General features: G+C 49.8%; 5 protein-coding genes, 1 long non-coding RNA gene, 1 other non-coding gene and 1 pseudogene across 26 annotated transcripts; 3 read left to right on the top strand and 5 right to left on the bottom strand.

Annotated features, from left to right (window-relative positions):
• Positions 1–1,585: 1,585 nt before the first annotated feature.
• Positions 1,586–12,346, bottom strand: CUNH17orf80 (chromosome unknown C17orf80 homolog). 5 transcript variants are annotated; one of them, XM_019466380.2, is made up of 6 exons: positions 12,240–12,346; positions 11,371–11,473; positions 8,195–9,691; positions 3,601–3,708; positions 2,934–3,038; positions 1,586–1,751 (listed from the first exon to the last, which is right to left on the bottom strand). In XM_019466380.2, the coding sequence occupies exons 3-6, from the start codon at positions 9,663–9,665 to the stop codon at positions 1,729–1,731; spliced, it is 1,707 nt and encodes a 568-aa protein (XP_019321925.1). In that variant the 5' UTR covers positions 9,666–9,691; positions 11,371–11,473; positions 12,240–12,346; the 3' UTR covers positions 1,586–1,728. The 5 variants fall into 5 exon arrangements, with proteins under 5 accessions (XP_019321925.1, XP_019321924.1, XP_019321926.1 ...); XM_019466379.2 differs by lacking the exon at positions 12,240–12,346 and adding an exon at positions 12,026–12,200; XM_019466381.2 differs by lacking the exon at positions 12,240–12,346 and adding an exon at positions 11,723–11,840.
• A 49-nt stretch (positions 12,347–12,395) lies between these two features.
• On the top strand, positions 12,396–29,319 carry FAM104A (family with sequence similarity 104 member A). 2 transcript variants are annotated; one of them, XM_019466390.2, is made up of 4 exons: positions 12,396–12,666; positions 17,106–17,205; positions 25,190–25,252; positions 26,906–29,319. In XM_019466390.2, exons 1-4 carry the CDS (start codon positions 12,446–12,448, stop codon positions 27,134–27,136), a joined length of 615 nt encoding a protein of 204 aa, XP_019321935.1. In that variant the 5' UTR covers positions 12,396–12,445; the 3' UTR covers positions 27,137–29,319. The 2 variants fall into 2 exon arrangements, with proteins under 2 accessions (XP_019321935.1, XP_019321936.1); XM_019466391.2 differs by lacking the exon at positions 25,190–25,252 and having other exon boundaries at positions 12,399–12,666.
• On the bottom strand, positions 28,162–41,214 carry COG1 (component of oligomeric golgi complex 1). Of its 5 annotated transcripts, none has more exons than XR_008418848.1 (14): positions 40,866–41,214; positions 37,748–37,992; positions 37,416–37,597; positions 37,100–37,270; positions 35,119–35,275; positions 34,362–34,572; positions 33,203–33,994; positions 32,514–32,660; positions 31,902–32,063; positions 30,713–30,840; positions 30,151–30,273; positions 29,586–29,695; positions 29,427–29,505; positions 28,162–28,351 (listed from the first exon to the last, which is right to left on the bottom strand). XR_008418848.1 is itself a non-coding variant. In XM_053893186.1 (14 exons), exons 1-14 carry the CDS (start codon positions 41,178–41,180, stop codon positions 28,214–28,216), a joined length of 2,940 nt encoding a protein of 979 aa, XP_053749161.1. In that variant the 5' UTR covers positions 41,181–41,213; the 3' UTR covers positions 28,162–28,213. The 5 variants fall into 5 exon arrangements, 4 of the variants coding, with proteins under 4 accessions (XP_053749161.1, XP_053749160.1, XP_053749163.1 ...); XM_053893186.1 differs by having other exon boundaries at positions 30,151–30,259; positions 31,908–32,063; positions 40,866–41,213; XM_053893185.1 differs by having other exon boundaries at positions 30,151–30,259; positions 40,866–41,212.
• Positions 38,482–466,025, top strand: SLC39A11 (solute carrier family 39 member 11). Of its 11 annotated transcripts, XM_053893190.1 has the most exons (12): positions 39,496–39,580; positions 40,549–40,771; positions 124,677–124,795; positions 129,403–129,441; positions 165,629–165,787; positions 169,804–169,902; positions 223,093–223,234; positions 320,229–320,399; positions 398,147–398,216; positions 460,053–460,151; positions 463,112–463,270; positions 464,295–466,025. In XM_053893190.1, exons 2-12 carry the CDS (start codon positions 40,675–40,677, stop codon positions 464,371–464,373), a joined length of 1,233 nt encoding a protein of 410 aa, XP_053749165.1. In that variant the 5' UTR covers positions 39,496–39,580; positions 40,549–40,674; the 3' UTR covers positions 464,374–466,025. The 11 variants fall into 11 exon arrangements, with proteins under 11 accessions (XP_053749173.1, XP_053749175.1, XP_053749165.1 ...); XM_053893198.1 differs by lacking the exons at positions 463,112–463,270; positions 464,295–466,025 and adding an exon at positions 457,965–458,120 and having other exon boundaries at positions 38,482–39,580; XM_053893191.1 differs by lacking the exon at positions 39,496–39,580 and having other exon boundaries at positions 40,501–40,771.
• Positions 51,965–59,313, bottom strand: LOC128774290 (uncharacterized). Its single transcript, XR_008418849.1, has 2 exons — positions 58,213–59,313; positions 51,965–57,208 (listed from the first exon to the last, which is right to left on the bottom strand). It is a non-coding gene; the product is annotated as an uncharacterized LOC128774290 (long non-coding RNA).
• SSTR2 (somatostatin receptor 2) lies at positions 61,677–67,966 on the bottom strand. Its single transcript, XM_019466384.2, is given in 4 exon segments — positions 61,677–62,368; positions 62,371–62,943; positions 62,946–63,695; positions 67,681–67,966. Coding segments are annotated over 3 exon segments (1,107 nt in total). The 5' UTR covers positions 63,310–63,695; positions 67,681–67,966; the 3' UTR covers positions 61,677–62,198.
• On the bottom strand, positions 299,271–299,375 carry LOC128774345 (U6 spliceosomal RNA). The gene has a single exon (XR_008418925.1). It is a non-coding gene; the product is annotated as a U6 spliceosomal RNA (small nuclear RNA).
• Positions 466,026–506,067: 40,042 nt separating the features above from the next.
• LOC128774273 (basic proline-rich protein-like) lies at positions 506,068–528,442 on the top strand (annotated as a pseudogene).
• The last annotated feature ends 40,913 nt before the right edge of the window (positions 528,443–569,355 follow it).

Raw genomic sequence — 569,355 nt, forward strand, 5'->3', positions numbered from 1 at the left:
ACACTTCCAGCTTTGCAAACCACGTGGTCTCTGCTGTAACTACTCAGCTCTGCCACCAGAGCAGAAAAGCTGCCCCAGACCACGCTTAACAGAAGGAGCAGGGCTGTGCTCCAGGAAGACTTTATTTACAAAACAGGGAGTGGGCTGGATCAGGCCACCACGCAGCTGCTTGAGGGGTTTGGGGCAAGAGGGCATCACTGGCAGGCAGCATTCTCTTCTACCTTGACTCCCTGACTGTTCCCGACCTGGACTAAGGACAAAGGGGGAAGTGCAGGGAGCATCCCCCACCCGAGTGTCTCCCTTAAAGCACATTTGCAAAGAATGGCCACAAAGCCCTTTCAAAAGGAAAGATCCTGTTTTTGAAATTCCAATGAAGTCCTCAGTAATACAAATGCTCTTCTCAACCCTGAATTTTTTCCTTTTGGGGAATTCTAGTGTACCTTTTCCCCAACCAGGAGAAACTGATGCGGGATTAAATTACTCCCACTGGGGATAATTAGAAGGGGAGAGAGACAGGGGACCGGGAAGAGAAAAGGCAGATAAAGCAGAAGATAGAGCCAGAATTCAAGTTTTGAGAAGAGAGAAAGAAGAGACGTGCAAATAAATAAATGCTGGCCTCGGAACAGCACACTGCTTTTTCTGTAGTTTTGAAAGAGCTGGGATAAAAGAGACTCACCTCCTGTATTTGGCATGCGAACATCCCAAGCAAAGCTAAAATATACACGTGTGTGTGTGTGTGTATAAAACAAACAAGTAGATATAAACACGTCTATGATATATAATCAACCCCCATGTTGGAAAAGGGATTGGAGAAACAGCTCTCTGTACAATCTGGATTACGTTTCCTCTAAGCCTTTTCTATCTGTCAGTAACCAAGTGAGGAAGCCACCAAAGCAGAAGTCACAAACTTAGAAAGACACTGAATATTTTGATGGGGGAAGAGACCTGGAAAACCCAACAACCCTGACAAAGTAAAAGGAACGTCCAAGTGTTTCACTGAAGTTCTCAGGAAGGGATGGGGCGGGATTCTGAAGTTTCCAGGAAGAGATGATAAACAGAAACCATTTGCTGTTATACTCAAGATGTATAAAAAGTGCTTCAACAATTCTGTTTAGTGTGCGATTTCATTTTCATCAGCTTAGATATATTTAAGGATTTTCCACAGACTCACCTGCAACTCTGTATCCCCCTTACTTTGCTTTTATGTTTCTCACACCCGCCAAGGTGTCAAGGACCCCAAAAGGCCCGATGGGAGGCAGATTTCCTGCCACTTCAGATACTAACCTGTATCAGGACGTATGTAGCCTGGTATCTCGTACAGAACAACTGTAAAATGCCAAAGCTTAGAGGATACTTTTAGGGAGAAAGATCTAAAAGTGAGATACTATTGACTGCAAATTAAGAAATAACTCTTTAAAAATTTCAGTGATGACCTCTGTCATCTTCCTGCCTCCCTGACCACCATCAGCCTTAAGGGGCCAACAGACCGAAGGCTTTCAGGAATTCTGTCACTCTGGAGAGCCAGCCGAAGACATGGCCACACAGACGCAGGGCTGTGCACAGTGAAGGGACGGGCTTCCTAATATCATGGTTTCAGAATCCAGTAACTTTATTCTTTTCACGCCCTCTCCCTGCCCCAAATACCAGTCTAAACCGCTCGATCCGCACCGCAGTGGTCTTCGCCGTGCTCCCCGAGTCTCAGAGCTTTCTTACGTGGTGTCCGGGTCACTACTTACGCCAGCGCTGCAGCTCTTTGGATAAACAGAGAGAAGCCGTAAGAAGCCAGGAGGCCACTCCCGAGGACAGTTTCTGTCTCTTGCCTGTGCAGATCACTCCACACATTTAGAAATAAAGTCTTAGGCGCCATCGCGAGCTTCTGCTCCGCTTTCTTCAGAGATCTGAAAAACCACCTCGGGTGTCAACCAACTGAGCCCTTTCAGACAGGTAAACCTTTCCAGGGAGGCCTTTTCCCTGGGAAAGCAGCTGAGGGCTGGGGGGGTCTCCGCATGCGCAGGGCTGACCAGGAGGAACCTCCTCTTCCCTGTGAGTGTGTGACACCCCACCTACCAGCCCCCCACCAGCGGGCAGGCGTCCGGCTGCCGCTCAACCTGTTCTCCGGCCTCCTAGGCACCGACTGCGTGAAAACCTCCAATGAGAGTCAAGTGCTGGTATTTTAGAAGTCCTACCGACCATTTGTGAATGCTACTGGGGTTCACGGTCATCTTGTTCTTTTACACCCCAAGTTTTCAGAAAGGGTCTGGGCTCTTTTTTAATTGTGGAAAACTGCTGGGCTCTTTGGATATCCTCCTATATAGAATGTCTTTAAAAAGTTTTTACTTATAAAAATGTATTTTTATAAAGCAGTACTGTAAAAAAAATGAGAGAAGTTAACCTGAACTGAAAAGAGAGGTGGAGTTCAGACGCTGTCCTCCTGGTGAAGGCCTGAGGCAGGCTGAAATCAACTAGAAGGATGCTTGTGTTCTCAATGCGGAAAGTAACGTTAACTAAGACTCCTGTGACCCGCACACACCAGACTGACCGCCGTATTGTTTCTCCTTCTCTCTTGGGGTATAAACTGTTTGGTTTCAATGCTGAAAGGCAGTTCTCAGGTGGGAATTAAGAAGGGCGCCGATCTGGCAGGCAAACAGCTTTAAGGACAAAGCACAAGACCAGCAGATCTCCAGGGAGAACCTAACACGGGAGCACAGGAGCAATCATGTAAAGTCTAGTCCAATCTTATAAAGGTCATTATAACTAAAACCCATAATAAAAAAAACCCCAGAGCCTCAGGCAGTGGCTCAGTCACTGGGCCGTGTCAGATAACGCAAAACTGTAAAACAAAAACAAAAACAAAGTAATTCGGAGAATCCCCCGGAGGTCCCGGTAATGGGACGAGGCCTGTGATTTTAGGCTCAAAGTATCAAAAAGCTTACTCAGATGCCTGAAACTCCAGCTGCACCAGAGGACGAAGTACCCCGCGAAGAGCATGGTGACGCCCCCAACTCCACTCCTCACGGTGGTGCTGCACCTGACCCAGCCTGTGTGGAGAGAAACACGTCTGGTTGCCATGGTGAGCTGGAACTAGGGGGCCGCGACCTGCCGGATATTCAAGTTATCCCAGTCGGCCTGGGCCATGGGATTGAAGTCACAGAATCCTCGCCAACACCACACGGGTATTTTTTTTTAAACAGAGGAAAAGGCCCAAAGGTGGAAGACCTCAATTTTAACAAGTTGAGTTACTCTTGTTTTGGGAGTTTGGTCGGAATCTCGAGTGGGCAGGTTAACACGCCCGGTGAACTTGAGGTGTTGAGCCCTCCTGGCTTTGGGACGATCCAGGCGAGCGGGGGAGAAATGGCGGGGGGGTGGCCAAGGGAGACATCACAAACAGGAAAGCTGGCCCGTAATGGCAGCCGCTCTCCTACTGGCTTTGACGTCAGACTCCACGGTGAAAACAGACCGACCAAGGGAAGGGGGCCTACACGTTTGTCTCTTTTTCTCTTTTCCTTAGCCTTGCTGTAACCATCAGGGCTAAAGTAAGAGAAACTTCTCCAAATGCTTGGAACCAGCAACAAAACCCAACAGTCAATGACTCCAGCTCACCTTTCTGGACAGCTCCCAAGAGCCTCATCAGAGACAAGCTGGAGGGCGTAAGTCTGGTCGGGGGTCCCAAACTCCTGAGAGCAGTCGAGCTTCTTTCCAACAAAGGAACTACGGTTCCAAACAGAAGTCACTGTGACAGTTCATCTAGATTCGGTCTCTTTCCCGATCCTCAGTGCCCGGGGTTCCCAGGGCCAGGCTGAGGGGAGGGTCTCTAAACAGCCGGATTACTGTGTACGGGGCTGCAGCGAACTAAGTGCTGAAAGTCAAGGCGGTTTATTCCCCGAAAGAGGTTCTGCAAAAGGCTGAGGGAGCCCCTGGGGATCAGGATCTAGCTACATTTTTGGTCTGATGAATATACCCTGCAGCCCTTCCATGTGCATGTGCTTAATGAAATGAACTGTCTACGTTTTCTACCACTTGCAATGTTTTAGCAGAAGGCAGGACTTTCTACCATGATACTAACTACTGCTACTCCTCACTATATCTACTAGGGTCAACACGTGTGCTCTATCGCCCCACTGCTAACAGCAAACAGTTCTGTTCAACATGTGAATAACTCACGTAAAACCAGAAAGGAGGGTTTATGCTCTCCATTTACATCTTTCCTGCACCTGTTTTTCTGTTTAAAGATAGGCGGGGAATCTCTACTATTGCTGGTTCTCTGCTCTTGGGTTGGCTCAGTGGGAGAAAGGGTAAACAAGGGAATATTTACAACAAGTTTAGCAGATGTGGTAAAAGTTGCTGCGGAGGTAAACAAACTAACCACATGATCATATTAAGTGAGACAAACCAGACTGGCTTTCAAGAAATTACCCAGAAAATTATTTCACAAGGTAAAGATTAGTCTCTTGAAAGAACAAAGCAGGACACAACCCATTCTTCTTGGAAAAAGTTTGAAAAGAGACGGGAAGAGGCAGTTCTGTGACAACTGCAATTGTAAAACCACTTCCCCTGCCGTGTCAGGAACGGGGCGGCCCCTCCACTCTGTCCCCTCTCCAGCCAGTAGCCCATTTCCTCCACTAAGGGTTCGGTCAAACTTGTGTGAATGACATCAGTTCGGGCCCTGGGCTGGGATACAAAAGCAGCCCGAGGTCCAGGAGAGGCCAGCTCAGAACCCACGGAGGTGGTGAAGAGTTTCTTTAGTGTCGTCCTTCCCGTCGTCCAGGGGTCCCGGGTTCTGATCTATACCCCTCTTGGCCTGGCTCCACTGCCATCTCTAGACACTGTCCTGGACCCACTGCCAGTGTAGACATCCTTATTATCCCAAACCCAGTGACAGTGGTTCCACTCTCTAACATAAATGCTGGAACCATCCCTGGTACCTCTAACATCTCCTATCACCCCTCTGACCTGGCTGGAATTCCAGACCTGTGACCTGACTCCCCCCCGCCCCCTCCAGTCTCTGGCTGTTGTCACATGTCCCCTCACATGGCCGCCTCTGGCTATTAGAAGATCTAATCCTGACGTGTCATATTCCTGCTCTGCTCTGATCCTAACTATTCTGAGCCCCTTCGTCACATGTGTCCCATCTCAAACAGGTCACTCGGACACCCTATTGGCGGAAACACTGTTTAAAGATGAGAGAAGAGGCTTACGAAGTTGTTTCTGGGTCTCCGAAAACCCATGACCCTATCAGGTTTCCCTATTTTACTTTCTGTTATCCCCACCGGCCAATTTCTAGGAACTGTTTTATTCAAACCTCCTCCTCCCTCCCCCACCATCTGTTTGCCAACACCCCTACAGGGTCTGAGTGCCCCCCTCCCCGCTGCCAGTGGCCTTCCCAACACCTGCAGTACTCTTAACTTTGGAAACGTTTGGAAATCTGATTCTTAGATCTGACTTCAGAATCAGTCTTTAGGGATGAGGTCTAAGAATCTTTAATCCTATATGGGATCATCAGGTTGTCGTGATTTGGGCCTAGAGCTCTTCAACTCTCAGTCCCAGAAGCCAAGGCACAGACATCTGGCCAGGGCTCAGCCAAGCACCCCAGCGAAGTGCTCACAAGGCTTTCCTTTGAACAAAGGAAACCAATTCCAGTTTCTTTGCTGAGGACTGTCAGCCACTTGTCCTTGCTCAATCTCCCGAGATTTGAATCTTGAACTTCTAAAGTCTATTTTCTCTAATGCTGGGAAAACTACTTTTTTGGGGTAGTAAGTCCGTGAAAATCCTTCTCACTAAACCTCACAAGACGGCTCGGCATCTAATGCTGCCGAGCTCCATAAGTAAGCCTACTTCTCGTTCCTGACTTACAGAAACCCGACTCAGCCGCGTCCTCAGAGCCACCAGTCTGCCCAAGCTAGTGACGGTACTGTAGACCGGGACCAATACGAGGGAACAAAACAGCTCCTCACCACTCTTCTGGAGAAACTCTTGTTGACAAAAACCTTGTATTTTTTCCCCCATATTCAATCTCACAAGCAAGCCAGGTGGTCCGATTAGTCACTGTATGTAGCCCTTACCTTATTCTTATCACTATATTCTTGGGACCCACTAAAATGAGCATGTCAACGGATAACTTACATCAAAACTGACACCGACCACTAACTGCCCCGAATAGTAAGCCCAGTGCACAGTATGAAGACCAGGGGTAGATAAGTCAGATGGATCCAGACTTGAATTCCGACCACCACTCACTGGATGAACATGGGCAAGTCACTTGAGATGTCTGGGGGTCATGGGGCGCCCGGGTGGCTCAGGCCATGATCTCATGGTCGTGAGCTGGAGCCCCGCATCAGCCATGCTCAGCGCGGAGCCTGTTTGCGTTTCTCTCTCTCCCTCTTTCTCAACGTAATAGATAAATAAATAAAAGATGTCCGGGGCTCAGGTTCTTCGCCCATAAAAGACGGTGGGACGGGGACGTCACTGACAGTCACCTGAGTTGTCATGAGGGTTGAATGAGGTAGTCATGTACCTAGCAGAGGCTGATCCAGTCACCATGTGACCAATGTCAGTCTCCTCCCCTTTCCCTCTAAAATGAGAAGTGGGTGCACCAGAGACTCTCCTCAGCACTGTAAGAGACAGCACGGGAACTAGAGAAGTCCTACTTGCCAGAGAGATTTGCCACGGGCTGTGCGCGTGCCTACGTGATGCCAACCACAAGGAAGTAGAGACAGCTGACCGACTCCCGTGTTTCTGGTTCTGGTGCACTTTCTGCAACACGGTTTGGTGGAAAGGGTGAAACCTGGTCTGAAGAGACTGTGTTCTCCTGGCAGCTCTACCGTTTACAGCAACCTGACCTTGGACAAGTCACATGTTCTCTCTGTGTCTGTTTTATCACCTGCAAAGCAGAGATACAGATCACTGCCCACCTCTCAGAGTGGCGGGGCCATAGTAAGAAAATGGATGGAAGAGGCACTCTGAGATCAACAAACTCAGACGTTAATATCATTTCTGTATTAACATGGAAAAGGGGCTTGCGAGCACAGCTTTGGCCTCGAGACAAGACTACAACTTTGTAGAGAGCGCCTGATGTTAGGCGTGTTTGTACAGCGGGTGGAAGAAAACTGTAGCTTTAGCTAGCACTGCGCTTCACTTGATATACTTCCGCTTTGAAACCTTTAGAAAGGAATAATGACCATACAAAAGAAAATGCTTTTTCACACCAGACAACCTGGGGTTTGGTGAATACGTAATAATTTACAAAATACACCAGAGAGGGAAAACACGTCTCTAGGAAGAGGTTACAGGATTTTCAGGTGCAAAGGTATTCTGACTTGCTACAGGTCTCCTGTCCAACCTAAAAGCACCAATGAATACTACACACACACACACACACACCCCAGAGATGGATGCTATGTTAAACTAACTGTGCTGCCATGGGCGCCTGGGTGGCTCAGTCAGTTGACCATCTGACTCTCGGTTTCGGCTCGGGTCATGATATGGTTTTTGAGTTCGAGCCTCACATCAGGCTTCGAATGGGTGGTGCGGAGCCTGCTTGGGATTCTCTCTCTCCGCCCCTCCCCCTCTCACTCTGTCTCTCTCAAAAACAAATCAACTTAAAAAAATTAAAATAAAAAAATGAACTATGCTTCTAGAAAACCTTGAAAGAAAAAAATCTAAAGCTCTCCGATGAGGAAAATGAAGAAACGTTACATATTGTAATTAGAGAGGCAGTCCGATAACTAAAAGGTTCTGCAGGAAGAACTGAGGATCCCTGAAATGCCAGAATTTCCTGGCTCTGTGGGGCCACTTAACCCATTCCGGGCACAGGCAAGGAGCCTCTGGACAGCTTCTGGGGAGACCCCCTCACAGTCCTCTCTCCTTCCCTAACCTCTCACCCAGTCTCTCAAGACAGTTTGAATCCCTGCCCCATATCCACTGGCCATGCCCCCGCCCAGTGGGGAAACTCGAGTCATCAATGCCACCAGCCAGCCTGGCCTAGTCCAACCGTCAACTCTGGGTGCAGGGGAAGGGAGAGTGGTAAAGCACTCTGGAGCAAGAATGAGTGTTTTCAGAACCACGATTGAGTCTGGCATACCGGAACGCCTGGGTACCAGTCAGCTGAGAGAAAGCAGGAGTGTTCTGAACCTGATTAAGGCAAAAGGCACAGAGCTGTTCGGAGGGGCTGGAGGTCCTTGAAAACGAGCACGCTTACCTTGTGAGAGTCTCTCCCCCTGGGGACTGATGAGCTGAGGCTTCTGGGCCACTGCATTCCAATACTGGGGCTTCCCCGGCAACACCCCCAGTCCAAGATAACCAGGATAGAGCTCTGGAAACCACTCCAGGCCCAGGGAGCTTGAGAGGCCCTCCCTGCCAGCAACGCCCACCTGACTGAAGGGGCTGTCAGAGGCGTGGAGCAGGACTGAATGTGAAGGCTGCTGGCACCCAGGTCGTGACGCCTGGGGCCCACAGCCCGGTCCGTGCGGCAGAGGAGCTCGCTCACTACGCTCTGTGAACACCTTCACATCAGGGACTCGGTGAGGACTGCAGGCTGCTGCTTTCTCTTCTTGAAAAAATCGGACAGCCAGAGAGGCCAGATTTTGATTATACGACTGTGATACAGAAAGTAGCTCACCGCAAGTCGTCTCCCTTGGAGTGAACGAATTTAAATCGGGACCTTCGTCTCGACATTTCTTCTCTGTGGCCGAATCACCACCACTGAAGTTCTTTGCCCGTTCCTGCGTGTCTGTCACAGATACACTTTTCTCTGCACTTCCTGTGCTCCCACGTGCCTCCACTCCAAGGTCAAGTCCTTCTCCTTGGTTCTCCCTGACGTGGATTTCACCTAATGGGCTAACTTTAAAATTTAAAAATTGTGATTCCATTCTCTTTTCTTGAATCTCAGGGTCTCTAACATCACTAGAGACTTCTGAGAGGTGGTCCCTGGCCTTCGACTCTGTCTCATTGCTTGACAAGGACGTTCTTACTCTTTCAATCCCATGATGGAGATTCATGGGAGAACTACGATAATCACCATTAGCTGTACCTACTAACTTTACTAGAAGCTTCTGTCTTGGGGGATCAATTTTGTCCAATCTTAAATCAGGAGAAGTGGTCTGTACATCACTGGGTAAGGCTGAAGGTTTTCGATCTTGATTTGATGAAGAAGGTTCTACTGGACCAAGAGGTAAAGATGCTTTGGTTTCTGAAAGCTTACTTCTACTCTCCCCTGATGGAGGCAAATCTTTGGGAAGTTCTTTGTTAGGAGTGGTATTTTGTGATGCATAAAACTGAGCCTTGGTTTCTCCCTGGAAAGCAACCTTTGGTTCAGTATCTTTTAGCATTTTGAGGGAGCACCGAACTTGATTCTTGAGGTATTCATCTGCCTTTGTGTTACTTGCTCTTTCTAAACCAACGGCCGGTAGTGGAAAAGACTTCACTGTCCGTTCTGGTTTGTCCTTTACCAACTTGGTATTTCTTTTTTCACTCCTGGTCTCTAACTCTCTCTCTGTAGTGTTATTTAAATCTGTGATTGGTCTTTTCCTGCTTGTAGCATGTGGACGTGTAGCTAGCTTGGACTGACAAGCTTTGTGATCAGCGGGTACAGTCGGCCTTATCATCTTACAGTGTGGCAAGTGGGATTTTAATCGTTTAAATGGCTTCTTACAGTAAGGACACACTTCCATCCTGGCAGAGTATCACTCTCTTATTCCTGAAAAAGATAAACAGGAGATTATGAGGGGCACATAGTTTGTAAAGTAAATACTAATATTTCATTTACATGTGTACCCTTCATTTGGAAGAACCCAGGTCAAAGGAAATTGTTAAAAAAAATATGTTTTCGGGGAGCCTGGGTGGCTCAGTCGGTTAAGCGGCCGACTTCGGCTCAGGTCATGATCTCGTGGTCCGTGAGTTCGAGCCCCGCGTCGGGCTCTGTGCTGACAGCTCAGAGCCTGGAGCCTGTTTCAGATTCTGTGTCTCCCTCTCTCTGGCCCTCCCCCGTTCATGCTCTGTCTCTCTCTGTCTCAAAAATAAATAAACGTTTAAAAAAAAAAATGTTTTCATTTTCTTACAGAAATAGGAAACAGAAGACATAGTTGGTTTTAAGATAAATACTCCTGGCTCCATTTATGCTTGGCATTATACATCTCTTAAAGTCTTCTAGCAACCAATCATCAGTAAAAGACAATCAAAGAGGTTTTACATCCCTAACTAGTAGCTGAGAAAAGCTAAAAGACTTAAACCTAATAAATAACGGTTACTGGAAGAAAAAGTTGTCCAAACTAGCAGTCAGATTAAAATGTTTGCTATTTAAAGTTACAGCAAGTCAACTGGGTATTACACGAGTATAAAAAAATTGTTTGAAGCCCTTAAATATACCACTTAAGGAAAGAATGGTGAATTCAGGCCAAGATCTGAAGGCTGTTGACCAGAGTCATGTTTTCCAAGTGATATATGGAAGATCCACAGAGGTGCAAGAAGAAAATATTAGAACTTCCAGGCTTTCAGCATGAGAAATGAAGCTGTACTAACACTTCCCATATTAGTAAAACACATGTACACCCATACACACATATATAAAAGTATGTGGGCGTGCCTGGTTCGCTCAGCCGGTTGAGCATCCTACTCTTGATTTCAGCTCAGGTCACGATCCCACGTTTGTGGGACTGAGCCCCATGCTGGGCTTCATGGTGAGCGTGGAGCCTGCTTAAGATTCTCTCTCTCACTCTCTCTGTCCCTCTCCTGCTCACACTCATGTGCACGCACTCTCTCAAAAAAAAGTGTGTGCGATGCACTAATATATAGGTGGAGGGAACATGGTCCCCAGTTTTTCATTCACGGTTTGTAGCGTATGGACTGCCAGCAAATTCATTTAGTTTGAAACCTTTGTGATATTCATACCAGGTAAGAACATGAAAAAGAAGTAATACCATGTATCATTTGTACCTCTTTGAGCACCGTGCTGGGCATATGGTATTTGTTGAATGAATTTTTTCTCTAAACGTCAACATGCAAACGCTATCATAAATCACTGTGACTGAATACCTTCTAACTACTACTTAAGTCAAAGAGTGACACTGAAACCATTTACAAGATAAACAGACATAATCCTGGCCATTTAAGATCCTATGTAAACTCAGGCAAAACAAAACTGTTTCTGATTACAGTAATCATTCTGACTTTGGAGGTACCCCTCTGACAATATAATCAAACTTTTGAGCCGTTGACTTACAAAAATAGCCACAACTGGAGCCAGTCCACGGGCCTTAGGCTAATAACTTCAGAAGAGGCTTGGGACCTCTTAGACGTGTCTGCCCCTACAGTCCTACTCAGTCCGCCACACTCAGTCCTACTGGGAAGATCCTGCACCCTCTCGTGGTAACGTCTTACCGTGGGTGCCTAAATACTTTCTTACAGGCGGTTCCCCAGAAGGATGCTAATTTTGTGGTTGTTTCTTTTGGATCTCCATGCCTCACGATCGCAGCTCCTGGGTCTGGCGAAAGAAACTCGATTTTAATTATCAGCCAGCGCAAGACACAATCGGAAAAGTAACTCGACAGCACACTCAGTGAATGAATGTGGTGCGGCACTGAACCGAGTACAGCCAACTCGCAGCGCAGGTCTGTCTCCGTGTTCCGGAAACCAGACAGTTAAAGTCGCGCACGCCGGTCGGGCGCAGGGCCGGTCGGACTTGTGCCAACCGCCCCCACCCCCACCCCACTCCACCCCTGAGCCGCGGTACCTGGCCCGCCCTCCTCCCAGCTCCGGCACTCTTTCCGGAAGCCGAGCCGCCGCTTCCCGCGGAGTGGGCGGGGGCCGTGGGGAAGCTAGCGGCTTCGGGCCGGCCTCCACTGCAGCCTCAGCCGGAGCCGCAGGGACGCGGAGGAGGTTCATCCTGAGGCCCCGGAAGCCCCCCCACGGCTGGCCCGCCACCCGATCGACTCCCCTCTCTCCTCGGGAAGCCCCCTCCCCTGACCCCCAGACACGGCGTGGGCACTAGGACAAAGCCCAACCCGCCGCAATTAGCCCAGAGCAGCGTCCTTACCTAACCAGGTGTGAAAGTCCCGGAAGCCCCCGCGACAAGCCCCCCAGCGCAGCCCTCCAGCAGCTTCCCAACTCCCTGTCGGGGACCCGCCGCAGGCCGTCTGCGCCACTGCCTGATGCTTCTCAGCTATGTTTCTACAAAACTGTTAGCTCATAGGTGCTTAACTTAAGTACCTGTATCGTATTATTATGAAATAATTTAAATTAATTTAAACCTGGCTTGACTTATATGCCGTCACTTTTCGGCTGCGAACAGGCGAAAGCTCGGGCCGCCTTCTCATGAGGTCCTCTCTCCCAGAAGCTCCTAGGCGCTCCTCCCCACTCGGAGCCCGCCTCTTCCCGTGGGCGGGGTTACCGGTCGGCGCGGCCGCCGTCGCGCCACTGCGCAGTCTCGAGAGGGCGGTACCACGGCGGCTGCGACATGGGGGGGCGCGGAGCAGACGCCGGAAGTAGCGGTGGTACGGGTCCCACCGAGGGGTACTCACCGCCGGCAGCGTCCACCCGCGCCGCGGCGAGAGCCAAGGCCCGAGGGGGTGGGCGTGGCGGCCGCCGGAACACAACACCCTCTGTTCCCTCAGCTCGCGGAGCGGCGCCGCGTCGCTCCCCTCCACCGGCTGCCATGAGCGAGCGCCTCCGCCCCAGGTGAGACCGCAGGGACTTCCTTCCCAGCCCCTTTCTGGGGGCTGGGGCCGAGGGAGCACGCGAAGCGGGGGTCCGAGCAAGCGTGGGCCCTGTGGGTCTCCATCTGGGCGCCCTACGGCCCCGGGGAGGGGAGAGAAGGATGCGCGAGTGGTCGGGTACCTGGTCTCTGAGGTGCTGGAGGAGTGACTCGCCAGGGTCCAAGTGTCCCCCCCAACCCCGTCTTTTTCCCTCTTGTATTTTCCTACTTGGAATGCAGTCTGAACGGTCCCGGAAGAGAGACAGTGGCCCTGAAGCTTCCCTGTCCTAAATTTAGGAGGGTGGGGGGATGGGAGGAATGTCTGATCTTTGAGAGGGAGCCCCTAGGACGTCTTTGAGGGACCGAGGCTGGGAGCTGCCGTCTCCCCAAGGTCAGAAAGGATGGGGTTTAGCTCTGCAGTGGGGAAGGGTTGGGATAGATACTAGAATTTGTGCCCCGGACGGTTGTGAACATAGGAGGGCAGATGACCAAAGTGGCTTATAGCATAAACAGGCAGGATTCTAAACTGTTTGGACGCGGAGCCGTTTGACTCCGAAGGCGGGAGGTAGGATTATATGGCGATGCTCTACTTTCCAGTGAACCTTGACCTCAGGACCTGGGTTTTGACCTAGGGGTGCTATGCTTGCTTGACGTGTACAGAATAGAGTCCCGATCAAACTGCAATTTCTTTGTCTTTCTTTCCTCCTTCTTACGCCCTGTAAGACAGTTGGGGAGGAGAAAGTTGGGATTGGGAACCCCAGATGAAGCGGAGCAGTTTTCCTTCAGATCAGAAAAGTCCCTTTGTGGAAAACCTAGAGATCACCAAGTCCTACACTTCCATTTTTCTGATAAGGAAACCTTCAGGGAGCTCAGCAGGTTTACCCCAGTCTTTCCAGGTTCGCTGCTCTTTTCATTACTTCACAGTACTTTCAGTGAAGCTCGGCTGAGGCCAATAGGATTGCCTCGGTAGGTTATGCTGGATGTTTTCTCGTTCTGTGTTTTCATTGGCTCTGATCGTACTGGGCAGTCTTTCCACGAGGATCCTGCTCTGGGGGATGGTCAGTTCAGGGATTAAGATTCTGGAAAGCATCTTGAGGTTGTTTGGTCTAATAGTGAGAATCTAGGGTCGCCCATACTTCTGCACTGGATTGTTGATTTGGGTACACAGTGAGTGGGGCACAAAGCCTGCTTGTATAGCGAACAAGAATGGTCTAAATTTGAAACTAGGGGCCCGATGACCAACTTGCTGTTGGAATTAGAAACATAGGCTCCTGTGATGTCTCATATCTGGAAAAGCCTCAGTATTTCCTGCAGAAAGATTCCCTTTATCCATTGTCGTATGCAGATTTAAATGTGCTTATACTGGTAGCCGATTTCTTTTACCTGGTACACAAATAATCTCAGCCCGTTTATACTGCTGGCTTCGTTGCCATAAAAGAAACCATTTGATTTGGACGGGGGTTTCTTACCTCCTTGTCACCCCATGTTTCATGTACCAATTCTGCCAGCTCCCGCTATCATAATATCTCCCAAGTCCAGTTTCTGGATGAAGCGTTGGTCTGAGATGGTGATTTTTCAGACTGTTATAAAATACACTGGGATAGCCATTGAGGGTGGATGTAGGTCAAGAAAACCCCCACTTTAACCAAAACAGGTCCTTTGTCTCGTATGTATTGAGGTATTTTTGCCAACAGAAAGAAAGGGTTCTGTTACTTAAAAAAAAAAAAAAAAAAGGTTTGAAAAACACTAGTTTCCATACTCAAGATTCCTCCTCCTCCTCCTGCTGCTTCTTCTTTTTAAACTTTGTTTGTTTATTTTGAGAGAGGGGGAAAGATAGAGAATCTCAAGCAGGCTCTGGACTAGCAGAGCAGAGCCTGAAGTGATGCAGGACTCAGACTCCCCAACTGTGAGATCATGACCTGAGCCGAAATCAAGCCTCAGGCACTTAACCGACTGAGCCACCCAGGCGCCCCTCTTGAGATTTCTTCTCTGCTCAGTCTCTAGGAGATGGCAGAAATGAGATTGGAAAGAAATGAGATGATGGACAGTGGTACAGTCGGCCGTCCTTAGAAGTAACAGATGCTAAACAACAATCTGTAGCTAGATGCCTGGGGAGAATATAATCAATTATATGGTAGCTGCTAAAATTATAACCTGGTCTGTGGCATTAATGTAGAAAGCTATAATCTGACTGTGTGGCTAGGGCTGAACATGAAGCTATAATCTTGGCAATTATTAACGATTTTGTTGAAAGAAGACTGTTCCAAGGACGGAATCTGCATGGAGCCTAGAAAAAGGAGAATGAAAAACAGCAGGGCTCATTCTTAATCCAGTATCATCCAGAGGAGAGGGCCCCCGGCACGAGATCGTTCTGTTCTGGTACCTTGAGAAAGCAGCTGATCATGACGCAGGGATATTTTCATGCGACTTTCCCAGAGTTTAGTTGAAATCCGCAAAACCAGCCCATCCTCTTTGTTCCTACGCTCTTTTTGCTTTGCAACCTCCTTGACGTTCGTTTTCTTGTCCCTGGAAAGATACGGTCTGGATTATAAGTGAGGAAATGAGAAAGTTTGGGTCGGGCTCAGAAGTGCTTAGAGTGGCCCAGTCAGCTGCTGGCACATTAATAAGAGTTTGGGGACCAGCATACTGTCATTTGGTGAGTTTCCCAGCGGTGTCAACTGGCCTTCCATCAGACCTTGCCCTGTAACTGTAGCTCTTTTCCAGAACAAATTCTCTGGTCATAGCAGGACGAAGATAGTAATTTCTTGGTTCAAATCTATGGTAATAGCACATCCATTTAAGTTAGTTTTAAGCCTGCTTTTCACCTCGTTTTTAACCTGCGAATACTTCAAAGTAACATGCAGATAAGATCTAATGTCCTGAGAGAAAGTTAGGGAGCAGGAATGATGGTCTTAGAAGCAGTTGAGTCTGGGAATGAGGTAAATGGTGCAGCCCTTTGCTGGTTGGTTAATGCTTTATCAGCACCACACACTCACAGTTTATCATTCCACGCCTAGATCTGTATTTATTCATAAAGTTAGATGTATTCAGAGTACAGGAATTTTGCAGAATACGGGAACTTGAGCTCGGGGTGGTACCTTAAATTTTCTCCAATATCAAGACTTCAGCTCAAAACCTTAGAATTACGGACGGGCCTGCCATGGTTTGCCGCACTGCCCGCGTGGAAAATGTATGGCCGTACGAGATGCCACGTGCTCAAGTTCAGTACTTGCGCAAAAGCTGTTTTTCCCTCCAGCTGTGGGAATGTGAATCTTTAAGAATTTTCATGAAAATACATTGTGCCGTTTCGTATCAATGGCTCTTGCCAACACTGTCCATTGGCATTTTCTGCGGTGATGGGAATGTCCTCTGTCTGTGCTGTCCAGTACAGTGACCGCTAGCTACCTGTGGCCTTTGAACACTGAGAATATAGCTAGTGTGACTAAGGAACTGGATAGTAAATTAAATTTAATTTAACTATATGTTATAATAACGTTTAATCATAATATAACGATAGCTAGTGGCTCCTGTCCTGGACAGCACAATTCCAGGCAATTCGACTTAAAATAATACCTCCTTTAATTTATCTCTAACTTCTGCCTTCTAAACTGGGATTTAGAAGTCCTTCTAGAAGCGCTTAATTCTTGCATAGAATACATACAAACTTTGTTGCACATCTGAGAACACTGGGGTAAAGGTGTGATTTTTTTCTTTAAACCTGAGAATTTTGAGCAGCCTGGGTTCCAGACTCAAAGTAACAATCTGGTGAAGTAACATGTCATAATACTAGGGATGCTGTAGAGAGAATAATGGAGTTAATGTGTCCAAGAGCAGCCTTTCTAATGAATGTCGGGAAAAATGATCTAATACTTTAGAGGGCATTGAGCTTTTGTTTCATGTGATGATTGGGGGGATGTCAGGGATGAGAGAAAACTGCACATCAAAGGCTACATGAACCTTTAATGATCCTCCTGCGTAGCACCCCAGTTTTATTAGGATTTTAGGGGTATGTGGGCAACGACAGCCGCTCCTGTCTTCCATGTTGTCCTATGGGAGGAGTAGGATTAGGTAACTTGAAACTGTGATTTCAGGAAACGTCGAAGGACCATAACCTTGATTAGGTGGAATTTGGAAGCTTAGTCATTAGCATCACCCTACTTTTATTTATTCCCAGTAGGCATTTAAAGTTGCCAAACTTCTTTTTAGAAATCAGTTGTACTAATTTAAGCTCACCCCTGCTGCTGCTATTTTGTATTTTTACTCTTTGTGCCCAACGGTAGTGTACTTTCAACTTTTTACTTATTGGGGTAGCATGCGAATTCTGTTTTCTCAGGTGAGAGGGCAGATTTGTTGTGATTTACGATTTTAAGTGTCCAAAAGATCAACTGTCAGATTTTTTTTTTTTCTCATAACTTGATTTCAGGAAAAGGAGAAGGAATGGCAATGAAGAAGACCACCATCTTCCCCCCCAGACCAAAAGGAGTAGTAGAAACCCTGTCTTTCATGAGTCCTGGGACACAGAGGTAGGAAGTGTGGTCAGAGTGTCTGCCGTTTCCATTGCTTGAACAAAGTCTAAATAACCCAGTTTCTTTGTGTGATTAAAATTATTCTTTGAATAAATAAAAGTGATTTTATTTGAGTGTAGTGGTTTCAACTTTTTTTTTTTTTTTTTTTGAGTCACGGCCCCTTTGAGGAAACCGTGCACCCTTTCTCCGTTGAAGAGTATATATGCACATACTAATATGTACACAGAGCACAAAATTTGTTACGAGTGTCATAGACCTTTGAAAATTCATCTTTGAGCTGTCTGGTTGATATTTGAGAAACCAACTATTTTCTAAGTTTCTAAGCCATTAATCATCCTTAAGGCAAGTATCTTGCTTTCATTCACATGAAATTCATGTTTAATTTTATTCATGAGAAACTATGTAAGCATTCAGAATATGCCGTGTGTGTGTATGCAAAATACTATTTTTAAGTGTTACTACTTTTCTTTAAAGTTTATTTATTTATTTTGAGAGAGAGAAAGAGAGCGGGGAGGGGCAGAGAGAGAGGGGGAGAGAATCCCAAGCAGACCCCGCACTGTCAGCACAGAGCCCGATGCAGGGCTCACACTCACAAACTGTGAGATCATGATCTGAGCCGAAATCAAGAGTCGGGTGCTTAACCGACTGTGGACACTGTGCCACCCAGGCGCCCCTGAGTGTTATTCCTTTTTTATCGTGTTCTAAAAGGACTCCTGTGGGAGGCAGGGTGGTGGGGAGAGAGAGGCGTGAGGGGGAAAGAGCTCCCGAAGTTTTGGTTTCCCAACAAGAGAGCTCCATTCTGCATACCACAGGGAGCATTTTGGTGCAGTTGAAAGGCTGCTCTGCAGAGGGAAAGGAGGGCAGCTAGCATTTAAGTGACGCCTCTGTTAACTTACACACTGGAAAATTGTGACCCTTGAGTTGTCACCCTGACGAGAAGCTCCTCCCCAGCACAGATCCCTAAGCCTTAGCCTTATAACTTAAAGCAGAGCTCTGCGTATCACAGTTTTTGTACCACCGAAATAATTTGTACTTTAAACAGTCCTTGATAATAGGATTTGACCTACATCCGGTCCTTACCAGAAATCCAAAGGAGCTCTCCCAAGGGGGGAAAGCCAGTTAACTCTCACATAGGTCCTACACGACTAGGAGCAGTTAGTTCATGAACAAGTGTGGGTGGGATCTTTGTGTATGGGGATGTGAGTTTCTGTGACTTCTCTCCCCCTTTTAAAAATCCTCTGCTATGCTTTCTTTCCTTTTTCTTATGTTTTTAAAAATGATTCGCAGAAAAATAATTGAGCTTTTGTGTAAGGCGATACCTGGAGGGGGCAAGTGAAGCAGAGCTTAGAGAGGCTCCCACGAGCATCCAGTGATGAAACTGTGACAGTTGACTTTCCATCATTCTTTTGGATTAGAAGTCTGTTAAAAGAGCACGCAGTGAGTGCTTTCACTGTATCTATCCACTTCAGTGTTTCTTTCCTTGCGTCTGTGTGCACATCCTGCTGAGTGAGGTTTGTTAGCTCAAAGGTACAGTCGGTCTGACCGTATTGATCATTTGCCCTGTATTTACAGTCGTGATGCCTGAGAATAGGAATATAAGTTGTCATTAAAAACAAAAGGAAACGCTCTGATCTCCTATTTTCACTAAGAGTCTTAGTATTTTTGTATTGCTTTGTTTTAATTGCTGTTCGTAGAAAATGATCTTTCTTCCCTTTCGAAAACCTGGGCATTGGTATCACGGAGGCAATGTGTTGTTACTCAACCTCTTGGTTCATGTGTCTTGTTCTTACTTGTTCAAAGACATGGAGTGGATAAACTACTCTGTAATCATTGGTCTGAAAGATGGACCAGCTTGCCTTTGTTATAATTAACAGTCAGTACAGGTACTTTTTATTTTTCACGGTAATCTAAGCTCCCTGGTAGACCTCGCATGGAGGGTTCTGACCATTCCTTCCAGCCCTGCCGACCCAGCAGTTACCGGCTCTCTGTGTGGGTGGCCGCTTGAGCTCTGCTTCTCCGGGGGGGGGGGGGGGGGGGATTAACAAGTAATGAGGCTGAGTCAACCTAGGGAGGGCTAGAGAAGCAAAAAGCGGGGGGGGGGGGGGGGGGGGAACCTTTAAAATGGAAAGTTAAGCCGTAAATAATTGATTGGATCATCACCACTGGAATAGATTGTTATGTTTATAGCACAAGAATATCAAGTTTAGGGGCACTTAGCTGCTTTTTGACAATCGTGTATAAAAAGGAAAATAAAAAAATGATTCATTAGTGGATTATTTTTGTTATTTCATATAGTCACGTATTAATGAAAATGTTATCTTTTAATTCTAAGGTTGGGCCAGTGAGGTAAGTTTTCTTAAGACTAACTCAGTGAAGAGAAACCGTTTCTTGTGTTTTTCCTGAAATACTTAAGTAATTTTAGAGTTCTTTTTCTTGTGACTTGAAGAGCTTTTATATGGAAGGAGTTTACTTTTTTTTTAATGTTTGTTTGTTTTGTGAAAGAGCATGAGAGCATGAGTGGGGGAGGGGGAGAGAGAGAGAGAACGTGCGTGCGTGCATGAGTGAGAGAAAGAACCCAAAGCAGGCTCTACGCTGTCAGCTCAGAGCCTGACGCGAGGCCTGAACTCACGAACCATGAGATCATGACCTGAGCCAAACTCAAGAGTAGGATGCTCATTTAAAAAAAACAAAGAAGGGAGGGAGGAAGGGAGGAAGGGTGAGGGGAAAAGAAAAGAAAAAAACGGGCGCCTGGGTGGCTCAGTTGGTTAAGCATCTGACTTGGGCTCAGGTCATGATTTTGCGGTTTGTGGGTTCGAGCCCCATGTCGGGCTCTGTTGTCAGCACGGAGCCTGGAGCCTGCTTTGGATCCTTTGTCCCCCTCTCTCTGCCCACCCCCACCCCCCTTGCGCGTGTACGCTCGCTCTCTCTCTCTCTCTCTCTCTCTCACTCAAAAAAATGAACATTAAAAATATTTTTAAACAGTCGGATGCTTAGCCAGCTGAGCCACCCAGGCACCTCGGAGTTTGCTTTAATTCTAAGAGAGAATTAAAGTTTTTTATAATTAATTTTCAGAAGTTCTGTTTTTCTCCTAATGTAATCATATTGCCCAGTACCGGGAAATAAGATGTGAGGTGTTTGAATTATGTATGCCAGAAGTAAATCACAGCTACTTCTGTAAAGTAAAGATAGTATACACCTCTCTTCCTAGGTACTGTGAAGGTGAAGAATGTGGACTGACTTGCCTGATTAGTTCTGTAAAGAGAAACTTTTAGTCTACTTGTCCATTTTCTTCCTGTCATTTTTGTAGGTGCTATCTCTGCTTCACAGATGGGAAAATTGGGGCACAGAAAAAAGAAAGTGGTTTGCCCGGAGATACACAACTAGTAAGAGGCAGGGTCGATGATTCCAGAGCTTGGCTGGTGAGCTCCTTGCTCCTAACCATGGTACGTGCCGTGTCACAGAATACCGGACGGAAGTTCTGAGAGATTTTGCTAAATATATCCAGAGGCAGCTTAGGTCCTAGACTTCTCTCAAATCATAGGAACAAGAAGAATATTTTTCCTCCTCCTGTCTTTTAGCTGGAAAATACTTTTCCAGGTTAATGCTGTGATACAGTATTAGCGTGAAAGCAATTTTAGATCTCTAGTTAGAAAAAGCGAAGAACGGGAATCTACTCCCAAAACCAAGAGCACACTGTATGTTACCAACTTGATGATAAATTATATTTAAAAAGCTAGATCAGATGGACCTACATCATCAACCTGATAATAAATAGCTCTTTCAAAACCTAAAAAAATAAAAAAAAATACTAAAGAAAAAGTGAAGAAATTGGGGTCTAATAGTCTTTTCAAAATTCTAATTGGTGTTTGAAACAAAGACCTTAAATTTTAACTGCAGCGACTTAGATTTAATGACTTGTGGGCCTGAGGATACTATTAAAAAAAAATTTTTTTTTAATCTTTATATTATTTTTGAGAGAAAGATAGAACGTGAATGGGGGAGGGACAGAGAGAGAGGGAGACACAGAATCCAAAGCAGGCTCCAGGCTCTGAGCTGTCAGCACAGAGCCCGACGCGGGGCTTAAACCCGCAAACTGTGAGATCATGACCTGAGCTGAAGTCAGAAGCTTAACCAACTGAGCCACCCAGGCGCCCCTTGAGGATACTATTTTAAAATTGATATATAGTTTACTGATATGGGAACAAATTTTTTTGTAACACCATGCTAGATGAATTGTTTTAGTTAATGTAGAAGTCAGGTTCATTTTTCTGTTCATTGAGTGAAAAGTGAAATCATTTGTCAATTTGTGTCTTCCTATTGGGTCCCGTGGAAAGGCAGTGACATTCCCTGATCTTGGACAATTATTTGGATGGGTAAAAACTAGCTACATTTAAATTTGTTCTCTTAGGGGCTGGCCTTTTTGGTTTGAATTTTATCTTAATTTGTAGTAATGCTTTTTGGTTTCAGTTTCAATATCTTTATTTACAAATTACCTCAGACGTTTCCACATAAATCTGGCTTCGGTTACATAGGATATAAAAGGTGCTGCTACCTGAGTAAAGAGAAGCAGTACATCTTTTAAATGCAAAGACCTAGGTTTGTGGGTTTAAAAAAAAATTTTTCTTTCAATGTTTATCTGAGAGATGGAGAGAGACAGAGCATGAGCAGGGGAGGGGCAGAGAGAGAGGGAGACACAGAATCCGAAGCAGGCTCTAGGCTCTGAGCCGTCAGCACAGAGCCCGATGCGGGGCTCGAATTCACGAACAGTGGGTGAGATCATGACCTGAGCCGAAGTCAGACACCCAACCGAGCCACCCAGGTGCCTCAGTTTGTGGGTTTTTTAAAAAATATCTTTAACTTACCGAGATCATTTTAATTTTTAGATCACTATAAAGTGTAACAAGCAGAGAGAGAAAATGTGGAAGAAAAACGAAGTGGCTTACTTTGAGCAGCCTCTGTCCTTTTGCGGGGGGGGGGGGTCTCTATTAGAAAGGGAAAGTTTTCATGTCATAATTCTAAAATCCCAGGGATGCTCTTGGAGTGCAGAGATGTGACAAAAAGTAACCAGGGGAACCCATGTGTCATTACAATTAGGATTCTTTCAATCCATTTATCTGAACTGATAAGAATTAGTTGAATATTAGGTTATCTTTTTTAGTAGTGTGAAGTTAGAGGACAGTGGGATTCTTTAGTGTAATTTTTTAAAAAGTATCTGAAGTTTCTTAGTTTTGCCCATTCTCATCTTCAGTCTGTTGTAGGGTAGCAGGTGCACCCTTAGAGATGGAAGGGTTTGGGTGAAACTTAGGTGTGTGTGGTGTTTAAAATCCTGTAGCAAATGAACTCTGAAATTCTAAGACAGTCCATTTAAAATGGAGTAACAAGCCTTTCGAAAGTTAGTCTGATTTTTAGCATACATTTTAAGACACTTTGCCCCTGGTTTAAGTCCTTGGAGTGTTTGTAATACATCATGTCAGCTCACAGCACAAAAAGCTGCAGCAAGTGGTTTCTTACTGACATTGAAGGCCAAGTTTGTTAAGTAATGAGACTACATACACACGTTTTTCTATAGGTCAGGATTATTTTTTGGCCTGTTGAAATTTAAACAAAATGAAGTGATAGATTAATAGAACATTTTAGTCAGGAAGGAACTTAAAACATCTGGTGTGGTCCAACTTCATTTTATAAAGGCAACTGAGACACAGAAAGGACATGCTACCTGTTGAGCGGCACAGAAGAGTGACCACCTGCATTTTCTTTCCTTGCATAGTTAGAAAGTGGTTTTAATTAGCCCGCTGAATTCATTTGGAATCTTATGGTCTCGCTGATAGTAGCAGACTTGGAGCTCTCTTAAAACATTGGGCACTTGGGAAACAGAAGTTTCCATTAGATGCTCTGATAGACTTGGCTAGGGTCCCTCCCTCCAGATTCTGCAGTGGAGTTAGAATGCACTCCATCATGACCCAGGAAGGGAGTGTGTGTGCAGTGAGCAGGAGTCCTTTGGTCTTTTGAGGCTCACATAAATTTAAAGGCAGCAGTGAATGGGGAGATGGAGGTGATGGGAAGCTGGGGGCTGAAAGAAAAAAAAATATGTAGTTAGTCTGCTTTTCTAATTTAGAAGAGAAAGCAGGGTTCGCCTTGGTGGCTTAGTCGGTTAAGCGTCCAGCTTCGGCTCAGGTCATGATCTCCTAGTTTGTGGGTTCAAGCCCGGCAAGGGGCTCTGCACTAACAACGTGGAACCTGCTTGGGATTCTCCCCATCTCTACCCCTGCCCCACTCAAGCTTGCGTTGTCTTTCTCTCGAAAGAAAGAAAGAGAAAGCATGCAGCTCTAAATAATAGATAGGCACAAATATTCTGGTTCTCTCTTTATGAAGCAGAGAGGCTCAGTAATTAATATTCCTGCTGGAGGGCTTTCTAAAGATTATTAGCAGGAACAGTCTTCAGAGTTGTTTTGTTTCTACCATAGGTATACATGGGTGAGCTCTGAAACTGACATCACCTGCTGGGAAGATGGAACCTAGGGGTAGGACGAGCTGAGGGGCCAAGAGTTCTTGACTCTCCGCTTTATCATTTGCGCCCCGGGGACTGAGAAAATGAGCTTAACATTCCTGTCCTGTGTCAGGATTTATACTCTTCCTTTTTTAGAGGGAAGTGTCCCTCTGCCTTTCTGTGTCTGCTCTACTTCCTGAAAGCCCCCACCCCCCACCCTCCCGCCCACTATGCCTCCCTTCTCTGCGTCTCTCTACTGTCGTCTCACCCCCCGTCCTCTCATGAGCCCACGAAGGTGCCTTTCCTTGCAGATCTCCTCGCTGCCCGGCCCATACCCGTACCGCTTCCTTCCCTTTCCCAGCGGCTGTCTGGTACCTTCAGCCCAGCTGGCGCTGTCCCACCTGTCTTCCGTCCTCTTCCGATACAGAAGCTCTGTATCCCGGCTTCCTCCCCGACCCCCTGAAAGTTCTCTCAAGGCTTGCCCGTGCTCTTTCCATTCCACAGACACACACTGAGCACGGTATTTGCCAGCTTGGATGTCTCCTTCATTTCCTCCTTCCATCTCCCTTTGGGCTGTGACACACATTACCTTTCGTTTACATTGCCGCAGTTCTCCTGGGACCCGCTTTCCTGCTTGATGCAGAATCCTCACTCCTGAGGGTAGATCTGGGCAGAATTGGGTGCAGACCTCGGGGCACTGGATCCGCCAGCCATAACCTCTCATGGATGTCTTGTCGGACCGACTGTGCCCGCAGTGGCCCAGCCCCACCACACTATTAGCTTTGCTCCCCGAACACTCCTTCCTTCTCATTTTGCTCTTACTGTGCTCCCAGTTCGTCACAGCTTGCTTACTAAAACTCTTCCTCCACCTTCCCGGCCCACTTCAGACACCGTTCATTTCAACGAGCCTCTCCTAATTCTTCACCTGCTGCAGGGTTCCCGTTGCCACAGGAGCATGACAGTAGGATCACTATCAGCGGCTGTAGGTGGTTTTCACTTTTTAGTATTACAAACAAGGCCAGGCCAGACATTTGTGTACCTGTCTTTATAAAGTTGGTATAAACCAGGGGCACCTGGTGGCTCAGTCGGTTAATTGTCCAACCTTGGCTCGGGTCGTGATCTCACAGTTCGTGGGTTCGAGCCCTGCGTCAGGCTCTGTGCTGACAGCTCAGAGCCTGGAGCCTGCTTCGGATTCTCTGTCTCCCTCTCTCTGTCTGCGCCTCCCTTGCTCATGCTCTGTCTCTCTCTCAAAAATAAACATAAAAAAATAAAGTTGGTATAAACCATGTATTTATGCAAGAGTTTTAAAAGGGATGAGAAATCACAGGTATGTTTGTCTCCCTCACCCTTTTTCAGTATCTGATGTGACCCATTTTAAAGAGCTTTTACTTTTTTGCAGAATAGTGTCACCTTTGCTATTATAGTGTGAAATAAAATTTGAGATGGAAACTTGACTTACTACAAACTGATTCTAGTTCTTGCCTTAATTTTCAGACAGTACCTGTAACGAAAAACAGTAAAGAAAACAGACTAAGAGGAAACAAAGTGTTCTGCGCGGTGGGTTTCTTATCTAGTGTAGTAACTGACTTGTTAAATAGCCATGACCTTACCAGGTGCAGGAGAGCCGCACGTGTGGGCTGCTCCACTCTAGATTAGGAGGGGCCTTAATGTAAGAAAACAATTTTTGGTTTCGAATCGTATTTGACTTCTTAAGTCTTTTAAGTAAATTTAACCAGTGCTGTAGCTAACCGTACCATCTGACTCCATTCAGTCCATTTTATAATGCTTTCATGTTTGTGTTTTTTTGTAGACAGATAGCTCGTCTTCTACTATCTGTCGGCAGTGGGCTATTAACAGTGACCTGTTAAATAGCTCAAGATGACTTCTGGACCATGATGATTCTTGCTTTAAGTGTTATTAATAATGGATATCTTTCATGGACGTTGCATTCTTTGCTGTTCTCAGATATGTTTATGTACATACTGTTAGGTGTAACTTTTGATCAAAAATGGATAAACTAGTCTAATTTTGAAAATCACTTTTCAAGTTCTGTCTGGAAACATTATTGAAACATTTATTTTTATAATGAAAATACACAATAACCACATTGCAAGAATGTGATAGTAAAAGGTAGGAAAAAAATAAGCAACTTCAATCCCTCCATCCTAATATAACTACCGTGGCCAGTTTTTCTCTAGTCTTTTTTTCTGAGGTGCAGATTTTACATAGCTGTATGCAGACTTTTCAAAACCAAGGACTTTGTGTAAGGGAGCAGGAGTTAGATGTATCAAACGACTAAGTTAAGAAAAAGCATACACTAGATCATTTTTAGAACTCTGTCTTTCTCCTGCATTGATTCTTTTCAGTACAGTATCGTATTGAGTTGTGAATGGAAGAAGGGTACTGCTAGTCATTTATTTGAAATGCAGTATTTAAATTGTCAAATATCAGAATTCTGAAATGGATTCTTACCATTGGCTTCCCTTTTGAGAATCCTAGCTCTTAGGGATCTCTGACTAGCTTCTTCAAGACAAGTAAGACATCAGGTCATGTTCGCTACCTTAAAAAAAAAGTAGGCACGCTTGTGCATGCTTGTGCACGTTTGCCCACACACATCTGGAGCTGCAGAAATGCTACTGTAACTTAGAAGAAGTATGTTGTAGTCTTTCAGGATGTGTGTTCTGCCTCCAGGGGATACCATTTTGTGTCCATGAGATGATAACCACGAAATTGTCCCAGATTTTTTGAGACTCGTGCCCAGAAGCCATTTTATTTGTTAATGACATCTGTCCCCTGTACCAGTGATTGATACTTTGCCTTGGAAGCTGAACACTTCCTCGTTTGATGATTGGACATTATCGGAATGAACGATAAAATTCGCAGGTAGAGAAGATGTGTAAAGGCACTCGGGTGTAGTGGAGAGGGTTTGCGGTCAGAGGCCTGCACTTGAATCCTGGACCCTGCCGCTTCTGGGAATGTGATGGGGATCTTGGCCCCACTCGGCCTCCCGTGGTGGTCGTGAGGATAGAACGAGGTCTCCTAGGTGACTGTGCTTTGTGAAGCTCTAAAGCCCGCGGTCTGTTTTGATGCTGGCGCTCCTCAAAGCAGATGGCAAGAATACTCTCAAATAGGGTGTTGGGAATGAAACCACGGTGAAGTTCCGAAGAAACAAAACAGCCTAACGGAGCTCCCGTTTCTTTTTCCTCCCAGTCTTCGAGCAGCGATAGCGGCGGCAGCAGCAGCAGCAGCATCAACAGCCCGGACAGGGCAAGCGGGCCGGAGAGCAGCTTGAACCACGTGGGCGCCGGGTCCGGCCCTAACACCCCTCAGCCTGTTCCTGAGCAGTCTGCACTGTGCCAAGGCCCTTACTTCCGCATCAACCAGACCCTGAAGGAGGCCCACTTCCACAGCCTACAGCACCGGGGACGGCCTCCGACATGATGTGCCGGCGGTTTCTTGCCTTCTGTGAAGGGACAGCGCTGTGCAGATTTGATATTTCAACTTACGATGTTTTAAAAAATTGCACAAAAATATGCCTGTTGGCTTTTCAGTCTATATTTGAAAGAGCAGGTTAACAGGCAGTTGTTTACTTGTGGTTTTGCTGCACTATTGCAATTTCAAAGGGGCTTCGAAGCAATTTTTTATAGGATTCTTTTGAGGGTGGGTATCACATCCATGTCGAGGTAACGGTATGAGGAAATCTCATCTGCGTGTTGAATCCATAGTTTGTCCAGTTCAGATTGGTTTCCAAATCTGTCAATTAGAAATTCTACTTCATGTAAAAAGGCCTTTTAACAATGCGGGATCTTCAATTTTTTAAATTCAATAAATCAGCAAAGAGTATCTAGTTTCCATGAAAAAAACCTAAGTTTTTTTTTCCAAAATTTAGAAAGCTTGATTCAGTCTTGCACTGAAATTAACTGCCATACTACCTCTTAGTATGTAGACATCCTGTTGAAAGTACGCTGTCCTTTCTAACAGGAGAACAATCAGATCCAAGTTAGACCGCGGAAGGGAAGCACCCTTGCTAATAACCATCTTCTCTCTTTGTTATATATTTGTATTTCCAGAGAGAATCTCTTTCAGACTTGTATACCCAGATAACTTCTGCTACCGTTACTCCTCCAAAGCCTACATCTCAGACTTAGTAGAAAACACTGCACAGATCTGACAGTCGAGAAGTACATAACGAATGACCTTTGTCTTACTCACAGACTTGTTCTGCCAGCAGCTTCTGTGATCTCACTGGGAGTCCGCCTTGGGGGTCAAGAATTCAGGCGCTGCTGAACGCTGACCAAGCGTAGGCTCTCTGAACTGCTGTCTGAAGTCACAAGTATCGTGAAACTGTCGGACAAGGATTCACTTTATGCTTAAAGCAAAACCCCCAACAGTAAATCGGGGGCCACATTCCACCGCTGAAACTGGAAAGACTGGTGTGGCTTAGAAATAAATGAGCAGAGGCACCGTTAGAAGAAGTGATGTAGTATTTATTTAGAGAGGGATGGCTATGTTCCCATGTTATTTAGTCATACTAGAGAGCCAACCTAGCTTGAATAACGAAGGCGTAGACGCGTCTTCTTCCTCACTGACCAGCTGTCTGAACAAGGAGCCAGGGTGCGTCGGGTCACCTGCTCGGGAGAGTGCCGGGGGGCCAACCTGCCACGCATGTAGAGGAAAGTGCCTTAGAGTCTACCCAGACCCTCCTGCCTGTTCACCCCCCGCCACTGCACTCGGAGTCCACACAGCACACACGAGCAGATCTGAGAAGCACGGAGAGCTCTAGGAAGGGGCCTTTGCTCTTTGTCAAGATTGGCAAAGGCCATCGGGGACAAAAATGCGATTCTATTATGTGACACAACTAACGCTTCCAGGTGAGAACTTCCTGGGAAAAGGGTAAACATATGTACCTCCTTTCCCTGGTCGGTTCCTCTCCTACGGACAGGACTTACGGTCAGTTACTTGAAGAGACATTCCGAGTTTGGGGGGAAGTTCTGGCACAGGCCCATGCTCGTGGAGGGGATGGTCTGTGCAGGAACTCGTTCTCTTCACTACCATCTCCCACATTTAAAACCAGATGTTTGATGAGAATCTGGGTCTTAATGGGTTTGATGGCGGGGAAGATGGAAAGGATACGTTGCTAATATTTTGTCTCACAAGAAAGCAAACACAACTAAATGCTGAAAGAAGACAAGCTGTTTGGGCTCAAACGCGTGTACACAACACAACTCAGAAATACCCAGGAGGACTCTTGCGGGCTTAATGGATGGCAGTCAACTGAAACAAAACGTGCATTAACAAGAAAATGTCAAACTCTGAGCAAATTCCCTTTAATTTCCCACCCAACTGAAAGAAATGGAAGAGGAAACCACCACCAGAACAGAATGGTTTTTTCCCCCAAACAAGTACAGTCATCACGCTGGGTTAGCAGTTAACTCTCTCACCCTACAAGAAATAATCTCCATCCTGTCCTGCCTCTTTTTTACAGCCTTGGCAGTCTGAGAGAACGTTCCTATTATGAGGCTACTTGACAGTGTAAATGGGCATCTTTTAAAACTTCTATCAGCTCGAGCTAGTGAAACCTTGTACTTCTCTATTGCGCCGCCATTAAAAGCAGCATTAGTGCATTTTGTCCTTCGGTTCTTTATCGGTTATTTAAGGGGGAGCTAATTGGGTGGTTTGGTGGGAGGTGGGGACAGGATCAACAGGGGTGAACTCCTCACTGTGCACTAACCTGGGTTTTTGTTTCTATGCTTCTGCTGGTTGATTTGGCCTTTCGGGTACTTGTCATGCTCAGCGGAAGAAGTCCGAACCTCCAAGACAAGGTGAAGGAATTTCAGGGGCATGAACAGGAAGCTTCGGGGCCCGGCTAAAACATCTTTAGAACCATTACCTGATCTGACTCGATGCCAGAGGCAGTATGTTATGGGGTTCTTGGGAGTTGAACGTGTTGCTCCTGGGCGTGAACTGGTTCTCTGTACCAGTGACCAATCCAAACAGAACCTGACAGACGAGAAATGGAGCGCAGTAACACCCAAGTCTTTTACTGTTCAGTTGAAAAGAGAAAAACCCCTGGCTAGTAATCAAGCTCTACTTTGTTTCCGTCCAGCCTTTTGGGGAACGTTCTTTTGAGTGTGTTAATGCTTCAAGATTACCTTTTTCACTGCCCACGGGTCAGAACCTTAGAGTCACATGGCTCTTTTATTTCATTCTCTTCCGGAGGCCTTGACCTTGATAAAACCTTAATAATCCTTATCTGCGCCTCCAGGGGTCAGACGGTGGTTGCCTCAGCAGTGAGGTTTTATCTAATCCTCTTTCGGCCCTTATAACTAAACTGTGCGGTTTGGGTCCCGCCCCCCTCCCAGCACCACCTCCAGGGTATGAAGTGCAGAGGCAGGTTTGCGTGGTAACCTGAGCCCGCGCGCTTTCACACCGAGCACGTTTCCCACGTGACTTACAGAGGTTCGCTGCGCCAGCCGCGTGAGGTTGCTGTTGAGGTGTGGTGTGAAGACATCCAGGTCAAACGGGTCAATGAGTGTTTCCAGGGAGTCGGCCACTTTCTCAATTCTGAAAAAAGGATTCTGATTTCCTTTACCCTGTTTCCTAGCTCAGAAACCCCCCTTAGGGCGATTCGATGCTAAAGAGACCCCATATTTGGACGTAGTCGTAACTGCTGGCTCGGGACCACCTGTCACTGCCCGTGGTACTTAAGTGATCCCAAGAGCTTCCACCTGCTAAGATGTCTGAAGTCCATTCCTTCCTCACATTGTTAGGGTCAGCGCCACAGGCTCAAATTCTGCCCAAGAGCTGGTTGGCTGACTCAGAGGAGAGAGGAATGAGATTCCACCTACCACACTTGACCATGGCATTTACCCAGCAGGTGGCCATTCTTTATCTAGCTGGTAATATGAGCACTTCCTGTTTAAAACAAATACAACCAATGCACGACGAGAGGCTGCCTCTTGGGGGCTTTCTGGAACGGGCTGCGTGCACTTGGGAGAGCCGGTGGCGGGAGCCTACCTGGAGTCCTGCTTGCTGCGGCCACTCTTCACCTCCTCACCCCTGGCTGTCAGAATGATGCTGAGATAGCGCAGATCATAAAGCAGCTGCAGGGCCCGATTCTGGGTCATGGGGAACGCACCTTCTTTCTGTAAGTGAATATCCCACCCCCACCTGTTAAGGGAGACTTGTGATATGAGCCAAATAAACAGCTTCATGCTTTGGTTACATGCTTTGAGTTACAGCTTATTCCAGAAGCGGCCGCTTTTATATTCATGAGGGCAGTTCAGTCTCACAACACCAACAAAAAGAACAGGTTATGTTCGAAAGGTTGTCTTAAACCAAACTAAAAACCTTAAAGGCCTTGGGGGCTGTAGACTGCCCTTTAAAAGGGGAAAAAGCTCCTTGTGTGAAGGAGAGGCATTCTGAGGCTGCTCAGGAGAGGCGACTTCCCTGAATTCTTCCCCAAATCAGGAGGTGGTCCTGTCTTTAAAAAAAATTTTTTTTAATCTTTATTTATTTTTGAGAGAGAGAGAGAGAGAGAGAGAGACAGAGTGCGAGCAGGGGAGGCTCAGAGAGAGAGGGAGATGCAGAAACTGAAGCAGGCTTCAGGCTCCAAGTTGTCAGCACAGAGCCCGATGTGGGGTGCGAACTCACGAACCCAGTGAGATCATGACCTGAGCTGAAGTCAGATGCTTAACTGACTGAGCCACCCAGGTGCCCCGGTGGTCCTGTCTTTAAAATGTCACTAATGAAACCGGGACATCAACCAAGGGCAGAGCACTCCGGAGAAGGGGAGGGTGGGTGGAGGGCTGGGACACAGGAGCTCCCGGAAGCCGGTGCCTCTGTGTGCCACGTGCTGCGCTGGGCACGGTCCCCCTCCACCCCTCCCAAGCAGCTCTCTGAGTGACCGCACCTGACTCCGGAGAAACGGAGAAAGCGTCACAATTTGCCCAAAGCCGCAGCGTGTACTTGGCAGTGCTGGGGTCGGAAACCAGGCCTTTTTTCTTTCCCACTGAACTGCCTTTTAGTGAACACCTGCTTGATCCTTGAGAAGGGGTGTGATGAACTCGGCGCGGGAAGCCGCCACTGATTAGACAGCCTGCGCGGAGTGTAAACGCTTGGAATCCTTGATGGGAACTGCCCACGCCCCAGAAAAAGCTACGGTTTTTATTTCTGTTTTTAGCGGGGAAAAAATGCAAACACCAACCTTCACCTGTTTTTCTTCTGAAAGTTTCTCATACGCAGCCACCACCTGGACCATACAGCTTTTCAGCATCTCCTGCAGGGTCACTTTTGGCAAAGCGTGGCCTCCAACCCGGTTAATTTCCTGGCAGAGGCTAAACAGGAAGGACTGGACATACCAGGATGGCTAAAAGAACAAAGGAACGTCGAGTCACCAAGTTGCGCCAGTTGGTAAAAGTGGCTCCATTTATCCCTACTAGGCTCACGTGCCGGGACCTTGACCCTCCAGTCAGCCCCTCACAGCAGGCCCGGCAACAGATACAAGCGACAATCGCTGCCATCCCCACGGTGGCCGGGGGCTGGGCCCGGCAGGTGGCACTGTGCTTTACGCTGTTTTCACTTTAGGGTAAACAGCCGTCTAATGAGCAGAGCCTGGGACACACAAGGAAAGGATGTTAACTGACTGACTCCTCGGCCCTCGGTCCACTCTACCCCCATGATGGAAGTTATAAATACCACTTCCGGCTCTTCCTCAGAAGCTGTGTGCTGACTGATTTTCTCGTCTTTTCCCTCTCCGTAGAGTGGGCTGTTTGGCCCTGTCCAGGCCACAGGTGCTCCAATGGGGGCACCTGCTAACCTGTGTAGGGAGTCGGATTGTGGACATGATGCAGCTGCCAGACTCCGCTTCCTCCTGGATTTCTAGTTCATCCCAGCTGGTGGCTGTGGCCAGGATGGAGCCGGCATCGTCTAGAAGTAACGACTGGGTGAATCCGTGAGCCAAAACCTGGTAATAAAAGGCAAATGTCCAATAGGCCCCTTAGCTCCTCCACAGAGCGTTTCAAGCCACCAGGGTAATCTTGAGACCAGCTTCTGCTGCTTAGATCACGTGTGCCCTGCTGAGTGGAAACATCACTCTTGGGCTGATTCCGTGCGGCAGTAATGGGAGTTTTGTTGTAACTACCCTACAGATGTCAGCGGCCACCCCTTAAGATGCCAGTGGAGACCCCAGAGAACATGATACTCAGGTTGAAGAGCGGGAAATGCAGACCCTTGCCCCGAGAGGTCTTTCTTTTATTCTTATCAGGGGGCAGGAGAAAAAACCGGTGTTTCTGTCTCTAAAACCTAGGCTAAAAATGTGAACGGAGAAATGTGTACGCGAGGGCCATCTCACTATCGCGGACAAGTAAAAGTAACTGCGTGAAATAAGAATCATTATTCCCTTACCGCCCTCGCTGAGGCTGGCCAGCCTGGAACGTGACAGAAGGGAGGCAAACGGGGGGTCGCCGCTGAGCACAGGAAGAACCCGCCGACGGGTCGGTCACTCACCTTCACAACCGCCGAGCTCCACACGCGGTAACCCATCACGCTCTGCCGCAGGAGCAGCTCCTTGACTTCCTGCCACTTGGCCTGCGAAGGAAGTACTTCCCGAGTGGTCCCCTTTCCCTGCTTTTTCAGAGCCTTAGGGTCCCTTGCTGGTTTCTCAGAGTTCCTGGACTTTCCTAAGACGCACTGCTTCAGATGGGGACACAGCTCTCCCAGCGACTGGCAGAGTCTGGCCATGAAAAGGACCGCGTGCAGCTGGACGCTGTCGAGGGCATCCCGCTGCCCCTGCACCACCTGCTCCGTGCCGTGCAGCTCTGCCCGGATGCAGGCCGTGATGCGCTCGATGCACGCCACGGACTGCGCCTGCAGCAGCTCCAGCACGGTGCCCGCATCCGCGTACCTGTCGAAGGCACAGCTCTTGGCTTGCACGGGGGAGACGTCCTTGGGCGGTGATGAGTCCGCAGAGGGAAGGTAGGCCAGGAGGTCGTCCAGCTGAACCTGCAGCTTAGCGTCCAGGGCAGAGCAGAAGTCCTGGACGCAGGGGCTGACCGCCTGCGCCTTCATGGAGAGCCCGCCGCCGGCACGCGGCCCCCGGTGCGCCACGCTGACCCAGGCGGCATCGGGAGGCAGGTCCTGGGGACTCTCGGACCAGAGGAAGAGAGACATGTTGTGCTCCAAGTGGATGTGCTTACTCGCAGCGCAGCTGCTGGTGCTGCTCTCGAGCTCCTGCAGGGCGGAAATGAGGAGCTCCTTGCAGCCGGTAGAGATGGAGTCGAAGCCTTCTCTTGTCAGGGTCTGAAAGAGAGCGAGAGGAGCGAGCGTTCCAGTCGTGACCCGTCAGGACATCTCAAAGCCACGGCACCAGCTGGCACGCCGTCCTCGCGCTCCGCACGTCCTCCGGCACGCTCAGAGAGCTCACGTGGTGTCGGCTGAGAACGGGGTCGTTGCTGACGGCCCCGGACACATTCCCGACCCCCCGACAGAGGCCGCGTCTCTTTCTGTACCACAGTCTAGATCTCTGCTCATTTCTATGGTTCGTTACCCAGAAGAGCCACCCCTGAGTCAGTCGGCAGGCAGAGGACAGACTCAGGGAGTGACAGAAGGGACGGTCAAAAGATCACACGAGGACGGGCCGGAAGACAACCGGACCGAGTGATCTCACCTGTAACCGGTCAAGGAACAGCTGCCGCATCAAATCCTCCCAGAACAGGAGTGGCTTCTCCAGAAGCCGCTGACATATCACGTCCCAGCTGTGGTTGGTGGACTCGCTGGTAAGTAATTCCCACATGGCATCCCGGATCCCTGCGAGCCCTCTTATGCTCTTCACGTAAAAAAGCAGGTTGGTGATCCCGTTTTTAATGTCTTCATTGCACCTGCAACAAAGTCGTTTTTCTTGGGCTCTATTAGATTCGTGGTTTTCACACCTTTCTTAAGAAAAAGAGCAGGACTCCAATGGAAAACCTCTTACTTGGGTCCCAATATATAAACGTATATGTATCTCAGAGCATTTATCAATATGCACTAAAGACAGCGTTTCTGGCTAGACTGGGGGATGGGGCCCACCCTTGCCTCCCCGAGGTATCTACCTGGAAGGACGTCTACGGGCCACTAGAATGGCTTCAAAAACCGCCGCACTAAATAAAAGCTTAGGAGTGGCAGAACTCTTGCAATCCTGTAGGTAATATTTTGGAAGGTGAATTCCTTCTTGGTTCTCCTACAGCGGGGGCTGACCACCCCCCCGAACCCCCCCGAGGGCAGTGACAGGTGGCAGAGTGAGTGACTGGCATGACCCAGAGGGCGGCATGCAGAGCATCACCTAGAAGGTCCGGCTTTCCCCTCATTCCTCAGTGGCCTCACCGGCCCCTCTTGTGGCTACGTGAGTGGGTCCTGCCAGCCTCGGGAAAGTCCTGGCTACTTACATGTGGATCCATTTCCGCAGCGTGTCTTTCAGGTACTCCTGACTGATGGGCTGTGCCAAGGTTCGGAGAGCCGGCTGGAACTGGACGACGGATGCCGGCAGGTGTCTGGACCAGCTGCACAGTTTCACCTCCTCTTGCAGAACACCGGCGCCCTTCCCTAAGAGAAGGCCAAGTGACAGGTAATCGGGGCCATCCTTTGGAAGGCATATTACAACCTGGACCCGGAAGGAACTTCCAAAAAGCATCTCGCCTTCCTCTGGCCAGGTCAGGCCGCACCCCTGAAACAGGGGGGAAAGGGAAGTACAGAATAGACGTTCCTCAGGGAGCTGGCAGCTTCCCGCCAATATGGGCACCATATTGGTTGAGAAGGTGAAAGGCAGGGAGGAAAGGTGCGGGGTGGGGCAGGGGGAAGGAGCAGTACTGGAGTGCCCTCCGCGTCCTAGAGGCAGAACTTACGTTGTCACAAAATAAAAGGCGATCATTTCCCTTTCCTCACCATCCTCCGACCAACCTGGAAGAGCTAAGAACTGAAGACCACTCATCCTGATGAGTGGCTTGTAGCTCCTTAGAGGTGACCTTTCAAGAAGGACACCAGCATCCACGGGGCGACTCTGGGAGGCAAACACCCTCCGGAGCTGGAAACACAGGGGTCCTTCTGAGGTCCCTTGTACTTGTTCTCCAAAGCCTTGACAAATTAGCCCATAGGCACCTTTCATGGGAGGGAAAAGGATGAAATGGAAGCACCTAGAGGGAAGCCAAGGCATAAGGAAGTGGCGCCCTAGCTGGAAGAGACTACGTAATACACGTTTCTCTGAAAATGACCAGATGGCTGTCCCCACTTTCTACTTGTTTCCCTTCTACCTTTGGCCGTGTCTCCTCTGCCTGACATCTGAGTTCTGGAGTCCCCTGAGGCACAGTCCTCTGTCATCCTCTTCCTGTGATGATGTCACCTATCCCCAAGGCCTCAGCCACAGGCACAGATGTATGTCTCCGGCCAGACCTTTTCCTGCTCTGTTCTGGACCTGTAGCCGTCTGCCCAGTGCACACTCCCATTCCAAGGGCTCAACGGTCTCCAAAGCAGTATTTTCAAGAGTGAGCTCATCATCAGCCCTTTCAGACCAGCTCCTTTTCTAATAGACTCGGACACCTCCTTCCCACACCCTCCACAGCCAATCTACCAAATCCCCTGCTAAACAGACGTCCAAGTTGTCCAACTAGCCCCCATCGTCTGCCACTTAGGTCATGATGACAGCCTCCCAAGTGAGCTCTCCACATCCACTCCAGACCCCATGAAGAGCCACTGCCACATAAAAACCAAATGAGTTTAATTCCAATTAGGATAAATGCGATCAAATAAAAGCACAGGACGTATGGGGACATATAACAGAAGGATGTACAAGCCTGGAAGGTCTTAGAAGGCTCTCCACTGTTCTCTGGATAAGGTCCAAACTCCCTAGCCTGGTCCACGCAGCTCTGCATCATCTGGTCACATCTGACAGACTGGCCACATCTCTTCCCATGCTGCTCTTGACCCTACCCCAAACCCTTAGCCTCACCTGCTTGCTTTTAGTCCCTCAAATATCCTAACATCTTCCTTGCCTCAGGACCTTTGCACATCCCATCCCCTTTGCCTAGAACTCTCTTCCTTGCCTCCCTCATTTGACTAACTCTTACTGAACTTTCAGATTTTAGTTTAAATACCATTCTCCAAGGAGAGCATCGTTGGTGAAGTCCCTCCCAAGTCAACTTGCGCTTGGCCTTTATGACAGTGGCCAATGTGGATATCCAACAGATGTGTGTGTATTTGTGAGTTCGGTATCTGCCTCTACCGCTAGACTGTGACCTCCACGAAGGTGGGGTCCGCATTGGTCCCACGCGCTGCCGTATCCCCAGAGCTCGGCACCGCAGCAGGCAGATGGCAGACGCTCAGTAGACAACAGGTGAATGACCAGAAAATGAGAAAGGCTGGCCAAGAGCTCACCGGTCGGATGCTGGCCCGTGATGGTCTCTAGAGTTGAGAAGAGCAAGCCGCATGGCAGGGACGGATCTGGCAGCTGGCCTTCTGGTAAAGTGTAGAAAAGAGCATGAGCCTGGTTCAAAGTGGTGGCCAGCAGCTCCACTAACGAGCAGACCTGAGTCTTGATGCCAGTACCTACGAGAAGAAACCACCCTCCTGTAAACAAGTTCCTGTGGTCAAATGGGAAACAGGGAACACCCCAGATGCTTCGGTCTCCCTGAGCTCATGCGTCTCCACTCCGTTGTTTAAGGACCACGTTTTGGAAAGAAGCCAAACCTACTGTGGTGCGGCTGGTTGAGCAGTTTCTGAATAGCTGCCTTTCTGGCCAACAGGAAGTCTGCTAGGGCCTGGCGAGGAGAACTCTCTTCTAAGAGCATTATCGAGCACAGGGCCTCGGCTACAGCCTGGTCAGACACGGCTTGGCATTTGAGCAGCAGCTTGCTTTCGTGCAGAATAGTTGACCTAGAAAGACGATGACAGAGGTCAACGGGGAATTTTTTCCATCTTGGGAAGAAGAACCTTGGTACATCAGGAGAGAAGACCTATTCCACGACCCGGTAGCGGTGGCGCGTGGCCGTGCCCGGAGCCGGTCGCCACGCCGGGTCCACTTACCGGAAGTGGCTGGCCGCTGCGACCTGCCGGATGAGTATCGGGAATCGCAAGAGGACGGGGCTGTATCGGGAGCCAGAAGAATCCAGCTGGAGCAGGCTGTGGAGGTGGCAGCAGAGCAGGTACAGCTGTGTGGCATGGAGGTACTGAGAGGCCTCCATGGAGCTCCAGATCTTCTCAGGAATTTCCAAGAGTAGCTTGATCTGGGCAGCCATGCTGTAGAACTTCTCCTGGGATGGCTGCTGGGGCTGCAGGGAAAGGCACGGAAACCACGTCAGAAGAACAAACAGATGCAGGGTCAGCGTTTGGCAGGCTTGGGGGGAAGCGCGGGGGTATCGTAGGGCACAAGCTTTTGTTAAGGCTGATGCCGCTCGGCGAGGCATCAGAGTTTGGGGCAGAGAATCAGCAGAGACAGGAGTCCTGTCCAGCCGCACTGGCTTTTCCTCCCGGTTGGGGGCACCTTTGCGCGGTCTCTTGGAGAGGTGGACTTGATCTGGTCCTCCTCTCGCAGTCTAGTGATCAGAGAGCCTCGAGAGGTCTCCATGGCACGGAGCCCTGCGGACCACCATTCGAGTGGGCTTTCTTCTTCCCTTTGCTGATGTTCCGCCTTCCCCCATTTGTTCCTGCTTCTCTGAGTGCTCAATAGATTTCTCTGCCAGCTGTTCTTTTTTTTTTAATTTTTTTTTTTTAATGTTTATTATTTTTGAGAGAGGGAAAGACAGAGACCAAGCAGGGAAGGGGCAGAGAGAGAGGGAGGCACAGAATCGGAAGCAGACTCCAGGCTCTGAGCTGTCAGCACAGAGCTCGATGAGGGGCTCGAACTCACAGACCACGAGATCATGACCTGAGCCGCAGTCGGCCGCCCAACCGACTGAGCCACCCAGGCGCCCCTCTGCCGGCTGTTCTTTACCACCCCTCCGCGTGGCACAGTCCTCACACCTCTGCCCACCTCAGTCCACGATCCTACTCCAGGACTCTCTGCCCTGAAGCATCACCTCTAAGCAGACCACCACTACTGCGTCTTTTTCAGCCCTCACCACTCTCCTGCGTCCCAGGGACGCCTCTTCTGCTGCCTGCCTGCTAAGTGTCACTGCCATTCCGTAATCAGTGTGTCCAAGACGAAATTCACTGCCCTCCCCAAAATCTCAGTCATCTGACCTCCAACCATATCTCAGCATACCACCACTCTGCTCCCACGTTCCCAGGAGATTCATGTCCTTCCGGTGGTTCTGCTGAGGTCTCCACTACTAGGTTCCAGGATTCTAATGCAGGTCCTTATCGTCTCCCACTCATTAATCCAAAAACATTTCGCTCATGCTGCGTTCATTCTCTACCGCCTCCGATCTATCCTTTACCTTTGCCTTCAGATTAATCTCCTTCAAAGGGAGAGCCTTCTAAAAGGCTCCTCGCTGTTTAGTAACTTGGCCTGGTTGTCAAAGATTTCCTGTCCTTCCAAGTACCTTCTTCCAGGGACCCTTCAATCCGTTGGTTCTACTGTGGCGGGGAGGGGAGTGATTTCATCCTCTCAGGAAATATCTGGAAACATTTTCGACTTTCAGAAAGGAGAAGAGGGGTACTACTGGTGTCCAGTGGGTCAAGGCCAGGGATGCTTATAAATATCCCACAATGCATAGGACAGTCTCTAAAACAAAGAATGATCCAGCCCCAAATGTCAGCAGCACCAAGGTTGAGAACCCCTGCTTTAATCAAATTGATTACCGATTTTTAATTGTCTTTTCATACTCCAGATCCATATTCCAAATCTCATCCATCACAACGGCCCCTCCTTACTGAGAAAGACTCAACCCTGAAGTGACTTCCTTCGGAAATATTATGGTAAATGTTAGTAATTATTTTGGAATCAATCACACATTATCCTAAAATGTTTTCTATTGCTACTCTGAAGCATTTACATTTTTCTCATCAACTTTCCATGGACTTAATTCCTTGACTAGATGGGAAGCTCCATCAGAGCAGGAATGGCGGGGTGGGGGCAGGATTCTGTTTCTTTGTGCCTTCAACACAGAGGGCACGCAAATATTTGTGAGTCTGAGAATAAATCAGAAATAATAACTATAAAAAATAAATATATTTCTAAGGTCAGGCACGGTACAAGTTACCTTTTAATAAACCTGAAGCATAACTCCGTTATAGGAAAGGCTGGCCACTAAAAGGAGGCATATATAAATGAACAGAGGAGAGGGATGAGGTTTCTCCTTTCAAAAATTAGCAAAATATTTCTAATCTTCTATGGTTCCGTTGTGTGAGCCCTGGCTACTGACTTGGATTTTTCAAACAGGGTGTATTAAAAAGTTCCAAACTGGAGCTAAATTGTAGTTTTGCAACTTGTTCTAACATGTCGCTCTAAGGTTCCTTCTCCCCACGTCGTTAAGAACAAATTCCATGTTTACTCTTCTGACCGTCCCTACCCCTTCACTTGGTCATCCTTAAGTCAACATTCTTTAGGAACACAAAATGCTGCTCCGATGTTAGGATGAATTTAGGGCTGAATCCTTCCACATCAGGCCTAATCATTAGCATTTTGGGGGGAAAACACTTAGGGTAACTTGATTAGAATAACCTTAGCTCCCTGAAATGAAAATGTGCCACTACTGAAAGATGAGAGCTTGATGGCTGGTACTGTCGTGCAACTCCAGCAAAGGGTAGAACAGGTGTTTGGGATCATGGAACTTACTCTTGGGAATGCGGTGGGCTCAAGACCGGGATGAGGAACGACATAAGGGGAAGGGACCAACGTAAGGGAGAGATGTGTTCTAAGAATAACGTCAGGAAACATTATACAGGGATGAGCTGAACTGTCGAGCGAGAGACCCTGGCGTTTCATCTAAAGCTGGAAGGGAGAGCCCAGCGAACCCACGAGGGAGGTGAGAGAATCTGGGCCCGGAAGTCAGGGAAGGTTCCTGAGCGGAATGACGGATCAGCAACCAGCGAAGGCAGGACGGCCGAGTTCCCCCCCCCACCAAGAAGGGAGTCCAGAAATGCGGCTGCAGGCTCTTCCCTCGGCAGGTGAGGCTCGCGCGGGGGGGCGGGGACTGGCCCGTGGCCGCCCGAGGGCTGGGGGCGGGTCCGCGGGGGGCGGGACCGAGGGTGCGGGGCTGACCTGCGGGTCCCGCGGCGGCGGGGGGGCGGCCGAGCCGGCTTCGCGGAGACGGGCGCAGTACTGGTCGGTGGCCTTCACGGCGTCCACCAGTCCCTCGGCGCAGCGGCGCATCTGGCCGATGGTGTCGGCCGCCTCGATCAGGTCGCGGTACCGCTCTCCCACCATTTGCCGCAGCTCCTCTTTCTTGTGCTCGATCTCGGCCCGAACCTGGCGCTCCAGCCCGCGGATCTCCTCCGCTCCATGTGTCTCGAAGAGCGCCGCGGGGTCGCGCAGGTCCAGCCGCTTCAGCGCGGGAGAAGTGGCCGCGGCCGCCATGGTAGACGGGTCAGTCGGCCGACGGGTCACTTCCGTCCGGAGGCCCGCCCGGCGGCCATCTTGGATGGGGGCGGAAGCGCTTCCGCCCCGCTGCCCGCCATTCTTCCTAGGGGCTGCTCCGGCGGCCAGGGGGCGGGGCCGGGATGGGTGGTGACTTTTTTTAAAGGGCGACGCGGCGGGTGGGGTAGATCTCTAGGGCCGACCGTCAGTCGCCGCGCCGGGACTCCCAGCCCCGCCCGGCGCAGGTGCACCCTCAACGCGTCCGACCTCTGCACCTACAGCGCGTTTGTACCGTCTGCTCCGGACGCCCGAGCCCCTCGGAAAGCCGCAGCCGCCCGGGGTCCCGGCGCAACTCGACCACTTGGCTCCCTGCGCTGTCTGCGGGCACCGGGCGTTATCTTATGGGGCCCTTGGCCGAATGCGACGCCCGGAGTGGAGGAGTTGGGATCCGTTCCTGTTCATCCTCGAGAGTAACTTCGCAGTTGTTCGGGACCGGCTCTTCTCTAAGGCGCGCGTCCGCTCGTTTGGCTTCGGTGTTTCTTTTGATGTCGATCAGTTCTTTGCGGCTTTGGTTTTTGTTTCAAGACGGTGTTTAACCACGAAGGATGCACTGGCACTCGCGTGGGGCCGAGGGTGGTGGGCAGAGAGGAAGAGGCGCGGTGCCTGAGAAACAGCGCCTGGCAGTGTGGGCTGGGGGTGCCTAACGCTGACTCGGCAGTGATGAGCTGGGGCGGGGGGGACCTGTTTCTTCTGAGTACTTCCAAGACCCTTCACTTTTAAAAACATTTATTATGGAAAAGTTCATTTTCACACTGACGCAGAGAAGATGGTGTCATGTGCCCACCCGCCAGGTTTTCTGCCGCCTCTGTACCCCTATTCACTTCCTCTCCCACCCACGGCCTCTGTTACTTTAAGACAAATCCCAGACAGCAAAGATTTCAATCTGTAAATGAAACCATTGATCTTTATACCTCACAATAGCCCTACAACGTAGCAAATGTTCTCATTTTACAGATGGGTACCTTGGGACCCCCAGAAACAAATGGACTTACTCAGTAAGAGTCTAATTTTCAAAGCCTGTACACAAACCGAACTAGTTTGATACACACATCAGCCTTGCAAAATATGTAGGGATAACGTTTCTGTTCCATGCATAACCAGAAACCTGGAGAAGCTTACGTGCCCTCCTGCGTTGCACGGCTGATGAGGGATGGAATCTCGTCTAGAGTTTTGAATTCCTGGCTTGTGCCTTTTCTGCTTTGTCGTGCGCCTTTCCACAAACTCAGAACACTCAGTGATGGTGGGTCTGCAGTTGGCCATCACAGTCCGTTGTGCTCTGTAGGGGACATTTTCTTGACGTTGCTGCCCAGCATCGGTGCAATGTCTTCTGTGTTGGGGGAAGTCACCTCTGTGGGGCAAGATCTTTTCCAGAGACCCCTTACAGCTGTGGTGAAAGCCTGTGGGCCTGGGATTGGCTCGTCAGACAACTAACTACTGGGGACTTTAAATGGAGAGCCACTGATGTCAAGAGGCATCAGGGGCACTGGAGATTTCATTCTGGGGGCTGTGAAGGTACCTCTTGGCAACATCCACTCTCCAGGGGCAGCAGGGGCATTGAATCCAGCTGGGGCTCCCAGCTGCCCATGTAGCACTGGTCCTGTTGGCAGCAGTGGGCGACCCCAGTGAGGCCCCTCATCTGAATTGATTGCCTAGACATATGCTTTGATTGGGTTCTGAATGTTCTCGCTTCTCTTTATTCCTGTCTGTCCCCTGAGCCTGATTCTCCAGCTTTCCCGGAGGTTGTATGGGCTGTCCAGTATCTTACTGATAAATTTGATGGCTTTGAAAAATCAAAACCACTTTTGGTCGCTTGCCCTAGAGACCCTGACTGACATACCGTTCTGAGTTTCCAGCTCAGTAAGAGTGTGGCTGATGTCTCTCTAACAGCAAGGGGGAGGCGTGTTGAGGCATCGGTTATGGTGGGGGACCTGGGGGTTTCTTTGGGCATACACCTGCCATCTCAAGTAGAGGAAAGGCCAGCTGGCCGCAGAAGTCTCCACTGCGGAGCGTGTTGTGAAAGCAGGTTACCCTCTGCTTCCCCAGCCAAGTTCATCTGGCCGTCCTGAAGATGCCACTGTTGCTCTTCTGCCTGCAGAGCTGAGCGCCTGACAGGCTGTTCCTGAACATTCGTGCTCTGGAAACTGGGCACTAGAAACACTCCCAGGGCTGGAGGTAATGTGTCCTTGACTCTTTACCCTCTTTGGTTCCTTTTCCTTTCCCCTCTATGTCAAGGTCCCCCCTCCCCTTCATCTTCTGCCTTTTTTTTTTTTTTTCTTTTACCATCTTGCCTTCTCAAAATCAGGATGGGGGCCAAGAGCTCAGCTTCAGCAGCTGAACAAGGCAAATGCTGGGCACACAGGGGCGGAGATGAAAAACTGGTCTCTTTTGTTTTGCTCAAGGAGGTACATGAGCAAAGGGCACTTCTGACTTTTCGTGCCATCATTTTGTTTTGGTTAGGGAAGTGTGTGTGTGTGTGTGTGTGTGTGTGTGTGTGTGGGAGGGCAGGGGTGTGTTGGTGTCATTTTCTTCTTTTCAGCTTAAATCTTTAGGGGCAGGAAACATCCAGTGTTCCCATTCAAGAGATTACATTTAGATCACCCTGGGTCTCTGAGTTCAAACCCCAGCATTCTGCTAGTTACGAGAGCTGTGATTTTGAGCACCATCCAGACACTTTGCATATGTGATCTCTAATCCCAACAATAACCCTACAGCATTGGTGGCTTTCCACCCATTTGATAGATAAAGCCAGCTTCGGCAGAACCCAAGTAACCTGCCTGAGATTACGCAGCCTGTCTATATGTCCCTGGCAGCCTGACTCGAAAGTCCTTGATCTCCCTACTTTGTCACATTATTAGCTTCAAAGAAAATTTTAGAACATCAAGAGACAGATGGGTCAAACCACTCTGAGCGACATTCAGAGGGCGCCCACACTGCTTCCTGTCTGTTGCCCGGAGGTGGGTCTCTGCCATTGTCTGGCAGTTTGGGACTCGAGCTGGAGTGCTTCTCCGGTGATGTGGGGGCAGGCGGCAGGCGGCTGGTCAGGCCTGGTAGCCAAGTGTTGGTGCCGGAGAGCCCGCTTTCAAAGCTGGGACCACGTTCTGATACGTTTGCTTTCTCTGGACCCGTCGGTGTTCCTGTCTCACTCAGATGGTTGAGGGGGCAGGATCCTCCTTACTTTTTACTTATTTATCTATTTAATGTTTACTTATTTATTTTGAAAGAGAGAAGGAACGCACGTGGGGGAGGAGCAGAGAGAGAGGGAGAGAGAATCCTAGGCAGTCTGTGTTGTCAGCGAGGAGCCTGACGCGGCGCTCGATCCCCTGAACCATAAGATCATGACCTGAACTGAAATCAGGAGTCAGATGCTTAACCGACTGAGCCACCCAGGCACCCCGATCCTTACTTTTTTGTTTTTGATTTTTTTAAATGTTTTATTTATTCTTGAGAGAGAGAGAGACAGAGTGTGAGCAGAGGAGGGGCAGGGAGAGAGGGAGACACAGAATCCGAAGCAGGCTCCAGGCTCCGAGCTGTCAGCACAGAGCCCGAAGCAGGGCTCAAACTCACAAGCGGTGAGGTCATGACCTGAGGTGAAGTCGGACGCTCAACCGACTGAGCCACCCAGGCACCCCGATCCTTACTTTTTAATAGAAATATGGAAAGCAAGGCAGCATCATGTTTAAATTGTAGGGTTCTTAACTGGTCTCCTTCCCTGATGCCACATGTGGTCTAGCATCCAGGAAAGGGGCCCAGAGACCTTGGCTCCCGGGCTAAACAATTGAATAAATATTTGCAAGATGAATGAATAGTGCCATGCACAGTGTCACAGAATCACAAAGTATCTGCTCACTGAATGCATTGGAAAAGGCAAAAGGACCTTCTACCATCAATTGCCTAAGACGGTTCTCACTCATCCCACACCCACCTCACCGACTTGTTTCAGGACCTCTCCTTTGATGAACGGTGCTGGGTGGCCGTGTGTCGGGCATGTCAGTGTTCAGCCTGAAGGGTGAACCTGCAGGATACTGTCCCGCTATGATGGTGTCAGAGAGAGGGCATCCTGTCCCAAGAGTTGGGGTGGGATGCGGGCCGGGCACCCCCGGAGGAGAAAGAACAGGTAGAAGATGGAAGCTTACGTGGGAACATGAAAGTGAGCTTAATTCTGGCTGAGCGAGAAGAGATGGAAAAGGAGAAGGAAAAAAGGAGAGGCACCCTCAGCAGATTAACAGAGAGGGGAGAAAAGCTAGGAGGATTTGATCCGGCGAAGGACACACCGTGTTGATAAAAGGAATGTCAGGGGCTTGGAAGGAAGGCTGGATTCCACACCTGAACCCTGGTGGGATTCAGACGTTTGGTGTTTGTTCTGGGCTGAGATGCCAGTCGGATGGAGAGAGCCTAATGCAGTCGTCCCGCCGGCTTATCTTTATAGCTGTGTTTATCTTTATAGCTGTGTCTGCTAGAGCTGACGTTTGCGGTGGAAGGGTTGGTTGTTTGACTCAACTGTTTGCAGATTCTGGAGACTCCGCCTTCAACAAATAGCCAGGCAGGCTATCACACCTGACGAAAGGAGCCTGGACGTCCGGGGTGCACACGTTCTCAGTACCTTGATTAAAACATGGTGATAGGCGATGCAGAGTTCATGCTCCAAATGTTATGTCCTTGATTGGCGTGTAATTGAGTAATTACTGTGTTGTTTGTTTGCTTGTTTGTTCACTTATTTATTTATAGAGAGAGCATGAGTAGGGGAGAGGGGCAGAGGGAGAGAGCGAGAGAATCCCAAGCAGTCTCCGCGCTCAGTGAAGAGCCTGTCAAGGGGCTCAGTCTCACGACCCTGGGATCACGACCTGAGCCAAAATCAAGAGTTGGACACTCAACCGACTGAGCCACTCAGGCGCCCTGAGTGGCTGCTATGTTAACTAGCCCTGTGCTGGATGCTGGAGAGAAGACAAAAGGTATTTGACTAACAGTGACTCTAGGGGCACTGGGTGACTCGGTTGGTTGAGCGCCTGACTCTTGATTTCGGTGCAGGTCAAGATCTCACAGTTCGTGAGATTGAGCCCCAGGTCAGACTCCGAGGTGACAGCACACAGCCTGTTTGGGAGTCTCTCTCTCCCCCTCTCTCTCTTCCCCTGCCCTGCTCACAGATGCACTCCCTCTCTCTCTCTCTCTTTCTCTCTCTCAAAACAAATAAACGTAAAAATTCAGTGGCTTTGTAGCAAGCTCAAACTTTTCTTTTTTTAAAAAAAATTTTTAATGTTTATTTCTGAGAGAGAGAGAGAGAGAGCAGGGGAGGGGCAGAGAGAGAGGGAGACAGAGAATCTGAAGCAGGCTCCAGGCTCCAAGCTGTCAGCCCAGAGCCCGATGCAGGGCTCGAACCCATAGACCGTGAGATCATGACCTGAGCTGAAGTTAGACGCTCAACTGACTGAGCCACCCAGGCTCCCCTTAGACTTCTTTTCAAGTCCCATACACAGGCTTTTCCCTTCCCCAACCGTTCCACAGCGGATGAGCCTTTCTTGTACGTATTGAGAAAATCAAAGTAATCAGACACGAATGTCCTCATGTTAAATCTGCTGTATCTACCAACCTGCCTGAATAGAAACTTAGACCTCCCGCCTTCTCTCTTGTTACGAAGAACAAAGTGTTCCTGCTCCCTTGACCTCTCCACTTGGCCTCTGGATCTCACTCCCCACTTCTCAAAAGCTTCACCTCCTTCTGTCTCCCATATAAGGAGAGAGGGTTCTGGATGGCTCAGGAGGATCCTTCCCATGACGGGCATCCTCTGCTTTTTGAAAGTTCGTGTAAGGCCCCTTCACTTTTAAGAAAGACCTCCCTTCATACCGTTTTCACTAACCAAAAGAAACCCGAGGAGGAGTTTCACTTTTATGATAAACAGGCCGAAAGCGCGAATAGGCCCCTACAGAGGCAGCGCACCTGAGCAGGGACAGGGGTGTCCAGCCCCTTCCAGGGACCACATTCGGCATCCCCGCATCCGGCTGGCCGCCCCAGCTTTGGACTGTGCGAGCGTCCAGGCTGTTATCTGTGCTGGTTTTGTGTGTCCATTAGCAAGATGTGTCCGAAGGTATCAGAAAAGACTACGAGAGGTGACTTTTAGCATCAGTGGTAACTGCTTCCCTGCGCTGCCCCGTGTCGGCCAACGAAAGGCTCTGTAGGAATCTCCACTTTCAGATAGTGGGGCGGGGCGGGCAGGGAACCTGGATCTTAAAAATACCCTCTGGTGTCTCCCATCGTAAGCATCGTGCTCCTTTGCACGCCTTCTTGCAGCCCCCGTCTGCTTCTCGTCTCCTCGTCAGAAGGAGATGTCTCCAGTCACCTCCTGTTGTCCTGCTCCGCTCCACCCATCAGGGCTTCTCACGTCCCCCGCTCCATCCAGTGCAAGGCCCTTCCTGGCCATCTCGCCAGCTCCAGCAGCTTCTCTGTTCCTGGGCCTTTCAGCATAGCTGACCTGCCGCCTGTGGACACTGTTTCCTCTTGGCCTCTGCGACATGCCCCGGGGCCTTTCCTCCTACCGCACGAGGCACTTCTTCTCCATCATTTTTGCTGGCTCTTCTTCCTGTGCTTGACTTCAGGCGTCAGATGGGCCCAGGCTCGAGCCTTAGCACCGGTCCCTTCTTGCCCTGCATTCCCGGACCAAGTGACCCCCTCCTGGCCCTCAGGGTTAGACGGTCACTGTGGCAGGTCATGTGGAAATTGTGCCCGTGGTGGAAATAGAGGGCAGGGAACACGTGTCTGCAGGTGACGCCTGCGTGTGTGACTTCAGCCTGAGCTTTTGCAGGACCCCTCGCTGCCTCCTCAGAATCTCCACTTGGCTGCCTAAGAGATGTCTCAGACTTAACACATCCACACTGATAACTCTCTTCCCGCCCCCCCATCCTACACTCTCCTCCAGGGCACCCCCATCTCAGGAAATGGCACTGCCCAGCCAGGGCTAGAAACCCGGAATCATCCTCCACCCTCTCCTCTCACCATCCACACCCCATCCATTCACGAGCCCTGTGGATTCTTCCTCCAAGATAGGGGTCGATGAGCTTTTGCTAGAAAGAGCCAGCGTCAGTGGGCTTTGCCCGCTCCGTGGTCTCTATCACTATTCAACGAGGCCTCGGTAGCAGGGTTAGGAATAGAGAAGATGTGAATCGGTGGGCATGGCAGTGTTCCAATAGCACTTCAGTTACAAAAGCAGGCAGAGTGGCCACGTCTGGTCCGTGGATCGTGGCTCTCTGATCCCTGATCTACAATAGATTCCTGTCCTTCACCTCCACCCGTCCATCGTAATGCATCCTTTGCTTCAAACCTCCAGTGGCTTTCTGCCCCTGGAGGGCAGAAGGCAAACTCCCATCAAAGACCACCAAGTCCCTGCGGGCCTCACTGGTCCCAGCCCTCTATTCCTCCCTCACCAGCCTTCTGTTTTGTGAACAGGCTGTGGGCCCACTCCTCCCTAAGGACTTCCCTCTGGCCGTTTCTTTTACCAGATCTTCACAGGCTGGTTGCCTCCTCCGAGAAGCCTGCCTGGGCCGCCCTCATCTAAAGTAGGAAGAGTTAGGGGCACCTGGGTGGCTCAGTCCATTCAGCATCCGACTTCGGCCCAGGTCATGATCTCGCGGTCCGTGAGTTCGAGCCCCGCGTCGGGCTCTGTGCTGACAGCTTGGAGCCTGGAGCCTGCTTCGGGTTCTGTGTCTCCCACTCTGCCCCTCCCCATCATGTGGTCTGTGTGTCTCTCTCTCAAATATAAACAGACATTAAAAAAATTAAAAAAAATAAAGTGGGAAGGGTTAACCTTTATGAGGGGCTCACTGTATGCCAGCCACTGTTACGGACTCTGAATATGAACGAACTACCTTACTTCATTCTCCAAATTCATAAAACTCTCTGAACTGGATCCTGTTCTCATGTCTACCTTATTGAGGAGGAAATTGGGGCTGAGGGAGAGTCTATAATTTGCCCCCAATCATTTAGGAATTAGCAGAGCTGAGGCGCAAACCAGACTGGCTTCGGGGCCTGGGTGCTTAACCATCCTCTTGGCTGTCCGTGTATTTTCATCAGAGCGTCTGTCACTACATTGAGAGTTCACGGTCCTTTATTTGTTGAGTGTCTCCGCTGCGATAAGGAGGGGAGACTTGGTCTGCCTTTCATCTCACTGAATTCCTAGCTTCCAGAATAATGTCTGGCAACATAGTAGACGCTCACTATGTTTTTAGTGCACAGACAATAATGTAACTTTGTAATGATTTATTCGTATGCTGACGTATCGATAAATATTCAAAGTACACCTTACCTTAGAATTCCTACGAAAGAAAGAAGAGAAAGAAAATAATCAGATTTCCTCGAATTTCGGAAACGTAGAAGGAATTCACCTTCTGACCAGCCCTCCCCTCTCCCCGCAAGTTATGAGGTGAACTGTTTGCATTTTTGAACGTCCCTTGTGGAATTAGGAAACAAAAACAAAAACGCCTGTCCATTCTGACCATCTTGTTCTCTCATCTGCTTGGCCCCAGACTGGATTAGATGACAGTTGCTCGGTCTTGAGCCCCGAGGAAATGTGAAATTCGGGTACTTGCAAATGTAGTTGGGGAGCAAATGCAAACAAGTGGTTAAAGTGTACTGAATACCCTGTGTAGGTGGGGGGAGCAGAAGAGCACACTACTTGACGTTCGCATTTGGCAAGTTGTGCGGACGATTTGGTATCTTGCAGAGGGAGACCTTGACGTTGTATTCTGCAACGCGAGTGCCCCACGCAGAATTAAACCTTTGGGAGTTGGCCACCTTGAATACTATGTGGATGGAACTCGGACCCTGGACCCCTTTGGCTGCATCGAAGCCATCCAGTGGTTATTTTCTGGAAATCCAGTTTATCCTCTTAGGAATTAGGGAGTGCTCCTAGGGTCCCCAGGGCCCCCTCCCCCCCAGCTGTGTCTGTGCCTAAGGTGGAAGTTTTACCGAACGCCCTTCAGCTATGCCGGTAGACCGTGGGCTGCTTGGAGAGGGCTGGGACCCCACACACTGGAGTGCTGCTGGTTCTCCACATGCCTCCCACCTGCCATTCCGTCCGTTCTGTGCCCTTCTCTGCTCTGGGCACCGTGGAGGACCTCTGTGGACTGCCTCCCTTGGCTCTCTTGCCCTGTGGCTCTGGTGGAGCTCAGCCACGGGCCGAGATCAAAGGGGTCCACTCTGACCCTGACCCTGGCTGAGTTCCTGTGCAGCTACAGCTCCCGTTGAGTCCCACCTTCCCCCGTGGCTGTGCCTCTCACCGGGCTCTGGTAACAGCATCCCCTCCCTTGTCCCTTCAGCTTGAGGGCTGGTAAAGGCTTCCACCTGTATCTAGTGTCCCGGCGCCTCCTCTGTCCCTGGCTGATTCCCTTACTGCCCACGCCTCTCTGTACGCGGCTCATTCCTTACATTTGCGTCAAAACCCGTTTCCAGCTGGACACAGATGGTTACAGACCCCAGATCAATGGTGTGATCCTCTCCTTCTGGTTAGCACCAGACCCCAGGTGGACCATGGTCTCACCCTGGAGGGAAAACACAGAATCGACTCAGCCATTTGTAACATGCTGTGACCTGCTAAGTTTCTAGAATGTTTCAGTAATATGAGGCTCTGTTTAGGGAGGTGACAAGTTATATTCCTGGTCCGTTCTGAAGGAGACCAAAGTTTAGTTAGGCTTGACTGCCAAGCCTGCAGTGCACTGGCAGGAAATCCCCCTCGCCAGAAAGGAACACCCCGTGTAGACAGAAAGCGTGTAGTGCCTTATCAGACAGACACATAATGCATTTACTTTTCTGCCCTGGACTGGCTTTCACCTTGCATCACATGCCCGGCTTTGTTAGTGCCAGCTAAGCTCTCCACTAATGGCAGGATTAGAAGCTATAGTTTAATATTAGCCAGTTTGGTAAATGGTCATTTGTTTAACAACCAAAACGTTTCTGGTCTTTTTTTTTTTTTTTTTTTTTTTGCTGTGATTGAAGGTGAGGGAAACCTAATGTGTACTGGGCACCTCTGTGCGCCTGATAATGTGATAAAGCATTTAAAATACTTGCTTTCATTCAGTCCCTTGCACAACTCTGTGCGGTCCGTGGCGTTATCCCTGCCCTGCAGACAAGGAAGCGTGGGCTCGGGGGTATCCGGCACTGGCTTGGAGGTCGCATATTTTGTTGGCCTGGTGCCACGAGTTCGCTGTGCCTCAGTTTCCTTGTCTGTCGAGTGGGGGTAACGGTGGTACTCGTGGGGATTAGCTCCTGCGGGAACTGAATGAGACGATGTATACACAGCGCCTAGAACAGAGCTTGTACCTCATGAACACCGCAAACATTGGCTCGCTTTCTTTTCTGGTTTCAGCAGTCTGGTTTGTGGTCAAGACCCTGTTTTAAGCAGCTAGAAATATCCATCATGTTTTGATGTGGAGTAAATGAAAAGGCGATGGGAAGGTGACAAAAAGTTCTCTGACCTAATTTTAAAACACCCGCTATTTCCCTGTAATCACTTTTGCCATCTGCAAGACTTGCCGTGCCCTTACGGCATTTTTGGAGCACCCCCCTTCGCCATCTGCTTTACCGTGACTTAAGCCATGCTCTTTAAACTCGGCCAGAATCCCGAAGACATCAGATCCGGTCATTAAGGATCAGTCTGTGGACCGAATGGGACTCGGCCGTGGTGGTCTGGTTTTAAATTTTGTTTTCCTTTTGCTACCGAGTGATTGCTAAGACATCTAGAAAACGTTTTGTAGGCTTTTCATTGGGTTTCGAGTTTTAAAAAAAATTCTGAAATTCTACACTCTCCAGTTCAGCGTTTCAGGAAACATGGAAAGTGCAGGTTATCTCGTGACCTGGGACTGTGGCCCATTTTCCTGAACACGTAGCGTCTTTTTCAGAGGTGGATGGGAGCAGAGGCGAGTTCACACAGGTGGCCTAATGAACAAACTTCAGTCTGAGTCCCGCCCATGGAGACTATGATTTCATGTGAAGGTAGTTTATAGAACAGAACACTTGCGAAGAAAAAAAGCAATACAGTTATTAAAAGCCACGTTTGCTTCTTGCTTTCCAGTATACACAATCAATTAGAACAGCAAAGACAGAGGTAAGTTTATCTGACATACAGAGACACATACAGACTCACAAAGTTAGTTAGAGCTTACTTGAAGGCCAAAGCAGTTTTAGCAAATTCATCTCGATACCGGACATGCAGGAATGACACGCTCACGAGAATAACCACATTCACGGTACCACAAGAATGATAAACATAGCTTGTTCGCATACCTAAGCTTGTCATATTAAAATCATCCATCACACCGTGTCACTGACATGGGTTTTGCAGTTGGACTCCCGAAGGCTTTTTTGGATGTCCCATGTTTCCTTGTGTCCAGAGCATGGAAGGAGAAAGAAAACTCCCATTAAGCCCTCACAGATGGGTAGGAGGGGGCCTGAAGGCTCGAATTCCATGACATCCACCACCTTCGGGAAACAACGATGTCAGCACCGCTCAGAAGAACAGAGGGGGTGAAACGCAGTGTGAGTGCCTGTGTATGAAGTGTGTTCAGTCTCCTCTGATAATGATTGATCCGCTGCTTGTAAAAACCTGCTGTCGTTTAATGGTGAGTGACGGACAGATTACGAAATAGAGAGTAAGTACACTTTAGGAAACATACCATACATGTGAAACTGTTGTTGAACAATTGTCAAAGTCAACTCCATACCATTGACTGACTGTTTTTTCTTGCTGAGATGGTTCTCAGGCTGTTGGAAACTGGAATGGAGATTTTTTTTTTTTTTTTTCCAGGAGAAAAGGCTTTCACATCATTTGGGAGAGCAGAATTGTCTACCTTTGCCCTGTATTATCATCAGATAGGGTGACCGTGGAGGCCGCTCATGGCATTTGGTTGTGTGGCTGGGCTGGCTGATTTCCTCCTCCAAACAGATGGGAAACCAGCCTTCGTTGGCGGGTTGTGCTAAGTAGGAACTCTTTTCTCCTGTTCAGCCGTGTAGCAGACCGCTTCCGTCTGAGGCCATGCCATGACCGGAAGAGGGGAGAGATGGGGAAAGATTGAGGCCTGGCTCTGTACCATCCACCCATAGGATTAAATGCCTCTACTGACTCTTTCCTTCAGAGTCAGTTCTCATTTTCTCATTTTGTGAAAACTAAGGTCTTTCTATTGTTTAAAGGTGGACATTGGGCGAATGAGTGGCTCGGTCGGTTGAACACCTGACTTCAGCTCAGGTAGCGATCTCAGCTCAGGTAGTGAGTTCCAGCCCTGCCTCGGGCTCTACGCTGACAGTGCAGAGCCTGCTTGTGGTTCTCTCTCCCTCTCTCTCTGCCCCTCCCCTGCTCTCTCTCTCTCAAATAAGTAAATGAACTTAAAAAAAAAAAACAAGGTGGGTATTGTGGAATTCTCAAGGCAGTTTTAAATTTTTCAATATATATACATTTCAATAAATATTAGAGAACACTGTTTTGAAAGATAGATGGAAGAAACAGGATTTCAAAGAGGTACCTGCACCCCATGTTTATTGCAGCATTATTTATGGTCGCCAAGATGTGGAAACAACATGGGTGGACCTTGAGGGCATTATGCTAAGTGAAATAAGTCAAAGATAAATACTATATGATTTCACTTATATGTGGAACTTAAAACAAAAAACCACACACACACACACACAAACACAGCACACACAAAATAAACTAAAGAACAGGAACTCTGATGAGCTAGAAGTTTTAAATGTGAGACTCCCTGATCAAAGGCACCCCCCCCGCCACTCCCAACGTCTTTCTTAATGCTACCAGAGTACCTGGACCTCGGTTGACCTTGGCATTCTTGAAGGTGAAGCCCAACTCTGACAATAGGCTTTGCTGTCCGCCCCTTCAGTGCCCCACTTTGGTTCTTCTCTGACGATTAGAGTTGACTTCACTGATCCCGGAGGCAGAAAGGAAGCCCTTGAAATTCCAGATCCCCCAAACACCCATTTCCACAGTGACCCAACAGCCCAGAATGATGTTGCTGATGACAAACCGGATTTTGTATCTGCTCAGTTGGACTAGAAACGTTCTGTTTAACGGGTGAGGAGGGATGGGTTCCCTCAGCTGCAAAGACCGCTCCCAGCAGAGGCCACGTGCTGCGTGGCTGAGAATACGACAAGCCCTGGGAGCTAGGAGAATGCAAAAGGTGGTCGTGTGAAGGCCCAGAGGAAAAGCGAACCATCTGTGATCTGTTGCCTCCTAGAGCAAGCTTGCGACACATACTACCATGCCCATCCACCTGGGAGTTTAGAAGTTTTAGGAGACTTTTAGTCTGCTAAAAAGCATTTAAGGTGAAGCCAAAGTGAGTCTTTATCCAGTCTTTTCTCCGGAAGCATCTAGATTACAGGTGGGCATCACAGCTCTCTTTCTCATCACATACTGGCCAGTACTTAACAAGTAAAGAGAAGGAGCTGACGTGGATCTCCCAAACCACGGGAGTGGACTGGAGTGGAACCATGGACAAGGGGAAGACTTCTTTGATATTGGAGAGCCTCTTTTTGGGGGGTATGTTCATGCCTGAAGAAGAGACTGCAGTGCATTTTCTTGGTGGCCAAGCCTCTCCACTTCCCCCAAAGTGTTCAACCTGATTTTTATTAAGAAGCATGGGGGCACAAAGCTAGAGTCATCAAAACAGTCTGGTATTAGCATAAAGATAGACCCGTATATCAGTGGACCAGCATAGAGAGCCCACAGATAAACCCACATGTGTGTGGTCATTTAACCTATGACCAAGGAGCCAAGAGTACACAACGGGGGAGGGACAGTCTCTTCAATACATGATGGTGTGCTGGGAAAACTGGACAGCCACATGCAAAAGAATGTGTGTTCTTACAGCACACACAAAAATCAACTCAAAATGGATTATAGACCTAAAAGTAAGACCGGAAACCATAAAACTCCTGGAAGAGAGCATAGGCAGTAAGCTCCTTGACATTGGTCTTGACAATGATTTTTTGAAGTTGACACCCAAAGCAAAGGCAACAAAAGCAAAAATAGACAATTGGGACAATGTGAAGCTAAAAGACTTCTGCAGAGCAAAGGAAACCATCAACAAAACGAAACTTCCGGCAGCCTGCTGAATATGAGGAAACATTTGCAATCGTATATTTGATAAGGGGGTTAGTATCCAAAATATATAAAGAATTCCTACAACTTAATAACAGTAAAAATTTTTGATTAAAAAAACGGGCAGAGGATCTGAATATTTTTCCAAAGAAGACATACAGGGAGCCAGCAGGAACACAAAAAGGTGCCCAATATCACAAATCATCGGGGAAATGCAAATCAAAACCACAATGAGATATCACCTCACACTTGTCAGAATAGCTATTATCCAAAAGCCAAGAAAGGAATGTTTTAGGGAGGAAAGAGAACCCTTCTGCACTGTTGCTAGGAAATGTAGATTGGCACAGTCCCTATGGAAAACAGTATGGAGGTTCCTGAAAAAATTGAAAATAGAGGGCTCCTGGGTGGCTTAGTTGGTTAAGCGTCTGACTCTTGATTTCGGCTCAGGTCATGATCTCAGGGTTCATGAGTTTGAGCCCCACATCGGGCTCAGCACTGACAGAACGGAGCCTGCTTGGGATTCTCTCTCTTCCTCTCTGTCTGCCCTCCCCTGCTTGCTCTCTCAAAAAAAAAAAAAAAAAATAGAGCTATGATCCAGCCATCTAACTTCTGAGTATCCATCCAAAGGAAATGAAAACAGGATTTCAAAGAGGTACATGTATCCCCATGTTCATTGCAGCATTATTTATGGTTGCCAAGAAACGGAAACAACATGGGTGGGCCTTGAGGGCATTATGCTAAGTGGAATAAATCAGAGAAAGATAAATACTATATGATTTCACTTACATGTGGAATCTAAAAAAAAAACAAAACCATACACACACAAAAATAAAAATAAGACCAAAAAACACAAAACCAAGCTCATGGATACAGACAACAGATTGGTGGTTGCCAGAGGCAGAAGATGGGGGGGGGGGGGGACGGTGGGGGAAATGAATGAAGGGGTTCAAAAGATACAGATTTCATTATAAATAAGTCAAGGGGATGTAAGGGACGGCATGGCCACTATAGTTAATAATGCTGTATTGCCTATCTGAAAGCTGCTGAGAGTGAATTTTGAAAGTTCTCATCACAAAAAAAAAAAAAAAAATTCTGTAACTACATGTAGTGATGGATGCTTAGTAGACTCCCGTGGTGATCATTTCACAATATATGCAAATATCAAACCATCACGTTATATATCTGGAACTATGGTGGTTACCCCTCAGTGAGAAAAAAATTTTTAAAAAGCAGCACGGGAGAAAGAAATATGTGTTAGAATGCTGTCCTCCGTGAGAACCCATTTGAAAATCATTTTGAGTGATGTTTCTGCACAGAGATGGTTATGTTTTTTCTTATGCAAGAGTATTGCTGTTAGCAGGACATGTGCTTTATGTTGTTTAACCAGTGGGGATGTGGTTTTGCCAACTCCTCTACCTTTTTTTGAAATTGATGTGACCATTATTTGCAGGGACAGCAGGCGGTCCTGGCTTGCACTCTATGATCTGGCATGGAGTTGTGTGCGTGAAACATTAGCTTATATGCAATCCTCCCCCCCCCCCCCCGCCCCACCATAAAAAAAAAAAAAATGAGTGAATGTCTGTAGACTCCCAATGAGTTAGTCAAATTACAGTTCTCTCCCTCCATTGAAAGCCTCGGAGAATCTCTGCATCGGAAGTCTTGCCCACAAGATCCAGGAGGTGTACTGGGTGTGAGCATGTGTGCGTGCACCACGGTGTGCCTCACATGCATGTGCGTGTGTCCCTCACGCGTGGGACACACGTGTGCTGCATTGTGTTGCCCTGTGCGCTGCATCACAGGGGTACGTGTGTCCGAGGGCACAGAGCTCAGCGAGCCTTAGGAGGCTGTCCCTCTGCACTGAGAAGTAGGACATTAGTGAACGCTGACAAAACAACGAGACCTTGGTTATGTTGTGCAAGAAACAATTGGGTTTCTTGTTAAAAATAACACGCATGACGGGGTGCCTGGGTGGCTCAGTCTGTTAAGCATCGGACTTCGGCTCAGGTCATGATCTCACGGTTCGTGGGTTCCAGCCCCGCGTCGGGCTCTGTGCTGACAGCTCAGACCCTGGAGCCCGCTTCGGATTCTGTATCTCCCTCTCTCTCTGCCCCTCCCCTGCTCATGCTGTGTCTCTCTCACTCAAAAATTAATAAACATTTAAAAAATTAAAAAAAAAATAACACCCCATGAGGAAAAATGTCTGCTCTCTCAGTAATGACCACAATCCCTTGCCTGGGCACTAGCCCTCAGTGAGGAAGAGGGAGCATGGCCCAGGAATGGCACTGCTGCACCTTTGAGGTCCCCAGTGGCGGGTCGACAGGTGGTCCGGTAGAGCTGACCGTGGGTCTTCCTCTTTTGAAACTAGGAATTTCCCGGCCATTTTGCGATCTAATCTTCATAAGGACCTAGGACAACTGTGTCTCCTGTGTGCAGGGCTGAGGCGGTCTGATTTGGTTCCACCTTTCCTTCTTTAGTGACTGCCCTTCAAAGGGACTTGCTCTATTGCTGGAGGAATTGGAGGCCCAGTCACTGAAGAACGGAGCGGGAGAGGCCATGGGACGCCACTTCAGAGCAGGCCTCTGTCACACTCCACGGGCTCTCCTACAAGGACAGGGCGATTTGATGTCTGGCCAGTCCTCACAGGCTAAGGGGCAAAGTGAGCCACCTCTCCTCACCAGACACCAGTCTCCTGGCAGAGAGGTCTTCTTCTGCCCTTCCTCTGTCCCTTCAGGAATGCCAGGAAAGAAGAGGGACGAAAAGCTAAAAGTGTCTCCCCTTCTCCACCCACCCGGAGGCTGAGTCTGCGTGATCGGTTCTCACACGGACAGTCTCTGTCCCCTGAACCCAGTGAGCAAGCCACGGCGTTTCATTTAATATTATACTCACTTTTAACCTGGGGAGAATCCATCGTATCCTAGTCGGCGTGGTTAAGTCTTGGTTAATATTGAACTGTGTCGTGTAGCACAGTCTGGTGCACGCGGCCTCGAAACGAGAAAACGGAGGCGATCGGCCTGTGTCCAGTCACTGCTGAGTTCACAGAAGCGGAGTGGGCAGTGGGGGCAGGAGGCATGAACACTTGCCCCGGAGTTGCTATTTCCAACCCTGACGGTCTGCCGACTGGAGTAACAGACCCACAGAAGCTTTTCAGCCATAAGTAGAATACAGTCCCTGGTGCCTCCTTTCCAGATGAGCTGCTAGAGGGAAGAATTTGAGACACTGCCTATGGGGATATTCCAAGAAATTCACACATTAGGAGCCGAACAACCACTTAGGTGAAGGTTTGCTCTGATGGGACGGACCTGTGATAGGAAATGTGGTGTTTCAGAATCTGGCAAAACTCGGGATCAGACAGGTGACTGATTACAAGTTGTTAGAAATCTCAAATGCTTGGCTTGCTCGCTGCCTGTGTGATTTTTATGATGACACACATTCCAGAAACACTAATCGCACCTTCCCAACCGTCTGTGGAGACCTGATGATTCTCTTGCCATCATCCTTCAGCAAGGCCAAAGTCATCTCTGCCTTCCATCGTAACTTAGCTGTCTTGATTGAACCGTCACATTTGGAGCTGATTAGCAACACGTATCTCGACAGTCATTTCCTTCCTACCTCTCTCAGTGACCACACTGTCCACTTTTCCAGCGAGGTGCTCCTATCTAGGGCAGCTGGGGCTGAAAGGGTCAGCCATCAACACTGGAGATTAAATCTGTGTAAGCAAATAGACTCCAGTTTACTGCCTGCTCTGGAAGCCCCGCCCACCAGCCCGCATTTTCTCCTCTGCATGCCATTTGCGGTAGATAAATAAATCCATGCAAAAATTTTTTTTAAAAGGTACAGTTTTAAGACGAGGCTATAGGAAAGGGAAAAGCTGTTACCCAAAAGTGCGTGCAGTAAAAAATCCCATGCTATTGCTTAAGGAAAGGTCGGCTACAAGTTCCACTCAGGATTTCCTAGCAGTTCCAACTAAGGAAGAGTCATGATTTCTCCTCCCCCCTCCCCCTTCTCCTCCTCCCACCTCTCCTCCTTCCAAAAACAAAGGAAGGAAATGCAGTGTCCTTCCATCACCCACTGTCCTTCTCCTTGGCCGCCTAGACTGTCCCAAGCTATGGCACGAAATCCACGAAATATTCGCTATTCCTCAACTCCGTGTTACTGAAACACAAGCTAACGTTGTCCAACACAGGCCACAATGTCCTGTTATCTCTCCTGATACCTCTCTCACCAGATCCACTTAGTTTAACCAGCTCTTAACTACCCATGCGAATGGGTAGGTTAAATAGTAGCTTGCATAATCCAAATGATCAGATGCCCTAAAAATCACTGGAGTGCCTTACTTTTTGTTCTCTCCCAGCATCCAGCAGATTTATATTCATAATTAAATGCTGAGCTGAGGCTAAGCTGACATTTTTGGAATTAAAATTATGTTAACATTTAAATTAAAACAGCTATTGATTCCCGCTTTTGGAAGAAAGAAAACCACCAGAGAGCAAGTTATCCTTGAAAGAGAGATTTTGAAAAATGGAGAATTCCTTTTCATCCAGTAGCAACCTGCCTGCTTATTTGGACAGAATTATAGCTTCAATCTTAGAATGATCGCCCTGCTGATGAGCACCAACTATATATCTGGATATGCATTTTGGGTCAAGACTTAGGCGGCTGCTGTGGGCCCCAGCCCCCTTGGAGGGAGCGTCTGATTGCAGGGGCCTGAGTGCTACAGAGTTGTCTGTCTTCCCTGAAATTATTTCCACTAATTCTTGGTCCCTTGGAATCGCTTCCCTAGGTAAAAACTCAGCCTTTATTCAAAGACCCGGGAACGTCTCATATTATTAGTATTGGTAAAGCCGGGTTTAAAGCATTCCTTCCAAATCTTTGCTTGTTTTTATGGCGAAGAGGAGGAAGAGTCCTCTTCTATCAGTTGTGGCTGCTAAGAAGTCCTGAGTGGAACTTATAGCTAACCTTTCCTTAAGTAAGAGTGTGGGATTTTACTGCGTGCACTTTTGGGTCATGGCTTTTCTATAGTCTCATCTTATAATTGTGCCTGTTTTAGTTTTTGCGTGGATTTACTTATCTATCATAATATTACTGAGCACATTTTTCTAGGCCGCAGTGAGTCCTTTCGGGAATGAGGTGGCATGAATAATATAGACAGAACGAAGGCGGCGCATTAACAGCAACGCTACAGGTGGGGTTCTTAGTCATTCTGTCAAATGGGCCTTGCTTAGGGAGCCAGAAGAGGAAGGCTCCTTTTTAAATATGGTAAAATCTATATGTGAGACACTCAGGGAGTGAGGCTTTCACAGAAACCCAGAGATGATGGCATCCTTACAAACACCCACGTGTTATATCTTCATACCCTGGAAATTTTGCTCAGTGAAATGGGCATCATCTCGTCTCTTACTGCTTGGTATGTGAGCCCATCTACCATTTCAGGCACAGAAAAATGTCACCGATGGTGTGGAGTGCCTGTCTGTGACCACGCTTGAGGACAGCTCAGAGTCTGTGGCGTTGAAGGTCGATGTTCAATTTGTGTATGGTGGGCGGGGAAGGTGGCACAGGCATACCTGTGAGGGATGGGACTCCCGCCACCACTGCTACCCAGGCACCCCCTACCTGCTACATTTTGGTTGGCTGGCTCCCGTGCCTATGTTTCAGGAATAGCATCCTTGGGTCTTTAGTGTGTCCTGTGGTTTTCTTAGTGCCTAGCTTTGTATCAACTCCTTAAAAAAAAAAAATCAAGGAGTTGTTAGATTATATTTCCATTTTCTTTCATTAGGAAGCCCTGTCTGCCTTTTTTTTAAAAGAAGAATTTCGTGGTTTCTCATCAAGGTGTAATCTTGTTTTATTCTTATTCATTTATTGTCATGGTGGGGGAGGATAAAATGGTTTCCCCACGAGAATTCCAGTCAACTATTTGCCTGTCATGTTGGTGATTTCTTCCACCCTCCCCTTCCATGGCTCCCTAAGAAAGACCAAAGCAAATTAAGAAGGAACAAATGCAATCTTACAACAAAGCAGGCTTTGTCTTGATAAATACAATAATCGACCCCCCCCCCCCCCCCCCCCCGCCAAAGCATTTAAGTCCTTTTGGGTAAATGAATGATTCTTTGATTATATCTAAGGAGAGAAAACACATGAATTTATAGTCTGGGTCCTCAAATAACTCCTTTGCCTTTCTCACTCTGATCCAACTTGCTGGAAATTAAATAAAAGCAAATACCCAGGGGGCAGAGGTGGGTTGGAGAGGCTGGAAGCTTTAAGGAGATGTCTTTAAGAAAAAGAATACAAAAATATCTTCCTTTTACAATTTTTTACGAAAACATGTGGTCATGTGAAAATACTGCCCAAGCATGTGAGATCCCTGAAGCTTAAACTTTATTGGCTTCATGGTAAGTCCACTTCTGTGGGTTCCATATTGTAACAAATGTCCACCTATACTATGCACACTTCAACTCGCTACTCGTGTACTTGAACACAGGGAACGTAGGAATGACTGTACAGGGACTAGAGAGGAATAGAATAGATAAGTATAAACGTTAAGACCACAAGATTACATATTAGGTTTTGAACATGCAGACGTACTTTCCTATCTTTGTTGAGTGTCACCATTTCTACAGATCATACCCAGGCGTGATCTCTTCTTGTCCTGACTTGGAATTGTCTGCTTTAAGGGGGAGGTAATCAATTTAATACATTATCATTCACTCAGACAAGCAGACTCAAACACTGTTCTCTGATTGGACTCATGCTGAGCAATTCCCTATTCTAGAAGCCAGGTGTGATGGGCAAGAGGAAGGGAAGGCATGGGGGCAGGGAGCATATTGCCACTTGGCAGAGCTTGGGCGTTTTATTCTATTTTTTATTTTTCAGGCAGTTCAGATACTGGTCTGGAGATCCCCATTGAGGAGGGTTCTCTGGGTCTCTGTGGTCTCATTCAGCCGGGATTTGTCCTGCTTACTGTCACTCCGTTCCCCGTCATCTGTGCCGCTCACCTTGACCAAGCAGAGGACATTCTGGAAGCTCTTCTTGAAGTTGTCAGACAAGAGGCATACAGGATAGGGTTGGCACAGCTGTTAGCATAGGTGAGGACCACCACAAAGTCAAACATGCCTTTAAGCGCTGGGGTGGGATTGATGGCCACAGACACGGAGGAGACATTGAATATGTAGAAGGGGAGCCAGCAGAAATGAAGACGGCCACCACTATGGACACCAATCCGGGTGACCTTCTTCTCAGACTTTTTCCTCTTGGAGGAACCCACGCGGATCCCAGAGGACTTCACCTTGATGATAATGAACAGGTAGCAAAGACAAATGATGGTGAGGGGCACCAGGAACCCCAAGATGAAGGTGTAGATAATGAACCCTGTGTACCATGCCCCAGATTCACCTGGCCAGTTGATGGTACAGCTGCTTCTCCCCCACTGGTTGCTCCGAAGCCCAGCATAGATCATGATGGGCAAGATGACCAGCAGAGACACTCCCCACACAGCCACATTGACCATCTTGGCCGTTCGGGGTCTCCTCCACTTGGCCGACTTGATGGGGTGGACCACAGCCAGGTATCGATCAATGCTCATGACTGTCAAGCAGAAAATGCTGGTGAACTGATTGATGCCTCCACAGTCATGACCCAACCCCGGCAGATGGCCTTGCCAAAGGGCCAATGGACCAGAGCCACCTGCATGGCCAGGAAGGGCAGACCCAGCATGAAGAGCTCGTCCGCGATGGCCAGGTTGAGGATGTAAATGTTGGTGATGGTCTTCATCTTGGCATAGCGGAGGATGACATAAATGACAAGCGTATTGCCGCACAATCCAATGATGCAGACTACAAAATATATGAACGTGAGGACTGCGTTGCTGGTCAGATCATAGTATGGCTCTGTCTGGTTGGAGCCGTTGGCCGCCACCACAGAGCCATTGAGGTCAAAGGGAGGGGAAAGCCACGGGCGGCTCTCGTTGAGTAGCTCGTACTCCATGTCCATGGCTGCCTTACACTCCTCTAGGCCGGTTCCAGCCAGCCAGAGATCTTACTCCTCACCTTAAGGTGTCCTGGAGGCAAAGGATCCACTGTGACATCTGCAAGGGAAAAAGGAAGACGGGTCCACCAGTCAGAGGCTTACACTCGCGCCAGCTTTCCGGGTCTCCGGTTTACCCTCTCAGACATGCCCTGCAGTCGAAAAGCGTGTTCTCTTTCTGCATCAGCGCTAGAGCTACTGACCCATTCTTATCAGTGTGCAGACTCTTTGAGTTGTTTTTCCACCGGGGGTGGGGGGGGGAGTAGGGAGATGGGGGGAAGGGTTTGTTTGGGTCGGGTCATCATGGTTGACCTTGTCATCTTTGGTGACGCATGTGTGGGACATGGCTGAGGCTGCAAAAAAAAAAAAAAAAAAAAAAAGGACTTTGATTCCTAAGAAGTTGACTGGTCCAGACTGTAAAAAGGCAGAGCATGAAGTCCCGCCACTGACTCTGAGGGGTCTGACACGGGCATTCTTGGCCTTTTCCCTGTGAGGACATCTCCACAGACTTGCCGACTGCTTTGGAGTCTTTCCATTCTAAAAATCCCAAGTGGAAAAATCCCAGAGTTTAGAGGTAAAGCAGAAGGGTTCCACCATGAAGCCTGTGTGACCTCGTGCCACACGACCACTCTCACTCTCTCTCATTTGTGAAAATGGGGGCGTCACGGGGCACCTGGGCGGCTCAGTTAAGCGTCCAAACTCTTGATTTCGGCTCAGGTCATGATCTCACGGTTTATGGGATTGAGCCCCACATGGGGCTCTGTGCTGACAGCATGGGACCTGCTTGGGATTCTCTCTCTCTCTCTCTCTCTCTCTCTCTCTCTCCCTCTCTCTCTCTGCCCCTCCCCTGCCTCTCTCAAAATAAATATTTTTAAAAATGGGGGCATCATGGAGGTTAAGGGATGAAATGTATGTGGAAATGCCTGGCACTGTGCTGAGCTCATAATCAGAACTAAAAAAAAAAAAAAAAAATCTTCTTTCCCCCTTTTTTCCTCTGCCATCCGAGTTAGCTCTAATTTATTGAAATCTACTCACATAATGAATAAATTTATAGTCTTAAATATCAAAAATAAAAATCTGGCTGCTTTCATATTTAAAATGCATGTTTTAGTTTAGTTTGTTTCTTCTGTTTTCGTTTCTCCAATACCCAGTGCTTGACCTTCGCATGCTTCACAGAGTCCCTGGGGGGGAGGTTACTCCCTGGGGGCGGGGGGGGGGGGGCGGTTTACTGCTCCGGAATGCTCATCTTCTAACACTCCTGCGGATTTGCCTGGATCCCCTGGTTAAGGAGGAAAACAGGAGCCAGGTGTGAGGGAGGCAGGCTCATTCACAGAAGTGCATTCCCAACACTACCTGGTTCATTCACGACTCTATCCCCTTGATCTTCACCATCCTATGAAGTGGGATAACTGTCCCCGTTTTTACAGATGAGAACCGAGGCTTAGGGAGTTGAAGTATTTGCTCCCATTCCCTTGTATGTAACTGGTGGAGCTGGGATTTAAACACAAGACGCTCGACTCTTCTGCGTTTTTCACAGCATCATATCTGCTGCTCGGTGGACTGGAAAACTAGTGGCTGATAATTGGGCTTTGGTTTAAAACAGCTGACTCCTGTTTTACGTTAGCTCTCAGAGAATAATGTAACTCCGCTGGCTTGGCCCAAGTCATAAAACAATAGCCCATCACATAATTAGGTGATTTATCTACTGTCATGAAAAAAAAAAAAAAAACAGTGCTGGGGGGGGTGGGTGGGCAGATTCTTTGTTCTGCACACCAGGGATATAGGAATGAACAGGGCATGTCTGGTGCCCTCTGGGAGGTGGTAATTTAGGAGGGGGGGGCAGGCAAGGAAGCCAACTCCTATTGGGTGTGAATTGCATGGAGAAATGAACAAAGGGCTTAAGAATGCCTTCCTCTCCTGAAGGATTCAGAGGAGGCTTCATAAGAGGAATGTGTAGGCTGGGTCTTGAATATATGAAGAATAAAGCAGGAAGGGCAGGAAGGAGGTCATTCCAGGAAGAGAGAAGATGGTAAAAGGCCGGTGTGCTCAGCACACAGTGGGAATAATTCACTTGGTGGACACATCTCTCCCGAGCAGGGCACTTTCCCTGGTGCCTGAGTGAAGATTGGAGATCGCTCCTTTATGCTTGGAGAGACTGCTAGTGAGCTATAGGGGACTTAGCCACCAACAAGTTCTAGAGAATCCTTGCCCACCTTTGCCTCTGATTCATTCTGCACTGCCAGGCACAATTGTTTACCCTCTCTATGCTAATTTCCCTACCGGGCAACTATCTGTAAAGTGGGGTCTGGGCTCTGTGGCTGACCTTTCTGCAAAGTACTTTGGGGACCCAGGATTTAATGTCTTCGTTGGGTAAAAAGCATAAACTGGCAGCTCTTAGAAACCGAAATTATAAAGAAACCATTTTGGGTATCCCTGGATTAATTTGGGTTGTTTCCACTATTATTCTAACCGTCTTATTGGTCCTTTAATTCTACAGACCCAGAATCCTGTTGAAGCCGCCTGCACTGGGGTGTGTATTCATCACTAGCATTTCCAAGGTCCCGTCTACGTAACATGCAAGGTCACACTTCAGTGTCTGGGTGAGCCTGAACACCTCTGGGGGACAGAGCGCTGTCTAGAGCTTTGGAGATAGAGATGATGACGGTGGAGGACAGTGAGGGAGGGTCACATGCTGATCTCCAGCCCTAACTCTGCCTTTTTGGCTGGGGTCTCCCTCAGTGGGATGGAATTGCCTAAGGTGATTGTTTTTCTGAAATAGGCTGTGAAGCAGCAGCACATAGCGTTCAGGGCTTGGTGAGGGTGACAGAGGTGGTAAGCTGGCGAGCCAGTCCAGAGTGGGAGCCCTCTCCAAGGAAGAAATGAGTTTAAGTCACAGTGACTCTTATTATTTGGTCAACAATGAAGTCAGCTGCCTAAGGTCTCCGAGTGACCTTCTGCTTCATCTGGGTCCCGGGGTAAGTGGAGTCCCATGCCAGGCAATCAATGCCTGTTGGATTGGGGTTAAGTTAGACGCACAAGGAAGCTTGGCTAGAATTCTGCTTGCTTTATTTTTCCAGCCTAAGAGTTAGTCACTGGCAACGGCTAGTTGTCGATCTCCTCTGAGACTGAGTCTGGGCTATGTGGAGAGGAGGGTGAGAATGGTCTGGGGTATCCCTTGCCCTTCCCGGAGCCTGTGAATCGAGTGTGGGCATTGGGACTGGGCATCAGGAGCGGTCCTAAATCCTGTTGGGCTCCAGCTTTTCCCTTCTTCCCAACATTCCACCCCAAGCCCCCCATTCATTCCTCACCACCACTTCCCCAGTGGCCAGCTAAACAAACCCAAGTGGGTCTCCGGCCAGCCATAGCTCAGCCCTGCTGGTGGAAGACACAATAGTCAGGTGCTAGCCACCGCGGCAATACAGCGCCTGAGGAAAGCCCAGGCAGCCTGGCCAAAGGGCATGGGGGAGAGGTGAGACTGGGGACAGTCCATTTGGTTCCCCCAGGCTGGCACAGAAAATCCTCATCACTCAATTCCACGGCCCTCAGGTCCAAAGGTTTCTTAAAGAATCCTCTGCTATTTCCAGGAGGCTGATGGGGAGATTAAAGACTGTCGTGCCAGCACTCCCCGTCGCTAAACGCAGAGGTGGTGGCCGAGGCATCAGGGTGGCCCGGAGCTGTTAACAGCCGCTTGGGGGCTTGCCCGGCGGCTCCCGGGCGCGGGCCACCTCAGGGGTTAGGTCTTTCCAAACATAGGCGAACTGTCCTCTCCTCCCCGGTGCTGGGGAAGGAGTCCCTAGACCTCTCGGGATCTGTCTCCCAGGCGGGGAAAGGAAAAACAGAGGAGAAGCCACCCTTTTTCTCTGCTCCACCGCCTGCCCCTTACAGGCTTGGATCTCGAATGCACGCCCCGCAGGAGCCCCAGCAGTGACACCCTCCACCCCCGTCCCAGCCGGCTTCGCTCTCCTCGCGTGGGGGCTCTTTTGCAGGCGGCTGGGAGAGAAGTTGTCCCCCGTCGCAGCTACCACCTGGACGAGCCGGCTGGGGGACCGAGGACTGGACAAGGGCGCATGCCACGCACACCAGCCTGCGGTGGTGCGGACGCGTCCGATCCCGCACACACGATCCACAGCCCTCACTCACTCCAGGGCACCCGCCGTCGTTCCTTGCCACCAAAATCGCCGCCCAAAAGGCACAGGGGCGGAGAACCACGCTCCGGGACCTACTCTCGGGCACACCGAGGCGCGCACCCACCATGCAGCGCAGATGCACCCAGGTGCCCAAGTGCGTCTCTCTCTCTCTCTCTCTCTCTCTCTCTCGCACAACGCACACACGCCTCACCTTTGCTTTTCCGCTGCAATCGGCTAGCTCGGCTCGTCGGCACCCAGCGACCGTCCCCAACCCCGCCGGGCGCCCAGGCGCGCAGCAGCTTGGCCGGCGCCTGGCGCTCGGCAGCCCGCGCTGCCGGCTCCCGCTCGCCCCTCGCGCGGCCCGGAGCCCAAAGGGCCCGCAGACCCCCGGCGCCGAGCGCGGACCGAGGCTTGGGCGCGGGTGGCCGAGCGAGCGCGTGCGCGCGGGTGGCTGCGTCGCCGGGACTGGTCCCGCGGAGCCCGGGCCCCTCGGCACATTTCCCCACGCGCCTCCCCCCGGCCCGGTTACGTCACGGCAGCTTCGCTCCGCCCGCTGGTCCGTAGGAGGACGGGGCTGAGCAGCGTGGAGAACCCGCCGGGGGCTGCGGGGCCGAGCTCACCGGGGCGGGGGCGTGAAGGGCCGAGCGATGCCGGCCTCCCGGACGCTCGTGGCGGGGACACGCGCTGCGTTCCCTCTTACCGCTTGCACAGGATCGGGTGTGTTTCGGCCAGCATATTCCGTGCGGCTGGAGTGGCGGCCCGGGGGACCCGGACCCGCGCTGGGACCCTCCGCGCCGGGACCTCCGCCATCTCCCGTCAGACAAGTTTGCAGAGCCGGTCGTCCCGGGGCGCAGGGCCGCGGGGACAGCAGGGAGGAAATGGGTGTGGGGGAAAGCACTTCATGCAGTGGCCAGCACCCCTCCGGCCCAGCGTGTGAGCCGGCACATGGGTTCCAGAATTCAGCTCGAGGCTCAGCAGAGGACTCGTGCCCTCTCCCAGCTTTCCGTGCTCGGAGGTGCACAGGCATACAGCCAGTCGCCCGCCTGTAACGCTGTCCGACGGCACCTGTTGGCGGGACCCAGCTCCCGCTCCCCTCCTGCGAGCTGTGCGTGAGCAAGAGGGGACACGCAGGAAATGGGAGCTGAATCCCCCGGGGAAAGCGTTTTCTTTTCTTTTTTTTTTACTGTTTATTTATTTTTTGAGAGGCAGAGAGACAGAGCACGAGCAGGGGAGGGCAGAGAGAGGGAGGCACAGAATCCGAAGCAGGCTCCGGGCTCTGAGCTGTCAGCACAGAGTCCGACGCGGGGCTCGAACTCACAAACTGTGAGATCATGACCTGAGCCGAAGCCCGATGCTTAACCCACTGAGCCACCCAGGCACACCCCCCCCCCCCCGCCTCTTTTTTTTTTTTTTTTTTACAGCGTTTTCATTTTTGACTGTGATGACTCAGCTTCTGTTCCAATAGATTAATAAGTCATAATCGATCCTGCAGCCTCTCCTTATTCACCCTCCTCCAAGCGCAGTGGCAAACTCACCACCCTGGGTACAGTTTTAGAAGACGGGGAACAGAAAGCAAACACTAATTCCAGTTTTGTCTATGGGCTGACAAGTCCAGAGGCTGCGTGCGGAGCGGGTAGCGGGAACCCTGGAGATAGGTGAGTCACCTGGGAAAGAAAGTGCCCGGTTGGGTAGCAGTCAGCGGCAAGTGTCTGTCTGGGCCACACTGTGTCCTGGGGTAGCTGCTGCAGGGGGTGAGGGATCAGGGTTTCCTTGGGTTTCGTCTCTTTCTGAGCTGTTGGTTATGATGGGGCTTGAATCCCTCTTGCTAGGGTCTGGGAGCGAGATGGAAGTTGAGTGACTGGTTGCCTCATGTTCCAAACCATCCAGGAACCAGCTTCTCTCTCGACTCCTGTGTGCAGGGTAGAGGGGCTGGGGCAGGTGGCTCGCTAGAAGAGGGGTGTCCCTGCTCACTGTTGGCTGGGAGAGATGGGGGTCTTGAGGGTACCAGGAGGGCAGAGTGGGATTGAGCTCAGAACTCCGCATGCTCTGCATGCCCAGGGCACGCAGCTGGTGCAACAATCCCTGTTGCCATCTCCAGTTTAAAACCAGTGACCCGACTGGTTTGTAGGAAAAGGAAGACCCACACAGCGCCCATTCTGCTCTCCTTGCGATCATGCTGTCTTCTTGAAGGTCTTGAACATGTGTCGTTTAAAAAAACAAAGTAACCACAAGTTTTGGGGCGCCTGGGTGGCTCAGTCGGCTAAGCGTCTGGCTCTTGGTTTCGGGTCAGGTCATGATCTCACAGTTCGAGGGTTCGAGCCCCGCGTTGGAGTCCCTGCTTGGGATTTTCTCTTTCTTCCTCTCCCTCTGCTCCTCCCCTTTCTCTCTCTGTTTCTCTCTCTCTCTCTCTCTCTCTCTCTCTCTCTCTCAAAATAAATAAATACACTTTAAAAACATAACCACAGTTTTGTAACCTGCACGAGAAAGAACCCCTGGCTTTAATGCCTCTATGCACCTGCCCCCCGCCCCGACCACAGTGGCCCTGATTGGACGATGCTTGGTTTGTTTTTCTTCCTGTTTTAGTACGAGTACCGTACCAGCAAGAGCAAATTGCTCCCGGAAGATCAGGATCATCTTCCTTCAAGGCAGCTTGGGTGGTGAGCTGGTACCCTTCTGTGTGCCCGTTGGTTTGCAACCCTGGAACTCTCTAGTGAAATCTGAGAGTGGCGCTTTACACAGAGGGCAGAGAGAGACTGAGGAAATAGGCAAGCCAGTCCGGATTGGTAGGTGGTGGTTTTAAGAAGCAAGAGAATTGACTTAGGAGGCTTGCCTTGGGTGCTGCCAGAATCTTAAAAATGTCTATAGAGGCCTTCTTAGACCTGATGGTCTCAGTAATACCTTATTCTCTCAAGGCTGCACCCTTGAAGTGAACCCTAGTATGGGAAAAATGGGTGAAACATACATTTCAAGGACAGGGAAGGAGGATAATGGGTGACCCACCTCTTCCCAACAATGTTCCTTTTTATTTAAAAAAATTTTTTAGGTTGATTTTTTTTTTTTTGAGAGAGAGAGAGAGAGAAAAAAAATATGAGCGGGGAGGGGCAGTGAGAAAGGGGGACAGAGGATCCGAAGCAGGCTCTGTGCTGACAGCACAGATGTGGGGCTCGAACTCACGAACCGTGAGATCATGACCTGAGCTGAAGTCTGACACTTAACCGACTGAGCCGCCCAGGCGCCCCTCCAACAATGTTCTTTATCTCAGAGATGGAGTGCAGTGAAATCCCCCTTCCTGTCCTTAACTTGTGAAATCTCTCCTTGCCTAAGGTCAGGTTGGAAAAAAAATGCTGGTCCAGTCCACCTCAGGTGCACCTGTCTCTTGTGCAGGGCAGAGTGAATGGGGTTGAACAGCATTGACCTTGACAGCAGAAAATGTGTACTCTAGAGCGATTGTTGATTTTGTCTGGATAATGTACGCCTCCCCCTCGTCCCCCTTTGAATGCGTCGAAAGGCATTGACTTTGCTGCCACCTGTACTCAGCAGCCTTCCTGAGGCTCCCTCGTTGACTCCTAATGGCTATTCTTTTGACTGTCCTCTCCACCTGCCCAGTGAAGTCTGCACTGTCACACCTGGGGCTGCCTCGACTTCTCTGCGGCTCAGTTAGTAACCAAGTAACACAACCGTGAGCCGGAGAAAGAGAGCGGGTGGGGAGGAGATAACCCGAGCACTGGCTTGTTTGATATCTTTAAAGCAATTAAATAATCCCCTTCCCCCTTTCAGCACTTATCGGAGAGACAATAGACAACAGGAAATTAAGAACAGAAGCAGGAAAAAGGGCCAGGGGTGGGAACTCAGCCTGTAACATGGGGTGGGAGGGGCGCTACTCCGTTCGCTGCTTTGGCGAGGAGTTCACAGCCTTAGGAACACGGCTGTGGATGCAAATCCCAAGTAGGTCATTACATCTCTTAGCGGTTTAATAAGCTAAACGGGGGGGAATTGTTCCTCTACAATCAGTTAGTGGACGTTAAGTCTCGCAGTTGAGCCTGAAGGGCAAGTTAGAGATCCCCCAGAGGAGGGTTGGACCTGGTCGGGAGTGGTTCAGGCCAATCCAGGCATCCAGTGTGGTTTTTATTGACTCCGTGGGAATGCCAAGGACAAAGTTTGCCACTTCTATTAATGTGGAAAGAGCAACGCTCCTGTTGTGGAGAACATTCAGATGGACGGAGGAAGAGAAGGTCCCGGCATGATGAGGGTATTTTCTGGACTACCTGGGGGGACACTATTTTCAGCTGTTTTGTCGCTTGTCATCCCTAAACCAACTGCACTTGGCCAAAATTGGGATGTCACCTTCCACATTCTGTCTCTGAGGTTGCATCTTGTACCTGGTGGCACAAAAAATCCTTTCCCACATCGGAGTCCTGACCTTTAGTTTGGAAGATATAGAATATTTAATATTTAAACAATTTCTTTTAAAGATCTGGCCACTTGGCAGAGTGGGTTTAATGGTCTCTTCGGATACAGAAGGGGTTAACGTGAGGACCAGTCTTCGCTTCTCTCTCTCCTCCACCCCATGACAGACAGGTTTGGCTTGACACTTCACCCCTTTATTCTATTAACATCCTCAATCCGTACAGAATACAATGGCTGAGTGCGCGAGCAGGCCTTAGAACCTTGCTGGAAACCACTGCAAATAAGTCTAGACCCAGGGATCATGGTTAGAAGACACCCAGGCTTAGACATTATTCCTTTTTCTCTCGCCTCCCCCATTCTGGCAGAAATGCACATAAATGGAATCCGGGACCCAGAGGGACCTTAGACATTCTCAAGTTTATAGCCCGCATCCCATCATTATACAGGGAAAGATACCAAAGCTCCAAGAAGCACCGTGCCTTGTCCAGGGTCTCCCCCTCCACCGACAGTGGCAAAGTCAAGGGTCGAATGGGCTCTCCTCCATCACAGACGCTTGCCCCTCCCGCAGGCACCCCGCCCCACGTGGTGTGTGGGAGCCGGAGCAGTAGAGGCCCAGCTCTTCCCTTCCATCAGTACATTACTCCTGATGGCCAAGTCCCTGCCGCCCCTGCCCTGGCCAGGCTCCTCTTTTTCGGTCCCTTGGCAACAGGGTGGGGACACATGTGGCCACCCCTGCTCTGTGATTTTTTTTTTTTTTCCAGAGTGTGCTTCCTGGAGCACTGATTCTGGGAGATGCTGTGTAGAAAAAGAGCCCAGGTCTGTGAAATGCTTCTTCTCTCAAAGACCCACCACGCATATTAATAACACTCATAGGTAACATTTATTAAGTACCCATTATGTGCATGGAGGGCTGAGGGTCTCGTACGTCCATTATCTCACTTAATCCTCTCAACCTTTGACATACATACCATTATTGTTCTTGATGGTATTTTGGGGCACCTGGGGGGCTCAGTCAGTTGAGCGTCTGACTTCAGCGCAGGTCATGATCTCGTGGTTTGTGAGTTCAAGCCCCGCGTCGGGCTCTGTGCTGACAGCTCAGAGCAAAGTATTGTTACTTTGAGCAGAGAAGGAGGCTATTTATCTTAGACATGGTGTTTCCTCAACTTATTTAACCCTGGGATCTTTCCCTGTGAAGAATTTTTAACGCTAAGCGTTTACTGTGTGCCAGGCACCGTACTTTGTACTTTGTACACTTTGTACTTACTCATTTATCCTAACTGAAACCCTGCGAGCACATCACCATATTACCATCCCCATTTGTGAACAAAGCAACCAAGGTACAGAGAGGTTAAGTAACATGCCCAGGGCCACACAGCTACGGAGCAACAGAGCTGAACCACTCTGCCCCTCCAAGTACCAACGCCTGAGGCATGGTTTTGCAGGGCCACACATGTAGGAGAGGGGGCCCCTTCCCACCTGTAATCACTCTCAGGGGCTGATTAAGGTAGGAGAGGGTCTTTCTTTCCCCCATGAATAGCCTGAATTGTTTCAAGCTCTTTTCCCTCCGGTGCTCCCCGCCACCCAGCCTCACCGTGCATGTTGGTGAGTTCTGGATTGCTTCCAAGTCCTCTGAGGCCCTGACAGCCATCCGGTCCTCCCAGGACCCATTTATCCTCCCCCTTCCAGACGGAGCCAGGAGTATCTGGTGCTCTCCTGCTGCACGACCTGCCCCTCCCCCACTCCCCTCCACCCTCCTCCCCACCCCATGTCCAGCTGCCTGATTAGCCTGCTCCCTGGGGAGGCCTCTTCCTGGAAAAGGGGAGCTGCCTTTCGGATTGGATTTATAGACTCACAGAAGCCCAGCGGCACTCAGAGGGCATCTAGTTCAGGGCTTCACATCCAGGCTGCGCACCAGAATCACCTGGGGCGTCTTCAAAACTAAAGGTGGCCTGGGCCCCGTGCTTAGCGATCCTGATTTAATGGAGCTGGGATGGGGCCCAGATGATTTTTAAAAGCTCCCTAGATACAGGAGTGCTGATATATATGGGCACTTGTACCCCAATGTTTATAGCAGCACTTTCAACAATAGCCAAATTATGGAAAGAGCCTCAATGTCCATCAACTGACGAATGGATAAAGAAATTGTGGTTTATATACACCATGGAATACTACTTGGCAATGAGAAAGAATGAAATATGGCCTTTGGTAGCAACGGGGATGGAACTGGAGAGTGTTATGCTAAGTGAAATAAGTCATACAGAGAAAGACGGATACCATATGTTTTCACTCTTACGTGGATCCTGAGAAACTTAACAGAAGACCATGGGGGAGGGGAAGGGGAAAAAAAAAAGTTAGAGAAGGAGGGAGCCAAACCATAAGAGACTCTTAACTGAGAACAGAGGGTTGATGGGGGGGGGGGGGGGGGAGGGGAAAGTGGGTGATGGGCGTTGAGGAGGGCACCTGTTGGGATGAGCGCTGGGTGTTGTATGGAAAAATTTGACAATAAATTTCATATTTAAAAAAAATAAAATTGGGAAAAAAATTTAAAAAAATAAAAACTCCCTAGATGATTTTAATGTCAGCTAGAGCTGAGAATCACGGATAGTACAACCTTCTCATTTCAGAGGTAGAGGAGCTTTGGCTCGGGGCAGGGGGAGGTGAAAAGTCTGTCCTGGGTCAGACAACAAACCACTCGGTCTCTTTATTCTAGGGCTACTGTGGACTCACAACCCGCACCATGAGCCCAGGAAGTCTGTGACGAGGCTAGAGGGAGCACTGGGCAGGGTTGGTGCAGGCTGGGGCCTGGAGGCTTCCGCTCTGGCGGCAGATGGGACCATGTTGTCCCTCTCATAAGGAAAAGCCCTGTTGAGTGGCAAACACCCCTGTCTCATGGTGACATGTCAGGGTGAGATGGGGGGTGGCGACACCTCAGTTCCCTTTGGCAAGTGCCCACTGCAGATGCTGTCTCTTGTAGGAATGGGTATTTCACAGCTATGAGAGGCAGGCAGCAATTTCATAAATGGGCCAGAACCAGCAAATGGGTCTCAGTGGTTTTGTTTTTATGAAGAGCAGGGAAGATCAGGGCCAGATTTCATCCCGGCCAAAGTGCTTTTAGAATCACTGCACTGGGGATGCCTGGGTGGCTCAGTCGGTTAAGCATCTGACTCTTGACTCCTGCTCAGGTCATGATCTCACGGTTTGTGAGATTGAGCCCCTTGTGGGGTTCTGTGCTTACAGCACTGAGCCTGCTTAGGATTCTTCCTCTCTCTCTCTCTCTCTCTCTCTCTGCCCCTCCCCTGCTCGCTCTTGCTCTCTCTTCCTCAAAATCAATAAACACTAAAAAAAAAAGAAAAAAGGATCTCTGCACTGAATCACCCTCTTCTTTCTGGCATGTTCTTTCCCAGGGTCTGTGTGAGCATCCTGGGACCTTGGTAAGGAATCCCACTGGGTCCTTTCTTCATGGATAACCCCTCCTCCCGGCCCTAGACATTCTCCCTGTCCTTTTCTCCCTGCTCTAACGGCTAAAATCATCAGTTCATCCTTAACGGGACATGAATATTTACATTTTACAAGAATTTGGGGGAGGCACAGGCCCCTAGGAGAGGCTCTCCAAGTGGAGACACTGGCCTGATGTTGGCAGAGGGGTCTTCACTCCAAGAGTCTGCGATGGCAGAGGAGTAGCACTGTCTCCTAACGTCAGGAATTTCTGCTGCCCAAGGGCCTCTATTCCCCAAGAAGCGAGAGCCGCCCGCCCTGAGTTAATCCAGTAAGGGCAGTTAATAGATTTTAAATCCTGTTTCCAAAGAGGCTGCAGTTCCTCCGCTGGCCTCTGGGTGGGGTGAGCGCACAGAACTCACCACCCATTGGGCCCCTGCGCGGCATGGGGGGTGGGGGGGCAGCAGGTCGGGCAGGATGGGGCCCCAAAGCCCACCTCCCCACTCTTCTTTTCCTTCCCTCCTCCCCTGGCCACCCGCCTCCCATCTGGGGCTGGGATGTAGCCCCGATAGAATCAAAATGACTGCAGTGCCTGGGACTCCTTCGTTTGGCGCAGATTCTGAAGCCTTCAGGGAGAGGAGGACTCTCCCGGTCTCCCCTTTCCCGGATAGGTGTCCCCTCCGGGATCACTGCTGACAAGGACAATCTCCTCTCCCCCTGGCCTCTGTGTGAGATCAGGGTGGCCTGACTGGGAGTGAGGAAGCCACAGCTTCTTGCAGCCTAGGTTGAGCTGGGCTGAGCTGAGGAGGCATTGAGGGCCACTGCGGGTCGTGCGCGGGGAATTTTTACACACATGGATCCGGAAATGGATCTTGGAGAGCTGTCTTGGGAGCTTACTGCCTGTTTTTGGGCTGCCCGCTGAAGCCCCTAGTGAGGCTGTCACCGAGCGTCGCAAAAGTTTCTGCAAGACAAGCAAGACAGATTTTCCTTCTTTTCCGCAGGAGGCGGCTCCACAAAGACCCGTGGGCATTGGCGGGGTTTCAGTTGCTGCGCCAGGAGGGGCTTCCTTCATTGAGCCAGGTGAAGCCCCGGTGATGAGACTTGGCCGCTTTCCAAAAGTGGGAGTTGACTGATGGCTTCTCCCTTCTCGCGGGGTGGGGAGGCAGGCGGCCTGTTGGTTTTGTCTGCTGGTCCAGCTGTCAGTCCCCAAGCTTCGTGGTGCCTGCCTGCCTGCCTCCCCGGCCGGAGCAGAGCAGATGGCTGGACTGGAGAGGGGGACCGGGGGTTTCCGTGCCCCACAAGGCATCCGTGTGTCCCCCTTCACCCCCACGTCCCCTCAATGGCTGCTTCTCCCCCCTCCCCCCCTTTCTCCTCCTCCCTCCTCCTCCACCTCCTCCCTGCCCTCCCCCACCCTCCCCCACCGCACTTTCCTTCTGCAGCCAGATCTCTTCTCCGACAGATTGTCCCTGTGCATGCCGCCAAAAACTAATTTCTCAGTGCCACTTCAGACACTCAATCTTCTTCCCTGGCAAGACCCTTTTATTAGAGGTTGCGAAGCGTGTCAAGTCCCGGTTTTTGTTGCTAGCCTGCGTGAACACGGAACCCTTTTGAGTAACTGGATCCAGGACTTTGGAGGTGTCTTTGCTTCTAGTGGGGGGGGGGGGGGTAAGCACGTGGTGGGGCCCTAACACCGGCAGACCAAGCAGGTGACAGGGGAGATGGGACTTGGCTTCACCATAGGGTGCCGAATAAGGGCTCACTTTAGGGTTTTTTCAATAATAAATTCATTTAAACAGAACTTAAGAATTTTTGTTTCCATACAGCTCTTCTATGCATACACAATGTATACAAATTTTGAGCTACTTATCAAAATATGGCTGGTTCCAGAAATCAGATCGTCCCTAAAACAGTGATGATTGACCACCAATGAGTCTATTCTGAACATTGTGCTTTGGGCTCCAAGGTGAATTTTCAAAGAAGGGTTCCAAAAAAGACTTGGCAGTGGAGGTATTGAGTGCATGTTTAGTTTTCCAAGAGGAGCACCTCTCAGCGCCATGAGATTGTTAGACCGTGTAGGAATAGGCTCTGATGTGGTTGGCAAAAGAAACAAACCGCAAATGTAAAAAGGCACCGACAACGTGATCGTGCTTCTGAAGGTTACATCTAGAGGCGCCTGGGTGGCTCGGTCAGTTAAGCGTCCAGCTTCGGCTCAGGTTATGATCTCTCGGGTTCGTGAGTTCAAACCCTGTGTCAGGCTCTGTGCTGACAGCTCAGATCCTGGAGCCTACTGTGGATTCTGTGTCTCCCTCTTTCTCCATCCCTCTCATGCTCTCTCTCTCTCTCTCTCTCTCTCTCTCAAGAATAATAAATAAACATGAAAAAATTTAAAGAAGGTTATATCTGCACGTGAACCTCCTACACAGATACGTACCTTCGTTGACTCGTCCATCCATCCGTTCGGTAAACAAAAGAGCAGATCAGAGAAAAGGGGAGAAAATTTGTTTTCTGAGCTCTGTGATCAAATTTCTGACTGCGTCCTCTCATGGTGAGGGAACTCAAAAGCCCCCACCTCAGGCCCTAAATCCTTTTGAGCAAGTGCTCAGAAAGCACGCAGGGCAATCATTGCATTGGATGTGCCTCTGTGGGCCTTTCGGAAATCAGATATTTTTTCATGGTCTCTTGTATCCCACACAGGAGGCAGGCTAAAAGGGTTGTCATCGCTAACACTGTCTTTGTCCCCCGTTCTTGGCATCTTGCCACAAAGCTGGCAGTCCATCAAAAAGCAATTAGTGGTGCATGACTTAAATGTGATGCATTTCTTTAGTGGGGTGGGAGGGCAGCACCAGAGCCCTGAGCTGCCAGAGGCTGCCTAGTGGGCTGGAGTTACTCATCCTGGTTAATTTCTTCCAAAATGATATCATTGTCTATAATTTGAGGTCCAGAGAGTAAAATATATGCTGACAAAATATGCTGATCTTTAGTTCAAGCTGCTAGAAGGATTTGTTCAGCCAGGAAAATGTTATTTTAAATTTAATTTTTTGTCAGATTCTATATGCTACGTGGTCAGAGAGTCAAACACTCCCTGAGGGTGAATACTTTCAATTCTTTTTGCTGGTTTTTTTTTTTTTTCTTACTTATGTACCTACATGTTTATAAATGACACGCTTACACTTCTATGTCTTGATTTTTCTGTTTTAGATTCTTTTGACTTCCTGTGAGGAAAGAGCCCCACCTCACCACTTACACAGTGTTTTTTCCCTACCCTCTTCCCTCTTGGTATAGTTATCCTTTTTCGTCAAATCAGGGGTCAGTGTTTGCATTGTTATAACTATGTAAATATTACTTAAGGCTGACCCAAACACTATTCTCTGCTGGTCTCTTCTTTCTTGTAGAGACTGTGTTTTCCATGGAGTTAATGATTACCTCTTTAAAAAAAAAAAAAACTTGCTTACTTTTCTATGTAACTGTCCATATGTGACTCATCTTCAAATTCTGGCAGAATTAGAAGTCGTCTCTCAATGGAGTTAACCCACAGGTTTCATTTTTGGCTTGGAAGCATCCTTCCTGGATCCCTTTGTCCCTTCTGCTAAGTCTGGACCCATTGTCCTCGAAGCCTGCTGCCGAGCTCACATCTCTTCAACATCATCCTGAGGCTTTTCTTTCTTGCTTTCCAACATTAGTTTTTTGTTCCCTCTCCCTCACTCTGTTCCTGGATGGCTTCTTTGTTTCACTGGAGCAGCTCCTTCAGGAGTTTCTTCTCCTCCTCCTCCTCCTCCTCCTCCTCCTCCTCCTCCTCCTCCTCCTTCTTCTTCTTCTTCTTCCTCTCTCTTTTTTTCTCCAAAATTTTATTTAAATTCTAGTTAATGAACATACAGTGTAACATTGGTTTCAGGAGTAGAATCCAGTGATTCATCGCTTATGTACAACACCCAGCGTTCATCCCAACAGGTGCCCCGCTAAGTGCCCACCACCCATCTAGCCCATCTCCACCCACCTCCTTCCATCAACACTGTTTGTTCTCTATCTTTAAGAGTCTCTTATGGTTTGTTTCCCTCTCTCTCTTCCCCCCTTCCATATGTTCATTTGTTTTGTTTCCTAAATTCCACATATGAGTGAAATCACATAGTGTTTTCTTTCCCTGACTGATTTATTTTGCATAGCATAATACTCTCTAGCTCCATCCATGTCTTTGCAAATAGCAAGATTTCATTCTTTCTGATGACTGAGTAATATTCCAGTGTGTGTGTGTGTGTGTGTGTGTGTGTACACAAACTATGGAGAGAGCCCAAATGTTCATCAACTGATGTGATATACCTCATCTTCTTTTTCCATTCATCCGTCTGTGGACATTTGGGCTCTCTCCGTAGCTTAGGTATTGTTGATAATGCTGCAATAAACATTGGGGTGCATGTATCCCTTAGAATCTGTATTCTTGTATCTTTGGGGTAAATACCTAGTAGTGCAATTGCTGGATTGGAAGATAATTCTATTTTTAACGTTTTGAGGAGCCTCCACACTGTTCTCCAGAGGGGCTGCACCAGTTTGCATTCCCACCAACAGTGCAAGAGGGTTCCCCTTTCTCCGCATCCTCACCAACACCTGTTGTTTCTTAAGTTGTTGATTGTAGCCATTCTGACAGGTGTGAGGTGGTATCTCATTGTGGTTTTGATTTGTATTTCCCTGATCGTGAGTGACGTTGAGCGTTTTTTCATGTGTCCGTTAGCCTTCCTCCAGGAGCCTCTTGAGAAAGGGCATGTGGTAGTCGGCTTGTAAGACAACCCCCAATAGTCCCCATCTCCCGGTCCCTTCCCACACCGTGCTGGGATTGGTCTATGTGACCAGCAGACTATGACAAAAATGATGGTGTGTCACTTCGGAGGTTAGGGGATACAAGACACTATGGCTTCTGTCTCGCTGACTGGCTTACTCTCCCCTCCCTTCTTTTATTCTCCCTCCTCCTTCCCCTCCCCTCCTCCTCCTCCCGCTCTTTCTCCTTCTTTTCTTCCTCTTCCTCTCTCTCTTTCTCTCTGATCATTCTTTCTGAGGAAAGCCAGTTGCCCTGTCATGAGCAGTCCTTTGTGGTGAGAAGCTGGAGCCTCCAGCCAGCAACCAAATGAATGAGCTTAGAAGGGCATCTTCCAAGCCCCAGTCAAGCCTCAGATGACCTTGTGGCTTCCTCGACACCTAAACTCGCCCCCTCATGGGAAGCCCCCAGCCAGTACCACCCAGAGAAGCCTCTCTCAGATCCCCGACTCACAGAAGGTAGCTGATGATAAATGTGTATAGTCTTAAGCCACTAAAATTTGGGTAACTTGGTTTGCAGCAATAGATATGCCAGCGGTAAATTTTTTGATACGGTGCTTCTCTAAAAATGTCTTTATTCTCACTTTCCAGTGATGATTTGACTGTGTGTAGAATTCTGTCCCCTTCTCTCAGAATTTTGAAGGCAGTCATTTATTGTATCGTGGCTTCCCCGGGTGGATGTTGATGTGGCCAACACCTTTCTTTTCCCCATAACTCTTTAAACTTCTCTTCATTGCAGGCATTGGGACATCTTGTGAGGTTATGCTTTGGTGTAAATGACTTTGGTTTTTACTGTTAGTTACATTTGGCCTCAACTCAGTAGGCCTCTTTAATCTGAAAAATCATGTTCCTTATTTTTGAAAGAAGGATGGCCTGGGTGGCTCAGTCGGTTAAGGGTCCGACTTCAGCTCAGGTCATGATCTCATGGTTCATGGGTTCGAGCCCCGTGCTGGGCTGTCTGCTGACAGCTCAGAGCCTGGAGCCTGCTTCGGATTCTGTCTCCCTCTTTCTTTGCCCCTCCCCCGCTCATGCTTTGTCTCTCTCTGTCTCAAAAATAAAATAAACATTAAAAAATTAATAAACTATTAAAAAGAAAGAAAGATGTCGTTACATTGTTTTTTTGGAAATTATGCCATTCCTCTTGTCATGGGTCTCTCTTTCTGGAACTTCTGTTATTCAGACACACTGTTCAATTCTCTTGGCGTTTCTCTATTTTTCATGCCTTTGTTGTTTTTGTTTTACTTTCTGAGTGATCTTTTCTCTTCTAACCCCTCTGTTGAATTTATTTCAGCTATTGTATTTTTAATTGGTAGGAGTGTGTCCTATTCTCTAAACATGCTCTCTTTAGTAGTCTTCTGTTCTTGGTTCGTGGGTACAATATTTTGGTCTCAACTTTCTAAGGATTTTCTTTATTTTTAGTTTCCTTCTACTTCTTGCTTATTTGTTTCCCTCAGATTCCTTTCCTTATTTATCTTTATCTGTATTTCAAGGCTTTCTGCAGACAGTGATTCTTTATCGATTACGTATTTAAGAGAGAAGCCCAAAATGGCTTTTGAAGGCTCTTTCTACACAGGCATGGCTTCAAGTGGTGGATTCATTGTAGATTCTCAGGTGGAGGAGACCAGGTCACTTGGTTGAGGAAGCCCCCTAATCTGTAGATTGTTTTCGTAAGCCTGCCAGCTTCCTGGGAACACCCCAAGCTGGAACGTAAGGGTTGTATAAGCCTGGCTACCATGCTCTTAGAGCCATGCAGAAAGAGACGGTTGAGGATTTCACCAAGTATTTAGATGTTCATTAGTTTCCCTGTTGGCAGTATTGCACCACGTCCCCACCTTTCAGTAGACTTGGTGTCCCCCAAGTCTAGAGCCTGGCTGTTTCAACCACTTCCCAAAGTAAACTTCGTTAAAAAGAAAAAAAAAAAAACTGGGGTAGAGGAAGCTGTACGGTGTGGGGAAGGGATCTAAGGTTCTGATCACTTTTTTTTTTTTACTTGAAGTATATTGGACATAACATTATATTAGTTTCAGGTATACGGTATAGGGATTCACTGTCTGTAGATACTGCAAAATGACTACCACCTTAAGTCGAGTTAACATCCATCACCGTACATAGCTACAAAAATTTTTTTGTGGGTGATGTCTAAACACTTCTTATGAAGTCATTCAGCCATCCTCGTCTTTCCAACCCTACTTGGAGCCTCTGATTCCTGGATCTTTCTGGAGATCTGCAGCTTGACTTGGCTTTCTTTCTGGTTGGCTTTACCCATTCAAGGTCACGTTTCATTTTTTCTATCCTACAGAGTCAGTTACCTCCCTGGCTGTTTTCCAACTTCTGATTTTTGTTTCTGACATTTTCTCATGTATTGTCATTTCCTCTGTCATTTTCTTTATAAACTTTTGCTTTTGAAAATTTCTTTACTGTCACTGTAGAGGAGTTTGGAAGGGAGAGAAGAAAACTACACGTGTTCAATCTGCCTATTTAACCAGATGTCTTTACTGGTAGTCTGCACTGGAGTTTTTTTCATTTGTTTGGTTTTATTTTGTTTGTTTATCCATGTGAATGTTTTTAGTTTTCATTTGTTTGATTGCTTTTAACCAGCTGTGTATTAGTGACTTGGTTAGCTTTGGACTTGGTTATTGATGTGGTTAGCTAAGTGTTACTGACTGGATTAGCTCACTGCTTGGTCCTCACCCATGGGATGACTTTCTGCCTGCTCTGTTCTGCTTTCATTAATATGTAGTTGTAGGGATGGTGGCCACCGAAACATCCAGCCTAGAGTGGAACTGTTATGGTACCTTTCTCACTCTGGACTGACAGCTTCTGCTGAACATATCCTTTGCTGGGGTTGGTTGGGACTATGACTAGCAAAGTGGAGTGGCTCCCTCAGATATGTGTAACTTTGTTCTAGTTAGGATACCTCCACATGGCAGATGGTTGTCAACTGGTCTTCAGGGCTAAAGGACATGGTTGACCATCACCTACTTCTTGAATTCTCTTCCTTGAACCTTCTTTCAAGCTAGCTACCTTCTCCTGTTTTCTTTCCCCTGACCCTTTGGTCCCTCATCTGTCCATCTATTTACTCAACCAAATCTTTTGAGCACGTGCTATGTGCCAGGTCCTGTCTGAATAAGATACAAACACTTGCATCATGATATTTTTACAGAGGCAATGGTGCCCATGCTATGCACATCATGCTAGGAAGTTTGCATTTTATGCTGAAGGAAATGGTGGGGGGGGTTGTTGGGAATTCTACCAGGAGTGTGATGTGATCACTTACTTGTTTCATGGAGATAATTGGGCTGGGTATGGAAGAGTGGATCAAAGGTAGGTAACACTGGTTGGGGAAGGGAGGGGATCTGTTAAAAGTCTGTTGAGGGGATTCAGCACAGAGCTGTTGAGGGCTTGAACTGTAGCAAATGATGTGAAACCAGGGCCACAGATTTGAGAGCATTAAGAGGGAAGACTCTGGAAGGCTAGAAGCTTATGGGGTTTAGGGAAGGAGGGAGTGGGGGTACGGGGGGAGATGGGGATCCCAGGTTTCTGGCTTCAGTACCTGGATGGACGGTGGTACCTGTTACCAGAAGAGGAATAGAGGGGGAGAACACAGTGTAGGCAGAAGAGAGTGAGTTCCATTTTAGTTGTACTGAGTTTGAGATGCCTATGGGACAGCTGAAGGAGGTGCCCAGTACGAAGTTTGATCTGTGAGTCTAGATATCTTGGGAGAAAGAAACTGAGCTGGACATTTATTTGAGAGTTATTCTCTAAGGTGATAGTTGGAAGTAGGGGAGTAAATGAAGTCATCCAGAGAGAATATAGGGATGAGAAGAGAAGAGAATGGGGAATGCCAATATTTAAGAGACAAGTCCTCTAAGAGAGACAGGGAGGGAAGAGATGAGGGAGAGAATGGAGAGAAAGAGAGAGAAAGATGAAGAGAGACCCAGAGAGAGAAAAGCAGGAAAGGAGACTGATCATTGTCTTGGATAGCAAGAAGAATGAGTCTCCCAGGCAGGGAGGGCTGAGGAAGTGGGGTTATGAAGAGGAGAACTGAAAGATGCATGTTGGCTTGAACACCCAGGAAGTCATTGGTGCCTTGGGAGGTGGTGTGGGCAGAAGGCAGATGGCAGCGTGTTGAGGAGGGAGGAGGCATGGATGCAGAGGTGGTAGAGACGGCAGGTGGACTCAGTTCTTTCGGCACCTTAGTCGGGAAGAGGAAGGAGACACCAATGGCCAGAGGAAAGCATCTGGCTGAAAAGTGGGTTTTTTAAGGTGGTAAATGTGAGTAGATGTGATTAGATTAGATTAGGAGAGAGAGGGAAGAGGAAGAGGGAGGGGGAGACTGAAGAGTTGAGAGGAAGGATGGACCTGGACAGCAAATGGGACTTCTCTTGTGTTGTGTTTGAAGAAGCTCATACATGCAGAAGTGACCGCAGGCATAGAGTTCTGTGGGTGTGGGTGTAGATGCGAGGTGCATCTGGAAAAAACAGGAAGAATATGAGAGGGTTTTTTTGTTGTTGTTGTTGTTGTTCAAGAATCATGCATAATGCATTTTTTTTGAGGATTTACTCAGTTCCAGACACTGTGTGTCTGGCTGGAGACAGGGAAGTGAAAAACACACCTAGCCTTAGGGAGCTGTCTGGGGGGAGCACACTGATATCAACACACAAGTGTGCAGAATGTTGGGTGAATCCCTCCTGTGGCGTGGGGTCAGGGGAGGGGGGTCAGGGAGCCTTCCCCGGGTGCCTCTGGTGCCTACCCTGGAGTGAGGTCTGAAAAGATGAGAAAGAATTTTCCAGGTGGTTAAAGGGGGGAGGCGCATGCTTGGCCATGCAATTTAGCCACAGATATTTATTAAGCACCTGTACATATTAGGCATTGCACCTGGCCCACCAGGTGTAAGGGAAGTGAGCTGCCACTCCCACTGAGTGGTATACCGCATCTGGTGCAAGAGACATACAGATGATTTCAATGCGGTGTGCCGAGTGTTCCGACGGTAGTGAGTGTCCTTTGGGGGCATAGAGTGCCATTTGCTGTAGAAGGAAAATAGAGAATGGGAGAGGGAAAAGCAGGCAGGGCGAAGGGCGAGGTTTAAAGGGTCTGAGATACTATCCTGTAATGGGTTGGCTCCCTGGATTGACTGCCAGTTGTGGGTCAGAGTCCTATTTTCACCTACGGTCTGGTCATTGTATGTTTGCGTATTCGTTCTCTGACGAGTGAAGATGAGGCCATGAGGGTGGGTCCTAAATCCAACATGACTGGTGCCCTTGCAAGAAGAGACACAGACACACAGACACACAAGGAGAAGGCCACGAGATGATGGAGGCAGAGATTGGGGTGATGCATTCTGTAAGCCAAGGGAAACCGAGGGTTGTGGGCCACACCAGAAACCAGAAGAGGCAAAGAAGGATCCTTCCCTAGAGCCTTCAGGGGGATCATGTTCCTGCCAACACCTTAATTTCAGACTTGTAGTTTCCAGAGCTGTGAGAAAATACATTTCTTTGTCTTTACGCCACCAGTCTGTGGTATGTGTTACAGCAGCCCTAAGAATCTAATATAGGCATCCAATGGGATGTTACCTGGGGATGGGCAGAGTTTCTCATGCATGTGGTCTGTGGGTTACCTGTTTCAGACTTACCAGGGGGCTTCTTGAGAATGCTGATTCCAGGCCCCTTGCACATTCTTTTGGAACTGGAATCTCTGGATAGGGGGCTGAAGAACCTGGATTCTAGCAAGACTCTCTGGTGATTCTTAGGCTCACTAACGTTCCAGACTGTGTTCGTGGGACACAGTCTGAGAGAAGGGAGTAATGCAATCAGACTGTGCCTAAGAAAGATCATTTATCTTACGGGACAAGCAATCTGTTTCAGCAAATATTCTACAAGGAATACAAGAACAAGATGGAGGGGGAATCTGTAGATTAAAAATGTCTGAAAAGATAGATCAACGAATTTAGTCATTAGTAAGTGACAGAGTCAGGCCTGTCTGTCCCTGAAGCATAGGGGTGCCCACACCCACACCAGTTGTCAGAGAAGCCTTTCTGGCCCCCATGACGGACACGCACACCCTCTTTTGCATGGGGAGCAAAGTTTGCTACTCAGTCCCTCACAATAGTCTGCCTCATGTGTCCTTGGTCTCTCTCCTAGTCCTCAAACATTAGTTTGTGCAAGAATGACCTGAGGACATGGACCCAAACCTAATTTAGTAGATGGGGAGGGGCTCAGGAATCTGTATTTTAAAGTCTTCCCTCGGGGCACCTGCATGGCTCAGTCGGTTGTGTCTGACTTGATATCAACTCAGGTCATGTTCTCATGGTTGAGAGATCGAGGCCGCCTCGGGCTCTGGGCTGAGTGTGGAGCCTGCTTGGGATTCTCTCTCTCTTCCTCTCTCTCTCTCTCAAAAAATAAATAAACTTAAAAAAAAAAAACCAGTCTCCCCAAATGGTTTGTCTGCAGTAGGCAGTGGGCACTGGGTGGGTGAGCCATGACTGCATTGGTCCTTCTCTGTGGGAAGGATGGAAACCTCCGTTCCACGCAGTCCTTCTTCGATCTCTTGCTACCTGTCGTTGTTTGGGCCGTAAGAAAGCACCGCAGCCAGGGGTGGCTTAAACAACAAACACTTGCTTTCTCACAGTTCTGGAGGCTGGACGTCCAAAATCAAGATGCCGGCAGGTTCGGTGTCTGCTGAGGACTCTCCTGGCTCAAAGATGGCTGCCTTCTTGCTGTGTGTCTACAGAGAGAGAGAGAGAGAGAGAGAGAGAGAGAGAGAGAGAGAGAGAGTCCCATCTTTCTTGTGTCTCCTCTTATAAGGGCACTGGTCCTATTCCTGAGTCTCTCCTCATGACCTAACCACCTCCCAAAGACCCTACCCTCTAATACCATCATGTTGGGGGTTAGGACTTCAATGTGGATTGGAAGGGCACACCAACATTGAGTCCATAGCACCACCCCAAGAGGCATTGAAGTCTCGGGCCATTTTGGGGGTGGGGTGGGGTAGGGAGGGTGGTGGGAAAAACCAGTCTCATGTCTTGTCCCTCATATATATTTCTTTTTTTTTTTTAATGTTTTATTTATTTTTGAGAGAGCACCAGTGGGGGAGGGGCAGAAAGAGGGGGACAGAGGATCTGAAGCGGGCTCCATGCTGACAGCAGAGAGCCTGATGTGGGGCTCGAACTCACGAACCGTGAGATTATGACCTGAGCTCAAGCCAGACGCTCAGAAGAAGTCGGACACTCAGCCGACTGAGCCACCCAGGCGCCCCTTCATATACATTTTCAAAAGAGACCTTCTAGCTCCTCCTTCCCAGCCCCCCGCCCCCACCCATACTCACTTTCCTGTTTCCCTACCGGAGCACATCTCTTCTTAAAACACCAAACTATTATTATTTTTGAATTATAGAAGAATCGTGTGCTCCTTGAAGATACCTTGAAAACACAGAAGAGCACAAAGAAACAAACGAAACCGTTGAGTGTCCTCTTACCCAGACCCAACCTCCGCAAAAGTGCCGTGCATGGCCCTCCGGTGTTTCCTGTGCACGGTGTCCCCTCAGACAAGCGCACCCTCTTCCTCCCAGCTCACCCAGCAGCTTGCTCTCCCCGGCACCCCCACACTCTCCTCAGCGCCCCGCTCGCTTCTCCAGAATTCAGACCCATCTGTGCCGGCCTCCAGCTACCTGCTCCCCGGCTGGCTTGGCTCCTTCCATAGGAGTCACTGTCTTTGGGGGACACGTGGCAAGCTGATGGTGCCACCTGCTTTACTGGCAGCACTTAACGCACCGTCTCCCTTTGTCCTGTCCTCCTCCTCCCTGCCCCTGGGCCGGGGAAGGGGGTGACATCTTCCCCATGAATATTGTGAAGTTTCGGCATGGTGAATGAAAAAGGTCAAGGACCTAGATTTTCCCTCTGCTAACTGAGAAGTACACAGCTCTGCAGGGGGGCTCTTTTTGTCCGTCTCTTCCTTCAGCAGAGATGTCCTCTTGAAGTCTATAGGAGGCTCTGTCCAGCCTCCTGTTGAAGGAACAGAGGCTGGGGGCCGCTTCCTGCCATCCCCGCGTCTGAGGTTGCCAAGAGCCTCCCGATCATAGTGACTGGAGAGAGTTATGGTTTTACGTGGGGGTAATAAACATGAGCTGCTCCGGAACCCAGAACAAATCCTGTTTCCATGCAAATGTAGTTTGTAATAAAAACCTGCCAGGACAGAAGTATGGGGGCTGTTTTCCCCAGCAAACGGCTCCCTTTGACAGAATATTCTTCAAAGTTATCCTGGGAGTAATCAAAGCAGCTGTCGGAAAGGTTCGAGTCTCAGGGATTCCAGCGGCGGCCACTGCTGTTGAATTAAGAAGTGATGGGGCGGGGCGCCTGGGTGGCTCGCTTGATTAAGCGTCTGACTTCGGCTCAGGTCATGATCTCACGGTTTGTGGGTTCGAGCCCCGCGTCAGGCTCTGCGCTGACAGCTCAGAGCCCGCAGCCTGCTTCTATTCTGTGTTTCCCTCTTAGCACCCTCCCCCCACCCACCCCCCAGCTCATGCTCTGTCTCTCTCTCTCTAGAAAAAATAAATAAACATTTTTAAAAAAGTTAAAAAAAAGTGATGGCGAGGCAGGAAGCTGGGCAGTGTGGTTAGGGATTGTAGAATGTGAGGCTGACTACCGGCCCTCTTGCTTTCTTGACATTGTTGGCCAAGCCGTAGTGCAAAGTCAAACTTAAATTCCTACATTTAATACTCCTTTCAGACTGGCGGAATGAGTGCTTTGCAGATGCTCATCCCTGAAGTGCACAGGGACCAGATGAAGGAGGAGGGAATACAAATTTTGCTGTTCCCTCTGTACCTCACCCACTGATGTTGCTTTAGGTGCAGAGCCCAGAATCCCACCGAATCCGCAAAACAGTACAGGGACTTATCACCCTGAGAGAAATGAATGCCCCATCCCACTCCCGGGACGTCAGTGCCTTCCTTCAGTTCTCCCAGCTAATCAGGACACAATCAGAGCCACTGGACTCCAAAGCCAGAGCTCTCCTCCCATGCTTGTGCTCACAATGGACAGAGAGAGAGAGAGAGAGAGTCAAGGCTATCCCAGAAGTCCAGGGAGGATGTTACTATCTCAAAGCCCGTGCAAAGGTGCCAGCTCTACCTGGAACCAGACCGGGGTTTTCAGGAAGCAGAGCAGAAAGAGGGTAAGACCCCTCAAGGGCTCTGAGAGGCCAGAGGTGCTTCAGGAGGAGGGCAGTGCCCAGGAGGAGGAGGGTGGAGCTTGGTGGGCTGGCAGCAGACAGATGGCCCAGGCATCATTTCAATTTCATCTTCCTGACCAGCTGTCACTAGGAAAATGCGCCCTGGGCTGGAAAGGGGCCAAATGAGGAGAGGGGAGAAACTCAGGCTTCCAGAACTTCTTTGTTTTTTCATTCGTCTCCCACCCCCCCTGCCAGATGATGGTGGTCTTCATGAGGTGTAGACAGCAGCAAGAGAATCCCGAGTCGACCAGGTGTCGGCTTGCTGGGCTCTGAGGTTTGTGTCTCCAGTCAATGAGTCGCCTGCTCCACTGCCACCCTCACTCCCTGGGGGGGGGGGGTCATCTCCGGTGGTCCCTGGTGCCAGGCTGCTGTTTGCATATGCAAGGACTGACCGTGCGTCCGGTCAGCAGACGATTGCAGGACTCAAAGGGTCATAGTAACATTGCCAGGCAACACTGGGGGAGTTTCCCGCGGATCAGAATTCAGCTACTAAGCGCCTTGCCCAGTCCCATCTCTGTTCAGCGTGCTGCGGGGCCATTTTCTGTGCCAGCTCGGAGACAGCAGGCCTCCACTCCTTGAGCCGATCACGGGAGAGGTGATCAAAAGCACTTTGATGGACAGGACGGTGGTTGGTTCCAAGTACAGTGCGTGATAACACGTCGGGATCAATAGTTTTGGTGGACCGTGGTCTCAAGTTCACAATATTGTAGGAACCTTTTTGAAGAAGAGTTCTGTCTTTTAGAGGGTTTTTTTTTTAAAATGATTTTCTCTCTATTTAAAAAATTCCGATTAAAAATAGTTTTGGGGTTTCTTTGGCAAATAATTTCTGCTCTGTGCTGTTGGTAATCGTTATACTTGGAGACCACTGTGGTGTCCACCAATAGAGGCTTGATGAAATGTGCCATTTTTGTAAAAATAGCTAGATCCATGCATGGACAAGACTCTGAAATAACAGCCAGTGTTTCGGAAGCTCCTTTTATACCAGGTGTCTGTTCAGGGTTTGGTGGGACTTATTTCATTTAACCTGTACAATCTTGTGAGGGAAGACACCTTAGTACGCTCTTTAAATTTTTTTTAACGTATATTTATTTCTGAGAGAGCGATAGAGACAGAGACAGAGAGAGACAGAGACAGAGCATGAGCAAGGAAGGGGCAGAGAGAGAAGGAGACACAGAATCCGAAGCAGGCTCCAGGCTCTGCGCTGTCAGCAAGAGCCCGACGCGGGGCTCGAACTCACAAACTGCGAGATCATGACTTGAGCCGAAGCCGGGCATCCGACAGACTGAGCCACCCAGGCGCCCCTGGTATCCTCTTTTAATAATAAATGGAGGAATGGAGGACAGAGACATCGAGGGACTTGCCCAAGGTTGTGGGAGTTTTAGTTCAGGCAGGTTAAACCCAGAGTGTGTGCTCAAAGCCACTGTCCTCGAGCCGAGACTGCTTGTCGCTGGGTGGTGAGGTTGGAGACATTTTTATATTCATCTTGTTGTCTGTTTTTCTTACTTTTAACATGCTCACATTGCTTCCACAATAGGGAACAATATCCCAAAATATATACAAGTAGAAAATGATAAGATAAAAGAATCTGAAGTTTTTGGACCGGGGGGAGGGGTTTAAAAATTCCTAGCCCACTTTCATCCAGCTAGTCTTCGTGTTTCATGGTTTTGGCAGGAGCTTCATCAATTTTAAAAGTTTGCAAAGTTGTCGCAATAGCCAACTATGTTTTCTATCTTATCTTGGTATGCATCTCACTTTGTCATATACTTTAATTTCTTTTAAGGAATTGATGGACCTAAGTCTGTTTGTGACTTTTTGCTGTACAGAGAGCTGGAAATAACCGATTGGAAATAAACTGGAAGTAAAAACCACTTCTAATGGGCGCCTGGGTGGCCCAGTCTGTTAAGTGTCCAACTTGGGCTCAGGTAATAATCTCGTGGTTTGTGAGTTCGAGTCCCGCGTCAGGCTCTCTGCTGTCAGTGCAGGGCCTGCTTCGGATCCTCTGTCTCCCTCTCTCTCTTCCCCTCCCCTGCTCACACTCTGTCTGTCTGTCTGTCTGTCTCTCTCTCTCAAAAATAAGTAAACATAAAAAAATTTTTTTAAGAACTAAAACCCTCAAAATAAGGGAAAAATGGAATTGCAGAAAAAATAAAGTGTTATAATTATAAAACCACTTCAGCGTATTCCAGAGTTGCTAATACTGGGGAAGACATTGGGACAGTAATTTGGATCAGATCGTTATCCTGACAAAATTATATTCAACCAAATTGCACTGAAATGGATACTCGTTTTTGTGGTTGCCCACTATGAGAACTGTTTTGTTTACGGAAAACTTTCCCAACTTATGAGACAGAGCTCACCTCTGGAATAACCAGTATGGGATTTCCTAGCCTTCATTGGAACTGGGGCACGGGTGCCGTGACATGGGAAGTGCTAATCATATGCATCTACGCGTGGCTTTGGATGAGAAGTCAGTGGCCGAAAGAAGCCACTCTTGGTGACCTTGGTGAATCCATTCTTGGTAGGGTAGTAGCAACAGCAGTGATTATATCCAGGTTTTAGAATGTTCTGGAAATGGGATCCGGGGGTCTTCTGGTGATGCAGATGACAGTGTCCAACCCCTGAGGGTTGCAGCATGGCTGTCCTCACTAGGTTAGTTCTATAGTGTAATTATTGGATTGTACCTGACTGTTTAATCTTTGTCCCTCCTGAGGATTTTGCCGGCGACTCAATAGTCATTTGATAACATTTATTTCTGTGTAAATAAATCAGAGTTAGTTTCTACTACATGCAACTAAAAACTCTGATGGATACACACGTGCTACCATTTTCTTCCATGTATTTATCAGGCATATCTTTAATCCAATACTTTATACAATAAAATGATAGTGGGGCCAGGAAATACATTAAGGACGAAGAGAGTTTTTCAGAATTTTGGAGCCTTAAAAATTAATGTAAGATATTTGCATGATTTATAATTTATAAGTGATTTAAGCTTAAGGTTTTATGGAAGTCACCGAAAGGTATTCTAGAGGGATCTTGCTTCTTTTAGGTAATAAATTGGGTCATACATTGAAAGTTTCCAAGTGCCGTGAAGGTTGGAATAAAAACATTACTTATAATGAATCTCATACTTCATCATTTTCCCAAGTGGTGGTGCATTTACATAATAGTGGGAGTTTTGTGATGAGGTCTTTTGATTTTCGATGTTGCGGCAATGCCAGCTCATTTAGTCCAATACTGTATTATTAATAACTCATTTTTGCACACCATTGAAATCTCAGTGTCTGGGGGAATATCCAAGAAAAAGAAACTATTCTTTTTCTACCCATCCTCTCCTTCCCTACAAAAGTATAAAATTACATTTAGGTGTACTTAGGTCAAGGATTTTGTGAAACATTTTTTTTATTATGATTTTATTGGGGATTTACATGAGGTTCGTGAGGGGAAGAAGTTCACAGGCTAGCATTTGGAATGCAGGGAGTTATTCAGGTATGCAGCAAGCATCCTTTGAACAAACTCCCTGAGTCCTTCTCCAATGCCTCACCACGTCCCTGCTGTAAGTGTAGAAGTCATGCTTAACTTATGATTAAGTTCCACTCAAAGTAATAGAAACCCAAAAGAACAATGGCTTAAATTAGGTAGAAACAGGTCTACAAGCAGTCCAGGGTTGACATTGTGTCTCACAGTAACAGTGGCCCAGTCTCCTCCCGTCATATTGCTCTGCTGGGTGCTTTCATCCCCAAGGTCCCTTATGGTGCAAGAGAGCTGCTCCAGTGACAGCCATTGCATCACATCTCTCCCAGCAGGGAAGAGGAAGCTTCCTCCTTTCAGGACACTTCCTGGTTAAAGCATAGTCACATGAGCTTACATGGCTGCAAGGGGTCCTGGGAAATGTAGTCTTTTTCCCAGGGGGCCATGCTCCCAGCTAAGAACTGAGGTTTCTTTTACTGAAGAGAAAGAGGAGAAAGGATTCCTGAAGACAGCTAAGCAATTACAAAGAACAGGATGATTTTTTTCCTAAGGAAGGAAATCAACATGTACACTTGTTGACTGCCTTGCAGGGTGTTAAACGTGTCAGTAGTGATGTATTCAAAGGGCTATGAGAAGATGAGAAGGGAGAGGCAGCGTGGAATAGCGTGGAGGCCGGTGAAACCTGATCTAGACTTGACCATCTGGGCTCGAATTTGTTTTGCCATCTCCTAGCAGCGTGACCCCAGGCAAGTTCCTCACTGCCAACCCCTGCTTCCTTAACGTTGCTACATAAAACACCAGACACCTGGGGTCCTAATACTTGGGACGTGCTTGTGCTAAAAAAAAATTGTTATTTATCTGAAATTTAAATTTCACTGGGAGTCCTGTATTTTTTTTATTTTTTATTTATCTTTTATTTATTTTTTGGGGGGGAGTCCTGTATTTTTATTTGCTATATCTAGCCACCCCACCACCCCTTCCCCATCTGTAAAATGGGGGTTATTCGACTTCATAAACAAATGTATATTCCCTGGGAATTTACTATATGCTGCATCCCGTTTTAGAGATGGGGATACAACTTATGCAATGGGGTTATCAGAGGATTAGCCAAGAAGGCTCACGTAAAGAGCGAGGCCTGGCCCAGGATCAGAGTTCGTTGACCTCTGCTGCTGCTACACCTGCTCTTTGGCCTGGGGAAGCTCTGGTAGGGGGCAGGCTGAGGTCATCCCAGCAGAACAACTTCTGAAGGGTGATGCCGTGGAACCCGTGACAGAGTAGATGTGTCCTGCCCATCCTAAGATTTAGTCCAGCTTCTCACCTCTAGAAAGCCTTCTGGGGCTACTCTGACTGAAAGCCCTCTCCCCCTGCTTCCGTTTCATGGTACATGTTTATACTTCTCTTTTGGCTATTAAGAAAAAAAGGCCCGGGGGGCGCCTGGGTGGCTCAGTCAGTCGAGCGTCTGACTTTGGCTCAGGTCATGATCTCATGGTTCGTGAGTTCGAGCCCCCCCCCCCCCGCCCCCCGCCCTTGGGCTCTGTGCTGACAGCTCAGAGCCTGGAGTCTGCTTTGGATTCCGTGTCTCCCTCTCTCTCTGCCCCTCCCCTGCTCGCATTCTGTCTCTCTCCCTCCCTCTCTCTCTCTCCCACTCTCTCTCAAAAAAAAAAGTCCTCACACCTTTCATTCTGTAAAAGATTTGAGGTGACTTAATTGGCAATTTCTCATTGACTACATTGGCAGTCTCTCTCTCTCTCTCCTCTCTCTCTCTCTCTCTGCCTCTCTCCTGTCTCTTCCCTCACCCTCTCTCTGAGCTCTTGCATTGTTATTCGATGTTCGGCAGTCTCCCATCCTTGTCTGCAGACTTCCTGAGTCCCAGGGTCATGGACCACAGTCCGTGAGAAACAAGCCCTTCCAGCCCTTCCATGGAGCACAGTCCATGAGAAACAGCTGTTTCTTTGCCTTTCCTAGGAGGTAGACCTTGCCAGTCTTTCAAGAAATTGGGTGAAGAGTAAGTGTCACCCCCCCTCCCCCACCTCCCTCCTCCCACCTCCATGTCTTTCTCCCTGGGCATCCTCTGGGGAAGCCTGTAGAACTTCTCCTGGTCTGACCACAAAGCTGTCAGCCACTGAATGGCTCTGCCACGAATGACCTCAAAAAGCGCCATGGTGGGCGGAGGGAGCAGAGGGAGGGAGAGAAGATACTTTGCTTTAAGATACTTTGAATATCAGGCCTCTCTGTGACATCTTAATTGAAGAAAGGGTTGCTGGGCTGCATAAAAGGAAACATTAAAGCCTCTGTTGTAGACGAAGGGTTAACAATCTGGTGTCTATCGATGCATTTCAAGGCATTTATATGTAAAATTGGGATGTGTATATATGTTTCCACTGTTCTGGAAAGAACATCCATAATTTTTGTCAGCTTTTCAAAGGACTCCCTACCTAAAGAAGTTTGAGGGATTATTTTTAGGGCCAACTCCTATTTCTTTTTTTTTTTAATTTTTTTAATGTTTATTTATTTTTGAGACAGAGAGAGACTGAGCATGAACGGGGGAGAGTCAGAGAGAGGGAGACACAGAATCTGAAACAGGCTCCAGGCTCTGAGCTGTCAGCACAGAGCCTGACGCGGGGCTCGAACTCATGGACCGCAAAATCATGACCTGAGCCGAAGTCGGCCGCTTAACTGACTGAGCCACCCAGGCGCTCCCCAACTCCTATTTCTTATTTGCATTTCAACTTTTGCTGGGCCCTGTGTGGTGCAGCCCATTCCTTTGGAGTTCATCACTTTAGATAATTTCTTTTTCTTTCTTTCTTTCTTTCTTTCTTTCTTTCTTTCTTTCTTTCTTTCTTTCTTTCAAGTGTATTTATTTATTTTTGAGAAAGAGAGAGAGAGAGAAAGAGAGGAAGGTGGGGGAGGGGCAGAGAGACAGGAAGAGAGAGAATCCCAAGCAGACTCTGCACTATCAGCACGGAGCCCAACACGGGGCTGGAACTCACAAACCATGAGATCACGACCTGAGTCGAAATCAAGAGTCAGACAGACACTTAACCAACTGAGCCACCCAGGCGCCCCTTTAGATCATTTGTGAGTTCACTGCTGCCTCCCCACTTGGCAATCGGGGGGTGGTGGAGGATGCTCTGGGAGTAGGGATGCATCTTCACATCAGCCGAAGTCACGCATGATGAGCCAGGTAAATCCGCTTGGGGAACGGAGAGAGCTGGGTGACTCCCACTGACATCTGAAGCCAATTCTAAATGTTTTGCGTTATCTGCAGCTTGGGATTTTCTGTGCCATTTTCTGTGGGACTTTGGGTGCACCGTTGGGAGTTGGCTGCACCAGGATGTGGAATAGCAGAGAGGACAAAAGGGAGCAGGGGATTTGTTCGTCTTGGAAAGAAGCATATACCCTCCCCTACCCTGGCATACTGTTTTCTTTCCCTAGAGCAGAGGTCAGCAAACATCTGTAAATGGGCAAAGAGTAAATATTCTCAGCTATGTGGACCATGTTATTGCAACCACTCCACCGTCACGCTTAGCAAAAGCAGCCAGACACAACGTGTAAGTGAGTGACCGTGGCTGCACGTCCCGATAAAACTTTATTTACAAAAACAGGTAGTGCCCAGACTTTGCCTGTGACCTCTAGTATGCCCACCCTTGAACTAAAGTTTATGAGGGCTCAGTTTCACTCTTGCTTCCTCCCTTCCTTTGAAAGTCTCAAATGGTGCCCTTTAGCGTGCCACCATGGCGCCCACTCGGTCCCGCCAGGGTCCCATTGCCCTCTAGGAGAGACCTACTTTGATGCTAAATTGATCCTGACATTTTCTGGGTGGTGTTTTGTGCAGCCGAGTTCTTGGCAAAGAGCACTATAGCTGACTTTTCTTGTTAACAACTCTTGTTTCATAAGCCTGTTTGGATGGTCCCCCTGCAACTCCATCCAACTATGTAATGCTTTTCCAATCTGTGCTGATGAGTTCCTGGAGGCAGGAGATGGAGCCCAGGCCTCCTCATGGGCATTGCTGTCCAAAGCTTCACCAACCAGGGTGGTCTGCACTCAAAGCTTCGCGGTAGGGTTCTTGTAGGTGTGGCTCCTCCCTGAAAAGCCCACTTATGGAAAAAAAAAAAAAAAGAAAGATATATAATTACGCCTTCATCTATACATGTGTTTATAGCTTTTTAAAATTGTGGTGAAAGGGGCGCCTGGGTGGCACAGTCGGTTAAGCGTCCGACTTCAGCCAGGTCACGATCTCGCGTTCTGTGAGTTCGAGCCCCGCGTCAGGCTCTGGGCTGATGGCTTGGAGCCTGGAGCCTGCTTCCGATTCTGTGTCTCCCTCTCTCTCTGCCCCTCCCCCGTTCATGCTCTGTCTCTCTCTGTCCCAAAAATAAATAAAAAAACGTTGAAAAAAATATTAAAATTGTGGTGAAAAACATGTAACATCCAATTTACCATCTGTGAGATAATAGAAAATACATAGATTGGTCTCTGTCCCTGGTTCCTGGCGTAGAGCTCCAAAACCCTTGTAAGAACACTAGGATCGTCTCTTGTTCTAAGATTTGTCTTTGGCCCTGTCCCTGACACAGGGCTCTTAAATCCCTTGTGAATTCCTAAGTGATAAGCGCTACAAACATCTTTTGTTCTAATGAAGTGACTCTGGGTGGGCTCTACGTGGCTCCTGGACAGGGGCTGGTCATTAGTACTGGGTTTGGAGAGCTTCCAGATGGGGGACCACAGCCTCATACTGGGTGATGCACCCAGCTTCACGGGGACAGAAGCTCCTGTGTTGGGGACCCTCCAAGGCCTTGCCGTATGTGTCTCCTCACCTGGCTGTTCATCCACGTGTATCTTTTCTTATATCCTTTAGCGAACTGGTAACCGTTAAATGTTATTCCTGAGTTCTGTGAGCCACTCTAGCAAGTTAAAGGAAGGCCAAATGGGAGGAGGTCATGGGAACCTCTGATCTGTGGTCAAGTTGGACAGATGTTGTAGGTAACCTGGGGACCCACGACTTGAAGTTGGCGTCTGACGTAGTGTGGGGAGTGGTCTTGTGGGACTAAGCCCTTAACCTGTGGGATCCCATGTTACCTCCAGGGGTAGACGGTACCGGAACTGAGTTAAATTGTGGGACACCCGGCCAGTATTGTGGAGAATTGCTTGGTGGGGAGAAAGCCCACACGCACGTAGTGACAGAAGTGTCAGAAGTGAAGTGTTTTCTGAGAGTGGTAGAGGAGACACACAGGAGTCGCACACTGAGTTTTTCCATTACGCCACGGAAGCCATTTTTAAGCGTACAGCCCGGTAGAGTTGACTGTATGCACGCCATTGTACAACAGACCTCTAGAACTTTTGCTTGCCAAACTGAAACTCTGCCTGTCGAACAACAACCCTCCCTCCCCTTAGCTCCCGGTGTCCATTCTACATTCTGTTTCTAAGAGTTTGACTACTTTAGATACCTCGTGTGAATGCAATCAGTAGAGTGTCTTTTTTGTGACTGGCTTATTTCGCTCAGCACAATGCCTTCAAGGTTCATCCATGCTGTAGCCTATGTCAGAATTTCCTTCCTTTTAAGACTGAATGGTACTTCCTTGCATGCACGTACTACATTTTCTTTACTCGTTCATCCATCGATGGACATTTGGGTTGCTTCTACCTCTTGGCTATTCTGCATAAAGCGGCAATGAACCTGGGTGTGCAAAAATCTCTTCAAGATCCTGTTTTCAATTCTTTTGGACGTATACCCAGAAGTGAGATTGTTGGATCAACTGGTAATTCTATGTTTATGTTTTTGAGGAACTTCTATTCTGCTTTCCATAGCACCTATGCCATTTTGCATTCCCGGCAACATATTAATAGGTGTTTTTTTTTGTTTTTTTTTTTGAAAAAGGTAAAAATGGAAGCAGGAGAGTCTATATATTCATTTAATAATATTTACTGAGCCTGCCTTTGGCTAGGCACTGGGGTACTGCAATAGACCAGATAAATTCTTGTCCCTTGGCATTACAGTCTGGTTGTCGAGAGTCAGTAACAAATAGACATATAGTAACACTAGCGAAATTGAAAAAGAGTTTAATTTAGCTATGTTGGGTGGGAAGGGAATGGTGCTGGTGCTTCCGGGATAGACATGGAGGGAGTGGACCCCTTTACGACTCTTCCTTAGGTAAATGCATCTGTAGAAACCTACAGTCGGAGCTTAACTGTGGTGAACTTACTTATCATAGATATTTTATTTTATTTCATTTTTAATATTTATTTATTTTTGAGAGAGAGAAAGAGCATGCATGCACAAGTGGGGGAGGTGCAGAGAGAAAGGGGGGGCGCAGAGGATCCCAGGCAGGCTCTGTGCTGACAGCAGAGAGTCCGATGTGGGGCTTAAACTCGTGACTGTGAGATGGTGACCTGAGCCGAAATCAAGAGTTGGATGCTCAACTCACTGAGCCACCCAGGCGCCCTCATACACTTTTTTTAATGGGAATGAAATTCCTATAACATAAAATTATTCATTCTAAGTGAACAATTCAGTGGCATTTAGAACATTCACAGTGTTGTGCCACTGCCATCTCTGTGTGGTTCCAAAACATTTTCATCGTTCCAAAGCGAGACACTAGACCCAGTAAGTAGTTATTCTCCAGTCCTCTTCCTTCTGGTCCCTGAAAACTACCAGTCTTCTCTCTGTGTCTATGGATTAACCTGTCCTAACCATTCCATTTATCTGAAATATAAATACAAGTGGTCCTTTATGTCTGGCTTCTGTCGCGAACGTCGTATTTTTGAGTTTTGTACACACAGAAGCGTGTATCGGTACTCCGTTCCTTTTAGTGGGTGGAAAATATTCCATTGCATAAATATACCCGTTTTGTTTATCCATTCATCCACTGATGGCTGCTTAGGTTGTTTCCACCTTTTGGCTACTGTGGGTGGTGTGAATTGTTGGCTGCTGTGAACATTTACGCGCAAGGATTTGTCTGAGCGCTGTCTTTGTTTTTTGAGGGCGTGAGGATCATAGATGATTGTGGCTTCTTGATCACTCGGGTGCCGTCTCGTGAGAGGGAGCACAGAAATGGCGTGAGCTGCCCCAGTGAGCTGGTGGGAAGCCCCAGGTCGCACGTGCCGTTACTTCCATTCCTCTCCCTCCTGGCTGGGCCAGTGTTCACTCTCTTCCTCCTGTTCTGAATCTGGAAAAGTCCCTGCCCTCCTCACACAGTCCCCAACTCCCATAAGCCACCTGCCCTCAAAGGGAAGAGCTGGGGCGCCCGGGTGGCTCAGTCGGTCAAGTGTCCAACTTCGGCTCAGGTCACGATCTCACAGTTCGTGAGTTCCAGCCCCACATTGGGCTGTGTGCTGACTGCTTGGAGCCTGGATCCTGCTTCAGATTCTGTCTCCCTCTCTCTCTGCCCCTCCCCCATCCATGCACACTCTCACTCTCTCTCTCTCTCTCTCTCTCAAAAATAAATAAACATTAAAACATTTTTTTAAAAAGGGAAGAGAAATCCACAGTCAGCCATTCTGGAGCCCCAGAAGCTCCTGCCCATTCTGGCTGCCCGGCCCCCCTCTGTGGCCTCTGCAGGGTCCTCTGATGGATATCTCCTGATGCTCTCACTTCCCTCTGTGGTTCCCAAGGGAGCTGGAGGTAGGACCCGCCTGTCCTTGAAGGTGAAGGGGGCTCTGACTTCACACCTGCCCCAAGTAAGTCCTCTTGTGAGGTGTCCTTTGCTTGGGGGCAGTGAGAGATGTTATGGGCCAGGGGAGGAAATCAGGGACTGTTGTGGGAACCCCTTCCCCAGGAGGAAAGCACACCCTTTAGGCCCTTTAGGTGGATCCTCTGCCCCTAGTGGATCCCCTTGGCAGATTCTCCAGGACAAGGAAAAGCTATTTGTCTTGAGATTGAGGTTCAGAAAATTCTAGGATTCTGTCTCTAATCAGGGCACAGGCAAAGCTTCTCTTTTTAGATGCTTCTAAAAAGTCTGAGCTTCTCTTTTTAGATGCTTCTGTTTCAAGGTGAGTGCTTTGTTAAATTCCAAGAATCACCATTTGGTGATACCTGGGGATGCCGTCACTGGAAGGATTAAATATAAGCCAGCAGGAGGAAAATGGAGAGTGGGAGAGAGAAGAGCGGAGCATAGCCAGTAGAAGAAGACACACACACACAAGAGAAGCGTACCGTGGTGGAGAGGGTCGCTTCTGTGGGTTCAGGGGCCCCGCTGTCGCTCTGTCTTTGACCTTGAGGGGCTGCCTTTTCTCTAGTGTTTAAGCCTCTCCAGCACTCAGCAAAAAGCCCCGTATGTGGTAAATGCTCAGTAATGAGTCAATTACCATAAATGGGTGACGTCTGCCTTTGGAATGAGGCCAGGATGGGGCACGCAGAGCGCAAGCTGCCGCCCGGCCCAAACCTTTGGGATTTCCTCGCCCTGAGATGGTAAATCACTTGTTGGGCAGGCAAGTAATGCGGTTACCTCTGCCCCAGACAGCATCAAAATGAAATGTCAGCAAGTAGTTTGGCTTTAATTCTGGAAACACTCGTGTTTCCTGCCCAGGTCAGCCTGCCTTCAGGTCCTCAGTGGTCTGATTGACAAGAGTTTCGAGAACTCTGTATGCACTTATTAGTCTAATGGACAGACTGGAAGGTGGCTGCCCAGGGCAGAGAGCTGCTTTTATGTTCCCCTGTTTACATCCTTGGGCATAACTTGCCACTGGGGAACATCTGCATTATCTAATTTATTCCTTTGAAGCATTTCATTTTTGTTGATTGCTGCTTAAAGGTCATTTCCAAATAAACATGGAACGAAAGGTCACTGCACCCAGTGGAAAAATCGGCTTTGGTCGTATTCGTTTCCAACGCTGACCTCCTCACCGGCCCAATCTGTTCTTTTGGTTGTATGTGGCTAATTGTGTTGCCCTTTCCTTCTCGGCTCTGGATTTGGGGTGGGAGTTAGCAGTTGGACGGCAACAGGTACAAATCTCGCTGCGAATCTTTATTTATGGAAGTGTGGGCAGAAGTGTGTGTGTGTGTGTTGGGGGGATTAAGTCATTTCCAGAAATCACTAGGGAGTAATACAAGTTCTGGCTGGCAGTTCTGAACAACTGTGCTCCTGGCCTGGATGAATTGGATGCCTATAGGCTTAGAGGTGAAATTGGGGATTTGCTGAAAAGGATTTTGGGAAAAGCACAAAGAAGAGACATTATGGCAAAAGACCAGGGATGTTCACCTTTGTCTGCGTTTTCCAAATAGTAAAGAAGGAAAAGACTTCAAACCAAGGGCTTGTTGATTTACTGCCCATCCTGGGCTGTGTTCTGAGAACAGATTAACTGCAGGTGGTTTGTGTGCACTGAGAGGAAAGACTTGAGCTACAAAGAGGAAGCTTTTGATGTTATCTGTTTTCTCCATCGGCCAGTAGATGTGCTATGGACCTGGGACCATGGACTTTCTTTTAAGTCTATTTATTTGTTTTGAGAGTGAGGGGTTGTGGGGAGAGAAAGGATCCCCAGCAGGCTCCGTGATGTCAGTGCGGAGCCCAATGTGAGCTCTATCCCATGAACCATGGGACCATGACCTGAGCCGAAAGCAAGAGTTGTATGCTCAACAGGCTGAGCCACCCAGGTGCCCCAGGGACCATGGGATTTTAATGGGGCCTTCACCACATGGGCCTGATGCTTGGGCAAGATGGGTGGGCTCGAGAGCTGCCCCACAGGGGCAACATCCCAGGCAGGTGTGGGTGAAAACAAAAGGAAGGGTATCAGCACATAAAGACCGGCTGCCAGGATAAGCAAAAGGAGTTGTGATCAGGAGGGTCAAGAGAATTAAGGAGGAAGATAAACAGGCAAAAACAGAGGGAGCAACAGAAGTGAAATTGGTGGCTGGGGGAGGTGAGAGAGAGAAGTGGCTTGTGTGGAGCAGGTAGAATTCCACAGGCTAGCTTCTGCGTAGACAGTGGGGCCAAGGCTCCACACTAAGGACTTGATCTGTGCCGTTTCCACGTCATGACCACTGAGTCCTCCCATGGTATCGATGATGAACTAGGGGCACCGGTCCCTGAGAGGCAGAGGCGGAGGAGAGAATCTGGCTGTGGGACACCAGGGCTCATGCCCTCTCCTGCTGCGCCACACGCCCCTCGGGGGATACGGCTGGCACGTGGACACGAGGAGGGCCACCGACAGTGGGTGCCCGAATGACGTGCCATCGTTGTCTGTTGGATTTGGCAGCCACGACCCCCACAAAAGCGTTTCCACTTGCCGATAACGGAAGTGGAATTTGGAGAACGCTTTCAGAAGTGTAGTTTGGGGGCTTGGGGGTATCTATGAAGAGAAAACATGACAGATCCTATGACCCAGCTTGTTCCTCCAGGAATGGATCCTCAGAAATGTCCTCATCAGCACTGAAAGATAAAGACAGAAGAGTAGTCATTAGAGGGGTGCCTTGGGTGGCTTGCTCAGTTAAACGACCGACTCTTGGTTTCCACTCAGGTCATGATCTCACGGTTCGTGAGGTCAAGCCCTGCATCAGGCTCTGTGCTCCCGGTGCAGAGCCTGTTTGGGATTCTCTCTCTCTCCTTCTGTCTCTGTCCCTCTTTCCTCCCTCCCCCCCCCCTCTCTCTCTCTCTCAAAATAAATAAATAACCTTAAAAAAAAAGAGTAGTCATTAGAGTGTTGTCTGTACTAGAAAGATTAGAAACATCCTAGAAGTCCTTCAGGAGGGACTGGCCAACTAGAATACAGTTCATCTCAGGGGCGCCTGGGCCGTTCAGTCAGTTAAGCGTCTGACTTTGGCTTAGGTCATGATCTCGTAGTTCATGAGATTGAGCCCTGACTAGGGCTCTGTGCTGACACCAGAGCCTGCTTGGGATTCTCTCTCTCCCTCTCTTTGTCCCTCCTCTCCCCTCAAAATAAATAAACATTAAAAAAAAAGTATAGGTATGTATGTTTGTATGTATATATATCTGTATAAGTATATAGATGTATGGAAATACGTATGTGGGTATATGTGTGTGTGTGTGTATACAGATAAACATGTACACACACATATATACATAAATGTGAACTTTTGGGGCACGATATAGAGGATGCTCGTGCATTCTGATGTGCTGCACAACTCAACAGATGACCAATGATTTGGTTCAGCCCCTGACTTAGGTAAACTAAGGCAGTCCTCCTCACTGTGCCTCTGCCCTGACACACTAAAGGACTTGTGGCCCCTTCACCCCCAACGGTGTTCCCAGGGCAGTTATTCTCAATTACAGGATCTTGCCAGACAAGATGCGGCTCAGACACCCTGGTCATTAGCTCGGGGTCATGCCTCAGTCTGTTTATCTGTGAAGTGGCATGGTATCAGAAAGCTGCAGAAGGTGGCTGTGAAGGTCAATTACAGTGCAGCGGGCAGAGCACTTAGAGTGGCACTTTGTGCCTCGTAAAGTGTTAGCTATTGTCTGTAATTTTTAAAAATCCCTGAGGGGAGCCTGGGTGGCCCAGTCGGTTAAGCGTCTGACTCTTGGTTTCAGCTCAGGTCATGATCTCACAGTTTGTGGGTTGGAGCCCTGCATCGAGCTCTGCACTGACAGCGTGGAGCCTGCTTGGGATTCTGTCTCTCCGTCTCTCTCTGTCGCTCCCTGGCCTGCTCTCTCTCAATCTCTCAAAAAAAAATTGAATAAATAAACATTAAAAATGGAGTTATTATTATAAAAAAGTAGAGTATAAAAGAAATTCCTGAGATGGACGTGCTACATATCCCTGCCCTCTCCACCCCTCCACCCCCTAACCAGTAGAGAATCTCCAGTCTAAGCTAGAAGGAGGTCTTTGAACCAATGGATTCATTGGTGAACTCAGCAAATTTAGTTGTTGAGCACCTACTGGGCAGGTTAATTTCCGTAGGTGCTGGTGATACAAGGCTGAGCGATATCGCTGTTATGTGTGTGCTTGGAGCTTTCGTTCCCACAGGGAAGACACGCACCAATCAAACACAACACAACAACAACCCTTCCCCCGGCCCCCCACAGGTGAACACGGATAAAGGATCCGTGGCAAGTTATTTAAGTTTTCGTATGCTGATCCCCAGACCCTCACCTTTATCTGTGCCCCCTTCCTTCAACGAATATGTAATGATTGCCTCTAAGGGTTTAAAATCTACTGTGATGTGTGGTGCCATCTGCCCAGCCCCCAACCCTGATGGAGGCCTCAGGTTCCTGAAGTCGATCTTGCAGCTGAACGTTCTAACTCCCTGATGGCCAACGAGAAGGAAGGGGACGCCTCTCTCTCTGGGCCAGGCTTGTTTCCAGAGGCGAGGCCGGTGGGCTCAGGCCTCAGCTGCTCCCTAAGACTCATCCGCCACCAGGCTCATGCCCCAGTTCCCTCTAGGTCTTCTGATCTGGCTATAAAGCAATTCTTTTAGCTTTTAGCCAATTCTTGTCAGATGACCGAGGGACATCAGAGCTCGCAGAGGCCCTGAGAGAGAAATCGGGTGGAGAGGCTGGAGGCTGAGAGCTGGCAGCATAAATGTCATCGAGAGCTACTTATCATGCTGATGCGCTAACCGCCCTCTCTGGTTTCATGACTCACCTGGGGACTCTGGGGTCCTGGCTCCGAAAGAAAGGTTTGTTTCTGGTTCTCAGGCCCTCACAGATGCCCTCACTCAGCTCGCCTGGAGGGGCCGGAGCCAGCCTCTGCCAGCGGCAGCCAGCTGTGCTCCAGATGTCTAACTCACTCAGCCTAGCAGCTCACTCCACACTTTGTTACAGACCCTCTATCATTGAGAGGGACCTCGGCTGGTTAGAGGGAACTCAGAGGAAAGCCACGGTGGTCCTGTGAGGCTGGGGAGGTGGAACTGATATAGGATTCAGAGGGAGAGCCCAGCACAGGATAGGAAAGGTGGGGAAAGGCCCATTAATCATCTTTGAACACGGCATCCATCGTGGCACAGAAGATAGCATCTAACAGCGGTCTAGCCTTGCGGAGGGAGAGGATTAAACTGTCCTCACAAGAGGCTTGGGTCAGACGGAGCAAAGTTAGAGAGCAGGACGCCGCGTCTTACTGAATCTAAGACTCCGTTCACCGAAGGATATGCTATCGTTTGTGAACCACCAAAGAAGAAAAAGCAAAACACACTCTCAAAACCAATACGATTTGCTTATACTTAGAAATTTCAAGTCTTACTTATTAAAAGAACCCTTTGATGCTTGACTTTATCTTATACACACATGTAAAGGAAAATATACCTACATGCGTACCTACACGTAATACATATGTTATGAATACACATGAAGGAATATAATTGCAATTAATTGCTAGGGGACTCACTTCCTGAAACTTCTTCCTGTCTGAGCCTGATGCTTCTCAATGACTTTTCAAGTCAGAACATTTACGTCATGTATTTTTTGTCTCATTATCCAGCATTGTCCCTATCTAGAATGTTGCTGATGTAGCATTTCTTAAAAGAATCCACGAAAGAAATAAAAGCCGCTGGTGCTAATCTCTTGCGCTAAGCCACCTTCGTGGATTTAAGCCAGACGTGTGGAGGAGGGTTGCTTGGAAGGTTGAGCATCGTCAGAATATCCCGAAGTGCTGGTAGAAACACACATTGCTAGACTCCGCTGGCAGAGATTCTGGTTCAAGAGGCCTGGCATGGGGCCTTAGAATTTGCATTTCTAGTAAGATCCCAGGTGATGCTCATGTCGCTGGTCCAGGGATCACACTCTGAGTAGCTCTGTTGTGGGACTGGCCCGGTCTGCCTCCTTCAGGAATGCCACTAAAGACCTCCGATTTCCCACCTCCACGTTCCCTGGTCGTCTATCTCCTAGGGGCCAAAAGAGTCCTCCTCGGCTTCTTCCCAATCTCCAAGGCCCTGCTGAGAGTTTTGTGCCTGTGTTTCCGATGTGGGCACATGATCGGCCTTTGACGACTGCTTCCCACCTGCCACCTGGCTGCCGGCAAAATGAATCCGATTTCCGAGGTGCCAAATTGGGGGTGGGGTGGTGGTTCACGCATCCTAGAACGAACAAAACGCAGTAGTTAACCTTCTCTACGTGCCTTGAGTGAGAGTGAGACTCCCGCTGGCCTGGTGGTGGCGGTGGGAGTTTCTCCCCTGTCCCCAAGCCTCCTGGGGCTACTCAGATAGTAAACAGCCCCGCCAGGGTACCCTTTATGTTACCAGGGCTGCGGATTGGGCCAGACGGTTCACTCTGGCGATTTGAACAGAAGCTACCCAGTCTTTTCTTTTTTTTTTTTTTCCTGAACAGTGCTGTTAGAAACTCTCCGATATCATTCAACGCGGCACTCCCATAAAAAGGCGAAAAGGCCTTCTTTGCGCTCTGCTGGTTAAATACCAAAGAGCAGCTGTAAGCAGAGGGGCCGGTGACATGAGTTTGTGGCAACAGGCTGCTTGTCTCCATTAGTGTCATCTACAGAGAGCTTCCCCTTAGACTTAGACACGGGTAGGCCCTGAGGCCACCCAGCTGATACCCCCCCCCCCCCCCCCCCCCCCCGCCCCAGGAGCCTGCAGGCATCAGCTTGGCCTGTGTTTTTTGAGACTTTAACGAGCTCCCCAGCAGGCACAGTGTCTCCCTGCGCTTCTCGTTGCCCTAAGAGAGCCGCTTCTTTGTCTAAGACGGTGGTTCTCCACCCAAGGGGGGGTGACGGGGGCGGTTTCGCCCCTCAGGAGGCATTGGGTGATGACTGGCGACCTTAGTGGCTGTCACGTTGGGAGGGGGTGCCACTGGCATCTCGTGGGTAGAGGCCCAGGATCCTGCTGAGCATCTGACCACGCCCAGGACGGCGTCCGCCACCACAGAGGATGATGCGGCACAAAATGTCCCCAGTGCTGTGGTTGGAAAACGCTGGCCTGATACGGCAACCACGGACTCCAAGAGGTCGTGCCGGACGGTTGCATTCTTCCTTGACGTCTAGAGGAGCGAGTGAAGGGAGGAAACAAGACAGTTCTGTAGGCAGCGTGCTCCGCCGCTTTCCCGCAGTGCGAGGCCGGCATTGCTAATAAAAAGCTATCATCCACCCGGCGCCACTTGGGGACGGTTTCCCCTGCTATTCAAACAAGAAAAGAAACGGCGCATGCGCAGACTCCCGGACCCGTTAAGGAACACATTTAATGCAAAAATCCCATGCTCCTGACACTTGAGTGTATATGGGAACACCCCGGGGGGGGGGGGGGGGCGTTGAAGCTGTAGGTTCTGGCTCGTCGGGTCCAGACGGGGCTGAGATTCTCCACCTCTACCAGGCTCGCCACCCGAGACCTGCTAGGTGTGCCCGGTGGGGCAAGTGCATAGGTCACACGTGACGGGCGCGCCCTAACCTGGCCGGCAGCGTTCCTTCACATGTGTGATGTGATGTGGGGTGACCCACCCATCCTGGTTTGCCTAGAACTGTTCTGCGTAAAACCCAAAGTCTTGCATCGGAGAACCCCCGGATGGTCGGTCACTCTAGGAGCCCCACCGTCTCCCCAGGGGAAGGACAAGGTTGAACCGTCCAAATTTCCTTTAATGAGGAAGGCGCAGAGTCCCATGCAGGGGGGGACTCAAGGAGAGCTTTGTCTCTATTTTAGTTTCTCTCCCGTTCTGGGGATAGAAGCGGGTATGATGTCAGGAACCCCAGCTGCCTGCCGCTGGGACACGTCTGGTGTCACCAGGACTGTGCTTCTCACTCTCTCTCTCTGTGAATTATGCTGCTGCAGCCTCGGCTCTTCTCTTCTCCCCATCCCTATTACTCTCTGCTTCCAGATCCTTCCCTACCTCCTCTGGCCAGGCCATTTCCCGGTGCTAAACTTGCAGTATTTCCTGACTGGTATAGTTCTCGAGGGTTTTTGCCCTTAAGGAAGTTGAGTTTTGTGGTGGGTAGAAAGAAAGCGTGAGATGTTTCCAAACTCATAAGTAGCTCATATTCCCAATGGGTAACAAATACACACGGCTTATAAAGGTCTGAGGGGCACCTGGGGGGCTCAATCCATTAAGTGTCTGACTCTTGGTTTCTGCTCAGGTCATGAGCTCACGGTTCGTGAGTTCGAGGCACGAGTTGGGCTCCGCGCTGACCGGGTGGAGCCTGCTTGGGATTCGCTCTCTCCCACTGTCTCTGCCCTCCCCTCCCCACGAAAAAATAAGTAAATAAACTTAAAAACAATGAAAACTTCTGAGATTTGATATAATTAAGGGCTACCATGCTGGCTGGAGTGGAGAGTCCGTGTTGATGTGGATTCGCAGGTGGATGAGGGTAGACTCAGTAAGCACATCATCTAAACGCTCCGCACGATGGTTTGTTCAATTTCTGTGTAGTTGGCCAGACACTCTGGTTAATTCCTGCCTCTGGGCCTTTACTTAAACTGGTCTCCCACCATGATTGCCTTCTCCTCTCCTCTCTGCCTACCCCCATCCCTCACTGTTCTATAAGGATCCTGCCTTTACCATGCCCTTCTCTCTCCCAGCCCTTAATGACCTCTGCTCTAGGACTTTGGGCATGAAATGGGGGTGACACTGCTTTCCAACTGATAGTAACCCCAGTCTGGACCAATGAGGGTTCGAGGATGGGAAAGCCTCCAAGAGAAGAGAATGATTTAGCGCTTACAGTGGGGAGATTATCTTAGGGTGAGCTCCTCCCCAAACCCCCCGCCAGCCTTATCATCTCAAGCCTCATCGGTCCTTGGGACCAGCAGCTGCTCTTACTTCTCTGATTAATCTTGTCCTTGAGGGTTTCTGTGAGATCCTGTTCTGGAAATCTTGCCTGGGGGTATGCACTGTAAAAATTAAGAGTCTTAAAATATTGTATGTCATCCCTCATTTATCTGACAAATATTTATTAAGGGTCTTCTCTGTTCACCAGCGGGATAGCACACATTCATTATAATTCCCTTTGGAGCTGAAAGACCTAATCTGTATATGTGTTAGAACAGCAGTGGACAAGTCACATAGTTAGCTGTTTTGCATGGATGTGTTTACGTTGTTCTCCTGGTTTCTGGATGCCGAGGACCATGTGTTTCATTTATTCTGCAGCTGTGATTCGCAGCTTGGGGTTCCTGAGCTTGAAGGGACTGCCTAGTATCATGTTTATTAATTATTAATATTTCCAAAGGCCAAAACGAGGCAAAGGCAAATTAAAATCCAATTTCTTTGCTTTTGGCTGGAATGACAGCCGCTTAGCTCTGCAGCTCTGGTATCTTATATTGATCTGAAGCTCTGATTAGTAGTTACATCAGTGTGTCTTGAAGGGATTAAAAATGGGGAAAATAATTAACCCTTGTTTAACATCGCTTGCCTGGCAGAATTCTTTCAAACTATTTTTGGGGGAATGGAGTTAGGAAAATAATAACAGGTGGCTTATAGTTAGCACAGAGGTGGTTACACATGGGACAACCAGTGTTCGTTAAAATGAACACAAAGTAGACTTTGGTATTAAAATGGACCAGAGAGTGCTTCCCCACTGTGGCCATAGAAGGTTCTAGAAGAACTCAGGGTAGGCTTCTCAACCCCAGATGGAGGCATTTCAGGAGACAACATTCTAAAGTCCAACTGCCATGTGGCCCCCTGATGGCAGCTGGGTATGTGTTGGGGGCCCTGCAGGAAGCCCCTCTTTTTTGTACTTTTCTGGAGCTGGTGGGAGGAGAACAGGAGAGTCAGTTTTGACCGCTTTGCCCTGTGCTTGTGGGTACTTCCCTGGGAATATCTGGGGAGCATTTGGGATGACCAGAGGAACGGGGTCTCCGGTGGGCAGTGGGAGCTCACCCGTCTGTGGGAGCCTCAGGGCTCAGATGTTCTGTCTGAGCCGTGGCCCCGCCAACCATCTGTCTGTGAAACTGGAAGGCGAGAGTGTGACAGGCTCGCCTGGTGGTGACAGGCGGTCCCCAGGGGGCTCCGGGAGGAGCAGGAGCGTGTGCATGTGGGAGGGAGGGAAGGAGGGAGGGACCTTCCTTGGGCCTTTGGCTCTCATCACTTAGAGACTACCTCATTCTGCAGCTGGCCTGTTGAAGAGCTAATGAGGTGCAGACAATTCTTGGAAATGATTGATTAAAATAAATCATGGAAAATTTCAAGGGCACCCGGCTTTCCAAAGAGCTGGGTGTTTTAAACATCCAGGTGCCTTTAGATACAAGCACAGAGTCTAGTTTATGGACTGATGGTCTTGTGCTGAGGTTTTGTAGTACCTGGATTGGGTGTCTTTACTGGCTTTAGGCATTATGATTTAAGCTCAGTGAAACTTGTTTCCTGTATTCATCTTCTTTTATACCTTACCAAAATATTTTTAAATTATATATATGTTTTTAAAATTTTTAATTGTTTATTTATCTGTTTTTGGGGGGGGCGGGTAGGGGCAGAAAGAGAGGGGGACACAGAATCCAAAAAAGGCTCTGAGCTGTCAACACAGAGCCCGACGTGAGGCTTGAACCCATGAACTGTGAGATCATGAGCTGAGCTGAAGTCGGATGCTTAACCAGCTGAGCCACCCAGGAGCCCCCGCCAAAATATTTTTAAATTATAAAAGGAACATAGCATTATAGAAAGGGGGAAAGCTCTACCTTCTCGTCACCTGATGCTCCAACTAATTTGTATGAATATCCTTCTTAGTCTTCTGTTCCCTGTGTATTTTTTTACTACTGTCATAACAAAATGGCATATTTTTTGTCTATTGCTTTTTTTCACAAAATATGATATCGTAAATACTTCCTATGTTGCTATGATCTTTATCATGTTCACTAACCGCGTAAAACTCCACTGCATTTATGTTCTGTAATTTAACTATCCTTTGGTTGAACATTAAGATGATCCATATCTTTTTCTCCCTATAATTTAAATGGTTTTATTAAGCGCGTTCCTGAGAAATTCTACTGATGGGCCACCCTCATTAGCAGGAGCAGGGGGCACAGGGCAAAATGCAGGGTTCCATCATTCTGTTTAATTAGGCAAATGATTTATTCGAGTGCCTTTCATGTGGAAGGCTTTCTGTCTGTATTGTTATTGTAGGTCTCCACTGAGGTTTTCTGAACATGCGGCCAGACTGTAAAAGCGTTGCCAATTATGATGACTTTAGGTAAAAGGCCAGTGTGAATCTGTGTCAAGTTTCAATTACGTAGTATTTTGAATTTCCGTAGTATCTTACTATGAAAACAACTACAGTATTCTTGATTCGGGGATGTGTTCAGACACGGAATGGGAAAGTCAGCTGTTCGCAGAATGCCTGGAAAGTACCTGAACCATTCTTATTAGCTCTGGTATCCTGACCCATGTCCCTGTAGTTTTGCTTCCAATAATCATTTTCCTGGATGAGCTGCGAGGCTGGGACTCTGATCCGACAGCCTAGGATGACTAAGGACTCACAGAGTGTGAAATGTGGGGGAGTTGGGGCCAATGGGAGATGTGGGGGCCAGCCCCGGCTCTGGCACCAACCGGCTGCCGGCCCAGGGTTTGTGCGGCCACCCGGGAAGCCAAGAGGCTTGGACCAGAAGCTCTCGGAGGGGCTTCCCAGCGCTGAATTTTATGGTGTAAGCCACGGTGACGTGCCGCCCTGTGTTAGCCGGAACCACCATAACAAAGCACCACAGACCGAGTGGCTTACACAACAGAAATGGACTCTCTCGCGGTTCTGGCAGCTGGAATTCTGAAATCAAGGTGTCGCAGCGTTGGCTCCTACTGAGGCGCCCGAAGGAAGGATCCACTCAGGCCTTTCTCCTGGGCTTGCAGATGGCCGTCTTGTCCCTGTGGCTCTTCACGTCGTCTTTCTTGTATATGTGTCCCTGTGTCCAGATTTCCTTTCTATAGGGACACCAGTCACATTGGGTTAGAGACCACCCTAATGATCACACCTTGACTTGATCACCTTCGTAAAGACCCCATCTCCAAATAAGGTCCCATTCTGAGGGACTGGGGGTTAGGACTCCAACACGTGAATCTCGGGGGTGGAGGGAGACAGGACATTGGTCAATCGATAAGAGCCCCAACAGTGGAAGTTGAATTGGGAAGTCGGTCTACCTCCCTGTTAGGTTGAGAAAGTCCCCCTTAGCACAAAGAGATGACTTCCTCCCTCCCTCCTTCCCCCTTTTCTTTTCTTTTCTTTTCTTTTCTTTTCTTTTCTTTTCTTTTCTTTTCTTTTCTTTCTGTTTCTTTCTCCCTTCCCCTACCCCTTCCTTCTTTCTCTTTCTTTCTTTCTTTCTTTCTTTCTTTCTTTCTTTCTTCTTTCTTTCTGGCACAAAAGAACGCCTCAGCTATACTTGGTAAAGTGTTGGTGCCAGTTTTGTGGTCTGGCACTGTTTTGCTTTGGCAGTTTAATCAGAGAATCAACGTTCAGCATAGGAGGGACCTCAGAGGTCACCTGAGGTCCAGCTCTTACACTTGGCAGTTTCAGAGAGGAAAGAGCTGGCCCAAGATTGCCCAGTGAGTTATTGGCAAAAGCAACAACAACAACAAAACAAAACCAAACAAAGAAAAACTTGGAGCTCAAACAGCAGTGCCCCGATTCCTTGGAACCAGCCTGCGTGCTTCCTCCTTGATTTCTTGCGTCACTGCTGACACCCTGTCAGGCCCTCAAGTCCAAGGGCACACCTGGCTTAAATGACAAATACCTCCCTTCATGGCCACACGGATGCTGTGGTGCACAAGCTCACAGAGCCAAAGGAGGGCTTTACTGAACAAGAACTCAGGTGTCTGAGAAGGTTCTTTGGCTAGCGGGGTGTTTTATTGGTTTTATTCACCTTTCACAGATGGTTTTGGGAGAAATTTGAAGTGATGTGTTTAAGGATGGGTTAGGTTTCCCTACAGTGATTTGTCATGGGGGGTGGGGTGGGAGGATTGGCGGGGGGAGGGGCAGGCATGGAAGAGACAGGAATCTTGGCCCATCTGGCAGAAAGGCTAGCGGGAAAATACGGCATGAATTCACTTAGGGATGGATCCTTCAGAAAAATGGAGAGCCTGGTCAGATGTCTGGGGAGCTGGTACCCGTCTGCCCAAGCAGCAAAGGGATGGGGAGGGTGGGGTCATCGTGTGTTTGTGCTAGGGGCAATTCCTGGCGCTTGGGGGCTTTCCCGCCTGCATGTGGTAGAAACGTTTGGACTCAGGGTGTATTGTTCCCTGGTGGCCGAGACAAAATGCCACAGCCTAGGGGACCTAAAACAACAGAAATGGATTCCCTTACAGTTCCGGAGGCCACAAAACCAGAAAATGGGCTGCAGGGCCACGCTCTCTGAAGGCCCTCGGGGAATCCTTCCTTGCCCCATCCAGCTGGTGGTGGCTCCTGGTCCCCCTTGGCTGTGGCCACATCACTGCGGGCTCTGCCTCCATCTTAACGTGGCTTTCTTGCCCCCGTGTCCTTGTCTTCGTTGCCCCTCTATCTCTTGTACGTACGCGTGTCACTGGATGTAGCACCACCTGGTTAATCCAGGGTGACCTCTTCTCCAGACCTGCAAAGACCCTTTTCCCAAATAACGTCACATTCACGGGCACCAGGGGTTAGGATTTAAAGGTATCTTTTGGGGCGCCTGGGTGGCTTAGTCGGTTAAGCATCTGAGTCTTGATTTCAGCTCAGGTCATGATCTCATAGTTTGTAGGGTCGAGCCCCGAGTGGGGCTCCGGGGTGACAGCACAGAGCTTGCTTGGGATTCTCTCCCTCTCTCTCTGCCCCTACCCTGTTCATGCATGCATTTGCATGCTTTCTTCCTCTCTAAATAAATAAATTTTTAAAAATTTTAAACGTTATCTTTGGGGGCAACCATTCAATGCACTACATGGGGCTTCTCGGATGACTCTGCACAGCACCCATGCATTTCCAGCCCCGGCCTTGCCCCCGCCGCCCCCCAATCCGGTCTGATGGGACCTGGAGAGACTTGGAGGTCTGCTCCTCTCTCTGACTACGGACAGCTGAGAGACCACCTCCCCACCTTCTTGCCTTCTGCACGCGAGGGGGGTTCCCTTCCCACCATCCCATCTACTGTGGCTCCTGATTGGCTGGTCCTGTTGACAGTTTGACAGTAGGAAACCACCGTCCTCTCTGGAAAGTTTCGTCCACCCCTATCCTCGGGCCTCTATGAGCCTCAGCTAGTGAGATGACTTTAGTTTCTGCTCCTGCTTGGAGAGAGGAATAACGTTTATTGCAACCCTGCCTCCCTCCCCATTCCCTGAGGCCTCTTAGGGTCTTTGCAAGCCCCCAGAGAACTCCTGCGTTTTGGGGTCTCATCCCACATTGCACTGAGCATATATTAAAATGCTCCCACAATCCATATTAAGTATGTTCTTTCCCCCATAAAATAATCAGGAAGATTTTTATAATTTTGCCTTGGAAATCATTTGGCTCCAGGCTGATTTAATTTATGATCGGCTGTGATTTCTTGGCCATTATTGTGCATACTTAGAAATTCTCCTGAAGTGAGAAAAGCTAACCTCTGATTGTTATTTGAATGTAATTAAATTTTTATGAACACCAAAGTCAACAATTAACAAGGTTTTATAGACATTTAAACACTTATTAATTTAAATTTCCAGGTTTTTTTTCTTATTGAGCTAAAAATCTAATATTTTTTTCAATGCTTACCCATTTCATGGGCTGCTGGAAAACTTGGGGACCCCAGATACCGATCCACTAGCTTCTGATGGCTAAGATGGCCCTGCTCTTCCCTTGGCCTCGCTTCATCCTTCCTGGAGTTTCTCCTGCCAAGTCCCAGGCTTCTCCAGCAGGGTGTCCAGCCCCTCTCTGCAGTCTCCTGGGACTGCCCGTGTCCCCTCCCCAAGCCGCCTGACACGAGCACCTTGGACTGTCACTTATGTTTTCCCTCTGCCCTGAACGTCCTGGTTCCCAATCTCTCTGGGGACTTCTGTTTTTTGGATAACCCACCCTGGCCCAATTTCCTAATTTTGACATCATGACCTTCTTCAGTCTGGCCCCACCATCCCAGCGCCTGTGACAGGGCCAGCTTCATGGGCGTGAGACCGATTTGGGAGTGCAGGGTCTCGTGCTCAGAAAGGCTCTGCACTTGGTTTAATGCCCTGCTGTCACCATCTTGAGATTTCCTGATAATTTTATCTCCGAACTTGGGTTTTGTAAGCAAAATCTGCTGGGACCCTGGAGTCCTCAGTGAGCAGAGAGATGCAGAAGAAAAGAAGGGCTTTATTAGTCTTTTTTTTAATGTTTATTTTGGGGGGGGGCAGAAAGAGAGGGAGACAGAGGATCCAAAGCAGGCTCTGCGCTGATAGCTGCGAGCCTGATGCGGGGCTCAATGTGGGCTTGATGTGGGGCTTGAACTCAGGAACCGTGAGATCATGACCTGAGCTGATGTCGGATGCTTAACTGACTGAGTCACCCAGGTGCCCCTTAATTAGTACTTTTTTTTTTAAGCTTATTTATTTTATTTTGAGAGAGAGAGAGAGAGAGACAGTGCAAGATGGGGAGGGGCAGAGAGAGAGGGAGGCACAGAATCCCATGCAGGCTCCAAGCTGCTAGTGCAGAGCCTGACACAGGTGCTTGATCCCATGAAGCCCTGAGATCATGACCTGAGCCAAAGCCAAGAGTCTGACACTTAACTGACAGAGCTACCCAGGTGCCCCTTAATGAGTATTTTAACGGCACTCTTCCGCCGACCTTTTGAATAAGTGGTCCCCTGTTTGCATTTTGTGCCAGGCCCTACAAATTGTGTAGTCTGTCCTGCCTAGTCATGACGGTGGGCAGGGGCCGAGTGCGGGTCCTGGTGGTTCACGGTGTCACCGGAGAAAGGCACCGGTGAAATCAGATGCTTCCAGGCAAACCCAAGTGTGTTAGTTTCCTTGGGCTGCAGAAACAGAGTACGGAAATCCTTGTCGTTTGAACCACCACAGATTTCTCATCTTACAATTCTGGATGTCAGAAGGGCCAACAGAAGGGCTAAGATCAAGGTACTGGCGGGGGCTGTGCTCCTTCCGGGGACTCTGGGGGCCAATCCACTTCCTCGCCTCTCTGGCTTCTCGAGGCCGCTGGCATCCCTTTGCCCTGACCTCTGTTCACATCCTCATGCCTCCTACCCTCCTTTGACTTTGCTGCCTCCGTCCTTTCCCTTGTGGGGACCCTTGTGATGACGCTCGGCCCACCCAGAGAACCCAGGGTAATCTCCCCACCTCGAGCTCCTTTGCTCAACCGCAGCTGCAAATACCCTTTTTCAGTGGGAGGTCCCCATTCATGGGTTTCAGGGACGAGGAGGACGTGGGCCTCTTCTGCCTACCAGAGGAAGCTATTCGTTTTCCAGCCTAAATCTCTAAATATGCACCCAGGGCACATTAGGTTTTGTGGGTTCTGAAGTTTATGCAATTTTAAGGGTCCTCTTTAAGAAAAAAAATTAGAAATTTTGATATTAAAATGAATATTACTTTAGTCTGAGGAAGAAATCACAAGACCTTAGCTTGAGGCCCTTTTCTTCTGAGGCTTCTGGGCAGTTATCAGCAACGACATGTGCCCTGGTCTGCTAGGTGGTAAACCTAGAACATTCTCCACTTCCTGCAACGTAGGTGCTCAGTTGATCTTGGAGTACCGGGGTCCCACAGAGTGCCTAGCATGGATCAGAGGCTTGTGAAATAGGCATTGAGTAAAGGCAGGCAGGCAGGCAGGAAAGAAGGAAGGAAGGAAAGAAGGAAGGAAGGAAGGAAGGAAGGAAGGAAGGAAAGAAAGAAAGAAAGAAGGGGAGGAGGAAGGAAGAAGGGAAGGAAGGAAAGAAGGAAGTTAGGAAAGGAAAGAAGGAAGTTAGGAAAGGAAGGAAGGAAAGAAAGAAGGAAGGAAGGAAAGAAGGAAGGGGAGAGGAGGAAGGAAGAAGGGAAGGAAGGAAAGAAAGAAAGAAGGAAAGAAGGAAGTTAGGAAAGGAAAGAAGGAAGTTAGGAAAGGAAGGAAGGAAAGAAAGAAGGAAGGAAGGAAAGAAGGAAGGAAAGAAAGAAGGAAGGGGAGGAGGAAGGAAGAAGGGAAGGAAGGAAGGAAGGAAAGAAGGAAGTTAGGAAAGGAAAGAAGGAAGTTAGGAAAGGAAGGAAGGAAGGAAAGAAAGAAGGAAGGAAGGAAAGAAAGAAGGAAGGGGGGGAGGAAGGAAGAAGGGAAGGAAAGAAAGAAGGAAGTTAGGAAAGGAAGGAAGGAAAGAGGGAAGGAAAGAAGGAAGAAGGAAGGAAGGAAGGAGGGAAGGAAGGGAGGAAGGAGAGACAGCCAAGAGATAATCATTCAGGCTGCCATGATGGGTGTTGGGCTAGACGTTGGGTGATTCACTCCAGTCACTGTCTTAGGATGGGGAGCCTGAGGCTGGGAGGGCTTGGGAGGCGCTGGGGAATTTGTCCAAGGAAACTCATGTGCCAGGCTGAGATTCCTCTTGGCTGTCAGCTCTATGACCTCCTAAGAGAAATCAAGATCTCGGACAGCGAGGGAGGGAGAAGGGGAAGCGGGAAGAAGGGGTAGAGAAGGAAAGACCCAGGACCCCCTGGGCTGGATCCTTTGTGCCCATCTCGTAGCTCTTCTCCACGTCCCCCAGCCCGTGGTGTTCGGCTGCAGACACTGCCACTATCCCCACCCCCACCTCCACTCTGCCCCCATGCTGCGAGGGGGAGGCCCTGCCAGCTTGCTTCCCCAGGTCAAGCCACAGTAATGGGCCACCATTCTGCTGCCCTGAGGCTCCTTTGCTGACTGTCAACATCACTTAGTTTTATGGCCTTTAGATACTCGGGAGGCAGCCCTCATAGCCTGCCTAACACCCCGCCTCTCATTAGTGCCTGCTAGTGTGTGTGTGTGTGTGTGTGTGTGTGTGTGTGTGTGTGTGTGTGTTTACGGTTCACTGGGGGAAATTCTGAGATTTGTTTCTTGGGGGTCGGCCACCCAGCCTGAGGTCAGCCCGAGGCTCTGCTGACCGGGGTGTTGAGTTCGTCCTGGGAACCCTGTATGTCCGATGCAGGAAGAGTGCCCTCTCTGGAGTCAGCTGGGCTTGGATTCCCACACTACCCTGTCAATCTGGGGTACCGACAGAGCTTTCCTGAGACTCAGTCTCCTTATCTGTTAAATGGAGTGTCACAGCCCATTTGGGCTGCTGTCACCAACCACCACAGACTGGGTGGCTGATCCCCAAGAGAAACTGATCAGTCACAGATCTGGAAGCTGGAAATCCTAGATCAGGGGGTGCCAGCATGATGGGGCTGAGGGACCTGTTCTGGGTCGCGGACTCCTCATGTGTCTCCACACGGCAGAAGGGGGTGAGGGAGCTCTCTAGGGTCCTCTTTGTAAGGACACTAATCCCACACAGGAAGGCTCCACTCATGAAATTCATATGTCTAACCCCCAATATGACTGCATTTGGAGATAGAGCATTTTGGAGGTAAGTAAGCTTAAATGAAGCCATAAGGGTGGGGGTCCTCATGCGATAGGATTGGTGGCCTTATAAGAAGAGGAAGGGAGAGAGAGAGATTTCTCTTCCTCCACAAGAGGACAGTGAGAAGGCAGCTGTCTGCAAGCCGGGAAGATAGCTGTTACCAAGAACCAAATCTGCACCTTGATCTTGGACCGATCCTAGACTTCCTGTTTCTAGAACTGTGAGGCAAGAAATGGCAGCTGTTGAAGCCAGCCCCCGCCCCCCGCCCCGGCCCTTCCCGATCAGTGATATTTTCTTGAGTAAGACACCTGGTCTGGTTCTCTGTTGGGTCTGAGAATCTCCTGAGGGCAGAGAGCCCCTACAGTCACCAGGCCATCTCATTTCCTGACACGGTGCGCGAATGTGGTGCCACCCTCAATGTGGATGACAGCTTTTTACTGGACAAAAGATGCCAGCTCCTATTGAATCCTCTGGTGTGTGGCACTGTAGTTATGAACAGTTTTTCTGACCTGGTCATCCTCTGGTAGGTTCCTGAGACAAAACATAGGACACGCAGTTAAATCAGAATTTCTGGTAAACAACGAAGGTGAAATATGTTTTTAGCATAAGTATGTCCCAAATGTTGCACAGGACACACGCTAAAACACGATTTGTCTTTTACTATTTATTTATTTATTTATTTATTTATTTATTTATTTTTTAACGTTTATTTATTTTTGAGACAGAGAGAGACAGAGCATGAACAGGGAGGGGCAGAGAGAGAGGGAGACACAGAATCTGAAACAGGCTCCAGGCCCCGAGCTGTCAGCACAGAGTCTGACGCGGGGCTTGAACCCACGGACCGTGAGATCGTGACCTGAGCCGAAGTCGGACGCTTAACCGACTGAGCCACCCAGGCGCCCCTATTTTTAAAAATGTTTAATTAAAAAATAATTTTTTTAACGTTTATTTATTTTTGACAGAGAGAGAGAGAGAGAGAGACAGAGACAGAGACAGAGCATGAGCTGGGGAGGGGCAGAGAGGGAGACCCAGAATCCAAAGCAAGCTCCAGGCCCCCAGCCATCAGCACAGAGCCCAACGTGGGGCTCGAACTCACAGACCGCGAGATCATGACCTGAGCCAAAGTCGGATGCTCAACCGACTGAGCCACCCAGGCGCCCCCACGATTTGTCTTTTAACTGAAATTCACATTTAACTGGGCATCCTGTTTTTTTGTTTTGTTTTTGTTTGTTTGTTTGTTTTTGTTTGAGAGAGCACAAGCAGGGAAGAGGGGCAGAGGGAGAGGGAGAGAGAATCCCAAGCAGGCTCCATGTTCGTTGCAGAGCTCGAGCTCACGACCCCTGGGATCATAACCTGAGCTGAAATCAGGAGTCGGATGCTCAACTGACTGAGCCCCCCAGGAGCCCCCCCCCCACCCCCCCGCTGGTCTTTTCATAGAAGGCCTGGGAAGCAAAGCCCTTGACCTAGAGCAATGGTTCTCAAAGCGTGGTCCCAGGACCAGCACATCAACAAATCTTAGTTCAGAACAGAAAATCTCGGTCCCCGCTCAGACTGGCAGAGCCAGAACCTCTGCAGGGTGCCTGAATTCTGTGTTTTGACATTTTCCCTGGTGATTCTGATGGGAGCTATAGATTGAGGGCCACTGATTCAGAGAACGATGTTAATACCAGGAGGTTCCTCCCCCCCCCCCCCCCCCCCCACACACATCCGTTCACTCAGCTGCCAAGTGTAGTGACATAAATGATATCAGGGACGTTACAAGGCGCTCTCTCCCCGTGGTTTCTGCGGCTTCATAGGAGACCGCAGAGGCTTGTACAAGCAGAATGTTCTCCTCTTGGCCTCGGGGCTCTGTTCCACCCGCCCCATCTGCTCCCGAGCCTGCGGAGGGCTGTGAACCAGAGAATTGATTCTTCAGGCGGGATCTGCCAGTCGCAGCCGGCGGGGAGGGGCCTGGCGGCTGGAGGGACACGTGTGCCGGGAGGGAAGCAGGAAGTGACTTCGGGAGAGGAGCCGGCCGAGCCAGCGGCAGCGGGGCTGATGGAAGTGGAGTGGGGGCTTGAGAGGGCACCGTAGTGAGTCAGCTCTTTCTCCCTTCAGCGCCTCGGTTGGGCCGGAGGCCCGGGGTCTGGGGCCCTCAGGAGAGTGTGGGACCTGGAAGGGCAAAATGGAGTTTGGAAGGCGGTGCCCTCCGGGGAGAGGAGGGGGTCGGGGGGAGAAGCCGGATGGCTGTGGCAGGTGGCAGAGGAGGGGAGGGGTGCCCGGAGCCCCCTCTTCCCCCTGGCCGGGTCGGCTGGAGGGTGTTGACCTGCCTTCCTTTGACAGTGGTTCACCAAATCCTCTTTGTTCGGCGGTTCGTGGTGGGCGTGCGGCTGTGTGTGTGGGGGGTGGCCCTGGGGCCCTGGGGGGGGGGGGGAGCAGAGGCGGGGCAGTCTGCGTCCCCTCCCACTCATCCTGGGGAGCAGCACGGCCTTTTGGACCTGACTGGACATTTGGTGACGGTGCAGCCGGCCTGAGCATGTGCATTTGGAACCCTTCCCCGGGGTCACTGGCCCCCAGACCACACTTGGAGCAGTGAGGTATCAGAGAACTTTCCACAGTCCCATCGCCCAAGCCTGAATCCCGTTGCTGGATTCAACTCGTGGAGCCAGTGTGTGTGTGTGTGTGTGAGTGTGTGTGTGTGTGTGTGTGCGTGTGCAGTTTTATTAAATGTTCCCACCTCTCCAACATCATCAATACCTTGAGGCCGGCTCTGGGAGGCAGGGTAACAGGTTAGCGAGGGAGAGAAAAGAAATCCTGTATCAGTCAGGGAGCCTCCTGTGCCGCTGGAGAAGAATGTGTGCACACATCTTTAAAGTTGGGGAGGGCAGAGAATAATCCTCCCTCTTGCACATTAATCCACGTTTATGTATTAACATCCGGCCCACAAGGAAGTCTGAGCCCCATCGCGGGCGGTGCTGGGACTGGCGCCCCTGTTCCCAAGGTGCTACTTACTGGCCCACCTATTGGAGAAAACTTTTCGTTCACTTGGGACTCTGTGCCAGTCTTGCCGGTCCCTCCCTCGCAGGGCAGGGCAAGTCACTTTCAAGGCTCTGGGCCTCCTAGAAGCGCCAGGGTTAGAGCAATGCTTTCCATTTTCATGGGTGTGAGACTCCCTCACAGCACTTGATAAAATGCAGAGTCTTGTTTCAGCAAGTCCCGGTGGGGCCCAACATCCTGCATTTCTAACTGGCTCCCGAGGGGGACCACCCTTCGAGCAGTGAGGATTTAAAACAGCACCTGGAAGAAACTTCCAGGGCCACCGGGTTTGCATTTTCAGTGGTAAATGCTGTGATTCTTGGGACGGAAAGGGCGTGCTTGGCCTTGCTGATCCTTTCCCTTCTATCTTGGGTGCTCAGGTAGATGCAGACAGGCTGGGGTAGTGCTGTCCCTCAAACCAGGCCCTCCCGCCCCCGGAACACCCAGAGCTCTCTTGGTGGCGAACCCACAAAGTCCACGTTGACTTTGGCCTGTTGGCAAATGTATGTGGTTTCCTCTTCTCTGTAGCTGTTAAAAGGCACATTCAGTACTGAAAAAAAAATTGTGTTTATTTTTTTGTTTGTTTGTTATGACCTGTGTTAGATGATAAGTACTAAGGGGTGACAGCTGTGTGCCTTTCTTTGCAAACGCTGTTTTAAATTTTATCCACAAGCAGCCAGAAATAGAAGGTTGAGGGGGTAATGATCCAGATGTCTTGGTTGACAGAGAAACACAAACCACTCATTTTAGGGGGACCTAACATGATGAAGTATGTAAATGGGTGGGTTTTTTAAAAAATATATTATTTTTTCTTTCTCTGGGGCACTCCCTTTCCTGAGTTTTTATTTAGACACAGTCTGAATCCATAGAGGCTGTTTCTCTTAGAGGTTTCCTGGCAAGGGAGCTGGGCTTGGGCTCATCTGGGCTCACCTGGGGACCCACAGCCTTCCCAGGTTGGAGTCCTATCCACGTTGCTGAGCCCCTTGGCATAAGGGCCCCGTCCACCCTCTGCCACGGTTTCCTTACGGGGTTAACAGAGTCAGCGTCTTTAGCTCTTGGTCCAGCTCACAGAGCTCTGGGACCTGGCTGGGCTGAGCCCCGTGGGGTCGTATCCAGCCCTGTGGGAGCTGGAAGACCGGTGGGCAGTTGAATGAGCCCTTTGAGATGAGGCTCTGAGCCCTGATGTTTGTGTACCGGAACATGGGGCTTTTCAACAAATGGGTTTCTCTGCCTTGTAACTTTCCACAGCAAGACTCTGATCCCCTATCGTGTCAGAGCTAGAATTTAAAACGTGTTCAAGTCTAGAGGAGGTCCGCTGAGCGGAAACAAGAAGGAATGGTACTTCCCTTTCTTTCCTTGGTGGGCAGTAGTGTGAGTTCCGTTTCATTGGCGGTGTGCTCAGTTGACAGGGAAATGCTCCCTCTTCTACCTCCCTCTCCTTGTCCTTGCTGAGTGTCCCATCAAGGTAAGCTGGCCCCTTTCTTTTTTTTTTAATTTTTTTTTTCTTAATGTTTTTTATTTATTTTTGAGACAGAGAGAGACGGAGCATGAGCAGGGAAGGGGCAGAGAGAGAGAGGGAGACACAGAATCGGAAGCAGGCTGCAGGCTCTGAGCCATCAGCACAGAGCCCGATGCGGGGCTCGAACTCACAGACCGTGAGATCATGACCTGAGCCAAAGTCGGACACTCAACTGACTGAGCCACCCAGGCGCCCCATAAGCTGGCCCTTTTCAATACGAGTGTTTTTTGGATGCCAGGAAGCCCCATTTCATAGGGGTGCCAGGTGTGAAAAGGTATCATCCCTGTTCTTAAGCAACTAATGATGTAAAAGATATAGGAGGTGAGTCCATACAAAGAAAGCACCGCAGGTGTGCATGGAGACAGGCGTGGAGAGGGGTCGAAGTTGGCGTTAGAAGGTGTTCTGGGTCTGCTGGCTGGAACGAGGGAAGGAAGGCATTCTGGGAGGGAACCCGATGAAGAGTGACTTGGAGGCAGGACCATCTGGGACTTGCCGAAGGTGCCACAAATGACTAGTTGAGCGGGAGTTTGGGGTGGGGGTGGGGTAGTGGTAAAAGAGTCGGTGGGGTATGCCCTTGGCAGGCCATGGGGAGCCATTGAAGGTTTGGTCAGGACTTAGGTGGGAGAGCTTCAAGAGGGAATCTGAGTTAGTCCCCTGTATTTGGAGGAGACAGAACCGATGCTGGGCAAGGGCAGCCGGAGTAGGCAGGATGTGCCAGAAGGCTGTAATCAGACCCTCCTCGTGCTCTCTTCCTCCCCGCTGAATAATCCACATTTTATGAACTTCTTCTCTTTGGAACTATCTCCCCAATGTCCTAAGCTCTTCCGTGGGCTCCTCTGGCGTCTCCCTAGGAGTCCCCAGGTCTGTGCGTGCAGGGTTAGATGACTTCTGATACGTGTGGGGCTGGACGAAGAGGCCGGGTCTGTGCCGGGTCGTTGAGGCCGCTGAGGGATGGCAGGGCGGAAAGGTGCATAGCGCCAAGCCAGATTGTGGGCCGGCTCAGGTCGAGGGTGTCAGACACCTTAGCACGTGCAGGTGTCCCTGAAAGGCGCTGCCGGCGGCTGACCCCCCTCTTGCTCCTCTGCACACAGCTGGATCCAGCATGCTCCAAGGCCACAACTCTGTGCTCCAGGCGTTGCTGGGGACCTTCTTCACCTGGGGGCTGACGGCAGCTGGGGCAGCTCTCGTGTTCATATTCTCTAGCGGACAGGTGAGTTGGCATCGCTTGGGTTCTGAAGTTTGCAGGGGGCGGGGCTCTTGGCAAGCTCTGAAACCACACAGGGCAGGTTTCCCCGGGGAAGGCCACTGGCCACGCCTCCTTACCCCTGTGGTCTTTCTAGGTCCTGTTTTTCCCTCCTCCTCTCCCTACCCGGCTTCTGCTCCCCTCCTGGTGTGAAGGGAGGAGGAAGGGAGCCCAGTTATTAAGCCTCCTTTAGCTCCTGCCTGGTTTCTAGCTTCTGGCTCGTTTCCTTCGGTCCTGGTGCAGGTGGTCAGTTTGGTGGGTTAGCCATCCCGCCCTGTGTCCTTGAGCTAGCTGGGATGATTGAAGAGCCCTGGGGAAAGGAAGGGTATCTGTTCCCCTTCTCATTGATGCCATCTTTTTGTTCTCTCCCCGACCCTCTCTGGGATGGAGACACACAGACTTGTCTCCCCCTGCCCCCACAGACCCCCACCCCACCCCTCACCCCTGTGCATCCTCTACCCCTGCCCCCAGCAACCTCACTCACCCTGGTGCCTCCACACCCCACCCCCACGCACCCCGTGCACCCCTGTACCCCCCACCCCCCCACATTCTCCCACCCCCATACCCTACACTCCTCCTACATACCCCACACAGACTCCCCTACCCCCGCCCCTCCATGTGCATACCCACAATCCTCCCAGCCCACACCTTATCTCTCCATGTGCCCCCACCCCATACATCCCATATACCCTCACGTACCCCACATGTATCACAGAGCCCCCCCACTCCCACTCACCACCCCCCCCCCCCCCGCAACACACACCACATACCCCTCCCCACTCCACAACCCCAGCCCACCTCATATACCTGAGATTCCTTCCCCTTCCCCAGCCCTTGACCCCCTCGGTCCATAGGCCTGGAGCGGTCAACCCATCTTTATCTTGAGGAACTGTCAAGTCCCCGCACCCTTCAGCAGGCTGCCTTAGAAACTGTAGGCGTGATAAGCGAGGGAGTGATTTAAGATCCATTTAAACATGCCGTGAGCCGGATCTGGAAAGGCAAACACAGCCTAGGAAGTTGGCAAGCCAGACGCTCTTGTGTTAGAGACCAGTAAGACGGGTGTTTGCTGGCAGGTAAGCTCTGACTTCCCCACCGCCCTCCCCCTCCTCTCCTCAGTGGGAGGTTTGGAGCTTATGAGACTTATACCACCGGCATCCCAGCTTGCCCTTGGCAGGTAGTGAAACCTTTCAAAACCCAGTCCCTGAATGAGAGACACCCAGGTGGCAGAGGAGAGGGCCCAGGTCACCTCCTCCTCCTTCACGACAGTCACGCCAGGTTTTCTGGGGTCCCGTCTCTGTGCCCTTCTAGGGCAGGGCAGCCCGTGGTTGTATCTTCCGTAGTTACCCTGCTGAGGGCTGAGTGAACGGCAGCACGACGGTGGATGGGGCCCCAGAGCCCCGTGTGGCCCGGGCCAACGCTCTGGGGGCACTTTGGGAGGAAACAGGTGACTTCCCTTCTTCACCGAGGTGCCCCCTTCTGCTGTGGAGCCTCAGAGCCCCTAATTGGTCTCGTGTTACTATAATCACCGAGGTCAGTAGGAGAAATTGCTGAAGACTTCTACTGTGTGGAGGCACGTTCCCCATGAACGTCACCACGTTTGGTGATTCACTAGAAGGACCCACAGCACCCAGAATATAGTTGTACTCATGGCTAAGGTTTAACATTGAAAGGATCAGCAGGAGAAGGATATAGGCGGAGTCTGGGGACATCTGGGCACAGGCCTTTGATGCTCCCTGCCTCCTGTGAGGGGCCCAACGAGGACATTCCTTCCCCCAGCAAGGAAAACGCAGTTAACACACGCGTGATGTGTCCGCCCGGGGCACCCTGTGGAGCCTCAGCCCCAAGGATTGTACCAGGGGTGCTCATGAAGGCAGTGCATGCTGCCGAAATTCCAGACTTGCAGAAGGAAAGCAGGTGTCCTGCATCCACGACCTTGTCTGGAAACCAGCATAGGCACCTTGACCCACCCTTACCAGGGAATGGAGGGGGCAGTTCAAGCACCACGTTCCCAGAAGCCAGCCAAGGAGCAGCCTTGCAAGCAGGACCTTGCAAAGGTAGCAGGCGTGGGTGGGCTACAGGCACCCTTTCTGCACAGGCAGATTGCATGAAAAGTGGAGGGAGGCACGGCGTTGGGAGGCAAAGGTGGCCAGAGACAGGAGTTCACAGAGATGTGCTCTGGTCCCCGCAGCAAACCTCAGCTTCCATTCGGCTAAGATGGGGGCCGCAGTGAGGGTCACCTGGGATAGTAGACACGCGGACGCTGCCCTCCTCAGTTGCTCTCAAACGTCTCTTCCCTCAAGGGCGCCTGGATGGCTCAGTTGGTTAAATGTCCGACTTTGGCTCAGGTCGTGATCTCACGGTTCGTGAGTTCGAGCCCCGCGTTGGGCACTGTGCCGGCATCTCGGAACCTGGGGCCTGCTTCAAATTCTGTGTCTCCCTCTCTCTCTGCTCTTCCCCCTCTCATGCTCTCTTTCTCTTTCAAAAATAGATAGACATTAAAAAAAATTAAAAAAAAAAGTTTCGCTCAAAATTTGTTTTCTTGCTTTAAAATATATTTTAATTGTAGGAAACTCATAACGTATGAAAAAGCTTAAAGAAATAATAAAAAAGGTGCTTCTCAGAAAAAAAAAAAAACTCCAAGCCCTGAACCTGTTCATCCAGAGTTCAGTTATATTCGCGTATACATTAACTTACCCGTATCTGTTTCTTTACATGACAGGGATCAAATTTTATGCAATATTTTACAACTAGTTTTCCTCACTTGGTATCATAAACATTCTTCCTACATCCCTAAATGCTTTTTTGATTATTTTGATCACTTCGGTTACTTAACTGGGCGTGTAATATTCTGTTGTCAGGATGGTCTGCAGTTTATGTAGCCCTTCCCCAACTGTTACGTCTTTTCTCCTAATGTCTTTAGAAATACTTTTGTGATGAACATAAACCTTTGAACACCTAGCTGATTAGTTCCTTGAAGTAAATGTCTGAAAGTGGAAAAACTTAAGAAGTATAATTTTTCTCCTTTCAGGATCCAGATGAATGCTGATAGAATAATTTTTTTACCTGACTTCTTTATTAGATCTGTCTGGTTTCATTAAATTATTTGGTTGGCCAACTTTGCTTATGTCATGGCACGCCTAGAGGAAAATGTCATTTGTATGGCTTCCTGGGGTCAAAACTTTCCGTCCACCTCCAGCCGCTCAGAGGTGGGAGAGGGCTGAGCAGTTGGGGTAATCACCTCAACCAGGCTGTAACGTATTCACGGGGCTATAGATTCTGTTCCTAACTTAGACTACAAAGTTAAACAAGTATTTTTAAATGGAAATATAAAATGCATATAGAAAATGCACATTTTATTTTTTTAACATTTATTTTTGAGAGAGAGCGAGCGAGCACGCACGCGTGCAAGTGGGGAGGGGCAGAGAGGAGGACAGAGGATCCAAAGCAGGCTCTGTGCTGACAGCAGCGAGCCCGATGTGGGGCTTGAACTCACGAACCATGAGAACCTGAGCCGAAGTCGACGTTCCACCGATTGAGCCTCCCAGGTGCCTCAAAAAGCGCCCATTTTATAAGTGTGCAGCTTGGTGATTTTTCACGATCGCCTATAAAACTAGTACCCAGGTCAAGAACTAGAACAGCACCAGCCCCACAGCAGCCTTTCAGGATCCTTTCTAATCCCTACCCTCCATCCCCAGCCTCCACTGCCAAGAGCAATCCCTCTCCTAGCCTGTGCCCGCAGAGATTAGTTTTCTCTGTTTCCGTACATTATATAAATGGAGTAATCATACGGTATGCGCTCTTCTGCGTCTGGCTGATTCCACTCTGCTTATTTTCCAGTTTCCCCATGCCCCTGCCTGATGATGGGCTCCATTCATGCATATGTCGTGTGTGTTCTCATTGCCGTGTGGTATTCTGTTGTGTGAATACATCCTAATTGTTGCATCCATGCTACTGTTGGTGGGGCGTTCGGGTAGTTTCTAGTTTTGGCTCTCACAAGTACTGCTGCTGAGAGCTGCTCTGGACACGTGTTCGGTGAGTCCAAGTAGGCGTTCCTGTTAGGTGATGATTTCACTACTCAGGGGTAGCACTGCTGGGTCGTAGGGTATGTTCATTTCCAGTTCGCTGGCTGCTGCCAGTTCGTTTTCCAAAGTGGCTGTGCCATTTTGTCCCTCCACCTGCAGCGTGGGAGAGTTTTGCTTGGTCCCCATGGTCCCTACCAACACTTATCAATTTCCATCTTTTAGGCCAGCTACTTACTAAAGGTTTACAGTTATCATTCACAGGAGAGCCAGGTAAAAGACAACACGTGGGTCAATGGAAGCCAAGCACCACTGAAAAAAAAACTCTGATTGGCTGTGGGATGGATGGAAGGCTAAAAAAAAAAAAAAAACAAAAAACTTCCCCCTGGTTCTTGGCCTATTTGATAAAGGTTCCAATCCAGGCTTCTAGCTGGACAGGTTGACAAACTTAGGCACGGGCCAATCTTTATTCGTGCGGCTCTCTTAGATCATATGGTTTCCTCTTATCCCCAGACTCATCCCTCAGACTCTGAAACATCTTGTTTATATTTTCAGAGGCGGATCTTGGATGGAAGTCTTGGCTTTGCTGCAGGGGTAAGTAGTGTGTCAGTAGGAGCGATGTAAAACGGAGACATGCTTATTCTAACATTTCTGTGCCAAGGGGGTATTTCCAGTCTCTCTTCCTGCCACCTAGATGCATCTCTCTGGTCTCCAGGTGCTAATGGCCCCTTCGTATCTCTGCCCCTACTTACCGTCGAGCTTACTGAAATGCTCCCACCTCTCAGGGAGAGAGGCCTGCTTGTAGGGCAGCTGTCTCAGGACTTGTGAAACGAGGTGGTTTTTAGGAAGGGCCTCCACGGCGCTAGTTAAATATCTTTTCTCTCTTTCCCTTCCCTTTAAAAGCCCTTTTTTTATTGACATCTCCAAACATGTTAAAAAAAGTGGAGAGAATCCCAGGTAGCCATCATTCAGCTTCAAGCATTACCGATGTTTTGCTAATTACATTTCTGCTGACTTCCCCCAACCTTCTTGAGAGGTTGGAATATTTTGTTAAAGCGAATCCAAGACATCGTGTAAGTTCACCCGAAAGTTAAATCCCCATCTCTAACCGGATGGCTTGTTTCGTTTTGTTTTTTTTACAACATAATCCCCTCATCACACTTACCCAAATTAGCAACTCCTTGCTGTAAGTAACCTAACAGCAGATTTTCTCCCATTTTTTTCTTAAAAAAAAATTTTTTTTTTGATGTTTTTATTTTATTTTTGAGACACAGAGCACGAGCTGGGGATGGGCAGAGAGGGGGAGACGGGAAACAAAGCACGCTCTGGCGCTCACAGCAGAGAGCCTGAACCCACTTGCCTTAACATCATGACCCAAGCCAAAGTCGGACGCCTGGCCCACCGAGCCACCCAGGCGCCCCTCCTCCAGTTTTTCAAAGGGGTCATGGGATCAGCAGCTGAGCAAGATTTTCATATCGATTATATCTTTTAAGTGCCTTTTATTCTTAACAACCCTTTTTTTTTTTTTTCTCACTCCAGTAATTTGTTGGAGACACTGGGTCTTTTATATCCGTAGAGTGTCCCACATGGTGAATTTGGCTGATGGCTTCCTCGGTGGGGGGCTGTGTGCCTTGCTCCCCGGTTCCGCGATCTGCTGTGAGCCGGGCGTTAGAGCCTGGGGTTTGGGGAGTTCAGGGCCCGCTTCCCAGGCACGCATATACCGTGGTGGGATGTTCCGGTTGTGTTCGTCACACCGGAAGTCCCGTACCACGTGGTTTTCTCTTCCGGGTGATCAGGATTTGGTTCCTTTGCCGCCTTTTTACTGGGATCTGCAAAAACTGGCCTGGGGGTGGGGTCTCCCAGAGGTGCTTAAGTCAGCAGCCGTCAGACTGGGGTCCGGGTACCTTCCAGGGCACACAGAGGCCCTCCCGGTGGTGCACAGAGGCACGGAGAGTGTTCACGAAATCCGTTTCCAGGTCCTCAGCGGCCACAGGCTGTCTTTCCTGAAACCCACTCTGGTGAGGACACCCTGGCAGGCCGAGGTGCTCCTTGCCCGAGTCCCCTTCCGCATTTGCCCTCTCCCACTTTACAAGATAGAGGCACTCTTGCCATACTACCCTGTCCCTAGGTGGCCAAATCTCCATGCGTAAATGGGGGAACGCTTGCGATGTTGGTGCTGGAGTGGAGAAAGTGAGGCCTCTAATCACCGATCCCTGGGCATAAATCCTTAAGTGGTTCAGACATGTCTCGCCCTTTGACTGTGGATCTAATCAAATTGTTTGCAGAGCGATGCTTAAAAACCATTTTGGGATTTGGGGCCTGTAACTTGGATAAAATTCAGAGAACAAAATGACATTATTGTAACAAAGTATCTATTTTCTCCATCCTTTTCTTTATGCGAACACATTTCCTCTTTGCTTATGTTTAAAAAAGAAAGAAAAAGGCAAGAAAAATAGAAACAAAATTGATTCCCAACTCTTAATCTAGTGATGATCACTTAATATTTGTCCATGGATGTATGAGTGAATGGAAGAAACAAGGCGGGGGGGCTCATCCATGAAAATACACATTTCCAAAAAAATTTTATTTTTTAGTGTTTAGTCATTGTAAAACAGTGTATTACATTTTTGTTGTTAGAAATCTGTTCTCTACCACTAATCATTTTAATGGTAACTCAATCTGGGAAATTGTTACTTAAGCAGTTAGAGCCCTAAGTTCACGTGAATTTTCCTAAAAATTAAATTAAAATGTATATAGACATTTATATTACAAAGAAGTAGGATAAATAAATCATTAACAGACTTTCTAGCATAAAACAGAAGTTGCTTTAGGGTAAAATTCTGTGGGGAAAGAGAATTGAAATTTTAGCCTGGGAGAAAAAGTAATGATGTAAGTTTTGGGACTTTTCAAGAAGAGTTCGCTTTTTTGTGTGTTTAGGATGTAGCCTGTGAACAGAAGAGTACGTAAAACATGAACATACAGTTTATATATACATGTTTATATATATATTTTAAGAGGATAAAATATTTGTCCCTGGCTATAGGAATGAATCACTAGAGTAAGAGTGGGAATCAAATCCCTATGCTGTTTAGATCCCAGTGGATATAATTAATTGACTGATGAAACAGAAATCAATATTTATATGCCGGAAATGTCTTTGCACCTCTTCAAATTCAAGATGAAAACCTTTTAAATGTTAACTTTAAAAGGAGTGAGGGGGTACCTAGTTTTTCAAAAATTCTTCTAGGGGTTACATAGATACAGAATTTGAAGAACTCTGTTCTGTACTGTCTTTCTGCTTTTGACTAGGCATTTGTGTCTCCTGTTCTAGGTGGCTCTTTTAGGGCAAAAGCCACTGTAAGGTTTATATAGCAAAAAGCAAAAAACAAAATGAAACAAGAAAGGGAACAAACAAGGAAAAGCAGAGAATAATAGTCTTCAGGACATGTAAGAATAAATTTGGGAGCATAATTAAACATGAAAATTTTAGATGTAATTTCCCCTCCCCCCCCGAAAAAAAATCATCAGGCCACTCTTTTGTGGTCATTTAAGTATGAGGATCTAAAATAAAATAGTTTTACTTCCGTTTTTTAATGTAGTCGTTAAAAAAAAAAGAGAGATTCTAAAAATTATTTACGTGTGTGTGCTTTTTTCTTTTATTTTTAAAGAAAATAGGATTTACTTTTCTGAAATTGACCTTGAGCTAGTTCCACAGAAGGAACTTCTGGAAAGTCACCAGATGCATGGAGGAAAGTAAAAGTGTGCTGTGGGAGACCGTTGAGACTCAAAACTCAGGAAATACCAGTGGCCTTGGTGACTAGTAGTGGGTTCTCATAAATGCTTCCCCAAACTAGGGAGAAGGCAGTAGAGCCCAGGTGGCCTGAGCTGTAATAACCACTTGTACTAATCATAGGAATAATTTGTATTTAACACAGCCATTCTGTTGGCTAGGACAGTAGTTCTCAACTGGGGGGCGGTTTTACCCCCCGCTGCAGGGGGACATTTGGCATGTTCAGTTGTGACAACTGATATCTAGCGGGTAGGGGCTAGGGATGTTGCTAAACACCTTCCAGTGCACAGGACAGCCCCCCTCTCCCCCCCCCCCCCCGAAGAATTACCCAGCCCAAAACGTCCGTGGTGCCACAGCAAGAAATCCCGGTCCAGAGCATTTTGATGTATCCTCTCTGGTCACAGAGTGGAATGTATAAAAATACAGATGTATTAGAAGTTAAAAAAAGAAGAAGAAGAAAATCATCCTGCCCCCCCCCCCCCCCCTTGCTTCTCAGAGGTCACTGCTGTTAACCATGAGCAGCTCCTTGGAGAACTGTTTATTATGCACGTACAAAGTATCGGCATAAACATGCCACAGGGCTTGCTAGCCTTCAGCACTGCTCTGAGATGCTTTGAGTAAATACCTTGAAAAGGGAAAGCCAGCCATCAGTCGGTTGACTGGGGTCCCATTGTACTTTGCACAGATGTAACATGTTTTCAGATCAGCGGGATACATTTATGCATGTGCTCTATGTTCATTGACACCCGTCTCTGCTTTAATGCTGCAGTGATGTATCTATACAATATATAATTGTGCACCGAGAAAGGAGATTCCTGGGACAAAGGACGTGGTGTTTTAAATGTGCTTAGCGGTGTATTTCACAGGTGGTTTTTTCCCTCATTAGCAGGGCCTTGGAAGCATTAATCAGTTCTCCTTAAATGACTCTTCAGAGAATCCCATTTGCCTTCTGCCGCCGCCCCCCCCCCCACTCCTGACTCCTAAAAAAGGTTTAGACTCTTTTAAGTCTTTCATAATCGTTGTCTTTTTCTTAGTACCCATGTCAGCCGTCACGTCGTTTTGCCTGAGGTGTGAACTTAATGGGGAGAAATTATTACCGTTTAAAAAAAAAAAAGGCAGAAAAAGAAACCTAGAGCATTACAGCATTAAAGCCGGAAGAGTTTTAACAACTTAAAAAAAAATTTTTTTTTTAATGTTTATCTATTTTTGAGAGAGACAGAGAGAGATAGGGTGAGCGGAGGGAGGGACAGAAAGAGAGGGAGACACAGAACCTGAAAACAGGCTCCAGGCTCCGAGATGTCAGCACAGAGCCCGATGGGGGCTCGAACTCTCGAACTGTGAGGTCATGACTGAGCCGAAGTCGGGATGCTTAACCGACTGAGCCTCTCAGGCGCCCCAAAGCTGGGAGAGATTGTAGATGGTTATAATAGCTAATATTTATTGCACCTTTGTTGTTTACAAGGTGCTCTGCTGAGCACTTTGTGTCGACCATCTAATTTAATTTCATAACGACTCCATGAGGTATGTAGCGTCTACTATTATTTACTGCCACTTTACAGCTGAGGAAATAGGCATAGCAAGTGTAAATGAATTGTTCCGGATCTCCCACGGTGAGCAGAGGCAGGATTTGAACACACAGTCTGACTCCAGAGCTTTCCCCTCTTAAAACCACAGTGCCTCCCGGCTGATGTCTGGTCCAGTTGCCCCCCCATGTAGAGGCAGGAAACAAATGCAGAGAGAAGAAATGACTTCTCTAGAATCGGAAATCACTAGGTAGGGGCAGAGCTAGGACCAAACTCAGCTGAGAAGTCAGGAGCTGCTGACATTTAGCTGTGTGACCTTGGGCAAGCTCCTTAGTGTTCCCGGACCTCAGTTGACTCTGCTCAGTTGACTGACATTGGGCTTGATGGTTTGTTAAGGGCTTCTTGGTTCTGTCCAGTTAAAGAGGGCGGGTTCTAGCATGGGTTAGTGTATATCCTTTTCTCGTAAGGCAGTTGGGAAGCGTTCGTTTCCACTTCACGTGTTCACTCACTCACTCACTTGTTCGATGGCGAATTTACACATGCAGTTGAATTCTTTTCATACCGAATTGAGATGAGCAGTCATCGTCCCGAAAGGTAAACGTTTGGGGGAATTCGAAGAGGCCAAAACCATCAAGGGTCACCATTCACCATTTTAATTTTCTTTGCTCTGGTTTTGATGTCTCTTTGGTGAGGTTGATACTCACTAGTAATCTCTGAATCAGTGTACATCCTCTCTCAAGGAAGACACGCTTGTGTGGCATAAACAGGACCAGGAACCTGCAGAAGAGAAAGGCAGCCTACCAATCAAGAAGCTTGCTTGTAGGCATGAAGAGGCAATTTAATATGTTATTCTTTAATCCCATGGGGAGCTGGGTTCTCATGAAGGGCACGGTTTTCTTAAGGAGGGTTTGGCTGAGTCTGTTTTTGTGCAGAATATGGTGAGTAATATTTTCTCCAAATAACTGGCCTCCCTGTTGGAAGTTAGTGATGCTCTCCGGTGATGGCCCCAGAGTCTGGAGGACGAGGGTGACCAGCTGTTCTCCATTTCCATGGCGAAATGGGATGAGCAGAATGGACTCAGTAGCATGAGGGACTCAGGGAGATTTCAGCCAGCAGGCAGTGGAAAAGTGACCCGAGCCACAGTCAGACGCTTGGACCGACTGCACCACCCCGGTGGTGGTGATGTTTGTCCGTTTGAGGGCTGAGACTGTCCTCAGCCAAGAAGTGACGAGGTGTACTGGGTTTGGCTTGATGGGACTTGGAGCCGTCTGCCCCCGGGGGTCTCATGTGACCGGCTAACTGTGGCATGGTGGTGTGGAGAAAAGGGGGGGGGGGGAAGGGCGCCTGTCTAAGCAGGACCATTCACAGCCTCCCTCCAGGTTCTGTCACGATTGGCAAGGGGCCACCTGCCGCTTCTTGCCTCCTCTGCCCTCGATTCACGGGAATGCCGCGGGAACAACTGGCGCTCAAATCTCGCAACCGAGGGCTTTGGACCCTTAAGGTTTGCGTGGAAAAGCATTTTATTTGTAAAGGTCTCCCATGGCCAGTTTACAACGGGAAGACTTCTCTGTCTCTGCCGAATGTTTTCAAACCTTGCGAGGCACGAGCAGCAGACGCTGAATGCACGTGGGGGGCAAGCCTGACTTCCGGCTCGGTGCTCCTGGACCCCAAACCGTAGCGGTTCTGCTGGGCTCGAGAGCGATGTGGTGACAGCTGTGTCCCCTGGCCCTCCCCTCATCTTCCGTGACATGTGCCGGCAGGATCAGGGGCCTTCCTTCCCGACACATCCGGACCCTGACACCAGGGGTGGCCGGGTGAGAGAGGAAGAAAGGGAGAAAAGGGAAGAAGAACACCCAGGAAGGAGACAGACCATCACTATTATTATTCGTGTGTCTTTCCTTTTCAATTTCATTGCTTCAGATCTCCAGTGTCGTTGTAAAACAGTGTGGGGGAGGAAATGATACACGTTACCTCCCATCTGCACTGACATCTAGGTGGAAGAACCCACGTGTATTGTCTCTAAGCAGCTGGCCCGTGTGGCTGTGGGGCCTGCCCAGAGTCGCCTGGATGGTTACCACTCGCTTCCCTGCCTCGCCTGTCCCTCTCTCCCTGCCTTTCCCGGGTGCTCAGGCTGTCTGTCCTCTCGTGGCCTGGGCACCTCTGCTTCCCCCCTAGTTTCCTCTTCCTTTCCTTGCAGGCCTGGGCCCTGCAGGGATTGGGGCCAGGGTGTTCTCCTTGGGGAATACCTGCTCCTCTTTGTCTGGGGGGCATCCTTCCCTGTTCCGTGAAGGGGAGGGGCGAGTGTATGCAAGTGACCAGCAGCTTAAAAAAGGGCTTTGAGATTCCGTTTCAGTAGTCAGATGTGAGCGCATCCAAAGGCAGTAGCTCTTACACATCTCCCTGCAGGAGCAGGTAAACATTGATAGATATTCCTTAAGATGACTGGCTCAGTGTCACTCATTCAGTCATTCATGCATTCATTCATTCAGCATTTATGGAGGATCTGTTGTATTTCCAGGCACTGTGCCGAGTGCTAAGGATTTGAAGGGGTGATAGGAGTGGTCTCTGTCTTTAAGGAGGTTACGATCTAGTTCTAGTGGAAAGGTGGGCACCCCTGCCTGTTTTTCTGTCGGCAGAGATTTATTGGCACCCACCACGCCTGTCTCTTTTGCATACTGTCTGCGGGGCTCGTGCATCATAATGCAGAGTGAGGAATTGCTAAGGACCACATCGCCTGCAAACCCTGAAGTATTCACCGTCTGGCCCTTTGCAGAAGTTTGCCGACACCCTGATTTAGTGTTTACGGTGGGGGTTTTCTGAGGCCTGTTGCAGTACAAACAGCCCGAGCAGGCGTCCGCCAGCTCTGTGCTGTGAGGGGCTAGGGCTGGTGGTCTCAGAACGTCCCTGGAATGTCTGGTGTTCCTGAGCAGGTGATTTCCTGGAGGAGCTAGGTTTTGCGGGGCGGCGGTGGGGGGGGGGGGTGGGGGGAGTTCCTCCCCAAGGAGTCCTGGCCTTGGCTCATGAAATCGATGCTGCTGCTGCCCCCTTTGCTAGGGGTGGGCCTTTGAAGAATCTTCAGGGATAGCTTTGCAGGGCAGCACGGTGAATTATGTGGACCACTTTGCTCTCATCTTGTCACATAAGGCACACTGTGTTTAGGACAGATGGCCAAGGACAAAAATGTGTCCTTTGAGATTGTGAATGACTAGGTTTCCCAGCTCAAATCAACCTCAAGCTGGCAACCGTCCTCAGCACCCGTGGTCTAGCAGAGTGAGCTCAGTTGGCCTCACATCCTCGGCAATTTAGTCCCAAGGAGCTTCTCTCTGGCTTTGGAGAAATTCCCTTCGTTCTGATGCAGCGGTTCCACTCAGGCTGCATGATAGAATCCTCTGGAAAGATTTAGAAAGCCCCAGTGGCCTGGACCACACCCCTGGACTAACTACGTCTAAATCTCTGGGGCTGGGATAAGGCTTCAGTGGTTTCTCGAGCTCCCCGGGTGATCACAGCAGTGAGGACCCAGTCCGAATGGGGATGACGGTTTAATGAAGGATGGGCTGGTGTTTGGAAACAGCAGACTCCCTCCAGAGGCTTCAGGTAGCTGTGGGGCTAAGAGTCTGGCTGAGCCCGCGTGTGGGGCTGGGGCCGTGGTTACAGGGGCGCTGGGTGTGGAGGATGGGGCCTCGGAACCCGGACCGGGGGGCCCAGGGGGAGGCTGCTGCCTGGCGGTCCACTGTGTGCCTGGCGGGTTGACTTTGATACCAGCCTGAGTTGGGAGGGGACAGATGTACTCAAACGTAGGTTTCCAGTTGGTTAGGTGATACTGGTGTCCCAGCTGCCGGAATGAGAACTCTGGGCTCCCCGACACATGCAAAAGAAAGACGAGAGGCAGGATCTTTGCGGCTTGGAGAACTTGAATGTGAGCTTAAATTCTCACCCGACGCACAGTCTTTGTTGGATCGCACGCTGTGTCTGAAAAAATCTCAGTATGGGCAGGGCCCTTCCGGGAGTCATCCAAGGCATCCCTGTGCCATCAGACAGGGCAATGTTTTGCCTAATCCAGACAGATGGTGGGGATGGGGCTTGTTCCCAAAGACTTTTATGAAGCAAGTCTCTGCTTTTTTTTTTTTTTTTTTTGTAACCTAATTGAGTGTTTAGCTAGCTTGTTAGAAACTTACCTAATCTAAATGTCTTCTGCAGTTTAAATAAGAGAGAGTAGCTGACATCATCTTTCTTTGGCATCTTAGCACAAATCACATTACAAAGCATTTGCTTAGGGTCAGTTCTTTTGCAAGCTACTCCAAGTACAAGGGGTCAAAGTCAATCTTGGTTAAGTCTTGTCCTGTGGCCTTAGCGTGCCAAGACCAAATCTCTACACGTATTATTAACACAAGTGCTTTGTGCAAGGCCTGCCTTTGTGCAAGGATTGCTGCTGATTGCTTTTTAGTGGTGGCTCACTCACAGGAGGGGAGAAGAGCCGGTCATCAAAGCTTTGCCAAGGGCCTGTGCAGTTTTAGCGATGGCTCAGACATGTGTTCTGTTTGCAGAAGAAACTATTTATTTTCTTCCTTCCTTAGGGAGTGGCTGCCCGGAAGGTGGGAGCAGGGAGAGGATGGGCCTCAGGCCAATCCATCCAACCATTTAGTGAGCACCTACTGTGTGGAAGGCATTGTGGGGGTACGTCAAGAAGCAAGATATAATCCCTCCCTGCAAGAGGCTAAGGCCGGCTGGGTTCCTGCAACCACGAGACAGGTCGGCATGTGGTTGTAGGAGGGTAATGTGTGCAAGGTGACAGGAAGCCTGGGGACAGGGAGGAATTAGGGAGGACTGCTTCAAGGATGAAAATGAAACTGGAAGAATAGGTAGTTTGAGGATGGGCACGGAACGGGGAGGAAATGAATTCTGGGCAGAAAGAAGAGCATACTGGAAGCACGGGCATGGAAAACACAGGACTGTTTGGCGAAGGAATGGCGATTGGTTTGGCTGGAAGCTGGTGGCCGCAAGGTAGGTTGGGCCTGGATGTAAACAACCTGGGGCCCCGCGGAGGAGGGTTTGCGCTCTGTTCTCTAGATTGGTGGGGAGACCCTGGAGCTTTGGGGGAGGGGAGGTGACCAGAGTTGTAATTTCAGAAGTGGGTTCTCTTGGAAGCAGATAGCACGGCCCCATAGGGAGCAGATAGCACGGCAGCGGGAGGCAGGTTGGAGGCTCTTATGTTACTTTACGTGGACTCCTGGACTCCTTAGAGGCCTTGAATCAGGCAGAGGCAGGGGAGTTGGGAAGGGAGAGACAAAGGCCGGGCCTGCCGGAGAACTGGGGACTTGGCGGTCCTTTGATTGCGAAGGTAGCCAAAGAAGTTTCAGGGCCCATCACAGGTACCGTGTTCCTGGGGCTCCTTCCCCTGGGGCAATCAGGGAATTTGGTATCACCTCCTGGCTTATGGGCTGAGGAGGGGGGGGGCTCCACCAGAAGCAGGGAGGTGGAGTTTATATCAGGCTTTTCTCTTTTGAGTGGGTTTGTACTTTGGAATCTGTGTGGCAGGATGGTCTCCATGGCAACCAGCCACCTACACCTAGCTGTACTGATGGTGATGCTTCCTTCTGCTCACCGTGCTTTTGACTGAGAGTCACTGAGACACCCCCCCCCCCCCCCCCCCCCAATAGTGGCTTAAACAAGAAAGACTCCTCTCATGAAGAAGAAATCCAGAGACTGTGGCTGGGAAGGTAGATCCATGGAGTCCCGAGGGATCCAGGCTCCTTTTCTACTTGGTGCTTTGCCCCAGAGGGAGGCACTTGCCTTTCTGGCCCAAGGTGGCTGCTGGAGCTCAGGGCATCACAGCTGCCTCCAGGCAGCAAAATGTCAGCCGGGAGGGAGATTCCCTGTAAGTCTTGCCTGACAGCTCCACTTGTAACTCATTAGCCAGAACTTACCGGAAGACCCCATCTGCCTGCAAGGAAGGCCAGGACACCCGGTCTTTCAGCCATGCTGCAGTGTGGCCAGCTAAACAGTGGGATTGTGTTCCTAAAGGAGGTGGGAGAATGGAAACTGCAGCAGGCAATTAGCACCCTCGGCCACACAGCCCATCACGGAGAGAACGTTGAGCATTGATGCTATTATTGATTTGCCTTCCCTGTGTTCATTTTGTATGTGGTTGTTCTTTCAAGTGAACTGGGTTATTTTTTTCTTTAGTTTCTTTCAAAATGGGGGAGTAAAAACATGAACTTGGCAAGAAATTCAAGTAGCTCAAAGGGCATGCAGTAAAACATAAGTCCCTCCATGTCTGTCATCAGCCAGGGCTTTGGAGGCCACGAATGACGGAAAACCTAACTCAGTCTGGCAAAGGACTGATGAAGGAAATGTGTTGGCCCATGCATTTAAAATACCAGGCACAGAACTGACCTTGGATAATACTGCCAGACTCTTTAGATCCAAGGACATCACTGGGGTCTGGGTTTCTCCGTCTCCTGGTCCTGTTTTTTCCCTGTGTCTCCACTTTTGGGTAATGTATTGACATCCTCTCAGACTCACGTCTGTGGGGAGGAGGAGCCCTTCTCCCCCAGCTTTAATGGTCCTTGGAATTGAGTTTCATGGGCAGGAAGTGACAGGCCTCACTTGGGTTGTGTCCTCTTCCCCGGGCCCTAATTCCTGTTGCCATGGGGATGCGGTGTGTTAATTGGCCAGGCCTGGGCCACATGCCCACACCTACTGGCCTCTTCCTCTTCCCAGTAGGTAAAATGCAGAGACTAAAATTGATGAACAAGGAGGGGAGAGATGGTTCTTCTGAAGCAGAATGGAGGTATCCTTGCCCAAGTAGGTATGATGGAGATTGGGTGGTCAACGTGCAGCAAACGTGCCCACGTTCTTCAAGATACAGCAAGCATCACCCACACTTCTTGTGCCAGTTAGAAACCACCCGAAAACATGGTGGCTTAAGTCAACAGCACTTTATCACTTCTTATGCTTCTGGATCGACTGGACTCAGCTGGGTGGTTCTTCTGGTCTTTCCTGGTGTCACTCATGGGGTCGGGGCATCTGGTGGCTCGGTGGGGCTGCGGGGTATAGGAGGACTTCACTCACAGGTCTGTGGAGACTCACAGACCTGTCGTCTGGTCTCTGTCACGCACAGTGGCTCATGGGTCAGTGGTGCAGGTGGAAACTGTAAGGCCTGTGGAGGCCTGGCCTCAGGAACGTACACAAAATCACTGGTCGTGTTTTATTGGCCAAAGCAAGTTGCAAGGCCGCCCAGATCCAGGGGGCGGGGAAATACTCCCTGGTCCTTGGTGACCACAACCTGCAAAGTATCATGGCTCTGTGCTACCCTCTACCTCCTCGCTTTGCAGAGGTGATGCCTGTCGACAGTCTACCCTTCCAGGATCCATAGTCCCTTTTTGTTGCCGGGTGCCATCTTGTCATTTCTAGAAGTCCCGAGACCTCTCTCCTGGGTCTCCCTTTGTCCTGTTTTCTCCATCCTGCTTCTCAGCTTCTCAGCTTCTCTTTGGGTGTCACTCTCACCCAGTGGGAGGAAATTCTGTCTTTCTAGGGTTCCATTCCATTCACAAACGAACACGCAAGGAAGGAGTCTGAAGACCCAGTGAAACTTGATTCATGCTCTGGGGGCAGGAGAGAAGCAGAGCTTTTACAGGCCCAGATTAGTCATAGGTGTTCTGGTCTCCTGAGAGGAAGGAATTTGGGCTAAATTCTTAGGACAAGAGCCCCACTGTTCTGGAAGCAAGAACTAGCCGTTGGGTGAGGTGACATTCTGTGGCTAACAGTAATGTAATCGGTCTGGAATCTTTTCATATGGGGGACACATGACCTTTTGAGAGTGGGTGTGTGTCCACACTGTGGAATTGGAAGGACCCGGGAGAAATACCAGTTCTTACATTCCATGCTTCAGCATTGTTTGGTTTCGTTAACCTGTATGACTTTGATTTTTTTTTTTAAAGTTTATTTATTTTGAGAAAAGGGAGGAGGGGCAGAGAGAGGACGTGGGACAGGGGGCTGAGAGAGAGAATCCCAAGCAGGCTCCTCACTGCCAGCCAGGAGCCTGATGTGGGGCTCGAACCTACGAACCACAAGATCATGACCTGAGCTAGAGTCTGACACTTAACTGACTAAGCCACCCAGGCGCCCCTGATTTTTTTTCTTTAAAAAAAAATTTTTTTTTTTTAACATTTATTTATTTCTGAGACAGAGAGAGACAGAGCATGAACAGGGGAAGGTCAGAGAGAGAGGGAGACACAAAATCCGAAGCGGGCTCCAGGCTCCGAGCTGTCAGCACAGACGAGGGGCTCGAACTCACGAACTGTGAGATCATGACCCGAAGTTGGACACCTAACCGACTGAACCACCCAGGCGCCTCTTTTTTCCTTTTTTTTTAAAGGTCAAAAACTTCCCTTTCAAATTCAGGCATCAGTCTTATTCCCTCTTTGCAGGGGAATCTCTGCGTCATTTTGTGAACATGATTTAAAATATAAAGAGCATATTGCTGAGGGCAGGGTGGTGGAGTGAACGAACGTCCATCCTGGTGTTTCTCTGATGGGCGTGCGGGCTGAGCGGCAGGACAGTTGCCGAACTGTGGATTTATCCCTCTTCTCACTCCCCCACTGCCCCCAAGCGTGGTGAGTGCAAGGAGACCAGAGAAGCTATAATCAGAGGCTGAGGACGCTCACTCCTGCCTTCTCCCAGGGCCCCTTGGAGAGGTTTGTCAGCCTCTGGCTCTCCTTCCACGATGCCTCCCATCCCAAGGAATCGGACCTCAGGAGTGCCTCCGTCATACCTCCGCTTTCCGAGGCGAGAGGAGCCTTCTTGGGCAGCTGATCCTGCTCGGTGATAAACAGTGCTGGGCTCAGACAGGGAGTCGGGAGCCCTGGGTCGCTTTTCTAGCTGAGCTGTTTACAGTCCCTGTGATTAGCAGCAAGTCTTGTAACCTCTGGGCATCTCATGGCTCCACCGAGACTGAAATCCTTCCCCTCCTACCTCGTGCAGAGAGTGGAAGGGAAAATCAGGGCATGATGGTTTAATGCCTCTGTGCCCTCTGGAGCAAAGCGAGAACAAACTACCAGAGAGGCAGCCACCTTACTAGCTTGCTGGTGGATGCTGCTCTTTGCTGTCCGGGTGCCCTGGCTTTTAATCCCACATCTGACTTTGGCTCGGGGCCACGATGAGCTGTTTCTCCACGCTTCGCCGAGCAGCGGTGGGAATAGAACCGTCAGGCCCGATGGAGAGTCAGCTCCAGGAGGATTGTGCGTTTGACAAGCCAGTGAAGGGAAATGGAAGCCTTCACACTCACCTGTGCAGATTTTTTTTCTTTTTTTCTTTTTTTCTTTTGGGAGCGTTTCTTTGGAAACGTCTTAACTTTCTGAAGCCCTGGTCTTCTTGTGAAGAAATCAACCACGACAGCCCTGGGGCTAAGTGAGTTAGTGTTCCAGGAGGATAGAAGGGAAAACAAAAACAAAAACGTATCTATTAAACGCATAAGCAAGGGGAAAATGGGTTAGTATTGTATCGAAGAAGGAGGAAGGGACCCAGAATCGTTGCCTGTGCAAAAGCGTTAAGTAGATTACCCGTCTGAATTTGCGGAACCCTCTGTAATTATGCATGGAGAGGTCTGTGGGGTGGGGTGTGTCCATGAGCTGACTGCGGGGAGCACTTACATCTTACGGGCTCATGAGTCCCAAATATTATCATCTGACAATGGTTTATTGCTTTATACTTTTCAAAGCATTTCCCCATCCATTACCTCATCCGACCCTCATAATAATCCTGTAGCTGTAGGCTTTCTTTTTTGCAAATAATAGATGAAGGGTGTGCCGTATCTCATGCTGGACTTTTCCGTCTGACCTGTTCCTGGGGTGCTGGGGGCAGTGGGGAAGAGAAGGGAGCCTCCAGTACCCCCCTGAGATCCCGCCAAGGTGTGCTAAGCACTGGGGGTAAAACAGAAAACAAAGCAACCCCAAATTCCTGCTCTCATGGGACTGCCGTTCTGGCAGAGAGAGTCACAGGATACACTCTACGCTAAAACATATGGGATGTCAGACAGAGGTGAGTGTGAATGAGAACAATAAAGGAAAGGAGGAGGATGGATACTGGGAGTCATGACTATTGCAGTTTTAAAAAGAATCAATCAGTGAAGATGCTAAGGAGGTGTTCCCGATGTGTGGAAGGCTCTCAGTCAATTCTTTTGACGTATTGAACAAATAAACAAAGGCTCAAATGGATGGATGGATGGGTAGGCGGGTGGATGGATGCACAGATTGTGGGTGGATGGGTGAGTGGATGATGGATGGATAGAAGAGGAAGGATGGGTCCTACCTCCGCCTGCCCCCGCCCCCCACTCCCTGCCTCCAGAGACCTGTGCTTCCTTCAGGAGCCTTACTGTGCCTAACTATTTTTATATTCCCTTGCCCCATTTCATGCATCGATGTGGTGCACCCTAAGTGGGACCTCACCTCATGTAAGACCCTGGTGAGGATGAGCCCCTCCCTGCTGGAGAGAACCAGCATCCCACTGGTTAGGAATAGGAGGGCTCCTGGTTCTGTGCAGGTTGGGTTGGGAGGTAAATTGTTGCCAACTGGTCAAGGGAGAATTTGCCTCTCGTTTACTCCAACTCAGCCTTGTCATCATGGACCTCATGTCCTAAGTCCTGGGAGCTTGCCTGCTCTGTCTTTCTGGGAGCCTGGTCTCTTCCACATCCTTGGCACGGAGACTTTGCTCCTCGAGGAATTGAGTGTCTCATTTTCCCCTTCTTAATTTCCTAACCCCTATCCAAGATGGCACTTAGTGCTCCTTGGCAAGCGTTTGTAGCTCTCTGCTTATTCTGTACGGTCCTTATCTCTAGATCCTAACTGCTTGTTCATTTCTCTTTCCTTAGTCCCAGACTGGAGGCACCTGGAAGGCAGGGGCTGTCCTTTTCACTGTTGACACTTTGTCCCTAGTACAGAAACTCCAACATGGTTGGCACTCAAAAAAATATGTTTTTTTAGTGTATATTATTTTTGAGAGAGAGAGAGAGGGAGAGTGCGCGAATGGGGGAGATGTAGAGAGAGGGGACAGAGGATCCAAAGCGGGTTTTGTGCTGACAGCGGAGAGCCAGATGCAGGGCTCAAAGTTATGAACCCTGAGATCGTGACCTGAGCCAAAGTCAGATGCTCAAACGACTGACCCACCCAGGCTCTCCAGCACTCAAAAATATTTTTAATATAAGCATTGAATGAGTGTGGTGAGTGCATTAAAGGTTTTCCTTGGGGTTGGCTGCCTTTAGGGCCAGCCCAGTTTCTCCAGACCTTCTGTGTGACTGATGTACATCTCTGGAACATCAGGATGAAATCTCAAAATAGACGAGAAACCCTACCCTCTGGGTCTATAAGGAAATCGGTCTTTCTGATCCTTCCAACGAAGGAAGAAATTAATTGAATGTAAACTCATTACATCTCTGAAGCACTTTGAAAATTTCCCCATAATTTAATTACAGTGAACTTCTCAGGATGTAGTCATGCCAGGAAATGTCTCAAACTGTCAGTGGCGTGGGGTGAGGTAAGGGCAGGGGGCATTGGGTACTGCGGGTGGGGCCTTATTTCTAGAGGACGTGTGCTTTGGTATTATAACGAGCTATGGAGTCACCCTGGTTCGGTTTGATCCTGGTTTCTCTAATTAGTTGTGTGAGCTGGGACTTTGTAAGCCTCAATTTCCTCATCTGTAAAACAGGTTATAACAGTGCTGTCTCCTTTACGGGGTTGTTGCACACACGATATGAGTCAAAATATTTGAAGCTCTTAGCACAGTGATGGTCACGTAGTAAATCTTGATTCGTATTATCCTCTGTCAGGGGAAACGGGTGGAGGACACACATGGAATGTGAAATTAGTAGAAGTTAGTGAACTTGGATATCAAGGTTTGGATCAGCTTTCTTTCAATATGTGACTCTCACATTACTGAGCATCCCTTAATCGCCCGCAGTTGATTATCTTACCTGTGCACACTCCTTCCTCCTTTCTTCCTGGCAGCACCGTCTTGGATGCTTTCTTTGTTCACGTATAACTTAAAAAAAAAAAAAAAAAAAGGGATCATACCGGACATAATGTTTAAAAGCATGTTCTAGGGTGCTTGGGTGGCTCAGTCGGTTAAGCGTCCGACTTTGGCTCAGGTCATGATCTCACAGTTAATGGGTTTCAGCCCCGCATCGGGCTCTGTGCTGATGGCTCAGAGCCTGGAACCTGCTTCAAGTTCTGTGTCTCTCTCTCTCTCATTCTCTCTTTGCCCCTCTCTGCCCCCTCAGAAATAAAATAAAAAAAAATTAAAGTTTTTTTTAAAGCACGTTCTTTCACTTCATATATCCTGAACTTTTTTCATATTCTCTTGGATCACAAGAACTGCCCATGTTTGTTTTCACTTTTGATTGAGGTATGATGAAAACACACCCAACCGCACGCAGTGACTGGGACATTTTTAACCAATGACCTGTTGCTCATTGCAGTTGGACTTGAGGCTTTGAATCATTGTTTACTTTTATCAGGGCAATAGATGTACGCGACTAGGAAGAGCAAATGTTCGTAAAAGGCTTATAAAGAAAAGGACAGCATTCCCTCCCCTGCCTCCACGGCCCCTTCTCTTTCCTAAAAGTGACCGCTTTTGTCTGTTTCTTGAGAAATTTTCCCTCATATTTCTAAACAAATCTATTCTGCAATTTTTTTTTTTTTTTTTTTTTTTTGATTGGGAAACTGGTACCCTTCAGTCTGGTCATTGTTCTTTTTAGGTATCTTTAATAGTTTCCCCTGCTGGCCCTGTGTTCTCTCTCGATTAATCTTACTAGTCCTGGATGAACCTCTCGTTTTCCTCTCTTCTCTATTTTATAATCTCCCTGCTGTTTTGTTCTGCACGGTGGGAAGTTTCATGGACCTTCAACTCCATAAAAGGAGCAAATGTTTTTTGTTGGTGTTTTCATAGTTTCGGTTTCTGAAAACTTTCTTGTTCTCCTTGTTTTTGTTTTTGTTTTGTTTGTTTTTTCTTTTCCTTCCGGCGCCCTGTCCTTTTCAATGTTGTCTCCTTGAATTCCCAGGGTTCTCTCTAAGAGCCTTCTTTCTTCCTGTTTGGTTCCTGGGGTCGCCCGCGGGAGCACTGGGGGCATGCATTTAAAGGCAGCCTCCAGGGGCTCCTGGCTGGCTCAGTAGGTGGAGCCTGTGACTCTTGATCTCGGGGTTGTGAGTTCGAGCCCCACATTGGGCGTAGAGCTTACTTAATAAAAAAATAAGAATAAAATCAGTTTCCAGCTGGGTAAAGAAACCGTGCCTCGTAGTAGTACCAGCCAACATTTCGAGTGCCTCTCAGTAGTCCTTACAACAGCCAGATGAGCGAGGGGCTGCTATTCCAGTCTTGCAGATGACAAGGCTGGGGCTTACGGAGGGGGATGGGACATGCCCAGGCCCTGTTGGGATTTGCCCTCAAGTCTGTGTGATTCTCGAGTCCTTGCCCTAAGCCTGGCGATACACGTTTCCCTGAGTTTTCTTTGATTACAGGGGAGGTCGAACATCTCATTAGTTCCTTGCACCCTTGGGCATTTCTTTGGTGACGAGCCAGTTATTTACAGCCCTTGCCCCGTTTATGTCTCTAAGTTGTTATTTGCACTGGGGCTTCTGCAATCAGGCTTGAGTCTCTCCCCCGATGCTAGTCCTCTCTGCACCTGCCACCTGTATACAGCAGCTTCCACCCCAGCCCAGGCCACCGGATGCCACTGTGGGCTTGTCGCGGTCTCCTTGTCTGGGACATGCACTGATCCGCCCCTGCAGATCTCTAGCCGGTCACCTGATGGGCACCTCGCACTTGACAAGTTCAACCCAGGGCTCTCGACCGCCTTATTTCACTTCCTTCCCCATCCTGTGTTCCACATGTGCTCTCCCCTAGGTCTCCCCTCTCGGTCAAGGGCACCACCTTCCGTGAAGCTGCAGGGGCCCCAAACCGGGATGTCGCCTTGATTCCCATCTGCGCTAGGTTGCGTGGTGTCCCCCTGCCCCCTCTCCGTCCCAGTCTCTGTCTGCCTAGAACCTGTGGGTGTGGCTTTATTAGGAAATAGGGTCTTTGCAAATGTAATCAAGTTGAGATCATGCTGAATTAGGGTAAGCCCCAAATCCCATGTGACTGGTGTCCTTACGGGAAGAGACAAATATGGACACGGGCTTAGAGACCCATGGGGAGAAGATGGCCATGTGATGGGAATGATTGTCTACAACCCAAGGCATGCCGAGGATGGCTCACAGCCCCAGAGGCCAGAAGAGGCAAGGAAGGTGTCTTCTCTAGGGGCTTCAGAGGGACCATGGCCTCGCAGAGTCTTTGATTTTGGATCCATAGGCTCCAGAACCACGAGAGAATACAGCTCTGTTGTTTCCAAGCCCCTTGGTTTGTGGCGTGTGGCTAGGCAGCCGCAGGAGACCCCTACGCTCTCTGTCACATGACCCTGCCTCATCCATTCCACCGACAAGCCCTGTCTCTCCCTCCAGAATACAGCCCAGACGTGCCCATCATTCTTCACCATCTGGTCTGCACTGTGGTCATCTCACAGGTGTGCCAGAGTGGCCTCTCTGGCTCTCTGCCACTGCTCCCGCCTCCCCGCCACCCTGTGTCTACACCCCTTCATCCACTGCAGCCTGTGTGAGCTTCTGTAAATGCACATTTCAGCTCCATTGCATCTGCCGCAGAGTTAAATCCTAGCTGCCCCACGATCTGCGAGGACCCTGCCCTTCTCTCTCTTCTCTGGTACCCCTCCCTGCCTCGGTCACTATGCCTGAGTCTTCTTTTCTGTCCTTAAACTTGTTCTGATCTCAGGAACGTGTTCCCTTTACTTGGAATTGAATATCGGCCCCTCTGATCATTCAGATCTTGTCTCAAATGTCCCCTCCCCAAAGAAGCCTTCCCTGACCACCCACGCAAAATAACTCCTCCCCGTCAGTGTCTGTCTCAGGGCAATGTTTTATTTCCTCTGTGTCATCCACTGTTCTCCGAATCTCTTATTTGTTTTCTTGGGTATTGTTTGTTGGCTCTTCCCAGAGAGGAAGCTCCTCCTGGGCAGAGTGTGCCTATCTTGTGTATTACAGCCCTCAGTGCCCGACTCATTAACTGTTCCCTGAATTAATTAATGCTGCCCCCAGAATTGTCTTCCTAAATCATATTTGAGATCCTTTCCCTGCCCCTGAAGTTCTCCGTGGTTTCCTGTTTCTTACTGAATAAAGTTTAAACGTCTTGGCACAGCATTCCCGGCTCTCCTGGCCTGTTCCCATCTCCTTCCCGTGCTTCTCCCTATATGTGTGCTCTGCCTTGACCTTTGCTGTTGCCTGAACCTGCCCTACCACTCCTGGAATGCTGAGTTTCTGCTCTGATTTCCCAGCCCCAACCCGGCTTTTCGGGTTGCACGCACCCTGTGGTGCAGTGCTCTTTGTAGCCGGTCTTCCCGGGATCCCTCCGTGTGGACCTCCTTGGGTGCAATGCCTTTGGCCTCATGGTGTGTCGTCTTCTGCCAGATCCTTCTCTCCCAGCTCCCTGCTCACTGTCTCCCACCAATGTGAGGCACAGTTCTTTGTGCACACAGGCCCGTGAGCACAAACGGACGCATCTCCATGTGTTATTGAAGTGGATTAAAACTTCGTGGGGCACCTGGGTGGCTCAGTCGGTTGAGCGACCGACTTCGGCTCAGGTCGTGATCTCGCGGGCTGTGAGCTCGAGCCCCGCGTCGGGCTCTGGGCGACAGCTTGGAGCCTGGAGCCTGCTTCGGATTCTGTGTCTCCCTCTCTCTCTGCCCCTCCCCCGCTCATGCTCTTTCTCTCTCTCTCTCTCTCTATCAAAAATAAATAAACGTTTAAAAAAAATAAAAAACAACTTCGTGATCTGGTGGCAAGGTTGAGGCTACTCTGGCTGCTGGGGACGCCTCCCCTTTGTCATGTGTTTTACATATGGGTACACAGCACATGCTTCGTGCTTACACGTGTTGTATTATGCACCTGCAGACACGTGTCTATGCAGTTTTCAGGATGGGTAAATTGGGCTTCTGTCCCTAGGAACCCCAGAGTTTAGATCATAAGGCTTTGATTTAAACTCTTCTCTCAAATCCTTTGCTCTCAAAATAGTAAAAATGGAGTCATATAATGAGCATTCTAACGCTTAGTATTTATAGAGTTTTTAGGCCAGTTTTTGTGCTAAGCATTTAACATGCATTATTGCATTAATCCTTGTAGCAGTTATAGGAGATAAGCCCCACCTCAGGGACGGTGTTATGCTCTAGAGCAGGGACTCAAGAGCCACAGTGACTGGATTCGAATCTTGGCTCTGCCAGTTACTAACTGCATGCCCTTGTCAATTACTTAAGTGCTCCGTGCCTCAGTTTCCCCAAATGTGGAATAGGGATAATAATAGCACCTAAATTTTTAAATGTTTTTTTTTTAATGTTTATTTCTGAGAGAGAGAGACAGACAGACAAAGTGCAAGTGGGGGATGGGCAGAGAGAGGGAGACACAGAATCTGAAGTAGGCTCCAGCTTCTGAGCTGTCAGCACAGAGCCCGATGCGGGGCTCGAACTCACAAACCGCAAGATCATGACCTGAGCCAAAGTCGGACACTTAACAGACTGAGCCACCCAGGTGCCCCCTAAATTTTTAAAAGAATATATTCATTTGTTTATTTTTGAGAGGGAGGGGACGGGCAGAGGGAGAGGGGAGACAGAATCCCAGGGAGGCTCCATCCTGTCAGCACAGAGCCCATTGCGGGGCTCGATCCCACAAACTGTGAGATTATGTCCTAAGCTGAAATCAAGAGTCAGTTGCTTAACTGACTGAGCCACCCAGGTGCCCCCCAATAGTATCTAACTTTAAAAAAATTGTTTTATATGTTTATTTTTTTGAGAGAGAGAGAACATGAGCAGGGGAGGGGCAGAGAGAGAGGGAGACACAGAATCCAAAGCAGGTTCCAGGCTCCGAGCTGTTAAGACTATTAACTTTTTTAAAACATGTTTTTATTTATTTTTGAGACAGAGAGAGACAGAGCACGAGCAGGGGAGGGGCAGAGAGAGAGGGAGACACAGAATCCAAGCAGGTTCCAGGCTCCGAGCTGTTAAGACTATTAACTTTTTAAAAAAAATTTTTTTAAAAATGTTTTTATTTATTTTTGAGACAGAGAGAGACAGAGCACGAGCAGGGGAGGGGCAGAGAGAGGGGGAGACAGAATCCGAAGCGGGCTCCAGGCTCTGAGCTGTCAGCACAGAGCCCGACGCGGGGCTCGAACCCACAGACTGAGATCATGACCTGAGCCGAAGTCAGACCCTTAACAGACTGAGCCCCCCAGGTGCCATTATGGTCCCTAACTTTTCACCTGAGGAGGATTACAAAGGTTCCTGGGGCGGAGTCAGTCTATCTATAAATGTTGTTATGATCGATTCCATTTTACGTATGAGGGTCACTATTCCACTATTATTTCTGTTTTCTGTGTGAAGACATAGGAGCCCTGGAGAGATGAATCTCTTCCCCAGGTCTCCCAGGCTGGGAGCTTAGGTTTGAATCAGGAAGTCCGACTCCACAGTCATGCCTTCTGTCCATTATGCCGCACTGCCTTTCACCAAGAGGGAGGAAGAGGGGAAAAGAGTGGGTGGGTGGGGCTAGCCAAGGTTGCCAGACCACATACACGTCCCTACGTGAATTTGAATACCAGATAAATAAGAATTCTTTCATATAAGTGTGTCCCAAATGAAAAAAAAAATTCACTGTTTACCTGAAACTCCGATTTGCCTGGGTACCCCATATTTTGGTTTGCTAAATCAGGCAACCTAATGGGGGGGCTCTTTCATTCTTCAGTCCCTTCCTTAAGATTGTGTCCCACCAGGGGAGGGAAGGGGAAAAAAAAAAAGATTGTGTCCCACCATTCCTGACCTGCTCTCCATTTCCCCGGGGTTGCTGCCACCATACTGATGGGGGGGGGTCCTTTGCACCCCCCAAGTGAGTTAGGGCAGGAAATGCGGAGAACCCATGTCGGCCTGAGTGGTAAAAATGAAATGTGATCTTGTTTGCAATAAAGCCTGGCATCTTTCCTTCTTGACCATGAAGATTGTGTCCCTAAGCCTCGCTGCTAATTTTCTTTGAGCCAGGAGAGGGGCACAGAGCCAGTGGTATAGTGATTTCTTGCCACCGGTGAGGGAGAATAGTGAAGTCGAAGAAAATCTTCAACCAGATCTTTGAGTTTTTCTTGGTGGGACCACACAGCGTACTCTTCACTCCTCCGAACGTTGGCAGGGACTGCTTCCTCCTCAGCCAGACCTGGGACAGATTGGATCAGTGTGAGTGAGTGGTGGTGTCGGGGTAGGGGAGGCTTGACCAACTGGTGCAGTTGTCCATCAACAGGCCGAAGGGAAGAGGGTGCTGATAAATTGGTGGCTGGGTGCCACGGAGAGGTTGCTTTGGGCAACGTCATGTTCTCGCTCTCTTGGTGACCAGCTGGTGAAGAGGTCCAGTAAGGATGCCCTCCCCCCTTTTTTAGTGTATTTGGCATTAATATTTTGGCAGGCCGAAGGATTCTGGGAGTCCTCCCTCATCTGGCTAGACTGAATCTGCTTTGAACGGGCTGAGATAATTAGCATGCCTGCACCTGTCCATAATTCAGAATAACGGGTCTGTGGAAGAGGAATGGCAAGCTCAAACCAAAAGTCTAAATATTATTTGACTTTGGAACCTCGTGGTCTTGTCTTGGGTGCGGCTGAGGTCATTGCCAGTAGGTGCCCCAGTCCCGGGGGGCATCTGACACGACGCAGTTGCTTGGTAAATGTTGTTGAGCTGAGTTGTACTTGGAATAGGAACAGGAACGTAGGTTTGGAGCAGAACTGGGCTGGGGGGCTGACTTTTTCGGCTCTTTTCCCTCTGTTTGGGCAGGGCAAGTTAGAATTGGGTCGTTGGCCAGTGAATTGGAAGCCCAGATGTGCCTTGGGTGATTATTTTTGCTTTGCCCTCACCACGGAGACCTGTGGTCACTGAGAATGGATACTGAGAGGTCCTTTCGGGCATGATTAACGTATTTGCCTAATACTGCTGGCACTTCGTGTTTGATAATGGCCTGACTCCTAGCTCCGGGCATAGGCCTTGTCGGGTACTTGGTGATTGTGTTGGTCTATCCCCAGAGGGACCATGTTAGGGTGGACCCTAGACCCTGGAGACCCCATATACTGTTCATGGCACAAATGTGGCTCATCAAAATATGGGGGAGCCTCCCTAAGAGTCTTTAAAAAAGGAATATATGTCCAGATCTTACGGCATCAGCCCAATGAGTTTTGACGGTTATATACACCTGTATAACCACCACCCAAAGGGAGGTTGAGAACATTTCTGTCACTCCAGGGAGAGTTTCTATTACCTACGCTAATTCTTCCTCTCTTCCCAGGCAATTACTTTATAATTTCCATCACCATATGGTTTTGCATATTCTTGAACTTAAGTGGTTGCATTTAAAAAATGCACAAGGAAAAAAGAAATAAAAAAATAAAAATAAAACAGGGGCGCCTGGGTGGCCCAGTCGGTGGGGCATCAGACTCTTGATTTCTGCTCAAGTCATGATCCCAGGCTTGTGGGATCGAGCCCTGCATCGGGCTCCGCGTTGAGCATGGAGCCTGCTTGGGATCCTCTCTCCCTCTGTCTCTGCCCCTTCCTAGCTCGTGTGCTCTCTCTCTCTCTCTCTCTCAAAACAAACACAAATAAAATGAACAAGGCTATATATACAGTGTTGTCAGGTGTCCTTCATTCAGCGTAATGATCTTGAGATTCATACATGTTGTGATATCAGCGGTTTCCCCCCTTTTTATTGCTAAGGAATGTTTCATTTTATAAGTGTAGCGTTAAGAATGTATATCTATTCTCCCACTGATGGACATTGGGTTCTTTCCAGGTTTGGCCTACGAATAAAGCTGCTGTGAACATTCTTGTGTAAGTCTTTGTGTGGATGTATGTTTTCATTTTTCTTGGGACAGCTATCCAGGAGAGGAATTACCGGGTCGTAGGGTAGATTTTTTTTGTCTCCTACTTTGGAGCGTGCGTGCAAACTTGTAGGCCAAGACCTTGCCCATCATTTTCACCGAGTGGGTGTGGCTAACAAGAGTCAGGCCATTCAAGCCGGTCTGCATCAACTAATAACTGTAATTGAAGCGAAGTGTAAATTATTATAATTCTGAGTTGTTAGATTGAAGTCTGTAAAATCATATGAAGCTGGTACATTATGAGGGCTTTCTGATAAAAGAAAATTAAGTACAGATATGGCCCCTGTATCAATTTGATTCATGCTTGAGTCATGAGGACTAACCGGCTTGTCAAATTTGAGAGCTGACTCAATGCAGAATTCATGTGGCCACCCATCGTGGGGTCCTGGGGGGGTGACTCAGTAGTCAGTGGGCCCGGCCAACCTCATTCTGGAGGGTTCTGATCCCACAACCCTGGGATCGTGACCTGAGCCGAAATCAAGAGTCAGACACTCATCCGACGGAACTACCCAGGCACCTCTTCCCTTTTTCGTTAAGAGGGAAATTTTGTTCTGTGGCTTGGATTTTCTTCCAGTCTTCAAACTGTCTTTGCTATCATAAAATAAATGCTTAACTGCACTCATCATGCCAGACTATTCTGATCCTTAAGGAACTCTTCACAAATTCATTTATATGATTTCCAGAGCAGAAATCGTCTCAAAATGGGCACTTAAGCAGAAATGAAAAGGTTTGCCTGCTGTGGGCTAGGTGTTTAGCTGATTGTTTTTGATTATTCTATGCTGGTACCTCTGACACCAGAGGGAAATTAATAGCATTGCAAAGTATGGATCCCTGTGGCATTTTACACCATATTTTGAGAAAAAAAAAAGCATCATATGGGTTTTGCTAGCTTTTGGAAACTACAGAAGGGAAGTGGGTGATGTTAGTCTCCAGCAATGTGAGAAAGAGCTTGCAAACACTTCTGCTGATTTTTAAATGTCTCCTGCAGTCCCTTTTGGCTCCCTGGTGTCCAGGCTGTGATTAGGAGCCTTTGACAAAATCATGCCGTCTGGGGCAGGGGGTGTCTCATTATCATGCAGAAACATTTCTGGAAATTGAGTTTTTGTCCATAGGATCCTTTTCTCCCAGTGGCTTTTTTTTTTTTTTTCACTGTGACAGCAGGCTCTTCTATTATTAAAACATTCAAAAATTGTATTATATATTTATTCATCACATTTACTTACATATTTAAGTATTTTAAAATTACATTGTCAATTTATTTTAAGATTGTCCCCCAAAGATATGTGCGTGTGTAGTTTGAAAAGTCAAACTCTTGGGGCGCCTGGGTGGCTCAGTCAGTTGGGCTTCTGACTTCGGCTCAGGTGATGATCTCACAGTCCGTGGGTTCGAGCCCCGCATTGGGCTCTGGGCTGACAGCTCAGAGCCTGGAGCCTGCCTCGAATTCTGTGTCTCCCTCTCTCTCTGCCCCTCCCTCGCTTGCGCTCTGTCTCTCTCTGTCTCAAAAATAATAAAAACATTTTAAAAAAATTAAAAAAAAAGGCAAGTTCTTCTACAGGGTTGATTAACAAAAAGCAGCGATCTGCAGACCCTCCCCTCCCTCTTTCCTACGTCTCAGGGATGAGTATCAGTGTTTATTTGCTTCCAGATTTCTCAGCTGCACACCTACTCGGCCACTGCTTGGCTTTTTCAGCCTCAAATGTAGCCAGTGACTTCCAGGTGTGGAAGATGAGAACCCGGTTCTCTTATCTCCACCTGCATCCAATGCTGTAGATGTGTTGTATTTTTGGGGGGTTAGTTCAATAATCACAGCTTAATCATGGAATATTATTGAGCCATAAAAAGAATATAATTCTGACCCACACTGCAACATGGACCTCAAAAGCATTATGCTAAGTGAAATAATCCAGATGCAAAGGGAGAGATTGCACGTTTCCACTAACATGGAACACGTACGATAGGCAAATTCGTAGAGACGGAGAGTGGATTAGAGGTTATCAGGGGGCAGGGTGGGGGGAAGAGGACGGGAGAGTGAGGAGTTACTGCTCAGTGTTTACAGAGTTTCTGTTTGGGGTGGAAAGTTTTAGAAACAGCCGTGATGGTTGCACAACACTGTGAATGTAATTAATACGGGTGAATCGTATAGACCTTTAACGTGGTAACTTTTATGTTACGTATATTTTATCACAACAAATAAGCAAATCACTTAATAAACAATATTAGTCAGTTTACATTAAGACTGTAAATATTCTTGGGGCGCCTGAATGACTCAGTCGGTTGAGCGTCCGACTTGGGCTCAGGTCATGATCTCACGGTTCCTGGGTTTGAGCCCTGCGTTGGGCTCTGTGCTGACAGCTGGGAGCCTGGAGCCTGCTTGGGGTTCTGTGTCTCCCTCTCTTTCTGCCCCTCCCCAACTCATGCTCTGTCTCTCAAAAATGAATAAACATTAAAAAAGAAAAGTAAAAAAAAGACTGTAAATATTCTTCATGAATTTCCTTTCTTGTGCAGCTGTGTTTTCCAGCATTAGTAAAGGTCTTTTTTTCCCCTTTACTGGACACCAGGCTCCTGCCTAGAATCATAAGTCTGTCCTCCAGACATTAGCCAGGAGGTCTATGATTTTGCTCTTGCCTGGGAATCTTCTAGCCCCTCTTCTCCTTCGGGCTCTTGGCCCTGGGCCTGCTGAACTGTAGCTCCTGACACAGGGTGCCAGGATGTAAAGTCTTCAGCCGGCTCCTCCCCTGACCTGTGCAGGGAATCTGGGGAGGCAGAGTGCTCTGGAGAAGCCGCCCAGGGGGCAGGAGGTGGCCGGGGCCGGAGCAGGAGGGGGGCTGGAACGTGGGAGCACACTGGGCACTCCTGTTCCATACACAGGCTTTCACTTTCTCCTGTTTTCGGTGCGGTCCAGCCCCTAGCTGGGTGTGGAGTGGGGGTGGGGGTGTCCCCGAGTGTCTGGCAGGCCAGTTGCTTGGCCATGTGAAGTTCAGGAAGAATCTGGGATCTGATGGCTTTCCAGCCTTTCCACCAGTCTTCTTTGCCACCCCATCTGCACCCCCATTTTGGATGGGTCTGGGCCCCTCCATCCCTGGGCTGCTCTGGGTTCTGTGGGGGGAACCACCTTAGGTCAGCCTTCTCAGGGTCTCTGTCAGTCCTTACCTGCCCCTCCTTTCCCTCTCCTTTCCTTTTTTGTGATCAAGATCCTTCCCGTCCCTATACTTTAAGTCCAGAGGGAATTCAGGAGCCAGCAGTCTGTGTTCGATCAGCCACCTGTAACCGAAAGTTCCACAATTTCAATTTCACGGTATTCCCAAATGGGCTAGGATTGACACACAGCAGCACGGTAAACATTGCTGTTTTAAACACAGTCAACACTGACAGTTATATTTAGGGGGAAATCGTTCTCTGCTTAGACGTACTGAATAGGTGACATTGTGAATGTTACTGTTTCTGAGGAATTTCAAACATCTAGGGGATGGAATGGAGCTTTGGCGTTAAGAGCGTGGCCTGGGTTTTAGATCCCAGCTCTGTGACTTCCTGCTGGGTGGCCTTGGGTGACTTACCCTCTCTGAGCCCCAAGGAGGGAGGCCGTGGTTTCCCAGAAGTGAAGCTTGTGAGGGACACAGTCCCCTCCGGCTACCACGCATAATGCCGCCCCCGGCCGGTCACTTTGCTGACCCCACAAAGCAAACCGCGGGCCCTCTTGGCTTCGAGTCTTTGCTCGCACAGTTTACGATCCTTGGCTGCAGTGATCCCCCTCAGTCTTCTCTCAGGCCTTGGTAACTGTTATTATTAATTTTTAATAAACTCTTTGGAAGTATTTTAGATTTTGAGAGAACATTCAAAAATAGCACAGGGAATTTCCGCAGACCCTTATCCAGTTTCCCCTAAACATCTTACATAACCACAGCCCATTTGTCTAGGCCAAGAAATTAACACTGGTACGTTACTCTTCCCTACAGCCCAGACGTTCAGTTGGATTTCACTGTTTTTCCCCCGCTGATGACCTTCCTCTGTTCCCAGGATCCAGTCTGGGATGTATGTTGCATTTATTTTTTTTATTTTTTTAAAAATTTTTTTTTTTCAACGTTTTTTTATTTATTTTTGGGACAGAGAGAGACAGAGCATGAATGGGGGAGGGGCAGAGAGAGAGGGGGACACAGAATCGGAAACAGGCTCCAGGCTCCGAGCCATCAGCCCAGAGCCTGACGCGGGGCTCGAACTCACGGACCGCGAGATCGTGACCTGGCCGAAGTCAGACGCTTAACCAACTGCGCCACCCAGGTGCCCCGGATGTATGTTGCATTTAGAGTGTCCTTGTTTTAAAGTGTGGTCTGTAAGGGAGGAAGGTGTACCTCTCATTCAGAGCCCTAAGCGGAAAGCATAATGTACGTGGGCTTTGTTTTGAAACCGCCAGCTTTAGCTATGCTGCTAGGGGGGACATTATCTTCTTGTTTGCCTCCCTCTAAGGCAGTCATGGGCTAAGGGTTTCAGTTTTTAAGGTTTATTTCGGTTTGTAAGGTCTGATGAATCTTGCAGAGAAAAATGTTCCACAAGATCATTTCTCCTGTTGATGAGTTGCCAAAGATTTCCCAGTGCTGCGTTTTCTTGGAGCAGCTTATATCCCAATGGTGGGGAATGGCCATGGGATCGATTACATTTGATTATTGCTAAAACTGATTCATCCCAGGCTGTCATCGTGGGATGCCTTGCCTGGGAATGAGGGAGGCACTAACTTTACCTTTGTCTTTACTCAGTAGCCCTTAGAATTTCTTAAAAGACCCCCAGGGGTCGGTGGAGGTGGAGGAGGGGTGGGGCTGACTTGATGTGGGAGGGTGCAGTCAGTTTTGGATTACATCAGCTTGCGCTGGGGCTTTGGGAAAGCCACTGGATCCCTTCAGGTCTCTGTTTTCCCACCTGTCAAACGAAGCGCTTGGACTGGGCAGCCTCCCGAAACGCCCTTTCAACTCTAAGAGTGCAATTCTATCAGGAGATTGTATTCAATGGATTACCTGTGATGCTCTGAAAATTCTATACAATCTTCTTTCCACACCTAAGAAAAACTCCATTACTTTAAACAGTGACTCATCCAGTGTTTGTCTAAGAACTGAAGACATTTGAGTACGAGCCTATATGGTACTTAATTTGGAAGGTAATTTAGGTAGCAGACTAAAAAATGAGTGTTGAATCACTTCCCGATGACGCCTTCTTTTGATTTCCCCGCCCCCCCCCCCCCCCCCCCCCCCCATCGCTCCCCTTCACTAGCAGGGATAACAGAAGATTCATTTGGGTCATCCTGTATTGAAGAGCTGCTCTGCCCAGGACTTCCCAGGTCTGTGGTGCTAGGATACAGAGATGCTCACAGCGTGGCCCTAATCCTAGTCCCAGGGGAATATGGACACAAATAATGACTCCAGTGTGTTGGAAAGGGGCCACCCTGGAGGAGGGGTAGGCAGCGAGATGGGGCCAAGCGGGGGAGCCTGCTGAGTGCAGGCAGACTCAGAGAAGAATCCGGCAACACCACTTTGACACTTAACTTCCTGCCAGGAACTAGGTTGGTGTGGTATATGCATCGGCTGGTGGAATTCTTTGAGACAATCTTGTTACGTAGTAGCATTGGTTTGCTCAGAACTGTGCTGCAGAGAGCTTAGGTTGCTTGCTGAGGCTACCTAACTACCAGATGGCGGAGCCGACGTTCAAATTTGAACCTGATTCTAAATCCTGTGTTTTCCTGTCCATTGTATATGTGGACCCAGATAAAGGGTTTTGGATGCTTGAAGAAAGGGCCATGAGAGGTAGGTAGGTCTTGGTGTTTTGGCATTTTCGCCGATGAAAGTGCTTGGACCAAGGCAAGTTGGCTGGGGGTTTCAGCTCATAAGCAGGGGCTGTAGGGCAAGATCATTGCACTAATGATCTACTGGTTAGGGCAAGCCCAACTGTTTTTGTTTTTGTTTTTTTTTAATTGAGACCAAATTTACCTACCGTTAATCATTTTATAGTGCCCAAGTCAGTGGCATTTAGTATGTTCACAATGTTGTGCAACCACCACCTCTGTCTAGTTCCAGATATTTTCATCACCCCCAAGGACGGCCCTGTACCCATGAAACAGTTGCCTCCCCACCCCCCCCCCCCCGGCCCCGCCACCCCTCCGCCCATTTCCTGTCCCCACCACCCCCTGTCCATCACTGATCTGTTTTGTGTTGAGGATTTACCTGTTCTGGATACTTTGTGTAAATGGAATCATATATACTATGCGACCTTTCCTGTCTGGCCTCTTGCACTTTGCATAATTAATATTTTCAAAGTTTACCGATACCATAGTATGGACCCAGCGCTCCATTCCTTTCCAGGGCTGAAAAGCAGTCCGTCATCTCTTAAGGGACATTTGGGGCTGTTTCCATCTTTTGTCAGTGATGAACAAGATGAACATCCACTTTTTTTTTTTTTAACGTTTATTTATTTTTGGGACAGAGAGAGACAGAGCATGAACGGGGGAGGGGCAGAGAGAGAGGGAGACACAGAATCGGAAGCAGGCTCCAGGCTCCGAGCCATCAGCCCAGAGCCCGATGCGGGGCTCGATCTTACGGACCGCGAGATTGTGACCTGAGTTGAAGTCGGACGCTTAACCGACTGAGCCACCCAGGCGCCCCGAACATCTACTTTTTAAAATCAAGTCTTGTCATCCATTCATTCATTCGCCCCTCTGTAGGGATCATGTTGAGGTCAGGATGGGGCTGAGACACCACGGGAGGCATGTCAAGAAGAGAGCCAGGGCGGGGCCACCCTTAGTGGTGGGAAGAAGGGCAGAGTACACACATTAAAAAAAATAAATAAATAAATAAATAAAAATAAAATAAAATACATTCAAAAGAATGTAGGGGCTCCTGGGTGGCTCAGTCGGTTAAGCGTCTGACTTCAGCTCAGGTCATGATCTCACAGTCCGTGAGTTCGAGCCCCACGTCAGGCTCTGTGCCGATAGCTCAGAGCCTGGAGCCTGCTTCGGACTCTGTGACTCCCTCTCTCTCAGCCCCTCCGCCGCCCACACTCTTGTCTCTCTCTCTGTGTCTCTCAAAAAATAGATAAATGTTAAAATACATTAAAAAGAATGTATTTCCTCCTTAGCTCTTTTTTTGCAGGAGTTGTTATTATTGAAATGCTCACTTCCTTGAGCTGCTTTGATCATTTAGCACAAAACTGGGCCACTTTGGCCGGTTTAGCAACCTCTGGCTTGGAGGATGGACTTCACAAAAGCTTTCCCATAGCGCGTTTGATCGATTGGGTTTTATGTTTTCTTTTTGGCGGTAAAGAGGCAAACAAGGACTTTGGGGAACAGCGAGGTCCCTGCCGTGTACCCCAGAACCTGATTATGCATGCCTTTCGTAGACAAAGGTGGGAAGAGGAAGGTACCCACTGTCTGCTCCTCAGGCTTCTATCCAGTGTCTTCAGGGCTGGTGCTGCTGGACCAGTTTTTGCCTTTATAAGCAGGTTTGCATCAGTGGGAAGGCTTTCGAGATCTGTCATCTGGGGTCATAAAGGGACTGGCTGGCAAGGACTTTCCTGTGGAGCCCGTTACCTGAAATCTTGAGCCCTCTCCTTGGTAACCTATCCCCTCCAGGCTCTGCTCCTTAAGGCTGAGAGTCCATCGGCACACGACTTCTTGCCTCTCTACAGCTAGTCAGTGTCACTACGTCCACATCAAAAAATGCTTAACATTTAAAGGAGCTTTTCTAGTATCGAGAGTTTCAGGCCAGCCAGCTACGTTGGGGGAATTACTAAATAGGACTTACCATGCAGTCCAGCAGTGGCACTCCTCGGTATTTACCTGAACGAGCTGAAAAGTTCCATCTACGCACAAACCTGCACGTGATGCTTAGAGCAGCTCTATTCATCATCGCCAAGACTTGGAAACAACGAAGATACCCCTCTGCAGATGAATGCAGAAATAAACGGTGTCCGTCCAGGCAATGGAATATTGTTCAGAGCCCAAAAGAAATGAGCTAGCAAGCCATGAAAAGACGTAGTGGGGGCGGGCGCCTGGGTGGCTCAGTCAGTTGAGGGTCCGAATCTCGATTTCAGCTCAGGTCACAATTTCACCATTTGTGAGTTCCAGCCCCGCGTTGGGGTCCGCGCGGGCAGTGCGGAGCCTGCTTGGGATTCTCTGTCTCTCCCCTCGCCTGCTTGAATGCGCATATGCTTGCCCTTTCTCTCTTTCAAAATAAATAAGCTTTTTTTTTTTTTTTTTTAAAGAAGACACAGAGGCATCTTAAAAGCATATCACTAAGTGAAAGCAGCCAATCCAAAAAGGCTACACACTGTAGCGATTGATTCTGTCTGTAGGACATTCTGGAAAAGGCAAAACTATGGAGATGGTAAAAGGATCAGGGGTCTCCAGGGGCTAGGAGGAGGGAAGGATGGATAGAGCACACGGGAGTTTTAGGGTCGTGAAACTACTCTCTCTGATACTGGAGGAGTGGATACTTGTCTTTATGTGTTTGTACAAACCCACAGAACGTACAGCTCCAAGACTGGTCTCAAATGTAAACTATGGGCTTTGGACAGTAATGGTGTATCAATATGGTGTAACAACTATGCCACTGAGGGGCGGGAGGTTGATAGTGGGGAGGTTGTGGGCGGGAGGTTGATAGTGGGGAGGTTGTGCAAGATGGCGGGGCAGGGGCGGGGGCTTCTCTGTAATTTCTGCTCTATTTTTCTGTGAACCTGTAACTGCTCTAAAAAAATTGTGATGCATGCCTTCATATGCTGTATTAGTTTCTTGTTGCTGCTGTAAGAAGCTACACAAATGTAGTGCCTTAAAGCAACACAGACATGCTATCCGAAAGTGCTAGAGGTCAGAGGTCAGGAGTCCAAAATGGATACAGTCAAGGTGTTCTCCGGGGTGCCTTCCTTCTGGAGGCTCTAGGGGAGAATCTGTTGCCTTGTCTTTTCCACTTTCTGGAGGCCGCCTGTATTTCTTGGTTCACGACCTTTTTCTCCATCATCAAGCCAGCCCGACAGCATCTTCCAGTCCCTTACTGACCGTGACCTCTGCTCTTGTCAGTACATCTTTCCTGTGACGCTTATTTTTTACAATTATTTTGTAATGTTGATGTATTTTTGAGACAGAGAGAGAAAGAGTGTGAATGGGGGAGGGGCAGAGAGAGAGGGAGACACAGAACCTGAAACAGGCTCCAGGCGCTGAGCTGTCAGCACAGAGCCCGAGGCGGGGCTCGAACTCACAAACTGTGACATCATGACCTGAGCCGAAGTCGGACACTTAGCCGACTGAGCCACTCAGGCAACCCTGTGACTCCTCTCGTTGTCTCATGGAAGCCCTGTGATCCCATTGGCTCCGTCCAGATCATCCAGCATAACCTCCCCATATCAAGATCCTTAACTTGATCACAAGTACAGAGTCCCCTTTGCCATGTAAGGTGACATATTCACAGGTTTTGGGGATTGGGATGTGGCTGTCTTTGGCGGGGCGGGGGGGAAGTCACCACATCTTCGTGTACCACATCTGCCCTTTAAATAACTTTTCTTTGGGCCTTGTGGTCGCTTGGGACAGGCAACCCAATACTACCTCATGACTGTTCTCTGGTCTTTTTTCTAGTTTATGTGGGTGGCAGGGATGGTGAGGAAAAGAAATGAAGGAAATCCAGTTGGGTCCAGTTGGGTATCTGGAAGGATGAAGAATAGTGATTCCCAAGGAGGGGTCCACCCGAATCATCTGGGCTGCTTTTCTGTTTAAAGCACCCCAGATTCTGGCATACCCCTGCCTTGAGGGGCACATCTCTTTTGCCCTGTACCTCGTGTCACTTGTCCACGGGAACATTTTGTATTTCTCATCTGGAGGGGCAGAGGAAAGGTTGGCACACAGGGATGCTGAGGGACGGAAAGGAGCTGGGGCAGAGGGAGACGCACTTGGTGTGCAAGACGGGATGGGGAACCGAGGCTGAGGAAGTGCCCCCGACCCGTGGCATCGACAAGGATAGGGTGCCGGGAGGGATTGAAGGATGAGATGAATGGCTTTCCTGGATGGTACCATTTTAGAGTTGCTGATGGTGGGGCCGTATGGAAGGCCCTGGAACGTGCAGGGAAAGAGGTTGCTGGACAGGTGCGTGCAGATCCTCCTTGGTGTGGAGTTCACCACGAACAGCAGCTCTCAAAGGCTGTTGAATTCTGAAGCCAGTGAGACAACAGTCTGGGACGTGTTGGGCTGTGTCACGGAGAAGGGGCCCACAGGCTTCCTTGGATGACCTCGTGGAACTGAACTGATGAGACATTTTCTTTCTTTCTGGAAGTTTCTGAGGCAGATACAATTTTCCGGGGGGTGGCCCTAAGACTTTTGCTAGGAGAATCGGGCCCAGAGCAATTGATCATGTGTGGATGATTGTTGGCAGAAGAGAAATTACTTTCTGCATGGGTTTATTCTTTATTGTTGCTTTTGTAATGCCTGGTTCTGTCACTCTGAGTGTTATTTTGGAGATGGGTGATGCAGATTTTTTTTTTTTTAAAGGCAAGGCATAATTAAATCATTTTTAGAAACCCATTCAACACTTTGCATGTCAGTGACGACTGTCATATGGTTACGATGGGTAGTGGGTGTATCTGCCAAGGAGATGTCACAGCATCTGTAAGAGTAAACAGCTATCGACGAGCGTTTACTTCGGTAAACACTGGAAAGTTTTATCAAATTGACCTCACTGAGGTTTTTTTGGGTTCAGCTTCATTTTTCTCTTTCCTTTCATTTTTCTGCCCTCATCGAGGTGATTAGGTCCTACTTGTTCAGTTCAGGATCTACCATTTATTGGCTGTGCGCCCTCGTGAAAATTCTTACTACTTCTAGATTCAATTTCTTTCTCTACAGATAGTAATAGAAAACAGCATCTGCCCCCCAGGTTGTGGCAATGATAGAATAAGGTATCAAAGATACATTTCCCTGGAAATAGCAGGCGGTCCATGAGTATTAGTTCCCTTCTTTCCTTTGAGAGATAACAAAGTTGGCAAGACTGAGCTGGTATTGATCAGTGGTTGTCCTCAAATATTTCAAAGGGTGCCACGTGTCAAAGAGGAAGGATACCTTCTTTGGTGCCTCAGAGAGCAGACCTCGAAAGCTAACAGGTAAAAATGGAAGGGAGACAGACACGTGTGACACACGTCTACTGTGACAACCAAAACTGCCTCTAGACATGGCCAAACGTCCCCTGGAAGGTACAGTTGCCCATGGGTGAGAACCACTGGATTAGAGGCTGGATGACAGCATCTAGGACTCCATTCTCCCAAGGTCAGCTCTAGTCTGCCCCGTGTTTTGTTCCTACGGCACTCGTTCCAGGCATTCTGGCGGTGGCCTTTCGGTTTGAGATAGTACCTACCGTGGAAGACTGAAGGCCTAGCACATGTGTTGGGTTCAGTTCAAGGGCAACTAAAGTCTGCACTTGAAACACCTTCTGTGTGGTTGGTTTAATGGCTTATTGTTCACTGTGGTTTTTACAGGTCATGTTAGCGGCTTCTTACTGGTCTCTCCTGGCCCCGGCAGTGGAGATGGCCACGTCCTCTGGGGGTTTTGGTGCCTTTGCCTTCTTCCCTGTGGCCATCGGCTTCACTCTCGGAGCTGCGTTTGTCTACCTGGCTGACCTCCTGATGCCTCACCTGGTGAGTACCACTCTTCACACTTGACGTAGCCATTCATGTCTCTGTTGAGCAGCCAGTGATATTGAAATAGATATTTTAAGGCATTTAGGGCTTTTACCTAGAGGCACTGAATTGTGACTGTTTTTTTTCCCCCTAAAAGAAAATAAGCTCTTGGTAATATGACTAATCGTTCCCTTAGTTACATTTTGGTGAGTTCAGATTTTAAATGTCAGATTTCATTATAAATATAGAGTATAGCTGATGTCGTACTCTGTGGCACTGTGTATATGAGCGGACCTAGAAACCGGGAGAAGCGAGTGAATATGATCATGGTCTTGACCCTTAAGGAGCGTTCACTGTCATCAGGGAGATGACGACATACCCAACTCTAGCCTAAGACCATTGGCCAAGCGTCACATGGACGGGAGCTTATTTATAGGAGGATGAAGTGGGGACATTGGGTAGCAGGGCTCTGAGTTTGAATTCACTTCTGCCATTTGCTGGTTGTGTGTCCCTCAGCTCCATTTTTCCTTCCTATAGCTTGAGGATAACTCCCTTCAGGGGCTGCAAAGTAAAAATTTAAAAATCTAGGGGCACCTGGGTGACTCAGTCGGTTAAGCAGCCGACTTTAGCTCAGGTCATGATCTCATGGTCTGTGAGTTCGAGCCCCGAGTCGGGCTCTGGGCTGACAGCTCAGAGCCTGCAGCCTGCTTCAGATTCTGTGTCTCCCTTTCTCTCTGCTCCCCCTCTGTTCGTGCTCTGTCTCTCTCTGTCTCAAAAATAAATAAACATTAAAAAAATGTTAAAAAAATGTTTTTTAAATCTAAAAAGGCACCAGAATTGGGGGGTTGGGGGTAGCCAGAGATGTTAGGCCTTTTTGGTAAACTAGGGCTGGTGGGTTGGGTTTGGGGGATGAGCGTCTACTTACTCATGCAGTAGCATGGTACGAACCACAGCCCGCCATCTGGCTGTGATCACTGACAGAGAGAGCCAAGGTCAAGCCACGAGCTTGTAACTGAATGCCATTGGTTAAAACCAGGTAGTCTGCATATACTGTTGTCAGTGGAGAAAGGTCAGTGTCAGTAAGAACCCAGTACGGGAACATACAGCCTCACCAGATGCTGTGTCCCAAGCAGCCCTAGAGGCAGGCAGAAGTCCTCCGTGAGATCTGAGCTAGTGCTTGAATTCTCTGCTCACCCAGAAAGGGAAGAGGAGGAGGAAGGACCCTATTGGGGAGAATGAGGTTGAAGGTTATTGCTTCTGTTGGATTCTGATGAGCTGGGATCAGGTCAGGCTCACAGGAGTCAGCTGGACATCTATCCCAAGAGGTACTCTGACATTGTCTTCCCTGCCTTCCTGTCCTCCTTCTTGCCTTAAATTCCTGACCGGAGAGAGAGAAGGACGGGTTCTTGGGAACCTGGCCCTGGGGCTGGTGAGAAGCTGATTACTCATGTCCCAGAAGGACCAGCCTCTGGACCAGAGAGCTGGATGTGATGGTTGGGTGGAGAGGCATGATATTGTCTTGGAGGAAAGACCATGTATCATTTTTTTTTTTTTTTTTTTTTTATCGAGAGCTTGAATGTCAGTGTCACTTTCTGCCCCCTGGACCCTTGGCTTCCTTGCTGTTCATTATGTTGCGTGATAATGACTTTGAGAGGTCTCCCGTGTGGGCTGCCATATTCTGCTCTCAAATCCACCCTAGTAATGTGTGAACTTGCTGTTGGGATGTATTCTACTGGCCCTGGCAGGAAGATCTGACAGCCAATGGCCTTAACTCTTGCAACAGCAGTCCAGGGGCTGGCTCAGAGGCTCTGCACAGTCCCCGCTGGGTCTCATTCTGCCCTTCCTACCTAGTCCCCACTGGGCTTCTAAGACCAGTGTAGAGGGCTCTTTGCACTCATGATGGGCCACTGCTCACTGGTACTGGGGGCAGGCAGGAGGTCCCCAGCTATATTTGATCAGCTGTCTGAACGTGGGGACTTTCTCTGGGCAGTGTAAATAGTCATTGGCTAATTTGCACCAGGCAGCAGCACATTTTTTTAACCTTTTGCTTGATGTCTATTCTAATATATGCTTTGAATATGGAGAAGATCCCAGGGAAAAGTCTTGGACAGACTGTACAGAAAATTAGGAATGGCTTGGGAGTGGCGGCTGAGCATCCAGGGAGAGAACTTGAAGGGGCTTGAGAAAGGACATAATAACTGTTAATGCTCAGAAGCTCGCTAATCAACAGAAAGATCAGCCTGAGAGTAAACATCTGTTCTAGGACAATAAATAAAAAAATTTTTTTTTAATGTTTATTTATTTTTGAGGGAGAGGAGCAAGTGAGAGAGACAGAGCATGAATGGAGGAGGGGCAGAGAAGGAGACATAGAGTCTGAAGCAGGCTCCAGGCTCTGAGCCGTCAGCACGGAGCCCGACGCGGGGTTCGAACCCACGAACCGTGAGATCATGACCTGAGCTGAAGTCGGACACTTAACTGACTGAGCCACCCAGGCAGGCGCCTGTGTTCTAGGACATTTTAAAAGAAATTAATTCTGGCCATTGATATGAGAAGGGGAATTTGACCTGGAAGGTCTTATAAAAGGATAAGAATGATTTATAATTGCTATAGTCACCGAATACAGATGCTGCCATTGACGAGTGGTGCTTTGAAGCCCGACCCGCCATCGCTCTGAGACAGGACGAGGTTTCCTGGGTTTCACTGCTAATTTGCTTTCCAGACCCAGAAAGGGCAGCAGCTTGGATCTGTCGAAGATGCTTTCTGGAGTCTGAGTTCATGGGTTTTGACCTGGAGTCCTGGTGGTGGTCCCGCACTGATTGAGCGCCCCCAGGGAAGGTAGTGGTCTCAGGCAGCTGAGAAGGCAGTTTGGGAGCCCAGACTCTTGGGTTTATGGGAAGGAGATGGTTAGCAACCCACTCCGTTTCTGTTCATGCCGCCTTTCACGTTTATCTGTTGCCCTTTTGCAGCCCAAGCAAAATATTGCTCATGAAAAGGGTTTTACTCCTAACAGCCTGTCAGGTTAACCTGTTGTGGCTTTGTTAACTTCAGATACATCAAATCGCTCCCTGAACTGGATATTTGTTTTCTTTTCTTTATCGGGGAGTAAAGCAGAGAAAGCTCAGGCAGTAACTGTTCATGGGCAATGAGCTCACAGAGGTTTACGGAGATTTTGCCAAATGGTGTCTTTTTTTTTTTTTAATTAAATTTGTCTATTTTTGAGAGAGAGAGAGAGAGAGCGAGAACGCGAGCGCAGGGCGGAGAGAGAGGGAGACAGAGAATCCCAAGCAGGCTCCGCACCGTCAGCACAGAGCCCGACAAGGGACTAGACCTCATGAACTGTGAGATCATGACCTGAGCTGAACTCAAGAGTCAGACACTTAATTCATCGCCTGAGCCACCCAGGTGCCCCTGCCAAATGGTGTCTTAATGGGAGAGGGGAGGAGGCTGGGGGTAGGCACACAGGTGCCACCTCCTAGACCTCAGGAAGAAGGCTGGCCAGAGGGGGCTGATACATGTGACTGGGACCAGCCCAAGCCCAGGGCTCCCTTTGGAGGCCCCAGGGAGAGACAGAATGGATATTAAAGAGCTGTTTGGAGACATTGGCATTTTTATGATCTTTGCAGTTTTATTTCTATATGAAGGTAAGGATAGCAGCAGGTGGGAAGCCTTCACCCTGAATTTAAAGCAGTGATTTTCTACTGGTGGGTAGAAGGGTAGGGTTGGGAAGGATGGTAGGGTGTGTGTTTCCAAGGCCTCCTGTCTTTCTTTTTAATCCCATTACTATTACACCAATACAACACAGAAATCTCATCATAAAAACTAAAAAACAACAACAACAAAACCTTACGTGAAATTCCCTTCGTGCTATAGACTGCGTCCCCCTCAAATTCATGTGGCGAAATCCTAACCCCCAATGCGATGGTTTTAGGAGGCGGGGCCTTCTGGAGGCGATCAGGTCACGAGTGTGGTGCCCTTACAGTGGGCTCAGTGCCCTTATAAAGAGGTTCCCAAGAGCTCCTTGCCCCCCCTGGCAGGTGAGGACACACGGGGACACACGGACACAGTCTATGAACAAGAAACCAGACCCTGATTCTTCCAGCGCTTTGATGTGGGACTTCCCAGCCTCCAGAACTGCGAGAAATCCGTTTTTGTCGCACATAAGCCACTCTGCTTATAGTCATTTTTAAATAGGTTTTATTTTTTTAAGTAATGTCTACACCCAGCATGGGGCTTGAACCCACAACCCTGAGATCAAGAGCCATGCGCTCCACCGACTGAGCCAGCTGGGAGCTGCTCTCGTCATTTTTTTATAGCAGCCTGAGTGGACTATGACATTTCCATCTTCCTGTCCTTTCCCAGACCAACCGTTGTTATTAGTTTAGGGGGTATCCTTCCAGATTTTTTTTTTCTCTCTTCTTCCTGCAAGAAAATGAATTATGTTGTGTGTTTTAAACAGTGAAATAGAAACACGTTCCCCCTTTGCTTGTATCGCCTGAGTGTGCTTTCAATCCGCTCTAGAGCAGTCCCAGCTCTGCCTCATTTAGAGCTCCCTTCTCTCGTGAATGTGTGTGCATGCAGTTTTATACCATTGGAAACTGTCTGTGCATTCTCTTGTGTGTTATTTAAAAAAAATTTTTTTTAATGTTTATTTATTTTTGAGAGAGAGAGACAGAGTGTGAGCGGGGGAGGAGCAGAGAGAGAGGGAGACACAGAATCTGAAGGAGGCTCCAGGCTCTGAGCTGTCAGCACAGAGCCTGACGTGGGGCAGGAACTCATAGACCGCGAGATCGTGCCCTGAGCTGAAGTCGGCCGCTTAACCGACTGAGCCACCCAGGCGCCCCTCTTGTGTGTTATTTTTAAATTTGAAATGACTTTTATCTGCAGTCATTTTAATACCTATGCAGCACCCCACCACCTAACTTGTATGTATGTAGTTTGCCGGGTGATTTCCCCATCATTGAGTAGCTAGATCCCTCCGTGCTATTACGTATGTATACATGTACATCTGGAAATGTAATTTTGTTTTGTGTTTTCTGAAAAACAAATGGTAACATACTGTCTGTGTTGTTGCTACTTGCTTTTTTCAGCTTGCTTTCTGTCTTGGCAGCCTTCTCCCTGGGAGCTGTGTGCTCCCCACCCCCTCCCTCCTCTCTCTTGAGGAGGCTGCCCGAAGACTGCAGGGGGAAGGGGAGCTGGTGGGAATCTGATTCCATCTGAGATCTCTCATCTGAGAGAGCTGGCTGGTGGTCCTGCCCAGACAGGCCCTGGGGGGGCAGGTCAAGTTCATAAGCAGTGGGGGTCCTACCTTCTTCTCTTCCCCCTCTTTATCTCTGCCCCCAATTTCTCTGTGTCCCCAGTCCCGTTAAGTGTCTCTTCGTGTTCTCTGTAACGGCAAGAAGATGGCTCTGCTGAAAACTTGAACGAGCAGTGTGTGCACATACTTGTAACACGTGTCCAACTTTTGCCGACGTCCATGCATGTTGGTTGGAGGGAGTTGCTATGAGGGACCACCTATGACAAGTGTCTGGAAGTGACAGATGTTGCAGGAGGCGATTATTCCGTTCCCCTCCCCGCCCCCCCCCCCCCCCCCCCCCGGGAGGGTTCAGATGCTTTTCTTCTCCTTCACGGATTCTCTCCATCTTTAGCATTCCGATTCTACCTCACTAAAGAAAGAACACCTTACAGAGAGAAGATGGGGGTGGGGCGGGGATGGCAAGACTCTCTTACAGAAAAAGGGGAACTGCCGTAGGAACCACCTGGGAGTCTGTAGCACAAGCCTGGCATCGCCTGATGAGCCCAACTAGCTCCATAGCAAAGGTTGGTTCTCTGCCTCAGTTGCCAGTGCTTCCTTCTTTCTCCTACTTGGTTGGGCCATGGCAGATGCAATTGTGTTTGACACTGGAAGGCTCATCCTGTTTGATCGGTTGTCGGCATCTTGGCTGGGCTGGGGAGAGCCCCCGGTGCAGGGGCCGGGGCGCGGGGTGGATTGGGCACCTCCAGTGTCTACAGAATCAGGTCAAAGAGGAAGGAGGTTTTGCACACGGGCATATTGCTTAACTTTCTGCGCTTCTGTGTCCATTTCCTAAGTCTGCCAGAACATAGTAGTGCAGACCAGGTGGCTTAGACGACAGAAATGTATCTGCTTCCAACAGAAATGTATCTGCTTCCAACAGAAATGTATCTGCTTCCAGTTCTGGGGGCTGGAACTCCGGGATCAGGGTGTCTGCAGCGTGGGTTTCTTCTGTGTCTTCTCTCCTTGGCTCCGAGATGCTGTCTTGTTGCCGTGCCCTCACGTGGTCTCTCTTCTGCGCAGCTGTGTCCCTGGCATCTCCCTGTGTGTCCAAATTTCCTCTTATATGGACACCAGTCGGATCGGATCAGGGCCCATCCTAACGGTCTTGTTTCTTTCTTAACGACCTCTTTCAAGACCCTGTCTCCAATTACAGTCCCATTGTGAGGCACAGGGTTTAAGGCTTCAACGTAAGGATTTTAGGGGACGCAGTTCAGCCCATAACAAAGTTCCCTCAGTTTCTCTTGGTACTTACGGTACTAAGATTGAGAGGTGACTCGGGTAGGTAGACAGAGAGCTCATCCGTGGATGTCAGTGGAGGCCATCCGTTTAGGGACTGGGTGTCTTGAACAAGAACCCGCTGCAGTCCTGCACCGGAATGGGCAGGCTGACTGAGCACGTACCCTGAGCAGCCAAGCCCACTAACCGGTACGTGGCACTAATGAATACTTTAGTTCCTGGTGGAGCAGACCCATAAGGTAGCCAGCAACAGAAGCAACAGCGTGTGAGCCCTGGCTGGAGAGCACTGTGGAAAGGTGGTCTTTCGGAGGGCTTCCCTAACAGGGGTTTTGAGTCTTTTAAGGAACGGGCAGGAGATTGCATCGCCCTGGGGAGCTCTTGACGCACTGAAGCTGGAGGCCCTCCGGCATGCGGTATCTGGAGAGAGTGGCATTCAGGCCCCCCTGGGTCTCAAGGTGCAAGTGGGAGCCATACTTGGGCCTACGATGCATTCTGCAGCCTCCTGCGACTTTCAGGAAGATGCTCGGGTGTCGATTTCGGTCCTGCCGGCGTGCACAGGGGCTACAAGGGGCGTTGCAGCAGTCTAGCCTGGGGTGGTTGCTGCTGCTTGGAGAAAACCGCGGGTGTCGCCAGTGCGCAGTCTTGCGGTGCACGATTGGCCGTGGATACACGTACCGCCTACTCCCTCTCTTCCCCTCTGCTTGCCCCCCTCGCTTTCTGGGGTGGGTGGTGAATGCTGCAGAAAAATGCCTGCAGCTTTGCAGCCAGTGGCCCAGACACCGGGGACTGTGTGTTCCGGATTTTGACCAGAGGGCTCGGGGCCGACCTCTGTCAAGGCTGTGTCTTCCCAGAGGACCCTCGGTGGGTCTGGCATGAAAACATGCATGTATGCGTGCATGGGGGCACACGTAAGCTGTCGCTCTGGTAGAGGCCATAGAGCACCGTGAAAGCAAGCGCTAAACGCTTCTCATTTTTATAATAAACTGGAAGGGATTAAAAAAAATTTCTTTTAATGTTTTATTATTATTATTATTATTATTATTATTATTATTATTATTTTGAGCGAGAGACACAGTGTGAGCTGGGGAGGGGCAGAGAGAGAGGGGGTCACAGAATCCGAAGCAGGCTCCAGGCTCTGAGCTGTCAGCACAGAGCCCGATGCAGGGCTCGAACCCACGAACTGCGAGATCTTGACCTGAGCCAAAGTCGGACGCCCAACTGACTGAGCCACCCGGGCGCCCCATAAACTGGCAGGGATTGATTCTTAAATGCAAACCCTTCTAGAACTTGGCATTTGCTCTCCGTGCTTAGGTTCCCTATTTTTCCCATGAACTTGTGACTGAATACGTGTGTAGTCTAGCTGTTGAGTCCAGCTTATGGCACAGGGGATGGTGGCGGAGGGTTACAGGGCCGGAATTGGGTGCACGTCTCTGTTAGCTCCTTCCTCCCATGGGTGGCAGCCTGTGCGTCTGTCACTCGCAGTGACATCCCTGGCGAGGTGCCAGGTGTGCCCTTCCCCAGCTTGGCAATCCGGCCACACCCCTGTTGTCCGGCTCCTCCGGGATGGGATCCGGGTGCCGATGGTAGGCCCCAAGGCTGGGGAGAGTCGAGCCCCAGGGCAGTCAGGGTTCTGGTGTCCGAGAAGAACAGAGGAGGGAACTGTGGGCACAGAAGTGTGGTCTGGCCAGTTCCTAGGACAGAGTCGGATGACAGCTACCCCCTGTGGAGCCCCGGGGAGAAACGACAATGTATTTCTGTGGTAGCGGTGGTGTGGTGTTATACAGAAATGGTCTGTGCTGTGTGAAGTCTGCAGTTCCTTTCTCTGTCCTGTGTCTCAGGGGTGGCCAGAGGGGAGGGGACTTCATCCCTGTGTTGCAGGAGCACACCGGGGCTCCAGAATCACAGCCAATCCCCCCTGGAGCGCTCTTTTTCCAATCGGAGGACTTTCCTCACCTTGACCCGAGTAAGACGGAAGTGTTCCAACTCTAGCACAGAAGCTAAGTGACCATTACGAACCCAGTGGCGATGGCAAACAGCTCAGAACACTGTTCTCTCCTGCTTACCCCACGGGATGCCCTTTGTGTGTTCCTCCTCCGCGAAGCTTCCCTGACCACCCCGCGTCTTGGTTCCACTTGGCACCTTCTCCCGTGTGGCCCTCGTCTTCCCTGTGCTGTGCTCACCTGTGGACCCGATCCCTTGGGGGCCTGAAGGCAGGAGCGTGGGTAAGGATGAGCCTGCTCTGGCCCCCGCTGTGTCCTCCACACCAGTCAGCACAGTGCCTGGCACATAGTAGGTCTCCAGGAGGCGTCTGATGGATGAGCAAATGAAGGTGTAGGGAACATCGCAGGGGATCGTCTTTGTGAAAACTCCCTACAGCTTCCAAGTTTTAAAGGACTTTGTGCCCGTGAGTTATCTTCTGGAAGCGGATCCGTGCCCTCTGTGACTGGCCGCTTTCTTGGAAGAAAACAAACATGAGGCAGAGATAATTAAACGTGCAGGTGAAAAAACCAAAAACCGAATCTGAAATTTGAATCCGTTATACAGGTTTCCATGGCCGTACTTTCTTGGTGATGTTTGCCTAAGAAGGGGTATGATCAGGAAGTGTGTTAGAAGGGAGGTGGGAGGGGCGGTGGGAAGGAGCAGGGAAGTCGTCTTTGGTGCTTTAGAAAAAGACTAACACCTGAGCCTCCCTCTGGAGCCTCTGATCTAGATGCCTAAAGCAACACATCCCCACAGAGGCTCCGATGTGCAGCCGATGTGGTGACGGCCGACCGAAGGCAACTCATAACTTGTTTTTTGTTCAGGTGTTTTTGACAAATTCACTGCCCTTCAAATACCTTTCTCTTTCCCTTCTAAGCCAAGTTTTCCTATTGCAAAAGCTTCCGAAAAGAGGGACAGAAGGACTTTCTGCCGGTGACGAAGGGACAGTGTCAGGATGAAAGGGGAGAGGATCCGATTCTCTGAGTTGCACATTTCCAGGCTCTCCAGAATCACCTGGGAGACCTTTTGGCACACGCTCCCCTTTACCACTGCCCTTACCACCTCCCCCTTACCACTACCCCCTTACCACCTCCCCCGATTCTCCCAGCAGCCTTTTGCGAAAGCGATCGCCTTGCTTCGTCTGATGCCCTGATCCTGACTCTGCTCACCACCCCGTCCGTTTTGTCAGAAGCTGCTTGAATATCAAGTTTCCATATGGCGGTGCCATTGCAGTTGGTGGCGTCCCAGGAGACCGGCTCGCTGAAGATGCCCGGAAGCGATTTAAGGCAGGACCTGTACGTAATGAGCCTGGGGACGCGCCAGCTAAAGCTAGGTTTTCTTGCTGAGAGAGTGCTAGTTCAACATCACAGTTGGGGATAAAGGTGGGTTATTTATATTATATAATGATACTATATTTTGTGAAGGCATATTATATGCTGACGTAGAAGGATACTCCTCCATAATGGCATTAGGTAATAATATTGCCATTATATGTATTGTATCTTAATTCTATCTAACACCGCCATGCTCCCCACCCTAGTCTGCGTTTCTAGGTGGGTATAAAGATTCTTTAGAGGCAACATGTTGTAGTGGAACAGGCATGGGCGTTGAACCAAATCGCCCTGGATTCATAGGGCCGCCTGTCTTGCGACAGCTACTTATCTCTCTGAGCCTCAGTATCCTTATCTGTAGAGTGGATAGAATCCTACCTGAGATGGTGGCAATAATGCTTACAGAGTACCTACCGCACAGGTTGGCTGGCATACAGTAGGTGTTTAATAAATGTCAGTTCCCTTACATCAGGAAATGTGGAAGCTGTTGGGGATCCAGGCTTAGTAAAACATACGTGTGTGTGTGTGTGTGTGTGTGTGTGTGTGTGTGTGTGTGTTGGGGGAGACGTGTCTATGTGTTTGTGTATGCTTGCCGTCTTCAAAGGAGGAGGGTTTCACTGTGATGTTCATTGGTCTTGCCTCTGGGTTCTAGAAAGTGACATGTTCTCTCATAGATGTTTGGATATCCTATAAGCAGATGGCCCCTCCTTTCTACTATTCCCAAGGGAATGGGTTGAAAAGTTCTGCCCATAAAACCGGACCCTTAGGACCACAGCCCATCTTTGCCACTCCTGCTGCGGTATCTTTCTCTCAGATGGATTATTCAGAGGAAGAATGACCAGTGGCCACTCAGAGGCCAAAGTGATTTGAGTAGGTGAGGCGGAAACCTTCAACTTGCCCGATGCCTTCACTTTCCGTAACTAGATTTACCATACTCATGTGACAGGTTGCTAGTGGATTGTGCCCCCGGTTTGACGTCTGGGTTGTTGCCAGGACTGAATTAGGCATTCCCCCCGGCCCCCAATGTATGAACCCCTAAACCCCAGGGTGATGGTATTCGGAGTGAGGTCTTTGGGAGATAATTAGGTTCAGATGAGGCCTCAAGGGTGGGACCCTCAGTGGTGGGATTAGTGCTCTTCCGAGAAGCGGCACCAGAGAGCTCTCTCTCTCTCTCTCTCTGCCACGTGGGGACGCGGGGTGGCTGCCTACTCGCCAGGAAGAAGGCTCCGTGGTGTGTGTCTTCTCCATGCTGCCAAGCGGTTCTCCAACACCCGCTGGGTACCCTACAATTCAACTCAGTTCTGACGCTATCTCCCTGGAGGTATCTGTCTACCTGCCAGTGTCCTGATCGTCGAGCAGCCATAGATCGAGGTTCCCAATCCCCCTTCCTCGGATTTGATTAGTCGGCTGAAGCAGCTCACAGAACTCAGGAAAACAGTTTGCACTTGACCCTTGAACAAAGCAGATGTTAGTGGTGCCAATGTCTCCCCCACATACATGCAGGCCCCATGTAACTTAAAAAAAGTTTTTTTTAATGTTTTTTATTTTTGAGAGAGAGACACACACACTCACAGAGAGAGAGAGAGAGAGAGAGAGGGTGGGCAGGAGCAGGGGATAGGCAGAGAGAGGGGGAGAGACAGAATCCGAAGCAGCCTCCAGGCCCTGAGCTGTCAGCACAGAGCCCGATGTGGCACTCGAACTTGTGAACTTTGAAGTCATGGCCTGAGCCAAAGTCGGAAGCTCAACAACGAAGCCACCCAGGCGGCCTTCCGTGTAACTTGTGAATCCTCCAAAACTTAACTAGTAATAGCACGCCTTCAGTGTTGACTGAAAGAAAGCCTTATTGATAATGCAAGCAGTTGATTAACCCGTACTTTGGATGCTGTACGTATTATGTACTGCATTCTTCTAGTAAAGTAAGCTAGAGGGAAAAAAAATATTAAGAAAACCATAAGGATGGGACCCCTGGGCGCTCCCGTCGGTTGAGCGTCCGACTTCGGCTCAGGTCATGATCTCACAGTTCAGGGGTTCGAACCCCGTGTTGGGCTCTGTGCTGACAGCTCAGAGCCTGGAGCCTGCTTTGGATTTTGTGGCTCCTCTTTCTGCTCCTACCCTGCTCTCTCTCTCTCTTTCTCTCTCTCTCTCTCAAAAATAACTAAACGTTAAAAAAAATTAGAAAAGAAGAGAAAATCATAAGGAAGAAAAAATGCATTTACGGTGCCGTGCTCTGTCCGTGGAAAAAAATCCGCCTATCATTGGACCCACACAACCCATGTTGTCCAAGGGTCAGCTGTACTTGTGAGATCGCTGGTCTGTTGAAAAAAGATAAAACTCACAGCCAGGTGGTACAGCAGCGCAGGGAAGGTACGGGAAGGTGCGGGGAGCTCCCCACACGTCAGCCCTCCGTGTCTCCCTGCCACCCTGGAAGCTCTCTGCATCTTGTGCCTTTGGGGTTTTATGGAGATCTCATTACAAGGGCACGGTTGATTAGGTCACCCATTCAGCCTCCAGTCCCTGGCTGCTTCCCAGAGGTCAGGGGATGGGGCTGAAAGTTCCAGCCCTCTCTAGGTAGGTTCCCCTGGCAACCAGGTGCTTTCTAAAGGTCACCTCATTCACATAAACTCAGGTGTGTTGGAAAGAGGTTTGCCATGAATATGAAGACACCTTAATCCTCTCTTACAGCTTAGGACTTCCCAAGGGTATTTTTTTTAAGAGCTCCTGTGCCAGAAACAGGGACGAAGACCAAACACTGATTTCTTCTTACAAATCCCAATATCACAAGGATCCTTGTCAGCACCCAATTCCGCGGGCACCCTGAGCTTGGACTCTCAGCCTCCAGAGCTCTGAGCAATAAATGTCTGTTGTTCAAGCCCCACAGCGTGTGTGGGGGGTTTTGTTAGGGCAGCGAAGACAGTGGTGGAGGCGATTGTCAGAGGCCTGGGGTGACCCGGCCCTTCTTCGCCCCTGGCAGGGGTCAGGGCCAGTTCCTGCAGCCGCCTCAGCCCTGGCTCAGAGGTCCTGGCACCACCGTGTGTGTAGGACTCACCCCTTGAGATGAGGAGTCTGAGACCTTAAAATCATTGACTGATTGATCGATTGATTGATTATGTTTTTAGGGTCTCTGAGACCTTAAATCTTCACTTGAGGGTAAATTTTGATTCCTTCTCATTTTCATTTCTCTCCTCTCTGGCGGCAAAAGAGCTACTCAACTCACACTGGCTTTCCTTAAGGCTAGGATTCTGTGTCACTCAGGGTCCAGTCTGGGAGAGAAACCACACTCGTCATTTGAACACAGAGACTTCACTATGAAGAACTGCCAACTGGGTACAGAGTCGTTAGCCAGGGTAAAAAGAGGGCTCCAAGGCCTCAAAGGTGGTAGTGCCTTTACCCCTGGGGCTGAGGAAATCGAGGAAGAAGGCAGCATCATGAAAACTGAGAGGGGAGGGGGCCCTCAGCGTCCAAGGAGGACGTGCCGGCAGGCTGGTGTTGATGTCGTGGGCTGGGGCCCGGTGAAGCTCGTTCCACAAGTACCGGGAAAAGTCCGGGTTGGATTCGGCCGACAGTACTGGAAGGAGTTGCCACTGCCGTGGCGGAGACGAGCTGCGGGAGGGGCAGCGGCCAGCAGACAGGAAGGAGCACGGCCCCTCTCAAGCCCTGTGAGGTTCCCTTTAGTCCCCTCACTGGCAGAAGCCACCAAAAGAACGACTGGCGGGACCAAAACATAGTTTGCAAGGCCTCAGCCCGAGGATTACAGAGGTGTAGAAGCAGACGCTCGGGCCGGTGGGGATTTCAGCCGGTGGCCGTTGGCCCGGGAACCCTGGGATCCCGTGTCTAAAAAGGACCGGGCCCATGGGTCAGGGTTCTGGGTTGTAAGCAACGGACACTGCTTCTGGCTGGCTGAACGGAAGTGGAGCTTGTAAGAGGCTACTGTGCCACTCCCAGAATGTCGGCAAGAGAGGAGGGAAGCTGGAGAACGAGGCTCAGGGCTCAGATTTCGAGAGCACCACCCAAAACCAAGTCACCGCACTGCTCTGATGAGCAACGCACCGCTGGCCCCGGGGCAGCCCATGCCTCTACTCTGCCCCGCGCCCGAGTCTTGGCCAGATACACGACTTGATTACAGTGGCCGCTACTTTTGCATCAGCCGACTCCAGAAGGACAGAGGAGGCGTGGGGGGAGGGGGGAGATCCCCACCCGATTTCACTGCCTTCTCAGGCAGCCCAGCGTGGGTGCTTTTGACTGGCGGAGCTAAGTCACGTGGCTGTGTCCCAGCTGCAGCTACGCCATCGTAAAACTGGGTGTCTGTAGGTTTTCAGGTCCTGTTATGGGAAGAGGTCTTCATTCTGTATCAACTGTCAGAAAGCGGGCAGTTCCCTACATACCACGGGGTTCAGATACAGCACAACCAAAATAAAAGAAATCCATCCACGGTCACGGGCAGTGTTCACCACAGTAGGGAGTGGGCTCCTGACTTCCAGTGGATTCTTTGAGAAGTGCACAATCCCCGACATGCTGAAATGGCTGAGAATTACCTCCTAGAAAGTGCTCATCACACACATATCAACTTCCCTCTAAATGTAAGAGCTCGGGGCACCCGGCTGGCTCGGTCAGTTAAACGTCCGACTTCAGCTCAGGTCATGATCTCATGGTTTGTGAGTTCGAGCCCCGCGTCGGGCTCTCTGCAGACAGCTCAGAGCCTGGAGCCTGCTTCCGATTCTGTGTCTCCCTTTCTCTCAGCCCCTACCCCACTCATGCTCTGACTCTCTGTCTCAAAAATAAATAAACATTTAAAGAAATAAAAAACATAAACATTAAAATATTTAAAAAGTATATGAAAAAATAAATATAAAAAAATTAAAAAAATAAAATATAAATATAAATAAATAAATAAATAAAATAAAAATAAATATAAATAAATAAAGCCTTGGTAATGAGAACCCTTTGATGGTTGAGGTTTCAAGGTGTTCAGCAGGTTTATCAATAATTAGCAGCCCAAGAGGGTCTTACCCGGCTGAGTGCTAAACACTACGAGATTCCTGGCTGGAAAGGGTCTCTTTGAGCCCTGCCTGGCTTTGATTCATTTCCCGGCAGGCTTGCGGAGTGGGAAGATCAGCTGTTCTTGCATTCCCGACAAAGGCAGGGCTGGGAGATGAGTACATTTTTGAGGATGGCAGGAGGCAATGAGAGACAGAAGGTGAGGAATGAAATTTGGATGATTGATCGCTCCAGAAGGGGACACCCACGTTGTCATGAGGACCGTCGAATTCTCTTTCCTTGGCAGTATGCATCCCGGGATGCCAGGGCTCCAGCCGTTGGCCAGTGGCCTCCCCGAGGGAGATAGGGCTGTACTCGTGTTTGCAGACCTGTGCCTTCTATGAGTCACTATTGCCATTTTATCGTCTTGTCTTTCTCTGCGAGACCCCGAGCCACTTCTAGCTCATGCCCCATTCCCACTGCACGTGGCGGAAAATGCTGCCTACCAGCTCTTGAAAAAATTGCTACTCTTCTCTAATTAACCCCTCACTGTGGTCATCGTCGCAGAAATGTCACCAGTTCCTTTCTCAGAGTCTGCGAATCCTGTGCAGGCTGGCTCTCCTTGCCTCTTCACTGAGATGCTTCAGCAGGGACCTCCCCGACCCTGACTTTTGCTTCCCTTCCCCACTCTGTTCCGTGCTCGATGGGATCGCACGAGTTTTTATCCGGGGGGGGGGGGGGGGGGGCGGCTAATACCCCATCGCAGTCACATGTGTCAGGATCACACGTCGATGGCGTCTGGACTGGCAGACTTTTGCCCGTGTTTGTGGTCTTCCTTCCCGGGCCGTGACCTGGGCCGTGACTCTTCTTCCCCCACTTTTGTCCCTACCCCTGACGGCCCTGTTCCCACCAGACCTTTTTCTTCTGTGATTCATTTAGCGCCAAATTTTGGAGCCAGGCATTTTGCTAGTGCCAGGGATCAAAAGCCTTATAATTATGCAAACAAGCAATTACAGTGCAGTAATTACTATAATGGGAAAGAGTATAAGGAGAGAGCACTGAGAGTGACTCAGTCTGCTTGAGGGATTCACAGAAGGCTTCCTGGAGTTGGTACTTGTGTTTAGACTTGAGGATGAGGTTGGGATTTGTCAGGTAGATGGCCTTGATAGGAAGTGGGGTATGCATTGCAGACACAGGTTCTGCGGGGGGCGCCTGGGGGGCTCAGGCAGTTAAGCGTCCGACTTCGGCTCAGGCCATGATCTCGCGGTTTAGGTTTGTGAGTTCGAGCCCCGCACCAGGCTCACTGGTGTCAGCCTGTCAGCGTGCAGAGCCTGCTTCGGATCCTCTGTCCCCCTCTCTCTGCCCCTCCCCTGCTTGTGCTCTCCCCCAAGTAAATAAACCTTGAAAAAAAATAACGATACAGTGTAGCAGGCTCTTTGTTGCTGTGGTCCAAAGTGTACAGGAGCGTGAAACCTCAGCGCATACATACAACAGTCAATAAGGACTGATTTCCTCGCTGTCAGCAAAGTGTCTAAGTGGCAAGTCTGTAGACGGGTGGGGTGGCTCTGCTCCAAAGGTCTGTTGTCTGCCTTCGCTCTGAGCCAGTCACCAGGCAGGGTGCAAAGTTGAGGGGCGGCTGTACTGGGTTGAATAGGAAACCCCAAATTCGTGTCTTTCCTAGAAACTCAGAATGTCACTCTCCTCGGAAATAGGGTCTCTTTGCAGATGTAATCACTTAAGTAGAAGTCATGCTGGAGTAGGGTGGGCCCTGAGTCCAGTATGACTGATGTCCTTATAAGAAGAGGAAGAGACGGGAGCCTGGGTGGCTCAGTCAGTTAAGCATCCGACTTCGGCTCAGGTCACGATCTCGCAGTTCGTGGGTTCAAGCCCCATGTCGGGCTCTGTGCTGAAGGCTCAGAGCCTGGAGCCTGCTTTGGATTCTGTGTCTCCTTCTCTCTCTGTTCCTCCCCTGCTCACTCTCTCAAAATTAAATAAAGATTTTAAAAAATTAAAAAAAAAAAAAAAAGAGGAAGAGAGACACAGGAACAAAAAGATGGATGCAAGACGGCCATGTGCCAGTGGGGCAGAGATTGGAGCTCTGCTACGACAAACCAAGGAACTGCAGGTTGCCCAGAACCATCAGGAACTGGCGGAGGCAAGGAAGATTCCTTCCCTTACAGGTGTCAGTAGGAACATGGCCCCAGAGCGCCTGGGGGGCTCAGTCGGTTAAGCGGCCGACTTTGGCTCAGGTCATGATCTCACAGTTAGAGGGTTCGAGCCCCGTGTTGGGTTCTGTGCTGACAGCTCAGAGCCTGGAGCCTGCTTCGGATTCTGTGTCTCCTTCTCTCTCTGCCCTTCCCCTACTCACGCTCTGTCTCTCTCTGTCTCTCAAAAATAAATAAACATTGCAAAAAAAATTTAAAAAAAGGAAGCATTTAAAATTTGATAACATTAAAAAAAAACTTCTCTGTGACAAAAGATACCACCGAGTTATTAAAAAAAATTTTTTAATGTTTATTTTTGAGAGAGAGAGAGAGGAACGACTGGGGGAGGGGCAGAGAGAGAGGGAGACACAGAATCTGAAGCAGGCTCCAGGCTCTGAGCGGTCAGCACAGAGCCTGATGTGGGGCTCGGATCCATGAACTGTGAGATGATGACCTGAGCTGAAGTTGGACACTTAGCCGACTTAGCTATCCAGGCACCCTGAGATACCATCAGCTGAAACCCGGTGAGATGTTTACGGTGCATATAACTGACAAAGTATTGGTGTCTAGCTTATATAAAAATCTCCTGCAAATCGACAAGAAAAGGACAACCCATACTCAATAAAAAACGAACCAACTATTAGATTAGGAGTTCAGAGAAGGAAGCCCTAAAGGACCAACAAATACGTGAAAAGATGCTCCACATCCCTGGTAATTAGGGGAATGCAACTTACATCCTCATCCATTATATTTAACAAAAAATGAAAAAAAGTTGGACAGAACGAAGTGTTAACCGAGGAAGATCTGGGCACATGGGAACTTGCATGTGCTGTTGGTAGGAGTGCAAATTGATTACAGCCATCACAGTGAGTAGTTGGGAAGTATCTAGTAAATATTCGAAGATGCACACATCCCGTGAGCAGATAATTCCCATTTCAGGTCTGTGCTCTCTAAACGTTCTCACAAAGGTACACGAGGAGCCATAGGAAGTTTCATTGCAGCCTGTCTCAGGATGGTGAAAAATTGGAAATGAAACACTAGTCATCAGAAGAATGGATAATGAAATTGCGGTAAATTCACAAAATGGGATGCTAAACAGCAGTTAAAATGCATGAGCCGCATCTATATATTGACATGGCTAAATGTCTCATGTTGAGCAGAAACCAAAAGTAAGTTGCAGAATGCGACATAAAGTGAAATAGTGCTTAAAATTTGAAATTATAGGGGTGCCTGGGTGGCTCAGTCAGCTAAGTGACCTACTTCGGCTCAGATCACGATCTCACGGTTCGTGGGTTCGAGCCCCGCGACGGGCTCTGTGCTGACAGCTCGGAGCCTGGAGCCCGCTTCGGATTCTGGGTCTCCCTCTCTCTCTCTGCCCCTCCTCTGCTCATGCTCTCTCTCTCTTTGTCTCTCAGAAATAAATAAATGTTAAAAAAATTTAATGTTTGAAATTATGTAAAATAACATTGTATATTTTTGTGGGCCTATAGGAATATATAGGTGTGTCTATTATTTTTTTTTAATTTTTTTTAACGTTTTATTTATTTTTGAGACAGGGAGAGACAGAGCGTGAACAGGGGAGGGTCAGAGAGAGGGAGACACAGAATCCAAAACAGGCTCCAGGCTCTGAGCTGTCAGCACAGAGCCCGACACGGGGCTCGAACTCACAGACCGCGAGATCATGACCTGAGCCGAAGTCGGCCGCTTAACTGACTGAGCCACCCAGGCGCCCCTAGGTGTGTCTATTAAAAGTGTAAAAACGTGACTATGAAAGGTACTCATGAGCTTGTCCAGAATTTAATGCCTCTTAGTTGGGGGTGGTGGTGGAGGCAGCTCCAATTCTTTGTGCAAAATTTTATTTTAAAAATCTGAATCAACAGGGGCGCCTGGTGGCTCAGTCGGTTAAGCGTCCAACACTTGATTTTGGCTCAGGTTATGATCTTATGGTTTGTGAGATCGAGCACCACATTGGGCTCTATACTGACGGTACAGAGTCTGCTTGGGATTCTCTCTCTCCTCCTTCTCTGCCCCTCCCCCGCTCATGCTCACACTTTCTCAAAAAGAAATAAACTTAAAAAAAAATTTGAATCAACTATAGTAAAAGGTTTACCTTTGTGAAATTAAGGTAGGGAGTGCATGGATTTCAATCTTGTTATTCTCTGTGCTTTTCTGCATCTCTGAAATAGTTCTTTAAGGAGCAGTGTTAAAACCTAAAGACAACATTGTAAATCATAAGAATAAATGACACTGAAGCGAAGGGGGAAACATCGTGTTCGACAGTGGATCAGTGGCCTTCATGTTTTTACGTAATCTTTACCAACACGTCTCTCCCACATTTTGTAGTAATGGTCCCTGGCCTTTGGCGGTCATGTAATTCAAGTACTCTAAGTTTTTGTGTGTAGGCTACAGAAAAATCTGCCAGATTTTGGTGTGAGAGAGAGTGCATGCGTGTGTCTGCAGGCATGCGTGTGTGTGTGTCCGTGCGCATGTACGTGTGTGTAGGTGCACGTCAGGGGAGGCGGAGGGTAATTACAAAATCCCAATATTAAAAGGAAGTAGGAAATGTCTACCTTGAATATATTCACACCATTGTACTGTATCTCCTGTATTTTCTTCCTGGTCCGTTTTAGTGACAATGATTACATTTCTAATTTTGATAACTACCGAGAATCAAGTTGCCCAAATTTGGGCAGGCTTTGAGTTTATAAAGTTTATTACCAATTGTAGTAATTTATCTGCAGTAGTCATCAAGGTCCTGCATTAGTGTGAATTTCAATGTTCTAACTTTGGAACCAAGGAGGACACGAGGGTAGCACACAGCATCAGTTCTTATCTTGTTTAATTAAGTTTTCAGCTTCCTGCTTGCCTTGAGATGGGATATTTGTGATGTTACACTTGTCATGTAATGAGACGGATAAGCCATTTACAGCGTCATCTGCAAATAGTCTGATAATACGTGCGGCATTATCCATTTTTATGCTGGGTGATTTAGGATGAGTTCTCATCAAAAGAGAAAATTGCTCTGGTGATGAAGACAAAAGAAATTACTGGAGAACCTCTTAGAAGAACATTCATTGTCTCTTAGGTGACAGTAATGTCCCCCAAATAATTAAGTTTTATGATAATCCATATGTGAAGCCCTTTGCTGGAAGACCGGTATCCCAGGACTGGAATGCTGATGGATAGTCTATTGCGATGGTCTGTGTTTAATTTTCAAGGTGGGAATTCATTACTTTTCTCTTAATAAATGTGAAAGTCTACATCTTGAAACCGTGGAATAAGAAAAAGCTATCTTCACTCGTAGATATAGGTATCTACGATACCTATACTGGCTTGAGCAAGTATAGGAGGTCAGGACGCATGGCAGACCGTCATTTTAAGTTAACATACTTCCCAAGTACAATGGTAATTTCCCAGAACAGTAGATGCCCTTTAAACATTCTCTTAAAAGGCAAAAACAAAGATACCAGTCTGGATTGCTGAAAGGTAATCTATATCCTTAAGACATATCTCGCATATTCTTGTAAGCAGAATGATTTGACATAAATGGAATATTTATATGCTTGCTATTACCGAGTTAAAAGGCATGATAGTTCCTCCAAGCAATTTAAGAGAAGCTTGTACTGCCTGCTCCTTGTTCCTTGTTATCCCCGTAAAAATCACTTCATGGCAAATAAAAGGATTCAACAATTAGAGGAAAGGCAATACCAGAGTAAGGAAAACACTGTAAAAAGGAGCCAAGATCCGGCTGTGCTGTGGAACGCCAGCCTCTAGCAGTTAGTGATCACGGTCTGCTGTTCTCTTTGTTGTCGTTGCTTTGTTTTTCTTTTTGTTTATTGTGGTAAAAAAAACCAACAACACATCACGTGAAATTGCCCATCTTATTTTTAGGGTACGGTACGGTAGCATGCAGTATGCTCACCTTACCGTGAAACTGATCTGCAGACCTTTTTCATCTTCCAGCTCTGAAACTGTGTGCATTTAGCAGCACCTCCCCGTTCTCTCCCTCCCCCCACCTCCAGCCCCCGGTAACCACCCTCCTACTTCCTATTTCTATGAATGTGGCTACTTTAGATCTCCCGTAAGTGTGGAACCACGTATAGCATTTGTCTGGCTTATTTCACTTAGGATAATGTCCTCAAGGTTCATCCAGGTTGTAGCTGGTGTCGGAATTCTCTTCCTCTTTCAGGCCGAGTAATGTTCCACTGTATGGATGTGCCACATTTAGTTTACCCTCCCATCTGCTGATGAATGTTTGGGCTGTTTCCACCTCTTCGCTATTGTGAGTAGTGCTGTTGTGAACGCGAGAGTGTTATTGACATCGAAGGGAAGGGGGAAACGATGCCTTTGGCAGTGGATCAGCGGGCTCTCCTTGAGACCCTGCTTTGAATTCTTTTGAAACTCACAAAAGGTATTTCTGGATCACATGGTGGTAGTTTTGTTTTTAATTCTTTAAGGAATTGCCATGCTATTTTTCATAGCAATGGTGCCATTTTACAGTCTCACCAACGGTGCGCAAGATTTCCATTTTCTCCATAGCCTCACCAGCACTGCCATTTTCTGTTTTGTTTTGTTTTATTTTGTTTTTGGTGGTAGCCGTCCTCAGTGTGAGATGACATATCCTTGTGGTTTTGTATTCCTCCGATGATTAGTGATGTTGAGCATCTTTTCCTCTGCTTGTTGGCCATTTGTATGTCATCTTTGGAGAAACGTGTATTCAGTTCAAATGTGTATTTGATTTTTTTCACTGGCTGTTTTCCTCTCTAGGCTTTTCAATGTAACTGACTTGGGGGAGACATTTTTTTTCCAATATGGCACTTCCATTTTTAAAAGCAAAAATCATTGACGAGGTAGAATCTCCTGTTTAAAAAAAAAAAAAAATGATGGTTATAGTTAATCTTAAAAAAAGGCTTTGATTTCCTAAAATGAAAAATAGCTCTTGTTGCAAAATGAACACTTGGCTATTTAAAACAAAACATAGGTCTGGGGACTTTTTCATTTGTTTTAAGTCTGCTCAGCTAACAAAGAAACAGATCAGAAACTGGCTGCTGCTTTTCATGGGAATCTCTTCTGGTTTAGGGACGCCCCCTTTTTAAAGCAGAAAGCTGTAGTCATTGCAGTTGGGGATAGTAAATAGGTCATCCCTTAGTTTTTATCTGGGGTTAGATAGCACTTGCCACGTGATTAGATACTAGGCACTGTTCTAAGGCCTGCCTGTGTGTTAACTCATTCAGTCCTTAATCCTATGAGCAAGGTTCTGTATTATTCCCATTTTACAGGTCGATGGAATCCCAGGGTTGAGGGGCCCTGGGAAAGTTCCGTGGGCCAGTGCCTGGCGGGTGGCATCTCATACCTGACCCTTGGATATTCCGATTTAGGAGGCCTGAGGTGGGGCTCAGATGCTCCTACTTCCAAAAAGCTTCACGGGGGCTCTTCGGACTGGGTCTGGGCCAGGTTTGAGAACCGGCCAAATGAGTCCACCTCCCCAACGACAGTTTGGATCACTGCCCCAGCATCCCCTGCTAAAGGTTGTGCAGACACTGGATAGGTTCCACTTTCAGAGGTGGCTCCCAGGCCATCCTGCCTTCGGGGAACCTGGGGTCTCGCTGGAGGGAACGTTAGTTCCTAGGTCTGCTTCGACATACTGGCACACGTTGAGTGGTTTAGACAACCAAAATTTATCATTTCTGTAAGTTCTGGAGGCTAAAAGATGAGATTGAGGTGTTGGCACGGCCATCCTCCTCCTGAAGGCTCTAGTGAAGGATATGTTGCAGCCTTCTTGCCTGCTTTCTGGCAGTTCTTTGGGTTCTGATCGCATAACTGCCTTCTTCCCATGGCATTCCCCCTGTGTGCCCGTCTCTATTTCTGTATCCACATTTCCCCTTTTAACAAGGACACAGTCATATCGGATCAGGGCCCACCCTAATGATCGCATCTTAACTTGATCATCTGCAAAGACCCTATTTCCAAATCAGGTCAAATTCACATGTACTGAGGGTTGGGACGATGATACCTCTTTTGGAGGACACTGTTCAACCCATAACAGGGAGGCAGGGCATACACAGCTAGAGGCTTAGCAAATGCAGTGTTAAATGTCAGACATTGGTGTTGCCGGGGGACATACAGGGGGTGGTGTGGAAATAAGAAGGGTTTGGATGGAAGTGAACATCTCAGATAAATACCACTTGACCAAGGGGTTAGAGCATCAGTCCTGTCAGCAGAGATGGGGACAGACTTCAGGGAGCGATGCTGTGACTCGTCCCTCCCTCCATGGGCACCTCTGCCTTTTCCTGTCCAGTCCCGGTGTGGCTCTCCCTCGAGGGGCCCATCAGCTCCAGCCGATCATGCCTGGTCCCCGGCGCCTGGTGGAGGGGCATCGACCACGCTGAGTTGGGTGAACTCCTTAGAAGGACTGCAGCCCCACATGAGTTACTGTGCTTGTACCCAATCCCAGCCTGGGCCTCCCAGCAGCACCCTGATGCACTAATCAATGCAGGCAATATTAGAGGCAGAGACTTCTTTGTTCCTAACCAGAGAAAATCGATGCTAGAAGAGGGTTCTTGCTCCTGTGCACCATTTGCTGGAGTTACTGGTCGGCAGAATCATTAGCTTGAGAAGCAAGTGAAATAGACTACGTTTCAGATAAATAATCATCCTCCTCCTTATTTATTTAGGATTCTGTTTCGACGGGGAAGGTGGTGGATGAGTCAGGGGCCCATGAAAACACTTTGTGGCACAAAAGAGAAGCCACCAGATGCTGTGTGACTGTGCTTTCCTTGGCTCCCACAAAGGGCTTCGCCTCTCTGTGGTGGTGGTCTCCACGCTTTAGCTTCTGGGTCACCTGGATTACGGGCCCACCCCCAAGGTGCCTGGTTCCGGAGGTCTGGAAGGGGACCTGAGAATTTGCATTTCTGCCAAGTTCCTAGGTGTTGCTAGTGCTGGCCTAGGGACCCCACTTTGAAAATAGCTGCCTTCCTGAATAAAATCCAGGCTCTGTTCATTGGCCCGGACTTAGTGGGGTTGTTTGAGTGACAGATGCTCTGAGTTTCTGTTCTGTGTAACACTTTGAATGCCTGTTGTCAGCTCACCCCGCATCACTTGTGTGTTAGTGCAAGTATTTATGCCAGTTACAGTTGTTGTAATCATTTCATTTAACCAAATATCACACAAACTGATGAAATAGGAGGTAAGAAGGAAAAGAAGTTTGGATGACAGTTCAGTCGACTGCTGCGAACAGGTTTGCTAATGTTGAATCACGGAATTTCCATTAAATAAGGCACAGAAGAGACAGCTGTCAAAGACTGGGCAATGGTCCAAAATATTGAGAACAACTCTGTTTTAAGATTTCTTCCCATGTGTTAAGTCCTTCCACCACTTTAAGGAAACCAGATATGAAGACTGTAAATGAAGTATTATGGGTAAGGTGTTTGCAGAATAGAGAAAGCCGAACTCAATCCATTAAGCTACATGCACTAAAATGGCCTCTTGGGGCGCCTGGGTGGCTCAGTCGGTTGAGCGTCCGACTTCAGCTCAGGTCACGATCTCACGGTTCATGAGTTCGAGCCCTGCGTCAGGCTCTGGGCTGATGGCTCAGAGCCTGGAGCCTGCTTCCAATTCTGTGTCTCCCTCTCTGTCTGCCCCTCCCCCATTCATGCTCTGTCGCTCTCTGTCTCAAAAATAAATAAACATTAAAAAAAATAATAATAAAAAAAATGGCCTCTGTGCTACATCATAGGGTGAACAGGTTAATGCACATTTATTTGCTTGAAATTAGAAGTTATTTTTGGGGGAGAGTCTTTCCTTTGTCCGCTTTAAAAATCAACCCACTAATAACCAGTTTTGGCTGCATGGGAAGAGAGAATATCTACCAAGTACGTTTAGGTCCACGTGAAGAGGTCAGTGGTATAAGTTCCTGAGAATAGGATTACACAATGTTTTCTGAATTTTCCATCTTTATAGGAATTCTCAAGTTGCTCTCCGTGGAGCCTGACCCGATTTACACTTTTACCAGCAATGTTTGAGAATGACTTTCCCCCACACCCTCATCATATGGGGTTTTTGCCTGCTTTTTGTTGATAGGGGTAGGTGAAAAGGGTACCTCGTGGAGTCCGAATGGGTATTTTTCTTCTTGTGAGTTAGCTTGAGCATCTTGCCGTATGTTCCAAAGACACTTCTATTTCCTTTTCTGTGAACTGTGTCCTTCTCTTGTTTTTCTGTGCATTGGTCGTCTCATTTTGGAGTTGCTTATGTACTGAGGAAATTATCTGTCATTGTTTCAATTATTTTCTCTGTTCGTCTCTTACGATTCTGTTTATGGTACTTCTAGCTATGTAGATTTTCATTTAATTTGTACTTGTTTGAACTTACCAGTTTTTCTTCAGGAGTGCCGAGTGAAGTTTTCCTCATTCCAGGATGATTAAAAAGATCATCTTTTCTATCGATTTTATTTCAGTTTTTACGTTTAAATAGTTGACCCATCCAGAATCCATTTTGACGTACGAAGTGGGGTAGTATTTAAGATACTTGTATTTCCAGACGTCTGCTAGAAGTCCTGATGCCTAATTTGTTGAATAAAACACACCTTTTGTCCATTGATGTGAAATGCCAACTCTTTTGTTTATCAAATTAGAGAATATACTTACTGATTAATTTCTGGATGTTTTAGTTGTAAAGTGGATAACATACTAGTCATTAGCCTCGTGTAGCTACTTAGCACTTGAAACGTGGCCAGTCCAAATTGAGATGTGTTGCAAATGTAAAAGACGTACCAGATCTTGCAGATTTACTAAAGAATGTATAACATTTCAGTGATTTTCATATTGCTTACATGTCGGAGTGATAACATTTTGCTGTTTCTTTTCACTGTGTTTGTTCTGGCTACTAGAAAGTTTAAAATTGCATCTGTGGCTCAGATTATATTTTTATGGTGGAGCACTGCTTTAGTCTTTCCTGTTCTATTTGTGTTCTGTGCTATTTCAATTATTGGAACTTTGTTTTATTACCTGTTAGATCCCCTACAGCTCCATCCCTTTCCAGGGATTCTTTGTTGTTCTTCTAGCCCGTTTTTCCATGTCAACTTCAGAGTCAGCCTTTTAGTTTCAAAAACATCCTCTAGGTATTTCTGTGGAGTTTGTTTCAAATTTATAGATTAACTTGAGCAGAAGTGGCAGCTTTAGGATGATGAGAGTTTCTGTCTAAGAACAAGGTGTGCCACTCCATTTGTTCAAAACATCGATTATGTCCCTTGGTAGTGCATTTTCTTTTGTTTCTATGGTAAATGAGATCTTTTCTTTCGTAATACATTCTGTCTGGCTACTGTTGCATAGGAAAAGTATTGATTTTTCCAAGCTGTTTGTACTAAACCACCAAACTGAATACTGTTATTGGTACAGTTGTTCCTTGATAATTCTCTGTTATGTATGTATGTATTATATGTTAATATATACATTATATATATTAATATATCCATAAATAGTGATGGCTTACTTCCCCCCCCCAATTTTTTTTTTTAATTTTTTTTTAACGTTTATTTATTTTTGAGACAGAGAGAGACAGAGCATGAATGGGGGAGGGTCAGAGAGAGGGAGACACAGAATCTGAAACAGGCTCCAGGCTCTGAGCGGTCAGCACAGAGCCCGACGCGGGGCTTGAACTCACAGACCGCGAGATCATGACCTGAGCCGAAGTCGGACGCTTAACCAACTGAGCCACCCAGGCTCCCCCCCCCCCCCCCCAATTTTTATACCTTTTATGTCTCATTTCTTTCCATCTCTCTTCTCTCTTGTCTTATTACACCGATAACCCAGCTTTTAATTATCAGCTCTATTGTGCTGTTCCATTGGTTTATTTCTATCCTTTTTCTGCACTGCTATGCAGTGAAGGGTTTACATTTTATATTTAATGTTCGTGCTGTTCTTTGTGCCTCCTTCCTGAAGCATTAACCTGAATGATGGGGGTTGCGTGCCCGTGAACAGCAAAAAGCCTATGCATACATTGAAATTCTGGAAAATAGCCCAGTAATTCAGATTATTTGACACTGAAATTAGGGCGGAATGTGGGGAAGTTCATTAGCACAAGACACAAGACTTTTTTTTTTTTTTTTTTTTTTTTTTTTAAGAATGAGATTGGTTTTATATTTGAGCAGCTTCCACATGAGCACTAATGTTCTTGTTGCTATATTGTTCTAAGAACATGCGGTCTAGCGGTTATGGCCGTTTCACCAGAAAGTCAAACTTGGAGAAGTAAGGGACTGTCTCCTCTGTGGGTTTACCTTTCGTCCCCAGGCAGGGTAGAGAAGTAGAGGAGAGAGGGAAAATCCGAGTTCTCATGGAAGGTACAGACTCTCCGAGGAGACAAAAACCCTTGTACCCAGAGGGTGAGAGGGCAGTTGGTGGCCTTAAACAAGCCAGAGGGAGGGGGGGTTGTGTGCATCGCACATGCGTGTGTTGTGTGTTTGGTCATCTTTGAGCAGAGAAGGGGGGTGATGATGGCCAGGGGGCCAGGAAGAAGCACAAGTCTGGGGTGCCAAGAGGAAGAAAGGACTGGCCGGGTCTGGGGAGCGGTTCTCTTGAAGGAGAGGCGTCCTCCGTGTGGGTGGGCCGGCCAGTTGAGGGCAGGGTTGGGGGGGTGGCGCCTCCTAGTGGCCAAGGCAAGAAAGGCACATCATGGGGGCATGGAACGTGAGACCTGTCTCTTTTTGCTCTCACTGCAGCTGGAGGCCAATGTCAGTTATTAAGGGGGGAGCGGTGGTGAGATCCTATACTCTTAGAACCAGAAGGGCCCCTGGAGTCTCTGCTGCTGTTCACCATCCGTCCAGAAGCCTTCTTAACAGCATCCTTGGCAGGGGCCCTTCAGCCTCTCTCTGAATGATGATGGAGAGCTGACCCCTCCTCCTACCCACCCCTCCCGCCCCCGCCACGAGGTAACCGTTTCTCATGCAGTTCAGATTGTCAGAAAATTACCTTTTTACCCCAAAGTTGAGCATCCTGTGAGCCAACAGTTTGGAAATCAGGTAATGTCAGACGAGATACCTCATTTTTGATCTCTCTGACTTTTTGGCAACTTTGAGGCCGGCGTCTAGCCTGGCAGCGGTCGGCCGGAAGTGGGTGGCGCCGCCCCGTCCCAGGTGAGATCTGAAGTCATCTCCCGCCCCCTCCCCTCCCCCCAGCTCTCAGCTCACAGGTGTGCCTGGTAGGGCTTCTCACCTGGGCCCTGCCAGGCATTTGAGCTGTGACCCCCGGTTTTGATTTTGGGGGATGAATTCTATGCAGTGCTTGGAAGCGGAGAGCCTCCAGAATCTAATTTACCGTCTTTTTTCAAAAAGATCAGACGGTCTTTTATTACTTGCGAACCCAGCTGGCTTTTCCTTTCCAACCTGTGTTGTGCGGTGCCATTTTCATGCCATTGCTCGTTTGATTTCTTCTGTCCCTGGACTCCTTCTGTGGCAGTCCTCTTTCTCTGACACCCAGCTTAAGCCACACTTCCAGAAAACCTCCAGTGACCTCGTCTTCTGAACCTCCAATAGCATTTTTGGTTTTGTCCCCATCACGCGGCACTTTTCAGATACCGCTTTTGTTTTGTGCTCATTTGCATGCACGGGCTGCAGAGGGTGTTTTTTTTGTAATGCCTCTTTGTCTCCCCTACAACTGCAGTTTGGTGCTTTCAGAATACTGGCTATTCAGCAGATATTTGATTATTGATTGGAAGCTCAAGGGGAGAAGACAAGGTTTGGAGCAGCTGCGGTGGGGACACGAAGTTGAAGGCTGGATGAAGAATTGCCAAGACGTGTCTGGCGTCACTTGCTGAGCTTAGGGGACTCAGATCTCTCTGGGTGTGTTATTTTGTCCAGGAGCAACCTTTGGACTAGCAGGAGGCGCAGAGAAAGAGTGCACGGAGGGATGACGGGAGGGGGGAAGAATGCACATTTTTAATGGATGCCCTTTGTGGCCAAGTGTGGCCAAACGCACAGGCGATTTTATTTAAACCTCAGAACCATGAGCAATATTCTCTCCTATTTTGCAATCACCGAAGCCTTAATTTGGAGAGGTTAATAACGTACCCAAGGCTGAACAGCTAGAATGTGGTGGGGCTGTGCATCGATCCCAGTGCTCTCTGACTCCAAAACCCCGAATCCTGCTTTCTCAGGACAGTGGGGACAATTGAGGGCTCATATCGGCGAGGCCAGCTTTGCAGAAGGCTGGGTGGCCGTGAGTCTAGCACAGCAGTGCAAGAGGAGTGCTGAGAATGCCCTGTGTGGGGAGGGAGTCAGTGCAGATAACGTGAGGCCCAAGGACGAAGCTTAAAGGTAAAAATGACCCCCCCCCTGCAAAAAAAAAAAGGTAAAAATGACCCAGTAGCCCCCCGGTCGAACATTCTACCCAGTACGGAAATCTTGGCTTCACGTTAACAGATGGCCATCTTGCCCTCTGCTCTGGACAGTTCTGTGAACTGAAACCTACTCTTTCACAAGAGAGAATATTCTATATGGGGGCAATTTTAAGATGAAGGTAGTCTCTTAATTTCTCTGTTAGAATGAGACCAAGCACTGGGACAAAGGGAGAAGGTGAGCAATAGATTCTGGAAAACTCTTTGGCTTCGGCGAGTAGGTTTTTCTTATGAGGCAAAGCCACATAAAAACTCTGTAACTTTTCCTAGGCCCCGTGCTTACCCTCAGAGAGCTCTTTAGAGCTCTTTAATCACCAGATTCCCAAACAGGGATGCAGCCTTGAGTTGTGTTTCTGCTGAACATCCCAGTCTTGGTGGTGGAGGACCACTGGGAGGTCAGAGGAAATCTGATGCTCCGGAGAAATAATTCTCTTTTCCTTTTCAATTCACGTGGGATCTTCTCTACAAGAAACACAAAAGAGACCTCCCAGCATCCTGTTTCTGTCCATGCTGCTGGCTTCAAGCTCTGTGGCTAAAGGTGGTACTCCATGTACTTACTGAGAAATAGAGGTTTGTAAGTACTTTGCCTCTTCGATTTGTTTCCCACCCCCTGGAGATTCTCCTGACTTCGGCAGTAACCTTTTTTACCACAGGCTTTCTGAGTCACTTGAGGGACAGAAGGCATTTTGCCAGTGGGAAAACATAGCTCAGGATGTGTCCATTGGAGACCTTCAAGGGTTTATAGCAGACTCATTAAAGGATTTGCAGAGAAAAAAGCCAAGAATGCAAAAGCATCCCAAATGCCAACCAGACTAAAGCCTCCTTGAGCTCAAGTGAATATGCTTGACCAATAAATCAGCCATTCGGCATGATTTTCTTTGACTCATCCTGGGCTTGATTATCAAGGGAGCAGTGGCACAGCCACTTTTGGAGTCCCCGGTTTTGTTTTCTTTTGTTTTTTTTTAATTCTTGGATTCTTTTGGCAAAGACTCACCGGATTGCAACTTTGGAAAGGGAAAATAAGTAAAAAATGGGTTGTCAGATGCCCAGTGTGGGCAGAAAGGGATTTATTTAGTGCTGGTTCATATAGTGAAGGCAGACTTCTGAGATGATGGGTCTCAAAGCCTCAGTGAGGCGACGCTCCAGAAGCCTGTGCCGGGGACATTATCGCACCTGTACATCAAGAAGAGAGAGCTGTGCCTTATACCTCAAGGGCTGCCCAGGAAACAAGCTCATCAAAAACTCTTATGGGATGGCCGTTGCTGAGATCACTAGGGGTTCCTGGAACAAACCCTTTTTTGAGGGCCCCCGGCAACATTGGTGGTCATCTCTTCTTCCCGACACAGTGGCAGCCTCTCCCACCCATTTCCTGTTGCTTCAGGGTTAATATTGGAGCCACAATCATGAGACTTACAGCCTCTTTTGTGGAGGGAGGTGGCGTGGTTGATGGTTATAGGAGTAGAGGTCTGGAATCAGATTGCTTGCTTTTGTTTCCCAGCTCCTCCACGCTTTGCTGAGGGTCCAGCCCCCTGAGTCTGAGTTTCCCTATTGGAAAAATGAGGATAGAAACACAACTTGTGAGACCTGGGTGGTTTCATCGGTTTGAGAGTCTGACTTCAGCTCAGGTCATGATCTCACAGTTTGTTGGTTCGAGCCCCGCGTCGGGCTCTGCGCTGACATCTCGGAGCCTGGAGCCAGCTTCCGATTCTGTGTCTTCCTCTTTCTCTCTGCCCCTCCCCTACTTGTGCTCTCTCTCTCAAAAAAGAAAGGAAGGAAGGGAGGGAGGGAAGGAGGAAGGGAAGGGAAGGAAGGAAGGAAAGAAGGAAAGAAGGAAAAAAGGAAGAAAAAGTGCCTTATGTTCAGTTAGTCTTAGCTGGTGTTATCTCAGTGAGACTCTTCTAAGAAAAATGACTGGCTTCTGATGTAAGCAGAGCTCTGTGTCCTGAGGTTTCAGGTTGCTAGCACTTAACAAAATCCAACCCTTTCCTGATCTTTACTTTTTAATTAATATCACTCTCCCTTTAACCTAAAGTATGGACCCGAATACCTGATTCTTCTTTGCTAAGATAGCTTGACATTTGAAAGGAATTTAACTATTCAGAGGACAGCAGAGAAACAAATGAAAACCTAACAGCATCTAGCTTGCAGAATGGGGTCCATTCCCTCCAGCCACTGTGGAAAACAATATGGCGGTTCCTCAACAAGTTAAAAATGGAACTGCCCTATGATCCAGCAGTTGCACTACGATGTATTTACCCGTAAGTTACAAAAATACTGATCCGAAGGGGCCCATGCACCCCAATGTTTGCAGCAACATTGTGTACAACAGGCAGATTATGAAAAGAGCCCAAGTGTCCATGGACGGAGGAATGGGTAAAGAAGATGTGGTATATATACACAATGGAATATTACTTGGCCTTCAAAGAGAATGAAATCTTGCCATTTGCAACGACTTGGATGGAGCGAGGGAGTACAATGTAAAGCGAAAGAAGTCAGAGAAAGACAAATACCACATGATTTCACTCAAATGTGGAATTTGAGAAGCAAAACAAATGAACATAGGGAGAAAAAAGGAGAGAGAGAGAGAGAGAAGCCAAGAAACAGACTTACTCTAGAGAACACATTGATGGTTACCAGAGGGAAGGTAGGTAGGGAGATGGGTGAAATAGAGGATGGGGATTAAGGAATACACTTGTGATGAGCAGCGGGTGTATGGGAGTATTGAATGACTGTATTGTACACCTGAAACTAGTATTAAACAGGAATTTAAAGAAAAACTTTAAAAAAAAAAGAGGTCCAGCCCCAGGACCTTGGGACCTACATTCTTGCAGATGGCCTGTGTGATATCTATGGTCTGGTCCCAGAGCGGTAGCACAACCTTTCAGGCATTTTGCCTCTATTTTTTTCTTCCTCACTCCAGCTTTTCTCTCTGCAGGGGCCAATCAAGCTGCGGGACCCCAGAGCGTGAGGAACCCCCAGGGCACTTTCTCGGCCTGAGGATTCTCCTTCAGGTGCCAGACCTCAGAAGGCGTGGGTGCTGTTTGATGATAGAACGCGGCCCTCCCTTACACCTTTGTATTTCTTCCTGCTTAGCTACCAAAAGACACTCGTGACCCCACAGTAGGAAGCCTCAAACTGGCGCATTTACAGTTCTTCTAGAATTCTCCAGGTCCTCTGATGTGTTCAGTCTCTGCTCAGGGGGGCAGCCCCTGGTCCCTCCAGGTACGCTGGCTGCCATTTGCTCTCGTGTGGCACTCCGGATGCACTCTGGCCGGGAGCCCAGTTAGGCGACAGCAGGACAGAGAAGGGGCTTCAGTTCCTAATGTGCTTTCTGGCCCTGCGTCTCCTTAGGGGTAGGAATACTTTGACAAGCAGGTGGTTCCATCCCTCGCTCATCTTTAGACACGAGGCAGGCAGGTGAGTTGAGTAACTGTTATCACTAGGGGTGTCCTCAGGCTCTTCCAGCTCTCCTAGGGGTGCGTTTTGCTGTTGACACACTCATGTTGCCTGGCGGGTTCTTCCGGCCAGCCGACGTTGGCTCAGGTGACGGTGACTTGAGCATTTCCCTGGGGTGAACCCCAGCGCTGTGATCACTCTGCCCAGAGCCCGGGGCCTCCTTCCGGGCCTGTAAGGTTTTCACTTTGAACGTCTCCGGAGACCCAGGTGCTGGGGGAGCAGGTCCCGGGAAGCGGGCCTCCTCATCTTACCTTTAGTTATCACGTGTCTGGTGCGATGGCCGCCCGCCCGAGGGCAAGAGCCAGACCCGACACCCCCTTGTGTGCCAGGGCTGAGGGCAGCGCCTTGTCCAGAGTCTGTGCGCAGTGAGCGTGGACGAGAGTGAAGATGAATTGTCACGTGCAAGTGCCACTGGCTCTGTTCCCAAGAGGGCTGTTGAATCCATTCACTCCTTTCCATCTCCATTTCCAACATCCTAAGCCATCATTAGCTCCTTCCAGGGAGCCCCCTTGCAAACGCCTCCCTGTAGGTCTCCCTGCTTCCACGGCCTGTGCCCCTGCTTAGTCTCTTCTCTGTAAAGCAACCAGAAGACTCTATAACACACGTAGATTGGCATGCCCCCAGCCCCGCCCCCGCCTAGAGCCCTCTGACTACCTTCCTTTGCGCTTAATACTAAGGACAGATGTGGGGCGTCTGGGGGGCTCAGTCGGTTGAGCGTCTGACTTTTGATTCCAGCTCAGGTCATGATCCCAGGGTGGTGGAATGGAGCCCCACATCGGGCTCCGCACTGAGGACAGGCACCTGTCAGTGTGCTCTTAGCCCAATTATCAGCCCCCAGCAGAGGGACTGACGACGGTAAATGCTCAGCGAATCTGATGATGGAAGGAAGGGCAGGTCAGATGCGTGTTGTTCCTATGGTTTACAGTTGGAGGCCCAGGCCCCAGGATCTGAGGCTCAGCCGGGGTCTCTATGTGGTTTTGCCCACGCCGCAGGCCAGAGGACGGCCTAGAAGCCTCCCAATGGGCCATTCCAGCCAGGAAGCCAGTGATGTTGGAGAACCCTGGGGACCGACACTCTGTTAGCTTTTCTCTGGTGGCCCCATGACTCACTGCTCATTTTCATTCCCACAGTTTTGCGGGTGGGGAGGCTCCCGGGGGCAAATGCTGATGGAGTCTATTTCCTGGGCACCTCTGCTCTCCGACACAGCTGGCTGGCCGATGGAGTTTTCCAGGGCGTCTCAGTTTATTGCTTTATTGAATGAAGGCATTCGTTCACTTGGGGAGCTGTTGCCCTTTGGATATTGCCACTAATGTGACTCTCGTTTCCCCAAACTCGTTGCTGTGTAGGTTTCTATGACGGCTGTTTATTTTGTGTACATTATATAAGGGGCTAGTGCCTCACGGTTATTTTCCACACGTCTTCCTGAGTCCCTTTCTCTGGGCACTGTGGGGCGCCGCCCTTTGCCTCTTTGTGTTCTCTGATGCTTTTGCAGGTGGTTAATCTAACCCTCGTTACTGGTTTGTCTCACGGGGCAAGGGGACGATTTCCTGCTGCCTCGTGATCTCCTAGGTGGACTTTGTCCTGCAAGGACTAGGCCCCTAGGCCACACCTCTTTCCCTGCTGTTAGCTTTCTCTTGCCTGTCTAACGAATGGCCACAAACTTGGTGGCTTTAGGCAGCACCCATTTGTTAGCTCAGGGTTCTGTAGGTCTGAAGTCCAGGCCCACATGGCTGGGTTCTCTGCTGGTGTCCCATGGGCTAAAATCAAGATGGCGGCCAGCTGTGTTGGTATCTGGAGCCTGGAGTGCTCCTTCAAGCTCATTCCTGCGGGCGGAAGAGTGGGGTCTCCATTCCCTTGCTGGCCTTTGGCCGGGGGCTGCTTTCAGTTCCTTAAGGCCACTCAAGTTCCTCCTCACATGGCCTCCCACCTTCAGACCCACCTTGGCACCTCACCTCCTTCTCACCTTTGGATCTCTCCGACATCACCCCAGAAAGCTCTCTGTTCTGAGGGCTCGTGTGTCTAGAGGAGGCCCTTCACGTCATCTCTCTTCTTCAGGAAAACTGGGCCATACACCTTACCACAGGCATGGGACTGAGAGCTTGTCTTAGGGGGATTAGGGCAGGACATCTTTGGGGGCCATTTTAGAAAATCTGCCTGCCACACCTGGCCCAGGAGTCGAAATGTATCATCCAGGGACCTAATAGAGAAACTTGCTTGCCTTCCTGCCAATTAAGACCTTCTCCCCGCCATGTAGTTTTCTCAGCAGTGGTTGCCAACACATGACTTTTGCTTCCTCCAACATGCCAGTTACTACTTTATAAAAGATTTTTTAAGTGGACAATTGGGATAGGAGGTGAATGCTTGCTCGACCCAGAGGTCAAGTTACCACCTGTGGTGTCCAGACTCCTGTGTTCATTTATAAGGGAGCTGTGACCTTAAAGCGAGGTCCTCTAAGTATGGTATGAGCACTCTGGGGACTCCTGGAGGTTCCTTGAGATCCTTTCAGGGGAAATGAGAGGTTAAAATAACCATCATCATCATCATCATTATCAGGGGAGATGAGAGGTAATGATAATAATAATAATAATAATAATAATAATAATAATAAATAATAATAATAAATTGAGTCATGAAAAAGCAAGTTAACTTTTATAACAATACGAAGACTTTGCATTTGTTTCACTCTGATTCCCCTCAAAGAAGTCCTTGCTGATACCCGCTCTATTCTCCATACCTACCCTAGATTGACTGCCAGGACCTTTTCCCAAGAAATAATCTATTGTCCTTTATCCATTCTTAATTTTCTCTCCTTGTTACAGCAGCTGAATGGATTCTTTGCCAAACATCCACTTACCCTATCTTCCTTCATAACGGAACTCCAATTTTGTTTGACCTCGTGATGAGCCGAGCTATAAAGTCTCAATCTGGCAGCCTTCCGTGGGGCTAGACCCAGGTGATGGGGTTGGCAGAAGTCTTTTGGGAGGGCTTGCTTTCTCCTCTTCTCCTCACCCCTTCTCCTTCAACAATAGGGTAGCACCTGGGGTTGTGGGACACATGGCTAAGGGCACCAGGGCGGGAAGCCGGAAGGAGCCTGGTTCTTCCGGGCAGTGTGGGAACCACTGAACTGGCTGGATTGTTGACCCCCAGCCTTCTTGCAGTGAGACAAGTAAGCCCTTTATGTGTTTAAGTCCCTGCGATAGCGTTTTCTGTTTCTTCTTTTTTAAAAAAAAAAAAAAACTTTTTTGAGGGACACCTGGGTGGTGGTTAAGCATCTGACTTTGGAGGTGTCCGTGGTGGGGCACAAAGAGCTTAGTTGGAACCCTGTGTGGTCGCTCTCCAGGAAGGAGCCAGGTTGAAGGTGCTGGCCATCGTGTCTAGCAACCCACAGCATCCTCCTCCTTCCTGCCCGACCTCCCACAGAGCCTGCCATTGACGTTTTGAGTTCCGGACAAAGAAAAAGAATGTCCAACAGGAGGTCTGTCCGAAAACCTGACCCTGGCAGAGAATGGGGGGGGGGGGGGGGGGGGGTAGGAAGCCAGGCAACCAAATGTGATGGCTAGTGTGGTTTGCCCTGGCTCGAACAGCATCCTGGTTCTGAAGTCGGCGCCACGTGGCCCCGCGCCGACTGTCTGTGGTTGATACGGTCTGGGAAGGGAGCCTCACGGACCCCAGAGAATAATCTGTATTTGGCAAATAGAGGAGAACAAACTCAGACACAGCGACCTTTTCTTTTGAAGCTTCTCCGAGTGAGGTAACGATGGAAAATAATTATTAAGTCTCTGTTGGCCCAGGGCCCCGAATGGAAACGGGTGAGGGTATCGATTAGCTCAATGGCTCTTTAAAGAGCTGGCGATATTTGCCCTCATGCCTCATAAGCAGGCAGCCTCTTTTCTGTCTCCATACTTATTGGATTTTAGATGGCAACGCACACAGAATCCTGCTTTCACTGGGTAAATATTAGGCTTCTGGTCGGGTGGGGAGACTGCAGAGGGAATCTGTCAAATGGAAGGGTTGCGGGGAGCTGTCTCTATTGTAGTGCCCAAACCCAGGCCTGCTGTGAACCCTCCCCTGCCTCCTTCTGTCCCCTGAGCCTCACCCTCACTTTCCTTAAGTGACAGGCCACCACGGCCGTCATCCGCGGTGAAAGGAGAAAGCAGTGGCAGTAAGCACCACGAAATGTCTTTTTCTCTTCTACCGCGGGACACGCTCTTACACGCTCACTTAGATCTGAGTGAGATTTTGTCACAGCTACGCTGAGTATGTCTTCTTTCCCCTTCCTTGTGGTTTCCACCCCTAGGGCAGCCCCAGTCACAGTATTCCGTGTAATAATGAGGATGATGATAATCATAGCTGGTGGTAATCAGGGGCTTATTGCGTGCCACAGGTCCTGCTAAGTTCGTTACACAAATGTCTTCATTCTCCTTCTGGAAGAGAAGCTCCAGTCCCAGCAGGTTGGTTGAAAGCAGAACTTGGACCTGTGCACACTTGGCCCAAAGTCAGGATTTCAGCCCCTTTTTGCGAAACGTAGGTGCTTTGTAGATACGATCTCGACTCCCCAAATGGCTACCCCGGAGGTCTGCACAGCTTCTCTTCTTTAATTAAACAAATGACACCAGTTAGGTCTTGTGTGCCCAGTTATACCGGGTTGGGGGAGCCCCTTGAGGGAGCCCTGGGCTCCTGACCAGCAGCCCGTCTGGAGAGGTCCTCCTTCTGGGGAAGGAGGGGTCTGGCCCACGGGCGCGGTGCTCATGCTCTGCCCCAGCCTAGGCTGCACGGGAGCTGCTCAGACACTCTGCTCGAGTCGCAGCCAAACCTTCCGGAACAGCTACTGATCACGAGGGCCGATGGAGGCCTCGCTCTTGTGATTTTAATGCCTGCTCTCCATCTGGATGGAAAATATATTTGCAGTCAGGAGGGGTTTGGGAATAAAGGGTGAGATTTTCATTAAAATTGGGGACGTTATGCCATTTCCTGTGGGAGACAGCACTGAACAGTCAACCCAAAGCTGCTTTCTGGCCACCTGAGAGAGAAACTGATTTTCAGAGATAGGGAGGGGAAACGTGTGTGCGTATGTGTGTGTGCGTGCGTGCGTGTGTGTGTTGGGCCAGGGATGGTGAATGCACACCTTGATTGTGTCTACCTCTGTAAGAGGCAATTGGCTTCTGAAAGTCTCATTTTATTTATTTGTATTTAAAAATTTTTTTAATGTTTTTTTTTTCATTTATTTTGAGAGACAGGGAGGGAGGGAGACAACAAGTGGGGGTGGGACAGAGAAAGAGAATCCGAAACGGGCCTCCCAAGCAGGCGTCACACTGTCAACACACAGCCTGACGTGGGGCTCGATCCCACAAACCATGCGTGACCCGAGCCGAAATCAAGAGTCAGACGCTTAACCCAACTGAGCCACCCAGGTGCTCCCGAAAGTCTCATTTTAACTCAGGCTCCCAGCTGTGCCCAAACCTGTTGTACACAATGGCCATAGTAAGCGGGAGCTACGGATCTCTGTTTTTCCGTCTCCCCCCCTCCTGCCCCTCATGCTTTGGTAAGCAGAGATTGACGGAAAAGCATGAAATTCAAGAAACGAGAGGTCTGGGTGATTCAGAGGCAGGATACTCAGCCTCTTGGTGATGGCATCCAGCAGCACAGGGGAGTCACTGAGTCCCGAGTCCCGCAGAGGTGGAGTGGGTGAGGAGACACAGTGGTGGGCCTGCTGGGCCCTGTGAGGAGAGCTTGAGGGAGTCCTTTCAGGAGAAATGACTTTCCACTGTGCTTTTTTTTTTTTTAATGTTTATTTATTTTTTCGGCGGGGGGGGGGGGGGGGGAGGAGCAGAGAGAGGGAGACAGAGGATCCGAAGCAGGCTCTGTGCTGTCAGTACAGAGCCCTATGGTAGGGCTCAAACTCATGAACTGCGAGATCATGACCTGAGCCAAAGTCAGACCCTTAACCGACTGAGCCACCCAGGCGCCCCTCTGCTCTGCTTTTGTTGGAGAGCCTTCCTCTTACCCTCTGGTGAGGTTAGGAGCCCAACATGACCCCAGGACTCACGGTCCTTTGATTCTGGCCCCCCTGGATTGCCATCCTCCCGGTTAATCCTCTGATTGCCTTTTTAATAGGCATAAAATGAGAGCCTTCTGGGGCAAATCCTGGTGTATTACAGTGGACCGAATTCTGTCCGTTGAGTTTTGCCCTCAGCAAGATGTCAAGGCTTGACTTTTCATGTAAATATTAAGTTGATGGGGCTGTTATATATTTTCTTTTATTAGCGGCTTCTCTTCCCTGCCGCTCTGGCAATTCAACTGCGTATACTCAGGATTCTCTTTGTTTGGGGCATAAAAGAGAAATCCTGTATTAGCATGGTGCGGCTGGTTCCTGAATGCACAGCTTCTGATGAAGGGCTTGTCGCCTGTAATAAACTCATGCTTCCTAGCCCAGATAAACGGTATTGGAAATGTAAAGGTAAGGGAGTTGCAGCCACAGGAAGCAGAAAGTCAGCAAGCTGGGCAGCAGCGTGTGGGGAACAGAGAATGTAGTCTGTTGGCATTTTTTCTCTAACCCCACAAAGGACTCTGACTTATTCAGTGATTCTTCTTATTTTTTTTTTTTTAAGAAGCTGGCCTTTTAACTGTTGAGAGTGTAAAGGTCAAATGGTTGGGGACTTAAACAAATTTTTTTGGGGGGGAGGACACCTGGGTGGCTCAGGCCTGCATCTGACTTCTGCTTAGGTCATGATCTCACATGAGTTCGAGCCCCACGTAGGGCTCTGTGCTGACAGCTGGGAGCCTGCTTCAGATTCTGTCTGTCTGTCTGTCTGTCTCTCTTTTTCTGCCTCTACCCTGCTCGCACTCCATCTCTCTCAAAAATAAATAAACATTAAAAAATTTTTTCTCTCTTTCCGCCTCTACCCCGCTTGCACTCTGTCTGTCTCTCTCTCTCTCAAAAATAAATAAACACTAAAAAAATTAAAAAGAAAAAGTAAACCATTGGCGCCCGAATGGTTTGGGACTTTTAAAGATTATTTGAGCGAAAGATAAGTGCTCTGTGGATCCTGGGGAGCCCTGGCTCAAGTGTAGTAAGCTGGTGGTGCCGGGCACCCCTGGGGATCAGGCCCCAGGCTCTGGCAGGATCCATCCTTTTTAGGAGGAGGAGCCCCAGCAGCTGGAATGCCAGGCTTGGGGAGAATGTGCTAGAGCCCATGGTATTCTGGGATGAACTCACCTCACTGTGGCCTCCCCGTGTCACACATGCCCTGTGCGCTTCACGATCTTTACAAAATATTAAAGATTAGACCAACATCTGTTGCCTTTGATCACCAGCTATTCTCGGGATCCTCATTTCCCCAGAAACCGAGGGAGATGGGTTTGGTGCGTCTCCTTTTGGATAGTTCTTTCTGTATATTTACACGCATCTTTAAAATACCCATAGAGGGGCGCCTGGGTGGCGCAGTCGGTTAAGCGTCCGACTTCAGCCAGGTCACGATCTCGCGGTCCGTGAGTTCGAGCCCCGCGTCAGGCTCTGGGCTGATGGCTCGGAGCCTGGAGCCTGTTTCCGATTCTGTGTCTCCCTCTCTCTCTGCCCCTCCCCCGTTCATGCTCTGTCTCTCTCTGTCCCAAAAATAAATTAAAAACGTTGAAAAAAAAATTAAAAAAAAAAAAAATACCCATAGAAAATATAGTGTGTGTGTGTGTGTGTGTGTGTGTGTCTGTCTGAGAGAAGGAGAGAGAGGGAGAGGGTTACACACACACACACACACACACACACACACATACACACACACACACACAGGGAGGGGGGTAGTGGAAGAAAGGGAGGAAGGAAGAGGGAGAGAGCCAATGAGAGCACAAATGGCGAATTGCGCAGGCTCATACGCTCATGGTTCCCTGGCCGGAGCTCTGGAGCTCTGGAGATGCCCTGTTTTTTGCCCCAGGGGTTTGTTTTAGTAGACAGTTGCCACGGCCCATATCTTCTGTTAGTCTCACCCCGTCTCCCTCTCCCACATTGGACCCTCTAAGAAGTTAGAGCCCTCCCTGGGAAGCTCCTCCTCTGTGAGGCTGGATCCTGGTGGTCGCAACTGAAATCAGTTTGGTTGTGTCCTCCCTGGAAGCCGCTGGTTTTCCCATCCTTCCCTGAGGCCCCGCCCTGGTGTGGGGCTCCCTTAACACATCTAACCCTGAAACTTCCCTGTGGTCCGGCTCCCTGCGATAGCGTGCTTCCATAAACTGGGGGAATGTGTCCCAGGCATAAGAAGAGCCGCCAGGAGGACTCTTCGGCCTCCCCCTTGGTGGCCCTGGCGTCCTGTGCTGACGCACAGGCTGTGCATTTCAGGTGGGGCAGTCGAGGTCTCTGGATTTGATCCCCTGCTCCTGCACGGGGCTGCTGGAGGCCAGAACAACCCTGGCTTGGGAGGTCCGCCCCTCCAAAATATAATAAATAAAAGGTTTTTTTTTTCCTTTTAGTTAGCCCTCTGGGAGGCCCAAGGTAGAATAATCCACCGTGGAGACTGGTTACATCCTGCTCGAAGGGAAGGGAAGTGCTTGCAGAGCTGGTAGGGAGGGCTCAGGCGCCGACAGCACAGGCTTGTGTGGTAGGCGGGGCCTCTGTGGATGTCACTTGTCCCACCCACCTGCACCCAAGGGCCGAGGCAGGTGGGCTGGTGGCAGGCGGGTGGATTTGACTTCCGGTTAGTGTGTTCTCTCCATGTGACCTTAAGCACTGCCAGTAGCCCTTCAGACCCTCACCTAGTTCCTTCCACACGATTGTCCCCGACTTAGAAATGGGAGGGAAAGGGAACGTCAAGTAACCAGCGTGCAAGGAGTCCGTCCAAACGGTTTCCTGCTCTGAGCCTTGCGCGGTCCGTGTTTACCTCCGCGGGGACACATTAATCAAGTCCCTCTTAATCAGTGCCCTCTTAATTCAATCGTGGACACATTCCCTCCCGGCTTGCCCCCTTAGCTCATGGGATTTGGGGGCAACAGCTAATATTCCAGATAAGCATTTGCTTCTACTCCTACTGGCAAATCCCAACTCTGCTCTCCAGGTCCCCGGGGGAACACGTTAATCTTGTCCTCTTGCGCCGCGCAGGTATGCAGGATGCGGTTCCAGATCAGATGAGGGAGGAGGCGGGGGGAGGAGGCAGAGGGCAGGGAGAGGGGCCTGAATCATAGTAGCTGCGCCCGGAGAAAAACAGCAACAACGGAGGGAAAAGAACAGAGCAGGCAGAGGAGATCACTCCCTTTAGTCCAGGGGCCAGGACAGAGTTAACCCTGCATATTGACCCCTCTCCTTGATCCCACACTGCCTGATGAGGTCTGTCCCACCAGCCCTCACTCGATGAAGCTGAGGCCGATTTGCCGGCCTCCTGCACCCACTCCGAGGGTGTGTGGTGGGAATAGCTCACACATCGTTCAACCTGCAGATACGTGTTGGAGAAACGCAGTCAGCCCCTTTTGCCTCTTGATGAGTTTGTGTGTTTTTTTGTTTGTTTGTTTTTGGCAGACGGTTCTTTCCCCTGGCTGTCGGAGCTCTCCATGATGGATTGTTTTTCTAGTTTGGGAAGAGACATCTTGTGATTTTTCTCTTAAATTAGTCTACCTCTCCCAGGCACCTGTGGACATACCAACCCTTTGGTCTCCTTCCCGGGACGGCACTCTGATGTGGAGGCCAATTTCTGACTTCTGCCACGATATATTTGTTATCTGGGTCTTCCTGATAACAGGGACACCCACGTGCGCGCGCTCTCTCTCTCTCTCTCTCTCTCTCTCCCCCCCCCCCCCCCCACACACACACACCCCACTTTCTCACCTGTGCTTATTCATCTCAGCAGGGTGCTTTCTCTATAACAACAAGGTATGGTATCCCACTATAGCAGGTCTGTGACCTTCTGAAAATGCTGTCACCTTCAGAACATCCGTATCTGTCACCTGTGGTTATTTGCTCAGATTCCCTGTGTGGTAGGGAGAGCGTTGTTGCCCACAGATAATCCTCATGGGAGAAACGCCCCCTGCCTGAAAGCTCGTTGGGCTAGCTTGTGTGGGCATCCCGTCTTTCTCAGCCTGGAAGCCCAGGGAACCCATCCTCGGAAGGGCTGGGCATTCTACCTCTTGCCAGCCCTGTGGGTGTGGTGTTCCCGTGAGGAGACTCTGCCTGAGAAGAGACAGAAAGGCTATACCCTGTGCCCTTAGACCTGGCAGCCGCTGTCACCCTTGATGCCCTTTCGGATGTAAAGTCACTCCATTGTTGCCCTCTGCTGGGCTTGTCACCCCGATCTAGCTGGGATCCTCCTTGCAGCCAAGGGCTTCTTCCTCAAGAGGCACCTATATATAAGTGGCTTGGAAAATTATGGGGCGGTGTGGGTGGAGAGATTATCCGTTCCATGGAGTGAGAGTAGATGTCTTTGTCTGGAATTAGACACTTGTAGATTTACCGAAGGTTGGGTGTAGGACAAGCCTTTGGCGTCATCCACTGCCAAGCCCCCTTGTTTCACAAGCAAGAGTTGATGTGTGTTGTTATCAGCAGTGCTTTCTTTCTGCTCAGGCTCCACAGCTCTTGGGGCGGCAATGACCGTGCCTCTCTCTGCAGCTTTCTGTGGTTGTCCGTCCTGGGTTCCGCCCTATACTTTTATCTTGATATCAACTTTTGTCGACCCTCGCTGGGATTTCTGTACCCCCTTCATCCTCATGCCTAAGTATCTCGTCCTGATGCTTAACTCTGAACATTGAACACACACACAATTCCTGCTTTCTCTTTTTCGTTTTAATAGGTTAATGATCTTATTGACGTTGTTAATGACGAAGAGTTTTATGCCCTTTTGCTGGTGTCCGAGGAGGGTTTGAATGGCTTCAGTTCTATCCTTACCTCACCCTGGAGGCCACTGGCTCCCAGCTGTGAGGTAGTTGATGGGAATTAGGAGTCCAGCATGACCATGGACTCAAGCAAAACCAAGTGGCTCATCCCAGGACCAAACATGGCCTTATGAGCCCTGTGTTTATAACTTGAGGCTGATTTGTTCCCCTCAAACTAATAAGCATATCAGCACTGCCCTGCAGTGGCCCGGGACTGTCCTGGTTTGTCACTTAGCACTCTTAATTCGCTTCGTCCAAAGGTCAGCATTGTAGGGCTGACCCACAGGCTTGACTCACTCCTCTTCCCCGGACAAGCTCCGTTGCCCTTTGAAATCACTGCAGAGCTGTGCTAGGAAAACCAGCGTGCACCTCGAAGAGGCACCACTATCCGGCTTGCCTTTGGACTTTCACAAGCCCCCCTTCCTCCACCGAAAAAAAAAAAGACTAAAAGTTGTGTTTTCCAGCTGTGTTGGTAGAAAGGTGAATAGAATGCAGGGTGGGTTCATTATTACACATTCATTATCCGTCATTTTTTTCCTTCTGATTTTAAAAGAAATTAGAACATTTTCAGGGGCCCCTAAAAGTGGGCCACTGGGCACGGCACTTCCTGTGCCTAGTGGGTCAGTTGACCCTGGGGGACGCTACAGATTTCTTCCCCTTCACGGCCAAGCCGAAGCCTCTGCCTCACAGAACCTCCGAACACGCCGTCTTGCCATGGCTTACTGAGTCTGAAGACTGTTCTGTGAGGTTGGGCTTTGATGGGAAGTTTGTGTTGCAGAGAATTGGTGGAACACTAGATCTTGCTCGTAACACATGGCTCCCGATTCAGGCATCGAAGGAGAAATTTAGACTCTAGAAATGTCAGGGTGGACCTCTGAGGTGGTCCGTAAGGGCTGTGGGCTCTTATGGTGTGCACTCTGTAGAATCCCCTCCCCTCTTTGGGATTTCATCCCTTTAGGTTGCTGCCCTGGTTATCCATCAGATAATTTTGATTTCATCAAAAGGGAGGTCACTCTGGGTGGGCCTGACCTAATCAGGTGAGCCCTTACAGGCGAGACGAGGCCCTGTCTGAGGTCAGAGGGATTATTGCCGGCCTTGAAGGAGTACGGCCATGCTGTGAATGGCCTGAGGTGGGGGCCGCACGGCAAACACGTGAGGGTGGCATCGAGTCCCTGAGAGCGGCCCCCAGGTGGCAGCCAGCAAGTGAAAGGGGGACCTCAGTCCTTCATCAACCGGGAACTGAATTCTGCCAACAACCGGCACACTCGGAGGAGGGCCCCGAGCCTCAGATGAGATCATGGTTTTGATTTCTGCCCGGTGAGAGAGACCCTGAGCAGAGGACCCGGTTTGAACCGTGGACACTGAGATAGGAAATGATGGTTGCTTTCAGCCCCCGGATGTGCGGTGATTTGTACAGCCGTGGCAGCCTCACACACGCAGGCTGTGTGTCTGCCCTTGGTTGTTTGCTCTGGAAAAGAAAGACAAGGGAAGATGTGGGTCTCCACGTCCCCATAGCAGGAAGCAGAAAATCATTCCCTACAAGCAGGCTGCTTCAGAACCTTTTCAGCTGCCAAGTTTTCATCCAGCCCAGATACGTTGAATAATTAATTCCGCTCCAAGCAGAGTGATGCCTTGGATAAAGGCTGTTAAAAAAAAAAATCAAGTCTGTTCTTCAAAGGCAGAGCTTCTGTTTTGAAGTGGTTTGCGTGCCATTTGCACGCTATTTCCTTAGCACCGAAACGCGCGGGGATTTCCATCCTCACGCGGAGAGCCCCCCTTCCCTCTCTGCCATCCTCGGAGTCACTAACCGCCTCCCGGATTCCACCCTTTCCAGCCTTTTCAGCCGGCTTCCTCTGGGCCGTAAACTCTGGTCCCAGTTCCGTCTGGGAAGCCGTGTGTCTCAGCCCTGGAGACACAATCATCAGGAGGCAGACTGTTTTCAGAAACAGTTGGCGGCTTCAGACCCTGGTGGTCAAGCCCCCTGGGGGCCAGGTGCTGCTGAGCTGGTGGTGGTGCCTTCCCACACCCAGGGCCCCCACCGTCGCCCTGTCCCCGCCTCTCCTACCAGGCCGCTCCCTGGCAGGCCGTGAGGAAATCGTGCTTTGCCCAAGTGGCTCCGGGGACAAACGCTGAAGCCGTGTTGAGGCCTCAACCCTGTTGCTTCCCTCCTGGTCTGTTGAAGCTGGTGCTTGTCTGTCCGATCCCCTGGACGGGTGGCTGACGGTTCAGTGGCCCCTGGCATGGTGCTGAGGGCACCCTTGTCCCTTCTGATGACCACCTCTGTGTCTTGCTTTCCATTTGAGGCCATCTTTACCAGCAATGAGATTTCTAGGATTTTCTCTTGTTGCCTGGAGACGCGGTTTTCAGGTGGGGCCCTTACCCTGTAGAATCTCACATTAGTTTCCATCCGTCTACACCCGTGAAGTGAGTTTTCGTGGGCCGTTGCATGTACGTTCGTGGTTCCATAGCTCTGGAATTCTGCCAGGTCTGGAGAGAGAGCAGCACCACTCGCCCCTGCGTGAACACCACACTCAGACAGCTCTCCCTGCTGGATGTGGCAGCAGAGAATTGGCACCTAGTGTGTGTGTGTGTGTGTGTGTGTGTGTTCACACACATCCCATCCTTTGGGTCGATATTGGTGGAGTCACTTTTTTTTTAATGTTTATTTTATTTTTGAGAGAGAGAGAGAGAGAGAGAGAGAGAGAGACAGAGCATGAGCAGGGGAGGGGCAGAGAGAGGGAGACACAGAATCCGAAGCAGGTTCCAGGCTCCGAGCTGTCAGCACAGAGCCGGATGCGGGGCTCGAACTCACGAACCGCGAGGTCATGATCTGAGCTGAGGTCGGACGCTTAACTGACTGAGGCACCCAGGTGCCCCTTGGTGGGGTCACTTCTTGAAGTGTAGGTTGCCTTTAGTACATTCCTGGTTGACCGCAGCCTGGTGGTTGGGAGGACTAGCGAGATTTGGAGTCAGAAGTTCTGGGTGCAAATCCCACACGTGCCTGTGACTCACTGTGACGTTAGGTAAGTTATTAGCTTTTATGACTTAGTTTCCTCAAATGTAAAATGGGGGGTGCGTCAGTCAGCGTGGTACAAAGTACCACAAAGCAGCACAGACCGGGTAGCTTAAACAAAAGAAATCTATTGCCTCACAGTCCTGGGAGCTAGAAGTCCAAGGTGTTGGCCAGGTTGGTTCCTTCTGGGGGTCTCCAGGGAGGATCCATTCCAGGCCTGTCTCCATGGCATGTAGGTGGCTGTCTTGTCCCTGTCTTCACATTGTCTTCTCTGCGGGCGTGTCTGCGTCCAGATTCCCTCCTCTTGTAAGAACACCAGTCAGATTAGATTACAGCCCATCCTAATAACTTCATTTTAATTTAATTACCTCTTCAAAGATCTTATCTTCAAATAGGATTCCATTCTGGGGTGCTGGGGGTTAGGATTTCCACACAGGAATTTTAGGGGTGAAGTTCAGCCCCTCACGGGGGTAATGATGCTGTCGGTCTACATCACAAGAAGATACCGAGGATCCCATGTGATAATATAAGAGGGCATGTTAGGGACGCCCGAGTGGCTCAGTCGGGTAAGCATCTAACTTCGGCTCAGGTCACGATCTCGTGGCCCGTGGGTTCGAGCCCCGCGTCGGGCTCTGTGCTGTCAGTGCTGAGCCCGCTTCAGATCTTCCACCCGCTTCTTTCTCTGCCCCTCTCCTGCTCGCACGCACGCTCGCTCTCTCCCTCTCTCAAAAATAAAGAAAGAAACATTAAAAAAAGGGACATGTTAGAAGCTGAGCATGGTGTAGACAAGAGGCTTTGCACAAACAGAGTTGCTTTCTCTGACATTGGTTCCGGCGAGTCTGTCCCAGCAAGAGGTGCTGGATGGAGTCAGCTTTCCGGCTGCTATTCTAGAACTAGAAGCCTCTATCATCTGTACAGGGCTCCATGAAGTCATTTGGTTTGAGCTTGGCTCCCATGTGTAATCTGTCCGTTGAACCTGTGCTCAGCAATTAGCCCTCAACAGCCAGCTCAGCACTGCCGGGCACCCACTCCATCGTCAACACGAACGCAGCCCCAGGCGCTGAAATCGAGCAGTAGGTTATAAAAGAGTCACCCTGGTGATTCAGATTGTTGGCATTATTTGTTTCTGTAGATTATCACCTAAACGAAAATACAAAATTAAAAATTTTTATTTTTTATTTTTTATTTTTTTTACATTTATTTATTTTTGAGAGGCAGAGAGAGACAGAGCACAAGTGGGGGAGGGGCAGAGAGAGAAGGAGACACCGAATCCGAAGCAGGCTCCAGGCTCCTGGCCGTCAGCACAGAGCCCCACGCGGGGCTCGAACTCACAGACCGTGAGATCGGGACCTGAGCCGAAGTTGGACGCTTAACTGACTGAGCCACCCAGGCGCCCCCAAAATTAAAAAACTTTCATATTAAACTTTCGGGCCTCCGAGAACGTGTCCTTGGGTCCCCATCGGAGAAGCGCTGTTTTGTGCGAACAAGACCGAATTGTGGGTTTAATCCAGAGCAGTTGTGTGTAGGCTAGATCCATGGAGGGCTGCGTGCCAATTCACGGGCTCCCTGATGTTGGGTGCAACATTTTATGTGTCTGTGCACATGTGCTGTGGTAGATTGTGAAAATGGCCACAGAGTCCTCCCCCGCTGAACATCCATACTCTGGCAACATGACACTGGACCTTCCAGTAAGAGCTACGGTCGATTTGTCCACGCCTCCGCTGGTCACTGACTTGCTGTGATCAATGGGGTGGTAGCAGATGGAATCCAGGCAGAGACTTGCATAGCACTTGACGTTGGATGTCACCTTATCTTGCTGAAATCCTGAATTCACTGTATGAACGGGCCCAGTGTAGGCTGCCAGAGGATGACAGGCCACGTGGAGAAGAGCCCTGGTTTCCCAGCCAAGAGTCAGAGGACTGCTGGCCGGCAGGATGTGGACTGCCGGATGCACGTGCCGTCCTGGGCCATTCAACCCCTGGGCGAGCTGTGAGTCCGGGCGATACTGACTGAGCCTAGGCCGTTGACCGTAGACTTACAAGCAATAATAACTGTTGTTTTAAGCCGCTGAGTTTTGGGGTGTTTTGTTATCTAGCAATAAATGTCTGATACACATGCACTTTTTCTTTTTTTTTTTTTTTCTGGGAAGAGTAATCTTGTCTTTTAGCAGATTTCTGGAGGGATCTGATATCCTTCTAAAGGAGAACATAGGTAAGAAAAACTTGTATGAGAAAACCCAGCTGGGGGTTCTCAAACTGTTGAACAGCGAGAAAAGCCTCCTGTGTGTATTTGGGTGTATTTTAATGGGTGTATTTTCGTGAATTCTAGGACTAAACCTAGAAGTAGGTTAAGAGTGATGGATATTCACTGAGGATTAGAAAGAAAATACCTCATTATACATAGGTACTTGTATTCCTTTAGAATCGTATTATCGTTTTAAGGAAAAGTTCTATTTCGAGTTATAAGAAAACGCATCCCAGTTTGGAAAACTCCTCCAACCCCCCCCGCCCCGGTCAACCATGCTAGCAAAAGACCCAGCTCTTTGGAGCACAACCATACCATCGCTTACCTGGGACAGCTATTGGAGGGCTCTCTTTGCAGGCTCTTGTAGAGTTGTGTCTGTGCAAAGCCGTGTGTTGCTTTAAAATCTGTTTTATATGATTAAATAGGCTTGATTACGAATAGTAATTTGGCATCAGAAATAGGAGAAGGTTTCGTCCCTAAAAAGATAGTCTGAGTAATAGCATACTTGTGTAGCTTAAATATAGCCAGAGGTCCGCAGTTAACTTCTGCCATCATGAAGCTCCGGGCTGAGGTCGTGGAGGAGAGAGGGAGAACGGCGGAAGGCGTGGCCTTGGATGGGTCATGGGCTTCAGAGTGGAAAGGTCTCCCCTTCGAGGCAAGAGAGCTGGGCTGCCCCGCTCTGAGCGTTCCTGCCAGGAAGAGGAATGGATTAGCCTTTGGGTGGCGGGTCCCAGGCCAGACGGCTGCACATCCTCACGTGGCCTCGGGGCTGATATCGAAGACCTCATGCAGTCATCAAGAGGGCAGATGGGGGGGGGGGGGTTGGGAAGCCCTGCTTCGTGCTCTTAGCTAGAATGTCCTGAGTGCTCTTTAGCCTTTTCTCTCCCATTCTTCACGAATCCTTCCCCCTTCCCTTCTTTCCCATGGCCTCAGCATTTTGTGGTCACCTGGGTCTTTGCGTTGCATGTTATGCAACATTTTCCCCCGCCCCCCCTCCTTGGAGATTTCGTAGTGTTGTTCATCCCTTCCTGGAAATTAATGGAGTTAGTGAACACTGACACTGTCCTGTCTCTCACAGAAGAGCCAGAAGACACAGCTCCTGCTCTGAGAATCCTGTGGCTTTGACATAGCCAAGGACACCGAAAGTGACCGCGCGCAGTTTGGTAACTGTTGTGACACAAGCATGTGTGGGATGTCAGGGGAGCGCAGGGAGGGAGGCGTAGTGAATCCAAACTAGACTGGGCCTATCTAGGAAGGCTTCGTGGAGGAGGGGGCTCAGTCTTCTTCAGCCAAGATTTTAAAAGTATTAAGTATCGAGTAATCAGAAGCTTGAAAACCTCCTCGCTGGCCACTGATTGGATGCCGTGCTGTTGCCATGGGGAGAGGGGACACAGGCTGAGTTAGAGGTGCAATCCTAGCGTGCTCGGGCAAGGTAAACCAGGAGGGACCAAGTCCTTCGAGCTGTGATTCTCCTTGTCTTTAAGGCTCCTGGTTATGACCCATGATCCCCAAACACATTGGCAAACTGAGGTAAGAAAGATGACAGCGTCCTGCCTGAAAGAGACTGAGCGTCTACCCCACCCTGTGTCCCTGTGTCCCTGTTTGCTTGGAGGCCAGCCACTTGTCGCCCTAAGCCAGCCAGCCCTAGGCAGCCAGGCTGCTGCCGGGCTCCCTGGGAGAGAAGGTCATCTATTATGTAAGTGTCATCCATATTCTGGCTAGTGATCAGGGGTGACATTTAATTTTTTTTCCATTATGTGGAATAATTTAAGATTGTGTTACGAGTGTCATTATTATTGCAATTTCCCGGTAATAAAAACAGCATCAATTATTTAATGTCACCTTGCGCGTCTGGGTTAAGTGGGGGTGATGGGAGCAGAGGCTGGGCGGGGGAGGAGGCCCAGCCCACGTGGGCTCCAGCTACCTTCCGAAACAGCTTGCCGTGAGTGCCGGTGGGGAGGGAGTGTGGCCCCTCTTGCGAGCCTCATCCCCCTTCTCCGCTGGGGCTGGGTGGCTGGCAGGGGCACCAGTTAATCCTCTGACCTTTCCCTCCACCCTTCATTAGAGAGCACTGACCCGCGGGCAAACCTCAATTCAAGACACTGCACTCCATGGGGCTGGGGTGGCTTAGAGTCAGGACTCCCCCAGCCTGAATGAACATGGCAGGCAGCGCGCCCAGGAGAGTCAGAGGTTGGTCTGCTTTGCCCTCCCTGACGGTTATTAGTAGCAATGACATCCTAGTGGGAGAAGAACCAGGGACAGGTGGGCACGTTGAAGTTGGCCATTGGAACTTGGAGCAAACCCACGAAGCTTCTTACAGCGAGCTTTGGGGCTTGCAGACCTTTGGCCCCCCATGGCACGTATCCGTATTTGTGCCCTGCCCGGGGGCTGCTGTTTGCTGTTGCGGACTTTTTTGTCTGGATGTGACTACATGCTCTTGGCTACACTCTAGGCTTTTCCTTGTGGGACTGATTTCTCTGGGGCTCTAGAAACTTCAGGCTCGTGCCTGGGGCAGCAAACCCTGATGAGTAGTCCCCGGATGGTATTTCTTAGAGGAGATATATGTATGATTTCTTGAAACCTGTGTGTTTTCTTTTTATTTGAGAGAACTTGAGCAGGGGAGGGGGAGAGAGAGAGAGAGAGAGAGAGAGAGAGAATCCTAAGCAGGTTCCATGATCAGTGCAGAGCCTGATGCAGGCTTGATCTTACAACCGTGAGATCATGACCTAGACAAAATCAAGAGTTGGACGCTTAACTGACTGAGCCACCCAGGCGCCCCAAAGCCTTTATGTTTCCATGTAAGGCATATCGTGGGGCTGCTTCCTTTCTCCCTCCCCCACTTTTATTTCGTCCTTTCCTTTTCTCTGCATTCCTTCTCTTTTGCTTCTGGGAAGTGCTAATTATTCTCCAGGTCCTGCCCCTTTTGCACAGCCTTTCCAGAGTGAGTGGAAATTGTTGTGTTTGTTCTGAACCGGACACTCGCTCTGAGCCATTAACAACAACATTAGTAATAACAATAATAATTCTGTCACAAGAAGACAGTGATCTCAAGTTCCACGGCCCTTGATGGTGTTGCCTGGTGCCTCCCAGCAGCACCCACCCCTGCTTTCGGGACGAAACTGGATTTGGAGGGGCGTGTAGGGGTCGGGGAGGAGGGCAGGAGGAGGGCTTGGGGGAGGGGGTGGTGCAGAAGAAAATCAAGACTGGTGGCTTGGGAAGGGGCCTGTGTGTCTGGCAGCTTGACATTTGGGAGCTGCAGGGTGACAGGGCAACCCTGAAGGGCCTGGAGTGCCAGGAGCCCGGCTGCAGCTGTCAGGGAGAGCAGGGGGACCCATCCCCGTCTGATGGACGGCTGAGCCGGCTGTCAGGGCTGCAGTGGAGAGCTGAGCAGCTTGCATTAGTCAAATGTCTGCCCTGGAAAGGATCATGCTCTCACCTTCCTGTCCTCGCGGGACCCTCAAGGATTGAGTAGGAAGCACAATTGGAAAAGCTTTGCAGAAGATTTAAGAAAGAAAGGAAGAAAGAAAGAAAGAAAGAAAGAAAGAAAGAAAGAAAGAAAGAAGGAAAGAAAGAAAAAGAAAGAAAAGGGAAGGAAGGAGAGAAGGAAAGAAAGAAAAGAAGGAAGGAAAGAAAGAAAGAAAGAAGGAAAGAAAGAAAGAAAGAAAAGGGAAGGAAGGAGAGAAAGAAAGAGAAAGAAAGAAAAGGGAAGGAAGGAGAGAAAGAAAGAAAGAAAGAAAGAAAGAAAGAAAAGGGAAGGAAGGAGAGAAAGAAAGAAAGAAAGAAAGAAAGAAAAGGAAGGAAGGAGAGAAAGAAAGAAAGAAAAGAAGGAAGGAAAGAAAGAAAGAAAAGGGAAGGAAGGAGAGAAAGAAAGAAAGAAAAGAAGGAAGGAAAGAAAGAAAGAAAAGAGAAGGAAGGAGAGAAAGAAGGAAAGAAAAGAAGGAAGGAAGGAAAGAAAGAAATAAAGAAAGAAAGAAAAAGAAAGAAAAGGGAAGGAAGGAGAGAAAGAAAGAAAGAAAAGAAGGAAGGAAAGAAAGAAAGAAAAGGGAAGGAAGGAGAGAAAGAAAGAAAGAAAAGAAGGAAAGAAAGAAAGAAAGAAAGAAAGAAAGAAAGAAAGAAAGAAAGGAAAGGAAAGCCCCAGAAATGTAAGGACATGCTAACATCAAGTAAAGAAGGCTGTGCTCCCATCAGCAAAGCAAGAGGAGGATGCAGAGAAGGAATTTCTCACTGGGGTCACTCACATGCAGGCCAAGGCCTTCTGTGTTTAAGGCAATGCTCCCTCCACCTGCCGTGTGAGTGCTCCAGGAGCAGACGAGGCTCTGAGGAGCGTGGGGGTGGAGGTGGGGGGCTGGCAGTGTCAGCCCTGCGGGACGGTCCCACAGATGCTTCCTGGCTTTCCCCCCCACCTTCAGGGGCATTATGATAAAGCCACCAGAGCAGGGTCACCATCCCCCACTGGGACCATTCCTGGAAATTTCAAGGGATGTGTTTCTATTTCTGTTTTCCTCATCGGCGGTTGAGAGTGGAGGGCAGGGACATTGAGAATCCCAGAAGGGAGTCTGGAAGGAGCCCCGGGAGGCCGGCCGGTGCCTGGGCTCAGAGGCACGTGGAGAGTGCTGCCGGGGCGTGGGTGTAGACGTCGTCCTTGGCTTCGCCCCGGATGCCCCCCACGGCTCTCTGCTGCATGGCTTGCCCCAGGCCTTCGGAGGCGAGGTGTGGGATGGGGCGCACCGGAGGAGGCTGGGGACAGGTGGAATATGCTGGGTCCTTGTCTCGCTTTTAGAAGGACAGCTTCTAAGTGAAGTTGGAGGGGGGATAAAATGGTAAACGCAGACGGCGGGGAAAGGGGACGCTTGCCTTGCCGTGTCTGGCCTGAAACACGGTCTCCAGAAATCCTGGCGGCTTCTTGCCTTAGTTTGAAGTCTTTGCACAAACGCCACGGTCTCTGAGAGGCCTCCCTCAGCATCTTGCCTGGAGGAGCACGCCGTCTGTAACAGTTCGCGACCAGCTGGCACACCTTCAGTTGCTGGGACAGAGCCCGGCTCACGTCGGGAACCCAGCGAGGACTCCGCTGTGCTAGGAACGCCGTGCGAATGGTTGGGCCTCCTCTTTCTCCTTGCATTATCGCTTCCTGGCGCTCTGTTTTATATCCGGTATTAGTTTATTGTCTGTCTCCGGAAGGAGAGTGCCAAGATTCAGGAGCCCAGGGGGCTGGGCTACTTGGACCAGAACCTGGCACAGTTCTGGTATACAGTTGATGCTTAATAAGAGTTTGCCAGATGCAGGAAGGCGAGCGGCCTTCCAAGACAAAGTGGCAGAAGTCTTCCCTTCGCAGTGAAAAAGAGGGCCTGTGAGTTTCCAGCACCACGAACAACATGGGGAGCTTTGGGGCCCTGCCCGTCCTAAGTTGTTCTTTTTTTTTTTTTTAATTTATTTATTTATTTTAACGTTTATTTATTTTTGAGACAGAGACAGAGCACGAACGGGGGAGGGTCAGAGAGAGAGGGAGACACAGAATCTGAAACAGGCTCCAGGCTCTGAGCGGTCAGCACAGAGCCCGACGCGGGGCTTGAACTCACGGACCGTGAGATCATGACCTGAGCCGAAGTCGGCCGCTTAACCAACTGAGCCACCCAGGCGCCCCCGTCCTAAGTTGTTCTAAAGCGTTCCCCAGCCTCCGCCTGTTGACGCTCGGCTGGATCACTCTTTGTTGGGGGGGCTGTCCTGGGCGGCACCCCCCTGGCTGCTGTCCGTTAGATGCCGGTGCCACTCCTGTCCCCCACCCCACGCACACAGAGAAGAGCCCACTGCCAGTGTGCCCTGCCTGGGGGGCAAAATCACCGCGGTTGAAAACCACTGTTGTCGGCTACACCCAGCTCTGCCCAAGCTGCACCTTGCTAAATGGGCCAAGTAACCAGCCTCGAGCATCTGAACGCTGTGGCGTTTCTGCGCAACGAAGCGGCTCTCTTTTCATCTGCTTTCCCCAGGTGCGCGTCAATCACGTTGTAAAAAGAAGGAAGACCAAGGCAGGAGAATCAGCCGACACAAGCTCGTAGCGACACGCGTCTTTTAGGGCTGCGGTGGTTCCTCGATGTCAGGGTGAGGTGTAGAATTGGAAATAATTAAAGCGTAGAAACAAAGAGCTGCGACGATATGGCCCACGGCACAAGCACAGACACCAGCTGTCCCTCGGGGGTGCTGACGGGGGGGTTTCAGCAGGGGGCGGGACTGGCCCTCTCGAAGTCCCTTCTGTCCCCATGATTCTGTCCATCTGTAGTGCCAGCCTTGACTGTGATATGCTGTGACAGGCTGCCTTGCTTTGTGCTTCTCCCAGTGACAGAGCCGGTGAGATCCTGTAGCCCCTAGGACTCCGTAAAGGGACCCGAGGACTCTAATGAGGGAAGCTCAGACACAGCCACGAGGCATCTTTGTTTCCCCTTTTAGAACAAGTTTTAAAAAAAAAAGGTGGGGGGCATCTGGGTGGTTCAGTCCGTTAAGCATCAAACTTAGGCTCAGGTCATGATCTCACGGTTTCTGAGTTCGAGCCCCGCATCGGGCTCTGTGCTGACAGCTCAGAGCCTGGAGCCTGCTTCGGATTCTGTGTTTCCCCTCTTATCTCTGCCTCTCCCCTGCTCACGCTCTGTTTCTCCCTCTCTCTTTCTCTCTCACTCTCAAAAATAAACATTAAAAAAATAAAAAAGTCCAGGGGCATCTGGGTGGCTAGGTCTGTTAAACATCCAACTTTGGCTCAGGTCATGATCTCACGGCTCGTGAGTTCCAGCCCTGCATCAGACTGTGTGCTGACAGCTTGCAGCCTGGAGCCTGCTTCAGATTCTGTGTCTCCCTCTTTCTCTGACCCTCCCCCACTTATGCTCTGTGTGTCTCTCTCTCTCAAAAATGAACATTAATAAAATAAAATAAAATAAAATAAAATAAAATAAAATAAAATAAAACAAGGTTTAACGACTGTCGGCACCCTTATTAACGTGTATCATAGAGGGTGTTGTAAATAAAATGATTAGAATAATATCGATGTATTGGACAAGTGGGAGGACATGAGGGAGGGATTATGTTTTCATTTGCAACCATTAATTATAAAGAAATAATTGAATAAGCGATCTGAATTATTAGATTCTCTTTCTGATTCCTGATCCATAGAAAACAGGAAGGTGCGTTTGTGTGTGTGTGTGTGTGTGTGTGTGTGTGTGTGTGTGCACACGCGTATGCATGCATGTGTGTGAGACACAGTCAGCCATAACTTTGGTGAGATTCCTTCATGAAAGAAGCTTAAGCAAGAATTTTAGCAGTTGCTTGTAAATGGATGCATTTCACTGGATCATCAGCCTTCTCCTCTCCCATATTAGAGACACATATTTTAAATGGAAACTTCTGTTTGGAACTACGTTTGCCTGGGTTTCAAAAAATATCTGTGTTTTTTTTTGTTTTTTTGGTTTTTTTTTGCCCATTGCGATGATTCTACTCCCCTTCCCTTAGCAACTAGTATCAACATGTTTGGATGAAAGTGGAGGATGAAAGCCATTTTGGGGGGGACTTACCCATCTTCCTCATTCCCGTCGAGATCTTACACATTGTAAACTGTCAGCGGGGGGGGGGGGGGGTGTTCCGTGGATGGCTTTGGAAGAGAAGGTTGGCCCCATTATGGATTCATTTATCTGTTCCTACTCGAATAGAGCCTCCATGAAAAGCTGTGACTTTGTCTTGTTCCCCAAGTCTGCACGAAGTTGGCGGTAAATAAGGTTTTGTTACATAAACAGGGGGCTCAAAATCCAGACTTTGCCTGGTTGATGTAAAAACTGTCACATTAACTAGTTACAAAGCACAAGGGTGACATGGCTGTCTTAGGGTCTGTCTGGACTTCACACCAGATATGTTGGGTCCCCAGGACTGTCCCTGTTTCCTTCTTTTGAGGTGCTTTTGTTTGGCTCTCCTCCCCTTTTGATCTCATGAGAAACGTGAAGGTGGTCAGTTACCAAGAATGTTGACCTTGTTCCAGAGCGAGGCTGCCGTCTGAGACAACCTGCCATATTGGCTTCTTTCGACAGTTCAGGAACGGAGTCCCTTGTGCCGTTGCCTTGCAGTGATGAAGCGTGGGATGGGGCCCCATCTTTCCCAGTACGTGTTTTTCCCATTTCTAGGATCAGCATCGATCCTCGGACCCCAGAGTTTTTGTCACCCCGAAAGTCCCACGCCCAGAAAGTGAGTTGTCTTCCTTGTGAGCCGGCCTGGCCAGACATCTGGGTCTGGTGCTTTTGGTAGAGACCGGCCAGCTGCGTGGGCAGCTCTGAGCTGGAGGAGTCTGGGGGATGAAGATCGTGGGGGTGTTACAGTGACATCACTGCTTCTTGTTTCAGGGTGCCGCAGAAGACCCCCCAACGGCCCTGGCACTGAACTTCGCCCCTGCGTTGATGAAGAAGTCTGACGCTGAGGGTCCCAGGCTGCTCTTCCCCGAGAGTGAACTTTCCATCCGGATAGGTAGAGCTGGGCTTCTTTCAGGCAAGCTCCCTGCAGACCCGGGGCTGAGTCAGGCAGGATAGGTGGGAAACGGCAGGTGTTCTGTCCATCCGAATTCCTCACCCCGCAGTTGGACGGCGCTGAACGGGTGTCTAGCCCCATGCCTTCCTTTCTTGTCGTTCTCCAAACCACCTGCTTCCCGCACAGGAGCTCACAGTGCCTTTCCATCGTCTTTCCAGCTTGGCTGAGTGGGCAGGGACCCCTCTGATGGGGCAGGGCTGGTCTGGGTCACAGCATCTGGCGTTTGTCCCTCCGTCTCCCCATCCCTGACAGACCCTAAATGCTCCTTTCCACTCGTGTGACTTTCATTTTTTTTTTTTTGATTCATCTGGGAAACTGTGGATGTTTCTCTCACTGATTCAATTTGGAGCCAGAAAACTCTTAAGGTAGAGGGAGTATGCTCCCCGAGAGGGATCTCATCACAGTTCATAAATCCCCAGGGGGGAGGTGTGGAAGGGGCTGGTGCCCACTGACAAGGAGTGGAAGGTGCACGGGCAGGAGTACATTGGTTTCTGGTGTCAGGGTAAGACTGCCCCTCCTTGCCCCTTCCTTGCTCACTCAGTCAAGGCATTTGGCCATTTAAGGGTCCATTAGCATGAGGAGAGGTGGATGCCTTTCTTTCTCTGGCCCCTGCCCTTCCCACTTCCTCTGTAGGCCACAGACATGCAAAAGATATTGAGAACAGACACCTCCTCCCCTGCACAGAGTTCTCTCTCTCTCTCTCTCTCTTTTTTTAATTTTTACTTTTTTTGGGGGGGGGGGGGGCGGTGGACAGAGAGAGAATCCCAAGCAGGCTCTGTACTGTCAGCACAGAGCCTGATGCGGGTCTTGATCTCATGAACTGTGAGATCATGACCTGAGCTGAAATCAGGAGTCGGATGCTTAACCGATTGAGCCACCCAGGCGCCCCCTGACGGAGTTCTCTCTTGAGTGAATTGGGCAGAAGCAGACTGGCTTGGTGATTCAAGGGAGAAAAGCCCTTTCACACTTCCGTGCTGGTATTTTAATTCAATCTTTTTGCCATGTGTAGGCTACGACGAATCTCTAGACCTCAGGGGGAGTAAATGTTAGAGCGATGCTGGTTCTCCGATCTGTGTTCAGACTGTGCCCTGCATGAATTATTCATGGGGAACTCGAATATCTTCCCCACTCGGGTTGATCCTCTCTGCCTCTTACAGCTTCCTAGGGGGATGTAACCGGGAAGTGGAAACTCATCTAACATCAGCTCACGTACTAGAGGGCTTAGCACGGAAAAATCTGCCCCCTGCCTCCCATCACACGTGCCATTCGTACTCCAATCAGAGCGACTCAGGTGTTGTCCACTGTTTCTTTTCTATCGGGGAGTCACGAACTGTCCTCCAGGAAAGCTTGTCACTTTTTGTGCCGAACCGTGGGAACACGTGTCAACTCTTACTGGCCATACCGGGCTAGCACTCCTGTGGACCCCTCTGAAGACTTTACAAAAGTCCTGATTCTGAGCCTTCTCTAGGATGAAAAAGTTGACCAGATTTTATTCTATCCCATTTTTTTGGTTTTGTTTTGTCTTCAAGGCCACACGGGGGAAGGTTCAGAGCGTGTCAGTGAAAACAGTGTCAGTCCCCTGTGCTAGACCTTGTCCAGTGGGGCCGTGAGAACATAGAGCCAGTGGGAGTAGGCCGTGCAGGGGGGCCTCCTGGGACCGTGGGGTCTTCTTGGCAACCCAGGGTGAAGCGGTGAGTGGGGGTGGAGGCTGTGGGGGAGGGAGATGAAGTCCTATCCTCTGCTCAGGAACGCCGAGGCCTGTTACCAGGCTACCTCCAGTCGCCATTGCTAACTGGTCAGACGCAAAGGCAAAGATCCCTTGCGGGGAGCACAAAGATGATTCGCCGAGACTGAGGGATGCCAGCCATCTCCAGAAAGGTCTCTCTGCTGCTCCCTTGGACACGCCTGTGGATGTCAGGCAGTTGACAACCCTAAAACCGATAATGGCTATTTGCTGACTGGCCTCACGCAGATCAAGCCCGAATATGCATTATTTGTGCCATCTGGATGTGCCCTTAAGCTGGCTGTAAGTGCAACGTGGAGATCGGCTTAATGGGTGTTTAGTGAATAACATTAGCCTTTAAAAAATAATATTGGTGCCGCTGTTATAATGTCCCATAATTGGTTCAGCAAGAGGAAAAGCCAGAGAAGCCACACTGTGGGAGAGAAGATTCAGCTATTCTGAGTGGTGGTGGCAACCCCACGGAGCCGGGGAAAGCATTTATGAGATACTTTTCCTATTTAGCTCCTGGTGCCTAATGTTTCACGATGGCAACTCTTCTCAAGGCTGGGGATATTTTGGGATTAGCTAGACCAGAAGTTCTTTTAAAACCATCAGTCAATCTCTCTCTCTTTCAATTCAGCTGTTTATTTCTCTCTCTCTCCAACTGGCTTTCTTTTAATTAAAAAAGTAATCACATGGATTAAAAACGGAGAAGTAATTTTTCTTCCAACTTCAACTCTTTTACGGTCCAGGCATCCATCTCAGACACACACACACACTCTTTCTTGTGGGTCCTTTCAGAAATGGTACGTTCATACGGTCGTGCTTGGCTCATGGTTTCGAACCTTGTGTTTTTCACTAAGCAATACATTTTAGCCTTAGTTTCCTGGGATGCTCATAGATCCATGCCATTCATGTTATTGGCTATCATCTTACTTACTTAGTCCCCTCTTGATGGCCCTATAGGTTGTTTTCAGTCTTTTGCTTTTATAAAGAATGTGGCAGAGAGCATTCCTATACGTATACCTCTGTGGGCAGTTATGTTGTTGAGTAAATTCTAGATATTAGGTTAGAGGTTCTGTATATCGGGGGTCCATGAATGGGCACCAAAGGGTTCATGTATCTCTTGACATTTCATACATAATAATAGGTGTTTTTAGAAGGCAAAACTCCAAAACATCCATCTTTCTTCAGATGGTGCCATGACCCCGATGTTCATCTAGATCTTGGGTTTTTTCTGCCTCAACCTTACCCATTCAGCTGCCCAGTGGGATTTTTATTATTATTATTTTTATTGGCACTCCTTCTAGGCTAAAGAAGGGTAGTAAAAAGTGAATCAGTCCCTTCTTTTACTAATTGGTAGCTATCCATCTCAGTCTGTTGTTTGTTCTGAGGATGTTGAAACTCTTCAAGAGTGAGGTTTTTTGTTTGCTCGTTTGTTTTTCATTGATCCATTAACATAGCAGATGGAGAATTGTCTGTAATTCTGTGTTATCTGTGGAAGGAGCAGGAATGGGTATTATTTTCCAGTAGAGAAAGAGACGGATTAAATTTGGGAAATTATTTAGTTATGACGTGGCACTTACTTTATTTTCTGTAAACCTTTCCAAAGCTTATTGGAGGGGTAAGTGAATGGGGACTTGAGTCAGGCACGCATAAGCTGTAAGAAACTCCAGTTAGAAACAGATTTTCCTTTAGTGTCCTGTTCTTTCATAATGGGAGAAATCACCAGGCAGGAATAATTCTACCTAGACAGCCTGGCAGATTCGAAGGCATGTTTTACAAAGCGAAACCAATGCAAACCTAACGTCAAGCGGGTTATAGGCTTGCCTGAGCTACCGTCACCAGCCCACCGGCAGCCTTTATTTGTTTGTATTTTAGTCTAAAATGTCAAATTCCTTCTCGGTTATGCTACTGACTTGCTAGGTAGTACCCTCCTGTGGAGACAGAACTGATCTTGGGAGAGAGAATTTGCCCCTTCTGACTCAAGGTTCCCAAGTGCCTGATGCCCAGATTAGCACCTACCCGGCTGTCCGTTCACAACCGGGATGGAGTTCAGGTGTTCCCTGGTGTCCTTCTCCCTCCTCAGGAACCCTCATTTGTCCACTGGATATCATGCTGTCCTCTTTTAATCTTGAACTCTCCCGTTTTCCCTGTTAAGCATCATCCCTTAGATGCCTCTGGGAAAACACTGGACAGCACCGCGGAACACGGAGCTGTCCGGCAACCGACAGTGTTTTATTCCTGCTCAAGTGTTTGCATTTTTTTTTTTTTAACGTTTATTTATTTTTGAGAGAGAGAGAGACAGAGCATGAACAGGGGAGGGGCAGAGAGAGAGGGAGACACAGAATCTGAAACAGGCTCCAGGCTCTGAGCTGTCAGCACAGAGCCCGACGTGGGGCTCGAACTCACGGACCGCGAGATCATGACCTGAGCCGAAGTCGGACGCTCAACCAACTGAGCTACCCAGACGCCCCTCAAGTGTTTGCATTTTAACTGGGGACAGTTTCTCCAGCTGGATGATGAACCTGTTCGTTGGATTTCCACACTGGTTGGCCTTTGGAGGATTATACTTTTAGGTAGCTGTGGGGTACCAGGGGAGGGCTCTATTCTCTTCCCCCTGTGCAGGGAGAAATCCCCTCTCGGAAGACAACTGCCTGTTCTCTCTGTGAGTCCATCCATGTGTATTCAACTCCCAGCTGCTAGATGTCCTTGGCAATGAAATTCCTTGTAGTAGCCTAATCCTAGGGAAGCAAAGAGGGCTTACTTAAACAGCTCCCAAGCTCCTGTGACAATCGCTTTTTTCTTTATTCTATATCTTCTGACTTTGAGTCTTTTTCAAAGGAGACGCTCCCTCTGTCACCAATACTTATAGGCAAATTCAGTAAACTGAAATCTATCAAGAGTCCAATGTAGCTCCTAGGAGAAATTCTGAGTGTTTCTTTGTAGTTAGGTCTCCAAAATAGCGTGGTTAGGGAAATCTCTGAGATGTTTATTAGTAGTTTTGACTTTTTATCAGTAAGATCTCTAAAGCTGCAAGAATAACTTCACAGTTTTTCCCGTAAGTTTAATGTCCTGGCATGTGGTTTTAGCAGTTAGACACCTCACCTCCCCTGTAATTGGTTGATTAGGGGACACGTTAAAGTCTCTTCCTGGCCTAATTGAGAGTTGTCAGGGGCCTGGAAAATAGGCTGGCCCTGGCATTGTTACCTGCTTTCTGGACCAGGGCCTGCAACCTGGGTTTCTTCATTAAAAGGTTGGGAATGAACCAAACCTGTCAGCACATGGCAATAGCAATGTGCCACATCTTAATACAGGAAAATATGAAAATATTTTGCAGAACGATGAAGAGCAAAGCATTCAACAAAAATAATTACCAGGAGCTCTCTGGCATCCTGGACGTTGAAGGAAATAAGGAAGTAATACAGAAATACCCTCTTGGAGGGGCGCCTGGGTGGCTCAGTCGGTTAAGTGTCTGGCTTCGGCTCAGGTCATGATCTCACGGTTCGGGGGTTCGAGCCCCGCATCGGGGGTCTGTGCTGACAGCTCAGAGCCTGGAGCTGCTTTGGATTCTGTGTCTCCCTCTCTCTCTGCCCCTTCCCTGCTCATGCTCTGTCTCTCTCTCTCTCTCTCTCTCAAAATAATAAATATTAAAAAAAAAAAAAAGAAATACCCTGTTGGACAGGGCTCTGCGTGGGGGTATGAGTGACTGTTAGCATGTCCCAGCTCCTGGAGGCATTACTGGGTGGGTCCATTTTATAGATTCTTTTGCTTCTGAAGACGTTACGTTTCACCTGATAGTTAACACTCAAGTGTTGCTTAGCCTGTCTGTGCGCCTTCTTCTAAGGGAGGCAGTCAATTTGGGGAGCGCATTTTCACGAGGCTTAGAAGCAATAATGGCACTTGCTTAGACTCGTATAAATCTGCTCGGGCTGCCATAACAAAGAACCACAGACTGGGTGGCTTCAACAGCAGAAGTTTATTTTCTCCCTGTTCTGGAGACTGGAAGTCTGGGGTCAGGGTGTCTGCAGGACTGGTTTCCTCTGAGCCCTCTCTCCTTGGTTCGTAGGTGGCCGCTTTCTCCCGAGTCCTTCCCTCTCTGTGTGAGGTGTCCTTATCTCTTCCACCTAAATTGGATGAGAGCCCACCCTAATGACTTCATTTTAACCTAATTACCTCTTGAAAGATCCTGTCTCCGAATACAGTTACCTGCTGGGGTACACAGGTTAAGGCTTCAACAAAGGAATTTGAGGGGCACACGCTCAGCCCAAGGCGGCGCTTAACAATTTTTTTTCTTTTTAAATCGTCTTCCCATGGATGGTAACCAGTCTAAAGGAACACCAGGTGGCAAACGTTTCTTTCTGTCTTTTAGATTCTCTCACGGTATTTCTGTCTCCTCATCTGTTAGACTCATAGCCGGATGGGCTGGGAACATAGAGAAAAGGGTACAAAAAAGAACTGAATGAATTTGAAAAGTTACTAGGAGTCAGCACCAAGAAAGAAAGTTAGGGGATTTTAAGTTTGATCTTTTTTTTGGTATTTTTTGAATGTTTATTTTATTTTTGAGAAATAGAGTCAGAGAGAGAGAGCACACAAGCAGTGGAGAGGCAGAGAGAGAGCTCCAGGCTCCGAGCTGTCAGCGCAGAACCTGATGCAGAGCTCGAACCCACGAACCGTGAGATCATGACCTGAGCTGAAGTCAGACACTTGACCCACTGAGCCACGCGGGCGCCCCTAAGTCTGATCTAAGGCTGCTGGCAGGTGTGGCCATCTATGCCAATGAAGCTAAAGGGGTTGAACACAGCTACCCGCTGCCGTCATCCCACGAAATGAGAGATGGCTTTGGGGGAGATTAATATTAATATACAAGTAGACATGCAAACATGCTCTCCTGACAGTATTCAGGGCCTGCTAGGGCCGCATACCGCAAACTGGGTAGCTTAAACAACAGAAATTTATACTCTCCTGGCTCCGGAGACCAGAAGTCTGAAATTCGTGTCATCGGCACCACACCCTCTCCGGAGGCTCTGAGGGAAGATCCTTCCTTGGCTCTCGTAACTTCTGGCGGCACTGGCGTTCCTTGGCTTGTGGCCGCACTGCGCCAGTCTCTGCTGCCATTGGCACCCGGCCTCGTTCCTCTTGTGTCTGCGTCTGATTCTCCATCTCCCGTAAAGACCCCGGTTGCTGGCTTTAGGACCCACACTAATCCAGTATGGCCGCCTCTTAATTACATCTGTACTCACGCCTCTGTTTCCAAGGAAGGCCCCTTTCTGAGGTTCTGGGTGGACGTGAGTTTTGGGGGGACACTTTTCAACCCAGTGCACTGACCAGTCCCCCTTCGTGATCAGTCCGTGACCAGGCTCTGGGAACTCAATTAGCGTGGAGGGGTTTGTTTGTCAAGCAGAAGTGAGGGAGAGGGGAGAACACGAGAGGAGACGGGAGGAGGCTAATCCTGGCAGTAATAAAAACCCATTTAATTCATCAGGAGCCTTTGGAGCAGCTGCTGGGGCTCTTTGTTTGAAATATTCATGAAGTGTCTACCGAGGAGTTAGGGATACAGTCTCCTTATGCAAAATTTAACATTTGCTGGGCTAGCAGGTTCTATCATATTTATAAGAGTTCTGACACATTCATTTCAGCTCATAAGTCTATTAAACTGGGAAATGCGTTTTTAATATGCTTTTGGGAAACAGACAAGTGGCTTGGGCAGTGCCAGCCCCCATTAGCATAGTCCTGCCAGGCTTTTATTACCCAGAGATGTAGGGGGCTGATGCCAAAGCCAGGCGACCTGGGCTCTCTCCATGTCTTTTTGTGTTTTGGTTTTCAGATGTTATTTTTTGCAGAAGCCCCTTAAGCTGGAGAAAGAAGCACAGGGTGACACCATCGTTTGTTTATTTATCTTTTTTCTTTTTGCCTGTTAGGGGAAGTGCCCGAGAAGGAATGGAAGCTGGTTGTGAGCCCATAGAACTGGGAAGTGCCACTCACTGAGACAGGCAGCCTTAGAGAAGGCAGGGGCTGATAGGGGAGCATGAGGAGTAGGGTTTGAATCCATGTAAATCAACAACAGCGATGCTAGCATCTGGGATGGGGTCAGTGCAATCTTGCCTTAAAGAAAAGGAGTCTGTGATGAGCTCCATCGACCTGGGCGTCCTTTGTTAGCACGCAGGGTCTGACCTCCTCTTTTTCAGGGGGTGCACGCTGCAGTTCTGTTCTCCTTTCCTGTCTAGTGCATTTCCCTTCCTAGGGCCAGAGAAAGTAAATAGCGCCAAGTGTCTTAAAACTAATTCAGTTTGTCTCAATGAAACATGATTTCAAGGGTTGTGGCATTTTGGAGCTAGAGATACTAAGGGACATGCCAATGTCTTCCAGTTGACGATCCCAGACAGAACTAACTCTCAGGACTCCTGGACTCCTTGATAATCCTCAACTAATTAATCATCAGCCGGTAGGGGAGGCAGAGGTGTTCACTGGAGATGGCAGGAGAGGATGTATAAGATGTCTTTTGCGGCTCTTAGACACGGCGGGTCAGACATCTGCTGTCTTTCCTAGCAGATGAGGCTCCCCTGGTGATTTCAAGGCACCGATCCTCAACAAACCTCAGTAAAGTTTGCTCAAGTCAGCCTTATTAGTAAACATTGATTATGTTCTTTCCAGTAGTGAAGCTCCTGTTGTACATATAGAAACAATTAGGAGGGACACCTGGGTGGCTCACTGGTTGAGCGTCCGACTCTTGATTTCGGCTCAGGTCATGATCTCACAGTTTGTGGGATCGAGCCCCACATCAGGCTCTGTGCTAACGTTGCGGAACCTGCTTAGGATTCTCTGTCTCCCTCCCTCTCTCTGCCCCCCACCCCCCACAACTTGCACTCTCTTTCAAAATAAATAAACAAACATTAAAAAAACAATTAGGAAGCACAAACCCTCAAGGAGATTCAGATCTTCTTGGAAGACAAATAGGCCATTTTATATAGTTCAACAAAACATACGCAAGCTTCTGACAATCCCGTAAGTGGGTCTTGAATATGTCCTTGGGGCTCCCCCACAGCACCCTTCGTTTTGAGTTATTTCTTTTTAGATAAGGAGTGGGGTACAGTTTGAGGTTCAGCTTCTTTCATATAGATGTTCAATTGTTGCAGCACTATGCGTGGGAAAGACCGACCTTTCCCTATTGAATAGACGTTGTGCTTTTGTAAAAAATTAATTGACCATATTGGTATGGGTCTGCGTTTGGACTCTGAGTTCTGCTTTAGTTTATGTGCCTATCCTTTTACCAGTATCACACTCTTTTAATTATGGTAGGTTTATCATAAGTCTTGAAATCAGACATTATGCATCCTCCCACTTTGTTCTTTTTCAAAGTTGTTTTGGTTATTCTAGCTCCTTTGCCTTTATATAATTTCAGAATCAGTTTGTTAAAATGTACAAAGAAATCCTGATGGGCTTTAGGCTGGGATTGCATTGACTCTGTAAATCAATATGGGGAAAATTGACACCTTAATAATCTTAGTCTTCTATTTCATGAACATGGTATATCTCTCCATTTACTTACATTGTCTTTGACTTCTTTTGTCAGTGTTTTGTGGTTTTCAGCATGTATATCCTATACATATTTGGTTAGATTTATACCTAAATATTCCTTTTATGGTGCTATTACAAATGATACTGTATTTGAAATTTTGACTTCTAATTGTTCATTGCTAGCTCAGAAATATGATAGATGTTGTGTGTTAGTCTTGTTCCTGTAATCTGGCTGAACTCATTTATTAGTTCTGAGATTTTTTTTGGTAGATTCCTTGGGATTTTCTCTGTCCTGTCTGTGAATAGTGACCGTTTCATTAACTTCCAGCCAATCTGTATGCCTTTTATTTCTTTTTCTTGACTTACTTGCACTGGCTAAGGCTCCTAGTACGTTGTTGAATAGGAGTCATGAGAGGAGGTATTCTTGCCTTATTCCTAATCTTAGGGAGAAAGCATTCAGTCTTTCACTATTAAGTATGGTGTTGTCTATGGGTTTATGGTAGATGAAAGGCATACATATTTGAAAAGCCACCAGGTTCCTAAGAGATGTCAGAATACAGAAATGGTATAGCGCAGGCCAGAAAATAGGTTATATGGTGCAACTTGGCTTGGATTCTGACTCAGCCCTTGGGCAGCTACAAGACCTTGGGCAACCTTCATAACCTCCTTTTTACCCTCAGCTTCTCTATCTAAAATGGGGATCATAGTAATTACCGCATGGAGCTGCTATGTAGATGGACGTGGATGATGCGTGTAAATGCTTAGGACAGCACTCAGTGCTTTGTATGCCCTCAATGAATATTCGTCATCATTATTCTATCTGGAAGGCAGGAAAAATGGCCCCAGAGCTCAGGGTGCCTGGATGTGGGATTTTTTTTTGGCACAGACTATGGAGATTTTGTTGCCCCTATTAAAAAGTACAGAAACGGGAGCCTGGGTGACTCTGTCAGTTAAGCATCTGCCTTCGGCTCAGGTCATGATCTTGTGATTCATGGGTTTGAGCCCCATGTCAGGCTCTGTGCTGACAGCTCGGAGCCTGGAGCCGACTTGAGATTCTGTGTCTCCCTCTCTCTCTGCCTCTCTCTTGCTTGTTCTCACTCTGTCTCTCTCTCTCAAAAACTAAATAAAAACATTCATTTTTTTTTTTAAAGTACAGAAAGCTTTTGGGTTTGTATGTGGATTCTCCAGTCATTGAGCACATTTGGGTCTGTAATACCCTCAAGGTGCTCAGACAGATGTACAGCATTTACATTTGGTCCAGTTTAGGGACAGAGGAGCCACTCTGGAAAAGAACAGGTGATCCCTAAGCTGGAAGAAGAGGTTTCTCATGGGGAAAAGAAATCCCTAAAGAAATTAAAGAAGCATAAATGTATCGTTAACGAAAAATATACCATAAGATAGATGTGAAACATTATAGAGAACCAGAAGGTGAGGAGGAGAGAACGTGTGTGTGTGTGTGTGTGTGTGTGTGTGTGTGTGTGTGTGGTGAAGAGCAAGGGGCTAGAGTCAGGATGCGTGGTAGGTGTGGGAGTAACCTGGGCTCACGGTTCACTAGCATCAGAATGGACTTTGTCCATCTTTACTTTTTCTCTGCCCAGGACATAGAACAAGGTCTTAGATCAGAGAACGAAAGTTGATGGGATAAGCTTTGGAATTGTACAGAAGGCTGAGCTGCCCATCACTGGAAGGATTCAAGCACAGGCTAGGGGGCTAGTGGTCAGGGAAGTTATAGAGGGGCTTCATGGGCAGTGTGAAAATTTGGGCCGAGTAACTTGCTGAGGCCCCCTTGCTGCTCCAGGATTGCTGGACCCTGAGCCTACCAAGAACAGCTGGGGGAGGCCTCCTCTGCCTGTCTGCCTCAGTGGACCTGAAAGTCTGGGACAACGGCTTCTGGTCTGAGATCCTGGAGTTTGCGAGTGGGAGCTTTGGCACAGGCTAAGGGAAGCAGCATGGGTGTGGCCATCGGGGGCTGCAGGTGCCTTCTCTGGGCTCAGCTACGGGACCTGCTGGGTGTTGCCATGGCAACCTCTCCCCTCCTTTCCCCGCTGTCGACCAGTACCTCTGAGTGTGGTGAATCCCTGACCCCTTGTGTGGTTTCATCTCATCCCGTCTCTTCCCTTGGTCTGTCCATCTCTCCTGGTGTCTCTCACTCACCTCTCTGCGTCTCACCGTCAGAACCTCTCTTTTTGCGCCCACACCCCTTCCCATCCCATCTGCCAGGGGATCTGCGTGCCTGCCTTTCCTCTTCTCTCTCTGAGGCAGCAGTGAATCTGCTAGCTTCTCCCTTGCTCCAACTGTGGGCAGCCTTCGGAGAAGCCTCTCGGTCTCTGTTGGGCCCGGTGGTGCCCCCGTGGCCCCAGAGTAGTGGTTCCGGGGTGCTGCAGCAGTCGGAAAAGCTCTTCAGGGACCCTTGCTTCCCTGTGTGTCTGGAGATCCATGCGGGCAGATTCCACCCGCCCCTCTTTCTGGAGACTCTGATCTGGGTGAAGTTCTCCCCCAGGCCTTTGCTTTGGGTTGGCTTTGCAGAGCAAGAACCCATCAGCTACACTGCTAATTAAACTCATCCGGGCGATCTGTTGTCAGGGTCCCTGCCTGCCATGCATTTGGGGCGGAGCCCCATGAGAGTCTAGACACCCTTCAAGTTTATTATGGAGAACCAGCCTCTCCTTGGAGGCATCATCTTTCTTAGCGTCTGTCTTGGTAATGATGCCTCAACCCGTCCATCATCCAGCCCAACTTGATTAGAGTTATTAACCACTTAGTGTCAAAATATCCTTGCTTCCTGTCTGCCTGCCACAGCCGGGGCATAAAGCTTTGCCATGTTAATTTTCTTTTTTTGCAGAGTCTTCTGATCCAACATTACTCCACCTGAGGAATCTAATTGAACCATGCGTCTCCCCTTGGCGCTCCCCCGCCCCCCCCCGTCTCGGCCTGGAAAAGAGCAGTTAGGAATGAGGGTAGATAGACTCTGTCCTGGCATCTAACGGGATCCTATTATCTGACCAAGACTTCAGGGCCGATTTTTGCTAGTGATTGGATTTCACAGTCCTGTCGCTCAGCCAATTTTCAGCACTGGGCGAAGGGAGGGAAGCCTTCGAGGGTGTGCCGTTTAACAACAAAGGGAGGGGACCGGAAAGACTGCAACCAGGACGAGATTGAAACGACTCTCCCAGAACTAACGAGCTGCTTCTGGCCTCCCCGCTGGCCTGCTGATGGGAAGCCGTGGGCTCCAAAAGCTTGTTTAAGATTCTGAATGCAGAAGGCTGGACCGAGGCAAGTTTTGATCATCCGACCTGACCAGCAGAACAGGACATTTTAACTGCAAACCTGTGCTCTGAAAGTCTGGTTAGGAGAGGGTAGCATGGGGTTGTGGGGCTCTTGCTTTCCTTCCACCCTCTCTCCCCTTTTGTTCGGTGTGCAAAGGCAGAGGCATTTCAATATGCCATCGCATTGGGCACAGGGACACAGACAGCCCACACTGCTTCACCTGGGAAGGGACTCTTCACCACCGCGCATCGAACACGCTGATGTGTCTTATCTTCTCTGCACAATGTCTTCCTTGAACCGATTGGCAATTATCTTCTTTTTTTCTTTTTTTTTTCTAATGTGTATTTATTTTTGAGGGGGGGGGAAGGGAGGGAGGGAGAACCCTGAGATCATGACTTGAGCTGAAGTCAGGCGCCCTGAGCCACCCAGACACCCTGGCAGTTATCTTCTTTGATCTGTAGGGAGCTTAACAGAAGCGAAATCCACAGTTTCCAAGGATTCCAAGACCCCTGGGACACCGCCGGAGGGGTTAGGAGGGGAAGTGAGTCGCCTGCTAGGACCAGCAAAGGGGACTGATGCCTGTTTTCCTACCCTTCAGAAACAGATACGCCTCTTAAAATGTCAAATTTCAATATTTGAAAAATTGTAAATTAAATAGAAATGTTGGCTCAAAAGCAGGTAACAATTCTTCTGAGGTTTCCGTGATGTCTGTCTAGATGCTCTGAAGTAGCTACTTACTGCTTACGTGGTGACCCTCGCATGGTGACCCCTTCCAACACCCTAACCCATCTTCCTCAGAACATCTGTCTTGACTGTTTTGTGGGGAGGAGACCGCCCGAGCACCTGATGAAACCCATACACTGTCGGGTTATTGGCATTTGGGGGTGGGATGGCTCTTTGTGGTACCACATTACATGTTGCTTTGTGCCCTGGTCCCCAGCCACTCTATACCTGGAGTACCCCCTAGTCTGTGTGACAGTGGGGCAGAAGTGCCCCAGACATTTCCAAAGGCTCCCTGCAGCACTGTCCCCAAGGGAGCAGAAAAAATAGGACAGGGTAGGTCTCGCACAAGCCTGCCAACTCAAAGAGTTTGAACTGCAGCCCAACTTCTGTTGCTGGAGGTGTCAGCCTGGGTCCAGGCTGGGGCTGCCCAGAAGAAGGGGTGCCTTCCGAATGTACCGAGTGCTCTGTGGGCCACCTGCCGTCCTGCCCTCGCCCCTGACGAAGAATCCCTGCTGGAGACCCTCTCCCCAGAAAAAGCACACCTATATGGGTTCTCACACATTTTTACCTTCGATTTCTAGCACTTGGGGACTGGCCCAGCACGGTGCCTGGCACACACCGGGAGCTAAAGGCATGTCTGTCGACTGAGCAAGATAAAACCCATTTATGGTTCTATCTGGGGCCCAAAGACCCTTGGTGATGAGCCCCAGATGCATGCACTTCCCTTCCTTTGTATCACCTCCGTCTCCAGGGCATCGTGGTCTTGTAGTCATGCTTGACGTGCAGACGGTGGGAAGTGGCGAAACGTCTAAGGACGTTCGGGCCGCGAGACTGTATCGGACAGATGCAAAGAGGAGAGACACTGAAATCCAGCAGATAGGGAAGCTCAGTTTTTCCCCTTCGCAGCCACACCCTAGACTTTTTGGATGTAACAACTATACTCTCTGCTTTCCCCCACCCACTGCCCTGTTTGGGCTCCTCTTTTCTTCCATCCCATTCTCATCTCCTATCCACGCTTCTTAATGGGATGTTTTGGAATTGTGTGCTAGTCTAGGAGCTTGGAGTAAGACTTCCTATTATTGTTTGTTTCCTTTTTTCTTTTTTATTTTTTTTAATGTTTATTTTTGAGAGAGAGAGAGAGTGTGTGAGCAGGGGAAGGGCAGAGAGAGAGGGAGACACAGAATCGGGAGCAGGCTCCAGGCTCCGAGCTGTCAGCTCAGAGCCTGACGCGGGGCTCGAACCCGTGAGCTGCGAGATCATGACCTGAGCTGAAGTCGGACGCTTAACCAGCTGGGCCACCCAGGCACCCCTGTTTCTTTATTTTCCCACCAGGTTTCTGATGGGGTAGGACTGGTCTTGGTATTGTAAAGATCCGTTGTTTTCTTTTTCTTTCATAAGGCATTTGCATGTTTTTTTTTTCCCCCCATTAGTTCATTAAATTCATTCATTCCATGAAGCCAGCCACTCTGGCTAAGTCTAAGCCAGGAACTTGGTCTCTGCCTTCAAAGATTGTGGGAGAGGCAGATGCCTAAAAACAAGCCATTACACAGTAATTACAAATAGTCATACTGCAATTTTGATGCTTGATTTCTTTCATAGTCTCCGGAGGGTGGTTACATTGTCTAGGAAAGAACCCGATCATTAGACCTGGGATCCTTTTCTTTGCAGGAATTTTATCATTGTTTTTGGATCAATGAATGTTCAGGAGTACATCAAATTCAACCTTCTTGAGAATCACATGGTTTCTTCCTTTATCCACCCATGTTCTTTGGACCAAGGCATACAGTCCAGGATGATATTGCAAATACTTCCTTTCATTGATATTCTCTCTGTGTGTGTATAAAGGGGGAATGAGGGCTCCCCAGTGAGTGTGTGTGTGGGTGTGTGCGTGTGTGTGCGCACACACACGTTTGCATGCATATGTGTGCCTGTTGACATATTTACTTCCTGATAGAATCAAATATTGCTTCATGTAAGTGATGAAATTGCCTATTGATTTCATAGACTATTTAGACTCAATATACTTTGTTTCCTGAAACCTGATAGGGAAAGGAAAGGCAACTGCTCACCAGATGCATACTAACATGCTTGTGGAAAGGGGAACGCGGTTGCCGTGAGGGATTGACATTCCCACTGGTTCTTGGCAATGAATGCTCACTTAAGAAATATGTGTGCTACTTTCTGTAAAGCTTTAAAATCACCAGGTTTTTTTTTTTATTTTTTTTTTTTAACGTTTTTATTTTTGAGATAGAGAGAGACAGAGCACGAACGGGGGAGGGTCAGAGAGAGAGGGAGACACAGAATCAGAAGTAGGCTCCGGGCTCTGAGCCATCAGCCCAGAGCCCGACGCGGGGCTCGAACTCACGGACCGCGAGATCCTGACCTGAGCTGAAGTCGGACGCTTAACCGACTGAGCCACCCAGGCGCCCCAGGTTTTTTTTTTTAAACGGTGTTTCTGAAACTCATGGGCTGCCTTCCATCTTCTTTAATGAACATCACTAAGAGCCTCTTTAGAATGTGTGTTGAGACGTGTGTATACGAGAACACGGTGACAGGCTTGGGAATGTTTCAGCGAACACTGGTTCAGATCGGGGGTAGGGGCACCAGATAATGTCACCTGCAGGAAGCTTTTCATTCAGGGCTCTCTGTGTGTTGGTTGCTGTTCAAATTGGGAAAAATGGTCCCTTCCATCCAGTGACTCGCATGCTGGCTCACATGGGGCATTTATTTGCTACCAGAAGACTTTGAGGCTACTCTTCACCCCAGCCCCGTCTGCAGGGGCCCCCCCGGGGAGCTGCGTCAGGAGCAAAATAAACCACTAGGGCCCGCGTGCCCCTGAGTGCCATTCTGAGGTGCTCAGTAGTCCCCTTTTGGGTCGAAAGTAACAACTGATTACAAAACAATAAAACCAATATGTGAACAAACACTATAGAACTCCTCTGAAGGGGAGAGTTTGGCCCCCTCCCCTCCGGAAGTGATCCCCAATTGATCCCAATTTGGGATGATGGCGTTTCTCCAAAGGCTCTTGGGAGTTCTTAGGAGGCTTTTCTGGGTTGATTTACAACCCCAATTAAACAAAACAAAACAAAATGCTCCCTCCCCCCAAATCAGCCTGGTTTTGTTTTGGTTGGGCATGATTTTAGCAAAAAGGGCCTTCTCCAAACCGTTTCCTTCCCCCCAGAACATTTAAAGTAATGATCCCAAAGTCAGAGGGGTTTGCGCTCCCTTGTCCCTGATGCTCTGCAGGGCTCCCAGGGAGCAGCGTTCACTCGTGCCGGGTTTGCAGGACATTTTCTCATGTCTGTTCGGCCTTTGTGGCGTTAGCTGGCCTCCTCCTGGTCTCTGGAGTTGTCGAGGTTGGTGAGAAGACACAGAAGGACAAGTTCTAGGTATGGTTTCTTGTCCAAAACATGGCTGGTTAAAAAAAAAAAGTAGATTAAAAAAAAAATCATGGTTTGAACTCTTGTTTTCAGTATTATTAAGTTTCACCGCTCGATGACTCACAGAGATGAGGGCATCTGCTCAAAATTTGAAGAAGCATTTGTCTAGAGCAAACCGTGCCCTGGCCTCCTTCCCGGGGAAGATGAGGACATAAAGACCCTCGGGCCCACACGTGACCCCAGGCAAATTCCTAGCGTGAGATTTGTGTACTGACCAGACTTCTAGCATCGGCTTCAGCTCTCTGAGTGTAATAGGCTGTACCTATTCGGCTCCGCCTTGTACCAAGCAGCTCTCCAACCTCAGAGGCTTGCAACCACAAAGGTGTATTTTGCTCCCAGGTTACGTGCAGGCTGCAGGTTGGCTCTTCTCCTTCTGGGTCCCCGCTGAGGAAGCGTCCCCTGTCAGGACATGCCTGGTGTCATGGTGGAGGGGAAGAGTAGGAGAGCTAGTGGAAACCTGCCGTGCCTCGTAAGAATTCTCCTTGAGTGTGGTTTCATCTCCACTCACGCCCGTTGCCCAGCAAATCACGTGGGAATGCCTGTCCTTGTGCAGGGAGGTGTACTTGACCTTTAGGGAGGCACCGCCAGTCCAGGTGGGATGGAAAAATCCTCTGTAGGGAAGAGAGGCATGACTAATTGTGCAGGTAATACCCTTTGCCACAGTCCTCCCTCTCGGTCACAGATAATCACTTTCGTTCGTCCTATACACAAAATAAATTCACTTTTTTTTTTTTTTTAAGTTTATTTATTTTTGAGACAGAGAGAGACAGAGCATGAACGGGGGAGGGTCACAGAGAGCGGGAGACAGAATCGGAAGCAGGCTCCAGGCTCTGAGCCATCAGCCCAGAGCCCGACGCGGGGCTCGAACTCACGGACCGCGAGATCGTGACCTGAGCCGAAGTCGGACGCTTAACCGACTGAGCCACCCAGGCGCCCCAAAATAAATTCACTTCTGACCCAACGAAATGTGCCTTAAAATTCTCATCCAGTCATGGAATTGGCTGTGAATTCCAGGACCTTGTGGTAAATTTCGGACACCTTCGTCAGGTCTGGATCTAGCCGCTCTTGATCTGGAGACGCACCAACTGAAAACAGTTTCCTGTCCTCATGTCTGACATGGTGGAACGGGAGCAGGTTGAAGCCTCCTGCTCGGAAGGAGGAAGGATGGAGGCCACATAGCCATCACTGCTACACGTCAGTTCTGAAGTCCCACCAGACAGACATGTGAGGGTTCCCTACCCGGGGCATGGGGCATACTCCATGAGTGGGTCTGTTTCTGCGCCCTGCAGGAAGCTCCAGTGTTCTCCACGGCCCTGGACTTTTCACTTCGGGAGATCCTTCCTTCTTGACGATTCCCTTTGGGCACATCCAAAAACTAAAAAAAAAAAATAGTAGAGCGTATCCCTTCCTTGGGGACTAAGCAGCTTCCCTAGCCTGCTTCCCGCCTGTAGAATATTTGGGACTCCTAAAGTTGTTTCACGTGTTCAGTGGTCACCGTCTGTTCTGTGCCTGGGTAGTGGCCCTTTTGGTGGCATAGCTCATTCTAAGTCATTTTCAGTTTTCATTTTCACTTGATCTCAGTTATTCCATGGGCCAGCAGCCACACCCACATTTCTACGTGAGATAATCCTTTCCCAGACACACCCCGTCTCTAGGTTTAATTCTAGGCACTTGGAGCTCATCAAGTTTTGGTGAAACTGTGCCACTAACCACTCTTCCTGCAGACATTGCTTCCAGGTAGAAGGATTTGCCAGGTCGGGGGGGGGGGGGGGGGGGGGTGTATTTTAATCCATTTATAGGTCTTACCGTCGTGTCCTTGGTTTTGTGTGTGTCCTGAGGTTAGGTCTTAATCATCTTTCCTTCTGAGAGCATTTTTCTTTTTCTTTTTCTTTTTCTTTTTCTTTTTCTTTTTCTTTTTTCCTTTTCTTCTTTTTTTTTTCTTTATTAATATGAGATGAGAAACAGTTGCAACTTCCAACTTTTTAAGTTCCAAGTTTTCTCGATTTTCTTTTCTTCTCTCCACCCTACTGGCAGTCAGCTAATACTTTTCTGACCTCTTCTCTTTCTTGTAGCACTTTGTCAAATGCATAATGACTAAAGCACGTTTTGTAGTGCTGTTTTATGACCTTTTCACCCAAAGCCATGCAGTCAACCTTGATGAAGCAGCATGTGTCTCAGTGGCTCACAGCGCGTGTAGGCTGCAGATGGGGCGTGGTTCTGCTCTGCATGAATTCTTTTTTTTTTTTAATTTTTTTTTAGCGTTTAATTATTTTTGAGAGAGAGCAACAGAGCGCGAGTGGGAGAGGGGCAGAGAGAGAGGGAGACACAGAATCCAAAGGAGGCTCCAGGCTCCGAGCTGTCAGCACAGAGCCCGACGTGGGGCTCGAACTCAGGAACCGAGATCATGACCTGAGCCGAAGTCGGACGCTTAACGGACTGAGCCACCCAGGTGCCCCACTCTGCATGAATTCTTATTCTGAAACTCAGGTGTGAGGGGCAGTCCCTGTTGGTCACACCTGGCGATCCCTCTTACACCGTCTGCCTGGATGCTGTGTACTTCACATCCAGTCCTGTTTGTTACCCAGGCAGCTCACATGGCCAGCCCTGACGACGGGGGAGGAAGGGAAGCGGAGACAGTCTATAACTTCACATCACATGGCATTGAGCGGGGCTGTATAATTCTCCCTCAGCAAAGGGGAGGATTGAGTAATTGTGAATAAAAATTACAGTCTATGACGAGGCCTATTCTTCGTTCATTATGAAACAAGAAGAAAGGTGAATGATGACACCAGAGCTTACGATGAAGTTATACCCATCTCACCAAATAAGCAAGATTTGGGAGAGGGGGCAGTTTTGTGTTTTCTTGGAGAGATTTCTTTCTGGTGATGATTTTACTCACTGAGTTCCTAAAAACTCCTCGAGGGAGTGGCAGCATATTCATGGTGTTTTCATTCAGTGCAATGGGTGTTTTTTTCTTAAGACCTCTGTCTCCTCACCCTGGACAGTGCACTGCCCCACCCGACCTTCCAAGACTTTCCTTTATTAATTCTTTGGTAATAGGTCTGTGTTTTAAGACTGACAAGGGGGGCGCCTGGGTGGCTCAGTCGGTTGAGCAACCGACTTCGGCTCAGGTCTTGATCTTGCACTCCGTGAGTTTGAGCCCCGCGTTGGGCTTTGTGCTGATGGCTCAGAGCCTGGAGCCTGTTTCAGATTCTGTGTCTCCCTCTCTCTCTGACCCACCCCCGTTCATGCTCTGTCTCTCTCTGTCTCAAAAATAAATAAACGTTAAAAAAAAAATTAAAAAAAAAAAAGACAAGGGATCAAACACCTTTCGTCTCTAACTCCCCTTTCCAACACAGAACTCTGTGTGCTCCCGATCGTGAAATCCCACTTAAATGGTTGTTTGTGGAAGCGAGAGGCGGCTGTAAAGTTGATGGGGAAAGAGACAGTCGGTGGAATAATACGTGTGAAAGCTGCTCTGGACATTTGGAGATTTGTTGGAACCATTGCTCCTGATACAAAGCCAGGTGCTTCTGTAGGTCCTTTGATACCCAAATGATTACTCCTCCGTGTCACCCGGTGCCGTGGATCACAGGCCGTTCGTGTCCTGCACGTCCTTATAAGATGTCCTGTCTCTGTTGGGAGGTGGCAGGCTGCCCTGAGGGGCTCTCGGACACACCTAGATTTGAATTCTTGCCATTCTGGTGGTGCCTTTGTTACAGCAAATACTCGGGGCCCAGGAAGAGACAAGCCACGTGCACCCGGGGAATCCGAAAAGACTGTTTATCGCGTACCGGTGCCGGCTCAGCAGAGTCACCTCCAAAAGCTGAACCCCAAACCTTGGCAGCGGCCTTCTTTTATGGCTGGGAGGGTAGGGGGTTGAGGGACAAAAGGAAAAGGGAAGGGGCCCCTTATCGGTGGTGCTCTCCGGGCAGTTGGTGGACACAGAAGGCAAACAAGATTGCAGAAGCCAAAAGTCTGCAGGGGAGTATCCAGCCTCGGGTATCCGGCTGGCCCCTTTTATCTCGTTTTTGCTAACTTTGCTTCTCTTTACTTATGGGAATAATATGTGTTGCACTGGGACGTAGGTAAAAATGTAATAGGACTGGTGGTGGTGTTTGACGTACTCCGTGGTTTCCAGATTCGGAGACTCACTCTTTACTTGGAGCATCTCTGCAATTAGTATTTCTCTTCCACAACCAATGGCAGGTCAGAGTGGAACTGACCTGCCGCATAAAATAAAGGTGTGTGTTCAAGTTGTCGTGTCCTAAGATTTGGTGAAATGCGGAAATAAGCACTTGATAAAGATTTAGTTCTTCTTCTTCTTTTTTTTTTTTTTTAAGTTGATTTATTTATTTCGAGAGAGACAGAGACAGCGTGAGCAGGGGAGAACGGAGAGAGAGGAGAGGGAGACAGAATTCCAGGCAGGCTCTGCATCGGTAGCACAGAGCCCGACGCGGGGCTCAAACTCGTGAAACCAGGAGATCACGACCTGAGCTGACACCAAGAGTTGGACGCTTCACCCACTGAGCCACCCTTAGGTCTTAATAAAGAACGAAAAAGAAGTACAGATGTATACGGAGGCCTCCTAAGTCATAGCGAGACGCTGGCTTTTGTGCTGAGGGTTCGAACAGGGTCTGAGTGAAGTTTTAAGGGATCATCCTGGCTGTCCTGTTTGCTCTCACGCTGGTGTACCCCCTCCTACCCCCACTGTTTTCCTACCTACGTACGTCTAAAATGGTTCCGGCACTGTTTGGTGAGCAGAGAAATCATAAGTTGATAAAACGATCCGTGAGAACTTGAAAATTGCCGTGCAGGCCAAATTTATTACTGCTGCTGTCACTACCAAAATAGAAAATAACCCAAGCTCTGGCGTGTGGCCCATTTCTGGCCAGCATCATTCGGTACGGTGAAAATCTACAGCAGCGCAAACATTTGAAGAGATCCTTGAAATTCATCGCGGCCAGATTTGTCCTTGTCAACCGAGCCCTCCGAAACCGAGTTTCAGCCAGACCTTGCATTCCCAGCAGGGCTCTGGGGTGAACCCCAGTGTCACAGACGCGGCCCTGGCCCCCAGTCACCCCTGAGGCTCGGTCTCCACCTCACACGGGGTCCTCATGGTCAGAGGACTCTGAACTTCTCTCCCTTAGGGTTGTCAGTTGCCGACCTTATCTTGGTTTCTGGAAAGAAGATCCCCTTCTGGGTCCCTGGTGCGGCTTCTCATGGTTGCTGTGGACAGTGCACGTGTCTGCCTCTGTCTTTCTCCATTTTTATGCTCACGGTAAAGTGGTTTGCTCTTTATTTTTGTTTTTCCAGATAGCTTCCCCATTTTCTGCCGTTTTCTGTTCTACGCTGCGCCCCCTCCTTGTAAGAGTAAGAAGAGACTTCCTCTCCCTGCATTCCTCTCTTCCTTTTCATTTCTAGAGTGTAGAGCCTGGCACCTTGGGGAATGTGGAAACAGGCTGGGATGCGTGACATGGGGAAGGAGAGTCTGTGGAACCAGGTCTGGAGGCAGGAACTGGGGTCTGAGCGCGCTTTATAAGGCTGGCCTGTCGTTGGGTCCGGGCCACCCCATAAGGTGACTGTGGCTGGATTATGAGCATATCACCGATATTGAATCTGTTTGCCACCGTGCAGTGCATGCCAAGGGCAGACTTTGAGGGAAGTTGAGCTGAGTTGAGGGGGACGTTTCTTCCCTGATGCCAGTTGTTATCAACTCGCCGAAGTTCTTCCCATGCACGTTTCCTGGGAGTGCCGTGGAGCCCTGGGGCTCTGGCTGAGGGTGGGGGATGCAGTGTGGCCCACGTGACCAACAGTGAGCCCGGGGGTCCTGGAGCCTGAGAACCGGTAACCTGTAGCCTCGGGCACACCAGGGTTCCCGTTTTGGCCTCACCACCCGGTGCTAAGTGGCTTTGGTAAGATAGTGTCTCTGGTCCTTGGTTTTCTCATCTGTAAGGTGGGTATGATAACATCCCCTTGCATGTTCACTGAGGATTAATTAAAGTGATGCGATACTGAACGGCTGCCCAGCGTTCGGTCCTCTGTTCGGCTGTAGCACAGATGATATGAGGAAGCAGAGGAAGAGGGACCTGGGGGACATTTGCATTTGGACCGCCTGATGGCCCCTTGCCCCACAGCGGAACCGAGGCCGGGATGGCCTGTGGGTTTTGCCTTTGCGGCTTCTCTCCCTAGTTGTCTAAAGCGGCACCTGCTGGGTTGGTGAATAAGTGAGGCACTGGGCCAGGTGTACAATTAGATAAAAAAAAATTTTTTTTAACGTTGATTTATTTTTGAGACAGAGAGAAACAGAGCATGAACGGGGGAGGGGCAGGGAGCGAGGGAGACACAGAATCGGAAGCAGGCTCCAGGCTCTGAGCCATCAGGCCAGAGCCCGACGCGGGGCTCGAACTCACGGACCGCGAGATCATGACCTGAGCTGAAGTTGGACGCTTAACCGACTGAGCCACCCAGGCGCCCAAAAAAATTTTTTTTAATGCAATATTTTTGAAACTCCGAATGAATGCAAAAAGTCCACAATGAACAGAATGTCAAAATTTTAAATACAGATAGAGTTCGATAGTGTTAGAATTGGGGAGCTGAGTAAGGCAGGGCTATGTAAGTGCAGCGTCGGGTCCAGCTTTTTTAAAAAAGAAATTTTTTTCATGTTTATTTATTTTTGGGAGACAGAGCACCAGTGGGGGAGGGGCAGAGAACGATGGAGACACAGAAGCCACAACAGGCTCCAGGCTCTGAGCCGTCAGCACAGAGCCTGATGTGGGGCTCGAACCCACAGAGGTGAGATCAGGACCTGAGCCCAAGTCGGACGCTCAGCTGACTGAGCCACCCAGGCGCCCTGGGTCCAGCTTTTATTTTCAAACTTTTGGTATTTTTTTTTCTATCATGGATTTAGAGAAATTTCTTTTAATTTAATTTATTTTCTTATTATTATTTAAAAAAATTTCTTTAATGTGTATTTATTTTGACAGAAAGAGAGACGGTGGGGGGGAACTGACTGGGGGAGGGGCAGAGAGAGAGGAGAGAGAGAATCTCAAGCGGGCTCTGGACTGTCAACTCCGAGTCCGATGTGGGGCTCGATCTCATGAACAGTGAGATCATGATCTGAGCCGAATTCTAGAGTCGGGCATCAGTGCCTTAACCCACTGAGCCACCCAGGTGCCCCAAGCGACGAGTCTTCTTAGATCCGTAAGGGAAGTGAGGTCACAGGCCAACCGCTGCCTCCCAAACCGTGGACAGAGGGACAGAGAGTCTAGGGAACCTCCGATCACGGGACTAGAAACCCACGAGCCGAGCCACTGTGGGAACCAGCGCCTGCGTTCTCCAGCAGCCTCCCCGTGAAAGCAGAAGGTAGAATTTTCCGCGTGTGACAAGTGTGAAGGGAACGTTGAATATGATCACAATGCAGATGGGGGTCTTTTGTTTTAACCGAAAAAAGTGTATTGGCTGCCAGATCAGGGGCATTTGGGGTTCAATATGATCAGTCACCCGGCTTAACGCTTTCACGTTGTGAGGTGAGGACACTGAGTCCCTCTCGGAGAAACGTCTGGCCCCAGATCTGGCCCTGGTGTATCTGAGTTCAGCCCATCAGGTCTCCAGTCCTTTTCATCCACAGCGGGCCAGGTGATGGCGCTGTCGAGGCCAGGCCTGTGGATCCGGTTCCTTGGTGGCTTCCCCACTCCCACCCTCGTCAGGAGCATTGGTGGGTGGTAGTCGTAGGTGAGAAGGAAGGAGCGGCTGGAAGAAGAACATCTACGCGAGAACACAGCCCAGATCTCTCACTTGTTAATCCTCATCCACCAAGGAGAACTCGTGGCACCCTTAGTGTCTCAGATTCCAGTCTTGGTGATTCATGCACACTTTTATTTTGTACCCAGCCCAGTAAAGAGCAGCGGGTGGCTCTTAGCGATGCCCACCTGCCACCGGGGCTCTGGCAAAATCGTAAGTCAGATTAAACTTTATTTTGGAATATGCCTCGCCTCCCTCTTTGCAACCACCTCTCCCCATTCCCAGATTTTCCAGGGCCCCCAGCTTTCCCTTTGGCTGTGCCAGCCTCTCCATAGTGAGATGCTCTGTTGAAAACTGGTAAATGTTTTTGGGGCTTAATCCAGGAAACAGGGAAGATGGGTTACCTCTCTGCTTTTTTTAAATTTTTAAATTTTTTTAAAAAATATTTACTTAGAGAGAGAGAGGGAGACACAGAATCCGAAGCAGGCTCCAGACTCTGAGCTGTCGGCACAGAGCCAGACGTGGAGCTCGAACTCACAAGCTATGAGATCATGACCAGAGCTAAAGTCGGATGTTTAACTGCCTGAGCCACCCAGGCGCCCCTAACTCTTTGCTTTTTAAGTTCTCGAACATCTTTAGTTGTCAGCCTGTGGGAAACGTCAGGTCCCTCCTGGCAGGTTTATATTGTCATGCAGTGGCTGGGCATCACAGTGGGGACACAGAGCTACTCTCCCCTTTAAGGTGACAGTTTCCAAAGGCAGGAACCACCTTCATTCTGGTTACTGAGGTTCGAGGAGGCAGCCCTTGGCGAGTGATGACATTTATCCTCGTCCCCTTTCTTTCTTTACTCTTCCCACTGTCCTCAGACCCCTCTTTATTTTGCAAAGGTTCTAAGACACATGCAATCCCATCACAGGTTTAATGAAATATAAAGTCTCCCCGTGTGTGTGGAGTGTGTGTGTGTATTCCTAGCTTGAGCTTGGGCTGTGTCTGCTCTTCTAGTGCTGGGCAGCCTCTCTGGGCACGTGTGATACACTGACCTGGGAGGGGCAGAGGGGATGGGGAGCCTCCCGGGAGAACGCGTCAGGCGCTCACGGACCTGGGGAAGACAGCCGCAGTGGCCAGCGGAAGGTAGGCTCTGTCCCTGGAACTTGGCTCCCAGTGCAGTTCAGACGGTTGCATCCTGCCCAAGTGCTAAGGCGAGAGAGAGAGGACTAGAGGAGGTATGTGAAATACGAGTGACATCCTGAGAAGTGGCAATGGTGCCTGGCTGAGCTGCCGCCGTGGTGACAGCATGACGTGGCCGGCTCTTGTTCAGGAGGCCCAGAGAGGAGCCCTGGGAAGGAAAGGGAAGTGAGGTGCTTGCCTGGTGCATAGCGATGGGACCCCAGCGCAGCTCCGAGGTCTGGCCTGGGGACCTCCAGATTCCCCTGTACGAGCCTGGAGGCGTGCCTTAGCCAGTGTGGCAAGAGTTAGTGACATGTGGTTATGTTTATGTTTAAGGGGATCAAATAGTGTCTTAAGGGCTTTTTTCTCCCCTTCTGTTCTAAGGTTTCGTTGTGTGTGTGTGTGTGTGTGTGTGTGTGTGCGTGTGCATATTTCACTACTGTGGGTGCAATTTACAACATGTCATTTCTTGGAGATTAAATGTAGTGTTGAGATTAATGGGGCATTCAAATGCAATTAACTTCAGTGCTTGCTAATTGACTGAGCAGAAATTCCCATTGTTGCAGAGGATAGAGTGGCTCCCCACAGGATCCCCTTTGGAAAAAACAAAAGGCCAGAACTTCGGGTGTGCGCGTATTCCTGGGTGAGGCCAGACGTGTGCATGCGGCTTTCTGTCGGTGGCACTAGACTTCGGCATATGGCGATGTGGGTGTAGGTGGCTGGTTTGTGTTTGTGCAAAGAGACAGCGGAGGTTTCTGAAAAATGTCTGCTTAGCAGACTTAGAAAAAAAAAAATGAATTCAGGGCATTTTAGTTAAAACAGTCACAGAGGTGCGAATAGGAGCGGGCTTTAGTGTGAGCAGCTCCAGGCCGCTCGTTCTCGGGACCATCTGGCACATGGCTGCTTGTCGCACGGGCTCAGCTTTTGTCCGGTGCCAGGATGAACAAGGTGCTGGCATGTGAGTTAGTTGTGCGGTGATGTGGCATGGGATGACAGAGGGGCTGGCTGGAGAAAGGCTAATGTGGGCCGGGGTGGGGAGTGGGGTGTCTCGTCTGTACTGGTGGGATTTTAATTTACGGGGGTGACTGAGTGATGGCACTCTCTGTGTTCCTCCCTCCCAGAGCCAAGTTCCTTTTCACGGCATATGAGGCCCTGTGTACTCTGGGCCTAAGCTACCTGTCCGGCCTCAGCTTACACCCGCTCCCCTCCACTCACTATGCTGCAGCCACAGGGCCTTTGCACGTGCTGTGCCCTCTGTTTCCAATGTCCCTCTGCTCTTCTCATGGCTGGCTCCTCTTCCTTCTTCACACGTTAGCTCATATATCACATGCCACCTCTCTAAACACATTCACCTGCTTCTTTCTCAGGACTTATTCTCTTGAAACAATCTTGGTTATTTACTTACTGACTTTCTGTCCACCTCCCCTATTAGAATGTAAGTTCCCTGAGGGTCTGGGTCTTGTCTGTCCACCTTTTATTTTTTTACATCATATCCTGGTGCCTGGAACAGTGCTTGACACATAGTAGGCGCTCAGGGAGTTTTTGTTCAGTGATGGAGTGTAAGACCCGAAGGCCAGTGTGGTTATTCACTGTCTTTTCTATACAATATCTAACGCGATATCAGTTCTTCCCAGAACATGGCAAGTCACAGAGGTACAAGGTGACAGCACGGGATGTGTACCAGGAGAGTGTTTGAGTAGTGAAGTTTTTAAAAACTGCTCAATTTCCAAATCTATAGGGTGGGGGGAAGTGATATTCTATTTTGCATGTGTGGGGAAGATTGATTGCTAACGGCGTCATTGCCGCGTTACCTCTTTCGTACGTGGGTTTTAATACCTGTGAAGCGAGAGAGAAGAATCTGGATCGAGTTTCCATTGAAAGTCCCACAGAGACATGGCGGGAGGCGTGGTGCTGTGGCTGGTAGGATGTGATGCAACCCGCGTTTTAGAAACCGGGAGACCCGGGTTCTAGTCTGACCTCCAGCAACTGCCAGAGAAACTGGATCCGTGGACCTCAGTTTCCTGATTTGCAGGTGAGGAGTCCGTCCTAGGTCAGCAGCTCTTTGCCTCTGCCATTTCGGCCGTGCGGGGGACTCTCTGGATGCTGAGGACCCTCTCCCCTAAAAAATACCCGGATATACGATTTTGTCCCCTTAGGCTTTTGGACGGTTACAGAAACTCTGCAGCCCAGCTAATGAACCCTTGCATGAGCTCTTCCTAAAGACCAAGTTGGTCTCCCCAGAGTGTATTCCATGGAGACCCTTCTGTTGGATGTCAGTGGATAATGAGTGAAGAGAACTCTTGACTCAAATAAACTCGGAAAGTGTGATTCAAGTTAAACAGGTTTCTGAAGTGATGCCTTGCTTTCTTTTTAAATTTTTTTTAATGTTTATTTATTTTTGAGAGAGAGAGATAGAGTGTGAGCAGGGGAGGGGCAGAGAGAGAGGGAGACAGAATCCAAAGTGGGCGCCAGGCTCTGAGCCATCAGCACAGAGCCCGACGCGGGGCCCGAACCCTCAGACCGTGAGATCATGACCTGAGCCGAAGTCAGGCGCTCAACCGACTGAGCCACCCAGGTGCCCCTGAAGTTACGGCTTTCTAAAGACCCTCCTTGGGATAGTGTTTCTCCTTGCCTCCCTCACTGTAGAAGCCTCCTTTGCCAGCATGGTCCACATGACTAGCTAGAACTTTCCAGAAGAGAAACGGTTCTCTGAGATTAGTTTCAGTTGTCTGAGAGGTATAGTTTCGAGACACCTCATTTCGGCTCCGGGGTCCCACATATGTGGTGGATGAGATGGCCCGACTGGTCTCCCGTGGCTTGGAGAATGTGAAAACGTTCTCGGTCATGGTTTAAAGTTTGGAGACTTCTCTGGTCAGCGTCCTTTCTTGCCTGAGTAGGTATGGTCATGGGTTGGCATAGGGGCAGCTAGAAGTCTCTGCTACCCATCAAACTGAAATTCGCCCTGTTCTGGGCCGCGTGCTTTTGTCCCCCCATATTGAAACCCTGATCCCCATTGTGGTGGTATGGGCAGGCCAGGCCTTTGGGAGGAAACTAGATCATGAGGGGAAAGCCCTCACAATGGGATTAATGCTCTTGTAAGAAGAGACGGGAGAGAGCTCGGCTTTCTGTCTGCCCTCCGCCACGTGAGGGTTTGATGAGAATGTCCGCAAATCAGGAAGAGGGCCCTCCCCGAGAACCAGATCTGCCAGCACCTTGATCTTGGACTTTCAGTCTCCAGAAGCATGAGAGAAAAGTATCTGTTCTCTCAGCCACCCTGTGGTAATTTGTTATAGCAGCCTGAGCTGACTAAGGCTGACAGGCCAACACTTTGGGATTCGGATCTCACCTGTATGCTGAAGGCCGCCATCTTGGGGCCCCCTTACCCTCTGGTATGTGGCTCCCACCTGGTGTCGTCCTATGGCATCCCCTTCTCTCTTGCTCGAGGTCATTCCCATCACATGGTGGTTCATTCGCGTCACATGCGGAAGCTTCTTGAGCGCCCTCCTTCAGAGACCTGTCTACCTTGATGATCTGCGTGTATCCACTTTCATTGAGAACAAGCCAAGGGGCTCTGGATAATTCTGCGCTTGGCAGAGGCCGTGCGGCAGTGTCATACAGCTAATCATCAAGTATCTTGCTCAGATGTAACCACCACGTTGTTTAGGTTCTAAGGCGTTGCGTCTGGCCCTGTCCTTGTGGGAAGCAGGTCGCAGTAGTGGTTTGAAGGGGGCTCTAAGACCCTGCCCCTGACATCTCCCTCTCGTGATGCCTTCTGCCTCCGGAAGACTACTACTAAAATGTTCCTGTTTGAGAAGGGATGGGGGCTCCTAGGCTCCTCCCACTCACACCTGTGGATTTGTTAGGCTGGATAGTCAATATCCCAGGAGGTAGAAAGCGCCTGTCCCGGGGGTCTGGCCGCAGAAGCCTTGGGTTTCAAGGAAACAGTCACGGCAGGGGCAAGCCCGGAGGCCGGAGGACAGCCTGGGGTCTCGCCCGTGGCAGATCCAGGAGAAAGGGACTTTGAGGGAGAAAGAGAAAAGACAGAAGGCAGGTTCCTGCACCAACGACAGTGCTTTCAAGGGCTAGCCTTCCCGGAGGTCTTGCCAGGAACATCATGGAGTGCTCGGAGTGCTTTTTGGAGCAGGTGAGAGCCGAGCTTTCTGCTGCCCAGTGTTGGGGGCCACATGTAGCCTGTGGTTGTCGTCTCTATCTGCAGAGGACGCCGCGCCTGGACCCGCATAGGGGGAGCAGCCCCGGAGCACCTGAGTGGAGGTGGGTTGGGAGCAGCTGAATCCGTTCGCTATGTTCGGGGAGGAGGGGAGAAAGGACAGCTATTTTAGAACGTGTGTGCGAGGCAGGAAGACCAGCGCCACTCTCCACTTGGGTTGTGCCGGCTCCGCGTGGGCAGGGGGTCTAATGCCATCCTCCTGAGTCATTCTCTTTCGACAGCATTTTCCTTCCACACCCCTAGCAGGACCCCTAGCAGGACCGGGAGAAGCGAGCAGGACAGGCCCGCCGAACGGAAACCCGGGAAATATCACTGCTTCCGAAATGCCAGCTCCCCGCTTCCCTGCTCTTGTGAGGGTGGGACTTTAATCAGCCCATCTCAGTTCTTCTGGAAGGCAGCCTCTCACCCTGTGGCTGTCAGAGGTTTTCAGGCAGGAGCAGGTGTTTTGATGAGGCAGCCCCGGCTTTCAGGTGCAGGAGTTGGCTCGGGGGCGTCGCTGGAGGGTGGTCTGGATTTACCCCGTCACGTTTATGTGGTAGGTTTCCAACTAAACAGAGTGAGGAGGAAGAGGAGAAACGCTGTAGTTATGGGAAAGATGGCTGCAGAGGGAAGGATTTTCTGGGACATAACTGGATTTTGATTTTAGGCCCCTAATGAGATTTATTTAAGGAAGCCCAGCCAGTGGATATTATTCTGAGTTGTCCATTAAAGCCATGTTTCAGTAAACAAGGTCTGTTTCAGATGAGTTGCCTTCTGTCATCAATTGCAGTCAGCACGATTCGGTGCATATCTCTCGCAGCACAACAGGCCAACTGAAATACCCTTGGCACGGATGTCCTTCTGGGCACCGGCTTGGGAACTGCCTGGCACCCACCTCCCAGCCCTCCGCTCTGGCAGTTATCCATGTTTTCTTCCTGTGGGCTCAGACTCAGCTGAGCCCTGGGTCTGGGTCCGGTTTTGGGTGGGAAGGAGGTCTAGGAGGTGACCCTGCCTCCAAAGACACAGGTGCCATTCTCACCTGTGATGCCCGTGTGTCCGTCCTAACTTTGTCAGATGCCTTGGCCAGGCTTCCTGGCCGTTCATGGCTCAGACCTCTGGCTGACCCCCTCTCCTCCTCTGGACTCGTAGGCAGGGTTCTGGACACACTCCCCCCAGCCAATTTCCCATCTGCTTGTGTTTGCATCACTGACCTCTTTGGATCTGATCTCTTTCCCGTGTGACTCACAGGAACCTTTAGGTGTCCCCTTGCCAGGCACCCCCCATTCTGGCCCTTTGCGTCTGCTCTATCTAGTTGTGAACTTAAAGCAAGCATTCAGTTCTCACTCTCGATGCCAAGAGTGCTGGTCATGGGTTGGGCTGAGATGAGATGTTAGCACGGAAACCGTGTGGCCAGCACAGATGACTGGAAGAGCCCCAGAAGCACCTGTCTTGGAAAAGTGAAACTTAAGAACGGAGCAGACCGGGGTCATCTGGGTGGCTCATTCGGTTGAGTGTCCGACTTCGGCTCAGGTCATGATCTCGTGGTTCATGAGTTTGAGCCTCCTGTCGGGCTCTGTGCTGACGGCTCGGAGCTTGGAGCCTGCTTTGGATTCTGTCTCTCTCTCTCTCTCTCTGCCCCTCCCCTGCTTGCACTCTGTCTCTCTCTCTCCCTCAAAATAAATAAACATAAAAAAAAAAATAGAGCAGAGCAGACCAGCATCTGCCAGGGTCAGATTAGAAGAAGCCAATCCAAAAAAAAGAATTGAGGGGATTTGGACTTGGGGCCTGGCTTGAGCAATGTGTTTGCCGAGATGCGCCTTTATTATCTGGACCATTGACTCCGAGAAGCATCTCCTGAGGACATGCTTGCTCTGTTCCAGGTCTGTGTTCTTGGTCAAGAGTTGCTCATTGTAGAGAGGACACCTGGAGTATTTGCAGTGCCTTTAAATGGACCGGAACCTAGTGTTGAAATGATTTTCTGATGGGGCACCTGGGTGGCTCAGTTGGTTGAGCATCCAGCCTTGGCTCAGGTCATGATCTCGCAGTTCATGAGTTCGAGCCCCGCATCGGGCTCTGTGCTGACAGTTCAGAGTCTGGAACCTGATTTGGATTCTTTCTCTCTGCCCCTCCCCTGCTTGTGCTCTGTCTCTCTCTGTCTCTCAAAAATAAATAAACGTTAAAAACAATGATTTTCGAAGACACATAAAGGGTCAACGTGCCTCTGTATTGAACAAGCACGAGTCATTTTGATGTACAGGCACATGGGTGGCATGTGACATGGAAAATGCTGGCAGAACTGGGGCTGGGACTTAGGGCGGTCTAGACCATCCTTGGGACATGTGAGGGCCAGCCAGCACTGTCTGTTCGCTTAGCCTTGGCAGGGTCCCCTCTGTGCAGTCCAGGGGAGTCTCCTTCGTAGTGCAGAGGGGCAGGGCAGACGATGGGAAAGGGAGCTGGTCACACATCCCACTGAGGTTTGTCCCATCCAGTTGGGGACATTGAGTCCAGTGTGGCATTTGTCCGGAGTCCTGTTGGTCCTAACTTTGGTGTTCTCCGGAGTGACAGATGGGAATGGGGAGCAGAATTCTGGGACAGACACCCCCTACTGACTCCACTCTGGATTGCCAGGCTGTCTGCAGAATGTGCCGGCTATGGCTTTCTGCACAGGAGGGTAGCATAGTGGCCGAAACTCAAGAACAAGGGGGTAAGAAGCCAGAGCTTGCGGTCAGCCCCCGCCTCCAGCTTTCCTGCAAACCCATGAGCGGCTGTGGCCCAGAGCAGCATCAGCCACTGCTGTCTGTGGCCACCCCTCCCAGCTCGCGGCCTGAGTCATCCAGAGTACGAAGGCCTGAAGACCAGTGACAAAGACTCCCTTCCGCGACCAGACTTGAGTTAGCTTTCATTGAATGCGCTTGGCCTGCTGAGCCCAGTTTGGGCAAGGAATCCCGCTAATTCAGCTTATGGGGAATCCCCACTTCCTCTGTCATCTGCCGACCTCCCACCAGAAAAGGATGTCTTCAGCCGAGTTTTCCCTCTTCTGGTCACTGGATGGGGAAAACCCAGTTGACACAGTAGATATCAGGTTCCCTTGCCTGAAATGCCCTTCCCCGTCTGTCATAAAGTACCATAGACTGGGGGGCCGATGAACACCAGAATTTTATGTCTCACAGTTCTGTCACAAAGTACCATAGACTGGGGGGCCGATGAACACCAGAATTTTATGTCTCACAGTTCTGGAGGCTGGCTACCCCAGGTCAAGGTGCTGGTAAATTTGGTATCTGCTGAGAACTGACTTCCTGGTTCACAGACACTGTCTTCTTGCCGTGTCCTCTCACGGCAGAAGGAGCTAGCGGGCTCTCTGGGGTCTCTTTTGTAAGGGCACTACCTCCATTCTTGAGGGTGGAGTCTAATCACCTCCCCAAGGCCCCATCTCCTAACACCGTCACATTGGGAATTAGGTTTCAACTTATGAATTTCGTGGGGACACAAACGGTCTATAGCACCTGTATTCCTGCAAAATCCTTCCGGGGCTTCCCATCCCTGGGCTCACTCATTACCTTGTTTGATGGAGCTTTCCCCGGTCACGGATTCCTTATCACTGTCTTCCCTCTCTCCAGCGAGGCCTGAGCTGTGTGCTCTTCATTTCAGGGTCCCCTTGTGCCGGGCATACGCTGGGTGAGTGACCGGCGTCTGTTGCCACGGCCCACGGCGGCAGGAATCGGGGCTGCCCTGGAGCTCAGGGGCTCCCGTTCTGTATGAGGCAGGGGTGGGAAGGAAGGCGGGGCAGTGGTTTTCGGGAGAGGGCAGCTGAGTTTAGGGGCTATGGGAGGAGGCTGGTTATTGAGACCTCGGGATGTCCCCTATTTTGTCCTCTCTTCCTCCAGGCAGACAAGTCTTTTCAGACAAATAGAAAGAAAAGACTAATAAAGCCCAATTACTTTGAAGAATTTGATCGTTTCCCTCCCTCCATTATCTTGTCTCCCTATTTCCCCCTTCAAACGTAATGGGAAAAAACCCATGAAGATAAATGATCCAGTGCTCCTAGGCCCCAGGAATGCTCGCGTTTGCTGATAACTCTGAGGCTTGGCTGGCCCTTTGCTCTGAGAGCCTGGCTCAGCCTCCTGCGGCCACGGTCCAGCAAACAAAGCCTCTGGAAAGACTCACAATCGCTGGGGTCATTACAAGTGGTCTTGCAGAACAGGAGCAAGCTTCAATTATTTTTCTCATGCCTGACAAGGGGCGTCTTAGAAGCAGGAAATATTACAGATTGGGATGTGCCTAAAAGACACCCTGCGTCAGGGACTGAAACGGGCTTTCATTGCAGAACGTCCATCCAAAAAGCTAGACCAGCCCTGGCACGTGCGTTCCATCCGTGGCCCCTTCCTGCATATGCCGATGGAGTTTCCTAATGGCCCTCTTCTTCAAACCATTCCTAACTACAATTTATCATCTTTGACCAAGAGGGAAAAACACAAAACGATTCTCTGGTTCCTCTGCCTACTTGTAAGTCCAGATCCACAACCCCGTGGCCACAGGGAGAGAGAGAGCTCGCTCCAGAGAAAGGCCCTGGGTCTTGTGTGTGTCCCTCATGGGCAGAGGGGTACCCGCCAGAAGAGGGTAGCTTTGAAGCTAACACTACACCTTCTCATGTACTTTTACTAGCTATATATTTTTTTTTAAGTTTATTCATTTTCTTTTGAGAGAGAGAGAGAGAGGCAGGGAGGGGCAGAGAGAGAGAGAGAGAGAGAGAGAGAGAGAAAATCGCAAGCAGGCTCCATACTGTTAGCACGGAGTCTGACGAGGGGCTCGAACTGCAAACCGTATGATCATGACCTGAGCTGAATCAAGAGTCCGGATGCTTAACCGACTGAGCCACCCAGGGGCCCCTGGATGCCAAGTATCTTGCCGGCTTTCAGCGTGTGCACAACTATTCCATCCGCATATGCTTGTTCTTGGCACGCCGGTGGCCCAGCCTTCCCTTCCCTTTGTTCACTTGTTTATTCATTCGCCCTTCCCTGAGCCGCTCTGTTAGTTTCCCAGCGCTGCCATAACTAATTAACCACAAACTTGGCCGTCTTCAAACAACAGGCATTTACAGTCTCATAGTTCTGGAGGCCAGAAGTCTGAAATCAAGCTGTCAGCGGGGCCTTCCTGGCTCTCCTGGCTCCTGGCAACCTTGACGTTCCTTGGCTTAGAGGTGCCTTACCCACCCCTTGCTTCTGTCTTCACATGGCCCTCTTCCCTGTGTGTCTTCTCTTCTTCTCTTCTCATCAGATTTAGGGTCCCCTGTACTCCAGGATGACCTCGTCTTTATTACCTTTGCAAAGACCCTGTTTTCCAATAAGGTCACATTTTGAAGTTCCAGACAGACACGAAATTTTGTGGGGGGACCGACTACAGCCGTTAACTCATCAAAAAACTTAACGTGTGCCAGTCACTACGGCGTCTGCTGGGAATAAGTTAGGGTACAAATGTAGAGGGGGCCCTGCCCTCCTCCCAGGGCTTACGGTCTGGCCGGGAAGACGATGGCTACATCGTCACGCACATCCAGCTGCGAACTGGAGCCTCTCTTCTCCCACCCGCGTTCCCAGCCCTGCCATCCAGGTAGCTGTCTTCCTCCATGCCGCTGCCAGGCCGCTGCTTCCTGTCCACGGAGTCAGTGCACGTCTCATCCTGTCGTCTTTGACCCCAGCCCGAGAGGGCGGGGCTCCTGTTGGCAGCCGCTACCTTCCACGGCAGCTCACGCCTCTGATTGCCTTGGGATTGGATGCCGAGTTGCGCACGGATCACCTTCAGGATGCAGTGGGCCTGCACCCTAGCGGAGGGGATCACCCGGGGTTCTGGCCCACATTGGAGTTCCAGCCCCACACCCACCTCGTTGGCTTCCAGCCTTCATTCTCATAAATCTGCAAGGGGGAAATCGTTCTCTCCAGCCGTGCTTGAACCCCGTTTTACCAGTCGTATCAGCATTGCTGAAAATCTGATGGAGTTTCTTTGGTGGCTATGACCTCCTGCAACATAATCCTTCTGGGGGAGAAATGTGCTTTCTCTCTCTAATAGACACAGACACGTGGGTGACATTTTGAAGCTTGCGTTCTGCTTAGGAAAAGGAAGATGCTAAAAATAAGGACCCGCCCACCCCCACCCCTGCACTGTTTCTGGTGGACGCCAGACCCTCTAATTGCTGCTGCTGAATAATTAGTGTCCACTATCCTGGCGGTAACTCAGAAACGCCTGGAAGTATGGATTCTGTTGTTTATTGTTGTTGCATTAACGACCACAGACACTGATAAGGCTCACTAAATAATTGCTCCCAGTTCCTGACCCTCATCTCCTCTGCCCTGGAGGACTGTGTCTGCCTCCTCACTCGCTCTCTGTCCCCACCCTTCCCTCCTACAACCAGTTCTCTGCCCAGCCACCCCGTAAAGATGCAAATCGGATTGCACTTAGCCTTAGACTTCCAGGTCCTTAGCGTCGGGCACCTGGCTGCCCCTCTGGCCTCATCTGCAGTCACCCTGCCCTCCTGTTTTTCTTGCCACCCTCTCCAGGCCATGCAGGTCCTCAAACATGTCAGTGCCTTTCTTCAGAGAGCCATTGAGCTTGCACTTCCCTCCGGCCATCCACGGGGCTGGCTCTTCCCTTACTGATTTCTCTGCTCAGAGGTCCTGATGGAGAGAGGCAAAGGCTCCTCTCAAAGAAAGCTGTCGGCCACGCCCCTCCGCCTCTCTGCCACGCCCCCTCTGCCTCCTGGCCACACCCCCACCGTGTCCCTTCCCCCCCCTCCAGCCAGAGGCCTGTTGGACAGTTCTTTGTTGCCAGCTCCCTTCCTGGACTAAATTCCACAGAGCTTGGGATTTCTCTATGTTGCCCAGCACCATAATCCCAGTGCTGAGACCAGCTCATCGTAGGTGGTGACCATGGGCAAAGGAGGCTGTGGCACTGACGTGAGGAGGGGAATGAGAGAGACGGGCAAGTCTGTCAGACCCTGGCCTTTCCGTGAGGACCCGTCCTCCGCTCCTCGAATTAGGATCCAACACAAAGGACACGGGGTTTAAGGAAGACAAAAGGTTAGGTGGTTGTGATTGTTGGGTTTGAGGATGAGAAAGCCGAGCAGGATTCAGGATCTAGTCGGGTTCGGGAGGCCGAATCCGCGGGGACTGTTTGAGCCCAGACACCATTAGGCACAGCACAGCGCTCGTCCTCAGGCGGTCGCCGTGTTTCCCTTTCTCAGGTTTGGGTTTATGAAAAGCCATTGGAGTTCCCGGCAAAGCCAGAGAGAGTGCAGCCCACTTACTGGGGCTGATAGGGTTCAGTAAAGTGGCTTTTACTTAAACAGGTCTGGACGCTCAGCACAGCCCTTCAGCCTGCGCCCCGTGTAATGCATGGAACGGCCCCTCTTGCTCTGGAAGAGACCCTCTCTTGGCAGTAGCTTCCCTGGGCGTTGAACAGATGCTGTGGAGGAGAGCGCTGGGTCTGGAGTCAGATCTGGGTTCTCGACCTGGCTCTGCAGAAGAGGAAAGGGAACAAGGAGGGTGTGTGTGTGTGTGTGTGTATTCCTTGTTTGCTAAGCTCATGAGCCTTTCAGTGAAATGAGAATTCCTGCCTCTAAACCACAGTAGGTTTTCGCTACATTTCTCATTGGGGTTCCTGGGTTTGGGTCAGGTTAGGAGAGAAGCCCAGTAACTTATCCCTTCCCTCTTTTGGGGACCACCTTGAGGCTGTCCTAAAATGTTAGCATGGATGACACAACGTTTCTTCCCTAACAGCGGTGGTATAACGAAGAATGGATTCCCTGGGGATCTGACCTATCCTGATCGTTTCTACGCTCGTGAGATTGGGTGCTTCAGCCCTTCAGAAATTCCCAGTGTATCCCCATTTTTTGGGAGGCTGCCAGTTGAAAACAAACATTTCCGTCGTGCTTGTGTGCTTCGTTGTCTTTCCACCATCCGTCCACTGGAGCCGGTTTCCTAAGGTGACTTCCTAATTGCTGAATGCTATGGACGCTTCTCAGTGCGTTATTAGACTTTCTGCATTTGGTTCGCTGGGCTCCTTATTCTTGTTTATCATAAAATTCTCTGTCCTTGCTCTCCTTCCCTGCTCTGTTTCTCCCAGTGTCCTGTCCTGTCCTGTGCTCCCATCCATCCCTTACGTGTTGCCTTCCGCCCTCCCTTTGGCTCCGTCGTCTGCCCTCTTCTCTTGGGGGGTATTTTCCATGCAAGACGCTTCATTTGTTCTCAGTACACGCTCACTTCCGGCTCTGTTGCCAGCCCACGCTTCTCCTTGAGTGTCACACGCACGTTCCACCTGCCTGTCACGCGTCACCAGGACGCCGGACTCTGGCGTCAGACCCAGCTGGTCCAAAGCAGAGCTCATCAGCTCCCCCCAGACCCATCGCTTCCCTGCCATTTCCCCTAATTTGTGCCACCACCTTTCACCTGCTTGCCTCAAGCCAGAAGCTTGGCTCTTCTAGACCAGCCCCCCCCAGTAGAACTCGTGTGTCGATAGACGAGGTCTCTAACTGCACCGTGCAATGTGGGAGCCACCGGCCACATGTGGCCGCCGAGCACTTGAATTGTGCCCAGTGTGACTGATTGACATTTAACGTCATTGAATTTTAACAACTTTATATGTAAACAGCTGCGAGCAGCTGGTAGCGCCCATACTGGACCACACAGTGCAGGGGGCTTTCTGTCCCTCGCTCACTCACCTCCCGTCCCGGGATTCCCTCAGTTCGGGCTTCTGCCTTTTTTCCCAGGAAGGATCTAGGACCTTCCAAGATGGTGCCCACGGTCTGATTCTTTCCAAACGTGTGTTCTTGGAGTGGGCTTTCAGGGCTTTAAGCGTCATCTCCCCAGTGAACCCCTTCCTTCTCTTACACCCACGAGCAGACAGCTCTGAGCCCTTTCTCTTCTTTTTTTTCCCCCTACTTCTGTTAGGACAATGAACAAGTGTGTTAGCTGTGCCCTCGCTGTGAACCCTTCAGGAAAGGAGCAGCTTAGTGTATAAACACATTTTCTGGTGTCCTGTGTGGAGTACAGCACTAATAAATGTTTACGGGGCACACGGAGGAGTGATGTGGATTGTCTCCAAATGTGGGCCCTTTGGCTTTGGGTTACATTTTATTCTTCTGATAACGTGTTGTAAAAACTCCATCTATTGAAAAATCATGTAACTTGAAAACTCAGTTTTCGTTGTACCATAAATTGAGTTAGATTCAATGAAGACTGCTGATTTTAAGATACTGAATCGTACATACACCCCCCCCCCCCCCAAATTTTTTTAAATCCCTAATGGGGCTTTGGGATTATGGGTACTTTATTAAGCACAAATAGCACTAATTCTTTTTAAAAAAATAGCAATTTGTGTATGATCTATGTTTGCAATTTTCATTTAACTACAGCATTTGGTTAAATAAAATCCCCCTTTCCAACCATTCTTCACAGAGAATGCGTTTCTTGAACACTCTCAACTGGGTTTTGCTGAAGGTAGTGTTTACATGGAATTTTCTTTCCTCGGACTCAAAGCAGCCACGGTCGGGGGCACTGGCTCAGAAGAACAGAAAATAGCGAAGGAGGGAAGAAAACAGAAGGGGAGGATTTGTTATGGACGGGGGCGTTGGCAGCTGAAACACTTTGCCTCTCTTCAGAGGAAGGATGGAAAAGGGCTTTTCTGGTTGGAAACAGCATGTGTTGAGACAGACTTAGTCCCCGTGGGCAGTTTTCAAACCAGGTCAGGGAGCTTTCTTCCTCCTTGCGCGCTCAGATCTCGGGAATGTGTTTCCAAGCTGGCTTCTCTCCATCCCAAGGGGGTACCCCCCCAGCGTTCCCCGCTGTCCGCCAATCCCTTCACATGCCTACCTCATTCCCAGAAACTGCCAACCGTGTTTGCCTCAAATTAGCCAAAGAAACAGTCTCCCGTTTTTAATCAATTAAGCAAAGATACGGATGTTTGTTCAGGTACAGTGCTGGGTTCCGGGAAGGTGGTGGCCAGCAGGATGGGCATGGTCCCCCGTTCACAGTACTCCCTAGATCCGCCGTCCGTGCTGCTGATCGGATCAAGTCCAAACCCTGGCTTTGTGCCATCTTCTGCAGCCCCGCCCACACGCTCTACTTGGGACATGCCCTCTGTGCCCATGTTTCCTCCCCCTACCTGGCAATTCCACTCCTCCTTCAAGCCTCAGCTTAAATATCCCTTCTCCATGAGGCTTTTCTGACTCATTGGGGCTGAGGCGTCAGCGCCTTCTAGATTCCCCATTCCCCCCTCCCCTATATTATTAGCATTGGTTGTTTTGTATTTTATTTCATGAATTCACACATCAATCTCACTCAGTGCTTGGTTCCTCACGTTCAAATCCTGTATCGTATCTGTCTTCATATCCCTGAGACAGTGCCTGGTATGTGGCAGGTATTTGGGAGATATCTCAAAGGAGAACAATATACTCATTGGAGTAGCATGTACCCTGTCACTTAAGAGAGCTCTCTTACCGTCTTTCTGATGAGCAGTGACTTGTCCTGCCATGTTTCCATCTTTTGTCCCTTCTGCTTCCTCGTACCCCGTTAGAATAGCGGCATCAAGGTCCAGAACCACGTCTTTCAATTTAAAATTAATCTCTTCCTAACGATGGTTCCTCTCATGTGTGTGTTGTGGGTTTGGACAGCAAAGTGAAGCTCCCCCTGCCTCCCCACCGCTTTGTACCCATTATCCCTCCAGCATAAGATTTTCAAGCAATCCAGCAGAGATGAGATTTAAAGACCAAATTGTGTAGCAGAGCTAGCCAAGGAATTTACTTCTCAATTGAGCTGCTGTGGTCCACATGCTTTCATTCAAGAGTATCGGTTGCTTTTTCCTTTTATTCTCTTATTTTGGGGGGGGGGTGGCGAGGGTGGGGGAGGTGGGTAGAAGGTATTGTTGTGTTAGAACTCTGTATAAATGATCATTTTGACAAAGGAACAAAAGCCCTCATTCCAATTGGCACCATATTTGAAATCAAAGTCACAGCTATCATTATGAAGACCTCATTTCCTGGTGATTGATTTAACATAATTGCTTCTTGGAGAAGTTACCCTGGACAACACATCGATGCTGGCAAGGAGGGACAAGCCACACTCACTCCTCTCCCTCCCTCGAGCTCATGTCTCTTGGATCTAACGGGGCCATTAGTTGGAGGGAGCAGTTTGGTGAGCAGCGGTGCCCGTGAAATCTCCCCAAACAGTGTCACACTGAGCTCTTAGTAACTCCGGAAATTGGGTGTGAACCAGCCTCGTGCATGGCTTGCAGACCAGTTGCTTCTGGACCACGTCATCTCACCTAGAATCCATGGAAATTTATAGCATCTTTTATCCCCGGGGACTAAGAGATTCAATTTAGTCTGCTGCTCACTTAGACAAGATAGGAAAAAAGCACCCCAAATCAATGGCAAAATCGACGCCTCAATCTGGAAGGAGTGGTGCGATATTATTAAACTATTTCTCTTCCCCCTTCTATTACTACAGGAAGATAAGTATCTCATTTTTTTTCCTCTCCTAAGACTCTGAAGAGAAGGAGATTCTGTATTTTTCTCTGTCATCTATACCGGGCTCCCAGTAATGTTTGTAATTTGAAAAGAAAATTCTAAATGTCTTCCCTCCTATGGTCATGGAAGCTCACTTCCTTCTGTGCAGTCCTTGCTAAAAATCAAGATTCTTGTCTCTGCACTGGTCCTTCGTAGCATTTGTTCAGCAAATCCTTATTGAGCACCTACTGTGTCCCTTCCTGTCCAAGTTGAGGCTCCTTCTCTCCCCTTCTTGCCATGGAGCCAAGAGGCAGGGTTCATGTCACTCTTATTTTGACCTTTAATTAAAAGCCCTTCCTCTCCGGACACCTGAGTGTCTCAGTCAGTTAAATGTTGGACTCTTGATCTCAGCTCAGGTCTTGATCTCAGGGTCGTGAGTTCGAGCCCTAAGTTGGGCTGCAGCTGGGTGTGGAGCCTACTTAAGAACAAAGCAAAAAGCCTTTCCTCTCTAAAGCTTTGTGTTGTCTGCCTTTAGCATTCTCGTTTCAGTGAGCACAAGCTAACTGCTGTAACAAACAGCCCCAGGGGCCCCAGGAAAGGATTATTTCTTGCTCAAGCAGTAGTCCCATCTGAGTAGGTTGGAAGGGGTGTTTGGCTCCTTCCCTGCCCTGTGATCTTTGCTGTATTCTGGTCCTCAGCCTTCATTCATCTGGAGGCTCCTACCATCTTGAAGGTCTCCCCTAGACCCTCTGCATCAGGCCTGCAGACAAGGAAAGAGCATAATTGAAGAGAATTTTGGGTTTTTAGGTGCCCAAGTCGAGAAATGTTACGTATCTCTTCTGCCCGCATTCCATTGGCCAGAACTGAGTCACATGGCCCACCCAACTGCTGGGAATGCCGGCAAGCACATCCCCCTGGATTCCCAAGAGGGAGAGGAGATGGGATTTGGGGACTACGTAGCAGCACCTCCCCACTGCTGTCAGCTTCCACTTGGACAGCTCTTAGTGCTCCCCTCATGGTGCTCCCTGGCGGTCACTGAGCCTTGCTCTCAGCTCAGACGGACACTTCAGTATCCTGTTCTCTGACCTCAGCATCGTGTCTCTCCATGCCCCTGGTCACCTCCCTGCCTCCAAAGACCTCTGTTTGGGACATGTTCTTACGGTCTTTGCCCCTCCCTTCCCTTCTGTGCTCCCTGACTCAGGGGCTGCTGAGAGCGATCACACACAACTACAGGCATTAGTGCCGTTCCAGATTCCAGGTCGCCCACCTGGCTGGCTTGGCCAGCTCTTTCTGTTGTGCACTTGGTGATTATTGAGAGGTCTGTCACACCCCCGGAGCCCCCGTCTCAACCTTCATCCCCCTAACTCTCAGCCAACAGCTTTGTAATAGACGTAAGGCAAGGGAACCCTCAGCTTCTTGCTGTGCTCGCTCCTGACTTCCCCATTTGTTCCCGGCCCGCTTTTTGTCAGCCCCAAAAGACGAGGTGTCTGCTCCCCCAACTCAGGGTTGGTCCTTTGTTCTTCCCACCGTGTCTTTTTCCTCTTCTTCCTCCTTCCATCAATTACCCTTTTGTTCTCTGTATCCCCTCTTGTCCTGGCTCGTTCAGCCTGTCCAGACACACTGATATGTCTTTTATCTTGACAAAGAAGGTCTTCCATCAACCCAGCCACCCGCCTCTAGCTGCCACCCACTTTCTTGTCTCATCTTTCAAACAAAACTTCTGCAAGTAGAGATTCACACTAGCTGTTTTCATTTCTTCGCCTCCGATCACCCCCCGACATGCGAATCCTAAACATCAAATCCAACGGGAAAATGTGTCACCTGACTGACGTCCACAGCATGCCGTCTGCGATGGTTAGTCTCTGCTGCTTCTCGAACCTTCCCTCCCCTCGCTTGTGGGACGCGTGTGCCTCCCAGTTCTCAGCCGTCCTTTCCGGCCCTGTCTTCCCAGTCTCCCTTTGGGCGTCTACCCGTGAAATTAGGGTTTCCCTCTTGTATTTCAGCAGCATCCTCTTTCCCTTGTACTCACGTTCTCCCCTGGGGAGCTCACCCAGGCTCAAGGTTCTGCTTAGAACTTGAGTACTGAGTCGCCTTTCTTTCATGGATGCTGGAATCAGATGTCCCCTCTCAGTGAGGATCTTACTTGTTTGTCCTACAGCCACCTAAATGGAGTGGGTCTAAAATGGAATACCCAATGTCCGTTTTCCCTGACCTCAGCCTTCTCTGCCTACTCTGTTCCTCACATTAGGAAGAATATGATGGAACCAAACCACAGCCTCTCAGGCAAGAAACCTCAGCATCATTGATTTCTTTCCTTTTTTTCTAAGCCCCCAAATCCACTTAGTCACCAAGCCCTGCTGATTAGGCTTCATAAATATTTCTTGAATCCCTTCCTACCATGATGGGTCTCGTCGAATCCCTCATGACAACTTAGGTGGACCGTTCCTCAATGCACCCCCCTGCCTCTGGTCTCCCTCCACCTCTCACCCACCTGACCCTGTGCATTTATTTGCTTTCAACCCTTCAGTGGGTCGGAGTCCCTTGCCCTTTACTGGCACTGAATACAACATGCAGTTACCTGGTACAGGTCAAACGTTCTCCTATAGGAGGACTCAGAACAAAGCAAAACAGCCATCTTGGGGCTGTGCTGTGCAAGTGGGTCCTTGTGGCTCAGGCTAAAATTAGTAGTGACAGCATCATATGTGGGTTATGAAAGAGCCGAATTGTAAATAACCTAGATGAAAGTGAAAAGAACTTTTTTCAACTCTGCTGCTGAAATTGTTTGATGACTCAAGAACCCTGTCTTGTGAATGCAGCCAACACTGGTGTCAAAGACCCAGAGGTGGAATCTGAGAACGCGCAGAAGCAGCATTTCTAAGTTAATGTGTTATTTTCTGTGACGCTTTTTAAAAAACGTGCATTTACGACTAAGTTAGTGGATTAAATCGTACAAATGGCCATTTGACTATTCCATCCCCATCTGCGTCTTCAAAAGCTTTATATTCGGTTGGTCAGTTCCTTCCCTTTTCGCTGGGAAAATGGGAGACTTGCCCTATATTCGGAATTAGTGCGCGTCTGGGCAGTATTTATTTTAGTATTTTGTTTGGATTTTGTTTGACTCTTGGGCCGCCTCTTGACTGGGTTTGAGCTTGATAGCACCGGGCCCCTGCGACTATACCTGGTTAGTCCCCAGCGACTCTTGAATGAAACAAGCTTAGGGCTGATGAGGTCGGCAAAGCGATACCGCAGCATGGGACTCTGATTAGATCATGCCTTGTGAGATGTGTAGAAGCTTCTCTGTTTAGGCCAGCAGAGGTTCCAGGAGGCCTTCTGAAAGACCCCTTGTTCCTAAATCCGAGTCAACAAGCAGGCGCCAACCCCCTCTGTTGCCTTTGGGTTCTGGTAGGTGGTTTTGATCATATCTGTGAAAGATGCTGAGTTGAAAATTCACGTGTCAGAAGCCCGTACAGCCCTTTTCTTAGCAATGCGGTAAGATACCAAAGAAAGAGAAGGTGTATTTTAGAATCTTTGTGTACCTTATAACCTAATGGAGCCCAAAAATGTAGAAAAAAGTTTAGTCTCAGAGTCTGGAGGTGAGTGTAGAAGTCCTCTGTCCCACACACAGCATTTTCATCTCGATGTCCGTGGAAAAATGATTCAGTCCTGACTCGTATGACTCTGGGAAGAATTTTCCAGTTCTTAAGATGGCTCAGTTAACAAAAATAGGGAAAAAATAAAAAGCCTATTTTTAGAAACCATGACTTCCAAGGCAGGACGGGAGCCATTCAGGGAAGTTTCATTTCTAAGTCCCCACTGGTAATGATCGAGAGACGGGGGAAAATAAATACTTTTATTTATTTTTCACAAGTATATTCCTATTTGGGGTTTAAGTTTGCATTTAGTTAGGGCTGAAAGACAAATGGGAGCAGAGATCTGCTGAGGAGAGCTGGTATTTTTAATGAGTTCTCCCCCCCTTTTCTATATTTGCTGTCACCCAGGCAAGCATGCCCACAAATAGCCACAATTTGTAAATTGTTCCTGACATATTTTCTGCTCTTTGAATTCCCTGAGTGCCTGCAACATAATTAGAAAGAAGCAATCTTTTCTATCAGAGATAGGAAAAAGGACATGGTTTCGGCATGCAAATAAGATGTTACCTAAACAGAAAATTATACGTGCAACAGCGACTGATCTCATCATGGAGACAGAATGGGAGCTGTTGACGGCAGTGGCCGCGGGGACCGTTCCTCCCTCTGCACGCTGACATTTCTCTCTGCTGCTCACAGCCACCCACTGTGTACACGGGCACAGGGAAGACAATGCAGACGAAAGAGCAGGACACAGAAGCCTCCGGAGAAATGCACGCAGCCTCCGTGGAGGGTTCCTTTGGCGGGTTGGAGGCTCTGGAGTTGAAAACCAGAGTTTTTGATGTGCGTCTTCTGCCCTGTTGCAGAGCCCCACTTCTGCACAAAGCTAAACACAAGAGCTAGACAAACTTTGCAAGCATACACCCTCTCATTTCAGTTGCTGACCAGTGGATGGATTAATTGGTTGATTCATTGATTCATTCATTCATCTACTCACTCGATGAGCATCTATTTGGTGCTATCCTAAACTCTGGGGAGAGAAAGGACTTACATCCAATGGGAGACAGTGGGGGATGGTTTCCTCTGGTTCCACGGGAAGAAAATAAAGCAGACTACTAGGATGGAAGTGTGACTGGGCTGGTTTTTTTCTTATATGAGGTGGTCAGGGAAGGCCTCTCTAAGAAGGTGGCTTTTGAGAAGAAGAGGGCACCTTTAGAGTATCTGTGGAGAGGGTATCCTGGTCAGAGGGAGCATCCTGGTTAAAGAAAGCATCAGTGAGAAGGTCGTGTTGCTGGGAGGTGCTTGATGTCTTTGAGGGACGGCCAGGACACCGGTGTGAATAAGAGGGACACGGAGAAAAGGCAGCCAGCACTGTGGACAGGTCTGGGACCACTAGGGCCTTCAGATTTCATTCCAAGTACAACAGAAAGCCATCAGGAGGTTTCAGTCAGAGGCATTACATGAGTTGGCCCAAGTTCTACAGAACTGACCTGGTGGCCGTGTGGGATCTGGAAGGACAAAGGTGAAATCCAGGTTACCGGTTGGGAGGGAATGTTTGTAGTGGAGGAGAGGGTCACTCGGACGGAGGAAATAGTAGTGGAGTAGAATATTAAAGTGATGGGAGGTGTTGATGGATGAGGCTGTGAGGGAAGGAGAAGGATGGAGGCAGACTCTTAGGCTTTTTGGATTGAGCGACTGGGTGAATGGCTGGGGGAAGAACAAGTCTGGGGTGGGGAGAGTCGGGAGTTTTGTATCTGAGATCGTTCTTAAATATCCACATAGCGCAGTTGAACAGGCAAATGGAGCCACGACTTGGGAGTTCGTAGAGGTGTCCGGGCCAGAGATGAACACTTGGGGATGTTGAAAGCCGTGGGGTTGGCTGAGATCGTCTCAGAAGCAGGTGTAGGCAGGAGAGAGGGAGGACTGAGGACTGAGCACCAGGGACCTCCGTCCCGAAGTCGACAAGTTTGAGAAGACCCCAGCAGAGGAGGTTGATGGAGAGTGGCTCACGAGGGCATAGTAATGCCAGGAGGGGATCATGTCTCAGAAGCCAAATGAGGAATGTTCGGAAAGGAGGGTTTGGGGGCCATGTGAAATGTCGAGGGGACGAGCAAGATGCAGTCTGGGCAGTGACCGCTGGGTTGGGCCAAACGGAGACCAGTGGTGACCCTGACAAGCGCGGTCTCACTGCAACGGTGGAGCTGAAGGGCTGATAGGAGAGGGTCAGAGAGAGAAGGAGAGTTTGACAAGTGAAGACAGAATATAGGAGATTCTGCTGAGGAGTTTTTGTTGTAAAAGGGGCAGAGGAATGGAGTGGTGGCCGAGGGGCTGTGACATCGTGGCAGGATTTATTTTTACAAGGGACCTATTATGGAAGGTGTACACTCATAGAAGTAATCCAGCAGAGAGGGAGAAATTGATGACCCAGGAGAATTACAGGAGAATTGCTGGCTACGTGAGAGGGAAGGGGGTAAGAGTGAGGATGTCTGTTGCCTGGGGGCAGAAGGCAGAGCAGATGGTGTGGACACGGGAACACGGGTGCACTTGGTGGGGACACGCTGAGGAATTTTTCTTCTGATGTCTCAAGGAAGTCAGAAATTTAAAAAAAATATCAACTGGGAGGAAGGAGGATTGGAGGACCGAGGAGGAAGAAAGTATATAGTAGATTCCTTTGGAAGTGGTAACATGTCTTCTCGAACAGACTCTAGTAGAAATTCCAGCCAGCCCAGAAAGCTTTCAAACCAGGGCAGACACCATGCCATTACGTTTTTCCCAGCCCCCTTCAGCTTTCTGGGAGAGATGCGGAGAAGGTGGAGGGATGACATTACTGAGGCATGTGTGCGGGTGTATGCCTAAGAGTAGGTTGTAACACAGGACCACTGCTGGATGAGGAGGGAGGTAAGGACACAAGGTGAGCGTTGGAAGTAAAATGGCGGTTGGGCCAATGGAGTAGAGGTACCAGTGAGACCAGAGAATTATTGGATGGAAGGTTCAAAAGAAAGAGCTGGAAATATAGAAGGCGGGTGTGGTTGGCTATCGGGGACGCCTCAAATTGACATTTTGGAGGCAGTTCCTTTATTAGTAATACCCTTGGGGTTAGCGGGCTGAAACAGTGTGTGAGACAAGTTCATTAAAGGTGAGGATGAGAAAATACCAAATAAGGGACTGAAATCAAGGGGTCAGACGGTGTATCTACATGAGCCAGGAACACTGACATCGTGAATTATGAATTAATGATGGTGCTTATATCTTCAACGAATGGAGGGAGGGTCTAGGTGGGAACTGTGTGATTGCAAGAGGCGACCTTTTAGCCAACAGTATAAGAGGGTGTGAAAAGGGACCACAGTTGATGGTGGCATTGGAAGAGGTTCACAGCTGCCTGGATGTACCCAGTGCTTGAGTTGAATAAATGCGAATCTCAAGCATATTGGAAACACTGGGATTTCAGGCTCCATAACAAGCAGAAGCTAAAGAGTCGCTGGTCTGAAAATGTTGGAAAAATCTAGAAGTCGGCTTGAGAATCTGAAGCTAGCTTCCAGGAAATGATTTCGATAACATACGAGTATCGTCAGAAGTCCTTGAGTCAACTAGATAAGAATTGCCATGTTTTTTTTTTTTTAATTTTTTTTTTTAACGTTTTATTTATTTTTGAGACAGAGAGAGAGCATGAACGGGGGAGGGGCAGAGAGAGAGGGAGACACAGAATTGGAAGCAGGCTCCAGGCTCTGAGCCATCAGCCCAGAGCCCGACGCGGGGCTCGAACTCACAGACCGCGAGATCGTGACCTGAGCCAAAGTCGGACGTTTAACCGACTGAGCCACCCAGGCGCCCCAAGAATTGCCATGTTTCGAAGGCACTCTAGAAACGTATACACAAAGTCATTCAAGTGCTAATAGTACTTGTCTGCTAGGCTCATTCGGTTGAGTCTGATCTCGGCTCAGGTCGTGATCTCACGGTTCGTGAGTTCGAGCCCCGCGTCGGGCTCTGTGCTGACAGCTCAGAGCCTGGAGCCTGCTTCGGAGTCTGTGTCTTCCCCTCTCTCTCTGCCCCTCTCCTGCTGGTACTCTGTGTCTCTTTCTCAAAAATAAATAAACATTAAAAAAATATTTTTAAAGCTTCAGTTTTAATGCCTGAGCATCAATTTTACACCATTTCAATGTCACCCAGGGGCACGCCTCAACTGGCTCAGTCATCAAGAAGGTGCCATTCTGGGTTGTCTCTGATTTTCATCCAAATGTTTGGCAACAGCCCTCTGCAGCTTTAGAGAGGATTCGAAGAGGCTGCCGTATTGAGAACACAGAGCTGGCACAGACAGCTGTGATACCATCCAGGCCTGAAGCTCAAGTGTACCCAGATTTACACCTGTTAATAGTGCACAGAGGGGCAGATAGTTAACAGCAGAGCCCTGGACCACGTTTTACGCGGGTTTCGCTCACATATGCCTCTGCTTCCACGGAGCCAATCTGCCCAAGTGACACGTGGCACAGAGATGGACCCTCCGCGATGAATCCTCTATCCTTAAGTGGATAATTCCATTTAAAAGCGTCTTCTGCCTCAAGCAGCCTGTGAAATCTTTCATCAGGAAAAGCGGTCGACCCTCTCCTGCTGAAGTCAGACATTATTCCTTGCCAGCGATTCCAGCTCCCGATGAAACTCAGACTCCTAGATTAAATGGTTGTAGTAAGTAGCTTGAATGAGTGAAACAGCAGAGCAGGCCAGCTTAATAAAATGGTTTAAAGATATCCATGTAGAGCTTCAAATCTCAGGGTCAGTCCTGGAGGAGTCAAAGCAAATACAAGCAGAGCAGTAAAACGAGCGATGTGTTCTGGCATCCTCAGAGTTCGGAGATGTCTTTCTGATCGTGGCTCTCAGACTTTCTGGGCTTTTCCCGTCTCCCTCTCACTTGAGTTGTGGGTATATGTATGTAGTGTGTCTTAAAGAAAGAGTTCAGGGTGCCCAGGTGGCTCAGTCGGTTAAGCGCCCGACTTCAGCTCAGGCCATGATCTTGCGGTTCCTGAGCTCGAGCCCCACATCGGGCTCTCTGCTGTCAGCACAGAGCCTGCTTCAGATCTTCTCTCTCTCTCTGCCCTTCCCCCACTTGCACTTTCTGTCTCTCCAAAATAAATAAACATTAAAAAAAAGAAGTCGAAAAAGCGGCTGTTTTGATCGCTTCCTTACAACGTCTACTCTGCAGCGCTCATAAAGTTTAGTAGTGTTATTACTGACAATACTCACCACCTCTAGCCAGTGTCTTGGGATGCAGGAATAAAACGGACTAACACATCCTCGCTTCTTCTTCGGTGGGAACTAGAGAAAAAATAAGTAAGATCCGGCGCTGCAGGAGAGAAGCCAGTTCTGCAGCCTGTGAGGCTCAGCGCACACACTCATTTGGGCAGCTCGGATGTTCTCACGTATACCAGAGCAGATTTTATGAAATTAGGGGCCTCTCTTGTTTTGAAGACGACGGAGAAGGCGTCTCCGTACCATTTCCATCGGCCACTTGCACGGTTCTCAATCAACAGCTGATGTGGTCGTATTTCCCAAAGTGATCCGTGCAATACAGCTCCACGAGATACTCATTAAAAAGAATGCAAGGGGGGAAAAAGATTCAGCAGTAGAATAAGTTTGGGAAGTGACATATATTATGTTGTCTTCTGGCGGAAGAGCAATGCCCACTTAGAGGCTCTGGAAATCCTCCGGTAAAGAGACTTATTCAACGTAACTGAACTCAGGCTTTTGCAGACGCTTTCTTTTTTTTTTTTTTTTTTTTTAATTTTTTTTGATGGTTATTTATTTTTGAGAGAGTGGGAGAGACGGAGTGCGAGTGGCGGAGGGGCAGAGAGAAAGGAAGACACAGAATCCGAAGCAGGCCCCAGGCTCTTTGTGTCGGCACAGAGCCCGACGAGGGGCTCGAAGCCACGAACCACAAGATCATGACCCGAGTCGAAGGCGGGATGCTCAGCCGACTGAGCCACCCAGGCGCCCCCTCCAGACACTTTCAACAGCTTTACTGACGTCCACTCACGATAAACAACACGGGTTTAAAGGGCACAGTCTGATGAACTTAACGCATCTGGACGCCTGTGAAACCCGCCCCACGATCCACATAGTTCCTTCTGATTTTCTGATTTGTATTTCACGGTGTGGCTATGTCAGCGTGTCTGCGCCTTCACTCGCTGACACGCACGTAGGTTGTTTGCAACGTGGGGCCGTTACAGACAAGGCTGCAACGGACGTTCGCGCACAAGTCTTTATATGGACACACGCGCTTTCCTTTCTTTCGGATGCAGACCCGGGAGTGGAATGAATGGCTCCGTCACGTGGGAGGTGTCCGTCTGACTTTTTACGCACCTGCCAGGCTGTTTTTCCAAAGTGGTTCTGCCGTTTCCTGTCGCAGTCAACCGTGGGTGAGCTCACCAACACTGAGTATGTTCGGTCTCTCTAACTTTAGCTCCCCAGGTGTGTACTCGTACTTCCTTCTTTCCTTCTTTGGTTTTAATTTGCGTTTCCCTGGTGACTAACGGTGTTGAGCATCTTTCCGTGGGCTTACGTGGCGTCAGTGTCCTCCTCAACTCAGGGATTCCGCCAGGCTCTGCCTAAGGTCCCTCTCCTTGCTCTGTATCCTGCGAACTCTCAAGACGGCCAGCCGAGGAGGTCACAGGGCTCACTCTGCTCCCCTCCCTCAGAAGTCACCGTCTTTTGTTGCCTGATGCCCACTTGGAAATGGTTGTTTCATGTATTTTGTCTGTTTTTTTGTTTTCTTTTCTTTTGTTTTAGCTGTTTCAGGTGGGAGAGTCCATCCAATCCCTTTCATCCCATCCTTGCCATAAACAGAGGTGTCTAAACATATCGCTTATGTTTATTTGACCGTGAAAATCAGTTTCTCTTGTCTGCTTTGTAATCCCACGGGACTTTTGTTCAATGGAACGCATATTGGCAGAGATGAGATTATATTCATATCCCTGGTCAGGGAGCCCTATGATTTCAATTAATGTGCCAGATTTATTTTAATTAGAGTCGCAGGAATACTTCCTGACATTTTCATTACATGAAACGTATGTGAATGTACGTTTTGTGTTCCTACACCAGGTTTGAAATGGAGGCAGATGTCATCTTTTCCATTTTAAAAACAGGGAAAGAATGTCGCACACGTTTTTAATGAACATCTCTCAGGCATACCGATCCTTAGCGAATACAGGTCTTTATTCTGTTCATGTTGGAACCTCCATGGGATGTACCTACCACTAGGTTTCGGGACCGACGTGGATTTGGTCTCTCATCCATCATCATACTGCCAGCAGTGTGAACTTTGCAAAATGGCAGAATCGATGCAATATGGCTTTTCTATTTAGAAGCTTAACATTTCCAACAGTTGTGGGATAAAGTCCAAGATCCTCAGCATGACGTAAAAGCTTTTACTATCTGTGTCTCTTCCATCTTTGTGACATCGTCTCTTATTTTCCCCCTCATGCCCCTTACATTCCAGCCACGCAGGGCTGCTCTTATTCCAAAAAGAGTGCCCCAATCCTCTACATTTTCTTGCCTATGAGAAATGTTCCTTTTGTCTACAGAACCCCGTGCCCTTCAAGATGGTTCAGGCATCTCTTCCGAGCTTAAGGCTTCTTTGACTTTCCAGGCAGGATCAAGCATTACTTTCCCTTGCTAGTCTCGTGCTTTGGCAAACCCAACACCTGTGTTACCGTTTCGTGTGAAAACTGTCTATCCACTGCTCCCCCCTTCCACCTCGTGCACTAGATACTGGGTCTTTTAAAGGCAGCCACCGGGTTTCTGTCCATCCTTCCATCGCCAGCACGCCTTCGACAGTGGCTAGAATGCAGGGACCCTCAAGGATTAAGAGTACCAAGAACATATCTTCTTCCTAGCACAGACCTAGACTGTCGGAGAATCGGCGAATGTAGGCAAAGCCTCCTAAAGTGTCCTGCCAGTGTTAGGTGATGGGGTGAATCACAAAATGTCATCAGGCAAAGTCGATAAGTCTGCTGAGAAGATAGGTTTAGGATTCTGTGCCTGACGCCGTGATTTTCTGCAGTTCAGGACAGCATCCATCCGGGACCCTCGCTCAGGCAGCATCGCACCTGTTCCACTCTGGGCTGGACGGGGGCCCGGCATGCGTCTGTGGGGCATGTGGGGACAGCTGGTCAGTATGACCAAGGCTTCTCAGGGTTGTTCAGAGCCACTCATTCCTACGGGCCACGCGCCTCTCCCTGGACGGTCTGTCCCAGAGGCGATTCAGCTACGTTGGGTTTTATGTCCAAGTTTCTCGATGCCCTCCTAAAATTCTCACAGAATGAGGTGGTAGTTTGGTTGTGGTTAAGATTTGTTCCTCGTTTTGGAAGAGGATGTGCATTTTGGTATTGAAGTTGGTCACTATGATTGTCCAGCACAGAATATTTTGCTCCTGTGTTTAGCTCTAGGATGTGGGGTAAGGATGGGGTCCTACTGGCCCAGGACCCCCTCACACAGCGTCCTCCTGCTTCCCTACTACCTTTGGTCCCTAAGACAGGAGATGACAACCCAGGATTAATTAACAACCATTTGGAGTTGCAAGAAAATTTTGTGTGTATATATTTTCTAAGGGGATGGCTAGTACCTTTCAGCAAATTTTCATTTTCATTTTCTTTTTCTTTCTTTCTTTTTTTTTTTTTTTTTTGAGAGAGAGAGAGAGAGAGAGAGAGAACAGAGGAAGGGCTGAGAGGGAGAAAGAGAATCTTTTTTTTTTTAAGTTTTATTTTAGTGTTTATTTATTTTTGAGAGAGAGACAGAATGCAAATGGATTAGGGGCAGAGAGAGAGGGAGACACAGAATCCAAAGCAGGCTCCAGGGTCTGAGCAGAAAGAGAATCTTAAGCAGTGTCCACGCTCAGTTTGGAGCCCAACATGGGGAGATCATGAGATCATGACCTGAGTCGAAATCAAGAGTTGGATGCTTAACTGAATGAGCCACCCAGGCGCCCTTTCAGCAAATTTTCAAAGACCCCTGTAATCACAGAGAAAGTTAAAAGTCACTTTTTAGGGATGAGATGTGGGAGCTGTCTGGGGAAAGATGGAAGTTAACATCTATTTGGCACCCTGTTGATATGGTGACAGGCACCAGCAGGTGATCTGCCCTTGCTCTTTGAGACGGTGACATCTAGGAGCCTAGTGATGGGTCAAGGTGATGTCCTCGGGCAGAGCCAAGGGTATAAACACAGAATGATGCCACCACCGGAGGGTTTTTTTTTTTTTTAATTTTTTTAACGTTTATTTATTTTTGAGACAGAGAGAGACAGAGCATGAACAGGGGAGGGGCAGAGAGAGAGGGAGACACAGAATCTGAAACGGGCTCCAGGCTCCAAGCTGTCAGCACAGAGCCTGACGCGGGGCTCGAACTCACGGACTGTGAGAACATGACCCGAGCTGAAGTCAGACGCTTAACCGGCTGAGCCACCCAGGCACCCCCGGAGGGTTTTTTTTTTTTAAAGAGTTCCTATTGCTCAGACTCCGTCCTCCAATCTCAAACTTCTAAGACTGTTGTCAGGTGAAGCTAATCTTGATCTTTTCAAGAATTCACTTTGGAGACAGGAACATCCGGGGCTCCAGAGATTCAGATTGACCGCAGGTACCTCTGACGGACCCAGAACCAAAGCGGAAACTCTTGATAAATAGAACGGGGTTTTCTTTTTTCATCCCGGGACCGTCATGCTTTCTATGATGGATGAAAGAGCTACTCAGACATTGGCATTTCGCACCTCCAGTTTATCTTCCTAATTGAAATGTAAGGAGCAACAGTACAGGCCACTTAAGACGCGCAGAACATTTAGAACAAATTCATTATTAGGGAAGAGTAGGAATTACTTCAAGCCTGTTTCCAGAGGTGGGATGGGGAGCTAACGATGGCAGAAAGGTTTGGAAGTGAGAATGGAACGGGAGCCACTAAAACAGGGAGAACAAGAGAGACCCCTACCCTTGTATTACCTCGAAATGCCACTGCTGCTCTGTGTGGGTCCACAGCTCTCAGCTGGGCCATACCTCCATGGACTTTGAAGGAGGATTTCCACGGTCCAGCAGTGGAACCAGTATGATGGCCACTGCCCACCCACCAGCCATTTAGGAACGAGTTTTAGGAGAGAATCAAGAGCTACGAGTCATTCTCCCGTTTATCTACGTGAAACTGTTGGAAAAAGCAGCTCTTGAAGCTACACGTCTGTCCCATCTCCCGAGGAATATGAAAGCATTAATTAGGTGACGGCTTTGCTGCCCTCAAGTTGTCCTGGAGAAAAACCACCAATGAAGCCCTAAAAGTTCAGTCTCTGGATCCAGAGGATATTCTGTCATTTTAGATACATCCGAAAAAAAACGAGACAGGGTCAATCTTGGTGATTTCTTGAACTCCAGCAAATACGTAAGCAGAGAAGCTAATTAGCCTTCTTCTCTTTAGGCTGTCTATTCCAAGAATATGGGTTGCATGTGTCCAGTACATTTCAGTCACCATTCCTGGCCCTGCCCTCAGGGCCTGCAACCCAGTGGTGGAAACAGATATTAAATAAACTCATGGGCATAGCTATCACTTTTGAGGGCCATCATGATGGAAATAAGCAAGGTACTAAGGTCAGGACCAGAAGGAGATCTACTTTGTTTATTTCTTTCCTTATGACTGAATTATTTTCACAAAAATGATGTATGCTCTTTGTAGACATTTAAGCAATATAACAAATCCCAAGAAAAAGTCAAGAAATCTCCTCCAAGTCTCACCTTCCAGGGATGATCAATATAAACGTTTTGTAACCACAATTCTAGACATCTGTCTCTGCGTATTTATAGATAAAAGGATGGATGAATGGAAAGAATTTAATTAACATAGGAAGGGGAGTATGTGCTATTTTAAGTTTTCTTTTTTTCTTATTTTAGAGAGAGAGAGCACACACACATACAAGTTGGGGGGGGGGGCAGAGGGAGAGAGAGAATCTTAAGCAGACTCCACGCTCAGGTTCGATCCCACGACCCTGGGATCATGACCTGAGCTGAAACCAAGAGTTGGGATGCTCAACTGACCGAGCCACCCAGGCGTCCCTCCCTGCTATTTTAAAATAAGTATTGAATTTCATTAATTTTGAATTTAGCTGAAGCAAAAGAAAGCATAGCTAAAGGAGTCGCTAAACTGCAGATAAATATTTTTTAATAGAAGGTATTCATTCATGGAAAACATATAACGGTAAGAAAAAACTTGTATGGGAACCACTTGTATACGTTTTTTGACAAATATGTTCACTTGCTGTTGGAAAATAGGAGTGGGATTGCTGGGTCAGAGAAGATGTGTATGTCGTACTGTATAAGAAACCGCCAGACGGTTCTCCCGGGTGGCTGTCCTCTCTGACACATCTACCCAGGTGTGTGGGAGGTCCAGCTGTCCCACACCCTTGCCAGCATTTGGTGTTGCCAGTCTTGGTAGCTTTAGCCATTCTGTATTGTAGTGCGTGTGAAATGGCATCTGGGAGTTATCCTTCTATTTCCCCGATGACCGAGACGTCGAGTGCATTGCTATTTGGGTAGATTCCTGTGAATGTCTGTTTAAGTCTTTTCCCATTTTTTTTTTCTTTAATTGGGTCCTTTGTCTTTTTCTTACCGATTTGTGAACATCCTTCATATATTCTGGATACGAGTCCTTTGTTAGATGTACGGATTGTGAATTTTTTTTTTTTTTTTTTTTTTTTTTTTATTAATCTGTCTGTGGCTTGTCTTTTCAGTTTTTTACTGGTGCCTTTTGAGGAGAAAGCATTTTAAATTTTGATAAGTTCTTAAATTTTTTTTAATCCAGTTGTTCTTTGGGGATACGTGCCTGTTGTATCTTCTCTAAGAAATCTTTGCCTACCCTGCTGCTTCGGATTCTGTGTCTCCTTCTCTCTCTGCCCCTCCCCCCTTGTGCTCTGCCTCTCTCCGTCTCTCAACAATAAATAAATGTGAAAAAAAAATGTAAAAAAAAAAAAGAAAAGAACTCTTTGCCTATCCTCAGGTTGTGAAGAGATTGTCCTGTATTTTCTTCTAGTTGCTTTATACTTTTAGCCTTACATCTTTAATTTTTGTATATGCTGGGAGATAGGGGTCAAGATATCAGGTTTCTTTCTTTCTCTTTCTTTCTTTCTTTCTTTCCCTCTCTTTCTTTCTCTTTCTTTCTTTCTTTCTTCCTTTCTTTCCCTCTCTTTCTTTCTTTGTTCTCTTTCCCTCTCTTTCTTTCTTTCTCTTTCTTTGTTCTTTCTTTCTTTCCCTCTCTTTTCTTTGTTCTTTCTTTCTTTCCCTCTCTTTCTCTTTCTTTCTTTCTTTCTCCCTTTCCCTCTCTTTCTTTCTCTTTCTTTCTTTGTTCTCTTTCTTTCTTTCTTTCCCTCTCTTTCTTTCTTTCTCTTTCTTTCTTTCCCTCTCTTTCTTTCCCTCTCTTTCTTTCTCTTTCTTTCTTTGTTCTTTCTTTCTTTCCCTCTCTTTCTTTCTCTTTCTTTCTTTCTTCCTTTCCCTCTCTTTCTTTCTCTTTCTTTCTTTGTTCTCTTTCTTTCTTTCTTTCCCTCTCTTTCTTTCTTTCTCTTTCTTTGTTCGTTCTTTCTTTCTCTTTCTTTCTTTCTTTGTTCTTTCTTTCTTTCTTTCTTTCTTTCTTTCTTTCTTTCTTCCTTTCTTTCTTTCACTTTCTTTCTTTCATTCGTTCTTTTTACGTATTGAAATCCTGTTGCTCCAGCACCAGTTTTGGAAAAGATTTCCTTTCCTTTTGTCAAAGATCTACTGGCCGCCTGAACGTGAGGCGGGTAACAGGTTGGATCTGTAGCTCTAGCAGGACTGTGCTGAGGGTCCAGGTCTCTTTGGCAAAGTGCAGATGGCATGTGCCTCCCTTCCAGGCGGCAGGGCTGTTGCTGAGGAGGGCTCTTAACTACTGCTTGCTTCCTCCCGGCCCACATTCCACCCATGCTTGGAGATTACAGGGAATGGGGCATACGCAGGCTGGGAGAAATCCCAGGACAGCTCTGAGAGCTCACCACGTTCCACGGTTAGGAGCAGTTGTCTCCAGCGCTCACAAGTGCAGTCAGAATGCCTCCAGCCTGAATTAGGACACCCCCGTTCAGAGAGCTGAGGGGGAGTTCCCTGCCCCCTCCCCTTCTCTACTCTTTGATCATTTCCTCCCTGTGGCACCGTGTCCCTTCCTCATTTGTGAACCCCATGAAGAGTGCTCTGTCTTGCTCTCTCAGGCCCTGTACCCCCTACTAGTGGGGAGAGGGGTCTGACAGCAGACAGGGGTGAGGAAATGAATGAAACCCAGCATCTGCCCAAGCCATTGCTGTGATCGAAACCTGTACTCTGTCTGGGGGCCGGTTTCTGATACTCTTGTTATTCTGGCTGGATTCTCCCAGAGAGAACTCCTGGAAACTGCCTCCCACCCAGAGTCCAGCTCCCGTGCCTAGTGTTCATTGGCTGGAGCCCCAACTTCCTGCTCCCCATGGCTCCCTGTGGTGACTGTCACCAACTCCTGGCTGTGCTCTCTGTGCAGGCATTCAGCAGAAAGTCACCATCCCACCATCTCAACTGTCTTGAAAATGGTAGGGTTGATTGGTACAGAGGACAAGCTCTTGCCCACCATCCGTTACGTGCCAGCTGTTCGTGACTGTTAAGGTCCTATTAAATTTCCTCCCACTCTTCTCTTTCCCCTTTTCTACCGGATAAACTGGGAGAAGAACCTCAGAGACATGGTCAGGCACTTGTTTGTCAGCTGCCCCTGGCTGATGATCAGCGGAGACACTTTTAACGACATACGTATTAGATGCCACACAGGAGGAAACGTTTTCGTGGACGGCTCTCTACCGAGTCCCTAAGAATTATGTTACAGACCTGGGCCAGAGGGTTGGATCATCTTCTGTCCGTTAGTTGCAAAGCAGTTTGTTGCTCTTTGGAGTTTAATTCTCCTCCTGACAGTTACCTGGAGAAATCTTATCACCGCTGATTTTATCACCGTTGTTGTTATTTTGAAGATTTCTCCTTTTGACTAGATCTGCCAGAATGAAGCCGAGGTACCCAGAGGCATTTGTTACAAACATTCAGAACTAGTGAAACGGGAAACAAAGGGAGAGGCACTGACTAAGCACGAATCACCATTTCTGATGATGCCCGTTCTCTGCAAAGGCTGCTATAGCAGGTTCATGCTGAATCCTAGACTGCGGGGAGCATGGATATTCTTGGGATTTCCAGACCGGGATTTCTGCTCAGCGGTGAGCCTTTAGAGAGGCACAGCCTCACTGCCTTTGGGTGGGTCCCAGCACCATCTCTGCTGAGTTTCTGTGGAGGCGGGGCAGTGGGGCGCAGCGGCCAGGAGCGGGCACCACGGCCAGGAGGCAAGCCCTGGATTCCTGTGTGACTCTGGCAGGAAGGCAGATGCAAAGCAGGACTTGATAAGGGGGGGACAGTGACTTTTGCTCCTTTGTTGGATGTCCCAGGGGTAAGAGGACGGTTGTAGGTAGTTGTAGGTTTTTTTTTTTTTTTTAATTTTTTAATGTTTATTTATTTTTGAGAGAGAGAGACAGGGCATGAGCAGGGGAGGAGCAGACAGAAAGGGAGACACAGAATCCACAGAAGGCTCCAGGCTCTGAGCCGTCAGCACAGAGCCCGACGTGGGGCTCGAACTCACAAACCACGAGATCATGACCTGAGCCGAAGTCAGATGCTTGACAGACTGGGCCACCCAGGCGCCCCATAGGTATTTCTTTTTTAATTGAAAATAAGACTGTGCAAAATATAGCACCCTTACACCATCCTCTCCAATCTTTCCCTTCCCCTATGCTAATTCTAGCTTTTAGTTTTTTTAATGGAGAATTCATGGCACCATTTGCCACCATTGTGGGAGGTTTTGCGATTGACCCCTTTCCTTAACCTGATCTTTGCCCTATCTTCCGGTCCTTTCTTTGCGTCCTGCGTCATCTGTCTCATTTGTTTCTCAACCCACCCATCAACCAAAGAGGTCGGAATTCAAGGTCAGCTCCGGAGCATGGTCTGCATTTTTCTTGTAATTGGTTGTACACCTTACACAGGTTATTATTTAAGGGGACAAGGGGCCCTTACCGCCACGCCTGCTGGGGTGGAGCCAGCCAGTGACATAAAGTCTAGACCTCAGCTGGACTTCACATGTGGATCTCCAGGGCCAGAAGCTGTCCTTGGTTTTCAGTCCGTTCAAGGGAGGTTTTTAATAACTTGTGAATTGGGAATACCTTCTGAATGCTTTCTGAAGCCACTGAGAGTCATGAATACCTTCTGATCCCATGATAATAGTTTTTAGAGATATTTTGCCTCTTTGAAACAGACTTTGAAATCCATTCCTAAAGACTTTTTCAAATCCTGGCATTTGAGGAACTTGTGCTTTTTGTTTTCTGACCACTCCTGAGATTGTGTTATCCCTTCTTTTCTCTGCATTGAGACTTAATTCTTCCCCCCTGGGAGGTTTTATGTATAATGTTCTTCCTTCATTTGTAAATGCTCCTGGTGCAAAGGAGAAGCTCTCCCATCTGTAGTGATGATCTGTAGTGATGATGAATACCTGATCCCGTTTCAACAATACAGGTTTTAAAGTCCGTTCGTTCTTTGATTTATTCAGTAATTATTCATTGAGCATCTATGGGTCAGGTACTGGGGATACGGCCTAAACAGATTGACAAAGCGCCCTGCCCTCTGAGCTTGTGTTTATCATGGGGAGCATATGTGATAAAGAGGTAGGACATGTAGGAGCTAGACTGCATGAGTGCTGTTTGAAGAAAAAAGAAGGCAGGAAAGAGGGTGCTGGGGCGTGCTGATGTCATAAGTGGATATTGAGATTGCTCCCTACAAAGATGGCCTGTGAGTAAGGGCCTGCAGGAAGTAAGGGGAGGAGCCAGAGGGATGTCTGGAGCAGGAGAATACCAGATCGAGACAGAAAAGCAGAAGCCAAGGCCCTGAGGTCAGAGCAAGCTTGGCATGTTCAAGCTTGGCGGGGGGGGGAGTGTGTAGGCTGGGGAGGGTGTGTATTTTTCTGAAATATGCCAAGAAAATATACTAATGGGCTACCATTTTCCTGAGACTTACAAGAGAGTGTCAAGAACTCCTTCCACGGTAGGGGCAAAAGCCGGCAGTGTGGGTGTGATGGAGCAGAAGTGTCTCCAAGAGTGTCATTCATTGCCACGGAGGAGCCCCGGTTCTGGAGAGGAGGGATCGCCTTGTGCCATTTTCAAGATGAAGACGGTCCAGCCACTTGCCCTTGGGGTGCAAACACGAGTCTGCCACGAAGCTGGAATAAAGTGTGGACTCTGTCCACATCCATCCTGACTCCACTGAGTGCATGTGATGGGCTCCCAGTAGGGGATCTGAGTCCCCGGGGCTAGAAAAACCCCTCTCATCGAAAATTACCTGCGGTCTTTTCCTCCTGCCCAGCTGCAGAGTTTTTTGCATTCCAATTATCTCTCGTGGATAAGTGTGGGGAAAAAAAAAATAATTGATGCATTTCACTTGGGCGTCTCAAGCCTGTCACAAAGGAAAGGTCTGGACCTCTTTTTTCCCATTTCAGTGTGACGCTAACAAGAGTGAAAAGCATTGTATTTGAGGGTCTAATTGGCTGCCCTTCAAAGGAATCAGGGAAATGGGCCCGGTTGTAAAGCCACCCAGATTTTTGCCTTGTGAGTTACCGTTCAAAGACTCAGCGGGACAGGTGGTCAGGAAGCGACACTCGGAGGGGCCGAGGGGGAATGGAAGCAGGCCTGGAAGAGAGGGCGAGAGCAAGGTGGTCTGATGTGAAAGGCACAGATGATTGATCTCAAAGCCTTTTTTGGCATTTTCCTTCAAAAGCACACCCTTGACACGCCCCGGCTTTCCTCCATAAAACTCAAGACTGGAATGTCTTTCTCAGATGCGTACAACGGTCTTTGAAAGTGTGCGAGTGGCTGTTCTCCCTTATCGAGACGGGGATGCTTTTCAATCTTTTAGTGAGACGGTACTTAATTAGGTTTTTTTCCTAAACCAGGTGCAGCATTAACTCACATTATGCGTTTTCTCTTAGCTCACCTCCTCACCAAGGTCCTGAACGTGCTGGGGGCCCGGCCGGGGCCTGGGGGCTTATTTCATGGCTGTGGGTGCAGGGACATTGAAAAGGTTTCTGTAGCCTCTAGCTTTCTGTGATTGTGGCCTCATTAGCACTATATTCTAACAAACACAGTCAAACGTGTAGAACTTAATAATGTGCTCCCTCAGCCCTTCTCTCTTTTTTTTTTTTTTTTTAATTTTTTTTAACATTTATTTGTTTTTGAGACAGAGAGAGACAGAGCATGAACGGGGGAGGGGCAGAGAGAGAGGGAGACACAGAATCGGAAGCAGGCTCCAGGCTCTGAGCCGTCAGCCCAGAGCCCGACGCGGGGCTCGAACTCGCGGACCGCGAGATCGTGACCTGAGCCGAAGTCGGACGCTTTAACCGACTGAGCCACCCAGGCGCCCCAGCCCTTCTCTACTTGACTTCGGTTTGGAGGCTGGGGGAAGTCAGCCCCCGAGAGGAAGCCCAGGGCTCCTGCCCCCTCCCGTCCATGAGCATTCCACAGTTGCTCTTCATTTATTCTCTTCTCGACCATCATAATCCAGCCTTTATATCCACCCACCCAGTGACCTGGACATTTTGGGCCACGACAGAGCATGAGATGATGTCTCAAGAGAACAAAGAGGAAAAACGTCCAAGTTTAACTTTGACCCCCACAGGACGAGGTGCTAATACAGTAAGCGTGGGAAGTGCTCTAAGGAGAAGGGAGGACAGGAGTTAGGGAAGAAGCCCTGACTGCAGGATGATCATTAATAAAGTAACATGCACAGACTGGGTAATCCTCCAGAGCGGCATGAATGTAGGACGATGGACACGTGCATGGCGGTGAGTGTGGATGTGTATGTGTGTGTGCACACGCATGCGTGCATACTCTAGTGGAAGGTGAGCAAAGGAAAGGTGGATGGATCGTAGAGCATTTGCCGTCACTGGGTTCGAATAGCTTTTCCATAGATCTCTATCTTGCTTTGCAAGTTCATTGGCACAGAGCCTCAGGGGCGGGGCGGGGCGGGGGGGGGGGTGGGGCGCTCCAGGATCCCTCTGCCCGCCCATGAATCCCTCAGGAGGGTGGTGGCTGTGTCCAGAAAGGTGGACCGTTATGAAACGGCATCTTTCTCCGTCTGGCAGCTCTCCGGAACATGAAAAATGCTCCACTTTGCCTGGGTGTAATTAAACTTAGGGCTGAAGTTTTACCCTGCAGCATTGCTGGTAAATTCAATAATGATGAATTAAGTGGAATATTTACAGCATTAATGTGAACAGGATTTAAAATCATATATACAGTTCACTTAATTACATTCCTTGTGACTTCCCTCCACCCTCAAAATGTTATTTCAGCATCCAGCCTAATTGCAGCAGCTTTTCTGTCTCAAAATAGCTCCTGTCTCTTCTTTTCCTCTCTCCACACTGATTTGCTCTCTGTGTTTGTCTACGATCCTGTTGGAGATATATTTGCCTGCCTGGGTTTTTTGGTTGTGAGGTTCCCTTTTTTTCCCCCAGTGTATTCAATCTGCAGCCACTATAACATTTCTCAGCTTTATTTGGGGGTATAAGATGATTAGGCCATGTTTTCAGGGGCCATAATTAGAAATGACGGGGTCCTGAACTCTCCAATCTGTGTCCTCCTTTGCCTTGTTCACAATTGGTCGGAGACCCTGGCTGGGTTCTTTCTCCTGGGGAGGGGCCAAGGTGGGACCCTCGAGAATACAGACAGTGCCCCTGGTGGCCACTGTGCCCTCTCACCCGTCAGGAACGCGTCTGCTCATCTGCCATCTGGACTCTCTTTCCTCTCAGACTTGTCCCTGGTGGTTTCTTTGGGAGCAAAGGTGAAGCTGGTCAATTTTCTGTCCAGACTGGTAACTTCCGGCTCCTATCTCAGCCACTTCACCGGCACAATGGGAGGGATTTATAGGACCTTGAATTACCGGGAAGCAGTCTTTTCCCCTTTCCCCTGGTGCCTGAGCTTTGCTCAGCATCCCTGTGACAAATAGGTGCCCAGGTCCTATCCTCTGCGTAGCCAGCCTTGCCGAGGGGGGAGCTCTTCCCGGCACTTAGGCAACCACATCGCAAGAGGGAGCTGCTTGGGTCTGGGGTGGGGGACCGTGAGAAGTGGCCCAGCACCCAGCAGGGCACGCACAATGGACTCTGGACACGTCTCTCTGCTTTGGAGCGAATAATCATCCGTGCTCCCTGGTCCCAGAGGCTTGCTTTCCCCGGGCAAACGTTTCAGTGGTTATTTCTGACCTGCTGTTCTCCGGTTCCACGGACAGCTGCCAGAACTTTATCACAACTGCGGCTTTTGTCTTGATCCGGGCAGCCGCCTGTGGTTGAAGGGGAGGGGAACCCACTTCATACTAGCTGGAGGAGGAGGAGAGAGTGCATCTTAAGGGCACAGAATCCAGGGGTGGGGAGATGCCCCGGGCCTCTGGGGAACACTGGGATTAGGAAGTGGGAAGCTGAAGGCAGGCAGGCGGTGTCTATTCATTCCTCTCTGCCCTCCCCTCCCCCACCCCAGGCCTATCCTTTCTGCTTGCCATTTGCATCCTGCAACCTGCAGGCACGTTTTCTAGCTAGAGCTGTGCCCACCCCACCCCCCACCCTGGCTCCCAGTCACTGTGCCCACAGTTCAAGAGAACGGTCCGAGAATCTGGCAGAGTGGGTGAGTTGTACCTGCCTGGTCCCCTTGACTGTCCCTGGGGAGCAGAGTAGAGCATGCCTACCCCAGGCTCTCCCTCTGGGGGTGCCTGTGGGATGTGGGTCTCGGCTTCTAGCTCCCTTCGCTTTAGGACTCTGTCTGCTGGGTGGGACCACCGGCCTCCCCCAGCGCTGGGACAGGAGTGAAAACACTGATCTGGGGCATCGCTTTCCCTCCCCCCGCCCTGCAGGTCTCCCAGGGACGGGCATCATCGCTGCAGCCAGGGAAGGGGGATCGCCGAGGATTTTGAGAGATAATTAGGTGATGGACATCATAGGCTCATTAGCAGGCCAAACTTTTCCCATTAAAAGACAGGTGGGGCTGCAGATCGGGGCTTTGGGCCCAGCAGCAATGTTCTCTTTGGAGCCACTGAACGGTCAGCCAAAAATCTGCCGGGGAGTGCAGCCACGGCAGTAGGGGGAGGGGGTTCTCTGTGCATCTGGAGAGCATCTGGGGCCATGGGGGACCATTCTCTCCCCTCCCTTTGCTTGGGCCTGGAGCCAAGATTGAAAGTGGGTGAGTGGTGACTTGGGGGTCTACTCGGGATGCTTTGCAGATGAACGAATCGCCTCTGGGCACACCGTTCTCAGAGGTAAAACCAGGAATCATTTCCTGCCTAACCTTGCGCCACCCCCCCCCCCCCCCCGTTCCAATGGCAATTATCCTGAGACCCTTGCAGGTGGCTAACCCGAGTCTAGATGGGAATATTTACCCAGTTGTCCTGTGACAGGATGCACCCGGATATTGTGTAAAGGCAGGGTGTTCAGAGGTATTCTGCGGTCCTGCCTGTTAGGGAGGCATGGAGGGCATTTCTGAGGCCTCTTCAGGGATGGACACCACAACCAGAGAGAGTTTCACATGAATACACCTGTCTTCCAGGACCCAATTCTGAGTGTGGTCTGCTCACTGCACCCCCCCCCCCCATTAGAATTACTTTTAGTCCCGATTGAAAGATGTGATCCCTTCCCTCCTTTCAACCTATTTAGGTAAACAGGGGAGGTGTTTTAAATGCAGATGCAGAAAAATCTACAGGTTATGTTAAACAAAAAAAAGCCAACTACAAAGCTGGAAACAATATAATTCCTTTTGAGTTAGAAAAAAAAAAAAAAAGGAACTATTGGAAAGGATGAATGTCCTGGAATTAATGTGATATGTGATATTTTTTTCTGGAAGAATGCCTCAGAAGCTTGATCACTGGTTACCTTGGAAAGAGACACTTGGCGGGGGGTGGGGGGGGAGGGAAACTCCTGGTTTTCATTTCAACCTTTTCTGTTTGCATTTCTTTTTTTTTTTTTTTTTAATTTTTTTCAACGTTTTTTATTTTTATTTTTGGGACAGAGAGAGACAGAGCATGAACGGGGGAGGGGCAGAGAGAGAGGGAGACACAGAATCGGAAACAGGCTCCAGGCTCCGAGCCATCAGCCCAGAGCCTGATGCGGGGCTCGAACTCATGGACCGCGAGATCGTGACCTGGCTGAAGTCGGACGCTTAACCGACTGCGCCACCCAGGCGCCCCTCTGTTTGCATTTCTAACCACATACCTCTGTTATTTTCATGCTTTTAAATGCCATCAGGGATTATCTGGGCAGTGGGATTACACACCCCTTTTCTTTTCTTCTCTATGCTCTTTTCGTGTTAAGAAAACCAATTTTTAAAAACGCACTTCAAGAAGGTGAACCTGCCACCGGCTGACAGTAGTGGATTCCCCAGGGAGGGAGACCAGGGTTGCGTGTTTAACACGCACTCCCAATATCCCAGGATGCGGCAGATCAGAGATCGCCACCCCAAAACGTGCCACTGGCATATCGATTATTTGGAGCAGACGCTTGAGGAACAGCAGAGGCAGGAAGGACTCTCTGACCTCTCCCTTCCTACCTAAACACATGACATAGGGGCGCCTGGGTGGCTCAGTCGGTTAAGCGTCCCGACTTTGGCTCAGGTCACGATCTCGTGGTTTGTGGGTTCGAGCCCCGCGTCGGGCTCTGTGCTGACAGCTCAGAGCCTGGAGCCCGCTTCCGATTCTGTCTCCCTCTCTCTCTCTGCCCCTCCCCTGCTCACTCTGTCTCTCTCAAAAATAAATAAACATTGAAAAAAGAATAATAAAAAACCAAAACATGACATATAATTTCCTGTGAGGAAGGTACCCTCCTTGTACCAGGAAGGGCAGAAGTTGTGTGCATCACGAGAGATGCTTGTCATCCTGGAGAAGTGCCCACGAGGTGCCCAGTGAAAACAACCCTTGTCTCCTGTCGGTTCCTCCGTGTATTTATTTACCCTCCCACAGTCTGTCATCCTTCAAGCCCAGTTCCCCTTGCTTTTGTCTCGTTACTTCTCTACAAATCTGTTGCTCTTTGTTTAGATCCTCCATAAGCCCCAAATTCTAATCACCCCTTTGAGTTACTCATCACCCAGCTTCACCCACGTATGTATGTGCTGCCCACGTTAATAAACTCTGTTTTTCTCTTGTCAGTCTGCCCTTTGTCTGTTGAATCTCCAGGCCCCAGCTGCAGAACCTAGAAGGGTGGAGGACAGGTTTTCCTTTCTCTCCTGTAAGAACCTGATGCTTCCCAGATCCTTGCAAATGGACATTTTGACAAACAGCAGAGCAAACGTTGTCTGGTGATTTTCTTGTCCCTTTCACTGCTACCACCTGGGGATGGCGACGCTGGGGCTCATTGCTTTGGGGGTGCCTACGTGCGATGCACGTTTCTGAGCCTAGCCCCAGAGAAATTGTTGGCGTCCTATTCAGGAACCAGCTGGAGAAAACTCTTTCAAAGAGCTCATGGGATGAGGCCAGGCTACCTGGCTGATCTCCCTATTTCAAGGTCAATTTTTTGTAATCATGGGAGTGAAATCCATTGTATACACAGTCCCAGGGATTATACAAAATGTGCACACAAGTGGGGAAGGGGGACCTTTGGGTGCTATCTTTAGAATTCGGCCTATCTCATGAACGCTGAAGAGAACTTTTCAATTTTTTTTTTTTACCATTAATATGATGTTTCATAGGTAGAAACATCTACCTATGAAAGATATCTTTTGATAGATACTAAAGATAGTCTCTTTTTATCCACAGTCATTTTGCATCTATGTTCTTTTTTTAAATATTTATTTATTTTTGAGAGAGAGAGAAACAGATATAGTGTGAGTGAGGTTGGGGCAGAGAGAGAGGTTGGGGCAGACACAGAATCCGAAACAGGCTCCAGCCTCTGAGCTGTCAGTACAGAGCCTGATGTGAGGCTCGAACCATAAGCCGTAGATCATGACCTGAGCCGAAGTTGGACGCTTAACCAACTGGAGCCACCCAGGCACCCCTGCATCTATGTTCATAAGTGAGTGTGGCTTAAAATTTTTATTTATGTTTTGTTTCTCTGGTGTGAATATTAAGGTTACACCAACATCATCCAGGGTTGAGTTCTTGTCTTTCTTCCCCTCCCTCCCAACCATTCATCCTCTGGAATTATTATTCTTTGATAATTTGATAGTGTAGAGGAGGGGAAAAAAACCCAAAAAACACTTTACCTCTACTCTCTTACGTTCAGTGCCTGGGACCTGTGAATTAAACTGACAAAAGACAGACTAACAGGAGAAACACAATAAAATTTTATCGTTAATTTTATGTGCATGAGGGCTCCACAGAAAAGACCTGAAAACCCAAAGCAGTGTTTAGGATTGAGAACTTATATACCATTTTGACATGGGGTCAAATTACTAGGCAAATTACTAGACAAAGAAAAAAAAATCTGAGCTTCCCCCACACATTGTGGGGGAAAAATATATGGGGGAAACTAATGGTGGGTAAGTATTATTTGGTAAGGTTTGTGATGCAAACCAGTTATCTCTGGTGTGTTCTCTTTCTGGTACAGGGAGGGGCAGGCACCATTAGGAATGGTGATTTATATCCTGCCCTTAGGCAGAAGGGGAGAAGGCAGAGAGTTCTTCCTGAATCCGCTGTTGCTGAATTGCCTTAAGCTAAAAATAATCCTTACGCCCAAACGGTGTATTTGGGATCCCCTTCAGTAGTCTCTCAGTACTGCCATTTTGCTTCTAATATGTGTGTGTGTGTGTGTGTGTGTGTGTGTGTGTGCACATCACACTGCACACCAGAAGCTGTGCACCTTGGAGACGTGTTGGGGATGGTGGTATGACGTTACCCAAGACGGATAGCGCTTCTCCCTCTTTTGTGTTGTTCTTTCTGTTTACCACCTATTTTCTCCCCTCTTTTGGACTTTATTGGGTGTATTGACCTTTCTACACGACTTTCTCCTTTTTTTCCCCCACGCTTTATTTGTTTGAACGTTTTAAATTCACTTTCGGGTTTGTGGCTACCATTGACGTTTTAACAGGGATAGTAGACTTAATGATGTTCGAAATTAATGAGTATCTCTCTCCCCTCCTCCCTAGCAATCTTTCAGGGCCCTGGATGCTGTGACTTGGTTTACCCCGGCATCGTCCATATTAGTTTTCTAACATTTTAGTTCTACCTTTTTTTTTTTCTGATACCTCCAAGTTAGTTACTAGTATTGTTATTGTTTTATTTTTTTTAACCGTAGATTTTATTTTTTCAGAGCAAGTTTAGGTTCACAGCAAAATTGGGCTGAAGGTTCAGAGATCCCTCATATACTCCCCGCCCTGTCTCATGCACAGCCTCCCCCATGGTCAGCACCCCCGGACCAGAGAGGTACGTTTGTGACTTCTAAAGAACCTTTGTGGACGTATCATTAGCACCCAGGGTCCACAGTTTACATTAGGGTTCACTCTTGGTCTTGTACATTCTTTGGTTTTAAACAAATGTATAATGCCACGTATCTACCGTTACAGTATCATGCAGAGTATTTTCACTGCCCTAAAAATCCTCTGTGCTCCTCCTATCCCCCCTCCCCACCGACAACCACTCCTCTCTTGACTGTCCGTAGTTTGCTTTTCCGGAATGCCATACGGTTGAACACATACAGTCTATGTTCACGTACAGCCTTTTCATTATTGCTTTCTTTCACTAAGTAATAGGCATTTGAGGCTCATTCATGTCTTTTCATGGCTTGATAGCTCATTTCTTTTCAGTGTTGAATAGTATTCCCTTGTCTGGATGTGCTAACATCTGGATGTTTATCCATTCACCTGCTCAGGGGCATCTCGGTTGCTCCTAAGTTTTGGCAGTTATGAATAAAGCTGCTATAAACATCCATGTGCAAGATGTTGTGAGGACGTAAGTTTTCAATTTCTTTCGGTGAATACTAAGGGGCATGATTACTGGATCATCTGGTAAAAGTATGTTTGGTTTTATTTTTTTTTTAATTTTAGAGAGAGAGAAAGAGAGAGAGAGAGAGTGGGAGAGGGGCAGAGAGAGAGAGAGAGAGAGAGAGAGACAGACAGAATCCCAAGCAGGCTCCACACTCACGTGGAGCCCAGTTCGGGGCTCAATCTCACTGCTTTAAGACCTGAGCTGAAATCGAGGGTCAGATTCTCAACCAACTGAGCCACCCAGGTGCCCCTATTATATATATATTTTTAATTTTTTTAATGGTTATTTATTTTTGAGACAGAGAAAGACAGAGCATGAATGGGGAGGGTCAGAGAGAGAGGAAGACACAGAATCGGAAGCAGGCTCCAGGCTCTGAGCCATCAGCCCAGAGTCCGACGCGGGGCTCAAACTCACAGACCATGATATCATGACCTGAGCCGAAGTCGGATGCTTAACCGACTGAGCCACCCAGGCGCCCCACCCAGGTGCCCCTATATTAGCTATAATTCTATCCTGTATAAGTTTGTCATTTATAAGCCACACTTTCTTGATAACTGTAGCTTTAACATAAATCTTCTGATTTCAAATAATGATTAAAAAGCTTTGAATAAGCATTTTGATAACAGTTTAATAAGCATAAGTGAGTCCTTAATTTAGGATCCTCTAATGATTCAGGATGTTGTAATGCTTTGGAGCCATTATCTCATTTATTCAGCCAACACATGTTTAATAATTTCTTGACATTTACCAGACATTGATTATTTTTATTGTATAAGACCACGAATGGAGATAGAAGGAATCAGAATAAACCTAGATTGGGGGTCTATATTTTTCTTCTGAAAACTTCTATTAAAAAATAGAAAATAGACCTTTAAAATAGACCTTAAAAATATTATTATCATTTTAGAAAGAGGGGAGAGGCAGAGAGAGAAAAGAAGAGAGAGAATCCCAAGCAGCTCTTTGCTGTCAGTGAAGAGCCTGATATGGGGCTTGATCTCATGACACTGGGATCGTGACCCGAGCCAAAATCAAGAGTCGGGTGCTTAACCGACTGCGTCACCCAGGCGCCCTCCCCCTGCCCAACTTTAAAATTTTAATGACATCCTGCTTATCAATTCTTGTTATTGCTTTATATGATCAGCAGTTGCGTGTATTTTCCAGCAATTCTGCCCATTTCTTTGTTCGCCATCGTTCCACGCTTCACACCCCTTTCCCTTTTCTTTCTTCCTTTATTATTTCCTTACTCAGGATCCAGAAGGATAAACATCTCTTCTCTCATCTAAAAATACCTCTATTTTGCTCTGACTCTTGAAGGAAAAACTGAGTTGCATCTAAATGCCTCGGTTGACAGAAAAGTTTTATTTCCTCTGGCACGTTGACAACGTCATTCCGCAGTATTACTGCACTTCGACCGCAAGAGTTGTGTTACATATCGCGGTCTCTGTGAGCGTCACAAAGACGTATCCAGCAGCGGCCTCCTCTCTGTTTTCTGTCTTTCCCTCTGGTATCGTTTTCATTTGTCTTGGTGTTTCTCGGTTTCAGCATGGTGGGGCGTTGTATGTGTACGTGTGTGTGCGGGTGCTGTTCTGCGTAAGACTTGGAGAGCTCTTCTTTTCTTATCACTCAAAGACTTACCTCTTTATTTAGTTAACGCATTTATTTATTTATTTTTGCTGTTGCTTTTATTTTTAATTTTCTTTTTCTGTTTTCTTTTCTTTATTTTTATTTCTTTTAAATTTTATTTAAATCCGAGCTAGTGAACATCCAGTGTGATGATGGTTTCAGGAGTAGAATTTAGAGATTCATCCCCTACACGTAACACCCAGTGCTCATCCCAACAAGTGCCCTCCTTAGTGCCCATCCCTCATTTAGCCCATCCCCCCACCCAACACCCCACCAGCAACCCTCGGTTTGTTCTCTGTATTTAAGAGTCTCTTATGGTGCCTGGGTGGCTCAGTCGGTTGAGCGTCCGACTTCGGCTCAGGTCATAATCTCGTGGTTCGTGAATTCGAGACCCACGTCGGGCTCTGTGCTGACAGCTCGGAGCCTGGAGCCTGCTTCCCATTCTGTGTCTCCCTCTCCTTCTGCCCCTTGCCCACTAGCACTCTGTCTCTCCCTCCCTCTCTCTCTTAAAAATAAATAAACATTTGTATAAAAAAAAAAAGAGAGTCCCTTATGGTTTGCCTCCCTCTGTATTTTTATCTTATTTAAGCTGAATACTCATTATTATTATTATTATTATTATTAATTTCTGGAAAGTTTTTAGCAATTATCTCTTCTTAGCAATTATCTCTTCAAATTTACCTCTTCCTCATTCTTCATTGTCTTCTGCAGCACTTAATAGATGTTTATTCTATGCTCTTATATATCTGCCCCACGTGTTATACTTTCCTTGATGTTCTCTATCCCTTTATCTCTCTGTGGGCTCTTCTCTGGTTCATGGATTAGACACTGAGCTGATTGTCACCCACTTTTTAAGTTGACTGTTGAGTTTTTTATTTTTTATTTTTTTTAATGTTTATTTATTTTTGAGACCGAGAAAGAGCGTGAATGGGAGAGTGTCAGAGAGAGGAAGACACAGAATCTGAAGCAGGCTCCAGGCTCCGAGCTGTCAGCACAGAGGCCGATGCGGGGGTCGAACTCATGGGAGTGTGAGATCATGACCTGAGCTGAAGTCAGATGCTTAACCAACTGAGTCACCCAGGCGCCCCAGACTGTTGAGTTTTTAATTGCAATGACTAGTTTTTATTTTTGAATTGTCTCTGGGTTCTTTTTACTGTGTCTGCTTCCCCTTGTTACAGCTCGTTCTTTTCTTACAGTTTTGATTTCTTCTTTTATGTGTTTCGTGTCTTTAATGCCAGGTTAGGCATATTTTATATTTTAAAGCCGTGTTTCTCCTTGGTGCATCATGGACTCCATTTGTCGGTGTGTTGTTTTCTCGTAGGCTTTGTAACTTTTTATTTTTAATATTTTATTTATTTTTGAGAGAGAGAGAGAGTGAATGAGGAGAAGGGCAGAGAGAGAGGGAGACACAGAATCCAAAGCAGGCTCCAGGCTCTGAGCTGTCAGCACAGAGCCTGACACAGGGCTTGAACCCACGAAGTGCGAGATCATGACCTGAGCCGAAGTCAGACGCTTAACCGACTGAGCCGCCCAGCGCCCTGGCTTTGTAACTTTTTAGACCAGTACTTCTCTAGTGGGGTGTGCTTTCGCTCGAAGGATTCCCAAGGCCCTGGATCATGGGACGACCTTCAACATGGTTTTGCACTTGCTTCTGTAAGACCCTTTTATAGTGATGTTAGCCCGGAACTCATTTTTACAGTGACGTCCAAGCCGGGGTTTTCCCAGCCCAGCAGACACTAGAGACTCAGAACCCTGAACGATTAAGGTGAAAGCCCATGGTTCTTGTTCTTCAAACAGTTTTTCCTCCAGGAACCAGGCAGAAACATGTAATCATTCTTTTGTCTCTCTGTGCAGCTGGATGGATCTTTTTGTCCTACTTTCCTGCCCCCTTCCACATAGGGACAGAATTTCGTGAGCCTTGCATTTATAGACTCTCACCACCTGCCTCGTGTGGCACAAGGCCTCATCTTTGCTGCATAAGGACAGTAACACTCAGAACCCGTTAATGGGGCCTCGGTAATCCCTAGGCAACATCTGAACCTGAACCGGTTTTGGTATTTAGGCTCTGGTTTATAGCTGCCTTGTCATCAGTGATCCCTTTTCTTTGTTGCAAGCTCAGATGTGCATTTAAAACCCTTTTGTTTATTGCATCCGTCATTTCTAGGCATTGTGGAGGGAGATTTTGGTTGTATCTTAATGTTTAAATCTTGCTGGAAACAGACCTGCCTCTAGGAGAAATGTAAATTTGCACAGCCGTTGTACCGTGTCCTGTCTTGAGTTGTTCACGAGGTCCGAGGTGTCCCAGGCTCTGCCAGGCAGTAGGCAGTGCCCCTTACATACGTGTCACCTCCCGGAGCTTCACGATGCGTATCTTTTTTAAGACTTGTGACTTGACATTTCCGTAATGTTGACAATGAAATGAAAATGCCAATCCGTGTTCAAATTCGACAGGACTAATATAAGTGGCAGGTCAGGACTTCTGTTAGGCTGTTCGGCAGGGAGGGAGGTTTTGAGTGGGGACCCTTTTATACGTGGGGAGTACATCTGTAACTATTTTGGGGTTGTGGGCATGCTTGCTTTCCCAGTTCACCTTGCAGCTGCAGGTGTTTTCCATATGCATCCACCATACTCAGAACCAGGAGGGAGACAACTCAGCATTGCAGTAGTGGGGGGGGGGGTGGTGGGGGGTTGGAAAAATCTCGTGTTAACCCTTTCACGCCCCATGGCTAGTTTGGTGGGCAACCATAGCTGAGCTCAGCCTGCCCTATAAGGGACAGATCTAAGAGAAGCCCAGAGCTGTGGTCCACATTCCTCTTCTTTCTGGGGCACTAGAGAAAAAAGTGCAGGTACTCCTGCTCTGCTCCTGATTTGCTTAAATCAACTCTCTTGGGAATCGGTTGGGGCATCTGCCTGGTGAAGTTCCCCAGGTGATCCTCGGTCATACTGCCGGGTGAGAACATTTGTCCTGGGTGCCCAGGGAGGTGGTGATGGTGAGGCCAACGCATTCCTGAGAATCTTTTTGGCAATCAGTTTCCTTTGAGATGGATAGGCTACTAACAGGAAGGAGTAACGGGATCTTAGGCTCTGCTTGAGTGTGGTGCTTGAGGGGGAAAGGAGATTCTGCTCAGTGGTTTATCAGAAGTCTTATCTCGGTGCATGATTTTCTTTTTAGGGGGAAGGGGATACTTTAAAGCCACTTGGTGACATGAACGGGCAGAGGAGAAAGAGATAGGAGAAAATCTAGGATGAGCATTAACTTCCTTGGGGCTTATGCTAAAGTGTCGCCCGGGTTTCAATTAGCAGAGCACCTCCTTCCCCATTCCTGGCGGATCAGCGGTTACCATGGCAGCAGGCACACTGCTCTCTGTATAGCCCACCCTGTGGCGCGCCAGGTCCTGTTTGCTGAGCCCAGACGTGACTTCTCCGCATGCTCGGGGTTCTACTGGCATCGAGTGGGACAGATTTTGGTGGGGAGGTGGTTTATGGTTTTGAGATGTGCCCGGCAGCTCTGTCTCGGTCAGATATTCTGTTCCTGCTCCCATGCTTCCGACTGGAACCTTACACGCAGAGGCATCACAGTCTGTCCCGTGGGCAAGCACACCTCCTTGCCACTTCCCTTGGACCCTCACCTGGTGTCTCTCCATGGGTTTCCTTTGGTTGGGTCCTCCTGGAACAGGGTTTCTCAGAATGGGTTCCGTGGGCTTTCTGCCCAGGCGCTTGTTCCCACGTTCCTGGTTTGGCGAATGAGGAAGATTGTGGAATCTGTCATTCTAATAGAAATTACGAGAGGAGGGGATACACCCCTAAGGGGATAAATCTATCCCGTTTGGTGCAAGGTGAACAAAACTGGTAAGAGTCCTAAGTAGGATTCCTAGTAAACACTTGTCAGGGAATCTGGGCTGGACATAACAGCCAGGGAGTCCATTCTCAACGGGCTTCTTTTGTGTTTTTCTGGATCCCTCTTTCTCCTCTAAACTATGTTCCCTCGGGTGCCTGTCACACCTTCAAACTCTGGAGCCCTGCCCAGTTCTCCTAGAAGTTCCAAGCAACTGCACTGAAGAAAAAAACTTTTTTTTTTTAATTAATGTTTGTTTATTTTTTGAGAGAGAGACAGAGTGCGAGCCAGGGGAGGGGCAGAGAGAGAGGGATTCACAGAATCCGAAGCAGGCTCCAGGCTCCGAGCTGTCAGCACAGAGCCTGTCATGGGGCTTGAACTCACGAACTATGAGATCATGACCGAGGCTGAAGTCGGATGCTTCACTGACTGAGCCACCCAGGCGCCCTGAAAAAAACTTAGTATGATTTTCGTGGAAGTTATTTAAGTGATGCTTCTTTTTAAAATGTTGTTTTATTATAACCTGAGACCTACCTTCTTAACAAATTTTGAAGGGTACACACACACGTTATCGTTGACTTTGGTACAGTGTTATATGGGAGATCTCCAATGGCTTATTCATCTTGCTTAACAGATATTATGCCCACTGATTAGTAACTCCGTCTTCTGAAAATACGGAATGCTTTCACCCATTTGGGTGTCATCTTTGGACACGGGCCAGGCTTACCTTCTTGGCTTCTCTTCAATTTTAGTATATGCGCTACTGAAACGAGCAGGTTGGTTGATTTGTTTGCTTGCATACGTATGTACGTACATATGTGTTTTTGCAAGTTCAAGTTTGAGAACCACTGCAGAAGACTCTGCTTGGCCTGGCCTCAGTTAGGTTCTTGTACCATCCAGTGGTTCCCAGCCTGTGAGAGTCACACACACACACACACACACACACACACACACACACGCACACGGCTTCAGCCCTGCACCTCTCTTTGTGGTGAGAGCTCCCGTGTCATTTGACATAATTGACATTACATTTTCCAGCCCTGTTTCATGGTGGTCCTCTTTTTTTTTTCTTAGGGCCTGAGGGGCAAAGAGAGAGGGAGACAGAATCCCAAGCAGGCACCATGCTGCCAGCACAGAGCCTAGCGCGGGTCTTGAACTCATAAACCGTGAGATCTTGACCTGAGCCGAAATCAAGCGTTGGGCATTTAACCGACTGAGCCACCCAGGTGCCACCACATTGGTCCTCTTTCACATTCGTGGTCCGTCGTAATCCAGACATCGCCTAGAGAGAATGTCCTTCCGAAGCCTTCGTTTTCAGCAAGGCATTTATTTTCTGCTTTCAGCGGAAGCTGAAGGAGTACGGAGCTCTCAGCAGCCACGTCTCTCCCTTTCTCCGAACCCCCGCTGGATGGCATTTCCTTTCCCACTAGGAACCAAGCCATTCCTCACGGTCCCCTGTGGTCACATGAGAAGGTCTCTTCCCAGCCTGGCAAACATTTCTGCTCTGCCCCATTAAATCCTATTCGTTTCACCAAGCAGGGTCTGCCCTTGAACATGAGGGCCGCCTCACTCGTCCCCACACTGACCGTACTGGTAAGCCCCACTCCACGTGACTTCCGATGGTTTTTATTCCTGCTGTCTCACAACCAGGTTTTGTTTTGGTTTGTGTTTTTTCGCTTTGTGCTTTAGCTTCAAGCGACCTCAGGTCAGTACAGATAGCTCTCTCTGTCAGTCTTCTCCTGTCTGACCCAGCCCTTCTGCCTCAGAAAACAGAGGGCTCAAGAACTAAGCTTCCCACACTGGGGTCCACGCGGGGCGTCCTCCACGGCATCTGGGCTTCTCGGCATAGTGCCTGCCTGGTGTCCTTACACAGAGACAGACGCCCTCTGAAGATTTAGGGTAGCCCCTAAATCTTAACCAAAAATGGTAGAGAAAGAGAATGTGTTTCCCTCCTGGGAGCTACATTTGTTTCCAGAGACCAATTTTCCTCCTTGCCCTTCCCCTTCCTACTTACGTTGATGGGAAATCTGGGGAGTAAGGAATAGTTCTCATTCTTCTCGGAAATTAGCTGTTGGGTGCTATTTCAACGATCCAGTTTCCAAGGTGAATTTCTAAAAATTATATGTATACATTTTTTAAAAACATTAAATTTTAAAATGGAAATTTAATGGCCTAAAGAAATATCATTGAGTATATGATATAGTACATAGATCATGTATGTATTTATGCACATGTGTGCACATGTAAACTTTATCTGCCTATCCATCCATCTGTCTATCTATCTATCTATCACAGTTTTCTCTGGATAATAAACAACCACCCAGCACACTTTAGGGATGCTAGTGACCTACTTTTTCCCCATCTCTCTGGTTGTAACATTTTTTAGGAAGTGCAAACTGGTATTAATGTTAGTCTAAGTAAACGACATTAGATGAAAAATCTGCTATTCAAAAAAGAAAGAAGGAAGGAAGGAAAAAGAAAGAAAGAAAAGAGGACAAAATTACTTTGTAGTCCAAAGCAGAATAGACAGTCTTAAAGGGCACCAAGCCCTCTCCGAGTATTGATGGAAAGTCTCTATTACCTTTAGCAGCTGGTGACCCTTCCTGAAAGTTGAAAATGTTGACATGACCATGAATCTTAAAAGGCTCTCACTTTGTAGCCAAGACTGGGCTCAACTCTGCCAGCACAGAGTATTGGGATCTGAAGGTATTTGAAAACTCTGCACCAAATCCTATCGTGATCCATTTTTTTCTGCCCCAACATGGCCTTCTGCCTTTTTGGGCTTAAGTTAAGAACGGATTAAGTGTGCTAGGCACATCATTAGCCTTCCTTTCTTCTTCTTCTTCTTCTTTTTTTTTTAGTGTTTATTTATTTTGAGAGAGAGAGAAAGAGATAGAGGGACAAAGAGAGAGGGAGAGAGAGAATCCCAAGCAGGCTCCCCACCATCGGTGCAGATGGGGCTAGAACTCACCAACCGTGAGATCATGACCTGAGCTGAAACCAAGAGTTGGGTGTTTAACCAACCGAGCCACCGAAGTGCCCCAGCCTTTCTTTTTATATTTTTATAAATGCGATACAGGTTCATTTTGGGAACTGCTAAAATGTGGTTTGTGTAGCACTCGATGTGTGCCAGCCAGGGAGGCCCCACGCCCACTCTCACCTACCCCCTACCACGGCCCTTTGGGGCGGGTAATGTTAGGCATCTGGCAAATATGGAAACTGAGGCACGGGGGTATCAGGTGACATCTCCAAAGACGCATATGCAGAAAGCGGTAGAGCTGGGGATATGACCTGGCAGAGAAGCCATGGGTAGTGCAGGTTCTCAATTCCCCAGAACCACTCTTTCGTGTTCCTGTTCATGTAAAGCCACGGAGAGTCCTCTGTCACTGCCTTGGGAAAAAAGGGAAAGAGAAAAGCCTGAAGAGGTAAGAAAACAGAAACGTGCCAGAGAGATTGCTGTGGACTTTCCCCTCATGTCCATGGTGTGTGCCCTCAGGATGCCCTCAGCCGGCCTGCCAGCCTCTTAGGCCGTGTCTGTCTTACTCCTCCCTGCCCACACCATCCATCCACCTTTGATTGACAGCCCCCAGGGGAAGTTTGGGAGAAACTACCAGACCACCTCAAATCAAATAAATTGGTGATAATCTGCATGTGGGCACACATGTGCATATTCTCTCTCTCTCTCTCTCTCATTCTCTCTCTCTCTCTCTCTCTCTCTCTCTCTCACACACACACACACACACACACACACACACACACACCTGCACATCCTAAAAAGGTGAATAAGAGGAACACTTCTGGGCTCACAGCCATTGTAGCTTTCTTCCCCATTGATCCTGGCAAGGGAAACAGGTGGCTTCTGTGTCCGAATCACTTTTCCCCATCTGGTGAATGGGGACGTGACGGAAAAAGTAGCAGATTGGTACAAGAGCTGCTGGGCTTGTTGGCCACGTGCCCATCTGGTGGCACCAGCAGATTTTTCTGTTCACAGTCCACTCCCCACCCGCAAGTTCGACCTTGGCGGAAGTTTACCCAAATACGATGTGACTTTGTGTTCTTTGTACGATGTGTTCTTTGTGGAGAGGACCCATGAGTCTGGAAGTGTGGATTTTCTTTGTTAGTTGGGACTCATTCTTGTAGAGCTGGGTTCTTCTTAACACAGTGGGTAGCTGTGCTGAAGTTTACCTTTGCACTCTCCTAAATGTTTCTTGAACAGATTAATGGCAGGATAATATTGCCAGGGAAATAGTTAGCTAATTAAGACAACAAACTTTTGGAGACAAACATTTAGCTGCATTTACATAATGTGTAAAGTATTTGCATCTCGATGTGCTCATTGCTCTTTGCTTAGAAGCCCAGGCTGATTGGAAATGAGCCCACCGGACCCATGAGTGTCCTCGACATTGGCTTCACCTTAGGGCCGCGCTGACAACAGATTCATCGCTACCTATCAGAATACAGGTGCTTCTGCCCATCGCAGGTTCTGTCTTAGAATAGACTTGGTCCCGACCACGTCCTGTCCCCCAGAAAAGGGACTTTCTTTGCTGACCCTTGTGGAACGCAGTTCCCTTTGCTCCCACCCTTGATCCGCTGGAACGTCTTCCTGGCAAGCGCTTCTGCTGAGGTGCAAGTTGTCCACTGGTCCCACCTCCACATAAGCCCTTGTTGTTCTTCATGTCGCTTTCGTGGAATCTGATCAGTGTCTGGAGGCTTCAGTCTCGGTGCGGGAGGCCGTCCTTGTGGCAAAGGAGAGGAAGGCACAGGAGGACACCTGTGCCTACCTGGACACCCTGCCCTCCTCCTAGCTTCCCTCAGGCTCCTCCCTTCCCGAACCTGCTCGGCTCTGGATAGGCTTTCGGAATGGGGTGACACGAGGGTGGCCAAGGACCAGGACCAGCTGGATTGAGGAGACTGGCTGCTTCTATGGGCTGAGTGGTTAATGAGGCCAGAACTCATGGCCAGGAGACCGTGCAGGGAACTGGGGATTTGCATGGGCAGTGAGCACTGGGTGGGAAGGCGGACCCGAGTCTGAGCCCGCAGGCCAAGTTCAAGTCCTCTTGGCCTGCGAATGTCTGTTCTGTTTGCAGCCCGGGGTGACGTGTACAGAGCCAACGGTCACCCGAAGCGGGCCGGTTACTTTGCAATTACGGGGTTCTTACAGACACCAGGGTTCAGCAAGGCTAGGAAAATACAAGGTGCCCGAAGAGCGGAGACTGTCACGCGTGCTCAGACGTGGGTGATCTTGGAAGGGACCAGCCTGGCAGCACGGGCTGATGAAGTGGGGCATTCTCAGAGCCCGTTGCCGGGAAAGACACTGATGTCATGTGATCCAGCGGTTCTCCTATGCCGGCCGGCCCGTGGGCCGGCAGCAGCAGCAGCCCCACCTCAGAGCCCACAGAGATGCCCGTGGGCAGGCTCCTCCCTTGGGACACGCGGACCCACTAGGTCTGCTGCCGAGACTGGGAATCTGGATTTTTAAAGCTTTTCAGATAATTCTGATCAAGGCCTCTTTTCAGAAGCACCAGTCCAGTCCTTTCAGGAGACTTCCACGGCAACAAAGCTCCTAGAGCAGGCGTATCCTCCCTAAAACCTCCTGCTGTCCCCACTTGGGAGTGAGCACAGAGGATCCGTGGCCGCAGTGCGTGGTGGTCAGATGCGTCCTCAGGCGTCTGCATGGTAGAAGGAGGTGTTCGTGCCCCTGGTGCTTTAGAGAATTGACGGGTCGGGGGTCTTTGTGTTTTGGTGGAGGTGGAGGCTCCCCTGGCAGGGAAAGCTTGTGGCGGTGCGATGCCGGGAGGGGGGGGCGGGGATCAGCCCCAAACTAGCAGTCAGGAGCCTGGGGCTTGACTCTCGGTCCTGCTGTGAACTGGCAGTGTTACCCTAGCGGGATCACCCTGTAGCCGAGGCTTTCTTATTTCAGTCAGACCTCTTCTGATTGCTGGCGACAGGAATCAACTCATCCAGCTGAAGCCGAATCAACTTTTATTTGCTCACTCGTGGGGAGAGGTACTGAAAGCTCGCGGAATCAAGGGGAGCTTCAGGAACAGGCCTCGGGCTCTGAACAGCGAGGGCAGTACCATCAAGACAGCCTCTGCACCCGGCGCGTTTCCTTGTTCCTGCCCCGCGTGGCTGGGCTTCAGCCCACGGGGGCGGTGTCCACGGGGCAATATCCGTAGGCCACTGGCTCAGATCATACGTTCACCCCTGAACTGACCACTGTGCCTTGCAGACTAGACAAGGCTTAGGGTCGGGGACTGGGCTTGGAGAGACCGCCTGCCGAACACCTCCGTCTTCCCTGTCCGAGCTCTGAATCAACTTTAAGAGGCGAAGGAGGCGGAGGGAAATAAAAATTCCACGCTCAATTCCCAAAGATTGGCTTAGAGGCAATGGCTGTGATGTGCATCAGAATGGGATTCGTGATGGTGGACTGTGGAATTAGGCCAATTTACTCACCAACTCACAGACACGCTGGGGAATCCCGTGAACCTTACAGCATGGAGGCCTAGACTGGAAGTCAGGCTGCCTGTGGGCACCCTGGCACTCAGGGCAAGGGGGGAAGCTAACCCCAAATTCATCTCTCAGGAAACTCACTCTGTCCCCATGGGGAGGTATTAAGGGTGGCACAAAAGACCAGGAGTGTTTAGGGCAAAGTCCCTCCTCATGGAAACAGAAGTAGGGGCAGCAGAATTTCATACCCCACCAAACCGGGGGTAGACCAACCAGTTAGTTCCATGAAGGAGGCAGAGCTGGGAATAATGGCTGGGCGGCTGGTTGAAAGGATGTTAGGGTAGGCCACTGAGCTAACCTCTTCCTTACCTGTAACATAGGATTTGCAAGAACTTACCTCCCAGGGTTGCTTCTAGAATTAAAGAAGATAAAAAGTTTTCCAGCTGACCATGCCTGTGGGGTCTTGCATGGTGCAGAATAGGCATTTCAATTGGTGATCATTGAACCTGAATCGGGGAGAGAGAGAGGAGGTCATGAGGCAGGGTCCTGAGGTTATCTTGGGCCATCGCCTTTCACAGCGGGGTCGGTGTTTACATAAGCCTTTGAGGGTTAGAGTGTCCTTTTTTCAGGTTGTCATCTACTGTCCCTCCTCTTTTTGCTTTTTTTGGTCCCCTGTTGAGGATGAGGTCGAAGTAATGTCTTCTGTTAGTAGGCAGCTCTAATAGTTAGCATGCTAAAAAAAAAAGTCCACAGTGAGATTAGTCTGCCACCCACTGCATATTGTTTCTTGGAGATCCACGTACACTGAACTCAGGTTCATCCATTGGTTTATCAAGCCCAGGCAGGTCCGGATGGGCCACGCAAAGCACGGAGTGTTGGGGGAAAGGACAGACAATGCTTGCAAATGTCAAGGCAAACCTTTGCATGGACACCACAAGGTGTCCATAGGATGCAGCATTCTGTCATGGTACTCACTCTCTGGACTGTTCTTTCGAGTTAGTCAAGCTGACCAGTGACCTCCATTATGATTCACACATGGCTGAATTATCCACACCAGCCGCTGGGTGGGCCCAGGCCATAAACTTCTTTGGGGAACATAAAGGCTTAGGAATAATTCTCATGAGGGCTACTGATGACTAAGAGAATTGAATCTTAAAGAAATCCTAAAAACCCTACTTTTTATAAAAAAAATTTTAAGTTTATTTATTTATGTTGAGAGAGACAGAGATAGCATGAGTGTGGGAAGGGCAGCTAGAGAGAGAGAGGGAGAATCCCAAGCAGGCTCTGTGCTGCCAGCAGAGCCCGAGGTGGGGCTCGAACCCATGAAGCTGTGAGATCATGACCTGAGCTGAAACCAAGAGTCGGACGCTTAACCAACAGAGCCACCCAGGTGCCCCATTAAAAACCCTGCTTTTAGTAGCCTGGATCAGGGGCCAGCAAAGTACAGTCTGCTGGCCAGATCTGGCCTGTTTTTGTAAAAAAGAGTTTTATTGGAACGCAGACAAACCAACTCATTTGCCTGTTGTCTCCCCTTTGCACTACAAAGGCAGAGTTGAGTAGTTTTCCAGGAAGCTGGAATGACCCACAAAGTCTAAAATATTTATTATCTGGACCTTTACCCAAACATTTGCTGACCCTTGTGATGGATGTCCATATGGAAGTCATTTGCATAAATAAATGTTGGTTGGTCAATCAGTAGGATGTTTCGGAACGAGGGTCTTAACCTTTAATAAAACCATAGACTCTCTGAAAACATGTGCAAAATGTTCTGTGTTGTAGATGTGCGCGCACACTTTTCTGGGGAAGAGCGTGCTTGGCTTCCATTATTCATTCCACAAATATTTAAGGACCTCCTCCGTGCTAAGCGCTGTGCCATTGTGAGCATAAGGACTCAGCCCTTTGCGCTGCTCGGGCATCAGAGGTGGTGGCCCTGTGCACAGACCAAAGATGCACTGGAAAGCGGTTAAATATTACGGAATTTAGGCTGTAGAAGACCCCCCTCCCCCGCTACACACACACACCATACACATGTTCTTTCTACTACACCATTTAAATTGAGCCTGAAAAACGAAGGGCTCAGAAACCACCCTGAAGGTAACATTTATATCACGGAAATGCCAGAACAGTAATAAATATTGACCCTTCCAAGTTCAACCAACATTTAGCCAATTGTAAAGTGCCCGTTTATAATTCCTGTCCAGATGACTTTTAGTACTCTAAACATCAAAGCTCACTAGAGGCCTGGAAGGTAACTGGTTGACCCAGACTTTGAAATGGTTTGGACAATTAACACATCTTCTCTTCTGACAAGAAAAAAATCTTGAGTATATATTGTTAGTTCTCTGTTTGACTACTGGGAACTCTGCCTTGTTCCTTCTTGACCTCCAGTAGGTGATGGAGATTTGGCTGAGAACCACTGACTCGGGGGGATTATTATGTTATGATATGGAGTATGTTCACACCTTACCACTACGTGAAGTCATGTTTCAGAACTGTATGATTCACCTAAAAACGTGTGTGTGTGTGTGTGTGTGTGTGTGTGTGTGTGTATGTATGTTTATCTATACAGATACAGCATAAATATGAAAAAGACTGTCAGGATTTGTTCAAGGTGGTCCCCTCTGGGTGGTGAATGATTTTTAGTTTCCCTGTGCCCTTATCAGTATTTTCTCTATTTCCTGTAATGTCTGGGAATGTTTGTATTGTCAGAAAATATCATAATACGTTTAAAGGGAATATAATGCTTTTCGTCTTAGGGCAGAAAGAGATGCCGATTCCTCTGGGCAAACAAATTTGCTCCTCATTCAGTGGACGTTCTTACTTTCTGAACAGTGAATGTGCCGTCTCTGAAGCTCATCTTGGGGCATTTCTTAGTCTAGAACAGAGTTGGATGAACACTGACATTGGAAATAGCCTCTCTCTCCTACTTGTCTGGGATGAACGACCATGTAGGCCAGCGGTGGCAGAGCATAGAATTCGTGCTGGAAGGGGCCCCGAAGTCTACCTAGTTCAGCTTATTTGTAGTTGGAAGAAGCTGAGACCTTCAGAGGTTGGGACTTGCACAGGGTTGTGTATAGAAGACTAGGGATAGAGTTGACCTGAGATTTCTATGCCATGGTTTCATTCATTTATTTGTGGCTTTCTAAGGACAGCAGGAAACCAGGTGCAATTGTGTAAAAAAATTTTTTAATGTTTATTTTCGAGAGACAGGGAGAGACAGAGCATGACTGTGGGAGGGGCAGAGAGAGAGAGGGAGACACAGAGTCCGAAGCAGGCTCCAGGCTCTGAGCTGTCAGCAGAGTCCGACACGGGGCCCGAACCCACTAACCGTGAGACCATGACCTGAGCTGAAGTCGGACGCTTAACTGACCGAGCCACCCAGATGCCCCGACCTGGTGCAAATTTAATATAGACAAGTATATCAAAGCCATGGATGTCCAAGGACATGAATAAAGCTTCCCTATGGTAGTTAGTCTTCCCTAGTCCTTCCTTCCCCCTCTCCCTCCTTCTCCCCCTGTGATGACTTATCTTCCAAACTTCTTGACTGTGCTTGGTATTTCCTTTCCCCCCACCTTGGAGTCCCGGTGGAAGATGGAGCCTGTCTCCCAGGGTAGAAGTTGGACTTCCGGCCTCTATTGCAGCTAGAGCTGACCATGGCTTGGCCAGTGGGACGGACCTGGTAGCAAAGTTATCCCAGCAGAAGTGGCCAGGACTCAGTGCCAGTGACCTGAGCTGGGGCATTTGGCGTCCAGCCTTGAGGACGGAGGTGCTGCCACATGGGTGTGTGGTGGCATTTTGGTGGAGCAGGAGTCCTGGTCTCCCTTGGCTCTGTTGGGGTTCCAGGGTGGGTTCTGTGGCCTTCCTGGGTTAATTCCACGAGCCCCTCAGTTTTCTTCTGATGACTGACTTGGCTTCTATTGCCCTTCCCTGAGGCCCGTGCTCCGTAAATTCTCCCCGCTGAACCTGCCGTGGGCAAAAATTCTCCAGGTAAAGCTCCCTTACCTTCTTGTAACCAACACAACCAACAAACCACACATCTTCAGGCCTGTGCTCATCTTTTCCTTCCTTCCTTGTTATCTCCAGCCACTAACTGTGTTCCCGTGTCAACTGTGCGTATCCTGAAAAGCAAGAAAATCCCCGGACCAAGAAACGTTTGTGGAATTTTAGATCCACGTGAACCTTTCCAGCACCGAGGTTTCCATTCAGTCACGTGCCCCTAGGCAAAAGGAAGGTTTTGTTTCCCAGCGCCCTTTGCAGAACGTAATGCTGTTGGTTAATACTGGCCATGTGTGCGCTCTCGTGATTGTGGCACCTAACAGTGTCATTGATAGTGTCGTGTTGGGATTCCTGGTGGCCAAGCCCTAGGACAAGAGAGGAAATGCGAGATAGAAATAGAGGGAGAGTTTAGGTCGACCTAGACCCTTCATAGACTCTCTGTAGACACAGGGGAGATAAGAGAATGCCTTGTTTGGGGGGGGGGGGGGAATTGATTTTTCTCTCAATTCTTCTGCTGTCGGCTGCCTTTCCTGGTGATGGTCCGTATTCTCTAAAAGAAGAAAAAAAAGGATTTTCATCTGATGTAAGGAGACCATGGTTTCTGTCAGGATGGTACAATTACTTTTTACCTTCTGGTCTTAAATTCCTTTGCCTTCCCCCCCGCTCCGTCCCCCGCCGTGCGTTTGGCAGTCATGTGTGTCCTTAGGTGCCCACATAGAACTAAGAATCAGGTGACTGAGCCACCTAGGTGCCCCTGGACTGACGTAAATTTAGAGACTAAGGAAGTACTTGGATTAAGTAGCACTGAAGTGGTCTAAAATATTAATTTTCAAAATCCAGAATGTATCAGAATTACCTTGGGGGTGAGGGTGGGAGACAGCATGTGGTGGATTCCCGGGCCCCAGAATCCACGATGTGCCCTCGCCCACAGGTTCTAACCCAGTAGCTCCAGGACGGGCTCCAGGAGTTGGTGTTTTACGAGCTCCCACCGTGACCCAGCAACGGATGGACTTTTACTCCACACTTGGGAGATACAGTGGTCTAGGCTATTGATCTTTATTCTCAGAATTAGAGAGGACAGCAGAACAGCATTATGTCATAGGGGAAAGTGAACCAATGACAATTAAGTTAATATTTGCTGTTGGACAAGAGCCCCGAAGTGGGTGCTGTTCTCCTGGGTGCCTCCTCCCTGACCTGGTAATTGACAACCATGTAGGTTAAGCACATGCCTTCCCCCCTCTCCCCCCGCCCCGCCATCTTTCTGGGGTCGACCGAGAGTCCTTTGCAAAGCTCTTATAAGCACTGGTATTTTTCAGGATGCCCTTTGTCTCTCTCCGATGAGTGTGCTGGGAGTTTTTTGAAACAAATGTCTTTTGCGGCTGGACTCCCCCAAAGCTAGAATGATCTCTTTCCCACGGGAGCATCTGTGCTGAACATACACATGCAGGGTAGACAGCTCTGGAGCCCACCTGGGATTTATTTTTAGACCACATTCAATTCATCAGGAATGAGTTCATGTTGATTAATTGGTTGTTTGTACCTTTGCAGCAGAAGAACTGACCTGGTAGGTAATGCTATTGGATATTTTGGCTCCCTTGGCTGAGAATATAAATTATTACCTTAGATAGTTGGAAAAAGGCATGTTTTAGTGGGTGGTTTGCTTAATGGATGAGAAACCTCTCGCTAAGAGTGAGCCCATCTCTTCGGAGGTACATTTAATTTTTTACCAGTTATGCAGATCCATTTGTGTCTGTGTTGTCGCTAAGCAGTTGCTTATTTGTAAGCATCAATAGGCGAGGCATGGGTTACTTACAGGTCCTGGGAAATATGGGCTGAAAAGACAAGGGAATCGCCAGCCACCCTACCCAGGCAGCATTTGACCCTCTGATAATCGTGTGGCTCATGATGTTTAGAATGATAAGTGAAGACATCTATTCTAGTTACAGAGGTTATAAATCAGGTTTTTTGGGAAATGTTTATTTTTGAGAGAGAGAGAGAAAGAGAGCATGCACGCGCCAGTCGGGGAGGGGCAGAGGGAGCGGGAGAGAGGATCCAAAGCAGGCTCTGTGCTGACAGCAGAGAGCCCGACGTGGATCTCAAACTCACGAGCCGTAAGATCATGACCTGAGCCGATGTCGGATACTTAACCGACTGAGCTACCCAGGTAACCCCTGTAAATAAGTTTTGCATCATATTTCTTAAACTCCAGATGCTTCTCTGCTCAAGGGTTAGTAATTAAGCATAGTAAATACTTCAGTTATCTTTCCATGAAGTTTCCTTCATCTCCAGTGGAATCTTTTCCTGCCCTGGATTACATGTGACCCATGCAGCGTCTCCTTGGACACTTTTGCACTGAGAAGAGTGTGTGGCTACTTTCAGAGTAGAATGCGGTTTGCGCATTCTCTCCCCACCTGAGAACTGAGACGCTAAATGGGGCAACAAGTAGGATGGTCAGGTAAAATACAGGGTATCCGGGTAAGTTTCAGGGTCAAATAAGAATGAATGCTTTTTACGATAAGTATATCCCAGGCAATATTTGGGATATACTTATCCTAAAAAGTTTCATTTTATCTGAAATTCAGTTACAACTGAGCACCCCGTCTTTCTTATTTGCTAAATCTGGAAGCCCCAGCAGGGCTCCTGTTCCACACTAGATTCCTCTCGCCGTATGTAATGTTTGTGGAACTGCTGTTACTTACAAGAGTCCCAGGGTCATTGGGTAGCAAGAAGACTAGGGAAGGAAGAGAAGCTGGTCATGTATCCTGCTTTTGAAAAAAAGTAGAGTTTCAATATTGAGAGAGAAACACAGCTTTGGGGACCATACCAGCCAGCAGCATAAGTGAAGCGGATGACCCCTCTCCCCCTACTTTTTTTAAAAGGCAGTACACTGTCTTGAGGAATGTGAAAGGGGATTTTTTTTAAATGTTTATTTAATTTTGAGAGAGAGAGGCAGAGAGACAGAGGACCCGAAGCAGGCTGAGAGCGGAGAGCCCGACGCGGGGCTCAAACCCACGAACCGCGAGATCATGACCTGAGCAGAAGTTGGATGCTCAACCGACTCAGCCACCCAGGCGCCCTGAGGAACTTTTTAAAGGGAGGCTGGAATCCCAGGTTGGCCAGGTGGATACACCTGTCTGATGTGTGAGAACACCCGCCGCTCCCAGCCGGGTCTCAGGTACCATCGACAAGCACAGAGCCTCACAGGAAAATTACCCGTGTCCGTAAGGAGTCAGTTAATCATATATCATTAAAGAGGCCTTGTTCGGACAGAGGACCCTTCACAAAAGGGGAAATAAATACACCTGAAACTCTGAAAAATGTTCAACTTCACCTGTAGTCAAAGAAATACAAATGAAGGGAAATGTCATTTCCTTCATAAGCGGATACATTTATTTTTAAATGAAAAATACCCATGCTGACTAAGAAATGCCATGGTGAGAACTCGTGAACTTTCCTCATGGAAATGGAAATGGCATGGCCTTTCTGGAAATTAATTACCCAAACGCACCACCGCCCTTTCATCAACACTTCAGCTCTGGGAATTTTGTTCAAATTTCTGCTTGTTAATACAGGTGAAAGGTTTTGCAGTGATATTTATAGAAAAAAAAAAATTAGAAATGGCCTAAATGCCCAACACTATGAGAATGTAAATAATAATTTCTATTGCTGGAAATGCTTCTAAGAGTTTTCAGTCATATGGGGGAAATGCTTATGTTTAGCGAGAATAAAAAGCAGTCTTCAGTTGTATAATATGCTATCCCGGTTACGTAAAACCAGGCAAAAAAGCACAGAAGGAAGTATACCAAACTCCAAATATATATGTTTTTAGGTGATGTGTTTATGTGTGATTTGAATTTTCTTCTATTTTTAGAGTTTCCAAGGTTGCTTTGATATGTACTTATATCTTTATAGTCGGAATGCAGTTACTATACCAGCAGGAGTATTTACCAGCAGGGGTATTTTATTTGGGGCACCTGCCCAATGGTGGAGAGGTGGGTCGAATGGCTGGCCAGCCCCCCCCCTTGACTACTGGAGCCCATAAAACTTATGGAATGGGCAACATTTAAATGAATGCCATGCTGTTGGCTTTATGCCAGGACTTCACATTTGCAGCATATATGTTGGCATTTCCAAGGGGTTGTGGAGGATCTAAGGACACTCAAGGGTGAGTAGCCTCGTAGGGCTCAGGGAAGCTGAGGAACTTCTCTCGGGTGAGGGTGCCACGAGCATCATCTTGGCTGCCCGGTTTTGCATCGAGAGATGGATTGCACTCAATTGCCAGCCTCAGCGACTCACACCTTCCCATTTCCTAACACAAGTGCCCAGTGGGTTCTAAAGACAGCATTTAAGGCAAAAATGTTGAAGAGTCAAAATCACCCCCCTGAACATCCTTTTTCTCCCTTAAACCGCCAAGACTTGCCCCTCACCCAGAACCTCCAAAGCCAAGAATTCATTTTTCTTACCATTTCAACGAACACCTCTCTCTTTCTGGGCGATTGAAGCCAAAATTTCTTTGAAAGGATAGTGATGGAAAGGAGAAAGGGAGGAGTGGATAAATGGAGTTTTCTCATGTTTGTTTTCAACGGCACATACCTGAATTTGCAAAATGTGCCTGTGATACAGCTCCACTGTGGTTCAATGTTAGGAAAGCAGTTGTTGGCTAACTAGGAGTTACAAGTAAGCCCGGGGAAGATTTAAGAATCATTGCACAAAGTTTCTCTCTCTGCATTAGGAGCTTTTCCTCACGTGCGGGGGTGTGTTTCCTGGGGTAGGTCAGCCCTCTGCTCCCATGGTATATGTGAACCATGAAGCCATAAAACAAAGAATTAGTGCCTGAGGTCAAGAAGGTACTTTTCCTGGGTGGGTGCCCCTCCTAGGTGGGAGGGAGCCGAAAGAGTATGCCCCCATGTGGCAAGACGAGGCACCGCAGCTTTTAGCGTCTAGAAAACTGAATTAAACTTGAATAAAAAGAAATGGTTTTGCAAATGATGGGCTCAGACCTAAGCAAAATTCCCTTAAGGCATTAAAAACTAGAGTCACAGAGGCTAAGAAATGTAGAAAATGTTTCTGGAGTTTTAAGTGAAACAAGTGGAATATGAAACTGTACATTAAGATGTATAATCAAGGGGCACCTGGGTGGCTCAGTCGGTTAAGTGTCCGACTTCGGCTCAGGTCATGATCTTACGGTCTGTGAGTTCAAGCCCTGCATCAGGCTCTGTGCTGACAGCTCGGAGCCTGGAGCTTGCATCAGATTCTGTCTCCCTCCCTCTCTGCCCCTCCCCCACTTGTGCCCTGTCTCTCTCTCAAAAAAAAAAAAAAAACAAAACATTTTAGTACAAAGGCACTGAGGCACAGGTATAGCATTTCTCTGAAGCCTTATGGCTCATGATTGACAGAGCCAACGTCCCATGGTTGACAAAGCCATGATCCCCTGGTAGGCAGTGTGATCCCACATCTATTCTCTTTACCATTTGCACTGACCACAAATATGCACACACACACACACACACACACACACACACACACACACACACACAAAAACATGAACTGGACAAGGGGTAGGAACAAATGACGGTCATCAGGATAGGGACACCAGAGACTTTTTCTTTAATGTAGTTATGCTTACAGCTTTACAAAAAGGAAGCAGTCTGCGTGTGGAGAGGTTTAGAGACAGTTATAGGCTTTAGTTTTGGGTATATTTGAACTGGAGGGTCATCTGCCAAGACTGTGAGAATGACCTGGCTCTTTCTTAAATTTCCATGTGACTGTCAGGAAGGGCCTCCATGGGCCTTGATCTTTTCACGTGCCAGGGTGGATACTCACCCATGTTGAGTCATTATTTCATGCTCAAATTTGGCATTAATTACATAAAGGAAGTCATGCTAATCCCATAAATGATTAAAGAAACAGAACCAAATTCTTAGCAAGCATTGTCACACTCATGTTGATAATTGAATTTCTTCCCCCAACTCATTCTGATTTCCTGGGAAACCAACAGGAAGGAAACATAATAAGTAAATAGATTATCCTCTCTCCCTGCTTCGGACTGGCCTTTTGATTTTGTTTGTGCATATGTAGTACGTAGTGAATATACATATCACTGACTACTCTTCGTTATATGTTTTGTAAATGGGGTTTAGAAGGAAGGTATTTTTCCAGTGGATTGAAGTTTTCTGCACTTAGCAGATGAGGATTTGCCTATTTGTGTTAACTCAACCAGATCATTTCCAATGATATGTTGGGGATATTTTTAAAGCTCTTGTGGCTGGTGATTTATTAATTAGTGTTGCCGCATTCGCTGGGCGCTGAGGTTTCATCCCTGGGCCCTGTTAGATTTGGCCGGTTACATCATCAGAGGGACACCAGACATCCCGTGGGCCCCATCCCGGGCCCCTGGGTTGTGAAAACAAAGGTTAACGTGGTTTTCATTTTGCACGATGTTCTCGGTCTGAGGTCCCTGAATCCATGAGGATTCAAAAATTATTTCAAGTTGTCTTTGTTTTTTATTAATTAATTTTTAATTTTTATTTATTTATTTGCTGAAGAGAGGATTATAGCTTTCACTGTACTTTAAAAAGCAGTCGCTGGGGCGCCCGGGTGGCTCAGTCAATTAGGCGGCCAACTTTAGCTCAGGTCATGATCTCACGGTTCCTGGGTTCAAGCCCTGTGTTGGGCTTTGCGCTGACAGCTCAGAATGTAGAGCCAGCTCTGGATTCTGTGTCTTCCTCTCTCTCCCTCTCTCTCTCCTCCCCGGCTTGTGTGCTCTCTCTCTCTCTCTCTCTCTCTCAAAAATAAATAAATAAACATTAAAACAAAATTTTTTTTTTCAAAAGCAGTTGCTGATTCAAAATGGTTTAGAGCCACTGATACAGAGACTTCACCTTTCGCTTCACTGTCAAACCCCGAGGGGGACAGGGCCTACCCAGGCATCAGGGTTTGCCATGACCCCTGGCTCGTGCCTGCCGGACCAGAGACGGCTTTGCTCTATGATACGATGCTTTGGGATGAGAATCACATGTGTGATTGTGTGAATGTGTTACGGAAGGTCGCCCCACCCTTCAGTGGGAGAGATGAGCCTTGGCCAGGTCTGTCTGTTCCCCTGTGGTCCTTCTCAAATCCAGCAATGCCATGCCTCTCCAGGAAAGGAGGACAACAGGCTCAACCCCAGCAGTGGGTCCCTTCTTTGTGTGGATTCTTAGATGCTAACGTCTCAATTAAAAAAAAAAAATGCTTTTTTGATAATGGGCAGCTTTGAAGTCTTTTCTTTTACCTTCTGAAAGAATCGTAACCCTGTGTTCCGCGCTAGGTGTTGATAACTATTTTCTACTTGTAGCTGCTTTATCCTTGGACATAGCAGGTCTAAGGGTTTCAGAAGCGTTGTTTTCAGGTTTGTCTATGAGTGGGACTGACTATAGATACGAGACGTCCACCTAGCCTTCTCCACCTCTGGGGTCACTGGTTGCAAGCTCACCAAACCACCTCTGCACGCTGAATGTATCCAACATAAACATCTGGGATTTCAAGTCCCTGAATGCCACGACAGTGAGAGCAGTGAGCAAAGGAGCAGATCAACAGCTCCCCCTCCCCACCCCTCACACCCCAGCCCAGTCAACAACAGGGTCCTGGTTAAGAGGTGGCCTCTGGAGGCAAAGACCTGGCTTGACTTTGGAATCCATCTGGGACAAGTTGGTGACCTGGGACTGGTTAACTCTACCTCTCTGCTCTTCAAGGTTTTTTTTGTTTTTAATTTTTTTTGTAATGTTTATTTTTAAGAGAGAGAGAGAGCAGGGGAGGGGCAGAGAGAGAGGGAGACACAGCATCCGAAGCAGGCGCCAGGCTCTGAGCTGTCCGCACAGAGCCCGACGTGGGGCTCGAACTCACGAACCGCGAGATCATGACCTGAGCCGAAGTCAGACACTTAACCGACTGAGCCACCCAGGTGTGCCCCTCAAGCTTTGCATTTGTTAGAGGGAAACTTCTCTGCTTTGTGGGGCTTTTGTGAAGACTGAGGATAAAGTTCCCTATTAGCCAATGTCACTAATGCCATTTTGCGTTTCTGAATCGACATTGCCCGTCCTTCCTCTTTGCCAAATCCTACTTCGAAAGTGCCCAGACCTTTCCCCCCTCAACAGGTTCTTCTCGCTCTGGCACACCTCTTCACCCCACCCCAGGCTTGGCCACTGCCCCCATGAAGTGGTCGTCCTTTGCTCATGGTGCTGGTGTTCTTGGTATGCGGTGGTCTCAATGGCCCTGCCAGGAGAGGCAAGGAGATTCATTGCTCAGGAGGCGTTCGTACTCTCTGTAGTGATTAATTTGGACTAATTTTCCTCATTGCAGACCCATTAGAGGCTGTTAGCAAACAGTGGCTTATTTAACATGCACGTGAGCTGTTCACACCATCTCAGGTCCCGTTCGGGCACAGCAGCTTTTGCACACGGGGACCCCGAGGTGGGGCACGGGGACCCCAAGGTGGGGGCACGTGGCTTTACCTCTTTCTGCTTCTCCGTCGCTCGTATTAGACACTAGCACATGGCTGGGATTTGCTAACGGTGCCCCCATCTCTGTTGCTCTCTGTGCGAATTTGCAGCGGATTCAGAGTCTGATGCCTCCGTGGCCCTGACAGAAATAAGCACCAGCTTCAGAGTTTATTAGAGAGTGTACATTTCTGCCCTCCGATGCAAAGGAATTATTCATATCTTCTCTGTCTCTTCTCTCTTAAATTGTAAAATCCCAAGGGGAAGAGTTCCCCACCCCCCACTGCCATCAACTCCCACTGGAGAGCGAGGTCAGGTCTGTGTGCTCAAAGGAAACCCAAGGAATCCGTGGTGTTTCCTGACTGGTCCGGGAGGAAGGCGGGTGCCCTCTGCCACCATACGGAGACCGCGCCGTGAATGTGTGTTTAGCTTTGCCCCGTGCAAATAGTGTCTGGGTAGAGTGGCTTTCCAGCAGAGATTGTTGGAGTCCCCAGAGGGCGGTTATATGAGCTGCGGCTGCTGACTGGGTGGGGGCTGGTAACCCTGCGTGTTCTGGAGGATCCGTAGAAGGCCCCTTCTCCCTAAGCGCATTGAGATTCGGCTGTCGTAAGAGAGAGAGAACCGACTGGGACCTGGGGAAGCCTGAGTCTGCCTGCCCTTTGGAACTTGCTTACTCTTCAGGCTTACTTCCTTGATTTGAGTGAACAAACACAGAAGGATTTTCAAAAGAAGATTCCCCCCTTCCCCGCCCCCATTTTGGGAATACAAAGCAATGTTCACTTAGGCACGTTCATCCGAAAAGAGGATAAAGACCCGGTCAAGTTTATGTAGCGAGATTCTGGTTGCTAAGATCAACCCCCTCCTACCTTTGCCTTATACCAAGAAGTAAGCAGAGGGGTGCCTGGGTGGCTCAGTCAGCTAAGCCTCCGACTTTGGCTCAGGTCATGATATCACAGTTCGTGAGTTCGAGCCCCGCGTCGGGCTCTGTGCTGACAGCCTAGAACCTGGAGCCTGCTTCCAGTTCTGTGTCTCCCTCTCACTCTACCCCTCCACTGCTCACATTCTCTCTCTCTCCCCCTCTCCCAGAAATAAAAAAATAATAATAAAAAAGTAAAGGAGAGCCCCATGGTCAGGGCAAAAGGAGTCCTTATAGTTGCCTGTTGTTTCTTAATTTGACTCTGGGAAAAATTTTCTGCAACTTTCAGCTCAGAGGTGAGAATCCTTTTGCTCGTGGAAAGTTCATAGGGAAGGGAAGGAGCCCACCACAGAGAGTCCCTCCTACCCTTCAAGTTGATGACCATTAACTCCTGCAAGAGACATTCCCTCCCGACACAGTGGAGAATCAGTTAGGCTTCTGCTGTTTCCTGCAGCCAGGGGAGCCACATCGCTTATTGTCCAGACCAGGACACTTTGAGAGTGAAAGGGGACACCAACAATCCCCCCACCCCCGGGGTGGCGAGCCCAAACTGGGATGTATGGTTGCCCTATTGTGTCCCGTCCAAGACCACTGAGTTGTGACTTACAGGTTCTTAGGTTCACTCGTGATAGCGAGACCCTCCTTTCCATTTGTGCCGCCACGTGCCTGAGATTCGCTCCAGACTCTGCTCCCCCAGGAAGCCGCTCCCACAAATGCGTCCCGTGCTGTGCACCGCAGTCTAGACACTGCCTCAGACCCAGGCGATTTGCCTCCATTGAGAGTGAGCAAATGACCCTGGAGACCATGGGTAGTTGGCACAGCCTGGGCCTAGGAAATGACATCCTTCAAATATGTCCCCCAAGAGGAACGTTTGAAAGGGAGGTTGGCTCATGAAGTCCAGTGGCTGGGACCGTAGTCAGCCTGTGGGGCTCAGAATGTCCCGCGACATGCAGGCTGCCATTTGTCTGTCTGTCTGTCTGTCTGTCCGGCTGGCTGGCTGGCTGGGTGCATGATTTCCCATGTCTGTGTGTCTGTGTGCAGCCCCTTCCTTCTGTCATCTGCCAAGCTGCTTCCTTGCTCTCTTCCCTCGTGGGTCATCAGGCTGCCCTCGCACGACCTTTCGGATTGAGAATCCACACACGTCACCAGTCCCTTGGCCCTGGGGAGGGGATCTCTTTGGCTGGGCCTGGCACGCAGATGGGTTCCCATGAGGCGGTGTGAAGAGGAGAGGAGGGTCACATACCCTGCAATGCTGTAGGGAAAGAGGAAACACAGGACAGCCAGCGCTGTCCACACCTACGCACTTAGCCCTTGCATGGAGCCTCTCATTTAAGCCTCACGAACCTCTGTGGGTTGGGTCCTCTTAGTGTCCCATTTTGTGACTCGGGAAACCAGGGCACAGAGACGGTAACCAGCTTGTGTAATGCCACACAGCTGCTATGTGCACAAGTCAAGGGTGAGTCGGGGAGCCTGGCTCCAGGCTCTGAGCTCCTGGCCACTCCTCAGTATTGTTTCTTTTAAATAGGCGTTGTTAGGGTGGCCCCAGTTCCATCTTTTTTTATCCCTTCCAGTACCTGTACTTTGGGCGCCATCCATTCAGCGAACGTTTGCTAAAATGAATCAAGTGAAGGAAGGAAGGAGGAACAGGAAAAGAAACAGAATCCGCGGTCCCCTGGGAAGTCAGGAAGTGGACCATTTCCCGGGGTTGAAAGCGGCTTCCCGCTGCTGCTTGCCAAGGACCAGCGTGCACATTTTCAAAGTGCTCTCTCTCCCTGTCCCTCTCTGTTTGCTCAGACAAGAGTGAGAACGGGGAGGCCTATCAGCGGAAGAAGGCGGTGGCCGCGGGTCTTCCCGAGGGCCCCGCTGTCCCGCCGCCTCCTCGAGGGAACCTGGCGCAGCCCCTTGGCGGCAGCTGGAGGAGGATCGCGCTGCTCATCTTGGCCATCACCATACACAACATTCCAGGTGAGGTCTTGCCCCCGAGCGGTCCAGCCACCTGCCCGAAGGTAAAGTCACGCCGTCAGCTCAGCTGCTCGGCTGGAACAGTCGTGACGTGGGTCCTTTTTTGACGGGGGTGGGGGACAGAATGCAAATCTTCCTTGGCTTTATTTGTAACTTGCGTTATTGCTGTGGGGAGCACCTTTTATAAGCCCGGGATGTCTCCGGTTCCGCTTGATGCTGTTTTATTATTTTTTTTAAAGTTTATTTATTTTGGGAGACAGTGAGAGAGAGAGTGAGGGAGGGGCAGAAAGAGAAGGAGAGGGAGAATCCCAAGCAAGCTCTGTGCTGTCAGCGCACAGCCTGGTGCAGGGGCTTGAACTCTCGGACCGTGAGATCACGATTTGCTTGAGCTGAAATCAAGATGGGACGCGTAACCGACTGAACTGGCCAGGCGCCCCTGCTTAACGCCCTTTTAAAATACTGACTTCTGTATAGCTTAGCATTGATAGTTGCCTTACGTGCCTTCTTGCTGTGGGACACCTGTCTGAAATGTCCTTGCGAGGCCTATCCTTTTTAGCATTCGGCAGTAATTCGTGCTGTGTCTTTGGATTTATTTTAATTGAAAAAAATGTGCTGGCATTCTATTTCAAAAATAATATCACGTTTCATTTGGAGTAACTAGAGAATGTAGATAACCATGAAAAAGAATAAAGAGATTATAAAAAAAAAATAAATTGAAGGAAGCTGAGGCAGTCCTTGGGTCGGTCACATCTTGGAATTCACCAGTTAGTATATCTGGACAAATGACTCGAGCTCTCTGAGCCTTGGTTTTCTCATCTGTGAAATGGGCATTTGCTACCACTGAGATCACTGGGGTATTATTTACAAAATGAATTGATTTTTTTTGATACTTAAATAAGATGCTATAATTGCACACACACACGTACGTTCACAGATTTTGGTACCGTACTTGGGCCACATGAGCAATTGGAAAATGGTCGCGGTTGTTAGCATTAATAATACTCCTGTCCTCCTTCCCAGCTGTGGCTTCCTCAGTCTTGAGTTCTTCAGCATCCAGATCCATCTTCCTTGGGCCAGAACTCGAGTTTGAGGAATAACCTTGCTGAGGGAGTGTCCCCGGGTGATATATTATCTGAGCCCTTGCCCAGTTCATAATGCCAACCCGTTACCCTGTTACACAGCCGTGACTCGACAGGACCAGGCTTGCTAGAGGCACATTCTTCTCCTCGAAGCTGGTGTAGACGTTGTTCTATTGCCCTCTGGCTTCAATGTTGTGGGAGAAAAGGCCACAGCCAATGTGTTCCTCTCTGGGTAACTTGATATAACTTCTGCTTGCCCAGAAGTCATTTTTAACTTTTACAACATTTATAACTTCTGCTTTGTCATTTTTAAAGAATGAAAATTTCAATGTTCTATATTCCCGTATATACTAAACCTGTCTAGAACACTATGTGTCCAATTACTTTTTTTTTATTTGAGAGAGAGAGAGAGAGAGAGGACACGCGTGCTCACGTGCGCACACGAGTGGGGGAGGGGCAGACAGAGAGGGAGACAGAATTCCAAGCGGGTTCCTTGCTGTTAGCGCAGAGCCCCATGAGGGACTTGAACTCACAAACCGTGAGATCGTGGCCTGAGCTGAAATCAAGAGTCAGATACTTAACTGACTGAGCCACCCAGGCGCCCCAATCACTTTTTTTTTTTTTTATTTATTTTTGAGACAGAGAGAGACAGAGCATGAATGGGGGAGGGGCAGAGAGAGAGGGAGACACAGAATCAGAAGCAGGCTCCAGGCTCTGAGCCATCAGCCCAGAGCCTGACGCGGGGCTCAAACTCACAGACCGCGAGATCGTGACCTGAGCTGAAGTCGGACGCTTAACCGACTGAGCCACCCAGGCGCCCCCCCCAATCACTTTTTAAACTTAGGTCTTCCCTAGATGAGAAGCACTTTCCTTATCATTTCTGTCCTGGTCTTAGGAATTTCTATCATAGGATCATATAGGCTGGTTGCCTTCCAGTTTTTCTTCACAATCTCATTTCCCTCTTGGCTCTTTCCCTTTTGGCCATAGGCACACTCTCTGCTTTTTCTAGAGCTTACTATTCAGTATTCCTTTGGAGGAAGTCTTATGTGGGACCCCAAAGCACCAAGCTGACTGAGTAGATTTGCCCTGGTGGATGGGTCTGGCCACATTCACCCCCAAAGTTTTAGCGAGCTCATTGGAAGACCAAAGACTTGGCAGAGGGCGGCTTGAAAAACCTCCACAGTCACCCTCAACCTATTAAATTCTAATCAGTAGAAAAGAGAAGGTACTTACCCTGCCTCTTCAGTCGTAATAGTTAATTGCTATCTTGCTGCCACTCAAGGCTCCTTCTCTAACCAGTTGAAAACGAATAAAGATCAGCCCAGTGGGTTTACAGCCAAATAAGGTAACTATACTGGCTTGAGGTATCCCGTGGTGATTTTCTGTCTCCCAGAAGAACACAAAAGCGATCTAAAAATCCAGATTTCATAGGACTGGGCTTTGAGAAGCCGGGCATAAGCTTTCCTCTGGCGGAGCCCTTCCCGTCTCCCACCTGCCACTACCCTCTGTGTTCCCATGTGCTCAACTGGGACTGTTTCTGGGCTCATTTTAACAGAAGATCAGGGAGAGTCAGAGTTCACATATTTACGTGTTCATTGACTTCCGTAAGAGCTTGGATTAAGGCCAGAAGCAAAAATGTGTTAGCAGGAGGAGGTGTGGGTGGACACTGACATTTGATGATTCGTAATCAGCACAGATTCAAAAGTTACTTCTTTCCTGACAACAGACCTTCTTCTGGATCTTTGGCGTTCCCAAGTTCAAGTTCAACCTGTGTCCCTTTTATGGTGAATTGGAAGTACCTTTTGCCTGTATGGAGGATTGAGTGGCTCATAGGAACCTCAACTAGTTGGTTCATCAGAAGCATCACGTTAACAGTTCATGACCTGGGGAGCGGCTGGCTTGCTTAGATCAAGAGGTTCAAGGGGAAATTTCTCCTCTTTTCCTGCCTTTTATTAATTGCATTTTATGTATGTATGTATGTATGTATGTATGTATGTATGTATGTGTTTAAGCTTATTTATTTATTTTTGAGAGAGAGAGAGAGAGCATGCACAAGCTGGGGAAGGGCAGAGAGAGAGACAGACAGACACACAGAATCGGAAGCAGGCTCCAGGCTCTGAGTGGTCAGCACAGAGCCCTACACGGGGCTCAAACCCACAAACCGTGAGATCATGATGTGAACCAAAGCCAGATGCTTAGCTGACTGAGCCACCCAGGCACCCCAGAAAGGAGTTGCAATTTTAAATAGAGCGGTCAGAGTGGGTCTCACTGAGACCTTGCATTTGAGTCTGACATGCAGCTCTCTGGGGCAGAGTGAATGTTCCAGGCAGAGGGAGCAGCCAGCGCAAGAATCCTGAGGCAGGAGCACGTGAGGACCTATGAGGAGTAGTCAGGAGTCCACTGTGGCCGGAACAGGGTGAGTGGGAGGCACAAAGGAAGGACAGAGAGGTCGGCCCTGCCCCAGTTGGAACTTGTAAGGATTTTCATTTTCACTCTGTGGGACTTTTGAACAGAGAAGCACGTGATCTGAGTTGTGTTGTAAAAGATTCTCTGTCGGTGCTGAGTTCATACTGGACTCAGGAGGGGGAGGGCGGCTGTGGAGAGACCGGGCAGAGAGGCCACTCACTGCAGGAACGCAGGTAACAGACGAAGGTGGCTCAGACCAGGGTGGTGGTGCCAGAGATGCTGAGCAGGGGTCCCATTCTGGCTTCTGTTGAAGGTGGAGAGGGGGGATTTGCTGGTGCAGTAGACGTGGGGTGAGAGACAAAGGCAGGAGCCAGGACCGGCTAAGCGTGGAATCGCCTTCGACTGGGATGGGGATGGCCCAGCGGGGGCAGGCTTCAGAAGGGCATATTAAGAACTCGGTTTTGGACCGCGAGGTTTGGTTGTCGGCAGACATTCGAGTGGAGATACCCATCAGGCAGTCGGATGTTCGAATCTGGAGATGGGAGCAGAGTCTGGGCCGCAGAGATCAATCTGGGCCGCCTGTGAATCATTGGCACGTAGATGTGGTTGAACCCCCCGGCACCAGATGACATCACCAGGGTCTAAATACAAACAGACGAGTCTCCCAAGGCCCCACTGGGACGCATCCCTGGAGCCTCAGTCTGCTAACTCCGGTCGGAAGAGAAGTTCACTCGCCCGCAGTTACCCGCGGCAGCTTCCTGCCCTTTGATGGGAACCATTTCAAGAGCTTGTCTGTCGCCAGCTTACCTTTGAAAAGGTCTCTTTTTTACCATTATCCTTTATAGTTTATTAAAAATTTAACTAGAGCTTTCACGTTCCCCGCGACTCTGGGTTTTAAGATAGACTTTTCACAGTGACTAAAAGGATACTTGATTTTTTTGAAGTTTTTTTGTCTTTGCTGGTTCAGTTTTGTATGTCCTGGGGATGATAGGGATGACATTTCGTTAATTTTTTTTTTTTAATGTGGAAGTAAAAAAAGGAAGCTTGTTAGTGAGTGTCTTGTCCAGTAGAGTTTTCTGGTGTGTGAGGTCACACGTGTAGGCACACGCACACACCCCAGGCCCTGGGTTTACACATGTGTGCAAGGGAGGACGTGTTCTTTCATTTTATTTTATTTTTTTTAATTTTTTTTTAATGTTTATTTTTGAGAGAGAGAGAGAGAGTGTGTGTGAGCAGGGGAGGGGCAGAGAGAGAGGGAGACACAGAATCCGAAGCAGGCTCCAGGCTCTGAGCTGTCAGCACAGAGCCCGACATGGGGCTCGAACCCACCGACTGTGAGATCATGACCTGAGCCGAAGTCGGACGCTCAACCGACTGAGCCACCCAGGTGCCCCGGGGCGGACACGTTCTTAAACTTTTGTGGCTCACAGCTGTTCTTAAGAACCTGGGAGGAGCTGGGGACCCCCTCCCACGCAGCACGCAGGCAGCCCCAAGTGTTCATGGACCTCGTGAAGACCATCCACAGCCCTAGAGCGGGGAAGAATCCCCACTTTCGAGAAAAACATGCACAATCGTGCCAACAGTGGACGTGTTTCCGAAAGAAACTGTAATGGCCGAGGAAGACCATCAGACATGAGCCCCTCCGGCCCGTGTGGCAGACCTCAAGTCTCTGCAGGTAGATGTGGCGCCTCCAAGTTCCATGCCCCCTCTCTGGCTTGGCCAGTGTGCGTCGAATGTGGGATGGGGTGCCCGAGTCCTTTGGAAAATGGTGCCCCGGGGAAATGATGTGTTTTCTGCACAAGCAACTCTGTCGCCTTCTGAGCATTGTCTCTGAAAAGTGATTTTCATGCAGCATCATGCAGGCTGAAGGGCTCTGAGCCTTCCATAGGTCCCCGGGCCTTCGGAAAACAAGCACCCTCTGTGCATCTGAGTGGAATTAAAAATCAACTAGCAAATTGAGTTCCTACTAATCTCTTTTCATGAGCAGCTTATGGTCTCGACAGTGTGCTATAGCATCATTTTGTATGCCAGAAAGATAAATTTAGAGCTTAAAGGGATCTTCCAGAGTTATCTTCTTCAAGCACTACTCTATTTGGTGACTCAGGGTATGTGTGTGTGTGTGTGTGTGTGTGTGTGTGTGTGTGTGTGTGTTAAATTATCGCTGCGATTCCTTTCAGCCCTGGCATTGGATGATTCTGTGAAAAATAATACAAAGAGTACAATATTCATCTAATGTATTTAATGGTGTAAATCATTCCTTTCTTGGTGATGCCTTGCTATGTCCTGTCTCTGCTTCTGTAGTGATGGTTATCACCTTGAATGGCAGTCATTTAAAGGGGTCTCGCTCCCCCCACCCCCACCACAGATGGAGTTTCCTGTAAGAAACCCCATGCTGTCTCCCTTTTAGGACCTCATGTTGCATATTGAAGCTCAGCGTCTATTCCAGCACAAGGAATGACTGGTGCACTTGGTACCTACCGTCCATCCTGGGATGGAGGGCTGTCATCTGAGAGCCAAGGGTCCCAGTTTCCCTTCTCCCTTGGCCACAGGCGGGCTAAGGGATGGCATTCAGCTTCTGTGGGTCTCTGTGACACAGTGGGCTCTCCTTTGTGGTTAAAATTATTTATAAACCCATAGAAGAGGCGAGATGAGTCACACGCTTTTTATTTTCCTCTCATTAAAGTCAAGAGCCAAGTTCACTTTGCTGGTTGTTGCTGTGACATACAGCGAACTAGGGTCACTGCCTGTGTCTCCAGAAGCAGCGCAACAATTGATTTTAATTATTTAGCTTGTCTTCACTCAACGGTTCCTGTTAGGCTACATTTTGTGGCTTTACATGAAACGCTTGAGTGGGGCTTTTTTTTTTTTTTTTTAAGGAACAGAATCACAAATTTATACACTAAAAATATTAACCGTCGTTGGTTATTCCTGGGATTGTGGCTGATTTTTATTTTCTTCATGTTCTTGTGAGATTTATCAACTTATCTATCACAAATGACTTGTATGATAAAAAAGATTTTTGGAAGAGGAACCTCTATCGCTTAACTGCCTCAACATCCCTCTGCCCAAAACACACACAAAAGGGTAGAAATAACAGTTATTCCTTTATGGCTGAGATAATCTTGTTTGGGTGGTTTTCATTACAGGCTGGAAACAAAACAAAGGATTTGTATTAGATTGCTTTCTCTTCTGTGTCTAATCTCTGTGCCTCCTTCCTATAAAGATTCTTGGGTTATCTGGTCCACCCATATAACCTACGCTTGGTTATCCTGTCCCTAGATAATCCAGGACCGTCCTGTCTGCAAAGTCTCCTTTGTCATGAACACTGGGATTCCCAGGTTCCAGGTCTTGTCCCTGGCATTCACTTTACCCTTGTGTGTGGTCTCCACGTGCTGGAAGGGCAGCTTCAGAGGTCTGCCAACTTAGAGCTTACAGGAAGGAGCCAAGAGCTAGAAAGAACAGCTTCCTGACTCTTCATTTTCCTGGGACAAAGACCGAATAGAAAATCCTGTTATTAGAAAGGGAGCTTTCCAGGGAAAACACTGAAGCAACAGCCTCTCCTTCGCATTGTTCTGTTTCCAGAAACTGGAGGAGTATTCTGCACAGCCAGGGACCCAGGCTCAGTTAACGTGTAAGCTGAAGACCACTCAAGACTGCAACTCATTGGTAGCAACAAAAGCCACCAGTCATACAGGAGGCTGCCACTTGCCGGGGCCTTTTGTAAGTGTCCTCTGTGTATGAGTTAGGTGTTTGTACCCCCTGTTTTACATTTTCGAAGCTGCCCAGGAAGGCAGAAGATGAAGCTCACAGTTGCATGTGCAGGCATGGGCAGCCTGCCTCTCGCTACGGGGGGCTATGCTTTCTTCCTCCCGACGGATCAGAGTTTTTCAGAGCCAGTTACAGAGAAATTCAGGAAATGCTTCTCGTGTTTTGAAGCTTGCCACATTAGATGTGAATGTCTGCGGCACCACAATGGCGTGTTGGTGCGATTGTCACTCCAGACGCAGCAGCTCAGATCAGCAGGGAGGTTTCGGCAGGGGAAACGTGGACTATCACCGTGGGCGCTCTGCAGATGCGGGTACAGTGAGCCCCTCGCGGTCCCCATGCACCTGTCGCCGTCACCACCACCTCCATCAAGGGAGGATAATCCAGGACCCAAGCAAATCGTTAGCCCTTTGATGTATCAAGGAGGGAGGTGTGGGGAGAGGGGACCAGCCCAGGATGTAGAATCAGAAAGGCCAGGCCGTGAACCCTGGAGCCACCAAATGCTTTGCCAGCTGGGTGACCTCAGCTAAGACGCTGGGAGTTTCAGGATCCTGGCTGTAAAATGGAAATAATAACCCATCTTGGGGTTCGGTGTTAAGTGAGGAGACAGTGCTGACCACCAGCAGGGCCACTCATTATGTCATCTGCTGTGACGTGTATATCACGGGGCCTAGAACACCTCGTCCTCTCCCCTCCCCTCTCCCCCCTCTTACTTTGCCTTCACGCCGCTCTGATCCCGAAAGATGGTTTCGTTCTGGCCTTGGGCGTCTCCAGTGGAACATCTCCAACCACTTTAATTCCTATCTCCAGCAGGTGACATTCGAAGATGCTTCCCATTTACCCCAGGAGTTGGGAAACACTGTAATATTCTCCTCTAATTATCTGTGTCTCAGTGGGAAGCCTGACATTATAATTAACTTGGGCTCCTGTCTGGGATGACATTTTGCACAGCATATTGTGTTCCTGGGTGAGCACCGTAGCAGAAGCTGGTAGCATGCTCCCCGGTGACGCCGTTGGGTTTGAGCAGGAGAACTGGCACAGAGCCCCCGAGGGTGAAATCGTAACTGGGATTCCTGCAGCCCCCCGCCCCCCCACCACCACCTCCCCAGTGCAACAGGGCAACTTTAAAATTCGCTACCGACTCCTGCCATGGGTTACAGACACCCCTGCCTGTGCCCTACCGACTGGCCGGAACACGTGGGCTATGTTCTGGAGCTGCATGAGGATTGGGGCGCCTGGGTGGCTCAGTCAGCTGAGGGTCCGACTCTTGGCTTCTGCTCTGGTCATGGTCTCGCGGTTTCGGGAGTTGGAACCCCGCATCGGGATTCTCTGTCTCCCTTTCTGTCTCTGCCCCTCCCCAACTTGGGCTGTCTCTGTCTCTCTCAAAATAAATAAACTTAAAAAAAAATTTAAAGCTGCATGAGGACTAGGGTTAAAATGAAGACTCATTTCCACATCTGCTAGATTATGTCATCCTCCCATCTATTATGTAAATTAAAGGGAAAAATTAAGGCAAGAGAATCTGAACATATTTTTGTATGAAGACTCAATGTTTCTGGTAAATTCCAATTGTCTTTCTACTCTGGCCAGGCAGCTATCAGCCACCTCACGGTTTTCCTAAGTCCTCCCAGACCTGCACTGTCCAGGACAGCAGCTAGTAGCTATAGGGACAGACAAGCGTAGGTTCTGGAGTTAGAAAGCCTGAGATCCCAGAGCCACCAAATGCTGTCCTATTTATTTGTCAGATTTAAACACATGTCAAGTGCTGACTAGCCATACACAGCCAGTGGCTACCATATTGGACAGCACAGGTACCGAACAATTCTGTCTTCACAGAAAGTTCTATTGTATGGCACTGCCCTGGACCCTTGGCAAAACAATGTGAACTCCATAGGTTATCTAGAGCCTACCTCAGCTTGCCTTGGGCCGAGTTCTATTTAGGGGAGACATTTTGTTTCCCGAGACAGGTGTTCTTGGTTGTGGGGTCGGGCGTCAAACATATTTTACGAATAAAATGCCTTACGTTTCAAAATTTGAAAATAAGTGGATTTTGTTAAAATAAGCTAAGGGGAGGACAGGGTCACCCCTGTGGTGCCATCGTTCTTGTTCCCTTTGGTTCTGATCTGGCTTCTGATTTCTCAGATGGGGTGGGGGGCAGCTTGTGCAGAGAAATCACAGCAGGCTCGTCACCACGTCTAATGTCAAGGAGATGGAAAGAGCCACTCCAAGGATGATCTTGTCATTCTCTGCTCCGGGTGACATACACCTGCCCCCCGAGCAAGCCAGCATACTGGTCTGTGCCAGCTTAGCCCTCTCACAGAACAGATTCTCTTGCCTCAGCTCGGGTTTCGAAGGAAGGACATTAACTGTCACGTGAAAATCACCACAGCATTTACTGTCACTTTTTTTTTTTTTTTTTTTTTTTTTGCTGGGAACATTGCCTAGTTCATCCCCCAATGCTCCCAAATAAGGTATTTAGTTTAGAATGCACCGCCTGAGAAAGCTTTGCCTCGCTTGTGGAAACGGTATTCAAAATTTACTGTGTATGCCTTTTCTTTTTTCCCTCGGCTGCTAAGAACACAGGGCCCCATTGCCATCAAGATAAGAAGGAAGTGCATTCTGATGGTCTCATTATTGGAATTCTTCTCTTCTTGTACAACCTACTACTGTATCGTACTTTAATCCATTTCAAAAGGAGGGAGGTTACTCATTAATTGGCACATGCGATTTTATTCCTTTGTCTCCGGTTTCCTTTGTTTCCTGGGCACAGATTCGATTTCTAATCCAGATACCTGAAAAATACTTTTATCTGGTTTCTGATGGAGACTGGGGGCCAGGTGAGAGGTGGTGCCGGCATCTGTTTATAATGTTCAACCAAACAATTGGCTGATACGTCCTGTGTGTGGATGCTGCTAGATCCCCCATGTCCAACAGGAATACAATGCACTCTGCGTCTCCATTGTTAGCTTCCTAGTAGCCATTTTTTAAAAAAAATGTAAAAAGCAAGTGAAACTAATTTTTAATTTTTTTTAGCGTTTACTTATTTTTGAGAGTGAGAGACAGAGCATGAGCGGGGGAGGGGCAGAGAGAGCGAGGGAGACACAGAATCTCTACAAGGTTCCAGGCTCTGAGCTGTCAGCACAGAGCCCGACGTGGGGCTTGAACTCAGAAACCATGAGACGTGACCTGAGCCGAAGTCGAACGCTCAACCAACTGAGCCACCCAGCCGCCCCGAGACTAATTTTTAATACATATTCTATTTAACCCAAATAGTCAAAATCTTACTATTTCAACAGACTCAATGTAAAAAATTGAGACATTGTACATTCTTTTTTTTTCCACACTAAGTCTTTGAAATGCAGCGTGTATTTTACACTCTGGGCACAACTCAGTTCGGAGGCTAAATTTTTAATGGTTCAAGTGAAATGTAGTCCCCTCAAAACAAAGCTGTGTAGAGTGGAGAAAAAAATATTATATATATTTCTTGAGTTTTCAGATGTAAACTTAAGTTAATTAAAACAAAAACAAATCATTCATTTTCTCAGTCCCACCAGCCAAATCCCAAGTGCTTCGCGGCCACACATAGCTAGTAGCCGCCGTGTCCGATGGCATGGCTCCAGATGCTCTGAGAGCTACAAAACAGGATAAAAAACAGCCCTTGCCTCAGAAGAGCTTCCCGTCTGGCAGACAGGATGACGTTTATACACACACGTATTATGATGCAGTGCAGAACGAATCCATTGTCACCGGAAGTCAAAGCAGTAAGTGCAAGCCTTCGGAGCAAGGGTGTCGTTTCTTTTGGCTCTGTGCGGTTTAAACAATGATATTTACTGCTCGCAGACTTGACATTGAAACCCAGGCCTTGTAGGACTGACTGGGTGCCAGTGATCCCACCCACAGCAGAGAGGACGGAGGAGGCCAGCGGGAATGCCCTGGGCAGCGGCACATGGGAAAGGTCAAGGCCACTGGCTCAATACCAGGCTGTTCTCTTTCTTCCTGCTAGTTAATGAGATTAGTGTCTCGAGCCTCGGCACTGACCTACCTTTGCACGCACCAGGCAGATCATCTTTTGTGTCAGAACTACAATGTTGCTGCTGTGCTCGGCCCGGGCAGCTCCGCGCTGGGCCAAGGCTGCCATGAGAAATACTTGCAGACCCTTTCCTCCGCCTGGAGAAGCCATCCCGAGGACAGGTTGTTCCTGCATACTGGCCCACTGCTTCCGTCCCAGAACTCAAAGACATTATCATGTCCAGAGTCCCACGTGACCCATGTTGGCTTTGCAATGATCTTTGCCCAGTGCTTGACTTGTCTTTGCTTCACTGTAAAAAGAATTGTAGCTTCTCTCAAACTTTGATTTATAAAAATACCTGAAGCCTTGGCGGGCAGATTAATCCTCCAAGGAACATCTCATCTGCTGATGTGTCCCCGTTCCCTGTTGGGGTGGCCTCAACTCTTGAGAAGCTATAGCAGATAACAGGACTAATCAGGTGATAATATTTGAGGCACTAACTTTATAATAGTCCCAGCTCATTCATATTCATATATGCTAACTTTAGCACACATTAATTATGTGTTTAATAAGTCCCCTGTTTATTCTATTTTGTCTCCATTCCCTTGATAGCTGTTATGGTGTGGGGTTGAAAATAATTAAAACGTTACTTGTGTTCTGCAAATAACAATTAACCAAGGATGAATTCTGAAATCAAAATCCCATTCTCTTCCCCTCTCTCTGATTAAATACAGGGAGTGAAACGGCAGCCCAGTGTAGGTCTGTTCCCCACGCAGTTGGTGTGTTTCCCTTTTCAGGGTGGTGCGTGCCAGAGGTGGGTCCTGGCCTGACTCAAACAGCCTCCGTTGCCTTGGGCTCCTATCTTCTTGTGGACCTGGAGACACACATTCGGGGGTGGTGAGGTCCCACAGGGCTGTGGGAGACGAGGAGGGAGGCTGTTCTCCACAGAACACACAGGGGGGTGGAAGCTGGCAAGTTCTGTCTGTGGGAAGCCCCCAGGGGGGGCTGTGATGGACCCGAGCTTCCTCCCACACCTGGGTCCAAGCCATGTCTAGCCACCCATCCTTCGGCAGTTCAGCACCTTGGAGAAGAGCCCCCTGGCCTGTGATTTTTGCATGTTACCTGCCCAAAGGGTGGCACCACGACCTCATGCAGGGTCTCGTCCTAGTCAGTCACCCTCTGGCTGCTCTTGCAGTGGCTGGTAGCTATTGGGAATAGACATCGGGCCCCATTTCCTGTTGCCTTGGATCTTGTGCCACATCTTGCCCTGCTCCAACGTCCTACAAAATACCAGCACAGAGTCACTCTTCCTGCCCCTGAACTCTTTCTTCCCCGACTGCTTCTTTTTCCTAACCCTGGGAGTGGCCCCAAGCTGTCGATCTTTGCAGCCCATGCCCATGACTTAAGCCCCACTGTCAGCTTTGTAGAGCACAGATCCCTCAGCTTGAGCCAAGCAGCTATTATAAACGGGGCTCGAATGAGTGCTTGAAAAGAAATCCATGGCCCTTTTGGTCAGCAATTCTACTCAAGAGAAAATGCACAAGGAGGGGAATCTCAAATAGATCTGTCTTGTTAATGGGCTACCAAAAAAATTAATTGGAGAATAATCCAGGGGTGCTTGGGTGGCTCAGTTGGTTAAGCATCTGACTGTTGATTTCAGCACAGGTCATAATCTCACAGTTAGTTCATCAGTTCGAGCCCTGCATTGGGCTCTGCACTGGCAGCTCGGAGCCTGCTTGGGATTCAGTCTCTCTCCCTCTCTCTCTCTCTCTCTCTCTCAAAAATAAATAAGCTAAAAAAAAAAAAAAAGAATAAAAAATAAAATAACCCAAAGCTTATGGGATTTGGAATTTGGAAATTGCCTTGGAATGATAGCAATTTAGACTAGCCAAATTCTCCATTTCCACACATAAGTAAGAGCTAGGAATCAGAATCTATAGTTTTTATCTTAATGTGTAAATAACCGTGTGGTTTGTATGTATTACAACTTCAGCAAATTGTGATTTCCAGACTCGTGAAGGTGAGTCAGTGTGGCCCCACCTCCCTGCCTCCCAGGTGACAGGAGGATAAACTTTGATCAGGGACATGAGCGTGCCTGAGGAGTAAAGGGACCAGAGAGACAGTGGTTTCCCTGACTACCAGATACAGTAGTTAAAAGCACTGTTTGTCTACACCTTCCCTTCCACATCCCCATCTCCTCCAAGCCTCAGAGCGACGAATTCATCATCTCTTGCTCTGATTAAAGTTCAGAGCTGTCATTTCCAGATATTTTGTTCATTTGCTCTTCAGTATATTCTCAGAAATGCTTCCCGGCGCAGAGATGTTAGAGAAGAAGCAGGGACGTGCTGGTGGGGAAAAAAAAAAATCTCTGACTCCCATTTTCAGGTGCAAATTCTTAAATGTCAATACAGCAACATAGCCGTCTTCTCTCGTCTGCTTTTAATCAAATGCTTTTCTCCAGCAGAGCCATTTGTTTGCACAATTAGCAAGTCCCAGAGGCATCTTAGCTTCCCTTTCTGTGCCCTGTTCTCAAGGGGCAGTCTCCCCTTCACACTAGGGCCATGTGGGGCTTTTCTGTCAGGAGTGGGGTACATGATGAACTGAGCCACTGACCCCTCCAGAGGTCAGGGGAAAACGCCCAGGGGAGGAGAGCAGAGAGGTAGAATTTTAGGCCCCAAGGACAGGGGGGAGATGCCGGGTTGTGTATGGGGTTTGGTGGGGGTATTTGGGGCCGTGCACCTTTCCAAGCTCCTTGGGCTGCGCCCTGGCAGGGACACACTCTGCCCTGATTTGCCCCGTCCTCCCGGGGCTCAGGATAAGCTCTAGGTTTTGCCTCCCGGTGCTTCTGAAGAGTGCCCTGTTGCTTAGAGACAGGGCACGACGCCTGGAGTGAAGATAAGGTTGTCAAGGAAACCAAGCCACAAATTCCCTTGTTTTTCTTCCAGTTGCTGGACAGAAGAGTAAAGGATTTTCGCTCTGACAACTGGGAAGCTATTTTCTTTTCTGTGTGTGTTTTAGACAAACACCAATTTGTTGTCCAAGATACAGCAGAGTTAGTACCTGAGTCGACAAACAGGGTTGAGTTTTGCTTTTTTTTTTTTTTCTTTTTAACCGCAGTGAGTGCTTTCTGACAGAGACAGAATTAAGCAGCCACTGCAACGTGTATCTTTTTTTCAGGTGTGTGGACCCCGGGACCCAACCCCCTCTGTGACACCACTGAGCTTTTTTGAATTCTGAGTTTTCACCTATTGCCCCAGCTTTTCTCTTTTGGTGGGATCGTGAGTGTCTTTTTGGAAACTCGCAGCAGCAGCGGCCACCCTTTCCGTCCTCCGTCTCTGAGTCATTTCCATGTTTCACATGGTAGGAATCAAGGAACGCAGACATCTTCCTCTTAACTCTGCTGTTCATAATTCAGAAAAAAACAAGGCCTTTTGGGGTCATCCTCAAGGGATTCTTTGTTGAAGCCACAGAAGTTCACATCTGCTCTGTGCTCTTGCGTCAGTCGACTGCAGAGTCGGGGGTCCACATAGTGGCACCCCCAAATGCTCCCTCCACTCTGGGGAGTTTGAGGTACAGGTAAAGGGTTCTTCATTTATCGGTGGTGGCAATTTTAGCTCCTGGTGGCAGCTTGAAGAATCACCTGTGAGCGTGTGTCCCCTAGCTTTCTACAGACTTAAACCTGTTCCTACTTGTTAAGAAGAAATGCATCCTTGGCCTGTCTCCTTTTCTTCCCATCTAATGCCTGTGTATTTCTCTTGAGCAGTGTTACCAGTTGTCTGAGTCCCTCTGATGTGTTTCTCCGTGCCATCCCCTGACCTTATAAGGAACTTCTGCACCGCTCAGTAACATTCCTTAACACACACTTGGTTCTGCCCCTTTCCTGAGTTCTTGGGAATGTTTCAGCACTCTATGGAGACATTGGAGGGTCACTCAACCAAGTGGGGGGGGGTGGTCAAAACACAGTTACTGAGGGGATGATCTGCTCCATTAGTGACCTAGAGAAAGGGCACCAGGAGCAGAGAGGAGGCACCAGTTAACTCTGGGTCGGGGATGCGAGTAGTCTGGGGAGCTGGGGAGGAAGGGCACACTAGGGCAGTTAGACAGTAAAAGATGCATAGGATTTTGATAAATGGAGAGGGGAGAAAGAGAAGGGGCCTGGGTCTCTCTGGACCCCCAGACATGGATTGTCCTTGGCTAAAATATCCCTCCAGTGGTAACACACTATTTTGTCTTGACTTCCAGTGTAGTGCTGAAGCTGTCTTTTCAGGGTTTTGCCCGTGATCCCCTCCTCCCATCCAATGCCCTGGTGCTCCCTTATTCACAACTGGCCTTAGCCAATATGCTGCTCGGGTCTGTCCAGAGGCTGCCACAACCCCACCCTTCTCTGCTTCCTCCCCTTCCCTCTGTCCCCCTCCACCATTTCTGGCCCATCTTTTCACCTGGCCAACTTCTACTCAACCTTCAATGCCCAGCTCAAGCATCCTCTCCTTGGGGAACATTACTTGATCCCATCTGCCCAGCATGCCTCGGCTGCCCCTCCTGTTGACCCCAATACTCAGGACTCCCCCCACAGCCTGCATTTCCCATTCTGCTCCACACTGGCTTTAGATTTCTAGACTCTCAAAATCCAGAGAGACCCCTGCAGGTAGTGGCTCACCTTCCTCATTTTTGGGGTTGGTTCTGTTCCCACCTGAAATGGGGAAGGGCCTTGTACAGTGAGTCCCTGGTGAGCAAGGAGGTGGGATAGGGAAGGAAGGCATGCAGAGCTGAGGGGGACCCAGGGCTGCTGAGCAAATGACCACAAACTCGGTAGCTTAATGAACAGAAAAGTATTGCCTCACAGTTCTAGAGGCTAGAAGTCCAAAGTCAAGGTGTCAGCAGGGTTGGCTCCTTGTGAGGCTGGGAGGGAAGGATCTGTCCACACCTCTCTCCTCTGCTTACAGATGGCCATCTTGCCCCTGTGGCTCTTGACATCTTCCCTCTGTGCATGTCTATTCCATAAGGACACCAGTCACGTTGGATAAGGGGCCCGACCTACTCCAGGCTGACCTCCTCTTAAGTAATTACATCTGCAACAGTGTATTTCTAAACAAGGTCATGTTCTGACGTACTAGATGTTAGGACCTCAACATATGAACTGGGGCGGGGCGGGGGGGCGGGTGGGAACCATGACATTATTCCACCCATAGCACCCTCCTTCCAGGAAGACCAGACAAACACGTTCAACCTGCCTCTTCAAAACTTGGACTATGTACATAAGCCACATATCACCTAAATATCATCTAATTAGTCACTCAGACCAGCCTATTGATGGCACGACAATCTGTAGCTGACCTGAAGGGCAGGTAGCCTGCAGGATGATTAAATCATTAAACCAAAAGATCTCCAAGGCTGGAATTCTGATGCACTGTCACAAGGTGAAGACGGACAGAAACAGGGACCTAAGTACAGTCCCGAAATTAGATTCCTCACCCCCAAACAGGTGAGAAAAGTGTCTTCAGGAGGAAGGAAGTGAATTTGGATTTTAATTCCATAAGAAGCTTAATTGGGGGCGTCTGGGTGGCTCAGTCGGTTGAACGTCTGGCTCTTGATTTCAACTCAGGTCACGATTTCTCAGTTTGTGAGATTGAGCCCTGCGTCGGGCTCTGTGCTGACAGCGTAGAGCCTGCTTGGGGTTCTCTCTCTGCCTCTCTCTCTCTCTCTCTCTCTCTCTCTCAAGATAAATAAATAAACATTAAAACAAGAGAAGCTTAATCGTTCATTCAATCACGTATTGATTGAAGTGTTTGCTGCTCACCTCCTTTCTGCAAGGTGCGAGGTACCACTGGAGTTAATAAGTGAACCTGGTGAAGCCGTTCCTTCCAGGGCTCATGCTGTGTCTACTGTCACCTGGACAAGGGGAGGTACAAGACAGGGTAACCTCCTCTGAGAATCCAATGACAGAAGAGAGCCCCACAGCCTTGGTCTTGCAGACAAGGCCCCCCCAGCATGCTGGGCTAGAAACTGAGACCAGAGTAGCATCCAAGATCACCGGGCCTTTTAGGCCAAAGCAGTGAAAATGGAGGGGGTGTTGGCTGCTTTATGTCTTGGGAGGACCACCATGGGGAGCAGAGCCTGGGTTTGTCCCATGTTCCCTCCCAAGCCAGAAGTAGAACGAACAAGTGAAAGGTATAGGAGAATAGATGTTAGCACAGCATAAGGAATAACTTTTTCACAGTTGGAACTATCTAAAAGTGAACTATTCTGGTTTATCTCGAGAGGTCGTGATGTTGTCATAGCCAACCTGCTCTTTCTGGAGAAAGAGACCCCAGGATCTGTCATAGTCAGCCATTCCTCTATCTGATGTAATATGACTGCCTCTAAAGAACCCTTGAAGTCAGAAAACACTCTCAATCAAGCTAATTGCTTTCTTTCCCAGACCACAGGGTTTGGAAGGAACTAGTTACTTATTTATTAGTGGATTCGAAGTAAATTTTCCTTTTGGAAAAAGAACTCTGTTCTTCATATTCCTCCACATAATCTCGGCCTGGGCTGTGGTGTATGAAATCTAATCTCCTACCAGGAAATGATTATTTATTTGAACGCTTCCTCCAAATCCATTACGCACTCTGGAGCGTGAGTTTGGGGACGATAGATTTCATAGCTGTGCTGTTGACACTTTGGGTTCATTCTATTCCACACGAGCCCTTCTTCCACGCGTGGCCGGCAGTGAGTGAGGGGATTAGGAAGTCCCTGCTGTGATTGACAGATGCCTCTGCAGATATGGATCGCCTTTTCCACTAGCCTGGGAGTGTGTTCTTTGCCCCTGCTGCTTTCCTTAATACGCTAGCTTTGCGCTTGTGGATAATTTGCGATGTTCTTCAAGTAACTGTGCCACTGCTTTTCAAATGTTTTGCTTCTTCTAATTAAGAAAGGGAATTGGATGTACTCTTGCCTGGCTGATTTTTTTTTTTCCTCCTCTGCATGGGATGGGAATGGGAAGGAAGAGCAAAAGAAATAGCTAAGAGATGTTTAAGAAAATAACCCTGGGGGCGCCTGGGTGGCGCAGTCGGTTAAGCGTCCGACTTCAGCCAGGTCACGATCTCACGGTCCGTGAGTTCGAGCCTCGCGTCAGGCTCTGGGCTGATGGCTCAGAGCCTGGAGCCGTTTTCCGATTCTGTGTCTCCCTCTCTCTCTGTCCCTCCCCCGTTCATGCTCTGTCTCTCTCTGTCCCACAAATAAATAAACGTTGAAAAAAAAAAATTAAAAAAAAAAAAAAAAAGAAAATAACCCTGATGCCACCAATGATCAAAGCTGTGTCTGGGAGTTCATTCCTATGAGAGGTGTAGGGATCCACACAAGTTCAAGTTCAGTCCAAGGAGTGCATTCATGGAGACGGGAATACTCCACAGCTGGGCACCCCCCCCCCCCCCCAACACACATCCAGAAACTTTTCTCGGCCACGGAAATGCAGGCAGACGATGTCGAATGGAGCACACAGGATCCAAAGACCAACGTAAAGAACCTCTCTGCCTTCCCAGTTGGGATGAAGGGTTGGCTGCATATGCAGAAAACCTGAAGCAACAGCATCTGCTCTCATTTAGAAGTCCAGAGACAGGCAGTTCAGCACAGATATGGTGACTACAAAACACATTTAGGGACATAGGTCCCTTTTCATTTTCTGCTTTGCATATGGCTTTGATCTTGAGTTACCTCATAGTCAGGGTAGCCACTGGAACTCCAGTCATTACCCTACTCTACAGGTGGTACAGAGGACAACTCCAAACTCTTGCTTTGTCTTCTGGAAAGTTCGAGCTCACAGTGTTCTCCTGCTAAGGAAAGGGGGGCAAATGGATATTAGAAGGCAGGAATAGTCTCTGCTCTGCCCAGACAGTGGTCTGTCAGAGTCTCAGCACCAGTGATGTGCCTGAGCGACCTCGTGGAAAGGGAACCCCATTCAAGACCACTCCTTGCAGAAGCAGCCAAATGGTGGCAAGAGCCCACCTGGGTTTGAATCCTGGCTGACCTGCTCACTGCAGTCTTTGGCAAGTTATCGAACTTTTTTGAGCCTCCATTCCCTCTGCGTAAAATGGAGTAATTATCCACGCCACATGGTGTTCCCGTGGCCAGGAGTCTACGTTCCAAACCTGACAGGTCACCCGTGTCGTTGTTAATTTAGTGCTCTTACCATCACCTCCTCATGGGCTGTTTGCATCCCTGCAGTCCTACCTGGGCTTCACGTTTCTCATACATTCCTTCTAGAACCTTCTAAGTTTGTAGGGCGAATCACAGAACAGCTTTATATTCTGTTTATTGCTGTATCTAACTGCCCTATTAGTTCTCCCTTACTGCCCCTGGGTGATTTCATGGGCAGACATCTCAATTTCCAGTATGTTTCAGGTGGATAAACACTTTTCCTTATCCTGTTTGATGCTGATGAGCCAGTCTGATAACTTCAGTCTGTCATTCAGTATAACGAACATCCTTCTCTCCTCATCTGATTAGCCTTGGAAGCCCACAGTGGGGTCAGAGGTGGGTGGTCTGTCTTTTCCTTTTTTTTTTTTTTTTTTTACCTTTTGATCTTGCTCATCTTGCTGGGGATGGCTCAGCCATGCCAGAGAACTGAAGGAAGACAGAAAGAAAAGGTGGTGGTGGGGTATAGTTGGTGGTTTTGGCAAAAGGTCTTCGCTAAAGATGACAGTTGTAATTTAGTGTTGTGTACTCAAAGTGGCAGATTTTCAAGTGTGGGCCCTTCGCCTCATGGGTTTCTGAGGGCTTTTCCAAGCCTCCAATGGGAGTATCCACTGGTATAGGTAGGGTACCTTGTGGTGGACCACTTAGGAGTTGCCTCTCATCCCCTGGTGGTCCTCTTTGCATAAATTCCGTTAGAAGTGCCATTTGCCCTTGTAGGTGGACCTCTGAGGGGAGAACCTGTAGACGTTGTATCTAGTCACCTTCCAAAATAATCAAGCTGGTCCTTTGTCCTTTGGAAATGCAGGCTACTTCCAGAGTAGCCCCTTCTCCTCAGTCAGCCACTAGAATTCTCCCAGCCACCTTCTCCCCTCAGGACTCTTTCCAGGAAACGGTCAGAGAGCGGTTCTACAGGGAAGTATGCCAAGCCTGGCGAGCTTATTTCTTGGAGTGGACTTTCACTTGGCCTGAGTACAGAAAAGTTCCCTCCTCCTCAGGGCATACTCTGATAGCTCTCTCTGAGGGAGAGACCTCATGGTCTTTCCATGGGACCACTGGGAAGCAGCACCATTTTGGAGGGACTCCTCCCCATTAAGACCTGCATAGAGCGTTAGGCACCTTTGTAGATGAGTACTGTCCATAGAATTTTTTATGATGATGGAAATATTCAGTATATGCAGTCTCATATGGTAACCACTAGCTACCATATTGGATATGTGGGTATGCAATCTTGTTGAATTTTAATTAATTTAAATTTAAGTAGCCACATGTGGCTGCTGTAACAGACAACACTGTTTCAGAATGAGAGGGTGATGCCAGCTATTTTTCTTAGCAACGGTTCTATTCTAGCACTGGATACCTTGCTCTGCTCTTTCAAGAAAGTCATCCTGAAAGCCTCTCCCAACCATAAATAAGGAGCACTGTCAGTAACAAGTTTTAAATGTTGGTTCCCAGAGCCACATTATTAGGGAGGTGGACTTTAGTCTTGTTAATGGGGAGTAGGTGTCTTTCTCTGAGCCTCCCTCTGCCCCACTCTGTCCCGACTGGAGGCATTTTGCTCTTTTGAGAGTAATGGCTGAAGTCTTAGCTCTGGCATATCTTTTGACCGCCTATTAAAAAGAAATTCTTTATTTTCCTGGAATAAGTATTCTTAGCAGTGCCATCATGGGCTTTGGCTGGATGATCAGCTTCTGCTTTCCTCCAGGGAATGCTTGGTAGATTGGATGCTGACAAGGGTTGCCCAGGATCCTGGTGATGCCCATGATCATAGGGAAGGACAGAACTAGTCCCAGAGTTTGATACTTGAATGCAGTTTAGGTCCAGCAGGATAAAGGACCATGCTGCTTTACCAAGTTAATCTAGTACAGTCTACAGTAGCAAAAAATAAAATAAAATAAAATTATGACTCTCAATGTGCAATAGCTCTGCTTATTCTAGTTAGGGAAAATGTATGTCTTATTAGATTTTTTTTTAATCTAGTTTTTTAGAGTACTTTAAAATGAATTAAGTTTTATTAATTCGGAGAACAAAGTAAGGTCCCACAAGGGATCAGGAAAGGGTTCTGTGTCAGTTAGGATTCTTAGTTGCAAGTAACAGAGGTCAGCTCTGGCCAGCTTAATCACACCAAGGAGATTATCAGAAGTATGAGGAATAACTCAGACAATGAAAGGGAAAATGGATTGCCAGGCCTTGGAAGACCATAGCGAGGCATCCCAAGATTTGCAATGATAGATACAAGCTAACGGGTGTCTTTTGAAAGAGCTGACATTACAATGACTCAGGAACAACCATTTTCTGCCTCTGTCATTCAGCTCAAGATTCAATTCTGGAAGAGAAAATCTGATCGACCTAGTCTACTGGGAGGGCTGGGGGTGGGGGGGTCATTCGCAAAGAAAAGCAGAGTGCCGTCTCTAAAGAGAGGAAGTAGGCATTCAAGCGTAGGAAAACGGAGCCCTTCCCAAACACATTGCATCTTTAAATAGTGTCAAAATCGTTACAGACACCAGAGAGAGTTACAAGAACAGACTTTGCATTTATCTTTGCAATTTTTCTCCATGTATCAGACAACAGTAAAGTTCATCATGTAAAAGAGACTTCGGAAATTATTTCATTTACCCTAATTTGCCCACTTTACAGGTCAAGAAGCCAAATGACTTGTCCAGGATTCCACAGCTGGGTAACGGTAGAGGCAGGACCAGAAGCAGGTCTCCAGAGGGAGTTATGATGTCCCTGCTGCTGTGCCACTCACTCTGCCTCTCCCATCGGCAAACACTTTTCAGTTGCTTGAAAGCACATTGTCTTTACATGAGGCTAACTGTTCCTTTTTCAGTCTCACCCTTGCGTTTCAGTTGCTTAGGCATCTTTGCAATAGATGTATCGAACCCTAGACTCTAGATTCTAAATCACTCAAGTTCATATTACTTTTTGTTGTTGCTCTGACTTCAAATAGCAAGCAAGATGTCTAGGATACAATGGTGACGATTCTCAAAGTTGACTCTGGGGGAAGATCTGCAGAGAGAGAGAGAGGGAGAGGCTGCCAGCCCATCAAATTGACTGTCCAGATACTTTCCCCCTCACAGATGATCTCTGGTTAGAATAAGGTAACCTTGGAGGGTAACTCTCTCTTCAAACGTATTATGTGTAGTTTTTCTTGTTTCTGGCCAAAGAGAATACAATGTCATTTCTGCAAAGGCCAAGTTTGGGTTGGGGCGAGGGGAAGGCAATTTATTCAGTGGCCCGCTAAGTTGGCTGGTAGAAATAGTAACTCTCTCCAAAGGCTTGTATTATTAGACCACTTTGCTGATGGGCTTTTTATTGTGGATGCAGTTTCATTGCTTTAGATCCAATATATTTTATGGCAAAATAAGATTCTCTCATCTAACAGTGCCTGCCATATTCATCTCACTGCGATTGTTGAGTACAAAAAACAGGGGTGATGTGGTCTCCAACCCTTGAGAGCTTATCTGGTCCGTGATGAGAGGGGAAGAGCAGAGGAATCCCGTGTCTGGGTGAAAAGGAGGGAAGAGATAGAATGTCTTTTGCTTAAGAAAAAAAAAAACAATCCCCACTTTTCCCCAGTGGTCAAAGAATTTTGGAATTGGAATGGACCTCCAAGGTAACGTAGGTCACCCCCTGGTTTAAGAGAAACTCAGAGAAAGTGTGACCTGCCCAAGATCCACAGCACTAGTAGCAGAACTGGCAGAGCAAGGAGGTTGAACTCTATTTCAGTCAAGCATCTCAGTGACTGAACCGCTGATATGCAAAGATGCCAGCCCCTCCCCTCACTTCTGGGATCCAGGGAGGTTTGGGAAGGCATCATATCCCTTTTTTTTCCTCTCTGAAAATCTTTTCCCACAAAGCTTTAAAATGATAATCAGCGATACTTTATTTTTTCTGCCTTATTTATTTATTAATGTTTATTTATTTTTGAGAGAGAGAGACAGAGTGTGTGCAGGGGAGGGGCAGAGAGAGGGAGAGGCACAGAATCCGAAGCAGGCTCGGGGCTCCGAGCTGTCAGCACAGAGCCCGACGCGGGGCTCCCAACTCATGAACGGCGAGGTCATGACCTGAGCCGAAGTCGGACGCCCAACCGACTGACCCACCCAGGCACCCCTCTTTTTTCTCCTTTTAAAGTCAAGTTATAATGTATGTACAGTAAACACATCTCAAATATACAGCTGAAAGAGTTTTTGTGTATGTACATATCCCTGTAACCACTATTGAGATCGGGATGCAAAACATTTCTAGCCACATAGAAGGCTTCCTCATAGCCCTGCACAGGCAGTAACTTCCTCTAAGACATAAGTACTGTTCTAAGTTACTTTCCCCACAGATGGGTTCTCCCCATTCTTGAATATCATTTAATGGAATCATCCTGCATGTTGTCCTTCTTTATCTGGTTTCTTTTGCTCTGAGATTCATCCATGCCTGCGTCGTATTAGTTGATGAATTGAACAATTTTTTTTTTTTTTGCTGTGTAATACACTGTTGTATTTATGTGCCACAGCATATCCATTCTGCTGTGGGTAGATACTTGGGTGTTTCCAGTTTGCGGCTACTAGAAGAAAAGCCACGCTGAACATTTTCCACAAGTATTTTTGTGGACATGCATATTCATTTTTCTTGTGTATATCTCTATGGATGGAGCTGCCAGGGAATAGGATAGACATATGTTTGGCTTGAATAGATTAACCAGTACGATTTTAGAATCAGGAAAGACATTTTCTTACCATAGTATTCAGCGATGATTATTACCGGTGGGTTTTTTTTTTCATTTAAATACAAAAACAATAAAACAGAGGCTTAGAATTAAGCTGGCTTCCTTTAAACATGGCAGATTTAGCACATGCATTTCTGCTTCTTCCCCAAACCCCACTAAAATGATGGTAAGGACTTAAAAATGGGTACCTAGAAGGACAGAGATCTGGAGTGGTGAACAGATGTTGGGAAATGGAAAACAGAAGAAAAAGTACTAATTGACTGGCTTCAAATGGAGAAGGACCTAAGTACCTGCAGAATGGAAGCCTCCAAGAAGCCAGATGAAACGTGCTAGTTAAATCCTGGGAAGCCTCAACAATCCTGGGAGTAGAATGGGGACAAGATGGGACAGCCAACAGGGTGGTTGGTGGTAATCTGTATCAGGGGTAGTTAGACATTTTTTTTAAGTTTTAAAAATATTTATTTATTTTTAACAAAAACAGAGAGAGCATGGGTGTGCAAGGGAGGGGCAGAGGATCCCAAGTAGGCTCTGTGCTGACAGGAGAAAGCCCAATGTGGGGCTTGAACTCATGAACCATGAGATCATGACCTGAGCCGAAGTTGGATGCTTAGCCAACTGAGCCACCCAGGTGCTCCAGGAGTAGTTAGATCTTTGTCCCACACCCAACAAATGGACAGTCATGTCTCCTGCAGCATGGCAAGAGACACGTTTATTATCTATATAAACGAGGCCAGAGAGGCATCTGGCTTGATAGACCAGGAGAAAATAAAGATGATGATCCAACTTGGTACAGGGAATAACGAAACCAAGAGCACAGCATCCAGGGAGGAAAGGGGAGGACTCTTTGCTGGGGAAACTGAAGAGTCTTAGGCAAATGGTCTCCAGACACTGATACTGGGGAGTCTACCTACCAAAAAGATGTGACCACACAGCCCCCTGGGATTTCATCCAGCGCCCGACAAGTCCCATCCATCCTGGGCCTCCAGTGAGCTTTTTAACGCCTTGCGTGAAATATGGCTTGGACGGCCAGAGTTACTCAGACTTCTGAGGAATGCCTTCCTTCTGAAAGATAAAGTCCAAAAGCTAATTTGGAGATAACAGAAACAAGTTATCTTCCCAAGAAAACATGAAAACGAAACAAAATGATTAATATCCTCAGAGAAGAAGAGGACATAATCCCTAATTAAAAGGGATGATCTGATGAAGAAGGAGCTCTCAGAAATTAAAAACAGGAAACCTAGATTTAAAAAGTGGAAAGGCTAAAAGAGCAATGTTGGAGAACTATCTAAGAAAATAGAATAAAAGGCAGAATGCCACATGACGTGAGAAAGGAAGATAAGACAATGAGCAGGTGAATCCAGTGGGACCAGCACCGACTAATCACCATTCCCAAAAGCAAGTACAGTGTCAAGAGTGCCAGAGTGGTCAAATGAAAATTTCCCCAGACTGAAGTAGACTAACTTTGCAGACTGGAAAAGAATTCTGAGTGCCGACCCCGTAAATGAGAAAGGGACCCTTGCCAGGAAGCACCATCGTGAGCTTCTAGGGTGCCATCACCAGAGCTTGCAGAAAGGGAGACATAGTTCTGAGTTAGAAGGACATCACACATCCCAACAGCAGTGTTTCAAGCCAGAGGACGACTGAAGGAGGTTTTCAAGTTCCCAAGTTTCAGGCTTTCAAAGGCCTGAGGAATTGGAAACTGGCACAGATCTCTTTCCTCGTTTCCGTGCTTTGAAGGACCATAGGCCAGAGTGGTCCGGTGCAAGTTAGCACTGTGTCACCTCTCCTGGTCCCCACTCTTGGGGTGTCAACTTGACCTGGGAGCCCACCCGACGTTCCCCAGAGCAAGCTGATTAAGGTGATGTGATGAGCAGGCCTTGAGGCTGTGTCTCACTGATCAGGGGAGGAAGGGAACACCAGCCGGGACTTCCACTCTCTTGAGTGTGAACGTGCCGTTCTCAGAGGCCCCACAGCACATATGACAAACAGAACATCAGGCATTTTATGTGGCCAACTCCACGCACCAATGGCAAAGCTGCTGCCACCCAGGTTCACCCGTCAGCCTCCTTTGCACTCAGCCTTTGTGGAGGCCTAGGATGCCTACCAGGCTGGAGCAGTCGGTTAGGACAGGAGAGGGTTCACGTGTCGTCCGGAGGTGGGGGTGGGGTGGGGCTTGTTCACTAGTCCCATCAAGACTGCATGGAATAGAGCTGGGGGTCCTCAAAGAAAGGCAGGGAGCTGCCACCAAAAGTGGGGGGTAAGGATACTGAGTATACAAGAACCGGCTCCCCACCCCAAACCCCCAAAGCCTCTTCAATTAGTATCAAAACAGTTACACGTACCAGAGGCTGACTTTGTGTTGATTGCTGTAATTTTGTATGATAGAGTAGTAAGGTTCGTCATATAAAAGGGACTTTGGAAATTATTTACTTTCCCCTTAAGATGACCACCTTATAGATCGGGAAATTGCATAACTTCTCCAAGCTTCCACAGCCAGACAGAGTGGCAGAGATGAGTCCAGAAGGAGGTCTATTGATGCATTGTGTTCCTGTCGCTGTACCAACCCCTGGGCGTCACTCATCAGCAAATGCTTTTCAGCTGCTTGAAAGCACGTTATCCTCTTGTGTGATTAACCAGTCCTTTTTCAGTCTTATGGTTGCAATTAAATTGCTCAGGTGTCTTTGTAATAGATTGTTTCTACCTCTAGGCTCCAGATGCTAAGTCTGGCCACACACCCTTGCCTGGGCTGGGCGAGGGGAGAAGGGGGAAGTGGGATGCACGCTCCCAACAAGGGTGTGTGTCCTCCTGTGGGTCCTTAGGTTGCCAGACCTGTGCAGCCACATCTTTCCAGAACGGTGGCCATTGGGCAGAGCTCTGTGCAGGACTGGAGGGAAAGAATAGGCAATGGTTCCAGATTCTTTGGACTTTATACTCAAGTGGGGGCTTATACAGACAATGTTTACAAAGAAACATAGAAGCAGGTAAAGTGGGGGACGGGGCGCCTGGATGGCTCAGTCGGTTGAGCGTCCAACTCTTGACTTCAGCTCAGGTCGTGATCCCAGGGTTGTGGGATCGAGCCCCTCATCGGGGTCCACCCTGAGTGTGGAGCCTGCTTAAGATTCTCTCTCTCTGCCATTCTCCTCTGTGCACATACACAGTCTCTCTCTCTCTCTCTCTCTCTCTCTCTCTTTCTCTCTCTCTCAAATTAAAATATCTCTCTATATAAAGAAACAGGCACAATGGCTCTGTTGTGAAATGGAGGCATTTGTCTATAAGAATTCATTTCTCATCTAAAGTTGGTTAAATGGAGTAGGATTGATGACTGGTCTCAGAAGGGCATCTGACCCAGGGGCACAGGATCATCTGGATCCCAGGTGAATCATCTCCATCCAGATGGCTGCCATCAGCCCCCTCCAAAGCCACTACAGGAGAGCAAGTCCCAGAGGGTGAAGTAAGACTCCCTTTCTTCTACCAAATATCAATCAAGGGTCTGCTCTGTGCCAGTGTGGAGATGTAAAGTCGAGAAATCAGATGAGATGTGCCTGGCTGAGGAGGGGGGTCAGCTCTCGGTGGGTCTGTTTCCAAGCAATTGAGAGGCGATCCCGGAAGTAACCTCACACCTCTCTTGTGGGGCTTGCCTCTGCCTTTTAAACCCTTTAAATCCTTCACCCTGTGGAGAAGTGGCATGTGACAACTGCCCAGAGCTCCACAGTCCACGCAGCCCCCCTGTAGCCCCCAAAGTCGCTTCTTTGCACCTCCTGAGCGTGTTGCTTCTTCTCTGCCTGAGAGGTCACGTCCAAGCAGGAGGTGCAGATTCTGGGTGTGTTCGTGGTCCTAAGTTGCTAGTGCAGAGACCCGTGGGGTCACTTGCCAAGCCCTAGGCTGGCTGGAGCCCGGGGCCCTAGCCCAGCCCTGTGGGCCCAGGAGTCGGGAAGCCTTGGAGAATCTCCTTCCAGCCTCCTCCACCAGCGCTCCCCAGCATGAACCTCCCTGCAGAGGCGGCATTAAGCAGTGGTTGTGAGTGTATACCTTGGAGCAAACTGGGTTGGGATGCCGACTCTGCCACCTGCTAGCCTGGGCTGGACATTGACACCTGTAAGGTTCAGTCTCCCGGGTGTAGATCTGGACAGCGGGGGTTGCATCTCTGGAGTCGGCGCAGAGGACTCGGCGAGGCGGTATGTGCCGAGTACCTGGCACTTACAAAGAGCTCGGTAAATGGGACTGCTGGCGTGACTAGCCTTTGTCCGGCCGTTTCTTCCGATATTCCCTGGAATAAACAGAACCCCACCCTTTCAAACCCTCTTCGAATGCTACCTTCTTCTTGCCTAATCACCTTGGTGGAAGGAAGGAGGAGGAAGTGTCCTTGACCTGCCAGTGATTGCCTCATTCCTTGTCTTATTCAATACTCCTACAATCCCATTCTACAGATGTGGAAACCGAGCCCTGCAGGGGCTCCCTATTGCCTCCAGCAGTAGACTAGACTGATTGGTATTCCTCAGGGGCATCATTATTATTTATTATCATTCACAGTAATATAGTCCTGTGCTCTGCTTTGAATCACAGATGTTTGCGCCCGTGTGACTGTTCGGTCCTCAACAAGCTCATAAACTCCTGGTGGGCAGATTCTTGTTTTGTACTAGGCTTTTCTGGCAGCAGAGCAGTGTGTGAATGCACACACATCCTTGTACACAGGTACTTCCCAGAAACTCTGTTCTCTGGGAGTGATCTCCCCCATGCTCTGCAGAAAGTCAGGAAGTTGCAGCCCCAGCTTCCCTTGGGAACTCTCGGCGACTGCCTTAGCCTGTGGACAGCTCCCTCCTGACAACTCTTGTGTGAATCACTTACTTGGCCTACGGCGTCTGCCATGTTGCATTATATTGTCATTTATCCTTTTTTGCATGTGTGTTGTTTCCCCAAGTGACTGTAAAAATCAAGAACTAGGGGTAATGTCTTTTTATATACTGAGCACTTCCATTATCTTGAACACGGTCAATGCTAAGTCACTGTTGAGTATGATGCGGTGATGCCGTTGGATTTTTATGTGTGTGGTTTGCCCTGGACACACCTGGGTACTCTCCAGGGTCTGGGTTCTGTTCTCCCAGCCTCTCATTTTAATGCGTTCTCCATCCTGCCCTCTCCCTCCCTTGCTGCCACTGTCCGCCTCTGCCTCCTGCCCTCCCTCTCATCTGGCATTTCCCCAGGGGAAGATAGAAAGTTTTGCCTGCAGAGGCCACATCTCAGGCTGCTGCTTAATTGTTGAAGACATCCCTGCTCCGTAGAGAGGGCATACTTCCAAGAATCTCGATGCTGGGAGACGAGCAGAGAGACAAGCCCCCATTCGTATAGAGTGACCCAAAGTACAGGAGGCAGGGCACACCCACTGGCTGGCTTTCCTGGGTGCTGTTGCTGGGAACCATTAGATGTGAAGCCCGTTACTCCCAGGAGGATGATGAGGGAAGCCTCGTCTAATAAGCGAGATGTGACTTCCAGGCTCCTCTGTCTCATGTATTGGAAAATAGTTTCCCTGGTGTGGCCAGAGGCCTGCTGAGCCAATCTGAGGAGTTTCCTGCTGCCTGAGGCTGAGCCCAGGGCTCCTTCCTCATGACTCAGAGTGGTTAAGCTGCAATCCAAAGATACGGAGACTGATGGGACGCCTGGGTGGCTCAGTCGGTTGAGCGTCCGACTTCCGCTCAGGTCATGATCTCACGGTCCGTGAGTTTGAGCCCCGCGTTGGGGTCTGTGCTGACAGCTCAGAGCCTGGAGCCTGTTTCAGATTCTGTGTCTTCCTCTCTCTCTGACCCTCCCCTGTTCATGCTCTGTCTCTCTCTGTCTCAAAAATAAATAAACATTAAAAAAAAAAAAAAGACAAAGACACGGAGGCTGATTAGCATGGGGCTCTGGATACATTTCATTGCATTCCCTTGCATTGTAGGAAAGGCAGAAGTCGTCCCAATTTTTACTTCTTTCTTATGGTCATTTTCTGTGTCCTACTTCTTTCTCCCCCTTCTTTATTCCCCGTACATGTATCAGTCATTCATTCATTTTTTTTTTCACTCAACCCATAACGTTTTGTTGACCCTCTATTATGTACCAACTGCTGTGCTATTCACCAGAGATGTAACATGCAACTGTCCTTGCCTTCAGGGGTTCTTGAATTTAGAGAGTTAGCGCCCTGCAAATCACACACATAATTAGTTACATGCCCTTGTTATAAGTAGTAAAAAACAGAGGCATGGTGTGCTGTGACCGCCGAGCCATCGAGCAGAGAATTCTGACCTCACGTGTTAGGGGGATGTGGCAGTTTTAATTTTTTTTTTAATGTTTATTTATTTTTGAGAGAGAGACAGAGACAGAGCACGAGCGGGGGAAGAGCAGAGAGAGAGGGAGACACAGAATCCGAAACAGGCTCCAGGCTCCGAGCTGTCAGCACAAAGCCCAACAAGGGGCTTGAACTCACAAACTGCAAGATCACGACCTGAGCCGAAGCCGGATGCTCAACCGACTGAGCCACCCAGGCGCCCAGATGTGGCAGTTTTACAAACATGTCCATAAATTCTTTGACATTCCTCCCTTTAAGAGGTGGAGGCTAATTCTCCTTCCTTTGGAAGGGAAGTGCCAGATTTAGTGATCTGCTTCTAACCAGATCACTGGGGAAAAGCAGAAGTGATGGTTATGCTACTCTGGAGGCTAGGTCATCGCAAGTCCATATTGTTTCCATCTTGGCCGCCCTGTCGATCTCTTTCCCTCGTGGATCACCTGCTCTGAGAAAAGCCAGCTTTCACGTCATGATCAGCCTTGTGGAGAGACCATGTGGTGCGGAACTGAAGCCAGCTACCTCCAGCCAGTAGCCGTAGGAGGGCACCGTCTTGGAAGAAGGTCCCCCAAACCAGTCTGGCCTTTAGATGACCACAGCTCCACCGACATGTTGACTGCAGCCTCGTGAGAGGCCATGAACCAGAACCACCCAGCTAAGCTACCCTTAAACTCTTGACCCACAGAGCTGTGAGGTAATACATGCAGTAAGTGGGATAATTTATTAACCAATAATAGATAATGAGTACGTAGTGTGACGGAAGTTAATTCTTCAACACTCTACTTATCTGAAAAGTCTTCATTATCCCCCCACTTTGGGCGGATGCCTTGACTGTGTATAGAGTTCCATTCTCTTCCCCCAGAATTTGGAAAGCGTCCATTGTGTCCACTGTGGGTGTTGACGTGTCCAGTGCCTTTCTTTCTCCACCCCCCGACCCACAGAGGTCGTGCGAGGTCATAAGTGTTAATTGTGTATGCTGCTGGACTTTGGGGGTGATTTGTCACACAACAATAGGTAACTGATATAGAGGCAGAGAAAGGGAGGCGTTGATGGTAGGGACGTGCCCCACGAAGTGAAAGCTACACAGAGCCCTGAAGGCAGAGAAGAAATTGACCAGGTGAGGAGGAGGTTGGGGGACAGGCCCAAGGGCACAGCGCACAGGAGCCCCACACCATGATGAAATGCTGTAAGAGAAAGTGGGGCTCATTAGCTGGAGTAGAGAAGGATGGGCAGAGAGGAGTGTCTGGCAATGAAATCGGGCACCTAGGGGGAGCACCAGGGCCTCAGGGACCATGCCAAGAATTTAGCATTTCATCTTGTGAGCAATGAGAAGCAAAGGCTTTGGTCAGGAGAGCAGCATTAGCGGATTTTCTTACCAAACTAGCAAAAGGATTGCCCGGGACTTAAGAGAAAAGGATCCGGTTGTGTGCTAGTCTAGCCTGTCGATAACCAGCGCTGTGGCTGCACCAGCCTTTGTGGTTCTTAAGATCGCAAGACGCCTTTCAGCAGAAACCATGGGGAATCTTCTAGGAAAAATGCTTATTACTTACAAGACCTGGGAATTAGGTAGCACACTGGCAGCCATAAGCGTGGTCATGGGGGGTGGGGGGAGAGAGCAGAGAGCGAGCTATAGCACAAGAAAGCCAGGCCTTGTGCATTGGGTTCTGCTCTTATTGGGGTTGAAGGTGGGGCCTAGGGCTTTGTGGGCTCACTCTTTATTGGTGAACTTAAAACACGAGAGCAGGAATTGGAAGTGTGGAAAGAGAAAGGCAAGTAGCCCAAATGGCCAGTCATCAACATCAGCTAACATCTTTAAAGCAAAGGAGCCTCCATGTGGGGGAGGTGGCCTAGCTCTTTATCTGCTTGTGTAGCTGAACGTGTTTATTAGAGACAGACATCTTTGAAGTGGATGCCTTCTTTGAGGCGCATGCTTAGGCGATCAAAGCGTAAGTCGTTCATTTGCATGACAAAAAAAGAAAAAAATCAATAACTGTCGGCCTTACCCTACAGATCCACACTGTGTGGGACCTTATTGCCTGCGCTCACTGGCTTTCTGGGGACTGGTCTGCTCCACTCGGTTCTCCAAGGCATGGCTCCGTTCTCTGGAGTAAGCCCTTTTCCTTATCCTGGGTGATTTGTACTCCCGAGCCCCCTGGCTGTGTTGAGCACGCGCTTCTGATTTTCCCCCTCTAGGCGGGAGGAGATGCCGGGACCCACTGGCGAACAGTCTACGGTGACTGTTTCCAGGTACTGGCAGCTCTCAGGTGCAATCCCATTTCCCCAGGATGGGTGAGGGTGCTCTCGGGACAGCGCCACGAATCCCAGGCACAGCTGGATGTTGATAGCAACCCAGATCTTGGCAGGCTGCTATTACCAGCTGGAGGCACGACCGCGGGCCCCTCGGGCTTCCTTCCAGCCCGCAGACTCTGTCTTTTCCCTGTGCGCCCGCCTGTGCAGCTCACCTGGGGATGAGGGTTTGCCGCGTGGGAAGCCGCGAGGTCTGGTTCGTGTCTGCAGAGCAGGACTGTGTTTTTCTCCTGGCCCCGTGTGAAACCGCGGAGGTCCCCCTCAACCCCAGGGGAGCAGAACTTGTTGGCCTTCGCCGTTCCTTCCCTTTCTGTGCGCCCTTCCCATTCATCCAGACAGAGCAACGTGTACGTACGTCAAGGGGCAGTTTCAGGTGTATAACCGAAAATTTCATGTGTCATGTGTCAACTCTTCTTCGATTTAAAAAAAGAGGCATTTTCTGGGGCGCCTGGGTGGCTCAGTCGGTTAAGCGTCTGACTTTGGCTCGGGTCATGATCTCACAGTTCGTGGGTTTGAGCCCCGCGTCGGGCTCTGTGCTGACAGCTCGGAGCCTGGAGCCTGCTTCGGATTCTCTGTCTCTCTCTCTCTCTGCCCCTCCTCTGCTCTCTCTCAAAAATAAATAAACACTAATAAACAAATAAATTAAGTTTAAAAGGGCATTTTCCCCTTTAAAAGGAGAAATCTATTACCTGTAATCCTTTTCCTCCCTTACTCACCCATTCCTGTGTTCCACACAATTCGTTCTGTCATCATATCCTATGTATTAAAGAAAAATCTGTCTTGGGGCTCCTGGGTGGCTCAGTTGGTGAACCATCCAACCCTTGGTTTTGGTTCAGGTCATGATCTCATGGTTCGTGGGTTTGAGCCCCGCATCGAGATAATGGCACAGAGCCCGCTTGGGATTCTCTTTCTCTCTCTGCCCCTCCCCCACTCACATGCACTCTCTCTCGCTCTATCGCTCCAAAATAAATAAATAAAAAATAAAATAAAAATAAGTGAATAAATAAACTTAAAAAAAAAAAAATGAAAAATCTGTCCGAGGGTCACAAATATAGAGCCTCAGTGGACCAGGCAGTTCATGGAAACTAGGCGAGCAGCTAGTGAGGACAATAGGGGGGTGTGGGCCTGTGGCCACCAGGAGAGTGCTTGCCCAGCTATGGGACTTTTTAAAGTGTGCCGTCTGTGGCCTGCCTCTGGTCCCTGTTGGGCTGGCACCCTGGGAGTCCGTGGCCCTGCATCTGATCATTGACCAATCACTCCCTCCACAGCCTTTTGTCTGGAAGCCTTACCAGAAACCCACCTTCATGCTAGCTTTGCCCGCACTCTGTCCCCAGAATTGCCTTCCTAAAATGGCAGATGTCCTCATCCATCCCGGGCCAGGGCCTCTGCTGATTCACCAGAGCCCGCAGGGTACGTGGCTGGTCTAAACACCTCGGGGGTGAATTTAAGCCCTTTGCAATGTTCTCCCGAAGCTCTCATTTGTATTTTGGTTTCCCCTACTCCCCTGGGAGTTTCTCAGGCCCCATTGTTTTGACATTGCCTTTGAGTCCCTGGCGCCTGGCAGGGTCCTGCCAGAGTCAGTGCTGTTTGCTGGGGAATCGAATGTTTCGTACACCCAGCGGACAGTGTTTGTGCCCTTGCTGATTTGCAGCCGGGTGTGTGGAGGGGTTGAGAAGGAAATGCAGTCGCCACGTGAGGGGGCATGTGACTCAGTGGAGGAAGACCTTTGACCTTGATACCCAAAGCCTCCCTGACTCAGCCGCTGCTTTACCAAGTGTGCCTGGGCCCAAGAGGGACTTGGTGCGGTGAAAGGTGATGGGGCCTCTAGAGCAGATGGGCTTGGGTTCAAATCCTGACTCTGTCACCTCCTACCATGTGACCTCGTGTGTGTGTGTTTTAAATTTTTTAAAATATTTATTTTCAAGACAGAGAGACAGAGCATAAGTTGGGGGAGGGCCAGAGAGAGAGGGAGACACAGAATCTGAAGCAGCCTCCAGGGCCCAAGCTGTCAGTGCAGAACCCTACGCAGGGCTCGAACCCACGAACTGCGAGATCGTGACCTGAGCCGAAGTCGGACACGTAACTGACTGAGCCACCCAGGTGTCCCGACCTTGTGTGTTTTAAAGCCGGACATTCTGTGTGCTACCCTGACCTCTCTGAGCCTCAGAGGGCTCCAGACTTCTAGTCTTGAGTTCCCTGCTCTCGTTAGACGTGCTCCCCACTCAGCGGGGTGGGCTTCCCTCCCAGCCAGACCGGCTACAGTCCACCTGGTCCCCAACCTGCCAGCATAGACGTTCCAGCAGGCCGCTCGCATCCTCCATCAGGAATCAAGAGCCACTTCACCCTCTTTCCGTTATGAAGCCTGCCTCCCTCTGTCCCTTCTGGTTCATTCTGTCCCTGAGTACAACCCCCAGTGGCCCTTCATGGCATGCAGTGTCTCCCTCTGCTGGCTGCAGGTGTTAGTGACTAATAAGCTGCTGTAAATCTCATCTGTCCAGTGTCTGGTGTCGTGTGTTTGGCCATCTCGTTCTGTGTAGGGTGGGGAACCCCTCCCTCCCTCACTACCAGGTGAAGAAGAGGTGATCAGAGCACCTTGTAAGAGCAGTCTGACCTCTCCGTGCCTCGGTTTCCTTCTCTGTAAAAGGAGAGGCTATCAAAGTGCCTCCATCATAGGGTCACCATGAGCATTGAGTGAAATAATGTCTATAGAGCACGTAAAACCGCTCCTGGAACACAGGAAGCACTGTGCCTTTGCTATTATAATTTGCTATGATCGACCTGGCGCCTTGGCTCTCAAACTTGGGGCTGCATCAAGATCACCTGGAGGGTTTTGCTGGTCTCCACCCCCAGAGTGTCTCAATCAGTGGGTCTCTGGGAAGGGGCCCAAGAACTTGCACTTCTAACAAGTTCCGAGAATGCTGATGTTGCCCATCTGGGGACTCCACTTGGAGAACCGCTAACTTCATGGGAAGATCTACCAGGCAGGGAGCCAAACTTGTCCTTGACTTGGGCTATGGGACTGTGTAGACTTGGTCTAGCTGTTTCTGTTTCAGCTTCCCTTCTGCCTTCTGCTCAGCATCCCACTAACTTTAAATGTGAATGTGATACGAATCCCAGAAATTCACTGCTTCCTCTGAAAGACGAGTGTTCTTCTTGTGACCTCCCTCCTTGGAAATGCAGCTCCAGAACCTCTCCGTGGTATAAAGAACGTGCCGGCTGGGGAAAACATGCTACTGTCTGCTGTCTCTCTTCCTGCACGTTGTGGTTCTGTTCTGGAAGACTGTCACCTCCTCCCTTGCCAGGTTCTGTCTGTCCAGGTCACTTGGTGGGTATTCCGGATGCTTGTTTGTCAGCGCTGGGCCACGGACAAGTAGCATGGAGTGTTTATCGCAGTCAGGAAACCTCTGGGATTAGCCGAGCCTGGGGTCCTGGATGTACCAGTCTGCTCTCCCGGGGGCACAGGCAGCATTGACGCCACGTGGTACTCAATGCCCTAGCCTACGGAAAGAGGGAAATAAACAGATATCTGTCCCGGTTGGTTATTGTCAGCTCCCCTCTGTGTAGCCGTGGGTAAGTCGCCTCCCGTGGCTATAGAACAAGCACTTTGTGTTGTAGAATCCTAGACGAGGAATGGACTTGTTTTTTTCATAGCGGCCTGATTTCCCCCAGCTGAATCTTCTGTCCTGCGGGGGATCTCAGAAAACCAAACTAAAGTCAAATTCCCTACCCAGGCATCTCAGTTTGTCAGACCAGACATGGAAGGTGAAGCTTGCCCATGTTCATCAGTGATTTCTTCAGCATGGTGGGAGGCCCTTTACCTATCAACAGATTTCTCCCCCTTCTCCAGTAATGCTTGACCACCGGGCCGTCACTTGTGGATGTCGGTACCTTTACACTGCTTCAGGGAATGAGGTTCCATAGATGCCCACATAAGGAAAAGTTTCTTTCTTTAAAAAAAAATTGTTTTTAATGTTTATTTATTTTTGAAAGAGAGAGAGAGAGAGACAGAGTGCAAGCGGGGGAGGGAGGGGTAGAGAGGGAGACACAGAATCTGAGGCAGGCTCCAGGCTCCGAGCCGTCGGCACAGAGCCTAACATGGGGCTCGAACCCACAAACCATGAAATCATGACCTGGGCCGAAGTCAGACCCCCAACTAGCTAAGCCACCCAGGAGAATTACAACTAATTCAGATGCTTCAGAGAAAGGGTGGGTTTTACTTAGATTGCTGTTTTAGATCATGCCTCTAGACTATCCAGCATCTGCCATACAGTGGGTGACTGCTCAACTGAGCAAAAGGGTAGAATTGGAGGACAGGCTATTGTCTTCCAGGCAATAGGCCTACTTCTGGTGTGGTCCTCACCTTGGAGACACTGAACCTACTCCCACATCCAATCCCAAAACCATTCTTCATCTCACACACCTGTTACCCCGACACATTCTTCTTTGACTTGAGCCTCAAGGTGGCTAATCCTCCATTGTTCTCCGTGGCCCCCTGGCACGAGTGCAAAGTTCAATAACAAATAGCAAGAGAGAGTTTGGCATGGGTGGGGTAAAATATCACTCTGCCCGTGAAGTTTTTCTCTCTGTTGGTGACCCCTGAGGATTTGATACTCAGTCACATGAAGATAACACCATCAGGAGAGACACAAGAAAATATACCAGGGTGAGACAGCTGGCTTTGTCACCCAGCCTTTCACCTGGAGTTCCATTTCAGTTGTGTGGTCTGCGGTGGCTGCCACATTTCACTCTGGCCGTGTCCCGTGCTCCCACCGTCCAACCTTCCCACAGCTTCCTGTCTCAGTGCTTGAGATTGGGTTCTCTGCCTCCGATGTCATCAGGGACTTCTGCTCAAGCAGGGGCAGCATTAACTTCACTGCACACCCCTGATGCACGTCCTCTCCACCAGCTTTCCGATGGGGCTGTCGTTTGGCCATTGTAACGATAAATCCTGCCATCTCTCAAAATCATGTGTGTATCATTCTTTTTTTTTTTTTTTTTTAACGTTTATTTATTTTTGAGAGACAGAGACAAAGTGTGAGTGGGGAGGGGCAGAGAGAGAGGGAGACACAGAATCCGAAGCAAGCTCCAGGCTCTGAGCCATCAGCACAGAGCCCGACGCGGGGCTCGAACTCACAAACCGTGAGATTGTGACCTGAGCCGAGGTCAGACGCCCAACCGACTGAGCCACCCTGGTGCACCTATCATTCTTATACTCCCCTTTTCTGGGGTCAGGTTACTGAGCATGCCTAATGAAAACGTGGGACTCGAGACAGAGGTACATCACAAAGAGCTGCAAAATGGAGGGTTAGAAAGCATAAACTGGAGCTGCGTGAAGCTAGCCAACTTCCTTGACTTTTGGTTTTTTTCTCTTCTGCATAGAGGAAAGTGGATAAACACTGATCTTCAGAAACTCTCCAGATGCTCATATGGTATCACACTCAGATGAGAAGATCATTAGAGAAAACTGTTAACCCACCGAAGCAGGGAAAGGATTGATTCAGCCAGAAGTCATGGCAGAGAGCTTTCGGGAGATCCCAATGTAGATTGGATATGAGGGAAGAGGCTAGGTCAAGATGTTTCTGATTGAGGGATCCAGGAGGCGTGGAGCAAATAGCCTGCGGTGCTAGTTTGGGTCTAATCGATGGGGAAAGGACCTCGGTTTCCCAGACCCAGAGGATGCAGGCTAGAGGCTACTTGACTTACAAAATGCTGGGGAAAAAAAATGCCAAGTGTTGGGGATGCAGCGGTTAGTAGAATGTGCTGTCCCTGCCCTAATGGAGATTTACAGTCCATGGAGAGGAGGACGCTGATTAAAGAGTCATACAAATAAATGTGAATCTTATGTACCTGCGATAGAGAGGTGCACAGTGCCATGAGGACACATAATAGCAGGATTGGCCCAGAGAAGCATCCAGGGAAAGAGGAGGAGAAGAATCATTGGGGTAGGCAGTGCATCGCAGGAGGGGAACAGAATGTACTAGGGACAAGAGGCATGGTGACTTTGGTTTTGGCAGAAACTTGGCCATGGAGCTGTGTTTAGCTCGAGTTGGGTTTTCTCCATACTTAAAATTACCGCTACCTTAAAATTACCTCTACCCCCAAGATTCAACAGATATTATTGGCTGAGTGTGTGCTAGTCTGAACAGTTAGAAGGAAGGGCTCCAAGAGGAGGGGAAGCCACTGTAAAACCCCAATATTTCAACTTAAAAGAGGAGAATTGCCTTGAAATTTTGGATGGCTACAGCAAAAGTGGCAAATGGTAAATGCCAGAGGTGTGTTATTTCAGGGTCTCTTGAGGCGTGTTTGTCCGAATAAGCTGACACCAGGTCCCCTGCACTCTATCTTAAACATATGGAGGCTGCCTCTAGGACCCTGGTCTGTGGCATCCCTCACCGTCTCCACTGTCACCATCCCTTAATCTCACTGTCCATCCAGAGGTACATCCCACCTCCTGTCCATATAGAAGGGAGGGGTCTAAGACAAATCAAGACATTGCTATGCATATCCCCCGTCATCAAGGAATATCCTGGGTGTGTTCTAATCTGGAAAAAAATACCCCAGAGTTCATCCTGAAATCTTTTTTTTTTTTAATTTTTAATGTTTATTTATTTTTGAGAGAGAGAGAGAGAGAGAGAGAGAGAATGAGTGGGAGAGGGGCAGAGAGAGAGAGAGAGAGAGAGGGGGAGACACAGAATACGAAGTAGGCTCCAGGCTCCGAGCTGTCAGCGCAGAGCCCAATGTGGGGCCCGAATTCATGAACCATGAGATCATGACCTGAGCCAAAGTTGGACACTCAACTGACCGAGCCACCCAGGTGTCCCCTAAAATCTTCTGTTCCTGTAACCAATCTAGCATTTTGACGCATGGGGAAGGCGGCTTATTTTGGTAACTAGGACTACTTCCCTATCTTGAAGAAAAGGCAAGATGTGATGTATATAATAAGACGTATATGTGGGAGGGCGTATGGAGCATTTGCCTTTGAAATTGGGTTATTTACAGTAAGACAGGAAGATAAATGTAAAAATTTCACTGGCACAGACTGTGGGTTAATTGTCTGGACGAGCCAGGATCAAAGGCATCTGTAGTTACAGTATTAACTAAGAATAGAACTTTTCATTGGCTGTCCTAGCAGACTCAGACTCTTCACTGCAGCTCCCATATGTTTGTAAATGGGGTAGGGTGATGTTTCTGTCAGATTCTAGCTGGGCGCCCAGGCCCTGACTCCTGGTTTCCCACCCAGTAAGTTCCTAGGATCCAAGTTTGTACCATAAGGCTTCAGCATGTGCGTACTGCCCTTTCAGGGTGTTTTCCACCTCCCTATGGGTTTCTGATAATTATGATCCATGAATGGGGGGAATATCTTATCCGATGAGGTAAAGAAAATGAATATTCAGTAGCCCGAAGAGTGAGCTTTGGTCCAATCCAATTAAACACTTTTTTTTGGAGCATAAAATTTCATTTCTGGGCCAAGCTAATGTGTGTTCCTGGCTCAAGGTGTTTCTCATACTTAGATGTGAGATGCATTCAGCACATCTGAGTGACAAGACAAGACCCGGAAGATTCAGATACATATGTACAATACCCTTGCAGCTCTTTGGATTCAACTGGGAGCACAAGGGAAACACAGGGAAGAAGGAAAGCCATTTTCCCAGGATTCCTGTACCAGGGACCCAGTGGGCCCCTGACGTCTCCACTGAAGTCCAAATATTGCAACACTGGTTTAGTGTACACACTTGTGGGCTTTCCCGCCATCTTTCCTCAATTCTCTCTCTCTCTCTCTCTCTCAAGTTTTGTCACTTACTCTCTTGCCACATCCATTCTCCTTCTCTTCTTCCCATCAGCCTGCAAGTATCTCTTCCAGACTTAGAGGAAAGAGGGAGGGAGGGAGAGAAGACAGAAGGAAAGTGGAGGAAGACAGAAGGGGAAGGAAGGAGAGCGGATTATCCTCAGTAATAATTGCCCCTCGGGCTCTCATCCTATTCCCTTGCCTCTTTTCATCTCCAGATGTCTCCAAAGTAGCTTGACACCCTCCGACCAAAGCCACCGTGTTGACATTCTGGTGACACATTGTTTTTGCCTTGCCTTGTTTGTTTTCTGAGCACTTCTGAATGCTTCATTCACACCCTTTGCTTTTACTCGCTCCTGGGGGTTACCCCCACAGCTTCCTGTTTCCACCCCACCTGTTTCCACTTTGGAGCCACCCTGCAATCATGAGGCAGCCCTGCCCTGGCTCCTGAAAGCCCCAGAGTTCCACAGAGCCTTTCTCCGCCGGCTGAGGCGGGGCCGGGGAGGCACTGAGACTGCCTTGCTTTTTGGAAAGCTGCAGTCATGACTGCTTTTTCTGTTCCTACGTCTTCATTCCATCACATTCTGACTCGGCCGTTTATAAACTCTGTTTCCTCTCCCTTCCCGTGGCACATTGTCTTCCACCCGCCGTTTAGAAGTTCATGTTCCATTTGATCTGATGGATCATCCTCTGGATTTATTGTCTCGTTCCTGGGCATTTTTTTACCTGCCGCCGTGGTTTCAGACTACCCGTAGGTTGATGGCTCCCAAATCAATATCTACCATCCAAACTTGTCTCTTCTGCCCCAGGCCGTCCACGTGACTGGGGCAGATTCCCCTGAATGTTCTGTAAGCGTGTTAAAACCTTGCGCCTACATCGTTTGCCATAAGCTCAATTTCCATTCTTATCAAAACACTTCATTTCCCCCAAGAAAGAAGCATGCTGTCCTTGATCTGTCTTCCCTCACGTATAATATCTAGTTGAAATTCAGATCCTCTCAATTATACCTTATACGTGCCTGTGAAGTGCATCTCCTACCTCCCATCCGGTCTGCCTCAGTCTGCCTTCAGCTAAAATCAGCTGAGCAGGTGTTTGTTGGGCTCCGCTCTGTGCTTTGCCACAAAAGGCTGGTCGGATGTGTTCCATGTACCGCAAGGAAAGAATCCCTCGGACGGGTTATTTCAAAACGGTGTGATTGCCGTGACCGTGGAGGTGAATACGATCCTATGAAGAGGGCACGGAGGAGGGGTGTGGGGGAGGCCAGAGGAAGTCCCCCTGGAAGAAGGGATGTCTCCGCTGAGTCTAAAGGGGGATGAAAAGTATAGAAGGAGAGCATCCCGGGGAGGGGATAAACAGCGCTGTCTGCCGGATGTAAGGCAGCTCGGGCTCACAGTGTGGCCGCACACGGTTAGGACTGGCTGAGGGATGGTGTCTGCGGGAAGGTGGGGCCAGGGGGCAGGCCGTGCCCAGCTCCAGAGGGTGTGGGGGCTTTATCCTGTACGCAGTGGGCACTGCCACTCCAGTGCACCCTTAAATTTTGTTTAATGTTTATTCATTTCTTGAGAGAGAGCGAGCGAGAGAGCGTGCACGTGGGTGTGAGTGGGGGAGGGGCAGAGAGCAAGGGGGAGACACAGAATCCGAAGCAGGCTCCAGGCTCTGAGCTGTCAGCACAGAGCCTGACCCAGGCCTCGAGCCCACGCACCGTGAGATCATGACCTGAGCCAAAGTCGGACGCTCAACCGACTGAGCCACCCAGGTGCCCCTCCCGTGCACCCTTCACACAGGTCGCTAAGGCAGCATCATGGGGAGAAACTGGCCATCTGAAAGGAGGTTGGGACCCTCTGGCCAGCACTTCAGGTGGAAGTTAAACAGCCCCAGTGTGGTTTAGGGTACAGGCTAAGTGGCTGTCCCAGGCCCCTGAAATATGGTGGCTTATGTAAGGTAGAAGTGTGTTTGTGTCTTTGTAGTTTATATACTTTATTCCAGTTACCAGGGAGGCCAGAAATAAAGTCTCTAGCTTGACAGCCCTGTGCTCAGCTAAACTCTGCTCCTGCGGACGGAGGGTAGGGTGGCTGGAGGGGGAATGGACTGTCTCCCACAGTAATGCCATCAGGGGTACGTGCTGGGGAGAGTCCACATGCCCTGGGCTGAGAGGTCGATTGGTATGGGAAACAGGAGAGAGGGCCCCTGTCCCGGGCTCAGGCAATCAGGTGTTGCCCTCAGAAGAGACAGAAAGCAGAGGAGAAGGAGGGAGGGAGGCACAGAGGAAAGACCAGGCGTTCCGGTTGGGATTTATTCACTTTGAGCTTCCTGTTGCTCCTCTGGGGGAGCCGTCCAGCTCTTAAACTTGGAAAGCCCTCCTTGAGCCAACCAGAAGGGAGGTCCTGGCCAGTGCCCTAAGAGCTTGGGCTACGATAATGAGAGTGGGGGGCGTCTGGGTGGCTCAGCTGGTTAAGCATCTGACTTCGGCTCAGGTCGTGATCTCGCGGTTCATGGGTTCGAGCCCCGCGTCAGGCTCTGTGCTGACAGCTGAGAGCCTGGAGCCTGCTTTGGATTCTGTGTCTCCTCTCTCTCTGCCCCTCCCCTGCTCACTCTCTCTCTCTCTCTCTCTCTCTCAAAAATAAATAAACATTAAAAAAATTTTTTTTAACTATAATGAGTGTGGGATAGGGGGAAAGAAATTTAGGAAATGTTTTCAAGAAAAACTGAATGCCAATCTAATATAGGAGGAGATAGAAAGGGCAGTTGAACTCCACGTGGAGGGATGAACTTGCGAAGCCCAGGGGCGGCTCTGACATATTTCTGTGCCCCCAGCACCTCTAGGACACGGCAGGGCAGGTGGGGGACATAGCATCAACACCCACCAAGTGAATGTTGCCCCTTTCATCCCGAACGTCAGCAATGAAATCAAAATTGAGAAGTTCTTACTAGATCTCTCAGAAAAGCTATATTTCTTCATGATGGTTGTGCCCAGCTCAGGGACAGCTGAGCTCAAGTGAGCCCCCAAACCAAGGACAGAAGCCAAGGCAATGAGAGTAGGTCTTGCTTGGGAGGTGTTTATGGAGCAGACCTGGCTGGCTGAGCATTTACCCTGGAGTCATATCAGTTTCTCCTCACTTCTTTCTTACGTGGCCCACTTAGAGCTATTCCTTTCTTTTGCCTTTTTTTTTTTAAGTTTTTTTTCTTTTGAGAGAGAGAGAGAGAGAGAGCGAGCATGAGTGAGGAAGGGACAGAGAGAGGGAAAGAGAATCCCAAGCAGGCTCTGCACTGTCAATGCAGAGCCTGATTCAGGGCTTGAATTCACAAACCGGGAGATCACGACCTGAGCTGAAATCAAGAGTCGGATGCTTAACCGACTGAGCCACCCGGGTGCCCCTCTTTCGCTTTTTAAAAATCCGGCATGCTGTAGTCCACAAAGGGTTTGGGTTGAAACAAAGAAATTAGGGTTTAGCCCTCCTTCACCTTGGGCCCTTGCTAAGCCTGGAGTGCACAGACCAGGAGGAGAGTCACTGCTCAACCACCATGAGAAAGAATTCCATGCTGGCCTTGAACTTGGGCCCAGGGCCTTCGGGAAAGGAATCCCCTGATGCCATATACTCAGAGAAGGAGGTATAGACACCACAGGTAGTTGTGCCTCCTGGGCTCCCTGGACTCCTTGCCCTGTTACGAGGGGAGCAGCTGCAGGACCCCCTAGGAGGAGCCCTCTTATGTGCAGGGCCAAGAGCAGGCTTCATGGCTCTGGTTTAAATGCAGTTCTGGGTTTGGATGCTTCTCACCGTGGATCATGTGAGCAGCTAGGACACAGTCTGGGGACCACGTATATCAGCAGCAATGAGCCAACTGAAGGTAGAGGCCAGAGATGTGAACTTCCCCTTGAACATGCGATGCTGCCACGATGGTGTCAATTGGGTGGGGGGTGAGGGGTGGGGGGGGCATTCTTCCCCAGCGGCCACAACGCATGGAGTAAAAGCATGGTACAATCAGATGAACCGTCTCCTTAGCGCTTATACGAGAAAAGCAGACGGCAGCCAAGAACTTCTTAGAATACCTCTTATGTCCCGGGATGTCTGGGGGGGCTCACGATGCCAGTCCCCCAAATGCCTTCTAAAGGCCATCCCGCCAATGGGAGAAACTGGACATTAAGCGAACATCTGTTTTTCATTCTGGAGCCCAGTGTAACTCATTCCCTGCCCCCAGAAAGTGGGTGCCTATGCAGGGCAGCAAGGTTGGAGGGGGTGGAGATGGTGAAAGTTCTTTCATCATGAGTGCCGCTGGGTAACAGGAAATTAAGGGTAAAGGCCTCCACATTCCAAGAGAGAGATCAGAAAAGTCCCGAAGCAGTGGGTTTGACCCATGAAAGAAGCCGGGTCTCTGCTCAGTTCTAAGAGATTTGGTTACCCGCTTCCTAAACCTTTATCAGATGAGGAAGGAAAAGCACATGACACATGAAAGGGGGAGGCCTTGCTGCATGTGAACCTCCTGAAAACTGCAAGACAGGAAAGCAGATCTCATGACAACAAGCAGGGCATAAAATCGATGACATGTGTCATTCATGCAAATGCCACCTCAATGAACAGGCCAGCTGGAGGGTGGCTCGAACGAGGGACCTGATGTCCCCTCCTACCTCCAGATGTCTGAGGCCATCATGTTTCATGGCCTCACACAGTAAGGAAGGTCTCTGAGATGACTCTGGGTCATCGGTGCAGAAATTAAATTTAATTAAGGATGTGGGAAAATGAGGATCATCTTTGAAAACAACTTCCATCAAAATAAAGGACAGTATCAGTGCTTAAGGGTGGAGGCACAGCTATAGGAAAACCCGTGTTGATTACTCTGGCTCCTTCGTGGTCTGAGTCCCTGAGTTTCCCTCCATCAGCGTGGGTACTGGTGGCTGGTGGTGGCCAGCCGGGAGGGACAGAGGCGTCCCCTCCACAGCAGGGCGGCCCAGTGGCCAAGACCGAGGTCGGCAGATCAGGCCCTGAGTCCTGCCATCTCTGCAGAGCCATGTGAACTTGGCCAGGTTCCATTGCCTTTCTAAGCCTCACGGTCCTCTCTGCAAAATGCGGTTCTGACACCATATCCCTCATGAGATGAATGAGGAAACGCACCCAGAGCACAGAGCCTGTCCCAGAAACTTCCATTACTGTTTGTATTAGTTTTCTAGGGCTGGCACACCGGGTGGCTTAAAACAAGTTTTATTTCCCCACAGTTCCGAGGCCATGTGAAATCAAGGTGTCCTGGCAGGGCCGTGCTTCTCCTCCTGAAGGCTTGGGGCTGGGGGTGGGGGGTGGGTTGGTTCTTCCTTGGTTCTTCCAGACTCAGGTGGCCGTGGAAAGTCCCTGGCAGGTAGACACATCACTCCAGTCTCTGCCTGTGTTCACATGGCTGGCTTCTCTCAGTGTCTGTGTGTCTTCTCTTATAAGGACATCAGCTACCGGACTCTAGGACCCACCCCAATCCAGTACAACCTCATCTTAACAAATTACCTCTGCAAAGACCCTGTTTCCAAATAAGATCACATTCCGAGGCTCAGGTTGAATATGAATTTGGGGCGGGCAGTATTCACCCCAGTGCAGGATTCCCTGGTGAGACTTAGAGTTTTCTAAGGGGGTCCTGTCAAACATAGAACTCGCTTCCCCTCCCCACTCCAATCCCGTTCACCTCACAGGACACGTGAGACGTGAGGCCTGTTGCTAGAACTTCCTTCATTTGGCTTCCAGATCCGTCCCCTATTAAAACGCACGTGGTTCAATGAGGATGTTGCCCTTGTTGTTTGAAGTCTTTTAAAATACTGAAGCCCAAGTGTGGGTGTGTTCATTTAGGCCTCTTCCCACATACTACTAGTTCACAAAGCAGATTCGTGTCACCTCGGCCAATCCTCTCAGCCTCCTAGAGATGTAGGCAGGACCCATATTGCAGATGAGAAAAGGCGGTTGAGAAAGGTCACGTACCATGAACTGTAAAAGTCGACTTCAGAGCCAGGACCCTTGGCTCTTGGTATCGAGGCAGGTGGTGACGAGGGGAGAGGCGGGACCCTTGCTTTACCAGACAAGCTTGGGGAGGTGATGTCACCTCTCCGAGCCACTGTTATTCCACCTGGAGAATGGGGTGGATTGCATCTTGTCTGAAATGCTGCTGTGAGAATTAGATTAGACATGTGTGTGTAGTATTGGGAATTTCCCGGCGAATGTTTGTTTCCCTTCTTCTCCATCTAGTAGTTATATTAGCAGCAACCTGTCTCTTGGTTTTGCTTGGTGCCTGCCTTGCATGGTCCCAGGAGGGTTTGCGTTCGAGAAGTGGCAAGTGTGGTGGTCAAGGTGTATGGGAAAGGGAAGAACGGAAGCAATGGTTGTAGGTCCCCCCACGATCTTGGCAGCTGTCTGAGGTAGGTGCCAAGTGGACTTCCTGGAGGGGGTGACTCCACTGCCATCTGGCATTTGCAGGCACGTGTCCTGGTCCTACTGTTTGTAATCACATCTCCTCCAAGCAGGGGACCTTGCCCATCTGTATTTCCTAATTCTTCCCAGACCAGCCTGATCCAAGGAGACATAACATGTGGTAGCTCTGTGGGACCTGCCTGGAAAAGAGGGTTTCATAAATAACTTAGAGCCACAGGGTACCTCGGGAAGGGCTGGCAGAGGAGTTCTGTGTGAATATCCCTGGTCTTTCAGAAATAAGCATGGATCCAGCGCCAGCTAGCACCAAGCCCTCCGCAGCAGAAGAGGAGAGCTAAAACCTCATGCCTAATTTCTAGCCCAGCCCTGCTGTGGGTCTTCCCATCATTGGACTCCAGAGACATGTGCAGAGAAGTGTGTCAGCTTTGTTCTTCAAGGCAGACCAGAAGAAGTGCCTTGAGGCAGAGAATGGCCCTGAGCTCGGGGCAGGGCGCTTCCTGTGTGTTGAGGCTTGAGGGTCAGGCATTGAAATGAGCTGGTACCTTGTAGCCCGGCTCCCTGCAGCTGTGCCCAGGTAATGCCTCCATCTGATTGGTATATGCCCCCATGATCATGTTGCAGGATATAATCCTTTACAAAAGACTGATTCCCGGAGGCTTCCGTTAGCATGTAGATCTTCCTGCTGCACTGGGTGGATATGAGCTCAGAGAGCTCACCTCTCTTACCTTGTCTGGTTCTGCTCTGGACCTGGTTCCCCAAGGCCTCCAATAGGCAATGCTAGAATCAACCTGACCTGCTTGCGACAAACACAGCTTCCCTGTCCCTTCCGTGTTTCATGGGACCTGGGTGTGTATTTTTGAGAAGGGCCAGAGATGATTCAGATTCAACCCATCCAAGGACCAGCCAGCTGTCTGCTCCTAGAGTGGTGGCCCGTGGGGCATCTCAGCTGCCTGGATACTGGGCTGCGGGGGTGGGGGGGGAGGGGCTGGGATCTTGAGAGGGGCTCCAGGCTTAGAACCACAGAAGCTCTTACAGAGATGAAGCTGCTGCTTGGAGAAGGCTCCACAGAGCAGGGTCTCAGGGCTGGAAATGGATCTGATGAAAGGGAGCTGAGGAGAGAAGAGTCAGGTAGCAAGAGAAATGGGTGCTCACGTTAGCCAGAGCTGGGTTTTTTTTTTCTTTTTTCTTTCACGTGTAGCCAGGCCCCACTGCTCCCTTGACAACAAGTGCCTGAAAGTTAGACAGGCATGGAAGGAAAGATGGCCCAGCCAGGGTGAAACAGAGCAGAGGGGAGATGTCTCCTGCCTGAGCCTTGTGGAGAGAGAAAGAAGGGAGAAGACAGTAAGAAGGAAGTTCTCTGAACTTCAGCTCACTCTGGGCTCACAGGACATACCCCTGACCTTGGCTTAGAAAGAAGCACAAAGCAATGTGGCATCAATGGCAAATGTATACAGCTGGATCCAGACAGACGGGGGATGTTCAAGCCAGAGGCCACCGTTTCTTTTTCAAAGAAGATTTTTCATTTTTTGAAATAAAGACTGGGACACACAAAATGGCCCATTTGTCAGCTGTCGGTTGGGTCACTGCCTTGACGATTGGATTCTTAAGGCCAACTGACATACCCAATTAACGCAAGGTTGGGAGACCCCCCTCTAGGGATGACTTCAGATGACTTTGTTTACCTTCATTTAGCGAAAAGCAATGAAAAGCGGTCTTTGCAAGGTCTTAGGTTATCCCAGGGCGATGCCGCCTTAGCCAATTTAATTACATGCTGCTCTGGAGCTACTGTTTTGCAAACGGAGGAGCTGTAACGGAAGACCTGTTATCTGGTTGCTTAGAAACTCTGTACTTTTACTACCTCAAGTCGTCACCAAGCCCTTCTGGGGAGTCAAGGCAGGCTGCCACCAGCTCTCCTAAGTCATAAATTTCTCAAGAGCCAGGCGTAAACCGTGCCGCAAGACGATGGAGATTTTGGGGGCGATTGTCCCATTACAGACCATTTCAGTCCCCGCAGGGAACACGAGCCTCATCTGGTCCCTGCTTCTGGCTCTGGCCGTCGGTTACACAAGTGCACCATTGTTCGTTTGCATGTGTGCATTCCGTGGACCAAGTCACCATGCCCCGTGAGGATGGCTACTCCAGACAGCCAGAAACCAGGAGCAACTCTGTGACCTTTTGCATCCAAAGAGGCACAGGGGCCCAGAGTGCCTAGTTGGGAGCCCAAGCAGCTTTGGCTTCAAACTTGTCCCCACTTACGGCCTTACTAACACCATCCCTTGTTCTTCAGGTTGTAATTACAATCCGGGCCGATGGGGAGTACAGATGCCTCCCGGGCCAGGCTCCATCTGTGGGTCAGTCTGCTCCTACCACTTCAGAAGCTGGGGGGAAGGTTGGGTGTTTTGACCTGCAGCCAGAACACCCCTCCTTGAAGTGTGTATTTTGTTGATGGTTATGCTTGGAAATCTACAGGTCGGTGATGGTAAAATTGTGCTCACGAGCTCTGGTCAGCCTGGCTCAAGGTCACAACCTGCACTTTTGGTCACACGGCTGTGGACGCCACACCATGATATCCCATGAGTGTGTGTTTCAGCTTGTCTATAGAAGATAATCTTTCAAAGCAGCACACCAGCCTAGGGTGAAAGCATGCCTGATAATCTGATCGTGCCAGGGCATAGCTTCTACCAACTTATTCTGATCTGAGAATATCTGTGCATCTCTCCTTCATCTTCCCCCTTTTCTCTGTTCTTTTCATTGTTCCTTCTATTCATTTCACTCCTTTGCTTCACTGACTTGTGCACCCGCCATGAGCCAAGCTCTGTGCCGTGGGCAGCAGAACTGTAGTGTGGGTGATGAAACAGGAAGTCTGCACTTACCTTCTCTTTCTGTCTCTCCTCTCAGCTGAGTCCTGCCAAGCGGGTACTGGACTCCCTTATGCATTAGCTCTCCCCACCAGAACCACAGATAGCATTTTGTCAAGCAGGATCAGTCATTCTGCACCTGAGTTTTGAACAGTCACTGTGTGGCTTCCAGAGCTGTGGAGATGTAGAAGATGTCCAAGGTGGGATCCCCAAACCCAAGTAGCTTAGAGTACGTATTAAGAATAGAGAAAAATAAAGGGAGAAGGTGTGTGCCATCGTGCTAAGCCTGGGGGTACTGGTGGGCTCGACAGTCCTGGAGGGTCTTGAACTTGGATGTGGAGGTAAAGGAACAGAGTGCTCAGGTGTAATGAGGAAGGAACAGGTATGGTATAAAGGGTGGGAACCCCAAATACTGCCTTACTGTGGTGGAAGGATAACTGCAGATTCGGGTGGGGGTATCCGGAAGTAAAGTGCAACTCTTTCCAAATGACCAAGTCAGTCTTGCTCACCCTGAAGATGAGTTTTGCAGTGAAGGCTTATTGAATGAGCCCTTATCATCATCCAGTGTTGTTGGAAAGGGATCAAGGGGAGAAGGGAGAGCCCCGGGAATAGCTTTCCATCTCAGGTGTGTCCCCAGGCCAGGTGAGTGAATGACCAGGAAGAATAAAGAGTGATGTGTCTAGACACTCTTATTTCAGTGAGAGAAGAGGTGGGAAGGAATGAAGGATGTGGCAGGTCGAGACAGAGGAAAGCTCCCGTCTCCACAGGAAAAAGAATGTTGGCTGGTGGAGAGGTGCCCACCCTCTCAAGAGGCGGGGCTGAGGTTCAGGATGGCTCTCTCTGCACCAGCACTTTCTCTTTCCCTCCAGGTCTTTGGCACTGGCTCCATTTCTTTCTCCGATGACTAGTTTGTTGCGTTTGAAAAATTAACACTATGTGAGACCTCACATTTTCCTTGATTTGTTTGACATCTAAAAGATAAAACTCGTCCTCTCTGTAAACCGCACGTGGATTTTTCTCATTTCTGTGTTGCAGTTGGCCTCAGCCATGGCTGATGGGCACATCACAGTGCCATCTTGTTTTATTAGGAATCTGAGCCGTGTGCTTTATTATCCATTGTCATGTCTTCTCATTGAAGGCGTCTGGTGTGAAAGCAGAGGCAGCCACGTGAAACTCCAAAGAGAATCCGTCAGACCACAGAGACACTCAACTCAGGCTCTGCCATCTAGGGCGAGGCTGATTCACAGGGAGTGTAGGCAGCCTCCTGCCAGGTGAGCCTGCAGGTGCAATCGTGCTATGACTCCCTATTCCCTCCTCTGGGCCGACTCCTGTAAAGCATGACTCACCAAGCAACTCCCAGCACACATCTGTGCTTCTGTTTTCTCATCCTTCCCTAATGCAGAGTGCTGTTTTCAGGATTTTTTAAAACGAGCCACACATAAAAAGTACAGAACAAATACCTGGCATACAGTAAATGCTAAATGATGTTGGCTATTATTTTCATCATCGTTAATTAGAGCCAAGTTATACACTTCTAGTAATCCCTTACAGTTTGTTCATGTGAAAAATGTGGATGAGAATGCCAGCCTGCCTTGTAAGTGTAGGATACGCACATGCTTGTCATCAGTGGGGCTTAATACACATTTATTGAAGGAATAATGTAGACTTTAAAGTGTTAAGTTCTGAAAAAAAAATTTAGGGCAGCTTTTGCTGTTCTTCCAAATGTATCACGCTAGTTCCAAGGGCATACGTTGGTCTGTAGGGCATTGATTGGGCATTTCGCTCTTCTGGCCAGTGTGACGGTATATCAGCTCAGGTCCAAGCTGGTGCCAAGAAGGGCTAGATGTGCAAGACATCTGTTGGGAGAAACACATGGAAGGGTAGAGGGAAAGGAGTAAAAAGGTGGAAGGCAGAGCCTTCAGCCTGTGATGCAGGTCTGGCACCTGTGGAAGGAGACAGGGAAGGAAGAGTCTCCACGTGTGGCACAGTTCCAGAGATGTTTCAGTCAAGACAATGTGAGGGGAGGCCCTTCAGCCACAGGAGTCTGCTGAGAAGAGTCCCACATTCTATACTGGTCACCCCACGCTCAGTCACTGGCTGGGAGCAGCTGGGAGAGGGGGAAATGCGGTGGTGGGTTCTGAAAAGCAGCCACTGGGGCCACCAGTCACTATGCTCCCCACAGCAGATCTGAAGGACGCATTTTCATGGCTACCACAGATCGTCAGTGGGACAGGCTGTAAACTCTGAAGGTAGGGGATCAGTTGTCTCTGCTTTTCTTTTTCCCTCTGTGGTTTCTACTATTCTGCATGTGTTTGCCGAGGCTTTTTCAGGAAGAAACAAGAGACTGAGCATGTTCTGGGAGTGGGCAGGGGGTAGTTAGAGGCAAGGCAAGGGGTTATCACCGGATTGGTTGCAGGGCACTGTCCAGCAGCCCTAGTGCTGAATTCTGATAGAAAGACAGCTAGTTATGTGAGGAACCAACTGCTTCCTAGGAGAATTGGCATCCCAGGAAAACACCTAATGCATTGGCCACAACCCTTTGGCAGATAAGGAAACCAAGGCTAAGAACCAGAATGATACATCTTATCTGCCACCACAGTTGCCATTTTCTTAGTGGTCATATCTGAGAATTTGCCTTTGGTTTTTGGCTCCTGGTCCACTATCTCAAGCTCCTGGAGGGTCACTGTAGTTTAGTGGAAGGGTAATTTACCTAGAAATCTGAGTATCTGGACTGGCATCTTGACTTTCAATGAACATGCTGAGTGATTGATTCTATAACATGTCAGTGTGGGAAGCATACTCAGTGCTGTTGGGGATGATGAAGGCATTAGGGGCAGATCCCTGTCCCCAGTGTTCCTACGACTTTCATCACCAGCCTACCTTATCTATAAAGTGATGCTCCACAAAAATGAAGTGTTGGGGGGTAACATATGGAAGTAAAGCAGGTCTGTTTCCTATTTCCTTAGTGGTTTGTTTATCAAAGAATTGCTTTATTTCAAAATGTCAAGTAGTATTACATAGGATGCAAGTTTTACATCTAAGAGGTCATACATGGGGGGTTTTCCTGAACCTGATAATTTTTTATTGTGGTAAAATATATATAATACAAAATTTGCCATGTTAACCATTTTAAGTCTACAGTTTTGTGGCATTAAGTACATTCACATGATTGTGCAAACATCACCACCATCCATCTCCAGAATTTTTCCATTTTCACAAACTGAAGCTCTGCACCCATTAGACAATAACTCCCAGCCACTCCTCCCATCCTGCCGCCTGCAACCACCATTCTCTTCTCCATCTCTATGAATTTGACTATCCCAGGTGCCTCGTAGACTTGGGAGCCTTGCAATATCTGTCCTTTTATAATTGGCTTATTTCACTTAGTATAATCTCTTCAAGGTTCATCCATATTGTAGCAGGTGTCAGAATTGCCTTCCTTTTCAAGGCCACATAATATTCCAGTGTATGTAACCAATGAGTCTTTAAAGGTTGTGAACCTCTGCTCTGTTGTGTCATAGATGAGAGATACGCTGGAAAGATGAGCACCGTGCAGGCCAGAGGGTTGTTGACTATCATGGGCTCTCACCACCTAGTATTAAGGTGCTTTTCTGAGTTCAGAGCCAGTGGCTAATAGTGTGAACTCTGGGCCACTTAGAGGAGGGTGGTGAACAGTGAAGGATGGAGGGGGGAGAAGGGGTGTTTGCAAAGTTAGATCTAGAAGCCAAGCAAGAGTCCTGCTAGCTCACACCTGGTCACCTCTCAGAGGCTGCCTAGGGTCCAGCTGCACTAATGACTATGCCATATGTCAGCGTTAGAGAGGCGAGAAGGGGCACAGAGAATGGAGAGCACAGGCCTGGTGGTGGGTGAGATGGAGAACACTGACCTCAGTTCCTGCATCAGAGCAGGAAAACTGCTTGGGAGACTGCTCTCTGACTCTTGGGTTCCTTCAGGCTACACTGTGGGCCTAGGGGTGGCCACAGGGACAGAGGGTGCTAGGGCTCTTTGAAGGCAGGGTCATTTCATTTATCTACTTATCCTAATATGTGCAAGGCATTCACCCTGGTGCTGGAGATTCGCATGATGTTGCATGAAACAGACACAGGTACCCCTTACCGGAGTTCACAGGCTGGTAGGAGTGATGGATGCTTATCTAAGCCACCTCTTCTATGAGGCTGCAGTGTGGTCTCGCTGAAAATAGCTCCCCAAGGAATACTCTTCCCAGCCCTGGATTATTTTTCTTTATGACACCCCTCATTACCTGACCTTATCTTCTGTCTCTTTGTTTATCTGGTCTTCTCTTTCTCCTCTACAAAAGAGTCGATCTCAAAAAGGTGGAGACTATTTTACGTATTGATGTTCCTCGTGCACCTAGAGGAAACTCCAGCCTGATGCCGATGCTGAATAAATACTTCCTGAATGAACCAACAAAAGAAATACTTGCAATAAACATGCAATTCAGCGTGTGGTGAAGGACAAGTTGAAGGTGCTATGAGAGCACAGTATGGGTGTGCCTGACCTACTTTGGGGGCCAGGGAAGGTTTCTCTGAGGAAGTTACATGACCACTGAAACCCGAAAGACAAGCAGATGTTAACTAAGTGGGCAAAGTAGAGAGAGGGAGAGACATAGCCAGAAGAAGCAATGGCCCAAAGGCCCTGCAGTTGGAGGAAACATAACTACTTGCAAAGTCCAGGTAACTAGAAAACAGAGAGAACATGAGATTAAGATAGACAAGGCCAGATGTGCAGGTTACCATTTTCACTTCCTTCTAGGTGCAGAGGGGAACCACTGGAGGGTTTAGAGCAGAGGAGAGCAACATTGATCCATGTTTTCTTTCTTTCTTTTTTTTTAATGTTTATTTTTGTTTGTTTGTTTTTGAGAGAGCAAGAGCATGAGCAGGAGGCGGGGAGCAGAGAAAGAGTGAGACAGAGGATCTGAAGCAGGCTCCACACTGTCAACGAAGGGCCCAATGTGGGGCTTGAACTCATGAACCATGAGATCATGACCTGAGCCAAAGTTGGGCACTTAACCCACTGAGCCACCCAGGCACCCTGATCCATGTTTTCAAAAGGTGCCATTGACCCAGTAATTCCCCTCCTAAGAATATACCCAAAAGAATAAAAACACAGGTATTCCAAGACATACTTGCACCTGAATGTTCACAGCAGAACTGTTCATAATAACCAAACGGCGGGAACCAAGCCAGAGGTCCATCGGCAGATGAATGGATAAGCAAAATGTGGTTTGCTGCACAGTGGAATATTGCTCAGCTGTAAAATGAAGTGAGGCACTGCTAAACATGGCAAGATGGATGAACCTGAAAAATATGTGAAGAGGGGCACCTTGGTGGCTCAGTCGGTTAAGCATCCAACTCTTGGATCTTGGCTCAGATCATGATCTCACGGTTTGTGAGTTTGAGCCCCACATCGGGCTCTGCACTGATGGTGCAGAGCCTGCTAGGGATTCTGTCTCTCCTTCTCTGTGCCCCTCACCTGCTTGTGCTGTCTCTCAAAATAAATAAATAAACTTAAAAAATATGTATTATGCTAAGTGAAAGAAAGCAGACATGAAAGGTTATATCTTACATGATCCCATCTATAAAATGAAATTTCCAGAAGAGGCAAATCCCTAGATCCACAAAGCAGATTGGTAGTGGTCAGGGGTTGGGGTGAAGGGAAGAAAAAGGGGTCACCGTTTGGTTCTCTTTTGGGTTTGGGAGTCACACGGATGTTTCGGAACCAGATAGAAATGGTGGTTGTAAAACATGGTGAATGTACTAAATGCTACTGAAATGTATACTTTACAATGGTGACTTTTATGTTCTATGAAGTTCCTTCAGTAATAAGAAAAGAAGGTTCCATTGGCTTCTGGTTGTTCAGTGTCAAAGGTGGTGCCCACACTGGCCGGCTGTCGAGGAAGTGTTTGCTGATGAGGAGAACTATAGAAGGAGCAGCAAAGACAGCCTCATGTCTTTACCTGCACGGCACAAACACTGCCCTACTTGGGTCCATCCTTGAGTGCCTAGAGACAAAGGGCTGGACGTGCCGTGGCCTTGAATCTATAACATGTGGCCATTGCTGACATATTGATCAGCCCATCTTCACCTTCAGACAGTAAAGGCAATGGAAGAGTACCTTCATTCTGTTCACAGGTGGCAAAACCGGGCACCTGTCTGGGATGCAGGCTGGGGTTGGCTTCTCTGGCCTTTGGTCAATAAGAAGGTAAAAGAACGAGTGATTTCTTTACTCCTCCTTCTAGAAAGTAAGTGAATCCTTGCAAACTGGAAGGTTCAGGGACTGGAAAATAAGACATTTACCTGGAAGACATGTTTAAAATGACTGAATTACTGAGTGCCTGGGTGGCTCAGTTGGTTAAGTGTCCAACTTCGGCTCAGGTCATGATGTCACAGTTCATGAGTTCGAGCCTCACATCAGGCTCTGTGCTGACAGCTCGGAGCCTGGAGCCTGCTTCCAATTCTGTGTCTCCTTCCCTCTCTGCCCCTCCTCTGCTCACACTCTGTCTGTCTGTCTGTCTCTCTCTCTCTCAAAACTAAATAAACATTAAAAAAAAAAAAATAAAATGGCTGAATTACTAAGTTTTCTTCCAGCCAGGGAGGGATAGGGCTATGATTAGACCCCCTTTGGGCCCTGGGTCCTTCTAGAATAATTGTCTACCTCTAGTGCAGCTGAGCCAGAGATGGAGGTAACAGCCTGTATTCCATCGTGCTTCATAGTTGGAAAACCTTCATATACCCTTTGTCTCCCTGTGGCCTCACTATTTACCTTGGGGGGGTAGGTGCTATCACCGCCCTCCCTGGTCTAGCCCTGAGGTCACTGAGGCCCATTGATAAAAAGTGATTCGCTGAAGGACGCTCAGCTGGTGAATGATCTGAGGCCACTTGGCATCATCCTCATTTTTAAAGTGACATCCCACTTTCTGCCATCAGGCCTCATGACCTCTTTTGCCAAGAGGAGCTCCCAGCAGCGTGGTGATTCCCATCTGCTCTCTAGCCGCCAGCGGTGGAGGATTCTGGACAGGCTGATGGCCAGAGTCCTGTCTGGGCTCCTGAGGCTGATGAAAAATTTTCCATTATCTCGCGACCAGCACTGGGTCAAGTTCTGAGTCAGACTGTCCTTTGCAAGATGGAAAGAAAAAAAAATCTCTCCTTGGGGAGAACCTTAGAACACAGAGATAAAGATAAAACTGACAAATATGTCATTACCAGATTAAAAAATAGCCAGCTTGTGGTTGACCTGCTTTTAAGAGTTTTCAGCTGCAGGGGAATATTGCTTTTTATTGTGATTTTATTTGAAAGGAAAGCTCCCCAGCCCTGACTGGCTCAGCTCCCAAGAGCTCCTGGGCACGGTTCCCTGTGTGTCAGCGGCAGGTACCCCAGCCAGCCTGACCCGATTCCACCATCACTGGACAGATGACCCTTTGTGGTGGAGCTGCAGGGTTTTGTGCTCGAATCTCTGCTCCCACCCCCACCCCCCCACCCCCGTCACTTATTCTTCTCTCCTATTTTCTGGGCTACAAATGGCACATGTGTCATACAACTTCCACAAGATGCAGCATCAGACCCAAAGCTCTGGGCCGGGAACGCCGGAGGCTGGCAACATGCCCTCCAGGATTCCCTGGGTTTACGCCTGCCCTCCTCCCCCACTCACCCTGTCCGGCCCCAGTCATCTGTGGGCTGTCCCACCAATGGTGCCACTTAGGCTCTTCTTGTTGTACGAGACAGACCCTGGGGCTACCTCGGGGGAGAGAGGGGCCTTAAAAGGGCATGCGCAGACTGGGAAGCTGTCGTTCCTCCTAATGACCCAGTGCCCGTAACCACTCCCGCGGTTACCCACCAGGGTGTCCGCTTCAGTTAGGGTTATGGATGAGCCAAGGGAAAGGTGGGGGTGAGGGAATGTGGCGCCACGCTGTAGAAATCTCCCCTTGCCCTGGGTAGTACAGAAGAGCTGCACCTTTGTTTCTACCACAGCTGCATGGCTGTGAAGGTCCAGTGTTTGCAAACCAGTGCCCCCCTCCCCTGAACTCTCCTTTCTGTGAGTCACACGGTTCCTGAGACCCCGCTTGGGGTGGGAGCACCTCCCCGTAAGGTCAGCCATCATGACAGCCCTTCGCTCTGCTCCATGGAACTCCCTGAGGCAGATACCTGCACGAGCTCAGAGAAAGACAAGAAGACAGGGGAAAGGGGTCTGTAGTCGGTGACCCTGGGGTCCCCTACTGGACAATAGCACCACTCCTGAAGGAGATCAGGAGCTGAATCCACCTGAAATCGAATGAACCTTACCTAGGGTAGCTGGGCAAGGACAAAACAGGCAGAAACAATGGAAGCAAATGATGTGTCGTCACATTGCCTGGCAACCTCCAGGCTCTGGCAGATGGGCTCTGAGAATGTACCGAGGTGTGACCGGGTGAAATGGGGCTGCCTCACTGGACGGGGCCCTGGTCATCAGCTTCCTGTCCTGGAGAAATCCACTAAGCCGCAGCTCAGAACTCACATCTCCATTCAGCCCTCACTGACTTCTCTGAGCCACGCTGGCTATTCCACCCGTGAATGCCTTTCCCTTGAGCAGAACACTCATATTCCTGTACGTTCCCAGTTCTGAGCGGACGCTGTGGTGCAGATCAAGCTCTCGGTAAGTCCTTGCACGGTGGCTAGGCCGGTATGACACGGATGAGTCAGTTTCCTTTTATTCAAATAAAAATGATATGACGGTGGCGAGGGCGGGTGTGCAAAAGGCTCAGAAACCTCTTAATTATTTTTAATTCTCCCAGGCAGTATTTCCCCGAACGAGTCCCACAAAACACAGGTTCTGCAAGATGTAACAGGTGTTATCTAATAAAAGGGTTCTGTTGTCAAATAATGTTTGGAAAACAAAGCTATACAGGTTTCTTTACTGTGGGGAATTATTCTAGCCTTTAAAATGTTAATGTAGATACCAAATGTTCAAGAGCAGAATATTCATGGTTTCCGAAACTCATTAGGTTGGACCCGATGAAATTGCTACTTTCTGGTAAAAAAAAAAAAAAAAGACAGTGGTTAAATTGCAGTAATTTCATAGGATTCAACCCAATATTTGACTATTGAATCTTTAAACATTGTTACTGGTGCTCCATGGAACGCAGTTTGGAAAACACGGATCTAGGACATTGGTTTTCCTTTGGAGGTGAGGAAGAAGATGGGGGATGCGGGGTTCAAGGAGGGAGAATCTTAAATCACATCGAAAGCCTTTTCACAGTGCACATCCCTAGACTCCTGTCCCAGGAGAGTCTGAAGTGCCTTTGGGGTTGTGAGTGGGGGTGAGTCTTAGAGAATTCTCTCCCTAGAGATTCAGGGATGATTGTCCCCACCTCCACCCCATGGTAGCCAACTGAAAACCAGAGATGGAGGTAACAGCCTGTATCCCATCGTGCTTCATAGTTGGAAACCCTTCATATACCTGCTGTCTCCCTGTGTCCTCACTATTTACGTTGGGGGGAGTAGGTGCTATCACCGCCCTCCCTGGGCTAGCCCTGAGGTCACTCGGGCTCTCCCTAGGCTGGCCTAGGGAGAGACCCTCTAGAAAGGCCAAAAACTTCTCTGCCAAAGTCAAGGCCTGTTTCTTCGTCCCAAACAAGCAACAGCCTAGCTGGGTCCTAAAATTCAGAAGAGCCACAGTGAGAAATAATGAACATGATGATAACCAGTGGGACACGGGTGAGGCTGGAACTTTCTGGGCATTCTGGTTTTCTGTCTGTAGTCGAAGCAGAGGGTCATGCTTGAATAAGGATAGCAGGAAGGGCTTCAGTGGGTCTGAGGAAACAAGGGCATGGCAACACACACTACTCCTTAGGGGAAACCCCAACAACAGCACACCCACAGTCCCCCGGGTCCTTATTGGAAGGCCAGCCTTTGCCAACTCGTCATCTCTGGAATATCCCAGACTCTCCTAAGGCTGGCTCTGTATCTGCTGTCCACATCTACTCATGATTTGCCCCAGAATGGAGCTCTGGTCCTCGATTAACCGTGGATTCCCTGTGTTCTTTCCTCCTCATTGTGGACATAGCATGGCCCCACCCTTCTCTTGCTTTGACCTTGCTCTTGAATGCCTGCTGATCCGAGCACTGCACTGTGCTTGCTTGTAAGAACTTTGCAATCAGCCAACAATTAGAGTTCCTTTTCCCTGGGGATGAGTGGTGTTGGCTGGGAATTCTGGACCAAACCCACACTTGGATATTAGACAAATGGAGAAGAGCAGATTGTTGGGGCTTCACAGACACGAGTAGAAAGCCTTATATGACCTGGAGCAAGGTAGTTACCCTCTTGCTCTCATGTCTATAAGTATGTATTTATGTATGTATTTATGTATGTATGTATGTATGCATGTATTTATTTATTTAGAGAGCAAGTGGGGGAGGGGCAGGGAGAGGGAGAGAGAGGATCCCAGGCAGGCTCCACGCTGTTAGTGCAGAGCCCGATGCGGAGCTTGAACTTGTGAACCATGAGATCATGACCTGAGCCGAAGCCAGTCACGTAACTGACTGAGCCACCTGCTTTCTTATCTTTTATTTATTTATTTTTTTTTAATTTTTTTTTCCAACGTTTTTTATTTATTTTTGGGACAGAGAGAGACAGAGCATGAACGGGGGAGGGGCAGAGAGAGAGGGAGACACAGAATCGGAAACAGGCTCCAGGCTCCGAGCCATCAGCCCAGAGCCCGACGCGGGGCTCGAACTCACGGACCGCGAGATCGTGACCTGGCTGAAGTCGGACGCTTAACCGACTGCGCCACCCAGGCGCCCCATGCTTTCTTATCTTTTAAATGCAGACATTGGTCATATGTATCTCCACCCCATGGTCATTGGCAGGATTGTGTTTGAAAATGTGAAATAAAGTGGCTAAGAAACAGCAAGTGCTCAAAAGACATCACCATCCCCTGTTATTACTTCTGAGGTTTGGCATGGCGTTCTGGTTCTTTCACTGAGATGTTTTGGCATGGAGTTGGGAGGCCTGGGGTTGAGCTTGGTTAATATGTTTTATTTTACTTGATTCGGTTGACTGTACCTCGGGCATGTACTCTATAGTTTGCATTGTTTCATAGATTAGGTCAGGACTGAGTATAGGGAAGCAGGTGACACAATGGGGCTGTGTGACAAAGGGGCAGTCGTGGCATTGAAGGGGATTCCAGTAGAAGGAGTGGTCAAGTAAGAAGTTGAATGGGTGCCTTTGCCAGCAAATTATTCTCTAGGGGTTTCCCCAGTGGAAAGGTTGGAAGGCAGATCACAGGGTGACCCTGTGGCATGGGAGGTGGCTTGAGTTCACAGCCACCAAGGGGGATCATTGATTTGAGTTGCCTACAGAGCTGGTTCTGACGTGGCTGTAGGGTGGGGGCTGTGTTGCTGGCTTCCTTGATCATGAATATTGGATCTCAGTCAAAATGAAAGGATGTATCTTCTGGTGCTCACGTCAACCCTGCTGACATCTCAAGGCATTTTTTTACAATGTTTCCAACAGGGGGAGAAGCTTATGCCAAACCAGCCACTTTTTTGCCCTTAGCACTACCAAGAGTATAGTGCATGGGATGTAGGTGGCAGGGATTAGAGATGGAGCCACTCGGTGGCCATAGGACAGCTCAGTGTCCCACATGGAAACCACAGCTGTCTTTCTGCCTTACAGCCCGGGCCCAACTTCATAAACAGGGTCGAGCAGCAGGCTCAGACATTTCCAACACCCTCCTTGCAGAACGCAGACATGGTTTCTCCGATGTCTTTTCTGAAGAGCATATGTTAAAATATGTTCCGTGAAATCCATGTATCCTGGGATCTGCAAAGAAGAACGCAAAAAAGCATTCCATGGCAAAAGACATTTGCATAATTGCATACTCTGTACTTCTGTGACAGATTCACACAACATGCATACCGATTAGTCTGCTTAAATCCCCATAAATTTATACACATATGTGTGTGCACACGTAAATACACGCACATATATGTGCATATGTGTGTATACAGAAATATATATACATGGCTGTACATGTATTTAGGGTCAAATATATTTGACAGGCACTTCCATGAAATGCTTATAAACATGCACCAAGACCTTACACTCCCCAGAATTCACTTTGGGAAATGCTATCCTAGATCTTTCTCTGTGGATTGTAGGTGAGTCAGACTCTTGACTAGAATTCTAGACAGAGCCGGGCTGACTTGAAAATATGTCCCCTATCGGACCTAACCTTAAAGGCACATCCAAAGCAGCATTCCAGAAGGAAAAGCCTGTCGATGTCAGGCAGGTAAATAAATCTGAGACTGGGCTAGATGTGTTTAGGGAGTGGTGACTCCTTCAAGGACTGGAGAGGACGCACCCTATCTAAAGGCATTCTGTGTTTAAAGCCTGTGAATCTCCTTGTAGACCAAGCTAAACTCTGCTGTGAACCCAACACAGCCTGCGGAGTGAGGTCTTGCCGTCTTCCCCCTACTTCAGCCGCTATGGGAAGTTTCGGAATAATACAAGTTTAGGGTTGGGACAGATGTCGAATATTTGAATTTCCTGGGGCGATATCAACTGTGATGTCCCCTGAGTTTCTGTTTTGTGCTTCTGCCTAGACATGTCTGTTACACAAAGCCCTGACTCCCAGGGTGCGTGGATCTGTATAAATAGCTCTGATCCCAAGGGGGACCTCCTTGCATGGAGCCAAGAGCTGGCCACCTCTGTCTTCTCTTGGCCAGTTCTGTATACCTGAGTTTGGGATGTTACGCTTTTCTTAGACGCCATATCTGAGCTAAATGTTTTCTCTCATTTTGCACCCTTTGTGATTTCTTTATCGCGTGTCTCTTGAGCATACAGTGTTCTCGATGTCGTGTTCTCTCACAGTTTTTCCTTCTGTGTCCCCACTGAAGTTGTTGATGCTCACACGGAATGGACGGTGGCAACAGCCGAGCCATGTGGCTTAGCTCTTCCCGAGGGGTTGCACGAACCCTTTAACTGACACCCGAGTGTAGTCACTCAGCCAGTCAGGAACGCAGTTATCCGCACCACAATGCGTTATTTTACCTTGTTCATTTGGTATCACGAGAACCAAAACCTATGATGAAATCCGGATACATTATAATATTGTGTCCTTTGCACCTCCCTGCCCTCCTAGTTACAATGTGCCAAAAGGGTTTTGTACTTCGTTTGAAATAAACTGTTCATGAATGCCCGCTGGTTCCTCTTGACTTCCATTCCTGTTTGTTTGTTTGTTTGTTTGTTTGTTTGATGGAGATTTGTGAACCAGACTTGTAATAATCCAGTTTTGGTTCTTTTAGCAGAGGACCACTCACAATTTCTTTGGCCGCCGTCTGCCATATTCCCCCCCTCCCCTCCATCAGCTAACTCTTAGCTCCCTGCTGCTCAGGGAGCGCCCACGTCTGTTTTGGATCTCCCTTATAGAGAAAAACCAGGATTGCACGTGCCAAGTACAAGGGCAGATCCTCCGTGGTCTGACTAAGGAGGACAGCCTGTGTGTGGGGCCTCGTGACAAAGCCAGCTGGGAGGATTCTCCTGGCACCTGCCGCTCTCTCTCCGGAGTATCTTGGATCAAATCTGACATTAATTAAAAGAAGGCCTCAGGATTTGAGCACCTTGCTAGCTGGGTTACATATTTTGTTAGTTTCTGACATTTACGCTGGACTTCGAATTGGGCAAATGTTTCGAAGTGATTTATGAGACTATCTCTACCTCTGCGTGGCTGAGCAGCACCTCGGGCAGCCAGCTGTCACTGACCTGGTGTGGGCATGCAAGGGGACGACTGGGAAATCAGAAAGAATACCTCCAAATTAATACTATAATTGCCATAAAAAATGTTTTTAAGTTAAATGGATAGACTGATAAGAACATTCTAGATGAAAGGCCAACCTGGGAAGTTAAGTAGAAAGCAGTCCTCCAGGTCACAGACACAAAGTCAAAGATGTAAAATGTGAGCAGGGATGCAGAGAAATAATTCTTAAGCTAAAGAAAACACACAACCTTGCAGATTTTTATTTATTTAGAGAGAGAGAGAGCACGAGCAGGGTAGGGGCAGAGAGAGAGAGAGAATCCCAAGCAAGGCTCAAACTCACCAACCATGAGACCATGATCTCAGCCAAGATCAAGAGTCAGACACTTAACCAGTATAGCCACCCAGGAGCCCCAACGTTGCAGATTTAAATGACCCACCAAATGCTGAGTATGAATGAACAGAGACCTCCCCCTCAGACAGATCTTGGTGAGATTTTAAAACTCTAAACACGAAGATGAAAAAAATTTAAGAGCTTCCAGAGGGAAAAGTCAGTTCAACTACAAGGAACTGAGAATCAAATTAATACCAGACTTCTCAGCAGCAACACTGGATACCAGAAGGCAGTGGAACAGTGCCTTCAAGATACTGAGGAGAGGTCATTTGGGACCTAGAATTTTCTATCAGACCAAACTATTAAGTCACAGAGCAAAAAGTCAAAATTATTTTTACACTTGCAAGGACTCAGAAGTTTATCACCATCCATCCTGTGGGGTCACGGAGGCCCTCGAACAAAACAAGGAAGGGACACATGGCATCTGAGGGAGGTGGCATCACAAATGCTGTGTGATCTCTCATACGAGCTTCTCTCTCTTTTTTTTTTTAAGTATATTTATTTATTTTTGAGAAAGACAGAGAGAGAGAGAGAGAGAGACCCCAAGATGGGGCAGGGCAGAGAGAGGAGAGAGAGAATCCCATCCAGGCTCCATGCTGTTGGCACAGAGCCAGATGTAGGGCTTGAGAAACCATGAGATCATGACCTGAGCCGAGATCATAACCGACTGAACCACCCAGGCGCCCCCTCCTATATAAGAGTCTTAGAGGAGTCACATTCATGGAGATAAAGCTGGGATGGTGGCTGATAGAGGCTGGGCTGGAGGGAAAATGGGAGTTAGTGTGTAAGGAGGACCGAGTTTCAATTTTGCAGGATACAAAGAGTTCTGGAAAGACAGTAGTGGTGGGTACCCAACTGTGAATGACCTTAATGCCACTGAGCCTTAACATGGTTAAGATGTTAAATTTTATGTTATGTGTATTTACCGCCATTGAAAGAAACAAGGGGGTATTATGCTAAGTGAAGTAAGTCAGGGAAAGATATCATATGTTTTCACTCATATGTGGAACTTGAGAAACTTAACAGAAGACCATGGGGGAAGGAAAGGGGAAAAAATAGTTACAAACAGAGAAGGAGGGAAGCAAACCATAAGAGACTCTTAAATACAGAGAACAAACTGAGGGTGGATGGGGTGGGGGAGGGCAGGAGGGAGGGGGAAATGGGTGATGGGCATTGAGGAGGGCACTTGTTGGGATGAGCACTGGGTGTTGTATGTAAGTGATGAACCATGGCAATCTACCCCCAAAACTAAGAGCACACTGTATATGCTGTATGTTAGCTAACTTGACAATAAATTATATTTAAAAATAATCATAAAAGAAACAATATAAGAAAGAGAGAAAGAAAGAAAGAGAAGAAAAGAGAAAGGGAAGGAGGAAGTGAGGAAGGAAGGAAGGAAGGAAGGAAGGAAGAGAGGGAGGGAGGGAGGAAGGAAGGAAAAAAGAAGGTATCTAATTAAGACCCAGAAGATAAGATGAACACCAGAAAGAATCCAGAAAGAATCCAGTGGGACTTGATTCTTGGGACTATTTTCTGCAAATGGGAAGAATTTAAAGGCTTCTTGGGACTATCTTTCCTTCTCTTCATTTAGCAACCTGATTTGTAAAGAATATATGTTAGCACCCCACTATCATAAGTCCATTTTTATTCGGGTTGCCGTTTTCTGAGCTGGTCTGAGAACACACCTTGGGTGGAATATATCTGCAGAACAAGTACCAAATGCGATAGCTTTCATAGAGTCAAGGTGGACAGAAGGCAGAGGTGGGAAGAAAGTGCACTGAATCCCTCAACCTTTCCAAGGGAGGCTCAACAGAGTAAAAAGCAATGGTTCTGTCAACTGACTATCTAAATCAAGACTGTGATACATTAGGGGCACCTGAGTGGCTCAGTCGGTTGAGCGTCCGACTTCGGCTCAGGTCACGATCTCACAGTTCGTGGGTTCGAGCCCCACGTCAGGCTCTGTGCTGACAGCTCAGAGCCTGGAGCCTTGCTTCCGATTCTGTGTCTCCCTCTCTCTCTGCCCCTCCCCTGCTCACAGTCTGTCTCTCTCTCTCAAAAATAAATAAACATGAAAAAATTGTTTTAAAAAGGCAAATGTATTAATATTCAAAGTTATGTAAAGTTACAGTGGCACCCACTGGAGAATGAAAAGTTAGAACTTAGAAAACATACGCCGCCTCATAGGAGGGGAACTAGGGAATGGGGATTTAGATGGGGAAATGTATTACTTTAGACTTTTTTGAGCATTTTGAATGTTTTCTTCCATGTGTAGGTGTATTGCTTTCATTAAAAAGTAGTGAGTAGCATGATTTAAAATAACCATTTTTTAGGTTCAAAGTAAGAATATAAAATGAAACATTTTGATGTGCCTAAAGTCTTTTTTTTTAAATTTTTTTTTAACGTTTATTTATTTTTGAGACAGGGAGAGACAGCATGAACGGGGGAGGGTCAGAGAGAGATGGAGATACAGAATCTGAAACAGGCTCCAGGCTCTGAGCTGTGGGCACAGAGCCCGACGTGGGGCTCGAACCCACGGACCGCGAGATCATGACCTGAGCCGAAGTCAGATGCTTAACCGACTGAGCCACCCAGGCGCCCCTGATGTGCCTAAAGTCTTAGGGAAAGTAAAAGGATGTTCAAATATATGGAGATGGTGGCAACAGAAATGGTGATAGTGCTAAGGAGGATTTGAACAGGAGTCGTGGAAGGCAGCAGAGGACCGGTCTCCACGTCTCCAACAGGGCTAAGAGTATATACGGGGTTGTTGAAAGGACCAGATTAAAGACGGTGTCCAAATGGATGCCCTTGCTGACACTGATGCCATTCTCAGCCCTTTGAGTTCCCAGTAGGAGAGGAGGCGTAATGGTCAACTAAATGAAGAAGCCCGTGTGGTGCACTATGAAAAAGAAGGAACGCACAGGCTGAACGGCTCAAGAGGTGTGTGACTTTGGGCATATTGTTTGACCGCTCTGAACCCCGGTTTGCCTCTCTGGAAAATACAGTAACAGTATCAATTTGGCAATCGAACTAGGGTTGAATTAGGTCAGTTTAGGTGATGAACATAGTGTACCTGGGACCGACTTTGGCTGAATTATCGAGGCTTTGGTTTGCTAGTTGCAGAGCGAGAACTCAAACGGCTTTAGGAAAATGGGGGTGGCAAGGACGTTGCCACATCTCACATACTCACAGGAAGGACAGAGCCCCAGCCGTGCTCCAGGCTTCAGGGATAAATGAAAAATAGACACAGACACTTTGCTTTATCCATCGCTGCTTCTCGTCACATGCCGGCTACACTGTCTCCTTCTGTAGACCAGCTTCTCCTACGCGATACAGAATGAGGATAATCATGGCTCCTGACCTTCCCTTCCTGTGGCTGCCTGGCCCTCTTCCTGCTCCACGGAAAAATCCCAGCTCTCACTGCGCCCACTTGACCAAGTGCCCAGTCAGCCGTGGCCAGGAGGACAGGTCCGTGCAAGATGGCCATGACCACAGAGGGCCCACCCTGAGGAGCCCAGAAGCCACCACTGGGTGCATGGCAATCACAGGACTGGGGCAGAGAGGGCAGACACTATTTTCCTCCTCTGTTGACATCCTTGTGAAATGCTACTGCTCCCTCTAAGGAAAATACTGCTCCCCACTGCCCCCGCCCCACCTTGCCCAGTACAGTCATTGTATTATAGTGCTGGCCATCAGTGTAGCAAAACACAACAGTGTCTGGGACATCAACAGCTGTTTCTTGCCTGGCTTTTAGAAATACTTTGGTGGTAGAGGGCTTGGGTGATTCAATCAGTTGAGCATCCAACTCGTGATTTCGGCTCAGGTCATGATCTTATGATTCATGTGTTTGAGCCCCTCATCGGGCTCTGAGCTGACAGTACAGAGCCTACCTTAGATTCTGTCTCCCTTTCTCCCTGCCCCCATCCCCTTCTCTCTTGAAAATAATAAAAAAGAAGAAGAAGAAGAAATACTTTGGTGGGAGTTGGGTACGGGGAATGGTAAATTGAACCTGTGCCTTAGGTCGTTCATCATTCTAAGAGAACTGCCAGAGTCTAATTTTGTTCATAAGTCCTTCAAGGGGGTTAAAAAAAATTCTTTCCTCCCAGTTTCTTTCGGCCCTCAAGTCCACGGGAGTCACAGAACCATGAATCAGTCCCCCTCATACCTCCAAAACCGTCCAGCTTTCAGGCATGTCCCAAAGCTGGCTGTACCCCATGCGTGGGCTGTGGGGGAGGAGGCAGGCAGGTGGACCAGCTCACAGCTGCACTCACAAGACAGCCTGTCCCAGGCTGCCTGTCCCTGCAGCTTGGCAGCTCCGTCCTCCTGGGACCAAGACTGCAGTGACCAGTGACTCTTCATGATGAACCCCAGGGAGGACCAGCAGGTGTCAGCTACCACCCGAGGGCTTCAAGGTCCCTGGGCAGGGTAATTCCCACAGAGTACAGAATGGGTGACAGCAGCATGCTGCTGGGGGACAGCCGACTCCCTGCTCCCCTGGCTTTGCCTTGTCCCAGGAATCCCGTCTTTTTGTGGAGAAGAGCGTCCTTTTCATGAAGCCTCGAGAAGCTGGGCTGTTAGGGGTGTGTGTGTGTCCACTACAGGCATTTTCAGTGAGGCAGGTTCTCTGGCTGAATTCCTGCTATGGCTTCCTTCCAGTGGTTGGTGAACTATGAGCAGGGACGGTGCCACGGGGTGGCTTTGGCCATGCTTTCCTCTCTTTCCTGGAACTCTGTCCTACCTCAGAGCAGTTTTCATCACCTGGGAGATTGAGATCGGGGGTGGGAAGCTTCAGCATGCAGCGTGGTGCTGGGGACGGGGGGGGGCTCCCCATTGCCTGGGGGGGTGGGCGCCACCGAACAGAAATTCCACCTGCAGCCCTGGCTTCAAATAAGCCCATCATCGCAGGGTACGCTTGTATTGGGAAAATAATTCTATAGAGGCCACACTTTTGACTGCCTAGGATCCATTGTCCTGCCTCTTCATGGTTGTAGAGTTTCTTGGGTTTTCAATGCTTCCTAGATCTCAAAAGGATTTGTTGGTAAATTATAGAACAGAAAGTTGTGCACTTAAATAGTGTGAATTTGTCAGATTCAAGCACCTGGATGCTCCTCTGCACACCGGGGCCTCTGCAAGTGGGGAGAGGAAGCTCGGTGACCAGGTGATTGGGCAGGGGCTTGGAGAGCAGAGACCATGATGCTTCTCTGGCCCCCTAACACACCTGGTCTGGCCCTCTACTGCACCTGGTCTGACCCGCCCCCCCCAACCACACTTGATCTGCCCCCCCCCCCCCCCCCCCCCCCGCCACACACACACACACCTGGCCTGGCCCCTCCACCACACCTGGTCTTGCCCTCTACTAGACCTGGTTTCACACCCCCACTACTGCACCTGGTCTGGCCCCCCTCCCACAACTTTCTGGGCCCCTCTACCACACCTGGTCTGGCCCCCCTACCACACTTGGTCTGGACCCCCTACCCCACCTGTCCTGGCCCCCTTACCACACCTGGTCTGGTCCCCCTACCACACCTGATCTGGCCCTCTATGACACCTGGCATGTCCCTGGGTCTGCAAGTTTATCCTTTACCTGGAGGGCAAGCTGCACTGTGGCCACAGTGGCACATGGTGAAGGGGGGCTGGCTAGAGTCCTGAGCCTGGGCATGAAGCAGGACCTGTGGGCTGGAATTGCCCAGCATCTTCTGTACCAGCAAAGGCATTCCCTTCCTTTTTCTCCACGGGAACACAGGGATCTGATCTTTGTCTGGTTGCTGAAAACTGAAGCAAATTGAAATTGACTCTTGGATGTGGATATTCAACAAGATGCCTTCACTTGTTTAAAGATGTGGCTGAGCCATCTGTCCTCATTTCTACCAACAAGGAGATGCCTCCTTCTCTGCCGTCTGCTGGGGTTGGAGGCGGCAAGGACCACAGAACAGTAGTTCCTTTGGGTCCTTCGCTGGAACCCAACTGGAGACAGTAGACTATGCCAAAAAAAGCACACTTGCAAATGTTAATTAGGGAGTGTTTATTTTAATTAGAGGGAGATCCATGATGGAATATCTTTACTTATCAACATCTCTTAATAAGGTCTTAAGACATGCCTATTGACACTGATAAGAATTTGAGCTCGATTCATCTCTCCTGGAACACCTGTCTTTCCCAACTGTTGACTTTACCGAATACAAATAGCAGGGCTAGTAATCCATATTAGAAAGTGTGTCCAACTACTTTTTCAAAAAATAACACTAAGTAGATCATTTTTATCCTTTATGGGGTGTTTGCCAGACCCCACGGGGATTCTGTGGCAATACCTGGCTGGTTGTACCAACATCTCATTTAATATGATCAGAGATCCTGCCTTGCTGCTTTCCCTTCTTGCTGGAAATCTGCATGTGGCCAACGACAGGCCAAGTGGGGGAATCAGTATATTGTGGGCCAGTCTCCCCAGAAGGCCCAGCCAAGTTGTGGGTTCAGAGTGGAAATAAAGACAGCAGGCGTGTCCATGCCAGATGGGTGAACCCTCCCGACAGCCAAAAGCAAGTCCTTATGGCCAGGAAATCCCTCCCATAGTATGATGTGACACTGCCTCCTCATCCAGCAGGTCACACCCCTCCCAGCCCAGGGACAGTGCCAAGACGGGCAGGAGCAGGGGAGGAACCAAAACTGGGCTCGCCCAGCATCCTTGGAGGCTCCCATTGCCACTGGGGGTGGGCATGCCCCCTTCCTCACGGCCCCCATTGCCCACACGGTCCCCTCCAGCCACAGATGCCCCAAGATGGTTATATTGCTATCTTTTTAAATATATAACCCATGAGGACCTGGGAACATATAAGTGGCAGCTTGGCCTCGCTCTAGGACTGAGCCCCTAATTAATGTTGAAGCATCATGTGTCCACAAGGGCCAACACAAGGCCACCCTCTCCATTCTTTTCAATCCCGCCTATCACCACATCCATGGTCATCCCTGCCTGGGAAGCAGCTCAGCAGGGGCAAAGGCCACTTTTCTCCCAGGGAAGGAGTATTTTCAACCCCCGTTCAGTGAGGTATGTCATACGTTTCAAGAACCTCCTCCCTCAAGGTAATGTTTCCCCTTTGTCTGAATCCCTCCAGCTGCAATATGAGTCATTTTTCCCTTGTTCGGTCCTCAGTAGAGATGAGAACAAGTAAGTTGTCCTCTTTCACCTCATTTCTCCACCTTTGGGATTTGCTGTTGGTGGTGCTGGTGGCAGCAGCTGTTTGTTTGTTTTTTTTAAGATTTTATTACTTAAAAACATTTTTTAATGTTTTTAATGTTTATTTTTGAGAGAGAGAGAGAGAGTGAGTGAGTGAGTAGGGGAGGGGCAGAGAGAGAGGGAGACACGGAATCTGAAACGGGCTCCAGGCTCCGAGCTGTCAGTACAGAGCCCCATGCGGGACTCGAACCCATGAATCACAAGATCATGACCTGAGCTGAAGTCGGACGCCTAACTGACTGAGCTACCTAGGCGGCCCTCCAAAAAATGTTTTAATATATTTAAATTCAAGTTAGTTAACATGTAGTGTAATATTGGTTTCAGGAGTAGGACTCAGTGATTCGTCACTTAACATTTAATACCCAGTGCTCATCCCAACAAGTGCCCTCCTTAATGCCCATCCCCTATTTAGTCCATTCCCCCCACTCCCTCTAGCAACCCTCAGTTTGTTCTCAGTATTTAAGAGTCTCTCATGGTTTGTCTCCCTCTTTCTTTTTATCTTATTTTTCCTTCCCTTCCTTTATGTTCATCTGTTTTGTTTCTTAAATTCCACATATTAATGGAATCATATGATATTTATCTTTCTCTGATTGACATATTTCGCTTGGCATAATACACTCTAGTTCCATCCACATTGTTGCACATGGCAAGATTTCATTCTTTTTGATCGCTGAGTAATATTCCATTGTATGGATGTGTGTGTGTGTGTGTATGTATATATATATATATACCACATCTTCTTTATCCATTCATTAGTCGATGGACATTTAGGCTCTTTCCATAATTTGGCTATTGTTGAACTTTTTATTTTTTTTTTTATTATTTTTTTTTTTTAACGTTTATTTATTTTTGAGACAGAGAGAGACAGAGCATTAACGGGGGAGGGTCAGAGAGAGGGAGACACAGAATCTGAAACAGGCTCCAGGCTCTGAGCTGTCAGCACAGAGCCCGACGCGGGGCTCGAACTCACGGACCGCGAGATCATGACCTGAGCCGAAGTCAGACGCTTAACCGACCGAGCCACCCAGGCGCCCCTGTTGTTGAACTTTTTAAAAATATATATATTTATTTGAGAGAGAGAGAGAGAGCACACAACCAGGGGAGGGGCACAGAGAGAGGGAGACACAGAATCCAAAGCAGGCTCCAGGCTCTGCGCTGTCAGCACAGAGCCCAACACGGGCTGGAACTCATGAACTATGAGATCATGACCTGAGCCGAAGTCCAGCATTTAACCCAATGAGCCACCCAGGCGCTCCTCTTGTTGAAATTTTTAAGTAGTCTTTACACCCAAGAGATTACTTGGCTAATCTCTTACTTGGGGCTCAAACTCACAACTCTGAGATCAAGAGTCACACACTCTACCGAATGAGCCAGCCAGGAGCCCCCGCAGCCATGTTTAATATTAAGCCCCCACAGGCTGTGAGCTGCTGTCTTAAATTTAATACTTTTTGAATCGAGGGGAAAAAGTCATAACATCCCTCATTTCCTTCATGGCCATTGTGTTGACCTTCTCTAAATGGCTTTTGGCTATAATGTCTAGAACCGATAGCAAGGATGCTTAAACCAGAGACCCAGCTAGAGCATTGAAAGCTGAGTAATCAGGAGATCCCATGGCCCCTGCACGACCACCCTGAGATGCAAAGAAGGAACAGCAGAGGCAGTGGCTGGAGAACCGAGGCTTCCCATCAGCGCATTAAGTGACAGACTGAGGGTTTAGTTCACTGCCCCCCAGTGTGAAAGCCACCCAAGAGGAATGTAATCATGAGCTGTGGTGAGAGAGTGGCAGAGCCCAGGACAGGGAGATGAGACCCCTCACAGTCTTTAGCCCTGGCCTGAGTGCCCCAGACACCCAAATCTGTATCTCAGAAGGCTCTGTCTTGCTGAGACCATCTGACAGCCGGGCCCACATGGAGAGGAGCATAACCAGGTAGGGAGAGGAGGGGTGTCCCCACAGCAGCTCAGCTGAACCAGTAACCACATTTCTCCTGACCCCATGCTGGCTTTCCCTCCCATCCCCCATGTGACCTGACACCCGTGAATGTCAGGCAGAGCTGAGATGTCACCTACGTCAACTGTTTTGGAGGCTGGCAAGGTCTCTTGGAGAAGACGTGTGAACTATTCCCCTCCCCCACCATGCCCTTAAAAACAAAGGAACAGTAGGGGCGCCTGGGTGGCTCAGTGCAGCTAAATGTCTGACTCCGGCTCAGGTCGTGATCTCACAATTTGTGGGTTTGAGCCCTGAGTCAGGCTCTCTGCTGACAGCTCAGAGCCTGGCGTCTGCTTCAGATTCTGTGTCTCCCTCTCTCTCTGCCCACTGCCCCCCCCACCCCCACTAGCACTCTGTCTCTCAAAAATAAATGTTAAAAAATTAAAAAGAAAACAACAACAAAGAAATGGCTAGCCCTCAATGGAAAAAGAAAATATTAGTTGCTATGGTCCGAACGTTCGTATCCTTCCCCACATTCATACACTGAAATCCTGCCCCCCAAGGTGATGATATCAGGAGGTTGAAGATGGGAACCCAGGGATTAGAGTCTGTTACAGAGGCTTAAGAAAGGTCCCTCGCCCTTCACCACGTCAGGACATGGCAAGAAGGTGCGTCTGTGAACCCGGAAGGAGGCTCTCACCAGACACCCCGTCTGCCAGCATCTTGGCCTCGGACTTTCAGCCTCCAGAACTGTTGAGAAATGGATTCGTGTTAGTTATTAGCCACCCGGGTTATGGTATTTGGTTATAGCAGCCAGAGCAGGCCAAGACACTAGTTTTTAACTGCTCATTTTCCTACCATCTACTTAAACTCTTAGAGCGTTCTAGAATAGTTTCAAAACGCCTCCCCTCGATGGGAAGCCAGTGGTTCTCAACAGGCCACGATATTTCCCCCAGGGGACATTAGGCAGTGCCCGGAGACATTTTTGACTAGCACCCCTCATGGGGAGGGGGCGTGGCCAGTATCTAGTGGGCAGAGGCCAGGGATGCGGCTCAACGTCGTAAGATGTCTAGGCCGGCCTCGTACAAGACAGTGTCCGTAGCGAGAAAGCCTTCCCCGGGCACATCATCCTGTACGCGAAGCATCGTTATCCTCCTTCCATTTCTAGAGGAACCTTAAATAACATACCGGACCTGAGCCGTAGCCTTTTTGTTATTCTTCTCCCCGGTGGGGGACAAGATGGGATGGAGACACAGGAGGGTGGGGAGATGGAGGGAGGGACGCACACGCACCTGCCGTCCAACCCCGCAGGAGGGCGGCGGGGGCGGCCCGGGCTTTCTGAGCCTATTCTCCGGCTTGGCTTGTCCTCAGGACTCTGCCTCGCCCACCCTCTATCTGCCAGATGCGCCACTACAGATCTGGGATTTATCTTCTCTCTCTTTGCACCCGAGTTAATGGCAGTGGCTGTGAAAAGAGGCAGCGGCTCACTGATAATATTCCAGTCACTTGGGTTTCTTGTCTTAATTACCTTCCTAATTTGTACTTTTGGTGGAACACCTGGGGTGTGAGCACCAGTCGGCAATTTTTTCCTCTGCTCCTTCTCCACCCAGCGGGTTCTTTCTGCCATCTGTTGATCTTAAATATCTGCCTTAATTCTTTTATTTATGTTCTTTCTACGCATGTAATTTATCTTGGTCTCTCATTAGCTTCTCTGCCAGGCTCTATTCCACCTTCGGACAAGGTAGCGATTGCATTTCTTTCCCCAGCACCTGCCCTTCGCCTGGCGGTGGGAAACTGCTTGCCCCCCCTCCCCCCCCAGGACACAGCTTATGCTTTTGGAGCAGAGAGGAGGGACCCGCTTCATGTGCAGATCATCACAGAATGTTCCGCACTATTGGCCCAGGTACAGGGGGGGGGCAGAGGGACTATGCATTCACTGCTCCAAACCCCTTCAGAGTACGGATTCGGATGCCAGCTCTTGCCACCCACACCTGGGAGAAAGCCACAAGTGCAGGTTGGCAAACGGGTGGGGGGGAGTGGGGGACCTGGCTCAGCTGCTCGGGGCTGCATCCCTTTGGGCAGACGCTATTTTTTCCTGCCTTAACTGGTTACTCCCCTGCCCAACCTCCCAGAGCTACTGTGAGTCCAAGTGCTGGGGCTTTTGCTAAATAACCAGAAGGGGTTAGTTCCCTGATTAATATAGGTCCTGGTGCTCTGGGCTGCGCTATCGTTTACATTAAAGTGACTGATTAGAGTAAAATCTTTAACAAAAGAGCCAACCAGCTGTTGTTTATACTTTAGAAAAGCACATTTTTTTTTCAAAGGAAGGGAGATGCCCCTCTGATGTTATAAAACACCGCTTAGTCCCTCCCCAGCTTTTGACACCTCTCCCCAGTGGGTCAGGGGTCCCTGGTGAAGTTCTTTGCCTTGGAGACCCGCAGTCACCTCTGAGAGCCGGCTGAGGGCTTGGCTGTTTGGGCACAAAACAAGAATGAGGACAGCAGCTTTGGAAACACTGGAGTCTCTGAGGGTAGGGGACTGGTCAAATGGAAGAAGCATCGGAGATGTCCTCCAGCTTTCTGATCTCATGACCGCGGGCACCGGCAGCTGCTGTGATTCAGATTCTGTGTCTCCCTCTCTCTCTCTGCCCCTCCCCTGCTCACAAGAGACCACAGCTCTGTCTCTCTCTGTCCCTCAAAAATGAATAAATGTTAAAAAAAAATTTTCTTTTTTTAAAGGCACCTGGGTGGCTCAGTCGGTTAAGCATCCAACTTCGGCTCTGGTCATGATCACACGGTCCATGAGTTCGAGCCCCGCGTCGGGCTCTGGGCTGACAGCTCGGAGCCTGGAGCCTGCTTCGGATTCTGTGTCTCCCTCTCTGTCGGCCCCTCCCCTGCTCGCACTCTGTCTCTCTCTCTCTCTCTCAAAAATGAATAAATGTAAAAAAAATTTTTTTTACAATTTACATCAGGAGCCTTAACAATTATATAAAAATAAATCAGTCTTTAAAGCCTCGATCCTGAAACATGCGGTTGCTCTGGTGGTATTGATTGCCTGGCCACTTCGGCCCCAGAGCCTGTTGGACACAGTGTCTTAGGGGCTTCTCTGCAGCCGGCTCTGGAGTGTGCTAGGCATGCTGGGAGGGTGCTGTCTGCCATCTGGTTTTGGAAAAACCTCCCCCCCCCCCCCGCCCCACCCCCACCCCAACCAAACCGATAACTTCTGAGCCTGGCAGTGGCCCAAGAGTCATGCCACGTGATCTCTGGGGTTTCCTCTACCTCTAAAGTCCTAGGATTCTGTATCCCACCATTGGTCATTATGAGGACTATGGGAAGATATTTGGAGGAGCATGAGGACCCCAAATTCTCAACCAGCAACCTCCAGTTGCCACCCGATAGGGTCCCCACAGGAGATTGAAGCACAAAGGGTAAGGTGAGGGAAGAAAAGAGCCCTTTAGGCCTTAGCAGGGTGTTTGGACTCCATTTGTGGTCCCTCGGTGAACCAGACTAGATAATGGGTGAGCTCTTACCCTCTCACATGGGACAAGTGTGAGCAGCTCTTCTGTCTCCAGGTGCCTCCTAGAATCCTAGCATCCTTGGCCCACCCCAACTAAAAAGGACACAAAGGATAAAAAGAGGCGTTTCAAAGAGGCAGTGAATCCCAAAAGAAGACAAGCCCTTCTCAGTGGATTTTTCCCTCTTCCCTCTTTATAACAAGAAAGTTCCTCCTGGCCCCAAAAGCCCTTGGTCTTGATTCTGACCAGTATTGGTAGGTCTCTTTCCTGTTATGATTCAGGGGGTCTTTAAACTGTCCCACAGATACCAGAAAATGTCTTAACATTATGGTTCTACCCCACTGGTCCCAGGCCACTGGACCATTTTTCTGTAACCTTTCCTTCTCCATCAGATACTTGTAGACAAGCAGTGTTCTTCCACATTTGATCAAAGTCAGAGTGTTTGTAGCCTTGGCAGGCTTACTAGTCCCTCTGGAGAGGACTTGGGGAATCATCTTGTCCATCTCCAAGCTTAAGCTAGACTGTAGCCACACCATCTCAGAGTAGACTGTAACAGTCTACCATTTCAAGATGGCCCCTCGAATGTCTGGGAAGACATCATTGGGCCCCTGCACCAATCTCGGACTTCTTGTTGGCGCGAGCTAAATAAAACCCTATGTGTTTAGCTTAGGAGCCCGTCATCAAGCTCTTTCAGTAAAGGGCCAGACAGTAAATATTGTAGGTCTTTGGGCCATATGTTCTCTATCACAACTACTCATCTCTGCTGATGTAGCGCAAAAGCAGCCACAGACAACTTGTCAACAAACTAAGCATGGCAGTGTGCCAATAAAACTTTATTTGTGAACACTAAAATTATATAACTTTCATGTGTCATGAAATACTATTCTTTCTTTGATTTTTTTTTTCCAGTTATTTAAAAATGTAAACGTCGTTCTTAGCTTTCAGGCCATACAAAAATAGGCAGTGGGCTGAATTTGGCCCCCAGACCGTTGCCAGCCAACCCCGGGTTTAAACTCCAGTTATGTGGGTTTTCTGTTACTGGCAGCCTAATGCGGTCTCACTTGACCCAGCAATGGTAATGAACCTTGTTCGAAAATTGCTCCTAACCCTTCATGCTTTTTTATTCCATTTCAGAGGGTCTTGCTGTTGGCGTCGGATTTGGGGCTGTGGAAAAGACAGCATCCGCCACCTTTGAGAGTGCCAGGTAAGCCAGCACCTGCTCCCTAGAGCCTGGCACCGTACCCAGTGGTGCTCTGGAAATGCTTATTACCTCGATGGGCACCCCTGGCCCCAGAGGGCCAAGACTGGTGGAAGTTGGTGGGGGAGGTCAGGTGAAGCTTGCCTGAGAGAGGGTTTCCATCAAACAAGCTGGTTATGCCGTTTGTCATATGAGCTATCTAATGGGTAACCGCTTTGAAAACACAACATGGAAATAATCGTGTGTTCTCCAAATCCTTTAAAAGTATAAAGACTAAAGACAAAAAAAAAAAAAATTAACAAAGCCAGCAACTGATGCTGTCAACTGCTCCCTCTTTTTGAAGCCGCTCCTTTCTCTTTCCGGACCCTGCGCTCTCCTGGTTTCCCCCCACTTCCTGTTCCTCTACAGATTCTTCTGTGGGCTTCTCGTCCTGCGGCCCTCTCTGAAATGTTGATGTTGCCTGGGATCCATCTCTGGGGCATCGTTTCTTCTCAGTTAGTGTACTCTCCTTGGGGAATCTCCTCCATTCCCGAGACTTTATTTTCCATCCATTTGCTGGTGATGCCAATGTTGATCTTCAGCCTAGACTGTTTTCTGGAACTTACACCTACGGGTCCAGCTACCTTGCAGACATCTCCACTCAAATGTTTTTCAGGATCCCCACGCTCAGCATTTCCAAAGTTGAGCTTATTGTCTCCTGCTGCCATCCTGCAAAAACCTGTCCCTCCTCCAGGGTTCCCCATCACCCCCTTGCACCCGGTTGCCCAAACCAAACTCACTGCTGTCCTTGACTCCTCATGTCCATAGACAGTCTTTCCACAGACAGTCTGTGCCTTCTAAGTTCTTCTTCTCTTCTACCTCCCTGGCCCCACACAGGGCCTAGGCAAGGCGATCGTCTCGGGACCACGGAGGCTTATGGCTTATCCTGTAGCCATAATGGAGATGTGTTCTACGTGGTCTCTTGTGCCTACAGGACCGTGAATACTACAGCCTTGGGCTGGAGGAGAGCAGGGAGGACCCTTCCATCCAAGGGTGGCAAACTCAGGTGCCTTCAGAAGACTAAGGGGCAAGAAATTGAGTGGAGACCATCCTGGGGTGGAGACAGTTAGGAACAGTGAGGACAGAGGTGAACCTCAACCAGGCAGCACATGCACTATCTCAAGGCACAATTATTTTTTTTTTTAAATTTTTTTTTCAACGTTTTTTATTTATTTTTGGGACAGAGAGAGACAGAGCATGAAGGGGGGGAGGGGCAGAGAGAGAGGGAGACACAGAATCGGAAACAGGCTCCAGGCTCCGAGCCATCAGCCCAGAGTCAAGGCACAATTATTTTAAAAATATGATTCATGTTCAAGAGATGGTCCTGGGGGCCGCTGGTTTCTGACCCCTGCATCTAGCTCATTTCTCTGCCTTCTGACCGACTTTTTCCCCCTGTGGCAGTGGCCCTGCCTCCTTCAGCGATCAACCTGGTTTCTATTCCCCTGCTTGTCAGGAACTCATTTCTCACAGAGCCCCTTTCCCGCCCTCCCTCGGCTGCTGAACTTATGTGAGGCTTCTTTATGCCCCATCCCCTCCTTTTAGCTCCTCAGCCAATGTGGGACCCCTGTGTGTTAAGTGTAGTCTCTGCTGGTCTTTATTTATTATTATTTTTTTTAATTTTGGGGGAGGTCAGAGAGAGAGGGAGAGAGAGAATCCCCAGCAGGCTCCACATTCAGCACGGAGCCCGGCGCAGGGCGCAGGGCTCAGACTCACAACCCTGAGATCATGACTCAAGTTGACGAAGTCAAGAGTCAGACGCTCAACCGACTGAGCCACCCAGGCGCCCCCCTGTAGGGCTTTAAATTCTAATGCTACATGTTAAGGGACATGTGTGCTCCTTGAGGCCCCAGATGTGCGTGTGGGCCGGCATGTTCCATGTCGAAATTTCCCCTGTTCTCAACTTCTTTTTCCCACCTGTCAAACTGGTGGGTTCCTCCAGCATCATCCGTTCATGTGATACCTATTGTGAAAACCAAATGAGCTGGTTGATGGAGGGTGGGGGGAGGGCAGAGGGGACTTCATAATGTAGAAATGTCGCCAAAATCAAGGGTTAATTGTGATTCCTAACGCCCTGCAGGCTGCTCTTCTCACACTGGGAGAGGGGGAGGGGAGAGGGTCGGGGAGTATGGCTTTTTAGCCGTTTTGATCTTGGCCTCGCTTAGACCAGGAGAAACTTCCGAGTCAGCAGGATCCCGGGAGCTGAGCCTGTCAGCATCCACAGGCCGGGTCCTCCTGGAGCTCGGGCGCCGTGCACGTTGCAGGGGGTCGGTGGCTGGCAAGTGACAGCCCTGCCCCCAGCCAGGCTTTAGTCCAGCCACGTCTCCCGCGACATGGGGATGTCCACTCAGACGGCCCTCTATTCTATTACCTGCACTTTCCGCTAATCTTTATAAATATTTCTGAAGAAAGTAGAGCAACAATCTTTCCGACCCAGCCCCTCTCTTCCCTTGAACAGATGCTCTCTGAGTTACATAAACCCTCAACAGGACCTTCCAGTTGGGATTGAGCTGGGGCGGCAGTCTTGGTATTTTCAGCCTCAAAAAACCCCCTGCTAATGGAGCCACTGGGGGGTTCTCACCACCCCCCGCCCTCCACCCACTCTCAGCCACAGCATGTGGGGCTTTGCTGTTGTCACCACTGTGTCCAGAGTATCTTGGGAGGGAAGGTTCTCCCTCCAACAGACCCTCCCCATCAGGCCATCCCCCCCATAAATCCACCTACAGTTCGTGATTTGGGTTCTTCCTTTTCAAATGCCCCGGGGGCGGGGGGAGGGGGTGAGGATGGTGATGGATAAGAGCCCCCAGCCAAGGCACGAGGGAGAAGGAGAAAGAACAAGGCTAATGCCGGAGGGCAGGCTGCAAAAGCAAAGTCATCCGATGATTAAACGCATCTTGTACAAGAGACAGGTTTTCCCTTTTGAAATCCCAGCTCCGGGTGATGAACGAGGGGCACGCCTAAGACATGACACAGAAAAGCTTGAAAACAAAGGCGTGAAAAAAGGTGGAAGGTGCACCCTGGCCAAAAAGAAAGCAGGTATTACAGTCTTGGAATCAGACAAACCAGACTTTCGGGCAGAAAGCCACGTAAAGAATGGAGGTCAGTACTTTGCAGGAAGAGGAACAGTGTCCCGGGCTGATGGGCACCTGTACGCTCCTGGCAACCTAAGTCTCACACTGGGGAAGGAAAATGGTCAGAATTTCAAGGGAAGTCAGACAAAACCGTCGTCATGGTGAAGGGTTAGGATTCCCCGCCCGGGCACTGAGAAGGCAGATAAAAAGTTAACACGACATACATCATGGATGTGCGTAGAGCCCCAGCCTGGCGATGAGAAACCTGACATTCTTGTCAAGCCCGCGTGCGCATGGTTCCCAAAATTGATGAGCGCCGTGCCGCAGAGAAAAGTCGGAATGCCCCCCAAATCAATACCACTCAGACCACATTCTGTGACCGCAGTGTGACATAATTGAAAATCAATACCAGAAAAGATGGCCTAAATAATTGGTTAGTGGGCAGTGAAACCAGTAACACCGTAAGAAGGGCACAGCGTAAGCTCCAAGGAAGGGATACAAACCGAGTCACTAAGAAACCAGTGGATGAAGGGCAGGCTCTTCCTTCGTGTCAGGGGCACTTCATAGAACGGTGGTACTTCATCGGGACCGGGGCGGATGGTCAGCTTGAATTGGTGGACGCGATGGAGGCAGGTAATATTGTGAAGAAAGGCCCAGGTAGGTCCCAAGGCATTTTCAGGGCCGGCGGAGAGGTGAAGTCACCGAGATGGAGCTCACACGGTGCTTTCTGGAAGGTGAGCCCGACGGCTAAGAAAGCACATCATGCACCGAGAGGTTGGCAGCTAGGGTGGGTTCTGATATGCAGGGAAAGGAAATGATAAAACCCAAGAGGTGGTTTGAACCGTGATCTGGCTCCCGTGGAATAATTTGAGGCCAGGACATAGATGGACCTGTGTTGACCACCCACAGCTGTGTGCCCTCAGAGCAGGACGAGGGATGTGGGACTGAAGGGAGACCACAAGGAGGGGAGGGAGGAAGAGCTTTGAATGCAGACCCACCAGACGGCATCTGTCGGCGGATTTTGTTGTCCTGCGGAAGGGAGAAGGGGGAATTCAGGTTTGAGCGTAGGGAGACCTAGATAATCACGTAGGGCTCCGGGAGGGCCCCGAGGGCGAGAGGATGCATTTGCATGTACTTGGCAACAAGAGTTACCTGGCCTGTGCCTGGGGCCCACGTGGACCAAGCTAGCTGCTCTTCATTTAGCCTAGGGGTCTCAGCAAACTGTAGCCCCCGGGCCAGGTCCGGCCCCACACCCGGTTCTGGAAACGGCGTTTGCTTCGAACACAGCCGACACTCATTTGTTGACATACTGTCCTTAACTCCTGGTAATAATGGAGGTGGGCAGTTGCCGCAGAACCTCAAGGCCGAAAGCTGAGCGTCTATAGTCATCTGGCCCTTTGCAGACCAAAGTATGCAGACCTCTTATTCGGCGGAAAACCGTAATTTTACTGCAGATTCATCAGCAAATGCTCTGACACCAACTAACTCTTGTACGATCTCTTTCTTGTGCCCTGTTAATAATGCATCTGGAAGCCACATATCTGCAGCCACCACGGGAGAAAAGAAAGGTATAAAATAAAGACTCCCAAGGAGGCACGATCCTTAATTGAATTTCTCCACAACCAGGACTCAGGCAGGAGGCAGGCATGTAATTTGTGTAGGGCTGCTGCTGCCACCCAGTGTTCAGATGCTGTTACTTCACCTTTATGGCGCCTGTCCCCATGCCTTCCCTCCATCCACCCTCCTTCCTCACTGGATAGCTGGTGTGGCACTGTTTATCCCGAATTCAGTGTCCTCTGAACTACGAAGCATCTCAGGCAGCAAAGGGAAGCCCGTGGTTCAAGGGAAACATAGCTTTCTTCTCTCCAGTCTGGTCCCCTCGCAATTTCTTCTGGTGTCACCACCAAGAAATTCTTCAGACCACATGTCCCTTGGGAGTTTGCTGCTTAAACAGTTTTCCTTTCTGAAGTGGCATTACCTCCAAAGAACATGTTCCCGATGGAGGAAACGTGCCCTCGGCTCTCACTTGACTCAGCGGCAGGCATAATGCAAACCAGCGGGGAGAGCAAGGCTATTTACACTTCACATACAGACCACTTCCTATTTAGGCTTTGACGGAGCACACACGTTGGGTGGCGTTTGTCACCCACGAACATACCCTGACCGGCAGGTGCAACAGGCTCTGGGTAGCCAAGGAGGCTGGCTGCAGACTCATGGTCTTTGTGGATAATCCACAAAGCACATCCCCAAGATACGCCTCAAATGTGTTTCTTGTGTCCCAACCAGCTAATGCTAACCGACATCTAGATACTTAGGAAGGGATGCCTGGTGGATTAGTCTGCATCTGGACCTAAGGTGGCTCACTAAGTTGCACAGGAGGGACATCAAAATAAATTTTAAAGTGTATGTCTGCCTCCCTTATCAAGGGGTAAATCATAAGTCAGATATATACTTTCCCTGGCTTAAAAACCAACACACGTGTTGGTATATTAACAATCATTTAAGACAGCAGTCATTAGTCAACTAAGCAGCCATTTGTTTAGAAACAAAAATGGTGGGGCACCTGGCTGGCTCAGTTGGTCAAGCATCCGACTTCGGCTCAGGTCATGATCTCACAGTCCGTGAGTTCAAGTCCCGCGTCAGGGTCTGTGCTGACAGCTCGGAGTCTGGAGCCTGCTTCGAATTCTGCGTCTCCTTCTCTCTCTATGCCCCTCTCCTGCTCTCGCTCTTGTCTCTCTCTCTCTCTGTCAAAAATAAATAAACATTAAAAAAAATGGCAGTAGACACATTTTCCTGGTCATTAGTCAACCGTAACCAGTCGATATGTCTTTATGTGGAAGACCCATTACCTATGTGCATCTCTCTGTCCAATTAATCCCCCTACTTTGGATCCAGAATATTATTGAAAATAGGTTTGCCAATTAAATGTAGAGAAGGTCAAGAGCAGGCCTCACTGTTGTGGTGGGGAGGGGTCTCGGAGAACTAAGTGTAAACTTCTTCAGCATAGTCCACTCACACATCTACCGTAACCGCCTGCACGGGTCAAGCCGCTCTTACAAAGTCCCTAGATCACCCTGTGGCAGGACCAGCTGCCAGACTTCCAGAGAATTCTCAAGAGACTCTCCATGCCTCAGGCTGCCGCTCTTGACCTCCCCACGTGCCCGCAGCTCTGGGTCTCACCGTTCCAGACCCCAGCCCGGTCTCTCTGGAGACTGGTCTTCAGGCTGAGAAGCGCAGCCCCAGCATGAGGTCAGGAAGGTGCCCGGGAGAGGAGATCCTTTCACCCCTTGACCCAACCACTGCCACCCCTTTCACAGCAGAATAATACACACGCCCTCCCCCGCTCCCCGCACCACAAACCCCACCGCCACACTCTTCAATCACCCCAGAAAGCAAATTCTTGTGCTGTTCTGTATGTGTGACGGCAGACTGTGCTCTCCATTTTATTTTATGCAAACAAGCCCTTCTCCTGAACCCATCAAGCTACCTTGCCCGGGATTCTAGAGTTATCTATCGGCAGCTCTTTCTCTTACATGCTTCTTTTCAGTCCTCCCACACACCGATCCCTTTACCCTGTATTCTGACAGAGAGGAATTTGCAAGTGTGGGCAGGCAGGCAGCAGGTGGTGGACAGTGCCCCCGTGTGGTGGCTGGCCATCATCGATGCCAGGTGACAAAACAATGACAAAGGGACAAAAGCAGTCGAGACACGAGGATGGCTGAAGCAGTGTGGATCTCAGACAGAAGTCACACCTACAAATTTTAAGACCCCGTGTTATATACATACGAGTTCATAAAAATGCTGTGTGCATTTCTCGAAATAGTTACATCTTTATATTCCTGCCATTTTGACCCCAATAGTTCATTGGATTCAGCCCTGACGGTGCTCCGCTGTCGTGTTATTTTCCCGCATCAGCATAACGGCAAGGTTTTTGCATGGTCCCGGCACAGAGAGGAGGGTGGATGTGGAAGGCACCAGAAAAGAGCAGGAAGTCCCTCGGGGCCGTGACTGTCGGCACCAGTAGGAAAGCAGTGGGGTGAACGGGCTTAACTTCAAGACACCCAAAAATTCATTCGATTTTTCTTTATGTTTTATTTTTCTAATGACTTCAAAAAACAGTGTTATGAAAATTAGTATATTCGTCCTGGAAGTAAAGAGGATGGGCCTAAAAGCCTGCTAAACACATGGACAGAGCCAGACTCGGGCCCAGCACTTCCTTGTAGGCAACTGGAGAGCCATTCCCTCCACATAGCTGTTCCCGAGCACTCCCCACAGGGTTTTTTGTTCTGTTTTAATTTTTTTTTAATGTTTATTTATTTTTGAGAGCGAGAGACAGAGCATGAGCAGGGGAGGAGCAGAGAGAGAGGGAGACAGACACAGAATCGGAAGCAGGCTCCAGGCTCCGAGCCATCAGCACAGAACCCGACGCGGGGCTCAAACCCACAAACCGTGAGATCATGACCTGAGCCGAAGGTGGACGCTCAACCGACTGAGCCACCCGGGCGCCCCCTTCTTTTTCCCTCGTCCCCACTGACCCTCAAGAAGTGCCCCTCCCATCCTCAGAACCCCTGGGGGTTCTCCAACAGTCCTCCTGAGAACAGTCTGCAGGTGCTTTGCTCCAGGAGGCCTGACTGAAAGGAGCCGGCAGGGCTGGGGGCTGGGAAGCGAGGGCAAGAAAGGAATGGTCTCCGTCTCGTCTCCTTGTCCAACCCCTGGCATTCTTACCGCCCTCCGCCACTCTCTCTCCTGGCTCCTTCTCCCTTCCCATGGGTTTTTATGCTCCCAGCAAGAGCAGAATGTTACAGGAAACAATGAAAAAAGTAACAGTATTTTGCCAGTAAGCCCCCTCCACTTCCCGTGTTCTGTCCCCAAGAACCCCCAAGATTTTTCTTGGACTGGGTTATCCTCTCGAGGGGATAGCAGCACCCCCACCCCTTCAGACACTTTGCCTTCCACATCCCCAGGTCTGTGCAGACACACAGATGTCATTGTTACCTGCACACCTGGGGGACTCCCCCGCTGATAACAAAGAGAATCCGGAACCTAATAGCCACTTGCCTGCAAAATATGCCCATCGTGGGGCCTGGTGCCCATTCATTCCCTGCACTGGGTGCACAGATACGTGAACAGATGGAGGAGTGAAAGTCTGTGTACTTATTATTTACCTGCTGCCTGAGATTGTCCACGAGAAACCGTTTAATGTTAGTTTGGCTTCACCCACGAATCTGGCAGACTTTCCATACTTCCCAGGACAGCTGGGATAATTACCATTATTTGAGCACAAAGCCACTAGAAAGGATACAAAGAAAAACCCGATCGGTTTTGGGTGTTCTGGAAGTCAGGGTTCTTCAGACCTTTGCTCGCCTTTCCTGGCACACATCATCAAGTCTAAGGTGACCGTCGGCTATGTCAGAGTGACCTCGTCGGGAGGCCCAGTGACGGTCATTCATCCCTCCCTGCTGGTACTGGAGAGGGGAGCCATGTCTCCCCCTGGCAGATGGTTTCCTTCGAAGGTTGGGGACATTCTCTGGTGTGAACTGTCAGCAGCAGCATTGTGACTCCCACACCCATCCATCCACACACACGGTGCTACAGCGACAGAAAAATGCTCGCAAATGTGCTCATTTCAGCACGCGGTCCTTCCAGTGGTACCTCTGTGTCAAGCAGAGGGGACCCAGGCTAGCAAGCCCCTGGCAGTCTGACCGTGTCCTTGACTCTTACTATCTAAACCTCAGTTTTTATGTGCATTTCGTGAAGAGAGGCAAGTTGTATCTGTGGTTCCGGGACTGTTGGGCTTTGCGGGACAATAAAAATGTCCCCTGTGTATGTGGACGGACGGAGAGCTGTCACCTTCTCTGTTTTGCAAAGTAAAGGCATCGATAGAAAGCTGCGATCATAGGCTCTCCCTGTCAGTCAATTCTTGTATAAGGTATCTCTTGGTTAACAGTGTACTTATCACCAAAAATCAGTTCATAAGGTCAGGAAAAAACAAAATCCGTTCTACTTTTCAGATAGGAGTTTACTTCTCTTTATCTTCCTCTGTCTCTCTCCATTCAAATTCAGAGCAACTTACAACATGAAAAGCTTGTCCAACACCACTCAATACGTAATTATGTTCTTCATACAAATTCGTCAGTTTGAGCCCCCCACCCCCCACCGCCGGGCAATGCAACAAGGTGATCTTGAACATCCCCTGTATTCTACTACTGTGTATCATGCTACCTTGAAAATCTTACTGTATTTTATCTGTGCTGAAAACCAGTTTCCGCAGATCGGGATGATGTACTTGCAAAAGTCATACTGATTTTGTTTCTGCTATTGTGTGGAAATGAGGGATCCAGGACGGGATCATATCATAGGAAAAAAAGATTGGTTTTTAGTGCACGTCTGAGTTATGGGGTGTAAATCTTGATACAAACACACACACACACACACACACACACACACACACACACACACCCGGACTGCTTGTTTGCCCCATGTGGGATTCAGGCTGTGATCTGAGAGAAGGCAAGGAACAGTGACACAGTCAACCCCAGACACTTGTGTACCTGTTTTCAAGCCCCGGAACAAAGCAGGTGTCATTCACCGGGAGGGAGATAGGGCGCCCTCTGCCCACAGCCGCTCGCATGCGCGGGGCACAGTGAGACCTGTGAGAACCAGTCATGGGGCCCTGGTGCAGCACCCGCCCCTCCCCAGCCCAGCAAGCCCAAGAACACACAGAATATTGGAGGACCTGGATCCTGGAGCTAGACCACCTGGGTTCACATCTTGACTCTGCCACTCCCTGGCTGTAGAACCTGAACGGGTTGCCTTTCTTCTGTGCCTCAGTTTCCTAATCTGCAAATTCCCACAGTAATCAGTAGTCATAGAAGTAGTCACAACGATAATAGCGTCTACTTCAACAGACTTAACTGGATTTCTTATACACGAAGAACCTGGAACAGTGCTTGGCATACAGGAAGGCAGTGTAGGATGTGGGATATATTTTTTTTTTTTTGCATCGTAGGTATTGTTTTTTGTTTTGTTTTGTTTTGTTCTGTTTTGTTTTCCTTTGGCCTGCCCATCGCGGGCACTACAGATAGATGCCCGGCCCATTCCTGCCCCTGCCTGGGCTCCAGGATTGGAGCTCCCAACCCCCGGCCTCCCCAGAAAGAGAACTGGTTTGGAAGTGGCATCCACAGTCTGCGTGGGACCACGCAGGCCTGGAGGCCCTAGTCCAGCAACGGGGGGGGCTCCAGGTGCGTATAGCTGCTCCCGATGTTGCTTCTGTTGGCCCGAGTCTCGGGCCCCATGCCTAACATCCTTTCCCCGATTCCCCTTTGGCCCTTTCAGGCTGATTTTGCTGTCATGTCTCAGCACAGACGTGACATTCGTGTTCGTTGACTCTTGCTCCGGAACCGCTCAGTGTCCTCAGCCGTTAGCGCGTACGTACGCTTTACCCCATCCTGTGCCCTCGCCCGGAGCACGGCCTGGGCCACCTCCTCTGCTGTCGCGTGGGACCCAGCACCAGGCTGGGCAGAGTCGGCTCTGCGCCAGGGGGTCGACAACCTGCCTGGAATTCTGTACGCGGTTCCATAATGGACAGCACCCGCCAAGGGCACTAGCTGCTTCCTCCTGGCCCCACGAATCCCTGGACTCACTCTCAGACCTTGAGTTGCTTGTCCCAAGCTGTGCAGGAGGACGGACAGGGCGGCGATGGGAACGGAGGAGAGAAAAGTGTGTGTCGTCTCCAGAGCCTGGGAAAGCCACAAAGAAACCACACTGCTGTTCTCAAAGAGCTTTGTAGGGTCCCTGCCTCCCCGCCGCCCCCCCGCCCCCAAGCCCGCTGCAGGCTAAACAGAGTGCACGTTGTGTAGAGATCCGTCCCCCGTGCCAAGATGTCCAGCCCTGTCGCCGGGGATGTGGGTGGGGGTGGCTGGAGGCGGTGGGGGGGGGGGGCGGAGGGGGCCACGGCACAAATGGCCCCTTGTGCTGCCCACAGGGAGAGGCCGCTGCTCGGCAGACAGGAGGCAGTGCGGCTGCCTCCCTCCTTGTTCAGACAGCGTGACTCGCGTGGGGACGTCGGAGGGGTCCATCGCTGCCCCGTCCGGCCTCCCCCACAGCTTGTTACAAGCAAGGAGAGGCAGAGAGTGACAGTGTTTTCCAGAGCAGAGGCTAAGGGATCCGTAGGCACGGCTTGCTTGGGGTGGTGGTCTTCGTGCCACAACCCTTGCTTGGCAAGCTGCAAAAGGTAGCTTGGGTACGTGCGTTCGTTTGCCCTTGTGACACTAGTAGGGACAGCTGTCGTTATGGGCGGTTTACATGCACCACTTAATCCTCGCTGCCATCGCAGTATGGAGAGGAGGACGCAGAGCCTGGGAACTTTCTTGGGGGTCATGCTTCCAGCAAGCGGAAGGCTCAGGGTCTGGCTGAGGTCTGGCCGATACAGAGGCCCATGCCGAACCGCCTCCCCACCCCTGCTTCCAGCAAGCACGAAAGCTGACGTTTACAGAGTGCTTTCCACGCGCAGACCCTGCGCCCACTGACCTGTGTATTGGCCGGTCCTCGAAGCCCCCTGCGAAATGACGGACCCCAGTTTACAGCTGCGGGATGCTCCTGCAAGTAAGGGGCAGAGGCCAGATTCGAACCCAGGAAGCCTGGCTCCGGAGCCCGTGCCCTAAACCATTGCCCTCTCCTGCCACCCGGGTCGAGTACCTGCCAGGTCCACAGAGGCTGTAAAAACGCCCCCTAAGGCGGTGCAGAAGATAGTCTCGGCTTAGTTGTAAAAAGGTGTCTGACCCCTTTTGTGGATGCTTTTGTGTTGGCTGTAGGAGGTCTGAGTCCATTGTCAAACCCCTCTTTGACATCCTGTCTCATTGGACATTTTGGGGGTTAGAGGTGTATGTAACTCTCCCCAGTGAGGGACAGACTTTCCTAGCCGATCTTAGTGGCAGCGAGTATTTCTGTCAAAGGTCTTGCCGAACACCACTCTAGACATCTGCTGCTGTAGTAAGAACCCTAACGCTTGCCTGGTGTCTCCATGCAGCCAGTGGCTGAGGGAAGGAAGGGGGAGAGGAGGAAGATCCAAAGAGAGGGGACAGAGATAGTCTGGATGGCCATTACGTCATGGTCCACTTCCCCACCTCACCTCCCAGAAAGCATGGACAGATAGGCTGGGACGCTGGGAGGATAGGACCAGTTACCTGTCCTGTGAGTGCCCGAACGAGGGGAGGTGGGGGTTGGCTGTGTGGAGGCCCCAGGTTCTTTTGGGCAATGGTGTTGTGGTAGAATTGTGTCCCCCAGAAAGTTGTGTTGACGTCCTAACCTGTGAATGCAACCTTCGTGGGCGATAGGGTCTGTACAGAGGGAATTTGTTAAGACCAGGTCATGCTGCGTGCGGGTGGGTCCTAAATCCAGTATGACCAGTGTCCCTCCAAGATGAGGAGAAAAGACACACACACTCAACACTCACACAGAGGAGAATGCCCCTGGACAGCACAGAGACACCGAGGGAAGACTTCGGGCACGTGAAGACAGAGGCGGAGATTGGAGTGACGTGGCTACAAGCCGAGAAGCGCTCAGGGGCGGTGACAGCCACCCGGAGCTGGAAGAGCCAGGGGGGCGTCCTTCCCTGGAGGCGTTGGAGGGAGCCCAGCCCTGCTGGCCCCTTGACTCGTAGCATCCTGAACAGTGAGCATAAGTCCCTGTGTTCTGTGTCGGCGACCATAGGAGCCTAACGCGTAGCGTCTCCACACTCCCCATCTGTACCTTCTCCGTCCCCTGACCCCACTCAGCTCTCTTCACCTCCTCCCACGGAGGACACTTCTGATCCCCATTCTTCTCTATCCGGACGCACGTTTCCCTCACCCCTCCGGGAGCTTTCCTTTTTTTTTTTTTTTTTTTTTTTTTTTTTAAATTTCAGGAGGAGCTTCTGGTTCTGTTTCATTTTATTCCTGAAGTCTCTCTCAGTTCAGCTTGGACCAAATGGGAGAAAAGCGGTGGTTTTCTTCCTTCGTCCGCAGCCGCCTGCAGACGCGGGCCCATGGGAGAGTCAGGGCTGTCCCCGTATCGGAGCTATTAAACTGTCGTAAGAAAGAGGCCTTTGTCACAGGGAACACGGCACTCGGCTCAGAAACAGAGACAGATTGTGCCAGAAAACAAACAACAACAAAAAAAATGGTTCAACCACAGAATTCTTTGGGACTTCAGTCATCAGCCTATCGCTTGCTCTTAAAAGACAAATTTTGCCCAGACCCAAGGCTGGGGGCCCTCCCCGGACCATCTGCACCTGGCCTGCACCCCGCTCCCTGCTGGTGTGACCCATGCCTGCCTGTCTGCAGGCTGGGGAGTCAGAGCCCCTTGGGGCCTGGCTGCTCAGGGGGCTGGGCAGGAGAATGAGGACCTGAGTTGGCTATTATTCAGGACAGAAAAGGGAGAAGCGCTTGGAGAAGTCAGGGAGGCCAAGTTATAGACGCCTTAGCTCACCAGAGTGAAGATTTGCGTAATTTTGCATTCAATCTGAGAGAGCCTCCTTTTATGCAGGAGAAAAACGGAAGTAACATGACTTGCCCAAAGCCACACCGTTCACTAATGTCAGACCGTACCTGCCTGCCCAGGACCAGTGGCCAAAGTGCCCCATGTCCCAGCGTGGCACTCGGACCGCCCTGGGCCCCGAACCCCGAGAAAGCTACTCTTGAGTCTGTTGGTCACAGAGCCCCAGCCACACTCCGCTGGCTTTCATCCTTCACCATCTCTGATCACATCGGGGTTAACATCTTGGTGCCACTCAGGTGGCCAGCATGAAGGGCGCTCCCCAGGCCACCGTGCCACAGAGAAAGTGAAGACAGCAGAGGAGGGGCTTTCCCCGGGCCTCAGGGAGGGGTCTGCATCTGGTTACAGAAGCCGGTACACTCGTTAAGAATGGTCTCTTTCAGAAAGCAAGGCAAAAGGAGGGGCTTGGCGTTCAGAGGAGACAGAGGAAGTGGGGTTTATCGTGTCTTCCTTCTCCAGGACCCAGAGCAGTGCTTCCTGAACCCCGGTTGAGGACCACGGCGTGACCATCACACCCCAGACACGGTTCCACGCCTCTGCTTCCGGGTCAGGTCCCAAAGCAACATGTTCAGCGAGCCCCCCCGTGTGCTGTGGAGGAACCGGCATGAGAGCCACGGCTCTAGAAGGAAAGCAAGGGAAGAGGGGGCGTAGGGGCCCCACACCCCTGTTTCAGCTGTCCCCCATGAAGGGGGAGATGCTTCCCCAGCCCAGGTCCTTCCTGAGTCAGGGGGAAAGAGAGGCACCATTTCAGAGGACGCAGCCTCTGGCCTGGGGTCAGAGACAAGTGACAACAGCAGAAACACCTGCTTTGTTTTATCCCCAAGACAAATTATTACATAATCTTCAGGACCTTACACAAAATGAAGACCCGGGGTCCCTTGTTCAAATAGCTGGAGGACAAAAAAAAAGGCTTTTTTTTTTCTTCTTCTATGATGTCTCTGTCAACCTGTCATCGTGCTTTATTAAAATCGCGTCATCTTAACATTTTTTAATTGCAGTAAAATACACATAACATAAAAACTACCACCGCAGCCGTTTTAAGTGTGCAGTCCAGTGGCATTTAGTGCATTCACACTGTTGCGCAGCTGTCCCCAGCATCCGTCTCTAGAACTCTTCCGTCTTGCAAGAGGGAAACCCTGTCCTCACTAAACAAGGAGCCCCCACCGCCCCCTCCCCTCAGCCCCAGAACCCCCCAATCTACTGTCTTTCTCTGTGAATTGACTACTTACCCTCGGTACCTCCTGTGAGTGAGATCATACAGGATGTGTCTTTTCGTGCCTGGAATGTTTCGCATAGGTGGCAGGTGGCAGAAATTGCTTCCTTTTCAAGGCTGAATAATACTCCCCTGTGTATACATACCACATTTTGTGTATCCATCCGTCCGTTGATGGACACTTGGACTGCTCCCACCTCCTGGCTATTATAAGACCCTGTTTTCAATTCTTTTGGGTATATACCCCGAAGTAGGATTGCTGGGTCACAGGGAAATTGGATTTTTAATTTTTTGAGGAACTTTTCATGGCATTTTTTTATTTACTATTTAATGTTGGGCTCCCTCAGGCACAGGGCTTCTTCCTGGAGGAATATACACCCTCACAGGCTCCTGGGGCCTGACCCCTTGACCATGACCAGGTGCTTGGGGGGCGGGGGGTATGTGCTTCTGACCTGACCTTCCTGGTGCCCAGGCCCCTGAGTGGCTGCACTGTTCTTGTGGCCCTTTATGACAGAGAGCGGAAAGAAACTGGGACGAGAAAGTGAGGATCAGGGGTTCAATGAGGCCAGGTGAGGTGAGTTTAAATATGTGCATGTAAAGATCTGTGATTCCAGACTTTTCTGTCAGCTCTTTGGCCAAATGAACCTTTCACTGTTGGCCTCATGCCTCCAGCCACGTTTCCTCTTCAGGTAGATTGGAAGCTCCGTGAACCCAGATCTGAACCTGGGGTAGTGACAGGATGGGCACACTGTGGGCTTCAGGTGGTCCCACCTTCCTGCCAGTTTTGGGGGAGCAGCCCCCCCCCCCCGTGATCTCAAGGGGGGTCTTATTCTCTGGAGTCTAAACACAGTGTTCCCCACCTCAAACTTTCTTCCTGAAGCCTCAGTTTCTGCATCTGTAAAAATAGGGTTGCCTTGGGGGGAATAAATAAAAGTGAAGGTTAAGGTCTTGGGTGGTGCTCTATGTAGCTGGTACCACTCTCAGCAGCGGGGCCGTGGATGTACAAGGCTGTGACTTCACCTCTTCTTCCGCGGCTGGAGCATGCAAAGGCAGGATGAGGTAGAATCTTCTCCATGGACTAGGAGCTGGAGGAGCACGTCTCTCTGCTCTGACCTCAGGTTCTTCACGGCGTCTGCTTGTTGGTAACACGCCAGCAATCTGTTGTTAAAAAAGGACCATGGGGGCACCTGGGTGGCTCAGTCGGTTGAGCGTCTGACTTTGGTTCAGGTCATGATCTTGTGATTTGTGGGCTCGAGCCCCACATCGGGCTCACTGTTATCAGCGCGGAGCCCGCTTGGGATCCTCTGTCCCCTCCTCTCTGCCTTTCCCTCCACTTGTGCTTTCTGAAAAATAAATAACATTTAAAAAAAATGACCATGATGTCATCGCTATGGCTTGTGTGCCATGTAACGTGTGGACATCTCAGTAGCTCCACATGACCAGTTGGGGCTTGTTCCCCAACTGAAGACCAAAATAAAAAGGGACCTGACATAACATGCCCCTCAGTGTGCCAGACAATGGTTTAGAAATTAACATTTATTATAACCACTATAAATATACCTAATAACATTTTTCAGTAACAGCTTTATTGTGATATAATTCACTTACTATATAATTCACCCATTTATAGTGTACAGTTTTTAGTATATTCACAGAGTTGTGCAGCCATCACCACAGTCAATTCCAGAACATTCCATCACCCCAGAAAGGCAGTCTATACACATAAGCTGTCACTACCCCCCTCTCCCCATTTCCCCTCAACCCTTGGACCCCTGGCACCTGCTAGGCTACTTTCTGTCTCTGTAGAATTTCCTGTTTGGGACATTGCATATATGTGGTCCTCTGCAACTGGCATCTTTAACTTAGTGTCATGTTTCCAAAGTTAATTCATGTTGCAGCTCGTATCAGTATTTTACTTCTTTGTGTGGCCAAATAACATTCCATGGTACCGATACACCACATTTTGATGATCCATTCATCAATTGATGGACATTTGGGTTGCTTCTATGTTGGGGCAATCGCGAACAGTGCTGCATCGAACATCTGAGTGCAAGTTTGGACATGGACGTTATTTTCCGTCTTCCTGGGCAGATTCCCAGGAGAGGAATTGCTGGGTCGTATCATAAATCTGGTTAACATTTGAGGAACTGCCAACCTGTTTTCCAAAGCAGGTGCACCATTCTCCATTCCCACCACCAGTAAAGGAGGGTTCTAATTTCTCACATCCTCACCAATACTTGTTATTATCTGACTTTTTGATGATAGCCATCCTAGAGGGTAGTGGGAAGCCATTGTGGTTTTCATTTGAATTTTCCTGGTGCTTAATGATGTTGGGCATCTTTCCAGGTGCTTAGTGGCCATTTGTATATCTTCTTTGGAGAAATGTCTATTAAAGCTCTTTGCCCAGTGTTTAAATTGGAGTACACAACTTTATTAGTGAGTGTCAAGAATTCTTTATGCATTTGATATACATACAAGTCCTTTATCAGGTATATGATTTGCATATGTTCTCATATATATGGGTTGCTTTTTCACTTTCTTGATGGTGTTCTCTGAAGTACGAATTTTATTTTTTTAATGTTTATTTCTTTTGGGAGAGAGAGAGCATGAGCGGGGGAGAGGCGGAGAGAGAGGGTGGGGGGGGGGGAGAGAGAGAGAGAGAGAGAGAGAGAGAATATCAGCGGGGGAGGGATTGGTGGGGGGAGAGACAGAAAGAGAAAGAGAGAATCCCAAGCAGGCCCCGTGACACCAGTGCAGAGCCTGATGTGGGGCTAGAACCCATGAACTGTGAGATCAGGACTTGAGCCAAAATCAAGAGTCAGACCTTAACTGACTGACCCACCCAGGTGCCCCTGAAGTACAAATGTTAAAAATTTTGATGAGTCCAGTTTATCTCTCTCTTTTGTTTGTATTTTTGGTGACATATCTAAGAAACCATTGCTTCATCCTGGGTCACAAGGATTAACTCATTTTCTTCTAAACGTTTTATAGTTTGGGCTGTTAAAGTATTTAATTCATTTTGAGTTAATATTTGTATACGATATGAGATAGAAATTCAGCTTCAATCTTTTGCATGTAAATGTCCAATTGTCCAGCACCATTTATTGAAAATAGTCTTCTTTTCCCTTTGATTTGACCTGGCACCCTTAATGAAAATCAGTTTACTACAAATGGGAGGTGTTTCCCTCCCCCTCCCCCCCGCCCCCTGAACTCTCAGCTGCATTCCATTGATCTCTATGTCTGCCCTCATGCCAGTACACCACAGGTTTGACTACTGTAGCTTTGTAGTAAAATTTTAGTTTAGGAAGTGCTAGTCCTCCAACTTAGTTCTTAACTGTCAAGATTGTATCAGCAGTTCGGTGTCCCTGTTGTTTCCTTATGAATTTTAGGACCAGCCTATCAATTACTGCAAATCATTTGAGATTTTGAAAGACTTTGCATTAAATCTGAAGATCAATTCAGGGAGTGTTGACATCTTACCAATACTAAGTCTTCCAATCCATGAACATGGGATATCTTTCCATTTGTTTTGGTCTTCGCTTTCAGTAATGTTTTGTAATTTTCAGTGTCTGAGTCTTTTACCTCCTTGGCTAAACTTATTACTGGAGATTTTATTCATTTTGATACTATTATAAGTAGAATTATTTTCTTAATTTTGTTTTCAGATGGCTCATTGTTAGTCTACAGAAATATCTTGTGTGTGTGTGTGTGTGTGTGTGTGTGTGGTATATTTATCTTGTGTCCAGAAGCCTTGCTGAACTCATTTATTATCTCTTGCAATTCTTTCTGGTGAGTTCCTTAGGATTTTCCATATATGAGCTTATGTTGTCTTCAAACAGAGATAATTTTACTTCTTCCTTTCCAATCTAGATGCCTCATTAATTTTTCTTATCTTATTATACTGGTAGGACCTCCAGTATAATGTTGAATAGAAGTAGTGAGAGTGGACATCTGTGTCTTGTTCATGATCTTAGGGGGAAGGCATTCAGTCTTCTACCTTTCAAGTACAATATGTGATGTTAACTGTGGGGTTTTTTTTTAATGTCTTTTTATTGCCAACACAGGTGAATGACAACCTGAATGGCTAAAGGTCCTGATTTGCACTTTTGTTATTTGAAGGGGGACAGAGGAAGAGGGAGAGAGAGAATCTTCTTCTTCTTTTTTTTTTTTTTTGAGAGAGAGAGAGAATCAATCTTAAGCAGGCTTTACGCCCAGCATGGAGCCTGACATGGGATTCAATCCCACAACCGTGAGATCATGACCTGAGCTGAAATCAAGAGTCAAATGCTTAACCGACAGCCACCCAGGTGTCCCAGCTGTGGTTTTAAAACAATTTTTTTAATGTTTATTTATTTAATTTATTTAATTTAGCATTTATTCATTTTTGAAAGACAGAGAGAGACAGAGCGCGAATGGGGGAGGGGCAGAGAAACAGGGAGACACAGAATCTGAAGTAGGCTCCAGGCTCCGAGCTGTCAACACAGAGCCGGACGTGGGGCTCGAACTCATGGACCACGAGATCGTGACCTGAGCCGAAGTCGGCCGCTCAACTGACTGAGCCACCCAGGCGCCCCTCATGTTTATTTATTTTTGAGAGAGAGAGAGAGAGAGCATGAGTGGAGGAAGGGCAGAGAGAGACGGAGGCACAGAACTCGAAGCAGTCTCCAGGCCCTGAGATGTCAGCACAGAGCCTGACAGGAGGCTTGCACTCACGGACTGCGAGATCATGACCTGAGCCGAAGTCAGATGCTTAACTGACTGAGCCACTCAGGTGCCACCCCCCAGCTGTGGGTTTTTAATAGGTGATCTATATCACATCAAGAAAGTTCTCTTCTATTCCTAGTTTGTTGAAGGTTTTTATTATGAAAGCATGTTGGGATTTTGTCAAATGCTTTTCTTGCATCTATTGAAATGCTTTTTTTCTTTTATCCTATTGATATGAAATATTGCACTGATTTTCAGATGTTCAAAACCAACCTTACATTCCAGGGATAAATCCCACTTGGTTATGATGTATAATCTTTTTCTATATGTTGCTAGATTTGGTTTGTTAGAACTTGACTGAAGAATTTTACCTCCATATCCATAGGAGGCATTGGTCTTTAGTTTTATTTTCTTGGGATGTCTTTGTCTGGTTTTGGTGTCAGATAACACTGACAATTAGTCCAATTAGATATTGGGGATAAGAACAACTAGAACTCCTCCCCCCCCACCCCGTCACCCCGCCGATTTTTTGAATTTGCGCAGGTAGGTAAATGTTAGTGCCTCTCACAGATACTGAGATTCCAAGGGAGGAAGAAGGCAATGATGAGTTTGATGATTAAGATCGGGGTACGAGAACAATTTGGGTTTTACCCCTATTGACGTAGCACCTGCTGTTTTCAGAAAACTGGTTCACAACCTCCACTTTCTCCAGTGCAGTTGGTGGGCCTGGCACCTACCCTTGGAAACTCTCCCGTCTATCTACCTTCTGGTCCAAGAATGTGGGCGTAGTTCCTGCTTTATAAGACACCTGTTCAGGACCTATGCGAGATCTGCCATCAGATACCTTACCTATGCTTAACACCTTATTACTCCATTTCTGAGCTGGGCTTCAGGTCTCTGGCTCTGAATTCTTCCAACCTGGATTCTGACCCCATTACCTACCCGGTCTGTGGATACAGAGGTCCTCCCCTCGCATTGCATGGGTGGTGAGCCTCATCACCCCAGACTCTGATGGTATAATGTGTCTGCTTGAACCTGCTTCTTCTCCTCTAGCTTTCTTTTTACCTGGACTCTTCAGACTGTCTTGTCTGCTTTGAATTTTCAGTTGCTTACCTGCCCTTGCTCATTGGTGCTGCCTGTTACCACTGCCCCCTTCTCTCCAGAATCTTGACATGTGTTTCCCCAACTGGACTTGCCTCTTCTTATATCCCATCCTGATACCAGCTGGCCTCCCCTCTCCCCACACCTCCCACGATGTCTTACCTGTCCATCTTGTTGGTCCTGGATTTCCCTGGCCTGCCCCACGCTGCTGCTGCTCATATCTCAACTGTGACCCCATGGTATCGACTTCCAAGGTAAAAAACCTCAATTCCTTTTCCTCTGTGGGTAAGTTAAATACATGAAAGCATATCCTTTGACCAAGGGTCTTTGTAGATGGAGAAACAAGGAAGTGCTACAGCTTTCCAGGGGAGGATTACCTTTAAGCTCTGTGGAAGGTTCCTCATATCACCCAGCAAAGCCTTGGAAACCTTTCAAAGCAGACTGAAAACTCAAACCTCAGAATCACAAACACTGCTTTCTGGTAGGGTCGTAGCCAAGGTTTTAACTGGACCCAAGCCATCCTGCAAATGTTCTCTCTGGGTTGCCTTTCTATTTAAAAACATGAGAAGGGGAAAACAATAGATTACAATGATATATAGAGTCAATAGTCAGGGTTGGTGGAACAGATCACCTCTTTCTTCTTCCTCCTCCTCCCTCTTCCTCCTCCTCCTTCCTCCTCCTCTTCCTCCATCCTCCTCTTCCTTCATCCTTTCTCTTCTTCTCTTCTTCTTCCTCCCCCCCCCACGCCCCTTTTTTGCTTCTCCTCCTCCTTCTTCTCCTCTCTCCCTCTGTCATGCACCTACATAGTCACGTACTTCCTTCATTTTTTATGCATAGCTCAGTAAGGCTGTCAGCCTATAATTTCTTTGTCCAACAACCACTGTTCATGGAATACACTTCTCTTTGTCAAATTTTAATTAATTGTAAGAGAAAACATATTTGGCCCCGCTCGTCTGTGTTCCAGAGGGACCTTAAACAACAGGGCGAGGGCCAGTCTACATATCAGTTCACCTTGGACTGGTCTGATACTTCTGGACACTCCAAACAAAAAAGAGCTCAGCTCTTTCCTGGGCGAGGAAATGGGTTTAAAAAGAAAAAAAAAATCTGATTGTCTTAGCCTGGGTTTCTTAGAAAACAGAGCCGAAGGCAAAGTTTACATGCTAAAGCATATTAGGAAGTGAGCTCCCAGAGAAGCAAGAGTGAGGGGGAAAGGAAGCGAATGGCATGAGGAAGGCAAGGAAGTAAATCTGAGACATATCAGTGAGCTGGCCATAGCGTCTCAAAAACTAAAATCTCAGTGCTCGGTCATGGTTATGAAGAACATCTTTATTGAGATGGAGTAGAACTGCTGAGTCTCAGAACTCTGTTGGAAGGCGCAGAGGGGGCGAGAGAAGAAATGCACACGGGATTTATCTCATAACGCCTTCGCGTCCCCTGCTTCGTTGGCCCAAGCCCACTTCCGCCATGCTTCTGACTTGCATTACCCATCCCTCCAGGCAGCTGCTGTGGGTCCAGTCAGGGGGATGTGGGCACTGAACCTGCTGAGCCACCATGGCAAGAAACTGAGTCTTTCCTTCTGAGCATACCTAGAGCATTCCTGATGTTATGAGGTAACGAGCTGCAGGTGAGACTTCAGGAATGGCATGCTATATTAGTCATGGTTCTCCAGAGAACCAGAACCAATAGAATGTGTATACATAGAGAAAGATTTATTGTAAGGAATTGGCTCATGTCTCATGGAGGCTGACAAGTCCAAACTTGCAGTATGGACTGGCAGATGTGAGAATCAGTGGTGCCATTCTAGTCCAAAGGCAGGCTGCTGGAAAAGTTTTTCTTACTCTAGGGAGGGTCTGATTTTTATTTCTTGTCAGTTCCTTCAACTGATTAGATGAGACCCACCCACACAGAGGGCAGTCTGCTTTAGTCTACCAATTAAGATGTTAATTTCATCCAAAAACACCCCTGCAGAAACAACCAGAATAATATTTGGCCAAATAACTAAGCACTCTGTGGACTAGTCAAGGTAACACATAAAATGAACCATCCCACACATGAGAATTTCTGAGTCTGCTCAAGAAATTCTCTGCCAAGGTCCAGAGTTTGGGCAGGATCACAGAGAGCTAGGGTGGAACAGACTGGTCCCCTACACTGGATGTGGCACACAAAGTGACCAACATGTCTGATACAAGATTATTGCCCTGCGGTTCACTCTTGTTCTACAGAGATTATCGCTGATCATGTGTTTATCTTTAAATTCTGCCAACTTGCCTTTTACTGATGAAAACTTTATCATCTAAACTAGTTTCCTTTGAGGGTATTTTTTTGCCATGCTTGAGAAGAATGGATAAAAAGAATCTTCAAAGTTGAACTTTGTCTTTTGCTTGGAACCTATTAGTCCATGCTGTAGCCTTTGCCTTCCTAATCATGTTTTCTTTGGTGGAAAGAAAATAAACCGTGAATTAAAAGTGATATACCAGGATGGTACACTATGTGAGTGTGGGTGTGCCAAGGGAGGTGATTGGGAGTATATGGTCCATATAAATGGAGATGATGCTGAAGTTGCTTGAAGACATGGAAGTTTGCCTTCTTTCTCTTCCTTGAGTGATTCCTTATAGGTTTCTGACCTGTCCCACAGTACCACCTACACGTTCCTGCCCATACACATACACATATTCTCACCCAGGGCAGGCCCGCTTTGTTTCCGTTGTAATCAGTGTCCCAAAATTGTTGATGATGTAGTTGAATATAACAAAATTGTTAACGATGGTGGAGTTTACTTTCTCTGTTTCATGCTAACTCTTGGAAATCTGGGATGCATTTTCCATTTACAGCACATCTCAGTTTGGATTTACCATGTCTCCGGTGCTCAATAGCCACACGTGCCTCATGGCTACCATATTGGATAGCACAGCTCTTGAGCAGTGGGTCCCAACCTTGGCTGCATGCTGGAATTTTCTGGGGGCTTTAAAATACTGATACTGAGGTCCTCCCCATAGTGATTCTGATTTAATGGGGCTAAGTTGAGGCCTGGGCTCCTCAGGAGATTTTTATATTGAGGCTTGAGAACCACTGGTCTACAGGGCGCTCTCCCTCAGAAGTTGAGTTCTTTTCTCCCACTCTGGCCAGACCTCTTTTTCCCTGATCCCCATGGGACCCACGTTGTAAACAGAAATTAAGCAAGCTCTAACTTGGGTCGTGGGCAGAAGAAAAACAGAAACGGGATGGTATTAAATTCGTCTGACAGACGAGAGTGAACAAGCTGAATGCACTTGTCTTCTCTGGGTCTGTTTACCAACAGGCTCGGTAATTATTTGCTTTTGCCAGGCCCTTTATGCTTGCAGTGTGTTTCCTGATCTCTCTTTGCCAGAGCACTCTCTGAGAATTGAGACTCATTTATGAACCCTACAGATTTGGCAGGATTTCCCCCTGCATTGCACTGGGAGCTTCCAAAGGGAACAGAGGCATTCTGTAAAGAATCCTGGTTCCCAGAGACAACTGCAGGAATATATGTGGCGAGAAACCAAGGGTATCGTGACTTCTGCAGAACTTATACTTCTCTGCCTTAGACAAGCAAACTCTCCTTCTCCACAAATAGAAACCAGTCCAGACAAACCACAGAGACTCGGGTTTCCAAACGCATCCAAAAAAGATTGTTTCAGGGAAGTGGACAAATGAGGCATGAGTAATTCGATCAGCAGGAAAACAAACACAGTGACGCCCCACATCTGAAACCCAGGGTGTCGGCGGGCAGCTGTTAGCCAGTTCCAGCAGCTCACAAACACCTGGGGCCCCATCTGCCTGCTTGGGCCCTCACATTCAAATTAGACTTCCCAGGGAAGGCACGGACCTGGAGGCCATGTATCTTGGGAAACAGAAAATTGCTGAGGTCCTTCTGGAGGCTGTGGAACCAGAGAAAATATATATGGAGGATGGGATCATTGGGAGGATCATGAGTTACTTGAGTTTTACTCTGGAGATTCTCAGTCCAGAACTCATAAAGTAAATAATTGGCTCAAGCGAGAGCTTTTTGCTTTAGTGAACACACTGGGGGAGGGTGCATGTAGCTCAGCCTTTGCCACTGAGCTGGCCCGCCCTCCAGCTGCTAGGATGCCAAACCCTTTATGTTGATCTTCAGGTAGAGGAAATGGGCCAACCCATCCACTCTTATCCATCTAACCTGTCACCCAGAGCCTGTAATTGCAAATGCTAGTTGGTAACAAGGGTACAATGTGGCTATGGATAAGAGAGTCAGTACAGCTCAATGAATAACTCACACAGGAACAAATCCCATGAATTTACTAACGACGTTCACAGATAATCACCTTGCCTACCAACATAGTTCACATAAAGTCAGTCACATTTCCTGTGCATCCCTAGAGTTTTATATCCTCCTTTCATATAAAGGTGTGGGGAGAGGGAGCAGGATCTTGATGACCAACCTTTCCTCACTCTGTTCCCAACCAGTATAGTGTACTTCTGTGCAACTTTTTTAACAAGATATTTTTAGTGTTCATTTATGTCAACGGTAAGAGACAGAATGACAGTACATATCGTCCTGAGCTAAAAAGAATATTTACTGGGTTTGCAGAGCTAAAAAGTCCAGGGATCCTGGCTTCAAGCACAGTTTGGTCCAGGGGCATAAATTATATCATCAGACCTCTGCTTATTTGTCTGTCACCTCTGCTGTCCTCAATGTTGGCTTGATTCTCAGGTTCTCTGTGGTAGCAAGATAGTCTCCTGCTAACTGCTCCAGCCCTGTGTCCTCCAGGTTCAGGTTCAAGAGAAATAGGCTATCTCCCCCTGGTAGCTCCCTGGAGGTCTGATTAAACCAAATTATATCACATAAATTGAACCAGCTGAACTAATTACCGTGACCAGATGATTGGATTTACTCCTATCATCCAGAGTATGATCTCAGTTTGCTCCCTGGAGCCCGAAATGGAGCCTCAGCTGAATCCTGTGGACTGAGAGGGGACAAGGAGGTTTCCCCAGGGGAACGGCCTGGCCTCTCTAAGAGGCACCTTCATACTCTCGTTCTCTCATGCTTTATTCCATTGGGCCTCCTTGGCACACCTGCAGAGGTTACGCTTGGGCGTTTTGGGGGGGGACAGCGTCCTTGCATGCTTCGAGGCCACCATCAGACTGAGGGCCTCGCAGGACCCCCTGGAGATCATAAGAAGTGGGCTTCGTAAACTGCCCAGAGCTTCACAAAGTCAAGTCCTCTTTTTACTGCTGTTCCTCAGGACCCGTGGATTTAGCTCCTTCCTTTACTTTAGTCTTAAATGCCTGAAGAATCGGGCTGTTATTCCCCAGAGAGGCAACCTAGCACAGTGTCACGAGCGCGGGCTCCGAAGCCACCCTCCCTGGGTCCAAGTCTGGGCTCTGCCACTGACCACCTGGGTGGCCTTGAGTAAGTTACCTCTGTGCCTTGGTTTCCTCATCTGTAAATTGGGTACGATAAGATGATCTCCCTTGTATTAATGAGTGTAATACGTGTCAAACGCTCAGAATAGCATCTGGCATATTTGCAGGTACTCCGTGGTAAAAATCATAGCTTTTACTCTTATTATTTTTTTTTAAGTTTATTTTGAGAGAGACAGAGACAGCATGAGTTGAGGAGGGGCAGAGAGAGAGAGAGAGAGAGAGAGAGAGAGAGAGAGAGAGAGAGATTGAGAATCCCAAACAGGCTCCGCACTGTCAACACAGAGCCCGATGCGCGGCTCAAACCCACGAAACCATGAGATCGTGACCTGAGCCGAAGCCAAGAGTCGGATGCCTAACCGACTGAGCCACCCAGGTGCCCCAGGTTTTACTCTTATGAAGTGAGTTCCTCTGTCCTGAGCCATGAAACAGAAATTGATTTCTGAGCCTCTCCCAAAGACACACTGCGGTAGAAGGCAGAGCTTTCCAGCGTTCATTCCTGAGTCTATCTTGTTGGCAATGGGATATCACCATTTTTTGAAAAGGATTTAAAAGCTGGATCTGTCTGGGACTCGGTCTGGCCTTTAGCACATCAGAAAAGCAGTTCAGAGGGGGGAACTCTTACCCTGTGTTCTTCACGGGCCTTGGTGTCAAGACCAAGGATGCCGGTGATGTGCCTGGGGCCCCATGAAGCAAAGATGCCTTGAAAACCTGACCCGTAGGTATTGCCCCAACGGGCATTACCTTCACCCTGCGAGAGAATGCCCCTTTAAAGGCGTTCTTCCGCTTGCTGTCTATTCTTATCACAATAGCTCCCCCACCTCTTGCCCCCACGGAACTGCTGTAATTAAAAGGCCATCAGCTCTGCAGATCATGACTTGGCCAGAAAAGTTTCTGCAGGTTGGAGCTTGAGTCTAGAGGGATTTGATTTTGATATGCAGGGTTTATGTTGTCGTCTCTCTCCCTCTGGAAGCACAGACACAACAGGAACACCAGCCCTACAAGAGGGACTTTTCACTGCCTTATGGTTTGGACAGGATCCACTCCTGATGGAAACCCCCTAACATTTCAGGAAAAGCCTATGCAATAAATCCGAGCAGGAGGAGCCGGCGGAAGAACGAATACAGGACGATCCACAGTCTGGTGACGGGGTGATAATGGGGCTCAAGAGATCAAGCAGCCCATTTCAGTCTCCTTTGCTCACCCCAGACTCTCAAACCCACAAGGACAGCTGAAGTCCATTCTCAAAATTCCTTGGAAAAGAGAAATCCACACCCTCTCCCAGGCACGCTTCCTGCTTGTATGCAAACGTGATTGCCAGAACTCGGCACCGTCGATCACTGGGACAGATCATTCTTTGTCGTGGGGACTATCGTGGGCATTGCCGGTCATTCAGCAGCGTCCCCGGTCTCTACCCACCAGGTATCAGAAGCACTGTTGGATCCCAAACTGTGTCTAGACCCTGTCCAGTGTCCCCTGGGGGGGACCAGATCTCCCTGGTTGAGAACCACCCCCCGAGGTAGTACATACTTCAAACACTGGAAGGCCTACTGTGTGCCAGGCTTCTGCCAGGTGCTGGTTGAATCAAAACCAGTGGGCTCCTGTCCTCGGACTCAGAAGCAGAGCACTTGCAAATGAGTGTAAATGCAGACAGCCTGGATTGGTGCATCTGGGGTAAATCAGTCATATGTTCGTGCCAAGAAACGCCTGTGTTCTGCAAACGGCGTTCCTTAACTGTCTTCCGAGCGAGCTCTCGCTGGCCCCAAGGCCTTCCTACTTAGCCAGCCCTCAAAGCCATTCCGCACCCCCTCCCCAGTGCAGAGGGAGCGGCTGCTCCCAGTCTCCTGAAGAACCACACTTCAGAGGCTTGGCCAGCGTCCTCTGCGCCTCCCTCTCTCCAGGCAAAATTCCAGGTCTCTAACCTCCTGGGAGGCATTGTGGGTAATGCCAAAATCGTGCCAAACATCTGGATGAGAACGGCAAGATGTGGCCAGTTCCTGCAAAGTTTCCACGCTGTGCTGCTGGGGTAGAACGTGAAAGCATCTGTCCCCAGCTCCATGCTGTGACATCCGCGCTCAGTAGAGGGGCCCTGCGTCTCAGCTCCACCTCCCTCTCCACACTTTCTTGGCCTCCGTCAGCTCACCTTGGAGCCTGAAGTGGGGACTGTGCCATGCCGACTCCTTTGGGCCCTTCTCCCCCGCAGTCCCAGCCCCACTTTTGGGCTAGTGTCTCTAGGAGGTACTCAGAAGCCAGTAAATACCTCTAGATGTTTGATGTTATGTATATAAACAGTCATGTGTCCCCCTGGCCTCTTAGGTTTCACTCAGACTGTCCCCAGAGTTAGACAGTAATGACTTTATGATTCTGAGACTTAGCACCCTTCTCCAGCCCGGTTGTTGACCGAAAACTATCAACAAAACCTGAAACGAGGTCCCTGTCCCAATCGAACCCACGAGAACGATCACAGATGCAAAACATGAACTTTAAGTTAAAAAAAAGCAGCTGGCCCAAGCCGTGCCCCACTCTCGGCCAAGAAGCCAGCGACATCGTGGAGCCCGGCCTTGGAAGGGCCACAGAGACCTTTGACCTGAAACCGGGGTTTCCACATTCTTGACCTTCCTCTCCCAAGACCTTGTGTTCTTGAAGAAACCCTGTAGCCTAGTTTCTGTGTGGCCTTGGGTAAGATATCGGACGTACAGCCTCAGAGCAGGCTAACTCCCCATCCGGCTTTCTCTGAGGACCGAGTTTTTAGGTGTGGGATGCCACCAACACCCAGATTCTGGAAGTGGCCTCCTGAAGGGTGGACATACGTGGCACACGAGAAACCTGGTCATTCCAGGACTTGGGCAGCCCGTCCCCCCCCCCCCCCGCCACTGAAGATGGGTCATGGGTGGTGCAGTTAACAGAGCACAGAGCAGCACAGAAGGCTTTTGTCCCCTGCTCCCCTAGCTGAGAATGTTCCCAGCACCGGCTGCCCTTGGCAGCCTCCGTCTCGGGGCTGGCTGCTCCCTCCCCAGAGACCTTTTAAAACCAGGATAGATAGTTGCTTGTCCTGAGCGGTCATACCACAGCGCCAAGGCGAAAGGTGGATGGGACCCTCTCTGCAAATGCCTGTCAGCCTCAGGGGGCGGCTGCTGTTGGTGAACGATACGAACGAGCGGTTCCGTCACACGTTGTGGGAGCTCTCTGAGGCGTCTCCCTGCTCCGTCCTGCTCCAGAATTCTCAGGAGGGGCAGACTAGATAGATTCCCGAGGGGCCAGAGCTGAGCTGCTCCTTCACCCCCAAAACCCAGCAAAGTCTGCAGGGATTTCATTCCCGGCCCCCCCCCCCCCCCACCCAAAGATCCTCTCCCAAAGGTATCCCTCAGTGCAGACAAAGCCCACCCAGATATTCACACTGGAAGAGTATTTGAATTCTAGGAAATCATATCATTGGAGCCAGGGACACCCCTGCTCCTGTCCGACGCTATTTCCCAGCACCTAGGACAGTACGTGGCACAAATAAATATCTGTTGAATGAATGAATGAGAGGAAAGGAGTTTTAAGGCATTGCCTTTCAGCCAAAGCCCTTTTTCTTTTCCTTTTACCACGGAGTGTTTTAAACAACCATATGGGAAGGAAAACGTTATAATGAATCTCCATATGCCCATCACCAGCTTCAGTAATTATTCAGCCAAACTTGCCTTTTTTTTTTTTTTTTTTGGCTTTTATTATGGAAATGTGTAAACATACATAAAAACAGGAGACTACTATAATAAACCCCATATGTGCATCACCCAGCTTCAACTATTATCAAAATAGCTTTTTTTTTCTCTTCTCCCTTTGATCTGAAACCCAGCCAACCCAGCGCCCGCCCCACCCCCCACCCCCCCCAACCTCCCCGCGTAAGGCTGTGTGCATGTAAATGCAGACATGGAGGCATATATGAAAGCACCTCCTCCCCCAGCAGGTCATTATCTGTGTTTATCTTATCAGGATACTCCTAAACCAGGCCCACTTAGAACAAGGCGTCCCCAGTTCCGTTTATAAATCCACCGTCCCAGGCGGAAAACAATCTGAAAGGCAGCATTGTTCCTGGACAAGGCTGTAACTGTGATAACGGAGCTTGTGTGGCTCCTGTCTGCTAATAAATTGTCAGCCCCCGGGGTCGTGGCCGGGGACCTTGGCAGAGCACCGTGCCCTGTGTCTTCTCCTTCCCAGGCCCGTCCCGGACACGTACAGATCAAATCGGACAGAAGAGCATTTACTGCGCTCCTGGAATATAGGGATAGTGGATTCTGCTCTCAGGGGCTCGGTCCCCACCGGGGGACACATCCCTGGCCGTGACTCCGTGTTTCTCAGAGTGTGGGCTCAGCTGGGGAGATGGAATCCGGGGGTCTGCCCTGTGGTGTAATGGGCCCCTTGTTCTGGGTACTTGGCTTTTTGGTTTCCATGAGATGGGTAGATGGCAGGGGGCATTGATGGTGATTATGGAAGTTGAGCGGACCGACGTCTTTCCTGCCTCTTCTTGCAACCCAGCCAGGCTTACCCTGGGCCCTTATTGGCAGCAAATTAAGAGACACCTTCTTGTAGGGGTGGTCAGGGAAGGCTTGGCAGTTAAAGGTACATACACAAAAGTACTTTGCAAAACCATAAAAGGCCATGTGAAAGTTGATGTCATTGTTACGAGGAGAAACAAACAAGACTTCTGTGGGTAAAGTGAAGTGGAACATACCGGGCACAGACAGTCATCGCCAGCCCTGGGCCAAGGTCCTGAGTTCCGCGTACAAAATGCAGATGCTTAAATATACCTCACGAGGCTGCGGCAGTAATCAGCTGATACTATACGTGAAGCATCTAGAACAGTACGGGACACGTAGCAGGGCTTGGAAAGGCAGTGGTCACGTAACAATAGTATTATACTATTTATGTGTAATATAATTTGCATTGTGATTATCAAAAGCAAGTTCATGGAGGTGCTGAAAATAGGTGAGTAGGTCTGTGTGGGTGAATTGGAAAACTCTTGATGGGAAACGACAGGAGATTGGAAGAAGTTTTATACGGAAATCGAGGAGTTGGGGGCAATGAGGTTGTACGAGAGAGTATGGGTGTTTTATGGTAGGCAGGGAAGCCCCTGAAGGCTCTCGAGCGAGGCAAGGATGGATGATGAGGAATGCCCACGAAGTCCAGCAGGAAGGGGAGCAGACTTTGGAGTCTGATTGGCTGAACCGTGCACATGTCCTTTAAGCCAGGAGCCTTGGGTCTCTGATGTGTAGAGTGGGAATTAACAGTAGCCACCTTGCATCCCGCCACTCTCCTGGTAGACCTCTTTGAAATGGTGACTATTATTATTTGTGCTCTGGAAAGATCATCTGTCAGCGTGGTGGAGAATGGGGGTGCTTTGAAGGAGGGAGCAACTCGAGGCAGAGGCTAAGGCCGGGACTCAGGGGAGGACCCAGGGGGGAAAATTGGGGGAGGACTCAGGGGAGGAATCTAGGGGAAAAATTAGGGGAGGATCCACAAGAGGACTTTGGGGAAGACTCTGGGGAGGATCCAGGGGAGGACTCATGGGAGGACTCAGGGAAAGATTCAGGGGAGGGCCCAGGGGGAAAATCGGGGGAGGACCCAGGGGAGGATTCAGGGGAGGACCCAGGAGGAAAATCGGGGGAGGGTTCAGGGGAGGACTAAGGAAAATCAAGGGAGGACCCAGGGGAGGATTCAGGGGAGGACCCAGGGGGAAAATTGGGGGAGGACCCAGGGGAGGATTCAGGGGAGGACCCAGGAGGAAAATCGGGGGAGGACTCAGGGGAGGATTCAGGGGAGGACTAAGGAAAATCAAGGGAGGACCCAGGGGAGGATTCAGGGGAGGACCCAGGAGGAAAATCAGGGGAGGATTCAGGGGAGGACTAAGGAAAATCAAGGGAGGACCCAGGGGAGGATTCAGGGGAGGACCCAGGGGGAAAATCGGGGGAGGACCCAGGGGAGGATTCAGAGGAGGACCCAGGGGAGGATTCAGGGGAGGACCCAGGAGGAAAATCAGGGGAGGGTTCAGGGGAGGACTAAGGAAAATCAAGGGAGGACCCAGGGGAGGATTCAGGGGAGGACCCAGGAGGAAAATCAGGGGAGGATTCAGGGGAGGACTAAGGAAAATCAAGGGAGGACTCAGGGGAGGATTCAGGGGAGGACCCAGGAGGAAAATCAGGGGAGGGTTCAGGGGAGGACTCAGGGAGGATTCAGGGGAGGACTAAGGAAAATTGGGGGAGGACCCAAGGGAGGATTCAGAGGAGGACCCAGGGGAGGATTCAGGGGAGGACCCAGGAGGAAAATCAGGGGAGGACTCAGGGGAGGATTCAGGGGAGGACTAAGGAAAATCAGGGGAGGACCCAGGGGAGGATTCAGAGGAGGACCCAGGGGAGGATTCAGGGGAGGACCCAGGAGGAAAATCGGGGGAGGACTCAGGGGAGGATTCAGGGGAGGACCTAGGGGAGGATTCAGGTACAGGCCTAAGCTCTGCCACTCCTTCCCAGCCCCGAGACCTCCGCTGACATGCCAGCTTCTCTGAAAGGCCCTGCCTTCCCGTCCACCCCTACCCCCATTTACTCTTGATCCCACCGGCCAACCTGTTTCCTTCTGAGCCCTTCACAAGCTGTAATTACATATACTTTCCTCTCTACTTAATTACTATCTGTGTCTCCTCACAGACTCTGCCCTGCATCAGGGTCTGTTTCACCACACCCGGCGTCCAGGTGTTACAGATGTCTCCCCCCACCCCCCACCGCCACCCTCTACCTAGTCTCCTCTGGCTGCCAAAACAAATTACCACAGAGCAGAGGGCTTAAAACAACAGGTTATGTCCCAGCTCTGGAGGCCAGAAGTCTGCAATCAAGATTTCGGCAGGGCCACCCTCCCTCTGCAGGTTCCGGAGGAGAATCTTCCTTTGTCTCTTCTAGACTCTGGTGGCTCCAGGCAACTCTTGGGTTTTGGCGGTGTAAGTCCGGTCTCTGCCTCCGTCCTCATGTGGCTTTCTCCTCTTCTGTGAGCCCTTCCTCTGTTTGTCTCTTCTCCAGACACTTGTCATTGATTTAGGGCCCTCCCAGATAATCCTGATCCGTATCGTCTCCAGATCCTTAACTTAAATGCATCCACAACGACCCTTTTCCCAAGTGAGGCCATGTTCACAGGTTCTGGGCATGGCGTTCCTCTTTGGGGACCACCATGCAGCCCACGATGCCCTCCTTTGTGCGGCGTTCTCCTGGAATAAAGACGCTTTGAATAATAATGACTTGCCAAGTGCCCATTGGGTACAAGGCACCGTCCCAGGCACAGAACCCAGCCACACGTGACCCAGGACACGTCCGTCTCTCATGACGCTTGCCTTTTTTTTTAGTGGGAAGGGACCAACAATGAACAAATGAGTATAAATGTGCCAGCTGGTGGGAGACATGCCGAGGAGAAAAATCAAGCCAGGAATGAGCCAGAGCACATGAGAGAAGTGGTGGAGACAGACTCTGTTTAGATGGGCACTCAGGAGAGGCCTGCAGGAGAGCAGAGGCGGGGCGGGGGCGGGGCGGAGGTTGAGGCAGAGACCTGAGTCCAGTAAGGAACACAGGCGGACCGGAGGTGTGTATTCCGCATTTCTACCCTTCTTGGCATGCCTGATCTCTGGCCTCTGTTTAGGCCATTCTCTTGATGTCCAAAGAGAACCAAAGGATTCAGTACCAGACCAAGAGAAAGGGCAGATTTCTCTCAAGAGAGGAGAGAACAAAGGACGGGCCAAAGGAGGCCCTACTGCCAACCACAGGGAGGCCAGCCCTGCGCACATCACATGCCTGGCCTTGGCCTGGAAACAGGGAGCAAGAGAGAGGCTTGCATCGGGAGGAAATCTCAGGGTGGGTATCTGCAGAGTCCCCACCACCTCTGGGCCACAAAACGAGGGCAGCCGACTCTGCAGGGCAGCCCAGGGACAGCCGGCCGGCTGGCCCCAGCCCCAGGCCTTCCTGCAGGTGGCCCGGGGCTTGTTAAAGAGAAAACACCATTTCAGACCGTGCTGGATAGACCCCGACATGACCCCACAGGTTCCCCTCTGTCCGTCTGTGCCCTGTTGATCATCTGCCTGTCGCCGTTCCTCAGCCAGCCACAGATCCGCTGGAGAGGACACAGTGGGAAAGACAGAGCCACCCGGCAAGGGTGGGGTCAGCAGACACCCCTCCGCCCTCACAAAGCACCAGCCACAGCCCCACAGCAGACAGGCGGGTCTGGCGGACGCTCACAAAATGGGGGGAGCCCGTCTTCAGCTGGTTCCGGGTCTGCAGCCCGACAACCTGCCTCTTTCTTGAGGAAATTCAAAGCCAGGTCAACTACCAAACCAGGGGGGCTCCACAGTGATTTGGGCTGTGAAGGGGAGCTCCATGGTGGTGCCCCAGAGGCGGCAGGGACTGTGGTATCTGAGTGACGTCAAGGAGACCATGCCTTTGATGCCTGGGAAACAGGAGCCAGAGCAGGAAGCTGCAGAGGACACCAGAGCTCAGGGAAGTGTCCAGAAGGAGCCAATTCCCACATTTCTGACTACAGTTCAAGTAAGCAAGAAAATTACGCACTCTCCGAACGAAGCGGTGTCTTCAGTCTGAATGTACATGTTCTACAGCCCAGGAATGACCTCACGGTAGATTTTGTGAGGTCGGCCTCGCAGCACCCAGAGAGCCCTGCCTTGCAAGGTCTCAGGGGCCAGCACCTCTCGGCGAGTAAGCGGCTGTAGGCAGGGGACCCCCCAATACCACCTCCTTTATTTCTTCTTCTCCCCTTCCCTCAAACTCCCTGAGCGTGGCAGACTGTCCAGATGGACACTGTCCCCTCAAGAGTCAGAACGGGAAAGGGGCACCTGGGTGGTTTAGTTGGTTAAGCGTCCGACTTCGGCTCAGGTCATGATCTCACGGTCGGTGAGTTTGAGCCCCACGTTGGGCTCTGTGCTGACAGCTTGGAGCCTGGAGCCTGCTTCGGATTCTATGTCTCTTCTCTCTATGCCCCTCCCCCGCTTGCGCTCTGTCTCTCAACAATAAATAAACATTTTAAAAAAATTAAAATTCTGACAAAAAGAGAACAGGAAGGAGGGCATGGCAAGCTGACCATCATCTTCCTCCGAAGAGCCAGATAGTAAACATTTTAGGCTTTGTGGCAATTACACAGGTCTGCCCTTTTAGCCCCAAAGCAGCCGTAAATAGCATAAATGGATAGGTGTGGCTGGGTGCCACTAAAATTCCGTTACAAAAACAGTACAGGTTAGATTTGGCCCGTGGCCATAGTTTGCCGACCCCTGATGTAGACAGCAGAGAGCTTTGGAGTGTTTTTGAGCAGAGGAATGGTATGGCCAATTCTGTGCGCGGGGAAGATGGCTGCGGCAGCCGTGGGGAGGCAGAGACGGGCCCAGGGCAGGGAAGACTGGCGTTCCCTTGACCTGGGGTCTTGGACTGGGCTCTGTGCCACTGAGCATACAGCAGTTTTCCCGAGATAAGGGAAGGCAAGATCTTGCCTTCGGGAAGGCGAGGTGCTGGGTACTCTGCGACCACCCAAGGAACGGACGGTTTATTGATCTCGTTTTTAAATAAAATATTTTAATAACGTTTATGAGTTCTGGTTACGAGGCCAGGGCCCTCCCGGCATCTGGGCAGCATCTGGTTCAAGGGCTCTGTGCGGGCAGCTCTGCAGGTCTTCACGCCCATCTGTTTGGGTTAAAGATGGGAGGGGCCGAGGGAAGGAAGTCCCCCGGGCCACAAGCGTGCTGGCAGGTCGGTGGTCCACGCAGCTCTGGAGAAGCAGGGCCTGCGGGGAGCCAAGTGTTCACGCACCCTCTTGGGGCTGAGGGCCACCGGAGAGCAGGGTGGGCCCAGGCAAGGGGTGGCCGAGGTACCTGCTGAATTGGGTACCTGGATGGGGGAGGGGTTGCTTTGAATTCTAGTGGTTCCTTGTTTTGTTCCATTTTCGTCTGGGGACTCTCCCTACTTTAAAATTGATCCAGGTGTTTGGTTTATATGAAGATGTTTGGCATCTGATGAAGCCCACGGAATGCTGAGTTTAATATTCTTTTAGTGCCAACTTGCGTTACCGCTATCACTTCCTGGCAGACGGGTCTTGCCTGAGAAAGAGGACGCTGCTGAGGTCAGAGCCCCGTTCAGGCGATGAGGGCAGGTGAGGCAACAGGCTCTTGATCGTTCTCTCCGCTCCCCTTCTCCCCACAGCCCCCATCGGACTGTGGGCATGGTGGCTCACGGACGCGGAGTAAATGTGTAAATCCTTGCTTTCCTCTCTCCTCACCTCACGCCATCCCATCGCTCTAGGAGTTGAGCAGGTTTACAAGAGTCCACTCAGCACAAATGGCTAGGTGTGCAGTTGAGGCAGGCATGGGGACAGATGGCAACCCACCTGGTCAGGCCAGATCTCGGGGGTTTGGTGGGAGAGGCCTCCTTCCTGTTCCCTGATTCCTCAAGCCCAGGAGTCCTGCCCCCTCTGTAGGCCACTGACCACGTTGTGACAGTGTCATAGCTGGGAGGGCAGTACCTGGTCCAGAAATCCATAGGTCCGCAGGGCCCCGTGCATGTCGCGGGGAAAACTTTGGTGAACAAAGGATATCTGCACGTGGACGTGACTCAAGCGTGAGTCAAATGCAATCAGTGGCTTTATTCATATTTCATTTCTACACGTGAGTAAATCTCAAAAAAAAAAAAAAAAAGCCACTGGTTCACTCTTGCAATGTTAGTGGAATTGATCCCGAACAGCTGAAGTTATTGAAGGCACTGTTTCAGTTGCAAACAGCTTTTTTGATCCAGTGACTAGAATGTAAGTGTTCTGAGGCCGGAGGCCGGGGCGGCGGGGGGGACACCCAGCTCTTGCATTTCTGGCTAATAAGAAATTCTGGAGTTAATAGTTGTGTCTAAGTCTGATGGTGGAGTGCCTAGTCGTCAGTTTCCAAATGGTTGTGCTAGTTAACCATTTTAAAAATTTTTTACATTTCTTTTTTAAAGTTTATTTATTTTGAGAAAGAGAGAGAGGAGAGGGAGAGTGCGTGAGGGGGGGAGGGGCAGAGAGAGAGTGAGAGAGAGAAGTGCAAGCAGGCTCCACACTGTCCTTACAGGACCTGACGTGGGGCTCGAACCCACGAACCATGAGATTGTGACCTGAACCAAAGTAAAGAGTCAGATACTTAACTGCCTGAGCCACGCAGCTGCCCCAACCACTTTGTTCGGAAAGTAAATCTCAGAAAGGCTAACGCCAGGGTCACGTATAGATGTATACAGATGCCTAGAGGATACTCAGGACACAGTGTGGTACATTTTACCCAGAGAGAAGCAGATACAGAGAAGGGAGTGTCTTGCCCAAGGTCACTGCTAGGAGATAAGTGAGCCAGGATATGACCTAAAGGGTTTACTCTGTCTCTTACCCCATGCTCAGGGTCCTCAGCAAGGACTGCACTTCTGGATCACCTGGGAACTTGGTCCCTAGGCTTCATCCCCAGGGAGCTGGCACCTACGTTTTGAAAAAGCTCCCAGATCCTCCCCCATCCCTAGGCTGCCCTTCTGCTTAAAGTCTCCTTTGATAGAATCAATCCTTTGAGATAAGGCTTCAAGAGATCTTGAGACGTGCTGAGAAGAGATCTCACAAAATGGAGTGACCCATTTCCATATTTGCCCCTTCCCACAAAGGGCCTCTCTCCCTTGCATGTTTGGAATGTCTGGTCTGGTTTATCTGCTCTGGAAGTTGCCATGTGACTGCTGCTCCCCAGGGCTGTGTTTTGGGTGGTTCTACTGCACCGACTGCCTGCCTGAAACCCCCCCTGGCCTGTGGGACATAGTTTGGCTATTAGAGGGCCTTGTGAAATCTATCTGTGAACTGCTCCCACCGTAACACTCTCCTCCCATTGCTAGCTGAAGCCCTGCTAAACTCGGGGGGCGGCTAGGGGACATCCAGCGGGGCAGCTAATGTATCCACCTCCACACACACACACACACACACACACACACACACACACACACACTGCCTGGAAGGCAGCCTTCAGAGGGGATACTGGTCTTGGGTGGAGGGCAGCCCAGCTGTGGATGCACTCATGATGGCCTGGCAGCCACCGATTGGCCTGGCCAGGGTTGAAGTGCTTGTCCAGCATGAGGTCATGGCTGCAGAGTTTCCAGTTAGAAAAGTTGCATTGTCTGCCCAGGAAATATTAACATCTTTCCTTTCCTCCAGCAGTGCCTGGCCACTGGGCGCTCCCGCAGCCTGGCAGGGCTTTGACTTCCAACAATGATGATGCTTTGCATTTCCCCTGGGCCCTTCATTCAGGCATCTTAGGGCCTATTCTTGTTCTGCGGGCGCCTGCAAAGCACAGCTTCCTCATTCAGAGGGCGGAAACAGGCCCCAACAGGCCTGGGAGAGATCCGCGGCCTCAATGCATACTTGTCTTCCCTTAAGTTCACAGTTAATCAGCGCAGAGCATTCGACAACCAGCTCAAGTGGCCTCTAAAGCTGTTGGGCTCTTCCTGACGTGTAGCCAGCTTGGGCCGTTCAAAGGAGTCATGCAATCCTCACACACAAAGGGGCCCTCTGATGCCACTCGTTGTAAGCGGAACATACCCGGGTTCCAACCGGTCGTGGCTCTCCAGGGCGCGTGTGGCCTTGGGGACATCACTTAGCCTCTCAGAGCCTCCGTTTCTGCTTGTGTCCATTTGGAATAATTACACCAACTTGGGAAAGATTTGGAGGTTCAACAACAGAGCACGTAGAACCTTGCACGCGGTCTGTGCAAACGCTCGCTCAGTGCTACTATTTTGTCATCCTTATCATTGTTAGCATGCAGACCTTCTCCTTCCCATGCCTCGTCCTCACAGGGGCTTTGGCTTACTGCTGAGTTTCTCTGTAATTTCAGCCACGGTTTCCAAACCCTGTCCCACAGAGATCTAAGGTCTCCGCGGTAGAAGTGGGAGCCGGGCTTTGCTCTCTTCTGTTTTAAATATTGCACTCCTACCCAAGAGCTCATCCGAAGAAAAGGATTCCCCAGCCCGATGAATTTGGAAAGTAGCTATTCTAGAAGGTTCTTGAGAGTTTGTTTATTCCTCTGGCAAGGTTTACTTGCCTGGCCATAAGGCAATGGGACAGATGCTTGGCCACTCCTTTTGTGGCAAGCAGCAGACGGAGGGACCAGCTCGCCTGTATTGGTCCCATCACGCCCCTGACTCAACGACACTGTCAGGTAAACTTCCTTTACTACAACTCCAGCCTGTCAAATAGGGAAATCGGCTGGCTGTCAGTCTGCTTCGAAAGCCCCTTATAAACTCGAAGGTTAGCATCTCAGGTGGACACCCTGGGTAGTTCTATCTTGGGCCAGCGCGGGCATTCACAGCAGCAGCTGGAGAACAAGTGGACAGAAGCCTGGCCTTGGGAGTTGGCCTCCTCCCGGCACAGAAGCCCCCAGGTGCACATGCTTCGAGGGAGCACCACTTGCCAGGCAGACCCAGGGCATTGTTTGGAGGAAAGGGCCCTCCGAGGTGTGGAGGGGAGGGCCACAGGCAGGAGAGGCTACCGCTGTCTTTACCAGCAAGAGCCAGCCAAGAATAACACATCATGTGGGGGTCCCAGAGGCAGGTGGAGGGTGATGATGGTGGGGTCCAGGATCAAGTATTATTTGAAAGCACGGGCAGACCATAGTCAGCTTTGCGAAGCTTTGTTGCCACATAGCAGGATTCTAGACACCGGACAATGTCTAGCGGGGCTTCGGCTCTTGGAGGAGGGGCAGGTGACGAAGAGCAAGTAAAATGAGGCACCAAAAAGACCTCAGCGTCAGGCAGTAAAGCATGCCAGCAGTGGAGCTGGGTTGCAGGGGCTTAGACTAAAGGCAGATAACCTATTTGCAGAACTTCAAAGGGGTGTTGGATCTCACATGATTGGACTAGAGGCTCCCACATGTATCTTGTGGTAAAGCAGTAATGGCCCTGGGGGGAGAATCATTCCTACAGGTGGGGATCAAGGGGTCCAGCTGTGGATAGATTTGATGCCGAGGATGGAAATCTGGCTATTTCAAAATCAGAAAGTTGCCCGTGCTCCTCAGTCAGTCCCAGTCCCCAGCTGAGCAGTTCGCCTCTGTAGCTGTGTTACAAGGGAAGCCAGCCAAAAACACCTGAGAGGCCCGGTTCAACCCCGTTGTGAAAACTAACCTTTGCCACCATCCTGACATCGATTCTCTTGGGGCTCATTGCATTTGGAATAAAGTTCAAGTTCACTCCCCCACCGTGTCCCGCCCCCGTCTCTCAGTAGACTCCAGCCACACAGGACCTCTTCAGATTTCTTGAACACACGAAGATCTTGCCCTACAGACAGGCCTTTATTCTTGCCTTGCCCTCTGCATGGAGCATTCATTCTCCCTAAAGTTCACTCTCTAACCTGCTTGTCCCGTCCCGTTCCTTCTTCAGATCTCGGTTTCAATTACATCTCCTCCCAGAGTCCAACTCTGGGCACCCTATCTAAGTGAGGGCCTCCCTGAAATTCCCCGTCGCATCCCACGGCCATGCCCTTCCCAGTCCTGACCACAGTTCCTCTGTGTGGAAGTGTCTGCTTACGTGTTTGCTGTCTGTTCCCTGCTCTTGTGAGAACAAGGAATGAGGCATCTAGGAAGGGCTTGCTAAGTTCTTGCCGGCTAAATGAGTATCTGTTTAGCAGAATTGAATAGAAGCGTTTTCCCCGCTCAGCACTGCTTCTAGCCATTGTTTGGTCCACCTGCATCAGTGCAGCTGGAATCAAAGGCCACAGGGCGGTTCGGGAACTTAATGTGTCATCACAGCCCTCAGGTGGCCAGCGACAAGCCTGTGCACAGACATGATGAGAAGTTCTAGCTCCTGGGGGCCCAGGCTACAAAAAGTCAGGTTTACAGTAGCTTTGTACGGTCTGGAGGAAAGTCCTCTGAGTTACCCTTGACCGTTGTTGTGAGGACTGGCCGTGCTGTCCTGCCCCATCCCAGGGTGGTGGCTCTGTCAGCTTCCCTGGTCAGAGAGAAAAGTCTTCTGTCCTGGCTTGTCGGTTCCTGAGCATTTGCTGCTTATTTTTTATGATGTGCTACCTTGCTCGTAAATTGTCTGCCTATCCCACGAGCTTGGGCAGAGCCTCCAGACCACAAGCCGGACACTTGCACCATTGACTTTACCAGGATGTGGTGCCATTGACGTTCTGCTGACCTCTGGCGTGGTAAGTCCAGATGCTTCCCAGGGGAGGGAGTGGGTCAAGGAACCCAGTCTCTGACTCATGAGCTGTCCGGGGAGCCTGACAAATCCACTTTTGGACACAGCCTGCAGATAACCTTGAGCTAATAGCAGGCCCCGGGAAATAACCCTGTGGCTCCTTGGGGGCCATAACTAGAGCAGAAAATCTCTCTTGTGAGTCACTATAAATATTTACCCTCGAAAGTCTGATTGTGAAATTTGCTAAGCTCTTGGATGGCTCTACTCCTGGGACTCAAAGGGCCCCTGCCAGCAGAGCTTAGATGGGTAGTGCTGAAATGAAAAGGGTGAGGCAGGAAGCTGGGAAGAGCCCCAAGCTGCCAGATCTCCAAGAGGAATCCTGGGGCTCGGGCTTCTCTAGGAAAATGCAAGTGATGGAGTCACAGATACTCTGGGAGCTTTTCCTCTGGTGGCAAATCTATTGGCTGCACTGGTTTCCTGGCTATGTGTTTACCTAAATGGAATCCCCCCCCACCCCTGTAAGATCAACCCTCTGCCTCTCAGTAGGAGCTTTTATAGGCCAAGGGCTAGGTGCAGAATCCCCTGCTGACCTGATTCTGTCCTCACCACTATCCAAATCAGCCTTGACAAAATGGAACAGCAAATCCAAAGCAATCATGGCACTGGATGGCTTTCTTCTTTCTTCCACGGGAGTGTCTGTTTTGTGCATTTGTCGGCATATCCTTCCTTCCCGCCAACCAGGACCTAAGGAGAATTAGTTACATGGGAAGATCAGAGAGGATCTTTTGTCAACGGTCGCTTGTGGTGAATTAGAATGTAGAGGGCACCCAGAAGAAATGCAGGAGGCAAAGCCTTCTTGGGAATCCACCAATAACCTGGCCACGTGGAAGACTTTCCATCTGAGGGTCTGGTGCCCACCCTTTTCCTTTCACTGCTCCCAGTACAGACCAGGAATGGAAACAGCTCCTTGTAAAGACGGTGGGCAAGAGTCCCTTTCATAGATGCCCGTCCCCTGCAGAGTGGCTAGGAGTTCTGGCAGTGGACAGTTTTCATTTGGTTTGGCTTTGCTGACATGTTGTTTTTGTGTCAAAGAAACGGGTGCCTCAAGGTAATGCTGTAGGTCTTAGGTTATTCAGATTTGAACTTTTACCGTGTGCTTGAGATTGACTCATAAATCAGGCAGTTATATAAATAAGGGGCTGATAAGAAGATAGCTGAGGCTCGGTTTGAGTCAATAGCTTCCTAAAGGGTGGAAATCATCTCCCAGTCGGAGGCAAAGAGCCCAGCTGTACAGCCCCAGTACAGGCAACGGTCTGGAAGTGGAGGTTCCCTCAGACATAATGGGGGCTCCACTCCTGGCTTAAAGAGATGAGGAAGAGCTCTTGGAGGCCAGTGAGTTCCTTACAGTCCAGCTGGGAAGAAGTTAACAGTCAGCTGACATGCCTGTCTTGCCTGGAACGGGCTCTGCCGTTGACTCAGCGGTCACATTGGGTGGTGGCAGAGTGGGGGGGATTTCAGCAGGGAAAATGGCGCTTTCTCACTCGTGACGAGATGTCCACAGCTCTGCCAGAAGAACAGCAGGAGCAAAAGATACGTGGAGGGTGGGACTCTCCACTTCTCTCCTTCCTCCTTGCCACCCTCATCTGGTCTCTCGTCCATCCCAGCCACTCCCGCCTCCCTGTGACGCTCTGCCCATGCCAGCCTTAGCGAGTGCATGAAAACACGATTCTAGTAATGTGGCTCCTACCTGGGTGGCCCCCGGGTGCTCCGAGACAAGCCCCGAATCCTTACTATGTGGCTCAGCCATAGTTACGGGCCCCCAGTAATTGAAATGGTGTTCAAACAAAAACTCATACGCCCATGTTCATAGCAACCCTACTCATGATAGCCACCAGGTAGGAACCATCCAAATGCCCATCCGTGAATGAATGGATAAACAAAACGGGTTCTGTCCACACCGGGGAATATTATTCATCCGTAAAAAAAGAATGAAGTACCGACAGACGATACGATATGGATGAACCTTGAGAACATTGTGCTAAGTGAAAGGAACCAGTCACAAAAGGTCACATATTGTATGATTCCATTTATATGCTCCTGAGGCAGAAAGCAGATTAGCTGGTTGCCAGGGCTGGAGAGACAAGGGGATGGAAAATGACGGCCAATGAACACGGGGTTTCCTTTCGGGGTGATGAAAATGTTCCGGAACCAGGTAGCGGAGACCGTTGCACAATATTGTGAATGTACTAAATGCCACTGAACTCCGCACTCCAAAATGGTCAGGATGGCAAATTTTATTCCATGTGAATTTTACCACAATTAAAAAAAAAATCCTTACTGTGCCCTCCGAGCCCACCTCACATCAGGCCATTGTCCCCTTGCTCACCCCACTCCCCCGTCATGACAAACACCTGCAGCCTCCTGCCACGGGGGTTCCATGTCTGCGCCTGGCCAGCCTCCCTCAGGAAACTCTCCAGAACCCAGATGGCCTGTCTTGGCTGTCCCTCTTCGGTTACAGCAGCCGTGCCCTTCCTGGAAGCACGAATTCCCCAGGGATTATTGCCCTTTGGAGTTGTCAGGCTGTCTTGTCTGGAGAGAGAGAAGAGGAACTCAGTGGTGGCTGAGGATTGATTAATCCTTGAATCGCTTCATGATCGTGACCCCAGCGGCTGAGGAATGATCTCCTCGGAGTTTCAAATTCCTCCCATCTCCACATTTTGTCTCATTACTCATTTCTCAGTCCTTTCATGTTCCCTTCCCACTGCTCTGAGGGAAGGCCTTTTTCCGTAGAGGAAAAAAGAACCAAACACAAACCATGTTATAAATGGTGATTCAGTTCCTGCCGTCCCCCCACGAGCTTTACGTCAGCCATAAGGTACTCAAATACTTGTAAGCCACTCATGCATGAGTTAAATGGGCTTTTGTGAGCTGAGCTGGGCACCCAACCCGCCATTTGTAGCAGACCTTTGTAGGGAAACCTGCTGGGAGCTTTAAAAAGGTATAAATGTTTTGTATTCCAAAAATGCCATTGGAATGTGGACTCCCTGCCTCTGTTTGTGGGATGTTAGTTGATGGATATGGTTGTCCCTGCTCTGAGATGCGCGGAGGGAGAAGGAGCCCGAATGAGCTGGAAGTCAGGCTAAGAGGCGAGGGCGGAGGCTTGTAGGTGGTGATGTTGTCTCCGAGATGGCCTTGGTGGTGGCGGGACAGGCCCTCTGTGGGCCTCCTCTGCTCCTTCCCTCCTTACGCGCTGCCCGTGCTCGCTGTGTCCCAGACACCCTCGAGGGAGCATGGCTGAAGACTCCAGAAATTGGAGACACGCTAGCTAGCTTCATTTCCCCCTTATCACTAGCCCCCACTGATGCTGCACCTGCTATATCCAGAGCTTGCTGTGCAAGGACATGGAGGGGGCTTTCTCATCAACACTGACACTCTGAGGCAGAGGCTCCTGTGTAACGGGGGCCGGCTTGTGTCTTGGGGGATGTTCAGAACCATCCCTGGCTTCTCCACACTAGATATCAGTAGCCCGGCTCCCGCTGCAACACCAAGTCTCTGAACGTCAACAATGTACCCTGGGAGGCCGAGTCACCAGCCTCCCTCCTCTGTTGAAAACCCTTGGTCTGGGGGAACAGGAGGGACTGTCATTTTTATGGATGCCTGCTTCCTTTCTTTACTGGAGCCCAGAGCTCACGCCCACCCCCCCCACCCCCCCCCCCCAGCAGCACCAAGACCTGACAGGTGTGATGTGCCCTTGGCTTGAGCTGGGACATCCCAGCTACTGCCTGCATGGTAAAAGGCGCCTGAGACAGGGTGGGTGTGTGCATCTTGGAAGGCTCTGGAATAGTTCTGTTTCCCCAGAGCTCTGCCAAGACGGCCTCGCTGGGGCTTTTGATGAGCCCACCTCTCCTTCTGAGCCTTTTCTGAGCCCGGCTTCCCCACCCAGCTGCTGCCCACCGGGGGCTGGGATCGGGGGAGGGTAGATTCATGACATCCTCATTGCCCAGACCTGCTCGTGCATTTGGGTGCAAACCATTCTTCCCTCTACGCTGCAGAAGCCCATTCGTTCTGATGGTGACAGGTAAATGTATGTCTCTGTGTCAGCAGCTTTCAAAGTGTGGCCCCCAGCAACAGCAGCATCACCTGTTAAAAAGTGTACGTTCTCAGGCCCCACTCCCATCTACTGGATGCCCTGGGTGGACCCAGCAGTCTGGTTTAACAACTCCTCTAGGTGATTCTCATGGACCCTCAAGTTTGAGAACCACTACTGCCCAAGAATTTAGCCTTCCTTTGCCTGGATGGCAAACGTGTGCCATTTAAAGATAGCCCTGTCACCTCTAGTCTTAAATACGCTCAGCTCGGGTTATAAACACAGGCAATCTGGGATTCCCCCCCCCTCCCTTCTCCTCTTCCCTAAAGGAGATCTGAATTCTCAGCATTACCCCTCTCCTCACTGAGGGGAGCATCTGGTGAGGTGCTGTCCTTTCTCCTTGTAGCTTCACTGTGAAGCTACATAGCGCTGTGTTGCACATAGCGCTGGGCACAAAGTAAATGCTCAATGAACGCTGGCTGCTTCTTTCACCACCATGCTGATCAGTAGCCATGTATCAAAAAGAGTTAACACAGCAGGCTTGAAACGGCTCTCCTTAGGGAGGTCTATTTGCAGGGCTGGAAACTTGATAAGGGTGTCTCTCTGTGCCTAAACTGTTCTGTGCAAATCGTATTGTTTTACGCTGAACGCCTGCTTCACTTCCGGGAGTCTGGAATGTGGTAGTGTGTGGTAGTCGGAGGGTGCCTATGTGACCAGCCCCCAGTAGAATCTTTGGGCACGGAGGCTCTAATGGGTGCCCTGGGTAGACAAGAATTTGCGTGCATTGTCACAAATTCACCCCTGGAGGAACTGAGCACACCCTGTGAGCTAGCAAAAAACAGAACTTCTGGAAGCTTGTGCCTGGTTTCCACCAGATTTTGCCCCAAGTATGTCTTTCCTTTGCTGATTTTGCTTTGTATCTTTTCACTGCAATACATCTTATCTGTAGGTACGACTGAATGCTGAGTCCTGTGGGTCCTTACAGTGGCTCATCCAATTGGGGTGGGCTTGGGAGACCTCCGGCGGAAGAAGTAGCAGCAATGACAGTGGCTGACGTCAGGAGGCTGCACCTAAGGGAAGCTGCACACAGCACCCGTCACATCCTAGGGTTATGAGTGGGAGGCAGCCAGGGTCCTGACCTTGGTGGATTGGAAATGGGGACTTAAGGGCTGAGAGGGCCAGGGGACTGGAAGAGGCTCAGTACACAAAGCCCAACATGAGATGGGCTCGTCACATCTTTTCATGTCAACACTTTTTTTTTAATTTTTAATTTTTTAAAAATTTTTTGTTTATTTGGGGGGGGGTATTTTAAGGAGGAATTTAGTGAAGAAATGGGCAGAAGACATGAATAGACACTTTTCCAAAGAAGACATCCAGATGGCCAACAGACACATGAAAAGGTGCTCAACATCACTCATCATCAGGGAAATACAAATCAAAACCACACTGAGATATCACCTCACACCAGTCAGAGTGGCTAAAATTAACAACTCAGGCAACAAAAGATGCTGGCGAGGATGTGGAGAAACGGGAACCCTCTTGCGCTGTTGGTGGGAATGCAAACTGGTGCAGCCACTCTGGAAAACAGTGTGGGGGTTCCTCAAAAAATGAAAAATAGATCTACCCTATGACCCAGCAATAGCACTGCTAGGAATTTACCCAAGGGATACAGGAATGCTGATGCATAGGGGCGCTTGTACCCCAATGTTTATAGCAACACTCTCAACAATAGCCAAATGATGGAAAGAGCCTAAATGTCCATCAACTGATGAATGGATAAAGAAGATGTGGTTTATATACACCATGGAATACTACTTGGCAATGAGAAAGAATGAAATCCTACCATTTGCAGCAACATGGATGGAACTGGAGGGTATTAAGCTAAGTGAAATAAGTCAGTCAGAGAAAGACAGATATCATGTTTTCACTCATATGTGGAACTTGAGAAACTTAGCAGAAGACCATGGGTGGGGGGGAAATAGTTACAGAGAAGGAGGGAAGCAAACCATAAGAGACTCTTAAATATAGAGAACAAACTGAGGGTGGATGGGGTGGGGGAGGGCAGGAGGGAGGGGGAAATGGGTGATGGGCATTGAGGAGGGCACTTGTTGGGATGAGCACTGGGTGTTGTATGTAAGTGATGAATCACGGGACTCTACCCCCAAAACCAAGAGCACACTTCAATGTTTTTTTTTTTTTAATTTTATTTTTGAGAGAGAGAGAGACAGAGTGTTAGTGGGGAGGAGAGGGGCAAAGAGAGAGGGAGACACAGAATCCGAAGCAGGCTCCAGGCTCTGAGCTGTCAGCACAGAGCCCGACGCAGGGCTCGAACCCCCGAACTGTGAGATCATGACCTGAGCTGAAGTTGGGTGCTCCGCCAGCTGAGCCACCCAGGCACACCCTTGACACATTTACTTATACAGTCACTTTCTGTGTCAGGCAAATAATGTTGTAGTTGGTTCCTCTTACAAAAGTATTACAATTTTATTTAAAAAAAAAAAGGCATTTGAAGGAAAAAAGGTGGGTTGATCTAAAGTGAGAAATCGTGGTGCACATTGTGAGGGTAGGCGGGAGTGACCAGGCCGGGGGGCCGACCTTTAAGACCTTGGCTGGATGGGATTCCAGGAGACAGGAGACACCCGGCTGGGGGAAGGCAGTCAGAGGAGACCTGAGTGCTCTGGGAGGTTTCCAGGCCTCCTAGGGAGGTGCCCAGCCTGTCGGCATCGACACCCCTCCCAGAGTGGCTTAGCATGTGGAAGCCATGGAGGCAAGGGAGGAAGGCGGGCCATCGAGCATGCTCGCTGTAGCAATGGGGGGAAGCACAATGGCGTGTGGACGACTGACTCACTTTGTGTGTATGTGGAGAGGGAGGGGCTCTTTGTGTGTGTGTGTGTGTGTGTGTGTGTGTGTGTGTGTGTGTGTGTGTATAAGACTATTGTTCTCTCCATAGATAGAGAAACATTCACACTCACATAAACACACACGCGTACCTTTCTTCCCCACTGAACCATTTGACATGGCAGGGCTCTTTTTCTGTATGTACTTCAGCTGTATCTTTTAAGGATAAGGACATTCTGATTTGAAAAAGTAGAGGAGGGGCACCTGGGTGGCTCACTCGTTAAGTGTCCAACTCTTGATTTCCGCTAAGGTCCTGATCTCATGGTTTGTGAGTTCGAGCCCCACATCAGGCTCTGGGCTGATAGTACAGAACCTGCTAGGGATTCTGTCTCCCTCTCTCTCTGTCCCTCCCTCACTTGCTCTCTCCCTCTCTCAAAATAAATAAAAATAAACTTTAAAAAAAAGTTAAAAAGGGGCGCCTGGGTGGCTCAGTGGGTTAAGTGTCTGACTCTTGGTTTCGGCTCAGGTCAAGATCTCCTGGTTTGTGGGTTTGAGCCCCGCCTCAGGCTCTGTGCTGATGGCAAGGAGCCTGCTAGGGATTCTGTCTCCCTCTCTCTGCCCCTCCCCTGCTTGCTCTCTCTCCCTCTCTCTCTCTCAAAAATAAATAAGTAAACATTTAAAAGATTTTAAATGAAATAAATTAAAAAATAGAGGAAAGGAAATGAACACTATTCATAAAGAAGGTATAATACGCAGTACCTGGCACATAGACTCTCTAAATATTTGATGAATGGAGGGGGGGGGGCCCTGGCTGGCTCAGTTAGAAGAGCATGCGCCTCTTGATCTCGGGGTCGTGAGTTTTGAGCCCTATTTTGATGGTAGAGATTACTTAAAAAAACTGTAAATATTTGATGAATGACTAAATTTGTATATTAAATTATTTGAGAGGTCTCAGAGCAAAGCAACCTACTTAACTTTGAGGGGGAAAAGGAAGAATAAAGACATTCTCTCACATAACCACAATATGATTTTCCCACCCAGGAAATTCCACACTGGTCTAATGAAATTATCTAGTACGCTGACCCTCTCCAATTTTTGTAATCACTCCCAAATGTCCTTTATAGATGGGTCTGTGACATTTTATGTGTTGGCTTTGGCGTTTCATTTGGTTGTCACATCTCCTTAATCTCCTTTAATGGAAAGCAGTTTCCTGCCTTTCTGTCTTGGATGACACCGATGTTCTTGGACTGGCTGTTTTCGGTAGGAAGCAGTGGAGAAAGCAACCTTCTCCATAATCTCCTGTTCACATGGGACGGTTCTTTTTTTTTTTTTTTTTTAATGTTTATTTATTTTTGAGAGAGAGAAAGAGAGAGAGCGCATAAGTAGGGGAGGGGTGGAGAGAGAGGGAGACAGAATCCGAAGCAGGCTCCAGGCTCCGAGCTGTCAGCACAGAGCCCGACGCGGGGCTTGAACTCGTGAACCGTGAGATCATGACCTGAGCCGAAGTCAGACACTTAACTGACTGAGCCACCCAGGTGCCCCAAGAACATTAATATTTTAAACCAACGGGATATTTTACAATGTTCGTGATAGGCACCCCCTCCCCAACCCCTGCATTGGAAGATTGGTACTGGACAGCTTCATGGTGTGAAATGTTGCCCTTAATCACAGGTTACCCCCCCCCCATAAACTGAAATTACAGGAAGATCCACCCTCGCTCTGCAAGGTTTCTGTAGGAGTGGGGGGCGGGGGCAGCACATGGGGGTGAAGTCCTTAAGCTCTGGAATCAGATCTGAGCTGGAATTTCAGCGACTTGGGGGCTCGTGAATTTGGGAGAGATACTTCACCCTCTGTAAGCCTCAGCTTCTACATCTATAAAATGGGTTCATGGCGTTTCTTGTGCCAGAGTAAAATGAGTTGGTTCATCCACAGCACTTGTCTTTGGATCTGGCGCAAGGCGGGATCTTGTTAGTAAGCTGTCTGCTGCTCTTGCTGTGGTTGCCGTTGGCCTGTGATGGGCACCTGCCGCTTCTCACAAAAGCGGCTCTGGTGAGGGTGGCTGCTTCGCCCACCCCCTTGGTGTCATTAGCAGCATGTACACAGCAGCAGACGCAGAACCTTCCAGCTGAGGATTATCCACAGCCCACCTCACTGGCGTGGGCTTCCTGGACACGCATCTTGCACTCGGCCCCCAGCAGCAAAGCTCAGCGTCCCCAGCTAGCCAGGACGAGGAAAGAAGAGAGTTCTTTCTGGTTAGATTTCTTTCGAGCGCCCTGCCTGGTCTTCTTCATGTAAGTCTGCACTCAGAGACAGCGGGCTATGATCTATGGGCCACATGCTTTCAGTGCCGTGAGGCTGGAGAGCCTAAGACAGCGGTCTCACGGATGTCGAGTGTTCTGAGGCTTGGGGAGGTGCTGTTGTTCGGGGCTGAGGGTCCAGGGCTGGGCCAGGACTCCCTGGGTCTTGCTCCTGCCTCTTCACCTGCACCTTCAAGTTCTGTAAAGAAGGACGATGAGGGGTGACCAGACACCCTAACCCCAACGCCTTCACCCATCCTCGTGCACTCCTTGCAAGCCTCCCATGTTGTTTGCGTGGCACTCTGACTCCCGTGCACTTCAACGCTTTGAGTTGCAGCTCGAGGCTCCCCATGCTCCAAGTTGTCTTGGCCATCAAGCCATTGGCATCACCGGCCTTGCAGTTGGAAGTGGCTAGAACCCCACATTTCCCTGCACGCCTCTCCCGCACTCCCTGCACTGTGGGTCTTTGCTAGCTGAAGAGAGCGTAGGAAGTTCGGAGCCCCTCAGACGCGTTTCATTTGCAAGGAATATCATTCCTCTTTGTTCCGGGGGGCCCAGGCTGGTTGCCCCACAACAGACTGCGTACTGACAGGCGGCTTTCTCCGCCCAGCTGCGGTTATAGCTGCATGCAAATCGCCCGCGATTTCTCACCAGAGCTCAAAGCTCCCTGTTCGGTTTGCATTAGGCGTGCAGTTCAATTACTCTCCTTGAAGGAGGAGGAGCAGGTGGTGTTCAGCTTTGAACTCCGTCCACATGCCCCAGGGATAAGTGAAGGTATCGTTTGGTCTTAACAAGGGAGTGGGGGGAAGAAAAATGCCTGTTCTCTAAGTTTTGCATTGGCCAAGAGCCAGGCCGAGAGAGCAACGTGACCGAGACGGCAGTCGAAGGCTATTGAGAGCTTATGTTATTCAGCAACAGAGCATCGGGCTTCCAGTTCCGTGCCCAGAAGATTGTTTTGCGGGTGGAAAAGAAAGGAGCCTTTCAGCCCCTCTCATTTGGCCTGCACCGCGGTTTTCGCTGAGCACCCGGTTCGGAGTTTCCTCCTGGAGCGATTGGTTTATGCTGTCCAGATGTGCACAATGCGATGGTTTTTGTGTTTCGGCTTTCCAGATGTGCGCGGCCGGGAAAATGGGCTTTGGCAAACACGGAGGCCGGTCTCTGCAGCCCCTGAAATCCGGAGAACCCACAATGCCGCCCTTGTGTAGGAATTACAAAGCTTAGGGTCTGGAAAAGAGCTTATGGGTCGCCCGATTCAGCCTCCTTGCTTTAGAGCTGGGGACACCGCGGCCCAGGGAGCTGTGACATGCTCGCTGCTGATTGATTACCTGCGGCTGGCAGCAGGCGAGACCTCGGCCTTGCTGGAACTCACGGCCCGTCTCTCTGCACATGCCTGTTTCATGGCCATGTGCACCTGGCCCTCTTCTAGTGTTCACTGGGACACCTAGGTGAACAGAGATTCCTAGCGTGTTTCGATGCCGGGTCAGACACAGGGGAAAGAGTGAATCATTTTTCACCTATGAAAAACAAGTACATTATACAGTAGGTTAGATGGTAGAGATTTCTATCAAAAAAAGAAGGAAGAAGAGAAGAAAATTAGGTTTAAAGGGGAATGAGAGCGCTGGATGGTTTGCAATTTTAGATAAGGGGAGGAGGGAGATTTCACTGAGGAGGTGACTACCTTACAACTGCTGAATAACAAAAATAGCTCAAAGTTTGGTGGCTCAAACCAATGAACATTAGCTCATGTTTTTTTGTGGGTTAGGAATTGGAGAGTGGCTTTGCTGAGTGGTCCCTGCTCCGTGTCCCTCTTGAGATTGCAATCAGGAAGCCAGCGGGGCTGCTCTCATCTGAAGGCTGGACTGGGCTGGAGGACCTGCTTCCAAGATGGCAGACCAACCACATGGCTGCTGGCTGGAGGCCCCCTTGTCACATGCGTGCCTCCATGTGGCTGCTTGAGGGTCCCACGACATGGCAGCTGGCTTCCCCCAGAGCTAGTGATCAAGAGAGACAGAGGAAAGCCACAAAGTCTTTTGTGACCTAAGCCTTGGAAAAGTCATATAGCCCAGTCTGGAAAGAGGTGAAGAAGTGAGCCACAGATACCCAAGGAGGAATATTCCAGTAGAAATGCCCAAAGCTGGAGAGAGAGAAGGGCAGAGAGAGAAGAGCAGAGAGAAAGGCTGGACAGATAGAGTAGAAAGAGCCAGGGAAGAGGAATAGAGGAGGTCAGAGAGAAGACAAAGGGTGGGGACATGTAGGTCATGGCAAGCTAGGAGAAGGGCCTGGGTGCTGCCTCTGGGTGAACTGGGTAGCCACAGCAATTTTGAGCCGAGGAGCAGCATAAGCAGGTGTAGTAGGTGTGGCGAGAACAGACTGGAGGGGTAGGGAGAGAAGCAAGGGGACCAGTTAGAACACTGCCACCGTAAACCACGCAGGAGATGGTGGCAGTTCCCACCTGGGTGCAGCCGTGGAGGAGGGAGGAAGTGCCTGGATCCACATAGGCTTGGAGGATAGATCCTACAGGTTTCTCTATCGGGTTATGGGTGAGGAGTGAGAGTAGCCGAGAATGACATCCAGGTTTGCGGTCTTCGTTCCCTGAAGCCATCACTGGCCACTTTTTCTCCCTGCTTTCTGTGGTTTTATATGAAGAGATGGCTTATGGGAAAGGCTTGGAACCCAGCACCGTTTGCCTTATTGCTGTGACCCGCGCTGTGTTCTTCGGTTTATCGTTCGCCCTTTGTGGGACCTTGGTTATTACTGTCTACAAAATGAAAAATAAACTACTTCTCAAGTGAAAGAAAGAATACATGTTCATAAAGGCACTTAAAGCTCTTTATTTTATTTAAAAAAAAATTTTTTTTAAGTTTATTTATTTTTGAGACAGAGACAGAGCATGAACGGGGGAGGGTCAGAGAGAGAGGGAGACACAGAATCGGAAGCAGGCTCCAGGCTCTGAGCCATCAGCCCAGAGCCCGACGCGGGGCTCGAACCCACAGACCGCGAGATCGTGACCTGAGCCGAAGTCGGACGCTTAACCGACTGAGCCACCCAGGCGCCCCATTTAAAGCTCTTTAGAAGAAACTACTAAAGTGCTGGAAAATTTTTTAATGGTTTGTAATGGTATTTTTCGTGCTGGAGAACAAAATGTTTTTGTGGCACGCCCTCCCCTCCAATGTTGATCCTGCAGATGGAATGACTGATGCAGGCAGTGGATAAGAAAATGGAGCGAATCATGGCAGGGGGATAAACTCGGGTGTTCTAGGAAAGGCCTTACACCAAGCTCCAAACCTATGGCCCCGGGGAAGCCAGCTTCATGCCAAGTTTGCAAAGTGTTCATCACACATAACCCTCCCAGGATCCTCCAGTGGGGTCTTGTAGGGCCACCTAAACTATTCACAGAATGTCCCCAAGCAGGCATGACTAGGCTGAGCCATTGGAAGCGAAGACAGTGGCTCCTCATGGGGCCGGAGCAGGGGGAGCAGGGAGCCCGGGGTTGGAGGCTCCTGGGGTGCTCATCATGTTCTGTTTCTTCATCTGGGTGGGGAGTTCGTGATGACCATCAAGTTTCTGAAAATTCATCAAGCAGAACACTTATCGTATGTGCTCTTCTCTGCATGTACATCCAGCTGCAATAAATTGTCTTTATTAAAAGGCAGTGAGTGTGGGGGGGGACATCTGGGTGGCTCAGTCAGTTAAGCACCCGACTCTTGGTTTTGGCTCAGGTCATGTTCTCACGGTTCCATGACTTTGAGCCCCACGGCAGGCTCCACGCTAATGGTGTGGAGCCAGCTTGGGATTCTCTCTCTCCCTCTCCTTTTGCCTCTCTCTCACTCTCTCTCAAAATAAATAAATAAGCTTAAAATAAAAAAGGCAGTGAGGAGTTTTCTTGTCCCCACCCGGGACCTGAATTCCTACCTTGAGAGCATCTACATTCTCTACTAAAATGCACTGGTCTTTTTTTTTTTTAATGGATTTTATTTTTATTTTTTTAGAGAGCACGAGAGGGAGAGGGTCAGAGAGAGAGAGAGAGAGAGAGAGAGAGAGAATCTCAAGCAGGCTCCATGCTCAGTGCAGAGCCCGACGCACGGCTCGATCGCACGACCCAGGGATCAAGACCTGAGCCAAAATCAAGAGTCGGAAGTTCAACCAGCTGAGCAGCTCAGGCGCCCCCAAATGCACTGTTTTAAAAAATCAATTACTTTAGAGGAGAACCCACCAATAAGTTGTTGCTATTGGCCACTGACACCTCCTATCAATTAGTAGGTAAGAGAAGGCATAGCTGGGCTTTGTCTGTTTGGGGACTCTATGTGATTAGAAGCACACAACATTCACGATTTGTATCTAGTTTTTCTCTTTTTTTCTCACTCAAAATTTTGCCTCTGAGATGCGTCATACTGTTGCACGTGGTTATAGGTCATTCATTCTCGTTGCTGTATGCTATTGCACGGTGTGACCGGAACACTGTTTCTTTATTCGCTCAGTCTTTGATGGGCGTTTGCTGAGTTTTCGGTTTGGGGCTGTTACTGATAGAACCTAGTAGCCTTTTTATGAATACGTAAGCACATTACTCTTGGGTACATAGCCCCAGGTGCTTTTTAAGTCTCACGAGGCAGCCTTGCACCTGGCCTGTGCATAGAACTGATTTATTTGCCAGGAGACATGGCAGGTGAAGATCCCCGGGGTGTCCCTGGGGCAGTGAGAGATACCCCGCCTCCCCCTCCCCCCCCCCAAAATCTGGGAGGCTTCTCTGCTTTCCTGCAAGGAGAGGTGCGCAGTGGTGGCCCGAGTCACCCCTGTACGCCTCCCTGCCTTGTGGCTTGCTTCCTGGGGCTCTTCCCCGCCCTCTCTGCGAAGGTCGGCAGACTTTAAGGGAAAGGATGGGTCATCCCGGCTTTCCAGCCTGTGGCAGTAAAGCCTCCCAAAACTGTAAGAAGGGGGTGGGGAAGATCCCTTTCGTGCTAAACCAGCTCCACGGAGCGGGTAGGGCCCAGCAGCCCCGCGGGGAGCCTCCAGCCCCTACCCATCTGCAGGCTCATCAAACACCTCAGCCGGCAGCCCGAGTGGGAAGCTGGTGATGTCACCGCCGAGCCTGAACAGTCAGGCCTTTCAGGGCGGGACGATAACAATCAACACGGTGTGTGAGGGCCTGCCACGCAAGAACACACACGCTCACGGCACAGGGGAGGATCTGCAAGAGCCCGGGTGAAGCGGGGCTTGTCAGGAATAAGCTGTTCTTTCATAACCAGCAGCGCAGAGATCATAGCCTGGAGAGCAGGCTGCCCTCGCACCTGCCAACTCCCAGAGGAACCCGTGACGCTCCCTCCCACCTCCCCGGGGACCCCTCGCCTCCAACCCCAGCCCTAAACCCGCCACGGAGCCATAATCTGCGCGTGGGGTTCCAGCAGGAATGCCCCGTCGCACAACTCCAGAAGGGTGCCGGTCACAGAGCACACGATGGGCACAGCAGGTCCACAATTGTGCAGCTCCGAGGCCCCAAAGCTACTGCCTTAGGAATGCAGGAGCATCATTGTCCAGTGTCACTTTCACCTTGAATCCCAGGAGTCTGTCCCGCCACAGCTAAGTTCCCTGAAAGACTCAACTCCACTGAACCAAGAAATTTCTCAAATAACATGGATGGGGTCGGATGTTGTCCTTTGCTTGGTCTGAGCAATGTTTTCTGACGTTCAGATACTTGCTGAGGAAGAAACCTAAGCAGTGGTTCTCAAGCAGGGACCACTCAGCCCCCCCCCCCCCCCCCCCCCAAGAAGACGTTCTGCAGAGTCTGGAGACATTTTTGGTTGTCAGGACTGGGAGGGTACGGCTGGAATCTAGTGGGAAGAGGCCGGAGATGCTGTTAAACCTCCCACCATGCCCAGGACAGACCCTACAGCAAAGAGTGACCTGGCCTAACATGTCCGTAGTGGCGAGGTTAAGAAGCCGTGCCGTGGATGAGACGTTCCAACCCCGTTAACTCTGGGGGTCTCTGGTTAACACCTCTTCCATCAGGTCTGGTGTCCTTGCCTCCAGATCGCCCCAAATCGCAGATCACCACTGAGTGGGCATACGGCATCACTTGCTCGTCTGCTGGGGACGTGAGCCCAGGTGACCATCTCTCTCCAAGATGGTGTGATGGGTCTGCGTGAGGCTCAGAGGACCCAAAGTATGTGACCACTGTCACTTCACAGCCGGGTGACCTTGGGGATGGCCGCTCGTGCATCAGTTTCCCCATCTGCAAAATGGGGATAGAAAGGGTAGAAAACACTTAACAAGGTAGTTGAGGTTAATTGTGTTGCTACGTGTAATAAAACACCCACAACCACGCCTCCCATTTTATCACCTTCAATAAATGGCAGGGATGATTGTCATTATCTTTATTCCAGCCAGGGGACCTTAGGCTCCCGTGATGGGCATGGTAAGCGGAGATGAGACGCGAGCTGATTTCGGGGGCGGGCTGTTGCCATGGGGAATGCGCGCCCTGTGCTTAGTGCTGCTGCCCTTGCTGAAAGCTTTCCCCAAGTTCAAGGCCTGAGATAATTAAGTGGCAGGTTTGAGTGGAGACCACCAATACACGAGTTTCGAGAGAACGCCTCCAAAGGTGGGCTGGAGGCCCCTGGGGCGCAACTCCACACCTGGCCTTGGGAAGACTGGGGTGCAGCTGGGCCGGGGCACCGAGCACTCAGCACCGAGCAGACTCAGCAGACTGTGACGCTTTCTCGTGCGCAGGAACGGTACAAGATGGGTGTCTAGGACGCCAGCGCCCGCGTGCCCGCACGTGTGTGTGTGTGTGTAGGCTTTGAACTGGGGAAGGGTTGAGAAAAGAAGGCCTGGATGACCCTGGCCTACCACCTCACTGAGGAAGGGGGGCCCTTCCTACCATCTTTCTTCGTATGTGACCTGAGCTCTCACACGTGGCCGGGGCGCAGTGGTGGATTCTGGAGGCGCCCTTGAAAGGGGGCTCCCTGCTGGCCGTCAGTTGCTATTTCTGGCCTTGGTTCCGACCAGGAGGTCACAGAATCAAGACGGTTGAGGAGCGTGAGCCCGAGAAGTTTCACGTGAGGCTGGGAAGGTCACCAGGCGCTGGGGAGCAGCAGAGCCCGAATGCCGCCTTGTTCGGGAACCTCGGGCAATTTGAACAGTAGGACTGTTCGAGGAGCCCCAGCTCTGGGCCGTGTGCTGTGATTGGCACTTCACAGCGATTGTCCACAGAAGAACCCCGAAAATGGGGCATTTGTGCCCCTTTTGTGGAAAAGTGAAGGCCGAGTTTCCTATAGCTTGCGCTGGGTCACAGTGGTGCACCTGGGGGTCCCACCGGGTCTGTCAGGCAAACCTACTATCTGTCACGCCACCTCTCCGTGCCTTGGTTTCTCCCTTAACCATGAAGGTGTTGGACAAGGGACCTCCAAGGGCCTCTGCAGCCAAGTGTTCTCTGGCTTTTACTCTGGGGGCTGAGTGGGAGGAGGACGCAGGAGATGAGAAGGCAGGCCTGGGGTGGGGGAAAATGGGATCAGGCTTCTAAGAAGAAGCAGAAACAGCTGCCCACGGGGATGGCCTTTCTTCCTGTCGCTCACCTCTCAGGATTAGCGGTACCTGAAGATAAGGGCAAGGAGGGCCCTTCTGACAGCAGCCTGGACGGCCAGCGTTGCACCTGACAGGCCCCGGCCCTCCTCCACTTACTCTCTCCTTCCCACCCCTGCTCTCCCCATGGATGTCCTCTCCCTGCCCTTCTCTCCCCTCCCTTGTGAGTCCCAGTCAGACACAGGTGACGGGTCACCGTGGGGCTTGGCTTGACCCTGAGACAAAGGGGTGCCGTCAGGGGACAGCCTGTGGTTTCTTTTCTTAATGAGCCCTTCGTCCCCACCTCCTTCTCCCTGCCGCTAATTTGCTGCAGTCCAGATTAGTGGCGGGGTCTTTGTGCTTCCTCTGGGAAGAACCAAACACAGGACACGGCAGCCTCACGGTCTTGGGAAGGACAAGGTTTGGGTTTCTCCCCTTGCTTTTCAAATCCGTTGGGAATCTTCATAGCCCATCCTGGAAAGGAACCCTCTCATCTGGGCTTTCCCTGCCCAAAGTGGGATGAAGGGGGGTTGGCCCCCCCAGGCCCCGCTACCTGGAGAGGTGGCAGGAAGGGCCCAGGCTTTCACGTGGAGCCAGGGAGAGCACAGTAGGGCTGCAAGAGGAGTGAGCGTCTGGGGTTTCCTTCCTGGCAGACCGCCCTTTCCCCCCTCATTCCTGGGGCTCCATCCTGCTGATCTCGGCCCCCACGGCTAAGGCAGCTCCAAGCTTCTCCACCAAGGGACCAGCCCTGCCAGCCCGAGCCCCTGGTCCCCTTCTCCTCTTTTACCCTGGGCACCTGGGAGCCGCTCTCTTCTGTCACTGCTGTTGCTACTCCTGTCACCCCAGCAACCCTCCACTTTGATGCTTCTGTTCTCTGTTCTTCCATTCTGAGCCCCTCCAGGACTCCCCCGTTCAGGTTTTATGCACAGGAAGCATCCAGGCTGCTGGCCACCTGGTGCATTCACAAGGAGCCGCTGGTGTCCTCAGCTCCCACGTGGGGCCACCCCCGTGACGCTTCTCAGCTGAGTGTCAGGATAGCAGGAAGGGGTCTCCTGGGCCGGAGGTGGGCGTGGCGACGAGCCGCATCCTCACCCATTTTGGTGATGTCTTAGGTCACGGGTTCGCCACACCGTGGGCGCGTTCTTCAAGTCTGCGGATCTGGAGCCCGACACCATAGCGATCAATCGCGGTCTCCGAGGGTGGGCCCGGGCATCGGCGTTTCGGCCAGGGCTGGGAGCTCTGGATTTTTTAATTCAGTCCTGAGCTGACGCAAATGATGAAGTGGCACTACAGAGGGTGTGGAGGGGACTGAGCCCTTCCATGGGGTCCCCCCCACCTAGCTGACATCTTACAGATTCAGGGCATACGGCGGAGCAGGGAACACGGTGGGCTAGCGTGTGTGTGTGTGTGTGTGTGTGTGTGTGCACGCGCACGCGTGTGAAGAACACAACCAAGTTGGGAAGGGATGTGTATGAAGATGGGAAGGGCAGAGACTCTGTGGTCCGACCCTTGCGGGGGGGTGAAGGGGCCCAGGAGCACTCAGGAGAGATCTGGTGATCTCCCAGCAAGGTGGTGCCCTGCTGAGGACGGCCTGGCAGGTCTCAGAGGGTGTAGCACCTGGTTGGGCTGGGAGCCCCATGTCAGAGTCAGGGCAGGGCGGAGGTGATGTGGCTTGCCAGGGATAGAAGAATGGGGTTTCTGTGCTGCTTATCAGGATGGTGGCTGCTGGACAGGATGTGGAGGAGGCTCCCACAGCCCGCCTGGCGGATGGCTGCAGTCAGTGCTGCGTCATGGTGAGGACTTTGGCCGGGCAGCCCCACCTCTGACTTGCTGGTGACATGGGGCTGGCAACTCTGGGGTTAGGCTGGGGGTAAGTCGTGTGCCTACCTGTGAACGGGGTCGGGGGGGCAGGCGATGCTGTTTCTACGTCAGACAAGGGACTCGAGATCTGGTCAGACACTTTGACCTTCCTCGTTGAAAGAAACCTTAGATTCAGGTCAAGAAAACTGGTTGTATTCACTTATCCATTCAGGGGCGGGAAGGGGATGCTGAAAAAGTGTGGGGGGAAGAAGGGACCACCACTTTGAGGGTCCATTTGAGAAGACAGGACAGGGGCTCATGAAATACTGGCAAGATGATATTGGCAAATGAAACCTTAAGGTTCATTTCTTCCACAGAAATATATTTTAAATGTCCCTTGCTCCTGAAGTAGGAGCTCAGGGTCAGTGTGGGCTATGACAGTGATAGCAGAAGCCTCTAGAGCCCAGGGCTCTCTGCCCAGGGCTGGTGGGAGCATATGGGGGCCCTGTAACTTGAGCAGGGCTTGACCAGATGATCCAAGGCTGGGTTTGGGTTCCTAGACCCAAGATCCAAGAGGTGAGAAGTGAGACTCCTATTTTTTTTAAGTTTCTTTCTTTCTTTCTTTCTTTCTTTCTTTCTTTCTTTCTTTCTTTCTTTCTTTCTTTCTTTCTTTCATTCTTTCTTCCTCCTTTCCTCCCTCCCTCCCTCTCTTTCTTTCTTCCTTCTTTTCTTTCTTTCTTCTTTCTTCTTCCCTCCCTCCCTCCGTCCCTCCCCCTCTCTCTCTTCCTTTCTTCCTCCTTTTCTCTTTCTTTCTTTCTTTCTTTCTTTCTTTCTTTCTTTCTTTCTTTCTTTTTTCTTTCTTTCTCCCTCCCTCCCTCCCTCCTTCCCTCTCTCTCTCTCTCTCTCTCTTTCTTTCTTTCTTTCCTCTTTCTTTCTTTCTTTCTTTCTTTCTTTCTTTCTTTCTTTCTTTCTTTCTTTCTTTCTTTCTTTCTTTCTTTCTTTCTTTCAGTGGGAGAGGGCAGAGAGAATCCCAAGCAGTCTCTACCCTGTCAACACAGAGCCTGATGCGGGGCTCAAACTCACAAACTGTGAGATCATGACCTGCGCTGAAACCGAGTCAGATACTTAGCTGACTGAGCCACCCAGGCACCCTGAGAAGTGAGACTCTTGACTCTGATCCCAAGCCCAGCCCCCAAGGCCAGCCTTTTTTCACCCTCCGCAGATAGCAGGACAGTTTGCCCCTGAGCCCGACCAGTGACCACAGCACAGCCCCTCCCCCCTGCCGCCACGTGTCCCACAGGAGCAGAGGAGAGAGGATCTCAGTGAGCACCACAGGGGCCCAAAGAAGCGTGGTGCCAGTGCCGGACCCGCAGAGAGTCGGTGCGGAAGCCAAGCCCAGGAGACCTGTGTCCCTGTTGGATTCTATTCGGCACTTCCCCGCCCCATTTCCGAGGTTGCCTCTCAGTAAAATGCGATGTATCTGTCTCCAAGCCAGAAGGGAATGGAGACCCAAAGGTTCTGAGCACCTCACATGTGCTGGGAACTGTACAGGCATGAGGTCATTGGGCCACACGGCAGTCGGCCATCCTTCGTAGGAGATGTTACCATCCGCACACAAGCCCGTCTGTGGTATTCATAAGGCTCTGAGACCTACAAAGTCAAATGATTTGCACAAAGTTATACGGCTGAGTGGCAGAGCGCGGGTCGTCCTAATGTCCAGCCAGCATGCTCTCTGCTTACTGTAGCGCCATAAAGATCCAGTGTCCCTGGGGATCAGGAGCAGCACCAAGGGGTGGACTGTCTGTATCAGCCCTTTCTCCTTGCGTCCTGCACCTGCACCTGCACAAATGCCCTAACCTTGCTCTTTCCTCCACCTGGCACAGGTCTCACCTGGATCTCTGACACCAAAGGACATCGTTGGGCCTAGACGAGGGGGTCCTGCGTGTGTGGGTGCTCAGTTCTAGACGGTTGCCTCCATGTGTCTGTCTTCTTGGTCTTTCAGGAATTTAGCCATTGGAATCGGGATCCAGAATTTCCCGGAGGGCCTCGCTGTCAGCCTCCCCCTGCGAGGGGCTGGCTTCTCCCCCTGGAGAGCCTTCTGGTAAGTGCTCCGAGAGTGTCAGCTGTCAGAGGCCAGGGTCGTGTCTGACATAAAGTCAGAGCAGTCCTCTGTATGGGCTTCTTTCTTCAAGAACCATCTCTTCTGTCCCGGAAGTGTCTCTGGAACTTCTGGTCAAACGCCAACAGTTTGAGTCCTGAGCCCTCAAGGGTGGGAGGAAGCTCAAGAAACTCATCTCTTGACCTTCAGCCTTTACATAAACCAGCTCAAATCTCCAGGTTTCTTATTTCAAAATGTTTCCATTGTAGCCACGCCATGCCCATTCAGTGTTAGGGCTCTTTCCCCTCCAGTAGGAAGTAAACCAATGCCCACCCTAAATGTCACATGCCTTTGCTGAGGCCCATCTGACCACAGCCCATCTCCAAGAGAAACACATTAGCCCCTGTCACAACCCTTGTCACTGTGAAGGCCAGGATCGTGTCCATAGGAGATGATGCCCTACTGTACTCAGACTTTGTGTTTTCATGGGCTCCAGAGGCCTTTCTAGTCTCTTCCTTAATTTTACCTTCTCAGTGGCACATAAGGTGAGTCCTCAGTTTTCAGAGGAGAGAGCTGTGGCCTAGAATGTCAGGTGACTGGTTTCAGTGGTGGTGACTCCAAGACCAGAAGTTTAATCTTCTGTCCCTCAACTCGGGACTCTGAGCCTCAGAATACTTCTCTGTTAAAGCAATCACTGCTCTAGAATGTATGGTGAGGGCATTTAAAAAGACTGCTAATAACAACAATTTAAAAATGCCTTCCATTTTATGGGACCTTATGACTTACAAGTTCTTACACATACTTAAATTATCTTATTTCCCCCCTCCTGTCTCTTTCTCCATTGCCGGAGTCTACGGAATAGAGGCCTAGGTGCGGGCAGGGCATGATGGCCTTAGAGATTTGATTCAAATGTGAGTTCTGGGAGCCCAGTAGCTGTGACTGTTTTTTTTTCATATGGGAGGGGCACCCCGGACAGGAGGTCAGGGACCCTGAGCTTAAACTTTTTTTCTTCTTGCTCCAGTCTGGACCTGACGTCCAACTCACTTTTTCCCCAAGTGGCAAAGCCAAGCCAGGAATTGTACCCACAGCACAGAGCTACAAAGTCGGCCGACCCGTGCACATGGCACAGGTCAGGCAGTGGTGGCCCCTTACAGGGTCCTGCAGCGCAGACAATGTTTCCCCCATGCCCGCTGTCTGCTCCTGGCCAGGGAGAAGCAGAGAAGCGGGGGGCAGGGTGGGGGTGGAGTTCACAGCCCTGTCCTGTCACTGGGGAGGCACGCTGGGCGGGGAAGTGCCCCAGTGCACTTCTGGGTTTCTTGCCCCCATTTTACAGATGGAGAGATTGAGGCTCACAGGCAGTATATCTTGCCAAGTGCCCACAGCAAGGGATAGTGGGAAAGGTATCCCAGCTCCCTTGTCTAGTGGTGTCCAACCCATGTCAGGTGACTTTTGCAGGTGGTGACTTTTGCTCCGCTATGGGGAGCAGGTGCCAGCTCATCTCCGAATTCTCAGCGCTCACCTGGGCTACTGTTTTACTCAGGGCTCATATGATTTCAAGCAACAGAGACCCACTCTCACCAGCTCGAATAAAGGGAATTATTTATATTTTTTATTGTGAAAGAGAGTGTGCGTGTGCACAAGTGGAGGAGGGGCAAAGAGAGAGGGGGAGGGAGAGAATTTCAGGCAGAACCCACCACGGGGCTCGATCCCATGAACCATAAGGTCATGACCTGAGCTGAAATGAAGAGTTGGACGCTTAACCGACTGAGCCACCCAGGTGCCCCAGGGACTTAAAAAAATAATTTTTTTAATGTTTATTTATTTTTGAGAGAGTCAGAGACAAAGACAGAGTGCGAGCAGGGCAGGGGCAGAGAGAGAGAGAAAGACACAGAATCAGAACCAGGCTCCAGGCTCTGAGCTGTCAGCACAGAGCGTGATGCGGGGCTTGAACTCACGGACCGTGAGATCATGACCTGAGCTGAAGTTGGACGCTTAATCCACTGAGCTGCCCAGGCCCGCCCCCTCCCCCCCCCCCTCCCCCCGCCGCCAACCGAGGGGTTTTTTTTTTTAAAGAAGAAATCTCAGCTTAATTCAGGATGGGGGTAGTGGGGACAGGCCGTCAGTATACATCTAGCCAGGTAGGTCCACATCTTCAGCAGAGATGCATGGGTGCAGCTCCTTCAGAAGGGGGCACAGTTGTGACCCAAACATACCAGGCACAACTATGCTAGGGAAGTGTCTATACCACTCCTAATCAGTGTCCTCTCGGTCAAGAGACAAGGTAGACATCAGCTGACCAATGGTTAGCAAGCACGTGGTGGATCTGTCCAATGGGTTATTGCTCAGTCGTTAAAGAAAGGAACGATACGTGTTATGACATGGATGCACCTTGAAAACATTATGTGAGATGAAATAAGCTAGTAAAAAGGACCACATATTGCTTGAGTCCATTTATACGAAATATCCAGAATAGGCAAATCCATCGAGACAAAAAGCAGATCAGTGGTTGCCAGGAGCTGGGGGAGGGAGGGGTGGGGAGTGGCCGCTGATGGGTGTGGGGTTTCCTTTTGTGGTGATGAGAATGTTCTGGAACTAGATAGGGGTGATGGTTGCACAACCTTGTGACGATACTAAAACCACTGGACTGAACACATTAAATGGGTGTGCCATATGGTATGTGAATTATATCTCAATAATGCTGTTATGGAAGACAGACAGTGTGGAAACCTTAAAACTCTAGCAGAAACCCGGGAGGGGGGGGGAGCCTACTGTGTTAGAGGAGGTCAGGGAAGAAGGAGGTGGCTAAAAACGCAGTGATTTGCACTGCTGTGCGTGGATATGACGTGGAATGAAATGCATCCGTTTTCTGGGGCTGAGTCAGCAGTCTGAGCACAGAGTGCCTGAGCGTGCTGGTGTCTGCTTGACTTTCCTCACGGTGGCACTTGTCTCTGGTCTCTCCTTAGGTACGGGCAGCTAAGTGGCATGGTGGAGCCCCTGGCAGGGGTCTTTGGTGCCTTTGCCGTGGTGCTGGCTGAGCCCCTCCTGCCCTACGCCCTGGCCTTTGCTGCTGGCGCCATGGTCTATGTGGTCATGGACGACATCATCCCCGAGGCTCAGATCAGGTTGAAGAGCATCCCCTCCCCCATTTGTGCTCGTCTGTTTCCCAAGCCGGGGGCCCGGCATACAGATCTTGCCTTTCCTCACCTGCTGCTCCTTTCTTTGCTCCCACCCCTTTCTGCTGCTTCCCGAGATCATCCCCACTCCCTTCTCAACTGTGTTTTCTGAAACTAGAGAGAGGAGTAAGGGGCAGGTGGGTGGGGATGGCCCAGGTGACACCAGGTAATGGCATACAGACACTCTACCTCCCCACCCCCATGACACAGACGATTAGCTTTTGCATATTGTCCCTTTCTCTCCCCACCCTTCTCTTTCTCGATTTTTCTAGGGCTAGAATCTTGGGAGAGGTGAGCTCTGAGAGCCAAAGCTATCCATCCATGTTCTTATTATGTAGCCATAGGCCAGGTGTCCGGGAAGGGGGAGGGGGGGTGCTTCCTTTCTTTGTTTTATTTATTTATTTATTTATTTATTTTACATATTTATTTATTTCGAGAGAGAGAGAGAAAGAGAGGGAGAGAATCCCAAGCAAGCTCAGTGCCACCAGCACAGAGCCTGACGCAGGGCTCAGTCTCACGAACCGTGAGATCATGACCTGAGCTGAAATTAAGAGTCGGATGCTTAACCGACTGAGCCACCCAGGCACCCCTGTTTCGTTTGGTTTTTGTAGCTAGTTTAAAGGTCAGATTCAATAATATCATCAAGAATTTAATTGCCACTCTTTATCATTCGAGCATTTATTCCAGAGCCATAAGAGGTGTCTTTGGGCAAGTTACTTCTGTATGCCTCAGTTTCCCCACCAGTAACAAGAGAATAACGATAGTACTACTGATCTTGTGTGGTCATCCTTTGGGATTACATGAGTTACTTTGCCTGGCATATAGTAAGCCCCAGTAAATGTTACATGTCAATATTATTATCCTTACTAATCGTAGTGGTACATTTTTTATTGGAATCGGACGTCATAGAGGATGCTTGCAGCTTGGACAGTGTCCCAGAGTACATTAAGGTCTTCCTTTCCTTCCCTCCCAGTGGTAACGGGAAACTGGCATCCTGGACCTCCATCCTGGGATTTGTGGTGATGATGTCACTCGATGTCGGCCTGGGCTAGTGCTGAGATGCCTCAGAGCCCAGGAAAAGCAGCACAAGGAAACTGCAGTGGCGGCTTCTACGGGACCACACGCCTCTTCCTTTACATTAAAACATTTTTCCTTTCTCTCCTTTTCATCTCATTATCCTGATTGACTCTGATCATAACATGACAATTTTTACTTTTCTCTTGAGAGAGATAATAGTTTTATTTAGAATGTCAAGGTGTCACGGAACTACAGATTTTTGTTTCTGGCCACTGAATAGAATCTTTCTTCGGCGGGATTACCAAGGACACACAGATCAGGGAAATCTCTGCTTTCACACCCTCAGTCTCCCTCACTGGACTCTGTGGCAGCTTGTCAAGTTCACGTAGAGGAGCAAGCTGCTAAGAGAGAAGCTTCCAAGCATTTTTTGCCTCGTGACTCAGAGCAGAATGGTCAGGACCTCTCTCGTCCATCCCTCCTGACCTCTCACCATTGATCATCTACCCGTTAGACCAGAACTGGAACATCATGGACAGAGCAACCAACTTTCCAAGGTTCAGCCAGCCTAAGGAGGAATACGACTTCCTCCTGTGTCCCCCCCAAGGGACGTGCTGGATGGGAAGGGACACAGACAAAGGGAAGAAAATCAGTTTATCTTTTTCTTTCTTTCTTTTCTCCTTTTTCAAGGCAAAGATTGACACTATTGAAGTTAAGGGAATTAGGGAATTCGGACAGCCACGAACACAGTGAACCCTGTAGAGGCAGAGAGCAGGTTTGCTCAGAGACCTCTGCTTTCTATGGATTCCAAGAGCAAAGTGGTTTGTCATGGTTTCCAGATCCCCTAGACATTTTGTTTTCAATACGTTTATAGCCTCCGGTTTTCTAAGAGACTCGGGGACTCCAGCAGGTGGCTGGAGCCCAAACCCTCCTGGAGTTATGGAGGGAGCCACTGAAGCTAACTTCAGTGAGAGAAAGACATTTGTAATCTGCAATACGCCCTTCCCGGTTGACCATTCCGTAACTTGTAACCTGACCCAGGAGTCTTAAACTGCCGCAGGCTTTGCTGGAGTGTGGCCAGAGAGCGCAGGATGGGAAAGGGAAGAAGGGGTGGGAAGAAAAAGAGAGATTTTCACGTCCCCCTTGTAAAGGAAATCTTGGCCAAGTCACCATTCTGAAATGACCCTAAAGAATGACTTAAAGTAGACCAGAGGCCAATCTGCTCCTTCCTGCCGAGAGCTTCTTCTCCAATAGGGGCCACACACTGTCTGCTTCAAACAGAGCTAAAGCCTGCTGTCCTTGTTGGTCAAAGGAGCATGTGCGACCTTAAATGGGCTCTGCCAACGTGGCCGGCAGCCCGGGAACCAGGTATTCGGGCACTGTGTGGTCAATGCCTGCCCTCTGAGTTTACATGCTGAATTGCTTCCAAGGGTGAAGAGCCTGCTCTGTGAATGCTCTGAGACCCCGAAGGCCAACCTCATGCTGGGTCTATGTATGTTCTTCTGAAGCACTGATGATCAAAATTGAAGATACATTCAGAGGGTTTTGATTGGTTGAAATTAATTGGTTTGGTGGTTGGTGTATGTGTATTTTTTGATGTCTTTGTATGTAGTTCTGCATAACGCAAACTCTCTGATGGACAAGACCTCATAACTGTGATTAATATCAATAAAGGGGATATTGTTGTGGATGAGCTGTGTCCAGTCCTTCTCCAAGTTGCTTCTTTCCAGGGTTGATAATGTAAGAGCTTACTAAAGTTAGTCCTAACATCTCCCCTACCTGAGAAGCAGGTAGCAAAGGAAAGAGCTCCGATGAGATGGGCCACTTAGATTCATGGTTACAAGCCACAAATCCAACTCCAGCTAATTTAGATGGGTATTTAACGGAAGGCTGTTGGGAGCTCTCAAGATCCATAGGAGAAACCATCTCGAAAATGGGTTGGATCCAAGAAGTCTAGAGGTCTGGGACCACGACCCAATCGCATCTCAAAAACAGCTTGGTTTGGGTGCCATGACCCCTGGATACTGAAAACTGCTACTCAAACTGCTCCTCCTTGGTTCTACCACCACCGCCATGGGAATGAACCAGTCTGAACTGACCCTGATCCTTTGCGCCCCGGTTCCACATTCAAAGTTCTGGGCAGTAACATCTAAGCTGGTAGAATTTATATCCTGTGTCCATGAACTAGCTGGTCCTGCCTCCCTACCAAGACTCACAAAATAATGGCTTTTCAGTTTTGGGAATGAGTTCAGATAGTGGAGACCCAAAAGAAGAAAAAAATATGTTTATTACGTTTATTACAGCCTCACTCTCTTGCTGTTCCACATCTCCATACACTCAAACTTCTCTGTTCACCCTTAAACAAAACTTCTGCTAGATAATGGAGCTCTCCATCATGCAATGAAACTTCATACTTTCCCTTTCCAAAGGGAGTTACCCTAAGGGCTGGCTGCCCCAGTATGGAGCATTCCTTTCTTGGATTCAAAAATTCTAAACTGGTGGGGTCCAAAGGTGAAGAGAGTGTGTTATTAGGTAAAATGGAGCAGGCATCATCCCCACACCCCCGTCTTCCAGACCTGATTCATCTGGCTTTGGGGAGAAACAGCCCCACATATCGATCATTGGTTCTGAACCAGTGTCTTTTTTTTTTTTTTTTTTTAAACCAGTGTCTTAAAGGACACTTGTCCTTAAAGGACCACTTGTCTTAAAGGACAGTACCTCAACTTCATTAGATACTGTCTCAGAGCTAGTCCTGAAACCAGATCTTCAATAATTCAAGTCACCATTCAAAACACATTACTGCTCCTGAGTGATAGGCTCAAATCACCAGGATATCTACCCAATGCCTTCCCTCTTTGACTATGAGTGAATTATTTGGTCAGAAGTAGTGTCACATAGAATGCCATAGTGATTGGATAGACAGGGGAGCTACTCCAAACCCACATATACAAGCCTGTTTCAGTGGGGTGATATCTCTGCCTTTTCCATAATGGAAGAGGTCCAAAGCAGTCTTGAACTAAGTAGTCTATGGGTGTCCCTGGAGTATCAACAGTACCCAGGGTCACAGCCCAGTCCCATATAAACCATTTCCAATTGGTAACGGAACTTTGTGAGTGTGTTAGATGACCCATACATAACGGATGGTCTGGCTCACACATGGCATGCAATACCTTAGGGAAAATCACCTGGTGTTCTATGTTCCTATGCTTCTCACACTAGCACAGTAAACCCAGAATCTCTCTAGCAACGAGACGTCAATGAATTCAGACTAGAATTATGTTCTTCCCTCCATGGTTGAGTACCCTAAAAATCGATTCCTGCACATCTTTCCCCCAAATTTGTCAATAAAATTAGGAAACTCCTGAAATAGTGTTGGCCTCAAATCCTTATTCTCCCCGGGTTGAGTTTGCCACTGCCCTTCCTTTGGGGGCATGCTGGGATATAACTCATCATTTCTGGAGACAATACAGGGTGTTGGGCGAGGAGAACTGGCTTTCCCTTGCAGGGTGACTCCTTCAGGCAAAGCAAAAACACAGTGAAGTGTTTCAGAAGACTGAAGGAAGGGGGTTGTTTCAGCTGACAAAGGAAGCTCTTTGAGGATTTAGAACTGAGAAAATTCCAAGGTTTTTGAATCCTCCCATATATCTCTGTTTTCCTTTTCTGGGTCCTACTGCTTCCTGACCATTGCTTTCTATGAAAAGGGTATAACTTTACCAGCACGGACATTCAGCCAATCCTGGGGATCGGATTTTGCATTTGCTTTTCTACTTTTCTCAGCCTTATGGATACAAGAGGTAAAAGGATATTTAAGAACTGTCATAAGATAACTCTAGGTTTAAATTTTTTTTTTAATATTTATTTTTGAGACAGAGACAGAGCATGAATGGGGGAGGGTCAGAGAGAGAGGGGAACACAGAATCCAAAGCAGGCTCCAGGCTCTGAGCTGTCAGCACAGAGCCTGACACGGGGCCCGAACTCACAGACCGTGAGATCATGACCTGAACCGAAGTCGGACGCTCAACTGACTAAGCCACCCAGGCGCCCTGATATCTCTAGGTTTTAATCTTTTCCTTGAGCTGGTATTTCAGTACTGGAGTTTGCTAGTGTGTTTTCAAGCTGCTAGCCCTGCCTGATGGGACTGACTCTGTCTTCATATCCTTGACTGTTTGGTGGCAGAATCTTGTTCCCTCAAGGCTTTGCCTTCGATGGACCCTTCATTCCAGAGGACTGTAATGAGAAATTGAGAGATGGGGGTAAGTATCAGCATCTGGCTCTTCTCTGGGGACCTAACAAAGACATTCTCACCCCACTGTTCTAAAAAAGTTTTTTTTTTTTTCAATGTTTACTTATTTTTGAGAGAGAGAGAGAGAGAGAGAGAGAGAGAGAGAGGAAGCATGAGCAAGGGAGGGGCAGAGAGAGAGGGAGACACAGAATCAGAAACAGGCTCCAGGCTGTCAGAACAAAGCCTGATGCGGGGCTCAAACCCACAAACCATGAGATCATGACCTGAGCCAAAGTCAGACACTTAACCAACTGAGCCACCCAGGCGCCCTTCACCCCGCTGTTCTGAGGGAAGGACCAAAGGGCCATCGGGTGAAAACTGTGGGCCAGGCAGGGTGCTATGCGCATCACCTCCTTTACAGCTCCTTGACTTCCACGTTACTGCCCCACTTTGCCAACAAGGAAGGTGAGGTCCAGAAAATCTTCCTCTCTCCAAAGTGGTGACAGGCAGTGGCAGGGTTGGCTCTACTTTGCACTAAGAATGCAGTAAGTGACTTCCCAGACCCTCCTCCTTGGAGCTTTCCAGGCCCAACGTTCTGCACCCCTCCACCCTCTAATAAAGTTGGTTGAACCTGTGAAAGTTGGAAGCAAATGGGAGCCCAGGGGCTGTTCTTTTCCTCTCTTCCTTTTAAACAAGTATGATTACATATAACAAAGGCACAGACCGTAGGTATGCGGTTCCACGAATTTTTACCTACGCACCCCTGGGCCGAGCCCTGCGGCAGGGTCTAGGGAAGCCACCGGCGTGGGGTTCCCCGGCTCTCAGGTCTCTCCCCCTGGCTGCGTGCCCTGGTCAGCCGCCTGGCCCGCAGGTGCCACCCGCCCTCCCGGCCAGAGGAGGCTGGGCTGCCTGCGCGGGCACACGTTCCCGGGGCGCGGCCCCGGGTCACCGGGAGCCCGACGCGGCGCCGGGGGCGGGTCCCCGGGCGGGCCGCGGTCGGCTGGCGGCTGTTTACCTGCGCGGGGCGGGGCTGCGGCCGCGGGCGGGGGCGGGGCCTGGGGCTAGCGCTGGGCGGGGCCTGCAGCAGAAGGTGCTCCCGGGAAGCGCTGGGGCCCGCCCCTCCCGGCAGCCCCGCCTGCCACGAACGCGCCAACGCCATCAACCCGCTTGGTTCCAAGGAGGGCAGTCCGTCTCCACCGAAGGGAACTCTGGCTTCCTGGGGCTCCCTGCTGTGTGCAGGCTTGTCCCTTGCAGGGGTAGACCCGGATTTGGGGTTTCCGAAGTTTATGCAATTCGAGGAGCACTCTTTGGGGGGAAATTAAAGGACAAACACACCATTAGGTACCGGACTTTGGAAAGGGCACCTGAGACCAGCGGCCCTGCAGTCGAGGCTTCCCTGGCTTTAAGGTAAGTTCACCTCTGGTCCCCGAGCCGTAATTTACCCTGTCTGACAGTGCTAGGGCATTTTGAGGTTCCAGAACGTCAGGGGTTTTACTGAGCGAGTTCACTTTGTGATCATCTTCCTAGTATAGCCCAGCCCTGCAACTGTGACAGGGGGTGGTAGTGTGTTCACAGGCAGGAGGAATACTACTCAAAATTGTGCTTCTCTGTCCTGGAGCGGGAAGAACTACACCTGCCAGGCCGAGCGTTTCCTCCTTCCGGCCGGAAGCGGGAAGAAGGCTGGCCCCCCGCTGCCAGTGAGCGCTGGGGGAAACAGAAAGCCTAAGCCTTAGGATCCTACCCAACCCTCTTCCCTTCTAGTTCTCCTCTTGACAGTGTCTGGGCTCCGCCAGCGACTTGATAGCTAAGGGGCCCTGCATGGCCACCGTCTGTCCCCAAGAGCTGTCACTGGACCGCTGCAGCTTCTGATGGGGCTGCTCAGCCTCAAGACCCCCAAGCGGCCTTGGGGCACCTGGCTATGCCCTCTGTTCCAAGACATGGAAGACATAGGCAGATGGCTGAGTGAAAAGAGCAGCTGGATTTTGTTGGCCCAGGGAAAGGCATAGGATTCTTTTCCTACAGGGTAGACCTTGGGACCTGTATCCCAGCAGCCCTTGATTCTTATCCAGATTAAAAGATCAGACCAGAAATTGTGTGGGGTCTCCTCTGATGTAGTCTCTACTCTCTCGCAAACTATGAGCCACAAAGTTAACGAGTGTTTTTGCTGGCCTTGTTGTCTAGCAGTAAGGGGTATGGATCTTGGAGTTGGTGTTTGGAGTTGGTGAGGACCCAGCCCTGGGGTTTAAGGCCAGGCTTAACTCCCTTCACTGATGGCAAGAGCCATGGCCTCCAAGAAGTCCAGGATGTGTCAGAAGAATGAAAAGGTAGCCTGGAGGGAGCATGCAGAGAGAGCCAAACTTTAGCGAAGGTTTGGCTTTGCTTTCTAAGTGCTCAGTAAGGGTGTTGGAAGTATACCCCCTTCTCTGACCTTGCCTTTGAGCTTTAGGGTTGCAGCCCGCATCGGTCACTACCACCCCGTGGAGGGTGTCCCAGAGAAAAGAACAGTCAGCTGTTTTCAGAGTAGTACTTAGGTCTATACTTCATCAAAGTTTCTCCTGAACAGGATACCTGCTCCATTTCTGCTTTTTCAGTGAACAGTACTGAAAGAACTTACTATGTGAAATTAAGGGGAATATAAAATTGGTCATTCGCTAACAAGTCTATAATATAGGTTAAAAAAAAAAGCCTACTCTTGGCTGTATTCTCTGGGGGCTCTACTGGGGAAGAGTTCACTTCTAAGAGCACCCAGGTGGCTGGCAGAATTCAGTTCTCGGTGGTCGTTGGGACTGGGAGCCCAGCTTCTTGCTGACTGTCGGCTCTGGGCTTTCCTTAGCTCCTAGGGGCCACCTGTGGTTCCACCCGTAGGGGCCGCTCACAGTTTCTTGGCACACGGGCTTTCCCAACATGGCTGCTTACTTCATCGAATCAGCCTCTGGGTGAGTTTGCTAGCAAGAGGGGATCAAAGTAGCAGAATCATAGAAGCGAGAGCCTGTCACCTTTGCCATATTCTCCGGGCTCAGAAACCCAGGTCACATGAGTTGACTTCATACGTTCGCCGTCTTTTTCGTCCGTCGTGGCGTATGTGACACAGCCGACTTCGTGTGGGTGTGATATGACTATTCTCTCTCGCGCACATATGCATCACAGTGGTGCAGTGAGAAAATGGAAGGGTTGAGTGAGTGGGGGGGAGACTGCAGTCACGGATGCCTCCTGGAGAGATGGACTGTGCTGCGTGAGCCCCGTGGATCCTGGTCCATCTGCCTTCCTCGAGGGATGTCTGTGGGCTGATCCCCCAGAACTCTGATCCAGAGTTGTGGCCAACTCTTGGCTTCTTTACGTGACCCAGCGACAGGTGCTGGGGTGCTGAGTGCTTGGAGAGGAGCATTTGCAAGTCTTTCCCCCCCTACCCCATCTTCTGTCATTAGCAGAGCAGAGCTAAGTATAAATGCTTCAGAGTCAGGGTGACCATTTCCATGCAGACATGGGATAGGGGCAGTGATGCCTTAATTTTGGACACTGTCTTCAGTTTGGTCTAGAAACTTTTACAGATCAGCTCCTATTACATATTTCATGGCAACGGCCATGTAAGTCTCAGCCATTGGCTGTACTTTGTAGGCAAGAGGGAAGGAAGGGAGACACAGGGACAGCAATAACCAAAAACCAGGCTCCTACCAGACCTGTAAGAGCTTATAGACCTAGAAATCTCCCAAGGATTTATATGCACATACCTGTATGCTCAAAACTTGTATAAATAGACCTGTATAATAAAAACACAACAACAAAAACCTTGTAGGTCAGAATCAAGCGTTAACTTTCTTGGTTTGGAACCGAAACTTTAATGTAAGGGAGATATTAGATGAATAGACTTTTGGGTCCCCGGCAGAGATTAAAACGGGCTATGCCTGGGGCGGGGGGTGGGGGGAAGTAGGTGATGGGCATTGAGGAGGGCACCTGTTGGGATGAGCACTGGGTGGTGGATGGAAAGCAATTTGACAATAAATTTCATATTAAAAAAAAAAAAAAAAACAAACAGGCTATGCCCTGGAAACTAGAAAGGTTCACGAACCTATACCATCCAACTTCCTAGAGCTGTTTCTTTATCCACTAGGTTATGCGGCTTGAGGAGGAGGGCTGATATAGGCGTGTGTATTTGTTTAATGCAGAATTGTTGGCAAATGTAAAATTCTTGGCAAAGCTGTCAGGTTGGCAGGTGCTGAAACACTTTTTCCAAGCCAGCAAACCTCTGCTGCCAGGTTTCCATCATCATCTTCGTGGTGCCACCAGGCAGAGTGCCATCTGTCTTAGCTCTTGGTAGACCCGGGCACCAGCCACACTGACAGCCTCTGGAAGGATGACGCAGCTCTCAGGATTAAAGGGAGGGCCGGGGTTAGAGCTTTTCCTCGATGGGCTCTATCTGGCCAGCTGCGAAAGACAAGGGTGAAAATGGGTAGGTGGTTTATCCTCATCTTAAGGTTTGGGCTGGGGGGTAGGGTTGGGGTAGGAGGGGCAGGGTAAAGAAGAAGGAGAGAGGGATGTTGATGGGGATGCCGGCTGGTACCGTTGGCATCACTTGCACCACTGGATGGCAGAGGTCAGGGCTGTGGGAAAAGGTAGGATCCTTCAAGGCAGCTTCTTTAGAATCCACAGCACTGATGGTGTGTCCGTGTAAGATGACATTGCTGATAGTGTGGCAGATTGTGATCAGCCTTGGCAGGGAAGCTCTAAGCAGGGCTTTGTGGTTTGGAAAAGTGCAGCAAACAAGTAAGGCACAGGGCGGCCTCAGAAAGCCAACCCCCTGTGCCCAGGGCTGCCATCACCACCCACACACAGGCTCCTCTTACCGAGAGCCCAGCTTTCATTTCCTCCCGACTTTCGTTGATGGCGGAGCCTCATCCCACCTATTTGGCCCTTGGGAATATTACCCATCAGCACCTGGTGCCTCGCTTTTTTCCGCTGGGTCATTGACCCTCTGCATTGCCCATGTCCCACGAATCGGTCAGCACCATTCTTCACTGAGATTTTGTTGCCAGGTATAAAGGGGAGTCGAGCCAGCCCAGGGTATGATATGGCTGCCTAAGTAAAGGAGGGTAGGATCTTACAGTCGGAAGGAGAGAGAGCACCTATGCGTGGGGGTGTGGCTGTTACAATTCAGGGAGTGAACTGGTGACTTCTGATATTCTCTCTCTAATCTTTACCTTCACTCGCACCATCCACGAAGAACAAAAATAGCAAGAGGAAAAGATTCAGTGGATAACATTAGCTTGGGCAATGTACCAGCCAAAAGTGGAACTCTCGCAAACATCCTTCAAATGTCAGGCTGTGCAGGACGCTTTACCCGGGATGGTTACCAGTGGTTTCGCCGCCATTACAGCTGCCCTTCCTCCTGCCGATAGAAGTATTGTGACAGTCCCCTTCCGAACCACGACTACAGCTTTGGCCAAACGTGTCCTGTGTTTAGGAACTGCCTCAGTCCATCTGATCTCTGCTGTGATGTAATCTGTGCTACAGCAGGAGTATTTGGGGAGTAAGTGTCACGAGACGTTCCTCTGGAGTCCCACCAAAAACGAGTGGTTTACTGTCCAACACTGGAGCTCACTCAACTTTTTACTGTCTGGTTAAAAAAAAAAAAAAAACAAAAACAAAACAGCAAAGCCAAGTCCATTGTAACGACTCTAATTTCAGGGCAAGGCCAGATCCGATCATTTGCTTTACGACGCATACAGAAGTCTTAGGTGGGCAGATTTATTCTTTCCTCCGTGTTTGGATCTTTAACATTTGTTTTTGTTCACATTTTATTAGGGAGAATTTTGAGCCTCCACTTCAAGTAAACAGAATGGTGTCATGGATCCTCTTGGACCCATCACCCAGTTCCAACAACCATTAACCAGTCTGGCCCCCCTCACCTCTCTCTTTCTCATTATTCTGAAAGAAGGTAAAAAGAAAATCCCAGACATTTGTCATTTGATTCATAAGCAGGTTGGTATGTGTCTCAAAAAGGAAAGGATTGCTTTTTTTACCTGACTCTGATACCATTATTATACCAAAAAAAAAAAAAAAAAGTGACATTATGTAATTTGCTTTAAAAACCCACATACACCTTATTCCCTCTCTTTAAGTTGAGGAGTGGCCTTTGGCCAAACACAGTAAAATCTTAACTGTTTAACTCAAATAGCCTATATTTCTAAGGGAATTTGTGCTTTTTTCAAAACTCATTCATTAGCTCATTTCCTTTCCCTAAATAAGCCTGTGGGGTAAAGCGCAGGGAATGAGACCTGGGCAGCAGGGCCTCAATCAGCACTAATCATAACTCTGAACTTGCCTTGCACCCGTGGCCTAGGCAGCTCGTGCCAATGACCCCACCCTAGAGGGACAGCAGGTCCGGACACCCCCTCCTCACCTGTCCCCTCCGTCTGTGCTGAGTGCCAGGCCCCGGCTGGGCGTCTGCAGCTGCGGAAAAGTTATTTGCCTGAGGAAAACGCTTGTATCTTCCTGGCCAGGTGGCTGGCCGCCTTGTGGATGGAGAGTGGGAAGGGAGGGGATAACCGGACAGAATAAGACAGCCTAGGATGGCTTCCAGGACTTGTCAAGAAGCATACTCACCGGGCAGCATCCGCACAGGCTGCGTCCAGATTCTCTTAGACCACAAAGTCCCCCAACATCTGTAGAGCCTGCCACCTCTCTCTGGCTGCCAAGGGCAGGGGCCCACCTTTCTGGTTGCTGTTGAACTTGTAGGGCATCTCATTTGGAAATCCATACTTCCATTTTCCCTCTTCCCAGGCAGGGTTCTGTTTTTTGTGGGTTTTTAAAATTTTTTGTAACGTTTATTTACTTTTGAGAGAGAGAGAGAGAGAGAGAGCACGAATGGGGGAGGGGCAGAGAGAGAGGGAGACACAGAATCCGAAGCAGGCTCCAGGCTTCGAGCCGTCAGCACAGAGCCCGACGCGGGGCTCGAACTCACGAACCGCGAGATCACGACCTGAGCTGAAGTCAGACACCCAAGTGACTGAGCCACCCTGGTGCCCCGGCAGGGTTCTGTTTTTTAAACTGCCAGGCACATGAGCTGGGGGTGTGCACCACCTAAGTGCTCATAAAGTAGCTGGAAGATCCCTGTGCCTACACGGAAAAATGATTTTCTTTTCATGTAGCTCTCTCGGGGCTGGTTTTAAGAAAGGACATGTCAGAGTTTCAGGCGCACCTTCTCTGGCCCTGGTTGGCTTCTGGCGATGAGAGCCTAATGCCCCCCCCCCATCCCCCGCCCCTACCCGGGTCCCCACCCCGGGCTTTTAGGTTGACTGACACTTTGCGTGTCAGTGAGAGCTCGTGCTGGAAGCCTGGGGCTTTGCTAGAGAATGTGGATCCTAACTTGCATTGTGTTCATCGAGGGCCCTGACAAGTGCCGATGGATTTGGCTTCCTTGCAAAGCCCGAGCTCTGGGCGGGGACAAAGGGGAGCATTGTTAGGCAGGGCAGGCCTCTGCCTGTGAGCCCACTCATTTGCCTGACGGTGGAGACAGGTGTATCACGCACTCAGCGTGCCAGAGCGACGCTGGGTGATTAAGATCTTGGCTTTGTTCCCCAGGGCCAGGCGTAGAGAAGCAGATGTGCAGAGAGGGACCGCCATGGTCACTCTCCCTGGAAGCTGCCCCTCCCTGCAAGCTCTTCTTCTCTTAGCTTGCCCTTCTGAGTTCTGCTCCTAAAAATGGCATCGTGTGGGGACAGGGAACTCTGGATCCTGCCCTGACTTCTTGCCCTTTGTGGCTCGAGGGGGAGCAGTAGGGCATTGGCCGTCTTCATGAGGGAGACACATCTGGATGTTGTTGAACCAAGCTGAGAGAGCGCCTTCTGCCGCCCCACGGTGGCACCCACAGAGGCCACGTCATGTCTCCCGGAAGGGGGACCCTTCCAGCCTGACCCACCCCAGCTAGGGGCCGTGCATGGATAGGTAGTTTCCTCGCACCTTCTGGGTTGTTGCCGTAAATGTGTAAAACTATCTCTGTCGTTTTTAAAATTAAAATGCTATTTTAGGGGCACCTGGGTGGCTCAGTCGGTTGAGCTTCTGACTTCAGCTGAGGTCGTGATCTCACAGTTTGTGGGTTCGAGCCCCGCGTCGGGCTCTGTGCTGACAGCTCAGAGCCTGGAGCCTGTTTCGGATTCTGTGTCTCCCTCTCTCTCTCTGCCCCTCCCTTGCTCGTGCTCTGTCTCTCTCTGTCTCAAAAATAAATAAAAACATTAAAAAAATTTTTTTAATGCCATTTTGTTAAGTACCAGATACATAATGCTTCCTAAATCAAGCCGCATAACATGTTTAATGAGTCAGTCATGCCCTGCCCTCTCCTTCCTCAACTGTGAACTTGCTCCCTCTGAACACCTTTTTCAAGTGCAATTATATGTTTCTTTTGATATTTACTTCTGATTTCCCAATACCGTGCTTGTCCTGGCATTTCTCCCCATTTTGGTTTCAGATAGTATCTATTGACTTCTTATGTTGGAAAGTGAAAGTTTCCTTACTTGGCCTTATGTTTGGGTTCATGCAGTAAAAGCCTGCTGTGTCTTAACCAATAAGGGCAGATTTCTCTCAAATTACTTCAAGTGCCGCTGAGGCTCAGTCTGGGATTGGAGCAGTGGTTCCGGGGGGTCACTGGGGACCCTGCCTGCCTCTTGCCATTCTGCTCTGTAATCCTCAGCACCTGCCTGCCTTCCGTCCACCCTTCCCTTTCTGCTAAACAACAAACTCTACCTGCCTGGTACAGTAGACGGACATGTCTGTGTTCTAGTCCCCAGAACCCGTGAGTATCTTAGGTTATAGGCCTGAGGGGAATCAAGGTCGCAGGTGGAATTAAGTTTGCCAGTCTGCTGACCTTGAGATGGGGAGATCACCCGGGGTCATTGGGATGGGACCAGTGTCAGCACAAGGGTCCTCATGCATGAAAGATGCGGAAGGGATGCTAAGGTGATGTGTGGAGAATGACTCTCCTGGCCATTGCAGACTTTCGGGATGGAAGGGGACCATGAACCGAGGAATGCAGGTGGCAGCCTGAAGCTGGAGGGACAGGTAGGTGGATTCTCTCCTGGAGCCTCCAGAAGGACGTCAGCCCTGCTGATGCTCTGTTACCTTCTTAGGTCCCCTGCTGCTGTCACATAGTTTGGCACTATTCAGGTTTCTGGTGTTTTGTGTGACCTTGCTCTCTCCTTTCTTCTCCTGCCCCTTCCCTCCTTGGAAGGTCTTCCTTTCATTTCTAATGGGCTGGAACTTTGTGATCTTGGCGTGGACCTGTTTTCATTCATCACACTGGGCCCTTGACAGGAAACTTTCAACCCTGAAAACGTGTGTCTGTTTTCTTCTATTACTTGCGTTCACAGTTTCTCCCCCTCAGATTTCTCTCTTGGAATTGTTATTTGTTGCATCTCGAAACTCCTGGCTCTGTCCTCTTTGTTATCTATTCCTCTTGTGTTTACTATGCCTTTCTCTGTCTCTGTCTCTCAACATAATCTTACAATTTTACCACTTTTTCTTTTTTTTCTTTTTTAAAAAATGTTTATTTATTTATTTTGAGAGAAAGAGAGTGAGCGAGCAAGGGAGGTGCAGAGAGAAGGAGAAAGAAAGAATCCCAGGTAGGCTCTGTGCTGTCAGCCCAGAGCCCGATGTGGGGCTTGAACCCACAAACTGTGAAATCATGACCTGAGCTGAAATCAAGGGTCGGACGTCAACGCTCAACTGAGCCACCCAGGTGCCCCTCTTTCTTTTTTTAAATGATTTTATTTTTAATCTCTACACCCAGCGTGGGGCTCAAACTCACAGCCCCAAGATGAAGAGTTGCCTGCTCTACCGACTGAGCCAGCCAGGTGCCCACTACCACTTTCTGATTTTTGTTGTCACATTTTTCATTTTCTGAGAGCTCACGTTGCCGTGATAATCCTTCTTGTGGCCTGCTCTTCTTAGTTCTTGGATGTAGTGCTTTCTTCTGTCTCTCCCAGTGTTATAATGAAAGGAGCTAGTAGGTTTTATTATGTTTTTGTTTTCTTCCAGTCCCTGCCTTGGTTTCCCCTGGGTTTCTTTCTTCTTCCCCTACCCCATTTTGTTGTTTGGGTCTCTGTCTGTCCTATTTGGGACTTGCCCCCAATGTCTGGTGATGCCTCATTGAAAGCTCTGTACGCACGGGTGGAGACGACTGGGACCAGACGGCTGGTCGACTCCACTGGTGGGTGTTTGGGCAGAGACTAGACCTTGCACTGTGGAACCTCAGTTACCACTATCTTTTCTCTTGGGGTGACCCGTGTTACCGTAGCGGAATCTGGACGTGTCTTGTCAAGGGGGTCGTAAATTGGTCACTAACGTTCACAGTGCTAGGTGGAGGGGCACATAGGCGCCTTTTGTTATCCCTCCCTCGGCTTCCTGCTTTGCCCCTGCTTCTGCAGTGCCCATGTCTGGACCCTCTGGGTCAGTTTCTCCGGAAACTGAATTGCCAGTCTCCCATGGGGTAGAGGGGGAAGTTGGCCGGCTGCACAGGGTGGGCGTATGCCAGGGATCTGGGGGGGGGGGCTCTAACACCCATTCACAGACATCCAGGGAACGTGCTGTTCTCTGCCCACCCCACACCCTGCCTTTGGAGGTAACCAGTGTTTCCAACTCCTGTGCCGTTCTGGTGTGCCAGGGTGCAGGTTGGCTGCCTGGTGTGGCCTCCTCCTCTGCAGACAGCTGGGCTTCAGTTTTCTTCACGCCATTGAATCCCTTTTTGACTGTCAGAATTCTCTTATGTCCTCTCCTCTCCTGTTCTCTTTGTTTTTCTGACTTTTTTTTTTTCCTTGTAAATGCCATTGCTATCATTCCAGTGGTTTCAGGAAGGAGGGGAAGGAATCACACATGCTCAGTCTACCATGTTTTACTGGAAGTCTTTCTGATCTTTTTTGGCCGTATCCCAGTACCAAACGCCAGTAACCCGGTGCGACAGATCTCTACACGTCACTGGTAGGAACTGAAACCCAGAGATGTTAAGAGCAGCCACCGACACAGCCAGTGTTTGGTTGGTCGTTTTGGGCTCATGGCTAGCAATTAATGGCGTAGGATATGCCACACACTGGAGATATAAACATAAGACAGAGTTGCCATTCTGAGGGGAAGAACAGGGCGCGAGAGAATTATTGAGTCCTTACTGGGGATTCATGCATTATCTTGTGGAGTCCTCAAATCAAGCTTTCAGAGAGGTTGGGTAAAGTTTAGAGATACAAGATAAGCTCCCTGGGTGTCCCTCCTGAAAGTGACCGGGGTCTGGAATTTAAGCTCAGGTCTGTGTGACTCCACAGCAAATGTTCCCCGCTCTGACCCACTCTGCCTTTATTGCTTTGACTCTTTCTAGACCTGATAGCTCATGGCTCTGCTCTCAGAATCGCATCTTAACATGTAGCCTTCAGGTTTTCTGCACTGCCCTTCTCAGCTAGTTTTTGTTCTTGTCCTCATGTCTGCCCATCAGTGTCACAAAATGGCTGCTGCAGCTCCATGAATCACATCCCCATCTGTAGGTTGAACAGCATTCGCCCAAAATTCATGTGTACCCAGAACCCTAGAATGTGACCGTTTGGGGTCTTTTGCAGATATAGCTAAGGCAAGGATCAGGATGAGATTCTATTGGATGAGAGTGGGACCTAAATCCAATGAGTGGCAGAAAGGAGCACATGAAGACAGAATCAGGCTGCATGAAGCCAGAGGCAGAAATTGGAGTGATATGGCCACAAGCCAGGGGAATGTCAGGAGCCACCAGAAGCTGGAATTGGTAGGGAAGGGTTCTGCCCTGGAGCTTTCAGAAGAGAAGCTGACACCCTGAATTTGAGCTTCTGGCCTCCAGACCATGAGAGAATAAGTGTCTGTTGTATTAAGCTGCCGAGTTGGTGGTCATTTGTTGTGTCTGCGCATGGAACCAGATACACTAACCCGAGGCTGGAAGGAGAAGGGAGGTCTGCACCTGCAGCCTCCTTCCCTTTTGTTAGGAAAGCCAAAGATTCCCTAGAAACAGGCTTCCTGTAACATCTCCTTGTCATAAATAGGTAACATGGCCAATCCTAGCTGCGAGGAAGTCTAGTAAAACAAGAGTAGGGTTTTGGTTTTCCGTATTTGGAAAGTTCTGAGTTTTGGTGACTGCCCGTGCTCTGGCTGTAAAGAAATGACCAGGACATGCCAAGGAGTCACCTTATTGCTTCCCCAGAGCCAGGTGCCTATGGAACGTCTCCTCTCCTCCCTGTGGTCCCCGTTTCCTACGACTTCCTTCCCTCTTGTTTTCTCCTCTTTCTCTAACAGCCTCCGTCCCGTATGTAGCTCAAAGCTGTGCCTTGAATGTTAACTAAGATAATATGCAGTGAACTTGCCCTCTGTGTCGTTGGTGCTCAACACAAGTGCACAGGAAGGAGGCTTACAAAGGTAAGGGTAGATATAAAGTGTGAAAGTTGGGAAGGACTTTGTGAATGCTGAGAAATGTGCCGCCTTAGATGTATCTAAGAATTGAATGAGGGGCCGTGTGCCTTTGTGCCTGCTGCTCTCCTGGAAGCTGGGTCACGATTTGGACCAACACTTCTCACACTCGAATGTGCATTTAAAAATCACCCACAGAAGGGCGCCTGGGTGGCTCAGTCGGTTAAGCGTCCGACTCCTGGTTTCAGTTCAGGTCACGATCTCATGGTTTGTGAGTTCGACCCACATCGGGCTCTATGCTGCACAGCATGGAGCCTGCTTGGGATTCTGTCTCCCTCTCTCTCTGCCCCTCCCCAGCTCTTCTCTCTCTTTCTCTCTCTCTCAAAATAAATAAAAATTAACTTTAAAAAAACCCCAAAAAACAAAAATCACCCACAGAATTTACCAAATGCAGATTCCCAGATTCCTGTGTGCCACCACCCTCTCCCTCCCTACTCCTTGCTCATGGAATTGTCTGGAACAAGGCCTGGGAATCTATGTGTCTACTACGCTCCCCCACCCAGGGTGGTCCATCCACTTCCCACGAGCTTCATTCCGGTCCCACGATTGTGAGCTTCCGGAAGCACGGCCTGAATTGATTTTCAGACGCTTTTTGCAAGAAGCGGGAGGCAGCTCTCTGTTCCTGGCTTTTGGACAGGGATTGGGGCCTAACTGGCCTTCAATCTTTGAGGAACTTTCCGCAGAGGGGGCTCCGGGAGTTTGGACCTCCTCGGAGCCGCAGGCACGCGGGGACCGGGGACAGAGCGCGCGCGGCCACGCGCGCGACGGGAGGGATGAGCCGCAGGGTTCTGTTATCACAGGATCCTGTCAGCCCCTGTGGGCCTACAGACACGTCTGCACAGCCACCTGCTGGAACAGAGGGATAGGAGCTTCCTGCTTTCCGAGCACACGCCTCCAAGGAAGTGGGGGTCGAAAGCTGGTTAGAAACGGAGTTGGCCACTGTCCCCTTTTAGCATTCCAGCCGTGATTCTTCCTCCGCCTTGGCCTTCCCCGGACCTGAAGAGCGTCCCCGTGATGCCGTGTGAATTCCTACATCTCTCCGCTGCCCTTCTGCTCTATCTAATCTCTCCATCCCATAGCACACCTCCTCTCAGATACATCCAGTTCCCTCTGTGACCCGCTCTCAAACTTTCCTTTAGGGGCGTCTGGGTGACTCAGTCGGTTGAACATCCAACTGGCTCAAGTCACGATCTCATGGTTCGTGAGTTCGAGCCCCGCGTCGGGCTCTGTGCTGACAGCTCGGAGCCTGGGGCCTGCTTCGGATTCTGTGTCTCCCTCTCTCTCTGCCCCTCCCTCACTCATGCTCTGTCTCTCTGTCTCTCAAAACTAATAAATAAACGTTAAAAAAAATTAAAAAACCTTCTTTTATCAGCATAAGGCACCAAAGGCAAAGCTCTCAGAACAGCACCCAGCACGGGACGCACTAGGCAAACACCGCCTCTTATGTGTTGTCTGATGCCCCCCGCGCCCCTCCTTGCTGACCCCATGCTCACCCAGGGCTTCCTCGGAGCCCCGCGGCCCCTGCCCCCAACCGTCCACCTTCCTCGCCCACTCTGCGCCCCTGCCGTTCCCAGCGCTGTGGGGTCTGGCCCGGTTTTATTGCCAGCCCATTTCCCGGCTACACAAAGGGGGCCTTTGTTGCAGGCCCTTGCAGATGTTGAGTATTTGGAAAACATTCCAATCAGAAGGTGTTTGTCCTCTGGATGCCCTCGGAAGGGTCCGGGACAGGGGTTCAGGGGTGGCGATCCCAGGCCTCGGGAGCTGGGACTCCCTGAGAAAATGCACCAAGTCATGAGTGCTTTTTGGTGTCGTTTCCCGTAACCCTTTCAGTCTGGTCCCAGTCGATTTCCTCCCCACTTATGTGATGTGCCAGCAAGGCCCCGCACCCCGCCTGCCAGTTGACTTCCAGCGAGTGGGTCGCGTGCCTGTCTTATTGGATCCAGCAAAGGAGAGAAGCACAAGGAGCTGTGACTGAATTGTGTCCCTAAAAGTCATGTGTTGAAGCCCTAACCCCCAATGTGACTGTATCCGGAGACAGGGCTTTCAGGGAGGTAACTAAGGCACTGTCTTAATCCAATAAGATTGGTGGCCTTATAAGAAGAGGAAAGAGGGAACTCGCCCTCTCTCTGCCATGTGATGACTCAGGGAGAAGGCGGCCATCTGCTGTCACCAGAACCCGACCACACTGGCCCCCTGATCTCGGACCTCCAGCCTCCAGAACCCTGAGAAAAAAATGTCTGTTGTTCAAGCCATTCTGTCCGTGGTGTTTTGTTACAGCAGCCTGAGCTAAGACCCAGGGCGAGAATTGTGATTGACAGCTTCAAGCAGACGGGGGCCTTTTAAATGGCACACACAACCAGGACCTGGTGTTGTGATTCCAAACTCTGTGCTCTCCCATTACAATATGCCTCCTTTGTATTGTTTCTGGAAGAAAAAAAAACAGGAAATATCATCTCTTTTGGAGGCTCAACCTGCAAGGTGGCGATTGGATAATCTATTATGGTGCCTCCTGGCTCTAGGCACCTGCCTCGTTCACCTTTCCCCTGATTCCTGCCAAGTCAGGAAGCTGATTCATAAACAGAAGTCGAGGCCCAGAGAGGTTAGGACAGCTTGCTGCAGGCCACACAGCAGGTCAGCCAGAGAGAGGGCAGGACTGGAATCTGGCTCTAGTGGGTCAGCACAGAGCCCTTTACTGAACGTCTGAAGTTATGGAAGCGAGGGAGGCTCAGCACCAAGGTTCAGCCATTCCCAGCCAAGCCTGGCCAACGAGCCGGCCATGGCAAGCTGTGCTGGGTATCCTCTTTCCTGCCTCTTGGGGACTCTGCCTAGTTAGAGGCTAGCTTCTCTGTTTCCATAGGTTAGCTCCCCCCTCTTTCCTGTGTCCACTCTCTGCTCCCCCCTGGCCTGAGAACCCCACCCCACATTTGTCACCAGCAGGTGCCCCCTTTAACCTCTCTGGACCTCTGTTCCTCTCTTTACAAAGCACCCATGCTCTTCCAGAGGGCCTTTTATAAAGACCAGGGAGTGAGGACCTCAGGAGAGATGGGCTTAGGAGATAGTGGGTGTGGGAGAAGTGGGGCAGTTGGAGACTGTTGCTGGGGAGAGGTTCTCACACTGGCTGTGCGTGTAGCTGCTGAAAAGTTGCTTTTCGCTTTGGAGGAGTGTGGATAGTCACCATCATCCTAGTACCTAGTTGGGGGTTGTTGGGAGGATTAAGAGGGTTGTTGAGGTTGTTAGTCCCCCAAACACATCCTACAGGACTGAGCGATGTCCTGGGATGTGGGACTGTCTGTGCTAAAAGCAGGAAAGTCCCAGGCAAACCAGGATGAGTTAGTCACTCTGCCTGAAACAATGCTCTAAGGGGAAGTTACCCCATGTTTTTCAGGCAAGAACTAAATATGGTGGGTTGCAGAGGGCCTGTCGTAGCTTGGATTATTGTTTTGTTTGTATATACTCCCCCACCCCTTCCCACTAATCCTGCATCATGGCTGTTGGCCTTGGCCATATCACTTCTTTGGCCGATGGAATGTTAGCGGTCCTATCAGGAGCAGAGGCTTTAGGGTTTGGCTTAGTTTGGTTTCCTGTGGTCTATCTCAAGAAGAGCATGTCCCAGATCTCTACTAGCCCTTGAGTCTTGGATCTAGAGGAACACAAGTGGAGTGGATCTGAACCCAACTGTGGTAGATCGTGTCCATAATTAACTCTCTGCCTTGCCCCATCAGACGAATCATGCCAACCTGAATCCGTGCCCCTTTGTACTGGGAGGTTGCTGTTTATGTCTTCAGGAGGGGGATCTATTTCTATTGCCCTCCCCTGCCTTGAACCTGGGCTGGCCACCTTGTGACTTGCTTTGACCAGAAGGTGGCCAAAGTGATATGTGGGGGTTCCAGAGCCCTTCAGAGACCTTGCATACTGGACTGTCACTCTCCTGGACCCCCGAGCCCACCATGTTGTGAAGACATCCTTCTAGATTCCTGAGGAACGAGAGGCCACATGAAAGAGAACCAGTGATCCCCAAAGGATCGCCAGCACCGATTGCTGGACACAGAAGTGAGACCACCTTGGACCCTAGCCACACGAATGAGCCCAGGCAAGATCAGCAGATCTGCCCGGCCAGCTTAAAGAACCATCAGAAAGAGAGAAATCATTGTTTTAAGCCACTGAGTTGGAATAGATGACTGTCCACCCACCGCCTGGGATCCAAGCTCAGCCAGCAGGCAACCTCAAGTCACGTTGCCCTGTTGGGTTCATCCCACACTGGCAGAACCACAGTCAACCAGCAGGCCTGCGAATGTGGTATTCAATGCCTCTCATTGTAAGACAGTAGTGTTCCGTCATTTGTCATACTGTTGGTATTGAACTTATGTTAACATGGGGAGATTCAACCGAAGCGAGGCTGGCTCCAAAGCCCAGCCTTTAACAGATTACAATCCTGTGCTGTCATCTTACGTCCAAGAAATATTGCCCTGGGTGCCCAGGGACATCCCCAGCCTGCCCGAAGCACCCAGAAACCCTGTGTGCAGCCCGGGTCCCCTTTTATCTTATGGTCCTCATTGTAGAGGGCCTTCCACATTGTTAGAAAGAGAAGGGGGTGAGGGTCACATGCCAAAAAGAAATGATGGTTGAGGAACTCTTTTTACAAACTCTGTAAAGCTTTGCAAACAATCAATATAGACTTAAATATACATTAAGACAGCATAGATTATACCCAGGAGTGCTACAGCAGAGAGAGGCATAAAAAGTTGAGGAGCGGAGAAGAAAATCTCAGAAAATCTGGACTTCAGGGTAGGGAAGCAGCAGAATGCATGTCACATAATAACCATTTTGGGGTACCTGGGTGGCTCAGTCGGTTAAGCGTCCGACCTCAGGTCACGATCTAGCCCCGCGTCAGGCTCTGTGCTGATGGCTCAGAGCCTGGAGCCGGCTTTGGATTCTGTGTCTCCCTCTCTCTCTGCCCCTCACCCACTCATGCTCTGTCTGTCTCTCTCTCTCTGAAAAATAAATGAACAAGATTATAAAAAAAAAAAAAACATTTTAATGAGGTTCAACCACACAACTAAGCAGCATGTGTGTGAAAACTGCAGTGGAAATAAAGGGAATGATAAACGGAATTTGGGGTATTTGTCCGGGAAGAGGAGGAAGGTCTACACAAAGAATGTCAGTGGTCTTCGATCTTCATTAAGCTGGGTGGTGGATTCCAAGTGTTCCTGTGACTATTGCAAAAGAGTAACAACACCCACACAGGAAGCGGCAGGATATGATGTGTGGACTCTGGGTTTGAACCTCAGTTTGCCACGCACCGGGGTCTTGGGCAAGTGACAACCTCTTTATGCACTAGTCTCCTCATGTGTGAATAGACATTGGTGGCCACAGTACCTACCCCAGAATTATGAGGAAGAAGTGCCATAAAAACTGCCTGTCAGGTACACGCCATGAGTTACGTGTGTTAGTTTGTATATATCAACTCTCCTACGGGAAATGAGATGGAGTTGGGGAGGGTACTTATCTGTGTTCATTCATTAGCACGGATTAAGCGTCTGCTCTGAACCAGACTCAGGGGCTTATACGGATCTGCAGAAATAAACTGGTGAGTTACAGGGGAACGTCATTTATTGATTTGCAAAGCAGGAGCCTGATGCCGTTGTTGCAAAGTCTTGCACGGAGGTGTGTCAGCAGAAGGGTTGGGAGGGGTTTCATGGAGGAGGAAGGGTTTCGCTCAGCTGCTTCGAGCCCCCTCTGGGGCTGGGGCTGAATGTGCTCCCCCAGCCAGTCTGGGATGGCTGTGGATTCCACTTTGGCCTTGAATGGGAGTGATTGTCTTGTGCCTGGGGAGGAGCAGGCTGTGGAGTTCAATAATTAATTTGCCACAATTAAACCAGAGACTTCTGTCTCCAGCAGCAGATAAGCAAGCGGAGAGCTAACAGCGGGAAGGGAGGGGCGGCTTTGACAAACCGGTTGTGAAGGGAAGGCGGGGCTGATTGACTGGTGACAGTGGCCGGTCATTGCTTTATGGTGGTAATAAGTCATCCTCGGGCATCTGAGGGATCTAGGTCCCAGCTGTGGGGATAAGGGCGTAAGCCCCTGGCCAGGCTTTCTTGGCAGTCTGATGGACCGTTAGGGAAGGTTTGGGGGCCCTCGAGGTGGAGGTTGGTTATCAGTTTACCTCGGTCCTTCGTGTCTGGGCGGACCAGATGTGCCAGCTGCTATGTGGACGTCGGGCATCTCCACCAAGAGGCAGCTAGAGTCGAGAGAGGACTCTGTCAGGCAGACATGGCGATCAGCCCAGGGGGACTGGCTTTCCCTAGGAAGCAGGGATGGGCGTAGGCAGCAACAGGTTAGACTCCAGGAAGAACTTTCCTCCAGAAGCAGTGATAATCAGAACACTTGGCCTCTCTTGAGTGCTTGCTTCGAGCCCAGCACTAGGTAGTTGACACATAGTCACTAATTCCTGTAACCCACAGGGTAGGTAATTTTACTGTCCCTTTAGAGAGATGAGGAAGTGGAGTCTGGCTGATGTTAAAACACCTTGGAGTTCTTGTAGCTCCAAAGCAGCAGAGACACGAATGGAAGGAACCGACAGGTACTGACGAGCCTTTTCTTGCAGCTTCTAGGCTCCAGGTATCCTGCATCCCCAAAGGTGCCCATCAGAGATGTTTCAGGAGTCTTATCTCTGGAGTCTTCCTTGGTCCTCTTGTTCTGACACTTACCACCTGTGGCCATACATACGGTCATCACATACCTGCATAGGCCACACGCACGTATACGACACACACATGCTCGTGCATAGCACATGCGTGCACCCACATCACATAGACACATCACCTGCCCCCCCCCCCCCCCGCCCACACACACACACACCTTCGAGGAGCTGGTGTGAGGGCAACAGAATCATTGGACCGACAGCAGCCGGTTGTCGGCCCCCGGGGCAGCTGGGGCGGATGGTGTCCCTGGAACATGCTGAGGGCTGTGCTAGACCGCCAGCACATGGTTGCCACAGCCACACTGGAAAACAGATCTCATACTGGCCCTTGAAGTTGTCCACACTTACTGCACACTTGGCCACAGTAATTGGGTCGCGCTTCATCTTTGTAGGAGGTCTGCTGGGAGCCCTTCAAACTCCAGAAAGAGCTCATTAAACTTTGCATTGGTCTTGAGATGGGAACTGGGGACCATCCCTGCCCACGCTGACTTTATTAAATTGAGGCCCAGTGAGGGTGAGGGTCATGTGTGAGATTATTTGGCTCGGGAGCAACAAATTCAGTGGGGACGAAACAACCCTAAAGGCAGCCTCACAAGCCCCCAGCGTGCCACGGTTGGCAGAGACTGAGACAAGGGGATAGGTGGCCACAGCCCATTGGTCCTGAAATGACTTGGGCGCTCTGTTAACCGATCAGGCAGTGACTGAGGGATGCTGGTGTGATGGATGCACCTCCTCTCCTCCTCGGCGGGGGTCGTGTTTGCTCTGTAGTTCCGTTCCCAGAGTTAGTCCAAAGGAGAGTTCTAGGAGTTTGCTCCCTCGTTCGCCGTAGATTGATGGAGCTGTGATGGGCTGCTGGGCTGACTGACTGACCCCATCCACAGAGTTGGAAGTGGCCTCGGCTGGGGACTGGGTTCTGAGATGTCGATTTGCAGTAGGCTTTCTCTGTGTCGTGAGGTCTGAGGCTGGATCGTTCTGTCTCGTGGGAGGCTGTTCTATGTGGAAGGGTGACAACGAAAAATGTCTTAGACGTGCCCAGTGCTCCCTGGGCAAGGAGGGAATGTCTCCATCGAGAGCCGGTGCTATTGGTACCTTTGAATTAGGGGGTATGACTGTCTTCAGGCCAACAGTCACCCTGCCTCCTGTCCCTTCTCCCTCTCTATCCATCCCTGCCCTCCCCATCCGTCCAGTGGGCGTCATGAAGGCAGAGGACGAAGCCTTTGAATCGCGAGTCGGGAGGAAAGCAAAACTCGTGCCCTACCTCGCACGGCCTTTTGCCACCAGCAAAAGCGAGCCGGGAGTGGGCATGGCAGCTAGGCGAAATGGGGCTTTCTTTTCTCTTCCCTCAAAGTCCTCATTCTCTGCAAGGTCTGCGAGTGGCCAACGGAGACCCGAGGCCGCTCTGCAGGCAAGGACAAGCCGCCAGCACAAGCACCCCTCTGTCCTTTTCTCCAAAGGGGGTTTGCCTTCCTCCTCCTCCTCCTCCTCCTCCCCTTCCCCCTCCCCTTTTAGAAACTCCTGTGTTTTTCCCATCCGTCCACTTGCACGGCCACCCGTTCCCCCAACCCCCTCCCCGAGTCCTGGTACACCTGACTTATTTATTTATTTACGACTGGAGTATTTGAGCTGAGGGTTAGTTCGGGTCTATTAAGTTTGCTCCTTTTCCTGCCTGGGAACCCGGGTAATGAGTAACCATAGCGTGCTACAGGCAGCTGGCTCGGACAAACCCAGAGACGCTGTGAGAGCTGCATAAGGGAGCGTTTGTTCTGTCCCTTCTCAATAGTTCCTTGTGCAGGAGGCAGGGGATGGGAGGGAGGGAGGGAGGGAGGGAGAAAGAGACAGACACTAAATCACTGCACTTTTGACAATTCCTCTCTTCTCTCCTCCCCCCTCCCCCCCATCCTCCTCCCACCTACACCCACCATCGTGGACCCAAGGCTTCCCGAGTCTTCCCACTGGCTCATCCAAACCTTGCGGGGTACTTTTTGGCGCGTTGTAGATGACGCGGAGCCTGAGGGCTGATTTTTACCATGGGGAAGGTTTAGGCGCCCTGGGTCTCCCTCTCAGTATGTAGATGAACACAATGCCCATTGTCTTCCAGTTCATTTAATGATCCCATAAATCTCTAGATATCTATTCCCAACCTTGTGTGCCTGGCTATGCTATAAAGCTGTTTGAAAAGTGCTTTCATAAAGCAGTTCAAGTATATTATGGGATTAGTCATATGCGCCACAATCAACGTGGGGCTCATTAGGGCTGTAGTTGGTTCGTATTATTGTGGAGACCGAGAGACAGACCAAGAAATATATTGCCTCTGTGGCCCTTGGAAAATCTCCCAAGTGGTAGTCATATCCATTCATTCCATGTGCGGGTATTAAATATGTATAATAAACCAGCCACTTGGCTAGGTACTGGGAGCAACTGTAGAAATGACTGGGGCATGATTCTTGCCTCAAGTTTACAAAGTGGTAAGAAAAAGAGGAAAGAGCGCATGTCTGTGGATTAGGGTTATATAGAGTCGGATGGGATATGTTCCCTACGAGGGGTACAAACAAACTATCCCAGGAGACTAGAGGAGGGAAAGATCAAAATCTTCGGTAGCATGAAGGGAGGCTAGACTCTAGGAGGTAAAAATGGAGGGTGGCCCCTCCTCCAGGAAAAAGAAAAGTTTTACCAGAGATATTGAGGCAGGTGGGACTTAGAGCTTATTTGGGGGACAAGGAGGGGCTGGGTTGGTTAAGTCGTGGGCAGATAAATCCAGATCTGCGTTGGGTTTTAGTGAATGAGGCTACGGTGTGTGAAATACATACAAAAGGGAAGACATTAGCAATGTGGAAACCAGTTAGAAGGGGCTCCTCTGAGATAGAAGCAAATGAGAAAGAATGGGCAAGACGGTGAACCATAAGATGGTGGGGGTTAGGAACTATGGAGACAGCAGCGTGGAGGGGCACTGAGCTTTTTGCCTGGGTGGCCGGGAGGGCCGAGCTGGAGAAACATAACCAATCGGGAGGTCCGGCGAAGGATCAGAACTGAGCAGCGAGATGAACAGTGTGGTTCGTGTGTGTTGGGTGTGAGAGGCCAGCAGGGCACCAAGGAGCAGGCGCCTGATAACCAGTTGGAAAGAGAGTTCTGGGGCTTGAACGGAAAGTCACGACTGCGATCTCTCGCTAGCTGGCCAGTTAATGCTTCCGTGACGGGGGGAGCATTCTTGGAACACAGGACTGGATCTCTTCCCTTGGCCTGTCCCGGTCCTCTCCCCACCCTGCCCCAGGAGCTGCCCTATCTGGATTGCATCGGCAGGCTCTCTTGGCCTCTGGATTCCAGCTGGGTTCAGCCAGTGGAACAACGGCGAGGGATGGAAAGTAGCCATAGTTCTTGGCACGTGGGTCTCCCTGTGTTGCTGCCTTCTCTAGATTCTGGAAACAATTGCTCCCCTTGTCCCCTCTGGCTTAGTGGGGAGAGGGAGGGGGTCAAGCCTCATTGCTGGCAGGTGCTGAGGCCCTGCACTCTCCCTCGTTGGTTTCCCCGAACCTTATCCGTCCCCTTGTGCATAGTCCCTGCCTTCAACTCTCTTCAGCCCTGCAATTGGGAAGGGCCGTCTGTACCCTATGAGGACCCTGAATAATACAAAAACTGGAGTCAGGGACACACAGAACATATCCTATCTCTTTCTCGTGGATGATACTCCTAATCAAGAGAGACCTAAGAAATGGACAAATAATCATTACAACTGAGGAAAGCTCTGTAAGCTGAAATGATTGGCAAATTTTCTAGGATCCGTCCATCATGGGATCAGCTCTTGATCACCTGCTTTTTAACATTTCCAGATTCTTCTCTGTCATACTGTCTGCCACCGACTTCCCCGGGAAGCTTCAAAGCTCCTTCTTGACGCTAAGATGAGTTGCTATTTGAAGTCAAAGCCGTGAGCCACCTATAATGGAGCCAGCATTTCCTAAGCAGAAAGGAATTCTGAGCAGGAACATTTGCTTTTTGCTCAAGTTTATCAAAACTTCTTCCAAAACTTGGCGAACTTCCAGTAGAAGATAGCCTCTAAGTATCAGTCTGTTTGAAAACGCATGCGTGCCCTTCATGCGGTGTTTGCTTTCCTGCATCCGTGGCGGCTCTCTTGTCACAATCTCTTTGCACATGGTTCGGGAGTTCATAGACTTTTTCATTGCAAGCGATAGACACCCAGATGGAACTAGCATGGGCCCAAAGAGGAATTTCTTGGAAGGGTTTGGGGCAAAATAAATAAATAAATAAATAAACCCAAATGAAAGAATGGAATATCCAAAGACAGGTTGGAAGGAATACAGTCTGTCTTCAGAACATGCGTGGAACTGCTTTTCTCTGCACGTTAGCTGTCTTCCTTCTCTTTGCAGAATCTGCTTTCTTCATATGGTAGGGAGAGCGGTCGTTCTCAAGGAAGGGAGGAGTACCAGGCAAATTAGTGTTCACCATACACATGGTCGAACAGCAATTATTTCCAGAAGCCAAGTAATCAACTTCATTTACGAGGCTCCACACACACCATTTGACGTATTCACAATTTAATAGACAGAAGCTATCAGTTAAGCAAATAAATCAATCAGGTAATTGGCAATGTCAATGTAGGAACAACTCGTTATTTTCTGGTTGCCGATGGATGCACCTTAGTTATTTGATAGGGCGGTGACTGAGGTTGTGTGATAATGGACCATAAATGAGATCACACAGGTACAAGCCTCGGTGTATGTGACCTTGGGCAGGTCACTCAACATTCCTGACCTTGTTCGCTCATCAAGAAAAATGGGAATAACGGTACTGTCACCTCAGAGCGTTGACACGAAGCTTGAATGATGTCATGTTTGTAAAATGATGTTGCAAAGCCTCTTGAGAGTTCAAGTTGGAAGACAGAAGAAACTGTGATCCATAAATCCCAGCACCGCTCAGGTTTCTACACACCCTTTATATCTCACTGGTTCTCAGAGTCATCTTGCAAAATAAGGAGGGGTGGGGAAAATGGCCCCCGCGTTTGAGATGGTACAAACAGGTCCAGAAAGGTTGAGTGGCTTCTTGAAGATAACACAGCAGAGTCACTACCAGAGTGGGCTATGTGTTCAAGACTTCAGCCTGGTGCCATCAACGCGACTGGTCATCAGTCAAGGATGCCTTCTGTGACAGAAATCCTGACGTAACCTGTAAGTGTAGACAGTGAGGACATGTTCGACATCACACAGCGGCAAGTCCAGAGGTAGGATGGGCTCCAGGACTAGTCAATCCGGTGGTTCAGTGGTGTCATCAGGGACCCAGGTTCTCCCAGTCCCAGCATCACCTTCATCCTGAGGTTGGTCACTGGCAGGGTTGCAAGGTGTTCCTGGAAATTGAGGCTACATGCTGGTCATTTTAGATCAGGAAAGAATGTTGCCCCACCCCCTCATTGTACAGGTGAGCTTTGAACGCCTGGCCAAATGTCACATGGTAGACTAGAGCTGTAGTATGTGATTAATGGGAAATCAAGTGCCTATTTGGAAGTGGACCTCAACAGGGACCCAGATGGCTAGGGATGGAGGGCAGACTGTGACTTCTCAGTTCCTGGCTTGTGTTAGAAATTTCTAGGTCTCCCAATTTGCCATTAAATATGTTTTCCAACTGTTTCGAATATTTACAGTGATACTGGCTTCATTCCACTGCCACTTTAGGTGACACTGATATTGAACTGTTTTCCAAGTGTGCCTTCATTTGCAAGGTTCACATAGAATGCCAGCATGCAATCGGGCCCTCACTCAGGCAGGTGTCTCCTTCCACAGGGAGGGCTTGTATTTCCCTTCTCCCCTTGGTTCCGTGTCTCCCCCAGCCCCTGGCCATCACCAACCTACTTTCTATCTCTATGAATTTGCCTGTTCTGGACATTTCATACAAATGGGGTCATGCAATGAGTAGCCTTTGCATCTGATTTCATAGCATATTTTCCTTTTTTCTTTTCTTTTTTTTTTATTAAAAAATGTTTAATGTTAATTTGTTTTGAGAGACAGAGCGCAAGCGGGGGAGAGACAGAGAGAGAGGGAGACGCAGAATCTGAAGCAGGCTCCAGGCTCTGAGCTGTCAGCACAGAGCCCATTGCGGGGCTTTGAACCCATGGAGTGTGAGATCATGACCTGAGCCAAAGTTGGACGCTCAGCTGACTGAGCCACCCAGGTGCCCCTCTTAGCATATTTTCAATGTTCCTTTATGTTGTAGCATGTATCAACCCTTCATCCCTTTTCATTGCTGAATAATATTCCATTGTATAAATGTATCACATTCATCCATTCATCCACTGATGGATGTTTGGATCGTTTCCCCTTTTTGCCATTATGACTAATGTCACTATGAGTGTTTGTGTACAAGTTTTTTTGTGTGTGGACATATGTTTTCACTTCTCTTGGGCAGAGACCTAGCAGTGGATTCGCAGGGTCATATAGTAACAACATGTGTAATCATTTGAAGATTGCTGGACTGGTTTCCAAAGTGATGGCGCCATTTTACCTTCCCACCAGCAGTGTCTAAGCGTTCCAGTTTCTCCATATCCTCACCAACACTTGTTATTATCATGTCAGCTTTAACTAGACAAAGTTTTACTACTTCCTTTCCAGTCTGGATGCCTTTATTTTCTTGCCTAGTTGCTGTGGGCTACAAACCCCAGTACCATGTTGAGGAGAAGTACTGAGAGTAGACATCCTTGGCTTGTTCCTGACCAGAACACATCCCATCTTTCACCACCACGGTTCGCTGTGGGTTTTTCATAGATGGCCTTGATTAGGCTGAGGAAGTCCCTTCTGTTCCTAGTCTGAGTGTTTTTATTGGGAAAAGGTTTTGGATTCTGCCAGATGCTTTTTCTGTGTCAACTGAGATGATCAGGTAGCTTTTCTTCTCTTCTTTTTTTTTTTTCCAATTCATGTAGTGAATTGCATCGATGGATTTCCTTGTGTTAAATCAACTTTGCATTCCTGGGGTAAAATCCCACTTGGTCATGGTGTATGATCTTATTTATATGTTGCCAAATATGGTTTGCTAGTATGTTGTTAAGGATCTTTGCAGGTATATTCACAAGGGATATTGGTCTGTAATTTCTCTTTATTGTTTTGTCTTAGTAACAAGGTAATACTGGGTGTTACCGGGAATCAGGGTAATACTGGCTTCATAGAATAAATTGGGAAGTGATCCTTTCTGTTCTGTTTTTTGGAAGAGCTCATGAAGGATTAAATGTTTGTGAAGATTTTAAAGTGTGGTAGCTTTCACCCATGAAGCCATCTGGCCCCGGGCTTTACTTTGTGTGAGGTTTTTTCTTTCAATTACTAATTCAATCTCTTCTTGTAGGTCTACTTAGATAGCCTATTTTTCAGATGATTTTTGAAATCAGGTAGGCTAAAGGTCAATTTGCCAGATAAAGTAATTATTAAAGAGTTATACTCTCCGTGTGAAAATTGGGGCACCTGGGTGGCTCAGTCGGTTGAGCGTCCGGCTTCGGCTCAGGTCATGATCTCGCAGTCTGTGAGTTCGAGCCCCGCGTCGGGCTCTGTGCTGACAGCTCAGAGCCTGGAGCCTGCTTTGGATTCTGTGTCCCCCTCTCTCTCTGCCCCTCCCCCACTTATGCTCTGTCTCTGTCTCAGAAATAAATAAACATTAAAAAAAAAAGAAAAGAAAAGAAAATACTGCCGTTGACAGTGTCGAGCTTCTAACTTGGCTTCAGGTGGTGAAACCATAGAATGAGCCCCTCCCCCCTCTTCAGGGCCTGGCTCTGCCTCTCATGATCCATGTGATGGTGGGAAGGTCACTCTGTGTCTGAGTGCCCGTTTCCTCATCTGCAGCTGTCTTGCTGTGTGAGCTTGATCAGTTGCTCACCTTCTCTGGGCCTCATTTTCTACGTATGTAAAATGAAGCAGCGAACACATTTGTTAGGAACGTGCCTTCCACGTCCGGATTGACTTGGGAGCCTCTCCATAAATACTTCATTGAGTAAATGAATGAAAATGTGATGGTTTGTTATTCTGTCTCCTCGCCTGGGCCTTTTCTTTTTTTTCTTTTTTTTTTTTTAATTTTTTTTTTCAACGTTTATTTATTTTTGAGACAGAGAGAGACAGAGCATGAACAGGGGAGGGGCAGAGAGAGAGGGAGACACATAATCTGAAACAGGCTGCGGGCTTTGAGCGGTCAGCAGAGAGCCCGACGCGGGGCTCGAACTCACGGGCCGTGAGATCATGACCTGAGCCGAAGTCGGACGCTTAACCGACCGAGCCACCCAGGCGACCCTCGCCTGGGCCTTTTCTATGAAGCCTGTGAAAAAGCCTGATGGCTTATGGCCTCTTCGGCCACTTGTACAGAAAGCCGACCCCTCATTTTCCCGCAGGACACCCAGACTCTGTTAATTAAGGGCTGAGCCAGAACTTGAATTGAGCCTCTTCCTTCCTTCCACCTGATATTTCTTCACTGGACAGCCATCCCTGCAGGTGGTCTGATTTCTGGCATGCAGAGGCGGGGGCAGGGAAAATCAACAGGTTGTACAGAATAACTGATGTTCAAAGCCTGCTGGGGCACCTACCCACCCCACGATCTTGGTCACGTTCTTCGGCCCTCTCGAAGCCGCTTTGCTCATCTCTGTGGGGAGGAAGGACGGTAAAGTTTGCAGTGGGGGGGCAGGCTTAGAGACGCGTGCCAGCCATTATTAGCTACCCCTCCTTCCTGCCTCTCTCTTCCCCCCTCCTCAGCGAAGCAGAAGGAGGGGACAGAACTTTCAGTGTGGGATGAGGTAAGTGAGGAGGCTGATTTCAGAACGTCTAGCAAACAAAGCCTCAGTGTTCCAAGGGGAGCGCCCGTGTGGCTCCTCCTTACTGGGGGGTAGGAGGAGTGGGGTGGGGCCGAGGTATTTTCCCAGAACTGCTCACTCAAGTCTCCCACCCATCTGACCTGCTCCCTGGAATGGAAGAAATGACCCGAGAGAGAAAGAGAGAGAGAGAGAGAGAGAGAGAGAGAGAAGAGAGGGCATCTCAGGTGAATGCCTGGACCCGTGTCTTAGAGAGTATTTGCATTACAAAGCTTCTTGCAAAATCTGGGTTGGGCTTCCTGCTCACCCCAAGGAGGAGCCCTGTGCAAGTCCCAAGCTCTGCGTGTCCCCTGCCCATAACCATACCCCCTTTCCAGGGGCCTGTTTGGTTTTGCTAGTTCCATGAAAGGGAAAAGGTGTAGTCTAACTGCGTCCCGTACCTTCTGTCGCCTTGTGCTGGCATGCCTGGGTGTCTGGGGCTTTCTGCAGCCACGGTACTCCCCGGGGGGGGGGGGGGAATGTGGGTTTCTGGCCGAGCAGCTTTTTGCCATCAGTGGGAGATGTGGGGGAGAACCGCCTGCCACATTTCACCCGGACGTGAGACTCTATGGCACCGGTTCTGACAGAGCGTGCTAGTGCGAGAGTGTAGCCATGCCTCATGCCTCCCTTCCCCGGCCCCCGGCACCTCCTAGCCTCTGCCTCCCCATCGTCCATGCAGCAAACTTCTCTGGCTGCTTTTAAAGCCAAAGTTGAGGCCGCCTCCTCCAGGAAGCCGCCTCTGACCACCCAGGTCCCTCACACTGCCGCCTGAGATGTAGGTGTCTCTGTGCACATGGAATTCTAGTTTTGATCAGTTTTATCACCTGCCCTTAGAGAAGCCTTTCCAAGTCAGACCCACTTTTTCTTCTGTTACAGCCTTTCTATCCTTGTGTATTTCTTTCCTTATTTATTTCGTATTATTCTGCAATTATTTAATTTAATTGGGTTGTTTACTCATTTATTGTCTGTCTCCCCCACAAGGAAAGGCTTTGTAATTATCCCCCCAGTGGTTTGCATAACGCCTGGTGCTCGGTTGGTGCCCAATATATGTTTGTTGGATGAATGAATGAGTGGTCACCATCGTTCAGCATAGAGACAAAAAGCCATCAACTCTCATTCTTCATGATATTTCAAGGGCAAACACCATCCTTTCTCTCATGAGGCCATGAACCAGCAAAAACACTGACTGTAGTCGGATGCTGGCATGTAGATGTAGCCTAATTAATTCTACCCTCTTGGTCAGCTTGCCGTAACGTCAGACTTTTGGGCAGAGCTTTGTGGGTGAGACTTCTGGGGGTTATTCAGTATGTGTGGGGGATAAGTGTTCGTCCACCTGCCAGGGCACCATTTACCTGCATTTACCTTGTTAATGATGTAAGCTTGTCAGTCACGTGAAACCAGCCTAATGTTGACTGAGCCCCAATTAAGGAGATTTTTTTTTTTTAAAAGCATATGATACAGGGGCGCCTGGGTGGCCCAGTCAATTAAGACTCCGACTTTGGCTCAGGTCATGATCTCACCATTCGTGGGTTCAAGCCCCACATTGGGCTCTGTGCTGTTAGCACGGAGCCCGCTTTGGATCCTCTGTCCCCTCTCTCCCTGCCCCTCCCCCTCTGGTGCTCACTCTGTCTCTGTCTCTGTCTCTCTCTTCCCCCCCCCAAAATAAATGAACATAAAAAATTTTTTAAAAAAGCATATGATGTAGTTCTTGACCCTAATATCCTTAAAATTAATTGGAGGAGTGAGACATGCACACATGTAAGTAACCAATGCGGAAAGACCACAGACTGCCAACATCAAGTGAATGGAGTGGATAACGTTGTGAAGCAAGGACAGAGAAGAGAACCGTCTTTGGAATGGGTGGCAGGGAAGACCATCCCAGAGAAGCTTGAAGGACACACCTAGCACAAGGCATGGCAGAGAGGAGCCACTCAAGGACAAACCTGAGGAGCATTCCTGGCAGATTGAATGGGCTGAGTAAGGTGGAGGTGGGGGGGCGGTTCATCAAGGTGGGAGGTTATAAGGATTTGAACTAGGGTGGGAACAATGGAAAAATGGACGTAAGATATGTCAAAGCATGAATCAGGACGACTCAGGGAGGTGGAAGGCGGAGAGCAAAGGAATAAAAAAGGAATCGGGGCGTCTGGGTGGCTCAGCCAGTTAAGCATATGACTCTTGATTTCCACTCAGGCCATGATCTCACGGTGTGTGAGTTTGAGCCCCACATCGGGCTTTACATGGGCAGCACGGAGCCTGCTTTGAATTCTCTCTCTCTGCCCCTGCCCCACTCACTTTCTCTGTGTCTCTCTCTCAAAATAAATAAGCTTAAAAAAAAAAAAAAGGATTTGCGAGTTCAGCCCTGATGTCCGAGAGACCTAGAAAATCATGAGCATAAATAAAGAATCCAGAAATGCAAACCAGTTTGTGGATGGGGTCTGATTTTGGATTCTTCTCAAAGCAGACACATAACGTGGGTACCGCAAGTCATTGATCAGAGAGTTTGTGTTCAGCAGCACCAGCAGAGGACGAGGGGAGAGTGACTAGGAGGGAGAACAGGCAATCATATAAATGGTGGGTTAACGAGAAGTTACGCCGAGGGCGTCCAGGGCTGAATCTCACTGGAGACCCTCTGGGCAACTGGGTGAACTTCAGAACTGCCAAGTGGCAGGGTGAAGATGAAGTGTTTATGCAATGACTTCCTTCCTTCCCTCATTGCTTGAGGGCCGTCCTTGGAGATGCTCTTGCCGAGAGCTAAACAGTCCCCAGGAGCATCAGGAGACAGAAAACAGGACCACAGCTGTCTGGGGCAGAGGCGGTCACTTGCTAGAACCACCCACCGGTGGCGTGGCTCTGTTGGGCGAGGCAGCAACAGTACGTGGGTCAAGGTGCTTGTTCTTAGGCAGCCTGGGGTGGAGACATCTGGCAGGCAGGTGGGAGACAGAGCTGGAGTCGAGCCACACTCCCTGGTGGGCAGGACTGGGTGCAAGAGGAAAAGGCACCCAAGGAGGGAGACGAGTGGGCAGCTCAGCCCTGGAGCCTGGCATGTGCCCCCTTTAGTGTGGGGCGGGTGACCCGTGCAGACCCCAGCGCCTGGCACGTTACTGCAGAAGCCTAGGGAAGGAAGGATTTTGGGAAACTAAGAAGGCATGGACAAGCTTCCTGCAGGCAGAGGAGGGGCTGAGTCTGTGTGATAAAGGCAGGTGGACGGAAGTAAGCAGGTGGCAGGCCAGGCTGTTTGGCCCCAGGCAGGTCACCCTGTGTCTCATCTGTAAGACAGCAGTGATCCTCTTTCCTATTTTTTTCAGGTTACTGTCTGTCTGAAATGTTTAAGTGCTTGGCACGGAGCCTGCCATTTAATTAGTGCTTGATGAAATTTTTCAGAATCATTTATTATTGAGAACTGAGCGTGTTGCCAAGCAGAAAGGGAAAGAATGATAGTCTTGTGACCTGGAGAGAGAGGTGTGGGCTCTGATGACTCCTCGCGTGGTTGCACATGTGACCGCACACAAACTTGGAATTTTCCAGAAATCTAATGGCTTGGCTGATCCCTTCTGAAACTTCCTGGTGGTTCTAGAGCACTCCCTTCCATTTAATGATAGCATTTTTTTTTTTCTGAAATCTGTCTTGAGTTTGCATCTCTTAGTTATTTTAATCTCTGTAACCAAGCAGAGAAAAACCGGCAAGCTGGGTTTCATAATTAGAGCCCACAGATATGCCCTGTCTACTTCTCAAACATGCCCCAGTACCTTTGGCTCTTCCCTTGTGCAGTCTCTGCTTTGATATCTTCAGGTGTCGGCACCAAGTTCATCTGTGTGTTTTAACCCGCCACCATGAGTGTCCTGGGATCTCAGTGCACAAGACGGGGGCCGTTGGGTCAGTCTTGGACTTTGTTGAATTTCTTTCATGTCAAACTATTTCCAAATGCTCCGTCTCCCTTGCACTGCTCAACTTATGAAGGCTCTCTAAATCATATTGCTAATAAGAGAAAGGATATTGTGGATCGAGAGGTAGGGTATTCCATTTGTTTAAAATCAACACTCTGTCATGGGGCGCCTGGGGGGCTCAGTCGGTTGAATCTCCCGACTTTGGTTCCAGTCAGGATCTCACGGTTCACGAGTTCGAGCCCTGCATCAGGCTCTGTGCTAACAGCTCAGAGCCTGGAGCCTGCTGGGATTCTGTTTCTCTCTCTCTCTCTCTCTCTCTCTCTCTCTCTCTCTCTCTGCGTGCCCCACACTGGTACTCTGTCTCTCTCTCAAAAATAAATGAACATTAAAAAAAATTTTAAATCAACACTCCGTCCAAGCCTTTTAATTTTTTTTTTAATTTTTTTTTATGTTTATTTATTTTTGAGACAGAGAGAGACAGAGCATGAACGGGGGAGGGTCAGAGAGGGGGAGACACAGAATCTGAAACAGGCTCCAGGCTCTGAGCTGAGGGCACAGAGTCCGACGTGGGGCTCGAACTCACAGACTGTGAGATCATGACCTGAGCCGAAGTCGGCCGCCCAACTGACTGAGCCACCCAGGCACCCCATAAGCCTTTTAATTTTTAAAGTAGGATTGTGTATGTATGTAGGATTGTGCCCACTTGCAGAATAAAACAAATGTTTAAATGTACATCAGATGGTGCGGTTTCTGGGGCCGGGGGTGCAGCCTGAGAGTGCGTTTCGAGATGCCCTCCTGCGTGGCCTCCTGATGCTGATGTAGCTCTGTGCAGTAGAACTTGGGCAGCGACAGAAATGTTCCATATCTGCGCTGCCCAGTACGTTAGCCTCTAGCCACCTGTTGCTACTAAGCACTTAAAAAGGTGACTAGAGAAAGTAAGGAACTAAATTTTAAACTATTTACTTCTAATTACTTTTTCAGTTTAAAATTTTTTTTTTTTTAACGTTTATTTATTTTTGAGACAGAGAGACAGAGCATGAACGGGGGAGGGTCAGAGAGAGGGAGACACAGAATCTGAAACAGGCTCCAGGCTCTGAGCTGTCCACACAGAGCCCGATGCGGGGCTCGAACTCACGGACCGCGAGATCATGACCTGAGCCGAAGTTGGCCGCCCAACCGACTGAGCCACCCAGGCGCCCCCTTTTTCGGTTTAAAGAGCCACACGTGGGCTGGTAGCTTACTGTAGGAGACAGTGCAGTTCTCAACTGTTAACTTTCTGGGATTATGTCTTGTTTATCTGTGTGCCTCTTCGGGATTTGCATGTTGTAGGAACAAGCATGATGACACTAATGTTTCCTTATGTTACACTCAGGTTGTGTTTTAGGGACTCCTTTCATGTATAGGATCTTATTGAAGCTTCCCAATGGTCCTAGTATTGCCCATGTGGGTACCGAGGATCGCTTTGTGCCAGTCACCGTCCCAGATGTTTTCCAGGCACTAAGTCATTTGTGCCTTGAAACAACCCAATGAATGAGCCCCATTCTACAGATGAGGACATTGAGGCACAGATCCATCAGAACCCTGCTCAAGTCACTGCACTAGGCAGTGATGTCAAAGCTGGGCTTTGAGCCTAGGATCTAGTCTGGCTCAGACCGCTCGCATTTAGCTTGATGCTTTATTGCCTTAGAACATACCTTCTCTTCCATAGGTGTTTCCTTTTTAACTGGTGCAACAGTGCTGCTTAGACTTTCCCAAAGGCATGACCGGCAGACCAGTGCCCAGCTACCACGTTTTATGTATGTTGATTGATGGAGACAAGGTGACTGGTTCTGAGCACTTCTGTCCCAAGCCAGGTCCCACCGTCACGCTGGCCCTGTGTCCTGCACTCAGGCCATTTGACATCCACCACCTGGCTGGTCGCCATCAGCCCCAGGACCTTAGGCAGTGTCTCCTTTCAACCAGGAAGAGTAGAATGGGTGATGGAAGAGTGTGGGCAGGGCAGGGAAGGGGCAGAAGGAAGGACAGGAGGACAGGTGGACTCCCAAATGGCTAACATTTATGGAGCGCCTGTAATTGTCAAGGTCGCGCTGGGTGCTTCCTACTTATTCAGCCACTCTCACAGCAGCTTGTACAGAGCACCTGCTGTTCCTGGAATGAACCCCAGGGCGGTGGGTACCAGAGTGAGAGGATCAGCCCATGCTGCAGGGAAATGTATAGACAGACACACCATCTGGAACTGTGGAGGAGCTGGGGATGTTTCTGAGCCCTGACTCTGCTATTTGTTTGCTCTGTGACATGAACCGAGTCGCCTAACTGCTCCCAGCTTCGATTTTGCCTCTGACAAGTGGTTAATACAACACCTGCTGCTGACACCTTGGGAACTCATATGACACGATATGTCACAAACATTCGGGCCAGTGCCTGGCACATAGCAAGGTCTCAGGAAACGTCCACGTCTATGGCATTGGCACAGGTGCTACCCGTAAAAGCAGGTGTGCAACTGGCTGTAAGAACCCCAGTAAGAGTCTACTATGTGCCCTTCCCCCAGCAAAGCAGACAGGAGGATCCTGATAAACAGGAGATAAATGCATGGCCTGCAGAAACTTGGTCTAGAGAAGACTCAAAGCGCTTGGAGGTTGGATGGAGGTCTCTCAGGTCATGGGCTTTTAAGAGGACTTCCTGGAAGAGGTGGCGTGTGAGTTGGCCTTGAAGGCTAGGTAGAAGACGAGTCCGACATTCTGTAGCTAGGGCTGGGGGCGTTCTGGCTAGAAGAGGCACAAGCAGCCACAGTGAGGGCTGGAGAAGTCTGGGGTGCTTGCAAATAGCAAGTATTCCAGTTTTTTCGGAGTTCAAGGGGATTTGTTGGTGAGTGTGGGAGATACAGATGAAGAACAGGGTTAAAGTCAGACTGCGGAAGGCTCTGATGCCAGGCCATCGAGTTTATATGTCATTTTGTGGGCAGTGAGGGGCTTCTGGAGGTGCTTTTCCTCCCCAGTTTTCACTTTTATTTACTTGAAATTTCACATCCGTTCTACATTTAATATGGAAAGTCAGAGGTCCAAGAGTAGCCAAGAAACTCTTTTTTTTGTAAATTTTTTTGACGTTTATTTATTTATTTATTCATTATTATTTTTTTTAACGTTTATTTATTTTTGAGACAGAGAGAGACAGAGCATGAATGGGGGAGGGTCAGAGAGAGGGAGACACAGAATCTGAAACAGGCTCCAGGCTCTGAGCTGTCAGCACAGAGCCTGACACGGGGCTTGAACTCACGAACTGCGAGATCATGACCTGAGCCGAAGTCGGCCGCTTAACCGACTGAGCCACCCAGGCGCCCCTGACGTTTATTTATTTTGAGAGACAGAACAGAGCGTGAGCTGGGGAGGGGCAGAGAAAGAGAGAGGGAGAGAGAGAATCCCCAGCAGGCTCCATGCTGTCAGCACAGAGCCTGCTGAGGTATCTCACGAACTGTGAGATCATGACCTGACCTGAGGTCAAGAGTCAGATGCTTCACCAACTGAGCCACCCAGGCACCCCCAGATTTCCTTAGTTTTGACCTAACATCCCTTTTCTGGGCCAGAGTGTCCCTTTAGGGTCCTCTGGGCTGTGACAGCTTTTCAGATTTTCCCTGTTTTTGTTGACCTTCACATTTTTGAGGGGGACCGGTCAGATATTGTGTCGACTGTCCCACCATTGGAATTTTTCTCTTAACTAGATGATGAGGGGGTTATAACCACCTCTCCCCCTTTTATCCTTTACTCTTGAAAGGAAGTCACTCTAGGCAGCCTACACTTAAGGGTTCTACGTCCTTGAGGGCAGAATACCTACGTACATTTTTGGAATTCTGCCCAGATTTGTTTATTTTTCCTCGTATATTTATTTATTCAGTTATCCAATTGTATCAGTATGGACTCATGAATATTTATGGTTTACTTTGGGTTATAATCCAATAGTACTGGGCTTATTTTGTTATTCAGATTGTTTTCAACTTGGACCAACGTTCAGTTGGTTTCTGTGTCCCTTTGATGTTCTCCCATCATTGTGGGGTGTGTGTGTGTTTGTGTGCATGCACGTGCTTTCTTACTTCCTGGCACTACAGGATGCTCCAGGCTCATCTTGTATATTTCTTGCCCCAATCCTAAAATCGGCCATTTCTCTGAGGAAACCTGGTTCCTTTTATTGGGCAATCGTGATAGAAACAAACCATGGATCCAATGCTCATTGCCACCTGGGTGCCATTGTTTCTACATCCACAGACAGCAGAGGGAGCCGGGAGATCTCTGTGTGTATATGAACCTGTCTACATACACATGTCTGTAAATATTCTCCAGGACTGTGAAATGATAAGTGCCTGTTGCTCTAAGCCAGCCAGTTTGTACAGCAGCTCTAGGAAATTAGTACAAGTCCCTTCCCCTCCTCTTCAGTGAGTTCCCCTTTCCTTTTTTTTCTTTCAAAAAATTTTTAATGTTTGTTTTTGAGAGAGAGAGAGAGAGAGAGAGAGCGAGCACAAGTGGGGGAGGAGCAGAGAGAGAGGGAGGCACAGAATCCGAAGCAGGCTCCAGGCTCCGAGCTGTCAGCACACAGCCAGAGGCGGGACTCAAACTCACAGACCATGAGATCATGACCTGAGCTGAATTCAGGCGATTAACCGACAGAGCCACCCAGGTGCCCCTGCCTTCTTTCTTCTTGACCCTCATGGTGTCCTCCACATGGCCAGCTCTCTGCCTGCCTTTGTCGTTTGTGTTTTGTGCGTCTCTTTGGCTCCTTCCTACCCATTCCTTCCAAACTCCACTCAGAGACCAGCCCTCTAGATGCCTTGGCTCATGCCCCTGAGCGGAGTTAGGTCCCCTGTTGCATACGGCCCTTTGCACATCCCCACAGTTACCGCTGTGTTGTATCCTCCTCTTACCTGACTGTCAGCTTCTTGAGGGAGGACTCCCACCTTTGTGCTTCCGGTGTGCGCAGGTGCTCAGGTGTTGGATAAATGAGGAGGCAGCTGCAGAAACAGAGGCCTGCGATTAAGTGCCTGGCAGCTCCAGAATTTGATCTGGGAGCGTCTCGGATGGCATTTGGTTTGCAGAAGTTGAGCCTTGAAACTGAATTTGCTTAGCACTTAACAAGTGTAAGGAAATTATAGTTGTTGAAATTAGAGATGGGGAGATCAGGCTGCCCTGTGCAGGCGGGTCAGCAACGAGTGTGGTCGCCTCCCTCTACAACCCCATGGAAGCAGTCACCAGTATCCTCTGTGTCGGATGAAGTATCCAAGGTGTACATGGGAACTCCTCCGTGAAGGTCACACACAGCTAGTTCGCGCAGGCTGGGACTGCAACCTAGCTGGGTTTGTCTGACTCCAGGGCTACCGAGGTTTGTCATCCTGGGCGGCATTTAGGTGCTTGAGGTCACCCACCTTGTGCACAAAGACCAGCCTAGACCTAACGGAGTTGAGAGCGAGGCCGGAATCCCAGCCTTACCTAAGACGGAAGGGTGCAAGGGAGCACAGCTGTTCCGTGTGGACCCCAACCATTCCCACAGCTGTTCTGCATTTGCTGTGACTGGGTGAAGAGAACTACACCTCCCAGGAAGCAGCGCGGCGCCCTGGCTGCCCCCTCCCTACGCCCCGCCCCGGGGAGGCTCATATATAAGGGCGGAATGGCCCGGCCTCCGGCAGAACGCAGGGGCAGCGAGGGCGCGCGGCGCGGTCCTGGGCATCGGGGAAAGCGGCCACCAGGGCTGGCCTCCGCGGCTCCGCGCCTCTCCCCCGGCCTCTCCTGCCCCGCGGCGTCCAGCCTGCGCCGCCAGGGCCCCGCGGACCTGCCAACCCGAGGCCAAGAGTGGAATTGCCCTGCCGCTTTCCCGGGCTTGGCGGAGGGGATCCCGGCGGGGAGCTCGGCGCTCGCGATGGCGATGCGCAGCGAGGAAAGGCGAGGAGCTGCGTGCGGGCTGGGTGCCCTCGGAGCGCCGGGAGGCGGGGAGCGCCCGCCGCGGGGCCGGGGGATGCTGCCGCTTGGGAACCCCCGCGGCGAAGTCCCTCCATCTCCGCGGGGCTCCAGCACAGAGGTCGGGGCTGCAGGCCCTTTGGCCTTGGATGGAAAGTGGGAAATGGGGCGCGGGGCTGCGGAACCCCTAACGTGGATTACTTGGTGCGTGTCAGCCGGGCTCAGAAGACCCACGACCTCGTCTCCATCCTCGGATTGATTCATTCCACCTGGCAGCCGGGTCGCTTTACCTGGAGGTAAGTTTCCCTGCGATTCGAGGGAGGGGGTTTGAGTGGACTCGTCTCTCCCCTGCCCCCCTACCCCGCGACGCTTTCTGAAGGTCTTGGACTAAATTTTTGTCGTTGTACTGACATCTTCGCAGAGGTCGTTTGGCCGTCCTTCTGCCTCCAGGCGGAGCCGACTGGCCGGGTCGCGGTGGTCAGCGTTCGTGCCGGGCGTGCGGGGTCGTCGCCGTCCGCCCCCCAGCGCCGCCAAGCCTCTGGCTGCCCCGCGGGACAGACCCTCCGCGGGGGAAAAGGCCCCTCGCCCTTACCTTTTCCCTTGTTGCCCTCCGGGGCCCGTTACTTCGGGAGCGGTGCCGCCTCGGGGAGCTCCCGACCTCTGCCCACGGGCGACCCAGAATGCGGCTGGGGCGCAGCGCCTGGCGGTGGCGCCGGGGCCGAGCCCCTCTCGCCGTGCGGGGTGGGGGCTGGGGCGTGTCTGGATGTCCCTGTCGCCGGTGCCTTGGTGAGCGGCTTTGCTGCAAGCACCCCCCCCCCCCCAACTCCGAGTCAGGCGGACGCCAGGGTGGTGTGGGCAGGGCTTTCTGGAGAGGTGGGAGACGGCAGGACTTCGGTCCACTGCGTCCACCCGCGCCCCTACCCCGTACGCCCCCACCCCAGCGCAATCTGTTTCTGGAAGGGGTTTCAGGGCCAGCGTGGCGGGGGGCGGGGGCACTTAGTCTTGAGTCCTGAGCTAACCGCTCTGAATCCACAGCTCCTTCCTCTCCCTGTCCTTTTGTGTCTGTGCTGTTTGGGGCGACTCCGTGCCTGTCACTGCACTGAGTAGGCGCGGAATACGTGTTTGTTGAATGAATGACTGAGCGACTCCGCCTTGATGTACAGATAAAGCCGGGTCCCTCCTTTACCTTCTCCCTCCTTGCCACTTGTCCTCAACTCCAGGACAACATCTGCCCCCCCCCCCCAAGATGGCTTCCTGGAGATGCTTTCCCAGATGTGGGACTCCCTTCCTTCCTCCCAACCCTGTTGGCAGCCTGTTGGCGATGGTCCATTTCCCACCCAGAAGTCCCTCCTGTGCAGATAATTTCTGGAAGCTGTCAGGGGTCTCCCTTGGTATGTTCTCAGGGTGCCATGCCTCCAGTGAGCACCTGCTTGGGGAAGAAGGGAGGGCCAGGCGTTGCCGGAGGGAAAGAGGTAATGTGTGTTGATACTGCCCCCTCCCCCCAGGAGCCTGTGCCTGTGGCGGTGCCCAGGTCCCTGGACCTGCCCACGTTGGTGTGGCACCTTTTCTTTTGGCCCTTCCCCACCCTCGCCGCCTGCCAGCCCCTGGGAGACTGTTAAACTGCTCCACGATTGACTCGTAGCTTCACCACGGCAGCTCACTCTGACCTTAGAAGTAATCCGCGCACTCTCTCTCTTTAGGAAACTACAAAAAAAGTGTAAAGAGCAGGAAAAAAAATACCCAGTTCCAAGTAGTGCTGGCAGCTTGACGTATTTGCTCACTGCTGATATCTTGCACCATAGACAACTTCGTTCGCTGCTTTTTTCCCTCTCGGTTTTACTTAACAGTCCCCACGTGATGACCATGTTCCACTGCCCGCGTCAACTCCCGATCTGCTTGACAGTTCCCCTACTGTTGGGCGCTAAGGTACTTGTAGATTTTTACCCTTAGAACTAAGGCATCAGTGGGGCGCCTGCGTGGCTCAGCCGGTTGAGCGTCCGGCTTCGGCTCAGGTCATGATCTTGCGGTCCGTGGGTTCGAGCCCCACGTCGGGCTCTGTGCTGACACCTCAGAGCCTGGAACCTGTTTCGGATTGTGTCTCCCTCTCTCTCTCTGCTCCTCCCCCGCTCGCGCTCTGTCTCTCTCTCTCAGAAATAAATAAACATTTAAAAAATTAAAAAAAAGAACTAAGGCATCAGTGAGCATCATTTGTACGTAAAGATGTGTCCACTTTTTGGATGATCTCCTTTGGAGAATTCCCAGAAATCACTCTGTCTGCGTTTAGTCAGAGTCATGGCTGCAGTGGACATTCCCAAGGTGGGCTTGAAGAGAGCCCCATGTCCCCATCAGATAATATCACAACTGGGAGCCAGAGTACAGGAGCTGGGAAGACACTTGCTGAGTAAATGCAGTGTTTCATTTCGAGTTTCCTGAAGCCCAGGGTTGACCAGCACTGGTATGAGAGTAACTTAAAAATTTGTGTCCAGGATTATGATGTAAATCATTTTAGCAAGGCCACAAGCTAAGATTTAGTAGGCAGCTGGATTAAAAATGCTGTCCTTTTTAAAAAGAATTAACTTTTGATTTGGATGGAAATCTGTATTTATAGGAAAGTCACAAAAATAGTACATGGAGGTCCCCTATACCCTTTACCCAGCTCCCCTAAATGTTAACATCTTACATATCCACAGTGCTATGGCCAAAGCCGGCGGGCTGACACTGACAGAATACTTTGAACTCACCTTCAGGCCTTATTCACGTTTCTCCAGTTGTCCCACTAATGTCCTTTTTCTGGCCCAGGATCCCATTCAGGATCTTGCATTGCAGAAAATTCTGTCTTGTAAAAAGAGTGGGAGTGGAGAGGGATTCAGAAGACCCTCTTCTTTCTTTTAAACCACTTTATCGAGGTGTGATTGACAGACACAAAGCTGTACATATTTAATGGATATCACTTGATGAGCTTGGTAATAAGTATACACCTTGAGACCCTTACCACAACCTAGGCCACGAACATCCATTGCCTACAGAAGTTTCCTCCCGCCCTCTTTATTATCATTATTATTTTGTTGATAAGAACACTCAACGAGAGATCTTCCCTCTTAGCAAATGTTTAAGTATACAATGCAGTATTGTTAACTATGGACGCTGAGAGGGAACACTAGGCCTTGCTCCTTTCAGCAGACCGTCTTTATTCTGGAGAAGGTTTTAAATGGGGACTGCTTTCGTCTTCTTCCCCAGGTTAACTTGCCCCGTGTCCTTCCCCCCCCCCCCCCTCCCGTTGACAGCACAACAGCTGAGACCCTTCAGAGCCTAGAGGAGACCGGAGACCTGACTGTGAATGGCCGAAACTCCTCTGTGCCCCCCTCCTTCCTCCCCCTCCCCCCCACCCCTCCACTGGGAGTGAGTCGTTTAGTAAAAATTGGGTTATAGCCTGATCTGTCCCGACACGTCTTCCAAGGGGTAGGTGGATAGATGACATCCGGTGTGCGTGAGAATGAGCTGCCGAGCACCGAATCGGCGGCTGGCAAGTCCAGCGTGCAGTGCCTGTGTGGGTGACTCACGCGGGCCCAGCAGCAGGTGTGCTGGGGCTGCCAAGCGTGCAACCCCGGCAGAGACCGTGTTTTCTGGTTATCCGGGCACATGTAAAGGCTGCTCTTGCCTCAGACTGGATGTAGGGAATTGTCAGCCGGTCGGGGGCTCACGAAGTGATCCCCTTTTCTTTCGGGGACCTCTTTCCCCTGCCAGGGGTGAGGAGAGCCAGCCCGAAGGGGTTTGGGACGCAGCTGACGCGGATGCAGGCTGGCTGGCCCTCGTGTGTCTTTGCAGAAGAGAACATCTGAGTTCACAGCTGAGGAAGCCCGAGAAACAGGCCCTGCTCCTGCCCCCGCAGCAGAGACCACGTTAGCCTAAATCTTCTGCCAACAGTGTGCCATCAAATGAGGGCTGTCCCTTCCAGCTTGGGGTGGCTGCCCGCACAGAGCGTAGGTGCTGTTTATTGGGAGAAGGACGTTTTGAGTTGCTTGGATCTCAACACGACAGACTTCAGTTGTCCAGGTGGAGTTTCTGTGTTGCCGTGAGGGTATGGTCGCCTAGAGTGGGTTTTTCTTTTCCTCTTTGAAGCGCTTCCGGCCTTCCTTTTCTATCTCGTAAGCTGGAAGATACCCCTCCTCTCCCTCTCCCCGTCTCCCCTCCCTCTCCCCGTCTCCCCTCCTGCACCGGCCCAGACGTTTTCCGTAACCAGGCAGCTCCAGCGAGGAGCGTAACAGGAAGTCTTGGTGGGAGAGGGGTTGGGGATGTTGTGACTAACCAGCTCTGGAACAGCCCTTCGTCTACACCTGCCTTCTCTGTCTCCTCAGTGACTCCTCACGGGCCCTCCCTCCAGAGCCTCTGCTCTTCCCAGTTAAGACCGTTCACTTAGCGCTACTCCACCGCGGTCCCTCAGGTTGTGGTTTGCCTGAGAACAGATCGCTTGGAGACCTTGTTAAAAAGGAGTACTGATAGCAGCCATCCTGCCCTCCCCGACCTTAACGGTTCGGTTTCTGTGCAGGTGGGGGCAGGGGAGGGCTCTGAGGCCTCGCCATTCCAGGACAGATGGATACCTTTAAGAATCAGAGAGTTGACTGATGTCTTGGCCAGCAAAAGCCCGAACTGAGTTTTTTTCCCTCAGAAACTTACCAGGCACAAAGCTGCGCGCGCGCTCTCTCTCTCTCTCTCTCTTTTTTTTCCTCCTCCAGGAAGCCTTCCAGGCTTACCTCCACCTGGTCTGGGCCTCCACATGCACTTAACTTAGTTTGTTGGTTTCGAAACGTAAAGTCTTGAAATCAGGTATCCTTTATGCTTGGTTAGGACAGAAGTGGCTGCCTTTGGGTGAATGACAGAGGATCTTCAGTTCTGGGCTTTGGGAACAAATTAGATCTGCAGGTTCTCCCCCCACCACCCGCCCGGGGTCTGTGAGTTCCCCGGGTGCTTGGAAGAAGGTGCCTGGTGATAGGCAGTTTCCCGGTACTTTGTTGTGCCTACGCAGACCACTGTCACTTCCGTTTCTGGACAGCGTCATCCTAGGCTATGTCCACGATCTCCGTGGAGCTGGTTGGTGTCCTCCACGGCAAGGGAGCACCCCCTTCGTCACGGGGTACGTGCACCCAGCTCACTTTATGCGAGGAAGACAATGGTCCTGGACGAAGGCGCTCGCTTCGAACTGTGCCGTCGGCCAAAAAGACACCCTGTTCAAAATCGCTCACTCTGCAGACCATGTTTGTGCCCGAAAAAATGTCTATACAAAACCAATCTCGGTTGATCACATGACCCGCGAAAGGCCTGGAGGGAACATCCAAGCGGTGGAATGCTGAAAAGGCTAGTTTCTGTCAAAGCATTCTTTCTGTGATGTGAATCATCGCCTACTCCCGCATTTGATTTGTTGGTACAGGTTTTCACATAGAAGCCTTGAAACCAGGTGCTTTCTGTCGTTGGTTCAGGCGGAAGAGGCTGCACTGGGGCGAAGGATAGAGTTCTGGGTTTCCAGAAATCAGTCAGACCTTCAGTCTCTCCCCTCCAGGGACTTTGTGTCCCTGGAGCCATAATGAATGTAGTTCTACTTCATTTAATTTTTTCATTCTGATATTCTTTTTCTTTATTTTTTTTGAGGCACCACCAGACTGTTTTCCACATCCTTGTTGTGCTCTGTGAGCACAACACCCCCTCCCCCACCATCCCACCATCCTTTGGAAAATGCCCCTTACAAGGGTCTGATTTTAGTGGTTTTCTGACCCATTTCCTTTCCTAAAAAGTGATGTGGTCTCACTTCAGAATTGCCATTGCTTTCCTTTGACTGGACGGAGAAGCCTGAGGGGGACAGGACAGGGCAGACCATCTCTGCTGCCCCGCCGTCCATCTGGTAATGCGTTAGCCATGTCGGTGCAGGCTTTTTTTTTTTTTTTTTTTAAGTTTATTTATTTTGAGAGAGAGAGAGCGCACGCGTGAGCAAGCGTGCGCAGAGAGAATCCCAAGCAGGCGCAGCATCGTCTGTGTGGATTCCAGTGTGGGGCTTGACCTCGCAGACCACGAGGCCACAGCCTGAGCTGAAGTCCGACACTTAACTGAGAGACGCAGGTGCCCCAGTGCATGCTTTTTGAGCCTCCAATGGACTGTTCCCTTTCCCTCGTTGTGGACGTGTTGCCAATCGTTTGCCAGTAAGGCTCCCTCTCTCTTAACTTCTGCAGGTAGTAAGTGCCCGCTGGATGCTTCCTCAGACACTGCTACAACCCCACGGGTTCCTCTCCTGTGGCCAACTAAACAAGTTTTACCCTTTTAGTATGGGCATGCGCCTCATTCACACTGCCTTTCCATCTTCCCACCATCCGTCTCCAGAACTTTGTCAGCGTCCCCAACTGAAACTCTGTGCCCTTTAAACACGAACTCCCTGTCCTCCCCCTTGCTCGGCCCCTGGCAACCACCGTTCTGCTTTCTGTCTCTATCAATAGGGACTTCATGTAAGTATAATCATAGAATGTGTGTCCTTCTGTGTCTGCCTTCCGTCACTGAGCATAATGTCCTCGAGGCTCCCCCGTGTCGTAACAGGTGCCAGAATTCTTTTCCCTTTTAAGGCTGAATAATTTTCCGCCGTACGTGGAGGCCACGTTTTGTTTATTCGTCCGTCCGTCGGTGGCCACCAGGCTTGTGGCTACCTCTTGGCTATGGTGGCTAATGCTGCTTTTGAACCTGAGTGTGCGGAAAGCTGTTCGAGGTCCTGCTCTCAGCTCTTTTGTGGGTATGCCCAGGAGGAGGACTGCTGGATCCCAGGGTCATTTCGTGTGTGATTTTTATTTATTTATTTATTGTTTTTGAGGTACCACCAGACTGTTTTCCACAGCAGCTGCAGAATTTACATTCCCACCGGCAAGGCAGAAGGGTTCCAGTTTTTCCACATCCTTGCCAAAATGTTTTTGTTTTTTGGTAATAGCCAATCCCATCGGGTGTGAAGCGGCACTTTAATTTTAAAGGCAGATTGACCGGGATGGTTAGATATTTCCCCCCCTCCACCCCGGTTTACACTCAGCGTGCCCGCGGATCTCCTTTTACCTCGGAGGAAGAATCTTCACTGGGAGCGAAGTGATGGGAATAAAGAGCAGCCGTGGGCAGGCAGCCGTCAGCTCCCAGCCAAGCTGCATCTATTCTTGGTAAATTAAAAGGTCTGGTGATCTAGTGAGTTCTTAGGTCCTGATAATTTGCACCGGAGTTGTTCAAGCGATTCTGTGTCCATATCCCATCTGGTACCAGCCCCAACCTGGTGAAATGGTCAGGTGTCATCCCCATTTTTCCAGAAGAAAATGGAGATTGGCATTGCCACTGGAGAGCACTCTAGGGGGAACTCTATCCTCCATGGTCACATTTCGTATGTGAAGTTTGCTGGCTGTGGGGTTTTGTTTTGTTTTTTTTTATCTTGAAAAAAAAATTTAATTCTTCTTCTGTGGAACTCTTCTGCACGGTCACATGGCTGAAGAAATGTCTTTCTGAGCACGTGGGTGCCATGTCAGATTCCTGTCGCAGCTCCCGCGGAGAGCCCTGGTTAGTAGCTGGGTCAGGGTGACCAGCTCCCTGTTAGGGTTTGCTTCCTGAAGCTGTGTGTGAGTCCCGAGAGCTCAGTCTGTTCTGGTTGGTCATTGGACATCCCAGGTGTGCGTCCAGCCTCGAGGGGGTTAGGCGTTTGCAGTAAGTGATGTTAGTGGACTGGGGACCGACTGTTCCCCAAATTTGTCTCTCCCAGCCTCTGCACCTTCCCCCATGCAGCAGAAGGAAGGTGACTTTGTGTCCCTGGAGCCATAATGAATGTAGTTCTATTTCATTTAATTTTTTTTCATTCTGATATTCTTTTTCTTATTATTTTAGAGACAGAAAACATGAGTTAGGGAGTGGGGCAGAGGGGGAGAGAAAGAGAGAATCTTTAAAAAAATTTTTTTAATCTTTATTTATTTCTGAGAGAGAGAGAGAGAGAGAGGGGGGGGGGCAGAGAATGAGTAGGGGAGGGGCAGAGAGAGAGAGAGGAGACACAGAATCCAAAGCAGGCTCCAGGCTCTGAGCTGTCAGCACAGAGCCTCATGCGGGGCTCAAACTCAGCCACCAAAGCACCCTGAGAAAGAGAAGCTTAAGCAGGTTCCGTGCTCAACGTGGAGCCTGATGCAGGGCTCAGTCCCACAACCCTGGGATCATGACTTGAGCTGAAATTAAGAGTCGGATGCTCAGCCAAGGAAGCCACCCAGGCGCCCCTGTTTCTTTTTATTTTTTAAATTAAGCAGCAAGAAACAAAGCTCTTATTCCTCTGGATGGGGTGACAGAACAGGATGGTCCCAACCCCGAGGAGGCTGTCTTCTCTCTGGGAGGGAAGGGGAGGGGAGGAGGAACCTGCCCCTGACATGTCCCCATGGCCCTGCATGTGACCCTTCCTCCTCTGACTTCACATAAGACTTGTCTAGTGGCCCCAGAGTCACCCTGAGGGAGGCTTCTCTGAATTTAAGGAATCTGTGGCCACTGGCAAGCCAGTTGGGAAATTGAGATGTTTGGGTTTTTAATTAAATTTCTTCAGTAGAGACCAGGAATGTGGTTAACCAAAGAGCTGAGATGGTCCCGGTTTCTAATTCCACCCTGACCACTGTGCTTTTCCGCCTTTCCTGGAATTGCTCTCTTGGTCACTTTCCGCTGACCTGGTTTTATCCTGTTCTCCTCCCTTCCCCACCCGAGCCCCTCATGCTGCATCTGAACTAATGTCTTTCCTCTCCTCCGTGTTCTTTCTCTCTGCCCTTATCATCCTGGCATCTGTCCACCGGGCTCTGACTTGGGGAAGATGCTTGTGTGGCTGCATTCATGGCTCACAGTCGAAATGGCCATTTGATATCCCTGTCCCCTAAACTAGGACCTTGTCCTGTTCCTTCCGCACCCCTGCGTAAGGGTTCAACAGATGGGATCCACCAACCAGTGCCGGCCACCAGAGCAGGAGTGTTCTGTTGGGAAAGAGCGAGAAGCCAACCTTTCACAGGCTCATAGCAGGTGTTCCCAGCATCTCTTTCTTAATCCTTGTAGGGTGGATGTGGGCATTATTACCTCTGATGTCAGACGTTTAGAGACTTGAAGGAACACCCTTAATGCCCAAGAGCCTGGAAGGATGGAACCATGGTTCCGTGTCATGCCTGACACTGGGGTCCCATCCTGACCTAGTCACCACTGTCTGTGTGACATTGGACAAGTCACTGGGCCTCTTTGGGCTCACTTCCTCATCCGTAAAAGAAGAGTCTGTTTTTAGGTTGGGTGCTTTTGGTTGCGAGTTAGAGAAACCAATTCTAACTGGCTTAAACAATCAAGTTTGGGGTTGTTCATCTGCCTGGAAAGTCTAGGAGTTGTGCCTTGGGGTGATTTGGCTCTCTGTTTTTCTCCAGTTCTTTTTATTCTTAGGTTTTAATTCCCTGATGGAAGCAGAAAGGGCAGGGGTGTTGGCACACCCCTGTCTCTACAGATCCAGAGCAAGAGAATGCCTTCATTTCAGCTTTCCGGAGAGCTGGCCCGGCAGCAGGGCTCACCCCTGGACCCATCCCTGTGGCCCAGTGGGATACACTGATTGGCTGTCCTGTGGTCACATGCCTCACAGCGCCTCTGCAGGTGGAGGCGGCTTCCCTCCACCCAAAGCCACTGGGATGTGCAAATGGGAGTGAGGGCCGTAGGAACAGGGAAGGACGCAGAGAAACATCGGAAGTTCGCTCTGAGTAAACTGGACTACTGGATAATCCACCAGAATGAATGGTGGGCAGGGGGTTACTTGTGTTTCCCGTTGTATAGCTAGGACCAAGGGGGGTGGCGGGGTGTTGTAATGCTCAGTGACAGGTGGTAAATGGATGGACCTCGCCAGTTCTTTCCTCCTCTGAGCTTCTGGACCCGAGATTCTATTTTTTTTTCACAGGACATCCTCTTGCTCCATCAAGAAATGGGATTTGGCTCTTGGACCTCCAGATCTGGCCTTGCAGGGGATTGCCCATGTCTGGGTTCTCATTTACCTGCAGGAAAGGGTTGTTACTGGAATAGCAACTTGACGCTTGGCGTGGCAGCTGTCAGCTGAGAGGACACATTTTGTCCTATTCCTGATATGAAAAGCCCAGTGATGGGAGATGGGGCTAATGGATGTGTGCAGACTTCTTGCGAAGCTCCTGCATGTGGCAGCCTGGGGAGGAGCCTGAGCGCCCCGTTAGACCAGACAGAGGGCTTGTCCTGGCGCAAGCACATATGTGGACTTCTTTAGATGGCTCCTTTGCGTCCACACACTCGCATGCCAACTGGTGTCCCAGCTTCCGGGGGCTCCGTGTTGAAGAGATGGCTTTGGGGGTGCCTGGGTGGCACAGTCGGTTAAGCGTCTGACTTCAGCCAGGTCACGATCTCGCGGTCCGTGAGTTCGAGCCCCGCGTCAGGCTCTGGGCTGATGGCTCGGAGCCTGGAGCCTGTTTCCGATTCTGTGTCTCCCTCTCTCTCTGCCCCTCCCCCGTTCATGCTCTGTCTCTCTCTGTCCCAAAAATAAATAAAAAACGTTGAAAAAAAAATTTTAAAAATTTAAAGAGATGGCTTTGCTCTCCAGGCCGTTGAACTCCAGGTGGGGGGCCGTATGTGCTTGCTTTGTCTGCACGTCAGACAGGTAGGCTGTGAGGAGCACTGATTTATGCTCGTGGGTCCCGTGAGCTCTAACGGCCGCCACGCTGCCCTGGCAGGTGCTCTCAGCTGCCCTCGTTTGCCGTCGTGAGGGGAAAAGTTCATGGTCATGACGAGAGACCATTTCTACCCCCAAGCATGAGTGTGATTGGGCTTTTTCGCAAGGGTGGTGCGGTGGAGGAGAGGGGGTGATTATCATGATTAAAGTGATGGAGGTCCTCGGACGTGTGCTAGCTTCCGCGTTTAGTACTGCCCCGTTGAATAGACGAGGAAGCTGAGGCTCCCAGGGCTTCCGTCACTTGTCCAGAGTCACCCTGCCGGCCAGTGGCAGAGCCAGACCTCCGTCTGCTCCAAGTTGGCACTTGACCGCGTCTATCTCGCCTCAAGCTGCAAGCGTGGATCCCTGCTTCTTTTGGAAAGTGCTCAAAGTCACGGATCAGATGGATGTGATAAGGTCTCCGTAGCTGTGATTCATCTTTCACCCCTTCCTCCGGAGCAACCACAGACAAGTTTAAAACAGTGCTTCCTTGTCCCTTCTCAGTGAAGTCAATGTTAAAAAATTTACACCAAACTAATCGAAAGATTCTTCTGCCAGAGTTTCGCTGATGAGGAGCTATCGTCAACTTCTCCCCAGGTTCCAGGCCTTTTCCCTGAGGTCTACCTCTTCTGTTTTGCCATCTTCCCATTATTCCCTGCGGGTGTAGGACCTGGCTGGGAGAGCTAGAAACCATTGCGTGCCATTTCCCAACCGGCAAGCATGGAGTCAGGATCCACATGCAGGTAAACCACTACCTTTCCCTATAGTATTGTCCCGACTCTGTTCACGTGGGAGATGCTCACGTCCCAGACCCGCATCAACGTCCTCAACCCCCATGTTGCTGAAATCCCACCAGGGATGCTCGGGCCGCATTGTCCTGAGTTGGGATCCTGTGACTTTTTTCCGTCTCCTGCGACCACTGGCATGTAGGGTGATGATTCTGGGGAGGCCTGGCGTCCTCGCTCAAGGAACCTCATGAGGTTGGGTGCACACGTTTGAGGGGGACAGGGAGGTAGATTGGCCCACGATCAAGGTGTTTAATGGAAGTGTTGGTGTTGAAGGATTGTAACTGTCCTGTAACAGGGCAGTGTCGTGTGCACTTTACTCCTTGAGCTCAAAGCTGAGCTGGGCTTTCAGACCACACCTGTGGCTGGCCTGTCCTTCTGATTGACGTTGGAGGGTAGAAACAGAGCCTGGGTGGCCTTGGGGCTGGGGAGGGGTGGCAGTCAAGGTGTGTCTAGTTCCCTGGATCAGGTGGACTGCATCTTGGATTCCTCCTCCCACTTCTTTTCTTGCCCCTTCTTGGCTGGAAGCCTGTGTAAATGTTACAGAAAGGGACGAGCTCCATGGCTATATCTGCTTGGGCTGCCGTTGTCTCTCTACGGTGATGTCGCTGGATTTAACTGGGGAAGGAAATTTCCACTTTCTAGTCGAGGAGTCCAGTTCTCTTTGGGTTTTCTTCTCAGAAGTGAAGAATTTGGGCTACAGAGGGTAGAATTTGGGAAGTCCAGGCTTAAGCACAGTGACCTGTGTGAAGGTGGTTTATGAGTGTGACCCACAAGTCTCAGGAGCTCTGTTGGCCTGAGGAGGCAGACAGCAGCAGGGTGTGGGGGAGGAGGCGGTGAGGTGCCCTCGATGGTTCTTCCTGGGGTCTGCATTGGGCTTGACTCAACCCACTCTTCCCTGTGACCCGTTAGCCACTCCTTTCCTTAGGGGTTGGGTCCTTCTTGTCTCTTTCCCTGGCTGTCCCTGTGCTTAGTCGGTGACACTCCCAGGTGGAGGGGACCTAGGGTCCAATATTGCTGTTACAGTGGTTGCTCAGGTTGTACTTAAGCTCACCGATGGGTACTCACCCTTTCTTTTTTCAAATTTCTCTTTTATCCAGTCTTTCCCATCCCTGAATTTGTATTCCTAATGATCTAATATATTCCGCCATGACTGGTTCACGTACGTGGATTTTTCTTCTTCAGTAGAATCAGAAGCGTGCTTTCCCGGCGCCTGGCCTGATGCCGACTCCAGTGAAAACAGTGTGTGCTTGATGAGGTGACAGGTCAGGGGCCCACGCCACCCTGCCATTTTGCTGCTGTGTGTGGCTGTGGATGCTGGGCCCGTGGACTCCGGCTGGTTTACCCAGACACGTTGCGTTGGAAAAATGGCTTTTCACATCTTGCTTTTGGAAGGCGTTACTGGTCTTTGCTCCAAGTAGTCCTGGGCATCGCGCACCTCTGTCCCTTGTGCCTACAAATGGTGGCTCAGCCAGGAGCGCTGGTTTTGCCTGTTTTCAGTCTCCTAACTTGCCTTGCGGCTTTGGGCAGGTTCTGCCACATCTTGGGGCCTCAGTTCCCCCCCCCCCCCCTTCGTACCTTACTGTGTACTCGATGGTTCCTTGATTAATTTCGGCATAGAGGGTGCCTCCTTGTCTCCCTCGCTGTTGTTGGCAGATTTCCGTGAGCCAGGTAGGCGAGAAGAAACACCCAATTGTTCTTGGTGGACACATCATTCCCAGCTCTTTCTGCTGTACCGCTCAGCCTCTTGGAGAAGTACTCAATTAAACATAAATGAAATCAAAACATACAACGGTCTCGTGGGGGCAGTTTTTATAAAACATCATTTGTGATAGTTTGGGATGCCTTCAGAAATAAGTGAGGGTGACCTTGTACCAAAATAAACATCTAGAAGAGTAAATTACCCTCTTTGCCCTGTGGCTGGAGAGAATTTTATTTATTTAAGGGCCTGTGGCTGCTTGCCTCCCCCTTTCCACAGTGAACATTTGGACCCAAACTGCCTTCAAAGGATCGATCCTTTAGTACAGTGTAACAGAGGCCCTTCACTTAGGTAAAAATGAGATTCTTTTCTGCTTGCGGGCGGTTCCCGAGCTGGATTCGGGAAGCAGACCCAGCTGCCGGGCACACAGCCGTGTCACCACAGTTCTGCTCCGTGGGGTTGCCTCTTTGCTAGCATTTCTGTTGCTTTGGAGGCTGAGATGCCTGGTTATAACCTGAATTGTTCTGGGAGGGAGCCGTCCCCGCCACGCCCCCTTTTCCTTCCCGCCCTCCCCTCCCTCCCCTCCTCTTAGGGGGGAAAAAAAATCCTTCCCCTTTTCTGCATCTGTGTCTTTAAGAATTCCCTCCATTGTAGCCCTGGGACAGAGACCCTTCTGTGAAAGTCTGTTGGAGGCCTGTCCTCTGTGACACCCCGCCCCCCGTATTAAAAGACCATCGGAACAAGCTCCCCATTCTCCTCTGGAGAGGGTCCCTCTGTCCCAAGCCAAGCGACTCTTAAGGGAGCGTTTATCCTGGGACACTCAGCTTACAAAGACTGTTGCAGCTTCAGATAAACTCACTCAGACCCGCGGGGAGGAGGACAAAACCCCCTTTCTTTTCACCCCTGCGGGGAGACCAATAGAGACTTTGTGCTGGAGAGCAGGGGTCTGAGCAAACAGAGGAGGGGTCTGTGGTGGGGCTGGTGGGGGAGAGCCTCCTGGGTTATTATCTTATCAGTTTATCTTTCAGGGGGAAATCTCCGCAGGGGGCAGTGGACTGTAACTCTCCCAGAACCACTGCCTCAGCTCTGGCTCTCCCCTCCACTCCCCTCCAGGTCCGCAAGACTCTCTTGGGCAAGTTTGTCTTGGTTTGCCTGGAGGGATCCGTTTTTTGTTTTTTGTTTTTTGTTTTTTCTTCACCCTGTTGGGTAGGGCAAAACTCACCCACTTGGTGGGCCAGGCCCCAACTGTGTGTGTGTGTGTGTGTGTGTGTGTGTGTGTGTGTGTGTATAAAGATTCTTGGTCTAGGGGTGCCAGGGTGGCTCAGTTGGTTAAGCTTCCCACTCTTGCTTTCGGGTCAGGTCACAATCTCACGGTTCATGGGTTCAAGCCCCGCATCAGGCTCTGTGCTGACAGCACGGAGCCTGCTTGGGATTCTCTCTCTCTCCATCTCTCTCTCTGCCCCTCCCCAACTTATGCTGTCTCTCTCAAAATAAATAAATGAACTTAAAAAAAAAAAGATTCTTGGTCTAAAGGTCTTCGGGTGGCAAGCATCATTGGTAAATTTGGCCGCCTGGGAACGTGTGTGTGTGTGTGTGTGTGTGTGTGTGTGTGTGTGTGTGTGTACTCATGTGCCTCATCTGGAGGTATGTGGGCGCCCCCGGCCCCCACATGTGGCCATTGCCATAACTCTGGCGTAGCCTTTGTTGTATGTGGCGAGAGGTAAACCACAAATGTCTGTGATTCGCTATTCGATTGGAGTCTGAGTCGAACACTGCAGGTACCTGGCCTGGCGTCACCAGGCAGTGGGGCGCCTGAGGTTCCGGCCCTGCTATGGCTGAGCCTGGAGCTTCTGCCTGCTGCTGAGCTGGAGGCCACGCGCAAGGGCCCAGCACAGCGAGAGGGCCAGCGGGGAAGAGCTGAGGGTGCCAGGGTCACAGCAGAATGAGGGTGCTGCCAGGCCCTAGCCTTCCCGCCTGGCTTTGGTCTTGTCCTCTGCCTCCTGCCGTTCCTGCTGCCTTCCCTCAGGGTTGGAAATCTACTCACGGCTCTGGGTCCTGGTCTGTCTCGCACCCACGTAGGCCTATGCCCTTGCAGTGCTCGGCTCCCACGCGTGCCCGCTGTGGTGGGGAGACGGCAGAGAGGCTGGAGCCTGCGCGGCCCAGTTGGAGCTGGGAGGGAGATGCCTGGCTGCTTGTGCACACAGGCTGGGTCGAGGGGCCTTGCTGGAGCTGGAGGAAAGCGCCTTCCCCACTGATGTCTTAGAGAGGAACTCTGACCCAGCTCCCGGTCCCAAATCTGTGACTTGGTCTTCCCATTTTCTTTTCTCAGGGTGGGGGACCCTGGGGTCCGACCTGTGTGCGGGAGTTGGGGGGTGGGGACAGGAGGGATGGCTCCTGAAATTCCCAAGTCACCTGTGTTCTGTCTCCGTGCATGATCCTCCTGCGATGCCAGGAGTGAGTGCCTAGAGGAGGCAGGGTGGGGGTGCAGGGCCAATGAGAGAGGCCTTCTTCTCTGCAGGGCTTTATGGCCAAGGGCAGAGTCTCTGTTCACATATGACAGTTTCCAGGGCAGTCGGGGTCTCGCATCCCAGGGCAGGAGGCTCCTGGGCCTTCCCCTTGTCTGGCGGAGCCTGTCTTGGCCGCGGAGGGCTGGCTGCACCCTGGGCCTGCCTGCCTCGTGAACCAGGAGGGTGAGAGTCGCCCTGCATCGCTGCACGTGGACTTCCTGCGGGGAGGAGGCGGTCTCAGAAGCAGGCGCTAGGCACGCATGGGGGTGGGGAAGAGGGGTTTGCAGAATTCAGGATGGAGCCAAGAGGGCGTTGGGCGGGAAACAAACCGCACTCCTTTGCATGGCTGTGCGGACCCACCGGGACCGAGGACGGCAGGAGGGAAGGTTGGCCGGTGGCAGGCTTTGGGGGGACGGCATGGAGCAAAAGAGGGGAGCCCAAGTTCTTGTCTTGGGGGTGGGGGTGGGAAGGGTGGTGACCTCGGGGGCGAGGACGCAGAACAGCGGCCAACGTCAGCCCTGCTGGGGAAGCAGCAGCATCGCCATCCTGGACATCGGAGAGTGGGTCTCTGCATCCTGGGGGCGTTCCTGGATTCCCAGGACAGGACCAGGAAAATGAGTACTACTGGCTTGAAGTCCCCCCCCAACCACGGGATCCAGAATAATCCCCAGGGACATTTGCACAATGGCAGCGTGCGCCAGAGGGGACCAGGACCAGATGGGCAGATCAGGGTCACTCCTGGCAGGATGTCTGCCTTTGTGGGGGTGCCCAGGTTGTTTCTGTACCTTTGCCACGGTGTGAACCCTCGTTTCGTACAGGCCAGTGTTTCTTAACCACTTACTGCCGTAGATGGAGGCACCACGGGATCTATCGATTGGCCGTCTGAGGGAGGGTGAGACTTGCCTTAGGTCCAGCCGGGGTCTCCATGTTTGCTTGCTTCTCTCCCAGGCGAGCGAGACATCTCGGATCGCTCACCCTGCCTCTCTGTGCCTCCGCGCATTTCATAGCTAAAATACCGAGGATGTGTTCCCAAGTTCCGTCCAGCTCTAGACATCACACAATCCCATGTTTTATGATGTGCGTCCACGGGGGGCTGGGAGTGTGTCTGGGCATGTGCACGGGCTCCCTTGTCCCTCGGTTCTTGTGCACCTTTCCCTGTGGCTCAAGTCACTTCTGCCCCAGAAGGGTGTCATCCCACCTCTCCACCCCGTCCCAAGGAGAAGAGGACCCTTGCCTTGGCGACAGTGAGGATGTGAGAACCCATTGGCCCGTATACAGCCTGGCGGAGGGCAGGGAGGGACAGGAGAGTCAGCTTGGGATCAGAAGTCAGGCTGCTGGTCTCCTGGGGGGACTCACCTCCATTGCGTCCGCCCCGATGGGTGGTTGGTGAGCGGGCAGCACCGAGCGTGAGGTCTGGAGGCTCGGAGCAGGCGGTCGAGGAGGTAGGGCGGCTGCTGTCCCTTTCTGGCTTCTTTCACACCCGAGGAAAGCTGGAGGCTCTGGGGATTGTCCGGTGGGCCTGGGACGATGCTTGTGTGAGTCTGTGTCTGGGCAGGGTGACGTGTGCCTTGTCCTTTGGCTCGTTGTTCACACACACTGGCACAGCCCACATTCAGGCAGCCCAGAAGAAGCCCTTTTTACTGGTATCCGACCTTCCTTGGGCACCAACACGCCCTCCCCCAGCGCGGCAGGTCGGCCTTACTGATCTGACTAGGAAAAAAGTCTGCTTGGCTTAATTCCTCCTGTCACTGACTTTTTCAGTGGGCGAGGGAGCTTTCTTGATGAGGCGTGTGTTTTGGAAAACGGACGGAACATCCTTATCATCGACGCTCTTAACTGCCACCTTTGTGTGTTCCCTTTGGTTCCAGGCCCGGATCAGAAGGGAGGAGGCTGGGTTTGGGAGTTGCCCACAGGCGCAAGCCTCTCTTTGGACTGAAGCTTCACCTGGTAACACGTGGATGGCACCTTGAGCACAGGGCAGGGCTCTCCCTGCCCTGGACTCGAGCCTCCCATTCTTGCGTTGGTGGAGGGCGACACTTAGCACAAGGGAGACTTTGGCGGGAAAGGGGGAGCTGGGCAGACTAGTGGGATAAGCAGCAGGAGGTGAGGGAGTGTTGTCGTTTATTAGTGAAAACAATACAGGGTTTGTCTTCAGGGTACGGTGGTGCCTGGGGAGGCGAGTCATGTTGGTCCCAAGCAAAAAGAAAATGTGACCCCAGGGAGCAGGGAGAATAGCACCTTGTTTAGGGAGGTCAGGGCAAGTGAGGGACAGGGAGGCAGGGAGGAGGCGGATGAGGAGCATTCCCAGGCAGGGACCATATGTCTCGGGAACCTGGCCCCCTAAAAGGACCGCAAGCTGGGTGGGATTTGTCGGGTGGCTGGCCCCCAAGGCCTTGCATTCTGGGGTGGGTTTGGGGGAACCATCTCCTTATCGGCTCTGCTCCTTGAGGGTGGCCTAAAGAAGGTCCCCCATTGGGAGGGAGGATGGCTAGAGGGGTCTGCCTTCATGCGGGGGCCCCTGGTGGGCTCCCGTCTTGCTTCCCACTCAGCCCGATTGCATGATCTGACTCCGGGCAGAGAAGCCCTCCGAACCCAGGGGCAGGCCCTGTGGGAATCTCCCGGGGCGCCCCTCACCTGGCCGCACTGTGGGGACGGAGACCTTAGGGGTCTGGGGGCTGCACGAGGAAGCACAGAGACCTCCCTGCTGCAGTGGTTTCTGCCTCGGACCCTCCGTGACCACGCCTGTGCACTTCCCCCAGCTGTATCTTTCCTGCAGGCACCCTGCCCCCTCCTGTAGACGTGTCTCCCCAAACCCAGTGACTCACTTCTGTTTCTAGCTAACAATTCCTTATCTTTTAAAGCAGAGGGGCTCGTAGACCCCCAGGCGGTTTCCCGTGTCCCTTCTCTCATTGGCAGAAGCACCCCCCTGTCTGGTATGACCCTGCAGCTCTTGGTGACTTTGCCCTTGCTCACGTGATCCGTGACTTCAGCAGGCTCAGCAGTCCCTGCCCCCCCTCTTCAACCCCGACCCCCTGCTCTCTGCTGAGGGATCTTGTTCCCAGAACAGCAGCCCTCACTGCCCATGAGGAGCCCCGAGCTGGGTGAACTTGGAGTGCCAGCCACCTGCCAGAGGGAACCGCGATGGAGAATCCCGGTGGTGGGTGTGGACACTCAGCTCTGACACGCTTCTCGCAGGGTGTGGGGGGTCCGGATCACATTGGGGCCGGTACAGCCCCGTTCTGAGAGAGGGGTTCTGCATTGTTGAAGTTCGGTGGTTGAGGGTTAACAAGAATAGCTAATACTATTAGCCCATAATAGTCGATGACACTCCAGCACATTCTGTGTTCCAAGCATCCGTCATTCTAGGACACACACATACAGCGTACGTGGAAGCTTGCTCAGACACACGCGTGCACACGCACACTCCTGTATCCCTCACAACGGCCCTGTGAGGACGCCATCATTATTATCCGTATTTTACAGATGAGGAAAGTCAGGCACAGAGAGGGCAAGTAACCTCAAAGATCACACAGCCATCACGCGGTGCGAGCTGGCCCCAAAGCCAAGCTCTCGGGCTCCGGGGGTTGCGATCGAGCACCAGGCTATGTTCCCAGGGAGCCGGAGGACGGCTGTGTGCCAGCTCCGTGGTCATGTCCACCCGCCCTGTAGCCTTGGAAGGGCTTTGTGTAGCCTCCTTCTCCAGTGGCAGAGCCTGAGGCTCACGGAAGTCAAATGACTCGGCTCAGGGTCACCCGCTTGCGCCCTTAGCTCAGCCAGCTCGAAAAGCCGGCGCCCCCCCGCGCAGAGACGAATGCTGTGGTTCCCGCTACCCGTACGCCGGTTGTCTTGCAGGAGGTTTTGGATCATCCGATCCCTGTATTTTGTTTGAGGGAGGGTCTGGAGAAGCCGGCATCATCCCCGGCTCACTGAGGGGGGCGGTGGTGGGAGGAAGAGGGGTTGGCTCTGCCCCCTGCCTGCGGGGTGCCCTGTCCTGCTGTTTTCCTGGCTCAGCCCCCACAGTCCCAGCCCCTGGGCCTTGCACGCTGCCAGTGCGAATCCCCCCCTTTTGTTCCCCCCACTTCAGATGACGCGTCAGCCTCAAGAGGCGGCCCCCTTCGGCCGACATGGGTGCCAAGTGGGACCTGTTTGTTCCTTGAAGGAAATGCATCTTCCCTATGAAGTGTTTGGGGTCCGCCTGGCTTAGCAGGGCTTTCTTTATCCAGGAGCTAGGGTGGGAGGAAGGGGAGCTAGGGTGGGAGGAAGGGGAGCCCTGGGCTGGGTCAGGTGGGTTTTCTGAGGGAGGAAGGGGGGGGGGGGGATCAAGGATGCAGCGTTCTGTGAGGATGCTCCCTTCCCGGCCTCCCCTGTGAGTCTTCATCTTTATTGATTTGGGGTGTGCTTCCCCTGCCCCCTCCCTCCCCCCTCCTCCTCCTCCCCCCCACTTCGTCCCGCCTCGTCCCCCTCCTCGTCCCCTCCCCCTCCTCATCCTCCTCCTCATCCCCCCTCCTTGCCCCCCTCCCCTTCGTCCCACCTCGTCCCCCCCCTTGTTCCCCGTCCCCCCATCCCCCCTTCATCCCCCCTCATCCCCCCTCGTCCCCCCCTCGTCCCCCCCTCATCCCCCCTCATCCCCCCTCATCCCCCCTCCTCGTCCCCCCTCATCCCCCCGTCCCCCCTCCTCATCCCTCCCCTTGTCCCCCCTCCTCATCCCCTTCCTCGCCCCCCTCCCTCGTCCCCCTCCTTTGTCCCCCCTCATCCCCCCTCGTCACCTGCTTGTTCCCCCCGTCCCCCCCCTTGTGCCCCTTCCTCCCCCCTTCATCCCCTCTCATCCCCCCTCCTCGTCCCCCCACCTCATCCCCCTCCTTGTCCCCCCTCATCCCCCCACTCATTCCCCTGACCCTCCATCATCCCCCCCTTTGTCCAAACTCGTCCCCCTCCTCATCCCCCCTCATCCCCCCCTGTTCCCCCATCCCTCCTCGTCCCCCCCTCATCCCCCCTCGTGCCCCCCTCTTCACCCCCCTTCCTCCCCCTCCTCCCCCTCCTCCCCCTCCTCCCCCTCCTCTTCCTCCCTCCTGTTCCCCCATTCCCCCTCATCCCCCTCCTCTCCCTCATCCCCCCTTCCCCCTCATCCTCCTCCCCCCTCATCCTCCTCCAACTCCACCTTATCCCCCCTCCACCTCGTCCCCCCACCACCCTCGTCCCCCCACCACCTCGTCCCCCCTCCTCCGCCACGTCCCCCCTCCTCCGCCACGTCCCCCCTCCTCCGCCACGTCCCCCCCTCCTCCTCCTCGTCCCCCCCCTCCTCCTCGTCCCCCCCTCCTCCTCGTCCCCCCCCTCCTCGTCCCCCCTCCCCTCCTCGTCCCCCCCTCCTCCTCCTCGTCCCCCCCCTCCTCCTCCTCGTCCCCCCCCCCCTCCTCCTCGTCCCCCCTCCTCCTCCTCGTCCCCCCCTCCCTCCTCCTCGTCCCCCCCTCCTCCTCCTCCTCGTCCCCCCCTCCTCCTCCTCCTCGTCCCCCCCTCCTCCTCCTCCTCGTCCCCCCCTCCTCCTCCTCCTCGTCCCCCCCTCCTCCTCCTCCTCGTCCCCCCCTCCTCCTCCTCCTCGTCCCCCCCCTCCTCCTCCTCCTCGTCCCCCCCCTCCTCCTCCTCCTCGTCCCCCCTCCTCCTCCTCCTCGTCCCCCCCCTCCTCCTCCTCCTCGTCCCCCCCTCCTCCTCCTCCTCGTCCCCCCCTCCTCCTCCTCCTCCTCGTCCCCCCCCTCCTCCTCCTCCTCGTCCCCCCCTCCTCCTCCTCCTCGTCCCCCCCTCCTCCTCCTCCTCGTCCCCCCCCTCCTCCTCCTCCTCGTCCCCCCCTCCTCCTCCTCCTCGTCCCCCCCTCCTCCTCCTCCTCGTCCCCCCCCCTCCTCCTCCTCCTCGTCCCCCCCCTCCTCCTCCTCCTCGTCCCCCCTCCTCCTCCTCCTCCTCCTCGTCCCCCCCCTCCTCCCTCCTCCTCCTCCTCGTCCCCCCCTCCTCCTCCTCCTCGTCCCCCCCTCCTCCTCCTCCTCGTCCCCCCCTCCTCCTCCTCCTCGTCCCCCCCCTCCTCCTCCTCCTCGTCCCCCCCTCCTCCTCCTCCTCGTCCCCCCCTCCTCCTCCTCCTCGTCCCCCCCTCCTCCTCCTCCTCGTCCCCCCCTCCTCCTCCTCCTCGTCCCCCCCTCCTCCTCTCCTCGTCCCCACCCTCCTCCTCCTCCTCGTCCCCCCTCCTCCTCCTCCTCGTCCCCCCCCTCCTCCTCCTCCTCGTCCCCCCCTCCTCCTCCTCCTCGTCCCCCCCTCCTCCTCCTCCTCGTCCCCCCCTCCTCCTCCTCCTCGTCCCCCCCTCCTCCTCCTCCTCGTCCCCCCCTCCTCCTCCTCCTCGTCCCCCCCTCCTCCTCCTCCTCGTCCCCCCCTCCTCCTCCTCCTCGTCCCCCCCTCCTCCTCCTCCTCGTCCCCCCCCTCCTCCTCCTCGTCCCCCCCTCCTCCTCCTCCTCGTCCCCCCCTCCTCCTCCTCCTCGTCCCCCCCTCCTCCTCCTCGTCCCCCCCTCGTCCTCACCCCCCCTTGTCCTCCTCCTCGCCCTCTCCTCGTCCTCACCCCCCCTTGTCCTCCTCCTCGCCCTCTCCTCGCCCTCCTCCTCCCTCTCCCTGCTCACCCTCCCTTCTCTCATCCTCCCTCCTCCACCTAGCTCCTCCACCGCCCTCCTTTCCTTCACTCTCCTCCTTGCCCACCCTCCCTCCCTCTTTATCCTCCTCCTCCTTGCCTTCCTCCTCCTTGCCTTCCTCCTCCTTGCCTTCCTCCTCCTTGCCTTCCTCCTCCTTGCCTTCCTCCTCCTTGCCTTCCTCCTCCTTGCCTTCCTCCTCCTTGCCTTCCTCCTCCTTGTCCTCCCTCCCCCTGTTCACCCTCCCTCCTCCTCGCCCTCTTCTTCCTCCTCATCCTCCTCCTCAGCCCCCTTGCCCCGCTCCTCGCCCCCCTCATCCTCCTCCTCGCCCCCTTCCTCGCCCCCCTCGCCCCCCTCCTCACCCCCTCTCCTCTCCCCCCTCGCCCTCCCTCCTCTCCCCCCTCACCCTCCCTCCTCTCCCCCCTCGCCTTTCCTCCTCTCCCCCCTCGCCTTTCCTCCTCTCCCCCCTCACCTTTCCTCCTCTCCCCCCTCACCTTTCCTCCTCTCCCCCCTTGCCCTCCCTCCTCTCCCCCCTTGCCCTCCCTCCTCTCCCCCCTTGCCCTCCCTCCTCTCCCCCCTCGCCCTCCTCCTCCCTCTCCCTGCTCACCCTCCCTTCTCTCATCCTCCCTCCTCCACCTACCTCCTCCACCGCCCTCCTTTCCTTCACTCTCCTCCTTGCCCACCCTCCCTCCCTCTTTATCCTCCTCCTCCTTGCCTTCCTCCTCCTTGCCTTCCTCCTCCTTGTCCTCCCTCCCCCTGTTCACCCTCCCTCCTCCTCGCCCTCTTCTTCCTCCTCATCCTCCTCCTCAGCCCCCTTGCCCCGCTCCTCACCCCCCTCATCCCCCCCCTCGCCCCCCTCCTCACCCCCTCTCCTCTCCCCCCTCCTCACCCCCTCTCCTCTCCCCCCTCTCCCCCCTCGCCCTCCCTCCTCTCCCCCCTCGCCCTCCCTCCTCCTCCTCGCCCTTGCATGGCTACCTCTCTTTAAAGGCACCTGATGATAACTGAGCACGTACTGTGTGTTGGGTTCTGTGACATTCTCTCCACGTGCCACATCACTCCTCCTGACACAGACGTGGAAGTGATTCCATCTTGCAGCTGGTTCTGCTGATGTGGTCGAGATGTGGTCGAGATGTGCAGTATCCTGCCCAGCATCCCAGCTGGTGAAGGGCAGAGCAGGGATTTTAAATCAGGCTTGGGGTCTGGAAAGCCGTGTTCTTCCTGACCCTCCTGCCTCTGTTCGAAGCTGGCTCAGCCCCTAGCTCCCCTGAGAGGCCCTCCTGGGGACCCCTTTGAGAGGCCCTCCTGGGGACCCCTTCCTCCCAGGCCATGGCTCTACCTTTGGATTTTTCGGCACTGCGAGTTTTTGACCCTGATGATGAGATTTTATCCTCAGCCACTGTGAGTTGCTTTTTAAATGTGTCCACAGGTTGTAAGCCTGAAAATACAGGGCACTTTCTTCTATTACTTTTGTGTCCCTCAGAGCATCCAGTACAGGGCCAGGCACACTGTAGAGATCTCTTTAAGTCTTGTTAAATGGAAAGGAAAAGCACTAATGTGGTGTTGAGTGTGTAAGACGTGTCACCTTCGGGTGGCATGACGCATGCTGGTGAATATTATTAGCATCGTCACAGATGAGAAGACAGGAAAGCATGTGCAGGATCAAACTGCTGGTGAGGGGCTCGGCTGGTCTGAGCCGGGAGCCCACGGGCTGCAGCCCAGCACTGTCAGCTGGGGCTTTTGGCCCCTGGGGGCAGGAGAGCAACATTCGTGGTAAGGCTTGCTGGCGCTGGGGGGGGGGGGGGGGGTCGGCTCTGAGCATGATGCCTCATTCTTTTACCTTGAGCTGCCTACCTGCACACCAACTCTTTTTTTTTTTTTTAACAGCTTTGTATTTTTAAATGTTTGTTTAGTTTTGAGAGAGAGCACACGCTCGTGATCACGTGTGCATGAGCTAGTGGGTGAGCGGGAGCGAGAGAGACACCAGGATCCAAAGTGGGCTCTGTGCTGACAGCAGAGAGCCTGGTGTGGGGCTCGAATCTACGAACCTCGAGACCATGACCTGAGCTGAATTCGTACGCTTAACTGACTGAGCCACCCAGGTGCCCCAAAACCGGCTTTATCAAGAAATAACTTAACATCATACAAAACTCATGTATTGTAAACGTTCAACTGAGTGAATTTCAGTAAATTTGGAAGCTTGACTGACCATCACTGCAATGCAGGGGTTTTGTCCCACAATTCAGTTTTGAGATATCCATCAACCACCCCCCCCCCCCCCGGCCGACCCCCTGCAGATTTCCTCGGGCTGCCAGTCCCCACTCCCCTGGGCAGCCCTAGGCAACCGCTGATATGCTCTGTCACTTTGCCCTATGTGGGCATTTTGTATCCATGCGATTAGACAACATCTGGCTTCCTTCGCTTAGGATGATTCTGAGAAAGTGGCCGCCACTGAGTTTTCATTGAGGTGTGTGTGTGTGTGTGTGTGTGTGTGTGTGTGTGTGGCAGCAAATGGGTTAACCGGAAACGTGCAACACGTTTATGTTACGGTAGGGGGGTGGGGGCTGTACCTGGGGATGTGAGGAGTGTCTTGTCTTCAGTGCTTCCTTCCTTTCCTGCCTGGGCTCCTGATTGCACACGCCCCACCTTGCCAGCCAGCTTTAAAGGACCTGGCTTCCTCCTTCCGGGCGGTTTCAGCTTAATTAAGTCATAATGACAGACGGAGAAGCTGTTTCCTGGCAATTAAAGTAAGTGGAAGATTGGAACCTGGGCCAGCCCTCCTCTCAGCCAGGAAGGACTTGACCGTCCAGTGGCCTTGTTCCCGCTCCCCAGAGGGGGTCTGGGAGGATGTTGGCAAAGTCCCTTGTCTCTCCAGGGCTCCCCTTTGCTGCAACTGATTTTTCTCTTCCCAGGCTGATTCTCTAGACTGTTGTCTACCAGGGTAAAAAGGCCCCGTTTCATGTATTTTTAGGTTTTTTCCCTCCCCACCTCCCCAGCCCCGATCCAAGGAGACAGAGGAGCCGTTTATTCATTCAGCGAACTGGTCTTGGGTGCCTAGAGCAGGCAGGGGAGGAGATCCAGCCCCAGACCTCTGGAGGCTTCCAGCCGGGAGGGGGAGAGGAGGCGTGAAGTGGACAAACTGAGGCCGAGAGAACAAAAGCACCTGTTCCCAGATGGGGGCGACCACCGTGCCGTCTGGGATGGTCGGGAAGAAAAGGACATAGAAACCCGACGGCTCGGCTGTGGGAAGCGGGGAGGGGAGCTCTGGAAGAGAGGACCACGGTGTGGGCTGGCTGCAGGTGGAGAGGAGGCGCGTGGCCCCCGCAGGGCTGTGCCGGGGCCGTGGCCAGAGAAGGTGGGGATGCTCCGCTCCCAGGATCCCACATCCGCAGATGTGCCATCAGAAGGCTGTGACCGCTGCTAAGCTGCAGAGCCAGGAGGAGAAAGCGGGTGGGAGCGGCCCGGTCCCACGCTCTAGATGGGGTGGGGTCTTGAGGAAGCCTGCCGTGCCCCCAGACCCGCAGTCAGAGCTGTCCTCGGCTGCCGTCCCTGTGAGTTGTGCTCTGGTGACTTTCCTCCTATTTTACACCACTATTCATCCAAACCATACATCTTCTTCCCAACCACTGTGTCCTTAAGCTGTCCGCAGCGTCCCGCCTCCCTGCCACGTGCTTGTATTTTCCTGTCTGCCCAGCCCATTCCCGGTCTGCATCTGGGTTTCGCAGAGTCCTGATCTCCGAGCCGGTGGTTTGATTCTCCTTCTCAACCCCTCCTTTTGTTCTCGTCTTTCCATGTTCTTGCGTTCCTCGTCTTTGTGTTTGCTTTCATTGCCTGTGTGGTATTCTGCCAAACCAAGGCCACAGTCTGCTTCATGTGTAACTAACTCTTCAGCAGAAGACCACCAGCTTTGGTTCAGCCTCATATAAAGGGGGCCACGAAATTTCTTATATTGTGCTTCTTGTGCCTCTTGGTCAAACTGGGTATTTCGGTGGCAGGATGCACGCTTATGGCGTATTCCTGGTCTCTGGGGTCTCGGGTCTTTCTGCTCTCAAGACGCACATCTGGGAGGCGTCAGGAGAGTCTTCAGTTTTGTTCTTGGACCTGCCTGGCGCTCGGCTGCAGCCGAAGAGATGTTTCTTCCCCTTGCGTGGATTTCCAGGCTCCAGGTGGGGTGCAGAATTCTTAACCTTTAAAGGAGAAAGTTGAGTCTCAGGCTTGCTCTGTGTCCCCTCTCCGTGTCCATGTTTCCACGTTGGCTGAGCCCCTCTCTCTCCCTGCCTTCCCATCCTGGAAGGACCACTGGGCACAAGAGGGACGGGGAGAAGGGAGCGGCTTGCTCTGGGATTCCTTCCAGACGTTGAAAAGTCTTCCTCTTTTTATAGCCCTGCCTGGGCTCAGGGGCTCTGAGCGTTGAGCAAACACCCCTTGAACAAGAAAAGCTGCTTTGTGCTCCCAGTGCCGATGGCCCGGTCTCAAGTGCCACCAGTGGCCCTGACTTGAGAATCACTAAGGGGCAGTGCAGAATGCGTGTGTGTGCGCACGTGTGTGCGTGTGTGTGCACGCATGCAGATGTACAGGAACACGTTTGGGGAGGGGGGCACTGAGCTATTATTCCAGGAGAGCTCTTGCAAGTCCTGTGGGAAGAGGGAAGGTGATGGGAAATGTTCCGGAGGTCAACGTGACCGTGAGCGATGCGGACGCTGTTCCTGTTTATTCTGACGGCCATGGACATTTTAGAACACTGTCAGAAAATGAACCCTTGATGGTGGCCTAAAGATGAAATATGTCGGATGACCCCTTGACATGCTTGACCAGACATCCATAGTATGGATCCTATTCTTCTGTCATTTATTTATTTTTTTTTAATGTTTTCATTTATTTTTCAGAGAGAGAGACAGACAGAGCATGAGCTGGGGAGGGGCAGAGAGAGGGAGACACAGAATCTGAAGCAGGCTCCAGGCTCTGAGCTGTCAGCACAGAGCCTGACGCGGGGCTCGAACTCATGGACCGCGAGATCACGACCTGAGCCGAAGTCAGACGCTTAACCGACTGAGCCACCCAGGCACCTCTGCTGTCATTTCTATAACGGGGGAGATTTTCCTGTGTCCCGGCCTACCTGGTTCATGATCCTTCATGGCATGAGGGCCCCTGAGTCAATGGGCCATTGTTTTCTTAACAAGTCCCCGGTGCTGGGCCTTTGGATTTCCATTTTCACCCCGAGGCTGTCATAAACATTTTTGTACTTTTTTTTTTTTTTTTTTTTTTTTTTTAATAATAAGAGCATCTGAAGTGACTTGGGTCTCTGACTTGACAATCATAACCCTTATCCAGTTCCTTAAAACTCCGACGAGGCTGGGGAAAGGAGCAAAGCTGTGCCCCTGTTCTCTCACTGACTGCAGGTGGGGCGGTGTCAGAAGCCAAGGCTGTGGGAAGTGGCCTTCACTGTGGCGGGGGGGGGGGGGGGTCTCACTCGCTGTCTTTCTTGGGGGCCCTACACTCTTCCTCTCCTCATCCTCCTTCACTTCAGGTAAAAAGCTTTCTCATTTTTCAAAGCGTGGAGTCTCATTCCTGCCTGTGTTCCTGAAGCTTACCTCTGTTCCCTCCTACCCACCCCATCCCGAGTCTGCTTTTCCTGGGACACAAGGCTGGTTCTCCCCTTCCTAATGGAGGAGGGAAGGTGGAGGGAAGCCCAGCAGCCAGCGTTGGCCAGAGGGCCAGGTGAGATGGGCTTATGGCCAGGACCGTGGAGACCCCCCCTCTCACCTTGCTTCTAGAATCCCCTAATCTAAGTGCTTGATCAGCACTTGACTTCCGGGCCCTGGATGATGGACCAGAGGGACGGATGTCAGGGCGGCAGCCAAAGAAAATGTCTGTATGCACATCTGATTTTGTGCGTGCTGAAAGTTCAGTGTCCCTCTATCTCTGACCGAGCTGAGCGCTTTTAACTCAAGTTTGATGATGTCAACCATAGAGGTTTTTGCTCGTCCGTTCCGCTCTGAGTGCTCTCATGCCTACCAAGGGGAGAGAAGAAATACAAGGTAGCATACAAGAGAATGATCCTCAGCCATAGAAAGAATTAAGTGCTGACCCTTCCTACAGTATAGACGAACCTTGAAAACATTGTGCTCAGTGAAAGAAACAGAAAAACAAAAGGAACCCGCGTTGTCTGATTCCACTTACGTGAAAGAGACAGAAAGCAGGTTAATGATTGCCGGGTCCTGGGAGAGGGTGGGGGTGAGGGCTGTGACTGCTTAATGGGCGTGTGGGTTTCCTTTTGGTGGGTTGACGATGTTCTGGGACAGAGAGTGGGGATGGCTGCCCCACACTGTGGACATGCTCGGTTGCCTCTGAAACGTACACGTTAAAATGGTGAGTTTTGTTAGGTGAATGTTATACCAATAGGATGGAAAGGGCACACCGGGGACTTTGTGATAGGATTTGTCTCAGGAGAAGGCTCAGAGTTCCATCCGCTTGGTTTTCTGCCCCCATCCAGTCCCCTCTGCTTCTTAGGAGTCCCGGCCCCAGAACTGGATGAGGCCCTTTGCAAGGTGGACCCGATTCTGGAAGTCTCTTGGCAGCAGGAAACTATGTGAGCAAGGTGGAACCGTGCCCTGGTGTGGTGAGCGCAGAAACTCTACCCTCAGGGCAGAGGAGGAGGGGCTCCTGCGGAGCTTTCTGGGGTCTACTTGGAATTGTGCGTAAGCCATCCTGCTAAGAGACGCCGATCGTCCCGCTAAGAGACGCGGATCCTCCCTTCCAGGCTGCTCCTGGCCTCATGCAGACTTTGCCAGGCGCTTCTGCCTTCACGGGCCCCCTCTTCACTTAAAAAAAGAGTAACTTTTATCACTACGAACATACCAGTATAGATTAAGACATTTTCTTCAGCCTAAATGTGTTCTTTTATTCCTCTGATTTCAAAATAAAACATTTTCATGGCCCTTAAAAATGCCATAGGTTCTACCACTGTGCCTCCAGCCCTAAGTTTCCGTGACCAACCCCTTTTACTCTGAGATGAAGGTCCCCAGAGAGCGGCTACAGCGCCCCGCAGGAGCTCAGCACCCAGACTGCCCCCCGCCATCCTCCGTATACCTCGACAAGGTGGAAATGAGGGGAGTGGCTGGAAAAGGACTCTCGTATCTCCACGCACAGGCCCTGCTGAGCCATGGTTTATGCATTAGGTGGATGTTCTTCTTGGGCAAAGACTATGGTTATGGACCCAAAGCAGAGCTTATCTCCGGATCGTTTTCTCCCCGCATTTGGGTTCATGCATCATGGGGGACACAGGGAGAAGCAGGTGCTGCTACCTCCCAGGAATGATGGTGCGTACACACTGGCTTAGCTCGTGCGTAGCCCAGAATTTCAAGGCAGCGTGCGATGCAGGCCGCTGATGGGGACCAGGCGGGAGTTCACAGGCACCTGGGGCTGGAATGAAGGCGGCTTTCCTGATCGAGGGGTGACGTGTCTTTGGGACCTACGTAGGTTCAACAGACTCCTCTTTCTTGTGGATGCGGGAAAGGTCGACGTTGTCCTTCTCTGCCCAGAAACCATGTTGGGGGGATTGTTCTTGACGTATGATTTTTATTAGTACAAGACAGAAGTGGAGTAAGGACAGAAAATTGGAACCAGGGTATGTAACCGACATTTCTGTTCCTATTGTGGAGTAAAAATTGGTGGCTGCTTCCTGCTGTGTTAGTTTTGCAGGCCAGTTCGGGCTTTGATGTCCCCGGTGCCCGGGGAGTCAGGCTGGGTGACCAGGAGGTCATGCTGCACTGTCGGCCTTGGGGGCAGGAACCCCGCCTGCAAAGTGTCCGCTTGTCCTCTGGGCTTGCACACCTCTGTGAAATTTGGGGCAGGGGCTTGGTTCCTTTCGTGTATCTTCCAAATTTCTGTGGGGCGGAACCTGCTGAGAATGAGAATAGGACGCTGGCCGTGGTGGCCGGACCACGGTGCCGGGAGGGACCCTGACTTTCAGGGCTCCCGGTGCCTCTGGGGGTGGGGAACATGCACTTGCACCAACACCCACACCCATTCCTATCTTACTTTTTAGAAATAATTTCTTTGAAGTTTATTCATTTATTATTTCTGAGAGAGACAGAGCATGAGCAGGGGAGGGGGAGAGAGAGGGAGACGCAGAATCCGAAGCAGGCTCCAGGCTCCGAGCTGTCAGCACAGAGCCCAACATGGGGCTCGAACTGACAAACCGTGAGATCATGACCTGAGCCAAAGTCAGACACTTAACTGACTGAGCCACCCAGGTGCCCCAAAAATGTGTTTTGAGTAGAGCTAGTCTTGGGATTAGTAACCTTTTCATAGTCCTAACTGATAATCCAACATTGGGCAGACATGAGGAGTTTTTTTTGTTTTTGTATTTATTTGTATTTGTATTTATTTATAATATTTATTTTTGAGAGACAGAGACAGCATGAGTGGGGGAAGGATAGAGAGAGAGGGAGACACAGAATCCGAAGCAGGCTCCAGGCTCCAAGCTGTCAGCACAGAGCCCGACGTGGGGCTCGACTTCATGAACCGTGAGATCATGACCTGAGCCAAAGTCAGACGCTCAACTGACTGAGCCACTCAGGTGCCCCCCGCCCCCATCTTTTTATAGAGTGAGATACAGCAGTGTATGTAGCCTAAGCAGGATCATAAATTGCAAATGTTTTAAGAACTGGGGGAGGAAGTCTCAGGGCAGATAAAGGGACTCCAGACCTCCGAAAGGTGGCTTAACTCCCCCCCTCGCCCCCCCCCCCCCCCCCGTTTGCTGGCAATGAGCCAAGGCTCCTGGGGACCCGCCCCTGGGCTCCACCAGCAACATTCACCCCAAGTTTATCCCAGCTCCGGGTCAGCGAGGCCAGCACTCCTGAGAACGGGCTCCCGTTTGCTTTTTGGGAGGTGCTGGGCTACCGTGAAAAGCACCCCGTCCGGGTGACACTTGCCCAAGCTTGGCCCCCAGCCGGCCCAGATCTCTGGCCATGGAGGTGACTTTGCACTTTGGGGATTCGTGCCCCTCATCTGCAAGCGGGGTGATGGAACCAGCCCCCCTAGCTGCTGCTGCTGGTCTAACTGAGGTGGAATGCACCTGTGCCTGTCGGTGTGTGGGAACAAATGTCCTGCAAAGTGATGTGATCACAGGTGCTCCGTGGCACCACCTCCTTTTATCCTCAGAGCACTCGGCGAGTGTGGGAACTTCTACAAATGCAGACTGAGCGGCCCGGGGTTTGCAGCTCTGGGTGTCCCCGGGTGCCCACTCACTGACTGGGCCCGTGCCCGAACACGAACGGGCGGGGGATGCACAGGTGCCGGGCCGAGAGGGGCCTGCCTCTTGCAGCATCATGTAGCTCAGATGGTTATGGGGTCTGCAGTGGGCCTTTCTCTTACTGTGTTTCTTGTCCCTGGAGCCTGCCCAGGGCCTGGTCGGGGCCGGCCAGACTCTTGGGCTATGGTGCCCTCTAGTGTATACGTTAGATTGTTGCAGGCGCTTTTCCAAATCGTACCAACTTCAGGCTGGGGCTGAAAAGCTGAAAATCCAAGCTGCCTTTTCTCTCCCCAGGTGGACATCGCTCTAAGGAAGTTGTGTCGCAACTTTGCAAAACGTTAAAAATATTTATGCCTGGCCTGACAAGGCCAAGTGAATTTAAGGCAGTTTATTTACAATCTTATTTTTATACATAAAGAAAATAAAAGTAGGGAAAATAAAGGTGGAAAAAATAAGATGAAGCCACGAACAGAGCTAGGATCAAGTGGTCTGCTGTAATCCCTATATGCGTCATGGATACAATCTAGAGTAGTCTAGAGCTTTCTAGATCACTTCTATCATTTCTCCGTAGATTTCATTGTCCGTATGCTTTGACTGGTAGAGATGCTCAGGGCCTCTGGACTCCCTGCAAAATGCCATGTGGCTGAGGCATCGTATTCTTACAGGAATTCTGAACCTCAAGGAACTTCTGGGTTCATTCCGTGTCATTTCCCTTCAAGGAGGCCTGCGGTGTAAACAGCAAAGAGCAAGTCTGTGACTCAGAGGAAGGCCAGAACAGGGCAGCGACAGCCGGGAGTGACGAAGGATGGATACTCTTTTGAATATCCAGAGTGGTGGTTCTCCAGCCTGAGTGCATTTGAGCTGCATGGAGTGCTGTTAGAACACGGATCCCTGCTTCCACCCCCAGAGTTTCTGATACAGTAGTTCTTGGGGGGGGGGGGGAGTCTGCATTTCTAATAAGCTCCCATGATGCTCCTACTGCCGGTCGAGGGACCCCACTGGTCTAGAGAGAGTAGATGTATACTTGCTGGCAACGGAGTTTTATGGTGTCTATTCACTGGCACAACCTTGGAAGCTTTGCTCTGCCAGACCAGGGAGGGTCCCTCTTTGATGCAGGTGTTACAGCGGAAACCCCCTGCCGAGACAGGGCGGACATTTCACCTTAAAATTAAGGGGCGCTCTCAAGAATGGGAGACCTTGTCTCTGCTCTAGCTCGACTGTCTCTAGAAAACATTTGCGTGTCTGTCACACGCATGAATAACAAGAATGACAGACTCCAGTTCCAAGGTTTGGATACAGGCTGTGGTATTTTAGCCTAGAAAAAAATATTTTTTTCTTTTTTTAAAGTTATTTATTTTGAGAGAGAGAGAGAGAACGTGAGGGTGTGCGCAAGCAGGGGAGGAGCGGAGAGCGAGGAAGAGAGAATCCCAAGCAGTCTCCACGCTGTCAGCACAGAGCCCAACGCAGGGCTCAAACCCCCAAACCATGAGATCATGACCTAAGCTGAAATCCAGAGTCGGATGCTTAACCGACTGAGTCGGCCAGGCGCCCCCTAACCTAGAAAAAAATTTTAAAGCAGTTGTTCCTAAACACTCACCTTGACCTTAAAACAAAAACAAAAACCTCTCAGTACCACCAGGATAAAACCTTGCCTTGTTGCCATGCAAATTCCTGGTGTCTCCCTCAAGATACGGGTTGCCTCATGTTCTCCCTGCATAAGGGGGTGGTCCGCTGTGGTGGGTTCTTCGAAACTGGCTAGAGGTTGAGACACCCTCCCACCAACTGAGCCTTCAGTTCTTGGAACTGGATACATAGGGCAGGTATTCATTAGGGCTCCTTCTAGAGCTCCCCCAGTAAGACCATATCCTGTCCATGTGACAGGTGGGGGGTTGAGGCGTGGGGTAAATATACCCCCTCAAGAGAGGGGAACGACCACCAAAAAAAAAAAAATGGCAAACATTTATGAAGCACTGATTGAAGTGACGTTTCCCCTGTGAACGTATTTAATCACACAGGGCATCTAGCGAGCTCGGCCCTCCTCGCCATCTCCAGGAGCCGGTTGAGGAAGTGAGGTCCTTGACTAGGCCAGGTGCCCGAGGTCACTCCTATAGCAAGTGACAGAGCTGGGATTCAAACCCAGGCAGTCGGGTTTTCAATCTGGAGCTCCTGAGGTTTAAAAATGGGGGCCAGAACCCCTGTTTTCCACAGTGGTGAGTCAAGATGAGATCTGTGAACCCTGACTCTGAAGACCGAATATAAAGATCCGTCTCAGGTGTGTGTGCATGTGCGTGTTTGTGTGTGTGTGTGTGTGTGTGCATGCCAATGGCCAAGGAAACACTGCCTAGCCTATAAAAAGCTTTGCTGTTCGGAAGTCTGAGGCAAAGAACAGTGTCTGAGCTGGGGATGGCCACTCCGTGCCTGGACGCCTCTCCTTGACATTGGTAGGGTCTGTCGCCACCTAGTGGTTCTTTGCTGTATCAGCTCTCAGTAGAACTCTCCAGGGCCTGAGACCGTGAACGTCTGACAGAGGGCCCCTTCCACTCCTTCCAGTTGGGCCTGTCTCTTCCATGGCTCTGGTCTTGAAAGGTACAGGGTGGGGTGCTCGTGGGAAGACAGTAGGGGGTGCTCGTGAAGCACCCACATGTGCTTCAGGGCCAGCCCTGAATCAGAGGCACACCTGAATGCCAGGTGACTTTGTCGGGTTACTTAACTTCCCCCACTGTCTGTTTCCCATTTATAGGGAGGCTGATGCTCGAGGTGGTTTGGGAATTAGAGATAATGAGGCGGCCGGCATGTACTAGCTGTTCAACTGTCTTTCGTGATGGACCGTGGGTCTGTGGCCAGTGAACCTGTGTATACAGCTTTCAGACATCATCCTGTTGTGTAATTCCTGGACGGGTGGTGGACAGGGTGGTAATGGTTCTGACCAGTTATCCACCCGTTGTATCCAGTACAATTTCTTCTTATTCTGGAATAATTCTGAATTTACCAAAAAGTCGCATCGGTAGCACAGAGAGTTGCTCTAACGTCTTCCGTAACCCTGGTATAGTTGTCAAAAGTACGAAGTTAACGTTGGTGCAATGCTGTTACCTAAACTACAGACCTGATGTGTATTTCACTAGTCTTTTCGCCAATAACCTTCTTCTGTTCGGGGATCCAGTTTGGATTCCCACATTGCATTTAGCTCTCTCTGAGTCTGTGCAGTTTTTAATGACCTTGACAGTTCTGGAGAGGACCGGTCGTGTGTTTTGCAGAAGGCTCTTCAATTTTGGTTTGCCTGATGTTTTCTCATAATAGACTGGCATGTGGGGAAGAATACCACAGAGGGGCGAAGTATCCTCATTGCATCACATCATGGGTATGTGATATCCACGTGACTTCTCCCTGGCCATGATATGACCTTCATTACTCAGAAGGTGGCTAAGCCAGGTGTCTCCATTTCAGACTTGCTGTTTTTCCCCTTCCATACTCCGTTCATTAGAAGAGAGTCCCCGAGTTCAGCCCACACCCAGCAGGAGGGGAAGCCAGCCTATCTCCCGGACAGGGCAGTACCTGTGTGTGTTGCTGGGAATTCTACTGTAAGGGAATTTTGTCCCTCTCCACCCCATTAACGTATCTGTTTGATTGTTTATTTATATCACGATGGGCTCATGGATGCCTGTTAAAACACATTTCTCCTTGTCTTGATTGCGGAATAATTCTTTCCAAGCTTAGAGGGATAATCCCTAAGTTCTGGTTTTGGGGTTTTGGGTGAATAGTTCTTGATCGTTTCTTTTAGTGCTATGTTTATAAAAAGCCCGTAATAACGTGTATGTCTAATTACCACTTGGATTTGGACCTTGCGGGGTCTTTGGGTAAGAGAACTGGGTTTCATGTGGGAGTCTGTTGGTGGCAGTCGAGGCGATACCCCCGTGGTGATTGAGGACTGCGGACGTCTCATTTGTGGGAGGCAGCAGGGTGTGGGCTCCACTCCCGCGGGGAAATCCCGGTGCTGCTCACACAGAGTGTGCCTCTGCGGGGGTGGGGGGGGGGGGCCTGCCCTGGTCCCTGCCTCCAGCTTTCCATCTGCAAAGGCAGAGGCCGGGACTGGACTTCAAGTCTGTATACCGCTGGACACATAGGTCTTTGTTGTTTCTACCCCTGAAAACGTGCTGTGAGCAGGGCTCTGGCATCACGCATCGCTCTATGTTCCTGATGAGGAAGCCCATGGGCCACACTGCTCAGGGCCCTCTGCAGGGTCATGGCCAAACCTCAGTAGGACTGGATCTAGACCATCACTCACATATCACATTCCAGCCTGAATGGTTTCCGTGGTATCCACAGTAGCACATCTTGGGGGGGGGGGGGGAGGGCTGACCTCGGATATGTATGGGGCCACCCATCCCTGCTTCCCTTGTCCTTCCTCCTGACCTCCCAGCGCCCCAGCATTAAGTGGTGGTCTGGGCTGTGAGGCAAGGCTGACACCAGGGGGAGAGGGAAATTCAGAGGGCGTCAGAGGCCTCGCGATCGCCCAGGGTCTGGGAATCAGTCTCCGAGGTCCTGGCTCCATCGGGATTGGATGACCAGGTGCCTGGGGACAGCCCGACTCTGGAGGGAAACAGGGCGGATGTGCGCATCAGGTGCTGGTGCGTCCGTGAAGGTAGGAGCCATCCTTTTCCAGGTGTTGGAATTCTCGGAGCTTCTGCCGTGGCAACCCACATCCCGGTTTCAGGGCATCTAAGAGGCCCCCTTATTGTTCAGGCTGTTGCCTGGTGAACACGGGGTTAGCGGTTGGCAGGGAGGGTGCCCTCAGCCTCCAGCTGGTGCCTCCAGCCTCCAGCCTCATTCTCCCTGGGTGGAGGTGGCCATGCACTGCCTCGGTCCGCCCTTCGAACCCGGGATGAGTGTGCACGACTGAGGGGGCATGTGCACACGGGAGCTGTGTGTGTGTGTACATGTGCGTGTGTCCACAGAGAATGAGGGCGTGTGTACATGGGTGTGGTTTTGTGAGCGCACGTGTGTGTGGGATGTGCATGCCTGTGCATGGGAGCGTGCACACGCATGTGTCCATGTATATGGTAACTGAGTTCAGGTGTATGGGTGTGCATGCACACATGTGTGAACGTGTGGGCGTGGGCATCGAGTATGAATGCGTGCATGTGCACGTGGGTATGTGCGTGCATGTGGGGCTTGTACAAATGTGTGGGGGTGTGTGCGTGCAGGTGTGAGTGTGTATGATGCACGAGTGTGTGAGTGCTTACAAGCGTGTGGACGTGTACATGTGTGGGGTATGTGCACGCATGTGTGATTGCACGTGTGTGACTCGTGTGCCCGAAGGCCACTGCTTCCGCGTGATGCCGCCTTTCGATGCATCCGTGTGACCTGCCAAGCGTCACAGTCTCGCTTGTCCGGGGACTGTCTGTTCTCTTTATCTGCTGCTTTAATTAGTTTGACTTCATAATAAAACATTTTTTTCTTGAATTTTTTTTTCGAGTTTCCTGTGACCATCCCACGAGTCATTTACATAGGGTTCCTCCCATGATCCATTTCGTGTTTTCCGGTGGCTAAAATTTCACTTCTATTAAACACAAACGGGCACGATGTTAACGTCCTTCATGATCGGCTCAAAGCTGTGGGACAGAGCACAGCATGGGGCCAGTGCGCTTAAATGTGCATGTGTGTGCGTGCGTGTGTGTGTGTGTGTGTGAGGAGGTGAGTGTAAAAGGAGGAAATGCTAATGGGGTGGATCTGAGGAGGTGAGGGAAGAACTGAGTGGGGCAGAGGCTTTAGGAGTCGGAAGGAGATTCTCTTTTCCAACGGGATTCTGACACCACCCTCCCCCAGGAGTTTATGGGATGGTCGGGCTAAAGCCAGCATAGTTCCAGGCATGTAACGTAAGATACACCAGGAATTCCCCGGAGAGGAGCCTCACCTCTCTCAGTGGGGGGGACAGGGGAGGAGCCAGCAGCTGTGGAGTTTCTGTGGGATTGTTGGGAGGGGAAGTCAAGTCCAGCCCAGTGGTTTATTTCAAAGGGGACATTTGCACGTGCACTGGGGTTAGGGATGTGGATGTTGGGGACGGTCCTATAGCCGCCCCCCCAAGACCGCTTATCTAGGGGTAACACTGGAGGTCTGGGAGCGAGATGACCAGGAAGGTGTTCAGGGCGAGCAGTGTGAGGCAGAGTCCTGCCGAGGGTTTGGCTAGCAGCGGAAGGACCAGTGCTGACCTAAGTGACGTGGCCTTGCTGCTCAGGCCTCACCAAGGAAGTTGTTCTTCTTACTATAGTGGGAAAGACTTTAATCAAATCAGGAGATGGAGAGCAATTTAGAGGGTGTCCTGGTTAAGTGCCCCTAAATTACATTCATCTAGGACCTTCTGAGCAAGAAGGAGCTGGACTGCAGAGAGCAGAGACATGAGCACTAGCTGCGGGGGGGAGTGTCAGACACGGCCTAGGGGGTGCCCTGCTTAACTTTCTAGACCGAAGGGCGGGGGTCAGCGGCAGGGTCTGCAAGGGGGTGGTCGCGGGGGCCGGCGAGAGCTTGCCAGGCTGAGGAGAAGAGTCAGACTTCCGTGGTGAGTGGGCTCTGTGCATCTACAGTAGACTTATAATTTACCCGGTTCTGTACACTAGGTTGTGGCAGAAGGATTGGTGCACAAAGTAGATTCTTAATGCTTTACACGCTGCCGGGCGGGGGACGTGGGGGTGAGGGCAGCTCGGGAGGGACTTCCGCCCTGAGTCACGGTTTTGACCGTGATGTTGCAGGTGTTGGGTAGCGCCTGAAAGGCTTCGGACAGGGGGCTTTGGGGAAGGTAAACCCGCACCCCGTCTGTGAGGGGGGGGGTTGTGGGCAGGGGAGGACACTGGTCAGAGGCTGCTGTCACCGCGCCACGGTGTGAAACTGTGACCAGGACGCTGGCAAGGCGCAGGCTGGCCCTCATGCTGGGGGGTTGTGCCGACCTGGCAGAGAGGTCGATATTTCTACGGTTGTTCGTTTATGCCCTGCCTTCATTGAAAAGAGAGTCGAGGTGGTAAGTCATCACCTTAGAATCTAATTTTCTTTCTCTTCACTCATTCAGCAAATATGCAAGTACCTCCTGTGTGCCAGGCACCGTTCCCGGCACTTACTTGCTGTATTCGTGACCTAACGCTGTGTAACAAACCACCCCAAACTTAGCAGCTTGAAACAACATGTATTCTTAAAGTTTTGTTCATGTTTATTTTCTGAGAGAGGGAGGGAGAGAGCATGAGTGGAGGCGGGGCAGAGAGAGAGAATCCCAAGCAGGCTTTGCTCTGTGCACGCAGCGCCCAGCTCAGGGCTCAATCCCACAAATCGTGAGATCGTGACCTGAGCAGAAATCCAGAGTTGGTCACTTAACTGACTGCGCCCCCCAGGCGCCCCCCTCCCCTTTATTTTATTTTTTTTCTCCAGAAACGTGTGTCATCTGAGGTTTCTGTGGGGGCAGGAATGTGGGTGTGACTCAGGGTGTCAGGGTGTCTCTGGAGGCTGCAGTCAGGGTGGTGACTGGGGCTGCCGCCATCCGAAGGTTCGAGCGGGGCAGGGTCTACTCCACGCTCACTCGAGGGTTGTCGGCCAGATCGAGTTCCTTATGGGCTGTTGGTTGAAGGCCTTGCGTCCTTGTCACGTGGATCTCTCAATAAGACAGGCCACATTGTGGCAGCTGGCTGAGAGAGTCCAGGAGAGAGGACGCATGAGAGAGGGTCCAGCACGTCGGAAGTCACAGCCTTTGGTATCCTTGACGCCTGTGCTCTTGGAGCGCTGCACAGCCAGCCTGGACGTGGAGTGCTGTCCTGTCCCTTTGTTTGTTTTAAAATAAGAGTAATTAGTATTCGCCAGGTAATAAACAGGTTTTGGGCAGGATGTACTAACTGCGAGACCTTGGGCAAATTATGTGAGTCATCCGTGAAATGGAAAGAATAACACCTGCGTCTTGGAGAGAAGTAATAGAAATTCTGGCTTATGGCATAGTAGTGCTAAAATCCTTTCCATTCGCTTATCATATCCTCGTATAGAAAGGTAATTAGAGTAGAGAGCACATATAATTAATACACGGTAAGTATGTCATTCGCCTCCAGGGTGATGTGCTGGGCCATGGGAAGCAGAAATGAATAAAGATGGAATTGTGTCTCACGCTCAGCTCGTGCCGGTGGGGGAGGCAGATACCTAAACGGGTTATTACATCGGATGGGTGCGGGCCACTGCTCGGCTCTGCATTAGCAGTGGGGAGTGCACGGAGGTGGGAGCCACCGTCTGGCCTTGCAGACCAGAATGCAAACGCTACCCTCGTGAAAAACCCGAAGGCAAGGCATCCACCTACAAGCTTCAGGGATGGGTGGACCCTCCCTCACCTGAGAGTTTTGGCCTGAAGAATCGGGTCGTGGCCTCCGTATGACTTACAGGACTTTTGTAGGATTGTGGCTTCCTGCTTTGCAGGGAAGCAAGAGGACACAAGTTGAGACACATTCATTTCCTGTCTGTAAAAACCTGCCTTACAGGTGACCACCTCAGCGTCCTCCACCCAGGAATAGCCTTACCTGCCTGGGCAGGAGGCCCAGGGCTCAGGGCCCACGATACTTTTCGGAGCCCACAGAAATGTTTCAATTTTAATTTCTTTTTTTTTTTAAGTTTTTTAAAAATGTTTATTTATTTTTGAGAGAGAGAGAGAGCACAAGCAGGGGAAAGGCAGAGAGAGAGAGAGACAGACAGACAGAGCCTGAGCAGGGGAGGGGCAGAGAGAGAGGGAGACACAGAATCTGAAGCAGGTTCCAGGCTCTGAGCTGTCAGCACAGAGTGTGATGCGGGGCTTGAGCCCATGAACCTTGAGGTCATGACCTGAGCTGAAGTCAGACGCTTAACCAACTGAGCCACCCAGGCGCCCCGTGCTTGTTGTTTTGATGAGGGAAATGACTGGGTGCTTGGCACATAGCAGATACTGAGTGAACGCATGTTGAAAATGTCTTTCCCGAGACCACTTAATTGTGCTCGTTTTTACTTTGCACACACTGGTAGCCTGCCCAGACTGTGGATACACAATGAAAACTAACCGAAATCCACAATGACAGAGGAAGACACAAGAATTCTTGTCTATTGGCTCAAAATGGCAGAGACGCCCTTGCACAGATTACGCCCCAAGCTCAAGGGCCCTGGGAGGCCACATGATGAGCTGGGTGGCTGCCCGGTGATCACGGGAACCGGAACATTGCAGGGGGGCCGAGTCGGGGACCCCCTAGACCACCCCCAGTTTCAGTGGCTCACTGGAGCTCACAGGACTCCACATACAGCTATACTCACAGCTCTGACTGATTTCAGCGAAAGGATAAAATGCAAAGTCAGTCGAAGTCAGGGGGAGACGAGGTGCAAGCTGCCCAGCGTCCCTCCCCTGGGGAGTCACCCGGTGCCGCTTCGCGTGCGTGAATTGAGAGGCGCTGTGGTCAGTACCAAAAGTGGGCACTGGATTTCAGACACTCGCTAAGGAAAAGTAGCACCATCGCTCATGAATAATTTTTACAAATTTGGTTCGTGTTGAAACGAGAAGACTTGAGATATATTGGGTTCAATAAACATTATTAAAATTAACGATGGCTGTTTCTTTGGCGCTCTTGCAAGTGGCTGCTAGAACATTCTGAATGACTTGTGGGACTCACGGTCTGCTGCTTTTGGCCCATGCTGGCCTATGTCAAGTACTGTCTAAGCCGGTCCCTCCCCTCCACCCACCGCCACCTGCTCTGAGGGAGACCCCGCCCACATCCCATGATACAGAGGAGGAAGGCTCCGAGAGGTGATGGAACTTCTGCCAGCTGTCTGGGAAAGGCTAGATAGAGCCGGGACTTGTCCCAGGGTGTCTGGTTCCAGAACTCGCCCTCCGCACTGGACTCTCTTGCCTTTCAAGATGTCACTGTTCTCGGAAAGCTCGCCATATAGCCCGGGAAACCGTAAATCAACACTAATGTCGTAGGGTTTGCATAGTGCTGTGATGGGCATGCATAGGGCATGCCCAGGATACAGAGGGAATTGGTGTATCATTGAGGAGTCATCCTGGAGGGATTCCAAGAGGAGGTGACATTTGAACTAGGTTCTGACGGTAGTCGGCAGAGAAAGGGGTGAGCGTTCCAAGTGCTGGAATAGCGCGTGCCCAGGCACAGAGGGGACAGGCACCAGGTGCCATGCTTGGGAAATGCACAGTCTGGGATGTCTGAGTGGAACGTAATCGTGCGGGGGGCCCTATGGGGAGATGCGGCAGGCACAGGGGTGACAGGAGTCTGATAATCCTGGGCTTTGTAATGCGGTCGAACCTCACACTGATGGCAAAGGAAAGACCTTGCCCCTTATGTAGAGAAACAGCGTGATTTGAAATGCGTTTGAGGAAGCTCACTCTTCTGATGAGGGGGACAGGTAGGAGGCGGGGCAACAGGGGTGTGCATCCTGTAGGAGGCTCTTCAGAGATCGGGAGCAAGATCTGGAGAAGCTGGGCACAAGCCGGAGAGGAGGGCACGGGCTGAGGGAGGGAGATTCTTGGTGTGGTTGATGGATTCCAGGGAGATTGTTGGTGTGGTGGAAGGTGGGTTCAGGACGAGTCCTGGATTTCTTGTCTCCGTGCGTCATCACCTGTGCCGTGCGGAAATAAGCAGAGGGAGGGCACAGGCTTGAGGGTGATGCCAAGAGCACTTGGAGACAAGATGAGGTCCTCAGAGGGACCACGGGTGAGCTGATCTGCAGTAGGTGCTGGAACTAGTCATCTAGTGCCCCGGACAGAGTGACGAACTGGCATGTGGGGCCGACACTGGCCATCAGGGATCGCGGAGCCCTACTACGTGCTGGACATCCTACTGAGCACTCCTCATGTATTCAAGTTTTTAAATAACTTAACGGTGTTTCATCCCAATTGTATAGAAGAGAAGACGGGCTCAGAGAGGGTGACTGATTTGCTGTCGGCCACACAGCTCTTACCAGGGACAGGGTTGGGGGCGGGTAGGGGTGAGGAGGGGTTAAACCCCGGGTCTGGCTGTCTCAGAGGGTATGCGCTTTCCTCTGCCACGCTCAGCTGGACATTTAAGGAGCAGGTGACGGGAACTCCTTCAACGAGGAACACGGAGGAACAGTGGCCAGCGTTGAGAGGAACACAGGGATGCCAGAAGAGAGTTTTCTGGAGCGGAAATGTAAGGGGTGTAATTCTTCCAGGGGGAAGGGCTACAGAGCACTCATTGTACTTGGCAGCTGGGGTGTCATTGGTGACCTTGACTCAGAGCAGTTTCGGGGACAAGCAGGGCATGGCTGTCAATTGCAGAGGCCAGAGCAGTGGCCGGGAGGGGTGAATGTAGAGTGTTGCAGGGAAGCCAGCGGCAGGGGGGGGTGGGGGAAAGCAGAGGCGGATCTTCCCTGGAGGTAATGAAGCAACAGCCCCCCCACCTGCATGGGCCCTCTGCTCTGCATCAAACTATGTATGTCTAACCTCACATGTGCCTTTAACCTCATTATTTTTCTGAAAGAAGATGGCCCTCCCTCCAGAAAAATGTATAAGCTCCAGGTCCCATAAAACCCAAGTCGACCCCTGGGAGACAGGGGCTGGATGCAAAGAGTGGGTTCAGGAACCAATAAGCAAGGGAGTGGGTTCGGGGTTCGGAGATCCAGGTGTGGCCTTGTGACTTACCAGCTGCAGACCTCGGGCAAGTTATCTGGGTCCTTCCCTTTCCTTTTCTGTACAACAAAAACCATAAAAGTGCTCATCTCCTAAAGTGGTTTGAAGATGAAATGAGATAATGTGTATAAAGGAATTAGCACAGTCATTCACACATAGCCAACGCTCAATGCCTTTGCAGCGGTTTCCTGTTATATACTATTTTCCCGGTTGGTGTTCTAAGGATTTGTAACTTTTCCTGTGTTGGGTTCCTCCCGTGGTCTGTGAATGGAGAGCATGTGTTTTCTCTTGCGTTGCCCCGTAATTTGTTTCAGAGGACCAGATTCAGTCCCGGGAGGCACACGGATGGAATCACGCACCACGTCCCAGGGGAGACGTGTCCTAGTTTGTGGTCCTGGCAGGGCCAGGACCCAAACCCAGATTCTCTGGGAACACGCCAAGTGGCCTGTCTCACAGCCCTGGGGCCACACACCTGATGCGTGGCTGCTGTGTGCCTGTCTGCAGCCCCGAAGGGTGTGAGCGGTACTCCTCTGCCCATCAGAGCTCCCCTTTGCCCTGGCCCCCGCTCTTCTTGGGAAACAACCCTTTTTAAGCTTGGAGCAAGTGGCTGGAGGAGAGGGTGGGTCTGGGATTGCAAAAACAGCCCCAGAGCATCCTCTAGGGCAGCCGGTTCCTGGCCAGCCCCGGGTTGCGTAGTGCGTCCGGACAGCTGGTGTCCGTCTGCAGGCTCCTGCCTGCGGGCCTGGAGTGACAGCTTGGCAGGCCCAGGCCCTGCTCCAGACCCTCCCCCGGAGCCAGTCAGGGCTGGGAGCCCTGGACCTCTTTCCCGGTCCCTGCGCGGCCGTTCCCAGAGGGGCCGCTTGATGGCGCTGTGGCTCCACTGAGCGCCTTCGCCGGTGGCCGCGGGCCGCTGCTGCCTCAGCAAGCACAAAGCCCCTGCCGGGTCCCAGCGGCTCCCCAACGTACACCCCGCATGGAAGAAGCTTGGGGCTTTGGCGTTGTTTCCCCTGCCCTTGTCCTGGCAATGCCCAGGACCCTCGCCACTGACTTGATTCTTCCTAAAACTTTTTTTTTTTTTTTCTTGTTTTGATTTGTTTACTTGCCTGCACCACGTTTCCGCGGTCTTACTAATAGCTATTTACCAGGTCCGGGGCCCCAAGCCCCGGGCCTGCCGAAGAACTACAATTTAATTTAATCTCTGCTCTGATTTTGGGGAGGAATTGAACGGAGCCATGGCCGGGCTGGCCTGTTTCCTCTTTTCAAGCTTTTCTGTGGCTCTAACTTCACTCCAAAAAAAAAAAAATCCTTCTTAGGTCTGGTGCTTGGGAGAGAACGGTGTTTGAACACAAAGTTCAAGCAAGCCGCTAGCATGGAATGCAAAGAAAATTAAGAAGAAGAAAAGAAGCTCTTTAAAAATGGGCTTTTTATCTGACTCCAAACATTCTGAAGTGCACATGTATAAAATCGTGCAAAACGCAGAGAAAGAAATAGAAAGCATTCGTACTTTTTCACCCGGAAATGACTTCTATTTCAGTATCTTATTCCAAGATATATTGTCACTGCACAGATCTGTCTTCTGTAATCCACCCCCCCCCCCCACTGGATCCGTTGATTCATCGGTTTGCTTGCCCAATTTTTAATTTAATACACGGAGCACGGTTCTCCTTGGCAAGCTGGCTTTTGAACGCTCACTGAAGCAGGTCTGTGTTTGAAGTTTCACACACAGACGGTGCTCGGCTAGGTTTTTGTGTGAAAAGGTCTCCGTGGAGCCGTGATTCAGACGTTCGGAAGAGAGTGATTGAACGGTAGCTTCCAGGGAGGGCAGAACTCTGTAGATGTGGCTTTCCTCAAGGCCAGAGTTGCCCTGTTTCGATTTGCAAAGCGAGCTGCCCCATTTAACTCAGCAGGTCTGAGGACACCCAGAGCAGGGTGCTCGGGCTCCTGAGCTTTGAGCTTTGCCTCGAAGAACCTCTGGGCATCTGTATGCAGGCGGGGGTGGGGGTGGGGGGGCTCTGCAGGCTGAGAGGCAGGCTCAGGGCTCACCGAGTCAGGCCCTCGTTCCTCTGGAGGATCGCTGGACAGATGCAGAAGGCCTTGGTGTGTGTGCACGCGTGTGTGTGCTTATGTGCACGCGTGTGCATGCGTGTGTGTGTGCATGTGCGTGTCAGGTTGCTGCTTCCGGCTCTGCCTTCCCTCCCTGGGGGCAGACACAGCAGCAAGCCTGTCTGAGCCGACTGGCCTGTCCAAACCCAGGACTCTGCACGCTTGTGCTCCGCCCGAGAGCAGCAAAGGGCAGGGGCAGAAAGAAGGCTGGAGCTGGCATTGCTGGGTCCCCGGGGTCCCCTGTTCCCAGGGCAGCGGGACACCTAGCCCCAGGAGACAGAAAAAGGTTTTTTATTGGTCTTCTCTCTCTCTTTCCCCTCCTGCTGTTACTCTCCTTCTGCCCTGCCTGGCTGCCCCCTGGAGGCACAAGGGGTCCCGGGCTCTCTCAGGACTCTGGGAAGAAACCGCAGGGGATGGGGACAAAGGAGACAGCACTCCGGTCATCAGAGCCTTGATGGCCCAGGTGCCCTTCAGGTCCCCTGTGCCTGCGGTGGCCCTGGGGCAGGAACAGTATCCCGCAGCCACACTGACCAGAGCTCACACCCTGGCTTTGCCTGCTTCTAGCTTTGTGTTCTTGGAGGAGTCACACAACTCTCTCAGCCTTGGTTTTCTTATCCAGAAAATCGAGAAAACTTTGACCAGTCCATAGGGTTGATGTGAAGAAAGCTGAGGTAAAGGAAGGTAATTTCTTTAAAGCTGCTAGTTATTAAATGCTCCCATGGGCCACACATCGTGTAAGGATTTTGCTTAGATTATTCTAGTTAATCCTCACAAGACCCCAACGATGTATGTGGTATTATGGTCCCTGTGGTGGGCAACAGACACCCAGACAGGTCGTTGTTACCGTGCCCAGAGTCACCCAGATGGCGAGACTGGAGCCTCCGAGCTCGACTGGGACACTTTTGCTGAATGGCTCTCACCCCACCTCCCCCGCATCACTTTCCCCTTCTGCCCCCCACCCCGTGGGCTCCTGTGTGGGAGGCATCCAGTCAGATGGCAGCTCATCCCACCCCATGCCAAGGACCTCCGGTTTGGAGCCTTGTGGCTTTCTTCTTCTAGAAGTCATGGGATCCACTTCCTGTTTCCGAAACTACACAAGATACAACCGTGGAGCTTTGAATAAAGGAGCAGCATTTTCAATAATGAATATGCACAACTGTGGTCAATAAGACGTGAAAAGTCTCCACTGAGGAAGAACACGCCTTCCAAGGGTGTGTGTGTGTGTGTGTGTGTGTGTGTGTGTGTACATGCGCTTGTGCGTATGGAGACTCTTCACCCCTGCAGGTGGAAACAACACAGGAACTGGAAGACGTGACCCAGGGCATCAGGTAGGGGCGATGCCACGAGATGAAGCATCTCTCCGGAAGGAAGGCAGGGGCAGGGGCGCGTGGGGAGGAGGACAGGAAGAGAAAGCCTTCTAGAGCAGGATGAAAGGCTGGGGTGCCTTCTGGGGCTCCCCCGCCTAAGTGCCTTCTGTCTCCTTGCTGCTGTGGTTCTTCAGATCCTTTAAAGAAGAAAAAGTCCTTTCATTCGACTCTGGGGTGGGGGCGGGGCGGGGGAGACTTAACAGGGCAGTGCCTGAGGTGACACTCCGGTGTGAGTTTCAATTAAAGCAAAATCCATCATCGAGGGAGCGCGAGCGCCTTCAGGCCCACCCATTGGCGAGGATGACGATGGTGGTGAAGGATTGTCACCTGGTTGGTTGGCGAGAGGAAGGAAGACACACAGCAAACGCGGGGACCCGACTCAGCCAGGGTGACATTGCTTACTGTCTGGCGGGCCAGGTGTCCGTAGTGAGGGGCCTTCTGATAGCCAGGTGTCGGCCAGCGCCGTTTCCTTCTCCGAGCTGGCCAGCTTGATGCAAGATTCTCTCCCTAGGATTTGCTATCTGAGGAATCTTTCCACCGTGTGTGACAAGGCGTGAGAGAGAGCACAGTACGGTTTGAGAAAACACACACACACACACACACACACACACACACACACACACACAGTTGTAAACGGAATACATCTCCAGCTGTGATGAGAGGCTGTCATCGTCTGTGAAAGCCAGAAGTGGCCCCGGGCAGAAGGAGATGGCCCCTTGACTCCCCTTCCCATGTCCCACCCTGAAAACCCACTTGTATGGGTCCCACAGGTGACGGTACTCGTTTCCACTTTAGGAAGCTGATGGTTGGCCCGAGGATTGACGGCCAGGGTAGAGACGCGGCCTTTTCTTGCAGCTCTAAAAATAACCCCACAGCGGCGGTTTTGGGAAAGTGTGGGGAAAATGGTCCTGGGTGAATGGTGGCATTTCTCGTCTGTCTCAGGTGGTGCGGCTGAGGCTTCTGCTGTGGTAGCTTGACTATCGCTGGCGGGAGCCTCTCGTGTGCCTGTCCCAGAGACCCCTCTGCGTTAGGAGGTGTGTGTCATCGTTTGTGCCTGCTGCCTGCAGCTAGGGTAGGGTGACAGGCCTGTGCTGAGAGCAGTGCTTCACGGAAGCTATGAAAGGCTGCCCTCCCGGGCTTGTCCAATACTCCATGTCAATACCGTAAGTAACAGCTTCTGCTTATGGACTACACGCTATGCCCAAATTTCACAATTCTGGATGGTAGGTATTATTTACATTTTATGAATGAAGAAGCATATTCAGAGAAGTTAAGCAACTTGCCTGAGGCCACACAGCTGCAGGGGCAGAACTGAGAACCCGACTGTCCTCTGTCTGCCTCTCCAGATAGCGAGTGCCCTTCCTGCTTACCTCCAGGTCACACTGAGGTCTAGAGGCCGGGCTATGACGCACAGGGAGGGCTCAAAGCAAGTAAGTGACTGACTCGCTTAACCTCGCCCTCTGAGGCGCCTGCGTGGCTCAGTGGGTTAAGCGTCCGACTTCGGCTCAGGTCACGATCTCACGGTTCGTGGGTTCGAGCCCCGCGTCGGGCTCTGTGCTGACAGCTCGGAGCCTGGAGCTGCTGTGTCTCCCTCTCTCGCTCTCTGCCCCTCTCCCCTTCAAAAATAAACAAACGTTAAAACAAACACAAAAACAAAAACCTTTACCCTCTAATGAGGCTGCTGCAGCTAGAAACGCCCCATTGGACTGACACTGCAGCCCACCGCCCTTCTGGAGGATGAGGAGGAAGGGGGAAGTGTCACACAGCCCCCTGGGCAAAGGATGACAGAGGAGCATGTGGTTGTCTCCTGAGATTTGATCTTTGTTGTCTGGCAGTTTTTCAGAAACCAGCCGGACAGCTACGTGCTGTGGTTGGACCCCTCTGGGGTTTCTGCTTCCCCATGGGATCTGCAAGCAGGAAAGTGTCTAAGACGCAACCCACTGACCTCGTGGTGACGGCCATGTGCACATCCCTGAGTCAGATCAGCGCTGGATGTCGATGTCGCAAGCGGGAAGCATGTGCCGTCTGGGGTTTGTACATCGGCAGCCCTTCTCCCCGCCTGTCGACTCGGGTCCGGGGTCGGCTTCATCTGCCGGGGTTATTCTGAGTGAGGAATCTCCTCCTTGGATTGAGGGGTCGAGAAGCCAGGATCCCCCTGCGGGGGCTTAGGACTTGAGCCTTCAAATACAGTCAGGCCGGCACCCCTACCCTTCCCGCGTTCCTTCCTGCAGTTAGAGGCCACTTTCTGAAGACTGTAAGTGAGCAAGAGTGAAAAGCAGGGCGGTTGTTTGCTTGGGCGAGACAGACGGTGGGGAAATTTGCTTGAGCAAATTGCAGGCGGCACACCATCCCCGTAGACTGCCCTCGGGTTGAGGTGTGGGTCTGACACTTGTCAACATCTGTGCCTGCGATGAGTTGTGGTATGTGTTTTGTGTTCCAAAAAACGAAGCCTCTTATCTGGAGATCTTCATGGAAAGAAGTCGATTCATTTGTTAATTAATTCAACAAATATTTGTTCGGCGTGTATTGTTGGCCTGGCGCGGTGCTGCTTGCCGGGGATACAGAGGTGCGTGCAGATATGTGCCCTCGAGGACAGTCCTCAGATGGTGGAGAGGCAGAAGCTTGAACCAGTAAGGATAATGGCACAAAGTTTGTGCTAAGTGGCCAGAGAGAGAAGTTTGGGCTTCTAAGGATCCACTGAGCCATGTATGACTCCATCTGTGGTCAGCGGGAAGACTTCGTCAGGGACATTCATTCGGTGAGCCTTGAAAGTTTAAGAGGTATTCAAAGAGTGTTGCATGGAGGAAGTGAGAGGAAGGGCATTTCAGGCAGAGGGAACAGCATGTGCGGACGCACAGAGGCTTGGAAGGGAGCCTCTTGGAAGGGAGTGTTTGAGGAATAGTACGTACAGATGCACAGAGGCTTGGAAGGCAATGTCTAAGAAACAGTAACACTGGGGGTGCCTGGGTGGCTCAGTCGGTTGAGCGCCCGACTTTGGCGTGGGTCCTGATCTCACGGTCTGTGGGTTCGAGCCCCGCGTCGGGCTCTGTGCTGACAGCTGGGAGCCTGGAGCCTGTTTCGGGTTCTGTGTCTCCCTCTCTCTCTGCCCCTCCCCTGCCAATGCTCTGTCTCTCTCAAAAAACGAATAAACATTAAAAAAGACTTTTTAAAAAAAGAAACAGTAACACCAGAGCTTGGGTATACACAGGAGGTAGAGGTTTGGGGGAGGAGAACATGAGGTGGTACGTGTAAAATGCATAGCTCAGTGCCAGGCAGGAAGGCTCCAAGAAAAGGTTAGCTCTTACTATCTTTCTGGTATTAAAATGACATCATTACCTCCCTTTTCTCCACCCGTCAGAGTTTATCTTCCTTCATTTTGTATTCTTGGTGTATTTCTTCATGAGATAATGAGCGGCTCTGTGATGGCAGTTGTCAAAGGAAATCTTGACATAAATACTATCTTCGTGAAACCCTGGATGTTCTTTTGAACATAGTCATGTCATGTGTTGCTTCGGACAGATGTGATCCGTTCCCTTTCAAGAGCGATCATAACTAAGTGTGGGTTGAATTGGATGGCTGGAATTTGAGTTCTGGAGACTTGGTATCACTGTGGGTGACCAATGTGTTTGGACGGTAGAAGGAAATTTGTTTTTAAATCGCTTTTCACACGTTCTGGGTTCTTACGCACGCTGACTTTAGGCAGTGACCCCTCAGAAAGCGTTCCTATGTATCTCGGAGTTTGCAGGGGGGCTTTTATTTTATTTTATTTTTTTATTTTTTGTAGGGGGGCTTTAAAAAAAACTTTTTTAACATGTTTACTTATTTATTTTCAAGAGAGAGCACATGCAGGGGAAGGGAGCAGAGAGGTTGGGGAGGAGAGAATCCCAAGCAGGCTCTGAGCTGTCAGTGCAGAGCCCGATGTGGGGCTAGAACCCGTGGAACTGTGAGATCATGACCTGAGCCAAAGTTGGACGTTTGACCGACTGAGCCACCCAGGTGCCCCTGGAGGGGGGCTTTATTGGGAGGATTCTGAGGTCAAGGGAGAGGCCATAGTGGGTGAATCCAAGGGGAGCTTGGAAGAAGGAGAAGACATTCTCTTCCTTTAAATAATTTCCAAAGCTTTAAAAAAATACTTATTTTTAGGAGAGCACAAGTGGGGGAGGGATTGAGAGAGGGGGACGGAGGACCTGAAGTGGGCTTCTGTGCTGAAAGGCTGACGGCAACGAGCCCGACGTGGAGCTCGAACTCAAGGACCACGAGATCATGACCTGAGCTGAAATCCGGCGCTCAACTGACTGAGCCCCCCAGGCGCCCCTAAATAATTTTCAAGTTTTAACATCGCAACACTCTTGGGAGATTACAGACACAGAAAGGAGCGGAAATTCTCATAAGGTCCAGCGATTTGGCCTGGGTATTTCTTTGTAGCCTGGAGTTTTCTTGGAAGTCACCTTTATCGATTCTCAAAATTCCTGGGAATTCTGCAACCTATTCCCCCGTGAAATGTCGCATTTCACAGTGTACCCATTGTGTGTTTCCAGTGCCCTCTTGTCCCAAACCCCAGCACTGCCTGAGAAGTTACAAAGGGCGCTTCCTTCCTGACCCTCCCCTCTCTATTAAATTAATTAATTAAAAGGCACAAACCCTTGCAGCCCGAGAACATTCTCTGTTTCTTTCGGTTGACTCCCGTGCACTCAACAAAAATCTTCCCACCATTTGGGTGACTTTACCGGGCTGCAACCTGCAACATTATTTCAGGCTTTGTTCTTAACATCTTGTGCTCCAGATAGCGCCAGCAAGGGAGTTTGTCTGTTTGTTTGTTCATAAAGTGCCTACGTGGTTGGAAAGGAGGGAGGGAGATGGTGATGAGAAAGAAGGGTTGGCCGGGGAGCCGACCTCCTGCAAGATAATCAAAATGAAAAAAGAAACAAATGTGTTGAGAGGGAGTTACTTTAAGCGTCACATGAGCTGCAGGATTTGGGCCAGCGAGGGGGTTGTGTTTTCAAGCACAAAGGGTAACCGAACTTGGGTCTTCGCTTGGCCTATCTCTCCTGCAGCCTCTGGGTCCACGGCAACCAGTGAAAAATCTCATTAGGAATGTTTTCCCCGTCCCCGGTCCCCACCCCTGTGAGATGATCTGAACCCCGAGTGGATGAAGCAGATGCTGCGGTTCCCAAATAGCAGAGTAGAGACAAGGGGAGGGAGTTTTGTCCTGGTGGGGACGGACTGCTTGGGGGGGGGATCAGTTTTGGAGGCCAGGTATTCTCCTGTTTGGCTCTCCCTCCATTTTCCAAATTCTCAGGTTAAGTAAGAGCAAAGTGAGAAAAACCGTGGAGTTTGTACTGTGTGCGCACTACTGGCTGTGACTTTTGAGGGTTAGGTTGACTAGATGTTTCTTTTAGGGGTGTTTCTGGAAGCGAAAATGGGAAAGTTGGTAGCATCTTGTCTGAAAGAATCAGGGAATGGACTTATCTTTAACTGTGCCTGTGCACAAATAAATCTTGCTGCTCCTGATTTTGTGTGTGTGTGTGTGTGTGTGTGTGTGTGTGTGTGTGTGTGTGTTTACATACACCTGGGTCCATGGTTCCTGGCTGGCGTATCTGTTTGTGCATAAATATGTGCAGAACTATAAATAAAAACCACAAACGAATGCCTTTAAATGAAACATGAGGGCTACGCTTTCTATTTTGTGCAGGAAACGAGCCATGCACGTCTCGTTCAGAGACCAAGTCTGAACAGCAGCTCTGGGAAGGGACGGACAGGGGGTGCTGGGGCTCCCGGGGCTCTGTTTACCCAGGAGGCATATTTTCCTTATATGGAATTTAAGGAGGGATCCCTCTTTGATGCTCCAAGGTGACACGGTGTGAGCCTCAAAGACAGACTGGTCATTCTCCCACGTGTCTTCCTATGGGTGACATTTGTAGGTTTCTGAGGCCACTAGAAGGCCTGTCAGACCGGCTGTGCTGAGGAGTGACCCTTGTGAGCAGGTGTAGTACCCACAGTTAGCATTGTTTGAGCACCAAAGGTGTACCGAGCCCTGGGCTAAGAGTGTTATCTCAGCACTCGGAGGACCCTGGGAGGTGGGTCATGTTGTCATCGGTTTATACACATAAAGAGACAACTGCTAGGAGGGCCCACACATCGCCAGTGTCCCCCAGATTGACATAGAGCTGGGATAATAACTCAGGGTGGCAGAGTGTAAAGCCTGCATTTATCCTTTCCTCAAAAGAGAGGATGGGGTGACCGGGTGGCTCAGTAGGTTAAGTGTTGAACTCTTGCTTCCAGCTCCGGTCATGATCTCCCGGTTCGTGAGTTCTAGCCCCGAGTGGGGCTCTGTGCTGACAGCGTGGAGCCTGCTTGGGATTCTCTCTCTCTTTGCCCCTCACGTGCACTCACGTGTGTGCATGTGCACTCTCTCTCTCTCTCTCTCAAAATAAGTAAAACAAAACAAAAAACCTTAAGGGATATATACTAAAGAAGCTGAATAAATGCTTCCTGAGTGGATGAAATGTTCTAGCAGTTTGAGAAGTTAAAACACATACACGCTCTCTTTGTGTTTACCATGTAGTAGACGTTAGCTGTGCACCTGGAGGCAAGGTCTAGAACTTGCTCTCCGTTTCTTCACTTGTACACATGGGGAAAGTCAGCACACACATTCATGAGGATTCAACGGGGTAAGGGTCTCAGGGCTCTTGGAAGAGGTGCCTAGTGCCTACCGCACTTGCCGTTACCACGGGGATGGCTGCAGTTACCGTGGGGTGCGGCAGGAGCACGTGGGCGAGTGCAGGCGGAGACCGCATGCGTCGCGGGTAGAGGGTGGCACAGAGGAGGCCGAAGGCACCCAGGGAGGGGGCACCGGCCGACGGGGTGTCTGGCGTGCACTGGACCAGGTTCCCGAGGATGGCACGGACGACGAGACCGATACCCCAAGGGTGCAGGGACAACATGTGGGGGTGACAGGAAGGAGCCGGGCCTTGCCGGAAAGGTCCATTGTCGGTGAAAGTGCCAGCCGAGGAGAGCACGTGAAAACCCTGCTGGGCCAGGGGGCAAAAGAGGAGCCCGGTCAGTGGCTCTGAGCTTTAGAAGCATGGAAGGAATGGATGGTATTGGGTGTGCGAGGGGCAGCCTGGGTATTGAGATGGAGGAGGGGAAGGTGAGATGGGCTCCGCAGGCACCCGGTCCAGGCCCCCTGTGCAGCGCAACACCGTGGTTCCTTTGCGTGAGCCCGGGTACGTGGAGGCGGGCGCGTGAGCCTGGGTGTGCGCTGTGCGGGGGGGGGGGGGGGGGGGGGGATGGTCACGTGAGCACGGATGGGCGCTGGGGGGGGGATGGTCACGTGAGCACGGGTGGGCGCTGGGGGGGATGGTCACGTGAGCACGGGTGGGCGCTGGGGGGGATGGTCACGTGAGCACGGGTGGGCGCTGGGGGGGAATGGTCACGTGAGCACGGGTGGGCGCTGGGGGGGATGGCCACGTGAGCACGGGTGGGCACTGGGGGGGGTGGTCACGTGAGCATGGGGGGGGCTAGGGAGGATGGTCACGTGAGCGTGGGGGTGGGCGCGTGAGCCTGCGTGTGAGCTGTGTGCGTGTGGGGGGGTGGTCACGTGAGCATGCGTGCGCTCCGCGGGGATGGGCAGGGGAACCGGGGCGCCCTCCGTGGAGGTGAGCACGGGAGCGTGGGTGCGCTCCGCAGGCGTGGGGAGGTGAGCCTGGGTGCACTCCGTGGGGGTGGGTATAGGGTGGGGGACAACGGGAACGTGAGGATACCTCGCAGTTTAGATAGATCGGCCACCAGGGCTGTTTAGAGGCAAGACGATGTCGGGAGAGTGGACAAAGCTGGTTGGTAGAGTGCCAGACAGGAGACTGAGGGCTTGTGGGCTCAGGCAAGATGAAGGGAGCTGCGCGTGGGCCGGGGAGGTCTTAGGGAGACCCCTGTGGCTGCGCCCCAGAGCCAGCCTTAGTTCGTGTCGCCAGTGCACATCACTTTCGGCTCGGCTGATTATAGCATCTACTCAGCGTCGGGCTCTGAGGCTGAATCCAACACACGTTTGTACCGACCCAAGGGTGGAGCGTGACCCACCCACCATCCCGGGGACTACATAACATTAAAGCATTACGTTTCCCCGAGGAAACAGCAGCAAGGCCAGTGGGGACGTGAGGGATGACAGAAGAGGAACTTACACGAGACCAAGAGAACAGTTTCCTGCTTGCGTAGCCGGGAGATGAGCGGGGGTGATGGACGTGGAGAAAGGCAATCTGGAACCTTGCTCGGACTTCTGATAGTTGTGGAGGGCTGGCCAGTCCCAGACCTGTTGCAGGCAGCAAGCATCCTGATTGCGGGAAGTACGATGGTTCTTTTTGGTGTGCTTCTGGATGAGATAAAGAATTGCAGGGTGGATGGTAGAAACTAGGAACCTTCAGTGTATTTGCATCCCCAGGTGTGCAGACGGGCGGACTTGTTTCGAACCCTGTGGGCATTGGCAGAGGCTGCTGGCATGTTGCTTGCATCATGCGTGTTGCATCATGCATGTTGATTGCATCCCGCAATCAGGATAGACTGGAGCTATCGAATTCAGAGATGGCCCCAGCTGGGAGGCTGGCTGGCACACCAAGACGTTGAGGTTCCACGTGGCCAAAAGAGGCAGGGACTATGGGCTGAAATCAACAGGATGAAACTCAGCAATGTTGGGTCCTACACAATTGTATAAGGGAGGAAAAGGGGTGATACTTGGGAAGCCGATCGTAGGATTAAAATAGGAAGTTGCCTCAAGACAGTCACAATGTCTGAGGTAAGGAAAGGAATAGTCAAGTGATTCTGGTCCATACAGAGCCCTAGGGGTAGCTGGTTATTTTGGGGTCCAGTAATTGGAGTGTATTTGGAGGAGGGTGTCCAGGATAGTGAGGGGGTCTGAAAAATCATTCTGTGTAAGAAATAGTTGTCCTATCACTGTCGTCCACTAAATACGTCCAATGAGCGAATTGCCTGAATGAACAATACCAACGGATTTTGCTGTTTGAAAGGGTGCCATGTTGAGAAGAGAATGTTCATGAGACGTTCGTGGCGTCCTATAATTCAGGAAGAGGGCACGTTCGTGAAAGTTCTTGAGTGACAGATTTCAGCATGATTTGGGGGGAGTTTGGGGACTCTCCTTCCTCCAGATGACCTGGTAGAGCCAGCTTGGGTAACAGGAGTGTGGGGCTCAGGGGAGGAGAGGTAGGAGCTTGGGAGAAGGAATTAATTGTTGATTGGGACCTTTTTTGACAAACAACCTGGCTCTTGTTGGGCATGAAATAAGCCTGTGGAGACTTAAAATTTGTGTGTGTGTCTATGTGTGTATATGTATTACTTTTTACTAAATAATGCATCGAAAATAAACAAAGACTGAATGTAGAGCTTGATGAATTTTTACATATGTATACATCTGTATAACTACCATCCATAATCAAGATCTAGAATATTTCCAGCAACCTGGAAGGTACTATCGTGCCAGTTCTTCCCCACTTACCCCAGATTTTTCATGGTTCATCGTGGTGTTTTGTTGCAGAAAGGAAGGGTTGTGCGCTCACAGCTAGGTGGTCGACAGATGAGCCCATCCAGCAAAGAAAGAAAGAAGGGCTTCTGGTAGAGAGGTGTCTGAGATGAAAGTGAAATGGAGCTCGATTCTGAGTTGGAATGAAGTTTGGTGGGTCCTAGAACCTTTCTTTTAGGCTGAGACATTTAGGCACTGCATTTTAAGAAAACTGTTTTGCTCATGTGTAGACTTTTATCCGGCCAGATTTCCATCCTGAGGGTTTTTCTTTCTACTTATCTGACAAACCATAAATTTTATTTCCTTTAAGGGCAAAACCAACCTTCGAGTGCATTCATGGCCCACGTTTTAAGAGTCGGCTCCCTTTCTATCCTGGGTCTCTGGTTAAACACATTTTCTTTTTCTTGGAGCAGACTTCACACAGAGGGGTTGACGATATGTATTCCTCCAGAAGGAGCTCCCGCCTGCCCCGCAGGAGAAGAGAAAGCCAGGTTCCACCTCATTCTGCTCTGGTAGCTGTGTCTGTCCTGCTGAAAGTCTTACTCCTGGTGCGCGGGAATCCTTCTCTACCTAACCTTGGTCGCTTAGCGCTTCTTGGTTTCTAGTTCTTTTCCTCTGCCTCCTTTAAAGAGCGGCAGAGTTTTGGACTTTGGACAATTCATCATGCTGGAAATCATGTTGATTTTCGGGAGTCTGTTTGTTTCCGGAACAGCAGCCCGCTTCCCGGTGAACTGGCTGGCGATTGGTTGATGAAATGAAGGAAGTAGCCTCAGAATGCTGGGGAAGGCTTTAACGCCCGTGGTGTTGTCTCCTTGTCTTGTGTTTGGGACGTCAGAGACCGAGACATAGGCACCAAGACTTTGATGATGTCTGTTGAAGGAATCTCCTACCTCTTGCCCTGTTGGGAACATGGTGGTTGAAAACCTAAGCTTCTCTTTGAGCACAGGAGTTTCTTTTTTCATTATTCATCTACCTATAATTGTGGTCACACTCATACATAATATAAAATTAACCATTTTAACCCTTCTTATGTGTAACATTCAGTGCCATTAAGCACATTCACACCGTTGTGCAGACATCATCACCATCCCCCCACAGAGCTTTTTTCATCTTGCGAAACTGAAACGTCGCCCTGTTAAACAAGAGCTCTCCATTCACAGAGTCCCCCGACAGCCACGATTCTACTCTGTTTTTCTGTGATTGGACTGTTCCAGGGGCTTCGTTGAAGTGGAATTATACACAACTTGCCCTTTTGTGACTGGCTCATTTCGCTCAGCATAATGTCCTCAAGGTTCATCCATACTGTAGCTTGTCTCAGACTTTCCTTCCTTTTCAGGGCCGAATAATATTCCACGATGGACACACCCCATTTAGAGCATTGTTTTTATATATTTTTTTATTTTTATTTTTCAGAGAGAGGGAGACAGGGTGTTACTGGGGGAGGGGCAGAGAGAGAGAGAGAAGGAGACATAGAATCTGAAGCAGGTTCCAGGCTCTGAGCTGTCAGCACAGAGCCCGACACGGGGCTCGAACTCATGAACCGTGAGACCATGACCTGAGCCAAAGTCAGACGCTTAACCGATTGAGCCACCCAGGCACCCCTAGAGCATAGTTTTTAATGCGAGTGCATCATGGACCGAGTCTTCTTAATTTCACGTATATGGAGCACCTACTGTGTTCCTGACCACACACCCATTATCTTGTGGCCGGGGGTGGGGGTGGGGAGGGACTCCCAAGTGTAGCATCAGTGTTTTTCATGGGGAAACAGAAGTACGCATGGGTGAAGGTGAGCTCTTCAGGGGAAATATCGCCTAGAACTCCTCCTTTCCAGCGTTTGCTGCACAGAAGGCTTTGAGGTATGGTCTAATAGTTCTCTTTTGGCAAGCCATCTTTCCTAGATTTCCAGAAATATGATTAGGATTGTTTTCCTGGGCTTCAGAGCCACAAACAGTGATGTGGTTTTAGGCATAGGCTATTGGCAAGGCTGATGAAATGTGGGATCATTTCATTATCCCCCTAAGTCAGTATTGCCTGAAGGCTTTTAATGTGATGTGTAGGTAGGTAGGTAGGTAGATACAGGGGTTTTTTTTTGGAGAGACTCTAAAACACCACGCTAAGGGAATTGGAAATAAGAGGGTGAACAAGCCGAAAGTTAGACCCAGCTCTTCTGTTAATTCATTTTGAGACCCTAGGGAGGCTTTTCATTGCATTCCCTGGTTTTCTGCTTGGTCACACGTGAAGAATAATCCTACCCTCTCTGTGTCACAGAGGTCTTCATGGGGAAGGGTGGTTCAAAGCCCAGAAACCTTTTAAACAGGGTTGTCCGTCAGTTGAAATGGAACTCCCAGCCCATCTCCAGTCTCTGGATCTGTACAACAAAATGCGTGCTCAGGTCACATGCATTATCCGTCTCATGGTTTGCCTTGAAAGGCTTATTTGCCAGATGCGTTCACCTGTTCATCGAACATTCACGGACCGATTCCCTGTGCTAGGCACTGAATGAGTGTCCCAATGGAGAGAGGGGTGAACAAAACTCCAGACATTAAGGATCAAACTGTTTTGAGGAAAAAAGGGTGATTACCAGATGATTATAATGCTCAGAGGCTAATTCATACTTTGCAGCCTGTCCTTTCCCTGTCCCTCCAAGAGACAAAGAAAAAAAAATGAACAAAAGCTGAGTTGGACTCTTAGTAGCTCTTTGTCCCTTTTGGATGAGTGTCCGGTGTGTTCCTCGTGCTCACAGATAATCCTTCAAGGTCTTGGATGCAAACAGTTTTTCTGTGTCTCCATAGTTTTCTCTATCAAAGGGGAATTTCAACAGGTGTGGATCCTCAGGACTCGGTGGTGACTGCAGGGGGGTGGGGCAGGGGGTGTGGGGCAGACGGGTTTTGGTAGATATTTGGTGCAGGGGTCCTTGCTGTCTGAGAAGGAGACTGTCTCAACCCAGACATTCCAAGTTCATTTTGCAAATGACACCTTCCCTTTGGGACTGAAACTGTGGTAGCCACAAGTGTTTCCCAGATTACCGGTCCCATGCTAGGTAAGACTCACATGATGAAGAACCAAGAGGTAGTCATAAAGATGCACTCTTCTGAGTAGGGATAATAATTGCACCCTGAAAATGAAGATTTGGGGCAGAGATTCATGTGAAGGAACCCTTTTGTGAGGTGATTTCTTGGCCGGTACGGTAGGAGACAGATCTCATTCGTGTGCTGCTCTAAGTCATGGAATGAGAAGAAACAAACTGTTGATAACTTGGAAAGTGCTGGATGTACCTCGGGGAGACCCGCCACTACCTCCTGGGGCGTCTGCTTCCCCACTGATGAAATGAAGGAGGTTGACCAGATGCCCCTGTGGCTCGTTGGTTTCTGATTCCTACACCCTGTTTCTGGCAGAGTTTGCCAGCTCAGCTCTTGGGCATAGCACGGCCTCTGGTACATGCCTTTGGGACCCGTTTCAAGAGAGTGTTGAATACACAACCCTGAAGACTCTTGCAAACCTTTCTAGGTAACACTTACTTCATTGCGCTTTTAAACACGAAACAGAAAGAACACGCCGCTTAGCAGGCTCACGGTAATCGGGGCTGACAGATGTCACTCAGAATTTTATTATTGAAAGCCACAATGATTTTCCAAATAACCTAAAAATGTATAATCCAACCTCAAAATAGTGTCCTGTAACACAGGCCAGGGAACCCTGTAGGAAATGAAGTCAGAATCTTGGCACCCCTGATGTGCTTGTTCAATTGCTTTGAAGACTTTCACGTCCTCCCGGGAACACAGGCACGTGAAACCGTATCAAGTTGCGCACTGTGGCTGCCAAGCTCTCAGAGGACGGAGAGCGCCTTGGGTGTCTCACTCTGGTACCTAAGCCAAGGTGACACCTCTTCTGGTCCCCATGAAGAGCTTTCTCCCCATCCTATGAGAGCAGGGGTGGGTAGAGAGCAACGTTAACACATTTAAAAAATTAAGCACCTTTCAGTCTGTAGGTGGTTCTGTTTTACTCGGAATCTCGGGCAGGTGACTCATCGAGACACGTACAACAGGAAACGAAAATGTGTTGAGTGCCTACGACGAATCCAGGCAGGGTGCTTCATGTACCCCTCATGTTGTTTACGTATTCCTCATAGTGATTTAAGTGTATATTAAATATTATTAATATGTATGTTAACTACATTAACACAGGATGAATTGTCAGTAATACGTTCATCATAAAGTCTTGTGGGAATTACTGTCCCGTTCTGCAGATGAGGAAACTGAGGCCCAGAGAGGTCAGGGAACTTAAACCCCGTGGATTACAGCTAGGAGACAGAAGAACAGGAGTTTGACTCCAGGTGGGTACTTGGGGTTTTGGAGTTGGCATGAGTCTCATTGCTGGCTAACTGTCCTGAGCCAGCAGCCCTGGGACAGTGGGTGGGACCAGCGAGCTGTCTTTCTAGGACTAGGAAACGGGCAGAACTGGTCTGGCCTGAAGGGGGAGGGAGGACAGGTCTGGGCCCCGCCCCTTCCAAGGAACTGCCAGAAGCCACGCCCCCTGTCCCAGGTGGGCAGCCCCCGCAGCACATCCCGCTGGATGCTATCTCTCCAGATTGATCTCCAGGAAGCCTCTCCCGCGGCTTCCGAGCTGGGGGAGAGGCAGGCGGGGCTGCCAGCATCCGACTGGCCGTTATTTGGTTTTCTCTGACTAGATCTTTGTTTCTGTGAAACCCTTAGCTGCTGAGGCTCTCGCGCGTCGGCTTAATCGCTGCCTCATGGAGCGCTAGCCTGGTTAAGTAAACACCGCTGGAATATTACCTGTCTGTTAACCTGTCAAAATTGCTTTACAGCCCCCTTTTATCTCCCCCCCACGGAATTTCCCCTGGAGTGTTCTGCCTGCTCTCTGGTTCCTTTCCTCCCTGCCCTCCATCCTGCAAGGCCTCCCCACCCCCTGAGTCATTAAATATTGTCAGAGTTCCGCCACTTACCGCTGCCCTGTTTGCCCAGTGCAGATAAATTGCTGTTGACTCTCTGATGCAGACCAAGGACACCAGGCTCCTAGCCCCAAGAAAGTAACCAGGATGCCTGCCAGGTGGGCGGAGGCTGGGGTGGGGGGGCTCGGGTCTGGAGCTGCCCCAGCCTGGGGGACGCTGCCTGGGGAGGGAGCCCTGCCTTCCGGCTACCCAGTTTGCCTCCAAGCCAGCCGGCACTCTGCTCCTGGCACGCCTTCTTCCTTCCCTCTCCGTCCACTCCGCCCTCTCTCTAAACATGGGGTTTATGAATCTGAGGGTCTTAGGGGAACATCCAGTTCTAAGTCTCGTAGAGGCTAAGCCCTGGCTCCGTGATTTGGTCTCATGCTCCATTGAATATGTTCAAGGATTCCTTGGAGATTCACTTCTTTCCCCAAGTTATGGTAAAATACACATAACGTGAAATGTACCATTGTAATCGTTTCATTTTATTTTTACATTTTTTTGAGAGAGAGAGAGAGGGTACAAGTGAGCGAGGGGCAGAGAGAGAGAGAGAGAGAGAGAAGCGGGGCTTACCCGAAGCAGGGCTCCTGCTCGCCCGATGTGGGACTTGAACTCATGAACCGTGAGATCGTGATCTGAGCCAAAATCAGATGCTTAACTGGCTGAGCCACCGAGGCGCACCTGCATTGTAATCATTTTAAAGTGTGCGGCTCAGTGACATTAAGTACATCCACGGTGTTATGCAACCCTCACGACCATCTAGTTCCAGAACTCTTTGACCCCGCCCCCACCCCAAAAGGAAACCCCGTACCCGTACCAGTCAGGTAGTCATTGTCCACTCCTCCCTCCCGCCGTGAGCCCCTGGCTACCACTAATCCACTTTGTGTCTCTATGGATTTGCCTGTTCTGGGTATTTCTGGATATTTCACGTAAACGGAGTTACACAAGTTGTGGCCTTTTGTGTCTGGCTTCTTCCCTATGGTTCTCAAGGTGCCGGAGACTGACTTTTGTCTTCTGCTCAGGGTGGGGACTCCTCCAAGGGACAGTGGGACAGTTGCTGGGGAACCTCTGGGTCTTGTGCCTGGCAGGCGTGAGCCTCTGGTCTCTCCATCCCTTGACTTTTCCACCGGAGACTTTCCAGTGTCTTCTTGGGGAGGACGTTTTGACTTTCAGTAAAGCCACCAGGCCTTCCCCGTCTGCCAGGCTGGGCAGAGGCAAGTCTGGGGCCTGCCAGGGCCTGGGGGAGGACTTCACGAAGAGGGTCCTCTCCTGAGCAGCCCTCCATGCTTGTGATCCGTCCAAGGGCTACTATCCTTTCCTCCTTGGGGTCAGAAATCTGATAAGTCCTGGAGCCGTTTCCTTTCTGGACAGCGAGCTCAGCACATGGCGTGGAGAAGATCTAACTTTTCATCGGAGAGTCAGCGGCGTTAGGGGCGTGGGCTTTGGAGTCCGCTGGGCGTTTGAATCTCCTCTGTCATCTCTTAGCTGCATGACCTCAGTTTTTCCACCTGTAAAATCGGGATGACAATGCCTTTTCCTTTAGGGCTGTGATGATTACACGGTGATTGCGTGCATTACTGACGATAAATTGCTTCACGTTGCTTGCAGTGCGTGATGTTTAGGACGTGTACAGTAATTGGTTATTGTTCATAAAATGTAGGATAAAGGGATCGGTACATCTCCCCGCCCTGCCCCCCCCCCCCCCCATATCAACCTTCGCCAATCTAGAGTTCTGGCAACTTCTAGAAAATGCACAGGGCTTTAGGGTATCATTTAATTAGATGCATTTGCTGGTTTTCAGGTTT

The sequence above is a fragment of the Panthera pardus genome, unplaced genomic scaffold (genome assembly GCF_024362965.1).
Source record: "Panthera pardus isolate Hobbes unplaced genomic scaffold, ASM2436296v1 HiC_scaffold_3, whole genome shotgun sequence".
Classification (NCBI taxonomy): domain Eukaryota; kingdom Metazoa; phylum Chordata; class Mammalia; order Carnivora; family Felidae; genus Panthera; species Panthera pardus.

Excerpts from the sequence above, each read along its gene's own strand:
- CUNH17orf80 (XM_019466380.2), bottom strand. The coding sequence starts at position 9,665 with ATGGAAGTGTGTCCTTACTGTAAGAAGCCATTTAAACGATTAAAATCC. Across the intron at positions 3,039-3,600 it reads CTTGGGAGCTGTCCAGAAAG|GCTGGGTCAGGTGCAGCACC; the intron begins GTGAGCTGGAGT and ends CTCTCCACACAG. Across the intron at positions 1,752-2,933 it reads CTGGAGTTTCAGGCATCTGA|AGCTGCAGCGCTGGCGTAAG; the intron begins GTAAGCTTTTTG and ends GTTTATCCAAAG.
- FAM104A (XM_019466390.2), top strand. The coding sequence starts at position 12,446 with ATGGGGGGGCGCGGAGCAGACGCCGGAAGTAGCGGTGGTACGGGTCCC. Across the intron at positions 12,667-17,105 it reads AGCGAGCGCCTCCGCCCCAG|GAAAAGGAGAAGGAATGGCA; the intron begins GTGAGACCGCAG and ends ACTTGATTTCAG. Across the intron at positions 17,206-25,189 it reads ATGAGTCCTGGGACACAGAG|ACAGTACCTGTAACGAAAAA; the intron begins GTAGGAAGTGTG and ends CTTAATTTTCAG.
- SLC39A11 (XM_053893190.1), top strand. The coding sequence starts at position 40,675 with ATGACGGATCAGCAACCAGCGAAGGCAGGACGGCCGAGTTCCCCCCCC. Across the intron at positions 40,772-124,676 it reads GCAGGCTCTTCCCTCGGCAG|CTGGATCCAGCATGCTCCAA; the intron begins GTGAGGCTCGCG and ends CTCTGCACACAG. Across the intron at positions 320,400-398,146 it reads CACCATACACAACATTCCAG|AGGGTCTTGCTGTTGGCGTC; the intron begins GTGAGGTCTTGC and ends ATTCCATTTCAG.
- COG1 (XM_053893185.1), bottom strand. The coding sequence starts at position 41,180 with ATGGCGGCCGCGGCCACTTCTCCCGCGCTGAAGCGGCTGGACCTGCGC. Across the intron at positions 33,995-34,361 it reads TGTTCCTTGACCGGTTACAG|ACCCTGACAAGAGAAGGCTT; the intron begins GTGAGATCACTC and ends GCTCTCTTTCAG. Across the intron at positions 30,260-30,712 it reads CGCAGCAAGCAGGACTCCAG|AATTGAGAAAGTGGCCGACT; the intron begins GTAGGCTCCCGC and ends TCCTTTTTTCAG.